Source organism: Gopherus evgoodei, chromosome 5, assembly GCF_007399415.2.
Source record: "Gopherus evgoodei ecotype Sinaloan lineage chromosome 5, rGopEvg1_v1.p, whole genome shotgun sequence".
NCBI classification, from domain to species: Eukaryota; Metazoa; Chordata; order Testudines; family Testudinidae; genus Gopherus; species Gopherus evgoodei.
In genome coordinates this window covers 19,489,530-19,996,552 of record NC_044326.1, presented here as the reverse complement: position 1 = coordinate 19,996,552, position 507,023 = coordinate 19,489,530, and the positions used below count along the sequence as shown (strand labels likewise).

Sequence of the window (507,023 nt, the reverse complement as noted above, 5' to 3'; positions counted from 1 at the left end):
TGGTTGATAGAATGAGTTTCCTGAATAAGGTTCCTCCACTGAGAATTCCATTCCCTAATAGAGGAAACCTAGAATAGAGAGGAAGGATGGTCCATTTGTCAGCATGTTAGCCTAGGATTTGTTAGACCTGGTTTGAAGTCCCTGCCTTGCAACAGTCTTCCTGCGTGATTTTGGGCAAGTCACTTGCTTAGCCTCTCTGTGCTGAGGTTTCCCCTGTAATGGTGATAATGCCACTTCCCCAACTCACAAGGATGTTGTCAGAATAAATATATTACAGATTATGGGTTACTCAGATACTACAGAAATGGAGTTAGATTGGTACGCCAGCAAAACTGCTTCAGCTGAAGTCAACCATCACATACCCTGAAGGAGATAAAAATAACACCTTTGAAGTCAGTGGAATTAAATGGCCTAACACCAGCATGAGAAGTCAAAACAGCCTAAAAAAGGGATACAATATCAGCAACACCTTGAAGTTTCACCCAGAAATGCTGCACACCTCAGACCTCAAGGACGGTCACATAGTAAGAGGCACACTCAGCTGTCAGGCTGATACTTGCGTCAGCACTTCCCAACTGCAACCTGTCCCCTCATTTATACCTCCAATTTTACACTCTTGTCAAAGCAGTACGACAGCTCCTGTAGAACATCCTAGGGACCAGGTAAAATAACCTTATAAATTATCTGGTTCATCTGCACTTTGTTTTGTAGCAAAATGTACATAAGAAGTACAACTACAACCTACACCATATATTTCTTTCCCATCCCCATTTTCCCTCCTTGACTGCTGTCTTAAATGACTCATGGGTGGCCATAAAGCTGCAGAGTTACTGAAACAATGCCCGATGCAGGCAGATAGGGTGTTGCACATGGGAAGGGGAGATGGACAGTAAGACAGGGCCCGCTTGGAGAAAAATGTAATTTAAATGAAAAGATAGAAAGAGACCATCCTAATTTTATTCCATCAGTCTGTAAGTCTGCAGAGGCTTAGGGTACGTCCAGACTACCGTATCGGCGGGTAGCAATCAATTTATTGGGGATTGATATATCGCGTCTCATCTAGACATGATATATCGATCCCCGAATGCGCTCCCCGTCGACTCCGGAACTCCACCAGAGCGAGCCGTGGACATCGATCCTGCGCCGTGAGGACGGGAGATAAATAGGAATAAAATACGCAACTTCAGCTACAGGAATACCATAGCTGAAGTTGAAGTATCTTACATCAACACCCACCCACCCCCAGTGTAGACCAGGCCTAATGCTTTCTCTCCCTGCCTCAGCAATTGACAAGTAAACCTATTGCATAAAAAGTGTATGCATTGCTGACTTGTTCATTAAGACTATGTCCACCATTGCAATTAAACATTCACAGCTGGCCCATTTCATCTGACTCATGCTTGCAGGGCTCTGGTGCCAGAGCCATTTAATTACAGTGTAGACATCTGGACTCAGGCTGGAGCCTGTTCTCAGGAATCAGTCTCCCTCCAGCCCAAGCCTGAATGTCTACACTACAATTAAACAGCCCTGTAGCCTGAACCCCACAAGCCCAATAGATGGTTAATTGCAATGTAAACATACCCTAATAGTTTTAGATTTGCATGCAAAGAAACAATTCCATTTGTATTTTCATCATTCAGTGTATGAAATAATTTACATTACCTTGATGACATTCTGCCTGCCTTATAAGTGTGAGTAGCATTACAACAGCAAAGGACACTTTACATGATGCATAAGATCATTACTGAGCACAGAGCCTCTTCCTCTTAATAAAAAAGGCTCACTAACAGATTACGTATTTGTACACAGGGTATTACACAGGCATCATTCAGTGTTGTTAACAGGAATTCTGAACCAGCTCACCCAAGCAGCATGCTGAGAAATTACCCCAGATGCTGTGATATTGTGTGTACAAATAAAGCTTCTCACATTCCTACCAATCTGCCTTAAACTGATGGCCCTGCACTATACAATCAAGGTTGAACACACACAGACACGGTCCACACTCATATGTGTATGTTTACTGTAGACATCATGGAACTATCAAGACAAGCATTTAACAAACCTAAGAAGCCCATTACCTTGGTAATTTTTTTAATCCCTTTCCTTAGTCCTTCCTCCTTCCCCATTGGTTTATTGCTGTCAGTTGAGTCATGAATAAAATTAGGCCCTGCTCCTGCAGCTAGTTGTGTGTGAAGGGAAACCCTGCTGCGCAGAGCCCCGATGGTCTGCCTGCATGGAGCTGTTTGCAGGATCTGGGTGTTAGACTAATCTGTTTAGGGGAGGGATTGAGCTTTTTTCATTTGTCTGCAAAGCATGTAGCACACCCATGGGTGCTGTATAAATAACTTAAGAAAACAGCTATGCCATTTCTACAGTGATATTTGTAGGGGTATGTCCAGACTACCTGCCAGATCGGCGGGTAGCAATCGATCGATATAATGCATCTTGTCTAGACGCGCTATATCGATCCCCGAACGTGCTCCCATCGACTCTGGAACTCCACCAGGGTGAGTGGTGGTAGCGGAGTCCATGGGGGAGCTGCAGCGGTCAATCCCGCGCCGTGAGGATGGGAGGTAAGTCAAAATAAGATACGTCAACTTCAGCTACGCTAGTCCTGTAGCTGAAGTTGCGTATCTTACACTGACCACTCCACCCCAGTGTAGACCAGGTCTAGTTTAAACATTCTGTTGTACCTAGAAGCCGCTATAGCTGCGAGATGCCCTTGGCTTGTCACCTGGTTCTGTTACAAAGGAGATGGCAAAGGAAGCGAGCCAGATCAATATGTTTTAGAAAAGAGATTAAAAGATTGGTAAGGAGAAGATCAATTAGTAGTGTAATGAATACCTAGGAGGAGAGTGTTACATGAGCATTCAATGATTAACTGTTGTTTACAATTTACAAGTGTTTGTCATGCTTAAGTGCATTTTCGTTACATGTAGACAATGGGGGCGTAAAGGTATTTCACTCCACATTTTATTTTCTGAATTAGTTTGACAATATATATACAGACCCCAATGGGACCTCACATGGACCTAGGACGGGGGCTTTAGGGTACAATTAGGGCCACTAGAAATCTGTAAGAAATTTTACCAAACTTTTAACATTTTGCGGAATTTTTCCTCTCAGATTCTGAAGATTTTTAAGCGGGTTTATTTACAGCCTGATTCCAAGCCCCATGGAGTCTTTCCATTGACTTCCATGGGCTTTAGATTGAATCTTCAACATTTATATATTATTCTGTAAATTATGTCAGTTTGGGTTTTAAAAGATACATTTCACTAAATTTCATCTCTTAAAAAAATTCCTCCCTTATTTCCCTAAGGCTTTTCTTCCCCCTGAGATCTTCCAGTCATGCTAGCACGAACTTCTCTCTACCTTTCCCTTTTGGAGTCCTCTATTACACACACTTAAAATGTTCTTCTCTCTTTAAGATCCATCCCTGTGGAATTTCATTTAGAATGACTAACTCCACTGAGTAAAGCACATTAGCTGGGTGTTACTACTAAAATAATAGGACCTTGGGCATTGCCAGATGAGATCAAACCAGTGGTGCTTCTAGTCCAGTATTGCTTCTCCGATAGATCCCAATACCACATGCTTCTGAGGAAAATGCAAGAAACCTTGCACTAGGCAGTTAGGAGATAACCTGCTACCAGAGAAGTTTCTTCCAGGCCCATATAGTTAGAATTTGGTTTAAACCTTGAAACATAAAAAACGGTGAGTTAATATTGACATTTGATTTGTTGTCATTAGGCTTCAGAGTTCACATCCTATTGAAATGAATGAGAAGCTTCTCAGATATACTCCAAGGCCCTGTATGACTCATGGCAAGCTGAGTGTAAATTCAACTGAAAGATTCCTGGGATTCAGTGGCACTCTGATTTAGGAGACTGGACCTTCTGTGGCTGTTTTATATCATCAAAAATGGTGGGGTTTAGTTATTTGAATATGAAAATGAATATTACATTTGCCACAGTCGTCATCATCATCATGTTCCTATTACACCTCTGGTGTTTAGGGCAGTGATGAAGTTGCTCCACTCCTGTCTGTTTCTGGCAAGTCTGTCAATGGTTTCCCAGCTGTGCCCCAGGTTTTTCAGCTCAGCTTCCACAGCTCTTCCCCATGTTGTAGCTCCTGCTATGTATTTTGACTAGTAAAGTTCAACTGTCAAGATGACATTTACATTGTCTCTGTTAGCTGAATGGAGTAGCTCACATGTCTGAGCACCACTATTTTAGAACGTAGATTCAGGATTAGAAGACAACACTGCAGAAATTTACACTCCGCTCCTATTTGTAGAGTTGTCTTTGCTACCAAAAGGACCAGAGAGGTTTGGTGGTTTTCATGTAAGATTCTGAAGCACAATTCTGCAGCAAGGGGTGGATTCTAGGGCAAATTTTACCACCTTGGATTTGCAGAACACACAAGATATCATGTGTACCTATGGCACTATGGACAAATGTTGTTAACATGGTTGTGAGCTTTCTGTCTGCAGACTCAGCAAGACAGCACTACCTTAGGTTACATTGAGCAAGTTACCTGCAGCCAGAGAGGTTAGAAATACAAGTCGTAATTTAATGAAAATGTACAGCCTATGGAAAACAATGAAACCCATTTGAAGAATCTAAATCTACAGTAAAGCATGGAATGAACACAATATATAATTCCAGCAGCCTTAGTAGTAAGTGAGAGTTTTAGTTATCTGGCTATATGAAGATGCTGCGTTTATTGATTTGACATTGATGGCTCCAAAGAGTACTATATTCAGTCCAGAGTACATCATTAGTATCTCAATAATGGTACCAGTGTTATTTCAGCAACAGGTTGCTTATGGAATAATCACCAGTCTATATTATGTTTTCTCATTCATTAGTTCAAGTATTGCAGAGAGCTCACAACAGAAACTGTTTTGAAATAAATCTCTTTGGATGCTTATATCTGCTCTTGAAATCTTTAGCCTTTTAATATGCCCCTCGCAGACTGAACTCATACAAACACATTCATTTGTATTTGTTTATCTTTTTTCTAAGGTAATTCAGAGCTCATGAAAAGTACCAGGTGGATAACAGTGAACAATTGAAGTCCAGTGTTTATCTACAGGAAAGGTACAGCACAGGCAGCCAAAGTGCACAGCTCAGGGCCACAATCCTTGCCTGAAGATACCAGCTAAGGGCATGTCTACACTGCAGGCGGGAGCATGTTTCCAAGCTAGCTAGCAGATACATACGAGCTCCCTGAAAATAGCAATGTGGCCACAGTGGAAGCTCAGGCTACTCACCCGAGTATAAACCTGCTTGACCCTCTTAGCATGTATTTGAGCAGCTAGTCTGAGCCACACTGCTTGAGCAAAGCTAGAAAACATCTGTCCACCTGCACTGGAAGGCACCCTCCCAGCTGCTGTATAGAGACATTGTCTAAGAGCGAGAGGGAAGTTATGTTTCTACACCCATTCAGTTAGTGGCGCTTCCGCTGAAGCTGCCAGTTTTTAATAGTGAGTTTTGTGATGTGGACACCATTCCACTAGGAAGCAGATTTAGACTCCAAACAGCTGTCAGACTGTAATGACTTTTGGCCACCACCAATCTAGGCTGGATTTGAACCAGTGACTCCTAATCAATCCCTTGGATCCTTCCAGTTCTCTTACCAGGCTGATATTTTAGTTTGTTGCTGCTAGTGTGCATATAGGCCCCACAGTATAGGCTTTGTCACTGCACTGCTCTCCTGCGATGACGCATAATTATTTTCTCCTGTTGAGCTCTACTGTGTACTTTACTTGTGTTTTTATTGTAGAACAATTAAACAATTAGTTGGCATGCAGTTAATATAGGTGGTGGTGTTAGCGAGAATGCCCTTGAGAGTTCTGGAGTAGGGGGAAGGAAAGGGAGACAAATCTGCAGACTCCCTGTAGATTTGTAAGATCAAAGTGCTATTCCACTGTTATTACTAAATCTCTTCTTCAGGTACAACCTTAACTTGCCTCAGTGTCAAGCTGAGTTATACACACATACTGGTGAAGTGTATGTCTCACACACAATGGCTCTCATATTTAGGCTTGGAAAGATTCGATTTTTAATCAGTACATTTCACTGTACACACAAAAAACAACAAAATATTTCCATCACTAGTAATCAAAATTTACACATAAGCAAAGTAAGAAAAATGCTGCTTGAGAACTTATTAGCTGCCTGCATTAGAAGAGATGGTTAAGGATATTTACTTTTTATATTTGAACGTGATGTTGACAGTTCCTGTGTTTATGGTTTATAGAGTTTTAACTTTTTGAATCTCAATGTCTGTTGTCATTAATTATTGTCTGACAGTTCCCCTCCCCATTTCCTGCAACTGGAAACGTAAATAGATAAAAACAGAAAAAAAGATTAAAACTCAATTCCACATAATAAAGACAATTGAAAATAAATAAGAATCTAAAAAAACTTAATAAACATTGATATTATCTGCCAAAATTAGAACAAAAAAATTGATTTCTGTGAAGCCTAATCCTATTTGTCCACATTGATTAATTTTACCTCACGGAGCAATTTCTTTCTGCGTTGCTCTTGTGGTGGTTATGCTGTGAACTCTCCACGCCAGGAAATTAGGTAGTAACCACTTTGCAGGGGCTAGAGAAATATTGATGAATTAATTCTAAGAAGTCAGCACATTTGGAGACAGTAGGTGATTTAAAAAACTCTGTTTAGTATTGGGATACTGCTTGAGAAGTGGTGGGGTCTGTTAAAAGGAGAAAGTAAAACTGGCTAAAAACAAGGCACAGCAGCAAACACCACCATGGGACAAGAATATGGGACAATATTCCATCTTCATGTACGTTAATGTCTAACAATGTATTGTTACCAACCAGTTCATTACATGGGAACCACTGCTCTCTACTGGATGGAATTAAAGCTGGCCACTGTGTGTCAAATGAATCGTTTGAATGGCAGCAGCATGAATTTTTGGAGCAGGGGGATCAAAGTTCTCCTTCACTGTCAGAGTAGTAGTTCCTACGCTTCCAAAACATACAACACAGACCAGAATTTTCCAAAGATGTTATCACTCATATTTAGGGACAGATTTTCACCACAGCTCATTAGGTGCATGTTGGGAGTGCTGAATTCTTCTGAAAAACTGGCCCCTCTTATGGGTATTGAGCACTTGAAAATCTGGCCCATAATGGTGGCAACCCCAAAATTTTTAGATTGCTGCAAATTTGTAACAAGACACTTATCCTGGTGGGGTAGGAAAGGATTTAAGAGTCAGAGTAAGAAATGTTACTCACTGGAGTACTTTTATTTCTATGAAGATGCAAGAGATACTGTTATCAGTTCCTTCCCTGAATATTTATGTAAAATGTGCATTGGAGCATTAGCTATTGACCACACTATGATATTACTATTGCCACAGAAGTTGCAGTATCCCCTATGCACAGAATGGAAAGATTTACAAGGAGCAGAAACAGATCAATGAGAGCCATGGGGTAACGATTGTCCTTAACATTTTTGTTTTTTCTTACCCCCATTCTCTACTCATCATTCACCCCTGCATTTCTCACTTATCTACAGCCCCCCACCCCCAACATAGAATTGTAAGACTGGAAGGGACCTTGAGAAAAGTCATCTAGTCCATTCCCCTGCACTCAAGGCAGGACTAAATATTGTCTAGACCATCCCTGACATGTGTTTGTCTAACCTGTTCTTTAAAATCTACAGTGATGGAGATTCCACAACCTCCCTAGGCAATTTGTTCCAGTGCTTAACCACCCTGGCATTTAGGAAGTTTTTGCTAATGTCCAAACTAAACAGCCCTTGCTGCAATTTAAGCCCCTTGCTTCTTATCTGATCCTCAGAGGTTAAGGAGAACAGTTTCTTCCCCCCATCCTTGGAACACCTTTTTATGCTCTTGAAACCTTATGTCCCCTCTCAGTCTTCTCTTCTCCAGACTAAACAAACCCAAATTTTTCAATCTATGCTCATAGGTCATTTTTACTAGACCTTTAATCATTTTGTTGCTCTTCTCTGGACTTTCTCCAGTATGTCCCCATGTTTCCTGAAGTGTGGTGCCCAGAACTGGACACAGTACTCCAGCTGAGGCCTAATCAGCACAGAGTAGAGTGGAAAAATTTCTTCTTGTGTCTTGCTTACAACACTCCTGCTAATACATCCTAAAATGTTTGCTTTTTTTTTTGCAACAATGTTACACTGTTGCCTCATATTTAGTTTGTGATCCATTATGACCCCCCATATCCCTTTCTGCAGTGCTCCTTCCTAGGCAGTCATTTCCCATTTTGTATATGTGCAACTGATTGTTCCTTCCTAAGTGGAGTACTTTGCCGAAGTGGAGTACTTCCTAAGTGGAGTATGTTGCCTTCTCTGTCCCATATCTACTTTAGTGACACCATCACAGGACCCAACCACACCATCAGAGGCTCGTTCACCTGCTCATCTACTAATGTGATATATGCCATCATGTGCCAGCAATGCCCCTCTCCCATATACATTGGCCAAACCAGACAGTTTCTACATAAAAGGATAAATGGACACGAATCAAACATCAGGAATGGAAAAATACATAAGTCAGTAGAAGAACACTTCAATCTCCCTGGACATTCAACAACAGATTTAAAAGTAGCCATCCTTCAACAACAACAAAAATAAAAAACAGACTTCAAAGAGAAACTGCTGAGCTACAATTCATTTGCAAACTTAACACCATTAATTTGGGCTTGAATAGGAACTGGGAGCGACTGGCTCACTACAAAAAGCAATTTTCCCTCTCTTGGTATTGACACCGCCTCATCAATTATTGGGAGTTGACCACATCCACCCTGCCTGAATTGGCCTTCATCATTGGTTCTTCACTTATAAGGTAACTCCCATCTCTTCATGTGCCAATATATATTTGTGTCTGTAATTTTCACTCCATGTACCTGAAGAAGTGGATTTTTTACCCACAAAAGCTTATGCCCAAATAAATGTTAGTCTTTAAGGTGCCACCCGACTCCTCATCGTTTTTGTGGATACAGAGTATCATGGCTATCCCTCTGATACTTCACATTTGTCCTTTTTGAATTTCATCCTATAAACTTATATTTTCCATTTGTAATGTAGAAAAGCAAGAAGTTTTCAATGAATATTTCTACTCTGTATTTGGGAACAAATAGATCTAGTCATATCATATGATTAGCTCAAGAAGATGTTAAAGAGCAGTTACTAAAATTAGAAATTTTTAAATCAGCAAGTCTAGATAACTTGCATCCTAGAGTTTACAAAAAACTGCCTAAAGAGTTCACTGGACCATTAATGTAGAGTTTCAATAAATCTTGGAGCACTGGGGAAATGTCAGAAGATGGGACAAAGCTATAATGTTGTCCTACTATTTAAACCAGGGGTCGGCAACCTTTCAGAAGTGGTGTGCCGAGTCTTCATTTATTCACTCTAATGTAAGGTTTCACGTGCTGGTCATACATTTTAACGTTTTTAGACGTCTCTGTAAGTCTGTATAATATATAACTAAACTACTGTTGTATGTAACGTAAACAAGGTTTTCAAAATGTTTAAGAAGCTTCGTTTAAAATTAAATTAAAATGTTGATCTTACATCGCAGGCCTGCTCAGCCCACTGCTGGCCTGGGGTTCTCTTCACCTAGGCCGGCAGCGGGCTGAGCGGGGCCGACAGCCGGGACCCCAGCTGGCAAGGGTCCAGCAGCCAGAACCCCTGCAGAGACCCAGTGCAGTCCTGGCCAGAAGAACTCCAGAACCAATGTCCATAGGTTGGCCAGGATGCGTGGGGCTGGGACCAGGGTGTTAAGCCGGTGCCAGAGCATGGACGGGACTAGCTGATTGAGCACCAGTGCCCGCCCTAGGAGGGAGAGGCACCAAAGTAGTCCTGTCCATCTCCGGAGCTGCTCTGCCACCCTGCCCTCTAAACCTTCCCAGTTCTCTGCTGGAGGCAGATGCGTGGCAGAAAGGTAAACGCCAAGATAGAGCAGCAGACCCGGACTCCGCCAGGTGGCCTACAGCATGGGTGAGAGGGAGCTCACCTGTCACCTGTCCCCGACCACCAGGCCAGAGCTCTTGTCTCAGCTGACCTGGGCAGAGGAGATGCCGAGTAGATGGCATGGGTGGAGGCTTGCCAGGCCAAGTTGCCCATGTTACCTCTGTTCCCCTAAAAACCAACCAGGGTCACACTTGTATTAGTTTTATTACAATGCCGCTGTTAGGGCAGATAGAAAAGAGATGGCACTTATTCATACACGCACACATTCACTGCATTCATACTCTCATGCACCCACACACTTACACAGGCAAAGAGTTACCGGAGACAGCATGAAGGCCGAGAAGCCGAAGCATGGTAGATCTGGTGTGTCTGCCTGCAGTCATGAATCCAGACTGCTGAACAGGTCAAGGAGCAGCTGCTTGTGTGTGTGGCTGCTTCCTTTTATTTTGGAACTGGGTGCTCCTGTCACATACACTGAGTTTTTCTTCTGTGTCCCTCACCGAAAGGCATTTCCAGTCCCTGTTCCTTTCATGCATCTTTTCTTTACAGCACTCTGTGATTGCCTTCTCAGGGCAGATTACATCAGGCACACCTGTCTCTGGGCTCTCTTCTCCTTGCAGTTCCTCTCCGCCCAGTCCCACATACACTCCCTTGTTCACACTCTCTCTGATTGCGTGATGGGATACTACAAACTTGGAAGTTCATACAAGTGGTAACTTGAAAAAGTTACAGAGCTTGCAGAGGTTACAAAACTTCAAAGGCTATTCTAACAATCACTGAAGTTATAAAGTTTGCAAAAAGGTTGCAGAACTTAGTGATACAAGTTACAGATCTTACAATCGCATTTGAGCAGAGGCTTTACATAACAGCCCGGGTCCTGGACCATGAGGAGCACATTATTGGCATACACCGACAGAACCAGCTGCAGCTCCAGTTCTCACAGTACCAACCCCATCAGCTTCTGGTGGAGGAGACAGAGGAAGGGCTTGATCGCCAGAGCATACAGCTGGCCCGAGAGGGGGCACTCCTGCTGTACTCCCTGCCCGAAGCTGACTGTCTCGGTCAGGGTCCAGTTGAGCCTGACCAGACACTTCGTGGAAGCGTACAGCACTTTGAGAAACCCCACAAACTGGGGCCCAAAACCGAATGCCTGCAGAGTGCCTAGGAGATACCTGTGGTCCACCCTGTCAAATGTCTTCTCCTGATCCAGAGACAGAAGGGCGAATGACAGACCATCCCTACACCCAAGCTCCAAGAGACCCTGGACCAAATACAGATTATCAAAGATGGTATGGCTCGGGACAGTGTAAGTCTGGTCTGAGTGGACCACGGATGCCAGCCTTCACTACAGCTTTGTAGTCCGTGCTGAGGAGCGAGACAGGACGCCAATTCTGAAGGTTGCGGGGGTCCCCCTTCTTCAGAAGCAAGGTGAGCACGGCTTGCCTGCATGATGGGAGAGGACCCCGTTCTCCAAGGACTCGACCCAGATGGTCCAGGCCGAGGACGTCCCAGAACATGTGGTAGAACTTCACGGTCAGCCCGTCCATGCCCAGGGATTTATTGGTGGGCATGCAGCGAAGGGCTTCCGAGAACTCAGCCAGAGTGAGAGGCAGCTCTAGCCAGTCTTGGTTGCCCACACTGACCATCGGGAGTCCATCCCAGAGCACTCTGCAAGTGTCAGGATCGGTCGGATCCAGGGAGAAGAGGCCTGCATAGAAGGCCCTGGCCCCCCCACACATCTCCAACAGATCCATGAGGGGGCGCCATCCTTGGCCAGGAGGCAGGTGACATGCTTCTTGGCCGCCCTCCTTTCCTCCAGGGCTTAGAAGAAGCAGGAGTCGCGATCCATCTCCCAGAGGAGACGGATCCTCAAGGACCCGGAGTGCCACCTGACATGCTCTGCAGAAGGATGGATCCTCAGGGCTGATGGACAGATGACTCTCCAGCTCTAAGACCTCCTGTTCCAACTGCTCTATCACCGCATCCCTCCATCTGCTGGCGCCCCAGGTGTAGTCACGGCTAGGGTGACCAGATGTCTCAATTTTATAGGGACAGTCCTGATTTGTGGTCTTTCTTTTATAGGCTCCTATTACCCCCCACCCTCTGTCCCAATTTTTCACATTTGTTGTCTGGTCACCCTAGTCGCAGCAGAAGAGCTTGGCGCGCACCTTCCCCATGTCCAACTACTGCCATGCTGAGGGAAAGGCGCACATCTGCCCTTGCAAGGCAAGCCAGAATTTTTGGAAGGATGCCACGAAGCCCACATCGTCCAACAATCTGTGTCCCGTGTGTGTGGTTGTGTTAGGAAGTCAGCATGTAGCCAGGGCTGGCTCCATGGTTTTTGCTGCCTCAAGCGGCGAAAAAAAAAAAAGCCGTGAGCGTGATCGGCAGCAGCTCACTGTGCCACTTTCTTCTTCGGCAGCAGTTCGGTGGCAGGTCCTTCCCTCCCCAAGAGGGATCGAGGGACCTGTCATCAAATTGCTGGATGTGCCGCCTCTTCCCCTTGGCTACCCCAAGCACCTGCTTGCTGAGCTGGTGCCTGGAGCTGGCCCTGCATGTAACTGGGGACAGAGAGGGCTTGGCTTGCAGGAAGCTCCCAGGAAAGGCTAGAATTCCAAAAATTCTGGATGTTTTCTTTCAAAATCTGAGCCTGGTCCCGAAGGATATAACACCTGCATTTTCTGTATATAACTTGCTCCATGTAAGGGAAGAATATATACTCAGACCTTTCTCTTCCTTCCTTTATACTTATTTTAAAAAAATCCTTAGCTCAAGCACCCAGACCACTCCCAAGCTGTAATTTAAATTGGGTTGTCCATAGAGTTTCAGCTCAAGATCTACAGCATTAAAAGCACGACCCTCTACCACTTCAGCTAAAAGGCAAAATTTTATAGATTTCAGAATTTATGGCCAGCAGGGGCCATTAGATCATCTACTCTGACCTCCTGTATATCACAGCCCATTACATTTCAGCCAGTTACCTGTATTGAGCCCAATAACTTGGGTCAGACTGAAACATTTCAGTACAGTAACTCCTCACGTAACATTGTAGTTATGTTACTGAAAAATGCAACTTTAAGCGAAACAATGTTAAGCGAATCCAATTTCCCCATAAGAATTAATGTAAATAGGGAGGGTTAGGTTCCAGAGGAATTTTTTTTCCACTAGACAAAAAGCTATATATTATGTCAGGGGTTGGCAACCTTTGGCAAGCAGCTCGCCAGGGTAACCACCCTGGTGGGCCGGGCCAGTTTGTTTACCTGCCGCATTGGCAGGTTCGGCCAATGGCGGCTCCCATTGGCTGCGGTTCACCACTCCAGGACAATGGGGACTGCAGGAAGCTGCAGCCAGCACATCCCTCAGCCCACGCTGCTTCCCGCAGTCCCCATTGGCCTGGGATGACAAACTGCAGCCAATGGGAGCCACGGTCAGCCAAATCTGCTGATGTGGCAAGTAAACAAATTGGCCCAGCCCGCCACAGTGCTTACTTAGGCGAGCCACATGGCAGAGGTTGCCAACCCCTGTATTATATAGATACACACACAGTATACAATTTAAACACACACTTAAATACTGTTCACAGCTATGATGATTGTGAAGCTTGGTTGAGGGGGTGAAGTTAGATAGTGGAAGAGGGTGGGATATGTCCCAGGGAATGCCTTGCTGCTAAAACAGTGGTTCTCAAACTTTTGTACCGGTGACCCCTTTCACATAGCAAGCCTCTGAGTGCAACCCCTTGTCAAAGTTAGACTCAGGACTCACAGTTTTCCAGACCACTCTGTTTTAATTAGCACAGCGCTTTGCTAATAACACCCAGATAATGTGAGCACCATGCAAGACACAAACTATCTCAATTTATACAGCTCAAAAGGGAGCAAACTTGACAAGATAACAAAGGGAGCAGAACTGACAAATTCACCAGAGGCTAGATATACATAGTTAATTTCCTTGCTAACTTTTACCAATATCTGGCTAATGTTTCACCATTAGCTCATTGTTTATACCTTAATGTTCCTCTTCCTGACACCTGTATTTTAACATTTCAGCTCTTTTGCTTAAAGGTACACATAGCATTTCTTTAACTCTTTCTATTTTTACAATATAATTCATTCTACTTTCACCCCCACCCATATAAATTAAAAATACTTTTTATATATTTAACACTATTGCAAATGCTGGAGGCACTGGGCTGGAGGCTGACAGCTCACAACCCTCCCATGTAATAACCTCATGACCCCCTGAGGGGTTCTGACCCCCAGTTTGAGAACCCCTGTGCTAAATGATGAACTAGCACTCAGCTGAGCCCTCAAGAGTTAACACGTTGTTAATGTAGCCTCTCACACAAGAGAGCACGAACAGGAGGGAAGGGAGACAGCACAGCAGAGAGAGAGAGACACACACACACACACACACACTTTGGCCATGTCTACACTTACAGTTTTGCAGCGCTGGTCGTTACAGCTGTGTTCGTACAGCTGCGTAGGGCCAGCGCTGCAGTTTGGCCACATTTGCAGCACTTGCAGCGCTGTTGGGAGTGGTGCATTGTGGGCAGCTATCCCACAGAGCACCTCGTCCCATTTTGGTGCTGTGGCTTGTGGGAAGGGGAAGGAAGTGTGCGGGTCTTTCCGTTTCCTGTTCCAACGCCCCGTGGTGCTTTGCTACACATTCCGAGCAGTTTGGCGGCATTGTGAGTCTGCAGCGCGATTTATGAGATTTTTGTTACAAATGGAGCCTGAGCTGCTGAGGACCTTGCTGATGAATGTTGCCAGCACATCACGCATGGCAGTGGAGCTATTCCTTCAGCTGCAAAGTGACAGTGAGGAGTCAGACGATATTGAAACGCCTGACGCTCAAGACACTCAATTGCTTGTGGCAGTAACAGACATGCTCAGCACCGTGGAACGGCGCCTTTGGGCTCGGGAAACCAGCACTCAGTGGTGGGATCACATCGTCCTGCAAGCCTGGGATGACGAGCAGTGGCTGCAGAACTTTCGGATGAGAAAAGCCACTTTCATGGGACTGTGTGCTGAGCTCGCCCCTACCCTGCGGCGCAGGGACACGAGATTGAGAGCTGCCCTGCTAGTGGAGAAGTGGGTGGTTATTGCAATCTGGAAGCTGACAACTCCAGACAGCTACCGATCGGTGGCAAACCAGTTTGGAGTGGGAAAGTCCACCGTTGGAATGGTGCTGATGCAAGTTTGCACAGCCATTAATCGCACCCTGCTAAGAAGAACTGTTACTCTGGGGAACGTGCAGGACATTGTGGATGGCTTTGCACAAATGGGTTTCCCTAACTGTGGAGGGGCAATAGATGGGACGCATATTCCTATTCTGTCCCCACCCCACCTGGCATCAGAGTACGTTAATCGCAAGGGGTATTTCTCCGTGGTTCTGCAAGCGCTTGTGGATCACCGTGGGCATTTCACTGACATTTACTCAGGATGGCCTGGAAAGGTGCATGATGCACGCATCTTTCGGAACAGTGCCCTGTTCAGGAAGCTGAGGGCCGGGACTTTTTTCCCAGACCGCAAGATCACAGTAGGGGACGTCAAAACGCCCACTGTGATCCTTGGAGACCCCGCTTACCCCTTAATGCCATGGCTCATGAAACCGTATACAGGGAAGCTTGACAGGAGCAAGGAGCGGTTCAACTACAGGCTGAGCTGGTGCAGAATGACTGTGGAGTGTGCTTTTGGCTGTTTGAAAGGGCACTGGAGGTATCTTTATGGGAAGCTAGATTTGGGGGAAAGCAGCATCTCCACTATTATATCCGCGTGCTGTACCCTCCATAATATTTGTGAAGGGAAGGGTGAAAGATTCAGTGAGGAATGGACCTCCGAGGTTCGACGCCTAGAGGATGAATTTGCACAGCCAGAGAGCAGGGCTACTAGAGAGGCCCAGGAAAGGGCTTCAAGGATTAGGGATGCCTTAAGGGAGCAATTTGATGCTGAGAGCCAACACTAATGTTTGGTGCCTTTGCTGTTCTCCTTTCTACCTTGGGCTACAATATTTACCACTTCCTGCAATAATAAAATGTATTGTAAAAGCCATAAAATCCTTTATTCAAAGTACAGTACATAAAAGGCCAGGGGGGTTAGGGTGGTGGACTGTACATTCAGAGGTTTGAATATGTCCTGTTTGGATTACTGTTCAATGTCTGCTGCACTTCAGGATTACTATGCTGCAGAGTAATGGGGGTGGAGTGCACAGGGTAAGAATTGTAGTTATCAGGGCTGGTAGGTGATCGTACAGGTGTTGGGGGCAGCTGGGGGTAATAAGAAATTGGCTGCTGGAGAAAGGTGTTTTGTGCAAATACTGGGGAACAAGAAAGAGAGCTTTGGGCGGGGTGTGGGTTACCACGGTACAGATCTGCCTGCATGGCTACGAGAGACTCTAAAGAGTCAGTTTGGCGAGCCAGGAGGCTTATCAGGTGCTTTGAGGTTTTTTTGGAAGCCAATTCCTTTCTCCTGCTTTCTGTTTGCCTCCACTCATACATTTTCTCTCTCCATTCCTGCGTCTTCCTACTTTCTCTGTTGTAGTGAATCATAAGTGCTTTGATCAATTCTTCTTTTGATTTTCGCGGATTTTTTCTCAAGTTCTGCAAGCGACGTGAGGTTGGTGATCCGGCTGCATTAGTCAAGGTCACTAAAAAAAACAGATAGAAACATGTAATATACAGAGGCTACATTGTTTATTATCACACAGTGAAGGAGTTTTTAGACTTTTTGTAGCATCCTTCCCACATACGTAACATAACACAGAGAGGCCAGGGAAGCGAAGGCATGGCGAGCAATGGGGTGAGTGTTTCTGCCCCGACTGCACCTGGGAGGGGGAACTGATCGATGGGTCACTGGGGTTTATCTGCACTGAGTACAGGAGGTAGCTGGTGTCCTGTACAGGGGACAGTAGTGAACAGGAAGGTGGCGAGGTGCTGGCGGGGGGGGAGGGTCTGCGTAAATGCCGGCCTGCTGGTGTGGTGGGGGGAGGGACACACCACGGGGCTGGCTGCCTGCTGAAAAGGAGGGGGGAAACCGGAGCGCACTGCGGGGCTGGCTGCCTGCTGGAAAGGATGGGGGGGGAGACCGGAGCGCACCGTGGGGCTGGCTGCCTGCTGGAAAGGATGGGGGGGGAGACCGGAGCGCACCGTGGGGCTGGCTGCCTGCTGGAAAGGGGAGGGAGGGAGACCGGAGCGCACCGCGGGGCTGGCTACGTGCTGGAAGGGGGTGGGGAGACCGGAACGCACTGCGGGGCTGGGGGGGGGGACCGCGAACCTGGCGCCCTGCACTCAAGTATCCCTAAATTCTCAACAGGGTTTCCTACTGCCAGATATATCACTGCTGCGTGTTACTTGGGAAGAGAGGGAGGGTCTTCTACAGCAATGTGGATTCCGCCCTGGCCCCTATGCAGCTTGTCTGTGTGCAGCCATGGTCCCCCCACCCCTTGCTGCACAGTGGATCGGACGAGTTAGCCTGACCGGGACAAGGACCACAGTGGCTCTCCTTATAAACTTGCGCAAGCACATTGCCCACGCTCTGGCTGCAACTTTTCAAGAGATTACCGAGGCCGATTACAGAGACGTGATAGAGCAAATCAATGGGCTATTCCACGTTTAGGCATGCATGCAGGCACCCATAACCCAAACCGTCCTCTCCCAAAACATAAAAATCTGCTTACCCCGAGCACGCTCCTCAGCTTCTTCCTCACCAGCAACTTCCAGCTGCTGCGACTGGCTAGCCTCCTCCTGGCTTGAGAAGAGCTCCTGGCTGCATGCCTCCTGGGACTCCGGGGTGTCTCCCTCCACCACAGTAGCCTGACTCTCAGCTTCCTCTACACCCTCCCCCACTTCTCCCTGCTCTGAACTCTCCATCGTGCTCCTAGGATTGGCAGTGGGGGTCACACCCAAGTATGGCATCCAGCTCCTTGTAAAAACGGCAGGTCGTGGGGGCAGCTCCTGAGCGCCGATTTCCCTCGCGGGCTTTGCAATAGGCACTGCGCAGCTCCTTAATTTTTACCCTGCACTGCAACGCATCCCGTTCATGGCCCCTTCTCAGCAAGGACTGTGATATTTGCCCATAGGTATCATCATTTCTCCGGCTGGAGCGCAGCTGTGCTTGCACAGCTTCCTCACCCCAAACACTGATGAGGTCCTGCAGCTCGGAACTTTTCCATGCTGGGGCTCCTCTGGGGTATCGAGGAATGGTTGCTGATTGATTGATTGCACTCCACACGTGGCTGGGCAAACAGGAAGGGGATTTTTAAAATTCCCGGGGCATTTAAAGGGGGGGTCAGCTGAGCCCAGGGCAGCTGAGTGTGCATGATTACCAGAGAGGCTTCTAAGGTATGCTGGGATACCTCCTTATACCCGGAGGTCAACAAAAGTTCTGGTGGGCGTCCACACTTGCTGACCAGCGTTGGATCACCAGCGCTGGAATCCCTACACCCGAGGCTCGACCGGGTGTACAGCCAGCGCTGCAACCAGGGAGTTGCAGCGCTGGCTGTGCTTTGCAAGTGTGGCCACATCTTAAGTTGCAGCGCTGTAACCCCCCCACTCAGCGCTGCAACTCTCTAGTGTAGCCATGGCCTTTGTGTGGGTGGGAGGGAGAGAGAAATGCACACTGACCCTTTAAGTAAGCTGACCCATTCTTAAATGCATTGTCTTTTTAAGTGGATCAGGATGTTGAGAGAGCAGCTGCTGCCCCCCAGGCTCCCTCTGTTTCTCTCCATCCCTGTCCCTACCCTGCTCTATATAGAGAAGGGGTAAGCAGTGTGTAGGACAGGGGGGAGGGGGACACCCTGACATTATCCCCCTCCCTTCCCCCTGCCCCCCCCCCGCACAGCAAGGGAAGCAGCTCCAAGGAAGAGGGCAGGAGCAGCACATGGCAGTGGGGGGACGGGCAGCTTCAATTGCTAGCCTGCTGGGCAGCTGCTGCACAGGGAACTTAGGGGAGTAGGGGGCTGATAAGGGGGCTGCCAGTCCACCCTGGTTCCAAGCCCCCACCAGCTAGCTGCAACAGGCTGTTCTTCCTGCAAGCAGTGGACAAAACAGGTGGTTGCCAAATGATGTTAGAAGGGAACATTGCACAACTTTAAACGAGCATGTTCCCTAATTGATCAGCAACTTATCAAAAACAACATTAACTGGGACAACTTTAAGTGAGGAGTTACTGTACTCAGGAAACCAAACTGTTGTATGTCTCAGTCTAACAGCAGTAGTAGGCCCATTATCCTCTGATATGGGCCACCTACCCAGGAGTGGCGCCAGGGTTTTTGGTGCCCTAGGCGAAGGGCCAGCTCACTGGTCTCGCTGCTCCGGTGGACCTCCTGCAGGCGTGCCTGTGGACGGTCCGCTGGTCCTGCGGCTCCGGTGGACCTGCCGCAGGCATGCCTGCGGCAGGTCCACTGGAGCCACGGGATCAGCGGACCCTCTGCAGGCACACCTGTGGGAGGTCCACTGAAGCAGTCTGCCGCCCTCCCAAATCCTGGTGCCCTAGGCGACCGCCTAAGTCACCTAAATGGAAGCGCCAGCACTGCACCTACGCTCATGTTCATTCTGAGTGTCTGAGATCAACCAGCATTCAAGCCTTACATTGGGTGCTATTTTTAAACTGATGCTTTGGTGGTTACATAATCCTACTGCTGTGACCTTTAACCTTCCTCATTTGTCACTCTGTACTGCTTGTGTCACATTTAAAGTTAGACAGTAAGCTATTTGAGGGAGCAATTTCTGTGTCTCCAGAGGAGTGCTTAGCACACTTTCGGGTGCAAAGTAACAAATAGCGATCACTTCTTTTAAAAAGTTTGCCATTAACTTCGAGTAATCTCTTGCTTTCATATTATAGGATCAGTTGTTATACTACATAACACTGTTAGGTACACTAATTAAATCTCCTTTAACTGTTGCCTTGTCAGGCTAAATAAACCTAAATTTTACATCTCTTTTGATGTGTAAATTCCACCGAGGCCTCTAAGCATCATCATGGCTTTTCTCTGAACAGCTTCCATATTTCCTGTATGTAACAAACAGCTTAAAATCATATCTCAAAAAAAAGTGTGTTACATATGTTACTAATATCACTTGAGATTATTAAATCAGTGCTATTTACAAATAAAAATTTACTTTTCACCATTAGTGCTGTCCTGTTTGTTTACTGTCTTCAAATTTCTCAGTTTACACAATGAAAATAGACTAGTCAGTTTCACATTTGTTTCTACTCAGGTTTCATTTGCAGGTTTTCCTGAACTAATTCAGTGTTATTAAATAAATAAAATGAAAATCCGTAGGAATAAAAAGTGAATCACAAAAACCGGTTTACTGTTTCATAAAAAGTTTTTTTTAAACCACCTTCCCCCTCAGGGCCGGCTCCAGGCACCAGCCGAGAAAGCTCATGCTTGGGGCAGCAGATTCTACGGGATGGCATTTCGCCCAATCCTAGGGCAGCATGGCCAGTGAACAAAAAAAATAAAAAAAAAATAAAGCACTCTGGCCACCCTGTAGGGGGCGGCGACGCGGAGGAGAGGAGCACCCTGCTGGGAGCAGGCTGTGCCCTCCCTCTGCCCCAGTCAGTGCCAGGTCTGCAGCAAGCCTGGCAGCCCGCGTCCTTCCCTCCCCACTGACTGGAGTGGCATGGAGCCCTCCCAGCAGGCGGTGCGGCGGTCTGGGCCGCATGGCGAGTGCCCCATGGCGAGCGCCCCGCTGAAGCCCTGGCTGCCCCACTTCTCTCCCCCTCCCTGTTCCCTCCCCTCCACTAGCAGGGGGCACATCTGTAGCGCAGGGAGTCCCCCTGCACCCCACAAGTCTTTTTTTTTCCTGCTTTGCCACACTGAGCACGCTGCAGGTTTCCGACCCCCCCTCCCCCCTGCCCCCCCGCTTTGCCACTCCGGCCAGGCTGTTCCCTCCCCAGCCCTCCGCTTTTCCGTTCTGGCACCCCCCTTTTTTCCCTTGGGGTGGCAAAAAAGCCAGAGCCGGCCCTGTTCCCCCATAAACTTAATTTTGGTTCAAAAATTCAACTTAACTGTGCCCTGTTAAGATGAAATGACCACACTTGAAAATTGTAGGATCAGTTCTGGCATGCATACCTATATTGCTTCTCTTTGACATATTTACTACTCCTATCATCATCATATATGGGCATATATTACAAAGAGTAAACAGTTGGCACAAATAAAATGCACTCTGTAGCTGTCCCCTGCCACTGAAAAAAGGCAAGTGCTTCTGCCAAATAAGAATCTGGAGTGCACAAATACACTTAGTATTGTGTCCTAAAAGTCATCAGAAGTTGCAATGAAATAAGTTCAGCTTCATATCAACGTATTGCATTATCTGTGTAAGGTAATGCTTGTTTTGTTAACCTTGTTGCTGTCTATTGCATGAGTAGAGCCCTTCGTTTTTAGTTTTCATTTTCCCCAGGAATTTATCAGTGTTTATTACCACAACAATAAAAACAGGCAAAAATCAGTGCAAAAAAACTATTAATAATGTTTCTGGGTAAATATCAGGGTTTATTTTGGTGAACGGAAAGACAGGAGAAAAGTACTAAGTAGATTCATGCTTTGAATTCCATTCATCAGTGTGCTTTGCTGCAGGAACTAAAACAGAACTTAAAATACAATGCCATCTCTGAGTCTAAGAAAACAATATATCTCATTTAAAAATTTTCATTTGAATAAACAGTTTGCTGTTGTAGACTTAAAACTATTAGCCTATAAATATTTACATTTAAATAATTGGGCCACACCATTTGCAGCCACATACACTCAACTTGATGCATTTCTCCCGTTTGTTATTTTTAAACTTTCGAATACTTACTTGTGTTCTGAAACATTCCGATACAGATTTTCATTTTCGTCCCATTTTAGGGTCTCAGCAAATAACGGTTGCAAGATCTAACATCTTGAAATGTGTACGTAATGGACGTGAGATTCATCAGTATGTTCAAATGTGCACTCGCTTCAGAGCTTCCGTGTGAGTCTGTTTATTGTGTGTATCTTCTAGACTAATACCTAGCCTCACCTCAACAGCTTTGCATATGCACACAGACTAATGTATTATCATATCATTCAACGTATTGTATTTTCCTAATAAAACAAGTTATTTTTTATGTATTTGAATGATACGAAAGTAGGGTGAAAAGTGGAAAAACTGCATACTTTTTGTAAAACCTGGGAATTTTTCAATAAAAATTGGTTTAAACTGAAAATGAAGGGGCTTACACATGAGCTACAGGCTGTGGCGGTTTTGGTTGTGAGGAGGCAACAAGACATTGATAAAACTCAGTGGCTGAGTTAAGGGCAACAGTAGGAGCTGTGCCTAGCTGGGGATGAAGCCACGTCTGAGCTGTAAAAGCAAAAGTGAAAGTTGCAGTGTTCCCATTTTGGTACCTAGGCTATGGCAGCTGAGTGCGCTTTTCTTCCCCAGCAGACTACACCACATCTAAGTCCATTTAACTGTGGCTGTTGACATCAACGCAGACTGGGGCAGCCCAGGCTAAGTAAATCCCCATAGGTCTAGGGACCTGTAATATATCCGATTTTATAAGAGAATGTGTTAATAGAAAGGCATCTTACTTGTTAAGGACTCTGGTAGAAGTCTGGACTTGAAAGTATTTGCCAGTTCCAAGGATTAGTGCAAAGATGTGGCAGAGACAGCCATGTCCTTTCCAAATATTCAAAACACCGTGTCCTAGAAAAATCAGTTTTAGTTAAATTATCTATGTAAAATTCTACAATTATAGGTGTCAGAATTGACAAAGATAAACATTTTGTTTGCAAGGTAACTTTGAAGAAAGCTGCAATGGGAAGGTTAACAGAGACCAAGAAATGATAAACACTTCCAAGAAAGGCATGTGCAACTCTAAGACATCAGTATCATGTCATAATAGTACATTCTGCATTGTTTTCTATGCTTTTAATAATGCACCCAATCATCCTATTTGCTTGTTTTTAAAATTTCTAATGCACATACAGCAGACATTTATATGATTACCAGTGGCCTGATTTATCATAGACGCAGAGCACTCACAGCTTCCCCTGGCTTCAGTGGCAGTGGTTGGTGCTCAGCACCTCTGGAAATCAGGCCACTAGTCTTTTCTCTTAGAAGATCCTCCAAACTGTGAGCAAATAGCAGATGGGCACTCCAATATGGTAAGAAAGTTGGAGAAAAATTGCTGCTTGAGTTTGGGTTGGGAATGAAGCAAACCCATGTCTATGTTGATGCTATAATTGCTCTCTAAAGTTCCTGCTAGGATAACAGCTATGGTCAACAATTTACATCTCCTGCTTTGGTGTGCCTAGTGTTTAAGAAACTTGTTGATCTCTGTACACCAGAAATAAAAATCACTGGCTCTGAAGAGTAACAGCCTCCTACATAGTCCCCCCATCTGTCTAAGCAATTGTGCTATACTCATACAGTTTTAAATGGCTACTTCCCTTGCACTGGGATTCTGCCCACCTTTAAAGTGCTAAATAAATTTAGAACAAAGGAATATAGGTTTGAAGAATCAACAAGCTATCCCCACTGATACACACACTGTCCTCACCACTGTAAAAGCACCTCGTGCATTCTAGCTAAAAGTGTATGAAGAATTATTGTGTGTAAACCATATCTCCTAATGGCCTGGCTGTAATTCATGAGCCCTCTTATTTAGCACCAGGAGCTCTCTCCTAAGTAGAAGAACTGTGTCTTCTCCTAGAGACCTAGGCCCAGTTAGATCAACGGAGAGGTGCGCTAATGGTTGGATGCAAAGCAGGCATCTGAAATGCTTGAAAGAAACAAATTGTAATCACCCTTTAATCTGCCAAATTGAAGATCCTCTTCTCTATCCTGTCAAATTAAGGAGATTTGCTAAAACTGGATGACTTAAACCCTCACCTAAGGCTAGTTTTAAAATTCAGCTGTCTCCACTCCTGAGAAACAAATTCATACAAGCTGCATGTCTAACATTTTGATCACAGAATCTATTTAAAATAGACCATAGTGAACCAGCCACATCTCCGTGCCATTTCTCCACAGGATGTGTATTGTCCATAATTTACAACCTTCTTGGGGTTTGCAATTAAATCTTTCACTTCAGATACATTATTAGCAGATCCATGAGACAGGGTGGCAGTTATTCGCCAGAGACTGTCCTATGGGGCTTCCTGTCCCTTTTAGTTCTCCTGCCTCAGGCAGGGCCTGAACCAAATCCTATTGATTTCAGTGGCATCTTTCCATTTACTTCGATGAGTTTGGATCAGGCCCAGTCTTTTATATCCCTAATAAATTGAGACTCATCTGGCCTGACCATTAGGATCAGTAGCTTAGCACAGAGTCTTAAGGCCATGTTGACATTTTCCCTTGCATTTTCTGGGAATGTAAACGACACTCCCCTGTTTATTTCATGATGTCTTCAAAGCAAAAGGAAGGTTGGAATTCTGCCATATAATGCACATTAGGCAGCTCTGTTGCTGGAGAAGGTATGTGCTACATCTGTCTGTTTCTTCGTGCAGTTAAGAGTTCTTTCACGAACAAGTGAACCAACTCTGCATTGGATGGATTAAGAGAAATGCAAATTCCTCTATAAACATTTGCAATGTAGTTAGAGCAAACTTTTGAAAACCTACTGACACAAATTCAACTCTACAGCTACCAGTTTGCTTGACTCCTTATACCGTTCATGAAATCAATACATGGCCTGTGGGCTTCTGTTTACCAATGGCTCTTAAAGCACTTTATTAGTTTGCTCATACCTAATGCATGCACTTATACCGGGAAAGAAAAAAAAAACACTTCTGGAAAAAAGGCAGCTGCTCTGTACAGATTTTTCATAATATATCTGATTTTAAATGGTCCCATCCACAACTTTGAGGTAAGGTAAATTCTGAATAAGAAAATAAAAAATACCCTAGAATTCAATTCAGTGTATTTGGCCTAGGGATTTAGTGTTGGCTATAGGGCCTTTCATCTTTATGTTGCTGCCCATTTTACTCAGTGTGTACTGATGAAGATGTTACTATGCTGTTATTTTCAGTACCCTCTTTGAAATGGGAACTGCATTTGATGCTACAAAACTGAGTAAAAAAAGCTGTCCACATTACACATCACTATCCACACAGTTGGCACTAACTGGCTGCTTTTCTTAAGATTAGATGGGGGAAGACTCTAAAAATTAAATCTGGACACACCATAGTGCCCTAAACCTTCCTTTATATAAATGGCAATTGGCAACCTCTCCACTAGCCTCTAAGAATCACCAAACAGGAATCCCCCCCAACCTTCTTCCCCTCTCACTTTTCAAAATTGTAATTTAATCCCTTGATCAGAGGAAAAACATTAAAGGATTTAAAAGGAAGTTACCAATATCATCAGGAAGCCTTTATGTTGACCTCAAGAAAAAAGTCACTACCCAACCAATATGTTAACCAATATTGTAGGAAAAAATAACTTAATTTCTAAGTAAATCTGAGCAAGATGGAGACTCTAGTGTGCTAGGGTTCATATGTGATTTGCTTCATGTTTCCGCCAAAAATATGGATAAAATATTTATAGTGAGTAAGGTGCCCTCTTATCTCCATAGCATATGCATCAGCAAATTAATGTAAGCAAATAAAAACAGAGTTCGGTAGAGGAACTACACTTGGTTTGACTAATAGAATCAGACTAATGAACTCAGAGACACAGACTCCTTTACCAAAGTTATTCTTCCCATATAAATAGATATTCTTGAGTCTATGCTGGATTCATACGGCAAAACGAAAGTCAAAGTCACATAGCACATCCTTTAGTATTCAAATCATCCAGCAACTGAGCCACCCCAATATCATGCAACTGACAGTTTTCAATTTTACACAAGACATTTACCCACCTACCATCAGAATCCATTGGAATTACACTGATTTACACCACCTCAGAAGCTGCTCCATTCAGCTTCAGAATAGTTCACCTATTTCAGCTCTCAGTGAGGTAGACAGACCTTGTAGGAAGGTAAGGAAAGTCCAGGCTTGAATTTCTTGAAAAATTTAAAAACAAAGTTATTTTCCCTAATCAATTATGGATTATGCAATTTGAAGATTAGACACAACTGTGGAACCTCTGTTTATGTTTAAATATTTGCATTGCCATAGTATACAGATGCTCCAGTCATATCAAGGCCCCAGCAGGCTGGGCATTGTGCATGCATGCACACACACAATCCCAGCACTGAAGAATTAAGAAATGAGTCCTATAAATAAGCACTGGGGTAAAGTTATCTTGAAATGCTGTTAGAATTTGCAAGAATGCCATTTCTTACCTTTATGTCCAAAGGGAGATTCGTAAGTTCCCCAAAACAGCCCTCGTTCCTGCTTTGGCAGTTAGCAGTAATACAGCAGGCCTCCATAGTCTGGTGGAAGTCAGATGAAATCTTGCCATAGTCATGTTCATGCAGGTACGCATTCAACTTTGTACCTTTATTCTTGGTGCAGTCATTACATTTGGGTTCATTATATTTGGCTTGTTAATAAATATGACTGTTGCAAAAAAAAATAATGTAATCTAAAAGGGCGCGTTGAGGGAGGGAAGCTATGCTATCACCCAGAGCATGTTTCTTGGTTTCATCTTAATTCTCTCTCCTTTTGATCTCATTCCTGGTGACCAGAATCCTTTAAAATGATGGGTACTAACCGTGGCAGCAGATTGTGTAATGAGACTGAACGAGAGTGGTTTTTATCTCTAAGGTGCTAGTTTGAATTCAACCCATGTCTGAGCAACATAATGTAGTTGAGAGATATTTGGCAGCTCCTGGGAACAGAGCTGGTGTTTTCAGTCCTGGGCCTAGTAGACAGCTATTCACATCACATCACTCACCCTTCTATTTGGCACAGTCAACCTTGGGTGACAGGCTCAAGGAGAAGCCAGTGATTAAAGGAACTGACAATGACATGCAACCACCTTCTCTACCCCCCTCTTCCCCTTTTCACCCATTTTTTCAGCCCCAGTGACCATGCACATTCTTACTTTCCTCAAATGCCCACATTCCCTCCCTGCCTAACTCCCATGCTCATCGCTATGTTCCTTCCTGATGCACAGGTGAGGAGCAGACAGGTTTTAACCCTCCCTTTGGACAGTGCCATTCTGTTGAACCTGCTTCAATCTTGCAGCCCCCTCTGGGAAAGCACAGGAGGTTCATCAGTAGGAAAAGCTTCTGCCCACATAGGCCTCTTATAACTCGGGAGCAGAGATAGGGTGGTACAAGGCTCACCCTGGCTCCACCATAATAAGGATTGGGGGAGGAGACTTACAGATGATGCCTCAGGAGTAGCTCTGCTTCTGAGGCAATTTCTCCCTCAGGCAAGCTTTCTCCTATCCACCAGAACAAAGTTGGGCCAAGACGACCACTGAGGAGAATGAAGGTCTTTCACAGAAACATGGATGACTCGCCAATCCTCATGCCATCTTGAGCCACACCTCTGGCTCCCCACACAGTAGTATGCTGGTGGAAGCGAGGCAAAAGTAGCATTGGAAGCCTTGACTTGGCTCTGTTGTACCAGACAGGTATAACATAGGCAGTCCAGTTGCTGTAGGACTACACCTTGTCATGTATTCTAGGCTCCCCCAGCAGCCAACACAGGCTCATTCCTTCCCTGGTACTTTACCCCAATGGACACTTTTGCTCCTCAAGGAGGCCCCTACATGTATCCTTCCACAACCTGGCTTGCACAAGGCCTCACAGCTGAGAACAAATATGCTGGTAGTCTGACTATGCAACTGTGTTAGGGTTTTGTACTGCCACAGATCACAGTAGGATAAGTGCAAGTGTCATTTTTAGGGTGGAAAGGCTTTTTCAAAGAAGAAAGGTCTGCAATTTTTGCTAAAAATGGTCAGAAGAGATTATATGAAGTCTGGATATTTGTTCCAGAGCAAGATTCCTTGATCAAGAATATTTTGTACACAGCTCTTGGAGAATTCATTTTTGTGAGTTGTAATACCCTACAAGAGATCCACAGGGCAAAATGTCAGTCTCTGATATTGGTGGGGCTTGATCTGTTGCTTTGAAAATTAGGGGCAAAAAGACAAATTGTTACCAGAAGCTGCCTAGGAGCCAGTGGAAGGATTTGAGCATGGGGCTGATATGCTCATGTCCTAGACCATAGAGAACAGGAAACTACATCCATACAACCTGGAATTTGTGAACGGACTTCACAGCATCAGAGAATAAAAGCAAATTACAGAAAATTGGAGATATATGAAGAGTACATGTTAAATATAGAAACCAAATCCAAACAAAATACTAAAGTTCCTCTATTTTTCCACTTTAAATGCAAATCCTACTATTGAACTGGAATATACCTCTCTTTCAGATCAGAACCTAGTTAATGGGAAGTAGGTCTAAATGAGTACTGCTGAGATACTTTAAAGTATTGGACAGTATGGAGTAAAAGTAACTGCTATCTGGGTTCTTGTATTAACCTCTGAAAATGTTAGTTTCTGATCTCCCCCAAAAGTCAGCCTGCCACCACCTCTTCCTTACTAGTAAACAGTCAAGATTAAATTATTGAATAGATGAGTAAGGCACAATTGTCTCATGTTTTTTGGTAAGATCATAATAAACATTGCCTATTGTCCAGAAGCCCTCTTACCTGAGCCTATGAATTGCAAAGAGTTTAGTTTTGCATTTGATTTTGGCGACTGAGGTTAACAGTCCTTGTTTCATCTGAGAGGAGGTTCCATAGACTTGGTTGGGCTTCCATGAAGGTTCAATCTCCCATACTCATGACTATCCCTTCTCTTGGTTGGGTTTCACTGCACTAGTGCACTGGAGGTGCTGAGAAAAGGCAGAGTCATAGAGAGAAGTCGTCTCATATAGATAGGATCCCATTCCATTAAGCATGTTGACGGTCAAGAGACCTTGAACTGGGCTGTGTTCTTTACACAGCCAGTATAGGGTAATGAAGCTGGCCTGTGGAGGAAAGTAGCCACACAGGGGTGGCCTGAATCAGCTGTTTGTCAAGGAATGAAACGTCATTCCTTAATAGACAATTGTTGTAGTAAAGTCCTAATGTGAGAAATGGATAGATTACCACAACCACAGCTTACATCTGGTCAGATGGAAATGGACATACCCTGCCTCCATAGTATGTAGATGGGTATTGCAGCATGGAAGCTAAGAAGGACCCCAAGGCTGTGGGCCAATTTAACAACAAGAGGGCAGCTGCCTCAGTAATTTGAGCTGTTATGAAGGAGAGACTCTCCAAGTACTTCTTATCATCATCTCCTCAGTGTTAGCCAGGTACAGCTTTAGGCTGCTCTCCCCAGCCAAGAGAGAAGGGGACACAGGCTAAGTGTCACATAAGTGAGACTTAGAGCTGAGTGCTAACCACATACGGTGGCACTTCCAGTCCAGACCACCACAAGCTCTCCCAGGTCCCTGATTTGTTGAGGGCTGAAGAAAGCAGACAACCCCTTAGAAGATGGTCAATTATGTAATCAATTCAATTTCAAAGAGATTAAAATAAAGTAATTTCTATTGTATAAAATCTATGACTGCTAAAAGAGATTCTCCATTGCTCATTCTATGAGAGAACACCTGAGATTAAGGAGTGGGGAGGAAAAGAGAAAATGCAACTGGAAGATACTGAAATGCATCAGTCTATTAGAAATAAGTACCAACAGGAAACATGCACACTTAAATTTTATTAGCAGTGACAATTTAGTGCAACACATTTACTCACATAGCAGCTGTTCAGGTCCACCACATACTATTTATTTTAAGAATTACTAAGAGTACATGTAACCCTCTGGTGTAGTGCAGGTGCATATGGGCACCATGCTGATGCATATGCTCTGTTAATTGCTAGAGTACATACACGTGTCTAATTTGCACTAAGTAGCAGCAAAATTGGAGAAAATAGTTTTAACAAGATTTCAGTTTTAAGGTGACCAGAGTAACAAAACCAAATAAAGATTTGAGAAGAACAGTTGTGTTTTTGCAGTACTGTGCCCCTTAATTTTGTAAGTTTAGGCAAGAGGGTGTGCTTTTGTAATTAAAAATTCAACTCCCTCATACATGCCTCTTGTCCTTTCCTTTCTTATCCTCCTCATTCCCTTCCGCTTGACAGTTTGTATTTAAAAAATTTACATTGCAAGGTATACATTTCATTTTGTGCTGAACAGGTAACATCGGCACTGAATTGTTTAGTTATCCTATTAGGCTTCCAAGCCTTAAAATCTTTTGTATTGTACACTCAAGTATTAGACAGACAAAGAGAAATGTTGACCAAAAGAACTAAGAAATTGAAACCTTTGGGATTTAGGAATATGCAATCAATTCCCTGCCCCCCCAAAATATAATATAGAGTTGACTAAAATAAATGGAGTACTTCTGATTGGACAAATTAATAGTTTTATTTCCATCTGTTAATGAATTATTTGCCTACCCAGTAGAGTCCAAAGTAGATCTGGCATACAGATATGAACACAATTAAATACAGGAAAATTTGAACTATACACAATGACAAGTGAAAAACATACATTTACATAATCAAAAAAATCTTTATATTATCAATCAGTTCTTGCAAATTTCATACGCTATACTGAGCCACTGCCTTTACTGGAAATTAAAATATATCTATTTCAAGTTTTTTAAAATTATAATGCAACTTTAACATTTGCCATTTTGATATTGAGAGTTGAAAATTTGTTTTCAAGTACACAAAATGTGGCACTTAATAAGGACCACAAAAGTTAAAAACTTTTGTTGTTGAATATTCTACAGTCTGTGGTAGCTAAAGTCCAAGTAAGTTTATATATTGATATGCAAGCTATAAAGAGATATTTACATGGTGGAAATGTGCAAAAAACCCACAATTCAAACTAAGGCTAGTACTCAAATTAAACATATAGGGATATGCTACTCAACCACAACCCCAGACTTAATCCTTTACATTTATATGCTCTTATTGCCTTCCCGGTACACAGTAATTTAAGTATGATGGCTCAGATATGAGAGCCATTTACCTTAATTTATAAATTATTGGGAGGTTTTAATAGTCGAGTGTATGTGGCCCTAAATTACTACACAGTGTCATGGTGGGCTGCTTTTTCTGCATGTGACAGATGCTTCTGAATAATTTTAAGAGAATAAAGTTCTTGCTCAGTCTGTCTTCCAAGACATGCAAAGAAAAAAAAAAAAGAAGTTTTTCTATAAACAAAAAGATAAAGAAATTACTTGCATTGTCATGAAAATATTTTAGGAAAGTCTTCATTCAGCACTAGGTTTAAATAATTCAGTGCAAGTGAGAGCAATTACTGGCAATTATATCCTCTTAATACATAGAGAGTATTGCCAGGGTGCATAAGTTGCAGTACAGCAGGCTTTTCCATGTAATGCAATCTCTGATTATATAAGGATGAGAGTAGCGCAAGGATTACATTTCTCCAGGGTAAGACACCATATTGCTACATAAAGGCCATATTCTGCACAACATTGTGTATTCTTGGATAGACACCTCTTCAAAGTTTAAATGGCTAATTAGAGCAGCTTCTTTAATTTAAAAACAATCAATTCTCCCACTGGTGGAGTAGTAAGATAATATTACGTATGTGTTAATTACATACCTCTTGAAATTCTGTTTTCAGAAGTCTTGGAGGGGGGGGAGCGAAGGGTAAAAAAATCTGAAAAATTTATTCTAAAACAGCTTCAAAGTAGCTGGCAGTTTATTTTTGTTCATGTTTCACAGATTAGCCTTCAGTTATTATATTGTATTGTATCATGGAACAAAACATTGGCCCAAGTGTAAGGTATGTACAGAGATCATAGAAAACTGATGTTAACATCTTGCCCACATATAGAAGTATTACCGTTAAATGCATCAATTCACCCAGGCACCATATCTCCTTGTAATTTTGTGCTGAAATAAAAATTCTATTGAATAGCACTCAGCAGTCAGTCCTGAAAATAAATGGCAAACTGGCTAATGGTGCAGATTCAGATGCAGCTTTTTGGAAAAAACATGCACCTGACCAAAATGTTTATTTTAAAAGAGCTATACAAGCTTTATTGCACATTTTAATCCTCAAGACAATGAGTGACCAATTAGACTGCACTCATTCAGCATTCCTACCCCAACATCAATACCAAGCCAGTCACTGAAGCCTAAATTAAATATATTTAAGATTAAACAGACCAGTGTACTGTTAGCATTGTATATGCCTAAAACCTTTCAGTATAGAAGCAGAATACACAGCAAAGTGAATGTACTGAACTTTAAACATTACACTAGGTATGCTTTAGAGAGGACCAAGATTTGTCTAGTCTGGTATTCAGTTGATGAAAACCTTTTCATAAACAGCATGCCCAGAGAAAAGGCATAAATTTACTGCTCAGCTATAATTATAGGGAAACACTGAACAGTATTAAAGCAAGAAATCTCACCACAGATTAGGAAACACTTCAGTACTGGGATTCAAATCAGGTAATTCTTGGGCAGTTACAATATACCAGAAATGAAATACTTTCACATTATGGAAGCTGTAATTTGGTGATCTACTCTATACCTCAGAGCCCGTTAAGTATAGGTCTGCAAGAATTCCAGTTAAAGAAAGATTATTGGCTGGCTAACAGCATATTTGTTCAATGCATTACCCTGGTACACAATTTAATATTGCATTAAGTTTTTGCCTGGCACAGAACTCATTCTATTTGTACAAACTGCACTGCAGGTAAAACTACATGCAGAATGCTCTCCAATAATTTGCTGCCTGCCACCCTCATCATGATAAGATTCAAATGAAAGCATTTATACATACTGTAGGCAATGTTAACTTTATCGGGGGGGGGGAAGGGGGCAGGAGTAATTAAAAACATTTGAGAAATAAAAAAAATCCAGAACTCATGTTCAAGCACTTCAAAGGAAGTAAAAGGAAACAGATCAGCTGCTTCATTGGTGACACATACCAACCTGTGTTTGCAGACCTTCAAGAACTTTTAACACGAACAAGCTACTTTTGACAGTATGACTGGACCATAAGAAAGCTGTTTAGATATGCACAAGTTAATTCTCCAAAAATCCATTTTACTACAACTGGGTGGGCAACCTGTTGCTCCTTTAATCTTCAAGGCATCACAAATGCATGACATTTTCATCAAGATCCAGTTGAGGTTGTCCTGAGAAGAATTCAAGTGCTTATATATAAATTGGATGGTACTGTTTGTGATTGAGTTTTTTCCTACAAGTTGGGCAAGAGTTAGCATTTCTAAGGGAGTCACGGAGGCACTGACTACAGAAGACATGGCCGCATTTGGTTGACACGATAAGTCGTCCACTTTGTATAATCTGAAAGAGAAGAAACTATAAAAGCTGAAGTCTATGAGAAAGGCTTTGCACAAGAGCAATATTGATTACATAACACAACTGTGTAAGAGCAAATCTTTGCAATCCATAATATTCGGTGACTTTAGCGCTGTTTATTCAAGACTTATCATGGAAATATATATTGTCATCACCTGGCTCTCAGGAGCAAGCTACCCTTAAATATACTGCCAGATATGATGCTTTTATGACATATGGCTCAACATATCAATTACCATTTAAATACTTGCAAAATTTAGCAATTCAGAATCTTAGTCACTAGGAGTAGTCAGTGAGATACTGTTTAGTAGCATGTTTGTCACAACTTGAGAATGGAAGAGTCTTCTAATGCAGGTAGTAAAGGAATATTAGAAATTGAAATATTCTACATCATCATCATCTATTCTTCTATTAAGGAAACTGAATATCCTACAAAAGATCCTGGAGAAGATGCTATCACCGTTATGCACTGACATAAAAACTAAGATTTTCTCTAATGCGTACAATAGTTTGACTCTCCAAATACAACTAGCTAACAAGTGTAGTGATTCTGTACCTCACATTTTAATTCTTCCTTCAGTGGAACAAAAAATATTGTAGACAAGGTGTAAGTTCTTACCTCTGAGTATCCATCCATGCAAATTGGACAACTAACGGTACCTGAAGGCCTAAAAAACCCCCAAAACAATATGTTAGTTCCATTATGCACTGGAAGCTTCAGACAATAATATCTGGCTGTTTTGTGTCCTTGTGTTTGCCTCAAGCAAGAGCCTCTTCTCTTCCTCAGACTCAAGGAACTAGGCTTTCGGCCAACTTCTATTATGCTGAATCAAACACTCACCTTGGGCATGCTCATATTAGACTCTCAATTTGTTACACTAACGAGATTAGGGTCTCCTACACCTCACAGGAGAAGGCCCTTATTTTCATTCACCCTTTTCATGTTTACTATTTCTTCCCCCTCATCGCCACTATAATTGGCCTAATAACAAAGAAGTAACTTTTGAAAATAGTGGTAACTTACAGCACTGTACAGGTTACACGTAGCACATAGAAAGGCAAGGCAGTCTCCAGAAGCTTTTTGGAACAGAGTTCACAATTCTAAGAACCAGCTGTTCCTTGCAGAAGCACATTGTAACAGGTTAACTGAACTACTCCAAGTTCTTTCATTTTAGAACAGCACGCAAACATTTCAACTCCAAATCCCTCTCCTGGCTGAGGCTCATCACATCTTGTAAACCAAGCAACAAAAACCACAAACTATTAGATAAGAAATAAGCAAAGAGAAGGGAGACAGAGGGAAGGTGGGTGCTCATGAACTTACTGAGTATGAATTGAGAGATCATGGAGAGCACAATGAAGCCCGCTTGAAAATTTTATTTATTGTTTATTTCAAGCTCTGTTGAGTTTCCCTTTAACATTCTCCACTGCAGATATTTTTACTAGTGGCTGGACTGCTGAAGTTGATGGCAGTGATAACATGCTAGAATACAGGCACCACTCAAGGTGGATAAAAACTGATTTTAAAAAAAGGATTTTTTAAAATGTAAACACTGGTATATTTTTAAAAACAAATTTAAAATTAAATTTGAAATGAATACAATCTATGTTAAGGCCTAAACTTCTTAGAATCATTTATATTAAATGCAAAAATTAATATTAAGCAGTACATTTCCTGCCAAGTTTTAAGGAAGTTAACCATTGCACTGGTGGAAGCTACTGGCCAAACATCTGAAATCAGTGTTTGTTGAAGTGCTAAGCCAGCTTTTGACAGCACCTCAACCTCTTCTGCAAGTGCAGAGACTTTGTCATTTCAAGTATCAGAGGGTAGCCGTGTTAGTCTATAAGGTGCCACAGGATTCTTTGCTGCTTTTACAGATCCAGACTAACAGACGTTTTGGAGCATGAGCTTTCGTGGGTGAATACCCACTTCCTCAGATGCATGACATGCATCTGAGGAAGTGGGTATTCACCCACGAAAGCTCATGCTCCAAAACGTCTGTTAGTCTATAAGGTGCCACAGGATTCTTTGCTGTTTTGTCATTTCAGTTTATTCAGCTAGTTCACTTTAGTGACTAATTCATTCAAAGTTCAGAAAGCAATTGGGAGTGGTAAAAGCAGAAAATCTTGTTTTCTTCTTCCAATCTTGGAATAAAAAAAAAAGTAGGAGAGAGTAGGCTTCTACTAGTTCTAAAAAAATCTTCCAGGACATGCTGAAGTGAACAGATTGTGTCTGTAGTTGGTGACCAGAAACATACTTCCCCCTTTGTTTAAATAAATCAGTTAAATTTTACATGTAGAACAAGCTGATAAATATGCTGGATAAATTACCTTACATAAGAAAAAAGTTTAACAAACATTTTAAATCCTATTTTTGTGCATTCTGAATTGAGTTTGAATTTCTATCCAGAGATAGACACAAATCACAACTAACAACTTCGACATCATTCACCATTTTCTAACAATAAAAAAAATTTTAAAAAGGAAAATAGAGAATCTGTATAAAAGTATAGTTAAGCTATAATTACTTAAACATGCATACAGTATTTCCTTGGGTAAGCAAAAAAAAAGAAACACCAAAATTAGTGTCAAGGCTATATTTCATTTCAAATAATAATTTTAAGGGTTACCAACTAATGAGAAAAAGCAAGCACAAAGTACAAGTGCAAAAAACACAATTACAATAGATTTAAAATCAAGACTTCCTACTCGCTGATGTAAATCACTGATTTTAATCAGGATTCATATCAATCCATCCTGACCACACTCCAGGACCATTTATGTCATTAGTACCCAGCTTCATAGAAGATTGATAGCTCCAGGATGGCAGAACACAGAAGCATTCAGATATGCACGTCTCATGTCCATTATATCTACACCTCGACATAAGATGGTCGGTTTCAAGTAAGCCACATTATTGTCTTGCATAGGAAATTAAAAAAGAAGTGATCCAAAATAAACTGGGAAAATAAGTTAAAATAAAAAATGGACAATTTCTGATTAACACCAAATATTCTGTCCTAGGAAGGGATTTCTCCCTATGCTACTGACCTCTGTATATTGCTTCAGCAGTGCACAGGGCTTCAGAAGTGCATCACTTGGGGTGGGAGAGAATTGAACAAGCACAAAAACCATCTACAACAACCACAGGCCCTACTCAGCCTCCCAGCAAGTTCCAGAAAAGGGGCTATGGCAGGGACAGGAGGAGGAATGGCAGAGATGGTGTGATGGAGTTTCCAGGGCGAAAGAAGTATGCCGTGCCTTTTGCGAGTTATTCACCACAATTCATCTCACTTTATATGTGGAAATCCTCAGCAAAAGTGTATATGGATATAAGCTACTTGAGAGAAAGCTAGAATAGTGGATATGTACATTAGCTTTGTCTTGAGTCAGAGTTTAAATGCTCGTTTCATGGTCTTATTCCATTAAGCAATGATCAAGCTATCTACTATCCCAAATAAGGTAAACCCAAATAAGCTCTGGTGACCAACAGATTCCAGTAGTTGGGGGGAGCCAAGTTTTTAAGTCAGAAGTGACATTTTGGCATTTATAAGTTTGCACAATGGTTACTAACAGCAAATGTAGTTTCCCCTTGCTTCAGTGAGCACTGAATTTGCGTCGCACACAAAGATAGATGCTGATCCTCAGAAAGTTTGAATTCACTTCATTGGCAGTGTTCAGACATATCTAACACTATCATTCCTTCAGGATTAATTTGAGGGGGCTGCCCAATCAGCTTCCTGCTTAATAATTGTACCACTTGAGGAGCTCAGGCCTGTTATGTGCTGCCTGAGCTACTGCCTTCAAACAAAAAAGGAGTTTTTAGACTTCAAGCTATTTTATGCCTCTTACCTACAGCTTCCATCTGCAGATCTCTGTGCCAAAGAAGTGTTAAAAGCAGTAATGTGCAGATTAGATATTTATATAGGTGAGGGGAAAAGGAAGAAATATGTAATACAGAATTGAAGTCTGCACTAGATTTAGTAGAATAACTGGATGCTGGAATATTCCTTCTACGTGAAAATGTTGTGCCTGAATTTGGTGATTGGGAGTCTCTAGAATTTGAAGTCCACAACAAAGACTGGCCATTCTACCTGGCAAGTTTAGCGAAGAGAGCGCTCTCAGAGAAAAAAAGATGAAAGGGATCCCTCTGACTTTTGGGGAAAACCTAGAGAAAGAGGTCATATGAAGATGGCTAGCTAGCTCAATTATCAAAAGAAAAAAAATTAAACGTCTCTGTAGGTTTTAAATTTAGAAGTATCAGGGGAAGACAAGAGGGCTGCTTAATCTTGAAATCATCTGGCACCCTCATTCTCCCAAAAGAAGGGGATAAGAGGAATCAGTAAACATTTAAAAAGCTCTGCAGGATGAAGGATCCTTTTTGCATTTGTGGACATGGAAAGGGATTTATTTTCAAATTACATGGAAAGCCTGTGATAGTGTAATTATATTTCTATTATACACTGAAGTTTGTATTATAATCTTGGCATATTCTAATCAAAGAAAGAAGGAAAATGACTATAGCTAAATTGTATTTCATTAATTATTGAACATCAAATTGGGATTATGATGGTAGACAGATGACTAGATTCAGTCTCAGGGCTGTAATTACATTAAATGATTCTAGTGATAAACTGTGTACCCTTTGGGAACATTTACCTTGGGGTAAAACAAGGAATATGTATAGCTAATCATTGTATGAATTATGCTTGTACATAGTTCTGTAAGTACCCATCTGAAGCAATCTCATTGAGAATGGGCGAGATCCCAGAAGGTGGGAGAAGGAAAATATATTTTTTTTTAAGAGGACCTGCAGAGTTATAGCCTAGTCAGCCTAACCTGGGTATTTGGAAAAAAATACTGGCACAAATTAAACAAGTCTATTTATAAACACCCGGAGTATAATGCGGTTTTAAGAATAGCCAGCATGGATCTGTCAAGCACAAATCATGCCAAACCAACCTAATAAAACACTGGTCTACAATTTTTGAGAAGTCATCTGCTTCAGAGATAAAATGTGATATTTATTATGTATTTTGATGTGCTGAATTCAAATATGACAATTAAAACAACTGCTTGGCTACTGTTTAAGATATTTAAGTTTTTACATTTTATGTCTATGTATATTGTGTAGATAGTAGAGTTTTAATCATAAATTGTAAACCTAGGTCTTTTCATGTGTTTATGGTTGCTTTACATGATAATATTTCACCTGTCCTGTTTATGTAACACTTTAAAAAATCAGCAAAATGGTTATATAAATAAAAATTATGAAACAAAAAAAGGCAAAAAACTATTATGTACATAGTTTAGTCCTATTCAGTGTCTACTCGGCGCTTCTTGGCTTGTCTCTTGTATTCATTAAATGGAGCATCTCTTGTCACTGTCCAGCAATAGTCTGCAAGCATTGATGGGCTCCATTTGCCCCGACAGTGTTTCTCCATTGTTGCAACGTCCTGGTGAAATCGCTCGCCGTGCTCGTCGCTCACTGCTCCGCAGTTTGGTGGAAAAAAGTCTAGATGAGAGTGCAAAAAATGTATCTTTAGTGACATGTTGCAACCAAGGCTTTTGTATGCCTTGAGGAGGTTTTCCACCACCACCAACCTGTAGTTGTCTGCCTTGTTGTTTCCGAGAAAATTTATTGCCACTAACTGGAAGGCTTTCCATGCCGTCTTTTCCTTGCCACGCAGTGCATGGTCAAATGCATCATCTCGAAGAAGTTCACGAATCTGAGGACCAACAAAGACATCTTCCTTTATCTTAGCTTCACTTAACCTTGGAAATTTTCCACGGAGGTACTTGAAAGCTGCTTGTGTTTTGTCAATGGCCTTGACAAAGTTCTTCATCAGACCCAGCTTGATGTGTAAGGGTGGTAACAAAATCTTCCTTGATTCAACAAGTGGTGGATGCTGAACACTTTTCCTCCCAGGCTCCAGTGACTGTTGGAGTGGCCAATCTTTCTTGATGTAGTGGGAATCTCTTGCACGACTATCCTACTCGCAGAGAAAACAGCAGTACTTTGTGTATCCAGTCTGCAGGCCAAGCAAGAGAGCAACAACCTTCAAATCACCACAAAGCTGTCACTGATGTTGGTCATAGTTTATGCACCTCAAAAGTTGTTTCATGTTGTCAAAGGTTTCCTTCATATGGACTGCATGACCAACTGGAATTGATGGCAAAACATTGCCATTATGCCGCAAAACAGCTTTAAGACTCGTCTTCGATGAATCAATGAACAGTCTCCACTCGTCTGGATCGTGAACGATGTTGAGGGCTGCCATCACACCATCGATGTTGTTGCAGGCTACAAGATCACTTTCCATGAAGAAGAATGGGACAAGATCCTTTTGACGGTCATGGAAACCCTAACATCACCTACCAGGAGATTCCACTGCTGTAGTCTGGAGCCCAACAGCTCTGCCTTACTCTTGGGTAGTTCCAAATCCCTGACAAGGTCATTCAGTTCACCTTGTGTTATGAGCTGTGGTTCAGAGGAGGAGGATGGGAGAAAATGTGGGTCCTGTGACATTGATGGTTCAGGACCAGAAGTTTCATCCTCTTCCTCGTCTGACTCAATGAGAATGATTCTGGTGCATCAGGAACCGGCAGTCCTTCTCCGTGGGGTACTAGGCGTATAGCTGATGGAATGTTTGGATAATGCACAGTCCACTTTTTCTTCCTAGACACACCTTTCCCAATTGGAGGCACCATGCAGAAGTAACAATTGCTGGTATGATCTGTTGGCTCTCTCCAAATCATTGGCACTGCAAAAAGGCATAGATTTCCTTTTCCTGTTCAACCACTGGCGAAGATTTGTTGCACAAGTGTTGCAGCATGTATGAGGCCCACCTCTTGTCCCGATCTCCAATTTTGCAGCCAAAATAAAGGCGATAGGCTCTCTTAACCATAGTGGTTATACTGCGCTTTTGTGATGCAAAAGTCACTTCGCCACAAACATAGCAGAAGTTATCTGCACTGTTCACACAAGTACGAGGCATCTCTGCTCACTTTGGCTAAACAGAAATGTGTCCCTTTGCAAAATCAAACACTGACAGATAAGAGAGCAGACACTATGATTTCTAGAGCTGATATAGGGCAATTTGTTCAGCAGAGTGATGTAAGCTTCGTTATGATTGCATCATCCATGACTTCTAGGAAGAACATGATGCAATTCATATCACGTATGATGCAATACCAGCTTCAGATTGCATCATTCATTGTTTTGCCTAAAAAGCAAGTACTGTCCAAACCCAGTCATAGATTTATTCATAGATCCAGTTAAAGATGTATTTTAGTCATTTCTGGTTTAAATTGAGATCCCTTCCCTTTATAACTCACTTCTCCTCCGCCATTCCCAAGTCAAGGGTCGTATATACTGACCCAATAGCATATCTTGAAAACTAGAGCCAATCAACAATTTTAAGCATCATTTTCGTTCTCAGTGACCCAGAATTAGTCAAGTTGGACTACATTTATTTCAGAAGCATTTTGGCTGTAGAGCAGTGTAATAGGAGATATACCAATCTCCTAGAACTGGAAAGGACCTTGGAAGGTCATCGAGTCCAGCACCCTGCCTTCACTAGCAGGACCAAGTACTGAATTTTGCCCCAGATCCTTAACTGGCCCCCTCAAGGATTAAACTCATGACCCTGGGTTTAGCAGGCCAATGCTCAAACCACTGAGCTATCCCTCCCCCCTATTTTCCTTCTATGAGAAGTCTAGTGGATATGAGGAAGCAGTTTAAGTGACGCATCTTGATATTGGTAAAGCTTTTGATCTAGTCCCACACAACATTCTTATAAGCCAACTACAGAAATGTGATCTACGTGAAATTACTATAAAGTGGGTGCACAACTGGCTGAAAGACCATACTCAGTAGTGATCAATAGTAGACTGTCAGACTAGGAGGGTCTATCTAGTGAGGTTCTGGAGGGGTTAGTCTTGAGAGCAGAACTATTCAATATTTTATTAATGACTTGGATAATGGAGTGGAGAGTATACTTATAAAATCTGCAGAGGATGCCAAGCTGGGAGGAGTTGCAAGCACTTGGGAGAATAGGATTAGTGGGCAAAATGACAGTGAGAAATTGAACTCATCAGAAATCAACATAATGAAATTCAATAAAAGGTAAGAACCAAGTGCTACAATTAGGATGGAGAAATCAAATGCACAGCTACAAAATGGGTAATAATTGGCTACCTGGTAGTACTGCAGAAAAGATCTGGGGTTTATAGTGGATTACAAATTGAATGAGCCAACAATGTGATGCAGTTGAAAAAAGGCTAATATTCTGGGTTGTATTAAGACATGGGAGGCAACTGTCCCACTCTATTCAGCACAGTTGAGCCTCAAATGGAAGTACTGTATCTAGTTTTGGCCGCCATACTTGACAAAAATGAGAAGAAATTGGAGAGACTTCAGAAGAGAGCTATACAAATGATAAAAGGTTTAGAAGAAAAATCTTGGTGGGTATTCTCGTTTCCTGTAGGACACCAGTGAAAATAGTTACCTACCTCACTCTGGTCCTTGAGCTTTGTATGAAAGAAAAAAGCTGTATGTTACAATTTGTGGCTTTTGATTAGCATTTCCTCTTGCCATGCCTCTGAACTGTCTCTTCAGTGGACTTTTAATCCAAAAAATAAACCAGGTATCATTGTCTCAATATTTAAATATATTGTTCCATTTTTTCCTTATTTCAATAGCAGCTTTAATATTCCCATTCTTACACAGAGGAGAAGATATGAAGCTTCAGAATAGGTTAACATTGTCAAAAAGGAGATTCTAAGCCACATACATGATGCTACCTCACTTCTCCTTTTCAGTATGACAAGGTTTGTTTTTTTTGGGGGTTTTTTTTTTTTTTTTTTATACACACACACACAAATATTACATTTTACTTGTCTACGGGAGGTTGCATAGGGTACATACCTTGAACTTGCAGTTTCATCCTCCAGTGTTCCTAATTCTCCAGACACCTTGTTTGTTACGTATACATCATTATCTCTTGATTCATCTTCATCATCACTACTTAATACACAGCTGTCAGACTGCTGTTGGCTTCTTAACCCTAGATTTCTCTCACGTTGATTCTCTACAATTTAATTTTGTTAAATTAGGTGTATTTCCAGGATTTTATAATGTTATTTCTGCAATGCATTAAATATGCAGTTATATGACTATTTAAAATGGACAAATCTGTATTTAGTTTAACTATTTAAAAGCAAGTTTACTGTGAAACTTAAACACTTCCAGCTACCCCAAGAAATACATAGTTGTATATTAAAACAGAATTTAGCCTAATTGCTAATTTGTTCTTATTCCCACTAGAAGAACAGATATGAATCTTAAGCCTTTTCTACACTGGTAGATATACCTTCACAATTATGCCAGTACTACTGTAGTTATACCAATGTATTATGCAGCTAAATTCCCCATATAGACAAGTCCTTAGATATGGCATCCTGTCACACATGAGCAGTTACTGTAAATAAATTAAAGTGTTCTGGGGGAAGAGGCGGGGCTAACTCTACAACTATCACAGCAAAGTAAGGGATAAGCAATGAAAGAGTTTGGATAGCAGCATGCAGGTGGCTTTTTTAAAAACAGCATAACAAATCAGGAGTGGATGAGAACCTTGCCAATCACATAAACTGCCTATATCTAGGCCATTCGCTCCAGTATTCAGTTGCAGCTCTTAAGAATTATCCATATGCACCACAAAGACTTAGGTCACTGAGTTTAAGATATACTACAGATGCTGCTGGTAGTGATGCTGCCCAATGCTTTCCTTTATAGATCTTATTTTCAGTTGTTTACACTGCCAAACTAACCATTTGGGCTGAATTTCCCCATTCTGTGTGTCTGATTTTGGATTAATATTTTAGAAAATTTCACCAAAATAGTTTGACTATTTCTGAAAACAGGTTAGGGAACAGTACCTTAAAGATTAAAAAAAATATATACACAGTTTCACTGAGAAACTCTATTGCCTTCATGCTTTGGAGCAGGGTACTGAACCTCACACAGTGAAGTGTATGAGTGTGTGTGTTTGGTCACTGGTGTCAGCAATTTGGCTTTTGCAGCTCAAATACACCCAAATTTGTCCAATGTATAAACTGAAAAAGTCCATTTGTACATGCTTAGCAGAAGCTTGTTAGAGTCGGTACCAGAACTCTCAGAAGTTTCCATATAAACTAACCTTTATGACTAAGGCTGAGAGTCTGTCACAGATTCCATGACCTCCATGACTTCTGCAGCGGCAGATGCAGCTGGCCTGGGGCTGCCTGAGCTGCTCAGGCAGCCCCTGGGTCAGTTGCACTAGCGGTTGTCTTTGGCGACCGCCTCACCACCACCCCTAGCAGGGGGAGTTTCAGTGTGAGAGGGGGCACTCAAGGGTGTGGGATGGGCCATGGGAGGGGGTGAGGGCTCTGAGCAGTGCTTACCTTGGGGAGCTCCCCGCAAGCCGCGACACATCCCCTCCCTCAGCTCCTAGCTCTGCATGCTGCATCCATCCATAGGCACCACCCCTGCAGCTCCCGGCCAATGGGAGCTGCAGAACCAGCACTTGGGGAAGGGGCAGCATGCAGAACTAGGAGCTGAGGGACAGACATGTCACTGCTTCCGGGGGAACCGTGAGGAGTTGGGTAGGGAGTCTGCCATCCCCATCAACCCCCGCCCAGGGTCCTGCCTGTTCCCCAATAAACACCCACAGCACCCACTGGATCACTCCAGAGCACCCATGGCACACCCTAGGCTGCCCCCGCCCCCATGCTTTAGTCAGGGGTATATAGTACAAGTCATGAACAGGTCACAGGCCATTAATTTTTGTTTACTGCCCATGACCTCTCCATGAGTTGTACTAAAAATACCTGTGACTAAAACGTAGCCTTCTTCATGACCACACAGCTCCAATGTGCTAACTGAACTTCCCATAAGCCACCTGCAGAATTCTGTATTGTGGATGTAATAAATTCTGTATTGTGGATCTACCCTGCTAATGATACAGTTAGGGACCATACTGGTCCCTAAAAATGGAATTTTCTTGTTTGCTTTTTAAAATGTAGAAAATGACACAAAAATGTCAAAAGAATGACAATGTTACAAAGTCAAGTGCTCAACAGTTAGGAAATGCCAGAATAAAAGTGTAACCTTAATTCAGTCTCCTTCTGCGCATGCATTATGATGCAGTCTTTATTACGATCACAAGCTTTTTCCATAACATGTCTGCCTCATTCAGTGCACAGGAAAAACTGTGCTCACTGAATGAGCAGCTATTCAATATTTATTTTCTACATGCATCATAACATCTTATTTATGACACCCCCTTCAGATCTTGTCCTAGATACAAAATGCTAAGTTTCGTCATGGCCTTCTTCCATGATGCTTATCAGTGTAGTATCTGTGTACTTTACAAATGTTAATGAATTTGTCTTCACCACACCTCTGTGAGGTAAGATGGTATTATTGGCCCTATCTAACAGGAACCAAGGAAAAGATAAATTAAGCTCAAGTGCATCCACTAATTTTAGATAAGAACAGCTATACTGGGGCAGATAAAAAGGTCCATCTAGCCCAGTATCCTGTCTTCTGATAGTGGCCAATGACAGGTGCCCCAGAAGGAACGAACAGAACAGGCAATCATCAAGTGATCCATCCCGTTGCCCATTCCCAGCTTCTGGCAAACAGAGGCTAGGGACACCATCCCTGCGCATCCTGGCTAATAGCCATTGACGGACCTACCCTCCAGGAATTTATCTAGTTCTTTTTTGAACCCTGTTATAGTCTTGGCTCTAATGTCTTCTGGCAAAGAGTTCCACAGGTTGACTGTGCGTTCTGTGAAAAAATAACTTTCCTTTGTTTGTTTTAAGCCCGCTGCCTATTAATTTTATTTGGTGACCCCTAGTCCTTGTGTTAGGAGGCAGAGTAAATAACACTTCCTTATTTACTCTTTCTACACCAGTCATGATTTTATAGCTGTCATATCCCCCTTAGTTGTCTCTTTTCCAAGCTGAGAAGTCCAAGTCTTACTAATCTCTCCTCATATGGCAGCCATTCTGTACCCCTAATCATTTTTGTTGCCCTTTTCTGAACTTTTTCCAGTATATCTTTTTTGAGATGGGGCGACCACATCAGCAAACAGTATTCAAGATGTGGGCATATTATGGATTCATATAGAGGCAATACGATATCTATCCCTTTCCTAATGATTCCCAACATTCTGTTCGTTTTTTGACTGCCACTGCACACTGAGTGGATGTTTTCAGAGAACTATTCACAATGACTCCACAATCCCTTTCTTGAGTGGTCACAGCTAATTTAGACCCCATCATTGTATATGTATAGTTAGGATTATGTTTTTCAATGTGCATTACTTTGTATTTATCAACATTTAATTTCATCTGCCATTTGGTTGCCCAGTCACACAGTTCTGAGAGACCCTTTTGTAGCTCTTTGCAATCTGCCTGGGATGTAACTATCTTGTCCAGTTTTGTATCATCTGCAAGTTTTGCCAATTCACTGTTTACTGCTTTTTCCAGCAAGAGAGTCCTGTGGCACCTTATAGACTAACAAATGCACTGGAGCACAAGCTTTTGTGGGTGAAATCTTATGCTCCAATATATTTGTTAGTCTACAGGGTGCCACAAGACTCTGTTGCTTTCTACAGAGCCAGACTAACACGGCTACCTCTGATACTTGACACCTTTTTCCAGATCATTTATGAATATGTTGAATAGGACTGGGCCCAGTACAAACCCCTGAGACACACCACTATTTATGTCTCTCCATTCTGAAAAAATGGACCATTTATTCCTACCTTTTGTTTATCATCTTTTAAAGACTTACCAATCCATGAAAGGACCTTCCCTCTTATCCCATGACTGCTTACTTTGCTTAAAGCCTTTGGCGAAGGACCCTGTCAAAGGCTTTTTAAAAATCCAAGTACACTATATCCACTGGATCCCCCTTGGCCACATGCTTGTTGACCCCCCTCAAAGAATTCCAGCAGATTGGTGAGGCATGATTTCTCCTTACAAAAATCATGTTGACTCTTCCCCAACAAATTATGTTCAACAGTATTGTTCTTTACTATAGTTTCAACTAGTTTGCCCAGTACAGAAGTCAGGCTTACCAGCCTGTAATTGCCGGGATTACTTCTGGAGCCCTTTTTTAAAAATTGGTGTCACATTAGCTATCGTCCAGTCATTTGGTACAGAAGCTAATTTAAACGACAGGTTACAGACTACAGTTAGTAGTCCTGCAATTTTACATTTGAGTTCCTTCAGAACCCTTGGGTGAATATCATCTGGTCCTAGTGACTTCTTGTTTAATTTATTAATTTGTTCCAAAACCACCTCTAATGACACCTTAATCTGGGACAGTTCCTCAGATTTGCCACCTAAAAAGAGTGGCTCAGGTTTGGGCAATCTCCCTCAACTGTCAAGACCAGTGCAAAGAATTCATTTAGTTTCGCCTCAGTGGCCTTAATTGTCCTTGAGTGCACCTCTAGCATCTCAATTGTCCAGAGGCCCCGCTGGTTGTTTAGCAGGCTTCCTGCTTCTGATGTACTTAAAAAAAAAAACAACAAAAAAACAGTTTTCTATTACTTTGAGTCTTTGGCTAGCTGTTCTTCAAATTGTTTTTTGGCCTTCCTAATTATATTTTTACACTTCGTTTGCCAGAGAGTTTATGCTCCTTTCTATTTTCCTCACTAGGTTTTAACTTCCACTTTTTAAAGGATCCCTTTTTGCCTCTCACTGCCTCTTCTTACTTTGTTTAGCCACAGTGGCTCTTTTCTGGTTCTCTTGCTATGTTTTTTAATTTGGGGTATACATTTAAGTTGAGCCTCTATTATGGTGTCTTTAAAAAGTTTCCATGCAGCTTGCAGGGATATTACTTTTGGTGCTGTACCTTTTAATTTCTGTTTAACTAATCTCATTGGTTGGATACCCAACTTGAGGCACTAGGACCTGATTTTTCAGACTATTCAGTATTTTATAGCACTGGGTATATTCAGAATAGAGGTTCCACTCTCTTCAGTTGCAGCTAGAGTATTCAGCACATCCACAAGTCAGGCCTCAACTATCACAAGTTGAGTATTAATGGCCATCTTTGGAAAGTTTTGGTTTAAGTAAATTCCACAGGATCAGATAAAGATAAAAAGAGAATCAAAATTATCCAGTGCAGTATTCAGGGCCATAAATCAATAGATTATCCTCACTCCCTGCAGTCTTTTGCCTCATTCATTACACACTGTTCAATTTCTGAAAAGGGTGGGGGGGGAGAGGAGAGGCAAAGGTCCAACAGACAACAGCATAATTCACCACATAACTTAGATTTGTTCCCACGCACTATCATTCAGTGCACTGAATGAGACGGTTCTGTGGGAAATATAATGTGATAGTTTTCAATTACTTGATCAAAATACCTGTGAACCAGGGGAGTGAAGTAAGATTGGACAACTGTAATTTTGGCATTTCCTGACTTTGCACCCTTAATGTTCTTTTAAGTTTTGTTTTTGTAATATATGGAGTCTTGGAATGATCATTTCTCTGTAAAGGCTTTAGTAGAAACCCATAGTATTGTCCCACCACATATACACAAGCCAAGGGACTGTAAAGTTTTATTGGAGGGAGCATTTGAGATTTTGGCAAAGTTCTGCTTTATTGCAGATCAACAAATTAGACTTTGTATCTTCAAGTTTATTCTACGTTCTCAAACTACATCCACTACCATGTGTGGTAAGTGTTGAGAATTGTATCAAGGGTCAATGACCACATTGGGATTATTTCATGAAATAAGTGCTGACACAGAACATTAAATCTTCAGATGCTGTATTAAATAGTAGTATAAACACAGGGAGCATTTCCTAAGCATGAGTGTGTTGATTACTAGTAATTAAAAGCAATAAATTTGATTTGGTTTCACTGACTAGTTTAGTTTGACACTGTAAGCAATATATACCTGAAGACGAACGAGTAAGAATTTTAAAGGGAGGCTAGTGGAAAGCATATTCTTGCTAGCAAGGTGTGCACATACCATACAATGCATTACAAAATGGTCACAATTCTGTTATCAGCCGGGAATACGTGAAACAGGACTACTCACCTTCAACAATCTTGTATTAACATGAGGGAGAAAAGAGAAAAAAAAATCAGCTCTGTTGTGCACATATGCATTATGGACAAACATCTTATGTTTGTTCTTATTTGTTTGTAGCTATATAAGCAGAGCCAGGAGGCATGAGGCAGAGCAATAATTGTGTGTATTGCTGCAAACGTGTCACTAACTCTGCAAGTCAAGCTAATGGTGTTGGTCATGCACCTTCATGGAAGATAACATAAAATCCTGTTGTGACTTAACAGTTCATCATGGTACTACAGTAACACATGCAAGTCATCATTTTAAAATCAGTACTGTAGTTTGTTTTAAGTTGCAATTCTCAGTCAACATTAGGATAAAAAGTCGATACATTTAGAACCCCTTCAAAAAAGGGATCATTTTCCTCAGATGACTTGTGTGGGATTTTCAGAACTACTGTATATACGTGATCATAAGGCAGTTTGTTTATAAGCTGACTCCTCCAAGACAGATATGTAAAAATGGAAAATTTTTATAACCTGTTCATAAGCTGGCCCTGTAATTCAGGGGTCAGAAAATTTTGGCTCCCGGGTGATCAGGATAAGCCACTGGCCAGCGGAGATGGTTTGTTTACCTAGAGTGTCTGCAGGCAGAGGTGTAAACCTAAGTAAACAAAGTGTCCCAGCGTGCCAGCTGCTTACCCTGACAGGCTGGGACAGCAACTGGTGGGGATTTTTTGGGGGGGAGGGGGGGAAGGGGGCAAGAGAAGCTGGCAGTCAGAGGAGTAACCTCTGTGACCACCCCCCACAACCCCACCCCTAGCTCAGGACTCCCACATTGTCTGCATCCCAACCCTTCCCACCTTGTCTCTGACCTAGCTGGAGCTGCTCTGGCAGGCTGGGCAGCACTGCCGCAGCCTGCTCTGGCGAGCCAGACCAGGAGGCACGGCCTCAGCACGTTCCAGCAGTTGGGCCACGTGGCATGGCTGCAGAGGGTTCCGGGGGCATGGCCACAGCCTGCTTTTGGGCGGGGGGGGGGACTGAATGGCACTACTGCAGCCTGTCAGCCCTGGACCTTCACCTGTTTCTGAGGCTGAGGGAAGAGCAGCGTGGCCAGAAGTGGCAAGACTCTGGCCCTGCCTCTTCCTTTCTGGCTGTGCTGCCTCTCCTTGCTCTCTCTGTTGCAGGGGAGGAGCTATGTCCCACCTCTCCCTCTCTATAACCCTTCATAAGTCGACCCCCTTTACTGGTGCTTCCTTTTTTTACTAAAAAAAAAAAAAAAATATTCAGCTTATGAATGAGTATATACACTACTTCATTGACCTATCTACTTCTCTTGAAGTCAAGAGGAACTTTACCACTTACATCAATAGGAGCAGAAATAGGACAATGCTGAGTACTTTTGAACATCCTACCCTTGTATCTCGTTCATCTGATGGTATTTTTTTCTGTGCAGTTTGGCTGCACCTATATAGTGTACTATACAGGGCCACCCAGAGGATTCAGGAGGCCTGGAGTCTTCGGCAGTGAGGGCTCCCCCCTCGCCACTGAAGACTCGGAGCGGAAGAAGCTTCGGGAGCCAGGGCCCCGTGAGAGTTTTCCAGGGCCCCGGAGTGAGTGAAGGACCCCGCTCCAGGGGCCCTGGAAAAAAACACACAAAAAAACCCAAAGAAAAAACAAACAACAACAACAACAACTCTCATGGGGGCCCCTGCAGGGTCCGGGGCAATTTGCCCCACTTGCCCCCTCCACCCCAGGCTGCTCTCACAAGTGTTTCTCAGTACTCAATTAAAACTGAGTGTTGTATCATGAAACGGCTTCTGTACAATTATTACTCAATTTTGAGCTTTAACACTTCTGTTGTAGTAAACTCTTTTTCCATATCTATATAGGTGAGCTTTTGTCTGTCACATCATACTACAAAAAATATAGTCAATTAAAAAAATATAGAAGTCATAAAGTTCAGAATATGGACTAAAACTGACACCTCAAAAATGGCAGTTCACAAGTCAGATGAACACCTGACTTGTGAACGTGCATCAACTAGGACACTTGTGTAGGTGTCAGAATAAGGACCAATGAGCTGAACTTTACGAATCCATTTTAAAGTTATGGTCTAGACAGTATTTGGTCCTGCCATGAGGGCAGGGGACTGGACTCGATGACCTCTCGAGGTCCCTTCCAGTCCTAGAGTCTATGAGTCTGCCATCTCTTTTCATTATGTTCTCAATTCTTGTCAGACCGACATTCAATATATCCATTTTGTTTGATGCACATATCTTGAAACGATAGTAGAAAATCCATTTCAGTAAAAATAATTATTCATCAACATCTTAAACCCATAATCTTGCACATTTCTTTACTTAAAGCATGTTATCAATATGTCCTTTCAGAAAGTCCTGACTATCCTTCACAAGTGCCTGACACAGTAGTGAAGCACGTTTCCTGTAAGTGTTACTTTCAATCTAGCACTGGCAGTACTCTTATCGATTAGAAACATGCACCGACGGCGGTGATTTTTTAGAACTATATGTTCAAGAACAAGAAATGGGCAGTTTTCAGTTATTTAGAACCTTTTTTTTAAAAAAAAAAAAAAAAGCTGCATGACCTCAAACGGCTACCATATGCTATCATTTAAGCACAGATGAAATCTATGCTTAAAGATGGACATTATTGTCTCTAGTTTACATTTTTACATGACATTTCACCAAGATACTTCTCAAAGAGTGCACTGGTATAATCCCACAAAATTTCCCTGTAACAGGTTCTAGTCTCCAAGGCTATGGGAGATGCTATTGTTTAGCAAATAATGGCTGCCGGGTTTACCTACACTGTCAATGCATTACCTTTATCCAAACCACTTTGATAACATGGTCTGGGATATCTAGTTGTGGCTTCAGTTGCCTTCCAAGTTCTAACCTCTAAGAAGCATTAACCTCATTTGAGCAGAGTATTTGGATAAGTGCACCAATAGCTACTTACCACAACTGAATCATTGTGAGTTAGATCAACTACTACAGGTTCAGAAGATTCACATGTGAGATCTACTACTTCTTCACCAGCTTAAAAATACAATGATAAGAGTCAAGATCATGCATGTAGAGTTGTATAAACACCTGCCATTCCACAACAAGGTTCAGGCATGAACTTTTAGAATGCTACCATTTACTAAATGCTGATAGTTTGTGTTCCCTCCCCACCCCTCTCCTTTAAGGCAGACATTGAACACATCTCAGGCTCTCAGCCTTCATTAAAATGCTAGGCGAGTTAATGCTACTATTGTATGTTTTGATTTGGAGCAATAGAAAAAACTGCAGCAGTTGTTCTCGCCTCCCACCTCATGCACATACTTCATTTTCTTAAACTTTGTGAGATAACTTGTGTGAGGTAAGTATCAATATAACTGAACGTATTACTTTAGTAAGGGGGAGGGATTGCTCAATGGTTTGAGCACTGGCCTGCTAAACCCAGGGTTACGAGTTCAATGCTTAAGGTGGCCATTTAGGGATCTGTGGCAAAAGTTTATCTGGGGATTGGTCCTGCTTTGAGCAGGGGATTGGACTAGATGACCTTCTGAGGTCCCTTCCAACCTTGATATTCTGTGAATGTTATCATGGAGGTTCCAGACTTCAGTCTCTTACCTGGCAGCCTAAATTTGGCCTCCAGGACTTCTCTCTGCTATCCTTCCCTATGTCATAGGTACATTCAGAAGGCATATAAAAAGCCTTTACATTTCTAACCGTTGTGCTACTTTTTTTGAGAAAAAAGTTGTCTGAAGGCCTTTATCTTGAAGAGTCTAAAGCTTGAATAATAGCACAGCAAATTTCTACCCATCCTCTAAATTGTTTAGGATTCGGAAGTTAGATGGACACCAATGTTCTGTATTGGCTATCCTTCAATGAGCATTCCCTGCTCCTGCCACCCTTTAAGAACTGGATTCTGAAGCTTTACTTTGATACCAGTAAAAGTACATCTGAACAGCAGGAAGCAGGAGAGTGGAGGTGTGTGGGGGGCGGTGGGGTTGGAAGATAGGGAGACCGCAGGCAGAAGTGGGGGGTAGTCCCCCCAACCCCAAACCCATAATCTGCCTCTGCATGTGAACTGGGCTCCCAACACTCCAGAAGCAAATTTTTTCCCATTATTTATTATTATTTTAAAAGCTTACCACTTTCTTCAAGTTCTATTGGCTCTGCTTCTGAAGCCATTTCTGTAGCTGAAGCTACCAGTCTGTTTCGTTTTCGAGTTTGCCTAGAATTGATGGCTCCTCCACGACGTTTTCTTTGCGTCTAAGAGAAAAAATAATGTTTGTTTTTTAAAGCTAGTATTAATGCGGACCTGATCTTTAGAGACAATGTTTTTAATTGCTGCCAACTGAAAGACTAAAGCATACATGTTTTTGTACAGATTCATTTCAAAATCTGTATTGGAAATGCCAAAGTAAAGGCATCACCACAATGCTTCTTCTCATTTGGCTCAGGCAGGAAAGGTGCTTTCTGTGATCACTGGTGATCAAGAGGGCTATTTCACGATTACATCAACTGTTAGATTCAAACTGACTACTTCTGTTAGTTTGGACAAAAACAGGACTACTCCCAACGTTAAGGGGTTTTTTTTGGAGTAATACTAACAATAGCTAGAGACATTAATCAGGACAGAATATGGGATTACATGGCATCTCAATTTACTTGTATTACAAACTCTATTTTCTCCAGATTGTTCAGACCACATATGATGATTTGAAATGGCAACAAGTGGCTACAAGTCTAAAAGTGATAAAGAACGAGATAATCAGTTATGCATTTACTTCATTAAGAAAATACTTACTGTGCTCATGGTGTTTCTTGAATATAAAATACAGAAAAAAGTAAGAGGTACAGATACCATATACTGCAAGGAGGCTACAATTTTCAACGCCTTATATTTCTTTAGGAAGTATACAATTAAAAGTCCAGATTTTTCAGTATCTTAGAATGTTGCTCTTCCAAACCTATAAAGAAAAGGAGAGGGAAGATTACCTATCTGTAATTCTTGCTCTCTTAAGTACAGCCATCTCTACTGATTCCCATTTTTGGGGTCAATGCTTCCTGCATGAGACTAGTCAGGAACTCCCATAGTTTAGGATTTGAGCCTCTGAGCCATCCAAAGGTATGCCTCAAACACTTGCTATGCTGTCCTAATCCCAACACCTATAATCCAATGTCTGTTTATTATTGTATTGGGAAAGAACCTAAAAGCCCAAATGAGGTTTCATTCGAAAGAAGTAGTGGTAACTTAGAAAAATGCATACAAAATTACAGAACCACCAAACTTGAGGGAGGAGTCAGGGTTGGGGACTGTTAATCCGAAACTGACCATCTTCAGCGAGCAAGAATTACAGACAAGTAGTTCTCTTTTCTCCAGGAGATTCTATATATTTGAATCTGGAGATGGGTAACTGAATAGAAATGGAACCCAGAAGTTGGAGCTTACAGAAGGAAAGAGAATGAACAGCCTGACCTCAGACATGAAAACAGTAGCATTTCCTTTTTAGTGGGAAGGACTTAAGATACCTCTTTCCGTGCTTTAAAACCACCACCTGAGAAGTAAGCAGGGTGGCTAAACCTCCTGGTTTAAAAAGAAAAGTGGACAGAGATGTTTAACAGACTGCTGGCTAAGACATTTGGGCATCCCTAGATACGGGAATAGATTGCATAACAGAAGCTAAAATTATCTCAATTTAGATGTGTCTTTATGTCAGAACTAAGCAATGCTTCTGTCTGTAAAGATGACATGGCTGCTCTGCCTGTCTCTGGCATGAAGGGGTCTGAACTTGCTGCCAAAGCTGTTCTGCCCCAAAATGTCCTTATTGCTTGGCAGCAGTTCAGCTATTGTTCTTGTAGTAAGAAGTGAATCTATTGCATTACTGTCAAATGAAGTGAGCTAAATGACACTAATCTGTACCAGATTAAGCTCAGTAACCTTGATTCTGGTCCTTCAAGGCCCTAATTGATTCAGACTGCCTTGGAGGCTGTATGATGAGCTCGGAGTGTTTAGGTATGCTGCGGGACATGGTGAGTTGCATCTGGACCAGATGGCACATCCTAGCCCAGGGGTTCTCAAACTGGGGGTTGGGACCCCCAGGAGGTCATGAGGTGATTACATGGGGGGGGGTCGCAAGCTGTCACCCTCCACCCCAAACCCTGCTTTGCCTCCAGCATTTATAATGGTGTTAAATATATAAAGTGTTTTTAATGCATAAGGGAGGGGGTCACGATCAGAGGCTTGCTGTGTGACAGGGGTCACCAGTACAAAAGTCTGAGAACCCCTGTCCTAGCCAATTCAACTATATGTAACTGCAGGGTATCATCCAGCTACAGACTGTCTACTTCTTCAGGCCACTTGATTATCTTCCATCAGACTGGTAAATGACCAAAACAAAGGTGGCAAGGGAGGAGAGAAAGAACAAAAATATGCTTGCAGCATCAATGATCCACCAAGAAAGACTGACAAGCTCTCCAGACCAGAATGTTCATTAGACAAGACGCTATTGCAATACAAAATTCTTGAGTAGTTCCAAGGAACTCAGTGTGCCATGGCCATACTTCTATATCTAGTTGAGATGAGTCCATCTTGTATGCTGAAAAAGCATCTTTACATTCCTTAAAGATGAGGGATAAGCAAAACTGCGATGACATCAGAGAGGAGAACAGCAAAAGCTATCTAGGGTCTTTACTGGTTCCTCATAACTGTAGTAGCTGAGCACCAGACCAAAAATCACAGCTAGTGCAAAAAAATCTGATTTCAATCAAGTGGGACTGGGAGCTATCATGAGCCAGTAGCCAGGAGGATCTTCCCGAATACAGTGATCTCTGTCTTTGAGACTGATGACAGCAGGCTGGTGACCAGTGGCTTTAGTCCCCCGATCAGACCCAAGTTCTTGGCAAAGCAAGAGGTCGGTCTAGGTGCTCCTGCCGGGGGGCACATGCCTTGGTGGTTCTGCATCAGGCTACCGGCGAGGTTCACCTCGAATCCTGCTGTTGGTGCCCAAAATCTGGGGACCGAAAAGGGTTCCGCTAAGCCAGCCTCTCTGGCTCTGAGGTGTGACGACCTTGGGCAGGCAAGTGGTGGTGGGACGTCCCTCACGATGGGGAATGGTGTCACTGAGGTGGGGATGTATGCAGAGGTCCCAAGGTGGGTTTACCCCAAGACCTGGGTACTGCTGGAGCCAGTGTGGATGGCACCGAGAGCATCAGAATTGCGTGAAGCTCTGCCTGAGTTGCCTGCATCGACAGCACCTGAAGCTGACAGAGGTCTGTGTTGCTATCTAGAGATGCAAGGTATAGGATGGGCTGCACCGCTCACCTTGGGCTGGAGCCTGACTTCCAGGGGGTGGGGTGCGGGGGTGGGAGAGGAGTGTTGAACTGCCCAGCATGGGTCTTGGCTTGCCCCCAGCCCTCTCCTTTCTCTTGCAGGATGTAGGAGATCGTCCCCTTGGTCTTCTTCGGGTTCTTGGCTAGAGCCATGCAGGGCGGAATGGTGCCAGCCCATGGATGGTACCAGCTGGACACTCCACACCCATGCTCGGTACTGAGTCAGTGCTCAAAGGCAGTTGTCATGCTCCTTTTTAGTCCTGGGTTTGAAGGACTTTCAAATATGATACTTGTTGCATATGACATTTGTTGCTTATATGCCCTTCACCCAAGTACCTAAGATGACTACTATGGGGATTGCTGATAGGTATGGGCAGCAACTGCAGGGCTTAAAGCCTGGGGAAGGCTTTAAGAACTACTATTAAGGGTAACTAATTCAACTACTAGCTATATACACAACTAAATTACAGGTTCTGCAAAGTTTGCAAGAACAGAGAACAATTAACACTAGTCGAAGCAGCAGATGTTCAAGCACCGTCGCTGGCGGGAAGAAGGAACTGAGGGTGGGGGGAGCAAATGGCACTCCTTATATCATGCCATGTGGGTGCCACTCCAGAGGGGACCAGAGCTGGTACCTTACGGATACTGCTAAGGGAAAAACTTCCAGCACTGCTGCATGTGGCGAGCACACACTCCTAATACGGAATGAACATGAGCAAGCATTCAAAAGAATAGGTATTGAAGAGTGGTGTGCCTGAGGCACATCTGCAGTTGCCACAGGATCAAATCTGATTACCTTTGGGAATTCCTGCCAAAACTCTCAATGGAAGCAGAGTTGATCATCTGTATTATGGAGATTGCTATATCTGAGAAACTGCCATCATATCAGAGTGGGTCAGCACCAACACAAGCCAGCTCAACAGAGTGGAACTCAAAAGGAAACAAGTTCCAAAACCCTATCCTGTCTATATTTTTAAAATCCTCATTACACCAGCTTCTAAACTGACATGTAGAAGATACTTATTCATGCCAGGAGAACTGTAAAGCTTGCACCTGTAAAACTGTAGACAAGCTTAATTAGGAGACATTTAAAGATGAAGCTTCAAACATAATTTAAAGAATCTTTGTCTGTTTGTTATACCTGCAAAGTTCAGATTTGAGCTCAGTTGCTCACTTTCTTCTGAAGTCTACTCTGCAATTATTCGAACTTTTAAGTGTCTTTCAGTTTAGGACTAATAGATTGAAAATAACTACTTGAGTGGATACACTGATATTAGCAAAGGCTTCCAAATACGCACTCAAAAGTGGTTTAAATACAGTTACTCTGAAACTTTCTTCAGGAAAAACTAGAAAAAAACTACTAACTCATACAATAGCACTCTTAGTAGTAATATATATTTCCCTCTGCAAATTTGTGATTAACAGAATGATAAATAAAAATTCAGTTGCATAAGCTTATAGTTTCCTGTTATGTTTAATGGCAGCTTCTTCACACTGGGTAAGATCTTTTCCCCCACCCTCTATACAACCTTGACTCAAACAGCAAAGTACCAGAGCCTTACAAACCAAGAATAAAAATGCAGCATTATGATTCATCTTTAGTACTTCACTAGTGCTACATAAATTTTCATAACAGCAAAGTGGAGAAATATTGCTACAACAGCCAAAGGTTAATTTTCTGGTAAGTGTCTTATTTGATAAAGTTCTCTAAACACAGAACAGTATACAGCTTTTCCATTTACGGAAGCAAACCCTACAGTTAAGGTTCCATATGGAATCTCATACAATTACAACCCCATTTTCTTTGATAATGTTGAAAAAATTGTTCTTTGGGGCTACAACTTTTCCTGCTTGGTTATAACCCAGAGATGATTCATTCCAGGAAGTCTGAACTTTTAGCCATCTGAGTTACAGGAAAGAGTAAGAGAGAGAGAGAAGAAAGGAGAATGGGTCTTCTGCTTTGAGATAAGAGATTATTTTTTGCCCACCAATAACTTACAGGTGGGCAGCAGAGCTCCAAACTTGCCAAGTTTGGAACAGAGTCTCACTGGTATCACTTCCCGTAACACCACCTCCAATATATTTGTCATTCTCTCTCCCTTCTTGTTCCTTCACCCAATCTCTCCCATGACATGCAAGTACCTTGCTTTGAGAGCACTGGGAAAGGTGGGTTCTTGACCACATCTCTCCCCAGCTACAGCCATTGACGAAAGCGGTTCCACTGAAGGTGGCTAGAAACTAAACATAATTAATGGGGAGTTTCCTGCACCTTGTCCAATCATATCAATAGCTGTGATCATGATGGTTATGAAGTGGCCAGAGTGCTGAGAGCATAAAGAGAGTTACAGCTGAAAAAAGCCAGTTACAGTTTGCCAGAGGAGTAGAGCATTCAAGTCTATATATTCCTTGCACTAATTCAAAAAGCCATTTTGGAGTCCTGCCTGATTAGGCTGCTCCCAAAACAATCTGCATAATCTCTCGGAAGGCTATGGCCTCTCCCTCACTAGGGCATGGGTAACTCACAAAAAATAGCTGGTTTGTGCACAGTTTTGCTGTTTGATGCTCAATATTAGAATTTCAAGCTTTGTCTGCCCTGGAATATTAATGGATTACCAGAGAATAATTCATGACACCAGAAAAATCGATGAAAATGAAACCTGATTAACTGAAGAGTGGTGTTTTTTAAAATTCTATTTAAAAGATTGTTTTATTTAACAAATATTTTTACACAAATGCCTAGAACAGTTGAAAAAAAACTGAACAGCATGCCTTCAGCTAAGGGCCAAGAACGCTAATAACCCTAAGCAGAAAAGTGCCCTTAAAAACCCAGTTTGTCTGTTTATATATTAGAAAAAACAAAACAAAAGTGTACAACCCCAAATTCTCTTTTGCGGGTCATCTTCAACATCAGAACAAAGATAGAATGGTGGGTGTAAACAAGTTCAAACTGGAGATTTTAGGATCCCAGAATTTGCTGAATGGAGCAAAGATTTTCAACTTCTTCTTAAAAAACATCCCCCAAAACAAACCACCTCTCTTCTGCAACAGTCTCTGAACCACATATATGATTCTCAGCTGCCTGGTTTATTCAGCTGTGCAGAAAGCCACCTACCTCTCTAAGCACAGATGGTAGCATGAACTCTCTATTCCTTAAAGCAAGCAAACAATCTTAAAATGATCAGGACCATTCAAGTTAGTGAAAAGAATAAGCTGTAATATGATTTTATAAAATATATGGCACAGAGAAGATTGGGTGCATCTATAGCTGGAAAACCAAGTCCAAGATTTAAAGCAGTGGGTACATGAAGTTAAGTTCTTGAGCAAGTTGCCTGATTTTCAATAGTGCTAAGCACCTAACAGCGCCCATTAACTTCAACGGGAGCTGCTAAGTACTCTGCACTTTTTAAAGTCAGCAAGGGACTAAAAATGGATTTTTTTTTAAAAAAGCCTACACTTCTAAGCTGCTGTTACTAAAAGTTTTGAACATAAGAACGGCCATACTGGGTCACACCAAAGGTCCATCTATCCCAGTATCCTGTCTTCTGACAGTGGCCAATGCCAGTGCCCCAAAGGGAATGAACAGAACAGGTAATCATCGAGTGATCCATCATGTTGCCCATTCCCAGCTTCTGACTTTTGGCCTAAGGGAAAGCTGAGAAAACTAAAGTTTAAGAGTCTGCATATATAACCCACAGAATTAATTGTAAGGAGATGTCATAGCAAAGAACTTAAAAAGCAAGATTAGACATTCATTCTAATAGCCATTACTAGACTGGAGGACAATTCATAATGGATATTAATGCTCACAGTGCATGACAGACTATCAGTTTTCCCCATAGGCCTGTTATTGCCAAACTGACCATTGTGCTTAGTATTAGTTTCAGGTCCAGAAGGATTATATTTTTTTAATCTATAAGTGTTAATTTCACTGTGTACACACAAACTGATGAAAAAAAAAAACACTTTTACCAATAGCTGAAATTTATAAATAGGCAAAGAAAGAAAAACGCTGCTTGAGAACTTACTGAAGTTTTATTTAAGGCTATTTACTTTGTATATTTTGACATATGTTGACAATTTGTGTTTTAAAGGTTATAAAGTTTGAACACTGAATCTCAATATCAACTGTTACTAGGGCACTTCTACACCACCCACATTACAGTGTTGCTGTAGCAGCGTTGTGATATGGGCAGTGTAGACACTGTGCTTTTTCACTGGGGGAGAGCTCTCCTGGTGATTTAAAAACACCCTGAATGAGCAGTGGCAGCTTTAATCGCCAGGCAAGCACTGTCTATACTGGTGCTTTTCAACGCTAAACTTTTGTCGCTCAGGGGTGTGTTTTTTCAAACCACTGAGCAGCAAAAGTTTTAGCGCTGGAAGTGGCCATATAGACACCGCCTTAGAGAGACGAGGTAGGTGAGGTAACAGATCTCATCCTTAGATCTAGGAAAGGTACACAGCATCTCAGCTAACTACAACGTGGAACAGATTGTTTAGCATTACTAGATAATGCACATTTCATGGGAACATTTAAGGGGAAGTGGCCCCGTAACACCCCTTCAGTTATAGGGAGGAAAAGGAAGGGGGGAGCTAACTGGAGGGTGAGGGGAGGGTTGGGTTGTTAGTGGTTTACAGCATGTTGTAATAAGCCATAAACCCAATGTCTTTACTCAATAGAGAAAATTGCATCATAGAACAGACCACCCAAATACACAGAGAAAACCTGCTTAATACAGAAATAAAAACCCCTCTGACTCCTAGTTGTCACCAAACACCCCACACTAGAACCCACATAGCTACAACCCATACTCAATGGGGATCCCATGCTGAAAGAAATATTTCCTGAACCACCTTAGCCTCTCCAAGCTCATTATCAGAAGCAAGCTCTTCACAAACCAGGACACACAGGACACACAAACTCCAAGCCGCATCAGACTCTGCCAGAACAGATGCAAAACCTGCAGACACACTTCCACTGCTACAATGATCAACACCTCCCACCACACACACTTCCAAGATTCATGGATCCTACACATGCGTATCACATATGGTGTACCTCATCCAGTGCTCTAAATGCCCCATAACTGTGGGGTGAGGCCAGGCAGTCACTACTTGCTTTCTATGAACTCACAGGAAAATGATGATTAAAGAGATGTTAACAAGCCAACTCTTATGACTAGAGGGGTGTTAACAGGCCACTTCACCTCAGATGGTTCCTTAAATATACGTCAGCTAGTTATGCTAAACATTTACTTAGCTGTGACACTGAGTATGTTACCCTGACCGGAAGAAGAGCTCTGTGTAAGCTCGAAAGCTTGCCTCTCTCACCAACAGAAGTTGGTCCAATAAAAAAGTTATTACCTCACCCAGCTTGACTCTCATATCCTGGGACCAACACAGCTACAACACCACCATGTACAACAATGGAAGTTAAATATTGTCTGACCCTTAATATTTTCTGCAACTATGAAAATAAACTGATAAAAATTAAAAATGCTTAAACATAAAAAATAAATTTCTGCCAAGCCTAGTTATGTTCTTAAAAAGGTGTTAAAAAAATCACCCCTGCCCACTGAAGCATCTGCAACTGCCCAGCAGAAGAGTCAATAGACTACTACATTCTCAATTTTACTGCCTTCATGAGCACTTTCAATAGCAACCTTAAACTCAGTTTCTTCCTTTCACAACAAGGAAGAGAGAGGTGGAGGGAAAGTTAATGTGAAGAATTATGATCCCAATCCTGCAAAGACATATGTACCCATTTATAGGGGACTGCTCATAGTGTGGGATTACTTGGCATGTAAGATTTACACAAATGAATAACTTTTTGAAGGACTGGTGCCTAGGTTAATAACTAAGAGAACAACATCTTCAAGTGGAGTTTTACCAGAATTTTCTAGTGGTCTGGTTTCTAACTTCTGAGGGCCCTAAGGATTTCATACTACTATTCTGTGGGACTGCTTTCCTAGGTATTTTAATACTGTACAGTCTCTCTCCATTCTTTTCCACCAGCAATGTTTTCTTGGGGTCCACTCAAGAAGCTATTGCATTAGGGCCAGGATTAGGTTAAAGGAAGCAGATAAAAGGAGGCTACAGCTAAAAAGTCACTTGGTGGCAACACTGTTTTACTGGGGCCATTAAATACTGTGTATGTTTTATTCTGGGGTTGAAGCTGCTCTACATATAAGGAAACTTTTTAGTCCCACAAATACATATAAGTATTTGGGAATGCAGGAAGTAGGCTGCATGTCATCTTTGTAGTTTCACACAGGGCAGGGACTACTGCTCACACATTAAGGTAGCTTCACAAAGCAACGTTTTAGTGAAAGTCAGTTAAGATCCCTGTGTCTCCAATTGGGGAAAATACTCTGGAGGGGAAAGCATGAGTGTGCTTACACAAGGGTCCAGCAGGAAGATTACATGCAGTCTCCAACAACATACCTGTCACAAAAGGATTCAGGACACTAGCCCCCTTTACAAAGATACAGTACTTCAAATAAAAATGCAGATCTTAAAAAAAAAAAAAAAGAAAGAAAAAACAGATACAATGAATTTTAGCTTTGTCCCAGGTCAAAGCGTTACAGAAATTAACTGACGCAGAAAACTCACAAAACAACCGAAAGTATTTTTCCCCCATAATACTTAAATATTGGAGAAGGTGTTTCAATTTAGCATGTCCCCCACCCTTCTAGTTTGCAATACTAACAGGGCTGCATTTGGACAATATGGAAATAGTGGAACAGACTAGAAACAGGAACTGGATCATCTATTGTCACTGTCCAAAATGAAGAAGCCTGGGGTCAAAGCCAAAGCTCATGGCCCACAGCAGAAGCCTGAGATATTCAGCCCTGGGTGTCAGGGTTCAGGTTACAGGCCCCTCGCCTGGGGCTGAAGCCCTTGGGCTTTAGCTTTAGCCTCTTTCCCACCCCTTGGCTCAGGCAGGCTCAGGCTTTGGTCCTCCCCTCTTAGGGTTGCATAATAATTTGTGTTATCAGAATGGGGTTGTGGTGCAGTGAAGTTTGAGAATCCCTGCTTTATAAGTTAGAGGTCCCTTCTCTTCACTGATTTTGCTTTATTTGACAAGCTCCACATTTGTAGACCTAATGAACACACAGGAAAAAGATTATACCTCATAGAGAACTAAAATAAGGCACAAAGTCCCCAAAGACTATTTTTATTTGAGTTATAAAGTGGGGCGCTCTTTTGTTTCTACATTAGCAACAACTCTTTTCTACCCTGTATTTGATAGAACGTGGCTGTCTAGGGACTAGTAGTTACTTCAAAGTGTCAAGAGTGAAGACATTTCAGCTGAGGGGAGAAGAGATTTTTTAGAACGTTTTAATTTTTTTTTTTTAACTCCTTGTGAAAAAGTAGGAATGTTCTGTAATATTTTTACAAAATACAAAAGCCTATGTGTGCTTCAGTTTCCTTCTACGCTTTCGACTGCTACCCTGATCCTGGAACAGTGCAGGAAACAAGTGCAGAAAAAATGGGTTATTAAAGGTTAAAACTGACAGATCAATAGAGGCTCCAGAGACAATGGAAGCCCCGAGGAACAAATGATCTACCCCAAAAGCAGGACGCTCCAGTAAGTGGGGCAAACTCAGCATGGCCCTGCCTGGAGACAAAAAGAGCAGGAGCTGACCAGCAGGGGATGAAGAGTGGACTTCTGGAAGAGGCTGGCTGTTTTCACCTGGCACTCTCCAAAGGGTCAGAGAGAGACAGGCTCTAAGGTGGAATCTACTACAGCAGGGGTAGGCAACCTGTGGCACAGGAGCTTATTTTCAGGGGCACTCGCACTGCCTGGGTCCTGGCCACTGGCCCAGAGGGGTCTGCATTTTAATTTAATTTTAAATGAAGCTTCTTAAACATTTTAAAAACCTTATTTACTTTACAAACAACAATAGTTTAGTTATATATTATAGACTTATAGAAAGAGACTTTCTAAAACCCTTAACATGTATTACTGGCATACGAAACCTTAAATTAGACTGAATAAATGAAGATTCGGCCTACCACTTCTGAAAGGTTGCCGACCCCTGTACTGCAGCTTGCCTGGTGAAGTCCATCTGGCTAAGCCAGAATAATAGGTCTTTTACTTACCTTCTCTATGCTAACCTAAGGACTTAAAATGTTGTGTTCTAGCCGACTACTAAACCCTACTGTTTTGAAAACACAGCCTGGTGTCACTGAAATTACTTGAAGAGCACAGATTCTCTAAACAGGAGTCTATCTGAAATGAACAAGCTGGGCAGACCTCATGGTATGAAGCAAGAGTGCTTGAGCCCAGAGGTTCAGTCTCAGAGGCAGAGAGGATGTGTGGCCTACCCTAAAGGAAGAAGTGAGACCCTTTGGGGGTCTGCGTTACTGAAGGGGTTTCTCCAAGAGACTGTTTAAAAGCTGGGTCATAGCACTGATCCTGTGGACCCATGACATGTCTATCAGCTCAAACACTGACAAACACTTGAGAGAAGTTTTAAACAAGATTCAGAGCCCTGCGCAGACACAAATTTATATCCACAGATGCAGATATGAATCAGTATCCGTGGAACCACAGGGCTCTCCCAGGAACCACAGAAGTGAAAGGAGCCAAATGTGGGACCACTGCTCCAGGAGCCAGCACCATGTGCCCGCAGCTCCTCTGGCACAGCTGTACCACCTGCAGCCCCGCCCGGAGCCCTTCCACACAGCTGTCTGCGTCTCCCATCTGGGAGGCAGGCATACCGCATTAACACTAAAGCAAGCTCAGGAACAGCTGCCATTGAGCCTGGTGCCCACCTGTTTCCGCTCATACCCATTTATATCCACAGATATAAATCTGTATGGGGCTCAAAAAACTTGAGCACTCCACCTCTGCCCATGTTGAATTAAGCACTAAAAACAACCTTGTACTACAGTTCTCTAGTTTCACAAGGAGCCCTGGTTTAAAAAAAAAAAAAAAAAGGTGGGGGGGACAACTTGTTCACATAAAAAAAGACAAAAAACTTTTTTTTAATATGTGAAGCACTCCTTTTTCAGGTCATCTAATAACCAGATGCATGATAGAATATTGGTCTGGAACCCAAAACAAAAATTTGTCTCATATTAAACAAATTGTTGGTGCATGAAAGGAATGTCTAGTTACATAAAATGCCTGGCTCTTTCTGATACAGCCTTGGTAGTTGTAAGTGCCTAAAATTGGCTGTAAAGAGAACTTGGGGAAGCTGATGGTGGTGGGGTTTGTTTTTTGGGGGGTTCATTTGGGAGAACTTTCTATAGGGATATGAATTTAACTGAATACTTTTCATTTTGGCACAGAAACACTATTAGTCTCAGTAAAAAAGTGGCATGAAGACAATGCTCAGTGTCAAATTTATGAAGCTTACATCAGAGTTTTTGATAAACCTTGACCTAGAAAGAAAAAACAGCTGTTTATTAAGCTACTGAATATTTTTAACCTTTCATTGCATCTCATAGCAAAATCTGTATTAAATTGTAGGATGAGATAGAACAAGGAAAACCACACCACATTCCTACCTCAAATTCAAGGAGTTCTTCACACATTGCTACTGTTCTTGTTTTACAATCCTCCCACAGAGACTTGGTTACAGTTGCATCATGAATACGCTACAATTAACACACTATTTTGACTGACACAGAGCACAGTTCCTGCTACCCAAGTGCTATTTCCCTGACAGTAAGCCTTGTTTACACTAGAGAAGGTTTAACAGACTATTTTTTTCTATTAACAACTCCAGTTCAGTTCCACCGGCATTTACAACACTGGGAAGCACACAGATAATCTACTAACCTTTTAGGCTCCTTGTTAATCAGCCTTGCTCTGAGCAATTACATGACATTGCTTAAAATGCTGATGGTCCATCTACGCTAGGGACTTGTCTACACTAGGAATAAAGGTGTATTAACACAAGCATTGAAACCCTAAATAAGACTAGGCAAATTTTAACATGTTAGCGGGCTGAGTTTCAATGTTCAGTTTGTACAGGGGTTAGTAAGACAATTCACAGAAACAACATACCTGACATGGTCAGGAAAACACTAAATGCTAATGCCTCAGTCTTGGAAATTTCCATCACCTTCTTTCTTGATCACTTTGACCACCACCACCAACCTGTCTATCACTCAGGCCCATAGCCTGACTTGAACCTCTCTCTAGGTTGTCATATCCAAGCTATATCTAAATATTGTTGATTCTTTCTCCATAACATCTCTAAGATATGAGCTTTCCTATCCAGCCACACTGCTAAAACTCTCATCCAATCTCTCATCTCGATAGTGCAACAATCTTCCCCAACCCATACCCATTCAGAATGCGGTTGCAAAGATAATTTTCCTAGCTCATTGCTATAACCATGTCATCCCTCTTTCTGAATCCCTCCACTGGCTCCCCCTTCTCTGTCTCCCAAACCTGAAAAAGAGCGCCATGTAAGCTATGAAGCTTGTTTTTCCTCACTAACAGAAGTTGGTCTAATAAAAGATATTACCTCACCCTCCTTGTCACTTTGATATGATACACAGTCAGTTCAGGAATTGATCAGAAAGGAGCAATAACCACACCCCCTTTCCATATGGAATGTGAGGGAGCAGAGCCAGGATTGAGCAGGAGGGTCAGTGATCCCCTACAGGCCCAATTCCCTCAGGGCAGCCGTGGAGGAAGAAAACATGAGAAAGATAATGGGGGCAATGGCCTGACAGACTCCCTCTATGACAGTGAGATGATCAGCAAGACTTTGGCGGAGGGGAGCAGCATTCAGAGGTAATTCTTGCCCTAGGAAAGAACACAATGGTAACAGCAGATCTCAAAGGCCCACCTCGTTCTAAGATGGGCAGGAAAGAGTGGAGGTAATTGCATGGACATCTGGAGATGGGGGGGCGACAGAGGAATTAGAGCACGGCTAGGACTCAGGTCCGTCTCGCGGCGGGGGCAGGGGAGAGGGAAGGGAAGGGAAGGGAAGGGAGGGGAGGGCCACAGGCCCGTCTCGCGGAGGGGGGGGGGTTGAGGGGGAAGGGAGGCCACAGGCCCGTCTCGCGGAGGGGGGGGGGGTTGAGGGGGGAAGGGAGGCCACAGGCCCGTCTCGCGCGGGGGGGGGGGGGTTGAGGGGGAAGGGAGGCCACAGGCCCGTCTCGCGCGGGGGGGGGGGGGGGTTGAGGGGGAAGGGAGGCCACAGGCCCGTCTCGCGCGGGGGGGGGGGGGGTTGAGGGGGAAGGGAGGCCACAGGCCCGTCTCGCGCGGGGGGGGGAGGGGGTTGAGGGAGAAGGGAGGCCACAGGTCCGTCTCGCGGAGGGGGGGGGGGTTGAGGGAGAAGGGAGGCCACAGGCCCGTCTCGCGGAGGGGGGGGGGGGTTGAGGGAGAAGGGAGGCCACAGGCCCGTCTCGCGGAGGGGGGGGGGGGTTGAGGGAGAAGGGAGGCCACAGGCCCGTCTCGCGGAGGGGGGGGGGTTTGAGGGAGAAGGGAGGCCACAGGCCCGTCTCGCGGAGGGGGGGGGGGGTTGAGGGAGAAGGGAGGCCACAGGCCCGTCTCGCGGAGGGGGGGGGGGGTTTGAGGGAGAAGGGAGGCCACAGGCCCGTCTCGCGGAGGGGGGGGGGGGTTTGAGGGAGAAGGGAGGCCACAGGCCCGTCTCGCGGAGGGGGGGGGGGGGGGTTGAGGGAGAAGGGAGGCCACAGGCCCGTCTCGCGGAGGGGGGGGGGGGGGTTTGAGGGAGAAGGGAGGCCACAGGCCCGTCTCGCGGAGGGGGGGGGGGTTTGAGGGAGAAGGGAGGCCACAGGCCCGTCTCGCGGAGGGGGGGGGTTTGAGGGAGAAGGGAGGCCACAGGCCCGTCTCGCGGAGGGGGGGGGGGTTTGAGGGAGAAGGGAGGCCACAGGCCCGTCTCGCGGAGGGGGGGGGGGGGGTTTGAGGGAGAAGGGAGGCCACAGGCCCGTCTCGCGGAGGGGGGGGGTTTGAGGGAGAAGGGAGGCCACAGGCCCGTCTCGCGGAGGGGGGGGGGTTTGAGGGAGAAGGGAGGCCACAGGCCCGTCTAGCGGAGGGGGGGGGGGGGTTGAGGGAGAAGGGAGGCCACAGGCCCGTCTCGCGGAGGGGGGGGGGGGGGTTTGAGGGAGAAGGGAGGCCACAGGCCCGTCTCGCGGAGGGGGGGGGGGGGTTTGAGGGAGAAGGGAGGCCACAGGCCCGTCTCGCGGAGGGGGGGGGGGGGTTGAGGGAGAAGGGAGGCCACAGGCCCGTCTCGCGGAGGGGGGGGGGGGTTTGAGGGAGAAGGGAGGCCACAGGCCCGTCTCGCGGAGGGGGGGGGGGGTTTGAGGGAGAAGGGAGGCCACAGGCCCGTCTCGCGGAGGGGGGGGGTTTGAGGGAGAAGGGAGGCCACAGGCCCGTCTCGCGGAGGGGGGGGGGGTTTGAGGGAGAAGGGAGGCCACAGGCCCGTCTCGCGGAGGGGGGGGGGGGGGGTTTGAGGGAGAAGGGAGGCCACAGGCCCGTCTCGCGGAGGGGGGGGGTTTGAGGGAGAAGGGAGGCCACAGGCCCGTCTCGCGGAGGGGGGGGGGTTTGAGGGAGAAGGGAGGCCACAGGCCCGTCTCGCGGAGAGGGGGGGGTGAGGGAGAAGGGAGGCCACAGGCCTGTCTCGCGGAGGGGGGGGGTGAGGGAGGCCACAGACCCGACTCCTCTGGGGGCCTAGGATATTGGGGGGAAGGCCAGGCTCCCCCTGGGGGTGTCGCGCCCGGCTCTCAGGGGCGTTGGGGGGAGCTCCGGCCCGGGCTCCAAGCCCCGCGCCCGGCTGGCAGCCGGCTCCACGCTACGTTCCTGTCTCACCTGCTGCCCCGGCTCCACGCTACGTTCCTGGGGACTCAGCGCAGAGCGGGCGGGCGGCCGGGCGCCCTGAGATCCCGATCCCAGCAACCCCAGCTCGCGATACTCACCCTCCTCAGGGGCAGATCTAAAAACTCCACACGGAGGCCGCGCGGCTCATCCCTGCCGCCCAATCATTGGCGAGGCCATTGCCCTTCCGACTCGCTGATTGGACGGCATGAATATCAATTAGCAGTCTGTTTGACTTCGGCCCCACCTTCCATCCGGCCCCGGTGTACGCTGGGGGTTGTAGTTCTCAGGGTGATACTCGGGCCTCAGCATAACTCCCGCAGTTCCAGCCTAGGGAAGAACGTTATTGGCAGCTGGACAGAGGGTTTGAATGGGGCTCTCTGGGTGCCTGGCAGGCCCTGGGGCAGCAGAGCACTGTAGCCATATAATATGTGAGCCCCCCCAGACCAGCCTGGGCAACTATCTGAATTAGAAACTCTCAGATGCCATAGGCCCAGGTTTACCAAGAGAGATGCTGTCCCCCCAGAGACATCAATCACTATCCACCTTGGCTACAGCAGACCCAAAGCTCCCATACGCACTGTCCTTCTTAGCCTTCTCACAGGTAACCTCCAGAACCCCACTATCACATGCACACTCAGAGCTAACAATACCCTGCACTGGATGCTTGGGTTGAGCAAGGACCTCAATCTCGATCAAATGTGGAATTCCTGTTTTGTGAGAAGTTTCAGTGTTTGAAATTTGGTATCATTCTGAGACTAAGACTGAGAGGCCTGTCAGAGCTGGGTCTCCCTGGGCTTCCGGGCACTTGACTCCATGGAAATGAGCCTGGAAGCTCTGAAAGCCCTGATTTGAGTCAGAGTTCTTAGGGCTTGCAGACTCTATGATATGGAGTCAGGAACCAAGCCACAGTTAGAGAGGTTTCCAGGCCTGCCAATCTCCTTGCTCCACAGCAAGGAGCTTGGAAACCCTGGCATGACACATCTATGCTGGAGCTGTGCTGTGGACATGGGAGGCCTAGTGTCCATCAGAACCCTGGCTGCACGTTCACTGAACTCGACTTGCTTTTGCAAGAAAATTCAGGTTTGATGAACCAGCATTTTCTGACAAAACAAAGTTTTATTGGAAAATTTCTGACCAGCTTCAGGCGGACCACTTCCTCCTTGAGATGGAAATAAGGATTCCCTCAGTAGAAAGGCAATAAGAAACCACAACCATGATGTGCATCTTGTATTCTGCCACAGTCCAAAACTACTCATGGAAACTTGCCTGGGCAGAGTTCTCTAAGGCACAGAAATGTTAGTGAGACACTATAGCCAACTCTTATTATTATTTGGTGTATTTTGTGAAGCCCCAGCTGCTTGTGGCAAGAGGTTCCATGAGGCTCGCAGTTTTCATTTGAAAAAAGTAAATTTCTAGACTAGCCTTCATGGTTACAGAGAAAAGCTTGAAAATGTAAAGCAAGTGCACCCCCTCACAGCTTGGAAACCAGAAGGTAAATATAAAGAAACCAAAATGTATTATTATTTTTTATTAATCTCATGACTTTTAAATCAATCTCATGTTTTTGGGGGGCCTGGATCATGATTTTTGAATGGAGGGAGTGGATGTAGCATTGCCAATTCCTTGGTGCTGGATTTTGGGGTTGAGAGGAGGCAGTCTAGTTTAAGGAGTTATTTGACATCCAGGAAAATACCATTTCCCTGTCTGTCCAATCAAAACAGCTCAAATTTTGAATATTAAATACTTGTAACGAGTTAGTTGTGAACATCCTATATATCAAGTATTAATCACAGAAATCACAGTGAATAATTTTGAACAATTAATACATTTTGGAAAATCACAATCTGAACAGAAAAAAGATGCAAAATTTGTAGAACAAATTACTCATTATGAATTGTCTACCCAGCACTAGCTTAAGTTCAATGTGATGAGGATACATGCATTATCACAATATGTTGCAATGTGCCAATGTAGTGTGTGGACCTAAACATATGATGTAAATATGACAGTTATCTGAGATTGTCACAATCAAGGTGGTTAACCTTGGTTTTATCCAATGTGCTCTGCTATAATTCATGCATCACTGTAAAATCATGAGTCTATATAGAAAAATGAGAATCACATTGCTTCGTCCCCTAAATTCTCTGTTCCTCCCTTGACTTATTGGGTCATCCAAGTAAGTTATGTGCATTGTGTCCTAAGTTAGCAAGAACCAGGATGATCACTACTTCTGGTAGGGTATTTTACAGCCTAGGGTTCTCCAGTGAGAACACTCTTCCTCCAGCCTTCTTTGAATTTCATCTGGAGGACACCTACCACATTGTCATCCTTGCTTGCTGCTGCCTGGTGTGTGGGGCACAAAAGGGGAGGTGGTCACTGAGATAGCTTGAACCTGACTCTTGAGCTTAGACTATCAGGAACAGCATCTCAGAGGAAGTAAGCCACAATGTGATGCCCTGTGCCAACATCCATATAGTGTTTCTGATCAGCTCTCTGTCTTTAACTTTCTTTCACTCTCAAAATGCTAGGTACAGCTGCATGTTTAAGGGGTGCTATTCAACTCCATAGCATCCAGGGTCCTGACTGTAAGCATTACTATTTGTGTTATGGTAGCACAGAGAGGTCCAAGTCAAGACTGAGTGCTGGATAAACACAAAGGAAAATATATTCCCTGCCCCAAAGAGCTCATCAGCATAGGCTATTGCTCAACCTTTTACAGGCCTCATTTTCACAGTTCTCTCTCTGACTGATCACACTATCCAACTCTTTCTCTCCCTGAATTGTTCCTACTGAACTTCTGCCTCAATGCTACACTCACTTCCTCATACCTTTTAAACCCCATTGGCTCAATAGAACTCTTCAAATCATCTGCAGTATATCCAGAGATGGAAACATTTTTTATTAATGAAAAACACAGCACATTTCATAAGTATTGCAGATAGTGGAAAAGATTTTCACAGCTAGATGGCAACAAAAGAATTCCTTAACCCATTAGATTTCCTTTGGTAAAAGGAAGGAACTGTAATGCTGTATGAGCATTAAAAGCAGCTCCCTGTACTTAATGTCAGATACAATCTGATTCAATTTCAATATTTGCAATGGCAATAATTAAATATCTTGTAACTGGCACAAATGTAAGATAGAAATGCATTACATATTCTCACTGCTGCACAGATTTTAATTGAGATTTACATTCCCTCAGGCATTATGCCTACATAGCCTTATGACTTGAAGGTTCATTTATGGAAACAGCATAGAAATGATCATAGATGTCAAATTAATTTTAGGTGACTAACAGAGTTTTGATTGCTTCTGAAAACTGCTCTCTAAAGAGAATAAGGAATGTTACTTTCTCATATCATCACTTTGAGATGAAGGGAATTTGCTTCTTGAGCAACTTCACTTGAGTGGGACTAATATGTGCTTAAAGTCAGGCCCATGCTTAAGTACCATACTGAATTGGGGCCTAAGTCATTATAATCATCTCAGTTTTACAAGGGAGGCAGAGAGCCTGACTGCACTTGGAAATTTCCTGTATTGGACCCTGGGATGCAAACCTGTTTTCCTCCCTAGTTCCTCCACAACCAGTGTTGAAACTGGTTGACCTGCTGGTATGGGCAGGTAATCACATTCTGTACTTATTGTAAGATCATTGATCCCTGTTCTAAACTCTGGTTGATCACATCCTGTGAAGAGCTAAATGCAAAAGTAAAAATTCTGTTTGTTTCACATATTTTTACTTTTTATTTCAGAAAATGAACATAGCAAACAACTGGTATAGCATATAAAGGGTATACACTGAAAGTCCTCTCTACAATATTCTTACCTGTTAGTTTGTTACCACAAACACATTTCAAAGTAAATATTTAATCTATTACATGTTTTAATTCTTAATGGAAAAATGTCTCAACACACATTTAAAATACAAGTTACCAAATTCTGCTTCAGATACACCAACCATAATTTGACTCTGCAGCCTACACATATGAGAAAGAGGGCTAAATTCAACCCTCGCATTAGCAGTCACAGTAGGAAGTGCTCCCATCTCCACCAGGTCTGGATTTTTTCCCGAGTCATTTCATTTTACGTATTATCTCAATATACAAGAAGTGGCTCCAATTCTTGCAGCCTGATAGGCAGACATTTTCTGAGCTGTTTCTCTGGACATTAAGCCATTCTGAAGCATCTTGAACTGTTGTTCCCGACTCTCCTCCAACTCTTTCCAGTGGGCCTCTTGCAGAGAGTTCTGCAGAAATGAAAGACAGATGATCATAGTACAAACCTGAGTGACTAATCAGATTATGGAATGAATTTTCACACAACAATCTGGATGGCTGGCAGACAAATATTCCATTCGATACCATCATTGGGGCAAGCACAGCAACTTTATAACGGCCATGATGAATAGAAACAAACTGAGGTTGGGTGCACAATTTGTTTAATCTAGAAGAGGTTCTCACAAGAAATATTTTGGTGGCCTTAGAGTGCGGCCACCAGCTCTTGATGGTGGCTGCTCTAACAATTTTTCCTAAAATACTTAATTAACTTTAGGAAAGACAAATAAATATGCACATATCCATGTCCAAATCATTGTAATTTATTTATGTAGGGTTTTTTTCAGACTCAGAAATAATGTACAGTTGTCTCTATTCTTTACCAGACCTAAACAGAATTGAAATAAAATAAGCTGCTTTGCATGTTCTTCTTTTGTTGTTGTTGTTATTGTTTCTTTTGTTTTCTTGGTTGCAGGTTTGGGTTTTTTTGATTGTTTTTTTAGACTTGCTAGCTAGTAAGTCTGCTCCTGTGATAACTGGTATCTGTAGGTTTGGTAATATCACTTTTCACAGCAGACTTTCTCAGGCTGGGCAAGCTGGGGAACAAATTAAGCTCTGAATGGAGAGGTGGGTAGGGAGGCAGCAGGGGCCAGGAGCAATGAAGGGCTGCTTAAGGGCAGTGGGGGCCATGAGTGATGCGGGGAGGGGTGAGCACAGGGCTGGAACCAAAAGCCCTGCAGCTGGGGGATGGAGCCCGAAGCCCTGCGGCTGGAACCCGAAACCCCGTTGCTGGAGCCTGCCACCCAACGCCCCAGGGCTGAAGCCTGAGCCCCACTTAGGGTGACTAGATGTCCTGATTTTATAGGTAGAGTCCTGATTTTTGGATCTTTCTCTTATATAGCCTCCTATTACCCACCACCTCCTGTCCCAATTTTTCACATTTTCTGTCTGACCACCCTAGCCCCACTGCCCCTTCCCTTGGAAAGCGGGGAACTCACACTGGCTGCCTGCTACTCTGGTTTTTGTGGCTCTGGAGGAGGGCAAGGCCCAACCCCTACTGGTGGCCCCAAGGAAGGGGTGAATGCTTTGCCGCTCTCCCTCTAATCACTGCCTAGGAGGCTGTGGCCATAAAAAAAAACCCTGACGGCCATGGTGGCCACATTTGAGAAATGCTGACTAGATTGTACAAAATCTTAGGCCAAGACAAAACCTAACTACATTTGGATTGTTATGCTCTATTGTCTCTTTCTTATGTTATCTCCCTCTCAGAAGTTTATCCTGGTAATCCTATTTCAACACTCATATGCATACATCTATCTCCTATATCCAACTTTACAGGTGTTCTGATTCAACAGTTAGGTTCACAAAGACAGTATTCCAGAAAAGACCCGCACTGACAGACAAAGCAATGTTATCATCGAATGGCCTCCAACAATGCTAGAACAACTTTTCTCTTTTACAACACATTTGTCTTCAGTTTTCTAAACTGTAATATAAATTCTATTTTGTTATTAATTTAACAGTGTTAAAAATGCGTGTATGGAGCAAATTCTGCACTCATTCACACCTGCACAAAGTCAAACCCACTGAGTTCAAAGGGCTTACATAAGTGTAAGTGAGGCCAAAATTTGGTCCTGGCACTTCAACACCAAGAGGGGATCTTCTTCTTTCAGTGTATTTAGGAACAGAGACATAAGGCATCAAAAAGGTGGGCAGTACAAGCAGCATGCAGGCTGGACTATGTTGGAGTTATTGCACAGAAAAAGGGCGGTGGAGATACTGGGCCACTTTCTGCTCTAAGGTAAACCCATACAACACAATTGGACTAAATGGGTGTTGGGTGTAACTGACATGAGTTTGCCTTGTTCTCTGAAATAAAACTTGGCCAGGACTGTGTAGACCCAAGCACCAATGATGGGGACTAGAGCAAACCTAATATCTTCTGCTGACCTGTGTTTTATTTATAAAGTACTTTATATTGAATTAAAAAATGATTTTTACTGCTATGTGCCTTAGGACCTGAGTGGAAGGAAGAGGAAGAGGACTAACATCTTGTGATATTTAAAGTGTAAAGTTAAACAAAAGAGTAGAACTTCACAACAGTTATGGAACTCTTATGCTTCAAATGATAGCTGCATTTACAGTCGTATTCTACCTTTATACTGTCAAGGATCCTATCTATAACTTTATAATTCTTTTTTATTTATTTCAAAATGTGTCTTACTCTTTGCAGTGATTTGAATAGCTTTATTACACTGCAGTTTTCCTTCGAGGTCTGTAATTATTGCATCTGCCCTTCTGTAAGGCCTCTATTCAGGAAAGCACCCCTATTTAGGGCCCGCTTAAATACTCTCCTGAATAAAGCCCCAAATACTTTTCTTTGCTGAATAGGGATGGACTTAAGTATGTGCTTAAAGTTAAGCACATGCTTAAATGTTTTACTGGAGATTCTGAAGCTGCAGTGAGCAATCCTGTGAAAGGCTTATACTGGTGGTTCTCAAACTGTGGGTCGGGACTCCAAAGGGTTGTGACCCCATTTTAATGGGGGTCACCAGGACTGGCATTGGACTTGCTGGAGCCAAAGCCAAAGCCCAATCCCATTGCCCAGGGCCGAAGCCAAAGTCCAAACCCCATGCCCAGGGTTGTGTAGTAATTTTCATTGTCAGAAGGGGGTCACAGTGCAATGAAATTTGAGGACCCCTGGTTAACATTATTGTACTACTTATTTCTGAAAAATACAGCTTTCCCCTAGGCTGTGAATTCAGCTCTGCCAAGTCTCCTAACAAAATAGGTTATAGTTATTATTTCAATAGATTGGCCTATTTAACTCTAAGCTTCCTATCACAGGTTCCTGGCAACTGCACCTGTATTTCCCCGTTGTGGTCTCTCAAGGGTACCCCTCTAGGTTCCCGGCTCCCCAGCCATCACCTCTGTCGGGTAGACACTCACATCTCTATCCCTCTGAACCAAGATTTTTCCAGGCTGCACCGTTCCCTGTCTACATTAAGTGATATACCCTACAAGCCAGACTGCCTAAATAGGCCAGCATCAATGCTTTGGTTTCTCTCCAGAGGCTCTGAACAGGGTAATGGACTGCAGTTATAGTTAGCACACAGCTCTTTAGAAGCAAGCACATTTATTTTTAAGGTAAAAGCATTACAGAGAGAACATATTAACAACAATAAAAGAACCTATGTGCAAGCTAAAAAGTGTACCAGAGGTTACCCCATCTCTAACCTCGGGGTCTGGTAGGTGTCAGTCCTTCAAAATCCACAACTGTTTTTTCCCCATAGTTACAAGTTCATAACTGTCTCAGTGTCAAAATCAGAATAACCATAAATAGTTCAGTCTTTCCTTTATATTGCATGGAGTTTTGATCTGGGTTTCATGTAACAGGTGATCAGCAGACAATGCCCCCTCCTCAGGGTGCAACTTCAAAAGTCTGGGTTTGTGCATAACTGAAGGTGGGGAATTTGCATTCACCTCCCCCTAGGTATTCCCCAGGAAAACCACTTAACGCTATTTGTTCCTAAAGTCCATTCTTGGCTGGTGCATTGTTTTGTAACCCCAAGTCTCATATCCATTACATCTCTCCCCTTGAGAGGTACATACAGTTCTGGCCCACAATATGAAATAAACCATTCATTTAATACAATGGACCCCAAAAATACTTAACTTAATTCAATAAGATCTCCCAAGAATATTGCAAGAAATTGCCATATCTGTCACACTTCCATTGTGCTAACTGAAACTTAAAAAAAAAAAAGCCCATCATGACTATTTATTGTAATACTTATTTACTTACTTCATATGACTTCCAAGATCTCCCTGGCCCTGCACCATCTTTCTGGGATGTAATCTTTAAGATTTCAGCTTGCTTTTTACGCTCCATAGTTTTTTCTGTAATCTTTTTCTGCAGATCTAAAACACGTTCATCTTTCACAGATCCTTCAGTTAACTGGGACTTTATTTTCTTCTCTTCCTGCCTGCAAGGTCAAAAATAAAGAAAAAAGGGGGAAAAATAGATGGAAAAGATCTACAAAATAAATCCAGTCCAGATTATTTAGAATCAAAATATATTACTTTGCAAATCACGAGTTAATGCACCAGCCTTTTACATCTGGTGACCAGTAAGATTCAAATCAGGTTTACATTATACGAGGAAATGAATGTGGTGTTCTCAGCTTGATTCCTGTTGTTCACATAATATCATTAATCAGTATGGAACAATTCAGCATAATCTGAAGTCCCTTCTCAGTGGATGCAAGGACTATAATATAGTATGTCTATATTGCAGCTGGAGTGTGTGAATGGCAGCTTGTGTTGATGTACCCATGCTCACTGTATTGTAGCTATCTTGCTAAAATAGAAGTGAGGACACTGTAGTACAATCTTCAGTACTGGTACATACTCACTGCCAGTACTGAAGCCTGAGCTACAGAGTACTCTCTATTTTTAGTGCACTAGCTAGAGTATGGCTAGAATGAATACATCTACCCAAGCTTCCATTCACAACCTCACTGTAATGTAGATGCACCTAGGGCAATGGTCCCCAAACTTTTTACCTCACCCCCACTTACCCATTTTCATCCTGGCCCACTGGAGCTGAGGTTGGGAGCATGGCTGCGGCCCTTAGAGGAGGGAACATAGACAGTGGTAAGGGGGCCAAGGCTGGGGCAATAGCTTGGGGCAGGGCTGGGAGCAGAGCCTCATCCAGGGGCCAGGGCTGGGAGTTGGGCCCTGGCATGGGGCTGGGAGCAGAGCCCTCAGCGCAGAGCCAGCAACTGGAGCCAGGGCCAGGAGCAGAGCTGGAAGGTGCTCCCTCCCTGCCCCCCAAGGGGGCTAGCCAAGGCCCCTGTACCCACCTGTGAGCATTCCTCTGTGCCGCCCTGGGGGGGTGCACCCTACAGCTTGGGGACCTCTGAGCTAGGGTGACCAGATAGCAAGTGTAAAAAATCAGGACAGAAGGTGGGGTGAAAGGCACCTATAGAAGACAAAGTCCCAAATATCGGGATTGTCTGTAGTTATAAAATTGGGATATCTGGTCACCCTACATGTACCCCAGTGGTGTAGAAGAGACAATGTAGCAATAAAGTAACAAGCAAGAGAGTGGAAGAAATGTTGGGGAACCTACTTTATTTAACACTCTCCTGCCGTTTTTCCCCCGCTGCTACCCCTACTCTGCTACCTGCTTGGAGTATACGCTGTATCAGTTTATGCTCACTTAGGGCTTGTCTATATGAACACGTAGTTCACAGTGAGCAGAAATGTAAATCTATCTTGCCCTAGCTTGCTGCACACTGAAGCCATGTCTACACTTACTGGTAGATCGGTATTGCTGCGATCAATGCAGTGGTGTTGATTTAGTGGCTCTAGTGAAGACCTGCTAAATAGATATCAGAGCGCTTCTGGTCAACTCTGGTACTCCAGCACCCTGAGAAGCATACGGGAAGTCATCTCCCATAGACACAACATGGTTTAGACACCATGGTAAGTCGACCTAAGCTATGTCAATTTCAGTCACATTATTCACATAACTGGAGTAGCATAACAGGTCAACTTACCCCAATAGTATAGACAAGGCCTAACTGTCCATATGAACTGCTGGCGGGAACTAAACGTTTCTACTCTTGTTTCAAAACTAAATGTTTATATAGACAAGTCCTTACTTCCTATAACCTCAACTTACTAACACTCCTTGTTGGGTAGGCTACGCCAGCTTACATTCATATATTCACTTACTGACATGTAACTTGCACTTCTATTTACATCATCTTTGAATTTGGCTCAGTGACTAGCTTCAGATCACAGTATTAAGATCACATTCTGGACAGTTATACCTTCCAGGTAAAATTCAAACTTAAAGTAAGAGGTTGGAATGCTACTGAAGCTAATGGCATCACAACTGCTTATTCCAGGTTTGATCTGGCCCTTTCTCTCAGTTGATAGGGCCAAGGCTGCCCAGAGGATTCAGGGGGCCTAGGGCAAAGCAGGGGAGCGGACATAAAAAAAGGCACCACCTGCTGAAGTGCTTGTACTCACCAGGTGGCCTTCTGAGTCTTCAGTGGCGGTGGCGGTGGGTCCTTCACTTGTTCCGCATCTTCAGCAGCACTGAAGGACCTGCCGCTGAAGTGCCACTGAAGACCCGGAGCGAGCGAAGGGCCCGCTGCTGAAGTGCTGCCGAAGACCCGGACCACCGCTGGGTGAGAAAAAATTAAAAAGGTGCCTGTAGCCAGGGAAGGGTTTCTTGGCCAGGGCTCACGGGGCCCTTGTGGGGACCAGGGCAAATTGACCCACTTGTCCCGCCCCCCCCGGGAGGTCCTGGATAGGGCTAATGGAACTTGTTTGTGATGATCACAGGTACATTTAACTGTTGAGCACTGAGTTTTGTAAAAGGATTTATGTGGTACAGTATTTCTCAAATGATTTTCCTGAAAATTTGAACAAAATAGCCATTTACCCGTCTAAGGCAGGGTGTGTGTTGGTGCTCTGCTTGGCTAATAGCAAATGTAGCTGTTACTCGGAGTGTGTAAAAGGGCCACACCTGTGGAAATGTTTAATACAATATAAATATATCCTCCCTATCCCCCCCCTCCCGGTTCTTATTCTTCAATCTTTTTAGTGTAACCCAGACTCTTTCAAGGGACTAGGGTCATTGATAAACAAACATAAGGTCTCCTTCTCAGAGGTGCTTTTCCTCCAGGCTCTGAGATCACTGTGTCACCACAGAAGGTCTATATCAAATCCCTTAGAGATTCAGACACTCCCCATCCCTTAGAGAGGCTGTTTTCGGCCATCCTGTTCTCTTCAAGTCTCTTGTTATTCGAAGGGTAGGAAGTGCTTTGTACAGCCAGTCCCTTTTATAGCAGACATTCCCGGGGTTCGAGACTACAGGCTCAGCAGTCCTCAAGAACTGAGTGAAAAGGAGCTTTGATCCAACTGATGCTTTGAAGTTCAATCTTGGCCGTAAATAAGGGCAGCCATTTAGATTTGCCTCCTACATGTGTAGCTGCCTTCCTGAGACTCTCCCTGAAGTGCCATATTTCTTGCTCTAAAAACTACACCTGGGCTTGGGGTAAGGAATGAAGTAATGACCACACCTCTACCACCAAGATGGCCCAGTGCTTGGATGAGATCCGCTTATGAATGAAGAGAAGCTCACTGAAACTGAACCTGAGCAAAACAGAGGTAACACTGATGTGCAGAAGAAAGTATTTTTAAGAGCTTGCTGCCACGGTGCATCCTTCTTTGGTTGAAGATTCACATCCATAACTGGTCACTTCAATCTGTAGTCTCTTGGATTCCTTGCTGATGCTGAGCTCTTGAATAGCAACAGCTGTGAGTAAAATAAGACAGTCTTTCTGCCATCTCCAGTTGGATAGAAGACTCTGTCCCATCCTGGCAGATGAAGACCTGGACTGACTTATTCATACCTTTGTCACCTCTCAGCTGGACTACAGCAACGTGATATAACTGGGCATAAAACCTTCAGCACTTATGAAACATCCACTAGTTCAGAACACTGCAGTGCATTTCCTCAGCAATACAGGTTACCACGAGCACATCACACGTGTCTTCCACTCTTTACACTGGCTTCCCATAGAATGTCAAGTTCAAGATCTTGGTCCTTATCTTCACAGTGCTCCATGGCCTGGGCCCAGGGTATCTAAAATACTATGTAAAGCTCCAGGACAAAGACTGTGGTCAATGACTCTGCCTCTCTGGCACAATGGAACTCGCTACAATAAAAGGAAAGTTCACATGTTTGGCATGCAGAACTTTCTCCAGGGGTGGTCCAAGACTGTGGAATGAACTACTCCAAGAATTAAGAACCATCACAGTCCTCACCACTTTCCATTCCAAGTACAAGGCACATTTCTTAGATCTTGCCTTCTTTAACATAAAATCAAGCAACCGATATATTTCTTAAAAAACCCATAATAATAAAATGAGAAACCCTATGAAAACAAGACACTCCACTGCACATGCCTCTCCCTCTGGAGAGAGGATGAGAGAACAAACAACACATGGCAGATGTATAGTTACATTGCTTAATGCACCATTGGAAAGTGCTTGGACACAACGGTGATAAGCGGGGCCGGCTCCAGGCACCAGCATTCCAAGCTGGTGCTTGGGGCAGCAATCTGCAAGGGGCCGCAGTCCCTGTTGTTTTGCCCCCAAGCTGCGTGCTGAATTGCCGCCGCAGGTGGGGGTGGGCAGTCTGTGTGCCCTTAGGGTGGCAGGCGCGTTTCCGTGTCTGCGGCAATTTGGCAGGAGCTTCTATGTTTAGCTGAAGCCGCCCCGGACAGCTAAACGTAGAAGCTGCTGCCGAATTGGCGCCGCCGTGGAAATGCGCCTGCTGCCCTAAGGGCACAGGGACTGCCCCCCCGCCGGCCTGTGGCGGCAATTCAGCGCGCTGCTTGGAGTGGCGAAAACTGTAGAGCTGGCCCTGGTGATAAGCATGGTATAAAAACCTATACAGAATAGAATAATGCTGCTTCTGCCAGACTTAAAGGGCTGATACATCCCTATTACTATGGGTTAAATGTCTGATATTATTCTATGATTCTAAAACTTATGCTCTAACATTTAACTTACATGAAAACAGGGGTTATTTCTATTTTCATGGTAATGAGGTATTCTTTCCAAAAGGTGCTGAAAACATGCTAATTAGTTTTTAGGTAAACACTTAATGATCAAACACTTAGTGGAATTGAGCAACAAACCTGTCATTATATGCAAATCAATGTTTTTGTAAACACAGACACAGGAGAAGCAGCAGAAATCCAACGTTATGGAGATCTGGTAGCTAATTCACAGTTAAGGTTGAAAATAGTTGCCTATTACAAGCCCCATATTCAATTCCTCCCCACTATCCCATCATGCACAAAAAAAGCCAGTCCCTGGAAATGTTTTATGTTACACCTTATGCTAAGGTAGACTATTTCTGGAAGGCTTGGAAAAAAAAAACCCAAAGGGAGGTTTAAAGTGTTGGAGTTTGTCACACGAGGTACAGACCTTCTGGGACCCAGAGGGAGAGAGCCCAAATGGTCATGGTTCTCCTAGGCCATAGTCTGACATTGCACTCCATATGTTTTATGGAAATATGATTATGAGTGTAAATATGATATAACTGAAATATGCTTTAGGCAAAAGGTCTCTTGTAAGGTATCATTACAAAGCTTATAATCTACTGAGTGTGTTCATCCTATTTGCATGTATGTATCATTCTTGTATCTGAAGCTAGAAATATGAAGTATAACTCTCAAGTCTGATTGTAATTATGCGAAGTGTGGGTCATTAATAGTGGTTTGGAAGTTTGATAGCTCCCGTTGACTAGGACAGTTTGTTGTAAATGGCTCTGTTTACTTGCATACCTCCCTGGGTACATGCAGACTAGCCTTGGAAGAATGAAGAATTAGGTCTCAAAGGACATGTGACCATGTCACATGATGCTGAAATCCATCTTAAATCTGGTGCTTTTCCATTTAGAAAGAGGGGTAGGGATCCAGAGAGACAAAAGATTCCCACCTTGTGCCAAAGCTATAAAAGCGAATGGAATAGAACAAAGGGGGCCGCTAGTCATGAGAAAGCCCCTAGTTACTACCTGAGCTGAAACTAACAAGGACTGTACCAGTGGAAAGGATTGGGCCAGACTAGGAAGGAGTCCAGTCTGTGAAAGAAGCTTATTGGAACATCTCTGAGGGTGAGATTTACCTGTATTCAGTTTCTTAATGTATTAGGCTTAGATTTGTGTGTTTTGTTTTATTTTGCTTGGTAACTTACTTAGTTCTGTCTGTTATTACTTGAAACCACTCAAAGTCCTACTTTTTATACATAATAAAATCACTTATGTTTATTAATCAACCCAGAGTAAGTGATTAATACCTCGGGGAGCAAACAGCTGTGCATATCTCTCTATCAGTGTTATAGAGGGTGAACAATTCATGAGCTTTATACAGAGTAAAATGGATTTATTTGGGGTTTGAATCCCATTGGGAACTGGGTGTCTGTGTGCTGGACATAGGTAACCTGCTGAGTGGTTTTCAGTTAAAGCCTGCAGCTTTGGGGGCATGGTTCAGACCTGAGTCTGTATGGCAGCAGGCTAGCAAGTCTGGTTCAACAAGACAGGGTTCTGGAGTTCCAAGCTGGCAGGGAAAACGGGCTCAGAGGTAATTTCAGCATATCAGGTGACAGTCCCAAGGGGGTCTCTGTTATTGGACCTGTCACACATAGTTTTCTAATAAAATGAGATGACATCTGCCTGGAATGGGAAAGTGTAGACACAGATGATCCTTTCAGGAGCTCAAAATGAAAGTGCAGGCAAGTCCACCCAATTTGCTGGAGTATAGTTAGGGTATGTCTATCCTGCATGTGGGAGTGAGCCACCCACCCTGGGTAGACAGATGTGCTAGCTCTGCTCAAGCTAGTGTACCACAGATATCGGTGTGGGTGTTGCAGCACAGGCAGTGGCATGGATTAGCCACCCAAGCTCAGACTCTGGGGGTTGGGTGAGTTGGTACTCTGGCAGCTAGCTTTTGACACCACCCATTTCACGATGTCCACAGTGCTATTTTTAGCATGTTAGCTCAAGCAGAGCTATTGTATGTCTGTCCACCCGAGTTGTAAGGCACACTCCAGCTGCCATTTAGACATATCTATAAAGGCTGTTCTGCTTTTAGGGCTGCTGCTGTATGCTCAACATTCCTTAAAGGGGAATTTCAAATGTACGTACTGTTGTTGGTTTATTTTATGATACACACTTTGTTACAGTAGCAGCCCAAGGAACTGAGGGCTTGAAGGAAGGTGTTTAACTTTTGTACTGGTTTCTAAAATAGAACATCAAATCTCTAGTCCACAAGAGGTTTGGGATTCCTCCCCCTTTTTTGGTATAAGAAAGGAGTTATCTGTCCTTTTATGGATAAGATGTGTTTCTGATCTGCTGGAGTCTCTAAATAGACTTTTTAAAAGTTTTCCTAATTTTTTTGGGGACCCTGTACAAAATACAGGCAAGAAGGAGTTAAGAACCCACCCTGCCTGCAGACAGCCAAAGTACCATGTCCCAGATCAGCTGTATGGAGAGAGACAAGATAGGTGAGACAATATCTTTTATTAGGCCAACTTCTGTTGGTGGAAGGCGCAAGCTTTCAAGCTTCACAGAACTTTGCTTCACGTCTGGGGAAAGTAACCAGTGTCTGACCTAAACACAAACTGGGACATATTGTTAAGCATAAGGGGTTCATATGTGCTGTAGGAGACCACTTAAAATGAAGTGGGAAATTAAGGGTTCGCAGGCTGCTGGCTGCATTACAAATCATAGAATCATAGAATATCAGGTTTGGAAGAGACCTCAGGAGGTCATCTAGGCCAACCCCCTGCTGAAAGCAGGACCAATCCCCAACTAAATCATCCCAGCCAGGGCTTTGTCAAGCCTGACCTTAAAAACCTTTAAGGAAGGAAATTCCACCACCTCCCTAGGTAACCCATTCCAGTGTCAAGTATCAGAGGGTAGCCGTGTTAGTCTGGATCTGTAAAAGCAGCAAAGAATCCTGTGGCACCTTATAGACTAACAGACGTTTTGGAGCATGAGCTTTCGTGGGTGAATACCCACTTCCTCAGATGCATGACATTCCAGTGCTTCACCACCCTCCTAGTGAAAAAGTTTTTCCTAATATCCAACCTAAACCTCCCCCACTGCAACTTGAGTCCATTACTCCTTATTCTGTCATCTAGTACCCCTGAGAACAGTCTAAATCCATCCTCTTTGGAACCTCCTTTCAGGTAGTTGAAAGCAGCTATCAAATTCCCCCATTCTTCTCTTCTGCAGACTAAACAATCCCAGTTCCCTCAGCCTCTCCTCATAAGTCACGCAATCCATCCCCCTAATCATTTTTGTTGCCCTCCGCTGGACTCTTTCTAATTCTTCCATATCCTTCTTGTAGTGTGGGGCCCCAAACTGGACACAGTACTCCAGATGAGGCCTCACCAATGCTGAATAGAGGGGAATGATCATGTCCCTCGATCTGCTGGCAATGCCCATATTTATACAGCCCAAAATGCCGTTAGCCTTCTTGGCAACAAGGGCACACTGTTGACTCATATCCAGCTTCTCGTCCACCCCCTGTCCTGATTTTTTACATTTACTATCTGGTCACCCTACCTACAGGTGATATGGTGTTTTTGTCTTTTATCGTCTTTCTATCTGAGTTCATTTGAAAGCATAGCAATAGTCTGGTTTCACGCACATAGTTGTTGCTGGGGCATTTGATGTACTGGATGAGGTACACCATTTGTTGTGATAGGTAGGTGGAGGACCTATGAATCTTGAAAAGTGTGTAGTGTGGGGTACTGATCATAACAGCAGTGGAAGTATGTCTGCAGGTTTTGCATCTGTTGTTCTGCCAGGGGTTGGTGGTGCTTCGAGTTGGTATGTCCTGGTATGTACTTTGGTGTGTTCTTTGGTTTTGCCTAAAACATGCCAATTTATGCACCTAAGGGTGTAGGTAGATACCTGCATTTGAAAATTTGCTTTTTATTTGTGTTATTAAACAATCAAAAACAAATTTAATTAACAAAATTCAAGGAAATGCTCATGGATGAGATTGTTCTATATTACAATAAGAATGGAGTGTCTCTTTGGATTTGCTAGCAATTACAGTCTCAATGACCTAGTGCAATATGGGACTCTGTATTCATAGAACCTTTTTCTATCTTTTCCCATGTTATTCCACTTACTTGTTTCAGGAGGGAAAATGAATGTATGAATTGTTAGCAGCAGTCATTTTAATCTGTAGCAGGGCGTCAACACTGACATTTAAGCACTCTCCATTGTCATGTTGACTGACACTGTGTGATGATGCAAGACACTTAAATGACCAAATTCTGGCTCCCTGCTAAAATAATTAAAGTAATACACACCTCACTGTAGCTGGGAAAATTACTGCCACTCATAACAGCAGTTTGCACATCTGCAACTGTATAATCAAAGTTCATTGTTAATGGATTTCCTCCTGCTGTTTGCATGTCTAGTGAAGACTTGAACAGTAGGAATTCAGCAGCTAGATCCTACTTACTACAAACACATACTGAAGAATATATATTTATGTATCAAAAACACTCCTCAGATAATATTTTGATGAACCAAAACTTTGCCCCTTCTATGACCAATTGTTTAGCTTTTCTAACTGAGTCTTGGCACAGTCTTCAGTAAAGACAAAGCAAGCAGCTTAGCAGACACCCATACCATAAATGAAGAAATTCCTGCAAAGAAAATGTCCTGGTGGAACAACAAGGTAATTAATGAGCGTGTAAAATCCTTTTACATTGTAATATATCTGTGACCTTAGAGGAAACACCAACCTAGCCTTGTCAAATCCTGTCTAACATTTTTATGAGCCTTAGCCTTCTTTTTGACTACAAGGAGACTTTGTGACACTTACAAAAGATTTTTGAATGTATTAGGTAAATTCTACTGCATGTAAAAAACAGCTGAAGCTCCTTTCTTTCCACAAACATAGCTGTGAATTGAAAGGTGATTCCAGGTGAATGTATGCTAATAGGCACATTATAAGCAGATGTCCAGCTTTGCTTTTGAAATCCCATTTACAGTTTACTTGTACTTGTTCTACCTAAACAAGGAGCTTGTTAAACTGTTAAAGGTTAAAATACCCAGGCCAGAAGCTTGGTTCACAGTTATCATAAAGCAATTTTATGGTGCCCAGATAGGGTTAAAAACTGCCACCTGAAAATGCCCCTGCACAGAGGGTGCCCCAGTGATGTGGAACTGGCTTAGACATATGCATCCTGGATATGAATGCCTGGCTGCGAGCATGGTGTCGCCAGGAGGGCTTCGGCTTCCTTGACCACAGGATGCTGTTCCAGGAAGAAGGACAGCTAAGCAGAGGTGGGGTCCACCTATCAAGGAAGGGGAAGAGCATATTTGGATACAGACTGGCTAACGTTGTGAGGAAGGCTTTAAACTAGGTTTGAAGGGGGCAGGTGACCAAAACCCACAGGTAAGTCAAAAACATGGAGACCTGGGAGAAGGGTTGGAATTTGGGGGAGCATGGGCTATTGTAGCAGGAATAAGGGAGAGACAAGACAGAACTGGTGAGGTGGGGAATCAAATCTGTATCTTAGATGTCTGTATGCTAATGCAAGAAGTATGGGGAATAAGCAGGAAGAATTCAAAATGGTAGTAAATAAACATAACTATGATGTATTTGGCATCACAGAGACTTGGTGGGATAATATGCATGACTGGAATATTGGTACAGCTTGCTCAGGAAGGATAGGCAGGGAAAAAGGGGAAGAGGTGTTGCCTTATATATTACAAATGTATACACTTGGACTGAGGTTGAGATGGATATAGGAGACCAACTTGTTGAAAGTCTCTGGTTAAGGATAAAAGGGATAAAAAGCAAGGGTGATGTCATGGTAAGGGTCTACTACAGACCACCTAACCAGGAAGCAAGGGTGGATGAGGCTTTTTTTAAACAACTAAGAAAATCATCCAAAGCACAGGACTTAGTGGTGGTGGGGGGGAGACTTCAACTACTCAAACATCTGTTGAGAAAAAAATACAGCAAGGCACAGATTATCCAACAAGTTCTTGGAATGTATTGAAAACAATTTTTTATTTCAGAAGGTGGAGAAAGCTACTAGGGGAGACACTGTTCTAGATTTGATTTTGACAAATAGGGAGGAATTGGTTGAGAATTTGAAAGTGGAAGGTAGCTTAAGTGAAAGTGATCATGAAATGGTGAGTTCATGATTCTAAGGAATGGAAGGAGGGAGAACAGCAAAATTAAGACAATAGATTTCAAGAAGGCAGACTTTAGCAAACTCTGGGAGTTGGTAGGTAAGATCCCCTGGCAAGAAAATCTAAGGGGGAAAACAATTGAAGACATTTGGCAGTTTTTCAGAGACATTATTAAGGCACAAGAGCAAACTATCCCACTGCATAGGAAAGGTAAGAAATATGGCAAGAGACCACGCTGGCTTAACCAGGAGATCTTCAATGATCTAAAAATCAAAAAAGAGTCCTACAAAAAAGTGGAAACTCAGTCAAATTACACAGGATGAATATAAACGAACACAAGTATGTAGGGACAAAATTAGAAAGGCCAAGGCACAGAACGAGATCAAACTAGCTAGAGACATAAAGGGTAATAAGAAAACATTCTACAAATACATTAGAAGCTAGAGGAAGACCAAGGACAGGGTAGGCCCCTTACTCAATGGGGGGGGGGGAACAATAATAGAATATATGAAAATGGCAGAGGTGCTTAATGACGTCTTTGTTTCGGTTTTCACCAAGGAGGTTGGTGGCGATTAGATGTCTCACATAGTGAATGCCAGTGAAAATGAGGTAGGATCAGAGGCTAAAATAGGGAAAGAACAAATTAAAAATTACTTAGATAAGTTAGATGTCTTTACGTCACCAGGGCCTGATGAAATTCATCCTAGAATACTCAAGGAGCTGACTGAGGAGATATCTGAGCCATTAGCAATTATCTTTGAAAAGTCATGGAAGATGGGAGACATTCCAGAAGACTGGAAAAGGGCAAATATAGTGCCCATCTATAAAAAGGGAAATAACAACAACCTGGGGAATTACAGACCTGTCAGTTAACTTCTGTACCTGGAAAGATAATGGAGCAAATAATTAAGCAATGAATTTGCAAACATCTAGATGATAATAAGGTGATAAGTAACAGTCAGCATGGATTTGTCAAGAATGAATCTTGTCAAACAACCTGATAACTTTCTTTGACAGGGTAACAAGCCTTGTGGATGGGGGGGAAATGGTAGACTTCGTATATCTTGACTTTAGTAAAGTTTTTGATACTGTCTTACATGATTTTCTCATAAACAAACTAGGGAAATGCAACCCAGATGGAGCTACTACAAGGTGGGTGCATAGCTGGTTGGAAAACTGTTCCCAGAGAGTAGTTTTCAGTGGTTCATAGTCCTGCTGGGAGGGCACAACAAGTGGGGTTCTCCAGGGATCTGTTCTGGGTCCAGTTCTGTTCAATAGCTTCATCAATCATTTAGATAATGGCATAGAGAATACACTTATTAAGTTTGCGGACAATACCAAACTGGGAGGGGTTGCAAGTGCTTTGGAGGATAGGATTATAATTCAAAATGATCTGGAGAAACTGGAGAAATGGTCTGAAGTAAATAGGATGAAATTCAATAAGGACAAATGCAAACTATTCTGCTTAGGAAGGAACAATCAGCTGCACACATACAAAATGGGAAATGACTGCCTTCTAAGGAGTACTGTCTAAAGGGATAGTGGGTCATAGTGGATCATAAGCTAAATATGACTCAACAGTGTAAGACTGCTGCAAAAAAAGCACACATAATTCTAAAATGTATTAGCTGGAGTGTTGTAAGCAAGACACGAGAAGTAATTCTTCTGCTCTACTTCATGCTGATTAGGCCTCAACTGGAGTATTGTGTCCAGTTCTGGGCACCACATTTCAGGAAAGATGTGGGCAAATTGGAGAAAGTCCAGAGAAGAGCAACAAAAATCATTAAAGGTCTAGAAAACATGACCTATGAAGGAAGATTGAAAACACTGGGTTTGTTTAGTCTGGAAAAGATTAGACAAAGGGTACACGATAACAGTTTTCAAGTACATAAAAGGTTGTTACAAGGAGGGAGAAAAATTGTTCTTCTTAACCTCTGAGGATAGGACAAGAAGCAATGGGCTTAAATTGCAGCAAGGGTGGTTTAGGTTGAACATTAGGAAAAAATTCCTAACTGTCAGGGTGGTTAAGTACTGGAATAAATTACCTAAGGAGGTTGTGGAATCTCCATCATTGAAGATTTTTAAGAGCAGGTTAGACAAACAGCTGTTAGGGATGTTCTAGATAATATTTAGTCCTGCCATGAGTGCAGGGGACTGTATTAGATGACCTCTGGAGGTGCCTTCTAGTCCTATGATTCTATGACAAGGGCTCTACACCAAGCCTTCCCCCAAACCCCTGGGACAGAGAATATGGAAAGTGTACTGGACTATCACTGTTCTTTGCTTATCACTCATATAGAGGCTCTTGGGAAGGTGAGCCATAAGGCTGCTCTAACTTACACCTGCGGCTGAATCAGCTCATAAACAGCCCAAGAATCTGGGGAGCACACCGGTAGCTTAAAGCCACTTTTGCCTTACTTCTCCCTCCTTGCCCAAAATGCAGGAATGAAATAAATGAGAATCAGGCCTCAGCTGTGCAACCTTGTACATGTGTTTTGCCTCTTCAGGGCTTGTCGGCATGCCAACCTGGTTTTGTGTGATACCGCTGAATGCAGTCAAACACTCAGAAAGGTATGGACTGCTGGTGTGCTCATCTGTAGGCCAATAATTGGAATGTTCTTCCACTTCACATATCATTGCTGATTTCCAAACTGTGCCAACAATACCAGTGGTTAAAGGAACATGGAATGTGCACCTAGGTAATCTCTCAAGTGTTTGTAAGCATTCATATAGTTGCCTTTGTAATTGATGCCATAGTTTCCAGTCTAGTAAAGCTAAAGGCTGATACCCTAATAATTTCTCAGGCTTCACTTTCTGTTTTGTTTGGTATAATCAATTATATGCTCACTTGATATGTTATTTTGTGAATAGCATAACTCATAGACTCATAGATTCATAGACTCTAGGACTGGAAGGGACCTCGAGAGGTCATCGAGTCCAGTCCCCTGCCCTCATGGCAGGACCTAATACTGTCTAGACCATCCCTGATAGACATTTATCTAACCTACTCTTAAATATCTCCAGAGATGGAGATTGCACAACTTCCCTAGGCAATCTATTCCAGTGTTTAACTACCCTGACAGTTAGGAACATTTTCCTAATGTCCAACCTAAATCTCCCTTGCTGCAGTTTAAGCCCATTGCTTCTTGTTCTATCATTGGAGGCTAAGGTGAACAAGTTTTCTCCCTCCTCCTGATGACACCCTTTTAGATACCTGAAAACTGCTATCATGTCCCCTCTCAGTCTTCTCTTTTCCAAACTAAACAAACCCAATTCCTTCAGCCTTCCTTCATAGGTCATGTTCTCAAGACCTTTAATCATTCTTGTTGCTCTTCTCTGGACCCTCTCCAATTTCTCCACATCTTTCTTGAAATGCGGTGCCCAGAACTGGACACAATACTCCAGTTGAGGCCTAACCAGCGCAGAGTAAAGCGGAAGAATGACTTCTCGTGTCTTGTTTACAACACACCTGTTAATGCATCCCAGAATCATGTTTGCTTTTTTTGCAACAGTATCACATTGTTGACTCATATTAAGCTTGTGGTCCACTATGACCCCTAGATCTCTTTCTGCCATACTCCTTCCTAGACAGACAACTCAAATCAACGTAGTTTAACTCTACTTACCATGGGGTCCATGCTACACAGTATTGACAGGAGATGCTCTCCTGTCAATTGGGTGACCAGACAGCAAGTGTGAAAAATCGGGATGGGAGTGGGGGGGTAATAGGAGCCTATATAAGAAAAAAACCCCAAAATCGTGACTGTCCCTATAAAATCGGGACATCTGGTCACCCTACCTGTTGACTCCTCCTACTCTTCTTGATCCGGTGGAGTACAAGAGTCAACGGGAGAGCGATCTGCAGTTGATCTGGCAAGGCTTCACTAGACCCACTAAATCGATTGCCAATGCATTGATCACCACTCGTCGATCCCCCGGTAAGTATAGATACAAACCCTAAGATACACAATTTAGCCGCTCCACATAGAGAATGAGATTTAAGGAAAGATATTGTGAGGTTAGTGTATTGGTTAGGTGGAAATGAGAAACCACTGTAGTTGCTATCTAGGATGATTCTAGTGATATGGAATTGTTTCTGATTAACTAGAAAGTGAATGTTGTGGCGGTAAAGCTACTGTTCCAGATACATGATTTTGGGTCTAAATATTTGGTGCTCAAAATTTATTCACAACAAAGAGCCTGTACCAATATGCTAAGGATACTTTACAACTTGAAATTCAAATTGAGTAGATTTGTATGATGTATATTAATTAGGGCTGTCAAGCGATTAAATAAAATGAATTGTGATTAATCATGTCATTAATTGCACAGTTAAAGAAGAATAGAATACCATTTATTTACTTTTTTGGATATTTTCTACATTTTCAAATATATTGATTTCAATTGCACCACAGAATACAAAGTGTACAGAGCTCACTTTATATTTATTTTTATTACAAATATTTGCACCGTAAAAAACAAAAGAAATAGTATATTTCAGTTCACCTAATACAAGTACTGTAGTGCAATCTCTTTATAACGAAAGTTGAACTTACACATGTAGAATTATGTACAAAAAATAACTGCATTCAAAAATAAAACAATGTAAAACTTTAGAACATACAAGTCCACTCAGTCTTCACCACTTCAGCCAATCAAGTTTGGTTAGAATTTGCTGGAGATAATGCTGCCCGTTTCTTGTTTATGTCACCTGAAAGTGAGAACAGGCATTCGCATGGCACTGTTGTAGCCAGCATTGCAAGATATTTATGTGCCAGATGTGCTCAAGATTCATATGTCCCTTCATGTTTTAACCACCATTCCAGAAGACATGCGTCCATCCTGATGATGGGTTCTGCTTGATAACAATCTAAAGCAGAGCGGACTGACGCATATTTATTTTCATCATCTGAGTCAGATGCCACCAGCAGAAGGTTAATTTTCTTTTTTGGTGGTTTGGGTTCTGTAGTTTCTGTATCGGAGTGTTGCTCTTAAAACATCTGAAAGCATTCTCCACACCTCGTCCCTCTCAGATTTTAGAAGGCACTTCAGATTCTTAAACCTTGTGTAGAGTGCTGTATCTATCCTTAGAAATCTCACATTGGTACCTTCTTTGCATTTTGTCAAATCTGCTGTGAAAGTGTTCTTAAAATGAACATGTGCTGGGTCATCATCCTAGACTGCTATAACATGAAATATATGGCAGAATGCAGGTCAAACAGAACAGGAGACATACAATTTCCCCCAAGGAGTTCAGTCACAAATTTAATTAACACATTATTTTTTTAATGAGCATCATCGGCATGGAAGCATGTCCTCTGGAATGGTGGCCAAAGCATGAAGGGGCATATGAATCTAGCATGTAAATACCTTGCAATGGTGGCTACAAAAGTGTCATGCATATGCCTGTTCTCACTTTCAAGTGACATTGTAAATAAGACGCAGGCAGCAGTATCTCCTGTAAATGTAAACAAAGTTGTTTGTCTTAGTGATTGGCTGAACAAGAAGTAGACTGAGTGGGCTCCGAAGTTTTACATTGTTTTATTTTTGAGTGCAGTTATGTAACAAAAAAAAATCTACATTTGTAAGTTACACTTTCACAATAAAGAGATTGCACTTCAGTACTTGTATGAGGTGAATTGAAAAATACTATTTCTTTTGTTTATCATTTTTACAGTGCAAACATTTGTAATAAATAATAATAATATAAAGTGAGCACTGTGCACTTTGTAGTCTATGTAATAGTAGAAATCAATATATTTGAAAATGTAGAAAAACATCCAAAAATTCAATAAATGTCTATTGTTTAAGTGCAAATAATAGCAATTAATTTTTTTAATCGCAGTTAATTTTTTGAGTTAATCGCCTGACTTAATTGCAATTAATTGAGAGCCCTAATTTGAACAGCAAGATTGAAATCCTGCCCACATTGAAGTCAATGGCAGAACTCGTATTAAATGGAATCAGGATTTCACCCCAAATCTTTCTTTCTCACAAATAACAAGATATTAGCAACGATGTAATATTCTAAACATCTCTATGGTATTTTAAACTAACTTTAATGCAGCTGCTCTTCCAAGTGCTTCTCTGAACAGGGAAATCTGCTCCAGTTTGTCTAGAAGAAGTTGTTCCTTGGCTTGTTTTTCATGTATTATCTGGTCTCTCTTCTCTTCCTCTGCCTTCTTCTGTGCTTCTTTCAGTAAAGCTAGACGTTCACGCAGTTCCACTATTGACATTTCACCACTGAAGCCATAGCCAGCAGTCTACAGAAATTCAAAATCAGTGAATGGAAAGAGAATATTTTGATCAAATTTCAGCTCATATTGACGTCATTGAGAGTTCTGACTTCAATTAAGCAGGATTTGGCCTTAACTTACTTACAAGCTACTTTCTATGGCATAGAAATCATTTTCAGAGATATATCATAATACATGAGGCTAAGATGTGGCAATACAACTTCTCACAGAAGAAATCTCATTTAGGAAACAAACTGAACTAACCACAAATATAAAAGGCCAGTTTTATCTGGCCAGAAGTGATTCTAGATAACACAACATCCAGTTTTAAGAGGAAGTTTAAAAGGTAACAGCATCATTTTAAAATTGGAAAACTGTGAAGTCTGTAAAACCAGAAGGGAATATACATTCAAATTTAAATACTGAGAGCATTTGTTTGCTATTATCAGTTTTTCCACTTGTGTGGAAGAGTAATCTAACTGCAGATTATAGGCCAGATCCTGCGACATATTGAGCACCTGCATTTAACTGCTGAGATTACTAGGAGTTAACTGTTCTGCCCCTGGCAAGATCAGACTCTTAATGTCCAAGGCCAACATTTTAAAATCTGAGTGCCTAAAATTAGGCACTGGATTTAGGAGCTCAAAAAGAAGCAGCCAGAGCTTCAGGGGTGCTGAGAAACCACAACCCTCATTGAAGTAAATGGGAGCTGCAGGTGGTCAGCACCTCAGAAAGTCAGGACACTTCTAAACAGAAGTTTAGGGGTTTGATGTTTTTAGCCCAATACCAAGCCATATATGAGCAGTAAAACCATCTGCTGTGCAGGAATAGGACCCTTCACATATTTACAGGATCACCCAGCTATTGTACCTCAAAGACTTCTAAAACGCAAACATCAAAATTATGTAATCATCACACTGAGCTTATAAGCAATCGCTCTTCCAGAAGGACATTGCTGGGTCTTGACACCATGTGCACCACTACCTCCACCCTGTACTAATGCAATGCATGTGGGTGGGTGTGTGTATATAGACACAAACATTGGGCTTCTGTGTCATTTCCTTTCCAAAACTGCATCAGTTTCACACCAAAAAACTACTATTTTTGTCTATCCTGATGCATTTTAATTTTCACATTTCAAGATGCATATCCTTGAACTATGCCCTCATCTACTGTTTGACCCAGTCAGTACATTGTTGCAGAGCTGTAACACATGAAGTGAAAGGGAAATGCTTTAGTGCAGGATGGAGATTCTGGTGGTGGTGTGTGAACTTAATAGGGAGACTGAGCAATGTCCTTTTTTGGAAGAGGATTTGCTTAGAAGCCCAATGTGGTGACTGAATTTCAGAAATCTTTGAGGGGTGGACCTGGAAGTATATGAAGGGGCTCCTTTTCCTGCACAGTAGATAACACTGCTGTTCAAGTAACTGGAGCGCCACCAAGTGGATAGCTGGGTACATTAAAGATTATGAAAGTAAGTGAGAATTTCATGGACTCAAATTCTATTTCATCTAGATTGAAAGTGTATTTTTACAAAAGAGAAATGCAGGACAAGCAACTAAAATGTACTAACTCAAATCGGAGTCACATCTTAAGCATTACTAGGAAATTATAATGTAAACATGAGAGTTCTAATTCCTTTCTTTATCTGGTTGTAATTTGAGTGGCCAGCTCACTTTTAGCAAACTTACACTTAGCAAGGGCTTCCATTTGGCTTGATTTGGAATGAGTATTTCAAGTATGACTTCAAATGTGTTGTGTTCACCTGCTGTTTGAATCTCCTCTCAGGAATGAGTTAGATAGGAAACCATATTTAAAGCCAAATACTGCCCTTGAATTAGGGTGACCAGATAGCAAGATTAAAAAATTGGGACGGGGTGAGTAGAGGAGGTAATAGGTGCCTATATAAGAAAAAGCCCCCAAAATTGGGACTGTTCCTATAAAATCGGGACATCTGGTCACCCTACCTTGGATATAAATGGGATCAATGGCAGCTGTATGTGAGGAGCTGAGTGCAAAATTTTGCCCACTGTCAATGGCAATGGAATGAACTGGGCCTATAAATGAGAAAGCACTGGAATTCCATCCCTTTCATTTTAATGAACCAGATAATGAGCACTGCTCCACAGTAGTATATGGGATTGAGAAAGCTCTGTAATTCCAAGCCCTGACTATATTAAAGAACTGCACCATTGCACCGCTGCTGCTCAGACTGGTTCAGTCATAAAAGTGCAAGCTGCAATGTGAGCACACAAGAGAGCCTGTTCAGGATTCACAGCACTCCCTGTAAACACTGCAGGGCTTGTGGATTGTTGACTCTTTCCCACATCCCCAGGACATAGGTATATAACCTCTGAGACATAATGTCTATTTGTAGTTGTTCACACTTTCGGCTTGCTCCATTGTCTGCTTTAAATAGCTTCATCCATATGAAGGTCTGTATATGCACTGTGAAGAGTAGGGTCTGTGCTCTAGACTCATAGACTCATAGACTCTAGGACTGGAAGGGACCTCGAGAGGTCATCGAGTCCAGTCCCCTGCCCTCATGGCAGGACCAAATACTGTCTAGACCATCCCTGATAGACATTTATCTAACCTACTCTTAAATATCTCCAGAGATGGAGATTGCACAACTTCCCTAGGCAATCTATTCCAGTGTTTAACTACCCTGACAGTTAGGAACTTTTTCCTAATGTCCAACCTAAATCTCCCTTGCTGCAGTTTAAGCCCATTGCTTCTTGTTCTATCATTGGAGGCTAAGGTGAACTCCTGATGACACCCTTTTAGATACCTGAAAACTGCTATCATGTCCCCTCTCAGTCTTCTCTTTTCCAAACTAAACAAACCCAATTCCTTCAGCCTTCCTTCATAGGTCATGTTCTCAAGACCTTTAATCATTCTTGTTGCTCTTCTCTGGACCCTCTCCAATTTCTCCACATCTTTCTTGAAATGCGGTGCCCAGAACTGGACACAATACTCCAGTTGAGGCCTAACCAGCGCAGGTGGATACCGCCTTTGGCTGATAGTGCTCCAAGGGAGAAGGAAGTTCACTTTATTCTTTTTTTCTTTGGTTATTCATTTTTTTTCCAGATAAATTGGGTTTCTCTATTGTTTTTTCTGTTCTTATTTTGTTAGGTTTATACTTGCTTTGTATGTAATGATCCCAGTTTCATTCTCTTGTGTTTCCCTTCAAGGTCCCAAGAGACACTGCCCAGCCAGTTCTCCCTTCTTGTCCCCACTACTAATGGAGTGTCCCTCACAGGGAATTAATAGCTTCTTTGGGAAGCAGGGGGTAGGGAAATGGGATGGGGGAGAAGGGATATAAGTGGATTTTGGAGAAGCATGGCGAGATAAGATGGTGCATTTGTTCAGGGATCTGAGGAGACGGTGAGGGGTACCCATGCTACTAATAACTCAGGTCTGTTTTCTGTTTTTAGATCTCAGGAGTTTGGGAGATACTGCTAAGGCAGCATATGCTCTGCTGCACCAGCCATGCCCTCTCCATGGAAAGAAGAACAGCATCTCTCTGTTGGTTTCTGCTAACTAACCATTAGGGATTTTTTTCTTTTTGTTTTTCAGCTGAATTCCTATGGACGAAAGGAAAAACTGAAAGAGAGCAGTTCTGATTCTTTAAAAGTGCTAGTCAACTTTTATTTTGCTTTATCTTTTTGTTTTGTTATGCTGCTCTGGGTATATGGGGAAGGGGCAAGGGAGGAAGACGAGGTCCTGGGCAGAGTTGAGACCAGTCCAGTTTTGCATGAGGTGCTTTTGGGCCTGTATGCAGCCAGTAGGTGGCTGGCTTGAGAGGTGGTGGAGCCAGTTGCTAATGTTGTCACTGAAGGGTGGGTAGGAGCATTGTGGGATTGTGCTGGGAGGTCTAATCGCATCAATACAATAGCCATGCTTGTATTTCCTGTCCAGAGACACAGTATAGGAGGCACCGCTTTACTCAGAGTCAGTGTAGTCACTGCAGTGGTATGAACACCTCTACATCATTCCAAGCTCTATGTGTGGACATGAGAGCCCCAAGTATTGACAAAACTGATACTGTGAAGGTAGATAAAATCTAGGGGGCTCTACCTGGCAGTGTCTTAAGAGACATGTTATAGGATGAAACCGGACTTAACGGCAAAACTCCCAATTACTTCAATGGGGTTAGAATTTCATCTGTGCTCATGATGTTTTCTCTTATAAAGTTTTCATTTTATAAACTTTGGGGAAATTCAGGTTCAGATTTAATTTTTCAATCCAAGCTGCATGTCCTGGGCTCATCCAACAGCAATATTTTTGTTTGCAGTATAATTCACATCTGTGTGAAATGTAAACATGCCTCTAAAACAGTTATTTTTTCCTTATGAACCTACCTGGGTTAAGTCAACAAACTTGTTCCTAAAGAATGGCAGAGATTCTATAGCTCTTATCTGTTGAATCAATTCATATCTTTTCCTAAGCTTCTCCTCCTCTTCTTCCAGAGCTCGACGAAGAAGTTCTCGGCTCTCTTCAGACACTTCCTGAACTGAGAGAAAATAAAACAGCCCATGTTAGCTGCACGTCTGATGCTGCAATACATCTGGAGATGAATTCTTGTACATGTGTGAATAATGACGCTATTACTGATCTGACTATACTTCAGGTTGTTACCCTTCCCTGGTGGGAAGGATGATTAGAGAGACTAATAATTACTTTCCATCTCTAATATCTGTGATTCTATGAGACTGACAGACATAGAACTGAAATAAAAAGCAGTTTATACTTACAGTTGACACAACTGGTATGTAGTAATTTATTTTCTAGTTTAGACTCAAGAGACCAAAAAATAGGAAAATGCGTAGTTTCATTGACTTAAAGTACAGACTCTGTAAAGCATCAAATATTCATAGCTTTCCAAGCTGTATGTACTCTGGAAAGCTATGGATTCTGGCTCATTGCCAGGCTCACCTATCTAGGATAAAGACTGGCTTACTCAGTCCAACCCAGAAACCTCTTGGTGCCAACTGGCAGAGGGCACAGAGGGTGTACAGAGTTTTACAGGGATCCCCTGGGTCAGATGTATGCAGATAAAGTTTACCAAAGGGTGGCATGTGAAGTCTCTACCAAGAGCCAAATAATATTGCAAAATGTATGTACAGATTAGGGTGACTAGATGTCCCAATTTTATAGAGTCAGTCCCGATTTTTCGGTCTTTTTCTTATATAGGCTCCTATTATCCCCCACCTGATTTTTCACATTTGCTGTCTGGTCACCCTCGTACAGATAATGTTTAAGAAATTATGTTCTTAAAGTATATGAGTTAAGGCAGGTCACCAGACGATGATCAATGTGCTGCTGTCAGGTAGGAGGGAAGAGATGCTTCTCTCTCTCTCTGGCTGATCATGTGTGCATTGTCACTTTCACAATGGAGGCCTATTTACAGTCTGACCCCAATGCTAATGAAGAGATTGTGAAAGTGACAAGAAAGAGGCACACAGGAGAGTGTCCTGTTTATGAGTAAAGACAAAGATAAATGGGGGCACAAGGGGACACCCTTGGATCTTTCCACCGAGGAGGCAAGCTAACAGCATGACTTGTCTCATGAAGGGAAGACCGCAGCCAAGCCTGGCTGTAATACACTGGAAGGATTTTGGGTGAGCTTTGATCTATAAGACATGACAGTAACTAGTTAAGTAAATGTAGGTTCTAAAATGTGTTTTTATTTTATATGCAACCATTTGTTTCCAATATTTATACTTGCTATCAATAGAATCTTTATACTTTGTTAAACAAACTTTAACTATAAACTTCCCTAAGTGCTGAGTGTTAAGCAGAGCAGTAATGTGAGGTTTGTGTGGTAAGCTGGGGCATGGTGCTCCTTTGGGAGCAGTGAACCTGTGAACACTGTGAGTGTCCAATGAACAGAGGATGGACACTCCAGGGAGACTCTCAGAGGGCTTACGGTTGGAGTGTGCCTATTGCTAACCTGCAGAAGGACAGCAGGGCCTGCATAGGCTGAGAGGGGAATGCTTGTGTTGCCCCTTGGCGAGTGGAGTTGGGGAGCTGACTCATGGCAGGCAAAGACAAGGCTTCCTCACATGAATGGCAGGTGGTAGTGAGGTACCTCACAGCCCTGGGGACCCTTGGGAAGAAACACACTCAGAAGCTAAAAACAAGAATTAAAATCTGAATGACAGAGGTATGACCCTATCCAGGCAGAGGAAAGCTTGTGCATGTGAGGGCTCATCTTCTGCACTTTATACCTCTCAAGGCTAGAAACTGCCTATTCCTCCACTAGGTGTTAGTGCAGTCCTATAATGGAGTAAGTACAATGCATATCTTTGGATGGAGGAAGAGACCAGCTTCATGACCAGCATTAAGTCATCTGGGCTAAAATATAAACTAGAACATCCCCTTGGAGAATTGTGAGAGCCAGCAACATCCACTCTCTCCACTCCAATCACTGCTCTGTTTTTTCACCCCCAATGATTTATTCTGGTATAGAGAAGGAACCATCTCATATCTCAGTGGCTGCTTTCTTCCTCTCCTCAGCTTGGAAGAGGCCAATAAGGAATTATGTCTTTAAAATTTTTAGTTGGCCCAACAAGTCTTCTCTTTATGACACTGGGGACTCAGTATGAGTCACATGAATCTGATCACCATATACCTGTATGGCAATCAGAACCGGCAGTCACATGTACCGCTGCTGGCAGGAGTGTAGACTGGTAGCTTCAGAATGCCTGATTCTTCATCTTCCCCTTTAGCACAGGGAATAATTTCTTGGGCGAGTAGCTTAGATGCTCTTTTCAGCTAGAGTGAGCTCAAAGATTCACTTATTACATTGGGTCCACTTATTTATGGGAACATATATTCTGGATTTCCCCCACTCTTCTTGTTCAACAAAATTAAGACAAAATGACTCTTGGAAAATTTGCAATCATCTCCTAGGGGTTTGGCAACACAAATACCTATTTGTCGTTTGTACTTCTGAAGCTTCATTCGGGCTTGCTTCACATTTTTATGTCCTTCCACTACCTGCTCCACCAACTCTCTCATTTCCTTCTCTTCCTGAAGACGTTTCTCTGCATACTGGTGCATCAATTCTGCTGTCTAAACCCCAAACAAATAACAGGCCAGTAAAGAAACTGATAAAAACAACTCTGCTCTCTTTGCTGCAAGCCTTAAAAAAGGGCAAGGACAACTGGATTAGCAGGACTGCAGCCTCTACAAAAGTAACAAGTCTGTAAGGAGGGAGGGAGACAGGAGGGAAACCCCAGTTCAAGGATCCTGATTCTGCCTCATTCTCCAACAGCAGTTCTGTGGGGTTTGTTGTAATTCTATATAACTCTAAAGCTTATGCTGAAATAAATTTGTTAGTCTCTAAAGGTGCCACAAGTACTCCTGTTCTATAGCTGCAGTAACCGCTATGTCCCCTTTACAGGAAAACAAACATGATAGGATGTTCAGAAGGCCACACAGATAGCTATGGGGAGGGGAAATTCATTTGCACCATCTCCGTAAACAAAGGCCTTGGCTACACTGGCACTTTACAGTGCTTCAACTTTCGCGCTCAGGGGTGTGAAAAAACACCCCCCTGAGCGCTGCAAGATACAGCGCTGTAAAGCCTCAGTGTAATCAGTGCCGCAGCGCTGGGAGCGCGGCTCCCAGTGCTGCAAGCTACACCCGTAGAGGATGTGGTTTACGTGCAGCGCTGGGAGAGCTCTCTCCCAGCACTGGCGCTCCGACTACACTCACACTTCAAAGCGCTGCCGCAGCAGCGCTTTGAAATTTCAAGTGTAGCCATACCCTTATAGACTCATAGACTCTAGGACTGGAAGGGACCTCGAGAGGTCATCGAGTCCAGTCCCCTGCCCTCATGGCAGGACCAAATACTGTCTAGACCATCCCTGATAGACATTTATCTAACCTACTCTTAAATATCTCCAGAGATGGAGATTGCACAACTTCCCTAGGCAATCTATTCCAGTGTTTAACTACCCTGACAGTTAGGAACTTTTTCCTAATGTCCAACCTAAATCTCCCTTGCTGCAGTTTAAGCCCATTGCTTCTTGTTCTATCATTGGAGGCTAAGGTGAACAAGTTTTCTCCCTCCTCCTGATGACACCCTTTTAGATACCTGAAAACTGCTATCATGTCCCCTCTCAGTCTTCTCTTTTCCAAACTAAACAAACCCAATTCCTTCAGCCTTCCTTCATAGGTCATGTTCTCAAGACCTTTAATCATTCTTGTTGCTCTTCTCTGGACCCTCTCCAATTTCTCCACATCTTTCTTGAAATGCGGTGCCCAGAACTGGACACAATACTCCAGTTGAGGCCTAATCAGCGCAGAGTAAAGTGGAAGAATGACTTCTCGTGTCTTGTTTACAACACACCTGTTAATGCATCCCAGAATCACGTTTGCTTTTTTTGCAACAGTATCACACTGTTGACTCATATTAAGCTTGTGGTCTACTATGACCCCTAGATCTCTTTCTGCCGTACTCCTTCCTAGACAGTCTCTTCCCATTCTGTAAGTGTGAAACTGATTGTTCCTTCCTAGGTGGAGCACTTTGCATTTATCTTTATTGAACTTCATCCTGTTTACCTGAGACCATTTCTCCAATTTGTCCAGATCATTTTGAATTTTGACCCTGTCCTCCAAAGCAGTTGCAATCCCTCCCAGTTTGGTATCGTCCGCAAACTTAATAAGTGTACTTTCTATGCCAACATCTAAATCGTTGATGAAGATATTGAACAGAACCGGTCCCAAAACAGACTCTTGCGGAACCCCACTTGTTATACCTTTCCAGCAGGATTGGGAGCCATTAACAACTACTCTCTGAGTACGGTTATCCAGCCAGTTATGCACCCACCTTATAGTAGCCCCATCTAAATTGTACTTTCCTAGTTTATCTATAAGAATATCATGCGAGACTGTATCAAATGCCTTACTAAAGTCTAGGTATATCACATCCACCGCTACTCCCTTATCCACAAGGCTCGTTATCCTATCAAAGAATGCTATCAGATTAGTTTGACACGATTTGTCCATGCTGACTATTCCCTATCACCTTACCACCTTCCAAGTGTTTGCAGATGATTTCTTTAATTACCTGCTCCATTATCTTATTCTCAACTGTTTCTCGGAGCACATAAGGCAGGGGTGGCCAACCTGTGGCTCCGGAGCCACATGCGGCTCTTCAGAAGTTAATATGCGGCTCCTTGTATAGGCACCGACTCCGGGCCTGGAGCTACAGGCGCCAACTTTCCAATTTGCAGGGGGATGCTCACTGCTCAACCCCAGGCTCTGCCACAGGCCCTGCCCCCCCCTCCACCCCTTCCCACCCCCTCCCTGCAGCCTGCCATGCCCTCGCTCCTCCCTCCACCCCCCAGAGCCTCCTGCACCCCACGAAACAGTTGATCGGGAGCGGGGGGGTGGGAGTTGATGGGGGAGCTGCTGACGTATTACTGTGGCTCTTTGGCAATGTACATTGGTAAATTCTTGCTTCCTTCTCAGGCTCAGGTTGGCCACCCCTGAAACAAGGAGTGACCTTCTGCACTGGTCATGACTTACTGAGGGCTTGTCTACACAGGGACACTCGGGAAAGTTAAGGTAACTCAACTAAAGATATGGAGTCAAGGCACATTTGTTAAAACGTGTATGGATGCTCTTATTCAGAAATAAACACCGCATGAATTTGCTGTAATTTAATCTTCCTCCAAAGAGGAGGCAAATTTACTCTTGAATGAAAGCATACATACCCATTTTAACTTATACTCATTGACTTCACACCCAGGGGTGGCTCTAGACATTTCGCCGCCCCAAGCATGGCGGCATGCCACGGGTAGCGCTCTGCTGGTCGCCGGTCCTGCGGCTTCGGTGGACCTCCCGTAGGCATGCCTGCGGAGGGTCCGCTGGTCTCGCGGCTCCACCGAAGCCATGGGACCAGCGGACCCTCCACAGGCATGCCGCTGAAGGCAACCTGCCTGCCGCCCTCCCGGCGACCGGCAGAGTGCCCCCCGCAGCATGCCACTCCAAGCACGCGCCTGGCATGTTGGGGCCTGGAGCCACCCCTGTTCACACCGTTAGCTGATTCTGCTTAACTGTCCTGAGTCTCCCATGTAGACATGTTTTATTCTCAGGCAACCCTGATACAAGGCTGCCTTGAACTATGGTCCTGTAATGAGCCTGCATTACTTTTCGATAATACATAGAAAACATATTGTCAGCTACCATCTGTATTGGCTTGTGAGAGGAGATGAATTAGCCCAAAGATTGTGCACTTGGAAGTGTATTTCATGAAACAATTGTGCAGCATAAAATATGCATGCACATCTCTAAAGTATTCTCTCTGGGCTTCCCCACCATTGAGGTTCTGTATATCCCAAGCAGCATAGAGCAGCGGTTCTCAAACTGGGGTCCGCTCCAGGGGGTCTGCGAGTCATCTCCGGGACCACCGGCCCCACTGATCAACTCCTCCCCCTTCCTCCCAGGGTCTCCGGCATGCTGCAGAACAGCTGTTCAGCGGCATGCAGAAGGTGCTGGGAGGGAGGAGGAGCGAGGATGGGGCCTGCTTGGTGGAGGGGACGGAAAGAGGTGGGGAAGAGGAGGGGCAGGAGTGGAGCGGAGGCAGGAAGAGGTGAGGCAGGGTGGGGCCTTGGGGGGAAGGGGTGGAGTGGAGGTGGGGCCTGAGGCTTAACGGGGACTGAGCACCACTGGAGAAAATTAGAAGCTGGTTTGTGGGGCCACGAAAAAATTTAAATCAAAATGGGGGTCCTTGGGTTGCTAAAGTTAGAACTGCTGGCATAGAGCATGTCAGGTGGGCTCAGACATCTGACAGACTTTTCGTTGCCTTGATCCCATTCAAACACTGTAACATCATTATTCTTCTACTAATGAGTACACTGAAAACAACTGCCTTTAATCTCTTAATCTCTGCACTTCTTAGTCACACAGAATCGGAAATACACGATAACAAGAGATTCAGAAGTAAATATTTCTTCTTTCTGTTTTTACTCACTTTAATAAACCCATATTCACTATCAAATCCAATACTAGAAAACTTTTTCTTTCCCAACATACTAGAACTTCTAGGGATGTAAACTAAAGCATGAGATTTTTGCACTAGTTGCAGACTCCAGTTAAATACAGAGACCTACTGTGAGTGAACTTCTGTACATTGTTATAACAAGCTGTTTATTGATATAAAGCTCAAATCAAGTCTGGTCTATTCTGTAATGCTTTACCTCTTCTCTCTTTAGTTCAGCTTTCTTCTTGTTTTCCTGAATTACATTCTGACGTGCTAGAATTGCCTCCTCGTGACTCAGTTTCCCTTGTAGCCTCCTACACTCTATCTCAGCCAGCTGTTGTTCCAAATCTTTTTCACGCATCTGTTTTTGCCATTCCAGGAATTCAGATGGGTCATGTGCACCTCGTAGCAAACTTTCAAGTCTGGGAAGGAGAAGAAAACCCTTAACTCTAGGTTCTTGTATTTGAATATTTTGGCTATGAGCAAATTCTGCTTTTCAGCTAAAACATTTCTTTAAAAACTTTGAGCAAAACCCATTTACCTGTTTGAGTTACCCCTTCAAACATGGTTGACAGGGCTGGCCTTATGGGTGAGCGACATGGGTGACCACCCAGGGTGCCAGGGTTAAGAGGGTGACAGTGTCCGGGCACAGTAAGAGGCAAATCCCCACCAGACAGGCTCCACTCCCCACTTGTGGGTGGTTCGTTGGCCTGTGTGGTGTCCTGGCTTGGCAAAGGAGGCAGGGCAGGTCGGGCCAGCTCCCAGCCCAGGGAGGGATGGAAGTTGCAGGGGGTGTTGTTGCAACTTGTGGCTGGGGAGGGTCTGCCCTGGGGGGTGAGCTGCGGGAGCCCTGGCAGGTCCGGGGAAGTGCCCTGCAGGGCAAGCAGGGCCAGGCCTGGACTTGCCCCTCAGGCTGTGCCATGCACTGGCTGGCACTGGGCTGGGGGCGAAGACAGCGCCGAGGGAGAGCTGCTTCTGCCCAATGTCTCCTGTGCTCACCCCAGGCTGCCAGCTCTTATGGTCCCCCGCCCATCAAGAAGGACTATCAAAACTAAACGGGCCATTGGGGAACCTCATGATACAAACACTTGGTTAATGTCCCTCTCACACCCATGAAGGTGCTACATGCAAATAAGCTTGTCCCATCAGTTTGAATTCTGGAAGAAGGAAATAAAGATAGCTGACATGAATATTTTTCTTTTTGCTCTTTGGACTCTCACAGGGCTGGAGCTCTGAAACAGAAGCAGAGATCCTCAGCGTCAACCTGAGTTAGTTCTAAAAGACATATGGTACTGACAGATTACTACAACCCTGTCACCTTTTGGAACCATAGCGTGTAACTTATTTGTGTATATGTGTTTGCCTGCTTTAACCTGTAAATAACTCTCATTTCTTTTCTTAGTTAATAAAGCCTTAGTTAATTTACTAGAGGATGGGCTACAAGTGTTGTGTTTGGTGTGAGATCTTAAGTACAAATTGACTTGGGGTAAGTGACTGGTTTCTTGGGACTGGAAGCAATCTGAATATTTTGTGATCTTTGGCATATAGCAACCAACTATCACAAATCCAGCTTGCCTGGGTGGCAAGATAGGCAGGAATGCCCAAAGGGACTGTCTATGACTCCATGGTAATACTGTTATAGTGCTTAATGAGTTTTTACTGGGTTGGTGAAATCTAATTATAGAATATGCCACCCATTTGAGATCTCTGCTCTACCTTTTTGACAGTGTGCCCAGAGGCTGGCACTCTGGGTTGTGAACCACTCCACACACATGACAGAGGGACACCATGCAGGCATCTCAGTGCTATGCAATTCATGCTTTAGCATAGCATAGAAATTTCATTCTCTGTTTTGATGTAAATTATTCTCAACAATAATAGTGATGGAATGCCAAATTTATGTGGAACATAGGTAACCTTGGCTAAGATTCTTAAAGGTATTTAGTTGCTACTTCCAACTGAAATGATGGGAATTAGATACCTAAATACTTTGAGGATGTGGGCTCTTGCAACTCAAATGAGTGACACCCCTCATTTTGAAGGGGTCACTCATTTTAGTCACATTTGACAGGTCTAAATTTAATCCTTAGCTTCATTATGTTCACTTCTAAAAGCTTTTGTGGAAGGCTGGATTCTTCTAAAGAGGTTAATAATGTTTTGCACTAAGCCTGCTAACTCAGGTTAATCATTTGTATTAACCCAAACTGACAATAGTCTAGATTTTGTCTCTGTTGAAATTACCAGTGATAATGTTATTTATTTCTAGTGGAAGAACACAACCTGCACTGTCCATTCACTCTCTCCTCCCTCACCCCCAATGATTAACAGGTGAACTAAAAACCCAGACTAATGCCTACTATGTCCTTTATTGTCATGGAAGCAGGTGAGTAACCAGTTTGAGTATAAATCTCTGAGTACAATAGCCCACATTCAGCTCAAATGTAACTCCACTGAAGGTAACAGACTTACAAGAAGAATTATTTGACTTATTTGTTTTCCTTAATGAATACACTGCAAGTACTTGAATGGGTATGAACATAATCTATTTGTATGTACAACTATGTACATGCATAGATGTGCATGTGTATAATTACTTATCCAGTATGATGTACTTATGTGTTATAAACCATGATTATTCATGGGGCATGAATGCTCAATTAGAAGTCACATTGTACTCTACCTACAATAAACAAAAGTCTTCATTGTCATTCTAATGTAGTCTTTAATTTCAGTCCAATCTGCTCATTATTAATCACGCAAAGTTTAAGATGCCTTTAACAGATTCATTATATTAGTTTAGCTGCAGTTTACTTAGTCTCCCTTAATGTGCTCTCTGTGTCAAAGGATGTATAAAGGAGCTGGGAAATACTATGTACAGAAAGTACCTGTTGAGTTCTTGTTCCATTTTTCGCTGGTAGAGGGCACCTTCTCTTAAGATTGCTGCTGCATTTAATTTAATAGGTACATTGTCAATCTATCAGGAAAAGGAATGCATACACTATATTTAGCAATGTGAATCATAAAATGGACTACAGAAACAATTCAAAGGGTTAAATAAATCAATCCATGGCAATTCAATCACTTCAGATCACCTTCAAGATGAAGTATAAATTTTGCTCAAAGCATTAATCTGACATTCACAATGGATTTCCATGCTCCTCATAAACCACTCAAGCTGTTTAAGCAATCAGCCAGGTCCCTGAAGTGGATTATAAATTTGTGATCACTCCCTGGGCCATGTCAAATCATATATAATGTGTTCACTTCCTTTAATTTTTTTAAACTCTTATATACTCATGTACATGGAAACATTCCAATAGAAAAAAAAGATTCCAGTTGATTTGGACAAAGATATGATTGCCAGCTGCTTCCAACAGAAAACATCTTGTGTGTCCACCTCTGGGAGAGTTGAAAGGAAGGAAGATCACACACATGTTCCAATAAAGTGTAGTACTTTTCATCTGAGGAGCTCAAGTGTTTTGCAAACATTAATTTATTAACCTTAATATATTTCTAGGTGACAGTATCATTATATCCATTTTATAGATGGAGAAACTGAAGTACAGATTTCATTGACCGTCAAAGTCACAGAGAGAGTTACCGGTATAACTGGGACTACTAGATCCAGAGCTGCTTCAGCATCTCTCTTCAAAGTGAGTATTGCTTTAGGAGTGACTGACAGATAATCTCTAAGGTCTGAGAGAGGCAGTGGAGTAGAGCCACTACGCAGCTTTTTTGCCAGCCAAGGATTCCCCTTACGCAAGGGGAATCCTTAGAGGGCCAGATCCAGCTTTACAGTGGCACACAATGGGTCCAATTCTGATCTGACCAGCATATGAGAGGGGCAATGCCTTTGAAGTCAATGCAATAGTGCCAGGGTAAAACTGGTCTGAGATCAGAATTGAGTCCCCTCCATACAGAAAAAAAAAATCCGTGATGACACCAACCAGTTGAATTAAGTCCATTCACAATGTGGATATAGAAGCAAATCATACTAAAATGTTCTTTAACTACAAGCTAACTGTTTAGGGACTGGCAGAGCAATACACGTGCAGAATCACTCAAAAAGTCCTATACTAACCTTCTGCACAATCAATTGAAATACATAATCAAAACTGAAGAACATGGTTGTTCCATATTTGAGGTTGATTATGTAGGTTGAGCACAACAGTTAATGTTGTAATCAGGAAATTCAATAAATGTAGGTGAACAGTGTGGTTTTTCTACAGCATGGGACACATTTTAATAGCCCACCTGTGAAATGTAGTTACCCATCTATTTCTCAGTACAAAACAGGTGGGTGCCAAAGTTTGCGGGAGGAGACAGCAATGAGAGTCCTTTCTTTCCTTATACTGGTCTTACCATCTCTACCGGGGGGGTGAGGTAATATCTTTTATTGGGCCAACTTCTGTTGGTGAGAGACAAGCTTTTGAGCTCTTCTTCAGGGCTGGGAAATGTACTCAAGAGTGCAAAATTCAGAGACCTCCCCCCAACCTATATTTTTTATATTGTATTGATTTTAAATTGGAAACATTCACTAAAATATGTGGAAGTTAGGCTTTTGGAAACTGCTTGTTTATTCCCCCTTCATGTAGTATATGCAGTTCCTGTAGATGAGACAGAAAAGAGGCCAGTATCCTGAACTGAAACTGATTATGGGGACAATATTTTACCTAGAAATGTTCCATCTCCAGTTTAATAAATAAAATTATGATTGAGTAAAATGCACTCTAAACAGCCAGGATACACAGGGATTAGAAGATTTGTGCAGGTAAGTACAAAAAAGTATCCCAAATAGATTTTTCTATTGCATATATTACCAGTGAATAACTGAATTTCACATTATCTCTTTTCTGTCATGTCATCCCTTCCCCCTTATCAAGTAGGAAGAAGGGGCTACAAACTTGTGTAATTCATGTGGAAAAAATCATATTCAATATTTCCACCTAATGAGCACACTATTTTTCACCCCAAACCAATAAATATGTAGAGAACCGAACCTCCTATGAGCACTAGACAGACTGAGTCAGAATGATGAGCCATTTGTACTGTCTCACTGCTTGCAGTGGAAAGAAAGAATAAAGGTTTTGTAACAGCAGTGGTTAATCATTTTTGTCTGCACAGCAGTTTCAATGTGCCTGACTGAGACTAGAAAATGTGTTTATTGTACAATGGATGTTCTCACAAAAAGGTAAATGAACTATGGTAAATTGCATACTGACCCTAATCTATTTAAATATTATACAATTTGATTATTTTGAAATGGAGTTTGTGACCTGATTTCTAACATATTGTACACACATTCCTCCTAAATCTTCTCAATTGTCTATTGAGAGATGAAGGATGAATGGGAGTGGGTGCGGGAAGTAGAATTTATTTTAAAACTCAAACAATCTGCTTATCTCAGCTATGAAAGTTTTATAGCAGCTTCCTGAAAGCCACCTAACCAACCTTCAAGGCAAATGTGTTTGGATGAGATAAATATGACTATGCCACTGGAAAAGATTCGAGCAACTATTAAAAATGTCCCTGATCAATTTAATAAGACACTGGATCCATATTTTTCTTTTATGCAGCTTAACCAATGGGTTTAATTCCCACTAGCCAACACTCTGGCTGATAAGTTTCAATATTTTAGATTGTCTGAGAGGGAAGTGTAACAAACACAGACTTTAACAGAGTCCAAATTACTGTTGGTCCTGTGAGTGTGTTAACCTTGTAAATGTTTTCTTAAGTATCTTTGCTCTTCAAAGAGAGGAGGGAGTAGGGGTCTTAATGCTATGCAGCACTTTAAGAACTAATTGAACATATCATATGGGACAGCACTTTTAAACAGACTTATTAATGTAATGCCAGTAAGTATAGTGATGGTATTACTGTTATTGCTGAAAGCTGTAAGTCATCGGTATCTGATCTGGTTTACAAATATTTTCCAGAGGCCAGATTTTCAAAGGGGGAAATTGGAATCTAAATGACCTCACAAATAAAATGGGTGAGCCTGCTGTAGTTAGTGTGACCAGATAGCAAGTGTAAAAAATCAGGACAGGGGGTGAGGGGTAATGGGAGCCCCCCAAATCAGGACTGTCCCCATAAAATTGGGACATCTGGTCACCCTAGCTGTAGTTGACTATCCATTTGTGAATAGTTAGCAGATTTGCACATGCAGGTGGTCTGAGGCACCCATAGGTGCATGAACCTATGTTGTATGTGTAACACCACCCTACTGAAGTCAGTGGAGTTATTTGAAATTTGTACTGGTGCAACTGGGATCAGAATTTGGCCCTATATACTGCTAAAACATCAGTATCAAGAACTGTTCAATAAAGGTGAGCAAGCATCTATTTCTTTAGACTATGGGACAAATTTCCCATTTACACTAACAGTGAATCTGATCCTGAGACATTCTCTGTTATTTTGACTCTGTTTTGGTGTGATCTTGATGATTATGAAAATGCCAGATTGAAAGTCCTAGGGACTGAAGACTTTTGTTATTCACAGTACAATCACAGCTTAGGCAGAGGCAATGCAGGCTGCCCAATGCTGTCTTGGGTGTGTCTGCATTTCAAGTTTGGGTTGTGATTCTCATTGAGCTAGCAAGCTAAAATAGAGTGTAGCCGCAGCAGCACAAGGGGTTAGTCACTCCAAGCCTGAGCTCATCAGAGACTCTAGACACATACTCAAGGCAGCTAGCACATCCTGAAGGCTACTTGCACTACTGAAATCTCAGCAAAGAGACAATCAGTGTTGTGGGTTTTATGATTTAGGTACCTGTTTAATGGAAACTACATAACCAAACTCATTCCACATCTTACACAAATAGTCATTACCATGGTGATTGTTCATTCTTTAGGTCCTGGATTTGAACCAGTGACCTAGAGGTGAAAGGCTCTATTTCCTGGCCTCTGCCCCTGAACTATCCCATTCCCATAGCCATAGGCCTTGGTAGAATACCCTTGATTACAGAGGAGTTGTATCAATTTGCACCAGTTCCAAATCTGGTCATGACTTTCAGTCTACACTTTTCAAACACTTGTAACATCTATAAATTCTAAATGTTACTCACATTGCCCTGGATCTTTTGAGCCTGGAACTTCGTTTTATTCTTCATAATGCCTGATATATACTGCAAGACATCCAAAAATATTTTCATTTCAGAAATAGTTTTCAAATACTCAGGAAAAATCATCTTATTAAAGATATCAAAATTCTATCTTGAATATTATTCCCTTTGGAGAAGCAGACGTGATCACTGAGGACTAGATACTGCAATCAAAGCATCCTTAAAGCCTGTTGTGCACTCCAAACTCATTGAGAGTTCTGCATAACAAATAATTGCAGAACAGGTCCCGAGAAAAATTATTGTTGATTACTATGAAATGTATTTAAATGGCTAACATACCAAAATAATAAAGTAACATTAATGTTTGCTACAGAAATATTGAATATGGAATACTACCAAAAGCCACTAATATAGTCAGTTCTTAAGATGTGAGTTTTGTGAAGATGAAATGTCCTTTGATATCCTGCTTCATGAGATTATTAACTGTATGTGGAATTCTGACAATGACAGGGAACTTCATTCTATGCTGCTAGCTACAGATGCTCAAATGAAGGTGCATAGATAACATGGTGATGGGCATGGTGTAAATGATACACAGATATGATACTGCAGTCATCATATTACATGAATGGTCATGATCCTACAGCTGTGAATCAGGAGTTACCTAATCAAACTGAGAGCTGCTTTCATTCAACTGCTGTGCACCCTTTCAATTTAATGGAAAACTGCTCTGTTGGATGAGAGAAGAACTGCTAGAGTGGCAAGGGAAGTTGCTGGAGCAGTGCTAAAAGTAGGCAGCTAAGAGGGGAGGGTTGGCAGCAGCAGGAGTATTGGGATGAGGAAAAGGGAGCCAGTGGAGAACCTGCACAGTGAATGAAGCATAGACCAGGATCTGTGCATTATATATAATAAAAACATCCACATATCAAATTGCAGGGCTTTAATTCTACCTGGGGAAATCGGGTGTCAAGGTAAACAGGCTTCAGTTCTTGTAGTTTAGAATGTCACCAGAACCGCTTGATGGAATTATAGCATTGTCAAGGGTTTTTCCCCACTTTGAACTTTAGCGTCCAAAAAGTGGGGACCTGCATGATCACTTTTAAGCTTAATTACTAGCTTAAATCTGGTACGCTGCCACCAGCCAAAAATATAGTGTTTGGCACACTTCTCTTCCCCCAAAACCTTCCCTGGGGAACCCAAGACCCAAACCCCTTGGGTCTTAAAATAAGGAGAAATAAACCACCCCCCATCCTTTCCCCCTCCTCAGACTTTCCCCTCCCTGGGTTGCCTTGGTAAGCTACACAGATCCAAACTCCTTGGAGCTTAAAACAAAGAGGAATTAACCATTCCCTTCCTTTTCCCCCCACCAATCCCTGGTGAGTTTAGACTCAATCCCTTGGATTCCAAAACAAGGAAAAATCAATCAGGTTCTTAAAAAGAAAGCTTTTAATTAAAAAAAGAAAAGGTAAAAATTATCTCTGTAAAATCAGGATGGAAAATGCTTACAGGGTACTTAGATTCATATAGCCTAGAGGGACTCCCCCCGCTTCAGCCTGAGATTCAAAGTTACAGCAAACAGAGGTAAAAATCCTTCCAGCAAAAAGACACATTTACAAGTTAAGAAAACAAACATAAGACTAATTCACCTTGCCTGACTATACTTACAATTCTGAAACATGAAAGACTGATTCAGAAAGATTGGGAACACCTGGGTGTACGTCTGGTCCCTCTTAGCCCCAAGAGCGAACAACGAACAAAACCAACAACACAAACAGAGACTTCCCTCCACCAAGATTTGAAAGTATCTTGTGGCCCCATTAGTCCTCTGGTCAGGTGTCAGCCAGGTTCACTGAGCTTCTTAACCCTTTACAGGTAAAAGAGACATTAACCCTTAGCCATCTGTTTATGGCAAGCATCGTATTTCCTAACTCCAAATACGGAGAGATCCTTTGAGTACGTGGATAAAAAAAGTGATTAATGTGTATAAAAACACATGATAGTAGTTTTTTTTATTTACCAATTTTGTTTAACTTACACCTCTTGGGGCTTTTTTCTCAGGCTTTACTGTTGCACACCTGAACTGGCTAACATTTGCTTCCAGCAGCAGTTCCTAAAAATCAAAACAATTTTTATAAATATGGTACATTTTAAATTCTCCATTGAAAAAAAAACACCTTTTTTTGATGTAGCAAACTGAGGCAACTATTAAAACACAGAATTCTATATATTTAAATACCAAGTGAAAATACAGATGATTAGAGTACAAAGTTAATGGTGTACAAGAACTATTCTTATATGGTCAAACATAATTTGCAACAAGCCACAACAAATTCTCAGAAGGGATCATAGACCAATAAACTTTATGGGTTAGACAGTGACTACAGAAAAGAAAAAAACCTTTGAAGGCAGAGGCTTAATCAGGACATGCAGGTGAGTGCAGATAGACACAAGGATGGATTTAAGCAGCAACTTTTATAAATGTAACATGGGGGAGCGGAACTGTCTGTCTCATTGTCCCAGTCTCTCCAATACCAGGCATTTAAGTGGGTTTACTGTGGGGGCTACCAAGCTCCAGCCATATAATCCCTAATTCGAGCTAGACTCCTCTTAGCTTACCTGTAGGATTCAGTGACCACACTCCTCTGAATCCTCTCACACACATGCCACCCATGTGGGGCACAGAGGGTACAAGAATGGGGTATCTTGGTCTGTGAAGACTTCAGGTCTCCTCATTTCCAATAGAAATAAGGCCCAACAGTGAAATCTCAGGTCTCCTTTACTTCTGGGAGTCAACCCTTTTGAGCTGCAAGTGGCAAAGAACTAAACATTCCTACTGAACTTCTATGCTCTACTCCTATTTGGCTTATCTGTGCCTCCATGATTCTGTCAGGAAGGCAAAACAAACAAACAAACAAAACCCACCAACCCTCTGCTAATCTGGCCTGAATGGGAACAATTCCTTCTTGACCTCAAAACAGGGAACTGGTCAGACCCACCACATCCTAAAAGCACAGTTCCTCTACTACAACTACATGGAGGGAGGGTGGGGCAGTCAAAGGGAGAAAGAGGTCCAAAACACTCAGCCCAAGGCTTAAAAAAAATGTGCAAGGTAGAAAGAGTTAGGCTCCAATCAGCTCCCATCTCCCTTTGGTTGGCCAATGGGAAATGGAAAGCCCCTGGGGGAGAGGAGGCCCAGGGGGGCCCACCCCTGCACCCCCCATCCCTGCATCCCTGGCATGTGCTCCTCCTCTTTTTGTGGCTGTCTACTTTACTGTAGTCAGAGGCGTACACAAAGGGGGGCAAGCAGGGGCACGGGTCACCCAATAATCATCTCCATCACTGTCCCCTGGCCCCCCACCCTGGGATTCCCTCTCTCAAGCCCATCCTCCCCCTTTCTGCCAGGGTGGGAGTCGGGCAGAGTGCGGATGAAGGGATGTGCCTGGGAAAGGCACTGCAGCTAGCACTCCTGCTGAGCCCTGTCCCTTCCCTGCTGCAGCATCCAGTGTTTGGAGCCTGCCTGGGGTGCAAAGAAAGGAACTCAGGACAATGGGGGTGGGCCAGGCAGTGGGGCCAGGGACACTAGGGGCATGGGTGGGGAGCCTGGGGATGCAACGAGGGCCTGGCAGGTGGGGGAAGCAGCGGGGCCCAGGGTCACTGGGTGCATGGGGGGGCAATGTTTAAAGTGCCCCTCCAAAAGTAGTCGCATTTAAATCCCTGTACATGCCCCTGAATCTGGTCCAGTCAAGGCTCCCGCCCATTGAGACAAATGGATGGCATTTTTAGTAACCTATTTGGAAAGAATGCACCTATTGTTAAAAAAAAATACACCTACTTTACTGCACTATGACCTAGCCCTGGATATATTTCCCTCACAATCCCTAAGGATATGTAGCCAAACATTAAAAAATTTAGCTCCATTTCTGTGTGCATGGGCAAGTGCATTCATCAGCTTTCAATGAATGAAGCCAACATGAATTTTCATCCTTGATGAAAGCCTTGTGTTAGGACCCTGATTCTGCAATAATCTCTCCTGGGTGGACACCTGCATGGAGCCCCAAGACTTCAAAGCTCATTGAAGGATTGGAACCTTAGTTCCAATCCATCACTGCATATAACACACATTTACCAGTGTTTGTTTCCACATAGTAAGCAAGATAACTTAGTCCTTTTCTTGCATTGGTGGAGTGGGGTAATTGAAGAGAAGCCTGGGCACCAGGGGCTGCTCCAAGATGCACAAATGTATGAGTAGCTCCAGCTGAACCCGTTTAAAGGGGACAGCACATATAATGATCCAGCCAGTGCTTGATTTTTTGGTTTGCTAGTCCTTGAGCAATAACACTTCCTTTGATTGTAAACTGCAGCCCCAGAAGCGAGAAGTGCACTCCGTTTTTTCCACTGGCTCTTGGAGTGCTGATGCTAAGTTGGACAGCAGTTGTATGTGTAGCATTAGCCCTGGCATAAATCCTGGTGTTTTCACTCTTTTCTAGAGTTGCCCTGATACGTCAGTCACCTGTGCAATTTTAGGATGGAATAAGTGACATTTCCATATGCATCTTTCTTTTCAGGAGCCACAACTTCAGCTTCATTTAGTGAACAGTCTAAGGAACTGACCTTTGTGAATGCTTTGGATGCCTTTTATGCCATTTCAGAGTGACAAAAATTGCTGCTACAGCAGCTTCACTTTCTGCTGTGGCTCTCCTTTGTGTTGCTTGCATTCAGGCATCTGCCCCACTGAAGACTGTGGCTGCTAGTTAAGTGATTCTACACTTATCTCAGACTCTTGACAATCCAGATAATGAGCTTTGTTTCCTTCCCCTTTCAATCTTTCCATATAATGTGTGCTAAGCATGTACATTCTGCAGAACGCAGACATAATGAAAGGATGCAAAATAAAGTAATACTGCTGGAAAGTGAAGAACCTAAAAGAAACACCAGATGCCTGTAACAAAATGGGGCAACAAAAGGGCAAAAGGAAAGCTTGACCCTAACAAAATATGTAGGCAGTTCAGCATATACTACATATGGGAACTGAACCAAATGCAGCGTGCACAAGGACATGAAGAGAGGCCAGTACAGTGATAAATTGTCTGGTATCAGTCAGTGAAAACTAGAACAAGGCATTGGTGGAATGCAGGTGGGAGAGTACAGATAAAAAGATGTAAAAAAACCAGACCTTTTATCAAGCTTCTAAAGCACCTCTGTAAGGAAATTGCATTGTGGGAGGTATGATGGCAGAGGGAGCTGCCACGTAATTATTGCCTTCTCAGGAGAAGAACACAGAAATCTGCCCTAAATCTAATAGGAGCTGACTTATTTAATAGGATTCATTTCAAAATCAGGATCAGTTCAAATAACCAGAGCAGATCAAGTGTTAGGGCCCTTTCCAGGCCTTCCCTCCCACTCCCCTCTTAACATATAGCACCTTGAATTCTGCTGCTTTCCTAGGCATGATGATCTCCTACTTTCAGAGCCTGCTCTGGAGAGGAGCTCTCAGATATGCGCAGTATCAAATACTGTACTACAGATGAGTCAGGAGCTACTGAGATTTCTCTGTAACTGGATGATGCTATGAAATTATTTCTCAGTTAGGAAACAGAAATTATGTTAAATTTTTAAAGCCCTTAATGGTTAATAGCACACATTGACTATCTGTGTGTCCTATGCGAGCAAAGGAGCAGCCTCTCCTGGATTTCTGTAGGGTTCCACAGAGCTGGGGAAGTTCCCCAGTGCCCCCCTCCACATGGGCAGAGAGAACAAGCAGGGCTTGGAGAAATACCCCAGCCATGCACCCTGACCTCTTATCTCTGGAGTCAGGTGAAGCAGTAGATGCAATGGGGTGTAGGAAAGGCCACTAATACCTTATAGTAGGGAAGAGAAGAAGCAGTGGGGTGAAAGTTCCTTCGTGTCCTCTCCTTGGGGAGTAGTGGAGAAGCAGTGGGGAATGCCCCTCAAACTATTCAACACAGTAGGAGAGAAACTGTCTCCATAGTCCCTCTGTGGAGCAGGAGCCAGGCATGGGGGAGGTGAGAGCCTTCACTGGGCTATCTCCAGACCATAGACTCCTTCATAGGGTCAGTGCAGATGGAGGGGGGAACAGCATGGCACTGGGCACTGATGTAAGAATGAGAATGTAAATGGAGCAATCCTGACTGGCTACATTAGGATAACATCACATGGTTGCCTCCACAAGCACTACTCCTTGTAACTGTACTGCTATTATTTGTGTTGCAACAAACAGTGAGTAGAAGATGGTCTCTGCCCTGAAGAACTTACAATAAAATAGACAACACAGACAAAGGTTTGGGGAAAGGGATAGAGGAAGCAGCCTTCATTGCTCAAAGACAGGATCTGTGGGCCAGCAGCTGCAGAAGCATTTTTGCATTGGATAGAGCCCTAAAGCTGTGAAAACTGTAATTTACATCAAAGAACAAACAGATGCAGGAGAGGGAGAATTAACAATAAAATCATGCTACACTTACCTCTGCTCTTCGGCGATTTCTATACTTGATTTCCTGCAGGTGCTGTTTTTCCTTTGGAGGTTTGTAGGTGCTCCGAGGAACCTATATTAAAAGGCAGAAATTTCTGTAATACAGGGTATGAAAGACAGAATGTTTCAAACAATAAATCTTAGTGTGTGTGCATGTGTGTGTGTGTGTGTGTGTGGGGATATTTATCCCTAATGAAAAAATACAGTAGTTATTTAAAAGTAGTGATTTCTTTTCTGTTACTGCCATAAAATGAACAGTAAAGTTTTAGAGGTTGAATGCATAAAAGGGATAAATATCCACCAAGCATCGCTATTTGGCTGGGGCTGTCCAGGCCTTGTCAACCCTGTCCCACGTGCTGTCAGCCAAAGGAGCTGTTAACTCAGTTTTTTTTTAAAAGTCCATCTTTGCCAGGCGAAAGCCAAAAGGAGAAAGAAATTCTGTGCTCACAAAGTGAAAAGGGGAAATCAACGTGAAGTTGCCTGAGGGAGAATCAGGCCAGCTGTCCTTTCCTACATATTTCTTGCTCCACTATACTTCTAGATAGGGGTTGCCAGTTGTGGGTACAGAATTGCTTGGGGGTTGAGAGTTGAGAGGGTCCTCACAGCAGCATTCACAGGTTTAGAGAGGCACTCAAGGTCTTGGAAAGTAGGACAGTAAAACATCCAGGAAAGGGTTAAGATCTACCTGTCTGACACATGACCCAGCAAAGGATATAAGGAAAGGGCATGTCTGGTATGGGTTGGCCTCTGAGGACTTCTGTGGGAGAGGTGGAAGAGACCGGGCCATGCCCCCTCTCTGCTCTGGCCAGAATTGCTGACCAAATGCATGAAGGCAGAGAGGAGCAGCATGATGTAGCCTTCTAATGGGTTATGTAATAGGTGTGCTCCTGGAGACACAATCTCTCCCAAAGCTTCCCTAGTGGCTGTGTAACTCTGTACTACCTGTAACACAGACCAGTGCCTTCAGGGCCGGCTCCAGGCACCAGCGAAGGAAGCAGGTGCCTGGGGTGGCCAATAGAAAGGGGCGGCACTCTGTCCGTTATTGGGGCGGCACGTCCGGGTCTTTGGCAGCAATTTGGCAATGGGTCCTTCACTCCCCTTCTTCTTCGGTGGCACTTTGGCAGCAGCTCAATCGTTTGTTTTTTTTTACTTTGCCGCTTGGGATGGCAAAAAAGTTGGAGCCGGCCCCAGTGCCTTAAAGGCACAGTGTGGCCCTAAATATTAAGAGACAACTGGACAAATGATTTGTAAGGTATCAGCTGAATTTTATTTAACCACTCAAAGCTATACACACAAGTAGTAATGTTTTAGATCGGATGGAAATGAGGCAATTTCACAGTGCCTGGAGAACATAAACTAAGAGTGGAGGAGCAAGAGTGGAAGGGAATACAAACTATACCTAGCAAGTAAACACTTCTCAGCTTTGGCAGTGACCATTCTTGTATTTCCTTAAAAATTATTGTTGTGAGATGGACAAGGATAGTGGTAATTTTATGTATATTGTATGAAGAGCTTCTATTTTGACACTTAACAAGATTATAGAGTTTAAGTATTACATTATCAATATATTACCAAATAAAACCTTGTATGTTAGCCAAGTGGGTTTGTTAATTTTGTTATTATTTTTAAGAAAAAACAGAGTTAAAGGGAAAAGGTCAAGGAAACATATAAAGAGTGGGCTAAATATGGCCCTGGTCCTAACATGTACAACTCCCATGGAATTACAAGAACTTTTATCTGGACTGAGTAGTATCAGAGGGTAGCCGTGTTAGTCTGGATCTGTAAAAGCAGCAAAGAATCCTGTGGCACCTTATAGACTAACAGACGTTTTGGAGCATGAGCTTTCGTGGGTGAATACCCACTTCCTCAGATGCCTGGGCTGAATGCACCCTAATGCATTTCAATGTGTACATTTTAATTCTAGACAAACCTAAAATAATTCTGTGTGATAATTTCATCACAAATAGTAAAAATAATGCTGTGTAATAATTTCATCACAAATAGTATTAATACTAAAGGAATGGATTAGATTACACTATAAATCACGGCTGGGATTTTCAAAGAAGCCTAGGGGATTTAGGTGTCTAAATACCATTGCATGTTAATTGGAGTTGAGCACCTAGCTCCCTTCTGTTCCTCTTAAAATCCCAACCTAAACCACTAGCCTTTCTTTGAAAAAAGCCATGTCTGCAAATGGCTAGGAGTGTGTAAATGAGGAGGGAGACAAGAAATTATAAAGCTTTGGCCATGAGGTCACTATTTGATCATCAGCAGTATACAGAGTGAAGTAAGAAGAGGCCTACTTCTGCCTGGGCCACCCTTTAACGCACAGCCACCAACCACATACTAGCCAATTCCAAGGTTGCAGGCCCATCTTCCTAGCCCACACCATGCAATCTGGGCTGGCTGTGAGGGACCACCCAAATTTGCTGCAACTTCAAAAGAAATATCATGGTCTCAACCTAGGTTTTATGAGGACTCTAGTCCATATCAGGAAACTAATAGACAATTCAACATGATTATCACTCTCTGTTTTGGAGAGCTCCAGGATCTGAACTAGTAATAGTGACAATGGGTTTACAGGTTAGAATCAAAGCTCATCTCCAGTTATGTCCAGAAGTTAGCACAGTGTCTTCTCATATTGTGACAATGATGTTAGACTTTCCCTTTCATGAACACTTAAACAAATCTGGCAGACTCGATCTGAATTTAAATAAAATCCAATATAATCCTTGCACCACAAATGAACTTCAATAAATATGTGTGAGTTAATGCAAAATTATTCTCAGGAAGATTATAGTATAAAGATGATAATAAAATGATTCATTCCTACATTGAATAAGTGATTAAAAAAATGAAATTTTTCAGAACCTGGTATTTGGTTGTTTCAATGTGAAATTCTATTAATTCTACAATATGCTACCATGAAATTGCACTATTACCCAAAGATGCAAAATGATTTTTGTAAGCATTCAACATTTGTATTATTAAGAACCTAATGTGCTAATAAAAGGTTATAGATAATCCCAGAGCTATAGCCCTAAACTCAGTTGCCTATTAAACTAAATACAAACAACCATGGAGTCTTTATTCAGTGAATCATAGCAACCTTAGCCCAAATCCTGTTTACTTTAACCAAAAACCTGTACTGAAGTCCATTGTGTCACTCCAGAATTACACCAATGTGACTGAAATTAGAATATTACCTAATGTGACTGCTTAAGTTAGAAAGACAAACAGAGTCAGGCCTTCAAGAAAACCTCTGCACTCAATAACATGTGAGCAATACATATTAAATGTTAACCATTAACATTAAGGTACACCACAAACCCACATAACAGGCAATGGCGGCAAAGAGTTCTGTGGCACCTTATAGACTAACAAACGTATTGGAGTGTGAGCAAGTCCGACGAAGTGGGTATTCACCCACGAAAGCTCATGCTCCAATACGTCTGTTAGTCTATAAGGTGCCACAGAACTCTTTGCCGCTTTTACAGATCCAGACTAACATGGCTACCCCTCTGATATATAACAGGCAATGAAATTCCATCCTCAAGGGTGATCTGCAAATCTAGGGTTGGTTATGCCTACAAAGAAATTGCTGGGAGCTTTGCCATTTACTTTGATGGGGAGCAGGATCACACCCATATATTTTTATAAAAGTTACAGTTTGAGGGTTTATTTCCATATACACCTGTAGATCTCCAAAGCAGAATAATCTACACATTAAATGGGCTGGCAGCAACCTGTTAGGTTACACATTCAAGGGGCAAGGAATAAACTGTTACTTCATTGGGTTTTTTCTATCTTCCAAACAATTGTAGGAGCCACCTTTTTGCTACCCTCTCCTTCCCTTGCTATAGAAGAGTATCTATGATATGCTTAGAAAATACCAATTACATCGATTAAAGATATTATGAATTATTTTCTACAAATTTAGCCTTCAACTCAGAACACCAAGTGTTTCCTGTTACTCCATCAGTGTTGGTAGCTCTTCTTCAATTATTTTAGATTCAAATAACTTCAAGGAAGAGACTATTAACCATATAGTATGGTTGAGTACAAAACACATACGACTTAACACTGTTCAAAGAATAAAAACCACTCACAGGTTGATGCTTCTCCTGTAATGGTATTGGCTCAGGTATTGGTATGGCTCGTGGCTTAGGGGTGGTCAAATCAAATTCCTTTGGCTTTGTGACCGTTGATGTCTTTACAGTGGTAACACGATTAGCTAATCTGTCAGCAAGTTGCTTGATCAGTTGTTCTATTTTTGGCTGCCATCTTTAAAAAAATACATTTAAATCTTATTTTCATTTTTTCTTATACAAATTCATAATAATGCAGCGTCTGAGATTGGCAATGATGCAGATTTGATAATACTTTGGCTCTTCTGTTTATACCAATTGATCAAATTATTTGTACCAATGATTAGCGGAACAAACTATGGCACTCAAAAATGTTACTTTGCTTCTTGAACAAAAGTTAGTCTATTTCTAATAAAACTGTTTATCTGAGGTGAAACGACCATAATTTATGCTGACTAAACAAGCACATTGCAAGTTCATTTTATAACAGTGTCAGACAGCAAGTCAGGAGGTAGTTATTATAAACAAAGTAGGTACAGATGAAAGGAACAAAGATAGACAATGGTCTAAGTAATATTGTTGATATTATTTGACAGAGAGCGAGTGTATCACTAGCATAATCTCATTTAACCAAAAATTGGAAGGACATCAATAATTTTGCTTCAGCAAATGAATCCCTCAAACAAAAAGTGAAGCTGGTGGGACATCCAACATGGTTTGGGTTTTTTGTTTTGCATTATTTTTGTGTCAGAATTAAAACATTCAAAGCTTAAAGCCAAATTCTGTTCTCAATTACACTACAGCAAACCCCACCAAACTCAATGGGGAATACATGAATGTAATTTGGTCCTTAACACTTAAATAAGACACATTACTATCCTATACATAAACATTCAGGTCTTGAATACTGAAGGTCTGCATTACTTTGAGAGTCTCATCAGTCACAATGCAATGAAAGAGCAACATCTCTTAACTGAGACCTTGCCTTCTTGATCTCACAAATGCTTCAGAAACCAATACTTTTCTGTGATCTTCACCTCTTTCTCTCTGGTTTTAGAGTCTCTTTGTCATAAGAGCACATAGGCTTGTGATGTGTTTACAGCCACTCACATCATCAAAAGAAAGGGTGGGAGTAAATGAATAACTGAGATTTTCATCTCAGAGAGGGATAGTGTAATGACGTTCCACCCCTTATGATGTAGTTCAGCTCTCTCACTGAGAATGTAAAAGGAGCTTCAGAATCTCCTGAGGTCCCTTCCAACTCTGATATTCTATGAATCTTAGTTTGTAAAATAATTCTGATGTAATGCCAATGGGTAATTCTGGGAGTCAGAGTTAGATCTGCAAAAGGTCTTATGCACCTAAATGCAACATTTAAGTACCACTAAGATCCTCAAAGCCCCACTCATCTGATGCCTAATTCTGTAGATGCCTAAACTTCCACCATTAAAGTCCTCTAGTTGTTAAATTTCTGCCAATGAGCATCTGCACAGCCATCTCAATCTAAGCATTCAGGCATCTATATCATGCCTAAGCCACAGTGGGATCCTCAAACTACACATGCCCCTGCAGGGCCCAATCTGGTAGGCATGCTCTGAACATGCCTAAACCCACACAAAGGAGCTGCAAGAGAAGTCCCCGCCCTCCAACTTTTAGCCCATGGTTAAGCACTAATCCAGGATGTATTAGAAAAAGTACAGTGACAAGCAACAAAAATTATTAGGGGTATGGAACAGCTTCTGTATGAGGGGAGATTAAAAAGACTGGGACTGTTCAGTTTAAAAAAGAGAAAACTAAGGAGGGATATGACAGAGGTCTCTAAAATCATGAATGGTGTGGAGAAAATGAATAAGTATAACTGGGTTAAAAAAAGAATTAGGTAAATTCATGGAGGATAGGCCCATCAATGACTATTAGCCAAGATGGTCAGGGACATAACCTCATATTCTGGGTGTTCCTAAACCTCTGACTGCTAGAATCTGGGACTGGACAACAGGGGGTGGAACACTTGATAATTGCCCTTCTCTGTTCATTCCCTCTGAAGCATCTGACATTGGCTGCTGCTGGAAGACAGGATACTGAGCTAGCTTGAACCACTGGTCTGACCTAGAATCATAAAATATCAGGGTTGGAAGGGACAGCAGGAGGTCATCTAGTCCAAGCCCCTGCTCAAAGCAGGACCAATCCCTGGACAGATTTTTGCCCCAGATCCCTAAATGGCCCTCTCAAGGATTGAACTCACAACCCTGGGTTTAGCAAGCCAATGCTCAACCACTGAGCTATTCCCCCCCCCCACTTAAGATTTCTCTCTGTGTGTGTCTCTGGCACAGAAATACCCTACTTAATATGACCATTCTTTTTTTATGAATTTAAGTCTCCCTTGCTGCATCTTGGAGGAGAAAGCACTAGCCATTGGTCTAGAAGGCATTCTGGGGTACATCTTTCTTAGTCTCTCCTGCTTAAACTGTTCTACTGTGTATAAATAATTTAATTTACATTGAAACAGGAGGACTGGTACCTGAGTCCACCACACACCACATGATGCCCTAACCCCTAGACTGTGGAATTATTCTCACACCTCCTCTGCCCCAAAGCATATTTAACTATTTATATACCAGGAAACAGCTGCAGCAGGAGAGATTAGGAAAAACCTACCCCAGAATATTCCACAGTCCAGTGGTTAGGGAATTCTCTAGAGCAGGGGGAAACAAGTTCAAATCCCTTTGCACCGTCACGCAGAGAGAGTAATTGAACACAGCTCCTCCACATCCTGGGTGAATGCTCTAACTAGCACCACCACTTCTGCCCCAGCATTTTTGCAAGATATGAGTTAGGTGCCTAACTCCAGCAGAGGGTTCTAAGTCTCTTTGAAGGGGGGGGGCTTATGACCCACCCCCTCCTCAGCCTTTCCTATTGGCTAGCTTAGGCTTCTCCCTCCTCAGTGTTCTGGCTTTTGTGGATACCCTTCTTAGATGCTTATCTCTACCATTCACTGTATAGGGAATCTGGGCAGCAAACTCAGGGCTGTAGATTCCACTGGGTGGCAAGGCACTTAAGTTCCTTTGTGGATCTAGCCCACTGTGCAATCCAACTGCCGTTGAAGTCAGTAGGATTCTTTTCACTAACTTCAGTGAAGCTGGAGCAGGCCCAGTGAACAAAAGTACATTCAACACATTTGAGGCTGTCGTTTGTTACTCATGGTTACACTTTCAACCCTTTGATGAAAATTTCAAACCTAATGGCCAAATAGGGCTGTTGGATGCATTTGAGCAACTCCCATTGACTTCTGTGTGAGATATGTACACTTACGGAGAGCAGTAGGGCGCTGGAACAGGGTGGTTAGGAGGACATGGGCCCTCCCTTTTTATCGGTCCTAAGGGAAAGCAGAGGGAAGGGGCAGAGAAGGGTGAGTGGGGAGTGGGGTCTTGGGGGAAGAGACAGGGCAGGGTTTTGGGGGGAAGGGGTGGAGCAAGGGCAGTGCCTTGGGGGGAAGTGGCAGTGTGTGTGGGGCGGGGCAATGGTTCGGGTTCCAGTGACACCCCCCCATTTTTAAGAAGCTTCTGCTGCCCCTGGAAAGCGGAGCCATGAGTATTCATCGCTATATAATATCTACTAGATATTTCTACTTTATGTGTCCAGTCCTATACTCCTTATTCAGGCCAAGTGCCTGTTGATTCTGATGAGAATTTTGCCTCAGCAGAAGATACAGGCTCAGGCTCTACAGTACCAAAAGAGGGACCAATACTTAGAAAAGATGATACAAGAACTAACAAAAACAATGCCCCTGATATTCATAAAACTCTCAAGTGTTTTACAGCACTCTAACAGTGTAAGAAGTGCCCTCAAAGAGGGTGTAAATTTAATGTATGTCCATTTTAAGAGCCCTTTACACTGAGTGTAAATGACAGTCAGGTTCAGTGGGCTTACACCTAATGAAATACTAATCTCAGGTTTAAAAATATTTATAAGTCACTGGAAGCAACCATTGTGTTTTGAATTACTGGGGATGGAATGAGCCAAATTCTGCCAGCACACACACATCTGCAACTCACGCTGACTTTACTGTAATTGTGTGTGTATTTCAAAACAGAATTTATACCACTGTGTTTACTACTTTGCTTCCACCTAAACAGTGTTTTTTTAAACTGAACTGAATTTAACAACTGAGTTAGATGATGGTTTATACTCTGTATCACCGGACACAGCTGGTATATGCTTAGTCTAACAGAGTTTGGCCCTGTGTCTACATGTTAGAACTATTGTTGAACTTGCAGACAGCCCTAGAGTCCTGACCCAGCAAAGCACTTAAAGACATATGCAATCTCAACCATGAGAGTTGTTTCACTGAAGTCAGTGGGATTAGTCATGTGCTTAAAGTTTTGTTGGATTGAAGCCTAATTTTATAAAACAGTTGTTTGACCCTTTGATTTCAATCTGATTTTAATATTATGTGTTCTGGTTTCATTTTCTGTACTTTATTGGATTGGGGAACTAGTGTGTAACATCTATGAGAGAACTTTTCTTTGAGCTAAGGAACTCACTTATGGATAAATTAAAGGGTCTGCCAATAAGAGTTTTGACATTGACTACAATAGGAGCAGGACTGGACCATATGGTTTTATAAACACAGCAAATTGCAAAGAAATATATTTTAAAGCAAACTGAATTTTCAGGAGGGCCTTTTTCCATGATGTCACCTTTATACTTTCAAATATATTGAATATTTAGTACTTACCCTAGCAATGGATCGATCCAGTTCTCTTTTACATAAAGAGAATCATATATCTGACTCCATTCATCTTTTATCCATGTACTCAAATTCAATACATTGAAGAAGAATCTAAGAAACTAACAAGAGAATACTTCTTTCAAATTTAATGAACTGAAGACTTGAGTTACATGCAATATTTACATGGAGATTACACAGTTTTTCTTAGAAACACTGCTGCAGACTTTGCTTGTGTATTATACTATAATTGTAATTAATACACCCCCCAGTACTTGTATGTTCATTTAAGTTTTGTTGCAGCAACCTTATGTCCTGAAGCCATACCTTGTGAAATATTAATAAGTCCTAAAATCTTTTTGTGGATCTGAAAAACAACCCCATGCTCACAGTAATATGATGTTTTGATGCAGTGTGACCTTGCTTCCAAATTACTGCCCTTTAAAACATCATAATACTGGGACACAAGTTTGTGTCTGGAAAAAAACTGGGTACTATAAAGCAATGATTATAGTCTAGTAAACGTAGCTATACAATAAAGATGACTGTGATACAATTAATGTCCTGTTCCCATTGAACTAGAAGATTGAAATTTGGCACTCACACATTCTGGGCCTCTGAATACTGGAAAAAAGAAGATCCAACATTTGAACTTCCACTTTCCTATTGGAGTTCACCAAAAGGTCATCAGCCGTTCTATAGAATTTTAACTATTTCAATGGCCTTTTGAACTAGAATCTTGAAATATGGTACTCTCGTTCATTATGGGCCACTGATTTCAGGAAAAATTCCAAATCTGGACTTTGACCTTTCCATCACAACCCTTAGAAATGAAAGTGACGGAACTGACAGTGAGTGGGGAAAAATCTTGCGAGGCCTGCACTTTGGAAATGGCCCCGTCAGGCCTATAGTTAGCAAGGAAGTATCTAGGGATTTTGTCTCATTTTTAACTATCACGCATCTGGAAGGATCAACTGTCCAGGTAGCCTACTTTAATGCCTAGAGGACTGTTCCACTTTAGTCAGAGGGGACTCCCAACCTAGTTGTACACTACTACATCCTATAGCACAGGGGTAGGCAACCTATGGCATGGGTGCCAAAGGTGGCATGCAAACTGATTTTTCAGTGGCACTTACACCGCTTGGGTCCTGGCCACCGGTCCGGGGGGCTCTGCATTTTAATTTAATTTTAAATAAAGCTTCTTAAACATTTTAAAAACCTTATTTACTTTACATACAACAATAGTTTAGTTATATATTATAGACTTATAGAAAGAGATCTTCTAAAAATGTTAAAGTGTATTACTGGCATGTGAAACCTTAAATTAGAGTGAATAAATGAAGACTTGGCACACCACTTCTGAAAGGTTGCCGAACCCTGCATAGCATATTGGCTGGGTGGCTGAAGAACCTAGTCCATCAAGTTCTGGAAAACTGCAGACACTTCATTCAGCCCCAAAAGGCCTGGTATGAAAATGAAATAAACCTTAGGGTATGGATAATGTTGTTTTATTTGTGATTCTAATTTTTGTGGAATACTTTTTTGTTAGCTCTACAGCAATGAAATATATGCTTCCTCCTAGCCAGTCTAGCAAATCATTCTCCTTGCATATAGGGAAATGTAGGATCCTCCCCTGTAGAATCAATAGGTCTGATTCCCTACTACTTTGCATCTTATAGTGTCATTACATCTGTGCAATCTGGATGTAAAACAGTACCATGTTAGCACAGTAACATTTTACACACAGTTTGCACAGGTGTAAATGTCATCACATAGGGAAGGCATGGGGAACCTATGACCCATGGGCCAGATCCGTCCCATTGCTTAATTTCATCTGGCCCTGCCTAACCCTCCTCGCCCTGCGCTCCAGCCAGGAAGTGGGGTCTGGAGCTTGCCCGGCTCTCCAGCTGGGAAGCGGGGTCAGGAGCTCGCCCCACTCTGCCTGTCACTCCAGCTACGAAGTGGGGTCAGGGGCTCGCCCCGCTCCGCCCACCTGGTGCTCCAGCTGGGGAGCAGAGTTGGGGGCTCGCCTCGCTCTGACTATCTGGCACTCCAGCTGGGGAGCAGGGTTGGGGGCTTGCCTTGCTCTGAACATTTAGCACTCCAGCCAAGGGGTGGGGGTTGGGGGGCAGGGATGTGCCCGCCCACAAGCCCCTGTACCCTGACCCCGCTCCCTGGCTGGAGCACCAGGTGGGTTGAGTGGGGCAAGCCCCTGCACCCTGACCCTGTTCCCCAGCAGGAACGCTGGGCAGGGGGTCAGAGTGGGTGGGAGTGTGGGGGCCCCACAATTGGCTGGGGCTCCTGCGCACATCCCCTTGGCCCAGTGGCTAATCTGCCACTGGGAGTAGGGTGGGTGAGCGAACGGCCCAGCGGTGGCAGAGGAATACTCAGAAAGGATAGGCCTGCAGCTTGGGGAACCAGGCCTGGCATGGGCAGTGGGATGGGAGCCACTGTTGCTGGAGAGCGGCGTTTCCTCTCAGAGTTGAGTGCGTGCCTGGGGCCCTTCAACTGGCTGGTGCACCTGGGTCCATCGCCCCCACAAGGCCAGCTGGAGGGGGTGGGGGAGAGGTGGTGCCAATCCATCCTGCCCCCCCATGCAGCCCCGTCATTGCCCGCCCACCCACCCAAAGTCGGGGCCCGTCCAAGTGTCCTGTCCTGGCTATGCCACTGGGCCACCTACCCTGGAGCAGGGAGAGGACAGCTCCTCTCTGTCCAGTTCTAGGGAGGAGCCCCCCCGACCTTCCTGCACTTGGCTCTGGGCCCCCCAGAAATATACTGACAAACCATGGGGAATTCAGAGAAGAGCCACACAACAACACCAGGGCATGGTAGGGATGATTTACAGCAAGAACTGCATCACAGTATCTGATCCAAAGACCAGGGTAGTCAACGGCATAGGTTTTGGATCAGATCCTTGCTTTTTATCTGTAATTTATTTTTTTCTGTGGATCAATAGCCCCTGATAGAAAAAAGGCTCCCCACCCCTGACATAGTGCACAAGGCAGAAGAGAATCAGGTCCAATGTCATGGTATTTTTCCATAGTGGTGATGTACTGACGGCCTTATCTACACACTAAGTTGCACCAGTTAATCTAAAGGTGTTTTTAAAGTGATTTAGTTAAACCAATACCGGCGTCAAGGACTGCTGCTCTTTGGCAGACCATTCTTTCCATATGGATTCATTTCCTCCTTCCCTTCCTGCATCCTTGATATTCCTCTCACTCAGCCCACTCCATCAGGCAGCAATCAATTGTGCATTGTGCTACCACCTGCCGCTATGCCTCTGATTCACTGCTCTGTCTCAGCTCCCTCTGACTGCAGGGACTAGACCCCCTGGATCTTGCTTAATCATCCTCTGCATGGTGCTTGCAGCTACCATTTCAAGGCAGATGAAACAATAATATATACCGATAAAAGATAATGAATCAGTTCTTACCCAAAGCAGACAAAATTTATTTAAAAAAATGTTCAGATCAATTAACTTTTAACAACTCTTGTTCTTGAGTTGGCAGTAACTACCAGTTCATGATTTTCTAACTGCTATCTTTAGCAGGTGGGACAAGATGGGTGAACTAATATATTGTAATGAGGAGTCCTTGTGGCACCTTAAAGACTAACAAATTTATTTGGGCATAAGCTTCCATGGGCAAGTGATGCTGCTTTTCCACAATTTCAGCCCATCCATCAGTGGAAGCACTGTAGGTAGAAGTCCAGTCTGTTGTTTTGACCATCAGGAGGAGTCCATGCAGAATCCTTCTTCTTGTAGAGTTGGTAGGAAGGTTTCTGTGAGTTAGTGGGCTGTTCAGTGGTGTGCTAGAAATATTCCTTGAGTTGGAGACGGTGGAAGTAGGATTCCAGGTCACCGCAGAACTATATCATGTTCATGGGGATGGTGAGGCACAAGAAGAGGCCCCAAGATAGGACAGACACTTCTGCCGGGCTAAGAGTATAACTGGATAGATTAACAATATTGTTGGGTGAGTTAAGGGTACCACTGATGTGGCCCCTTGTGGCATGTAGGTATTTAGATAATTTAGTGTCCTTTTTCCTCTGTAAAGAAGCAAAGTGTGTGTTGTAAATGGCTTATTTAGTTTTTGTAAAGTCCAGCCATGAGAAATTTTGTGTGGAAGGTTGTTTTTTTTAATGAGAGTCTCCAGTTTTGAGAGCTCATTCTTGATCTTCTCCTTGACACCATCAAATTAGGCCTGAATAAAACCTGGGAGTGGCTGAGTCACTACAATAAGTAATTTTCTCTCTGTTGATACTCACCCCTTCTTGCCAACTGTTGGGAATGGGCCACATCGACCCTGATTGAATTGGCCTCGTTAGCACTGACCCCCCCACACTCAGTAAGGCAACTCCCATCTTTTCATGAGCTGTATATTTATACCTGCCTACTATATTTTCACTCCATGCATCCAATGAATTGAATTATAGCCCATGAAAGCTTATGCCCAAATAAATTTGTTAGTCTCTAAGGTGCCACAAAGACTCCATATTGTTTTTGCTGATACAGAGTAACACAGCTACCCCTCTGAAACCTGTAACATATTTTATTGGACCAACTCCTGTTGGTGAGAGAGAGACAAGCGTGCCTCCCTCACCAACAGAAGTTAGTCCAGTAAAAAATATTACATCACTCTTCCCTCCCCCAGTCTTGCTAATATCCTGGGACCGACATGGCTTCAACACTACATACATCTTTAACAGATGGCTATTGTCCCCGGAGGCTTCCTTCTGGTAGCCCAATTACATATTGGCCATGAAGATTTCATACTCTATTAGGGAAAAGTGCCTAATTAAGTAATCAAACACTATGAGTTGTCTCAAATATACAGAGTTGTGAAAGGCATAATTAGATATTTCTACTGTGATGTATATTTTAGTGACCAGTGTATTCTTGCCTCAGTCCTCAGGGACAGACAAAACAGAAGGAGTCAGGGGTTTGTGCATGAGTCTGTAGAGGCTCTTTATGTGCCATGCCAGAGAAGGCTTTGAATGCCACTCTTGGACACACATTCCAGAGTATGCCAAGCTCCAGCTCTGATTAGGAGATTGTTTGTGCCAAAGTCCACAAATCGGCCTTAACGATGCACGTCACAGGGTTGCACAGAGTGTAAGTGTGGGTAGAATCCAGCCCTATGAAACTATTTAATGAGTCATGAGAAAAATTCCATTGCATTTCAGCCCTCCTTTTGATCACTTGTGAGTAGGTAGCATCCTCATTAGTGATTATTTGTCTCTTTGCTATTAAAACACCTATCTTCTGATGTTATCAGTATCAAACGTGTAAGGGAAATCACAGAGCTATCATTTTGGTAATGATCTTATTTTGCTTACTCATCTTGAAAAAAAGACTGCCTGGTACAAAGATAATTTCTTCAGTGTAGGCACTGATAGCCTGTCCTCAAGTGCTCTAAGTTCCACCACTCATAGAAAATGAGCCAGATTCATCCCTCTTGTAATTCCACTGAAACCAATGGAATTACACCAGGGATTAATCTTGCCCACTGTTATGATTTAATATATTACTGAAGTAATAAAATAGTATGTGATCATGTAATTAAAGACAAGCAGCAAGGAGTCTTATGGCACCTTATAGACTAACAGATGTATTGGAGCATGAGCTTTCGTGGGTGAATACCCACTTCGTCGGATGCATGTAGTGGAAATTTCCAGGGGCAGGTATATATATGCAAGCAAGAAGCAGGCTAGAGATAACGAGGTTAATTCAATCACGGAGGATGAGGACCTCTTCTAGCAGTTGAGATGTGAAAACCAAAGGAGGAGAAACTGCTTTTGTAGTTGGCTTTTGTAGTTGGCAAGCCATTCACAGTCTTTGTTTAATCCTGAACTGATGGTGTCAAATTTGCAGATGAACTGAAGCTCAGCAGTTACTCTTTGAAGTCTGGTCCTGAAGTTTTTTTGCTGCAGGATGGCTACCTTTAATTAAAGGTAATTAAAGATAGTATTGTAATGCACACAGGCCAGGGGTGGTCATGGTGAATCAAAGTTGGTTATGTACCTCACTTTGCAACCATAACAATTTTAATGTAGTTTTTGTGTAGAGTATTTCCTAGGTTTTTAAAAAAGCAAACTAAAAAACACAAAATTCCATCACATGGAATCATACTGACACCCATTTGGGTCATCAGCAGCATAGGGACCTTTATATACACAGCACAGACCTCAGTCATGTGAGCTAACAGAGTAACTGATAATAGTTCCCTGTGGACCTGCCACAACTGCTTTTTAAAATGGGAAGTGTTAGGCAATCTTAACTTAGGCATTACTACATTCTTAACCCATAATACACTAATAATAATTCAAAATACCTAGAGTTTTTCACCAGTAGATCTCAAAGCACATTAAAAACAAAGTCACTATTATTAGCAGTGGTCAAGGTTGAAGGGATTCGGAATGTGAGACAGAACAAAACAGATGCCTGAAGGCTAAAAATAAACAAAACACTAAGTCAGTATGTATTTTTGTGCTGATCAGTTATTGCTGCACAGCACAATAGACAGCAGAGTGCTAAAATGCCATAAAAATAAAGGGGTGTAAGGCTAATGGCACAATACATTTCAAAGTTATTTTCTTCATTTTTGACTCTCTTTTGCCCTTGTCTTTAACTTACAAACCCTTCAATTTCCTCAAACACATATAAGAATAATACAGATTAATAAAAATAATAAGTCCTGATCCTGCAACCAATAGGCAAATCATCTTTTTTCATAAGAGGAATCCCACTGAGATTGCAGGATTGGAACCTATCCCTCTAAAATATTTTTTATAGGTATAGGGCCTTAAAGAGCTCTTGTATGTTCTCTTATTAAATGAATAGATTCCATGTTTAGATTCCTAATGGATAGATTCCTAATTTTCCATTCAGATTGAAGTGTGTCTAGTATTTCTAGTTATTTTGCTTAAATCAAAATGCCCAGCCATATACTGGTATGAAGGGAGGGTTCTTCCTCTATTTTATCAGCATTTACAAATACAGATCCCATCTTGCAATTCTTACTCACACAAGTAGAGCTTATTCAAGTAGTTCCCTAAACTTCAAAAAGATTACTGATATGAGTAAGGATTACTTGCATAATTAAGAGTCACACAATTGGGCCCATGATCTGGAGAAACATCTTTTATCTTCATTTGATGAAGTAAATCTGTTTAAGTAATATACATGAAACATTAGTTTGCATCTCAACTGAAAGGCAAGATGAACTCAGGACAGGAAGATCTTAGCATGTCGTCTATAGGTCAGCATCCTCAAAGTGTATCCCAGAATTCTGTCTGCCACCCTCATGCTGTTGCTACAGCTGCAAATCTGCCTTCTGTTGTTTTTGTCCCTGTTACTGGGGGACCAATGCTTCTAAATCCTCTGCTGCAGGTGGATTCATATAATCTAGCATCGCTCTGGAGACAAAAAAGCTTCTCTGATGCAAGAGGAGAAAAGCGAGATAGTATAGTGATGCCAGCCTGATAAGATACTTAGGTAGAAAAAAAAACATGTACCAAAAGAAACAGTGTGGAAGGTGACCTAATACTAAACCTTCCTTTATGGAATAGATATATTATACGCAAGGAAGGAGAAAATAAATGTGTGTGGATCAGGGCCGGCTCCAACTTTTTTGCCACCCCAAGTGGCAAAGAAGAAAAAAAAAAAAGCCGCGCAGCTTCATTTTTCGGCAGCAATTCAGCGGCCAGACTGAGGGACCCGCCACCGAAGACCCGGACGTGCCGTCCCTTTCCATTGGCCGCCCCATGCATCTGCTTCCTGCGCTGGTGCCTGGAGCCGGCCCTGGTGTGGATCAAAGTAGTGTCAGTGACATTGGCACTCCAGCCATCCAAGGTAAGAGAATGGAATCATTGAGCGGTAACTAGTATGGATTAGAAAGCAGATGTTGTACAAAGTAAAATATTATTGATATCCACATGAACTCCAGAAGTGTCCAAACCACTTGTTTTTCCCCAGGAATCTTTACAAAGAGGCATGGGGTTGGGAGAACTTCTTAACAAAAGTGTCATTTGCCCATCAGATTTTGATAATCTTCCTAGCCACTTCTCCTCTGTTCTTATCTCTAACAATTAATGAACTACATCATTACTGTCTGAACTGACTTTATGGAAACACTCCATGCCAAGGCCTTTACAAGCACTACGCAGCCAGCCTAGCCTGCTCCCTTCTCTTATACTATATGACAACTATGCTCATTGGAAAGGCAATGCGATCACAATGAGTGTGCACGGTAATAAGTATAAAGACTATACAGATAAATCCCAGTTATCTGAAATTTGGCTTTCCCCTAAACCCAAATTTATTTATGAACTGAAATGCCAATTGCCCAAAACCTCAGTGTTTTGGATGTCTCTTCAGACATCTAGACAATCAGAGCTTACCTGTGGTACATCCATGTAGTATAATTTTTATTGCGTTACATGGAAAGAAATCATGAACATGTAGTATAAACTGAGCATGACTTTGGAAGTGCAGCAGTTTTGTGCTAGGAGAATATTGATTTCCCATAATTTAACCAAAAGACATTCATATAGTCTTATTTAAATTAACTCAGAAGTGGAAAAGTTCAGAGTGTAAGTGAAGGAAGAACAGTACCCACAGTTTTTAAAATCACAGCAAAGAACTATAGATTCAAAAATTATTAATCAAACATTATGAAAACACGGTGTGATATTAGCTTAAAATTTTTGCTAAAGTGAAATTACTTTCATTACCTTATGCATTTTAGCAATGTCCAGAGATTTGACAATTCTGCTGAATTGCTGAAGACCAAGCTCCTCCAGTTGAAAAGTGGCCAAATAGCAAATAACTGTCAAAAGACATATATATTTAAAATACAATGGACAATGTGCTACAGAAAGTATTTATATTCATTACACTTTTGGATTTTGACCATGGCTGAAACCAAATCATATGACTCACTTTTGGCACTTTAATAACTTTGAAATATTTTTTCACTTTTGTCTGTATAACTGGGCTATATAATGACTGCAATTAAAAAGATACCCCTGTTTATCTTATCACAGTAGACTCTCAGATATTATAGTATCAGAGGGGTAGCCGTGTTAGTCTGGATCTGTAAAAGCAACAGAAAGTCCTGTGGCACCTTTCAGACTAACAGATGTATTGGAGCATAAGCTTTCATGGGTGAATACCCACTTCACTCACAAAAGCTTATGCTCCAATACATATGTTAGTCTTAAAGTGTCACAGGACTCTCTGTTGCTTTTTTCAAATACTATAGTTATTTCCTATTTTGTGCCAGATTCTCAGCTGGTGTAAATCAATATAGCTCCACTGGAATTACACAGGCTGAAGATCTGGTCTTTTAACTACAGAAAAATACAAAACAAACCCGGGGATAGCAGCGGGATAGCCTTCAGACAATAGAAAATTTGCATATTTGGAAGTTAAGAAGCTCTGTAGGGCTAAAGCAAAACTCCTAAAGATGTTCTATGCCTCGCAGGAACAGAACTTAAGCCAGGGCAAGGTGTTGGGGAGAAAAGGGACCAAATGGGTCCTAAGTACCACTGGTCAAAAAATTTCTGACAGAATGTTTTTCTGTTGGAAATGCTGTTCCTTTGGAACCAAAACTTTTTGTGGGAATGTATTGCTTTCAATTAAGTTTTGCTCTTGTAAAAGGAAGGAAAGCATTTTGATAAGCTCAAAGCATTCCATTTATACTTTTTCAGAATGGGACATTTCAACTTGTCATTTCAATACAACTTTTCATCTTGAAGTTTATTCTTTTAGGTAGAAATTTTTTAAAATAGTTTAAATCTAAATGTAACATTTCAATTGATCCAAAACATTTTTCCCCCCAAAAAATATTGTTTCATGTGAAATTGCAGTCCCACACAGTTCTCGTCCTAAGCAAATAGGGGCCAATGAAGGAAGAGGCAGAGAAGTGTAGAGTTGTCCCCAGAACTGGCAGAAGCTTCTATGGTGTTTCTCTGATCCTGTGAAGCTAAGGAACCCTTGTAGCACAGTGATAACCCTGAGGAACATACTAAGTTTTAGTTGATTTGCCCATAGTGCAGTATCTCAGATACCACAGCATGGTAACTTAGTACATCTTACCAATGTGCTGGAGGCAACTCAGTGTATGGTAATAGAGTTTCAATCCTCCGTTTCAGCATAGCAACGCATTTATGTGGTCTTAGTGGAATATAGATAAATCTACTCACATATAGCAACAGCCATGATAAGCAGCTTTGATAATCTAAGTGTCAATGAAGCTTGGCCAGGAGCATGACAAGCAGCTTAGAAAAATCTAAGCCAATGACCTTTAGACTCTCAACTTGTTGATAAGGGAAAATATTTAGGGATACCCCCCTACACACACTTCCCTTTGATTAATGGAGGTCTATGACAGGACCAGTCCTGCCAATCCAATAACAGCAATACTCAGCTTAATGGTAAAATTTGTGTGCTTCAGACACTGAAGCATAAGCCTTTTGTTTATGATGGAGAAGTGTGGATATTTAGGTATCATTTAAAATGTTCTTGGATGTACAATGAATCTGAATCATGATTGTTGAGGTTCACATTTAGCTATTCATTTCCTGAACTTGAAGGTTTTCATAAATTTGCTTAAGTTTCTGAGGCCCAGGATGGGTCTCAGATTGTTTCTCTTCTGGGCATTAGGAAATATCTGGAGTAAAATGCCTACCCTTGGTGCAACAGAGGAACCGCATCTATAGTCCCCTTTGTGAATGGATCTTATTTCCTCCCATAGAAGTTTCTCGTGAGAGGGAGATGGAAGTGAGAAGGTCTGGTGTAAAATGTGATTGAGTAACTGCCTCTGATGGTATCTAGTACCCAGCAATATAAAGTGAACTTGCACCAGGCATCCTAGAAGGTCAAGAGATGTGATCCAAATTGCACAGATAGAAGTGTGTGGCTTTCAACTGTCTTGCCCACAATGTTGCATGGCCACCAGCAGCAGGACAATATGCAGTCTGTATCATGGACTTTTTGCAGGAGCAATCCTGGAAAAGGTAGAAGATTGGTATCTTCTCTGGGATTGAGTGCTCTGCTATTGCTGAACAGAAGGATACTGCCTGTGGAACTGAAACAACATATAAAGAATTTTCTTTTCTGAAGCAATGAGGACTGGAAAAGACCTAGAGACTGGGCTTTAATGCTCTTGGTTTTAATTTCTGCAGAATCTTATCCATTTTATTACTAAAATGAGCTGAAGCCTCAAACTGGAGTTCTTCCATGAGTTTTTGGGACTCTGCAGCAAGGCCTGATGACCATTAATATCTCCTTAGAGCAATGCCAGTGGCCATAGCTCTGGTAATAGTCTGAAGTGTCATAAACTGCCCTCAGCATGTCCTGGGTATATCTATCTTCAGTGACCAAACTTTGTCGCTTCCCTTGGTTCATCTGATAAGGAGTACTGAATAGGGTTATTGGAGTCCCATAACACATAGTTATATCTGAACATGAGAGTTAGTAGTTTGCCACTTGGCAACCCAGACATGGAAAAGTAAACTTTTCTTCTAATGGAATCTAGTCTACATCCTTCTCTATGTAAAGGGAGCAGTCACGGATGCTCTGTTACTTTTAGATAATTCCTGGGCTGTTGAGATCAGCATGGAATCAGCTAATTGATAATTGGCCTTCTGAAGGTATAGGATATATACAATCCACCCTTTTTGATACTAGTGGTGAGGGCACAGAAAAGAGCCAAATGTCTTCTGCTGGCTTGAATAGTCTTGGGAGATTAGGAAAAGTGACTTTGTCTTTTGTCTGCAATTCCATGATGTCAAAAAGGGCATCAGATGGTGCAGACCCCTCAGTCTGTAACTAAAGGGTATTAGTAATTCTCCCTATCAGCTCCTGAAATTGCTTTTGTTCATCATGAGGAGAGACAAAGTCCTAGTTTGATCCTCAGGTGACATACCACTGGTATAATACTTGATGGCTGACTGCTCCACTTTTTCTGAAGAAGTCTCCTCACAGTTATCATACACATGCCACTCTTTTTGGGGAGGCAATGCTGCCAGCGCCAACAGCGCTGGTTTTATCTGCGCTGATTGAACCATGGGCATTTTTGAAGGTGTAGGGCCTGAGATAAGGTCCATACCAGGAAAGCCCTCAGTGCCAAAGAAGGTTCCTCTGGGAGAGGATCAGTGTTGATGTTCTTGATGGTGCTGAACTCGGTGCTGTAGTGGTTTTGGTAGCATAAAGTAAATACTTAAACCCCTGAAAGGTCAAGAAAACTGTGCACTGGGACACTACAAGAACCTCTCATTGACTTAGGAACCTAAGTCTCATTTTTAAAAGTGACTTAAACCATATTGTAGTCTAAGTCAGTTAAGCATTACAATGCTGAATGGAGCAATGCCTAGTAAATACCTTTAAAAATCTGGGCCTAATAATAAAATAGGCTAACTAGCTCACAGAAGAGAGAGAATTCTGTTTAGCTGTCTGTGTCAGTGGTAAAGGATCTCAGGTGGTCATCCTAGCATGTGAGTGCTCCTGTAAGACCCCTCTCTCAGCAGACATGGCTATGCTATACAATTCTGCAGTGCGATGATAGAAGTGCTAGACCCCGAAAGTGGGACAGCACAGAGGCTGCTGAAGAAATTTTTTAAGTGAAATCTGCACCACCTGGACACTTTATTTTCTTGTAGTGATGGACAGGACCATGTATGTCAACTGTACCATCGGACTAACTTTCAGTCAAATTCTGCAGTCCTTATTCAGGCAAAACTCCCATCACTGGGAGTTTGGATTGAGAAAGAATTTCAGATTTGGCCTTTAGGATCACTGGTCAATGACCAAGTCTTTATATTTTGTACAGCACTGAGCAAAATGATAATGCTTAACATGTAATCTAATCATAACACTTGAACAACTGAAATAATGCATCTCTCTAATGTTCCATAGTTATACTACATTATGTAGTGTAAAAGAATACCTACCCACATAGAGATTGCGCTCAGAAAACAGGCAATGCTTCCCATCCCGAACAAAAAATGCATTGACTACTATGTCCAATAAAGGTTTATATTCAATACATCCAGCTAGAGTCTCCAACACAAATGCTCCATCTGTCACCTTAAGGGTCTAGAGGGATACCAAAATAAATAAATAAATAAATAAATAATGAGTACGGATGAATGAATTCAGAGAACAAACTATTACATCAAACAGCACTGACTGAGGTGGAGGAGGCATAATTATTTAAAAAATGCATACAACTAAGAAATTAATAGCCTCTGTAAAGCAAAATTAAAAGAAAAAAACCTTTGACTTGCAGTTAATCTGCTGACATGCATTTATCAAAAAACCTCAAATGATGTGTGAAAGTCAACAGTTAATGCAAATAAAATGTAAATGTAATGTAAAATATAATCTTTGAACTATGATCAATGACTAACTCACCCAATAGAATGGGGAACCTCCAATGAGATTTTACTCTTGCAGGGGGAAATTCATATTACCTACATGATGCCAAGTAATGTGGCTGTATGCAGGTAAAGCGTGTGTAGTCTGCGAAGGTGAAATCAAGCCCAGAATCAGGGCAGGGGCCCTGGGAAGTACCCCTCTGAGGTTGCTACTTCAACCTATAGGATGGAGAAAGTGGCCAGAGGCCACCATACCATTCATTCTGCATGTGCAAGACCCAGGATCCTTGTTAATGCAGATTCTGTGCATATTACCTCATTGGTCTCCATAGTCACTGTGATATGATGCTCCATATTCTTTATGGAAATACGCTTATGATATGAATATGGCATAACTAAAATATATTTTATGCAAGATGGCTCATGTAAGATATCATTGGAAAGATTATGATTTACTGAATGTGATTATCCAATTTGTATGCATGTATCATTTCCGTATCTGGAGTTAGGAATATTGACTATGTTACAATTACAACTGTGGTTATGCTTGCAGACACACCCACCAGATAGTAAGCAATCAGCCTTAATGGGCGATTAGGAAAAAGACAACAGGTCTTCGAAGATGTGGATCCCCCTCATCTTCCAGGAGTTCCTTCCTGTGGACATTGCAAATAAACCTGGTTTCATGGTTGCTTTGACACTGCAAGGTCAGGTGATTCTCATAGACTCATAGACTCATAGACTCTAGGACTGGAAGGGACCTCGAGAGGTCATCGAGTCCAGTCCCCTGCCCTCATGGCAGGACCAAATACTGTCTAGACCATCCCTAATAGACATTTATCTAACCTACTCTTAAATATCTCCAGCGATGGAGATTCCACAACTTCCCTAGGCAATCTATTCCAGTGTTTAACTACCCTGACAGTTAGGAACTTTTTCCTAATGTCCAACCTAAATCTCCCTTGCTGCAGTTTAAGCCCATTGCTTCTTGTTCTATCATTGGAGGCTAAGGTGAACAAGTTTTCTCCCTCCTCCTGATGACACCCTTTTAGATACCTGAAAACTGATATCAGGTCCCCTCTCAGTCTTCTCTTTTCCAAACTAAATAAACCCAATTCCTTCAGCCTTCCTTCATAGGTCATGTTCTCAAGACCTTTAATCATTCTTGTCGCTCTTCTCTGGACCCTCTCCAATTTCTCCACATCTTTCTTGAAATGCGGTGCCCAGAACTGGACACAATACTCCAGTTGAGGCCTAACCAGCGCAGAGTAAAGCAGAAGAATGACTTCTCGTGTCTTGTTTATAACACACCTGTTAATGCATCCCAGAATCATGTTTGCTTTTTTTGCAACAGTATCACACTGTTCACTCATATTAAGCTTGTGGTCCACTATGACCCCTAGATCTCTTTCTGCCGTACTCCTTCCTAGACAGTCTCTTCCCATTCTGTATGTGTGAAACTGATTGTTCCTTCCTAAGTGGAGCACTTTGCATTTATCTTTATTGAACTTCATCCTGTTTACCTCAGACCATTTCTCCAATTTGTCCAGATCATTTTGAATTTTGACCCTGTCCTCCAGAGCAGTTGCAATCCCTCCCAGTTTGGTATCATCCGCAAACTTAATAAGTATCAGAGGGTAGCCGTGTTAGTCTGGATCTGTAAAAGCAGCAAAGAATCCTGTGGCACCTTATAGACTAACAGACGTTTTGGAGCATGAGCTTTCGTGGGTGAATACCCACTTCCTCAGATGCATGTAATGGAAATATCCAGGGGCAGGTATATATATGTGTGCTAGCAAGCAAGCTAGAGATAACAAGGTCAGTTCAATCAGGGAGGATGAGGCCCTGTTCTAGCAGTTGAGGTGTGAAAACCAAGAGAGGAGAAACTGGTTCTGTAATTGGCAAGCCATTCACAGTCTTTGTTCAATCCTGAGCTGATGGTGTCAAATTTGCAGATGAACTGAAGCTCAGCAGTTTCTCTTTGAAGTCTGGTCCTGAAGTTTTTTTGCTGCAGGATGGCCACCTTAAGGTCTGCTATAGTGTGGCCAGGGAGGTTGAAGTGCTCTCTTACAGGTTTTTGTATATTGCCATTCCTAATGTCTGATTTGTGTCCATTTATCCTTTTCCGTAGAGACTGTCCAGTTTGGCCGATGTACATAGCAGAGGGGCATTGCTGGCATATGATGGCGTATATTACATTGGTGGATGTGCAGGTGAATGAACCAGTGATGGTGTGGCTGATCTGGTTAGGAGCTAGAGATAACAAGGTCAGTTCAATCAGGGAGGATGAGGCCCTGTTCTAGCAGTTGAGGTGTGAAAACCAAGAGAGGAGAAACTGGTTCTGTAATTGGCAAGCCATTCACAGTCTTTGTTCAATCCTGAGCTGATGGTGTCAAATTTGCAGATGAACTGAAGCTCAGCAGTTTCTCTTTGAAGTCTGGTCCTGAAGTTTTTTTGCTGCAGGATGGCCACCTTAAGGTCTGCTATAGTGTGGCCAGGGAGGTTGAAGTGCTCTCCTACAGGTTTTTGTATATTGCCATTCCTAATGTCTGATTTGTGTCCATTTATCCTTTTCCGTAGAGACTGTCCAGTTTGGCCGATGTACATAGCAGAGGGGCATTGCTGGCATATGATGGCGTATATTACATTGGTGGATGTGCAGGTGAATGAACCAGTGATGGTGTGGCTGATCTGGTTAGGTTAATAAGCGTACTTTCTATGCCAACATCTAAATCGTTGATGAAGATATTGAACAGAACCGGTCCCAAAACAGACCCCTGCGGAACCCCACTTGTTATACCTTTCCAGCAGGATTGGGAGCCATTAACAACTACTCTCTGAGTACGGTTATCCAGCCAGTTATGCACCCACCTTATAGTAGCCCCATCTAAATTGTACTTTCCTAGCTTATCTATAAGAATATCATGCGAAACTGTATCAAATGCCTTACTAAAGTCTAGGTATATCACATCCACCGCTTCTCCCTTATCCACAAGGCTCGTTATCCTATCAAAGAACGTTATCAGATTAGTTTGACACGATTTGTTCTTTACAAATCCATGCTGGCTATTCCCTATCACCTTACCACCTTCCAAGTGTTTGCAGATGATTTCTTTGATTACCTGCTCCATTATCTTCCCTGGCACAGAAGTTAAACTAACTGGTCTGTAGTTTCCTGGGTTGTTTTTATTTCCCTTTTTATAGATGGGCACTATATTTGCCCCCTTCCAGTCTTCTGGAATCTCCCCCGTCTCCCATGATTTCCCAAAGATAATAGCTAGAGGCTCAGATACCTCCTCTATTAACTCCTTGAGTATTCTAGGATGCATTTCGTCAGGCCCTGGTGACTTGCAGGCATCTAACTTTTCTAAGTGATTTTTTACTTGCTCTTTCCTTATTTTCTCTTCTAAACCTACCCTCTTCCTGTAAGCATTCACTATACTAGACATTCCTTCAGACTTCTCAGTGAAGACCGAAACAAAGAAGTCATTAAGCATCTCTGCCATTTCCACGTCTCCCGTTACTGTTACCCCCTCCTCATTGAGCAGTGGGCCTACCCTGTCCTTGGTCTTCCTCTTGCTTCTAATGTATTGATAAAAAGTCTTCTTGTTTCCCTTTATTCCCATAGCTAGTTTGAGTTCATTTTGTGCCTTTGCTTTTCTAATCTTGCCTCTGCATTCCTGTGTTTTTTGCCTATATTCATCCTTCGTGATTCATCTTCGTGATAATGTCACCTGGTTAAAAAGTACTACTTTGGACACTGCTGGTACTTTTCCACTGGAAACAAAGGTTTCCTGCCTTATGTAAATTCTATTTAATGCTGGGGAGTAAGGTAAACAGGACTCTTCTCCATTGCCTTCCTGCCCAAGAAGAAAGACAGCTGAAAGTACCTGAAGAGACAAAGGAACTGAGCTGAGGGAAAGGAACGGGTTGAGTCTAGTCTATAAAGAGAAATAACTGGAACTCTAAGCTACAGAAACTCTGCAACTTGTCTAAAACAACAGTTGGGGTGAGAAATTTACATTTTGTAACCTGTTTCTTGAGTGTATTAAGCATAGCTTGCATGTTTTGTTTTATTTGTTCAGTAATCTGTTTTGCTCTGTTTGCTATCCCTTATCACTTAAAATATATCTTGTATAGTTAATAAACTTGTTTTTAGTTTATTTCAAAACCCAGCTTGTGCAATTCACACGTGGTGGGTGGGGGGAGCAAAAAGCTGTGCATATCTCACTCTACACTGTGAGAGAGTAAATTTTTATGAGCTTGCGCTGTGCAGATCTTTCTATACGGCACAAGACAATATTATTTTGGGTTTACTCCCTAAAGGGGGTGTGCACTTGAGTGCTGGAAAATTTCCTAGCTGAATCTTCCCATAGAGAGCGGTCTGCAGACTCTGGGTGATTCTACGGCTGGTGCGTCCCTACCTGTGTGTGTGTGCTACCAGGGGCTGGAGAGCCTGATTCAGCAAAACAGAGAGAGGGAGCCCAGGCTAGTGGAGCAGGCAGGTTCAGTGAAACCCCAGTACAGCAGGTGGCATCCCAGATGGGGGGGTGTCCAACCCATCACAGTCACCTGCCTGGAAACCCTTTGTGCAATATACAGAAGGTTCAGAGGCCCCCTTGCATGGACACTCTACCTGTGTTTCCCACTCACAACCCCACTGCAAGGTTTAAGTGGCATGGAGGGATCTGTGGTGGTGAATTGCATAGATGAATTTCATGCTGAACAACCTTTTAAATGCATTTTATTATATTGAAAATATTTCCATTCTAAACCACCTTTGGAATATTGTAATAGTCTGATGCCCAGTACAATTTTCTATTAAACAAATTACAAGGAGGGCAACTGATTTGGGGAAGAGTGCCAGGGAAATAATGCTTCCTTGGTTTAGAGATACTAGCAAGAAGCAAACAAAGCTAAATGCATCTTCTGAAAAGATATAGTCCAGATTTTGATTTCTCCTTCTCAGTGGTAATGCTCCTTGTTTATGGAGATAATTGGTCATTTTTAAGTGTCAATATGACTCTGTTGGTACAAAATAATGTGTGCAAGTCCAATTATTATTAGGACATGGGCTCATACCAGAGCTGGCACTGTAAATCATTGGGAGCTATTGGAACTGTGGTGGCAGACTGCCTTTCAATGAGATGTTAAATCGAGGCTTCTGCTGCCTGTTTTTCAAAGATGTGTTTGTAGAAGTTAAAGATCTCATGGTAACTTTTAAAAAGAGAAAGGGATAATCTTATTGAGAGAGGGCCAATGTGCTCTCACTCTCTCAATAAGCATGTTCTAATGTCTAAGGCTCTATGAGCTATTCTTCAAAATGGCTTCTCTGTCAGTTCTCCACTTGTAAGCAGCATTGTTAATGCCTGCCTTGAGGGGTGGGAACAGGGGAATTGCTACGCTGCATTAGACTAGTGGTCCACCTCATCCAGTAGTCTGTCTCTGACAGCAGAGTGAAAGTGTGACTCCTATTCTTCTGCAGTGACTACCATCAAGTTCAAGAGTGGCATTGCTGGGCTTTGGAAAAGAGCCATGCCAAACACCTCCTGAAATATAATTATGCTCATCACAACACAGGGCCTTGAAAGTGAGGACAAATAAATGGTAGGGCTTTAAAGTATAGTTCTAATCTGAAAAATCAGTTTATAAAAATGGTGCTGTGAAGTTCCAGGTTTATTTTCTTTTACTGTCTTTCAGATTAAATATATTCAGTGAACACATTAAAAAATGTGTTTTTTTTACCTGCCATCCCTGAAAACTCAGCCTAGGTTCTCAGAGTGAAGCTGGGTACTTTTTTTCTTGTGGATCATCGCTAATAAAAATTCTGCAGGCCAATTTATAAACTCAGGTATACTCCTGCAGTCTCCTTACACTCACTGAGGTTGCACAAGTGCAACTGATTAGCTCTGGGGTTGGAATTTAGCAAAGAGTCTGTCAGTGGTACACAAGTAGAAATAGAGTCCTGCTCAGTTCTTCTCAGCTTTATTGACTTTGCAGGGCTAATAGGAGTTAAAAAATAGTAAAAAAAAAGTATTTTTGTCAATGAAGTCAGCAAATATGATTCTAAATACATATTGCAAAAAGATCTGTTGAGTAAGAAGGTGCATAGTAGAACCACACTTGAAATTTGCTGCATGACCATAGGGATCATGTAACTTTAAAAAGTCCTGCCAGCAGCTAGGGGCTGGAGTCAGCATAAGTGAGACCTCAGCTGCACCCTTAATCAAGGCTCTGCCCAAAGAGTAGTTAAAAGAAGAGAGAAGGGCAGAGGACACACTTGGGAAAGAAGGAGCCAACATGGGAAAGATGGCAATGAGGAGACATACAAAAAACTAGAGAAGTGGATGGAAAATTAAAAGATGAGGAAATTAATATTAGTATTGTGGGTTCCATCCTGCAAGGTGCTGAGAACTCCTGTGAAGTACTTAGCACCCTCAACTTCTACTGACACCTTCCAGGACCAAGATCTATGTAGTTTCTTTCAGCTACTGGTCTATTAACTTAATAGTTTAATAGGATTGATAGGAAAAACTCAGAAATCTAACCTCCTCACTGAAGATCTGTAAAGCCGTTTAGCCCCAGATTATACTCCATCATTTGAAAGAGTGTATTTGAAGGGAATTCTCCCTACGAGGCAAAAATGAAATTAACATCCTCAAGAGAAAAAATAAGAGGACATCAGTAAGGCTCCAATAATAAGCACTCTCCAGTCTCCCTCAATCCTTGTGAGCAAAAAATACTGGAACCTCCATTTGTCTAAAATCATGATATTCAACTTATTAGTGCATGAAACGCTCTGAGATGCCCTGAGTAGAAAAGGTAATGTATAAAACCAATTTTACTCTATTTACTTTTGAAGGAGAAAGAGCAGTAGGAAAAATGATGAAACAGGAAGAGATCCACAAACAGCATAAGACGGAAGTGCTTAAAGTGTGACTTGGAGGCCATATAAAATCTAGCACATACAGAACACCAGGGAATGAGCAAATGCTGTGCTCTGATGAGCAGTTATTCTACAGTGTACGTGTGCAATCACCTGCCTCCATTTACTGTACTTCTTCCGAAGCCCTGAATTAATAGGGGCAGAGACAAAAGATAGTTCCAGTTCAGAAATTACCTTCTGTGATGAGATAACTGGCTCTGTGGATGAGGGAAAAGCAGTGGACGTGTTATTTCTTGACTTCAGCAAAGCTTTTGACACGGTCTCTCACAGTATTCTTGCCAGCAAGTTAAAGAATATGGTCTGGATGAATGGAGGGTAGAAAGCTGGTTAGATCGTCGGGCTCAGTGGGTAGTGATCAATGGCTCCATGTCTAGTTGGCAGCTGGTATCGAGCGGAGTGCCTCAAGGGTCGGTCCTGGGACCAGTTTTGTTCAATATCTTCATTAATGATCTGGAGGATGGCGTGGACTGCACCCTCAGTAAGTTTGCAGATGACACTCAACTGGGAGGAATGGTAGATACGCTGGAGGGTAGGGACAGGATATAGAGGGACCTAGACAAATTAGAGGATTGGGCCAAAAGAAATTTGATGAGGTTCGACAAGGACAAGTGCAGAGTCCTGCACTTAGGAGGGAAGAATCCCATGCATTGCCACAGACTAGGGACCGAATGGCTAGGCAGCAGCTCTGCAGAAAAGGATGTAGGGGTTACAGTGGATGAGAAGCTGGATGTGAGTCAACGGTGTGCCCTTGTTGCCAAGAAGGCTAACGGCATTTTGGGCTGTATCAGTAGGGGCACTGCCAGCAGATCCAGGGACGTGATCATTCCCCTCTATTTGACATTGGTGAGGCCTCATCTGGAGTACTGTGCCCAATTTTGGGCCCCACACTACAAGAAGGATGTGGAAAAATTGGAAAGAGTCCAGTGGAGGACAACAAAAATGATTAGGTGACTGGAGCACATGACTAATGAGGAGAGGCTGAGGGAACTGGGATTGTTTAGTCTGCAGAAGAGAAGAATAGGAGGGGATTTGATAGCTGCTTTCAACTACCGGAGAGGGGGTTCCAAAGAGGATGGATCTAGACTGTTCTCAGTGGTACCAGATGACAGAACAAGGAGTAATGGTCTCAAGTTGCAGTGGGGGAGGTTTAGATTGGATATTAGGAAAAACGTTTTCACTAGGAGGGCGGTGAAGCACTGAATTGGGTTACCTAGGGAGGTGGTGGAATCTCCTTCCTTAGATGTTTTTAAGGTCAGGCTTGACAAAGCCCTGGCTGGGATGATTTAGTTAGGGACTGGTCCTGCTTTGAGCAGGGGGTTGGCCTAGATGACCTCCTGAGGTCCCTTCCAACCCTGATATTCTATGATTCTACAGAAAAAGAAATGATGCACTTATCTGCACCATAACAATGGGCAAAAAAGCATATAATCAGTACACGGCTTGAGGCTAAGCAATATGTTGACAAGAGGAGCAGTTTGGGGTCAGCTGTGCCTCAGACCTTTAATGTCTAAGGACTATATGGGCCATATACCAAAAATGTCCTCTCTCCTGGACAGAAAATCTACTAAGTTGGTTTTTAATTTAATAGGGTACTTACTATGTGTTTGATGTCTGGATATAAAGCCAAGAGTCAGAACTGGATTACCTGAAATGAGGCAAGGCTGGGTCCAAGACAAAAGCAGGGCTGGGAACAACCAGACACAGGAGCTATCGCAGCCATAGGCAAATGCTTGAAACAAACAACTAAACAACTAAACTGTTGCTGGGCTGAATAGCAGTTCTGAGTACTCTTCCAGCCAATCAGGCAGCCTACTACAGGCCAGCTGCAGGCATTAGGTCACTCGGAGACTGGCTCTGTTGCAGGTTTTACTTCCTAACTGGCTCTGCAGGAGGATTTGAATCCTGTGTCTATCTGAGATTGGAGCTCTCATTAGAGCTAGTTGGCTGAGGGTCCCTCTAGATAAGGCAGAGATTAGAAGTTGTTTGCCTGGGGAAATTTCCATAGAAACTGTAATTGATTATATCTAATTTCTCAATTGCAATCAATTTTGTTACTGAAGCTGGCTACTTAGGTCCTACTGGATTCTCTATTGCCTTTGAATATCCAGACAGCAGAAGTAACCAAAAGATTTCCCCTCCCCTTTGATTAGCAGAGAGGCTAACTATTCCTTTTGGATATGGATCAACCACATACATCCACAGTTTTGCCTCTTCCAGATTGCATGTTTGACGACTATGCGCTTTACTTGAGACTACACTTTAAGACCACTTGGAACCTTCAGCAAGTGCATAATATGGTTTCCTATTTATTTACAAGTGTTTCATTCAAGGAGCTTTTTACCCCTGAGCTCCACAGATTGCACTGGATTCTAAATAGTTTATGGGTATAATTTAAGCTGTTGGTTTTGATATAAAAAGCTCATTATGGTTTGGGTCCTGTATATCTTAAACGCCACCTCTCTCTTCTGATTGCAACTGGGCAGTTGAGATTAGCTAGTACATGGAAGCTGTCTATCCCCAGGTCTGTATGGCTGAGTCTGGGTGGGGGAGGGTATTCTCAGGGGAGGGCACTGGAACTCACCTCACCCCTTTGTTCTGACAGAGCCTGTGTCTGTTGACTTTCTCCAGGACAGGTCACCCATTCATTTAGTCACTGTTCATACTCACTTACTTTTTTCATACCTCAGTTTGTGAGGTGTGGAATGACTGTGGCAGCACTGGTGGCAGAGCAGTCAATGTACGGTAGATGCCTATTGGATGTTCTGAGATTTGTGTTTGGTAATCTAGCGATTACTACACTGTGCATTGGCTACATTGAGAATAAATGAAATATTGTTACATACATTCAAAATGTCATTATCATCAGAAACACTTGAAAGTCTCTCCATTTTGACCTTGAATTTTGAAAGCTCAATATTGGCTACTTCTCAAGTGTTTAATACCTTGCAAGTGACCAGTTCCTAAAGGCATGGAGGCAGCCATTGGGTGTTCTGTGCTGGGAAGAAGATGAAGCAGGTTGACTCTTGCTTGAAATATGTACTCACTGGCATTGCCTCCTTCTGTGTAGGATCCCCCACCTCTCCTAGCCTGCTTTCCTAATGTGCCCTTTCCCACTATTGATTCCTGACTTTTTGCTCTACTAGGAACCAGCAGAGGAGAACTGGGATCAAGCAGGCTGGGGCAGGGGGGAATGAGCACAATACTTTCAACACAGGAGAATAGAAGAAGTAAGATACGTTACGTAAGATAGACAGGTCATGGGGTGGAGCTTTGCCAATGAGGGGGGAAGGAGATGGAAAGGGCTAGCAAGGTATCTTCTTCAAGAGATTAATAAGGGGGAAAAGGATGGGAAAGGGGAGGAAAAGAGGGTTTCTCTTTGGGTGGAGAGAGAGGAAGAGAAATCCCCTGGCTGGAAATCCTTATTCTAAGTTTAAACTAACATTCAAGAGAGGAGATAATATTTTACATATAGAGAAAGCTGTTTTTACCTCCAGAGATTTGAATAGTAGTTTACACTGAATTCAGCTACTTCTAGTCAGAATACACTCACTTTACATGTGATCTGATTAGTTTATATTACTTCAGGCTTTAATGTTACTCCTCTCTTAAGGGTCTAATCAAAAGTCCATTGAAGTCATAGGAAAGATTTACACTACTGTATTTATTATTAAATCAATGTTGATGATGTGCTCTGCACTATACAAGCATAATTGAAGATGGGTTTTATTCAGGGAGCTCACAATTTACATGTGAAAATCCGTCACAAATGATACACATCAGACATGTATAATTAAGGTTTTGTAACACTTATCACAGGAACCATACATCAAGTGATTTTCATGTTTAAAAATAAATCTGTGATTTTTGACATTTTTGGATTTTGCTCAGTGAGTGGGTGGCTCTGACATACACAACTGAACCAGATTAATGGATAATGTTCAGCCCTCTTGCCAAATTAAAGCATGTACTGCATGAGAGGCCAATAGACAGGCTGAACTCAGTATCAACACTGTAGGGACAAAGGACTAGACCAGTGAACTCCCAATGAGAGCAGTGAGCTTTTTAATTATGCTGGATTTACAAAAGTCAAAACTATGGCCTGATCCTGCAACCCTAATTTAGGCAAATAATTCTATTATGGTAAAGGGGCTATTCACATGGGGTAGCTGCATGAGGGTTTGCCAGATTGAGTGCTATATTAAAATGTCATCTGTTACTACAGCAAAAGCTAATGGTTCTAATAGTTTCAACAGGAAAATGAGGATTATTTTGGGTCCACAACAGTACCTGTGCCACTTCACATTGTTATTATGTTTCTATGACTTTAGCCCTATTCATAATGACCGACTATAACTTTTCCTAAACACACTCTGGATAAGACAGAGCTATTTTTGGCAGATTGTCTTCGCTAGACTTCATGGAATAAGTGTTTGAATGAAGAGAGGGAGGTTAGTTAGGACACATGGGCAAAATGTGGAATGAAGAAGCCATAAAGAAGGATATCAAAGGATTGTTTAGGAACGCGTATTAGAGGAGTATTAGTATTGACAGGAGAATAGTACAAAATGTCAGCAGGGATGTGGCCTTGAAGGTGAGTACCAGATATTAAACTGCTTTATACTTATTATCTAAAAGAATCAAGATGAATTTTCAAAAAATTCAGTTTGAAGTGTTAACTGGGCTAATCAGACTGAATGCACTTTGATGCCTAACAGGTCACACCATATAAACACAAGCCTTTGCTTGCAGTTAGCATCTGGTTTTATGAACTTTGATGCCCACAGTCTGCGTGTCCAAGATCAAAGTTTAAAAAAATTAACAGTTTGTCTGCTGTTACTACAAACTGTATATTGTACTATTTAACCTATGTTCTCACTGAAAACATTCCTGCCAATTTAATTAATTTAAAATATAATAAATCTTTAGGTTGCAACGAATTTAACTATAACAAATCAAAATGTAGATTTCTTTTTAAGAGTTGATTAAGTCTGATAATTCAAAGGGACCTGTGATGGGATATCTATCCCACACAGATGGCGAAAGGGTTAATGTGGCCTGGAGAGGCTAGTTAATCCACCTGGTTGCACCTAGTGGGTGGGCCAGGCTTAATAAAAGATGAAGCCCAGGTAGAAAGGAAATGGGTTGTTTCTATAAAGAGGAAGACTAGCATAAAAGGGAGGATGTAAGGGACAAATTCCGCCAGTTCTCTATCAATAGTAGAGAGTAGAACCTGGAGAGACCCAGATAAGCTACTGGGGTGGAGCAACTTCTGGTGGTGAGCCCTGACAAAATGGTAGGATCTGGATCTCCAGAGAAGAAACTCAGGAGGATGTTTAACTGAAGAGGGGCTTCAGGAGTGATTTTACACCCTTAGAGAGGCCCTGACGGAAGAGGGCAGCAGAGGTGAAGGAGACTCTTGCAGTGGGGCTAAGGGAATGCCCATTGACAGGCAGATGGCCTTGAGAGGAAGATAGATATGGAGGATCCAGAGTAAAGCCTAGATTCAAGGGAGGTAACTCCTGAGGTAACTCCTCCTCTTCTCCAGAGGAATGGAGAGCTAGGGAGGACCCAGGATGGATTAAAGTTTAAGCCTGAGGGAGGGGGGAGAAGTTGCTTTCATTGTGTTTTGGTTTTCAGCTGGGTTAAAAGATTCCACGTAGAATCCCTGAGGCCCTTCTCTGACAGAGGTGTGGAAGGGAAGAGGAGCCCTAGAGGGTGGAAGATGGGGTATCAATGACCAATGTTGTGTGGGACACTTTGTTTGAGATGTTGGTACCCCACAAGGGGAGAGACTTTAAAATGACCTGTTTGGAGGGTCAAACCATGAGACAAAGTGAACCACTGTGGGACTGCAGCAATTGTCAGTAGGTGGTGTTAGCTAGGAGAGAGCTTCTACCCCACACCCTGCCAGGAGAAGGTGCTCTACCAGTGAGTCCACCCTTCTACATTACCAATGCATGGAAAAAAATCCCTTTTAGAACATGACATGGGGATGTTAAGTATTCAGCAAAAGAGATCTAGCATGGGTAAGATGCTGAATCAATTGTAGACTAATTTTGATCACTGATTTCTAATCATGTAACACAATGTTTATCTGCTGCTATCCAAAAATAGAAATCCTTAACCACATTTCATTTAGAATGATCATAACAGAAGGAGTAGGAGTTTTCTCTTATTTATAAAAAATGTGTCCACAAGGCTGGCACATCTTCACTGCAATTGTGTCCCTTCGCATTTTACTACTCATATTCTTTTCTTGCCACTTTACTCTCCTTCATTTTTAACATGTATTTGTTTGCTTGCCTCTTCTTGTTTTTCTCCAATTCACTACACAATTCCTTCTTACCATCTAACTTGAAAATATAACAGGGAAGAGGTCTTCCCAGGGCTGACCCTGTGCTACTGGTAGATTGGTTGGTGAGGATACAACCTGGCTTGCTCAAAGTAGCTCCCGGACTCTCTCCCTGAAGACCAAACTCAACCTTACCTTGAGAGCATATTCACAATCATTTCTGTGTGAGTAAGAATTCTGAATTAAAATCTAAAACCTTGGCCTTTCTGAAATTTTGTGGATGCCTAACAGTCAGCTTAAGTTCAACATGGCTAAAATAATACTCGTAATCTTCCCTGACCAACCCCTCCCTGCTACCTACTCTTGTGATCACTGTGGTCCCCACCACCACCCTGCCACTCACTCGGGCCTATATGGTATCATCTTTAGCTCTCACCTTCCTCAGTTCCTCACATCCAGCCTACATCTAAATCTTGTAGATTGGTTTCTGAAAAACACCTCTAAGTTCACACAGCTAAAACTCTCATCCAGATTCTCATCCTATTGTGTCTTGACTACTAAAACATCCTCTTCTCTGGTCTGGATAAAAGTAGGGTTGCCAGCTTTCTAATTGTAGAAAACCAAACACCCTTGCCCCACCCCATGCTCACTTCACCCTCCTCCACCCCCTGTTGCTCGCTTTCCCCCACACTTGCTCGTTTTCACTGCGCTGGGACAAGAGGTTGGGGTGTTAGAGGGGGTGAGGGCTCCATCTGGGGGTGTGGGCTCTGGAGTGGGGTCAGGGATGAGGGATTTGGAGTGCAGGAGGAGGCTCAGGGCTGGGGCGGGGAGTTAAGAGGGAATGTGTGCTCTGGGAGAGAGTTTGGGTGTGGGAGGGGATTCTGTCCTGGGGTTGAGGCATAGAAGGGGGTTCGTGGTGCGGGTTCCAGATGACGCTCACCTCAGGTGGCTCCCAGGAAGCAGTTGGCATGTCCCTCCAGCTCCTAGGTGGCCAGCGTGCCTTGCATCAAACTACTTATTCTTACTTTCAAGACTCTTCATGACCTATCCCTATCCTACTTATCGCTTATTCACTATTGACGCGTCGACTCCCATGTCCATCTGGTCAATGATTCCAACTTCCATTCTCCATTGGTTACATTTGCTCATAATCATCTTTGTGCTTTCTCCTATGCTGCCCATCGTGATTGGGAGGAGGAGCTTTCTGCAAACATCCACAATGCTACCTCATTATTCTCCTTCCCATCTCTCCTTCAAACTCTTATTTGCTGTTATGTGTACAAAAAACTTGACAATAGTTAAGTTGCTGGTGTGCAGCGATGACTGTGTATCATGGGGATGACTGTTTCTTCAAACTCCCCAATTTGTCTGTATCCATCTGCTGTTTCTTGTCTTCTATTTAGACTGCAGACTCTGTGGGGCAGAGTCCATCTTTGTTTATTTATACAGCGTCCAGCACTACAGGGTCCTGGCCCATGACTAGGGGTCCTAGGTGACATGGTAATCCAAATAAACTCTCATTTTTTTTCCAGATGTGACTGCAAGGCTTTGCTGATGCATTATCAAAGCAAACTGTGTAAATGAGACCTATCCCAGAATGTACTGTAGATGGCATCAAGTCTAATGAAAAGTACACTACTAGAGCTACCGTTATTCTTTGCATCTCAGGGCACCTTGCAAGATAATAAAATGAAATTTTAAATAGCAGCTCACAATTATGACTAACCCAGTCAGATGATATTTGGACTGATAGCGTTTTATAGTTAGTTTGTAAATACAGGGCCAAATTCTGCTCGTAGACACACCAATATATATACCCAGTGATGAGCTGCCAAAATCTTAACAACTGGTTCCCTATAAAAAGTTCTGATTTAAGGGGGGAGGGTGTGGGGGGAGGGGCCAGGACAGGGGGAGACATACCCATGGGGCCAGGGCCCCCTGCAGGGCCTGGGGCAAATTGCCCCACTTGCCCCCTCACCAGCCCTAGAGCTTGCAGCCCCCTCCCCCCTTACCCTGCTGGCAGCTCAAAGCAGCAGGACAACACAGGAGTTCAGCTGAGCTGCCCAGCTGCTGGCCATGCTGCAGCTCTGCGGGGGAGGCTGGAGGGAGACATCCTCGTGGGGCCACGGGCAAATTGCCCCACTTGCCCTGCACCCCGCGGCCCCGGAGCTTACAGCCCCTTTATCTTACTGGCAGTCCAGAGCTCAGCTGAGCTGCCCGGCTGCTGGCCATGCTGTGGCTCTTTGGGGTGGGGGTAGCAGGGGAGGGCCTGAGGGGAGACATCCTCGTGGGGCCAGGGGCCCCTGCAGGGCCCGAGCCAATTGCCCCACTTGCCCCCTCCCCTCCCCTCTGGCCAGCCCTGGAGCTTGCAGCATGACATGTTCCCCCCCTGCCACCTTGCCAGGCCTCTCAAAAAGAGGCAGCAGGACAACTCCAGGGCTCAGCTGAGCTGCCCAGCCGATGCCAGCAGCTGTCCACACTACAGCTGGGGGGAAGCAGGGGAAGGACCGGGGGAGCCTCAGCCTCCCCAGCTGGGAATCCTGGGAGCAACAGGATGGTCTGGCCCACGGACCGGAGTTCTTTGCCCACTCTCTGGTCCTTTAACAACCGGTCCTCCACAGAGGTCTAATTTTAGCAACTGGTTCTTGGGAACCTGTGGGAACCGGCTCCAGCTCACCACTGTATATACCCAGAATAACTCCACTCCCTCCTGACTAAAGAACATCGTAGCAACACAAACATCCACAGATGCCAGGAATTAATAATACAGTTTAAATAAGGACTGCTGGAGATCAAGCAGAAAAAGAATTTACTATCAGAAGTGTAAAGTATTGACTTGCAAGAAGAATCTATTTATAATGAAAGACTTTGTACAATTCCAATTTGGAATTTAATTGACAGTAAAGCAGAAAATATTTTAATTTTGACTTTCAAGAATTTCTGTGACACTGATAAAATACAAATGACAGGTGACAAAAGAGTGTAGAGAAATAATATACACAGGTGCTAGTCTATTTTCCCCCGCCTCCCATATAACAGCCCATTATGCAAAATAAGAGGAAAGAATAAATCACAATCAAGAGAGCTTTCCTTGAAGAATGAGTTATAACTGCATGGTTTCTATAGCGACTTTTATAAAAAGTTGTATGTAAAAAGGAATCTCATTTTCAGGGATAAAATGACAGCAAAAATACTCGGGGAGGGAGAGTAAAGAAACAAATAGCAGAATTTAGACAGTGCAAGTATCATAGGGACTTTTGCCATATCCTTACATTCAGTCTTCCCTGTTCCTCCTTTTTAAAAACGATGTGTAAGGAAGGTTGATTCCATTGTGGTGCTTTTGTCTTTACCTCTCCCACTCTAGAGTGGGAGGTACAATTTAACTGTTCAATAAATGTGAAGAGAAATACAGAGGTGTTGATATAGCACTTTCCCTCCTTTCCTCCAACCTTCTTCGAAAACTGTGAATGAACAATTTAAATGCCCTTATTCTTTGCTGTATGAAGAGCAGATGAAGTTTCCTATCAAAATTATTCTGAGTCAATACAGTTCAGGTGTGGAATAAATGCAATAGAAAGTGTTCATTATATAATTTTCATACCAAAATCTGCTCTGTTACACTGGTACAACTCCACTGCAGCGACATAAAAGGGATGCCCACATGTAAATAAAAGCATTGTGTGGCCCATGATATCTACTGCTAAGACTACTAAAATGATGTTGCCTTGGTGCAAACCCATCCGAGCATTGTAATGGAGATTTGAGCTCCAGATGCCGTAAAAGAACTAAGAAGACAGTAGTAGGAAACAAGACCATTTTAAAAAAAGTGTTGATGGTAAACAAAACATTACCATTTAAACAAAACCCAAACAGGGTTAACTTTGAACCTTAGCCTGAAGTCCTTCGGCTTGATTTCCACTGCTTAGCACTCTGTGTAGCTATTTACATCTGTACAAAGAGGATTTAAAAGACTATTCAGTTAAAAGGGTAGCATTTGATACCTGCTTTGCATAGATGGAAAGGACTACATAAGGCGCAAGGCTGTGGAGAATCAGCCCCATGTGCTGATCCCAGTTGGAGTACTGACCAGTTAAGGACTGCAGCGTTGGGGTATTGTTAGGGTGACCATACATTCTGGTTCTGGACCATAAATACAACTTTTTGCATTGTTCCAGTTGGTTTACTTAAACTATATTGGCCAGAAGGATGTCTAGCTTCTCTCCAACCTCTCTTCTTTCCTTTCCATTGAGATTAGACACACTACCCTCCCTATCTCTAAGCTCCTTTTGCTTCCTTTTTGATTCTGTGGCCCTTCTTTGAGGGTGCACCATCTGCAGGATATAGACAATCTGAGGCAGAATTTAAAAAAAAATGCAGGAGGTTGCCTGGCAAGTGCCACACTGAGCCCAACATAGAGGCAGCTTCTGGTCTAGACCAGTAGAAGTGAAAAGGGGAAGCAGTACTGGAATAGGAGCCAGGGACCAGCGAAAAGAGGTTGAATGAAAGTAAATAGGATGATAGTAATATACATCCATCAGTTGTATGTCCTCACCCCAAACAATCCCATATTACTTACTTCTTCCCATCTAACTACAGTATCTGTCTAAGGAGGTTATGTTACCCATTACTGGAGTATCTGAGCACCTCACAACACTCCTATAAGGCAGGGAAGTGCAACTTATTCCCATTTTACAGATTGGGAACTGAGGACAGAGGCTAAGTAACTTACAAGGTCACACACAGTCTGCAGAGGATCATGGACTTGAATCTACATCTCCCGAGTCCTAGTACCCTGGACCGTCATTCCTCTCTCTTCCTCTAGTCCCCAGTGACAAACACTATCTGTTATCAATCTCTCTCCCATCCTTGCTCATGCAAACAATCCCCCTTTTCACCCACCCTTTCAGCCACAAGAGCCTAACCCATCACCCCAACTACCAAAACCATTTCCAGTACCTTCCACTACTGAACCTCCAGGCCAAGGTGTCTCATTCAAATCCTCTCATACCAGTTCCCTGGCTCCTGGTGACAACTATAAGAAAGTGGCCCTGGTTTGGGGTTTGAAAATCTGGTCACCCTAGATATAGGTTAACATTATAAAACACATAGGAAAATTCAGTGTAATTCAAAATATTACATTAGAGAAGGAACATCTTTACATTTAAAAAGCTCCCACTAAAACTGTGAAATCCACCAAGGATAAACTGGCACTTAATGTACCTGTAAAACCTTAGCTGACTCATCCAAGAGATGCTCTGTGCTCTCATTTTCAGGATTAAATTTGTTAAGCTGCTGGACCACTATTTCAATATGTTTTTTCGGGCTGGCCATTTTCACCACGCAGAGTCCTATAAATAAAGTAAATCATTAAATTTTCATGGCTCCTTCAATTGCAGCATAATGTATGTTGATAGGCTTGCAGAGACACACGTACTGCAGTACTGTAAATGGGAACATTCAGGTTAAGCCTTCAAAATCCCAACTGCCCAACCAGAAGAGTTAACAGAAGGAATGACCAGACGCTATTGACATCTATAAAATAAGTGACAAATGATGAGGCCTTTTTTATTCTGACAATGTCTCTTTAATGATCATTAGGATAACATTTTCAACTAATTTCAGTACCAGGGTATTGGGTGAAGATTATATCTAAAATGTATATTGGAGAGAAACAGTAACTCTAGCATGCATACTTTATGGGCCAATTTCTGCCCTAATTTAACCCACAGAACTTTCCTATTGAGATGTAACTGAAGACAAAACTTTAGTCTTAAATCCAGTCTTAGGGAAACAACTCAGGATTGCACAATACCCCCTTACTCTGTTCCCTTTCGCTCCTGCCCCTTTGTCTGCTGACAGGGCCAGCTTTAGGAAGTGCAGGGCCTAATTCGAACAGTTTTGGCGGGGCCCCGGCAGGGACGACTTAAAAAAAAAATGTCAAAAAACACGTGAAGCTTGTACTCACTGGGCGGTGCTCCGAGTCTTCGGCGGCACTTTGGCGGCGGGTCCTTCACTTGCTCCAGGTCTTTGGCGGCACTGAAGGACCTGCTGCCGAAGTGTCACCGAAGACCCTGAGCAAGTGAAGGACCCGCCGCTGAAGTGCCACTGAAGACCTGGAGTGTTGCCAGGTGAGTAAAAATTATAAAGGTGCCTCTAGCCAGGGAAGGGATTCTCACTGGGCATGGGGCCCTCTTAAGTGCGGGGCCCGATTCGGGGGAATTGGTGGAATAGGCTTAAAGCTGGCCCTGTCTGCTGACATCCCTCATTATGCTATGTATTACTCATATAAGCAACAATCTGTGGAACTGGCTCCCTAGACTTAAAAGAAGTCTCTGTCCTGAGAACATTTTTCTGTACATCACCATGCCTGTTTACATTGCCAGGCAAACATTAATAATGTTCAGTGAGTAAAGTCATTATCTTAGTCCAGTCATGCAAACCAAAATTATCACCAGTTTAATGTTTTCATAGTGAAAATAAAATGTTAAACCCTCCAAAATCTTGTATTTAACATATTATCATACACTTCTGTTAAAAAAAGAATGATTGATCAAGATTCTAAAAGGCTGTTAGAATACTTCCTAATATAAAGCTTCTGTACCTTGCCTTCCAGCACTACTATGTTTCACTAAAATTGCCATAATATGTTTAAATACTAATCTCAAACTGTTGAAAGGAAAATTAGTTTGTGTGATTGTTTAATATGGGCATATAGCTAACGGATCTGATTAAAACAACTGCTAACTAGTAAAATTTCTGAGCAGTTGTATTATTATTATATAAATGTTATAAAGCTACCTCATGTCTTTAAGGGACAGCCTAGGTGTGAGTGGTGCCACAGAGTCACTCTGCCACAGAAAAAGCATTAGGAAGCATTCTGCTTCAGGGAAAACACCGCCCAGAACCATCCAATGTGCAAGAGGAGAACATTCACTTCTATATCCTTTTATGGGGTATAATTTGCTCCACCCAAGAATGCCAAAATTCTTTCAGGCTCTAAAGATTTAGATAAGGGTGCATGGTGGGATATGTATCTATGTGGTTATTCAGACTGCCCTAAGGCTTCCAATCCAACTCCCACTGAAGTCAAAGGGAGTCTTTCCATATGCTGTAATGGGAAGAGGTTGGGGCCCTCACCCTCTGAACATCCTGAGCTTCACACATCCCCAGTAAAAATTAAAAAAAAAATTGAAAATAGTTAAATGAAAACCAAGGTGTTTGAAGCTCTGTAATTAACAGTCAGAACCCCTGATACAGGTACTATGTAAAAACATTTTCTTAACGGCAGCAGTTCAGTGAGTGACTATATTTAAACAGATTGACTTTAACAGGTTTTATTTTAAAAAATGATTATCAGATTGTTTGTTTATTTTTGATGCTGGCTTCAGTCAAATAAAACAGAACTAAATTCACAATAAGATGGAAGGGCACTAAAAATTAGGAGTTAAAACCACAAGCTGGTGCCTCGGCATCCTTCTGTTTGCAAAGTATAATAGGAGATTATATTTTCTAATCTTGAGCTATTAAAAAGTTTTCAGTGTCAACAGACATTTTACCCTTCACTACCATATCCAGAATTTCAATTATTAGTCTTAAAAGGTTGCAACCCATTTACGTCAGTGGAACTACAACACCTCCTTAAATCAGGACCAAAAAGGGTTTTTGTGAAATTCAGTGAGATTGAGTAGGTGCTGCTCAAAACGACCCAGATGCTTTTCTCATCTATGTGGCACAGAAGGAAACAAAACCATGGAAACTGCAAAGAATGTGGGGTAAAAAGTTCCACAGAAGGGAAATATGACTACAACAGAGCATCCCCACTTATTATATAACTTTCTGCACCCCTAACATTTAATCACACCACTTTATGGCCATAATCAACTGGAGTCAGGGTACAACTTCTCTTTGCAGCATGCTTTTGTCTTAGGGCAGCATAACTTTAGATGGAAAAGGGGTGTGTGTGTGTGTGTTTTTTTTTTAACCACACAAGTGGTATGGATGTACAATAGCAGTAATTCTAATGTGTGCTGACTGGTTAAAGGACCAGATCCTACATTTGATATTTTCTGACACATCCTACCATGAATATATTTTAAAGCGTGTAGTTGCATGCTCTGTAATATGCATAGTAAAAATATTGTGCTCTTATATAGCATTATTGTATCTGATGATCTCACAGTGCATTCTCACAGCTATTAATCCTTACACAACAACCTTCAGGCAAGTCAATTTTATTATCCTCATTTTACAGATAGGTAAACAAAGGGACAGAGTGATTAAGAGTGGTTGTCCAGGGTCACCACAATCAGTGGCACAATTAGGAATAAAGGTCAGCAGTCCTAACTCTCAATATTCTGCAAAATACAGTCAAAATATTATAGTCTGTTCTTTTTTTTTCTATTATATTTATAGACATCTAGTCAGCCACTAGAATTCTGGTTAAACTATACAGTGAACATTTTTTCCCCCTTCAGTGATGCACATGATCACACATCTTAACCATTTTTGTCTTATCTCTGTTTTGTCTGTCAAAAGTATACATTTATGGTCATGTATGTAACAGATGCTGTTTGTCTGTGTAAGCCATGTCTGCTCGGTGTGGCTAGACCAACTAGACTGAACCTGCTATAGCCTTGGCTAAGATAGTTGAATTTTTTTAGCTTACGTGGTAAAGATTCAAAGTATTAAGATCCAGAGGTCCCTCCCAGCTTTGATCCCTGCTGGCAATGACTCACACAGGGGCATTGGCATTACAACTGGTGGCCTCTATAGTAAACTGAATTGGTAAGCCTCTGAAGCGCATAACATGCTTGCCTGGCCAGGGAGAGTATGTAAGCTATTATGCCCACTTTGTGTGGCACTTTGTGGTGGTGGCCAGGCCGACTAGACATCTGAGCTTGGTACAGCCACTACTAAGAGAATAGGCTCTTTTAGATCAGGCAGCAGAGGATCATTTATTAAGCGCCTGATGTACCAAGTTTGATCCCTACTGCTGACAACGCACGCTGGGGTGTAAGCAATTATAACTGCTTTGCCCAGTGATGTCCATTATAGCAGTGGTTCTCAACCTGGGGTCTGCAGACCCTGAGGGGCCTGCAGACTATATATGAGATCCATGAAAGGTCGTTGTTACCATAAAATAGTGGCTCTTAACCCTTGGGAGTCTACATACTATTTCCAGATGGGTTTACACCTCCATTCAAAAAGTTGTAGGGGTCTGTAAAGGAAAAAAGGTTGAGAACCACTGCACTATAGAATGCTTACATGCTAACAACCCCAGAGAATAATAGCGTTTCATGTATTTTATAGTGTTGTAGCTATGTTAGTCCCAGGATCTGAGACACAAGATAGGTGAGGTAATATCTTTTACTGTTGGTGGAAGGAAGAAGAGCTCTGTGTAGCTCAAAAGCTCATACTGTCCATCAACAAAAGCTGGTTGGTCCAGTAAAAGATCTCATGTATTTTTAGTACTGTTCATCCTGAAGGATCCCAAAGTGCTTCAGAAACATGCCTGTGGCTATCTTCCTGTCAATGTTATGCTTGTGGAGTACACTTTACTTGTCCTATTTTAGTAATTTTATATTGACATATTAGTTAAAATAACTGCATGTATGCAACACCCCTTCTCTACCCTCTGTTTGTTTCTTTGTTGGTCTCTCAGCTCCCATGATAGAGACCATGTTTGGAATGTGCCCAGTACACAGTAAGTGTGACCAGACAGAAACAAGGATGAAAAGCAGCTACCTCTGAAGTTGTAGGGGAGGCCATCAGCAAGTCTAATTAGCTCCTCAATAGGGTGGGAGAGGGAAAATTTTAACCAAGGATACTGAGGCACTTCTCTGGTCTTCTAACAAATAAATAAACTAAAGGCTGTTTTACTTTAATTTCTACACAGGGAGGGTGGACACAACTGGGCTTTTAAGGTTTCATCGCTGTTTAATTTGCAATGAAAGAGGTGACAGCGTTTGCGGTGTTTTTTTTTTTAATACTCACCACTGATGCCGAAAGCTCCAGGTGCCGGGATCAGCCCTGGTACAAAATAAGCACTGGGTTTCATCCTGAAGACTCTCACACAGTGAACTAAATAGCAGCGAGCCTCGGGGGCCGGGGGGGGGCTGGCTGGGGCGAGCCCTAAACAGGGGTCCCCCTGGGGCGGGCGAAGGGCCGTGGCGGGACGTTTGCAGTTGAAGGTGAAGGCATTGAATCCCTGGGCCAGTAGTAAGGGGTCACAGCATGGCCCAGCCCCCTCACTCACCGCTATGGGAGCCGCAGCAGAATCAGCACAGTCCACCTGCAGCGGAGACTACTTGGTTCTCTACAGATAATGCCCGCAGAGGCTTCTGGGATTTGTAGTCGACTCAGCCGTCCTCATTCGTGTATTTGAATGGTCAGGGGAGGAGTATAAAACTACAAGACTGAAAGCACGATGGCGGCGAATGTTTACCTACCGTTGCCTAGCAACTGGTGGTCAGCGGGACTCCAGCTGGTGGATTTTTTTAGCCCCAGAAACTGCCTGAACCCCAATTAACCGGGTTGACTATAATAATAATTTACTTAATATTAAGTGGACGCATTAATCATTGCCCCGCGACAAGACTACAAGTACCAGCATGCAACTCACCACTCTTATTTTCAGTGGCCCCTTGAGCTACGGGGGCATGGCATGCTGGGAGTTGTAGTCCTCCCCTGCTAACCTTGCTTAGGGTGAGGGACCCATGTTCCGCAAATGTGCAGTCGAGGAGGAGGGGTGAGCGGGGAGGGGGGGGCCCTCGCGGCCGCCTTCCAATTGGTCCAAGAGTCGAGAGCGCTGGCCAAAGGCAGCGCACAGGGCTTGAGCGGGTCCGCCTGTGCGCATGCGCTCAGTGAGCGCTGCTGCTGGCAGCGGCGGTGGAATGTTTTGGGGGCTGTCAATGAAGAGAGGCGCCGCCGCCGCCGCCGCTGCTGGCCGGTGCCGGGGCAGGTCAGCCTGAGGGGGCCCTCGGGGATACTCCTCCGCAGCAGGGCAGAGCCTCCCTCGCGGCTCCAGCCTGACTGCGGCTTGCGTGGCCAGGGTTTGCCAGCCCCGCAGAGCAGCCCGAAGAGGGGACGGGGTTTCGCCGGGTCCCCCAGCAGCCGCCTGAGGTGCCGGGGGAGAGGGATCCGTAACCCCCGCCTTCCCCCCCCCAACCAGCCGGGACGGGAAGCGGCCTGAGAGGCGCAGGCAGCAGCTGGGGTGATGATGAACAGATTCAGAAAGTGGCTCTACAAGCCCAAGGTAAGTTGAGAGCCGGTTGCATCTCCGGCGCGCCGCCGAGCGGGAGCAGCGGCTCTGCTTTGGGGGTGTTCATTACGTGTCAGCCCTTCCTGCGCGCTGGGGGGCGAGGGAGCCCCCGGTGCCTGTGTGCGCGGTGTCGGTGCCGGGGACAGGCGCGGGGAGCGCCGGCCGAGGTGTCTTGCAGGATCCCCCGTGTGAGCGGAGTCCTTGGGGGGAGCCCCCGGTCCGGTGGGGGGCGGTACCTGCCCCGCTGTGCCTATCCTATTCCCCTGCGAGCTGCTGTGGGCAGAGGAGGGAGCATGTTATTGTCTCGGTGTTGTTGGGCAGCCTGCCGAGAGCCCCTCTCAGGGGTGGTGCAGCGCCAGGGAAGGGGTCCGAGGAGGGGCCCGGCCGTGCCTCGCTTTGGGGGGGAGGGATGCTTCCAGGGGCTCACCTGGACTGTGTGTGCAGCTCAGTAGGGATTTCGGCAACCCGCCGTCCTCCCAACCTTGCGTATCTGTCACCGGCATCCGGTGATTTGCTGTAACTTGCAACCGATTCGACCCTTGGCAGTTGAAGAATATGCGGGTTTTTTTTAATTATAAGGTAGACCCAATTTTAAAGGGGAGGCAGCCGAGATTCAGAGAGAAATAGGAGTTTGTTTTATTTGTGCTGCTGATAATGACCCACTGTGGTTTCAGAGACAGCAAAAGGGTGCTAGGCAAGGCACCTGCATTCGAGTGAGGGGTTTCTCAGCGTGTCAGGAGAGCCCTTCGCGTAGCTTATCAGTTCAGGGAGGCGAGGTGCCAAAGCAGAGCATGTGCTTTATTGTTGTTTGGACCTGACAACAAAAGAGGATGAGGGGGAGGCTTTCTAATGCTGTTCTTGGGGGATAGTTATCTCATTGGAGGTTTCTTACTGTGTTTGGCTTCCTTTGATGCAGAGGTGCTGTTGGTTTAGCTGTGTGAGACTGCTACTCTGCCAGTGTAATTTTCATAGTTACTAGGTAGTCCTTTATTCCCTTTGGACTTTTAGTTTCAGTTAAACTTATGTAACAGCAGCTTCCTGTGTTGTTGCATACAGCATACTCCCACTTTGGAGAGAGATTAGGATCTTCACATTGTCAAATGTTGCTAATTCTATATTTTAATGGAATACTACTAAAATATATAAAGCGGGAACTTCTAAGTAAAGATCTTGTTACATTGTGATTTGTGAATAGATGTCTTCTGGTCATGTTTTGCCCCAAAATTAATTAACATAATAAAGCAAGATTTGTAAAACAGTTTATACTAGAATTATCAGAAGCTTCTGGGACAAGTAAAGTAATGCTAGGAGTGCAATATTCTCTTCTGTATGACATTCTTGTCCTAAACAAAAGGATGTTAATATTTTTGAACAGCTATTGTATCTTACTGATGTCTAGGTGATGAATAGAACACCTTGATACTGTAGTTGTGTTTATTATAGAGTGCCTAATTTAACTCTTGTAATGTCACTATATTCTTTTAAATAAGTTTTGATTTTAATATAGTATAAAGTCTCATTAAATCTTTTAAATGTGGTTGCTACTTTTGTCCAAGTAGTAAGAACTAGTCCTTCTATGGTTTCATTGTATATTGGAATGATGCTATAAATAATAGCTTAGGTGATAATAATTTAGAATTTCATATATAATTTTAATACTGATTAACACTTATTTATTTCCTTTTTTAAAAAAAAGGGATATTTTTTAACCTAGAGAAATTGGTGTGAGAGGTGGGATCTCCTTTCAGTTGTTTACTTTATAAACTTGATAGTACTTTGTATTTAGTCACCTTCATGGTTTCCCCTCCATAGATAGCTTGGTCTTTGTGCACACCTTTTACACAGCAGCAGGGGAGAGAGAAACCATTTAAAATAAACAGGAAAACATCTTTGCAAAGCCACAAATTTAGTAGGAGAACTCACTGGTAAATGCAGTAACTGATGCTACTTTTAACTTCCTATTTGAAACTGATTAGATTTTTCAAGTGATAGTGTTCCTTCTAATAGAGAATTCTCAATATGGTGAAATTGATTTACTGTTATCAGTAGTATATGCTCAAATACTATTGTTTCGCTTCATTTTATAGCAAAGGAAATTCTCAAACCTGTGGTGGAAGAGTATTGATCTTCATAAAATCAGTATTGATATTTCAAATAGAACAATTCCCATTATGTTTTAAAAAGAGCAGTGACACCACTTTGAAAAAGGGAGAAAGTTACCCCCTCATGAAAGTATCATTTTTGTTCATAAATGGTTTGTTTGCAAGGATGAAAATAAGTTCTTGTTTAAAACAATTGTTTGTTGTTCTTTTCACACTAGCATAATTATGTTAAGAATCAGTATTGTTCACTGTAATTGGTAGTTGTATATTCTTCCAGAAACAGCCACTCATGCAATAAGTATCGGTTAAAACATTTGTTACTGTAGAATATTTATTAGATTAAGATGGGAAGAAGGATAGCTCAGTGGTTTGAGCATTGGCCTGCTAAACTTAGGGTTGTGAGTTCAATTCTTGAGGGGGCCACTTAGGGATCTGGGATAAAATCAGTACTTGGTCCTGCTAGTGAAGACAAGGGGCTAGACTCTATGACCCTTTGGGATCCCTTCCAGTTCTATGAGATAGAACCATAAATCTTTGTGGATTTGATTCTATTAAATAACAAATTTGAGTTAGAAATTAAGATGGGAATTTAGGATTAGGAATGCCTGGCACTTTGTCCATGCCTTCCCTGGTTATGCTAGCTGCTTTCCCCTTCTATCAACTGGTTTGGAGTGTCCCAAGGATCCCCATAGCAGGCTGGTCTGTCCCACAGTTTAACACCCATATCATGATGATCTTTGGGGACTGGGATAGACAGTGCTGGATTTGCAATCTATGCATTTGCATATGTGTGCCAGAGATATGAGGCATTCTTACTCTTCTCAACTTCAGCCTGCTGCCACCAGCTCCCTCTTCAGTCTGAAAGCTCCTAAAATCTTAGAACTCTGATCTTTGCAAGCAATACATTTTGCTGAAACTACTCTTTTTGGCAATTCTGTTAGTAGTCTTTTTGAGTTGAGTTAATTAACGTAATGATTTGGAGGATGACATGAACTGCACCTTCAGCAAGTTTGCAGATGACACTAAACTGGGAGGAGTGGTAGATACAGGATACAGAGGGACCTATTAGAGGATTGGGCCAAAAGAAATCTGAGGCCATGGCTACACTTACAGTTCTGCAGCACTGGTAGTTACAGCAGTGTTCGTACAGCTGTGTAGGGCCAGCGCTGCAGTGTGGCCACACTGACAGCTACCAGTGCTGCAGTGTGGCCACATTTGCACCATTTGCAGCGCTGTTGGGAGTGGTGCATTGTGGGCAGCTATCCCAGCATTCAAGTGGCTGCAACGTGCTTTTCAAAAGAGGGGGGTGGGGTGGAATGTGACAGGGAGCATGGAGGAGACAGACAGAATGGATTTTTGGAGTTGACACTGTTCTCAGCTCCCTGCCTTGCAAGTTCTAAGGACTGGAAGACACACAGTGCCTACCTTCAATCATTTTAAAAGTTCTGACCCCCTTCCCCCACCCCTCTCTCATTCACTAAATGCAAATTATGTACTCCTAAATAGCCATCAGACCAGATAAGCATCTGCTCAACATGGACTTCCTCCTCCCCCTCTGCCGTGTGAGCGTGCTGTTTCTCTCTTCAAGCAAACAGCTGTGAACATTCCAAAGTAATTCCCCTGCCTGCCTCCGCTCGCTCAGCAAACGGGAGCTGTGTGTGTTTTTTAAATAAGCAGTTTGGCTGAACTCCGAGCTCTCACTTTCTTCCGGTTTGTTGTGGACAGGAATTCTGGGATACCTCCTTATACCCTGGAGGTCAATAAAAGCGCTGGTGGGGTCCACACTTGCTGACCAGCGCTGGATCACCAGCGCTGGAATCGCTACACCCGAGGCTTGACCGGGTGTACAGCCAGCGCTGCAACCAGGGAGTTGCAGCTCTGGCCGTGCTTTGCAAGTGTGGCCACATCCTAAGTTGCAGCGCTGTAACCCCCTCACCAGCGCTGCAACTCTCTAGTGTAGCCATGGCCTGAGATTCAACAAGGACAAGTGCAGAGTCCTTAGGACTTTAGGAGGGAAGAATCCCATTCACTGCTACAGTCTAGAGACCGAATGGCTAGGCAGCAGTTCTGCAGAAAAGGACTTGGGGTTACAGTGGATGAGAAGCTGGATATGAGTCGACAGTGTGCCCTTGTTGCCAAGAAGGCTAATGGCATTTTGGGCTGTATAAGTAGGGGCATTGCCAGCAGATTGAGGGACATGATCATTCCCCTCTATTCGACATTGGCGAGGCCTCATCTGGAGTACTGTGTCCTGTTTTGGGCCCCACACTACAAGAAGGATGTGGAAGAATTGGAAAGAGTGCAGCGGAGGACAACAAGTGATTAGGTGGCTGGAGCACATGACTAGTGAGGAGAGGCTGAGGGAACTAGGATTGTTTAGTCTGCAGATGAGAAGAATGAGGGGAGTTTTGATAGCTGCTTGCAACTATCTGAAAGAGTTTCAAAGAGGATAGATCTAGACCAGTGGTTCCCAAACTGGCATTTGTGAAATGTTACAGGGGGTTCTCAGGGAAAAATTCCCTAATGGTGGACAGAGCTGTCCCTAGGGATCCCGGGTAGCATGGGGCCAGCAGTCTGGAGCGCCTGGACTTCCAAGAGCTAAGCAGATCAAAGCAAGCATATCTATCACACTGAGGAGATTTAAACTTCAAGACTCCTTATAAGTAATGAAAAGGGAGGTAGATATTTTTTGCTGTTTTTAAAATTAAATAGGCAGCTAGTATTTTTAAAATTATGAAGAACAAGTTTAAGCTTTGTTGTAACATGTGTTGTTTGCCTGGACTGCTCCGGACCTGAATGCTTGTGTAGGAGGAACTCTTTGAGTTGGCTTCTTAGATACCTTCATGCTATTTCACATCTAATACTACTTGATTAAACATAGGAGCCTTGTCTTATAACAGGCTTATTCAAAGTGATACAAGCTACGAAAGTGAGATCTTGGAAGAGTGGTGCCATTTTCATAATGTAATAAAGTGTGTAATAAGTGTCAAATTTAATATTTCCAAGATCACTGCTTTTATAACTTTTACTCAGGTAAAGGAGAATTTCTGGAAATTCATTTTTAGGAGGGGGTTCATGAGACTTGACATTTTAGTGAAACGGATTCACATGTTAAAGTTTGGGAACCACTGATTTAGACTGTTCTCAGTGGTGGCAGATGACAGAACAAGGATGGTCTCAAGTTGCAGTGGGGGAGGTTTTAGGTTGGATATTAGGAAAAATGTTTTCAGTAGGAGGGTGGTGAAGCACTGGAATGGGTTACCTAGGAGGTGGTGGAATCTCCTTCCTTGGAGGTTTTTAAGGTCAGGCTTGACAAAGCCCTGGCTAGCATGATTTAGTGGGGGATTGGTCCTGCTTTGAGCAGAGGGTTGGACTAGATGACCTCCTGTGGTCCCTTCCAACCCTGATAGTCTATGAATTTGTTCCATTTTCTCTCCCCTCCCCCCCCCTTTTTTTTTTAAGGGTAGTGGTAGAATGCAGGGTACTGAGTTTAGACAATCTCTAGTCTTTCAAACCTGGGTTCCTAATACTATTCATATATGTTCATTAATGAATATGGCTTAGGATAAACACCAGTATACATTTGTCCATCTCCTAAAACTAATACATAATGTACTTTAATTCGGCACTCATTCTGTAAAAGAAGCCAGGGAATAGGGTTGCATGAGTATTGCATATCACGAATGAGGTGAATAGATTAAGCTATATGGACAAATTAAGTGTAGAACCAGCCTTTACTATGCTTGTCTCTAGCTAGTGCTATCATCCTTTTTTTCCATATGAATGCAAACTTTACTCAATTGACGAAAGAATTTTTTTTGTAAAAGATGCAGAAAAATAAGTACATATGAACTAAATTAAGAAGTTTTTTAACTTAGATGGTGAAAATACCTTTTGAAAACATCCAACTACTGTGTGCTGTAGATTTAAGGAATATTTAAGTGATTTAAATTATATTTGAACTGCATGCAGTATTTGCCAACTTTCAGATACCTTTTGATTTCAACCTTGTGAGTAATAGTTTATTATATTAAGAGACCCAGGCAACTAAATGTAGTTGTATTAGTAGATTTTTCACCTGTTAAACTCATTGAGATAGACATTGCACCCCTGCCAAGGGAGACCAAATTTGGAGAATCTGAGTGGCATAAAAGTAGAGAGTGCTGCTCCCTTATTGTTCACCTCCCTCACCTGGGCTCTGTAGAAATAACTCTGTTAGGGGACAAAGCAGTGCGTTAGCTGCTTTTCATGGGTTTCTCTGCCACTCATCTGTGTGGAGATGCCCTAACTGAGCATATGCTAAGTGGATTAGAAATATGCAGCATCTTTGGGGAACTGTCTCTTCCAACGGTGTGAACTTGTTGGCAGTTTCAAAGAGCAGACTTTCCCTGGCAGAGTAATGGTGTTGAAGTATTTATCTTGTCAGTGTCAAGGAAACTTTATAGACTCATAGACTCATAGACTCATAGGTCAGAAGGGACCAATCTGATCATCTAGTCTGACCTCCTGCACAAGGCAGGCCACAGAACCCCACCCATCCAATTTTATAACAACCCCTATCCCAGGATAGAGTTATTGAAATCTTCAAAATTGGTTTGAAGACCTCAAGCTGCAGAGAAACCACCAGCAAGTGACCCGTGCCCCATGCTGCAGGGGAAGGCGAAAAACCTCCAGGGCCACTGCCAATTTGCCCTGGAGGAAAATTCCTTCCCGACCCCAAATATGGCGATCAGCTAAACCCTGAGCATGTGGGCAAGACTCACCAGCCAGCACCCAAGAAGGAATTCTCTGCAGTAACTCAGTTCCCATGCCATCCAACAACTCCCCGCAGATCATTGAGCAGACCTATCTGGTGGTAATCCAAGATCAATTGCCCAAATTACAATCCTATCATAACATCCCCTCCATATACTTATCAAGCTTTGTCTTAAAGCCAGGAAAGTCTTCTGCCCCCACTACTTCCCTCGGAAGGCTGTTCCAGAACTTCACTCCCCTAATGGTTAGAAACCTTCGTCTAATTTCAAGTCTAAACTTCCTAATATCCAGTTTATACCCATTCGTCCTTGTGCCTACATTAGTACTAAACTTAAATAATTCCTCTCCCTCCCTAACGTTAACCCCCCTGATATATTTATATAGAGTAAGCATATCCCCCCGCAGCCTTCTTTTGGCCAGGCTAAACAAGCCAAGCTCTTTGAGTCTCCTTTCATAAGGCAGTTTTTCCATTCCTCGGATCATCCTCGTAGCCCGTCTCTGAACCTGTTCCAGTTTGAATTCATCCTTCTTGAACATGGGACACCAGAACTGCACACAGTATTCCAGATGGGGTCTCACCAACGCCTTGTATAACGGTACTAACACCTCCTTATCCTTGCAGGAAATACCCCGCCTGATGCATCCCAAAATCGCATTTGCTTTTTTAACAGCCGTATCACATTGGCGACTCATAGTCATCCTGCTATCAACCAGCACCCCAAGGTCCTTCTCCTCCTCCGTCGCTTCCAACTGATGCTCCCCCAACGTATATCCAAAATTCTTATTATTAATTCCTAAATGCATAACCTTGCACTTTTCACTATTGTATTTCATCCTATTTCTATTACTCCAGTTTATAAGGTGGTTCAGATCTTCCTGAATAGTATCCCTGTCCTTCTCCGTATTAGCAATACCTCCCAGCTTCGTGTCATCCGCAAACTTAATTAGCACATTCCCGCTCTTTGTGCCAAGGTCAGTAATAAAAAGGTTAAATAAGATCGGTCCCAAAACCGATCCTTGAGGGACTCCACTAGTGACCTCCTTCCAGCCTGACAGTTCACCCTTCAATACGACCCTCTGGAGTCTCCCCTTTAACCAGTTCCTTATCCAACTTACAACTTTCGTATTCATTCCCATCTTTTCCAATTTGACTAACAGTTCCCCGTGCGGAACCGTGTCGAACGCCTTACTAAAATCTAGGTAAATTATATCTACCGCATTTCCTTTATCTAAGTAATCCGTCACCTTCTCAAAGAAGGAGATCAGATTGGTTTGGCACGATCTACCTTTACTAAATCCGTGTTGCAATTCGTCCCAATTGCCATTGACTTCTATGTCCTTGACTACTTTCTCCCTTAAGATTTTTTCCAAGACCTTGCATACTACAGACGTCAAGCTAACAGGCCTATAATTACCCGGATCACTTTTATTCCCTTTCTTAAAAATAGGAACTACATTAGCAATCCTCCAATCATACGGCACAACCCCCGAGTTTACCGATTGCTTAAAAATTTCCGCTAACGGGCTCGCAATTTCACGCGCCAGTTCCTTTAATATCCTCGGATGGAGATTGTCCGGGCCCTCCGACTTCGTCCCATCGAGCTGTTCAAGTACGGCCTCTACCTCAGTTGCGGTAATATCCAACTATCAACTATGTAGAGCAGAGACCCTATCTAAATAGAATATGAAAATTGGATGTAAAGAAGAGGAAGACCACCCAAACAAAGATTCTAGTTTAGGTTTTTTTTCTGGTTGGTAGTTTAAGTTTCTAGGTTTGAGATAGTATTTAGTGATGGGTTAGTACTTGTAGGTATTAGGGAAGAACTCAATCTTCAGCAGAGAACTGGTAGAGAAGGTAGGCACCTGACATGCCTCAAGAGCCCTATCTCAGCATAGAGGACACTGGAAGAGAGACAGAAGAAATGTAGGCGAAAAATATGAAAGGGGGGTAGTACTGCTGACTTCAGGAATTTGAAATTGTGAGATGGGCTCCAAAAATTGTGAGATTTAAAAAAAAGACTGCATTTTTTTGTCTTCTAGTCTTTGAGCTTTTAGGGTTCATGTTTTAAAGCCTTTTTTACAACCATGAAGGCCAGAAACTTAAAAACAAAAAAGAAAACAGATTCTTGCATAATTGTTTCATTACGGGTGCTGGGTCTTTAAGAAAATCAGTCAGTATTGTAAGAATTGTAAACGCAGGAAGCGTTGGGCAGAATTCATTCGGGTAGTAGGAAGAAATGGACGCAGATATAGATGAGAAAATGGTTGCTGTTGGTTGTGGCCTCTGGAGACTACAGTAATACAAACAAGATTTGGGCCCCCACTGTATAGACACATAGTAAGAGATAGTCCTGTACCCCAAGACATTACAAGTATAAATGGAGGAGACTGACAAGAGTGAGAGGAGAAACGGAGGCACAGAAAAATGAAGAGACTTGCCCAAGGTCACAAGCAAGTCAGTGGTAGAACCCAGAATAAGACCTGGACCCTCAGTCTCTTCTCCACTGTCCCTCCAATCATGATGGTTATGGAAGGGGAAGGTAAGAGACCTGAATTTGATGCAAGTGGCAGAAGAAGGCAGAAAAGGGGTCAAAAAGCATAATGAAATGGTTTGAGTAGCTAGTTAGGAAGATGGTTTTTAGCTGCTGTAGTAAATGAACTGGAGAGGAGTGAGATGAGATGCAGTTTTCAGTTCCTTATGATACAGTAATCATTGTTTTAAATACCATAAATTGTTTCCTAGTTGCTAGTTTCCTGTAGGTCTTATTTTCCCTTTCTGGGACTCCAGATTTGGTGTGTCAAGGCAGATTTTGTTTTGAGTGTTTTCCCTTCTTCTGGAAGCAGATGCAGACAGATTTCAAGCAATTGTGTTCTTGAATTGCCGCATGTTGCTAGGACGATTGTTATCCTGTTTGATCTCTTATGTGTTGCAGTCTTCCTGCATTTGCTGCTGCCTCTTTTAAAAAGTGGTGGCTTCTTTTAGATAAGAGGGTTTCTTCCCTGTAACTGAAAAGTGTGTACACATACATAATGAAGAAAACATTTCATTTCAGTTCAGTTCACTTCTTATCTTGTACCTTTCACTGACAGAATGTTCCACATGTGTTAGGTCAGAGGCTATTTCACAAGTGGTATCAAGAGGTTAGTAGAAAGTTGGGCCTTTAAAGCTAGTTTTGAAACTACAAAACTCTTTAAATCAGTTTTATATCAAAAAGCATTCAGAAAAAAGGTTAAAGGTGAACTGGAAATTAATCATTTATTCTTTTGTATGGCTGTGGTGGTTGTTAAGACTTCTGAACAGTTTAAAAAAGTGAAAGTGAAATCCTGATGCTAAGCCTGCAAATAGGAGCAGGTAAGATAATTGTTAATATATTAATCTTATCTTGTTAGATTTTAAAATAGGGCATTAAGTTAATTTATTCAATAGATAAATATTTAGAAATGGGTGTAAGCAAGAAGGACCATATGAGGAATGTGTGTTAGAGATATTCAAAGTAACGCCCATAAACAAAAATGAGAGAGTGCAGGCTGAGATGGTTTGGTCATGTAAAGGGCATTCCTGCCAACTCTATGGGTAAGAATCCAACAGAACAAGATTAAAGGGAAAAAGACAGCGGCTAAAGTGGTGGAATATCATAAAGGCAGATATGTTAGCATTGGATTGAACAGATCATTTTGGAGGGAGAAATCTCAGAACAAACTGCATTTGATGGGCTTAATGCTAGGAGGGGGAATAAAAACAGAATTTCTAAACATTTCTTCTTCATGTGAAAGTAGAATTTTCTAGCTTGTCACAGGTGGACATTTTCATGTAAAACCTGTCTTCCTCCGCCTCCCAATGCAGATTTGGGTTCAGCTGAAACAATTAGTAAATTTGGGTCAATTTTGGCAAATCAATTAAAGTTTCTGGAATATAAAATATTTTGTTTCAGTATTTCCAAAACACTGACTTTTTTTTCTTCAGGAAAACGTTTTATTTTTCAGTTTCCCTCAATCTTATTTAAACAGACATTAGAGAGACACTGAAAGTGAAACAAAATATTAAGTCTGAGTCAAACCAAGCATAGTTTGACTCGTAATTTGTTTTTTGTGCTCTTTCAATTCAGCTAGTGAACAGAAATCAGTTGCATAGCTCTAATGACAAATTATGGCAAGTTCAGAGTTGAAAGCTTGGAATATTCAGTAAGGGTACAATCTCATTGAAAATTAGGTTAAAACATATAATACAAATTTATGTGGACCCTTAGGTAATATCTGTCCCTGCCCCCTTAAAGGATGTCACCCAAACAATTTCCCCGAAACCATAGGATGAGTAAATAAAACTTTGTAATTAAGTGTGGTCATGAAAAGAGAGTTTGTGATCATGGAGAAACTTGTTTTATATAGCCATGAAATTGGCCGAATAAAATAACTAAAACTAACTTTTCAAAGAATGTTTTCACTTAGAATAGTACAAGCAATTTACATAATTACTTGTGAAGCAGAAAGCATCATATGTAAAATTATGGGTTTAGGAATGTTCAGCCAGTTCAGCCATCTGATTTATAACATGCATTTTAAAGGAAGAATTGAGACTTGAGCCAAGCTCAGAGCAGAATAACTGTTTGGTTGAGAAATCCTGAGTAATTGAATTCATCTTCAATTTGGACAAAAAAAAACACCTATTCTGTGGCTCTAGCATGTCAGATTTCTAGCATAGGTTTGTCAACTATAGATTGTCAACTGTACTGCAATTATCCAAACCTACCTTGCCTCAAAAAACAAAAGAATCCAACCAAATAACATGGCTAACCACATCGAACTAACCAAAGTCCAAGCAGCAGGTATTGTGGTTGACTTGAGAGTCAAAGCATCTGCTCATAACTAACAAGTGGTCTGGTCTTCCAGAAACATGGGTGAAAGCCATATTTCACCCATGTTTTCTAACCTGTCTCTTTCACGCTCTGTTTTTTAAAAACAGGATATGTGAATCCCCTTCATATCAAAACTAAAAGTAAAATTAACCTTTTCATTCTCAAATTCTAAAAATAAACTTTTAGAATTTTTCTGAGTTAATACTAAAGTTTGACTGTCTGTTTTGCAGAATGACTCAGCTATGGTTTCACTATAAATGCTTGTTTTTGATTTCTTCTTCATTCTTGTTTGTAACCAAGATAATATGCAAATATGACTGGGAAACAAACCTGTTCTCCCCTCTTTGGAGTGCAGAGTGTTCACTGATCTGCTTCTTGTGTTTTTGCAATTGGGTGTTTTGGGGAAGAATTTTCTGTTGACTTCTAAAGTGCCATATTCTGGTTGCCAAAGTTCACGGTCACAGGTACCAGTACAAAATTCACTTATGTATTTGCAAAAACACCACCTTGGAGACTAACATTTATTTGGGCATAAGTTTTCATGGGGTATAACATGACTACCCCTCTGAAACCTATTATGAATTTGGTATTCAAAGACTGAGAATGAAATTCCATAATTATTAGACTCAAACAGGAAATACTGCTAATGGAATGTAGCTCTCAATCTTCTTGTTGTTTTTGTTACATCTTTGAATGAATGTAGTGTTTGTGAAACTGACAACCCTGGACAATAAAGTCTACTTGTCTGCAGATCTGGTACATCCTGGGTCTATCAACGTGCTTCAGCTACATCTGGTCAGAAAATGGAACTTTGTACTTCAGGAAATTGACACTGACATTTCGTTTTTGATTTTTAGCCCCAGTTTGGGACCAAAATATTTCAATTCAGAAATACTGAAATGACATAAAAATACACCCCATTTGGTAATGTCAGCATTATAATACTAAAATGTAAGTATAACAGATGAAACAAAGTCAGAATGTAACAATAGAATGCATACTTCATTTCAATTTTGAATATTCTAAAAAAGTTTCCATCAAATTTTGTTGAAATTGACATCACCGCAAAAGTCTAGATTTTGATGAAACAGCATTTTCCTATGTGAATAAGGTACCATTATATTTTTGACCAGCTTTATCTTAAACTCTATTCTGGAGGGTCTACCTATGGGATTAGAGGATAACAAAATCTGTGGTCTCTGCTAATCAATCCCTTGAACTATCCTGTCACCTTTCTCCTGGTGTATTCTGAAGCTATACTGTATGTGTTTATTTGGTAGAACTCTCAGATGGCTTTTAGATTCTGATTCCCTGGGTCTTAACAGGTTAAGATTAATTTCCCCCTTGAACACCATAAGAGACTCATCAGCAAAAATGTCTGGAAGGGCACACTTACAACTTTGTTTGAAGACCAAGGATCAAGTGTATAGTATCAACAATCACATTCTGTTTGATTCCAAAGGAATCTGAATTGTAATTGTAGAGCAGGAATTTTAGAAGCAGGTATCTGCCTCTGCTTATAATAGAGGGACATAGCCTATGGAATATAAGTAGATTAGTTTTAAAGAGTTTAACTGACATAAGTTGTGGAAATTTCAAATACAATTTGTAAGAATAGGGAGTATTTTGTTTTAGCTCTTATATTCAGTTTGAAATGGCTGTGTTTTAACTGATTTGTGCATCTGTTAAGAGGATTGGGGTCAGGGAACAGATCAGTTGGAGGCGCTGACTCCTTTTTCTAAAGAAGTAGACAAGCCTGGGAACAGATTGGCCTGGAAAATACTAGGGTTTTTTTTTTTTTTTTTTGAGTGGGAAAAGAAATAGACTCAGGTGCCACTATTTCCCACTCTCATTCTGGAAAGGAAGCAGTGTGGTCCAAGCATCCCCACAGCTCTCTTTAGGAGGAGGACAGTCACCAATGGCAGTGACCCAGACAATGCTTCTGTCTTCAGTGTGGCGTAGCATGTAAGAGACAGGGATGAATCTAATTGGATGGCTGAATATGGTTGTGACATGGCCAGAAAGGGTTAAGCATCCTGCAGGATAAATGACTAATTCAATCTTTAAAGACATATGGGGAGATTATGTTTGCGTTTGTGTATTTACATATATATGGGTAGAGGTCAACAATGTAATCAACAGGCCCTGTCTATGCTGTATTCTGTTAATTCAGAGATCAAAAGAACATTCTGCCATTTAAATGAAGTGTAAACACAAGATATCGCTGTATTCATCTCTTTGAAATGTACAGCCGATCATCTGCAAATGGTGAAAAACAGACAATTGCCTAATGTTAATTCGTGTAGCTAAGTATCATTGATGGACCTACTTCAAAGTTGCCCTGATTACCTATTGTAAACCAAGGGACTCCAACCTGTCAAAGGCTTGAAATTGTATAAAAGATCTGAGAGTCCTGATCCTGTCATCTCAGATCTGCTTGAGGTTTCATGCAGGGGAAGCCTAAGCCACAATAACTGAGATCTCAGTTCTGACTTGACCGCCCTGAAATATAAACATTGGACTATAACCTTTGAACTATTTCTGAAAGAATTCTTTGCATTTACGAAGCTCACCATCTCTGCTATAAATCTGAACCTCAGTGAATTGAACTCAGGTCTGTATGTATATTGATCTTTTAACCATACTCTTAAAATAAATTTTAGGCCTTGGCTACACTGGAGAGTTGCAGCGCTGGTGGTGGGTTTTACAGCACTGCAACTTACTCACTGTCCACACTTGCAAGGCACATACAGCGCTGTATCTCCCTGGCTGCAGCGCTGGCTGTACTCCTGCTCTACCTGGTGTATAACGATTGCAGCGCTGGTGATGCAGTGCTGCTCCACCAGTGTGGCCACCAAAAGTGCTGTAACTGGCCTCCAGAGGTATTCGGAGGTATCCTAGAATACCTATGCACCACTCCCAACAGCGCTGCAAATGTGACCACACTGCAGCGCTGGTAGCTATCAGTGTGGCCACACTGCAGCGCTTTCCCTACACAGCTGTACGAAGACAGCTGTAACTCCCAGTGCTGTACAGCTGCAAGTGTAGCCATACCCTTCGTTTAGTTTAATAAGAATTGGCTGCAAGAGTGTATTTGGGAAAGGTCTTGAATATTCATTAATTTGGGAGGTAATGTGTCTGATCATTTGGGATTGATAGAACCTTTTCCTTTTATATGGGGAATAAGATTTTCATTAATCCTCATCCTTTTTCTGACTTGAGTAACTAGGTGGAGGCCTGAGGCTGGGTTACTTTAAGGGAACTGTGTTTTGGACTTTTGAGTAGCTGGTAAGGTACAACAGCAGTGGTTTAGTGCTGACTTGGTAAATCCAAGTAGTGGAATATCCACTAGCTTTGGGGATTGTCTCATTCTTTGCAGTTCACGTTCATTGAGTGACCTCAGCTGGCTCCCCCAGGACCCCGGTCACAATAGTACACATGGATGAGTGCATGCTTAGGTGGCTGAGAATGAGAGGGGCTAAACTTAAAAAAAAAAAAAAAAAAAAAAGGCTGTGGAGAGAGGGAGAAATGAGCCTGTCTCCTCTAATGCAGAAAAATAAATATGGAGTAAAGCTTGGAATGGTTTAGAGCACAAGAGACCGAGTAATTAGTCTTTATAGGTTATTAAATAGTTGAATGGCAATAGTACAACTAAATATAGTACACAAGTGTTTAAAAAATACACAGCAATGGCCTCTTGGGAGTGTGTTTGGTAAAAGTAGTTCTTTCACCTAAGTCTGGCCTACACTGGGGGAGAGGATCGATCTAAGTTAAGCAACTTCAGCTACATTATTCACGTAGCTGAAGTAGACATACTTAAGTCTACTCACTATAGTGTCTTCACTGTGGTGAGTCAACTGATGCTCCTCCATCAGCTCCTCCTGCACTTGTTACTCTGGAGTGCCAGAGTCGACGGGAGAGCGCTTGGCAGTTGATTTATCACGTCTATACTAGACATGATAAATCAACCCCTGTTGGATCGATTGCTGCCTGTTGATCCAGCAGGTAATGTAGACAAGCCCCTAGACTAACCTGCTTAGTCCTGGGGTTAGTAAATGTTCTCAGCACCTCAAGTCCCAGTTTCTAGTAAATCACAGATTCGTTTGCTTGTGTAAGAAATAAAAGCAGCAGAGCCTGATGCACACAGGATCTTTGAGATAAAAATGATTCTTCATGAATCATTGATAGTGGTTTTGTAGGTCTTCCAAGGTGATAAAATATCTTCTCATGTTTAACCCATGGTAGAAGGGGGCTAGAATGAATACAACTGCAGCTGAAGTATTGAAATGATTAACTGAGCAGTATTCCAGGACTTTTTAAAATGTTGTATTTACTTAACTGATTTGTTATGTTTACAATTAGTATTGTTTTGGGTTTAGATGCTGTATAACACAGTTTAACAATGGCAGTAAGAGTTGATTCTAGTGTGCATGTTGTGTGTAATACACAAGAACGGAGAATGCACCAGTAAGGATGTGCAATTAAAATAAAATGCTGGTAAATTAAAAGGTCCTATATAATGAATCATCATCCTCCATAGTGCCTTTAATCTAAGATCATAGATTATTTTACAAACACTTAATGCATTTAGCTGCACAGCAGGTAAGTGCTTAGAAAAAAAAAGTGTTACCTTAAATAGGATGGCAAAACTGAGCAACAGAGGCATAGAGAGGTTAACTGGCATGCCAAGGTCATAAATGAAGGGTTTAGGAGAAATGGTAATATAATCAACCCATGTTTCTCATTCCTGTCCTGTGCCATAACTGCAATACTGTCCTTCTCCTTTAGCAAAGTTAATTTGGAAATCTTAAGCATATTTTCTGTTCCTGTTTTTGCTGTGAAATGTTAGTTAAATATAAAACCATGAAATATTAAACAAAATAAAACCCCTATGCTATACATGTTGCTTGTATGTCTTATTTTTTCTTGACACAAGTCCAAGTTAAAGTTTTTGCTGGAATCATAACTCTTGCTTTTCCTTACTTATTTTAATTTTAACTGTGCAATCTCCAACATTGTACTAGTCTAGCATTTTGCTTTTAAATTTCCTCCTTCACGGTAAAAGGAGGAGGAAAGTTGCTTGTCTTTATATTAAATGATTCCAGTTAGTCTGAAGTTTGCACCACATTAATCATTTTTAATAATCTCGTTAAATCTTATTAGCACATTTTTAGGGGTGCTTTTACAAATTCTGTGTCCCACATGGCTTTCCCATGCCAGAGTGGTTTGTATGTAAATTTTTTTTGAAATCCCTAAAATCACCAGAGTACAACTATTGATTACAACAGATGTTAACAACAAAGGCTACTTAATTTCTGTGAAAATCTTTGCTACCCTCTGTGACAAAGTTTCTCCTTTACCTTGGTGGGTCCTGTGCTTATTGGCGGATTTGCTCACCTCAGTGATCTTCCCCTCTGGTGGAACCCACAGTCTGGGTCAACTCCACCTGTGTCTGATCAGGAGTTGTGAGGTTTGGGGGGAACCCAGGCCCGCCCTCTACTCCGGGTTCCTGCCCAGGGCCCTGTGGATTGCAACTGTCTGTAGTGCCTCCTGTAACAGCTGCATGACAGCTACAACTCCCTGGCCTCCTCCAAACACCTTCTTTTTCCTCACCACAGGACCTTCCTCCTGGTATCTGATAATTCCTCAATCCTCCAGCAGCACACCCCCTCAGTCTCAGATCCTTGTGCCTCTTGTTCCCAGCTTCTCTCACATGCTTCCTCTCCACCTGATTGCAGTGAGTGCCTTTTTAAACCCAGGTGCCCTGATTAGCCTGCCTTGATTGGCTGCAGGTGTTCTAATCAATGTAGCTATCTCCATTGCCTTCTAGAAAGATCTTAATTGGCCCCAGGTGCCTTGATTAACCTGGAGCAACTGCTATTTGATTACCAGGGTCCTAGGGATTTGTTTAGCCTGGGGTTAACATACCTGTTCCTCAGTACTTTACTGTAGCCATCTGGCCTTGCCCCATCACATCTCTTTAGCAGCACACGTATCTGAACCCATTAAGAGATCTGCTGAGCATCTACAGTTAATAGTACTTAATACCTGGACCTCCAAGCTTCCATAGACTTAGCTTTTAGCATGGGAATGTTCCTTGGTAGTGAAAACACTAGATTCCCTTTCCTTCTCTTTTCTGAAGTGTTTTTCTCCTCTTCCCATCTTCTGCCACTATAGCGGTTCTCAAACTTTAGCAACCCGAGGACCACCATATTGATATAAAATTTTTAAGGGACCCTCAAACCCCCTGCTCAGCCCCAGGCACCACTCCCATTCCACCCCTTCTCTCAAGGCCTCACTGTGCCCTGCCTCTTCCCACCCCCTGCTCACTCCATCCCCACTCTGTGCATCACTCGCTCTCTCCCACTCACTTTCACTAGGCTGGGGCAGGAGGTACAGGAGGGGGTGCAGGCTCTGGGAGAGAGATTTGATGCAATAAGAGGGGCAGAAGGTGGGAGGAGGTGCAGGCTCTGGGCTGGGGCAGGGGGTTGAGATTGGGAGGCGGTGACAGGTGCAGGGTCTGGCCAGGCGGTGCTTACTTCGAGCGGTGCCCGAAAGCGACCAGAAAATCTCTCTGGCAGCGGCTTCTAGGCAGGCAGGCGAGGGGTGTCTCTGCACGCTGCCCCTGCCTGCAGGCACCTCCCATTGGCTGCAGTTCCCAGCCAATGGGAGCTGCAGAGTTGTCGTTCGGGGCAGGGGCAGCAGGTGAAGATCCCCTCACACACACACCCCCGGGGCTGCAGGGATGTGACAACCGCTTCCAGGAGCGGCACAGAACCAGGGCAGGGAGGAAGCCTGCCTTAGCCCTGCTGCACCACCAGACTTTTAGTGCCTTAAATCTCCCGTTTTGGCTTTAGTAGCCTCCAGGAGAGGGAGGAGTTTATCAGCAGGGCCCGTGGCACCCCTGGCATACCCTTGGGGATACCCAGGGGTCTGCAGACTTCAGTTTGAGAAATGCTGTACTAGTAATTACTTTCTGTTTGCAGATTTCTCTTGAAGAGGAAGTGGAAAATTGTTCCCACTTCTTAAATTTTCTAAGTCCTGTGGTCCCCCACTTTTGATCAAAATAGACAATTGTGGGGGGATGCAGGGATGGGGAGGGAAAGGAAAAGGTCTTGACATACTGTCTAGAACTTCATGTGGGTTCTTTTTAAGCTACATTTTCTGATAATTATTGACTATTTATATCTCAGCTTTAGAAGAAAACATTTTGGAACACTCCAATAGTGAATGCATCCTATAGACTAAAACAGGTGTTCTTTATGTGGCTGTCATGAATGGGTGTCGGGAGGTTCTGCCCATATTGCTAAATGGGTGGGGAATTGTAGCTAGATACTAGGATGGAAAGGGGTTTCTGGGGGCAAGGATAGTCCAGAATAGAAAAGATTGAGAACCACAGCCTAATATTGCTCTGATTTATAACCCTAGACCTTCTTTTCTACTGCCTTACACAGGTGTAAAGTGATTTACACAGATGTAAAAAGACCATGAAAGTCGGTGAGAAGATAATTCTGCTTTGATGGCATTTTACACTTGCTTTCCACTAAAAATTACACTGAGAATCTTTTTCCAATTGACAATGACTTTTAAATTGTTTCCAACTAGGTCTACTTTGTACACTCATTTTATACCTCTGTAAATGACTCTGCAAGGTGAAGAGCATGAAGAATTGGGCCTTTTGTGCCTGTCTTTCTACATGATAGCCAGCACATACCCATTGGTAGATGGAGCAGTTGACATCTTTTATGTTACCTTGAAAAACATTTCTTCTTGTAAAAACACTGACCTTTACTTTTCCAATGGAAAAAAACAAACTATTAAAACAATAAACAAAAAGAGTTGTTTATACTGTGCTGTTGATGTAATTGTGAGCAGTGCTTTAAAGCTGGTAAAGTATCAGACAAATTCCTATGCTTTTGGAGTTTACAGCTTAAGGAAAGCTTTGTGGATTTTTTTTTTAAATAGGTAGGCCTCCTGGAACAAGTGGGCTTTTACTAAAGACTCTAAGGAGAAGGGAGTTTGTGCTTTGAAAAAATCTTCTGTTTACAAGCTTAGGGGATGTGAATTCATGAGTGGTTGAAATGGACAAAGGGAGCAGTGAGGAGCAAAAGATGGTTGGAGAGTAGGAAGAAATGTCATTTGTAAATGTGAACATTGTGGAGAACTTTGCAGTTGAGGAGTAGAGCCATAAACTCTGTGGAAGAAAGGAAGACAATGTGAAGATTAAAGCCTTGATTTTGCAAAGACTTAAACATGTGATTAACTTTACACACTGCAAATAGTCCCGCAGAAGTTGTGGGTAGTGGAATGAGACATAAACTAAACAATGAGGGAGGAAGATGATTTATTAGTAGTGTTTTTTATTGGACTGAAATGGGAAGAGTTGAAAGGAGTCCACAGCAGGCCACGTGGAAGAGAGAGGATGAATCTGAGTGGTTGTAGAGTGAAAAGAAGCTGATATTGTTTTGGGTATCTTATTTGTAATTGTGATTATGTGAAAGTGATTCAAGTGAAGCAAGGACTATAGCAATTCATGGGAAAGAACTAGAACAAATTTTGGTCTAGGGATAAGCAGTTTAATTTAAAGAAATATGGGTTATGAGGGAAAGAAGGGAGAGATCCTATTTATAGTAGGATATTTCTTTTAATCAGTACTGCATGGTAGTCAGAAAATTTTGGGCATAGCTGCATATAAGCTAAAAAATAATTTGATATATCTGGTAACTTTATCATTCACATTAAAGCGAAAGTCAGATCTAAAATATTTCACATGTACATTGTTACAGGAAAAAATAGTTCAGCTACAGAAACATGCAAGAATAAATCTGCCAGTCGGGTTGGAGTTGGTTAACCTGGCTATTTTCATAGGGCTTTTCTACACGGAGACCTAGGCCATGCCTACACAACAGAGTTAAGGCAACTTAAGTTACATTGATGATCATAAACCACTATAATGCTTGTGCATGTATAATGCTTGTGTGTGTTCACACAAGGCTCCTTGTGTTGACAGAGTGCATCCACAGTTGGTGCTCTAGCACTGACAGAGTGAGCAGTGCACTGTGAGCAGCTATCCCACTGCAAATCACCACCTTCTCCCACTATGAGTTCTGGGAATGGATTGCAGTGCATCATGGAGTAGAATCACTGCCCCCCTCCCCCCCCCCAAGATGCAGTTTTCTCCATCCCATAATTCCATGGGCTTCCAACAGTTTTGTGCTGTTTTTCAACTGCCCCTATAAATTCGGTGCCCTTTATCTCTGCCTGAAAGCATGGATCCTGCACTGCTCACCAGTCTTGTGATAAGCATTGTGTACACAACATGGCTGATCATGCAGTACTTCCTGAGCTGTGAATCTGAACAGGAATCTGTGTGCTGCCTGCCCTGCTGTGTGTCATAGAAAGAAACAATTCAAGATTGATGTTGACATTCAGAGAGCGGCTGCAACCGGGATGTGTTCCAGTTTCCATGTCTTTCATCCTTGATCTTTTTACTGAGGTTCCCAACAAATGTGCCATTTGGAATGACGGACTGGAGATATACACACCTGACCACTAGAAAGTGGATTGAGAACATCAGCTCACACCATATCAATCCTCTAGATTCTAACTATCAAGGCTTTTTTCTCTTAACTCATTGTCAAGATTTGTTCTGTAATGTGTTCAGAAGCGTAGGCACTGTATACAGGTCCTTTAATTCAGAACAGGACTGCCTGCCCTCCCAAAACTTTAGGAAATATAGGTGGAGTTAAATTAAAAAAAAAAAAGTAAATTCAGATGAATCACTGTGTCACATACCAGCTTCCCTTGCACAGTCCAGAGGCAAGTAGTAGTAAAAAACAGAAACTGTCTCAAGCCTAAGGTAAGCTATAAATATCAATCTGTCTTTATTTTCCATTTCAAATATTTTTTTAAATACTGAGGTAAGTTTATTCTCTAAAACCCTACTCAGCTATATTGAGGTGTGCAACTAGCTGCTTTTCTGAGATGAGAAAATTAGAAATGGTTTTGGTACCTGAGAGAGTTCCATACAACATTGTATGTGGGTTTTGAAGGCGAAAAAGCTTTCATTGTTCCTTATGGAAACACCTTATAGCAGGGGTGGGCAAACTTTGGCTACATCTGGGTATGGAAATTGTATGTCAGGCCATGAATGCTCACGAAATTGGAGTTGGGGTGCAGGAGGGGGTGAGGGCTCTGGCTGGGGGTGCGGACTCTGGGGTGGGGCTGGGGATGAGGGGTTTGAGGTGCAGGAGGGGACTCTGGGCTGGGTTCGGAGGCTGGGAGGGGGATTAAGGCTGGGGCAGAGGGTTGGGGCCTGGGAAGGGCTCAGGGTGCTGGCTCCAGGCAGCGCTTATCTCAAGCAGCTCCCGGAAGCAGTGACATGTCCCCCCTCTGACTCCTACATGGAGGCGTGGCCAGTTGGCTCTGCATGCTTCTCTGTCCACGGGTGCCACCCTCACCACTCCCATTAGCTGCAGTTTCCAGCCGATGGGAGCTGCAGAGGTGGCACTTGGGGTAGGAGCAGTGTGCAGAGCCCCCTGGCTGTCCCTAGACATAGGAGCCAGAGCCGAGACATGCGGCTGCTTCAGAAGCTGCACGGAGCCATCACAGATGCATGTGAAATGGCCCTTGACTCTGCTCCCCAGCTGGAGCTTGAGGGCCGGATTAAATCGGCTGGTGGGTCAGATGTGGCCCATGGACCATAGCTTGCCCACCCCTGCCTAACAGCCACAGAAAGGTGGTATTTTCTTTATTTTTGCCATAGCCATGGTCTCTTCCCCTCTCTTTCTGTTATTACAGACACTATTTCTTCCTGCGATTGGGGTGATCTGCCCCTTTAAGGGCAATAATTCCTAGTGGTCAGCCCAACCTGCCACTTTGCAAAGTCCTTTAAGATTTTGAAAGGATATACATAATATACCCACATGCCTAAGGGACTATTGATAGAGAGGAAGCAATCCTGGGAGTAAGTGATGTTTGGAGAAGAACTTTGTCACTGTGTCTTTAAGGTCCCAAGACCAGGAGCCTTGCAGAGAGAGTGGGGCAAAGCTCCCCTCTCACCTAACCAACTGGCGATGAGAAAGGCACCAGTATAAATCCTGCCTTCTCCCTCATAACTAGGCAGATACCAGCAGGAGAAGGCTGCCAAACTCTGAGGACTAAGTGAGGCCAACTGAACAAGAAGCTGACTAAGGCCCAATAGCAGGCTGAAATGCACCCATCTCCAGGAGGAGGCTGTTGTTTGAGGGACTGACCAATTGAAATACAACCCCGGCTTTAGGAAGGGGGATGGGGATCTTCTGAACAGGCAAGAGCTGACCAGGAAACTTATATGAACCCAGAGTGGTGTGACCTGGGATTGTTAAGTGTCCATTAGCCTTTCTATAAAGACTCAATAAATCAGACCATAAGAAGGGGTTACATGTTTGGATAATTGATTGGGAGAGAATCTGAGGGGGCTATGGAGTGCATTGCTTCTGCACTCCACAAAGAAGCATGCTGCAGTGCCATATCCCATGACACTTACCAATTGGATTAAGTCATTAGGTAAACAAATAGTGTACCTGATAAGAGTGGTGTGATTCAGCATAAAGCTACTAGCCTATAAAGATAAGGAGTCAAGTTTCTTTGCATTCCTCCCCACCACTAGCTTCTGCTTCTACTCTCATTTCAGGAAGAGTAATACAAGGTCTCTTGGTACTTAAACATTCTTAAGTACTGTGGCTTTTAAAGGGACACTGTCACAGTTTTTACCAGGACAAAATGTTGTCATTTAGTTCCTTGAAGATCTTAGTACTAGATTGTATTTATTTTTTGTTGATCTATAGTTGACGTGTGCAATTTCAGGATGCATCGATTTCTGTCATACTAAGAGGGCACACTGCTGTAAAGTATGAACTTCCATTCATTACTTTGTTAAATTAAGTCATGCATCTTTTTAGTTATATTTACAGGTGAAAGTATTACATCAATTTGGAAAATAAACAAATCTTTAAGAGCCAAAAAATGATACTTTCCAGACTCAAGTGATATCATGGTTTCTCACCCCCCCCCCCACGCCCCCGCTGCATACCTCAACTGTCCTTTCAACTACTTCGTATAGTATTTGCAGCGCCACTGTTTTATAACATTGACAAATAAGTGGAGATAAAATAAGTATATGTAGTGTCATTTTGATTTAAACAAAATGAAATCTGTTTGAATTTAGCTTGCTTGATCAGTATGGTTTGATCAGTGTAGGCCTGACCTGCATAATTTATGCTCTTTGAAAAAGATGACTCATTCAATACTATGGTCAGTAATACTTCCTGAGTAGTCTTGATAGTGAGTAGTGGTGTTACCAACATCCTCTTCTCCCGGATACCTTACTGTCAGTGGGAGTTAAGCACAGTTAGCACTTAATAGGGGGTTCTCAAACTGACGGTTGGGACCCCTCAGGGGGTTGTGAGGTTATTACATGGGGGTTGCGAGCTGTCAGCCTCCACCCCAAACCCTGCTTTGCTTCTAGCATTTATAATAGTGTCAAATATATAAAAGTGGTTTTTTTTGTTTTGTCTTTTAATTTATAAGGGGGGTTGCACTCCGAGGCTTTTTATTTGAAAGGGGTCACTAGTACAAAAGTTTGAGACTCACTAAATAGGATCAGGCCCAAATGAATCTGATATTCATCAGGTCAAGAAGTAGGAAGCTCTCTGGGGTTGCTTCTCACTTATTTATGGACTTTGTGGCCCCTGTCATTGTAGCATCTGAACATCTCACAAATATTAATGAATTTATTCTCCTGTCGCTGAAGAAGGGAGGACTGAGAGTACAGGTGACTTACTGTGTCCAAGATCACAAGGAAGTCTAGCAGAAGCAGGAACAGAACCCAGATTTTTGTGTTAATTCTCAATCCAGTCTCTTACCCTACCATAGGCTGACTTGAAGTTAAACAACATAATCTTCCGAACAACTGAAACACAGAGAACTGGATTGTATGGACTTCCAAACCCAAAGAAGATTGGAGGGAAATTTACTCTTGCCAAATGTTGAGATTCATGTCCAGTTATTGTTTACAAATGAGGAAATAAAGGAGAGGGGAAATGGTAATATTGTTAACTACTTATTATTAGTCCTGTTTAGCTGCATGCTTTACTTTTCCATGTGCATTAAGTAAGTTTTGTCAGGAGTCTTCTTTCCTCTCTTCCTCAGATGCAATGAAGTAAATCCATTTGTTTGCACTAGTATGTGATGCTGGTAGAGGATTGGTCTCTTCTCTTCCAAATTGTTTTAAAGTGGCTACAGTGAGGTTTAAAACAAATATATTTTTTCTAAGATAATGGCAGTCAGTGATGTCTGACTGCAAGATAAAGAGTGCTTATTTTTTAGGATTATTTCTTTAATGTGCTATCAATTTTAAATGTTCTGCCTGGAAAAATAAGTAAAAGTTTAATCTTAGCTGAAAATTTAAAAAAATGAGTTTATATTAAAAGTGACAGAAGGTGGAGGTGATACTGCAGTTTATTAACACAGTGTGAAGATTTTCTGAGTTATGGATGGAATTAGCAGTCAATAGAGGAGAGAATTCAAGTGCTGATGAGGCAAATGCCATAAAGGAAAAACATGAATTAAAATGGTCTTTTAAAAATGCACTGTAAACTGTTTGTGCAATGATAGTGTTATCAGTAAATGACCAAACTCAGCCCTTGAACTCATTTTCAGCAAACTCTTTGATTATATTTATGCTGATTATCTAACTTTTCTAATAAAGGAGGGAGTGGTAAATACTATTTTTCTGGATGATATGATACTTACAGATCTATGGGTGGGGTTGTTGCAGGGGCACCCCCCGTGAATGGCATGTAGCTCATCATTTCTGCGGAATCTGACATGGAGCAGCTGTGCTCTCTGATACACTGGTTCTCTAGTACACTTGCCCCATATTCTAGGCAGGACTGACTCTATTTTTAGAAACCGTAAAGGAGGGATTGACTTGGGGAGTCATTCCCAGTTTTGCCTTTGCGCCCCCAGCCGATACCGTGACAGGTGCCCCTGGCTGGGATCTTTGCCCCACACTGCAGCGCTGGCCCTACACAGCGGTACGAACACAGCTGTAACTTGAGTCACAGCCTCCCACCCCCAGCATGAGGGAGTCATACCTGTGTTTAGCTGGATGTCAGCTTCCTGATACTGCTAGCCTTCTAGCTACTCAAGCACTCTTCTCTGGCCTATGCCACCCCTTACTTTGCCTTGCAGGTTAAAAATAGGTGCTCAGTTCCCGAGTCCCTTTGAAGTGTTCTTCTGTGCTATGCACCTCCTGTCAGTGGCTACTCTCAGGCTTGGTCTACACTACATGTTTAAACCGATTTTAGCAGCGTTAAACCGATTTAATGCTGTACCCGTCCACACTACGAGGCCCTTTATATCGATACAAAGGGCTCTTTAAACCGATTTCTGTACTCCTCCCCGATGAGAGGAGTAGCGCTAAAATCGGTATTACCATATTGGATTAGGGTTAGTGTGGCCGCAAATTGATGGTATTGGCCTCCGGGCAGTATCCCACAGTGCACCACTGTGACCGCTCTGGACAGCAGTCTGAACTCGGATGCACTGGCCAGGTAAACAGGAAAAGCCCCGCGAAATTTTGATTTCCATTTCCTGTTTGCCCAGTGTGGAGCTCTGATCAGCACGGGTGGCAATGCAGTCCCAAACCCAAAAAGAGCTCCAGCATGGACTGTACAGGAGATACTGGATCTGATTGCTGTATGGGGAAACAAATCTGTTCTTTCAAAGCTCCGTTACAGAAGACGAAATGCCAAAGTGGTTGAAAAAAAAATCTCTAGGCTACACAGTGCTGCGTGACAAGCGTAACGGGAAGCCAGAGACTCAGATGGATGCTCATGGAGGGAGGGAGGGGGTCCTGAGGACTCCAGCTATCCCACAGTCCCCAGCAGTCTTGGAAAAGTATTTGCATTCTTGGCTGAGCTCCCAATGCCTGTAGGTTCAAACACATTGTCCGGCGTGGTTCAGGGAATAGATCGTCAATTTACTCCCCCCTCCCCCTGTGAAAGAAAAGGGAAAGAAATCGTTTCTTGACTTTTCAATGTCACCCTATGTCTACTGAAAGCTGCTGGTAGACGCGATGCTGCAGCAGTGAAGAGCAGTATCCACTCCTCTCCCCTGCCTGGTGGCAGACGGTGCAGTAGGACTGGTAACCGTCCTTATTATCAACCCGTGAGTGCTCCTGGCTGGCTTCAGGTGAGGCTGGCCGGGGCCGCCTGGGTGAAAATAGGAATGATTCTCGGTCGTTCCCAGTAGATGGTACAGAACAGCTGGTAACAGTCCTCATCATAGTAACTGGGGGCTGAGCTCCATCAGCCCCCTCCCTTTCCTGTGTAAAGAAAAGATTCTGTCCTGCCTGGACTGTCATAGCACCGGGAGGCTGCCTCCCCCTCATTTTATCTCACTAACAAGTCACTGTTTCTTATTCCTGCATTCTTTATAACTTCATGACACAAATGAGGGGGACACTGCCACGGTAGCCCACGAAGATTGGGGGAGGAGGGAAGCAACGGGTGGGGTTGTTGCAGGGGCACCCCCCGTGAATGGCATGTAGCTCATCATTTCTGCGGAATCTGACATGGAGCAGCTGTGCTCTCTGATACACTGGTTCTCTAGTACACTTGCCCCATATTCTAGGCAGGACTGACTCTATTTTTAGAAACCGTAAAGGAGGGATTGACTTGGGGAGTCATTCCCAGTTTTGCCTTTGCGCCCCCAGCCGATACCGTGACAGGTGCCCCTGGCTGGGATCTTTCCCCAATCTGAACCTTAGAGTCCAAAAGTTGGGGTACCAGCATGAATTCCCCTAAGCTTAATTACCAGCTTAGATCTGATAAGCTGCCACCAACCAGGACTTGGAGTGCCTGATAAACTCTGGTCCCCCCAAAACCTTCCCTGGGGACCCCCAAGACCCAGACCCCCTGGATCTTAACACAAGGAAAGTAAACTCTTTCCCTCACCAGTGCCTCTCCCAGGCTTCCCCTCCCTGGGTTACCCTGGAAGATTACTGTGATTCAAACTCCTTGAATCCCAGCACAGAGAAATCAGGTTTGTCCCCCCACCCTTCTCTTCCCCTCCAGGTGTTCCCTCCCTGGGCTCCTGGAGAGAGAGACAGATTCAAGCTTCGTGAATCTAAAACAAAGGGATTCCACCCTTCTCCCCTCCCTTCTCCTTCCCTGTTAAGTACAGACTCATTTCCCTTGAGCCTCAACAAGGGGAAAAAATCAAACAGGTGTTAAAGCAAAACTTTTAATGAAAAAAAGTAAGTTATCTCTGTAATTTAGATAGTAAAAGTACAGGGTCTTACAGCTTATAGACACTAGAAAGAAGCCTTCCCCCCAGCAAAAATACAATTTAAAATACTTCCAGCAAACTACACATTTGCAAATACAGAAAACAATCAAAAGACTATAACCGCCTTTCTTACTAAATACTCACTATTTTGAATATTGGCAAGAAACCTGATTGCACGTCTAGTCCCTTCCAGGACCCAGAGAGAACAAAGCCAAACCCAAAAAACACAAACAAAGGCTTCCCCCCACCGAGATTTGAAAGTATCTTGTCTCCTGATTGGTCAGGTGTTTTTGGTTCCCTGTTTGTTAACCCTTTACAGGTAAAAGACATTAACCCTTAACTATCTGTTTATGACAGCACCCATGATAACAGCAGACACAGAAGGACAGATAACCGTCATCTCATTGCCAATTTACACTGGCAGCAGACGGTACAGAACGACTGATAACTATCTCTGCTATCATGCAAAAGCAAATGAATGCTGCTGTGTAGCGCTGGAGTATCGCCTCTGTCCGCGGCATCCAGTACACATACGGTGACTGTATTTAAAACAAAACAAAACAAAAAAAAAAGCTGAACGGGCTCCATGGTTGCCATGCTATGGCGTCTGCCAGGGCAATCCAGGGAAAAAGGGCGCGAAATGATTGTCTGCCGTTGCTTTCCCGGAGGAAGGAATGACTGACGACATTTACCCAGAACCATCCGCGACAATGATTTTTGCCCCAAAGCCACTGGGCTCTCAACCCAGAATTCCAAGGGGTGGGGGAGACTGTGGGAACTATGGGATAGCTATGGAATAGCTACCCACAGTGCAATGCTCCGGAAATCGACGCTAGCCTCGGACCATGGACGCACGCCGCCGAATTAATGTGCTTAGTGTGGCCGCGTGCACTCTTTATACAATCTGTTTTTGTAAAACCGGTTTATGTAAAATCGGAATAATCCCGTAGTGTAGACGTACCCTGAGAAATACCCGGTCTGCTGTCCCTGGAAGAAAGTTATACACCCCAGACTCCTCGCAGCACCAGCAGTTTGCTTAACATCACTGCACTTAAACTTATTCCTGTTTTCATTATAACTATATCTATCAAAAAAATTCAACTGCTAGTGAGTAAAGGTATTGGAAACAAAAAGGTTAGATATAAAAAACTTCCTAGAACCTAAGATTTAGTAACTAAAAACAAATATTTAATATCAAAGAAAGAAAAGAGTTATTGACTATTTAAGGAATCATATACATACAAAAGATTGCAAAGTCCTTATCAGGTTTGTAGCAGTGATGGAATAAACTTCTATTTTGCAAAGGTCTCTGGAATCACCCAAACACAATGGGGGTCATCAGTCCTTGTTTAGAGCTTCCTTGTTAATTATCCAGTCCAGAGAAATGAAGCAGGGAATGAAGACGATGTGGAGATGTCTCAGGTGCCTTCTACCATGTGCATGAAAGTTAACTGTCCTAAACAAAGCCCACAGCCCCTGTTATGTGAAAAGTTATTGGTCCAAAATGGAGTCCAGGGTCATGTGAGCATATCACACGTCCTCACATGGTTCGCTGACTCCAAGAGGGTGGCCACTGGCCCTTTGCCGTCTGAGACATCTTCAGGAAGAGCTGTCTGAGTTCTGTTGTCAGTAGCTACCGGTATGGTGCTCTGCTTTTGTTCGATGATGATAACAGTTGGCTGCATACGTGTTCCCTCTGTGTGCTGCCCTAGCTCTGCGCAGATAGCTGACACAGCAGACTCTGAGAGAACCCCCAAAGACCACAGACTCTAGTAAGGCACGAAGGAACCCGAGCCAGGTTTATTGTCAAACGAAGCACAGTAGTAGTTTCCTGTGGACTCTGCAAGACATACTATGAATTTGTGCCCCCTGGCAATGGACCGGCTCAGTCAGTGGCGGGACTTTCCACTGCCTCCTAGGCAAGACAAAGATGTGCGCTCTGGGACCTACTTTTATACAGTTACAGGACAGATTACTCATCCCTACCGACTTATTGAGGTACTGCCTCTTGACTCATTAGGGTGCTGTCTCCTCCTTTGGTCATGTTGTTTCAAACAGATCTATCCATCATGCTGTCCTTTTGACCCTGTCCTTAAGATGCACCTGCCTGTTCCTTGTTATCTCTGTGGGGTGTTCTGATGTCATCTTGGCACAAGTTCCTCTTATTAGCACTTAGGTGTGGATGCACCCGTTTCTAGCAGTCCTCTTTTCGCCGGCTTCTGTGAGTGGGGCCTGCCTCTGGCTCACAGCCCAGCTTTTGCTTAGCAATGCTTGGAAGTACTTTGGTTCAGACTTCAGGCCTCAGACTGGGCCTCTGACACCAAGAGTTTGTTTCAGGGCCTCATCTTACTACAGGTGCAATGAGTTTCTTCGATGGCCCATTGTGAGACTCTAGAGTCCTTAATGGACCATCAATACATAACTATCTAGCCTAGATATAAACTTATCTGGAGAGAGTCACCCAGGAATACAATACAGGTTTAAGCTATAAGCACATAGCCAATATTCATAACTTTAGATACAAACATGATACATGCATATAAATAAGATAATGATACTTAATAAATCATAACTTTTCCACTTTGTATAAGATTTATGGAAATTCTGTAACAGTGGAAACAACAGAGATAAATGCTTATCTTTCTTATAAGCACAGTACCAGACTTGGCAGATTTCATGGAAAAAGGCAGGACCACCCTTAAGATATTTTGCCTATGAACTTACTGCTCTTAGCCCCCAGAAGCCTGGTTGCAACACTAGCTGAAGTACAGTTAATATCATGCTTTTTCTTTGGCATGTCTGTTTTCTGTTTCAAGTTCACTTCGAGTTGTCAAACCTAGAATTAACTGGTCTGGGGCTTGGCCCCAGTAAATTGAAGTATCAGCTAATTATACTATTTCAACATTTTTCAGTTAATCTTAGTGACTTTCAAAGCCTTTCCTTTATTTAATTTTCATTAGCTGGCTCTGAATTAATAAATGGCACTACTGTCAGACAATGCTATATTTTTCTTTATATGCTTACTGGAATAGGAGAGAAGTGCAAACTCTTGCTAATTTAATTTTAAATCAGGAATGCAATAGCTAAGCAAGTAGTCTCATCTGTTTTTGGTTGCTTGAAATCCAACAAATAACTCTTCCAAAAAATAAGGGAACACAGTATTATGATGTACAAGAACTAAGGCTGGATAATTATCCTGGGATCCGCAAACAGAGAACCTTCAATAGGTGGCTCTGCCTTTTCCACATGAAAAGCAGGGTTAAGGGAATAAGGGAGAGATGCTTCCATTACTCAGTCTGTTTCCCTCCAGCACTATGTAGATGCTCCTCTGTGATCTTTGTATAAGGAGCTCCATGGGGGTTTTGTGCTATAGGGGGAAGAGGTAGCCCTGCAGATATGGGTGCAGAATTTTAATGCTGCTTCAGAAATTCCAGAATCATAGGGCTGGAAGGAACCTCAAACTCATCAAGTCCAGCCCTCAGTGCTGAGGCATTACCATGTAAACTTAGATCATTCCTGACAGGTGTTTGTCCAGCCTGTTCTTAACAACCTCCAGTGATAGGCTTCCAAGGGAGGTTGTGGTATCCCTATTCCAGAGCTTCAGTACCCTTATAGTTAGGTTAGATAGTAGGAAAAACTTTGTCTCCCTTGCTGCAGATCAAGCCCATTACTTTTTGTCCTACCTTCAGTGCACATGGAGAACAATAGATCACTGTTCTCTTTATAACAGCTTTTATATTTGAAGACTGTTATCAGGTCCCTACGCAGTCGTCTTTTCTCAAGATTAAACATACCCTGTTTTTTAACCCTTTCCTCTTTTATATCAGGTATTCTAAATCTTTTATAATTTTTGTTGCTCTCCTTTAGGCTTTCTCCTGGGCGTTACACTTTAAAAAAAACATGGACAAATTGAATTGGACACAGTACTCTGGTTGAGGTCTCACCAGTGCCAAGCAGAATGGGACAATTACCTCCCATGTCTTACATATGACACATCTGTTAATACATCCCAGAATATTATCCTTTTTCACAACTGCATCACATTGTTGATTCAAAATCAACTTGTGATCCACTATAATCCCCAGATCCTTTTCAGCAGTATTACCATCTAGCCAGGTATTTCCCATTTTGTAGTTGGGCATTTAATTTATTATATCCTTCCTAATTATAGCCTTTTTTCACTTGTCTGTATCGAATTTCATCTAGCTGATTTTAGACCAATTCCCAAATTGTCAGTGTCATTTTAAATATGTAATCCTATCCTCCAAAGGTGCTTGCAACCCCTCCCAGCTTGGTATCCTCTGCAGACTTTATAAGCACACTTTTTTTTTTAACTCCATTACTTAAGTCATTGATGAAAATATTGACTATAACTGGACCTAAAATCAACTCCTGTGGGACCCCACTAGATATGTCCTCCCAATTTGAGAGCGAGCCATTTACCTAATCTTTGAATAGTTGTATACCCACATTCTAGTATTTCTATCTAGCCAAGGTTTCCCAGTTTATTTATGAGAATGTTTTGTGGGATTGTGTCAAAAGCCCTACAAAAATTAAGATATGTCATATCCACTGCTTTCCCCCCCTCCATCCCTGTCAAAGAAGGAAATTAGGTTGGTTTGACATTTGTTCGGGACAAATCCATGCTGGGTGTTCCTTAACCCTATTATCCTTTATATGCTTCCACATTGATTGTTTAATAACTTGTTCCAGATATTGAAGTTGGGCTGACTGGTCTATAATTCCCCAGGTCGCCTTTGTTACCCTTTTTAAAAGATAGGTACTATGTTTGCTCTTCAGTTTTCTTTAGAGGATAGATCCATCAATGGCTATTAGTGAGGATGGGCAGGGTTGCAAAACCATGCTCTGAAGTATCCCTAGCCTCTGTTTGCCAGAAGCTGGGAATGAGTGACAGAGAATGAGTCACTTGATGGTTACACATTCTGTTCATTCCCTCTGAAGCACTTAGCATTGGCCACTGTCAGAAGACCGGATACTGGGGTGGATGGACCATTGGTCTGTCCCAGTATGGCTATTCTTCTGGGACCTCGCCCATCCTGCAGAAGTTTTCGAAGATAATTGCTCATGGTTCCAAGATTGCGTTAGCTAGTTCCTCAAGTACGTTAGGACGAATTTCAGCAAGCCCTGAAAACTTGAATACATTTAACTTATCTAAATATTCTTTAACCTGTTCTTTCCCCATTTTGGCTTGTGTTCCATCCTTTTTTCGTTGTTAATTGTGTTGGGTGTCTGGTTACCGTTAATCTTTATAGTGATGACTAAAGCAAAATAGGCATTATCACCTAAGCTTTCTTGATGTCGTCACTTATTAGCTCTCCTTCCCCACTAAGTTAAAGGAGCTACACTTTTCTTCATTTTTCTTTTTGCTTCTAATCTATAGTATTTATAGAACGTTGTCCTATTGCCTTTTATGTCCCTTGGTATGTATAACTCACTTTCAGATTTTGTTCCTACATGCTTGTGCTATTCTTTTGTACTACTCTTTATCAATTTGCCCGTATTTTCACTGTCGGTAGGTTTCTTTTATGATTTTTTTCAAGTCATTGAAGAGCTACTGATGGAGCTATATTTTTTCTATCTTTCCTTTTCATCAGTCTAGTTTGCTGTTGTATGTTTAATGTAGTCTCTCTCTTTTTCAGAAGATCTGGCAGTTTCTCAATTCTTTATCCCTTAGATATTTTTTTTTCTTTCCTTATCTGCTAGTTTATTTAAAGTTTTGCCTTTTTAAAGTCCATTTTACTTATTCTGCTGCTCTCACTCTTTCCTTTCTGTAAAATCATAAAATTGATCATTTCATGACCACTTTCACCTAAATTGCCCTCCACCTTCAGGTTAGCAACCAATTCCTCCCTGTTAGTCAGAATCAAGTCTAAAACGACTGTCCCCTTCCTGGTTACTTCCTTTACTTTCTGTAACACAAAGTTGTCCCTGGTACATTCCAAGAACTTACTGGAAGCGCTGTGTTTTGCTATATTTTGCAATAGATATTTGGGTAGTTACAGCCTCCTATAGTTACCAGGTCTTGTGTTTTGGATATTTATTTGTTCTAGAAAGGCCTCATCCACCACCTCTTCCTGATTTGGTGGTGTATGCTAGATACTACCAGGAAGTTAACCCTTTCTTTTTCTCCTTTTTATCTTCACCCAGAGGCTTTGAGCTGGTCTGCCTCTCAGCTCCTTATGGACCTCAGAACAAGTGAATATATTCTTGAAGTTTAATGCAACACCTAGTCTCTTTTTTTCCTGAGTGCCTTTCTTGAACAAGCTATACTCCTTTATTTTAATATTCCAGTCATAAGATTTATCCCACTGAATCTTTGTGATGACAGTTAAGTCATAATTTAGCTTATGGAATTTACTTCCATTTCTAACAGTTATCATTTCTGCTTATGAGCAGCTGTGGGGCAATCCAGACAATGGCAACATGGATTCTTCTGGTACCATGCTGTTTGTGGGAAGAAGGGCAATGGAGACAGAAGCTGTTCTCTATCAAGAGATCTGGATGTGTGATTGTGACCAAAAGCACTGCTTCCTCGTCGACGCTGCTTACTCCTCCTGCCGAGGTGGAGTACAGGCGTCAATTCGCGGATTGATTTATCATGTCCAAACGAGATGCGATAAATCCATCTCCGATAGATCGATTGCTACCTGCCACATCGGCGGGTAGTGTAGACGTACCCTTAGTCTCTTGCTATTTTATACAGAAGAATTTGACCATTTGTCGGTAATGAGAGGAGGGAAATCACCTGTTCATGAAAATATTCAGTACATTGTGAAGAAAAATTGAGGTTTAGTTATTAAATGTTTGACATCAGATACTACAGTATCTGGGAGTTTAGTCTGAGAGTCTAGTCTAGTTTCTAAAGCAGACATTTCTGGCACACTATATAAAAAGACTTGCATTTCATTAGATTACATAGCTCTTGAAGAGACTATTGACCAAAAAAACTGGATGCTGCTGTAAGGAAAGGTTATGACACAGCAACTATATCCGTGAGTACAAAAATTTACTCCTTACACACTTCAAGGGCAATTGTAGTTTTGGCTTAGAGGTTTTTAAAGGAAAATAACTAAATAGGTTAAGAGAAAACTAAGAATTCCAAAACTTAATCTATGTAACTTCTACTAATTTCCTTTGAGTTGCTTCTGTATACCTAATTCCTTTCTCTTTCAAAACTTTAACGTAAGTGCCAGGAATACATCCTACACATGCCTTCCAAATTTGGGTTTATAGACTAACACTTGTGGTGCTATGTGGGGAATGGTTAGACACTGCATGAGAAAACATACCAAATCAAGTCATCCTTGTCAGTAAACCAAAAGAGAACCAGTATTACTTTTGTCTTTTCCTTATCAGACTGTTTCCCAGTAGATCTAAATCTGTATACACCTTACATTTGGTGTATAGAGGAAGAGGGAATTTGCCTTTGGCAGGAGATGGAGGCTTTAGTATCTTTCAGGTGACCAAAAAAAAATTGGTTTTGACTTCGTCACTTCTTCCCCAAGAGGCAGACTGACTTATTGCAGGCAGAATAAAGTATGTTATTTCAACTGGAAATACATTACAGAAGATAAATGAGTCATGTGAACAGATCAGTAGCATCTAAATTACATTGTATAGAATTCTCCCGCTTCTGATCTTCCCAAGAATATTTGCTGCTCTATAGGAGAAATCCAAGTAAGCCTCAATTGAACTAGAATATGAAGAATTTACACAATTTTAACTAATTTTTATAATCTCAGATCCACCTTCATATTCCATCCTCCTTTGCCTAATCCCAAATGGTGGATGCTCGATTCATATTGTGTCTCAGATGGCTAATGCAATAAACATTGTACAAAAGTCAAGAGGAAAAAGTTGTGTACAGTAACTCTAGCCATAAGGTCAGAAAGTGTAACAGTCATAGAGCTTTAAAATGTTTCTTCCCATTGCATCAAATGATCAAATATATCTCAGGTTTTTTGATAAGGGAATATGACTGTCAGTATTCCAGATTGTGCTTTGGGTTTGCCATAGCCCTGCAAGTTTTTAATCAAAACTCTGTTGGTGACGGCAAATATCTAAAGATGGAATCTCACTACTTCCTGCCTCAATAAATGGACATTCAATGTACATGTGTGGGTATGAGATTTAGTAAAGCATAGATCATGAAGTTTTTAAGTAACTTAGTACCAATTCACTGGAAAGGGGTGGGGTAGGTGAGCCCTTACAGAGCTGAAAGATCAGATTTTTCTCTTTAAACTCGTAATATGTATTTGAACATTTTAAAGTTTATTTTAGCATGGTTTCATTCTGCCTTGTTGGAAGAAGCTCCTCTGTTCAAGTGAAGAGTGGTCTTATTTTCTTATGTTGCTGTCACTTTGTTTTTTCACATGAAATTTAAGAATTAGCAAAACGAAACTGAACAAAATATAGTTAAATAGTGAGATGCTGAGAGTTTCTGGTCTCGCTACCTATAAACATAGGATTCTATGAAATTACCATATTCTGGCACTAGAAAAGGTTCAGAAAAGGGCAACTAAAATGATTAGGGGTTTGGAACGGGTCCCATATGAGGAGAGATTAAAGAGGCTAGGCCTCTTCAGCTTGAAAAAGAGGAGACCAAGGGGGGATATGATAGGGGTATACAAAATCATGAGTGATGTAGAGAAAGTGGATAAGGAAAAGTTATTTACTTATTCCCACAATACAAGAACTAGGGGTCACCAAATGAAATTAATAGGTAGCAGGTTTAAAACAAATAAAAGGAAGTTCTTCACACAGTGCACTGTCAACTTGTGGAACTCCTTACCTGAGGAGGTTGTGAAGGCTGGTACTATAACAATGTTTAAAAGGGAACTGGATAAATTCATGGTGGCTAAGTCCATAAATGGCTATTAGCCAGGAAGAGTAAAGAATGGTGTCCTTGGCCTCTGTTCATCAGAGGATGGAGATGGATGGCAGGAGAGAGATCACTTGATCATTTCCTGTTAGCTTCACTCCCTCTGGGGCACCTGGCATTGGCCACTGTTGGTAGATAGATACTGGGCTAGATGGACCTTTGGTCTGACCCAGTACGGCCATTCTTATGTTCATAACTATTTTTATGGTCTTGGCAACAGACCATAAAACTTTTTTTTTTTTTTTTTTTAATTTTTATTTCTATAACATTAGAATCATCACTGTAGTCTTCCTCGAAAGGTGAAAATCTCCTCTCTGCAGAGGGCCAGATTAAGACCTATGACCCACTAAGTCTTTGACAAAATATGTTAACTTGAAGAAATCTTTCACAAGAAAAAATGTCTTTAAAAACAACAAACAAACCCATTGCTGTCATTTATAAGTTTTGCTATTCCCCAGCTGAATCCACATGGATATTGCTTCATTTGTGCAGTCGCTTCCTCTTCTTCAAAGCAGTCTGGGTAAACCTTTTAAAAGTTCAAGGGATCTCACTTAAAAACTGGGTGACTGGGCAACAAAATGGCAGATGAAATTCAGTGTTGATAAATTCTAAGTAATGCACATTGGAAAACAAACCCAACTAGTCATACAAAACAACGGAGTCTAAATTAGCTGTAAAGAGAGAGATCATGGAGGCATTGCAGATAGTCCTCTGAAAACATCTCAATGTGCAGCAGCAATCAAAAAAGCTAACAATGTTAGGAACCACTAGGAAAGGGATATATAATAAAACAGAAAATATAAGTTCTGGTTGCCCCACCTCAAAAAAAGATGTATTTTGAATTGCATAAGGTGCAGAGAAGAGTAACAAAAATTATTAGGGGTATGGAACAACTTCCTTACGAGGAGAGATTAAAAAGACTGGTACTGTTCTGCTTGGAAAAGAGATGACTAAAGGGGATTATGACAGAGGTCTATAAAATGAAATGGTATGGAGAAAGTGAATAGGTAAGCGTTATTTACCCTTTCACATAACGCAAGAACTAGTGGTCACCTGATGAAATTAAGAGGCAGCAGATTTAAAACTAACAAGGAAGTACTACTTCACACAAAATGCACACACTGTTTGTAAAACCCATTGCGAGGGAATGATGTAAAGGCCAAAAATATAACTGGGTTCAAAGAAGAATTAGATAGGTCCATCAATGGCTATTAGCCAGGATGGTCAGGGACACAACCCCATGCTCTGGGCATCCCTAAACCTCTGACTGCCAGAAGCTGGGACTGGAAGATAATTGCTCTGTTCTGCTTATTCTCTATGCATCATCAGACTCTGATCACTGTCAGAAGACTGGATACTGAGATAGCTGGACCATTGGTCTAACCCAGTATGGCTGCTGTTACGTTGTTAAAATGCAGGCTCTTCTTTTCTTAAGAGTGTCCTGTATCTTTTTAGAAGAATTTTCATTCCTAAACCGAGTCTGGACTAAGGTAATATAGTTGACCTCTCTGGTAGGCTGAATTCTTAAACTCAACTTAATTGGATCGGGAAACTTGATTGCTCCAAGCTAATTAAACTTGCTTACCTCATCAGGATATTTCTTGTAAGTGGTGTGATCTCCCCTTCTTATAGATGGGTTAATTGAGGCAGAGAACCCAAGTTATTTGCCCGAGGACTTTCTATGGATTTGCATAGCCATCAGATTAGTCTAATATTTACACCAAGTTGATTCTTCAGTGCAATGCATCTTCATTTTAGGAAGCTTATTCTCCTTAATTAGTCTTATTAACAAATCAAAAAACTCTCCTGAAGCTCTTTACAGGCCAATGATCTTCTCTCCCCCACCGGCAGGAGTAGAAGTCGGCACCTATGATTTTAGGCATCGCCACTGTTCAGACTGAGTACTGTGGTCTTGGAAATGCAAACAAGTGATTTGAGGCACTTCTCGTGTGTGTGTATGTGTGTGTGTTTTTTTTTTTTTTAATTGTAACGAGTGATCTGAATGTCCTGTGATATTTACTCACTTTTTTACCAATAAAGTATTTACCATGGAAAGCTAGTTTGTCTAAGGAATTGTTTTACAAAATCTGATAAGGTTACTGTATCTGGGCAGTCAACAATCCACTGTAACTAAGCCTCCCATGAAGATGCCTGTTTGCCTAGTTTATATATGCTTTAAGAATACTTGTATTCTTGTCTCCCTCTATCTCTGAATCATCTTGATTAAACCTTGAATATTTTATGCGTCAAAGAAGCAAAGAAAATGCTAAAATTATTGAAAAAGATGTTTTGAAAATCTTCCTCCTTTACTGGTCTCCCCATAGTGATATATTGTACATAAAATCACTATTCAGTGTCTAATTCTTGTGAATTTAACTCTGCTTGCTGTGTAAGGAAGTTGAGGGAAAAACATAATATAGGTGCAATTCAGTGTTAAAATTTAAGTCGGGCTGTCGAATACTCACAGTTAATGCAAAAAAATTAATTGCATTAATTGCACTGTTAAACAATAGAATATCAATTGAAACTTATTAAATATTTTTGAATGTTTCTACATTTTCAAATATATTGATTTCTGTTACAACACAGAATACAAAGTACAGTGCTCAGTTTATATTTATAAGAAATATTTGCACTGTAAAAATGATAAACAAAAGAAATGGTATATTTCAATTCACCTCATACAAGTACTGTAGTGCAATATCTTTATCATGAAAGTATAACTTACAAACGTAGGGTTTTTTTGTTACATAACTGCACTGAAACAAAACAATCTAAAACTTTAGAGGCTATAAGTCCACTCAGTCCTACTTCTTGTTCAGCCAATTGCTAAGACAGACACATTTGTTTACATTTATGGGAGATACTGCTGCCTGCTTCTTATTTACAATGTCAACAGAAAATGAGAATAGGCTTTTGCATGGCACTTTTGTAGCCAGCTTTGCAAGGTATTTATGTGCTAGATATGCTAACATTTGTATGCTCCTTCATGTTTCGGCCACCATTCAGAGGATATGCTTCCATCCGATGATGCTCATTTAAAAAAATACATTAATTAAATTTGTGACTGAACTCCTTGGGGAAGAATTGTATGTCTCCTTTTCTGTTTTACCTGCATTCTGCCATATATTTCATGTTATAGCAGTCTCAGATGATGATCCAGAATGTGTTCGTTTCAAGAACATTTTTCAGAGCCAAAACGCAAGGAAGGTACCAGTGTGAGATTTCTATTTTTTTTTTAAAAAAAAAAGCTACAGCACTCGACTCAAGGTTTAAGAATCTGAAGTGCTATCAGAAATCTGGGGGAGATGAGGTTTGGAGCATGCTTTCAGAAGCCTTAAAAGAGCATCACTCAGATGCAGAAACTATAGAACCCGAACCACCAAAAAATAAAATCAACCTTCTATTGGTGGCATTTAACTCGGATGATGAAAATGAACATGTCAGCCTGCTCTGCTTTGATTTGTTATCAAGCAGAACCCGTCATCAGGATGGACGCATGTCCTCTGGAAAGGTGGTTGAAGCATGAAGGGACATATTTACATGCCAGGTGCAGTCAAGATTCATATCTTGCAATGCTAGCTATAACTGCCATGCGAACGCCTGTTTTCTCTTTCAGGTGACATTGTAAACAAGAAGCAGGCAGCATTATCTCCTGCAAATTGTGACCAAACTTGTTTGTCCGAGTGATTGGCTGACATAAGACTGAGTGGATGTGTAGGCTGTAAAGTTCAACATTATTTTATTTTTGAATGAAATTGTTTTTGTAAATAATTCTATATTTGTAAGTTGAACCTTCATGTTAAAGAGATTGCACTACAGCAGTGGTACCCAGCGTGGTGCCTGTGGGTACCATGGCGCCCGCTAGGGCATTTATGTGCGCCCGCCTAGTGCCCAGCAGGGGAGAGAAGCCGCAGCATCGTGCCTGCTGGGGACAGAACTCCAGGGCTGCAGGTGCCAGTGTTCTCTGTCCTCCTGGCTTCTCTCCGGCTTCTCTCTGCAGTGCCCAGAACTGGCGCCAAAAAACCCCCAAACACAAAACAAAACAAAAAAACCCCCAAGCCACTCAGACTGCAGAATGGATGGAATGCCGCCCCGTAGCATGTGCTGCACCAGGCACATGCTTGCTCCACTGGTGCCTGGAGCTGGCCCTGTATGTGAGTAATTGTTGGCGCCTGCCACACTCTTCTGAAAACATGAATGTGCTACTGGCCACAAAGGTTGGGGACCACTGCATTACAGTATCTGTATTAAGTGAATTGAAAAATACTATTTCTTTTTTACAGTACAAATATTTAATTAAAAATAAATATTAAGTGAGCACTGTACATTTTGTTTTCTGTGTTGTAATTGAAAACAATATATTTGAAAATGTAGAAAACATGCAAAATATGTAAATAAAAGGTATTCTATTATTGTTTAATAGCACAATTAATTTTTTGAATTGCTTGACAGACCTAATTGTAAGTTATCTTAGTTGAATGATCATCTACATTGAGAAAAGGGTGGTTGTAGCCATGTCAGTCCCAGGATATTAAAAACACAAGGTAGATGAGGTAATATCTTTTCTTAGACCAACTTCTGTTAGTGAGAGAAGCTTTTGAGCTACACCAAACTCTTCTTCAGGTCTGTGTAGTTACTAAGAAATACTACAGAGTTATTAAGGAATACTTTATTTTTTCATGTTTTGTTTAGCTTTTAACTTAAGTGTGGTTTGTAAATACTTTTATTTGGAAAACAGGTCTTTACATCACATAGAAATTTTCTCTCATATGCTTTAACTCTTCCACATTTCTTTGCTTGTGCGTATTCTTACAGGTGATTACGGATTATTATGAATAGTTACCTAAATGTAAACTGACCCTTCAGTTTATAGACAATAAACTTCTTAAGTGTAAAAACCAGAGGGAGAGAATTCCTTTGAATAGAATAAAGGGGTTTAAATAGGAGGATTGGGATGAAATTAGGAAAATTTTAGGCAAATATCAAGAAAAACTTCCTAACAATGACATCTCAAATTGCTGAATAGTCTCCCAATGATGATAATAGAAGCCCCATCATTTGGAGTAATTTAAAACTAGACTTGATAAAACAGAAGTAAGTGTACAGTGAGGAATAATACCACATTAGCAGTTGTGATGTGATAATACCGATCCTAATGATTTGGGGGATGCTGGTTTCACTATACTAGTTACAATAGTATATGTTGCTATACAAATGCTGCTTCCCCAAAGGAAGTATAATTGGTCAAAGTGCATTTAGAAAGCCTAGAGCTTAATATATTTTACCTTTTTACTAGAATTATGCACAACGTGGCACAATGATAGGTTTTTTGCCTTGTATCCAGTGGCACTGGAACATTTTTAGTAGTGGGAGTGCTGAACGTTAGCCCCCTTACCCAGTCTGCACCCCCAGCCCCCGCTGAGGTTGGGAGCAGGTCTCTGTGGAAGCGGGGGACCTGGATGGGGAAGGGGGACCAAGGCCACATCTGGGGTTGGGCATGGGGTCAGGAGTGTAGTCCCAGGCAGGGGCTGGTAGCTGAGACCCCACGCGCGGGACAAAGAGCAGAGACTCAGCTGTGGGGCCCTGAGAGCACGGTCTGGGCATGGGGCCAGCGGCCAGGGAGCAGAGTGCAGGTGGAGGGCCGGGCCGGGGCATAGGCATGGGAAGCACCCTCAGATTTTATGTGCTGAGCCAGTGGCCCCTCATAAAATCCGGGGATGCTGCAGCATTCCCTCCCACCCACTTCCAGCGCCTATGCTTGTATCACCATATGAACCTATCTCATATCTGCTAGTACTATAGTGCAGAAATACATCTTTCTTGAAAAAGTGAATTTAGTGCTCAAACTACCAAACTAAAACACTGGAGAAAGAAGCCTTGTATGTAGCCCCACAACTGCTACTGTACAGCACTTGGGCTTTGTAACAAGTCTTTGCAGTATATATGTACTGAATGCTCTGCTTCTTGAACCAAGAAGGTGCTTAAATCTGCATGTCTGCTCAAACCTTTGTATTCTCCTTAAGTCTGTCAACAGTTTATGACCATTATAAGGTGATTTTGAGATGTGAACACCGAACAAACTTCTCTTATAAGCTATTTAATATGAAGAAAAGTTTAAAAAAAAACTGGATACATTTATACTTGGGGGTGGGGGGGAGGAAAGAAGACTATATGGGGGAACGTGGTAACAGTCTTCAGGCATGTTGAGGGCTGTTATAAAGAGGACTGTGATCAACTGTTCTCCACTGATGGCAGGACAAGAAGTAATAGGCTTAATCTACAGCAAGGGGGACTTACGTTAGATATCAGGAAAAGTTTACTAACTAGAAGGGTAGTGAAGCTTTGGAATAGGCCTCCAAAGTTGGTTGTGGAATCCCTATTGTTGGAGGTTTTTAAAAACAGATTAGACAAACAGCTGTCAGGGATGGTCTCAATTTATTTGGAACTGTCACAGTGCAGGGGGCTGGACTTGATGACTTCTTCTTGAGATCCCTTCCAGCCTTACATTTCTATGATTGTTCCCTAGCATGAGGTAATAATGTTAAGTGAGTTGTCCCAGGTTACAGAGGGAGTTAGTGTCAGAGTCAACAGTAGAACACAGGAATGTCTGATTCCCAGCCCTTTGGGCAGACCACACCTAACTCTTAGATTCAGGTTAGTTTTAAAGATGAAGCTGGCTGAATCTGTTTAAACTTGGCTTTCTTTTGGACAGAAATACATCCTTCCTTCTCTCATAGAAAAGCTCCTGGATTTATATTAAAAAATACACTCCTCTTCCAAGAGGAAGCCATGAATGTCTTTTGGACTGAATGCAGTTCCTGGAATTCCTGCAATAAGTGCTTTAACTGTAAGAGGCTGACCAAGTGTTGCATAGGGTCAGCATCTTGGAAAGCCCTCTCATGCCATGGCCCTCGTGGCTTCACTCTCTTGGTTTCACCTTCTCAGGGCTCCTCAAGAATACAACTTCAGCACTCTGTTAGGATCATAATACCTGTGTCATAGGACAACTCATTACTATGGAAACCTCAAACCACAAAGTAAAGTTCACTACCATAACTCAAAGGGTTCTGGCTCTGAGGCCTTCTGTGACTCCAGGTTCTGTCAGTCTCACTTGCTCTTCAGACTGGAGGGCTCTCAGATTTACCTCCAGAGTTGCTAATAGAGTTCAAAAGCCCAAATGAAACAATAATGCAAATAGTGTCCACTTGCCCTGGCCTTAATAAATCTCGTGCCCCACCTGTTTTTCCCTATATGGGGCCATGGCACAGGAGTAATTCCTTGGGCCTTCTTTCACCCCAACACTCTCAGTGATTGAAGGAAACATTCTCTACTGCTCTGCAGGCCTTTGGCTTTCTTCATCCTCATTTATCTCCTGATTCTTCATCCCTTACGTAGGACAGTAGCTACGGGGCTGCTCCTCTGGTCTGTCTCCTTCCTCCAGAGACTCCATCTCTTTGCTACGCAGGCTACCTGATTCCTGGGGAGGGACTGAAGAAATTTCTGTTCTCTGCACCTTTTTCCTGCAACAGAACAGGGTGCTTTCTTTTAAGCCTCTCCCTGGAAGCTGATCACCTGCTCCAGGTATCTCAGTGTGGGCTGAATATTTTCACCCTTCCTGGCTCCCAAGCTTCATTATCTCCTGACTCCAAGTACTATACCATCCCAGCCAGGCCTAGGCAGGGTGCATCTGGTTCAGCTACAGGAGAACTGCGACCCTTTTCCTTAAAAGGACTCAGTCATCCTGTGACAAAGTGCGTTATTTATCACACAAGGAAATTTGTTCCAATAAACTCTAAAATTTAGGCTTGGAAAGCTTTGATTTTTAAATCTGTAAATGTCAATTTTACTGTACCCACACAAACTGAGGAAAAAATATTTCCAGTGGTGGTGATCAAAATTTACAGATAGACAAAGTAAGAAAAATGCAGCTTGATAACTTAATTTGATAACCAATATTGACTTTATATATTGTGAAGTGTGATGTTGACAATTTGTGTTTTAATGGTTATACAGCTTTAACTTTTGGAATCTCAACATCTACTCTCAGACAATTATTTAATGACTTCTTCCCCCTACCCCCCCACATTTTCTGACAGTCTCCTCAATTTCCCAAAACTGAATTTGAATAAATAAAAATCTAAAACAATACTTAAAATCCTTAATTTTGTGGACCTGAAAATTTAGATTGGTAAGAACAGAAAAAAATGCTTTAAAAATAAAAATAATACTATCTGTCAAAATTATATATAAAAAATTGAAATCTGTCAAACCCACACATATTGTTCTAGCCCTTCTTCAAACAGAAGGCTTCCATATAAGGGAAACTTGATTTATCTGTCTGTGGGTGCAGTCATGAAGCTCTGTATGCTGCAGCAGTAGCTGTTAACCTACTGACAAAAGCAAATCTAAAAATTTGTGACAGTCACTAAGCAAGAACAAGTGTTAAATACAACTTTGCCGCCTCCTTGCCTCTGTTTTACCTGATATGGCCCATGGAGATTACTTCATTTAGGACTAATATACCTTTGCCATATGACTTGAAAAATTTAGATTTTTTTTAATCTTTTCCATTCACACATTATTTTTTGCCTAACCTTATATGTAATTATGTTTATAATGACTTGTTGTTCAACACGAGTGTCTGTGCTATGGTGTTCCAGACATAATGTAGTCCCTTGTAAATAACAGAATAAGCTGGAACTTGAGTTGTGTGGAACCTTGTGTGTGTCTGTAGTTGTAGGTGTTTTCTGTAATAAACATCTATCTAAGATGGTGTGTGGAAATGCAGACCAGTATGTTGTGGACTAGCAGAAACCTTAGAAACATTTTCATTGGTAGAATTTGATCTTTTGGTTGAGGACTCAAATATATATTGCTTTAAAAACCTAAATGGAGCTTCACTTTATTAGAAGAAGAAGAAAAAGTAGATTGAATGATCACTGAAAGCTCCATTCCCTTTATACTGGAATATACACTGAACAATACAGAATTATCCTGTCACCTGGGACAACGAAACCTGGCCCAGTCAAAACTTAAAAATTTTGCTGGCCTAGCTATGTTGGTTAGGAGAGTAAGTGGGTGTGTGTCGTCCTTCTCTTCCCTCCCCTCTCTGCCATATAGTCACACTCCTAACCAACATAGCTGTACCAGCAAAAACCCCAGTGCAGATGCAGTTATACTGGCAAAAAAATGTCCTTTTGCCATTGTAGCTAATTTTATTCAGGGAACTGGTATAAGGTGCATCGCAACTACAAGAGTTAGCTGGTATAGCTGTACTAGTATACCCTTTCTATATCAGGCAAGGCCTTTTTTTGCATATTGTGTGCTCTTTTCAGAAAGAACGGCACCATTTCCTTGGTTCATCCAATACTGAATTTACATGATCTGCTGAAATATATGTTTTTAGATTAAGAAACGGGGATTGCCTCATCTGTGTGTTCTTACATACTACATGTAAGACTTTCAAAAATTAAACTGACCTTTCCCTGCTGCCCTCTTGGTTTTGCACAAAAATCTGACCTTTCTTTCCACCGGGGCTTATCAGAGTACTTCTTAGAGCAGGAGCTCCAAATCACACTGACTTGCAGGAGACTGAGGATCAAATTAAACATCAACAGTTCTTAACATATTCAAACCTCATGTCTCCACTGTATTTAAAAAAAGAGAATCCTAGTGAAAGACAGCTTTTGAAAACTTCAGAATATGATTTCAGTCTGCTGCTTCTGGTAATCATTCTTCAGATTCTTAGGGCAGGAACCAAAAATAGAACTCTAAATACATCCCTGTTACAAAGAGGACAGTGATCAATTGTTCTTCATGTCCACTGATGGTAGGACAAGTAATGGGCTTCGTCTGCAGCAAGGGAGATTTAAGTTAGATATTAGGAAAATCTTTGTAACTTTAAGTTCAGAGAAGCTCTGCAATAATCTTCCAAGGAAGATTCTGGAATCCCCATAATTGGGTTTTTTTAAGAACAGGTTGGACAAACACCCTGTTGGGGTGGTCTAGGTTTAATTGGTCCTGCCTCAGTGCAAGGGGCTGGACTTGATAACTTCTCAAGGTCCCTTCTAGCCCTACATTTCTCTGTTTGTCTAATATATGTCCTCTCAAGGCGCAACCTGTGAAATAAAAATGACCAGAATTCTCATATCTATTGTCCCTTATGCAAGAGTTTGCCTTACGAGTAAACTGAAACAGTTTGGGTCTCATTTTCATTTACACTAAGGCATTTTTACACTTCTGTGCCACATTCTGACAGTGTAAAGTTGAGTGTTTAAAAATCCCCCAAAACAAATCGGAAAACTCTGAGTGTCTTCGCTTTCTCAGAGGCTCTCTGCTCACCAGTTCCCCTCTTGTTGCAGTATGGTTACCTAGACACATTGATCTTTCATTATATTCTAACAGTACTTTTTTCTTAATTTGGATCTTATTTTCATTCAGTGGTGGAGGGTAATATCTGTTACTGTCCATCACCAAGCACTTCCCAGGTAAATTTAAGTTTTCACAGTGAGTCACTTACTGGTCTTCGAGTCTTCTTCCTGTTTACTTTCCTTGATAAATGAAATGAGATTTTGCTCGGTGTATATATAATATTTTGCTTTCTTCCTTCCCTGCTAAGTTTTAACCAGTTAACTGCAGCCACGCATGCCAGGGGCACACTGGGTTGCCAGGGTCCCTCCAGCCTGCCATTCCCCATGCCAGGGTTCCAGCTGCTGCTCTGCTGCCGCCCGGCGTCCTGGTATACCCAGGTTTCCTCCAGGCTGTTGGCTCCATACCCGGGGTCCCTCCTGGCTGCTAGGGCACACCAAAATGCCGGGTGGCAGCAGAGCCTCGGGGCAGCAAAGCCTCAGGTGCAGGGAGGGCAGCCGGGATGCCAGGTGTGCTGGGATGTGGGCGTGGGGGCATCAGTGGGGATCTCCAGGTGCAGGCACAGCAGCAGAGCCATGCGTAAAACAGCATCCCCGGAACCTTTAGTTCCCCAGGTAAACGTTTGTGTAACTGATAGAACTTTAATTGGTTACACAATTATTGTTTTTACATGTTATTTTCATCCCTACTTACACTCCCCCTTTTTAAATTTGATTGCGAGAAAGCTTAATCAAACAAGAGAGTCTTATAATATAACATGCCCGGAAGATAGTAAATCAATCCAGAGTCTGAACTAGTTAGGAATCCTGTTCCAGAGCTGAATCCTTCTCAACGAAGAATGAGTTCTCTCTGAATCTCAAATGCCTTGTTCTCTGGCTTGTAAAGTGGAGTGTTCCAGAGAAGTTGATTATTATTATTTATTTGTATTACTGCAGTGCCTAAGAGCACAGTGGAGTCCTGGTTCATTATTACAGCTAAGTGCTGTACAAACAGTGAACAAAGAGATTGTCCAATTGTTTTTGGTACATCATGGATGGAAATGCAATGACTAATACTTTGATGGCCTTGAAGATCAGCATCAGGGTCTTGTAGGGTAAATGGACTGGGAGTCAGTGGATGGATGGAGCACTGTGGTGGTGTGATTGCTACAGCCCATTACCCACTGAGGACACAGCTGCTGTATTCTGCATGAGCTGGACTTTGTATGTGTAACTTCTGCCTTCAGCCTTGCGTACACTGATCCAGTCTGGACGTGATGAACAAATAGGTCACTTTGGCTAGCTGGTCACTTTGGGAAGAAAGGATGAAGTAGATGGAAGGAAGAGATTTACCATTGACGCCAACTGATTAACTCGGCGTAGGAATGAGTTGATCAAGACCCTGAGGTTTTGAACTGCTTTGTCAATTTCACACATTGTGTTGATTTTTGGAGACTAAATTCAAATTATTCAGTCTGTAGGAGGCAACACAATTTTCAATAATATTTTGGTTAATAAAACAAACTCAAAATTTTCCTTTTTTCCCCCCAAGCTTCTGTAGCTAAAGGGCCACAGTTTACAAACTCCAAACTTCTTGCACAGTCAGTCCTATAACATTGCTAACTAACATTTAAAAAGAGGTTTAAACTTAAATACAAAAAAATCCCCTTGCTCAATAGAACTCCTAATGATCTATGCATTTCTGTATCAAGTTCTGCCAACTACTTCTGTTCTCTGAGGCTGCCAGCCTGCCCCTCTGACTCACCAGCTGTGTTCAGCACATAAAGTTCCACCACCCTGGATCCTGAGGAGCCAGAGAGGAAAGCCAGGTGGTAAAGGGGTGTGTGTGCAGAAACTGGGTACCTTTTTTGCTTATGTGGGAATTCGGTGCCACTGCATCAAAGCATCTATGCTTGATGGGTTCCCCTGATGCTAGTGCCAGGCTTTATTTAGTAAATATGGTGATTCATTAGGCTTGGGTTTTGTTGACAACATTGATTTTAATAATTATACTTTGCAGCCACAGATTTCAGAGTTTTACAAAGGATAAGAAATTTCAGAACAGTCATAGGTGAAATAGATTTGCCCAAGTTCATGCAATGGGTCAGTGGCAGAGCTAGGAGTAGAACTCAAACATTCTGATTTTCAAGCCGGTGCCCTATTCACTGGACCATAACCGATGTTGTGATTGTACTAAGTGAGATGTGCAACTGTAAACTTCTTGCCATCTCAAAAATTGATAAGCTCTTGAACCAATATAATTCATATGAAATGAAACTATTTTACACTTTCCCCCTAGATAAACAGTGCAAGACAAAATTGTAGAAGAGCTTTGTGTGAATTTAAATAAGCCATCACAAACTCATATAAGTGCTAATTTGAGGCTTTATCATGAACCTTAGGCAGGGGGTAGCACATTATTGCATTGTCTCAGCAAGAGCTCAGATGGGAGACTGATTAAGTCACAATCTGCCTCCTGTTTCCCACAGTGCTGGGTCTATACTTGGTGCAGTGAACATTCCCTGGCATGCTGGTGTAGCTAAGTTAGCTAACAAAATGTGAGGAGGGAAGAGGACAGAGCCAAAGTTCCATTTGATCTCTGACTCCACTCATCCATCTGCATGATATGCAGGGTTGGCTCCAGCGTTTTTGCTGCCCCAAGTGGCCAAAAAAAAAAGGCTGCGATTGGCAGCAGCTCTACTGCCACTGCTTCTTGTGACTGAGGGACCCGTAGCCGAATTGCTGCCGAAGAGGTGGATGTGCTGCCCCTTTACGTTGGCCGTCCGAAGCACCTGCTTGCTGCGCTGGTGCCTGGAGCTGGCCCTGATGATATTGGGACATAGATTTGCGGAGCCTGCTTTCCTTGCTGCATTGCTATCTGCGTGAGGGTATCTATCCCAAGAGCATGTAGGGGGTGCCATGCACCGTTCTGTGCCCCCATACTGGTGTACTATCGGCGCCACAGTTTAGTGCTAAGTATATTATAATGTGAATTCTGTAACAAACTCTTAAGAATTAAATGCTATAGTTAAAATGTGTATCTAATACCTTTCAGAGGCTTTAGTTATTACTTATCACTACTTATTTATATTCTGGATACATTAATAAACTTGAATTTGCTACTGCATCAAAAGGAAAAATAGGTTTTGTTTATTTTTATTAAATGCTAGGAGATAAACCTTATGTGAGAGTACCATTGAAGTAGCTAGTGAACTGTATGCTGTAAGCATACATATTTTATTGTTTTTTTCACCGTCACTATGAATAATTATGGGCACAACAAGAAACTGGTAAATTATAAATTTAGGGGTCTTATTTTACTTCCTCACATAAAAAGCACTGAACAAGCTTACTTATGCATGATATGTAAATGTTAATTTTAGTCATAGATGTCCTCCGTGGGTTTGAATGCAGTATCATTTTCATTTTAACATATACTGAATTTGTTACTTATTTTGGCAAGATTACATTGACTTGTTTTGAGTTTTGTTAGTTTTTTATTATGTTATGCTGTTAGAAGCACTAATAATTTAGGTTTAATATGTTGACAGTAGTGCTTATACCAATAACTTGTTCAAAAAAGGAATCCATGTACAGGGTAATTAAAATAATTAACCTAACCCACCAGTCCATAAGACTATTATATATTATCCTTTTTGCTAAGAATTTTGATTTGTCTGATGTGATAATTAGTTAGACTCTTAATGTGGTGAAGCTTCAGAGTAGCTTACTTGAAATACACTTTAAAAATAATAATTTTTACATTCTTTAACATAAGTACTATAATGGCAAGTACTGTTGTCATGGTCTAATCCCCCACTCTGAACCTTAGCATCCAAAAGATGGGGTACCAGCATGAATTCCTCTAAGCTCAATTACCAGCTTAGAACCTGTAGCGCTGCCACCAACCAGGAATTCCAGTGCCCTGGTTCACTCTGGTCCCCACAAAACCTTGCCCGGGGACCGCCAAGACCCAGACCCTCTGGATCTTAACAAAAGGAAAGTAAACCCTTTCCCCCACTGTTGCCTCTCCCAGGCTTCCCCTCCCTGGGTTACCCTGGAAGATCACTGAGATTCAAACTCCTTGAATCACAAAACAGAGAGGACAATTCACCTTCCTCCCTCCTTCTCTTTCCCCCTCCCAGACTCTTCCTGAGAGAAAGTAATCCTGGCACAGAGAGAAATCAGCCTCTCTCTCCCTCTTCCCTCCTTTCTCCCCACCAATTCCCTGGTGATTCCAGACCCAGTCCCCTGGGGTCTCACCAGAATAAAAAAACAATTATCTTCTTAAACAAGAAAAGCTTTTAATTAAAGAAAGAAAAAACAGTAAAAATTATCTTTGTAAATTTTAAAAAAATGGAATAGGTACAGGGTTTTTCAGCTATAGACACTGGGAACACCCTCCCAGCTAAATATACAAGTACAAATTAAAATCTTTTCAGCAAAATACCAATTTGAACTCCTTTCAAGTCTAAGGTGAAAAACAATTGAAGACAGTTGGCAGTTTTTCAAAGAGACATTTTTAAGGGCATGAGAGCAAACTGACATAGAATCATAGAATGATTCTTAGACTTGCTTCTCATGGAATTTTACCTACCAATTCCCTGAGTTTGCTAAAATCTGCCTTCTTGAAATCCGTTGTCTTTATTGTGCTGTTCTCCCTCCTACCAGTCCTTAGAATCATGAATTCTACCATTTCATGATCACTTTTATCCAATGGTCCCTTCTGACCTTGGAGTCTGAGTCAACTATAGTATATATTCAGCAAAATTCCATTTTACAGTACTTGCCATTATAATACTTATGTTAAAGAATGTAAAAATTATTATTTTTAAAGTGTATTTCAAGTAAGCTACTCTAAAGCTCCACTACATTAAGAGTCTAACTAATTATCACATCAGACAAATCTTAAACTATCCCACTGCATAGGAAAGATGGGAAGTATGACAAGAGACCACTCTGGCTTAACCAGAAGATTTTCAATAATCTAAAAATCAAAAAGGAGTCCTACAAAAAGTGGAAACTCAAATTACAAAAGATGAATATAAACAAATAGCACAAGTATATAGGGACAAAATTAGAAAGGTCAAGGCACAAAACAAGATCAAACTAGCTAGGGACATAAAGGGTTACCAGAAAACATTCTACAAATACATTAACAGTAAGGGGAAGACCAAGGACAGAGTAGGCCTGTTACTCAGTGAGGGGGGAAAAGACAATAGCAGAAAATGTGGAAATGGCAGAGGTGCTTAATGACTTCTTTGTTTTGGTTATCACCAAGAAGGTTGGTGGCGATTGGACATCTAACATAGTGAATGTCAGTGAAAATGAGGTAGGATCAGAGCCTAAAATAAGAACAGAACAAGTCAAAAATTACTTAGAAAAGTTAGATGTCTTCAAATCATCAGATGTAGGGATCGGTCCTGGCTGGCAAGCCACCAGATGATTGTTCCCTATAAACCCTTTATCTAATCACAAAATGGGAAAGTACAGCACATCCCCGTAGAATGGAAAAGTACAACACGCGCTGCGCTTCTGCTTTTCCACATGGGAGGAAGAAAAGGGAAAAGTCCCAAGGCCACCAATAAAAAAATAATAAATAAAGTTGTAAATCATGCTAATGCTGTAACTAAAAATAATAAAAGGGCTGCCACGCCTGACGACGGGGCGCCTTCCTAAGCAAACAAGCTGTCTGTGTCTGGTTCCTTCCCGCAATCAAGGCCTGATGAAATGCATCCTAGAATACTCAAGGAGCTGACTGAGGAGATACCTGAGCCATTAGCAATTATCTTTGAAAAGTCATGGAAGACGGGAGAGATTCCAGAAGACTGGAAAAGGGCAAATATAGTACTCATTTATAAAAAGGGAAATAAGGACAACCTGAGGAATTACAGACCAGTCAGCTTAACTTCTCTACTTTGGAAAGATAATGGAACAATAATTAAATCAATTTGCAAACACCTAGAAGATAATGAGGTGATAAGTAACAGTCAGCATGGATTTGTCAAGAACAAATCATGTCCAAACCAGCATGATAGCTTGCTTTGACAGAGTAACAAGTCTTGTGGATGGGGGGTGGGGGGGGGGAAGGTAGATGTGATATACCTTGACTTCAGTAAGGCTTTTTGATACTGTCTTGCATGACCTGCTCATAAATAAACTAGGGAAATACAACCTAGATGGAGCTACTATAAGGTGGGTGCATAACTGGTGGGAAAATCATTCCCAGAGCATAGTTATCAGTGTTTCACAGTCATGCTGGCAGGGCATAACAAGTGGGATCCTGCAGGGATCAGTTCTCATCTGGTTCTGTTCAATATCTTCATCAACGATTTAGATAATGGCAGAGAGAGTACACTAAAACTTTGTGGACAATACCAAGTTGGGAGGGATTGCAAGTGCTTTGGCGGATAGGATTAAAATTCAAAACGATCTGGAGAAATGGTCTGAAGTAAATAGGCTGAAATTCAAGAAGGACAAATGCAAAGTACTCCACTTAAGAAGGAACAATCAGTTGCACATACACAAAATGGGAAATGACTGCCTTCTAAGGAGTACAGTCAAAAGGGATGTAGGGGTCAGAGTGGATCACAAGCTAAATATGAGTCAACAGTGTTACACTATTGCAAAAAAAAAAAAAGCAAACATCATTTTGGGATATATTAGCAGGAGTATTGTAAGCAAGACACAAGAAGTAATTCTTCCACTCTACATTGTGCTGATGAGGCCTCAGCTGAAGTATTGTGTCCAGTTCTGGGCACCACATTTCAGAAAAGATGGACGAATTGGAAAAGTCCAGAGAAGAGCAACAAAAATGATTAAAGGTCTAGAAACATGACTTATGAGGGAAGATTGAAAAAATGGGGTTTGTTTAGTTTGGAGAAGACTGAGATGGGGCATAACAGTTAAGTACATAAAAGGTTGTTATAAGGAGGAGGGAGAAATTGTTCTTCTTAACCTCCTGAGGATACGACAAGAAGCAATGGACCTTAAATTGCACTAAGGGCGGTTTAGGTAAGACATTAGTAAAATCTTCTGAACTGTCAGGGTGGTTAAGTGCTGGAATAAAATGCCTAGGGAGGTTGTGGAATCTCCATCATTGGGGATTTTTAAGAGCAGGTTGGACAAACACCTGTCAGGCATGGTCTAGATCAGTGGTCTCCAACCTTTTTGGCTGGCAGGCGCCAGCCGAAGGACCACTGTGGTGGTGGAGCACTCACTGAAATGCCACCGAATTTTGGCGGCATTTCGGCTGCGATGCCTCTTTCGATGACGCCACTTGTTGACGGCAAACGGCGTCAGCGAGAGGCGTCCCTGCCGAAATGCCACTGAAATTCGGCAGCATTTCGGCTAGTGCTGTCCCGGTGGCCAGGCCGCAGGTGCATTAAGATGCCCCTGTGGGCGCCATTGTGCCCGCGGGCACCACGTTGGACCACTGGTCTAGATAATACTTAGTCCTGCCTTGAGTGCAGGGGACTGGACTAGGTGACCTCTTGATGTCCCTTCCAGTTCTGTGATTCTGTGATTGTGATGCTTTAGCCCAGTGATTCTCAACCTGCAGCCCATGGGCTGCTTGTGGTCCAGTCAGTACACAGCTGCAGCCTATGTGACTTCCTCAGGGCCAGGCAGGTAGTATATATATTGTGCGGATGCAGCCCACATAACACAAAGAGAGGTGCATATCTGGCTCACAATGGTAAATAGGCTGAGATCTCGTGTGACCTGCTGCACATTGCAGGCCACAGAACCTTGCCTACCGACTTCTGTAATAGACCTCTAACTTCTGGCTGAGTTACTGAAGTCCTCAAATCATGATCTAAAGACTTCAGCCTAACCATGAACAGGCCACATTGCACATATTTCATAGGGAAGGATTGGATAGATATTACTTATTTTTATCAGTTCTGGGGTTGGAATACAAAAAAACCCAAATGCTAATGGACTATGGAATGAGATTACCTGCCCCATATGCTTGTGAATCCCTTGTCTGTGTCAGAAGACTTCCCCTGCCCCACCCATTTAATATATTGATGGGGATGCAATAGTTTGCAGTGCCCCAAATTCCTTTTAGTTTTGTGCCCCAGGACACATGGTACTTAAGTGCAGTACCTTCCCTCCCTTCCCAACTCCCCAAAAATGTACCTTCACAGTGGGGCATTTTTATCATGTTGCCAGGGAGTAAGGGCTAGATGAGAAGTAAGGAAATCAGTCTTGCCAAGTCACCTGCTTTGATCAAGTGACCCCCTTTCTACCAGAGGCATACTCTAGACCCAGGTGATCTCAACCCTAATAATCTATGATTCTATAACCTCTAGCCACTTTCCCTTAGCCTGACTAAATAAATCTGCTCTTTAAAGATGACTCTGACCCAGTGTATCCCAGCTGAATTGTACATTCTGCAGTATAGAATATAGGATAGTCCAAATCCCTTGCAACATCACATGCTTCAGAATTTGTAGGGGCTGTTGTATTCTAAACCTTAGTGTCTGACTCCTGGGCAAATTCCCATTTGGGTACCTATGTTTAGTGCACTGTTTTCTTGACACACTTAAATTCAGAGAGCACCATATATTGAGGCAAGGTGTTTTTTTTGGGGGGTGGGGGTGAGGGGAAGAGTTGTCTCCCGACATCTGCTTGTCCATCTCCTCTTCCTGTAATGTTTCTTCCTCACTATGTGTAGGGCATCAGGCTGAGGTGCACCTCTTCTACGCATTATAGTATGCTCCCCTGATGCCACCTTGACACCTAATTATCATCCACCTGGCTGCCCGAATCCTTCATTCTTCTGAGGCTAATAAGTAAATGGGTTGGGAAGAATGTGGAAAAATAGTGTGGTTATAATGCAGGGAGGTAGGAAAGAGTAAGTTTTGAGGGGGAGGTTGATAGGAAACAGTGGGGCAGGTGTGAGGAGTAGATGGGAGAGGTTCCATGTTCTGTCTGTCATTTTGGAGTTATAGGTCCACATTAGGATGTTGAGAGAGATGCTTTTCACTTCAGGATTTAAATCCACCTTTCCACTCTGACTTCAGTTATAGTGGAAGGTGAATATGATAGTCTAAACGTAGTCCTTGGCAAATATAGTTCTAATATAGAAGTGTCATAACCTGGCATGTTTGGCAGTCCCTGCTCAAGATGCAGATCAGAGAGCTTCATTGTGTCTCGCTTCAGTCAGTGCTGCTAGTACTTTGCATCCGCAAGCACCAGATTCACAATTAACATATAATTTCACAAAGCTATTTTAGTGGGGTCATTTTTATGTATTTAATGTCATGTTTTATTATCAAAATCCTAGCTCTGTTGTCAGAGCTCAGCTATGGAAAATACCATGGTCGTGTCTCTTGTATTATTTTTCAACATGATTGTCCATTTCAAATTACTTTGAAGAGCTCAGCCACAGTAAAAGCTTAGACCATACTGAATTGTTATCTTTAGACTCTTGGCACAGTCTTGAGTTTACATTTGTGTATGTTAAAAACATTTCAGGTCAATATAAACAATAAATTCATGACAAAAACAAGGGAACATCTCTGAAGAAGGAAGATAGTTTGTCAGGAGCACATCTTGTATGTTCTGTGTAAAGTCCAATAAGGGCCCAGAATTACATATGACCTAGTGAAAATATTCTGTATAGGTTTACAAGCAAAAATCCATTAAAGCAACTCAAAAACATAATCTGTTTGCTTTTCAAAAGCAGAATAAACTGTAGCAGTTGAGAGTAAATTATTCTTGAAGCAGAATGTTACCTTTAGCTTCCCAAAGATAATGTGTTAAACTGAGAAACTTTTTTGTGCTTTCATTTCAGCATTAACTGGAAAGATGTTTATAGACCATGACATCAGAACTCAAAGTGTAGTGACCGAGCTAAAGTAAAAAACATGGCATTTAAAGAGACTAAAAGAAGAAAATGTCTTTGAACGTCCCCTTGCTTGAATGTTTGTAATGTTTAGTGTACTTGAGTCTTAAAACTGACCAAGGGAGACAGGGCCGTCCTTAGGATTTATGGGGCCCTACGCAGTATTATTAAACTGGTGCCCCTATGCTGGATGGCAACCCAAGCTCACAGCCTGGTGGGGGAGGGGGAGGAGGGACTGGACAGCAAAGGATAATGAGATGCCCAGCCTGCCTCATGGTGGCGGAGAGTCACAGTACCCCGCAGAGACTTCCATGCCCTCTCCCTCATGCAGAATGGACATGAAGAAAGTACCTAATTAAAAGCACTAAAATTTGGGAATAAAAAATGTCAATCACAGGTTTTTTTATATGCCCTGAAGTTTGTCAGAGATTTATTTGCAAAAACTTCATAGTAAAGGTGAGTCAGCTGTCCTGCTGAATACAACATTACATATAATGGAATACATGATGCAGCTCTTCTCTGTTTTACATTTTCTTCATCAGTATATTTCTAAGTTGAATTTATATTTTAAATGTACTCAAATCTTAAGCCAGCATTCCAGATTACTACATATTTAACTCACTGAAACAAAGACATTCTTTTAAATTAATCAGAGAGGTTTAGAGTGTTCATAACAATGTTCATTGCTTTTAGAAAAAGGGAACAGTAATTTACTTTGTGTGATCTCCATAACAAGAGACATGGTTATGAAATTTCACCAACTTAAAAAAAAATGTTTCCAAAGATTTTAGGTATAACAAGGATTTTGTCTTACTAAGGTACTGATTTTGCTGGAGGGTTCTTTTAAAACTAGTTTGTTGGATAGTCAGAAGTAAAGAAAGGGAACTCTTTGTCCAGCTATCTGGAAGGGAAGGACTGTTGTCCCTTAAAGGGCTCTCTTCACTGGGGAGTGGGGGCAGAGGTGGTGAAGGGATGGACAGAAAGGACAGGAAGACTTGGAAGCAATTTTTTTTTAACTATGGTAATTAAAATGTGTATTTTAGATAAGTGAGGTCTTTTGAAGGATTTATTTAAAAAACTATGTCTGAAGATCCACGCATTTAAGGCTAAAGATGATTGTGCATCTAAAACTCTATGCAAGCATTTTTTAGAAATGTGATTTTATAATCTTCACCAGCTCACTAATGAAATATTTTTAAAGCAAATTTTAAACTAAGGTCCTGTAGACCGACATGTTCTGTGTAAATTTTACATTAATGCACAACTGTTTTTGTCAGTAAAGTCAGAAACTGACAGTATAAAAATTTATTTGGGCATAAGCTTTTGTGGACATCTGATGAAATGGGTTCTAGTCCACAAAAGCTTATGCCCAAATAATTTGTTAGTCTTTGAGGTGACACAAGGACTTGTCCTTGTTTTTGCTGATACAGACTAACAGGACTACCACTCTGAAACCTGTCAGTATATACCCTGGGGTTGGCAAATGCCTGTTAAATGGCTTTATTACACCTTGAGTGTCTCTTTAACAGTTTCAATGTTGTGCTAATAGGTCTGGCAGGCTGGAGGTTTTTTCACTTTTAACTACTACATTCCCTCCCAAGGAAGACTCACCAGGCTAGAGCAGCCATCTGTGGGAGCCTGCAGGAAGGGTCAGAACAGGGATAGGAAAACAAGAGGATGGACACTAAGACCCAGTGGTGCCCCAAATTTTCAGGTGCCCTACGCAGCTGCCTATGTTGCCTATGCCTAAGGATGGCCCTGAAGGGAGAAAAGTCAGAGACACTTAACACCTCGTTAGTTTTTAGAATCTCAATCTGTTATTTTCCTATACATGAACATGCATCTTTACACACTTATCTGCATCTGATGCTGATGGATACCAATGACAGCTTTTTAAAGAGAATATTCCCGTGCTTTCCATAAACATAAAAAATAAGTCTCTCTTCTCCCTGATCTTACCATTCCTTCCTACTTTACTTACTCTGAGGGTATGTCTATGCTGCATGATTTTTGTGGTGGTGTGTAGAGTACATACACAGACAGCCCTGCCCAGGCACGGGTATAGATAACAGAAGACAATCAGGGACAGCTTAAGTGAGTAAAGACACATACCTGAAGGTTGTGGATATGTACCCAAGCATATACCCTATACCAGTGGTCCCAAGCACAGTGCTTGCGGGCGCCATGGTGTCCGCTGGGGCATTTATGTGCACCCGCCTCGTGCCCAGCAGGTGAGAGAAGCCTATGAGATAACTCCGGGGCTGCAGGCTTCATTCTAGGTTAAAGTAAGAATAATAAATAAAATATATTTGGACCAGCAGTTCAACAATGTTTAACTTTTTAAAAATAAATAAGATGAAAACGGTTTAATATTTATTTTGTAAAAACTCCTTAATTTTTCTTACAGGTAGATAAAAAAAGAGCAAAATCACATGGTAAGGTGAAAGAGTAATTGCCAAATAATTCAATTAATACCTTTTTACATGTAAAGTTACCCTTTTTATATTATGGATTCATATATTATGTATATTAAACATGATTTTCATATTTAATGTACAAATACAAAATAAACCTTGAAAAATTGTTGGCACCCACCACACTCTTCTGAAAACATGAATGTGCTACTGGCCACAAAAAGGTTGGGGACCACTGCCGTATACAGTTATCTACTCACCCAAGCTGTGGCTCTACATTTATACTTCTACTTTTAGTAGTGCAGTGTCCTGCTGCCTACCCACTGCTAGAGCCTTTCCCCACTACGGGAAAAGACTCTGGTAGCTGGGAAAGGCTCTGGTAGGAGCTAAGACTTTCCCTACTGCCCTCTCGCCAGAACTTTTCTTTGTTGCCATGAAAGGACCCAGTAGAGGGCAGCTGCTGATGTCTTTCCCTGCCGCATCCCCCTTGCCAGAGCCTTTCACTGACTCAAGTAGCTATGCACTGCATTGTGGATGCAGTCTGCTTTTCACTATGGTGTACAGCTACACATACCCTACACGCTGGCGCAAGTGGCCTGCAGTGCAGATGTAGCCAGAGTTCAGCTGCCTCTGGGCTACACTTGGCTCCTCTCTCCTGCCCAACAGTTTGTTACAGAAGGTCCAAACATTGTGCTACACACTTTCTCACTGGTGGTAATATCAGTTGTCTTAAATTTTACCTGAAAGTGCTCATTTTAGCTAGCTGTCCTTCTATCTAGCTGTCATATACCTACCACCACCTTTTTCGCAAATACGAAATAAAATGAAAAAATATCAAATGAAACTCACCCTGTAGTGTCAGCTCCTGTCCTGTCCCTCCTCCAGAAATTGTGATCTGGATCACGGGTCACAGCACCACTCAGGTTTGACCCAGCTGCCCCTCTGTCAGGATGATGGCGAGGTGATTGGCCCAAATATGAGTGAGTGATGTAGTGACGTGACGTGAGGCACAGGGTTCAGTGCCACTCAAATTTAGCTTTGCCACTCCTCTATCGTTATGCTGGAGGGGAAGCCGAGCCATACCTGAGTGGTGCTGCTGGTGCAGGGAGCCAGGCAAAATGGATATGACAAAATAATGTGCCATTCTCCCAAAATAAAACAAAATTTAAAAATCACAGGGGTTTGCCCGTACCTACAGTTATATTTTTATGAAAAGTGTGTATTACAGCAAACAATGAAGTGTTTTGATACCTATTTGAAAGATGCTTCAGTGAGGGTTGGATGCCTAACTCCCTTTAAGCACTCTAGAAAAATCCTTCATTTAGCCCATAAACGTCAACATTGATTATGCTGTACCAATCTCTTTTTGTAGAAGACTGAGCCATTTGAAGCTGTCAGACTTTCCCTCCCCCCCCATTTCTAGTGTGAATTTAGAGCACATGATACACAAGCTTCAGTTTTCCATACTACTGTACTTCTAAATTTCACTCTGTATGCTTTCAGAGTGCATACCTTTGGGAAATGCTTGAACAGATGTAGTTTATTTAAGAGGAAAAAAATGGTATAGTACCTCTGCAAAGGTTAATTGAAAACGACTGGCAACTTGTTTTCTAGCAAATATTGAATTTTAAAGTGTGTCACAAAGTTCCTCCTCTACCTTGGTGGGTCCTGTGCTTATTGGCAGATTTGCTCACCTCAGTGATCTTCCCCACAGTCTGGATCAACTTCTCCTGTGTCTGATCATGAGTTGGGAGGTTTGGGGGGAACCCGGGCCCACCCTCTACTCCGTGTTCCAACCCAGGGCCCTATGGATTGCAGCTGTCTATAGTGCCTCTTGTAACAGCTGCATGATAGCTACAACTCCCTGGGCTACTTCTCCATGGCCTCCTCCAAACATCATCTTTATCCTCATCACAGGACCTTCCTCCTGGTGTCTGGTAATGCTTGTACTCCTTAGTCCTCCAGCAGCACACCCTCTCACTCTCAGCTTCTTATACCTCTTGCTCCCAGCTCCTCACATGCACTTCTTCTCCTCTGGCTCCTCCCTCCCTGACTGGAGTGAACTCATTTTTAAACCCAGGTGCCCTGATTGGCCTGCCTTGATTGGCTGTAGGTGATCTGATCATCCTGTCTGCCTTAATATGGTTCTAGCAGTTTCCTGATTACTCTAGTGTAGCCCCTGCTCTGGCCACTCAGGGAACAGAAAGCTACTCATCCAGTGACCGGTATATTTGCCCTCTGCCATACTCCTGTACCCCACTGGTCTGGGTCTGTCACAAGAGGCAGAAGCCAGATGCGTTTTTCTTCAGTAAAATGTATAATTTTCACTTGTCTGCTTGGAAAGTCACATTGGTATCAAACTGAGCAACCAATACAAACCTGCCCAGAACAACTATTCAGAACTGCACAATAGCAATGTGTTAGAACTGGGGTGACCAGATAGCAAGTGTGGAAAAACCAGGTCGGGGTGGAGGGCAATAGGTGCCTATATAAGAGAGAGCCCCAAATATCGGGACAGTCCATATAAAATCAGGACATCTTGTCACCCTAGTTAGAACTCTGTTCTTCATGCTCCAAAACACAGGCAAATAGTGTCTGAGCTAAAGGAAACAACCAGTTGGACAGTGATGCATGTAGTCATGCATCCAACGAAGTGGGTATTCACCCACGAAAGCTCATGCTCCAATACGTTTGTTAGTCTATAAGGTGTTACAGAACTCATTGCCGCTTTTACAGATCCAGACTAACACAGCTACCCCTCTGATGCATGCACAAGCTCATTCAAACATAAATATTGAAAAGTCTTTTGGACCCAGCTAGATAGAACTTGCTATTTGTAAGATAATTATTAGTAGAGTAGCAGAAGTATTTGTTTTCTGACTGTTTGTGGGGGCTGGTTTAGAAATGGATTATTTTCCTTCTTTCTAATAAAGCAGTTTTCTTTGCCTTTGATTTTTTTTCTATTGATCGTCAGACACTATGATGATGAAGCTGTGTAAGAAATTAGTTACACTGGGTGTGGGTGTGGGGGTGTGTGTGTGTCTGTGTGTATTCTGTTTCTACAAAAGATGTAGAAATATAACCAGAGGCTGAAAATATAGAAATTTTATGAAAATTCTGAAAAAAAAATTAATAACATTAATATGTCATTGTCAACTTAGTCTTTCTCTTACCTTTTTTTAATGATTTAAAAACCAGTAGCCTTGGGGGATGCGAAATATGGGCCTATTTAGTTTCAGAAGATCTATAGATTGTTAGAATTTTCATTTGTGCTTGGAGAGCTTCTCTTCCCCTCTCCACACCCCCAACTGGCAAAGTTCCAGTTTGCTGTTGGAAACTGAGAACCTGTATAGTTAGATTTAAACCTGGATAAATCTCTTTGATCAGGTTTGTTCACCACTTAAAAGGATGTGGATATGTGAAGTGCTAGATGCTTTAAAACAGTGACTCATGTCATGCATCATTAGTACAGGAAAGAGCCATTTATATAACATGGGCTCTAGATCTCAGTTAAAAATTTCAGACAGTCTCCTTTTGAGATACTCCTGGAAGTTTTGAGTGATAACAATTATCATGAACTTTAAGTAGGTTTCCCAGACAAAGGATTGGGATTTAATATATTTATTCAGTGTGCTCGTAGTTCTGACTTCATGAAACATAACGTATTTATAAATAAATTGGAGATGATTCAGAAGTACAATATTCAGTAAGATTCACTGTCATAATTTTATTCAGTGTCTGTACCTTACCATGACAGACACTGAGAATGCATTTTACTAAGCATTCTTATATATAGGTGCAAATCCATTAAACCTCATTAAAATTAAGTGTTTTAGGCAAAAAGTTTGCTAAGAATAGGAAAAGGAGATGACAGTTAAAATAAATACTCTGAGTAAATCAAAAAGTCCTGAAAATAAGTAGTTGTAATAGGATGTGTGCAGTAAAGTCACAGGAAAACTTTTCTTTGTGCACGTTTAACCAAGTGTGATAGGAATGAGACCAGAGTTCCAGTCTTTGCCAACATCCATAGGAAGACCTTTTTCTTGATACAGAAGTTGTACATCCTCATGTATGGTTTTATTGTCCTTTCTTTTTGATGGACCGTTTGTAATTAACACAGTAGTTGTGTTGTTACAATAACTTTGTAGATCTTCTTGTTTTGGTTCTGGTTTTGATTGCCATAGCACAATTGGTTTTGAAATTGATTTGTGTAAATCTTGGCATGGTCCTTGATGCTGTTGGAAGAACCAAGGGAAAGTTTTTTGAAGAGCACCTTGAACCAGTCACAGTGCCCAGTCTACTTCAGAATCTACAGTGCCACTGAGCTAAGTAGCTAAGCAAATCGGAGCTTGATTGTCCTTTTCAGCATTAGTATCAGCACTACTCATTACCTTCTGTTTCTCTGTGCATGCCTCAAATGCTGAAGCTGTCTGTTCCAACCATATCTCTCTTTAGCAGGATTGGTCTTGTGTGATAGGACCTATTTGTTAGGTTGCTTAGCTAGGATCTGAAAACAGACATATTTTTTTAGAATTTCATGATTTTTACATGTGAGATCTAAGTTGTAAAGTTGACATGTGAAACCTGCCATTTGAGTGGGGTATAAGGAGCTTAATTTTCTTTTCTGCTTTTTTTAGTCAACTTGTATTAGGTAGTTATATTGTGTGAATCAGATTTGCGAAAGGCATCTTTATCTTTTGTTGACCTCTTCTATAATGTTTTTCATCTGTAGATCTCAAAGCACTTTACAAAGAGGTAAATACAACTGTCCCAATTTTAAGAATAGAAAAAACTGATGCTGAAAGGTGAAGTGACATGTCAAAGACCCCAAAGCAGGTCAGCTGAGCAGGGACTAGAACTCAGGTCTCCTGACTTAGTCTTGCTCTCTTCACTGCTCAGAGTTGATTCAGTACTTTGCGGTCCATGAAACAATTGATGGGAAAAGGCTTGCTCCATGGCAGCAGTTCTCAGCTGGGGGTTCTCAACCCACACCTTGTCTGGCTCCTTTCCTGCTGCTGGTTGTTAACATGCCAGATTTCAACTCTCTACCCTGAGAATGATTGGTGCTAGAATGGTTTCTTTAATTTTAAATTGCAAAAATTACTTTATAATGAGGAATAGCTAGTTTCTGCCCCAAACTAAAGTATGGCTAACGCATTTTTGTTCAAACTTATCAAAAAAAATCATATATGGGCAGAAACCAAGGTTGGAAAATACCTGGTTGAAATTCGTTTTGGAAAGTTATTAGGAATTGATACACATTAGGGTTAAAATGGATTTAAGTTGTGATCCAGCCTGTGTTTCTTTCCTTCATATTTGTCTACCACAAGGAAGAACAGCTACAGTGTCAAATAGCAATTGAGTTCCATGGGGGTTGTTGTGATGCCCTGGGTCTACGGTGGTGCTCTACTCAATTGTGTATGGAGTTAAGACTTTGGAGGGTACATCCCATGATTTTATAGTGCCAAAGTAAACTGACTCACTCTATGAATGTGTCAGAGGGGTAGCCGTGTTTGCTGCTTTTACAGATCCAGACTGAGTCAGTCTGATGGCACCTTATAGAATAACAGATGTATTGGAGCATGAGCTTTCGTGGGTGAATGCCCACTTCAGCTCATGCTCCAATCCGTCTGTTATTCTATAAGGTGCCACAGGACTCTTTGCTACTCTATGAATGGTTTCACATGGTGGTGTGGGCTGAAATCCTGAGTAGTGTAAACCTGGCAATTCAGTGAATTAAACAAGTTCCTGGTTGGTATACTCCAGATCTGTCTGCAGCCTTTCTTCCAACTGGTGGCAAGGCATAAACCTAACTTGTAGTGGTGATCAGTGCCAAATGTTGACACTAGTGTAGTTTTCAGTTAGGCAAGAGGAGGAAGATGATTCACATTTCCCCTATGTTAAGTATCCTCACACCTTCTTGTCAAACTGTCTTAAATGGGCTATCTTGATTATCACTACAAAAGTTTTTCTCCTGCTGATGACAGTTCATCTTAATTAGTCTCTTAGAATTGATTGGGCAACTCCCACCTTTTCATGTTCTCTGTATGTGTGTGTGTGTATGTGTATATGTATATGTATATGTATATGTGTATATAATATATATATATATATATAATCTCCTCACTATATGTTCCATTCTGTGCATCCGATGAAGTGGGCTGTAGCCCACAAAAGCTTATGCTCAAATAAATTTTTTAGTCTCTAAGGTGCCATAAGTGCTCCTGTTTTTTTTTTAAATTAGCTTGCCACTGTCCATGCCCTGTCCGGCGGTTGCTTGGCCTGTTGACTCAGTCACTTGTCTGCGGCCCCTCTCTTGCTAGTCAGGAGCTGCAGCACCTCTCCTTCATGGTGTAGTCCTCTGTCCAAGTCAGAATCATCGTCCCCCGTCTCATCAGAATCTCTCTCCACACTGTCTCAGGCAGTCTCCATCCGCCATGCAGACCGTGTCACTTCTGCAGAGGCTTGCAGGGGAGCCCCGACCTTCCCTCTACACCAGGTTCCAATCCACGGGCCCTGGAACGGCAATTCAGGTCTGTTCTCTCAGCCCTTATTGTGCCTTCCCTGGACTGCTGCCTACACTCCTATTACAGTCTCCTACTCTCCCCTTCGTATCGGGGAGTACGACTGCAGCTGTCTTCTCTTCTGTGTTGCCAGCTCAGTGGCTTTGTAGAAGTCCCACCTTTATCCACAATTAAGCCTCTGCATCCTAGCTCCCCTTCAGATGCGGTGTATGGCTAATTGGCCTCTCTTGCCTATATTAATCCCTCCAGAGCTAAGGAGGGGTGAAAGCCCCATCACACAGGGTTAGGGACTTTATGGATTTGCTTGTATAACGGGAAGCATGGTAAAAAAACACTTGAAGTGGGGGAAAATAGGTGATTTAGGTTGGCATTACTGGTGAAGCAGAGATGGAAGTGGTTACCCAATAAGAGGTGAAGGGCCTAAAGCTTCTATTTGATGCAGCAGAGAAGTGAGTCAGTGGAGCAACTTGGTAGGAGTGTGTGATGTCGTCTTGACACATTGTTCTGACCATCTCAGTGAGTAGTGTTTTAAATGGACTTGATGCAATGGCTAGAGAGGAGGAAGCAACAGCATTGAAGATGGAAGGTGTAAAGGACTGGATGAGAGCATGGTGATGTAGACAGGGTGACAAGGCAAGATTTTTTTTGGGAAGTTTTATGAGGAAGAAACACAAAATTTGGAAATTTCCTGGATGTTTGGAGCAAAAGAGAGGAGTCAAATACCTAAATTACTGTTCTGAGTATTATCGACAGTGATGGAGAAAGCAGGTAGTGGGGTAGGTATGAGAAGGAAGTCAAGGAGTTGAGTTTTGGCCAGGCTAAATTTTAAATTGGCATTGAGACATCCAGGAGTTGAGGCAGGCCAAGATGCACAATTAGTGGATGGTGGGCGAGGAGCCTGAGTTAACTGTTTAGTGGAACATCGGTATTTACAGTCAAATGGAGTTTTGAGGAGAGAGCTGGGGTAAAGCAGAGGGGAAAGGGGTTAGGATGAGGGAGATCAAAGCATGCATGAACTTGAAAGGACAGAATGAGAGCTAGAGCTTACATAGAGGTGAGGGAGCAAGGTGTGGCATGAAGCAGATGGAGATAGAGACACTGGGCAGATTTGTGAGGGAGTGGTACAGAAAACAGCAGGATGAAAGGATGAGTTAAGGTTGGGGAAGATACTGCTAGAGGAGAATGTGAAAGTAAGAGATTTGTGGAGAAATGGGAATGTGAAGGAGAGAGAAGGGAAAAGAATTAGTAGGAGCAGGAAAGGGAGGATTGTCACAAAGGCACTGGAGATAATGAATGACGGATGGGAGATGGAGGAGAGAGAGGGAGGCAGAAGAGAGATTTGGCAAACATAGTGCAGAAAATAGTGCTGAGTTAGTGGTGGGCTGGCAAAATATCTAGTTAGCACATTATCAATGAATCAATTTGTCATTTGGTAAAACAAGGCAATAAAACAGCTGTACAGATGCTCCTCCAGAAGACTAACAAGGTAATCAGTTAACGGGGAAAGTCCAACAAACTGAAGCAGAAAGCTGGTTTGGTCCAGGGGAGAGATTGTTGCTTGGTATCAGTTAAACTGTGATCACTATGACAACAAAAGTATAGAAGTTCAACAAGTGTAACCAAAGAGTGAGCCTGTGGGAGCCAAGCAGTGTTCGCATCCAAAGTCCCATCTTCCCCACTACTGGTGTTTCTGGCTTGTGACTAGCTGGGCATGGAAATAGTGGTTAGCTGGACATAGGAAGTCTGTGCATGTGTGCACGTTGGGGAGTAGGGAGTGTGGGAGAAAGGAGGAGGAGACAGACCGTCGAACTAAGAAACACCGTTAGCATTGTCTTTTTGAATATCTTGGTTGCCTCAAAATGTAAAAGCTACACTCACCTGTACAGGGTTGGTCGTCAAGACGTCCTCAAACCACTTCTCAATGGACTTTCCTTTCTTCTTCTTTTTTTTTTTCTTGTACACTTCTTTGCCATCAATCCCTGGAGACTTGTATATCAATAACTGCCAGTGCCATGGAGAACTGGTCCATAATAATTTATTTTTTAAATGGCACTGCTAGCGCATGTCCGTAGTTACAGATGAGGGGTATTTCTGTTTATAAAAGCCTTGTGCGGAGGAATTTAATATCTCAGCTATTTCAAATTGCTTTCGGCTGAAGCTTGAATATATAAAATAACTTGTTAGCCATGCAATATATTTCCAAGGTATTTTTGAATATTTATTTATTTTAGTTGAAGAAACAAACATAATTATATAGCAAATATTATTTTTAAAGTATATTTGCTTGTGATTGTTTATAATGGGGCTAATGTGCTCTATTTTTGTCAAAGAAAAGGATGCCTTCATTTTCAGTGTGAGAACAAGTCACTGGGTATGGTTGTTTTCCTATAAAGTCTTTACAAGGACATTAATTTCTTTCTTCTGTTTGAATAGGGCTGAATACTACTATTGTTATTCAAGATGTTTCACTGGCATTGACATACAATGTGTAGTTCAGATGACAGTAGACCTGCAAAACAATTTAGTGCAGGTGCATGAAGATCACTGGGGAAAATTCATTGTGTCAATATGTGATAAATATGTGGAAGGATACAAACATTGTCTATTTTTACTGTAGCATTTCAAGAATACATTATTTTGTGTCATGGGGAAAAAAAGTAACTTCTTCTAACAAGCTGTGTAACCATTTTGTAAAAGTTATGTGATATGTTTGGGACTAGGCATTGCATAGAACTGTGCTGGAGCCAGAATTTCCATTTGTGGAAAATTTTGCATTTCCAGAGACTTTTATTCTGAATTGGAACAATCAGTAAGAATTGCAAATTTTCTGCTCCTTAGCTGGTTCCCTGGCCATTAAACCCAGCTGAACAGTCAGGTAGGTCAGGGAAAGCTGGGCATTCCAGGGAGCCAGCTAGCCAGCTAGTAGGCCACTGGAAGCAAGACAGCCACCAAGTAGGTTTGCCAACTCTGACTGAAGCTATTCTGGGAGATTCTCTTCCCCCCCCCCCACATGGCATAATGTTGTTTTCTTAAAATATCCTATTAAAACTCTCCCGGATTGCTTTGATAATCACTGGTGATTGATGCCAATTCTGGCAGACTCCAGGCCAAACCTGGAGGGTTGGCAACCCTACCACCAAGCGGGATATCAGGAAACCAGGCAGGCCAATTTTGACAGAATTGACATGTTCCTGTGAAATGTTTCAGTTCTGTTGAATCAGCATTTACTAACAGAAAACTGTTTTGCTGGAAAACTTTCAACCAGCTCCAGCACCGAATCTGTATGTGAAGTAGCAGGGGAATGACAGTTTCCCCTTCAGGCACATTGGTATTGTGTTTAGTGCTGGTTCTCAAATTGTCCTCTGAGACTGCAGATACTTTCCAAAAAGCCTTTAAAGTATGCATTTCTTGTCTCTCAAGTTTTCTTACATGTACCAAGATTCCAATTCATGCACATCCCTCCTCCTTCCAGTTTATTGTATCACCTTCCAATTTCCTGTGTGTTCTCCTCCCCCTCCCTCACTTTCTCTACTACTGCCCTCCATATTCATTCTGCATTTCTGACTTGCTCCTCTGCATTGTGTTCACTGCCAACACTGTCTGTGAAATTGATTGGAATCCTGCTGTCTCAAGTATCAGTGTGCAGCTCTTCAGAGGGATTTTGGTAATTCTTACTCTTCAGAGGGACTTTGGTAATTCTGACTGGTTTCCATCGAATGGAGCGGCAAGAAAAAATAATGCTGGAACCAATGCTAAAGTTGATGGGAGAACACATATAGTGTGGTGCAAAGACAGGATGGCAAAGAGCTGTGGGGAAGAGAGAAATGGAACACAGGAGGGGGAGAGAATTCTTCAGTAAGCTATGTATCGTCTCAGGTCACCAATCAAATCTAGTAAGGGTTGGGGGTTTTTTGTATTGTTTACCTTTGAAGTGAAAGCTAGCTGCAATGAATGCTTTTACTTTTATTTATGGAATGTACCCAAGTACAAAGATCAGGGAGCCTGTAGTGTTTCATAATGGACTATTTTTCATGGCCAAAATCAAAGAGAAAGGACATGATCACAACTATGTAGAACCTACTCCAATACCACCCAGGCAAAAACTCAAGAAAATTGAGGGGCCTTTTACTGTTTTCCAAAGGTACACTTGAGCTGTTTTAGACTCACAGGGAAAGCAAATTAGAGTTCAGTTTCCTCCAGTGAGTATGCCCTGCCACCATGCATTTATATCTAAAGACTTAGCTTCAGCACCTCAGCTGACCTCACTGCTGCGGCACTATATGAGAAGAGAAGCAGTCTCTAATAGTGAGGGTTTGAGATGATATTGGACTTAATAAATTTAATGTCAATTCCTTGAATTGCACCAGGACACAAATAAGAAGCCATTGGAGAACTAATTAATGTGATTCCTTTAGGTAACACTACCAGTGCATGCTGATGCATTTTGGAACAGTTGAAGCTTCTGAGTGGTTTCCATCAATTGCTTCAGTCCTCTTTGATCCTTATATGAGAGCCTGACAGTGGAAAAAAGCCTGGTGTGGAAATATTCTGAGTGAAGGTTGTACATGTTGCTTTCTGTTTTCTTTTGATTTTTAGCCTTGAATATTTTGGCAGCACTGCGACTCATACATTCGGAAAGGTAAAACATGGCCAAAATAGTATGGCATCTAAATACTGCTGTTTTTGGTTTGCTCAAGTAGAGAAAGATGTGGGACTTCTCACTCCTAGAAGCAGAATTTTTTTTTAAAGTTATAGTTAATTCAAGTGATTTGGTTTAGGGGACCTTTCTTGTGCAACAATATTAAAAAACACTTCATTTTGCTCAAAGCCAGCTTGTCTTTTTTTATATAGATTGTACTTTTTGTTGAAGGGAATAACTCGGAGTTCTGTCTAGTCTTGGTACTGATAATTAAGGCTCTGTTTGTTTGTCATGGAGGTCATGGAAGTCACAGATTCTTGCCCCTCTTCCCCCCAGCAGCAGGAGTTTGGGTGTGGGGAGGCTGGGGAGTAGGGTGCGGGGAGATGCTTACCAGGAGGGCTCCCCAGAAGGGTGACAGGAGCTCCCCTTCTCAGCTCCTAGCTCCATGTACTGCTGCTGCTGACAGGCACCGCCCCTGCAGCTCCAATTGGCTGCTGTTCGCAGCCAAAAGAAGCTGCAGAACCGAAGCTTGGGGCAGAGTGGAGGCAGCACGTGGAGCTAGGAGCTGGAGGTTGCTGCTTCCCAGGAGCCAAGTCGGGAACCTCCCAACACCTTCCCCCCTCCCCAAGCACCTGTGGTGCCCCCTGAGCCATTTCCCCCCTCAAGTACCATGGGGCCCCTCAGGGCTGCCCCCCACAAGCTGCCCCCTCAAGTTTTAGTCAGGGGGTATATAGTAAGTCATGGACTGGTCATGGGCCGTGAATTTATGTTTACTGCCCGTGACCTATCCATGACTTTTACTAAAAATAGCCATGACTAAAACGTACCCTTAGTGATGATGCTTCCCTTCATTTCACTTCCTGAAGCATCTGGTTTTTCTTAAATTTCCCAAGTAATAAAACCAGGCCTATCTCTTTAGCTAATATAGTTCTTGTTTCTGTTTTCAGTAGCTTACAAAGGCTACTAGGTTCTTCTTCGAGTGCTTGCTCATATCCATTCCAATTAGGTGTGCGCACGCCGCATGCATGTTCATCGGAGATTTTTACCCTAGCAACACTCGGTGGGCTGGCTGGGCGCCCCCTGGAGTGGTGCCACTATGGCGCCGGATATATACCCCTGCTGGGCCAAACGCCCCTCAGTTCCTCCTTACTGCCCGTGTCGGTCGTTGGAACTGTGGAGCATGGCTTTGCTGATCTCCACATCTCTAGCTTACTCGTAGTTCTCTTCTCATCACTGTGTTTATAGTTCGAGTTTTTGTGGTTATACTTAGTATTAGTGTATATAGTTGAAAGGGGGATGGGGGATTAGCCTCTTTCCTGCGCCCTGGTGTGGGCCCATGCCCAAGGCACCGAGATTCAACCGTGCTCGACATGCCAGAAGCTGATGCCAATAGGGGATCCCCATGACTCCTGCCTCAAGCGCCTAGGGGAATCCCACCTTGTGGACAAGTGCCGCATTTGCAAGTCCTTTAAACCTAGGACGAAGAAGGAGCAGGGCTTTTGTTTGAAGCAGCTCCTCATGGAGTGGGCACTTAGTCCCATAGCAGCGGTACCCAGCGCCCAGCAGGCTGCCTCGGTACGGAGTGCGCCTTCAGCACCGGATCGCCCCAGTACCGAGAAGGACTCTCGTCACCGACCTGTACCGGCACCGACTCCTCGGCACCGCTCCCTTTCCCCGACTGGGAAACGGCATGCTGCTACAACTTCAGCCTCTCAGAAGGAGCACTCATCTAAGACGGTTCGCCGGACGCCGTCATCTGCTATGGCACCATCGTCCGCAGCGGCACCGCCATTAGCTGCTTCTCCTGGGACGGCACCATCAATTCTGGTCCCAAAAGGGCCGTTGAGTCCGGTGCCTGACAGCTCCCCACCTCCAGCTGGGGTTGAGCTCATTCTCCCTTCTACGCCAGAGACCTTCTCTACGGCAAAGGAGCTCATCTCTGTGACAGAGCCGATGTGTCAACCCCTGGCACCGCCAGTGCGGGTTATTCAATCCATTGGCAAGCCGGCCCTGATAAGGCCTCCATCCTCCGACCCTCCAGACAGACATTGTTCCAGATCGCGGTCTCACAGACGCTCTCGATCACGTCGCTCCCACTCCCGGTGCCACTCGCAGTCCCGGCACTGCTCTCTATCGCGGTACTGGTCGCACTCGCGGCGCCACTCAACATCACGCTCACCGGACAGATACTCTCGGTACCACTCCAGCTCTCGGCACTGGTCTTGGTACCGTGTATCCCGCAGTTGCTCCAGATGACAGGGCTCGAGATCCCGGTTGACCTCCTGGCACTGCCATGGTAGAAGGTCCCGGTCTCGCTCTCGGTACCGCCACAGCTCCCGGTACTGCTCCCTGGTACCACCCCGGGATCGAGCATCCAGAATGGTGGCGTCCTCACAGGGCCTCTCGGCACCACCATGGCCTTCGAGACACACTTCAATATCGTCTCAGGCCGGTAGTGCATCATACCATCCCGAGGGTGACTCTGATGTCCCCAGCCACTTTCCGAAGGAACAAAGCCACGAACAAGGGCCTCATCACTGGTCCTTTTGGACACCATGGGCATACCACCAGGCCCAAGGTGCCCCGTCAGTGGCTCCACGCTCGGCCCCCTCAGAACACCAGGTACCGGAAGTGACATGAGCCGCCCTCCGCCTATGGGCATGGAGGAAGCTCCAGTTCCATCGGTGGGCACAGAGGTTCCACCTGATCCAGCTGATGCTCCTCCTGTTCACGACCCACCTCAGGACCCGTTGGTTCCGGGCCTATCCTCCTCTTCCTCACCTGATGAGGCAGTAGCAGGAACATCCTCCTCAGGCCCTCCACCAATTGATCTTAGGGCCCATCAAGACCTCTTGAGGCGGGTGGCCCAGAACATGAATTTGCAAATGGAGGAGGTCACTGAGATAGAGGACCTGGTAGTGGACATCTTATCAGCTGATGCACCTACCAGAGTGGTGCTCCCGTTCATCCGCACTATGCAAGCCAATGCGGACACCATTTGGCAGTCCCCAGCTTCAATTCCACCTACAGCTAGGGGAGTAGAGAGGAAATATATGGTCTCCTCAAAGGGATACGAATACCTCTACACCCATCCACCTCCCTGCTCTCTGGTTGTCCAATCGGTGAACGAACGGGAGCATCGTGGCCAGCAAGCATCAGCTCCTAAGGCGAAGGAGGCTGAGCACATGGACGTCTTAGGCTGCAAAATATACTTGGCTGGGGGGCCTCCAACTTAGAGTGGAGAATCAGCAAGCCCTCCTAAGTCGGTACAATTTTAACACCTGGGTATCAGTGGGGAAGTTCATGGAGCTTCTTCCCCAGGAGTCCTGTCTGGAGTTTACGGCCCTGCTCGAAGAGGGTAAAAAGGTGGCAAGAATCTCCCTCCAGGCCTCTCTGGATGCTGCGAACTTGGCGGCCAGAACTCTGGCAACCAGAGTGACGATGAGGTGTATCTCCTGGCTCCAGGCTTCAGCTCTTCCTCTTGAATTGCAGCAGACAATTCAGGATTTACCCTTCGAGGGACAGGGCCTCTTCTCCAACAAAACCGACCCCAGGTTACAAAGCCTTAAGGACAATCGGGTCATAATGCACACGCTGGGCATGCACATGCCAGTGACCCAACGAAGGTCCGTCCGGGCCCACCCATACCATCCATACAACAAGGCTAGGCCGCGTCAGGATAATACCAGATGGCGCAGCAGGGAAAATCGGCGCAGGCAATCTGACCCTCAAGGATCCCAAAGTCAAGTGCCTCCTAAACCACCTACGGGGCCTAAGCAAAACTTTTGATGGGACGCTTGAGCACAACCCACCAGTTATCCTACCGGATCCTTCTCCCTCCTTTTTCAACTGCCTTTCCCATTTCCTCTCTGCCTGGTCCCAACTAACCTCCGATCTTTGGGTCCTTCGCACGGTGGAATTGGGATACCATCTACAGTTTATTTCAACCCCTCCCTCCCACCCTCCCTACCCGTCCCTCTTCAGGGACCCCTCTCACGAGCAATTCCTCTGGCAAGAGGTCCAGGCGCTCCTAAAGCTGGGAGCCATAGAGGAGGTGCCGAAAGACATGAGGGGCAAGGGGTTCTATTCCTGTTACTTTTTAAGCCCCAAGGCAAAGGGAGGTCTACAACCAATCCTAGACTTGTGAGAACTCAACAAATTCCTGATAAAGTTGAAGTTCCACATGGTATCCCTGGGGACCATCATCCCATCCCTGGATCTGGGAGACTGGTTTGCCGCCCTTGACTGAAGGACGCGTATTTCCACATCGCCATTTATCCACCACACAGACGGTATCTCCGTTTTGTGGTAAACCACCAACATTTTCAGTTCATGGTTCTTCCCTTTGGCCTTTCTACAGCTCCAAGGGTCTTCACCAAATGCGTGGCTGTAGTAGCCGCCTCCCTCAGGTGTCGTTGAGTCCACGTCTTCCCGTATCTCAATGATTGGCTTATTCGAGGGACTTCTTGGTTACAAGTATCGCAGCATGTGTGCATTGTCAGAGACCTCTTCGAGAGCTTAGGTCTCATGATCAACGCAGAAAAGTCCACTCACGCCCACGCAGAGAATAGACTTCATCGGAGCTGTTCTGGACTCCACTTTGGCCAGAGCCTGCCGAGCCTGCCTCCCCCAGCCTTGTTTTCAAACAATGGCTTCATTAATTCAGTCTTCAATCCTTTCTGACAATGTTGGTCCGATCTTGCCTTGGCCTAGTAGGTCACATGGCCTCCTGCACCTTCGTGACCAAGTACGCGAGACTGTGTCTCCGCCCCTTCCAAACCTGGCTGGCTTCAGTATACCGTACACACAGGAACAGTCTCGATTTGGTGCTCACTATTCCCAGGAAAGTTCTCGACTCCCTGACTTGGTGGTTAGACCCCTCTCTGGTCTGCGGAGGGATGCCATTCCACCCACCGCAATCCTCGGTAGCCCTAACCACAGACGCGTCATCTCTGGGTTGGGGTGGCCATCTCGGTAGTCATCACACACAAGGCCTATGGTTGCCTCAAGAGCTGTCTCTACACATCAACGTGAGGGAGCTGAGAGCAGTCGGCCTAACATGCCAGATGTTTCGGGACCATCTACAAGGCCGTTGTGTGTCAGTGTTCACGGACAACACAACGGCTATGTTTTACATAAACAAGCAGGGTGGAGCAAGTTCCTCTCTCCTTTGTCAAGAAGCCATACACCTCTGGGAATTTTCCATAGCCCACTCTATCGATCTGGTAGCATCCTTTCCCCCAGGAGTCCAGAACAGTCTGGCAGATCACCTCAGCAGGTCCTTCCTGTCTCACGAGTAGTCGATACGCCCGAACATTATCCATTCTGTTTTCCGGAGGTGGGGTTTTCCCCACTTAGACTTCTTTGCCTCTCAAGAGAACAGGAAGTGCCAGGTGTTCTGCTCCTTCCAAGGTCGCTCCCCGGGCTCCCTCTCGGACGCATTCCTGATCCCGTGGACAGGCACCTACTTTATGCCTTCCCACCGTTTCTGCTCATCCACAGAGTCCTGCTCAAGCTCTGCAGGGACAGAGCCTCCTTGATCCTCATTGCTCCAGCATGGCCGAGGCAGCATTGGTAAACCCTGTTGTTCGACCTCTCAGTGGCAGACCCGATCCCCCTGCCACCCTGGCTGGACATCATAATGCAAGACTTCAGCAGGCTTCACCATCCGGACCTGCAATCCCTTCATCTGACAGCGTGGCTGGTACGTGGTTGAGCCAGTCGGAACTGCGTTGGTCCGCTTGGTACAACAGGTGCTCTTGGGCAGCAGGAAGCCTTCCATGAGGGCGACATGGAAGCGTTTCTCTCACTGGTGTGCTCAGAATAACTTAATCCCTGGTCAGGTTTTTGTTCCCATTTTCCTGGATTACCTGTTGTCCCTCAAGGAGCAGGGCCTGGCAGTCTCTTCTGTAAAGGTGGATATGGCAGCTATTTCAGCTTTCCATCAAGGGGAAAGTGGCACCTCAATGTTTTCTCACTCCATGGTTTCCAGGTTCCTTAAGGGATTGGATCGGTTGTACCCTCAAGTCAGAAGACCGACTCCTACCTGGGATCTCAACCTGGTGCTATCCAAGCTCATGGGTTCCCCTTTCGAGCCTCTAGCCACCTGCTCGCTGCTGTACCTCTCTTGGAAGACAGCTTTCCTTGTCGCTATCACCTCGGCAAGACGAGTGTCAGAGCTTCGTGCTTTGACAGTGGATCTCCTGTATACGGTATTCCACAAGGACAAGGTACAGCTGCGACCACACCCGGCATTCCTACCTAAAGTGGTGTCTGCCTTTCACGTTAATCAAGACATCTTCTTCCCAGTTTTCTTCCCAAAGCCCCATTCATCGCCTCGGGAACAACAACTACATACCTTAGATGTCTGTAGGGCTCTTGCCTTTTATATTGAGAGAACTAAACCCTTCCGAAGATCACCCCAGCTCTTTGTAGCTGTGGTGGACCGGATGAAAGGCATGCCGGTCTCTTACCAAAGGATTTCATCTTGGGTGACATCATGCATCCGAACATGCTATGACTTGGCTCACATTCCGGCGAGCCATCTCACTGCCTATTCTACTTGGGCGCAAACCTCATCTGCAGCCTTCCTGGCCCATGTCCCCATTCAGAAAATGTCACGCTTCTACCTGGTCTTCCATTCACACCTTTGCCTCACGCTACGCACTGGTTCAGCAGTCCAGAGACGATGCAGCCTTTGGCTCAGCAATTTTGCATTCCGCAATGTCTCACTCTGACCCCACCGCCTAGGTAAGGCTTGGGAATCACCTAATTGGAATGGATATGAGCAAGCACTCGAAGAAGAAAAGACAGTGCTCACCTTTGTAACTGTTGTTCTTTGAGATGTGTTGCTCATATCCATTCCACACCCGCCCTCCTTCCCCATTGTCGGAGTAGCCGGCAAGAAGGAACTGAGGGGCGGTTGGACCGGCAGGGGTATTTATCCAGCGCCACTCCAGGGGGCTCCCAGCCAGCCCACCGAGTGTTGCTAGGGTAAAAATCTCCAATGAACGTGCACGCGGCGTGCGCTCACCTAATTGGAATTGATATACGCAACACATCTCGAAGAACAACAGTTACAAAGGTGAGTAACCGTCTTTTCCTCTTCCTGATCCTGTTACCCTTCCCTCTCACTCTTTTTTCCCCATGCTGCTATACTTTGTTTCTTCCTATTTCCATCCTCTCCTGCCCCTGCTGTCTTTTCCCATCTTCCTATCATATGAGTTCCATTCAGCTTTCCCAGTCCAAAAAGATTTATAAATACAACCTCTAGGAACCATCAGGACACTAATATAACAAACCTAAGGAACCGTATGACCATACTCTTGTGTCGCTTGGTAGTCCTCTTTTCCTACTATCCCTTTCATTGTTTGTTGCTTTCACTTGTTACAACTCCAGTAAACTCCCTTCATATAACACAAGAACCAGCATTCACCCAATTAAATTAATAGGCAACAGGTTTAAAACGAACAAAAAGAAGTACCGGTACTTCTCCACATAATGCACAGTCAACCTGTGGAATTCATTGGCAGGGAATGTTGTGAAGGCCAAAACTATAATTGTATTTAAGAAAAATTAGACAAGTTCATGGAGGATAGGTCCATCAATGGCTATTAACAGATGGTCAGGGATGCAATCCCATGCTCTGTGTGTCCCTAAGCCTCTGACTGGCAGATGCTGGGACTGGACGACAGAGGATGGATCACTTGATGTGGCCTTGTTCTGTTTATTTCCTTTGAAGCATCTGGTATTGGCCACCGTTGGAAGACCACACTGGGCTAGAAGGACCATTGGTCTGACCCAGTATGGTCTTTCTTCTTTTCTTACATTCTTGTTATGTTCTTTAGAACAGGCTGTGTATATTTTTGCATGTCAGTGAAGCATCTCACACATTTTTGGGTGTTGTAAACTAACATTTCTAATTTCAGTGATTCTTTGGTTACAAGTACACCTCTATCCCGATATAATGCTGTCCTCGGGAGCCAAAAAATATTACCGTGTGTGACAGACCCAGGCCAGTGGGGTACAGGAGTCTGGTAGAGGGCAAATATACTGGTCACTGGCTGAGTAGTTTTCTGTTTCCTGAGTGACTAGAGCAGGGGCTGCACTGGAGTAATCAGGAACCTGCTAGAGCCAATTAAGGCAGACAGGCTGATCAGAACACCTGCAGCCAATCAAGGCAGGCTAATCAGGGAACCTGGGTTGAAAAAGGAGCTCACTCCAGTCAGGGAGGGAGGAGCTAGAGGAGAGGAAGTGCGTGTGAGGAGCTGGGAGCAAGAGGCACAAGGAGCTGAGAGAGAGAGTGAGAGAGAGAGGCTGTGCTGCTGAAGGACTACAGAGTACAAGCGTTATCAGACACCAGAAGGAAGGTCCTGTGGTGAGGATAAAGAGGCGTTTGGAGGAGGCCATGGGGAAGTAGCCCAGGGAGTTGTAGCTGTTATGCAGCCGTTACAAGAGGTACTATAGACAGCTGCAATTCACAGAGCCCTGGGCTGGAACCCGGAGTAGAGGACGGGCCCCGGTTCCCCCCAAAACCTCCCAACTTCTGATCAGACACAGGAGGAGGAGTTGACCCAGACTGTGGGGAAGATCACTGAGGTGAGCAAATCCGCCAATAAGCACGGGACCCACCAAGGTAGAGGAGGAACTTTGTCACACGTGTTCTAGGTGAAGCTCTGTTATATTGAACTTGCTTGGATCCACTTGAGTGTGCAGCCCCCCCCACCCCCCCCGCCCGAAGCACTGCTTTATATCCAAATTCATGTTATATCAGGTCGTGGAGTAGAAGTGTAATCAAATTATTAATCAATACAATAATAAGTGAGAATACATGACTGTGGACTAGCGAAAAGATTTGATATGTTGATCTGTGTGTTTTTTAATAAGCTTCAAAGAGTACAAGCTGTCTAGTACCATCTTATCTTGTTCTTTTACTTTTTTTTTTTTTGATTTAGTGTAAAAAATATTTCCACCTTTATTGTTTACAGCTTTTCAGGATTTTGTCTCTTTGCTTGCCCAGACCTTCACAGGGTCTTTGGCTTGCTGCCTGTTTTTCAGCAGATTGTCCTACTTGTACGGATGGTGTTTCATGTCCCTCTGAGTATTTTCAAATCGCTCAAGTGAATTCTTCACACAGGGTTTATAAATCTCCATACAGGTTTTTGAAGGCTAATAATTTTAAGTGCACGGTTAGAAATTTAAAATGACACATGGCATATATTTGACAAAATGTCCAAGGAAGAAAAAATTCTGTTGACTGGCAGTTACAAAGTGCTGCTGGATAAACTAGATACAAACAAATACTAATGAACCATGTATTTATGTAGGGGAATAAAACTAGAGCTTATCTAAGGTACGTCAGAGGAATATGTTGCTTTGACATGTGGTATTTTCATAATGCATAATTTTGAGTGTTCAAATTGCATCTAGGAAAGATAAATACACAACTAATTGACAAGGTTTAGATTATATTGTGGATCTAAAAATATGTTACAAAGATAACGGTCCATTTAAATCTGAAATTCTCTTGATGTCATGAGTATTTACTTGGAATAATTTAAAATATGAATGAGAAGACTGATTGCCCTGTCAATTGTAAAAAGTTGACAGTGTTTAAGGTAATTAGAATTTTGAAATGTAAGCTGAAGGACACATTGGTTCAGGAAGTTAATTTGATTTATGCTATTCCACAACAGAGAGGGAGAAGGGCATATTTAGGACAGTAGTTAAAACTCTACTTGCTACAGAGTTAAGGCAAATTCCAAATAGATACAGTGCGATGTAAAATTAAGATTGATACCTAAGGCTTTGATATGAGATTGTGAATTGAAGATTAAGTGTGCCTATGTTCACTCTCTTCTTGACCTGAAAATTGGTTTCTGATCCTGTAACTGTGTAAAAGTGACTTTTTTTTATCCTGTGTGTTTACTGTTCCTAGATTACTAAAAATGCATTAGCTGTGATTTCATGGGACAGCCAGAGCTATGCTCATCACAACTCTGGAAGTGGGACAAAGGTGGCATTCAGTATTATCTGTTGCTGCCCAGTCATGGGGCCGGCAGGTTGCCCCCTTCTCCCAGGTGCTTCTGGCTCGAAGGGACTTCTATGGCTGCTAGGGATCAGGAAGATTATGTAGAAGCTCCTAGTTATATCTCTGTGCTGGAGCCAGGAATATGTGTGACATAGGACCCACTACACCAGCTCGTGTTGAGGTCAGTCCTCAGATACCTGCTTAAAGTTGCAAAGCAGATGTAATAGGGAAATTAAAGTTGGGCATTGTCTCTCTTAAAGATAGTTGAATTATCTGAATAATTTTATTTTATAAGTTAAGAACATGGCCAACTCAAATTTGGCTTAAAATTTAGGTTTTGTGAAATGAAGATTTAAGGAAGCACAAACCAATATACACGTTCCTATTTTGTAATGTTTCCCCCCATGGGAACAGCTTGTTTTATACAAACATTAGCCCTCAGTATTTGCAACCAAACATCTCAACACTGAAAACAAAACTGATTACAATGAAAATTACTTTATCAATTCCCCCATCTCCACCCAGATGGAAGAAACACAAAAAGTAGCCTCTGTGTTTTTGATTTTCAACTTTTATATTGTCACTACGTATTAAGTTGTTTTTGGTTGGCCGAAAGATTTTTTTATTTGAAAATGTGTAACTGCATCAGAAGTTGCCGTTTGCGCAAAATTTCAGAAATTTTGGCCTCTCAGACGTTCTAATAGGTGACTTGTAACTGTTTAAATGACTGCAGCATTTAGACTTAATACTCCTATTGAAAAGGATGGGACAATTTTTACCTCTCAGTTATTATTTCAGGCTGTCTTCAGACTCAGGAAGACAAAACTTCATTGGTTTACACTCAGTTGATATTTTTCATTTTTTTTCCGTCATAAGTGCTAGAAGCAAACTTTTTAAAAGAAAAGCTTAAATTCTGAAGCAAAGCTCTACAGATTCTCTTTGAGTGGGATACATGGGGCTGTGATGTCTTGTAGTCACCTTATTGTGCATCAGGATTATAACATATTTGTAATCAGGGACCCTTATGAAAGATTGTTCAAAGAACTTGTATTAGTCAGATTTCTTTAAATCACAATACTGACCTCTTTACACACACAAACACAGGAAAATTCTGAATTGAAAGCATATTGTTTGCAACCAACTTACCAATGGGTGCTCTTAAAAAAATCATTTTGACATTAGAAGTATTGCCCATTCTAGAGGTTCCCTTGCTTGGAAAAGAGGAGGCTAAGGTGGAATATGACAGAGGTATATAAAATCATGAGTGGTGTGGAGAAAGTGAATAAGGAAAAGTTATGTACTTGTTCCCATAATATAAGAACTAGGCGCCACCAAATGAAATTAATGGGCAGCAGGTTTAAAACAAATAAAAGGAAGTTCTTCACCCAGTGCACAGTCAACCTGTGGAACTCCTTGCCTGCAGAGGTGGTGAAGGCTAGGACTATAACAGGGTTTAAAAGAAAACTAGATAAATTCATGGAGGTTAAGTCTATTAATGGCTATTAGCCAGGATGGGTAAGGAATGATGGCCCAAGCCTCTGTTTGTCAGAGAGTGGAGATGGATGGCAGGAGAAAAATCACTTGATCATTACCTGTTAGGTTCACTCCCTCTGGGGCACCTGGCATTGGCCACTGTCGGTAGACAGGATACTGGGCTGGATGAACCTTTGGTCTGACCCAGTATGGCCATTCTTATGTTCCCTACACTTCACAAGAAATTGAAAACCAGTTGTAAAAACACATTAATTGTAAAAATTCTTCTAAAAATTGATCCTCCTTTGGCTTTTCTGACCGTTTGTTTCTTCTGCATCTCCTCCTGCCTCCTTGATCTTGAACCCCTCATTCTCCTCCCTTCTCACACTCTGCAGGACTCTCACAGGGCTCCAGTTTTGACCTCAAAGCTCCTTCCCATTTGTACCTCTTATTTGTGTTGCAGCATCAATGCACAGATAGCTTTAGCTAGTATCTTTATGCTAAGGATTTGCAAATCTATCCACTGTTGACTAGTCTGCTTCTGTCCAGTCTCTTAACTCAGCCTTTCTCTCTGACATCTCCCTTTGGTGTCACACCATTAACTGAAACTTAAAATGATCAAAACTAAACTCATTGTTTTAATTCTGAAACCTTCTCCATTATCCCTTTTCTCTGACACTAGCACCATCATTCCAGTTTACAACACTGTTTGATGGGAGGGTATCTTCAATTCATCCCATTCCCTGATCTCACAAATCCAGACTGTTTCCCAATCTTGCCTCTTTTTCATAATATTTCTCAAATTCAACCTTCTCTTTTTTCACAAAGAGTTAAAAGTTGTCATCTTCTTGGCTATGATTTCTTTTCTACCACTGATGCCAACCTTGTTCACATGGTTTTCTTTTCTCACTTTCTGATGACCATATGTGGGGTTGGGAATTCTCCCTCCTTCACCCAGGGTTAGATCTGCAGCAGCCTTGGCTTTGGGTTTTTTGCCTTCCTCTGCAGCATGGAGTCCAGGTCACTTGCTGGGATTATCTGGGTATATCTCACTTAAAGGATTAGCTTCTAGTGCAAGGGTCTCAGGCACTGGTGTACTGTGGTCCCTCTGAATCTTTGCCTGTAGCACATTATATTAGGAAACTAAACTATTAAAATAAAATAAGCCAAGGGGATTATGCTGTCTTGGAGTATAGACAGTGAACTTTGGGGATATAAGTAGAAGGGAAGAAACCTCTTTGTCCTGCACCTAGGAAGAAATTAGACAATGTGATCACATTCATGAAAATAGGATCACAAAATGGGAAATGCTGCAAAAGACACTTGGGGTAAGAGAAACTTCTTTAGACAGAAGGTTAGCTAGTAAAGTTTAGTTTGTAGAAAGTTTGGGTTTTTTATATGTAACCTTCTTGTTTCCATTGTACTTACTCACTATCTCTTGAATCTTTGAAAACAAACCTGTTTTCATTATAAATATATCTATGTATATATTAAGATATTAAGCAGGGTGCTGATTCTGAGCTGAATCATTCAAGCTGATATTTACACTCTTCCCTTGGGGACAGCAGACTTAGTATTTCTGAGAGCGTGTTCAGTGGATAAAGGGCTGGATGCTACAGGGAAATGTTTTTTAAAGGGGCTCAGGCACTGGGATATACTATTATTAATCTGCAAGGTAAAGTAAGGGTTGCTGTAGCCCAGAGGAGATTGTGAGAGTGGCTGACAGGCTGGTGGTGTCAGGGAGCTGACACTTAGTTAAGTGTAAGCATGTCTCCCTCTTGCTGGAGGGTAAGGGCTTACAAGGTCACAGTTCTGGGTACTCTGAGAACCATCACAGCTTGGAACAGCCTCCTCAAACTGATCAGATTTGGCTACTCCCTCTGGAACACTGTCTTAAACGTTAGCTAATTTCTTTAATACTTAAGGGATAGTTCGGCCAGGTGGCTTGGGGCAGTTGAGGAAAGTCAGTGTTAATGTAATTTCAAAACATATATACCTTACATAATAAAAAATTGTATAATATCTATTTGGTGGGCTCCCTTTCCTCCACTTTGTGTACATTTCTTATTCTCAGGCCTGGTCTACACTGCAGGGGGGATCGATCTAAGACATGCAACTTCAGCTACGAAAATAGCAACAATTTTTGTTGGCTCGTAGGGCGGGCTGAGCTGCTCTGGGGTTCCTGCTGCTGGCCCCTTTCCAGCCGGGGTCCCGCCACTGGTCCCACTCAGCACCTGCTGCTAGCCTGGGGGAAGGAACCCCAGGCTGGCAGCAGGCTGTGACCCCGGCTGGCAGGAGCCGGTGGCTGAAACCCCAAAGTGGGGGCGGGCGGAGACGCTCAGCCTGCCACCGCTCTGGGGTTCTCACTGCTGGCCCCTTGCCAGCTGGGGTCCCACTCAGCACCCACTGCTGGCCTGGGGGAAGGAACCCCAGGCTGTCAGTGGGCTGAGACCCCGACTGGCAGGAGCCGACGGCTGAAACCCCAAAGTGGGGGCAAGCGGAGATGCTCAGCCCACTGTCGAAACACCAGAGCTGGGTGGGCTGACCCGCTCAGCCTGCTCCTGCTCTGGGGTTCTGGCTGCTGGCCCCTTGCCAGCCGGGGTCCTGGCTGCAGCCCCACTCACCTTGCTTCTGGTTGGAGTTCCAGTGCAGGCCCCCTGCCAGATTAGGTCCAGGACTCCGGCCCTGCTCAGTCCTACCAGCCACCAGCTCCACTCACCTCAGCTGCCCATCTGGGGTTCCAGCTGGTTAACAACTGATCACTCAGAAGCCTGTGTGCAGCTTAAAGTATCCAAATACGTGCCACCAGACATTGGAAAACTCAGCAAGGAAAAGCAAGGGCAAGGATCACACTAAACTAATAAAATCTGCATTTTAATTTAATTTTAAATAAAGCTTCTGAAAGATTTTGAAAACCTTGTTTACTTTACTTTAACAGTTTTGGTTATATATTATAGACTTAGAGAGAGACCTTCTAAAAAAGGTTCAAATATATTACCGGCACACAGAGCCTTAAATTAGGGTGTACATGTAGACTTGGCACACCACTGCTGAAAGTTTGCCGACCCCTGAGCTAAAGATTGATGAGCCTGTTACGCCCTTGGAAGGGAGATGTCTTTTAGCTCATGCGGTATTGGCTCGTGCATTAAGCACCAGAGATCCCAGGTTTGATCCTGGATGATGACAACCAGAGTCTGTTGGTGTTACAGAAGGTTAACTTAATATGTTATAAAAAATAAAATCTGAGGAACCATTTTAAACAAAACTAAGACTTTCCAGGAACTGATTCTATAATAGTCCATTAATATACTCCTTTCATGGATTGAGGTATTTGGCCACAGAAAGACAAATAAAACAGGCTCTGTCATTTCTTAATGCTGTTGTAATATATTAGATTGAAGGGTTGGATTGTTTGTTAAAGTTGTTCTAAAGCTGGCAGAGGCTTCATAAGAACATAATACACAGATAAAGTGCCCTTTCCTGACCTTCCACTAGGACTACTGTGAGGGGAATCCAAGCCTCTGTGCTCTGGATCCCTGAGATGTTTCAAGCCCCTGGAGTCTGAATGGAGTCCAGCCACTGCCCCAATCTCCTCAGGATCCCTAGGCACACTTTCAGGGCGCAGACCTTCTATCTGGAACCCCCCAAGTGTAGGAACCCACTGTCCAGCTGCCTAGGCCCTCTTGGCATAGCCTTGACCCTTTAAGTCCCTGGTACTTAAACATCCCCATCTCCCAGAACTCCACCCCATAGGTTTGAAGTGTCTGGTTTACAGTTTATTCTCTCAGGCACACGTAGCAGTTGTGAAATAGTCAACGCGCACATACATTGTCCTGTCTAGTCTTTATGCTCATTACTTAGCAGATAAAGCACAGAAGAGTACAGATTGCACACAAAAAAACCAAACATCCTACACATAATGTCCCTCACTAGTTCACCATTCCCTTGGGAGTCCTTGGGGATCATCTGTGCTCTTTCACGCAGCAAGCAGGGACGGAGAGTCCTCTACCCCTTTGCCTATCCTGCTCCTGCAGCAACCTTCCAAATTTGATTCTTGGAGTCTTGCATAGTAGTACAGAGCATTACCAGTGGCTCAACAAGTATGTATTCTGTCTTTTAATCACCTTGATTGCCAGTTTAAGCACTTGCCTTTTGTGTAATGTACTATAGGTAAATGAATGTAAAATGCACTAAAACTGTGAAACCTAAAACTCTGCGTGGAAATTATTTGGGAAAGATATTGACACATGAAACCATAAATTCTGTAACTGACTGGGAACAGTATAAACTGAGGGGGTCAAGTTCTGATAGATTTCTCGAGTGCATGTATATTTCACAGATTGAATGGTGTCAGCAACTCTCAGGATTTGGCTCAAGGAAAGTAACCCTGTCAAAAATGTACTGAGAACTCTGAACAAACATCATGATAAATCACTGGCAGGTCTACTTGGAGTAACACTGGGATCGGGCAAAGGCATATGACATCTAAGACTGAAGAAGAGTGGTATGAGATGTTCTTAATCAAATGCTTGCTCATGTCGATTCCATTTTAGGTGTGTGCGTGCTCACATGCATGGTCTTCAGAGATTTTTGCCTTTGCGATATCCGTAGGGCCAGCTGTGGCACCCCCTTGAGTGCCATGCTTATGCAGAGATATTTCAGGCACCACTGGCCCTATGCTCTCTCAGTTCCTTCTTACTGACAGTGGTGGTTAATCGGAGCGCCTTTCCTTGAATCGCAAGGGCTAGCGGTTTCATCTCTTCTGACTTTGAGCCATAGGGCCTTGTAAATAGTTTATTTGTAGTAGTTAGTGTTAAGTAGTTGTGAGTGTAATTAGAAGTTAGAGTCTCAGTGGGGACTTGGCCCCAGGCGGGGCACGCCCCGGTCTCTGGAGTTTAAGCCCTGCGTGGACTGTAACAAGCCTACACTTGTAAGTGACCCCCCATAACAGCTGCTTAAAGTGCTTGGGGGAATCACATGTGAAGGATAAGTGCAGTATTTGTAAAAATTTTTGACCCAGGACTCAGAAAGAGCAGGATATTTATTTGTGGGCTCTCCCCAGAGAGGCTGCCCTTTTATCTGGCTTCCGAACCGTCCTGCCAAGACTCACCTAATAGCTTGGCCTCACTGCGCAACGCAGCCCTGGCACCAGGCTTCACTCAGCGCCGCTCCCCATAGCTGGTGCTCCAAAAGAAAACAAAGAAGGATGGCTCCCCGAGCAAGTAAGGCCATGGGACATCAGGCAAAGGACCCAGTTCAGGCTGCCCGGCCACTCTGGAGCCACATGTATGTGCCTCCCCAGTCAGGGACCATAGCCCCTTAAAGGATCCACCACCAACTCCCAGGAGTGGTAGGTGGGGACGCAAACTCCTGATGGCATCAATGCCTTCCCAAGCTCCCCTGGTGCTGAGAGAGCAGAGGCCTCCGCACACGCAGCTGTCATCACGCGTGCCGTAGGAAACGGAAAAGGCTCTCTCTGAGAGTAAGCCATCTGCTGAGACCCCTCAGGGGGCAATGGAGTGCTGCCAATCCCCTGAGACAAGACAGCGCTCTTCTCCTCTGCGCCTCAGATCTCCAGAGTTGCAGCCCAGATCCTCTGGGGCTTGCCCTCGATCACCGGCACTGCAATTGTGGGTTGAAGGACTTTCAGGCCACCCTTTGCTCGCTGGGCATGCATACGCCACAGTCTACACTGAAGCAATTCTGGCCACCCCCGCTGCCAAGGCCTTGATAGCCTCAGCCAGGGTCTGCAAGGAGAGCCAGAGAGACAAGAGTTTTAGTTGTCACCTTCCTTCTTCCCACTTGCCTGCACATTCCAGCCTGGTGAAGCATCCCAGGGATCAGAAGCACTCATTTTGAAGAGTGATGTCCCAGTCAGTTTCCCTGATCCAGCTTGTCCTTTCCTCTACCATCTTCATCCTTACCTTTCGGCCTGGCTGCAGGTCACCTCGAAAAGCTGGGTGCTGGACATACTTTCTCGGGGTTATATCCTGCTATATTTGTCTGCTCCTACTTCTCACCTTGTCCCTCTTCAGAGACCCATCTCACAAGCAAGTCCTTGTTCAAGAGGTTGAAAACTTCCTGCACTTGGGGACAGTAGAGGAGGTCCCTCGGGACATGAAAGGAAAAGGTTCTACTACTCCTACTTCCTAATTCTGAAGGCAAAAGCGGCCTCAGACTCGTTCTGGACCTGCATCACCTCAACAAGTGTCTCAATAAGTTGAAGTTTCGCATGGTCTTCCTGGCCTCCATCATCTGTTCCTGGGATCCAGGAGACTTGTACACCGCCCACAACTTAGAGGACGCTTATTTGCATATTCCCAGGCCACAGATGCTTCCTCTGTTTCACAGTGGACGGGCGCAATTTTCAGTTCATGGTGCTGCCCTTTGGCCTTTCATCGGCCCCAAAGGTGTTCACAAAATATATGGCGCCAGTGGCTGCTTTCCTGAGATGCCGAGGGGTCCAGGGCTTCCGATATCTCTGACTGGTTCTTCAAGGGCAGGTCTTCCCATATCTCAATGACTGGTTCATCATGGTCAAGTGCAGAAGAGCCTTGATATCGTGCATTCCACCTGCCACGACCTGGGCCTGTAAATAACTGAGGAAAAAATCTGCCTTCATGCCTGTCCAGCAAATAGTTCATTGGAGCAGTTGTCGAGTCCCAGAAGAAAGGTCCTGGCTTGCAAGAAGTGCATTTTCAAGCCATGCCAGACCTGATCTCCCATGTAAAGAACCATCTTTTCACCATGACTCACACTTGCCTCTGACAGTTGGGCCACATGGCTGCATGTACATACATGGTCGGCCATGCTCAACTTAATCTCTAGCCCCTAGAAGCATGGCTGGCATCGGTCTGCATTCTCAACAAGCATGACCTGGACTGGATAGTCAGAGTGCCGGACCACATCAGATTGTCCCTGGATTGGTGGTTGGACCCCCGGGTGAGTGTTGGAGGGAGTCCCCTTCGTAACCCCATCGCCGTTGCTGGCCTTGATCTCCGATGCTTCGAACCTGGGCTGGGAGCCCACCTGGGAGAGCTGAGCACCCAGGGCCTCTGGTTGCGGGACGATCTGACCTATATCAATGTCAGGGAGCTCAGAGCAGTTCACTTGGCCTGCCAGTCTTTTTTGCCCCACCTGAAGGGCAAGGTCCTGACAGCCAACATTGTCATGATGTATTACATCAACAGGCAAGGCGGTGCCAGTCAAGAAGCTCTCTGCCTTTTGGACTTCTATGTTTGTGGCATGCCATTCATCTGATAGCCGCGCACCTGTCAGGAACCAGGAACATTCTGGCGGATCGCCTCAGCAAGACTTTCTCCTCTTGCCACAAGTGGTCGCTCCATCTGGAGGTGGTCTGCATAATCTTCCAGAGGTGGAGGACTCTCCAGGTGGAGTTGTTTGCATCCAGGCAGAAAAGAAAATGCCAGGTGTTGTGTTGAATCCGGGGAATGGGTAGGCACTCTTTGTCAGACACCTTTCTCGTTCCATAGCCAGGGATGATGCTGATTGCCTTCCTGCCAGTGCTGTTGATTCACAGGGTCCTTGTGAAGATCAAGCAAGAGAGGGTGAGAGTTATCCTACTAACCCGTGTGTGGCCTTGTCAGCACTGGTTTGGCTCGTTGCTGAGCCTTTTGGTAGCCACCCCACTGCAGCTGCCCCCCGGCCAAAGCTCCCAACCACGGCAGCCATTTGTCTCCGAACCTGGAAGTGCTGCACTTGATGGCTTGGCTACTGCATGGCTAAGCGTGGAGGAATGGGCATGCTTGGCTCGTGTCCAGCAAGTCTTGCTGGATAGCAGAAAACCCTCTACCAGAGTGACTTACCTGGCCAAATGGATAAGATTCACATGCTGGGCCTCGAAATGGTGTATTTGGACTGAGCAGGCCCTGCTGCAGGAGATCCTGGATTATCTGCTGCACCTCAAACTGCAAGGTTTGTCCGTGTCATCTATCAAGGTCCACCTGGTTGCTATCTCTGTTTTCCATCCTCCGTTCCAAGGCAGGTCAGTCTTCGCTCACGACATGACAGCACGTTTTTTGAAAGGTCTGGAGCATCTCTATCTGCAGGGCTGGGATCTCATCCCTCCCGGGACCTGAATCTCATATAGTCAAGGCTTGTGGGGGTCTCCCTTTCAGCCTCTAGCTTCCTGATCTCTCGTGCTTCTCTCCCGGAAGGTCTCATTCCTAGTCACGATAACATCAGCCCGCAGGATGTCTGAGATCAGGGCACTTACTTCGGAGTCGCCCTATACGGTCTTCTACAAGGATAAGGTCTAGCTGCAACCACACCCAGTGTTTCTGCCCAAGGTTGTTTCCAAGTTTCATACTGGCCAGGACATATAGTTGCCCGTCTTCTTTCCAAAGCCTTATGCATCAGACGAGGAGTGTAGGCTACACATCCTGTACATCAGGAGAGTGCTGGCCTTCTACATAGATAAAACAAAGCTGTTCCATAAGTCAACCCAGTTGTTCATTGTGGTGGCAGATAGAATGATAGATTGCCCAGTGTCTGCGTAGAGGATTTTGTACTGGATCACGGCCGTATCCACTACTGCTATGAGCTGGTGAAAGTGCCTCCGCTGGCAACCGTGATGGCACACTCGACTAGGGCACAAGTGTTGTCAGTGCCCTTCCTGGCACAAGTATCAATCCAGGAGATCTTTAGGGCCACTACCTGGTCATCTGTCACACGTTCGCATCTCATTATGCACTTACCCAGCAAGCTTGAGATGACTCTGGTTTTGGCAGAGCAGTGCTGCAAGACCGTGAACCCTGATTCTGCCTCCATTGATACTGCTCGTGAGTCACCTAGAATGGAATCAACATGAGCAAGCACTCAAAGAAGAAAAATGGTTACTCATCTTTTTCATAACTGTTGTTCTTATGAGATGTGTTGCTCATGTCCATTCCATTACCTGCCCTCCTGCCTCTCTGTCGGAGTTGTCAGCAAAAAGGAACCGAGAGGACGTAGAGCTGGCGACACCAGATGTACCTGACGCATGAGCTCTGCAGTCAAGGGGGCACCACAGCTGGCCCTATGGATATCTATAACGCAAAAATCTCTAATGGGCATGCGCAACTTAGAATAGAATGGATGTGAGCACCACATATTGAAGAACAACAGTTACAAAAAAGGTAGGTAATAGTTTTTTCCTCAAAACCCCATCCTTACTCACTCTGCTCCTAATTCCACAAAAGAACAAAAACGTTTCAGTGCAACTTCTGTCACATGGTACAATATATAACAAAACTGTGCTATTTCTGTATTAGAATAGTAACACATGGAAGTCCATACACTAAACACATGATGGTTTACCATTTGTAAAAGTTGTCTTTTTTTATAAGCATTGTATTGGTTTCTTTTTAGCATGCTGGTTAAAAAGAATTATAAAACTGAAACGGTATATTAAATTATTGGAATTTTTATTATTCACCTATCTGAAAGGTGAACCTGTTTTTTAATAACAACTAAGGATGTGTATTTCAATCTCTGCTACATATTTTTAAGCACACAAATGGAAGTTGAAATTTCAGCTTATTTTTCAGCTCATTCTCAGATTTGTCATATTTTCCAGGTCTATTGATTGATGTGTTCCCCATGAAATTATTCCCATTTACATGATAATGCTTTTAGGTTTAAACTTAGTGTCACAACTATTGTTGACAAAACAGTGAGATGTATTAATGTAACAATGCAATTTCCCTCAAATACAGTCCAGGAAGAATAATGATAATGCACAAGCTGAGCAATCTTATGATATATATGATGTTAGCAAGATCATTTTTCTTGCTGTCCTTGATAAAAATTAGCCTGACAAAGATACTAGCTACCCATGTATTAACAGATGGGTTGCCTTGACTCCTAGATGTCACAAAATTTTATTATGGTAATGGTTCAGAGACAAAACAGTACAGAATAGGTTGTTGGTAGCTAAACAGAGTTTGAGAGGAAAATGTCCCCTGATGAAGTTTGATTTTAAAAATGTCTCCTCTGACTTCATAACAACTGATTAAAAGGTGTCAATTTTGAGTAATTTAGTTCTCTGAAAAGAAATAAAAGATGTAGAAATCTGTTTTAAAATAAATAAAGTTAAAAAATAGTTGTCTGTTGCACATTAGCCTCAACCCATTCAGATATAAAGAAACTCAGATCAGTTTGGCTAATTCATAAGGATAATACATATTGCATGTTTAATAGGTTTGGAGTAAAATTGTACAATCAAAACCATTTTAACAGAAATCCCAAGAGTTAAATACGGTTGAACTGGTCTTGTATAATTATTGTATAACTGCTGTTGTGGTTTGCCTTGCATTGTGTAAAGTAATTATTTGGTCAACTTTTCAATCCTGATCTATCCAAATCTTGCAGTAAAATTTTTTTAACAGCATTCTGATCTCAGTAGTGCAGAATGCTTTGTGTGTTTCCTTTTAAAAAAAAATTTTAATTGTGGGCATATATGCAGTAAGATGATTTCTCATGTTGTATATGCAATCCTGAGTTTGAGTTTAAATCTGGTTGTTTCTCTGAATTTCTGCTCTAATGAAAGAGAGCATGTGGTGCATATTCTTAATAATCAAATAAGACTGTCTTAAAACTCTTATTGAGGAAGTCCTGTGATAAGACAGTAACTGAATCTAAATGTAATTGAGTCCAAATGAAAAGATGTTTTGAAAATACCCTGTGTTAACTCCTATTCATTTGAATGACAGAATGGGGAATTCTGTTTAAAGGGAGTTTTCAAATAAAATTACTTGATGTCATGAACTATTGAGATCCATGTATGAAGAGTCTCAATCGTATTTATAGTTTAATAGTTAAACATTCATAGCAGATTTATAATTTTCAATGAGATTTTACATTTTAAAAGATTAGAAAGGTATTTTAATTGAATAGAATTCATTAAAGAAACTCTAAGTTGTAATCTAACAGTTTTAGGAGAGAGAGGTTCAATTTCATGCTCTTCCAGAGACTTCCAGTTGGCTTTGTGCAAATTACTTAGCATCTCTGTGCCTCCGGTTCCCCATCTGTAAAAGGGAGATAATAGTATTTCCTTACCTCACAAGATTGTTTTGAGGACAATTACATTAAAGATGGTAAGATGCTTAGGTAATATGTAATTGGTATTCTATAAATACATAAGATCGATACTATGGGAAAATAGTGACCAAAATTGCTATAAAACTTCATAATCCTCAAGTAATGTACTATGAATATTACAGTAGAAATATTTATAGTTATGAACATTTTCTATGTAAAGTGCTAGCCAAAGTAACCACAAGGAGCATGGAAATATCTTTAGTATTTTGTAGCACTGTATAACCTTTATTGTATACTGCTCCTAGCTTATGTCAAGAATATAGATGGATGAGATAAGGATGTTGTAACCAGAAATCCCCTGTTACTTCAATGCCACAGGAAATGAGGATGCACCAGAAGTGATTATATGACCTAAATCCTTACCATTTTGGGGTCTGACATAATCTCTGACCCCAGCGGAAGGCCTGCCTTGCAAAGGGGGCAAAGCCAATACGATTTGCTGTGTGACCCAGAACCCCTAAACATACAAGCTTCCACAAACCTAACTCATTATCCTCTATTTAAAAGCCCTCCTCAAAACTCTCCTTTTTCCATGATGCCAACAACCAAGTTTTAAAACTTAACCGTCAGGCTGCTGGTGTGCTGAGACTACTGCTTATCAGGCTGACCATATTGTCTCTGTGTTTTCTTGCACTCCTCATCTGTTTTGTCTTGTCTTTATACTGAGATTGTGAGCTCTTTGGAGCAGGGTCAACTTTTTTTTTTCTGTATTTTTACAGTGCTTAGCACTATAGGGTCCTGGTCCATGATTAGGACTCTTAGGACCTACAATAATACTACTAATAATATAAACAGGTACACTATAAAGCCTGTCCCCTTTAAAAAAATAAAAAAAAAAAAAAAGGTTAGTACCTGTATACATAGTAACTGCCAATGGTGCAGTTGCACTGGTGCTGTAAGTGCAACTGGCAACAGGGCACAGGCATCACTATGTCATAAAACCCCTATCTGAGCAAGTTTCTGTTACTGTTGTAAAGACCTATGTCTACCTGAGCAGTTTACTGCTGCTGCACCATTGATGGCTGTGTCTAGTGCTAATGTTTTGTGTAGATGCATCCAGGGGGTTCATTCTGTTCTGTCACAAGAAGCCTTAAAATGGAGTTAGGCTTCTGCAGATGAGATATGTGACAATAAACAAGTTTTGCCACATTGTCGACCAGCATTCTTGGCATAGATTATAATCTATGCCATGACATTTAGATTAAAAAGCTATTATAACACAAAATCAACTAACACATGTTAAATGGATTAAAAACTGGTAACATGACATAAATAATCCAGTGGGCATCTTTCTAGTAGGGTCTGTGGTCTGAAAAAGGTTAACTTGTACTGGTATTGAGCACCAAATAATTTGATCCTCAAAATTACTAAAATTATTGAGTCTAGAGGAAACAAGATATGGTAGGCTATCTCTTGCTAATTATTTCTATTGCTGCCAACTCAAGGATGTGACTTCTACTATTTAGAACTTCTTTTACATACTTTAGGGGACACCATGATTAAAACTACGCAAAATCATCACAATTATTAACCAGTGCTGTTTTATTATTAAAACAAGTAAAAAAAACCCAACACATTAGACGATACCACACAGAACAGAAAACAAATGATAAACTAGTTACTTTTGTTGCAATTGATTCCGTATTTCTGTCTGTAGAGCGTTTTTAACAGAGGTTACACGCTTGAGGGTCAACCGTCTCTAGGGTACTTTTTTCTTGGTAAATTAAAACCAAGGTGGTATTTTCCCCCAAATTTGGTGAGTCCAGTTTTAGTATATCATTAGAAAATGAAGACTTTGTAAATAGACTCAAGAATTTGTTTAAGGGTAGATGAGCTCAGTTGGGTATCAGGTATAATAGTTTATAGATAGACAAGGTAATTAAATCCTATGAAATCAAAGAAAATATTTAAATCAGTTATTCAGAAGATGCCATTTAAGGAATTATCTTAAAATAGGCCAATTAGTAAATATTAAGAATCTTAGATCCCATTATTTCTCTGTTTAACAATATTTAGCCCGTCTCCTCTGCAGGAATACATGGGCCAGCCGTTTGCTGTTTAACTGGAGAAAACTTTAACATCTTAAATTATAACGGCCTATTCCAGTAAAATCGTTGCAAAATTGTTAAAAGGGTTTTAAAATCTTTATCATTTAAACTCCTCCACCAACGTTTGTCATCTGCAAACTTTACCAGCAATGAATTTTTCTTCCAGATCGTTGATACATATACTGAGTATCATTAGGAAAAGAACAGACCTCTGATGGATAAATCTCAGTGCTGATACAAAAATGATTTTGCATGAACATTTAAACTATCATTTAAATCAGCTTCTATACCAAATAACTGGAGGATGGCTAATGTGAATTCGGTTTTCAAAAAGGGCTCCAGAGGTGACCCCAGCAATTACAGGCTGGTAAGCCTGACTTCAGTACCGAGCAAACTGGTTGAAACTATAGTAAAGTACAAAATTGTCAGATGCATAGATGAACATAATTTGTTGGGGAATAGTCAACATGTTTTTTGGTGAGGCATGATTTCCCTTTACAATCTACGAGAATTCTTTGAGGGGATCAACAAACATATGGATGTGGGGGATCCAGTGGACATAGTGTACTTAGACTTTCAGAAAGCCTTTGACAAGGTCCTTCACCAAAGGCTCTGAAGCAAAGTAAGCAGTCATGGGATAAGAGGGAAGGTCCTCTCATGGTTTGGTAACTGGTTAAAAGATAGGAAACAAAGAGTAGGAATAAATGGTCAGTTTTCAGAATTGAGAGAGGTAAATAGTGATGTCCCCTTGGGGTCTGTACTGGGTCCAGTCCTATTCAACATATTCAGAAATGATCTGGGAAAAGGGGTAAACAGTGAAGTGACAAAATTTGCAGATACAAAACTATTCAACTATTCAAGATAGTTAAGTCCCAGGCAGACTGCGAAGAGCTACTAAAGGATCTCTCGGAACTGGGTGACTGGGCAACAAAATGGCAGATGAAATTCAGTGTTGATAAATGCAAAGTAATGCACATTGGAAAACATAATCCCAATTATACATATAAAATGATCGGGTCTAAATTAGCTGTTTCTACTTAAGAAAGAGATCTTGGAGTCATTGTGGATAGTTCTCTGAAACAGCTACTCTGTGTGCAGTGGCAGTCAAAAAAAAGGGAATAATTAAGAAAGGGATAGATAATAAGACAGAATATCATATTGCCTCCTATATAAATGCATGGTATGCCCACATCTTGAATACTGCATGCAGATATGGTCGTCTCATATCAAAATAGATATATTGGAATTGGAAAAGATACAGAAACACCAACAAAAATTATTAGGGGTATGGAGCATCTGCCATATGAGGAGAAATTAATAAGACTGGGATTTTTCATCTTGGAAAAGAGACGACTAAGGGGGAACTGCGGAGGTTGTGAAGGCTAGGACTATAACGGCGTTTAAAAGAGAACTGGATAAATTCATGGTGGTTAAGTCCATAAATGGCTATTAGCCAGGATGGGTAAGGAATGGTGTCCCTAGCCTCTGTTTGTCAGAGGATGGAGATGGATGGCAGGAGAGAGATCACTTGATCATTGCCTGTTAGTTCACTCCCTCTGGGGCACCTGGTATTGGCCACTGTCGGTAGACAGGATACTGGGCTAGATGGACCTTTGGTCTGACCCAGTATGTTAGAGAGACAAGGAGGCTGAGATGTTATCTTTTACTGGACCAGCTTTTGTTGGTGAAAGAGACAAGCTTTCGAGCTACACAGAGCTCTGAAGTAGCTGAAGAAGAGCTCTGTGTAGCTCAAAAGCTTGTCTCTTTCATCAACATTTGGTCCAATAAAAGCTATTACCTCATAAACCTTGTCTCTCTAGGATGTTCCTTATTCAGGGTATTCCAGAGGAATGTTGGGATGTGCAGTCTAAACTCTTCCCTCTCCCTCTTTACAAAGAAAAGTCTATAGGAAAATAGTGTGTAGGTGGAAATGCTTTAAACCTTTTCTTTATTTTGTACATGTTGAAATGGTAAAAATGATTGTGAAATGCATATTTGCATGTTAATAAAATGAAAAGTTTCTTATGTAATTTCCTAATATCATTGTTATGTAAAGGATAAAATGCTTTATGAACCAACCTAATGCACGTGAAAACCCTAACACACAAGAAAATTCTACAGAGCAATCTGGATTGCATGGTAAACTGGGTTTACTTGAACAATGTGCATTTTTAATACAGCCAAATACAAGGTTATGCATGTAAGAACACTAAATGTTGGGATGAGGGACTGTATTTTGGAAAGCAGTGACTCAAGGTGGATAACCAACTGGATATGTGCTCCCTACATTGTGTTGTGGTTAAGAGGTCACACACAATCATTGAATGGGTAAGCAGGAGAGTATAAAGAGAAAGTAGGGAGGTGTTACCATGCAGTACTACTACTGTATATGGCAGTAGTGAGATCATTACTATGTCTAGTTCTGGTGTCAATACTTCTTAAAAGGATGTAGACATATTAATCAGAAAAAAGCTACAAGAAGGATTTGAGATTTGGAAAACATGCCTTACAGTAAGAGATTAAAGAACCTTGATTTATTTAGCTATTTAGTTGATTTAAAATAAGGTTAAGAGGTGACTCTGGGTATGTCTACACTACCCGCCGGATCGGCGGGTAGCGATCGGTTTATCGGGGATTGATATATCGCGTCTCATGTAGACGCGATATATCTATCCCCAAACACACTCCCGTCGACTCTGGAACTCCACTAGGGCGAGCGGCGGTAGCAGCATCAACAGGGGGAGCCGTGGCCGTTGATCCTGTGCCATTAGGATGGGAGGTAAGTCGAAATAAGATACTTTGACTTCAGCTATGGTATTCCCATAGCTGAAGTTGGGTATCTTACATTGACCCTGCCCCCTAGTGTAGACCAGGCTTAATCGTGCTCTATAAGTACCAATATAGGAAGAAGATTTCTAATAGTTAAGAGTTCTTTTATTTAGTAGAGTTGGGCATAACAAGATCCAGCTCCTGAAAGCTGAGGCTAGATAAACTCACACTAAATAGAAGGTGCAAATTTATTAGTTAGTCTTATTAACTATTAGCATAACTTATGTGGGGATGTGGTAGATTTGCCATCATTTTAAATTTTTAAATCAAGATTGGGTGTCTTTCTAAAAAGTATGCTGTAGCTCAACCAGAAATTATGGGCTTCACAAAGGACTTATTTGGTTGTGGAAGAGAGCAGAATAGATGAGGATTAATAGTTCCTCTGGCTTTGAAAGCTATGAATATTTAATAAGGGTATTGAGGTGAAAAAGTCGTCTTTGCCAGACAAAATTATAGAAAACAAAATACTCTGAATGCACAAGCATACTGAAAATGTTCAATTAATTGCTGTAACTCACACACCGGCAGTAGTTAACAATGACTAACAAAAACTATGAATATTAAGAGTATGCAAAGACTTGTCACGCTAAATTCCATTTTTCACTTCCTAAGCATGTACTATTTAAAATGAATGCTGAGCAAGATGAAATCACAGCCTGTGCATTAAATAATTGACATTTAAAAAAAATCAACTTGTACGTATATTTAAAATCAGTTATTTTTAATAATTTTTTGTGCAATGTAGAACAATATTTTCATTATTATTGAGATAAACCATGTTCTGGATCTAGCATCAAGTATGTGATGCTTCAGTTTTATTTAAATGGTAATACTAGTGTAATATATATGGCTAATTATCGTAACTAGCAATTAGACCTAGGAAGGGGTCTAGGTGGGCCTCAGATGAGGTTTCTGCCTCATCACCAATTGTAATCAGGACTTCTTTGTATGGAAATTAATTTGTGCTTGATACCTTGGCACATGGGCTTTATTCTGTTGCTCACTGAGATGTACTGTTTTGAACCGGACAAAGCTCTTTACAACTGTAGCAGCCAGGGAAGTAACCACCAACCTGTCCTCAGACCTAGGTCCCCTGCTTAGGATCCTAAGGACTCCTGCAGAAAAAAATAGAAGGAAAATTACCACTGAGAAGGATTATCTACAAGGCTGCCTGAAAGAACATTAGGCAAATTCTAAAAATCCCTTTATCTGTCTCCGTCAAACACAGAAATCAAAGAAAAATATCCAAGGCGATAGATGGGGGAATGACTCCCTCTTTTTACCTTGCTAAAACACTGTGCCAGAAACTGATTTCTAGTGTAGAATCCCAAACAGACTGGTAAAATTTTCAAAAGCACCAAGGTGATTAAGTAGCCTGAGGCCCATTTTCAAAAGTGATTTGGCCCTTATTAACTTAAGTCTCTTTGCAAGTCACTGGGATTTAAGGCCCTAAATCACTTAGATGTTTTTGAAAATTTTACCCAATATACCTATTTGAATCCACTCCTTGTTCCTAATTTTGAGTCTCAAAGGCCCTGATGCCCAGAAGAAACGGATAGATGAGTTGTCATAACTGCAAAACAACTTGCAAACTCCAGGTGAATTTGTGGAAGGAGAACATCCCATTTTCTTATTTGTAATATGACTTGCATTGAAATATAAAATGATGGTTTGACATTATAATTTGTTACTGTTGCCAAGAGACTGAGGAAATTAACTGTCTATATATAAAAATAAATCATAAAGAAAAGAAATGACTAAGTTTGAGAAACAATACGATGGCTTAAGGCTAAGTAAAGTATGCTGTTTAGAAGCTTGAATTGATTTTTTTTCCTTTGTAAAGCATAAAGTTTTTTTTCTTGTGTGCTCTACACTGTGGTAGATTCAGATTCCAAGGACAGAAGGGATGTTTGTGATAATTGAGTCTGACCTCCTACATAACACAGGCCATAGAACTTTCCGAAAATAATTCCTAGAGCCTATCTTTTAGAAAAAACATCCAATCTTTATTTAAATATTGCCAATGATGGAGAAAGTACCACGACCCTTGGTAAATTGTTCCAGTGGGTAATTACCTCTGTTAACAATTTACATCTTATTTCCAGTCTGAATTTGTCTAGCTTCAACTTCCAGTCATTGGATCATGTTATAACTGTCTTTGCTAGATCAAAGAGCCCATTACTAAATATTTGTTCCCAGATACATATAGCCTGTTTATAAAGTCACTCCTTAGCCTTCTCTTTTTGTTAAACTAAGTAGATTGAGCTCCCTGAGTCTACTGCTATCAGGCATGTTTTCTAATCCTTTAATCATGCTTGTGGCTCTTTTCTGAACCCTCTCCAATTTATCAACATCCTTCTTGAACTGTGGACACCAGAACTGGACACAGTATTGCAGCAATGGTTGCATCAGTGCCAAATACAGAGATAAAATAATGTGTCTACTCCTACTTGAGATTCTCCTGTTTATGCATCCAAAGATTTCATTATCCCTTTTGGCCACAGCATTGTGCAGGGCGCTCATATTCAATGATTATTCACTGCCTCCACCCAAATATGTTTCAGACTTCCTGTTTTCAAGGATCAAGTCCCCTATCATGTAAGTATGGCCTATTGTTTTTGTTCCTAGATTTATACATTTACTGTTGGCTGTATTAAAATGCATGTTTGCTTACGCTCAGCTTACCAAGAGATCCAGATTGTTCTGTATCAGTAACCTGTCCTCTTCCTTATTTACTACTCCCCCAATTTTTGTGTCATTTGCAAACTTTATCAGTGATATGATGTTTTCTTCCAGGAAATTGATTAAAAATGTTAAATACCCACTAAAAACACACCTGCTCCATGATGATTCTTCATTTCTGATTACATTTGACACCTATCAGTTAGGCTGTTTCTGATCCATTAGTGTGTGCCATGTTAATTCTATATCATTTTAGTTTTTAAATCAAAACCATGTGCAGTACTAAATCATATGCTGTACAGAAGTCCAAATATATTGCCTAGATATGGAGTGTCTATGTAATAATCTCAGAATACTTATCTATATTAATGTTATATGTGTAGTATGTGACATGGTCAGTGAGGAAATTATTGTATAGTTACATTGATTTATTAAACTTCCCCGTATGAATGTATTGATCTAGCTTAATAGAGAGCTCTTGGAAGAATAAGCAGGAACACAATACAATGACTCTGAGGAAAAACACCCCAGCACACAGGAAAACTATTAGTTTCAAGGACCATATGTCCTGCCTCCAACTTAAGTTGCAAGCCTTGTTTTGCCAGGACTGGGAAACAAGAGATCAAAAGGCTACTAAACACTTAAAAAGTCTCTCTTTGAACAGGAAATGGGAGGGGGGCGGGGAGAGTATCAGTTGCCAAGTGCTGTTCATGGCTTGTCTGGTCACTAGTTACCATTGTCACTGCTTGCCGAGGCAATCATGGTTGATCCACAAATAACTACAGCCCAAGGCCTGGTCTGAGTGGGAGAATCACATGATTCTACCCTGGGAAAAGGGACAACCTGAGAGGCGGGGAACACTCGGACACCAGGAGGCATGAGAGGTGCAGTTAGCCTGGTATTTGTTACCCTACAAAAGGCATGTATGTCTGATCCAGTTTTTTTTTCTTGTCTTTATTTCAGGATCTTCTATGATGTCACCAGTGATACATCTGTACAGCCTGATAGCTTGTTAAGCAACTTGTATTTTATCTGCTGAATGGTTAAGCAACAGCAGAGCCCATAAATTCTATACCTAGCATATGTTATTTTTGTAAGTTTTAGAGGACAACATTATTTCAGGAAAACTAGTGGGTAATATTATGACATCTAGAATATGTAATAAAGGTTACATTTTGGTATAATTGAGAAGTCAAATTGGGACAGGAAAAAGTAGTGGTAGGCTTTTAAACTCGTCCACAAAATAAGCTTTGCCCACTTGAAACACCAAAATGGGAGGCTGCTCTCAGTAGCAATGATGCAATAGCATCACTGGCCATTGAAATAAGTGGAGCAGTTCATGCCTTTCAGAGCTTCATTTCAAGATCTCTACAGAGTTGGGCCGACATTGCTGTATCGCTTTGTATTCAGTTCACATTTCAAGGTTTTCTTTACATATCGGTAAAGACAGCTTTAATTTATTTTTGAGAAGAGTTTCTGGAGAACAGGGTAGCTTGTGAGAGGAACGGTACCAGACTACTGCATATCAGTTCAATTCAAACCCTATACTTGACTATGATCCTTTTAAAAGTAAATTTATAGTATTATACTTTCTAGAGTTAGGCAAGTGGATAAACACACTTTCATAATCATCCAGTCCAAAAGTTGTTAAATAGCTAGGTTGGTCTGGCAGAAGTATGAGGTGGTGATATTAGAAGGGCAAAAATAGAATTTGTAAATACATTCTCTAACTTTTCTTGATGTCCCTCTTGTTTTATACAAATTCAGATGGAAATATTGATTGTCAGACAGACCACTTCTAGAGGCTCTGGGTGGCTGAGGGAGAGGCCCCAATTTTTATATTGAAAAAGGCTTGCAGAATAAGAATAGAATTAATACATTATGGTTGACCAATATGAAAACAATTTTTGTACTTCTGTTTATTGTGATCACATTTTTTCTCACTTAAAAGCCATTTTATAAGATTGCACCGCAGGGCATGGTCTCTCTAGGCTTCAATAATATATATATTTTTAAAAAATCATGTGTATACAATGGACACCTTGTGGCCCTGGTCACACTATTCTAATTATATCAATCTTCGTCCCTAGTAGCTAGCACCTAATTAGACCCCTACCCTCCATCAGCATGACAGTGTTCATTGTGTAAATGCAGCATTCATTTTATGAACATTAATGGTGAAAGAAATTTAAGTGATATTCATGAAACCAAGAAAAATATGTATTAGACCCTGTAACCACTAATCTTACTGTAAATATTCTACAGAAAGGACCCAAATAGTAATGTGCTTTTGATGGCTGGATACTGTCGGCTCTTTATCTAAAGAATATAAATGCTTCAGAATAGGAGAGAATGTCCCCCCCTTTTTCCCCTTTCCTATTTCAAAACTGTTTGTATGTTTTCACCATTCTGGAGCCCAGTAATGTGGAAAAGTGCTATTTGAGACTCATAGGTCAGAAGGGACCAATATGATCATCTAGTCTGACCTCCTGCACAAGGCAGGCCACAGAACCCTACCCATCCACTTTTATACAACCCCTAATCCAGGACTGAGTTATTGAAATCCTCAAAACTGGTTTGAAGACCTCAATCTGCAGAGAATCCACCAGCAAGCGATCCATGCCCCACGCTGCAGAGGAAGGCGAAAAACCTCCAGGGCCCCTGCCAATCCGCCCTGGAGGAAAATTCCTTCCCGACCCCAAATATACAAGTATACTCTTAGTGTCAGACCATATACTATCATCCTAGAGACCTTTGTTTATCTTTAAACTCTAATGTTGCAGCCTGGTGATATAGTTCTACGTGTATTAATCAGGTGGAAGACCTCTGAAATACTCAGTAGGTGCCCAAACCATATTCATTGTCTTAGGAAGGCAGTCTTTCAGGGGCATTTATTTTGGCTGCTGTCAGTGTAAAGGAGTTTCAGAACTGAATTTTGTGACCTTTTTTCACCCTTTGACATTTTTAACTTGCCTTTGGGTGTAATTCTATCACAGAAGAATGATCACTACAGTATAAATCTTAGGAAGTAACACCTTGTCTTCAAAGGAGTGTCTTGGGGTTAAGTTCCTTTAAACCAGGAAAACAAATGTCTTATTCTGAAATGAATTACAAAGAAGTTCTGCTCACACAATTAACTCATTTTAGTTTGGAAGGAAAAAAGAACTTAAGTGATTTATTCTTGGTGTCAAGTACTGTAGATGCTTTGCAGAGAATTTTTGGTGACACATATATAATAAATGTGTAACTAAATTACACGATTCTCTCATACATCTGAGAGAAATAAGGAAATGAACTTTAATGTAGAAGTTGGAAAAGTCTTTAATGAATGTGACTTGAACAGTAGCGTGTTTTTTTTTGTTTTTGTCCCCTCGCCCCATCGCTGAAGTATGAGGATAAAGTCTGGCTTTACTTATGAGTAAATTAAATTTATCTGGCTAGTCCCTAGTGAAAATGTGTCGACATTATAAAACTTTCATGCTGTTGGCTTACTACTTAGGAAATGTCTAGTCCAGTACTGAAATGTTAGAGTATCTTGGAACTAATTCCAAAACTTCTTTGTTGGTGTGTTTTGTGCCTGTTTAATTTCAATATGCCAGCTATTTGTTGTGGTGGTTACACAATCCACTTTATAATTTTGGGTACACACAAAATATATGTATATTCCACACATGCATCTGAGGAAGTGGGTATTCACCCACGAAAGCTCATGCTCCAAAACGTCTGTTAGTCTATAAGGTGCCACAGGATTCTTTGCTGCTTTTACAGATCCAGACTAACACGGCTACCCTCTGATACAAAATATATTATGCCTCTGTTTCTTCTATCCAGACAACATAGATTATATTATTTTAGGATTATGCAATATATAAAATAACATTGCTGAGGCAAGACTAAGTATTATTTTATACTATCCCTGACAGGTGTTTGTCTAACCTGTTCTTAAAAACCTCCAATGCTGGAGATTCCACAACCCCCGTGGTAATTTGTTCCAGTGCTTAACATCCCTTACAATTAGGAAGTTTTTCCTAATGTCTAACCTAAATCTTTCTGGCTGCAATTTCAGACTCTTACTACTTGTTCTGTATTCAGCGGATAAGGAGAACAATTTGTTACCCTCTGCTTTATAACAAACTTTTACATGCTTGAAAGCTGTTATTATGCCCTCACTTCAGTCTTTTCTTCTTACTAAGCAAACCCAGTTTTTCCTCACAGGTCTTGTTTTATAGACCTTTAGTAATTTTTGTTGCTCTCCTCTGGACTTTATCCCAGTTTGTCTTGGCTATATTTCCCTAGTTTGCTTGTGGGGTCATGTTAGATAGTATCAACAATCTTTCTGAAGTTGAGATATCTCACATCTACTGCTTCCCCCCCATTCACAAGACTTGTTATCCTGTCCAAGAAGGATATTAGGTTTGTTTAACATGACTTGTTCTTAACTGACAATCAACATGGATTTGTCTTCACATTATCTTCGAAGTGTTAACAAATAGATTGATTATTTGCTCCATTAGCTTTCCAGCTACCTAAATTATGCTGACTGGCCTATAATTACTTGGCTTTTGCCTATTCCCCTTTTTATAGATGGGCTTGATATTTGCCCTTTTTTCTAGTCCTCTGCGATCTCTCCCGTTCTCCATAAGTTCTCAGAGATAATTGCTAGTGGCTCAGAGAGCTCTTCAGCTAGCTCCTTAAGTATTCCAAGGGAATGGCTACACCTGTGAGTTAGAGCGCATTAAAGTAGCCCCAGACACCCTAACTCCAGACCGTCCACACTGGCAAGGCACTTAGAGTGCTTGGACTCTGCAGCTGGAGCACTCCTGGTAATCCACCTCCACGAGAAGCATAACGCTTGTTGTGCCTCTGCCGAAATGCCCCAGTGTCAGTGTGAACGAAGTGTTGCATTATTGCATTTTGATCGGCCTTTGGAAACGTCCCATAATCCCCCTGTCAAGTGACCACTCTTGCCATTGTTTTGGAATCGGCTGTAGGAATGCGGATATACCCTTTCAAAGCTCTGTTTCTGACAGCCGGCATGCTTATCTGCTCTAGGACAAAGCAAGCCATTAGTGTGGAATGTTGCTTGCTGTGAGTGTGTGAGAGGCGGGGGGAGGGGAATCTGAATTTACAAGACAACATGCTGACACACTCTCAGCACCCCACAAACCCACGCTGTCTCCCCCTACATACACATAACACACTCCCTGTCATGCTCCACACCACCCCCTGCATTTGAAAAGCACCTTGCAGCCACTTCAATGTTGGGATAGCTATCACAATGCACTGCTCTTTGTGGCATTGCAAGAGCTGCTAATGTGGCCACGCCAGTGCGCTTGCAGCTGTCAGTGTGGACAGACTGCAGCACTTTCCCTACTGCGCTCTCCGAAGGCTGGTTTAACTCAAAAGCGCTCTACATCTGCAAGTGTAGCCATATCCTAAGATGTATTTCATTAGGCACTGCCAACTTGACAACACTTAACTTGTCTAAGTAATTCTTATCTTACTGTGTTGCCCTAAGTTTTATTTACTGCATGCTAATCAACCCTGCTACGAAGACAGAATTATTAATTTTCTCATGAGCTTTTTCATGGTGCTCACCATTACAGAATCTGAGTGTAAGATGAGGGTGTATTATTATCCTCATTTTACAGATGGAGAGCTGAGGCGCAGGGAGTTAGGTATAAACCTACAAAGTGGGGTGGACTAGTGTTCCCTAATTTGGCTTATTATGCATCATTAAAAGCTCAACAATAAATCATCCAAACTCTTGGTAAAACTCAAACAAGACTGGAACCCAAATATAGCTATGCATAGTAATTGTTGGGTTAAAGAGAAATTTAAGTAAACAAAATTAAAGTCACCCATTCATTCAGGCCACCTTAGTAGCTTTGGACAATTTTTTAAAATTCCTGTTGCTAAGGCCCTCTGTTAGCTACTTTCACTTATAATCAAGAATTTATTGTTAGGAACTGTCATAGTAACTCTATGTTATGGGCAGGAGTTGAGATGACTCGATTTGGACAGCTGTTCCTGATTTGAAATCGTACCAAGAGATATGCAGTTATGTAAATACTATAAAGATCCCATATTTTCAGTATTTACAAGTCAAGCATTTTATTGTAAAATCTGGATAGAAGGCAGTTCTATTTAGACCTTTTAACCACATTTGAGTTGCAGACACAGGAGCAAGCTGGAACAAAAGGTTTAATTTTTAAGATGTATACAATTTTGATTGAAAAAGATGTTGATAAGAAAACAACCCAGATTAAAAGATGGAAGAGGTATCTGGACAAATAAATTGATCAGGATGAGTAGGTCTCATGTAGGAAAGGGAATATACATCTTCCATTTCTGTAGCTCATAAAGAAATTTTTCGTAAATTATTGTATAGATGGCACGTGACTCCAGTTAAGATCCATCATAGTTTTTTGCTTCTAGGGAGGCGCTCTGCTTCATGGATTGCAGGGAAAGGCACATGAGGTGGTTGAGTTCAGGAATTACAATGTTTTGGGAGGAAATAATTGAAGAGATTCATCTTGTGACAAAATGCCTGCTTCCTAGAGATTCCCTGACTTGCTTACTTAGTGCTCCACTAAAGGGTCTACATTTTAAGCAGAATGACAAATTAATTTTTTTTCTGTTAGTAGCTGGACATTGTATTGCACGTTACTGGAAAAATATGACGACTCCTATGGAATTGTGGTGTAGTAAAATATGGACTATCATTTAAATGAAAAAGCTTTCACAACAAGTATGTACATAAGAAAGTTTCCTAAAAGAGGATTCAGAATTTTAGAATTTGATCATCCTTTTTACTGTAGTCAGAGGAGGGAGCCTCCCCAGAAAGCACAGGTTCTCTGAATATTAACCTGATCCTGAATAAGTAATGTACAATGTTAACATTCTATTGTGACTTTGCCTTAATAAACAGTTTTTTAAAAAAAGTATCCCTGATTATGGGTACTCAATTTGAGACACTTTTAGCCTGATTTTTTCCAGAGTATGTAACATTATATAGCACATTATATGTTTGAAGTACAGCTCCCATTGGCTTCAGTTGCAGCTGTGAATGCTCAGCATGTTTGCAAATCCAACCGCAGGATCTCAAGTCAGACACCTCGAAAATGAACTATGCACAATTAGTGACCACTTGATAAAAAGTTTTTTGGTTTAAGTGACTTTTCCAGTGTAGGAGCCCTTCAGCCTCATCTCCATTTCATCCACCCAACACTCCCAGGCCCTTTCCCAGCCATTCCCAATTCCTCCTCCTTGTCATAGTCCCGTCCCTTACCCAGTTAGTTCTAATTCTGTCCCCCCAAGCCTCATCCAATCTTTCTCTCGTCTTCAGCTTCCAGTCACACCCCCTACCGACTTTTTCTGTCCCCACTGATTCCCAGTGGTGGTCTCCCTCCCTAAACTCCTTATCTACTCTCTACAGGAAGGGTGGCCAGCATGTCCCTCAGCCTGCGCTGCTTCCTCCAGCCCCCATTGGCCTGGAGCAGTGAACCACGGCCAGTAGGAGCCGCAGTTGGCCAAATCTGCGGACATGGCAGGTAAACAAACTGGCTCAGCCCGCCAGGTGCTTTCCCTGAACAAGCGGCGGCCCTAGTTTGAGAGCCACTGTGGTAGGAGATCAGACTAGATGATCTTATGGTCCTTTCTGGCCTCAAAATCTGACTCCTCGAACCCTTCACCTCAGCTCTGAACCTCCTCATACCCAGCCTCTTTGCCCAACCTTTTTCTTTGATTGGCCTCTGTAATTTTTTACCCTTCACAACTTTTTGTTAAAGACTCTGAACAGGCCTAGTGCTGAAATGGATGAAGTCTGAAATTTGCAATCTGGTATGGAAATAGACCTCAATGAGGAGAGGTGTATTTATTCTGGAGGAATTTGGGTTTTGTTTTTCAAATGTTTTTAGAATTAGAAAATCACAATGACCATACATAATACAGTTTTTGACTAGACTCATTTAAATGTATTTATGAAGTAAAAATGTGCTCTCATGCATTCATCTGTAGTTTAAGCATGCATTAACTTTTATTTTAATCCTGCTAGGTGTGCAATTTTGAAGTGTTAGGAACAAGTACTATTCCTATAGGCTTAAAGAATGGTTGGGATTCTGAGTGGTGTTTCAGCTGTGGACTATCTATTGCTATATTTCTTGTTGCCATAAATGGAGGTTTAGATCAGTGGACAGGTCTGTTACTGTTAGATTTGTTTGTGATATGTCTTAAACTATATTTTGAATTTTGTAATTGCTTTCTTCTCATTACAGAATGTTTTAATGTACGCTGGGATAATTTTCTGGTATTTGTGGATTCTGGTGACTTGTGTGACTTTTTTGGCTTGGTAATATTTCACTAACAGATCCAATTTGTTTGGTTAAAGGAATAATATAAATATTTTATTTTCCGTTATTTTTAAAAAGGAAAATAAATGGTAAATGCCATTCAAAGAACTGTTAAGACACTCAAATGTGTCTATCTGCCCTCTCTAGCAATACCAGATACACATCTAGAATCTTGTAAAATGTGGGACATCCTTGAATGATATGATACTCTCAGTATGTCAGTTGTGCTCCCTCAAGACATCTTACTATAAAAACATTTTGCTTTTTAATACAGTTAAATATTTAGCATCCTACAATACATTCATACTTGGTCTGTTTTTACAAAAAGTAAGTTGTACAGTAGATATATATACTGTTATTGTCCAACTATACTGAAAGAAAGACATGAGACACGTAATATGGTTTTAATCAGGCTGCAACTTTATTAGTAGATGTCTGGGACTATCTGGCAGATAAGTGTATAGTGCAGGTAACTCCAGGATCATTCGATATCTACTTGAGGGCTTCTGTCAGCCACCCTCTTTTTCCATCTAGTTCCCTCAGTCAACCCATTGCTAGGACTTTACCACTCCCTTCCCCCAAACGAGGGTTAAGGTGGGCTATAAGGAAAGGAAGGTTGTCTCCATGCTGTGTTTAAGTCGTTTACTACGCCATTTCTCTGGTCACTGTGTTTACTCCCTAAGGGAGCAACTGCGCTGGACATCTGTCCCACACCTACATAATGAGTTGTGACAGCATAGCCTAACTCCCTTCCCTACTCACCATAACAAAGCCCCCCATGAGCCCACTGTGGGGAAGGTGGAAAAAAACCTACTCTACCTAGGCCAATCTGGCGATGAGGGGAAAAATTCCTTCCCAGCCCCCATAGAAAGGAGCAGCTAGCGCGATGCCCACAGCAGATCCTGACCAAACCTGGTATTTTGCCACCTCAAGGGAAGGGAGTGTGGGTGCTGCTGCACCTCATCTGGGGAAAAGGGGATTAATTTGCTGGGCTTGGCCCTTTTGAACTCCCCAGCCCTTCTGGTCCCTGGGGATGAGTCAGCATTGCCACACTGACCCATTCCCCCTTTTGCAGCAGCTTCTGAGACTCTCTCCCACCCCTCACCTGTAAAGTGCTATTTCCCTTCCCCTGGCAAGCTGGACATTTTTACCGCCCCCATCCCCCACTTAAGGTGTAGTGCAGTCAACTTTCTAATAAGACGTTTAGGTGGATAATATTCTGAACTCAAAATTTTAAATGGATTTATCTTAAATTTCATCAATGTTTTTAATAAAATACATCCAGTAGTCAGAGGAAGTAATATTTTTGCATTTGTTGAAATAGTTTGAGAGCAGGATAATACAAAAAATACAAAACAGCTATGCTGCAACATAATAGACAGTAAAGCAAGGGATGATTTTAAAATATCCAGTTACTATAACTAAGTAATTCTCAGAGAGACAAAATGGGAGATAGTTCAAAGGTATATCTGTCTCTAAATTAAAAAAAAAACAACCCTTTTAAATGGGTACAGATAAAGGTATTCAAATACATGCCTTACAGAGAAAACAACTCTACATTAAAGGATGTGTATATGTTATACTTTCTGAAACATTGAGCTGTATGTGATTATGTAATTAGACTATATTATTAAACATACTATTTGCACATGGGGGCAAAGATAGGATAAGTTTAGGTAAACAAACAGAATATTTGTATTTCCTGACTTCTACAACCAATTTAGGTTAATTTCTGTTAACCATTTTTTTCACAAGGAATATATTATTCACCTATGATTAAACACATGAGGCAAGGTAAAACACAAAAAAAGTTGTGTTTTAACAGTGGAAAAGAAATTTAGTTTTGTTAAATTAGCACTTAAAGCATTGAAGAATCCGGAGTATGGATATTAGTCAAGACAAATACTAAAATGCTGACCTTTCTCTTACCATCATTATGAGGGAATGTTTTATGAAAATGCAACACTGCAAGTTGCTGCCAGCAGTTTGACTGAAATCTAATTGTGTCATGCTTCCAACAAAAGCATTGCTGTACAGCCACATGACTGCGGCATCCATAAATAATCATGTAATCTTTCTGCTAGAGGGCCTGCATTAGACTCATAGCAGAGTCTGTATTCAGGGCTTTGATTCAAAAGAAGACAGTAGGGACTAAATGCACCTTACATTAACCATGCATTTTATCAGCCAGACAAAGTAGTGAAAAGTGAATTGCAGTACTTCTGCATTTAATTGAAATTCAGTAGAAATTGTACACACATGTAGTAATTCAAACGAAAACCAACAAACTAGATGTTACTTTTTAGATAAGGCCTCTTAAAATTAAGCATATGTCCAATTATCAATCATGAAGAAATGTAACTGAAACATGGCACAGATAATTATTTCCATTTTGTTTCTAATGTTTTTACCAGTGGTTTTAAAAGAATACCTGAAACTAGCACTAATCTTCACACTCAACCAGTGGCCAATGGCAGCAAACAGGAAGATGTTCAGGAAAATATAGGTAGGCCAGTCAGGAACAGGACTGTAATCCAGGCCACATAAAGGACTGCAGATGTCTGGGAGATATTTTTCTGTTTTCCTGCACTTGGAAAGCATTAGCTACTTTTTAGAGAAAGGAAGAGGATTTTATTGTGTCATTTGGCAGGTGTTACATATGTGTTCTTGTATTTCTCCAATTAGAACATTATGGAATTCATATGTGGGTTTATATACTTCATTTTCTTCTTTAGGACTTTTAAATGACGCACTTAGTATATTGTTACTAGGGCTGACCAAAATGTGGAATTTCTGTTCTATGAGAAATTTTGGCATTTTGAAATTTATTGCAAATCAGAAATCTCCCTAAAAATTAGCTTAGGAAACACTGACACATAATTTTTCTGAAAGGAAGTATGCTTCCTGGACTAGCATAGCACACATGAAACTGACAAGAGTGTCAATTTCATCTAGCAGCTGCTAGGTTGCCATGGTCTGTGGCTCCTGGGCCCCTGGCTGGGGACCTCAGGGCTTTCAGACTCCCAGGCCAGCTGGCTATTTGGGCTGACTAACTCCTTAGTGGACAACATGGAGAGCCAGTTGGTCTGTGAATCTGGAACTCCTGAGGTTTCTGGCCAGGAGTATATTCTGCATTGCAGGGCTGCCCCAAAACCTTTGGAGCCTGAAAGTCCATTCCAGGACCTCCAGGCTCCTAGCTTTCAGCCCAGAAGCCCTGAGGACACCCAGAATTTTCAGGATCCCTTCTGTGGAGCTTGGAACCATGGTTCTCAGGCCTTCCAGGCTCCCTTCCTGCAGAGTCAGGAGTCAAGCCCCAGTTACAGTCAGGGCTTCTCGGCTTGTGGAGCCAGAAGTTAGGAAGTCCCTAAAGCCTCATCAAGCCAGATGTTTCAGTTCTTCCTGGCTGCACAGCAGCAATGCAGGAAACCCTTGGAGTCTCGCATGGTGGGGCTCCCATGGAGTAGTGGACCCGAGAAATCTGGGTCCCCAGCCCTATGACAGGGCTGCCCGGGAGCTGAGGACCCTGGAAATCTGAGAGACAGGGTTCCTCTGCAACCGTGCCTGTGATTGAAAGGTCATTGAACCCAACCTGCTTTCATAAGAAATTTTGAATTCAGTGAACTGGCATTTTGAAACCAGCTGTAATTGTTTGTCCACCACTTTCCTTCCTTGTCGTAGATAGTCTTTGCTGATAAAGAGATTCAGAGAGTTCTGAATAGATGTGTATGCTTTGAGCGGTACAGCATATGCAGGATATGGACGGATCTGCTGTCTTCAATAGATGGTGATATATTTAGTTCTTGCATGTTGGGAAGCCAATAGAGGTTGGAGGCTGTGACTATAGCACATGGCTTTACAGGGACTGGGGAGCGGAACCAAGGAGATGTTGGGTGGTAGGAGCCAGGCTGATTGCATGAGGGATGCATGTCACAGCCCCACTTTTATACCATAGAACCTCAACAAGGTACTGACTCTAGGTTAGTAGGTTATGTCTGGATGGTATTATGTAGATTTTGTTGTTGTTTAAGTATCAGTAATTGTTTTCAACATCTAGCATGCCATTAACAAATTAACAGAAGTGTCTGTAAACCATCTCATTGTCTGAATCGTTGAGCCACTGTTAATAGATTAATATGGATCTTTTATCCATCACGTTAAACACTGTGTGGGGCATGTAGTAATTGGTCTCTAAACTGAAGGTACTGGGCCAAATTCTGCTCAGTTACTCCTGAGTCTCACCAAAAATCAGGATATACATCCTTGAATGGGTGATTCAAATGAGAATGTACTTTGTTCATTTCATGCTCCCATAATTTGAAATCCATTTAAAGCTTAGATTCTGCAGAAGTTGATATTTTCCTATGAAAATGTCTTACTGAATATGGGCATGTTGGTTTTAAATTCTGCTTTAAACCTTCATTTTTCGGACTAGCTGGCTAATGACTTTGTCTTATAAATGTTTTTGCAGCACTTACTGACGCCAGTATGAACTTTTAGTAAAAGTGAGTAATGGATATAATCCCATATAGAATATGTACCTGCTGTGAGATGTCCTTTTTACTCAGTTCAAACTCTGATGCTAACCAAGCATTAACTATAACAAGTGTTTATTAGCGGTTAAAATTTGGAAACAATGGATACAGATCCTTACTGGTGGCATCCTTCAGATCCTTCCTAAAGATCTATCTATTCTGTGATACCTACAGGGAACCTGTTAACCAATGATGACTAGGTGGAACTGCACTTGGGGATAGCATTTGGAACATCAAATTGTGCAGAGCTAATATACGTACAATTGTTCTCACTGCTTTTGTTTGTTGTTCTTGTTTCAATTTAGATTGTAATCTTTTCAGTGCAGGAGGTCAATGTTTGTACAATGCCTAGCATAATGGAATCCTGATAATGATTGTTGTCTTTTGGATGTTAATGCAATACAACTATTACCATTCCTTATTTTTTGTAAAATATTTGGAAAGCCTTTGACAGAAGAGGCTACAGAAATACAGAGTACTGTTTTGGTTTTGTTGATATTAAAATTTGGTTACTGCCCTGTTAAACACATTTGGGCAACATAACCTGAATAAAACCAAAAAGCAGTTACAGATATCAGAAAACTTTAGATTAGGCACAGAGACCAGAATATAATTATTTAGATTAGTTTTATTTGAATATTTCTCTGTATCATATGAAGTAGCCTTTGCATGTCACTTATTTTTGTTTTTTCCTTAAGACAGTGGCCTATTAAAATCCCCAGAACACTATGGCTGCTAATCCTTCAAAGTTTTCCAAAGAATTAAAATGTTGAGTTTTTCCCCCCTCTTATTAAGTCTGACTCCAAAATGACTGTTTAATGTTTAACCTCAGCATTAGCTAAATAATAAAACTGCATTTTCTCAAGTGCTATCAAACTTAAAAGATGCTTGTTCCCCAGGCTATAGGAAGATGGAGATCATAGTAGAAGTGGTTCAGTAAGTAGGAGAAGATGAGGAGTGTGTTGGGATGATAGCAACTAGACTTGATCCAGAGCGCTCCCTACCAATTTAGAGTACATAATACTGTTCTGAACCTTATGTAACAACTTTCACCCAAGAATCTCAGATTGTTTTACAAACATTTACTAACAAATTAATTTTCACAACACCCCTTTGTATTACTGAATATTAGTTCTATTTTACACATGAGGAACCCAGAGCTTATGGCTCTGACCCTGCCATCGCTCATGTGCTTAACGTTTTGCATATGGGTCACAGTGGACAACTTGTGTGTAAAGTGAAGCATGTGGTTGCAGAATCGGGGCCTAATGGCTCAGATCCTCAAAGGTATTTGGGTGCCTAATTCCCATTGATTTCAGTGAGAGTTAGGAGCCTAAATACTTTTGAGGATCTGGGCCTAAAAAGAGCCCCAAACAAGTCACACGGGAAGTTTGTGGCATAGTTGGGAACAGTATCTAGAATGTAAGTTACAGTTCTGGGTTCTAACCATCAGCTACATGCTACACAGTAGTTTTGCCAGGCTTGGAGCTGAAGCTATTGAGTTTCCTTACCACTCACTAGAGACAAGAGGGAGGGTAGAATTAAATAGGGTGGGAGAAGTAAGTTATATATTTGACCATATTTGTTACTGGCTCATTCTCTTGACTTTTTTTAAAATTTGTTTGTTTTTTAAGTATCATTTCCGTCTTGTATATCTCAACTTTTGACTGAAAGAATGGGTTTTTAAAAAAAAAATTTAAGAACTGATGTACTTACTCAACTGAATAGAATTGGTTAGATTCTTACCTATGAGAAAGATAACATCACACACAATTTTTACAGCGAAAACCATCCTGAGTTACAAATCTGAACTGCACGAGTTGAGAAGGATGCAACTTCTGGTTTTTGCTTGGGGGCCTTCTGGTTTCTTTTCTCCTGTCTTATTTAATCAACATAGTTTTCAAGGTAATGCTCTTTCTTATCATGGTGCCTCAGTAAAATGTCACCAAACCAGTAATGCTAAAGATTACAATGTGCATTACAGCAGTAGCCTAAAAATATACCTGGAATTACTGGCTGCTCCCAAACAGAGTACCTTAGTTTGAATTTTAAAATATATAATGAGATAGGTAATTTGATACAGAAAACAGCTTGATACAGAAATGTAATTAATTATCCACAGACAAGCATTATGGTGGAAACTGTGAATTAAAAATAAATGCAGTAGTAATTAGGAGGACTGCTTTGGATCTGGGAGTTCCATCTAAAGAGAGATCATTTCCAGTAATTCTAAAAGCAGTTTGATACAGTAATTGTGACCAAATTTGGAGTAAAGGGGCAAAGAACAGGAAAATTTCACATCCTGTGTCTAATTTATGCAGATTCCTGTTTCTTCTAATTCATGCTGATTGGTGTCTTGTCAGTTGGGAAGAGCCAATGAAAACTACAAAGATTTTTTTGGTGCCAAAGTCTCACCCACTGTACCATTTCTCTTTTCTCCAGTTTATACTCAGTCTTTAAGCATCACACATTTTCCAGTGTAGCTCCACTTCTGCACAGTTTTCTGAAGCTAACATTGGGTAAATCCAAGGAAGGGGAAGCATTATCATGTTGCTCACTTTCATCTTCTTCCACATGTGACATGAATATTCCCTCAAGTTCAAATTAGTCAGGAAAGGATTTGGGGGTACAGTGACTTAAATAAGGCTAAGCTCATGTACCCAGGAGCAGCTTGCCTTCAACCAGCACTTGATAGGAGAAATATGACACACACATGGATTCATGCAAAAGACTCCTCTCCTATTGATGTCCAAAACTGGCATTCAGTGAGACTTGTAGCATGTTGCAAGGGTGCAGTTTACCTTCTTGTCATTGGATTTGGCTGGAGCTGCAGTCCTCCCGCCCCAGCCCCCATTAGCTACATAGTTTAGTCCTCTGGATGAACGAAAAACTTCTCCCTTTGGGGTAGCAGAAAGAAAGATAAACTCTTTAGTCTGCAGCTCCATCATTAGGATATGGATGAAACGTCTTCCCTTTTTCTTAAGGGCTTTTGTGGGTCTCTTTGCCCAGCTCTTTTCAAGTTTCCTCCCTGACCTCTTCTTGCTTGAACCCTTACTTCTTAGAAAGATCAGTACTTCTGCCCTTCCCTTTGCAGAGAGACTCAAATCAAGTTCAGCCCTCTTTCTAGTCTCCCATAATGGAAAGACACTAGGCATCTTTAGACCCAGCAGGCTTTGTTAGCATCCTTCAGTTCCCATGGTTCCTGGTCTAGATGTGCCAGATTCTGTTTTTGACAAAGACCATGCCACAGAAGTGAACTGAACTCTGAACCCTCTTCAAGGCCCAGCTCAATCTGTGATGGATGTTAGAAAGGAAAGAAGGCTGATTATCATCTAGAAAATTGCAGCTGTGAGATTCTACTCCCCATCCCTTATATTCTTTGTTAAGTGTCTGACCAAGCAGTCATGTTGTTTCTTCCTGCACCTTGAAGCTGGTATTGAATACCATCAGGAAATCATTGGTTACACCAACAACATAATGTATGAGTGGTATTAAGTGCCTGGTACAAAAGAAGGGGGACTAGCTCCATAGTGCCTGGTGTTTCTACAGGTAGGCCTTGACTAGACCCTATCTGACAGCACCTTCTATAGCAGGAGTTGGCAACCTTTCAAAAGTGGTGTGCCGAATCTTCATTTATTCAATCTGATTTAAGGTTTTGCATGCCAGTAATACATTTTAACATTTTTAGAAGGTCTCTTTCTCTAAGTCTACAACTATTGTGTGTAAAGTAAATAAGGTTTTTAAAATGTTTAAGAAGCTTCATTTAAAATTTAAATTTAAAATGCAGAGCCCCTCAGACTAGTGGCCAGGACCTGGGCATTGTGAGTGCCACTGAAAATCAGCTTGTGTGCTGCCTTCAGCACGCGTGCCATAGGTTGCCTACCCCTGTTCTATAGGATCACAGTTCAGCTCTTCACTGGAATAAAAGACCTGTGGCATGGCTGCAGCTGGCCTGGGTCAACTGATTCTGGCTCACAGGGCTGGGATGTGGGGCTAAAAATTGCTATGTAAACATTTGGGCTCAGGCTGGAGCCGCAGATTCTGGACCCTCCACCCTTGTGGGGCTCCAGAGCTTGGGCTCAAGCCTGAGCCTGAACTTCCACACAGCAATTTTTCAGCCCCGTAACCTAGTCCCCACGAGCCTGAGTCAGCTGATCTGGGCCAGCCAGAGGTGTTTAATTGCTATGTAGACATACCCTTAGTACTCTAGGGGCTGGGGGAAAGACAACATTAGTAGACACTATTGCTTACTGTCAATTAAATTATTAAGGCAGCTATTTGATATAATAGATTTGTGTCTCCACCATGTTTGCTTAATTTAACTCAAAGGTGATTTGAGCAAAGTTCCTCTTAAGCCTTGAATTTCAGTTTCTACTGAAAAGATCTTTTTTGAGATTTTCCTGTAGCAACCATTATGCTGTGCAGGTCAGTACAAGATTTGTTCTCTCTTGTTCCTTTCTGTCTTTAGAACACAAGCTGTGTTTCTCTGCTGTTCCCCAACTGGTGAAAGCTATACTTTGGGCCTGATTTTTCAGAAGTAATGAGCAGGGATCCTAGAAATCCATTTGTTATGGAAAAATGCAGAATTTTCATTTTTACAGAGAATCTTTAATTTTTTACATTTTGTGAAAAAATAAAAACATATATTAACTATTTATTCAATTTTACTGAAAGTCAATAAGTGTCATGTATATAATATGTGAAACCTTCCCCCTTTTGGTTGGGTTTTGAATATGCTTAAATTTACAGTAGAGGCCCATTTATCTCATCTCATTGGAACTGGGGCCAGATCAGATAATCAAATATTTGGATAATCAGGAGAATTGGCGAAGAGCTTTCTATCCCTTATTTTAAGATGGGGGAGGGCAGGGGCTCCAGATGTTAGCCCCCAGTGATGGAGCTGACAGCCCAAGCCCAAGTTGCTGTTAGTCCTGAGCGACTGGCGGCTCAGTTAATACAGAGAGCCAGATAATGGCGGCTCGGATAAACAGGGTTCTGCTGTATATCAGTAAAATATTGTGTTCAACTGATGCCTATGTAGTGAGTAGGGAAACTGAAGAGCAGCATTTCATTTTAATTGTAGAAAAATGTGGATTTTTTTATTGCAGAATTTTGAGGGGGTTGATAATGGAAAACTAGGGTCCCAGGTAATGAGCACCTGCACTTACACAGTGTCTTCTCTTGAAGTTATGGGAGTGCAGTATCAGGCTATAGGTCACAATCAATCTCTTCCTCTTCATTTTCCTCTGTGTTTGCTAGGGAACACGTTAGAAATGTACAACTTATTTAGTCAGGAGATGGTATTTCAATGTTTATTTATAAAGAATCTATAAGAAAGGGCTTTAAGACTTTTGTCCCATGAGAAATTATCGCAGATGGAAAAAGGGTACCATGCCCTATCAATAAATGGGGCTCGCTTTCCTAGAGGGGTTGGTGGCCATTATGAGATAATGCTACTGTCATGAGCATTCTAAAAAGCTGCCCCAGTGATTACCATTAAGTCATCATTTGGCAGTAATTACTACATAGCAGTATGAGAGACCAGGATTTTCCCATGTACTTCAAATAGGAAGTAAGTATGTTATCTTGCATACCAGTGTGTGATATCAGTCAGCAAATGGTGACTGCTATTAAGAGGAGTTTCATTCATGAGACAAAATTAGCAGATACTGAATTTGGCTGCACAATCATTAATATAGATACCAAGGCCAGAATCTGTGATCATCTAGTTGTGATGCACAAGAGGTCAAGTGCCAGAACTTTCCTAAAATAATTCCTGTTTGCACTAGAGCATATGTTTTAGAAAAACATCTAGTCTTGATTTTAAAATGTCAGTGATGGAGAATTGACCATAAACCATGGTAAACTGTTCCAGTGGTTAATTATCTTCACTGTTAAAGTACACCTTATTTCTAGTTGGACTCTGTCTAGCTTCAACTTCTAACCATTGGATCTTGTCATATCTTTGTCTGCTGGACTGAAGAGCCCATTATAAATATTTCCCAAGTAGGTACTTAGAGACTGTGATCAAGTCACCTGTTAATTGTCCCTTTGTGTAAACTAACTAGATTGTGCTCCTTGAGTCTACTACTATAAGGAATGTTTTCCGATCCTTTAATCATATAAATATCCTATCATATAATGATTCTCTGCCCACATACTCTTCACAGTTGCAATTTATACCACATAGACATCATGGGCACATGAACTTCAGTCATCAGTGAGGAAATAATTCAGGATATTTTTTGGTTCAAAAATTCAGATTCGTCCTACATGAGCTAAACTATTTGGTTAAAGACTTACATCCACACATTATATATTTAGAACGCTAATTAGAAGCTATCACTCTAGATTGCTGGCAGTCCTAATCCAGGAAAGCAAAAATTCACTTGGAAACTCAAATTCTGGGATTCTGAGCCATCCACCCAGAACTTGCCTGATTTGCAAGTTGAGTAAATGGGGATTATGATTTGATAGTATTATGCTGGTTTTTGTTACACTTCCAAATTGACACGTTGAGAAGGATCTTGAATGGTGAAGAAAGAAAGAATATGTTGTTTGTGTGGTTCCCTGAAAACATAATTAGGATATTCCCAGAATATAACTGATCTGTTGCCCCTTCCTGGGCTTACCAAGGGATTCCCTCAAAACAAGTGAATTTTTAAATATCCCATAACAGCTTTTCCCTGTGTGAGTAGAATTTAAATATCCCCATAAAGGTTTTCCCTTAAAACAACCCACCTGTTGACCAATCTGTTCTCTTAAGGTATGGGTCTCCAGGGTCAAGGAAATACTTGAAGGACACAGACACTACCATCTGATAAATGATTGGTTGACACAAACAGTATTTGTTTCCAAGCCAAGATACCTTGTTAGTAGAAATCTTGATCCCTAATACAGTAGTAATCTAAAAACACAAATCCCTTCAGCAAGTTAAAGAGCATCCCAACTGCAATAACATACAGATGAGGATTCTAAGTGGCTGCACCCTGGCACAGATGGCCAGTCTGTTACAGATTGCTGATAGTCCTTAAATTGTACTTTAAGTTTTTGTCATATATAAGTTACAATTAGCTCACACTCATGCATCTTTATTAATACACACATACTAATACTGTTCTATACTATACAAGACTAAAATTAAAACTGGCAGGCTTACTCTGGCCTATTGGGTTTACTGTGTTATCTGCTGTAGCTACTGCTGCCAGCGTCAGCTATCAGGCTCAACTCTGCTCGGCACCGCTTCTCCATCCGAGGTCTGGTCCCTTCATCCTTCAGCAGCTCTTTGCTAGCGCTCTGTTTTCTGTCCACTGGCACACTGACCTTTATACTGTCCTTTCAGAACTTTCTAGACTAATTACCTCATCAGATGTTTATTGCATGTGCTGCACATACTCAATACCAAACATACCAATCTGCTTTACTCTGCGCTGGTTAGGCCTCAACTGGAGTATTGTGTCCAGTTCTGGGCACCGCATTTCAAGAAAGATGTGGAGAAATTGGAGAGGGTCCAGAGAAGAGCAACAAGAATGATTAAAGGTCTTGAGAACATGACCTATGAAGGAAGGCTGAAGGAATTGGGTTTGTTTAGTTTGGAAAAGAGAAGACTGAGAGGGGACATGATAGCAGTTTTCAGGTATCTAAAAGGGTGTCATCAGGAGGAGGGAGAAAACTTGTTCACCTTAGCCTCCAATGATAGAACAAGAAGCAATGGGCTTAAACTGCAGCAAGGGAGATTTAGGCTGGACATTAGGAAAAAGTTCCTAACTGTCAGGGTAGTCAAACACTGGAATAGATTGCCTAGGGAAGTTGTGGAATCTCCATCGCTGGAGATATTTAAGAGTAGGTTAGATAAATGTCTATCGGGGATGGTCTAGACAGTATTTGGTCCTGCCATGAGGGCAGGGGACTGGACTCGATGACCTCTCGAGGTCCCTTCCAGTCCTAGAGTCTATGAGTCTATTCTTGAACTCATGTCAACATTACCTCACATTTTTGAATGCATGCCAACATCACCTCATCTCTTGAACATGTGCCAACATTCCATGCATGCTCACTGCTGCTGTTTACCTCAGAGCTATGGTTGCCTCATCTGACCTCTCCCCTACTTTTGAACTGCACATGGAAATCTGTTTACCAGGCTATGCAATTTTTAGCCTACTTTTGATCATGTGACCTGCAGCTTCCAATAACGGTGTGACTCTCTGGCTTGTTCAGTCAAGAATGCAAAATGGAAACTGGGGAATTTCTCTGGTATCAGGTGAAGATGACACAAGAAATGTTTGTGTACATTGGTGTCTCAGTGTGATGTGGAGGTTTAAGTTGCTGTAGAAATCAAACTAGATTAGTGCCATCGAATCCCATACCCGAATTACAAGTTTAAATCGTACACATGTATATACATATAACATTTTGAAATATGTGTGTGGTTTAACATTTTGATAGTGACTAGTGTCTTTTGGTGTCTGAGTGTTTCTGGGTTCCCAATTTGAGATACCTGGGGAAAAAAACTGATTTTCACAAGGGCTGAAGACCCCTTCCTTCCGATGTACAAATCAGTCTCCTTTAAAGAAATCTCAAGTTTTATCTTGATGTACAATGTAGGGACTCAAAATCACGAGTCATTTTTGAAAAAATACTTGGGATGGTGGGGCAGAGAGAGAGAAAATATTTAACAAATATTAAGTGTTTACTAATAACCCTTTTCAATGTTTTTCTAGGTTAAGTTATGCTGTGTCCTTGGTTTCATATATAGGTTTGTGGCCAATCAACTTTAATGTTAGCCTGAAGTCTAGCACATGTGGCAAAATGGTATAGTGTACACAGAGATGGCAGGAGAAGCATGTTGCCAGTTTTTGTATCTTGAACTTGGAGTTCAGCCTCGGTTGGTGGTTCTTTGATTGAAAAACGTTCTTTGACAGGAATATCATCTCTGTAGGCACACAATTAAAAAGTCAAACGTAATTACTTATTCCACAGTATTATTAGTGAAGACTACACTGGCAGAAGCCTACTTTTAAAAACAAAACACCTTATTAGTAACATAGGATGTACAGATATTTACATAAAAGGGGGAAAGGCAAAAATAAGATAAAGTGAGCCAAAGTGAAAATGAACAAAGCAAATAGGCAAGCAATGGAACAACCACTTAAAAAAACAAAAAAACAAAAAAAAAACCCCAAAAACTCAGTATTCAGGCAGGAAGTCATTTTAGGTTATATTACAAAAAGAGATGAAAGAAGAAAAACAGCACGAAACTATCAAGACATAAGCATATCACATTAGCCTCTTTGCATGTATGTAGTTTCCCTTTCTTCCAGCCTGGTTTTTTGGTGCCACACTCCTACAACAGGATAGGGTTATGTACACTTTCAAAGCCTAGCACAATGGATTCTTTTGTGACCAGGACCACTGTATGCTACTATGATATAAATATTTAATAATATCCATTAAAGGTTTTATTATGGTTTTGTGGAGTGCATACACCATAGAAAGAGGAAAAAAGTGGTTCCTTATCATATTTGTTTTAGGTAATGTTCAATTTCAACATGTTCACAATGTGTTAGGTGCTCTCTCAAAATATAGTGGTTAAGGTGGTGATTGACCATTTATTGGTAATAAAAGGTTGTTATCACAGTGTCAGCTTTTTAAAATATATTGTCTTTATACCAGCTATTGCTAATAACTATTCAAATTTGCCACTGGAAAGCTAGTTTCCTGTATGAGTTATGGCAGAAGTGGGGTCTTGCAAAATAATTGTCTTACTCATGCAAGGCAGGTATGACATTCAAAGAGTTAAATGAAAGTTACATTTCAACTTTATAACCCGCAAATCTCTCCCTGTTTATCAATTCAGAATCATTAGCCAATTCAAATATGTTGCTCTGATGCTTTATGTGCACTTTTCTGAGGGTAACCAACTAAAAATTTGTGTTTGAATAAATATGAAAATATATAATAATCTGTCATCTAACTGTTCATCTATATGTTGTGGAATGGTGAAGAACATTGGGGAACTTCTATTCCTTACAAATACAAGCATCTTTATTGTGCTTTGGAATTCTGGATATGGACCATAATTAGCACTCATTCTGTGCAACAGATTACATTAAACTGATCGTATGCAAAATAGCACACATTTACTTTATCCCTTCATGATGTCATGTTGTACTGTTAAAAGTAAAAACCTAGATGCTGTTTGTTTTTTAGTATTTTACAAAACTCATTTAAAACCATTAGGCTTGCCTTAAATAAAATGTAAAACATTGTCACTCTAGATAATAATGTGCTATTATTCTCATTACACAACGTTCTGGTTTTCAGTGTACTCCAGTGGCAGAGGTTGGCAGCAGCATTATAATTAGAATGACAAGGTTATATTAATGCCTTAGCTGCAATTACCATTTGTAACCTGTTAGAACCCTGGGAATTCATTCTCTGTGTACCCTTGGATAAGAAAGGTAGTAGGGTTTTCTAGAAGCCAGTTGCCAGCACATTATTTCTATGGAAACATCTAGTAGCCTGTCTTTTCAGTGGTATTCACTTCAATTGTCTTTATTTCAGTTTAAACTTTCTTGCGTTTAAAATACAATTCTGAAGAACAGTATTTGATGCTTATCTTCGTACTGGTTCTCAGTACTTTAGGGCACTGGGAGTTTTTTCAAAGGCACAAATGTTTGATAGATGGCCTGGCCAAGTCCCAGTGACTTTTATTGACTGCCATTTGTGCCTTTGAAAATCTCCCCCATCATAAACGTGATCTGGAGAAGTGCAATCCTGCCATAATCCACAAATCCATCTCAGTACACTTGCTGTGGATGCAGACAATAATACAAATTTTTTTAAAATATTTTAAGTGTTATCAGCAAAATTCCCGTTGAATTTCAACTGATAAGTCTATCTAGCATTTAAATTTCTTTTGACTGGCAGTTGAAAACAAAGGTTTGTGTGTGTGTTTGCACAACTGATGTAGAACTTGGTAAATACAAACAGAAATAATTTGACCCTAATTCTAAGGGACAAAGTGAAGTCTGTTGATCATGATCACCCAGTAAAGGCACATTGATTTTCTATGTACTGGGCAAGAGTACTGGTAAACGTTATATGCTTTGTGAAAAATGTGGGGGACACGTGTATTTATGAATATTATGTGTACCTATTTTTGTTCAATTTGTTCTGATGGGGTCTGTCATATGGTGACAAGGAGTTGCTTGCAAATCCCCAGGAAAGGAGTACAGTGGTTTCAGATTGTAGATGGTTGGCTAACACTTATGAGACAATGAGTGGATTCTTCTGTTTGATGGTGTGTTCATCAGGTGAGGTAGGAAAGGGGAAAAGAGTCCCAGCTTGCAGACACAGAGAAGAAGGGTGGTTTGCTTGAAGTTCAGGGAAGACCTGAGACTCAGAGACAGTGTCTGCAGGGAAGAAGGCTCAGTCTAGTTCCCAGAATGAGGGGTACCTGAGATAAATTGGGGCTGCTTGCCTAAGCTTTAAGGAAAAAGCTAACCTTTAGGCATCATAGAATATCAGGGTTGGAAGGGACCTCAGGAGGTCATCTAGTCCAAAACCCTGCTCAAAGCAAGACCAGTCCCCTGACAGATTTTTTTGCACCCCAGATCCCTAAATGGCCCCCTCAAGGATTGAACTCACAACCCTGGGTTTAGCAGGCTAATGCTCAAACCACTGAGCTATTCCTCCCTCATAATGAAATGTTTGTAGACTTCTCTGTTGTTTTAACCCTTTTCTCTAAACACTATTTTCCTGTGGATAAAGGAATTTTTTTTTTAATTTTTATTTATTTATTTTTAAGTTCCGAGTCACAGCATTTACTCACTAGTCACAGCTCCCAAAAGAGAGTCTCTCGCAGGTGCCAAGCCCAGATGGACCTGCTGAGAAACCATGGTTGGTAAACTAGTATTGTAGCCCAGGACTTAGTCTGTGAGTGGGAGAACCATCAGAGACCACAAGTGGAGGCACAGAGTCTGTGACTTGAAAGGCTACATAGGAAACGGATGGAGTGGGGGGAAAAGGTGCAGTTACCCCCATAATTGTGACCTGCTTTTATTAAAAAAAATAAAAATAAAAATCTGAACATAGATGAAAGAGTTGGATGTTGAGGCTTCTTAAAATTATAAATAGCATTGAAGGTGCAGAAGTTAGTAGTATTCTCCCAGATTTCACCAACCTGGATCTAATGGATAACCTTCTTCTCTAAGACTGACAGGCAGCAATGATAAATAGAAGCACATTTTTTTTATGCCTATCTTCTCTCTCCTGCTCAGTATTCACCCTAGAGAAGATACATGTGGCAATGATCTGAGAAAACTTTGAGAATATTTAAAAAAAATTTTAAGACAGTAAAATGTAAGACATTTTCAGTGCATGGAAGGAATAAAAACATTACAGGAGGGGAAGATAATTTTCTTTCTGATTAGCAGTAATGTAACTACTGTTCAGTCTGATGAACACAGGGGCCTGCTCCTCCTTTTCCTATATCTTATCTTCCGTAACTTTCCACAGGGTTATGGTTCCTGTCAGCTCTGCTAGTAGGCTTGGTTTGCAATCTGCCATCTGAAGCTTTTGTGGTGATGGAGCATGATCCTAGATTCATAATTGCAACAGTTCTCACTTTAAACTCATGATAGGATGTTTCCCTCTGGACTTCTTGGGCACTTAAAAATGGAATAACTATAGTGCTCAGTCCTCAAAAAGTGGTTTTGTATGAAATCTTAGAGAGTAGCAGTCTGATACTGATGATTTTGTGACATTAGCGAACTGATTAACTTCCATGTCCCTCTGTGCAGCTGAATAGAACTTTGAGGGGGCGGAACCATAAAAGTTCTATTCAGCTGAGCAGACAGAGACATGAAGGCTAGTCAGGAAAGATTCTTCATGCTGTTTTCACCTGTTTATGCTGAGATGCAGGTTTTCTTTGTCTCCCTTTTTTCTCTTGCTTAGGACTCTGTTTACAGTTTATATGCAAATTGAGATTAACCACACATCCCTTTGTTTAAAACCTGCTTGACCAGTTGTGCCTAATTAGTACTACATGTGTTTGAACATGTCCCCTTAACATTAGATGGGGGATTACATAGCTTTACATACAATGTTGCTGCGTATACTTCACCATATTTATTGACCAGTGAGTTATTAGTTTGCAAAGGATACCTCACAAAGCATATTCTGTACAAAGATTGTTACAGCAGTGTGTGGATTGTGAATATAGAGGTGCATTCAATCAGAAGGAGTTCCATCAGAGAGCCAGATTTAAGAGAATAAAAATTCTCCTAATCTTTTTTTCCAGTAGATGTGGCTTGTAGGAGATCCTTCACCTTGGTCTGCTTGTCTCTTTCTCTATTGGTATGTTACTCCAGAGCCCCTGTATCTAGTCTTGATATATTAAGTGGGATAACTCAAAAGAATCTGGACAAGTTCATGACACTGGCCAACAAAAGAAAATCATTCCTCTAATGGATGAAGATGTCTTGTCTGTCAATATGATTCTTTCTGTAGGAACTAGCCTGGTTACATGACATGTTAACTACTCTCTCGGAAGGATACTCATTTTATCAGTTGTTCACAGTGAAGCTGGAGGGGCATATCAAGTGGGGTCCTGCAGGGATCAGTTCTGGGTCCAGTTCTGTTCAATATCTTCATTAATTATTTAGATAATGGCATAGAGAGTACACTTATAAAGTTGCAGATGATAACAAGCTGGGAGGGGTGGCAAGTGCTTTGGATATTAGGATTAACATTCAAAATGATCTGGAGAAACTGGAGAAATTATCTGAAGTAAATAGGCTGAAATTCAATAAGGACAAATGCAAAGTACTCCACTTAGGAAGGAACAATCAGTTGCACACATACAAAATGGAAAATGACTGCCTAGGAAGGAGTACTGTAGAAAGGGATCTGGGAGTCATGGTGGATGACAAACTAAATATGAGTCAACAGTGTAACACTGTTGCGCAAAAAAAAAAAAAAGCAAACATCATTCTGGGGTGCATTAGCAGGAGTGTTTTGTAAGCAAGACACAAGAAGGAGTTAGTCTGCTCTACTCCTTGCTGATTAGGCCTCAACTGGAGTATTATGTCCAGTTCTGGGTGCCATTTTTCAGGACAGATGTGGACATATCGGAGAAAGTCCAGAGGAGAGCAACAAAAATGATCAAAGTTCTAGAAAACATTACTATGAGGGAAGACTAAAAAAACTGGGTTTGTTTTGTCTGGAGAATAGAAGACCGAGTGGGGACATGATACAATTTCCAAATACATAAAAGGTTGTTACAAGGAGAGGGGAGAAAAATTGTTCTCATCAATCTCTGAGGCTACAACAAGAAGCAATGGACATAAATTGCAGCCAGAGAGGTTTAGGTTGGATATTAGGAAAAACTAACTGTCAGGGTAGTTAAGCACTGGCATAAGTTGCCTAGGGAGCTTGTGGAATCTGTCATTGTCTAACCTGCTCTTAAAAATCTCCAAACACCTATCAGAGATGGTCTAGATAATACTTAGTCCTGCCTTGAGTGCAGAGGACAGGACTAGAAGACCTCTCATAGTCAGTTCAAGTTCTATAATTCTATATATAGTCCTTCATACATTGCTTGAAAGTTAATATGCAAGCCTCACCTGACATTTTCAAGAGGATAGTGTTTCTCACTGCAGTGTTTCAGCCAGTCAGGCAATCATCTGTATGTTTGTGTATTCCACTATCAGATATGTGGAATATACTATGCTGAAGAATAGAAACTTATATGTGCTTTCCCCAAAATTTCTTTCTTCATGTATTATGGTCCACAGATCTACCGGACTCTGGATAATATAAAGGTTTTACTGTTCATGCTCTGCAGTTGGCATATTCATAATTAGTCATTTTGCTTATGGTAGAATTTTGTTAAAAGAACTGTTCTCATCATAGCTGTTGAAGTTACCTCACCTAGCTGGAGCTAATGACTGACAGATCTGGTCCCCAAAAGCAGCAAATGAACTGAAGACCTATTGTAAAATCTGTAACTTCTACTACTTGCTACACTCCCTTGGCACAGCAAGATGCCAGCGCTGGCTTGATTGCATGCAAAACCTTGATTTTTACACATTCAAGTTGTCATGACACTACTATAACATCTTGGGACCACTAATCCCACAGAGTACTGGCCACCAAAAATCCAGCCAAATTCAATAGCCTCCAAACTGGTGGAGAACACAAAAGGACCACTTTTTATAAACACACAAGAATAGAAGTGGTATCAACAACTCTGCCGAACACTTGGCATGAATCCCCCGAGGAGAACTTTCCACTGTCAGCACTGATGTAGTAAAAGAAGGACTTGCTGCAATGAAAAAAGGGAAGGCTGCAGACCCTGACAGTATTCCGCCAGAATTCCTCCACTATCTCGGCACCAAAGTACTCCAGTGGCTAGCAACATTGTACTCTGCTACCTTAAGGACAGTACGGATCCCTGAAAAATGGCAATGGTAATGGCTGTTCTAAAGCCTGGAAAGCTGCATAATGAAGCGGGAAGCTATAGACCAATTTCTCTACTATGTACGACCTATAAACTTCTTGAACGTATTATCCTCAAAAGAATATGCCCTATTACTGAGCCAATTATCCCTGCTGAACAGGCAGGCTTTTGGCCAAAACGTAGTTGTTGTGACCAAAGTTCTGGCACTCACAGCTCACATTGAGGCTGGCTATCAAAAAAAAAACAACAAAAAAAACCCTAAAGACTGGTGCAGTATTTGTTGACCTATCATCTGTATGGATTAAGGGTCTGATGCTGAAACTTGCTAAAATTATACCTTGCTACTATACTCTTCACCTGCTGTGGACCTGAGTAACAGACACCTACAAGTATACCTGGGTAATAAGACCAGCTCACCCCATATCATAAACAATGGATTACCACAAGGCTCTGTACTTGTGCCAACCCTTTTTAATATTTGCATAAGTTACATGCCTCCAACTAAATCATGAAAATTTAGATATGCAGATCATCTTGCCATGACAATCCCAGCATCAAACCTCCATGATTTTGAGAGAGCATTAACTGAGGACCTCCAAAATATGGAACAATATTTTCAGAAATGGAGGCTCAAACCAAACCCTGGGAAAAAAAAAAGTAAGTGCATTTTATCTTGATAATAAGAATGCCAAAAACACAATGAAAGTAGCTTTCTGTGGTAAAAATGTGCAACATGATTACACTCCAACATATCTCAGAGTGAAACTCAACTGCACCCTCTCCTTCCATGGTCATCTTGAGAAGGTAGATACAAAGATATTAAAAACAAGAGCCAACGTAATCCAGAAACTAACAGGTACTACCTGGGGTGCATCAGCATCAGTGTTGCGAACATCTGTATATTCAGTAGCTGAATATTGTGCACCGGTGAGGAGCAGATGCAGCCACACATGACTTGTGGATACTCAGCTGAATACAGTGATGTGGTGCATCATGGGAACCCTTAAGTTGACTCCAACACCATGGCTACCTATCCTATCTAACATCGCTCCCCTGTCAATATGCCGAACTGCTACAACATTCACTGAGCGAATCCAGAAAAACAGATGCCTTCCTATTCGCCAAGACCTTGACAATGCCCTCCCCCCGCAACATCTTAAGTCCCGCAAACCTTTCTGGGAACATTGGTATAGCTTCATGCAATCAGGCTATGATCAGAAGGAGGATTGGAAAGCAGATTGGGCTAAACAAGACTTAAAAGATAAGCACTTTGTGCCAGATCCCACACAGAAGGTTCCTGGGTTTGACCTTCCACGGTCATCTTGGTCAACTTGAACTGAATTTGAACCAACCATGGTAGATATGGATATCTAATGCACAAATGGAAAATCAAGGACTTACTGGTGGGTGAGAGTGGTTTCCCATGACAGACCATCAAACATATCACTACCTACTGCCCAATTTATAAATATGAAGGAGGCATTACTGCAGTAAATTTTGCTACTGCTGAATTAGTCATTTCAGGTGAACTTGTAGTTGCTGCTCTGCACCAGCCAAATGAAAGAAGAATATGGTTGGAAGGGACCTCAGGAGGTCATCTAGTCCAACCCACTGCTCAAAGCAGGACCAATCCCTAGGCAGATTTTTACCCCAGTTCCCTAAATGGCCCCCTCAAGGATTGAACTCACAACCCTGGGTTTAGCAGGCCAATGCTCAAACCACTGAGTTATTCCTCTCCCTCCCCCTGAGAGACTACTTGAGAGGGGAAAAAGAAAACTTTGGGTAAGCAAGTATAAATTATCCAAAACTTTGTGTATTATGGAAAGGTCATTAAAGATGATAAAAGTATCCAAAATGACCATTTCAGAAGGGTTACAAAATCCTATAGAGAAGACAGCAGTTCTCTGCTCTCTTATAGTCAGAGGCTAATGATCTGAGTTTAGACCTCACTAGAAAATCTTATTTTTGGAGAATACAAGAAAAACTACAGAAATACCCTTATGAAATCTGAAATTTCTGCAGATACTGATCTGTTGTTCAGGGAAATGAGTCAGTAAAGGGACATAGGATGATTAGGAAAGATGGCATAGGGAACTGAGAATCTATTTTTAATCTTAATTGCTGTTACATAAAAGTAGACATGAAATATACAGAGGTATTTGTCTGAAATGAGATAGGAGGAAACAGGGGTGCTTTATTATAGCTGTGACCCAAAGCACCCGGGTCTTACACCCTATACGCTAATGTGATAATCTTTGTTCAAAATGTGCCTTATGAGGTATCATTTAAAATCTAATACTTCAGTGGTCAAAAATATCATGGTGAAATGTATGTAATAACATTATAAGTAAAGTTGTGAATTCCCCCTGTCTGATACTACTAGACCATGTTCAACACCAGACAGCCTTGCCTAGTTAAAGGTGTTAAACAGGTTTGTCTTAAACAAAGGAATATAGGTTTACCTCAATTTATAGATAAGCAGTAAACAGGACTAGCAAGACAGCAAGGGGCGGAGATTGCAGGAAACAACTATTTTCATTTTAGCAAATATCAGCCTGCAGGGGGGAGAAACAGCATGGTGCTTCTTCACCTCCAGGCCCCATGTTGCCTTCCTCCATGTTGCTTGAATAAACTTTGCTGTTATCCATTCTTTAAGAGAAAATGTCTAATCGGTTTGGACCAGATTCCTGCCATAGGAGGGCTTTCATTAATTCAATTATCTATATTAGCAATATATTTTCTTGCTCATAACTGGGAATTAACAATCTAGCCTTTAGTTCCCTTGAGCATCCTTGGCACTTGAAGTTCTACAGGAAATATTGGCAAATAGAAGTTTCAAGGGTGCCGTTCAAAGGAATCTGTATGTTTTAATGTATAAATATTATGCAAAAGATATATTTGATGATTATTGCAAATGAGGTTGTAGATCAATAGAGAATAACTGGCTACCAGCTGTGTACCTAATGGCCTTCCTGGAAGTTGTTTTCTCAAGTTTAGGGGAAGGAAAAATGCTTCAACTAAATAGTTCCTTATTTATGCCAGGTGCTGGATTTAACTTGCTAGTCAAGGGAATGACTCAGAAGAATCAATGAGGCTAATATTGTTTTAAGATACAGGGAATACAAGATCTTAAGTACCTGGTGAGATGCTGTACTGTGTATTCACTGTTTCTTTTTTCTTGCTAGGACTGCAGAACTGCCTAAGAAATTGTACCCCTTGCAATTCATGTATCTATTTAACTTTCTGTTTAAATATTTGTTTTACACCTTTTGCCTTTTTATTGTAGGAACTTGATTTTAAAAAGAGCTAATGATTTAACAGTGAAAGAGTTATGTGGTTTAAATAACAATCTTTAAAACTGCACGTTAATGGGGAGAATTCACGTAACTTAAATTGTATGTGTCTATCTCAGAAGCTGAGCTAGTACAGAGAGGCCAAAAATAGTTGTTACAAACTCATTTGTTTCCCAAGGGAATCCCAGTATATGACTGGGAGTTCAAGGACAGGACTTGAGAGTATCATCTGAAGAGTCAAAGAAATGCCTTACTGAGCAAATATAGGGATTTTAGATGAGGCATGGAGGAAGGGACACAAACGAGAGTCCTGTGATACTATGTCATCCAGTACCTTGGTTGGCCTGCAACTAAAGCAAAGAAATGAGGGGAAACAAACAAGGGCTTATACAAAATTCTTACTGATTGTCCCAGACTCTGATGCTAGCTAACTAGAATTATGGCAACTTCTATCAAACTTTGACTTTTGGAGAAATTCATTGAAATCACAATGGCAAGCATATGTTACAAGGTTGGGCAGTGTCTCTGTGGAAGGCACGGTGTAGGACCATTTCAGCATTACTGGTATTGAGCAATAATGTGTTTAGATGCAAAATTGCTATGAAATCTTTCTGTAATAATGATTGCACTAGTGATGTGATTCCAAAAGCTTTTAAATTTTGGACATTTGGCAAGGTCTTCAACCTGAGACGTTTGAAAGTATCCAGCAAAGTAAATATGGTTCTATATGAACAACTTTATACTGATGATTATGCTCTTACTAAATACACTCCAGAGGACCTCCGATCATCACAAGAACGTATGAACGGCAATACTGGGTCAGACCAAAGGTCCACCCAGCCCAGTATCCTGTCTACCGACAGTGGCCAATGTCAGGTGCATAAATCCTGTTATAGTCCTAGCCTTCAGAATCTCTTCAGGCAAGGAGTTGCACAGGTTGACTGCGCTTTGTGAAGATGAAGTTTGCTGAAGCTGAGGAGAAAATGATGTACTTTGAGTATGAAGAAACCAAAGAAATGTGCTGTACCAATCTATACTTGAGAGACTATAAAAAAACCTCCTGTATAATCATTGGTACCAAACTCTTCGCTGTACCATATTTCACTAATCTTGGAGTTTTGTCAGACACTGCCATCATTAACCAAGACATTATTTCCTGAGGACCACACTCAACATTTTACTATGCTGTAGTGATTTCCATCTTTACTCTATGGCTGTTAAACATGGACAAATTATAACTCTCAGATCAACAATCTGGAAGAAAACTCAACAGCATATCAAGAAGTAAGAGAGGCTGTTTCAATATAATTTGTAATCTTCATAAAAGCTGTGCTTTACCAGACCAGAGATGAATTCAGGATAGGGGACACCAGGTTCCCAGAGAAAATGTTGTATAGTGAAATACTAATTAGCAAAGTATCAAGATTCAGTTTTAGGATGTTATACAACAATGTTCAGGAGAAGAACCTCTCCTGTTATGATAAATATCAGGAGATGGGAACTTGTTATGGCAAAACAATCAATTTGGTGAGCCAAAGTGTAGAAAGCTTTGAAGTTTAGTCAACAGCAAGAAGGAGATTTTTTGCATGGAGAGATAACAAGAGTTAGACATCACTGGCAAGCACCACTACATTGTCTGACCGCTCTGGAAGTAAGACAAGAGGCAATATATGTAGTTTAATTTAAGGTGCAACTTTATTCACTTAAAATATCTGGAAGTACCTGGCAACAAATAGTACAGTGCATCGTCATCATTTCCTTAAGACTTTTTTCATGAAATCCCTAACCTTATCACAGCATCTACCACCCTCCTCTCATAAGAGTGCTGGGGACTAGAAAAGGAGGAGGTTGGCTCCCCGCTGCGAAAGCTGTAGGAGTCCTGAACTCTCCCTTTCTCAGCTCCATTAAGGGATGCTTTCCCATACATCCTTTTCCAAGTGGTGCTTGCCAGTGGTGTCTAATTATTGACATCTCTGCATGCAAAACCTCCCTCTTGCTGATGACTGACTAGTAAGGCTGCGAGTTTGTGACAGAGATTTTTTGCCTTAGCGGTATCTGCAGGGTCAGCAGTGGTGCCCCTTTGAGTGCCGTGTTCATGTGCTGGTATATCAGGCACCACTGACCTTACACTCTCCCAGTTCCTTCTTACCGACCAGGATGGTTAGTCAGAGCACCTTTCCTTTCATAGCAAGGACTAGTGCAGTGGTCCCCAACCTTTTCGTCTGGTGGGCTCTGGATGAAGGACCGTGGCGGCAGTGGCGCACCCGCCGAAATGCCGCCAAATTTCTTTGGTGTTTTGGCGGTGATGCCTCTCGATGACGTCACTTGTTGGCAGCAAGTGGCGTCATCGAGAGGCGTCGCCGTCGAAATGCTGCAGAAATTTGGCGGCATTTCGGCAGATGCTCCACTGCCAGCTAGGACGCAGGCACCGTGTTGGGGACCACTGGACTAGCGCATTCGTCTTCCTTCGAGCCTTAGGGCCTTGTAAATAGCTTGTTTATAGTAGTTAGTGTTAAGTAGTTAAGTGTAGTTGGCAGTGAGAGTCACAGCAGGGACTTTGCCCGAGCCAGGCATGCCTCAGTGTCCCAGATTTAAGCCCTGCACAGACTGCACCAGGCCTATACCTGTGAGTGACCCCTATAGCAGCTATCTCAAGTGCTTGGGGGAATTACACATGAGAGATGAGTTCCCTATTTGTAAAAACTTTGGCCCAGCATGCAGAAGGAGCGGGATATTCAGTTACAGGCTCTCCTCATGGAGTCTACTCTTCATCCAGTCTCCATGTTGTCCTGCTAGGATTTGCCAAGTACTTTGGCCAAGGTGCGCATTGCGCCCCTGCTTTTCTGCCTAGCACCATTCTCCGTCGCCAGTGCCTAAATAAAAAGCTAGGATGCACAACTCCCTGGCACCAGGCAAAAATGGCCATGGATCGTAAGGGAAAAGATCATATTAGGGTTGCCCAGCCACTCTGGAGCCACGAATCATGTCGGGGTCCTTAGCCCTTTGAAAAGTCCACCACTGACTCCTGGGAGCAGCATGGGACTTAAGCTCCTAACGGCACCAATGCCTTCATAAGCTCCCTCAGCGCCAAGAGAGCAAAGGTCTCTGCCCACACCACCCATGAGGCAAGCCAGCTGCTAAGACCCCTCAGGGGGCAGTGGATCACCACCAATTCCTCAAGATGAAGCAGCGCTCTCCATCTCCACGCCACAGATTACCAGAATCACAGCCCAGATCCTCTGAGGCTTGCTTCAGTCACCAGCATTGCAATCGCAGACCCCGCCATCTTGATGCAGATTGCCTAGAGAGAAACGCCAGTCTCCATACTACCGGCACCATTCATCCTCCCACTGATCACCCTCTTGGCACAGGTCTGGGTCACCTACCTCGTGGGAGTGCTCCCTGTTGCGTCTCCGGACCTCCTGGCACCAGCACCAGTCCTCCTGATACCGGCACTGATCTCCTCGCTCCTGGCACCGGTTTCCAACGGTGATGTCAGCAAACGGACTCGGGCGTTGATGGCCCCACCGTGGTCACCGGAAGGGGATTCCTCCAGCAAAGAAGCACAGTTCAGCCCCTTCCCTAGACTGCACCGACGTCAATGGGCACCCGAGGCAGTGCCGAAATTGACAATACCACCTTGGTAGCACAGCCAGTGGCCAGTGCAGGGGCCTTATTGGAACGTGTGCGTAGTGTCGGTCATGATGATGCCCACTTCACAGAGCTCATCGGCCACTGTCTCAGAGCAACAGCTGGTGGCACTGATGGCACCAGGCTCAGTGCCTGAGGCACAGTCAGAAGTCGAGGCAGAGCAGATTGCACCCAACCCTAAGCCTCCCTCCCCCACCTGGCAAGATGCCCCAGGGCCTTCCCTGGTGGTAAAGTCATCGTCGTCATCTTCCACCCCAGATGAGGTGGTTGTGGGACCCTCGAGGGCCAGCCCACCAGACGATTTTAAAGAACACCAGGCCCTGCTTCACTGGATGCCGAGAAGTTTGGCCTGGAGGTGGAGGAAATGGCTGAGCAGGCAGACACATTGTTTAATGTCCTGTCAGCCTCTACTCTGGCCTGAGTCACAATACCAGTGCATGACAGTGTCGTCAAGATTGCCAAGACCCTCTAGCAAACCCCTCATCCATCCCTCCCACCTCCAAAAAGGGCTGAAAAAAATACTTTGTGCTGGCCAAAGGGTTTGAATACCTTTTCATCCACCTTCCTCTGGGCTTACTGGTGGTCTCTGTGGCCAATGAATCATAGAATATTAGGGTTGGAAGGGACCTCAGGAGATCATCTAGTCCAACCCCTACTCAAAGCAGGACCAGTCCCCAGATTTTAACTCCAGTTCCTCAAATGGCCCCCTCAAGGACTGAACTCACAACCCTGGGTTTAGCAGGCCAATGCTCAAACCACTGAGCTATCCCTCCCCTTAAACAAACACACTGGGGATCCCACAGCAGCTGAAATGACCTTTCAGACCTTTGAGGCTCCCAGCAGGTTTCAGGGAAGCAAGGAAGTAGTATGGCCTTTCTGCCATCCTTGGGTGGGCTTGAACCACCATCCTTTCGGTTAACAGCCGAACGCGCTGACCCATTGCGCCACAGAGACAGGAAAAACAAGGTCATACTAGCTCAATCCCAAAAATAGAGGCTAAAAGATAGGACCTGTTTGGGAGAAAAATTTATTCAACTGCCAGCCTGCAATTTCAGGTAGCAAACCATCAGGCCCTCCTAGGGAGGTACAATTTTAACGTATGGGACTCCCACCCATAAGTTCCAGGAGTCCCTCCCGCAGGGATGGGCCCAGGAATTCAGCACCCTAGTTGCGGACGGCACTACGGCAGCTTGGTGCTCATTCCAAATGGCATAGAATGCGGTTGTCTCAGTGGTAGCATTGGCGGTGGTTATGGGGCTCAGCTCCTGGCTTCGGACCACCGGCCCCTCCTAAGAGATGCAGACCTCGATCCAAGACCTCCCATTTGATGGGGTCAGTCTCTTCTGAGAGCAAATAGATGTGAGGCTGCGTGAGTTGAAGGACATGTATATGCTGCAGTCTGCGAGGAAGCAGTTCCAGCCGCCCCCAGTGCTTAGGTCTTGGCAATCTTGTTTGGGGCCTTCAAGGAGAAGGGACAGAGATGTTAGTTCAGCCGCTGTTGTCCTTCCTCCTCCTCACCTGTGCAACCCAGCCCAGCAAAATGCCCCGGGGGCCAGAAGCACTCGTTTTGAGGGTCCAGTCACCTCCCAGAATCCACCCCATTTTTTCCTCAACCTTCCTCACTCTTGACAACCTTCATCCCTTCTGTTTGGCCTGGTCACGAGTCACCTTGGACCGTTGGGTGCTGGAGATAACTGCAAGATGTAACCTTGAGACACTTTTGGCCGCCCCTCCCTCCCACTGCCTCCTCTTTCCTGTCCCTCTTCAGGGACCCTTCTCACAAGCAACTGCTCGTCCAAGAGGTTAAGAACCTCCCTGTGCATGGGAGCGGTAGAGGAGGTCCTCCAGGACATGACAGGGAAAGGATTCTACTCCCGTTATTTCCTAATCCCAAAAGCAAAAGTGAGACTCAGATGCATTTTGGACCTGTGACTCCTCAACAAGTCTCTCAAGAAGTTGAAGTTTAGCATGGTCTTCCTGGCCTCAATCATCCCCTCCCTGAATTGATGGCACTGTCCTTTGGCCTGTCATTGGCTCCAAGGATCTTTGTGAAATATATGGTGTCGATGGCCCCTATCTGAGACATTAAGGGTTCCAGGTCTTCCCTTTATCTCAATGATTGGCTCATCAAGGGCAGGTCCTGGGAACAAGTACAAAGGAGCCTCGATCTGTTGCGTTCCACCTGCCATGACCTGGGCTTGTTGATAAACAAGCAAAAATCCATTTTAAGGCTAGTTCAACTAATAGAATTCATCAGGGCGGTTCTCAATTCCATGCGAGACAGAGCTTCCCTTTTGGAGGCTTGCTTTCAGGCCATGTTGGACCTGATCTCCCATGTGAAAAACCACCCGCAGAACACAGCTCACAACTGCCTGTGTTTGTTGGGCCACATGGCCACCTGTACATATGGCTCCACCTCTGGCCTCTGCAAGCATGGCTGGCATCAGTTTACACCACCAGCAGACACGACCTAAACTGGGTAGTCAGGGTGCCGGATCACATCCTGTCATCCCTGGAGTGGTGGTTGAACCCTGGGTTGGTGTTGAAGTGCATTCCCTTTTCAACCCCGTCACCATCGTTGACCCTGGTCTCAGATGCTTCAGACCTGGGCTGGAAGCCCATCTGGGTGAGCTCAGCACTCAAGGCTGCTGCTGTCTGTGGGATGATTTGATCCTTCACATCAATGTCAGGGAGATAAAAGAAGTTTGCCAGGCCTGCCAGGTATTCTTGCCCCAGCTGAGCAGCAAGGTGGTGTAGATCCTCACGGACAATGCCACTGTGATGTATTGCATCAACAGGCAGGGCAGAGCCAGGTCACCAGCCCTTTGTCAAGAAGCTCTCAGTCTTTGGGAGTTTTGTGTGCAGCATGCCATTCATCTGGTAGCCACACACCTGCCTGGGACCAGGAATATGCTGGCAGATTGCCTCAGCAGGACCTTCTCATCTCCCCGTGAGTGGTCACTCCATCTGGAGGTGGCCAGTATAATTTTCTGAAAGTGGGGAACTCCCCCGATGGACATGTCAAAGTGCATTCAACTAGAGCACAAGTGTCATCAGCGGCCTTCTTGGTTCATGTGCCAATTCAAGAGATCTGTAGAGCTGCTACCTGGTCATCTGTCTACATATTCACATCCCATTATGTGCTTACCCAGGAGGCCTGGGATGATGCTGGTTTGTCAGGGCAGTGCTGCAAGACAGTGAACTCCGAGCCCACTTCCATTGGTGGTACTTGTGAGTTACCTGGAATGGAATCGACATGAGCAAGCACTCGAAGAAAAAAGTTACCTGTCTTAACTGTTCTTCAGTATGTGTTGCTCATGTCCATTCCATTACCTGCCCTCCTGCTCCTTTGTCGCAATTGCTGGCAAGAAGGAACTGAGAGGGCGTAGGCTTAATGGCACCTGATATACCAGCGCATGAGTGCAGCACTCAAGGGGGGTGCCACTGCCGACCCTATGGATACCACTAATGCAAAAATCTCTGACGATCGTGCACATTGGTGTGTGCACACCTAGAATGGAATGGACATGAGTAACACATCTTGAAGAACAACAGTTACTAAAAGTAGGTATTGCTTTTTGGGGTTTTTTTGCCATTGTATCCAATAACCATATCTCTTCTATAACAAGTTCCTGCACTGGACATCTTCCACAAGTAGGCAGCAGCAATTATGCTTGGCTGCGTCCCCCACATGCCTGTTGTGCTTCCATGTATTCACTGATTCTTTCCTTAATATCAGAAAAAAGTATATCCACCCCCTATTTGGATAGATGTATCCCATCCTCCCTGAGGTGCCCAGTAAGATATGTCCAGATCTGAAATGACCAAACCCCCTTGGTTATGTATATGTTTAGCCATCTACCTATTTACATACCTCCTAACCTTATCCACCTGTGGAAGTTTCACTGCTCCCTGCAGTGCAGTGTTTCAGATTAAATAATCATTGCCCCTGGGAAAAATCCTGGATCTTCCCTCAGATCTGCCTGTTTATCATATTGATCCTCTTACACCTTCCCAGATAGTTTTCATTGAGGTGAACAATAATCACATCTAATGCCTGCTTCTGAGCTGCCAAAGAGCGTATAAGGGCCATCAGCTGGTCCCATAGCATACCCTTGTTTCCATGCTGGCTCAAGATTGCCTTACCACCTAGATCCAGCTGTGAACCTCCAGACGACTTGGTGCCTACATGTCCAGTGTAGAATATTGTTGCTCACAGAGCCACACCACTGCTTGCCTGGACCATGCGCATGATTTTGAAATTTGAAACAGAGAATCAGCTAATTTTCCCATCTGGGGTCTCATGTATGTCTTGTGTGAATTTGAATGCTATTATCCAATTGCCTGAATCACACTGGCCCCTAGTCTTATTTGGGCAGCACTGTTGCAGCTCCAATCTGGAGTGAGTGGGAACTAAATTCATGTGCCTGTAGCCATAACTTTTATAAGCCCCTTTCTTAAAACTGTAACAGACTGGTATGTTAAGGGCCTTCCACCCCCTGACCAGCTCTCATCACTATATAATTCCTCATTCCATCACCAATAGCATTATGGACTCACCCTGTCCCTCCTGATTGGGTCAAGATGACCAATTGTGCCTTCTGCTGTAAATCCCTCCACTCCAAAGCCTTTCCCAACATATCCCTCACCAACCCAGGCACTAGTTCACTGACTCTAAAAGCTTAAAAAATGCTTCCAGAAATGCAGCCTTGAACAAGGCCACTTCCTGTCCACTTCTGCATATTTTGTTTAAGAACTTGCCCCAGATCCCTAAGCGTCTGAACAATGTTGGGGATCCTCTCTAGGGCATGTGTTGAGACCATGTCACTAAAAACCTCTGAACTAACTAAAGTATCCACTGCAAGCATCTGGGATAGCCCCCAGTCCTCGTGGTAAATGTAAAGACTGATAGGTGGCTGGAGGTGGTAAATGATGCAAGCCCACAGGTTGCCAGCAATAGCATGTACTAAAGTATCTGGTTATCTGGAAATAGCCATATCATAGGCAGGCTCTCCCTCCCCTGAAATTTGCACAAAATCTTAAAAAATCCTGTCATAAGCCTTAAATATTTTCAGTGCTACTGATCTTTGTACAACTCTAAGAGCCATCCTCCCCCAGAGTACTTCCAGCCTCTGTTTAGATTCCATGTTGGGTCCTGGTGCCAGGTCCTGAAATCTGTCCACCTGGAAGTGCAAGACAATGCATTGGCTCTGCCATTATCAACCCCAGGCACATGTTTTGCAAACAAACATATGGTTAAAGTTTAAACACTGAAGTGCAAATGCCCTTACTCACCTCCATAATTCTGGACGATCTGGAGGACATGGACCACTGCCATGTTGTCATTCCAAAACATGCACTTTTGTTTGTAAAATCTGTTCTCCAAACAGTCACTGCCACTACAATGGGAAATAATTTCAGGACTGTGATATCCTTTACTAGCCCTTTTTTTATCCAGTCAGAGAGCCATTTCTGCAATACCACATGCCTTGGTAAAAAATTCCAAGACTATTCCACCTCATGCATCTGAGTGAATCTTTAAATCTGCCTCGACTATCCATTCCTCCCTCCAAAAAGACATTCTGTTCAATTTATTTAGAAGCCATCACATGCTCCCAAATCCTCATTCCTCTCTTTATTAATTTTTATACAATAGTTGGGCTTTAATATTCCCATGGTGGCATCTGACAGCTCTAAAGAATAGGTTTGTCCAGGGCTGTATAGAGTGTAAATACCACCCTCACTCTCTTCTCACCAATTAGAATGGCACTGCTGTCCCCCAACCCCAAAATTAGCCCAGCCATTTCCTGCTCCTCCCTGCTACATACAGGTAAAATTCCCCCCTTTTCTGCAGGGGGAGCTCTCTCCTTGCACAGCTGGAGTGCTTTCCCCAGCAGCTTTTGCATGCTCTACAGCTGTTTGCTAGTCCCTTCTCTGTGAGACAGGAAACCTTATTATCCTGTTTCTGCTGTTCACAATCTTGCTCTCATTCTTGGGCCCTGCGATTGGAGTTTCTCTCTGTTCTTCCAGATTATCTCTTTGAGAATTCCAGGTTTTAAAGGCCAGAGCCTGTAATAGATATGTCAGGCTGCACATATACCCAGAGGATCAGTGTCCTGTTACAAGACAGGAATGGGGTAAGAGAATACATCATGGTTGTTAAGTAGATATTGAGGATAGGTAGGGGGATGGGCAGAGGAATCTTTTAAAGTATGGTTTTGGAGCTTTATCATTTGATAATAAGGTATGCTTCCATCAGATTATATATTATCGCTCTTTTATTTTGACTTTTTGGTAGGTATTGAATAAATCTATAGTTCATTAGTTTCTTTTAGTTTCCATTGCAGCAAGTGTAGATAAACCTCTACCTTGATATAACGCTGTCCTTGGGAGCCAAAAAATCTTGCAGCGTTATAGGTGAAACCGTATTATATCGAACTTGCTTTGATCCACTGGAGTGTGCAGCTCTACACCCCCAGAGCACTGCTTCACCAGGTTATATTCGAATTCATGTTATATCGGGTCACGTTATATCGAGGTAGAGGTGTACATTTATTTAAATCAATGTTCCTAGCCCAGTGCATATAGTTCCAATTTGCATATAGATGATTGTTTTGTTTAAAATATTTTGTCTGTTTGAAAATTTCTATCTGATATGAAGTCATTGGGGAAAATCCTGGAGCAACTGAAGTCAATGCAATTGACTCTAAGAGAGCCTGGCTTTCACCCATTATTTCATGTTTTGCATCGGTCCTGATCAGCAGAATAGGTTTGCAGGCTTTATTTTATTGACTTGTTTAGATTATTAATGGCCAACCCAGGGTAAAGATGGTGCGGTATATCAAGTGATGTTTCTAGTGTCGATGATTGGCTGCTCAATTTCTCTGTCCCTCATAGCTCTTAATTTTATGTACCTCCATTTCCAACTACAAATGGTAGACCCAAGATAAGGAACACAACCACTGCTACTCCAGCTTGCACTTGATTGTGCACTTCTAATGAAAATAGGCTTGAACCCAGATCATGTTACTAAGGGCCATTAGGATGACTTTATTGACCTTCACAAAAACAGTGGACCTGAAATCTGCAGAGTCATAGTTTGGAGTATGAATCACTTTTCAAATTTGCCAAGATCAACAGCTACAGTAAGCCAGCAAAGCAGCATTCTTTATTATAAGCACTATTGTGTCCAAAATTGAAACTCTTCTCAAACTTTCCCTCTTTCTTAAATACAGAAAGGAAGAAGATTAGAACATTGGCAAAGTTGCTTTTCGCTTCCTGGATTTTAATATGTCACATAAATTAAAAGAAAAATATATTACTACTTGTCTATGCCACTTGTGTTATAAGAAATCTTTATTGTTGCTTGGTTTATAATAGAATTATAAATAGAAAAGACTTTTTAGGATTTGGGCCTATCCACCTACCAGCGCAGGATTGTTGCTGATTGATGTATTAGATTTGGTGTTTGAATTTTGCAATGCTGTTTTAAGGAACTTGCCAAGTGTATATATATATAAGGCAGAGGTAGCACATATTTACATGAGTTTAAAACACAGAAAAGTATGAGGAACAGGCCCAGTTGAACAAGTAACATGTTCTCTTCTGGGGGGGAAAAAACAACAACTTTGAAGTCTTGGAACTATTCAGTGTACAAGACAAGCTTCCCTAAGAATTTGTAACTGGCATAACAAGCTTCTAACAGATAAGCTTGTAGCACTATAAGGATCTTAGTTTTCATATGGGCAATAGGATAAATTATTTTTGTTGAAGTATTTGGCTTTAGACATAGAGCTGCTTTTGTTACAGATCAGGCATTTTATACATATCTTCATTTTCATTACCAAGTGTTAGTTAGATTTCATACTAGTTTTCATTTAAATACCTTATTAAAATTCATTTGAGTAGCAGCTAGTGCATAATGTCTATTACAGCTATGTAGTTTATAAAAATGCTATATTGTAGCTGCCTTTTAAATCTGAACTGCATAGATTAATGTTTTTAAAGCACTAAGAGCTCAGTTCTGCCTTTGACAGTGCATACTGTCGTGTGTACAAAAGCTGATTTTCCAAAATATTAGGCCATTTGTTCTGAATGCTGGAGGGCAGGATAAAGTCCTTCAACTATAGCCTTTCCAGATTTTGATCTGCATTAATGTGCCTTCTTTTGTGAATTCCCCCTTCTGACTCCTGTATTGTATAGTAATTTTTTGTATTTTGTAATTTTGAACTTTGCTAGCAGTCACTATGTTCATTTTAAGGAATGGGAAGTTTGAGGTTGCTTGTCATCTTCTGGGCACGTGAAAAGGCCTCTTGTCCCGTAACCCAAGATTGTGAGACCATCAGAAGAAGATACCAATTACAGTATTTAGATTGCTGAGCAGCTGGACCATTATATAGTACTTGAAGCAGTTCTACCACTTCTTACACAGGAACTAGCAAAGGAAGACACTCTTGGGCTGTGTCTGCAAGTCCTTTTCTCTTAAAAAATTCTTCTTGGCTTCAAGTGGTACGTCTCCATCAGTGGAAGTGGTAGTAGGAGTGCTAGTGTAGACAAATTTCCAGGTGACAGCTGGCATTTTAAACACCATATCCAACCTTGCTCAGAAAAGATCTGTGTGATATGACACTTAGAACAGCGAGAGCCACCCACACTTTGTCTATGTTAGTGTTCCCACCATTACTAACACTGGTGGAGCAGAACGAATGGTAGCAACAGGTGGCGGGTCTAGGTAAAAATGCGTAGTGTAGATGTTTGACAAAGTACCACTTAAAATGCATGTTTTATAGTGCATGGAGGCTTGCACCATTCCCTCTGGAGGCCAAAACAGGAATTCAGGTCTACCATCAGCTGAACCCATAAAACAATACCTTTGGAACACATCATACAGAAAAACATCATATTGGCTTATGTAGACTGCTGGATTTCTTAAATGTATAGCAAAGGGATAAATGCTCAGAACATTAGGAAAACACAAATGAGGAACTGATATCTTGAGCCCTTAATACTGGCTCAGTGGATCATTTCTGGTCAGATTTTAGGATTGTCTGTTGTTCTGCAGCCTTCAGCAAAACAGAAATGATTAATATTGTCCTTCTCTGCATGACTGACAGACAGCAACTCCATATAATTCTATCAACACCCAGGATTCAGATCCCACTTTGGATGCTTTGTTCTGGTCTTTTCTGTGGCTCATTCATGATATTTCCATTTTCCTTTGCTTTTATTCCAGTTGAGAAGGCAAAGAGAAAAAACAATTTAAAAATGACATTTTCTGCAGAAAAATCTGAGCATTTTTGATTTAACTATCTCTTGCCAAGGCAGAACAAAGTCTTTGGGGAAAGGTTACCAAGGGAAACAGATCCTGGTTGGTACTGAAATTATTTACCTTTCAGTGGAGGCTGCTGCCAGTCACATTGATAACACATTCATGTTTACACTGGGTAAATGAAGATGTAGAAATCAAAGTAAGATAAATTAAGTACTTTATGCATTGCGGAGAATGGTGGAAATGAGACCTCTAAAACTAAGGTGGCTGTGACAACCTGGATATAACACATTTAACTGCTAATGTATGTGCAGGTTCCACATAAAAATTGCAAATATTTAAGAGATTGATTATGAATATGATTTGCAATGCCTTTAGATGCTTTTCTTTCTGTTTTGAGTTTCTTCACAGTGAAACACACTGTATGAGGTCCATCTACATAGCTGCAATAAAATGTCTTCAGTGCCTTACTTAGCTAATTAGGCTTTTTATTTGTGGTTTGATTCTAATAAATAAACAGCTTTAGTTATAAAAAGATTATATTCTCCTGTGGTGGTAGTGGGGGAGGAAGAATGCATATGAGCTTTCTGTTCCACAGCAAAGTAAAAATAAATGTTTACCTAGTAGTAGTAGAGTAGTTTTCTTAAGTATTTTTTTTTATATTCAGGATAATTTCATAATTTACCTGATACTATATGCTTTCACTCATCATTATTACACACCTAAAAATTTAAGCACCGGAAGAACCTGCCTTTGTAATTCGGTGATCAAATTTCTCATTATTTAATTGATTTAAAGGCTTCACGCAGTTTTGCTTTTTAGCCTCTTGCTTTACAAAGAGGAAAATCTCCAACAGGGAGAGTCGCTATTTCTGGAAGTGCTATTTTCAAACAAGTCTTAAATCTGAATTTCAGAAATTCTGAGTGGCTAAGCAGTAACTCTGATATCTGGTCAATTGTCACCCTGATTTTTAGTTCCCAGCTTCAGTTCTATAGCTATTCACTTCTGTCTTATGCTTAGAGGGACCATGCCATGAAAGCCAAAGCAGGTGACTAAATATTATCCTTTTGAAGAAACACCTCAATATTTTACTAATAAAGGTCAATTGTTTCCAAGATGTTACAATAGGATCTTTTTAGCTTATAGCATGTAACATATGGTCTTACTGGTCTATAATGTGACTCCTCATGAGTTTTAACCATACAGCTTTAAAATGAATGATTCTTCATCTCACAGTTCCCCTTAAGAGAAAGCCACAAAGAAAAAGATCTTAAATATAACCCAACTCAAAACTGTAACTCAGATCAAAAACGTATTGTAAGTTAAGTCAGACTAATCAAATCCTAGTCAATGATCACTGACTGAACCTGTTTGGTAAGCACAACTGTAGCCATGAGAAGATGAGAGGTTCAGAAATTATTTCTCAGTCTTCCGCTGAACTGGTCAATGGCTTAGTGAGAATAAAAGATGAAGGTGATGTTTAATAAAAAAATACAATGGATGGTCTTTTACAGAGTGAAAAGTAAAAGCAGTCAGGAGCTTGCAAATTAAATGTCTTATCTATTACAAAGCAGACATGCATGAGAAGAGCTGTAATATAGTTAATTTAAATACTGTAACAGCTAAAAGTCAAAATACTGTAATATATTCTCCAGGTAATAGCTTCCAATTTACTGCATATTTTGGAGGCATATTTTGGGTGAAATATGTATGGCCTAGCGCAAAGTATTTGTTTAAGTGTATGTAACCAACTAGAGTAAGTTTGTTTGTTAGTGACCTTTAATGTGTACAATCTGTGCAGGGATTCTGCAAAATAATAGTATGTGATCATGTTCATAAATACTCTATCCTAAATATAAAGTCACTCCTGATAAAATTTGCTGATGACACAAGGATTGGAAGAGTGGTAAATAATGATGAGGTCAGGGTAATCAGAACAACCTGGATTGCTTGGTGAACTGGGCCTATTAAAGCAAAATATATGTTAATGAGCCAAATGCAAAGTTATACACCTAGACCATAGCTACACAAAGGGGACATGTATCTGGGAAAGAATCTAGGGGTCTTAATGGACAAACACCTGAACATGAGCTTCCCAGTGTGATGCTGCAGCAAAAGGGCTATCCTTGGATGTATAAACAGGAGAGTAGTAAGTAGGAGTAGGGAGGTAGGTGCACTGGTGAGGCTGGCAGTGGAGTATTATGCCTAGTTCTGATGTCAACATTTTAAAAATGATGTTGAAAAATTGAAGTGAGTGCAGAAAAGAGCCACAAAAATTATTTGAGGGCTGGAAACATGTCGTACAGCGAGGGACTTAGAGCTCAATCTGTTTAGTTTATCAGATAAAAGATGTAAGTGGTGACTTGATTACAGAACCTTCATGAGGTGAAAATACTGTGTACTAATGGACTCTTCAATCTAGCAGAGATAACAAGAACCAATGACTGGAAGTTGAAGTCAGACAAATTCAAATTCTATTAGAAATTTAGGGACAATTTTTTCCAAGTGAGGGTGATAAGTCATTGGAACAAACTTACAAGGGAACTGGTGGATTCTCCCTTACTTGTTTCAGAGTGGTAGCCGTGTTAGTCTGTATCAGTAGAAACAATGAGGAGTCCTTGTGGCACCTTATAGACTAACAAATTTATTTGGGCATAAGCTTTCGTGGGCTAGTATTGGAGAAATTAGGTTTAGGTTTTGTAATGATCCAACCACTCCCAGTCTTCATTCAGGACTAGTCTGATGGTATCCAGTTTGCAAATTAATTCCAGTTCTGCAGCTTCACGTTGGAGTCTGTTTTTGAAGTTTTTTTGTTGAAGAGTTGCCACTTTTAGGTCTGTTCTCCTACTGATTTTTGAATGTTATGATTCCTGATCTCAGATTTGTGTCCATTTATTCTTTTGCATAGAGCCTGTCCGGTTTGGCCAATGTACATGGCAGAGGGGCATTGCTGGCATATGATGACACATATCACATTGGTAGATGTGCAGGTGAATGAGCCCCTGATGATGTGGCTAATGTGGTTAGATCCTATGATGGTGTCCCTTGAATGGATATGCGGACAGAGTTGGCAGTGGGGTTTGTTGCAGGGTTTGGTTCCTGGGTTGGTGTTTTTGTTGTGTGGTGTGTACTTGCTGGTGAGTATTTGCTTCAGGTTTGGGGGGCAGTAGGTTTAGCCGCTGGCTACTCCAGACATCCATTTACAGTTCCCCTGAACCACAGATTCCCAATTATGCTCCTTTTTCCCAGGGATAAACCGGGGTTCTGCTCCTCCCTTTGCAGTTTGTGCTCACCAAATGCTTTAGCTTCACACAGGCATCAGCTGCTTTTTGGAAAGAATTCAGAGGCTTCTCCCAAATACCTTGTCCAATCTATTCAGAACATATGGTGCAGGAACTGTTCCTATGCGAAAAGGTCAAACAATTGGTTATAATTCTCTACCCCCTTTCCCTTGACCCATTTCTCATCCAATCACACATTCCCTATGACTCATCTTGTCATTAATTCTGAGATCTCACTCTGTACACTTCAGGAGTAATTTGAAAATTTTGCAGTACCTTTTTAAACTCATATTTCAAAGCTTGTTCAATTGGCATTTCATTAAATATATGTAATGCTTTACCCAAGAGCTTAGTAAACTAAGTTGGGACTTCCTTATCCTCTGGTACTTTATGTACTTTGCAGAGTGTCTCAAAAGTGGTAAGGAATTAGTCTGTTTCTCTGTACACAGAACACAGCTTATCCGAGCTTGGTGTTCCTTAGGGAGAGAAAGTACCCGTGGGCTGTGGAACCTGTCCATCCCTTTTCTCCATTCTCAGATTATGTAGTCCCCCTACCCCTGCTAAGGTTTCCTTTTCTTTCAGTTTAATGGCTTATTGGTGAGCAGCTGCTTCTGCTTCCAGGGCCCCCTTGTGTGCTGCTTCTTGCCCATTCGGTTCACTTCCCATTGTTACTATTCACACACACTCATTGTTTGGTTTCCCATTTCTGGTATGCTCATCGTCCTTGCTCAACCTCTCATTTTATGCTTTTTGCTCCTTTTCTAAACTAGCCAGCTCTAACTTTGCTGTTGTTTCACTGTCATTTTAAATGTCCTCTGTTCTGTTTCCACACCTGAAATAATAAAACTGTAACCTTTCTGTGATTGTTCCCAGCCTTTTCACTTGTGTGTCAATCTTGTTCAACTATGCCAGTGGGAAGCTTTGCGGTTCACCTAGGCCAATAAGGGGTTCAGTCACCACCTGCTTTTTAACTCTGAGTGCCTAGGATGCTGTACTGCTGTCGCTCAGAGCCTTGACACCAACAGGCAGCATACAAACATGCTGGCCACACTCTGGCTTCCACTGCCCAGTTACTCTTTGCTGGGGAACCTCAACAACAGTTCCAGCCCTGAGTTCTTCTCCCTTCTTTTTCTGCAGTACTTTGAAGTAGAGGGTTTGTCAGCCCCAGTTAAGTTAATAAACAGCTAAGTACTTACTCTCTCTGTAAAGGAGCAGAAAACTTTAAGGTTTTGTGGGTGACCCAGTAAGAAGGGCAGAGCATTGCAGAGAGGCATTTTTGTGGAGAAGTTGGGACTGGGAGGGTTTTGGTGTAGCCCTGCAAGGCGTAACCAGGTGTGTGGAAGGCTATTGTGTTGAGCATGCTGTTGCTGTCAGTGCTCAGAACTAAGGCTGCACAGCACAGAGGCACCCACGGTACAGGGCAAGTGATGATAAAACCCTTTCCTGGTCTGGGCTGAACCCCCGAGTGTCACAGCGCATGTATAAGGGAGGAAAGCAAAGGTTATACATGCAACCTTTAAACTGGCCCTTCCTAATGTGAATGCTTTCTGCCTCTGTCCTTTCCAAGATCTGATTGAATGAGTCATCCATACAAACCTCCCAAGATTATTCTATATGTAGAGTCAAAAATTCCTGTCCTTTGTGAAACTGTTCAAACCTTCAGAAAACAAACATATCAAACACAAAGAAAGGTGAACATTTGGCAAACAATTTTAAAAAGTCCTATGGATTATTCCGGTTATATAATACTTGCCCTTACCCACTCAACACAGATTTTTTTTTAAGGATAATCGAGTTTGATTTTGGATAGCACGTTGACATATCATGGTAATGTAACTGTTGTATTTGAAAGAAATGAGGCAAGATCAAATTTATTTGAATATCCCAAACATTTCAGAAGTACACATTTTGCTTCCTTTGGAATGGTTCTTAAAAAGACATGGACAGATTTTTAATTTTTGGCTTTTGCCCTGCTTTGGTCTGCATAATATTTGTTAAAAGTTTGAAATAAGATTGCTTTTTATACCTTTTGTCCTTTTTCCCCTCTGGCAAACAAGTATCCATTACACACCCTACACATAAGTGTATGCTTGGACCCTCACACTGCACACATGTGCAGACGTTTGCAAACTGTTCAGTATTTGTGAAGGATGAATACCTAAGCTTCATGTTAAGTGAGTGCAGTTTTGATGTGAACAGTGCTCCTTGTGCAGGGATTTCTCCATGTTTATGAGCTGACAAGATCAGAGTCTCAGTAACTTCTTTCAGGATAGTATGGGGAATTGACTTATCACTTTTCTTCTTTCCCGAGCTATGTAAGTATAATTTTCTTCTCAGCTTCAGAATTGCAGATTTAATCTTAAATATGTATTTATTTATAAAAGGCTAATCGTCTCTCAACCTGATACCCTTCACACTCCTCTGTACAGGGCCATCCACATTGTTAGTCCAATATAAGTAACAAGGATGATGGTTTAAGTATCATAAGGTTATGAATTCTAAACATCTTTTTAAAATTGAAAGAAATAACATCATAAAGTTTGAGGCTTAAGAAATGTGTCACTCATTTAAGTCTTGTTAATCTTCTTGGTGTGTATCAAGTTGTTCTAAATCTGCTTTGATTCAGAATGTAGTCCAAAAAAACAAACTCTATTTTAATACTGTCCAAAATCAACATTTTATCCAAAATCCTTTAACTATGGGTCTCACATTATATATTTCCTCTTTGGCATGCAAGTGCTTCTAAACCAGATTTCTCATTAGGCATCAAAAGGGTTGATTTAAACATTTGCAATAAGATTTCATACCAATCATGGAAAAATTAATAAGTAAATTCAGACTGAATCATTTGAACCATATTTTGCATAGTTGGAAAAAGAAAATTAGTACTGAGACTTGATATTGTCTTTCTCTTTACTGCTGCTAATCAAGTGTAAATTGAATTCAGAAAGTTGTGGTTATTCACTTCACATGACCCCTGCTGGGAGATTTAGAGTTTCATGCAGCTTCATCTTGCTACAGACCACATCTGATGGACATAATTAATCAAAGATTATACCACTAATCGGCAACAGAACACAACACAGCAGAGAGAACTCCAATTAAAGCTTCTTATCCTCCAATTTGAAAGATCAGTCATGTGAGAGCTCAAAACTCAGCTTCCTATTTTTGCTTATGACCATAATTATTTAACTTCTATATTTGCTTCTGCAGGGTAGTTTCGCTAAAGTCATTTAAAAATCATGCCTTCCTTGCTGTATCGGGATTTAACACTTTGATTCCTGCATCTAATTACTTTCAAAGAAATATCAAAATCTGTTTAAAACTAATATTCAACAGGCTGAAATAATTTAGAAAGCAGTAAGCTATAGGACACAGACGTGTCTCACTAAAACTTTGCCTCTGGGACTTAACTACCAGTCCTTATAGGACTGAAAGGAAAACTGTGGGTCAACCTAAGAGTCAAATTCACCACTTGCTCACAAAGGTAAAGCAATCAGGCTTTGTGCTGAGAATGGTGTGGCATTTCAGCTGCATTTCTATTCTTGATTTGGGAGCAGCTGCCCATCCATGGAGTTTTGGGACCATGGAATCTGCCCTTCAGTACCTGGCATTTTTTACTAAAACTGCCAGCAAGAGGGTGAGCAATAATTCTTACGGAATGCACCCAGAATTGTACCAGATACCTTTCAAAACATATCAGAAAGACAGGTCTCTGGCCTGTGGAGTTTACAGTCTGAGTAGATGGGTTATGGCAGGGAGTAATGGGGGGAAGATAAGAGGAAAGTGTAACAAAAATAAGGATGAATTTGCTTTGGAGGTTCTGCTTGTCCTTTTTTGCAGGGAGGCAGTACTGTGGGGTGAACAAAGGAGAAGGGAACAATAGCAAAGAGATTGTGGGGATGGAAGAGAGGAACAGAGAGATAGGTGGAAGATGAAGGAATGGAAAGGGTGAGAGTGTGAAGGAGAAAACAATGGAGAGGAGTTTGTTGTGGAGGTTGGCAGTAGGAGTGGTTTGGTAGCTGGAGAGAGGTGGAAGAAAGTTTAGATCAGGCAGCCAGCTGACAACAGTGGAGCATCCAGAGTTTTAGTGGCAAAAGTCTGATGGTTTGAGGAGACTGGTGTGGGCTACAGGTCTGTGGGTGTTGGTGGAATGTGGACCCCAAGGCGCTAGAGTTCTGTTATTGAGATCTGGGCTGCAGTTTGGAACTTATTGGGCAAATATAGAGATTTTTAGCAAAACAAGTTGTAGCAGGCAGCAGCTTAGACATATTTTCCCCTCTGACCGAACTCATTGTGCTTTAAGTTTAAATTCTATATCTCTCTTAATTACTTCCCTAAGCTTCATTCTCTTCCCTAATACAAGCATACGGAAAACTACTGTAAAAGCCTGTAAATGTTTGACAACTTATACTTGGTTACCGTACTTCACATCTTCAGTAGTAGGTGACAACAAAGGAGCTAAAAGGAGAATAAATTCAGAGATGCTCTAAATTGGTAACGTTTATAGGTATTTTTTCTATTTATTTCACAGTAACTGTGTGACTTTCTGCTGAAAAGGGGAAAAAATATTTTCTCCAAACATTTAAGGTACAGTATGTTCTTGTTCAGCCCCCTTACAAAAGACTGCATTGACTTGTTTCAAGCTTCACATTGTTTGAGATCTTACTCTAAAAGGCTTTTCAGCTCATAGTGATATAAGAGACAGCTTTAAACTCATTAAGCTTATGCACAAATGAGTTGTTTAAGGGCATGAGTCAGTGTGCCAGTTACCAGGATAGCTTTTTGTTATTGCCACTTTAGATTAGTGATTGAGAAGCATTAAGACAAATAATATTGACTAAAGTGATTTTAGCATCATTTACTAAAGTCACTACATCTTAACTTGGTAGGTCATTGAGTGCAATAAACAGTTGCAGTAGTGTTACTTGATGATCTTATCAAATATAGTGGATGCACGTTGATCTTTGCTAAAGGGTATTTATGTTAAGTAATTCTTGTGGGTTATATAGCTGTAAACATTTACAGTATGTGTATTTTGCTAATATTAAAATGGAGAAATTAATAAGGTCTTTTAAAAAAGATAATAATAAAATGCTCGTGGGGGGTGGCATGTGTGATCCCAGCGCAGTTATAGCATAGGAAATGTGGGCTGTAGACTCATGGAAACATTGAAGAGGGGAAAGTCAGAAGAGTCAGTTGCATAATTCTTTATTACAAGGTTAGGATTTCTTCACTAACTTCTGTCCTTTTTGTCTTGGAAAACAATTTTTGCTTGTTTTGACGACAGCTGAAATGTGTCATATTTTGATTTGGTTTAACAAACAAAACTAGTGATTCAGCTGTTTACTATGCCAAAATAACTATTTGCCAGTATCACTGAGCATGCCAATACTACTCTGGAGATAGTGCTTGTTGTAATAAGTCTTTGTCCTGCAATAATAGTTAGTTTATTTTTTAAAAAATTATTTGTGCTGGAGGGTCAAAATTTAAAAACTACCCATAATTCTATGTCTAACAAGAACACTCGCCCCCCCCCCCCAGTCAGAATCTGACAGCTTTTGGTCAGGTTCTGGTCTAAAACAGTTCATACACTAGTTTCCCTTTAAATGTAAATAATTAACCAAAGGGTCTTTCCTGTAAAGACAGACAAATAAGGGATAGATATGTGTAATATTTTATGTATCTCTTCATTGCAGAGGACTGACCCACAGCTCCTTGCCCAGTTCTTCTATGCAGATGAAGAACTAAATCAAGTAGCAGCTGAACTAGACTGTTTGGATGGAAGAAAAGACCCACAAAGATGCACATTGCTAGTCAACCAATTCCGTTCTTGTCAGGTAACCAGAAGGGCACGTTCTCAGCTATGTTTTATATTGTTTTATTTACACAGATTTATTGCCTAGTTTTTGGAATTATAACTAAATCCTTAAGAAACATGCTTTGATAAATGGAATTCCTACTTAAACTAAAGTTATTTCACATTTGCTCTCAAAGAATTGTGCATAAACAAAATCTACAAACAACTGCTCTTGAATTAACGATTTGTAAATATGTATAAATAAAGTTTAGATACTTTTCACATATGAAATATTGTATACCATGGTCAGAATTTACCAGTGGTTACCAAAATCTGGAATCTGAGATATTGCAGGATTTCAGATGCTACCATATAGCAACTTCTTTTGTAAATGTTGCTGTTTTTAATGGTATTCAGTGTTTAAAATTACCTAAATTTCAAATTACATGACAGGAGTAGCTTCCCATCAGTCACTTATGTAGATGGGGAAAAATGATTGGCTTTTCAATTAGATCTTAAGTTTTGGAGAGAATATGATCTGTTTAGTGCAAAGAGCCTTGAAGATAAGAAGGGACAACTAAGGTTTCCTTACTTCTACTGCACAAAGCAAGGCGTTTCAGCTGTAAACTGTATTAAGAACCAGAGTCTTTCTATGGGTTTACTAACATAATCTGCTTTGTATATAACATGTTTTTATTTAAAAAGTGAATCGGAATATTACTTACTGAAACTATGGTCTTTTTTGTAAGTGAGATCCTGTGGCAAAAAACTGAGACACAGCAAAGATCAATTAGATTAGGCATCTCAAACTCCCATCCCGCAGACCATCTTAAGCCTGTGAACTTCCCCAGTGTGCCGCGGAGCTCCAGCAGTTTTGGGGCGGCCTCTCTCCGTTAGCCCCACCTGCTGTCTCTGGGCACTCCTCCTCCAGGGGCCCTGGCACTGTAGCGAAGCTGAGCGGCGTCTGCCTGCTCACTCCAGTGGCTGCCAGCCCCTTCCTGCGGCCTTGGGGCAGGGTGGGGCTGTGCCTCCATGCGCTGCCGCTGCCCCAAGCACCCCTGCAGCCAATGGGAGGCAGTGAGGGTGGTGCCTGGGGGCAGCAGCGCATAGTGCCCCCCCTCGGCCCGCCCTGCCTGAAGTCTCAGGTAAGTGCCAACCCCCCCAGCCTTCTCCCAGAGCCTACACCCCCTCCTGCCCCAAACTCCCTCCCAGAGCATGTACCCCTCCTGCACCCCTACCCCAGCCCAGAGCCTGCACCCAAACTCCCTCCCAGAGCCTGCACCCCTATCCCAGACCACCTCACCCACCCAAACTCCCTCCCACAGCTTTGGGCAGTTGGGGGATGGAGTTTTTGGGAGGGTGGGGTTTTGGGGGGCAGGTTCTGGGCAGTATGAGTGACATTATTGGCCCTCTGGGAGGATTTGAGGACTAGCACTGGCCCTAAGGTAAATTGAGTTTGAGACATCTGAATTAGATCATTGTAGTAGGGTCCTCGTTGGGGTGGATGGCCTGGTTGTTAGCATCCACTGAGCTGGGGGAGCATAGTAGTAGGTGAACCCTGGCCTGCCCACTCCAATGAGTTCTGACCCAGAGCCTTAGCAGAGTCAGTAGCATTGAACCTTGGGGGGTTGTAGATCCGCTGTTACACCCTCACTGGGTCGCTTGCTGCCATTACTCTCTCCATTTCTGGTCTCAGATAAACGAAACCAAATCATCAGTCCTAGACCAACCCAGTCCAAGTTCTCCATGCTCAGTGGCAAGAACTTCCATTTCTAAGCATACAGTTTTTGGCAAGGTCAAGTGAGGTGAATGAAAGTCCTCAGTGCAATGTGAGAACAAATAGAATGGATAGGAATAAAACTTCATTTACACCTCTGCCAAATTAAAAACAGGAGGAATGCTAAAGAGAATGTATTGACTAGCTTTTTTGCTGGAATTGCTTACTGTTCCTAAAATCAATAAGACCACTAAGACTTGCAAAAAAAGAGTTGCTATCTTGGTGAAAACTACTGTCCATTAATCAGGTTAAAATGACACTGAAAAGCAGTATACCATCAGTGTACCAAGCACCCATAGTAAGTGAGCTGAATCTAGAGACATAGGGAAAAAAGAGTAATGTACTGTGTGCTCTCCTTTCTGGCATCTCTTTAAAAGAAGGCTTGCAAAAGTTTTTGAGAGAATGTTTCCATAGAAGCAGCTCATGTTCAAATTACCATAATTACCTCAGGAGGGGTTTCATCAAAGTTTTATATTTATCACCTTACTTTGCTTTTTCAGTTTCTCAAAGTTTGCTATTATGCTATCACAACTGAACAGTGGTGGATTGTGGAGGAAACAGCAAGTCTACTATAAGGCAATATTGCAAGGTGGCTGTGGATGTCACTATTCTTATTTTTCAAAGAAACCTTTAAATGTGCACAACATTGAAAAAGCAGGACAACTAACTTTAAGGCAGGCCCAATTCCTGAAGAGTGGAAGAGGTCACCAAATCAGTGGATTACCACAGTAGAGCAGTAAGTCAAAAGAGCAGTTCTTAGGACTTGATCTCACACAAAAAAGTTGCCATCCCTACTAATTACGTGCATGTAATCAAGGATGCCACATTTTGTCTTAACTTATCTTTACAGTTGTTACTCTTAACAGAAGTGACAGTCACGTAGTCATACAGGAAATGTCATACTGGGCAGAACCCTGGTCAGTTCTGTTGACTGTATGCTCTAATGACATCCCATGCTGTGACACTAATACTTTCCTGGTGACTTTTATGCTTAGGTTCAGTTGTCAAACAAAATTGCTGCTACCAGAGCAGTTGATCATAAGAGCAGAAAGACTTGAAAATGCTTACACTTTCTATCTATGGCTTGATGCAAGATGCCAGAATCTTTGCAGAAATTGCCACTTTAATGATGTGCTACAGGAAAGATCACACCCTAGTTCAATGGCATATGAAATAATTATATTTATTAATTAGAACTATTTTAAACTTATTTTATAGCCCCCACAATGTTGTAGGTGTTTTACAAAAACAGGTCTTTTCTTGAAGAGCCTTGTGTCTAAAAAGACAAAGTTGCAAGAGAAAGAGTTATGCTTCTTTTTTATGGTTTGTAAGAAATTAGAGGACTGTTGCTTGAGGAATGGTGGAAAGAGTTTTTTGTCTTTTTTTTGAGCAGGTATTTGGGAATAAGGATGGGAGGACTTTCCAGCATCTGAGAAAACATGAAGATGCTTGTGAAAGAAAGGAGAACCAAGGTCCAATTTTTGTATAAAAGTATTTTAATGCAAATCTATATGTATGAAAACATCTCAGCATAAACTTATCATTTTATAGCAAGGAAGTGTGTGATTTTTATTAATGATACTGGCAATTTTAAAAACATACTATTTTAATTTCTTCAGGAGATACTTTTCAACAGGACCTTGGAAACAGCAAAGCATGGTTTACCATATTCCCAGACTTTGTCTGATGTGCTTTTCTGTTAATGTCTAGTACCTGAATTTCCATCACTTCTGCTTTCCTTAGCCCATTACCAGGTTATCCCCACAATCTCATTTAGGAAAGTTGACTGAGTCATGATTTCAGCATGAGCTTGATTTGGTTTTTTGTACTGGAGGAGGTTTCTCGTACTGGTATCTTTTGGCTTTTTAGCTAGCTTCAGAATTAATTAATGAGACTGATCTCTCCTTGTTCTTGGGTTGTCTGTCTTTAACAAATTAGGTTGACAGTACCTGCTTAATTAGCAAGTGTCATTCTTAAACTAAATACCATCTTTTCTTAAATAGAAAGAAAATATCATTTCTGACTGATGGCAGATTCATAATAGAACAACAGATTTTACTAACCTTTATTCTTTTGAGGAAAAGATTGTATTTTATTTTAAAAGATCCTTCAGAGATTTAAAGTTAATAAAATCTTTGTCTAGACTTCTCAGTTTTGGATCTAAGGTTTTTAAAAGAGCTCCTAGTTATTGGAAGTGTGGCGATAGTTGTTTATATGGCTACAACAACTTTAGTGTGCATAATGCTTTATAGACAAACAATACAGACTCTGTCCTGAGGAACTAAACATTTTAGATTAGACATATATGTATTTTATATAACTAATATCTTCCATCTTCCCCACCCAAAGGAGGATTTCTAGTCTTGGTTGAGGCATACTGATGGAACGAAGGAGTTACAGTGATACACTCGTGATGTTAGCTTTTCGTGTGGATCAATAGAAAATTTCAGTCTCCAGGGCTGTCAACATAGGTTTTTTTTTAAAAAACCAACTAAAATCACAAACAAGATGTTTAATTTTTTTTTAAAAAGCTCTATTTTTTTAAAAGCTATTTAAATATTGATCAAATGATGTTTTTAAAGTAAAATTAAGTTTTTAAAACTTCTAAGGATGCTATATCTTAGATGTCAAACACTGCAAGTTGCTTAGATACTATGGTGCTTAGATAAGAGTAAGGTGACAATTTTTAAAGCTTCAGTTTTCATTTACTTATTAATACAGTATAACAATTTGCTTCAATTATAGTGACTTACTGAAAAATGACACTTGTTTTTGCTTTGGTATTTGCCTATCAATGTTATTATAGCACAAACACCTGTTAATGTCATATCTTGCATATGCTGTTTATAATTTATATCTAACAAAGCCAGAACTCATCTTTGTGCTACTCTATTTTATGCTTCACGGTGAGCCCTAAACTGTTTTATGTCAATATATGTGATTGGGAGTCGTCATATACACTCCCTTAAACTGTGAGGTACACGGGCCAAGATGGTGGTAGTATTAGTAGCTCTTATGTAGCACTTTACATCAGTGGAGCTGAGAACATTTTACAAAGGAGAACAATATCATTATTCCCATTTTACAGATGGCGAAACTGAGCCACAGAAAGGAGAAGTATCTTGTCAAAAGTCACCAGCAGGCTAGTAGCAGAACCAGTCTTTGAACTCAAGTCATCTGAGTTCCAGTCTAGTGGTAATACATTAATTTATAAAACTAGATCAACAGTGGCAATGCCTGTTAAGTATATTCTGTTAGCTAAACAAGATACATGTAACTGAAACTTGCAAATTTTTAGTCCGAAATCTTTATATATAACATTTAGCCAACTTTAGGCATTTTTTCTGCAATACAAATTACTGCATGAGGTATTTCTCAAGTATATATACAATTTTATAATTTTTTTATCTCACTCAGAAACTTCCAGACATGATAGAACCTATTTTGGGCTGGAGTTTAATATTTTACAGCACTGTGACCTTGCCTACTGTGTACACATTTTTGACTAATAATCTTCATTAATGATTTCCCCCTACATGGACTGGCTTTGGCCCCAGTTAGTTTAAGTTCTGTACACTATATTCTTACATGAGTTAATAAGATGATTTAAAAATTATAATTCATGAGCCACTTCATTGGAATTGATGTGTTAGCAGAGAAGTTCAGTGATGGTACTTGACCAGGCCAAGTTTAAAAGCAACTTTTTTCTTGTTAATGAAGATGCAGTTTCAGTCTTCTAATACTGTTTAGAAATGCTTTATATTAAAAGAGGTTTCTGGATGGTAGCACTTGCTTCTTGTTTTAATATGATGAGAATAATTTCTCTGCATGATATAGAGAGTTCTCAGAATAATGTATGAGTCAGTTCCAAGCATGGTTTAATGAAAATTATTCCCAGCACTACAGGTCACAAGTTTCTCAGCAGTGTGGTAATTTGACCCACTAAAGCAGGGGTGGGCAAACTGCGTCCCGTGGGCTGCATCCGACCCACCAGCCATTTTAATTCAGTCCCTGATTTCCCACTAGGGAACAAGGTCTGGGGCTTGCCCTGGTCCAGCGCTCCAACCAGGGAACAGGGTTGGGGCCATTCTGCATGGTTCCCAGAAGCAGCAACAAATCCCTCCTCTGGCTCCTACCTGTAGGGGCAGCCAGGGGGCTCCACTCCGCACGCTGCCCCTGCCCCAAGTGCCACCCCCACAGCTCCCATTGGCCAGGAATTGCGGCCAATGGGAGCTGCAGGGACAGCACCTGCAGACAGGGCAGCGTGCAGCAGAGCTGCCTGGTGTGCCTCCACATAGGAGCCGGAGCAGGACATGCCGCTGCTTCTGGAAACTGCTTTAGGTAAGCACCGTCCGGAGTCTGCACCCTTGAGCCACCCTCCTGTGCCCCAACCCCTTATCCCCTCTTGCCCTCTGAACCTCTCGGTCCCAGCCGGGAGCACCCTCCTACATCCCAAACCTCTCATCTCCAGCCCCTACACAGAGCCTAGCTGGAGCCCTCATCCCCACCCTCCCAATGCCTTGCCCCAGCCCGGAGCCCCCTCCCCTCTGAACTCCTCATTTCTGGCCCCACCCTGGAGCTTGCACTACCAGCCAGGGCTCTCACCCCCTCCCGTACCCCAACCTCAATTTCATGAGCTTTCATGGCCTGCCATACAGTTTCCATACCCAGATGTGGCCCTCAGACCAAAAAGTTGGCTCACCCCTGCACAAAAGCAAATTAGGAAGGGATCTGTTCTCATCAAGGTGTAACTTCACTGCCCTTTATTATACAATCATAGTCAGTCCTTGTATGGCATATTGGGGACCCATATAAAGTATAGCTTGACACCTGGACACTGTGAAATGTGATGTGATTTTAGTAAGTGATAGCTTATTTATCTACCAACAATAAACACTGTGCAATATAAGACAAAAAATGAGACAACTCATGCCTTGAAGAGCTTAGAGTGAAACACAGAAACATTTATTGTCAATGGATTTTTGGCTCCTAAGTGCCCAAATCCTTTTGAAAATGAGATGTAGGCTTCTAAATCAGTTAGACATCACAACACTGAGTACAGCAACACTGAAATACCTTTAAAAATCTGGGCTTTAGCTACCAGAGTTGTGATTTTGTGAAAAATACCAAATATCATAAGTTGAGTACCCTGTGAATCTCTGCAGGGCCCATTGGGGGGTGAGAGGGAGAATATGCACTTGCATCCTGCCCAACTTCTGTCTGTCTGCCAAATACACTCTCCTGGAACATAAGAACAGCCATACTGGGTCAGACCAAAGGTCCAACTAGCCTGGTATCCTGTCTTCCAATAGTGGCCAATGCCAGGTGCCCCAGAGGGAATGAAGAGAACAGGTAATCATCAAGTGATCCATTCCCAGTTTTTGGCAAACAGAGGCTAGGGAATCCATTCCTGCCCATCCTGGCTAATAGCCATTGATGGACCTATCCTCCATGAATTTATCTAGTTCTTTTTTGAACCCTGTTATGGTCTTGGCCTTCACAACATCCTCTGGGAAAGAGTTTCACAGGTTGACAGTGCATTGTGTGAAGAACTAATTCCTTTTGTTTGTTTTAAACCTGCTGCCTATTAATTTCATTTGGTGACCACTAGTTTTTGTGTTATGAGGAGTAAATAACACTTCCTTATTTACTTTTTCCACACAGTTGGGATTTCATAGCTAAGGTGAGGATATGATAGAAGTCTATCTCCTTTCCATGATGAAAAGTCCCAGTCTTCTTAATCTCTCCTCATATGGAAGCCATTCCATACCCCTAATCATTTTTGTAGCCCTTTTCTGTACCTTTTCTAATTCCAATACATCTTTTTTGAGATGGAGCAACCAGATCTGCACACAAAATATGGGACTACCATGGATTTATATAGAGGCAATATAATATTTTCTGCCTAATCATCTCTCTTTCCTTAATGATTTCCAACATTCCATTTGCTTTTTTGACTGCCACTGCACATTGACAGACGTTTTGGAGCATGAGCTTTCGTGGGTGAATACCCACTTCCTCAGATGCTCATGCTCCAAAACGTCTGTTAGTCTATAAGGTGCCACAGGATTCTTTGCTGCTTTTACAGATCCAGACTAACACGGCTACCCTCTGATACTGCACATTGAGTGGACGTTTTCAGAGAACTTTCCACAATGACTCCAAGATCTGTTTCTTGAGTGGTCACAGCTAATTTAGACCCCATCGTTTTATATGTATAGTTGGGATTATGTTTTCCAGTGTGCATTACTTTGTATTTATCAACATTGAACTTCATCTGCAATTTTGTTGCCCAGTCATCCAGTTTGTGAAGAGCTACAAAAGGATCTCTCAAATCTGCCTGGGACTTAACTGTCTTGAGCAATTTTTGTATCATCTGCAAATTTTGCCACCTCACTGTTTACCCCTTTTTCCAGATCATTTATGAATATATTGAACAGGACTGGGACCAGTACAGATCCTGGAGGACGCCACCATTTACCTCTTTCCATTCTGAAAACTATTTATTCCTACCCTTCGTTTCCTGTCTTTTAACCAGTTATTAATCCATGAGAGGACCTTCCCTCTAACCCTATGACCACTTATTTTGCTTATGAGCCTTTGGTGAGGGACTCTGTCATAGGCTTTCTGAAAATCTAAGTACCCTGGATCCTCCTTGTCCACATGCTTGTTAACCCCCCTCAAAGAATTCTAGTAGATTGGTGAGGCATGATTTCCCTTTACAAAAACCATGATTTCCCCAACAAATCATGTTAATCAATGTCTGATGATTCTGTTCTTTACTATAGTTTCAACCAGTTTGGCCAGTACTTAAGTTAGGCTTACCAGCCTGTAATTGCTAGGATTGCCTCAGGAGCCTTTCTTTAAAAATTGGTATCATGTTAGCTGTCCTCCAGTCATCTGGTACAGAAACTGATTTAAATAAGTTACATACCATAGTTAGTAGTTCTACAATTTCAAGTTTGGGTTCCTTCTGAACTCTTGGGTGAATACTGTCTGGTCCTGTTGACTTATTATTGCTTAGTTTATCTATTTCAGGGGTCGGCAACCTTTCAGAAGTGGTGTGCCAAGTCTTTATGTATTCACTCTAATTTAAGGTTTTGTGTGCTGGTCATACATTTTAATGTTTTTTAGAAGGTCTCTCTCTACAAGTCTGTATATTATATAACTACACTAGTGTTGTATTGTAAAGTAAACAAGGTTTTCAAAATGTTTAAGAAGCTTCATTTAAAATAAAATTAAAATGTTGATCTTATGCCACCGACTCACTCAGCCCGCTGCTGGTCTGGGGTTCTGTTCACCTAGGCTGGCAGTGGGCTGAGTGAGGCCTGCGGTCGGGACCCCAGCTGGGAAGGGCCTGGCAGCCAGAACCCCAAACCGGCACCAGGCTGTGTGGGGCTGGTGGCCGGGACCTCAGACCGGCAGTGGGCTGAGCGGCTCAGCCCACTGCCGCTCAAGGGTTCCATCCTCCGGCTCCTGCCAGCCGGGATCCCGGCTGCTGGACCGGCTCAGCCCAGTGCTGGTCTGGGGTCCTGGCCCTGCCCACATACAGTGGGTACCTACCTTCTCCCTGGTTCTGGCCCATTCTCTTCCTCTCTCTGCACTGAGCTGAAAGTTGGAGTGGACCGAGCACAGGGCTGGGGGTGAATGGTCTGGCCAGGAGCTAGAATGAAGGAGGGGGCTCAGCGTTGGGGCAGGAGGTTTGAGTGTGGGGGCGCTTACCTGGGCAGCTCCCATGTGGTGTGAGAGGTGCAGGTGGGGATGTGAGTGAGGGTGCAGGGGCTCACGTTTGGTGCTCAGAGTGGGGGTGGGGATGTGCAGGGTGCATGGGATGTGGGGGCTGCAAGAGTCAGGGCAGAAGGCTGGGGGCATGTGATGGGGTGCAGGTGTCAGGGTAGGGGGGCTGGGTATGTGTCGGGGTGCCAGTCAGGGCTGGGGTCATGGAGGGGGTGGGTGAAGGAGTCAACAGAGGGCTGGGTGGTACAGGGCTCAGGGCAGAGGGCTGGGTGTGGGGGGCGGGGTCAGGGCTCAGGGCAGAGGACTGGGTGACTGCCCCCCTCCAGAACCCCCAACTGCCCCCACTCCTTGTCCTGACTATCCTCTCCTGGGACCCCACCCCCTATCTAAGCCTCCCTGCCCCTTATCTCCTGACTGCCCCCCTAGGACCCTTGACTGTCCCAACCCTTATCCACACCCTCGCACCCAGACAGACCTCCTGGACTCCCATGCCTATCTAACCGCTCCCCGCCCCCTGACAGGATCCCCAGAACTCTGGACCCATACAACCCCACCTCTGCTCCCTGCCTGCCCCAACCCCTCTCCACACCCCTACCTCCTGACAGTCCCCCCAGAACTCCCGACTCATCCAACCCCCACAGCTCCTTGTCTCCTGACCTCCCCCAGGACCCTCTTTGCTCCCTGACTGCCCTGACCCCAATCCACCCCCCAAACAGACCCCAGGACCCCCATGCCCCATCCAATCTCCCCTGCCCCCTGCCTGCCCCAACCCCTCTCCACACCCCTACCTCCTGACAGTCCCCCCAGAACTCCCAACTCATCCAACCCCCACAGCTCCTTGTCTCCTGACCTCCCCCAGGACCCTCTTTGCTCCCTGACTGCCCTGACCCCGATCCACCCCCTAAACAGACCCCAGGACCTCCATGCCCCATCCAATCTTCCCTGCTCCCTGACTGCCCCCTCCAGAGACCCCCGCCCCTAACCACCCCCCCATCCAACCCACCCTACTCTCTGGCCCTCGACTGCCCCCAACCAACCCCGGCCCCAGAGCCGGCCCCCTTACCATGAGGCTCCTCACTCACCCGGAGCCCTGCTGCCGCTGCCACCCCCGCGCGCAGCCCTGCTCCGCCCCACCCCTCAGAGCGCTATGCACATGGCAGCAGGGCTCTGGATGAGCGGGGAGCATCTTTCTCTCCTCACGGAGCCAAACGCTGCCCCGCGGGAGCATGCAGCCCCAGCCCCTAGAGCGCTGCGCCCGCGGAAGCAGGGCTCTGGGGGAAGGCGGGGGAGGGGCCAGTGGCTTGCTGCGCTCCGGCCAGCACTCTGCCAGAGACTGCGGACCCCGCGGCTTGCCGCCTCGGCAGGATTTTTAATGACACGCGGAGTCCCAGCAGGCAGCTGCATGCCATTAAAAATTGGCTCGTGTGCCATCATTTGCCAACCCCTGATCTGTTTGTTCCAAAACGACCTCTAATGACACTTCAGTCTGGGACAGTGCCTCAGATTTGTCACTGAAAAGAATGGCTCAGGTTTGGGAATCTCCCACTCATCCTCAGCCGTGACCAGTGCAAAGGATGATAAGGCCATTGCAGAGAAACTAAATGAATTCTTGAGTGCTCCGTTATCTCCACTGTCCGGTGGCCTCACTGGTTTTTTCCTGCCTCTGATATACTTAAATTTATTTTTTGCTGTAACTTTCTGAATCTGTGGCTAGCTGTTTTTCAAATTCTTTTTTTTGATCTTCCTAATTATATTTTTACACTGCACTTGGCAGTGTTTATGCTCCTTCCTATTTTCCTCAATAGGATTTGACTTCCACTTTTTAAAGGATGCCTTTTTGCCTCTTAGTTTAAGATTTTTGCTTCATTTGACTATGCTTTCTTTCACATATAGTGCCACTTCTGCACCAGCATGACTTGTTCTGTCCTTCTAATATATTTTGTACCCTGGAATGACTGTGTCCCATTGACTGTCCTCACTCCACCAGGTTTCTGTGATGCCTATTATATCAATATCCTCATTTAATACAAGGCACTCTAGTTCACCCATCTTATTATTTAGACTTATAGCATTGATACATAAGCACTTAAAATTTTTGCTTTTTAGCTTTCTACAATTGTGATATAATTGCTTCTATCTCCGAAGCAGTCTCTTTCATAGGGCTTCACTGGGGAAAGGGGAAGGAAGAGCTTGAACTGGAGTTAGCCCTATGTTTATATACCCTACACTCCATCACGGAGCACTAATCACAATGAAACCTATAGCATCTGTGATGTCTCTGAGAAGCAGTGTGATTCAGAACTGTTTTGGTAGCAAAAATCAGTTATTGTCACAGTATCTATCAGACACACAGTAAGAGTGTTTAAAATAACTATTCCACTTTGCTTCAACCAATCAGATCTCTCTTCACGTTCCTTTAAGCTCATTTTCCTTTAATCACTGAGAGCAGCAGTATTTAGTGAACCGAGTCTCATGTCAATAAAGGCCATTACAGTAAGGGGTTACTGCCGTGTGCCATGTATATGAATGGAATTAATCTACAAGTTTAACGGATTTACTGCATAGAGTAGTTTATGAAGAGAAGGGATGTGATTGGGCAATGGAAATTAAGTAATATGATTTGGAAAACAGGGACTCTGTGGTTAGTCTTGTGGATGATATAGCCGTGGAATTTGCTGTGGACTCCAGCTTTGCCCCAAAGTACCAGGACATAATACTGAATTCTCTTCTTTTCTAGCATGTAAATGTGAAGATCCAACTTTCTATACCCAATTTTATGTTTAGGAAGGAGGTGGCGTCAAAGTTAATTGCATTACAATGGTGGAAAATTGTTGAAGTAAAATTGCAGAACTGAAGAGAGTGTCTAAGAGCAAATACAAAAAAGTGATGGCCTAACCAGGTAGTAGACTATGGCATTGGTTATCAAGCTTTTCATTTTGAACACATAATGCACTCTTATGTGTGAGAAATAAATATTTTTATGAAATGAATTGCACAGAATTTTCCCAGTTTGGGAAAAATAACTCTGCTTTGTATGTCATCCTTTGTTCAATACAAAAGTACTTCATTGTGACACTGTAAGAAACTGGAACAATATAAATCAGTAGCAGTTAAGAATATCATAGTATATTATAAATGTACAGTGCAGCCTAAAAGCCTTGCAGGTGGCTTAATTTCTTTCAGTGTGTTGCCTCTGCTCAGCCTTCCAGTAGAAAGGCCAGAGGCAGGACAGGCATCAGTTGGAGACAAGGCATATTTTGCACCAAAGAGCTGGCTGCTTAAAAAAATTTAGCATTGAAGAAAATTTAAAGCTGCAGGAAGCTTCGGCCTACACTGCAAAGTATCAGTTTATGAGCCAATGGTATTACCAAAGGGCAAGGCCTCAAGTACGCCAAAGCAAGTGAGATCTAAATTCTTTGGCAGTTTCTGGATATCGCATCAGGTGGAAAGTTCTGCAGCTGCTCTTTAACTGAAAAAAAAAATCAAGTTACTTCTTTAAATATGAAACTAAAATACTTTCTGTACAAAAGTAGCTGTTACTTGATATTTAGTTTATTTTGCACTATCGGCATGCTTTCAGTTCCTGAATTTTTGTACTGATTATGCTTAACTCCATCATAGAAAGAGGAAGCTCGTGACTTTGGCAGCAAGAGCTATAGGCACCTAAGGGTGCATGAGAGACTGTGGAATAACTAAGTAGTCAGTTGTGTGTTTCTGCTAAATTCATGGATTGGCAGTGAAACAGTTAATGTAAATGAACATCTTTAGGTGTCAGAGTTCACTCTCTGGGCTGGTCTACACTAGAGGAGGGGATCGATCTAAGATACGCAACTTCAGCTACGTGAATAGCGTAGCTGAAGTTGCGTGAGTATCTTAGATCGAGTTACCTACCGTCCTCACGGCGCGGCATCGACGTCCGCGGCTCCCCCGTCAACTCTGCTACTGCTATTCATGTTGGTGGAGTTCCAGAGTCGACAGGAGCGCGTTCAGGGATCGATATATCACGTCTAGATGAGATGCGATATATCAATCCCCGAGAAATCGATTGCTACCCATGGATATGGCCGGTAGTGAAGACATACCCTCTGAGATGAATGGTGCAGTTAACAACATCTCTGTGTTTCTAACTCTTTCAATGTTATTGCAAGTCTCATGATGTTTGGTATTTTCATAAGGCCTCAGTTCCTTAATTTTTTTAATAACATGAGAATCTCATCTTTTTTAAAGTAAGTTTCTAGCCTTCATGATTGTGGAGAAAATCTTGAAAACCAACTGTATATTTGTGGCTCAAAAACTGAAATAAAATAATCCAAAATTCATTATTTTTTTAATCTCATTATTTCGGGTGAGGGGTCTATTTATTATTATTTGAAAGGTTGGATTTGGCAGTATTGGAGGGTTTGGAGGTTGTTTTTTGTTTTGTTTTGTGTTTTTTGCTGCGGGCAAACTCAGGAAGATGATTTTGCTTTCATTTTTTCAAAGATCTTCAGAGCCATGAGGGTTAGAAATATTTTGTTTGTAAATAAAAGCTCAGGCTCTGGAACACAATTCTGAGGCAAGAGGTGGGCAAGGGGGTGGATTCTGCAAGGGGCCTTTCCTAACTGTTTGCTCTTTATATTAACTAAGAGATGCAAATGGAAAAATCCACCAATTATGAAAAGTGCATCTCGCCTTTTTAAAAAACAAAAACAAAAACTTTGTAAAAATAACACCAAAAGATCCATGTTCATTTTCTCTTACTGAATCAAATATACTCCTTTTGCAAATAAATAAAGATGATTTTTCCAACTGATAGTCCTGCAAATTCTCCTTGGCATCTGAAATTCATTCTCAGTTCTGTTTGACTCATACATTGTTACCAGTAATAAAAATCATGCTAGTCTCATTTACACTTGTGCAACCCCTTCATCCTCAGATTCTGTCCTTAAATACACCTCTGCATTCCCTTTTGTTTTCAGTGGGGATTGTACAAGTATAATTGGGAACAGAATTTGACCCTGCAGCTTGAATTTTAAGAATTCTGTTGATAAAATCCATCTCATTCTCAAACTGTGAGTTTTTTTTCTACAGTGCAAACATAAGTATAAAGCAATAAACTTCAGTTTTCACCAAGAAAGCAAACATGATTAAGTGTCTGTGAAGAGCAGATCTGCTAAAAAAGACAGTGCCATTTTTACGCAGTTACTCTTTCAAGAAGAAACAGACCTTACGTCATTACTAATTCATTGATAGAAATGATCGCAGCCAGAAACTTCAGATCTGGATCCAAACGTGCTGTAGGTGTTGAAATCTGGGATTTTTGTTGTAGTCTAAGGCTCGCTGTTAGATATTACTTTATTGTGTGCTGATGAGAGAAGTAGTGATGTCAGCCTTTCTTTGAATTACTCAATTTTGAAGCTATGAAACTTAATTTGCCTTACTCAGTTAACCCTATAAAGCAGAGAAATTGAGATTTTTTCCAGCATTCTCCATTGATGCAATGCAGGTTCATGCTAATAGCAGAGAGCCGTAAACTTATCTATACCTTAAATTAGCATTCCTAGTTTTTATAATTATATTTGTGAAATACATGTAGTCTTTTCAGAAAAAACATATTTATGTAAACTTGAGATGGTTTTGTTTGCAGAGTCCTCTGAGAATGTTGACAGCTGTGCAAATGGATTGTCCAGTCTTTGATTCTGGGCTGTCCTTAGAAATATAATAACCATTCAATTAATGTCCCTATGGGTGCTCCATTTCAGGTATGCATGTACCTCTTAACCCCATGAGAGGAGATTTTCCATTAGCAGTGTCCATTCAACCCATGCATGTGCTCTATAACTTCATGAGGTTATATAAACTGTATGGGTAAACTACCCTCAGTTCCTTCTCTATTGCCTCAGCCCGAGACAGAGCTCTAGCATGTCTGCCTTATGTGTGCCTCAGCATATTCTGCAGTTGTTGTTTTTTAGTTAGTTTAGTGTTTCTAGCTAGTGTTGTTTGTTGTTAGTGTAGAATTAGAGACTTTTTTCCTCCTCCCCACACAGACATTTTTCTAGAGAGTTTATTTGGTTAGGCTGGGCATGCCTGGCTCACCAGGATTCAGATCTCTTGTCAAGGGGCTATCCTGTTTAGTGATGGCCGCTCTTAGTGTATTCGTTCGATTCTGTGCTGCTTGTGGTGCCATCTTCATAGAGCTGAGGCCTTGATCACTTGTAATTATTAAAGAACCAATGGACAGTTTTTGTAGTAGCAGTGATTTTAATCCCAGTGCTCCTTGCCAAATTTCACTATGTGTAATTAGATTATTCCTCAAATTTCTACAATATGAAATGGCTATGGTATTCTTCACTTTCTGTTCTAAACTGTGGTAAGGTTGTTATGCACTATTAAACTTCTGCATTCCACACCAGAAATGTCTGCATTTCAGTGGTGGTGGGAATAATTATACATATCCCTTACAAGGAAGTTGTGAGGTTTAATGTTGGTAAATGATACAAGAGCTTAAATAATTGTGCCATACAGATGCTAAATGTTATAATCTTTGGGTTTTGCACAGCTTGTGATACTGACGAACAAAACATATTAGCTATTGCAAAAGAGAGGCATTAAAAACTCATTTCAGATTAAAATGTTGTATTGTATCAAGGAGACAGAATGCTAAACTTCATATACTGTGAACATCACCTCCAGCTGTGATCAGACCTTATTATTTAAGCAAGGGTATGTAACTGAAGGGATACCTGCAGGGACAAGCCCAGGATGGTTCCAGTAATAGCACTTGCACTCTTTCCTCAGAATCTGGGGCAGTGGTGGAAGTACCAGGCTGAGTGATGGCATTTCCCAGAAGAATAACTTTTGCCTAGCTCTCAAATCTAGAGCACAGAAGAATCAGGAGACCAAACTGAGATTTCTGATGATGGAGTGCTCGGTTCGACCCATTCTCAGTCACATCGTGCTACCCCTTCCCCCACTGTACATCTGTTGCTGGACCGACTAGCACCCCTTCAACCTTGGTGAAGGTCTTCCCTAAGACAGAGGAAGACTTTGGAAGACTTGTGGAAGGCTCTGAAGAAGAGGAGCTTGGTCTCCCACCACAGAGTTGGCTCTGAAAAAGCCCTGATCTCCCACTAAGTCTACAGTGTTGGTTGCCTCAACCTCTTGATGAAATACTGTGGGGGTGAAGGACACTTTTCCCTCTGGTACCAGCAGTATCATCTTTGTATCTGAAGTTATTAATATTGGCTATGCATTTGTATTTCAAATATGTGTTGTGTTCCTGGGTGACATGCCCCAGATAGCTGTCTAGCCCTGATGTAAATCTATCTGTTGATGGCCCATTAAGACACTCCATTCTCACAATGGGTATGCCTCAGATAGCAAGGAGCCAAAGGCCACCCCCTGTGATTCAGCAAAACATGAAGGGACATGTGATATGCTCGTGTGGCCCTAAGCCAAATGGCCCATCTTGGGCCAGTAACTTTCCTTACACAGGGGCTGTGGGCTTTGTTTGGGACAGTACATTTCTATGTACATGGCAAAGGATATAAAAGACACCTGAGACATCTCCAGTTTCTCTTTCCTGCTCTAATTCTCAGGATTGTGTATTTACAACTAAAAGGAATATCTTGAACTATGCTATGGGCTGAGGACCTTCCAATCTTTTGGAAGTTACCAGGCTGACTTTTGCAAGTCAGCACTCTCTACCATCACTGCTACAAACCTGATATAAGGACTTATGTGTATATGGTTCCTTAATCATTCAATAATGCTCATCTTTGCATTTATTATTAAGTCTTTAGTTAGTTTATTAAGGATTGGCTGACAGCTTGATATTTGGGTACGATCTGTGATGCATATTGACCTGGAGGTAAGTGTCTGATCCTTTGGGATTAGTAGAACCTCACATATGGTGAAATGGGTTTTCAGTAACTCCTCACTGTATTAGACCTGTTTGTCTGGATGGGAGCCAGCAGCTAGAATGCCTAAAGGGAACTGTTTGACTTCTGGTTGACGAACATGGTACTCCAGAAGCTCTTTTGCTAGTGACTTGGTGAATCTAATTATAGACTAACCACCAGTTTTGGGGATTGTCTGTCCTATTTCTTGCAGTATACCCTGAGTGTGGCATTCTCAGTGTGCTCCATCCCAGGCACCCAGTCACACCATCTGTGAAGGACATGGAGTCCTAGGACATTCACTTCTCTAGAATGGCACCGACTGCATCAGACTTACCCTCGATGCCTTCTCACCACAATGGGTACTGGAAAAACTGAAGTGCCAAATGCCTTCAGTCCTGGCACCGGCGCATTCCAGAAAAACAGTACCTCAACTCAGTACTGCAGGAATTCTGCTACTCCAGGGACTTGTCAGTTTTAGACAGGCCAGAGTCCCCACTATTTATGGGCACCAAATAACTCTCAGTACAGAGACCTCAGTTTCTGGATTACTTTTGCTGTAAAAACAGCAAAGAGTCCTGTGGCACCTTATAGACTAACAGACATTTTGGAGCATGAGCTTTCATGGGTGAATACCCACTTTGTTGGATGCTCATGCTCCAAAATGTCTGTTAGTCTATAAGGTGCCACAGGACTCTTTGCTGCTTTTACAGATCCAGAGTAACATGGCTACCCCTCTGATACATTGCTTCCTGGTATCGCAAGATTTTGTGCCTTATTCTATTGTGCCCTCCCCTACATTTGGAGAACATTGAGGAGGATGAAGGAGACATTCAGTCAGTTTCGTTTTTACCTGTGCAGGGTTCCCCTCCACATTAGTACAGAAATCCATATCTTGACAAAGATCCTCATCCACAACAGAGATGGTGGGATCAGTCTTGGGGGCCACCCCTTTTTCCATTTGGGCCTCTAGTGTAAGCAGAGTCAGGATGAGCTCTACCTTGACATCTGCTGGTGAATTATGGTGAGTGTGGAAAAGAATTTCAGGAGCTGATCATATTTGCATAGGCACACCCACCCCGCCTAGCATAGCCCATGGCAGCCTAAAATGGTCACTTTGACAGCTGTGGGATCCCCAATTTCTCTGTTATTGGGGCAGGAGGAATAAAGTGTTGTCACCCTGATTATGTGAAAGAGGGACTATGAACCTATTTTATGACAGAGAATCTCATCATCAACTAAGTAGCACTCGCTAGACAAGGGACATGGGGGCCAAAACCCAGTGAATGGAGAGAGGTTGGGGACAGATGTGTGTACCTGATGGTGTGGGCCCCTTTTGAGGGCCTGGAACACCAATTGCACCTCTGCGTCTCTCCACTGTTGAAGAGCAGAGCTAATTTTGTTTCCATTAGGAGTCCATCTAGAGGCTGCTGAGCTGAATTCACTTTGGGACAATGGTGCACCAGCACTGGAGCTCCCCTACTACAAGCTGAAATCACTAATAGCTGAAATCACTAAAAGAGCTAAACTTACTGAGCTGAGATCACTGAGTGCTGTGTTAACTAGTGGGGGAGCCTGAAGATCTATCGCTAAGCAGCTGGCCGAGCGGAACAGTTTAAAGCATGGTTGGAGCAGCCCATGGAACAGTGAGTGGAGCAGAATGGAGCGGTTTGTGGGATGGTTGGAGCGGCCCACAGAACAGTGAGCGGAGTGGAGCAGTTTGCGGGGATGGCTGGAGTGGCTCAAGGGTCGGCTGGAGGAGTGACACAGCTGATGGAGTGGAGCTGGTCATGGTGAAGGCTGCAGCAGAACTTCAAGGAGAAGCGGGACAGTTGGCCCCGGCCCACGTAAGGTACCCCTTAACACCCTGTGTGCCCCTCCCCATTTTCACCCAGGCTGTGGGGGGCTAAAGCTCTGCAGATAAATTTTTGAACTCTGGGGCGGCACTGACCAGGGACAGAGACTTTTGGGTTATTGGACTTTGGGGTGATTGGACTTAAGACCCTAAGGGGAAAAGGACATTGCCAAAACGTACTTGGTGGGTCTTTTGCTCATGGTTTATGTTATGAATCCTGTTTGTGGTGTTTCCCCCATATGATGCCACATTGTTTCCCTCCTTTATTAAAAGGATTTTGCTACACTCAGACTCTGTGCTTGCGAGAGGGGAAGTATCGCCTCCTAGAGGCGCCCAGGGGGGTGGTATGTAATTGTCCCAGGTCACTGGGTGGGGGCTTGAGCCAGTTTTGCCTTGCGTTATTGAAACGGAACCCCTGGATACTGAACCTGGCCCTTGTTGCTGCCAACTCAGAGAGGCAGAAGAGTTACACTAGGATGCTGAGTTGTATATTATCAGCAGTTTGCCAGATTCATAGATTTTAGGCTCAGAAGGGACCATCGTGATCTTCTCGTCTGACTTCCTGCACATTGCAGGCCACAGAACCTCACCCACCCACTCTTGCCAAAGACTGGCTTGGTGTCCTTATCTGCTTCGCATGTGTGTTTAGTCTGCATACAAGTTTGACTATCCCTCTCCTCTCCTCTCCTCTCCTAGGATGCATGTTGCATGCTTCACCCACTCTAGGGGTTCTTCACCTCTGAGCCTGGCTCTGAGATGGTTCATGGGATTAGAATCTACCTGGTCAGCAGGAATACAACAGGCATAACTAAACAGTAGAAGGGAATCAACTTGACTTACGTTCAGAAATGGAGATGATTCAACCACTGATGTCACCAGTACATGAATCCTCTTTGCTGTCAGCCATCTTGGATTACCCACTGAACTTGAAATCAGGGTTATCCATTAGCTCTTTTAGACTCATAAACTTGAAGGTCAGAAAGGACAATCGTGATCATTTAGTCTGACCTCCTGCACATTGCAGGCCACAGATCTTCACCCACTCTTGAAATAGACTCAGCTTCATCTGGCTGCAATATCTGCATTTCACTTATCTACGAAGACTGCTTTTCTAGTAGCTATTATGTCAGACCACAGGGTTGGGGAGATGAGGGCCTTGATGGGTAGACTCACCATTTATGGTATTTTTCAAGGCAAGATCTCTTTATGGCCACACCCTATATTTGTATCTAAAGTGTTGTCAGATCTGTATTTTAAGCAGGCTGTTCATCTACCAGTATTTTTCCTTAAATCATATAAATCTCAGCACGAGACCTCCTTTCTTACCTTAGATGTGAGACAGGCATTGGACTTTTATCTAGATAGGACCACGCAATTTTGGAAGTCACCTAGATTGTTTGTCTCCATTGAAGAAATGTCCATGGGTCCGTAATCTCTACAGAGAGATTTTTGAGGTGTGTCATTGCTTGATACAATGCAGCTGGTGCTCTACCTCCCAAAGATTAATAGCACACTCAACCAGATCACAGGGAACTTCCACAGCTTTACTCAACAACATTCCAGTGTCTGAGACATGCAGTGCTGCTTCATGAGCCTCAGTGCATACTTTTTCTAAATGCTATGCCATGGTCCATTTGTCACATCTGATACAGCACTTGGTTCTGCTGTACTGTCTTCAGTCTTGGACTCAATTCCAAAGCTCTCACCTGCTGGTGGAGATACTGCTTGGGAGTCACCTGAAATGGAACAACCATAGGGACGCTACTTAAAGAAAAGGTTACTCACCTTGTGCAGTAACTGTGGTTCTGCGAGATGTGTGTTCCTATGGGTGCTCCACTACCTACCCTTCTTCCCCTCTGCTTTGGACCGTTTGTTGGATGTTTGGATAGAGAAATAAATGAGGGCAGTTTGCCTGCGCTGTTCTGTATCCCCTCGGTATGTGGCATGAGGTTGTATAACGCATATATATGGGCCAAATGGACACTACTAGCATAGGTGCCAACTCCGTGGATGCTCCACCCTGCCCCAGCTCATCTCCACCTCCACTCCGCCTCCTCCCCTGAACTCGCCGCTGCCTCCTGCTTCTCCCACCTCCCTCCCTCCCAGCTGTTTCGCGTGGCAAGCACTGGGAAGGATGGGGGAGGAGGAGGAACACAGCTCACTTGGGGAAGAGGCGGAGCTGGGGCAGGGATTTGGGGAGGGGTCCAATTGGAGCGGGGCTGGGGGCAGGCAATGAAAGTTGGCTCTTGTGATTGCTAGTGGAAAATCTCCAGTCAGGTGCTCGAGATCCATTCCAGTATTCCGAATTCTGCTTTCCTTTAGCAGGTAGAAGTGGAGCACCCATAGTGGGCACATCTCAAAAAATAAAGTTATTGCACAGGGTGAATAACTTTTTTTCTTATATTTTGGGTAAAGTGCATCAGATTATTGCCTGGATTTGTGGAGCATGAGCAAATGAGATAAAGGCAGACCAATTTAAAAAAGAAATCCACTAGAACAGTCATCTCTGAGCAGGGGCTTGTATTGCCTTAAGTTGCTTTCTGCCAAACATTCTGCTCTTCCTAATGTATTAAAGACCCTGTCCAAAGGTGTCACCTTCTGTCTTTCAAGTTTATATGGCATCATGCACAAAATAAGAGCATTTTAAATTCAGTATAAACGTTAATATTTTAATCAATCTGTATTTCATTCTTGCTTATTGGACAGTGTTAAAAGTCATTACTGGGCATCCTTTTGATATACATGTGCATGTGAAGAGCTATGAAAATACAAATGGTACAATGTTATCAGAATGGATCGGCAGTGAATTGCGGAGGAAATGCTGAATGTACTCATTTTACTTAACATTTTTGGTAAAGGTGCTCTGGGAGCAAGTATTGTAGTCATTGTGAACATCAAGGCAATTTAAAGGAGCTGTGATATTTCCATGTTTGATTGCATCTATCCACTGAAGATCATTTTCTCACAGAATTATGCACACAGACAGACATGTCTTAACACAAGACAAATTAGTCTAATGCTATGAGAAGGTACCAGCTGGCATCTAAAACATAACTATTGGTTAAAAGTTGACTAGATTATATTCTATATTTCATTTTCATTAGACTGTATAAAGGTTAGACATTGTGAATTTTGAACTAAGAGTATTTTTAGCTAATGTAAATGGCTTAATCTTCTTAAGCTGCTCGCTTTCTAACCCTTTAGAAATTATACTAGTTATGTCAGCAGAGGTCAGTGAAGGAGATAGTAGGGCCTATAATAGATGTCAAGAGTAATTACTGAGAAATGACATAGAAATTGGCTTAAAATTTAAATTTTTGCCTTTGTGATCTTAGATGTTGGGAACTGATGGGAGTAGCAGACATACGAATACACATTTTCCAGGGAATGAGAGGAAATAGTGATGAAAAGCAAGATTCCTTCAGCCTATTCAATCACGTTAGAAAATGTGAAAGTTGGTTATATCTGTGGCAGGATCCATTCCAGTATTCCGAATTCTGCTTTCCTTTAGCAGGTAGATTTGAAAACTAATGGCAAACAATAGATGGAACTGATGGGCTGAAGAGATGCTTTCATAAAACCTATATGTAAGAAGTGACTTGATGAAACTATAACAGGGAGAGTTGGAAAAATTACTGAAGTGGATGTGGGAGGAACCAGTAAATCTTTTAAAAATAAAATGATCTGCTAAATATTTATAGGGAAAATACATAAAAAGGGGAGGAAGCACTGAGGATTGTTCTAATCCAGAAAAGAATAAGGTAATCAGACTGAAGAGAAAAGCACCATTATTTTGAAAGACTAAGATGTGATGCCAAGACTAGAGCAAGGAGTAACCTTGAATTATGGAATATGTGTAGTGGAGGATGTGATATCCATTTGTGCCGTGAGGACCTTCTTTTGACAGTGGACAGGAGGACATTTCCTTAATGAGTAATATATTTTGCTATCTCAAAATATTTTGTGTTAAAATAGATTATAAATCCTGTTCTATTGCAGTTACTCCCATATAAGCAATCATCAATAACTATCACACAGGAAAACCCAAAAAGTCTGTGAATCTAATGTAAACGAACACTGCTTGTGAGTTGTTGCTTTGATATTTAATTACATATAAGACCAATAATAAAGGGGTAGAAAATTCCTTTAAAAAATAAATTACACAAACTATTTCATGTCAATCTTGTAGCAGATTGAAGCACTATGGATTTCAGTAGCCAAATGAAAATCAGCAACTGAAATATAAATGTGAAAATTCTCATACTGTATAGCCTGACTGCAGGCTTACCATTAGCTGGGTCCCTTTATCATGGACTGAATGACTAAAGTTAGAATAGGTTATAGAATTTAATTTAACTTTTAATTTAACCCCATTTCCCACAGCCACTCAGTGTCTATTAAATTGCTATTGTTAAAACTGTTTCAGAAGTTTTATATATTCTGTTTAAAAAAAAATGACAGTCATGGGGCTGGGGATTGGATTGACATTTTAAACAAAACTGGCCTATGCATGCATAACTTAGCAATTTTCTATGGAGCTCTTCTCTGTTTTTCTGAGATATGATTAATGTGACACGTATTAGTCCACAGTGAACAATGTGGAACTAGTTAATAGGAAAGATTCCTTTTACTTATTATCTAAGAGCAGAGCCTTTAGCACATCTGGACATTATGTCCCTTTGAATCAAAAGGAATTAATTAGCCATTCTGTTCACTGGAACATCCTTTTTGATTCTACAAAGGAAGTAGATGTGCCATCCCTTAGTCTGAGAAACAAAATGAAAACTGGGGGGAGAGGTGTGTGGAAAAGTAGAATGAACATGGAAGGTTCCCCATGTTCACCAGGTTTTCAATTTGTTTCTGCTTGATGCTTCTGATCAAGTAGGTCATTTAGAGAAACTGTTCATTGACTAAGGCTGTGGGTGGACTAGATTGAAAATGTTATGCAGTACAAATGAAGGAATTAATATCTAGCCAAAAAAAAAAAAGCCTTTGGGAGGAATTTTGGCTCAATTCCCAGTGTTGAGTACATAAGGTGCTTATACTCTGCAACTGAGTGAGAGGGAAAGTAAAGGAGGTTCTTCTTTTGAATGCTTGTTCGTGTCCATGTGCTGCGTGCATGACAGGCAGAAGATTTTTGCCTTAGCAGTATCTGTAGTGTTGGCCTGGGCGTCCCCTGGAGTTGCACCTGCATAATGCCTCGTGTTGGGCCCTGCCGACCCAACCCCTACTCAGTTCCTTCTTACCACCTGTGACGACTAGCTGGAACTCCCTACCGCTCTTGCCTCAGCAAGTGTGTGCTTTGCAGTATCTCTATCCTCGTGTATATATGTAGCATCGTAGTTATAGGTAGTGTAGTTTTTCTTTTAGGTTTCCATTGGGGGGGGGCTTCTCATCTACGTTTTTCCGCAGCACTAGGATGTACCTCGGTGGCAGGGCTTTAAACCATGCTCAGACTGTGGCAGGTTTATGCCAAAGAGTGACCCGCACTCATCATGCCTTAAGTGTCTGGGCGAGGGGCATCTCAGAGACCACTGTAAGATCTACAAGGGTTTTCGCCCTAGGACCCCTAAGGACAGAGAGCAGTGCATCCGAATTGTACTTATGGAGGTGACTCTTCAACCCCAATCCGAGCATGCCACGCTTTACCCAGCCTCATGCAGCCCGGCGCCGAGGAAGGACTCAGTTAAAGATCCTTTCCGCCACCACCACAGTTCCACCCACAAGCAGGCATCGGCGAGGCACCGCTCTCACTGCCCTGTGCCCCGTAAGAAGAAGAAGGCCGACAGAGGGTACTCCCTAGCTAGGTCTAAGTATCACATAATGAGCAAACACCCATTGGGTGCTCAATCAGCTGAGATCCCGTCAACTCCTGCCCCAGGAGGGGTACAGTCGAGTCCAGACCTGCACCGTGAGGACATACAACTCCCCTCCATGTCTGAGGTGCTAGAGGCGGCAGCGGACCTTTTGGCACTTACAGTGCTGCTCTCGTCTCCTAGGAGGGACAGGTCGCCGGCACCGATCCCAAGCTCGGTACATTCTGTGGGCAATCCAGCGATGATGTCCGCCTTGAGGCCATCCTCGTTACATCAACCACGGGCACTGGGGGTTTCTGCAGGGTAGCTGCTCCGGTCCCCAAGCTGGCACCGATCCCCAGCACCAAGAGGCTCTACTCCTCCCTAGTCAACACAATCAGAGACCTTGGAGACAGAGTCCTCACTCTAGCAGGAGCAGATGATCCCACTCCTGCCGCGATCATCATTCCTATCCGGCACCCTGGCAGAGCCAGTGGCAGTGGCCCTCCTGGACATCCTGGGCCTATCATCAAAGCCAGGGTTCCAGATCAGCGTTGGTGGCCTCAGTCTCGGGCACTCCAACAGCGCTGCCTGCTGCACTGTCCTCGGGACTGATCATGACGTCGACCATGGCAACATTCTCGATGCTGACCGTGGCATCAATCCTGACATTGGCTGCAACCCCGATACCGGCACCAAGCTCGGCACCAACCCCAACACCAATCCTGGCACCAGCAGTGCCACCGGCTACGGCACCAAGTACAGCACCATTGCTCCTTGCCCCACGGGACCCCATGGAGGGGCCAAGGGCAGTGATCAGCCCCAGTACTGGCTGCCTTGTCATCCTCTTCGTTGCCGGATGAGGCAGTGGCAGGTACATCAACTGCTCCGGCCTTAGAGGACACTAGGGTTCTGCAGCAGCTGCTGAGACAGGTGGTCCAGAACCTAAATATCAAAATGGAGAAGGTAGTGGAGGAAGCCAAACCAATGGTTGATATTCTGTCCCCTCCCAGGCCATCCTGTATCATGCTGCCACTGATCAAAATGATGAGCGATGCCACCAAGACACTGTGGCAGACCCCATCCTCGCTGCCGCCTATCGCCAAGAGATATGAACAGAGGTGCTTTGTTTCCTTACGAGGGTATGAACATTTGTACACCCACCCCCAGCTGGACTCCATGGCAGTGGATGTGGCTAACCAGCATGAGTGACAGGGCTACCAAGGGCCCTCTTCCAAAAACCGTGATGCCAAGAAATTGCACCTTTTGGGAAGAAAATTATACTCGATGGGGGGATTGCAGTTCTGTATCGCTAACTATCGCTAACTTTCAGACAGTGGTTAGCAGACACAATTATAACACCTGTGGGACTTTCTCAAAGGTCTTGACAGGCTTGACATCAAGCAGCCAATCCCACCTTGGACCTTAACTTGTTCCTTTCGAGACTGATGGGTCCGCCCTTTGAACCACTGGCAACGTGCTCCCCGCTCTGTCTCTCATACAAGGTGGCATTTCTGGTTATGATAACCTCAGTCAGGAGGGTGTCTGAGCTCAAAGCCCTAACATCAGAGCCTCCTTATGCTATGTTCTATAGGACAAGGTTCAGCTCAGGCCGCACCCGGCTTTCCTCCCAAAGGTTGTCTCCCAATTTCACATCTTCCTCCTGGTGTTGTATACTAAGCTGCATTCCAGCGGCAAGAAGCAGAAGCTTCACTCACTGGATGTCCACAGAGCATAGCCTTTTACATCGAGAGAACAAAGCTGTTCCGAAAATCCATCAAACTATTCATGGCAGTGGCGGACAGAATGAAAGGTCTTCCTGTCTCTTCTCAGTGGATTTCGTCATGGATCACATACTGCATACCTGAGTGTTATAACCTGGCAGCTATGGCTGCCCCTCCAATTACTGCGCACTCCGCCAGGCCTCCTCAGTGGTGTTCCTGGTACAGATTCTTACCTCGGAAACTTGCAGAGCAGCGACACGATCCTCTATACACACTTTCACCACGCACTATGCAATTACCCAGCAGGCCAGAGACGATGCAGCCTTTGGTAGAGTGGTGCTCCAATCAATGGACAACTCTGACTTCACCTCCTGAACTTGGGCTTGGGAGTCACCTCATTGGAATTAACATGAACAACCACTCCAAGAAAAAATGGTTAGTCACCTTCTCATAACGGTTATTCTTTGAGATGTGTTGTTCATGTCCATTCCAATACCCTTCCTCCTACCCCTCTGTCGGAGTAGCCGGCAAAAAGGAACTGAGTGGGGGCTAGGTTGGCAGGGCTCTATACTGGGCACCATGAAGGCGTGACTCCAGGGGGCCCCCAGGCCTACCCTAAAGATACTGCTAAGGGGGGAAATATCCTGGCTGTCATGCATGTGGCACACACGCACCTGATTGAAATGGACATGAACAATACATGTCGAAGAACAACAGTTACTAGAAGGTGAGTAACTGTTTTCTCTGCATCACTGTTGGAATCCCTCTGGTTCTGGGTGGGTCTCCAGCACAAAGTAGATTAGACACAAGGCTGCTCTTATACCCGCCAGAATAGACCCTTTCACCTGCTGGAATCGAGTGAAGTGCACTGTGCCCCACTCCCCCACATGGCCCCTATGCTAAGGGTGAAGGGAGTGTGTGGTGCGAAGCTGGCTTTTCTAGCTCACTCCCATCCCAGAATTCCTTTACTCCTAGAGAATCTTCAGTGCTCTTTTAGAGCAGCTTTAAGATCCCTTTTCCCCACTCCGCCAGCACAGACTTTAAATGGGCCAAGAACAAGGCCCATTATCTGATTTTGTAAGACACATCAATGGTGTAATTCAAAGACAATGTCACTTATCCAGTGCTTAATTTGTAATGAAAGAGGTGGCAGGGCTCAAGCAATTAGGTGCTGAGGCTCAAATTTTTTTACATTCAGAGCTGGTGCAACAAACCCAGAGATGCCAAGACTATGAACTGCAAAGCCTAGAGGTGCCAGGGTCAGCCTTGGTACAAATTAATCACTGTGCTTTTCCCAGCTATGGCCATGACACTATGTGTAGAATGGAATAGTGGCAAAACAAGGGTACTTAGTCTAGTACTGGTAAACTTTGTTTATGCAAGATAAATGCACTATACCTGATGTTTATAGAAGAAAAGACGCAGATAGGCATGCCCTGCTCCCAGGAAACAAAACATATTTGTCGTCTTAATGTATCTGTCAGATAATAATAGGTTTCAAGAGTTCTATATATACTAAGTGATAGAGCTATCCCTTGGTAACAGAACAAGGCTTGGAACAGGCAGTTTCTAATGAAAACCCAGTTTTTCTATGAAATCCATATATAACCTTAGGGAGAGAATGAAGGGACCCATTTCAGTAAAGACACTCTTATTTTCCAGGAGACATTAATGTTGGTTAATTTCTTTCTCGGTCTAGGTGAGTGAATATAAATCTTTTCTATAGTACAAGAACAAGACACTGTCAACCAGCTGAGGTCCAGAAATGTACTTGTCCTCACAGAGAAAATAATCAGCATTGTTACAGAATGTCTCTTACAGAAAAAAAAAGAAGTATTCTCCCAAAAGACGTTAATGCAAGAGTTGCATCCTAGGAGAGAGCTACAATCTCCCTTTAATTTTTGAGGGGTAATTTAGTAAAACCTATAATTACTATAGAATGGGGTGAGCAAACTTTTTGGCCTGAGGGCCACATCAGGGAACAGAAACTGTATGGCAGACATGAATACTCACATTGGGGTTGGAGTGCAGGAGGGGGTGAGGGCTCTGGTTGGAAGTGTGGGCTCAGGGATGGGGATGAAGAGTTTGGGGTGTAGGAGGGTGCTCAGGACTGGGATGGAGCAGTTCGGAGGGGGATCAGGGCTGGGGCAACAGTGCAGGTTCTGGCTGGGGTTGCAGGCTCTGGAGTGGGGCTGGGAATAAGAGATTTGGAGTGCAGGAGGGTGTTCGGTGCTGGGATTGAGCGGTTTTGAGAGTAGGAGGGAGATCAGGGCTGGGGCAGGGGATTGGGATGTGGGGAGAGGCTCAAGGGTGCAGGCTCCAAGCAGCGCTTACTTCAAGTGGCTCCCAGAAGCAGTGACATGTCCCTTCTCCAGCTCCTAGGCATGAAACGTCTTCCGACCCTCAGAGAGGAGCCAAGCCATGGCTTCCGGTAGCCACGCGGTGCGCCCTCCGACCCAGCGCCCCAACTGTAGTGCCAGAGCGTGGCTGAGCCACGTGGTGTGGCGCCTGCCCTGGTTCCCCAATGGGAGCTTGTGGGCCGGCTCAAAATGGCTCACAGGCCAGATCCATCTTGTAGGCTGTACTTTGCCCACCACTGCTATAGGAGGTAGAGGAAAAGTGAAATTAATATTCCATGACTAGGTCTTAATTTCTCTATCTCTTAGAGAAAGATGAGAACAGGGTGATTATCTATATTATCAGCAAAGAGTCCTGTGGCACCTTATAGACTAACAGACGTTTTGGAGCATGAGCTTTCGTGGGTGAATACCCACTTTGTTGGATGCAACTGATGAAAGCTCATGCTCCAAAACGTCTGTTAGTCTATAAGGTGCCACAGGACTCTTTGCTGCTTTTACAGATCCAGACTAACACGGCTACCCCTCTGATACTATCTATATTATGTAATTCAAATGCAAGTCATATGAAAGTTGGAACTATGATTACATCTAACATAATAAAACAGGAATTAGTCTAGATGGTAGAACATCTTCCTTCAACTACAGCAAGATCTGTCTCATCTTGCTCAGGCAACCAGTTCAATTGAAGTGATGCTCTAAGATCAGTAACATTTTATTTGAAAATGACATTTGCCAACCCCCACTTTTAAGTGACATCTTTGACTTGGTACACCCAACTCGGGCAATTGATTAAATGCATTAATTATACAAATCTCAGAGATTTGAATATGCACACTGTTAGAGATTATTACTTCTGTTATAAAAAAAACAGTAATTTCCATCTCTAGCACCCATAATAACAACCCCACAGTACTACACACCAGTTTAGGAACAGTGATCGTCTACATTTCAACTAACTATAGATCAATTATAGCAGTGTTGTTATGAAATCTCATTTAAATTGGTGGGTGTGGCAACCATCCTTCATTCAGGATAAATGTAAGTAGTAGTTAAACTACATTTTGGGGTAAGATAGCTGAAACAATAGGAGCCACCACCCAAAATAAAGGCCACGCGCAAGGCTGGTCATAAACTGAACGATGTGGGCGATGGGGTTTTGTTGGAAATTGCTTGTTGGAAGTATGTATGTGTGAGAGAAGAAGCAGTAGCCAGAGAACAGGCAGAGAGAAACAACCACAAAGCTAAGAGCAAGAGAAGGAGCAGAAATCTGATCCCAATAGAAAGAGAAAAGAGAGGAGGGAGAGTGCTGGCTGAAAAAACCCCTGGAACTATGAGCAAAGAAAATGCCTTCTGTTTGTTTCCAGTGGTGCTCTAGGAAACCCAACTTCATTTATGTTCTATGTAAATAAACAGGATTTCATTAAAGCAATACCTGGCTCTATCATCAATTTCTCCTCCTACTAGAAAAACCCACAAGACTGACTAACTGCCTGGGCCAAAAGGGGTAATGAAATTAACATTTACTATGAATTTAGGTCTTATGCATTTTCTGTGTTTTGGTAGTGCCCAAAATATGCAAGGCACTTTCCAGACAGAAGTAAGACACAATCCCAACTTAGATGAGTTTTCAGTCTAACATAAGCCATTCAGACACACAATGAGACAGAAATTAATAGTATGTGATAAATATTGGGCTAGGAGAACTGTATTACTCAGGTGGCTTCCTTTTAGGTAGCACAGCAGAAGTGGGTTTTTAGGTGGCACTTAAATGCGGAGAGAGTTAGGGAGCCTTGTGGACGGCCTTAAGAAGGACATAGTGCATCTAAGGGGTGATGTGAAGAAAGCGCAGTTTAATGCAGGAAATTGACAAATGGACATATTGAACCTGAAATGTTGGTGTAACCTTACGTTCTAGACAAGTTAGTTGAACTTAGCTACCCTCCATTTTCTAACCTTCAGAAGGGAAATGCAACACCTCATCTCACCAAATGTATGGTTCACCCAAGCAATGTAAATAGTGACCTTTATCTCCATGCTGTTACACTTTTGAAGTGTTTGCCAAGACTTATATTACCTTTTTTTTTCCAGTATTTTACATTGCAAGCTAACTTGCTGCCCATTATAGGCTTCAGACTACTTGCCTTTCTCTCCCATCGAAAAAGTTCAAGTTTGTCACCTTCACAATGCCTTTGACCCCAACTCATGGAGGGAATGAGAAACCTGAGGTGGTTTCCAAGAGTGTCTGGAAACTGCTGTCCATTGCACTGAGAGAAAGACACTAAATGATCTTAAGTGGAACCAATCTCATCTTAGCATGCAAATGAATAAAAGATAACAAATAAAACCCTGAAGCTCCACTGTAGAGACATGGATCAAGTGAAAGATTTACTACTTTAATTCCAATTGATTTTCGTTGCTTAAATAAGAGTGAAACCACAACACCACCATGTGTCTGCACCCATTCACTCATTGCTTACAAAGCAGAATACTGTAATTAAGGAAATTGAATGTTTCTTGAAGCTCTATTAAAGAAAAGACTAATTTGCTTACAATGCATTGATAGTCTGTCTAAATCAGTTGGCCTACTTCCAGTTTCAGGGTGGCTGAGATTTGAGATCATTGTGAAGCAAGTGTCCCAGATTTCCTAGTTTGATTATTCTGATTCCTGCATCAAAAGGTTACGCAACCCAGAAGAGACAAGAAGAGAAATCAGCTAGAAAAATGCTTCATACATAGTGTATTTGTGAGAGGCTTCCAATGACTCATGCTTATTTAAAATAACTCTAAAAACAGTACTAAATCCAAGTGGTGTTTGAATAATTTCTAATGGGGAAAGCTACATAAAGATCAGGAAACTCCATACCAAGGTAAATAATATGTTTCTTCCTTCAGGAGAGAGCCACATGAAATGGTAAAATCAGCATCTGATATCCTGTACCAATGAGACTGGAAGGGTCATACACAAGTGTTTCAGAGGATGCTCTCCCTTTTCAGTTGGCTTTTTTACAGAATGACTCTGTGATGGGAGGCCAGGCTTGCCAGTGGCATTACCTAGTGGTTAGGTTTCCCCCTCTCAATTTCCCTGTCTTGGTCTGTGGTGCCTCCCATTGGCAACTTTCCCAGTACTGGGACAGCCCGCCTTTTGGTGGGTTGCAACTCGGCTCTCTGGCCATGTCACCAATTTAGCTCAGCCCTCCTTTCAGGATAGCAGTATCCAATGAGCTGTAAAGGGCCTCATGTCCTTATGACAGGGAAGGACCTTCAGTCTATCTCCTGGGCACTGTAAGGAGTTTATATTTGCCACAAGGCTTTCAGCATCTCTACAGTCTTTTCACTCCTGGGAAGGGTAGAAATTAGGTTTTTGTCCCTATATGGCAAGGATCTGTGGTAGGGAGCCCAGGCCCTCTCCCACTCCTTGGGCTCTGACCTAGGGCCCTATGAGAAGCAAGAAATGTCAGGCATCAGAGTGTGCCTCAAGACTGTCTCCCTGGGCTGCTTCCTGCCATTCACTCCTCTCCACAGTCTCAAAGTCCAACTTAAGATAGTAAAGTGTGTGTTTAAAAAAAAAAAACGAGGGGGGGGCGGGAGGATGGTAACTGAACCTTCAGTTTGGCTGGGTTCAGCTGGTAGTCCCTCCCTCCTCTAACAGAGGCCCAGAATTGCTCCTTAATCCCTTCAATTCTAGTCTGGGGTTTATACACCCTATCACAGGCTCACTAACGCTTATATCAAATACAGCTGCTATAGTATATGATAGCACCTGGTAAAAGGAAAGTGTAAAGAGCTTGCCTAGTTCTGGCTCAGTCCAGAATCTGAAACTTTCTGTTAATGCATGAATTTGTTTCCTGTGTCAGAGCAGGTTGATTTATCTTCAATGAGAAACCATGTTAGTTTTAATTGTCTAAATTATTGATGCAGCAGAAATAACAAGTCACCGGCTCTTATGTCAATTCAGGTGGTGAGGCCAGTAGATTTGTACTAAGACAGAAGCTAGAGGTGTGCAAAGAGAGGGGTTTCAATAATTGTCTCATGCTCTTAGGGTAGCAACTTCTAGAGATGCTATATACAGAAATGTCTGACAGTGGGAAAAAATATAAATTCAACCTATGTTTGTTGTTTGCAGCCTAAGCTGCTGATCATTTTTTAAAAATGTTTATATTAGTTATTGGAATAATTCTATACTTTTAAAAATAATGGCATTTGAGTTAAGATAGATGTATTGAATGTACTGTCTACTGATGCTTGTAATAATTAACTGTTGAAATTAGTTAGGTTCTATAAAATCTAGTACTTCTGTAAATGCAATGAAAATGGGAAGACCAACCAAACCCAGTGGTGGGCCCAGTTATTTCACTCTCCCATCACATAAAACTTCCTTTGACATCAGTGGGAATCTTGCTTAAGAAAAGACTGCCAAATAGGAACAGAATTAGGGCTGTGGATTACTCACAATTAGCTCACGTGATTAACTAAAAATAAAATCATGATTAAAAAAATTAATTGCAATTAATCACATGTATTAAATATTTTTGGATTTTTTCTACATTTTCAAATATATTGATTTCAATTACAACACAGAATGCAAGGTGTACACTCCTCACTTTATTATATTATTTTTATTACAAATATTTGCATTGTAAAAATGATAAAAGAATTAGTATTTTTTCAGTTCACCTCATACAAGTACTGTAGTGCAATCTCTTTATCGTGACAGGTTTCAGAGTAGCAGCCATGTTAGTCTGTATATCACTTGATTATCACTACAAAAGTTTTTTTTTCTCCTGCCGATAATTGCTCGTCTTAATTAATTAGCCTCTTAGAGTTGGTAGGACAATTCCCACCTTTTCATGTTCTCTGCATGTGTGTGTATATATATCTTCTTACTATATGTTCCATTCTATGCATCCGATGAAGTGGACTGTAGCCCACAAAAGCTTAAGCTCAAATAAATTTGTTAGTCTCTAAGGTGCCACAAGTACTCCTGTTCTGTTATTGTGAAAGTGTAACTTACAAATGGAGATTTTTTTTATATAACTACACTCAAAAACAAAACAATACAAAACTTTTAGCACCTACAAGTCCACTCAGTCCTAATTCTCGTTCAGCCAATCATTAATACAAACAAGTTTGTTTACATTTATGGAAGATAGCGCTGCCCACTTCTTATTTACATCACCAGAAAGTGAGAACAGGCGTTTATTGCAAGGTATTTGTATGCCCCTTCATGCTTCAACCACCATTCCAGAGGACATGCTTCCATGCTGATATCACTCGTTTAAAAAAAAATGCGTTAATTAAACTTGTGACTGAACTCCTTGGGGGAGAATTGTATATCTCCGGCTCTATTTTACCCACATTCTGCCATTTCTATCCCCAAATCTGTCATCAGTCTACCGCCCCGACCAGGAAAACAAAGAGATCTGCTGCTTGCCAGGAGCTAGGATTCATGATGTGATGGATACTCTGCCAAGACTTATCAAGCCTTTGGATCGCTACCCCTTCCTGCTTCTCCATGTGGGCATCAATGATACTGCCAATAATACTGGTAGAGCAATGCAGCAGTGCACAGACAATCCAGAAAGTTTTTGGAAAGTGTAGGGGACAATTTCCTGGTGCAAGTGCTGGATGAATCAATTAGGGGCAGAGCTCTTCTTGACCTGCTGCTTACAAACTGGGAAGAATTAGTAGGGGAAGCAAAAGTGGATGGGAACCTGGGAGGCAGTGACTAGGAGATGGTTGAGTTCAGGATCCTTACAGAAAGAAGAAAGGAGAGCAGCAGAATATGGACCCTGGACTTCAGAAAAGCAGACTTTGACTCCCTCAGGGAACTGGTGGGCATGATCCCCGGGGAGAATAACATGACGGGGAAAGGAGTCCAGGAGAGCTGGCTCAATTTTAAAGAATCCTTATTGAGGTTGCAGGAACAAACCATCCCGGTGTGTAGAAAGAATAGTAAATATGGCAGGCGACCAGCTTGGCTTAACAGTGAAATCCTTGCTGATCTTAAGCACAAAAAAAGAAGCTTACAAGAAGTGGAAGACTGGACAAATGACCAGGGAGGAGTACAAAAATATTGCTTAGGCATGCAGGAGTGAAATCGGGAAGGCCAAATCACACTTGGAGTTGCAACTAGGATGTTAAGAGTAACAAGAAGGGTTTCTTCAGGTATGTTAGCAACAAGAAGAAAGTCAAGGAAAGTGTGGGCCCCTTATTGAATGAGGGAGGCAACCTAGTGACAGAGGATGTGAAAAAAGCTAATGTACTCAATGCTTCTTTTGCCTCTGTCTTTACAAACAAAGTCAGCTCCCAGACGACTGCACTGGGCAGCACAACATGGGGAGGAGGTGACGAGCCTTCTGTGGAAAAAGTTGTAGTTCAGGACTGTTTAGAAAAGCTGGATGAGCACAAGTCCATGGTGCTGGATGCGCTGCATCTGAGGGGGCTAAACGAGTTGGTGGATGTGATTGCAAAGCCATTGACCATTATCTTTGAAAACTCATGCTGATTCGGAGAGGTCTCAGCTGATTGGAAAAAGGCTAATGTAGTGCCCATCTTTAAAAAATGAAAGGAGGAAGATCCGGGGAACTACAGGCCAATCAGCCTAACTTAAGTCCCTGGAATAATCATGGGGCAGGTCCTCAAGGAATCAATTCTGAAGCACTTAGAGGAGAGGAAAGTGATCAGGAACAGTCAGCATGGATCTACCAAGAGCAAGTAATACCTGACTAACCTAATTGCCTTCTATGATGAGATAACTGGGTCTGTGGATGAGGGGAAAGTAGTGGATGTGTTGTTCCTTGACTTCAGTAAAGCTCTCCCGCAGTATTCTTGCCAGCAAGTTAAAGTATGGGCTGGATGAATGGACTGGAAGGTGGATAGAAAGCTGGCTAGATTGTCAAGCTCAGTGGGTAGTGATCAATTCCTCCAAGTTGGCAGCCGGTATCAAGCGGAGTGTCCCAAGGGTCGGTCCTGGGGCTGGTTTTGTTCAATGATCTGGAGAATGGCGTGGACTGCACTCTCAACAAGTTTGCAGATGACACTAAACTGGGAGGAGTGGTAGATATGCTGAAGGGTAGGGATAGCTTACGGAGGGACCTAGACAAATTAGAGTATTGGGACAAAAGAAACCTGATGAGGTTCAAGGAGGACAAGTGCAGAGTCCTGCACTTAGGACAGAAGAATCCCATGCACTGCTACAGACTAGGAACCAAATGACTATAGGCAGCAGTTCTGCAGAAAAGGACCTAGGGTTACAGTGGACGAGAAGTTGGATATGAGTCAGTGTGCCTTTGTTGTCAAGAAGGCTAACAGCATTTTGGGCTGTATAAGTAGGGGCTTTGCCAACAGATCGAGGGAAGTGATCATTCCCCTCTATTCGACATTGATGAGGCCTCATCTGGAGTACTGTGTCCCATTTTGGGCCCCACACTACAAGAAGGATGTGGAAAAATTGGAAAGAGTCCAGTGAAGGGCAACAAAAATGATTAGAGGGCTGGAGCATGAGACTTATGAGGAGAGGCTGAGGGAACTGGGATTGTTTAGTCTGCAGAAGAGAAGAATGAGGAGGGATTTGATAGCTGCTTTCAACTACCTGAAAGGGGGTTCCAAAGAGGATGGATCTAGACTGTTCTCCGTGGTAGCAGATGACAGAACAAGGAGTAATGGTCTCAAGTTGCAGTGGAGGAGGTTTAGGTTGGATGATGAAAATGAACATTGTTGGTCTGCTCTGTTTTGGATCGTTATCCAGCAAAACCCATCATCAGCATGGTCGCATGTCCTCTGGAATAGTGGTTGAAGCTTGAAGGAACATATGAATCTTTAGCGCATCTGATATGTAAATATCTTGCAATGCCAGCTACAATAGTGCCATGAGAACACCTGATCTCGCTTTCAGGTGGCGTTGTAAACAAGACACAGGCAGCATTATCTTCTGCAAAAGTAAACAAACTTGTTTGTCTGAGCAATTGGCTGAACAAGAAATAGGACTGAGTGGACTTGTAAACTCTAAAGTTTTACATTGTTTTATTTTTGAATGCAGGTTTTTTGTACATAATTCTACATTTGTAAGGCGTTCAACTTTCATAATAAAGAGATTGTATTACACCAGTGGTTCTTAACCTTTACTGCAGCCTGCAGCCCTTTGGTTCTCAAAAATATGTTCTCGCAGCCCTTAAACCTAAAAAATATTCTTGCACCCCTTAAACCTAGATATGTTTGTATATTAAAGTAATAGTTTAAAAATGTATAATGTTAATAAATACATAGGTTTGATGAAACAAAGTAGTTGTACTTATGTGCCTGTGCTTAAGTTGTGTTTTCGATGATTTACCTTCTAAAAAAATCTGGCATGTCTCGCACCCCCGGAAAGGGAATCTCATCCCAGGTTAAGAACCATTGTATTAGACAATAGAAAAATGTGATTTCTTTTGTGTTTTGCAGTGCAAATATTTGTAATAAAATAAATATAAAGTGAGCACTGTACACTTTGTATTCTGTTATAGTTGAAATCAATATATTTTTAAATGTAGAAAACATCTAAAAAATTAAATAAATGGTATTTTATTATTAACAGTGCAATTAATTACAATAAATTAATTACTTGACAGCCCTAAAGAGAATCTTTCTTTAACTTGCTGTAAAATAAAAATAAAATTCTATTGGAAAACTTGGACATGCTTTAAAGCACAGTATATAATATCATTGTATAGTGAAAGAAAGCAAATGGAAAATTGACATTAGTACGCATTCAAGTTAGTGAGAAAATAAATTTAAAGTAGAATATCATCGCCTGTCCTAAATTAGCATAGTATTATACAAACTTTTATGTTACCAAATTTGAAATTTTGTAATTCATTTCTATCTGAGCCCCCTGCTATAATAATTCTCTGTATTGCCTGCAGCTTTTACAGAATTCAATTCTTAAGATTACATTTTCCCACCCTCTCTTTGATGCCAGAAGTCAGGAGTTTTTAACCTGATGTGCTAAATCAGATTGCACCGGTGATAATACAGGAGCTTCAAGCAATTCACCTAATCCAAAGTACAATAGTGCATTGATTTTAAGTCTCTAGCTTGCTTCATGACTTTGTACCTTTTAATATTCCTGGGTATATAATGTGCTCAAACATTCTACTCTCCGTAATTTTGGGCGAGGACAACGTTCAGGAGTTTCTCTCCTTATTATGGCTACTTGCAAAATATTTTGCTGCACTAATTAGATCCCCTGAGTCAATAGTGGTTTATGAATCATAGTTCAAAAGCAAGTTTTTTGAGTTAGTTTTTGCTTATTCAGAGTATTTGATTTATTGCCTCACTCTCCTAGAACTTGCAACTGAATATTACTCTATCATATATGTTTTAAATGTAGTGATGTATATCTTTGTTGTTTGTTATTCGTGCATCCAGTGAAGTGGGTATTCACCCATGAAAGCTCATGTTCCAATATGTCTGTTAGTCTGTAAGGTGCCACAGGACTCTTTGCTGCTTTTACGGATCCAGACTAACACGGCTACCCTTCTGATACTTGACATCTTTGTTATTATGCAGCAAGACATCCTTGCTTCATTTACAATGCCCTCATATGTTTTTAATCATTGCAGGGTATTTGAAATTAAAAATATCTGCAGAGTCTCAGATACCAGTGCATATTAAGTGTTGGTAAACGTTGACTCTTTAAATGGAGACTGCTGTATCTATTGGTTATGTGTTGAGGTGACAATGCTCCATGCAGGGCCGGCTCTAGGCACCAGAAAACCAAGCAGTTGTGCTCTCGGAGGGTTGGTTTGTTTTTGTTTTGTTTGTTTTTTTTGCTTGGGCTGGCAAAAAACCTAGAGCTGGCCCATGCTCCATGGTAACAACTTTTATAGCAGCCTGCATTAGAATTGTAGGAAATGTGAATCTGTGTTTGAGTCAGGGAGATTTTCACCCCTAAGGGAGAGTACAGAGGAGAGTTTTCTTTAAACTTCTTGTTTGCTTTTTCTTTTGTAAAAAGAAAAAAAAATCGAAAAGCAAAAGAGATTCAAATTGTAGACTTAAAAGCATTCTGCCTTCTAAACATACTTCTCTAAGTGACAGATTCTATTTATTTGTTTTAAAAACATTTTAGGTACGAGGAAAAGGACTACATTAAATAGAGAAGATATGAGTCACAAACAAAACATCTTTAATAAGGGCACTCAGCCTTTTTCATATTCCAAATCTACCTTTTTTACATTGAAACAGTTCCATACAACACTGCCGAAGGCTTTGTAAACTATTTTCAGATAAATGAATACAGAATATGGGCCAGATTATTTACTGCATATCAGGGAGCTGGTTATGGCTCCCCGATTCTCTTGCCTAAGCCCACATTAGAGCAGCCTCCAGGCTGCTCTAACGTGCACTGTCTGCCTATGGTCCTCAAGGGGACTGCAAGGGAGGGAGGAATATCAGCCAGGTACTCCAGCTCTGTGCCTTCTGGACACTTGGGAGTGCAAACCACCTGCTTTAGATTGCCAGAGCAATTATCTTTCATTCCCTTCCAAGAAAGCCCTGCTCTTATATTGTGATTGCCTTTAGAGTACTCTGAGAGGCATATTTTAGGAGACCTGAGGCATATATTGTTAGGGGTGATGGTCAAAGTTAAAAGTGGGGAATCTGATTTATTTGTGCTTCCTGGTTATTTAGTGGAATTATGTATAGTGGGGTTGCTGTTTCTTTTTTGATTTACAAATACAATAAGAATTTGCCAGAGGTGCCTAGAGCATTCATTTAGGTGTCTCTTGTGGTTTTATAAATCTGAAGTGTAAATAAATGAATACATCTAGAATCTAGTGAGTTTTTTTTAAGAAAGATGCATTTCCCTTAGTCCCCCTGCTAATTTTTGTGGCTTTACAGTCAGATTTTTCCTTTAATTTTTCTCTCCTTTTTTTTAATTAGAAAAAGACCCCACATAAACAAAAGGAAGCTCACTTTACAAACTGACTTGTTACATGGGGAAGCAGTGCAACTGACTATACACAAAGTGCTGCTAAATGCATGCAGTAAGCAACCTGAAAAAATAGTGGGTGTGTTCTCTCTCCCCCTCCCATCCATTTTATTCATGCTAACATGTAAAATGTCAAATATGTGATTTTTAGGTGATGTCCCCTTAGTTCTATAAATGTTGGAGAAAATATCATGGGACTTCTTTGGTTTCAGTTACTTTCTTAAAAATATATCTTTTGACTGCATGTATCCGATCTATCCGTTTTCATTCCAGGATAATGTTTTAAACATCGTGAATCAAATCATGGATGAATGCATTCCCCATGAACGGGCCAACCGGGACTTCCGTGTTAAATTTCCAGAAGAAATACGCCATGACAACCTTGCAGGACAGCTTTGGTTTGGAGCAGAGGTAGGTCACTGTTGTTTCTGTTTTGTTTTAAGGAAGATTGGCTCATTGCATGCTGTTTGTAAAGTATGTTTGAGGGCTTGTATTTGAAATGTGTGGGCATAATTCCTCACAGAAAAGCCTATAAACTTGTAGATCAGTATTCGAACATTTACTCTGAAAATTAATCTAATCAGCTGATAATGTATAGTCTAAAAGTATTGTTTTATTGTGGGTTTGATATCTGTTGTGCTTGTGAAATATTTATTTTAATAACTGTTTTAAATTAAGACAAATTGATATTAATAATGCGTAGATACCCTTAATGTATTAGTATTTGATACATATTTCCTGTATATTGGGTCAGTTTATATTGGGAGTTGTATTTGCCATGAAGGACTATCCCATGCAGAGTGTGGAAGTTCTACAGATGTCCACAGGTTTTCATGTCCGAGTAGTATCCTTTATCATGAGCCAAATTTATCTCATTCCTGGAACTATAAGTATTCTTTTAGGGCTTTCTATTCTATCTCCTTCTTTGGATGGTATTAATGGCACTAATGATTGAATTATTAGAGATGCATACAAAATAAAAAGAGCTCCTATGCAGGATTCTAAATGCCCTTGCCATGAATTTTGAACAAAAAATATATTGCCTGCAGAACAATAAACTCATAACTCTAACTCTCTGATTTCTCTCAAAGGCCCACTTCTACAGAAGCCTGTGTACTTAGGTGCCTTGCAGTATGCTGTGACATTTAATAGGCTTGGGCTATTCTGGACTGTAGGAAAGTCTGAGTCCAGTGCTGAGAGTCAATAGATATATATCAGTGTACACGTCCATTACTGAAGGCTCCTTCATGTCAAAACCCAGCATTACAACACTTCTGCCTCCTCTTTGAGCCTTTTGCAAAACCAGCTACGGTTTCTTGACATTATCCTAATGATTCCCACAATCCCACTGAAATTACCACTATAATTACAGCCAGAAAATATCGCTGAGTTTTTTCATCTGGGGTAGAAAATGATTGAGAAAGCACTGAAATAGACAATACATTTGGAGAGAAAAGGAGTTGAACTACGTTCTAAATTTTTTTTCTTTGCATGTGTTACATACTGATTGGTATTTTTGGCCCTCCTGAATCAGTCTTTCACTGGCTCTGTGCTGAACGGAGTTGCTGGTTTCAGAAAGTGTTCTATACAATAAGGTTCTGATGATCCACTTAATTGTAAACAGAACTAGGATCCATGATCTTCCATAAATGTACATAGTGCAGGAGACTGAATTTATTTGTATAAACCACAGTGAGGTTAGCATGTACATTGTGTTCTTGTCAGCATCCTCATTTTGAATCTTATTAAAACTAAGAATTGTAACCATCAGCATCTCAGACTTGACTTGTCTCTGCTTACTGTAATTATTGCTTTGGACTACCTAGAGAACAAGAACAAGAGATCTTGGGAGTGCCCTTGTATCGCAAATCAGTACATCAAACTGCTGAGCAAGGTCTAGGATTACAGGTCCTCCTACAGAGCTGGAAAAATGCCTTCCATCTGCTGCTATTTGGCAGTCAAGAAAGAGACCCAAGAACAGGGATTGAAAAAAGAGAAAAATAAAAGCCTCAAGAATAAAATACCCTTTGTTTTTTTTAATTTTCAAAATATATTTCTATTAAATGCAGCAAGTATGATTTACTTCAACATACATAGTCTTCCAAATCAAGGGACCTGTCCAGCCATGGAAATATTTCTATATCATCTGTATTTTATAGTAAGGCTTTTGCAGTCCAAACAAAAATGAACAGAATGTATGGTAATAATTAAGAAAGAGATAGATAATAAGACAGAAAATATCATATTGCCACTATATAAATCCATGGTACATCCATATTTTGAATACTGTGTGCAGATGTGGTTGCCCCATGTCAAAAAAGTAGTATTGGAATTGGAAAAGGTTCAGAAAAGGGCAACAAAAATAACTAGGGGGATGGAACAACTGCCTTATGAGGAGAGATTAATAAGACTTGGACTTTTCGTCTTGGAAAAGAGAGGGCTAAGGGGGATATATGATAGAGGTCTATAAAATCATGACTGGTGTGGAGAAAGTAAATAAGGAAGTGTTATTTACTCCTTCTCATAACACAAGAACTAGGGGGTCACCAAATGAAATTAATAGGCAGCAGATTTAAACAAAAGGAAGTATTTCTTCACACAATGCCCAGTCTATCTGTGGAACTCCTTGCCAGAGGATGTTGTGAAGGCCAAGACTATAACACGGTTCAAAAAAGAACTAGATAAGTTCATGGAGGATAGGTCCATCAGTGGCTATTAGCCAAGATGGACAGGGATAGTGTCCCTAGTCTGTTTGCCAGAAGCTGGGAATGGGTGATGGGATAAATCCTTGATGATTACCTGTTCTGTTCACATCCTCTGGGGGCACCTGGCATTGGCCACCATCGGTAGACAGGATACTGGGCTAGATAGACCTTAGATCTGACACAGTATGGCCTTTCTTACATTCTTAAGGCTTCTTACAAGATACAAAGTGTGCCTATAAGATCTCTGTGAGCTGGTGAGCGTGCACTGGCTAGTGTATGAAATAAAGGTCCCAACAGTAGCAGAAATTCAGTTCCTTTCTCCTTTTTTTAAACCAAACAGTCCAACACAAATCAAAACCAGAACATTAGCTCTTGTTGCCTGGCCCCTTCTGAAGCTTTTTCCTCTTAAGGCTTCTGCCCCTGCCCACATGGACAACCCCCTTCTAGGTCCTTCCCCTTGATCCTGGGTCTTTTGCAGGAACCTTCTTGCAACCTTTAGTTCTTGCTACCTGAGCTGGCCTTTTATCTGAGGACCACAAGACCTGCAGGGACCTGGCCTCAAACCCATCACTTGGGAGTCACACGTGGGACTAAGACCACTTCCTTGTAGGGCTACCCTGCACTATAATAATTTCTTGGATAAAGTACAACTTTTTAATCCATTTTTTAAAACATTATTTCTACAGTGCTTGGCTGCTGGTTCCATTATTATGAATCGTGAAATTGAGAGCATGGCTATGAGACCATTGGCCAAGGATCTGACCCGCAGCCTGGAGGAAGTTAGGAACATTATTCGGGACCAGGCCTTAAGGGATTTGAATCTTTACACAGAAAAAATGAAAGAGTCGCTTAAACATTTTGATGTCCTTTTTGCTGAATTTGAGTTAAGGTAACAGATTCAAAAATATATATATCCTGAACATTGTCTATTACAGCTACACTTTCTTGCAGAAGAATCTTTCTTTTTCTCCTTTGTCACAGATTTTAAATTTCTTTAGCAGTTTGTACCTATTTATAACACTGTCACATCCTTTCCCCTCAGATTAAAAAAAATCAATAGCCACTTAGCAATCAGAATTTGCAATCTTCAAGTACAGTGTAATCTCTATATTAGCATACTCGTATGATATTTGGGAGAGATTTTCAAAGGCACAAATGAAAGCTGTAAATCTACCCCATTAATATTGTTGTCAGGAGAGAGACAAATAAGAGGGCACATGATAAACGTGTATACAATAATGAATAGTCTAGAGAGAGCAGAGCAGTAGCTTCTGTTCTCCCTGTCTCATAACTCGAGAGGAGATATTTGATTAAATTAAAAGGTGACGGATTCAAGACAGACAAAAGGAAATACTTTTCACACAAGGCCACGACTAAACTGTGGAATCCATTGCCAAAAACAAAGTAAGAATCAAAAACAGATTGAAGGTTTACATCCAAAACAAGAATATCCTGTATAATAGTGAATGCTGACATAAATTTAGGAAGAGATATTAAACCTCATGTTTCAGAGTTAGTCTATCTCTAGCTTTGTCAGAGACAGGATACTGGACTAGATGAGCCCATGAGTCTGATTCAGTGTGCAGTTCCTATGTCCAGTAGAGGACCAGTGACTTGTGCACAAACATTGCATGTAAGTACTGCTTATCTGCACATAAACATGTATTTTTCAGTAATTGTACATAATTTCACACATACAACTAGACTTTATTGTGTCAGCCTTACGGCCCCTTAAATTCCACAGCCTGTTGATCAGCTATGCTTTGTTAATGTAATTTCATATGGAATAGCATCAGATAAGTCTTAATTTTATTCAATTACTGTGCTTTCAGAAAATGCAGAGTAAACTATTTTTCAATCTAGAGAAAGCAAAAAAAAATTGGATGAAGATTTTATTGTTGAATATTTGTAATATTACTTATGAAATTACTGCAGAAGTCTATGCTTCAGTAATAAATAAAGCAATTGAAATTCTTTTCATTTCCACTGAAATTTTAAAGTTCTCTTAATGAAAATTGTCAAAATTTATTGAAAACCATCAGAGTTCGTTATTAAGATAATTTGACCTTCATTTCTTTTCCGTTACATTTTATCTGATTGTGAAGGGATTGAGAACAGTAATTAAAATATACTGCTTTTTTAAATCTTTGAAGGGATTGAAAAGTAATTAAAATATACCTCTTTTTAAAATCTTTGTAGTTATGTATCAGCCATGGTACCTGTAAAGTCTCCAAAAGAGTATTATGTACAGCAAGAGGTAATCGTGCTTTTTTGTGAAACAGTAGAGAGGTAAGCGCTTTTCAGAAATATGAATTACACTTTTCTTTGGTGTATTTACCTATGATCTGGCATATTATGCAGATTTCATGCCTGTAATCTTTAAGGAGCAACATTTCATTTTTCTGGTGATTTGTTCAAGTAAAAAATCAAACAACATTAGCTATTTGCAGAAATGTTTTGGCCTAACATAAAAAAAAATCAGTGTATTATAGCTGGAGTGCATGCTTATGATATATACAGTTAAGGCTGACTAAGCATTTCCATTTTAGAGGCCATTTTACCTTGTACCTTTTGAGTTGAATTTTCTGGATCAGAGGCATTGAGGGTTTTTTGTTTGGTTCTGGGGTTTGGTGTGGTGTCGTAGGGAAAAGAGATTTGTGCAAAAAATGTTTAGGGTATTTTTTAATTTTGTTTTGAGAATGAGGGTGCATACTTCTCCCATTCTTAGAAAAAAATCTTATGACTTTTATTTGGACAACTCTAAAGACTCAGTGGGTTTGGAGTACAAAGTTGAAATTTGTCAAAAGATAGTCCTAGGGGAGGAGAGCGTCCATGAAAACTGGTTTTGTTTTTGACTGCATTGGGAAGTTTTAAATTGTACTTTTTTTTTTTAAAATGACAATGGATTCAGCCTCCCAGTGTTCTAAAACTAAGAGGTGTGCTCTATGCATGTATATACATGGTGTTATGGATTATACCAAAACAGTTTCGTGAATCCTGTGGCATTCAGTAACAATGATTTTACCTCTCTTAATGTGGTATTTTAATATGCATGCAAACATACTTTCACTTCTGGCATTCTTTTGCTGTGTAGTCCGATTGTCTCAGTCAAAGAAAAATGGAGACAGTGGCTGCCTGGTGGAAACATGGGCTTGGGAGAAGGAAAGGATGAGAGACATGGTAATTCTGAGCAGGGACTTATTCAGAAGTCTCTTTGAATGTGGCTATGTTTCACCCCTGGGGTGGTCTTACATGTCTTTCTTTGGTGGTAGTGGTGGGGGCAGGTCACAAGGAACCAGGTGTATCCTGTGTCCCCTACTCCACAAGGGGACAGTATCTCCTCAGGTATGCCTCATCGCCAACAACTCCTCAGGAATGGCTTGTCCATCATTTTATAGCACAGGCCTGGTCTACGCTACACGTTTATACCGAATTTAGCAGAGTTAAACTGATTTAACCGTGCACCTGTCCACACAACGAAGCCCTGTATATCGATATAAAGGGCTCTTAAAACCAATTTCTGTACTCCTTCCCGACGAGGGGAGTAGTGCTGAAATCGGTATTGCCATGTCGGATTAGGGTTAGTGTTGCTGCAGTTCGACGGTATTGGCCTCCGGGCGGTATCCCACAGTGCACCATTGTGACCGCTCTGGAAAGCCATCTGAACTCGGATGCACTGGCCAGGTAGACAGGAAAAGCCCCGCGAACTTTTGAATTTCATTTCCTGTTTGGCCAGTGTGGAGCGCTCATCAGCACAGGTGACCACGCAGAGCTCATCAGCACAGGTAATGATGCAGTCTCCTGAGAATCGAAAAAAAGCTCCAGCATGGACCGCACGGGAGGTACTGGATCTGATTGCTGTATGGGGAGAGGATTCCATGCTAACAGAACTCTGTTCCAAAAGACGAAATGAAAAAACATTTGAAAAAATTTCCAAGACCATGATGCAAAGAGGCCACACCAGGGATTCAGTACAGTGCTGTGTGAAAGTTAAGGAGCTCAGACAAGCCTACCAGCAAACCAGAGAAGCAAACGGAAGGTCCGGGGCTGAAAACATGCCACTTCTACGCTGAGCTGCATGCAATTCTAGGGGGGTCTGCCACCAGTACCCCACTCCTGTCCATGGATTCCGAAGTGGGGGTGGTAATCTCAGCCATGGCTGAGGATTCTGCGGACGGGGAAGATGAGGAGGAAGAAGAGGACGAGCTTGCAGAGAGCACACAGCACTCCATTCTCCCCAACAGCTAGGAGCTTTTTCTCACCTTGACGGAATTACCCTCCCAGCCCTCCCAAGCCACTATCCCACACAATGAAGCCATGGAAGGGACCTCTGGTGAGTGTACCTTTGTAAATATAAAACATGGTTTAAAAGCAAGTGTTTTTTAATGATTAATTTGCCCTGAGGACTTGGGATGCATTCGCGGCCATTCTTTATCTCACTGTGTTATCCGCAGGAGAGTCATATTGTTCATGGTAATTAAGGGGACAGAGATGGCCATTCCTACTGGGCTGTTTGCCTGTTGCTTAAAAGAAATCCTTCCTTCCAAGTAGCCAAGCAGGGGGAAGGGTGAGATGATTGGCGCTGAGCTTTTTTGCGTTTGGCTAGCAGGGATCTTCCCTGCTACCAGCCACGCAGTGGGGGGAGGGGTAAAGCGATCATCCCAGAGAATTGGATGCGGGGTGGTTTCTGCTGCTGCATATTAACAGGAAAGAAGCAGCACTGAACAGGCTTTGCTTGCTATTTGGGAAAGGATGGCACTGTGTATATGAAGGCTGCAGAAGCTGAAAGACAATGGCTTACCATGGACGCATGCAAGCTGAATTCAGCTGCCCGGACCTGCATCTGTGAGGTCTCTAACACCAGAGCCGCAGGCACTCAATATTAAGATGCAAAATGCGACCTTGTAGTGAAATCACATGTGCTATGTAAGGTGAATAGTGTTGTTTACCGTGAAAGAGTATAAGCATTGTCCTGAAAAATGTATCTTTTTAAGTACTTCTCTCCCTTTTTTCCCTCCCTCATGCAGCTGCAAATTTTTCAAGCCTCCCTACTCCATCCCAAAGGCTATCTCAGATAAGGCGGAGGAAAAAAAGACGCGAGGCGAAATGTTCTCAGAAATCATGGAAGTGACCCACAATGAAAGAGCTTATCTGAATGAGTGGAAGGACATGGTATCAAATTACAGGAAAGATGCCAGTGAATGTGAGGACAGGAGGCATGCTCAAGATGAGAGGTGGCAGCAGGAAGATCAGAGGAGGCATGACACAACACTGGGGCTGCTGCATGATCAAACTGACATGCTCCGGCGTCTGGTGGAGCTTCAGGAACAGGAGCAGGATCACAGAGTGCCACTGCAGCCCCTGTGTAACCACTCTCACCATGTTCCATATCCTCCTCACCCAGATGTGTAAGAACGCTTGGGGGGAGGCTCCATGCACCCGCCCACTCCATCCCCATGGACAGCCCAACCAAAAGGCTGTCATTACTTTGAAATTTTTTTAGTGGCCTTTTGCTTCCCTCCTGTCCTCCTCCCAAACCACACCCGGGATACCTTGTCAGTTCTCTCCCTCTTTTTATAATGAATTAATAAAGAATACATGATTTTTAAACAATTGTGACCTTTATTTCCTTAAGCAAGCTTTAAGCGAAAGGGAAAGGTGGTTGCTTACAGGGAATGAGTCAATCGGGGAGGGGGGGGGGGTTCATCAAGGGGAAACAAACACAGCAGTCACACCGTATCCTGGCCCCTGATGAAACTCATTTTCAAAGCTTCTCTGATGCGCACCGCTTCGTGGTGTGCTCTTCTAATCGCCCTGGTGTCTGACTGCATGTAATCAGCAGCCAGGTGATTTGCCTCAGCCTCCCACCCTGCCATAAAGGTCTCTCCCTTACTCTCACAGAGATTGTGGAGCACACAGCAGGCAGCAATAGCAAAGGGGACATTGGTTTCGCTGAGGTCTGAGCGAGTCAGTAATGTGCGCCAACGCGCCTTTAAACAGCCAAATGCATATTCTGCCACCATTCTGCACTTGCTCAGCCTGTAGTTGAACAACTCCGGACTACTGTCCAGGCTGCCTGTGTATGGCTTCATGAGCCATGGCATCAAGGGGTAAGCTGGGTCCCCCAGGATAACTACAGGCATTTCAACATCCCCAACTGTTATTTTCTGGTCTGGGAAGTAATTTTCTTGCTGCAGCCATTTAAACAGAGTAGTGTTCCTGAAGACGCGAGCGTCATGAACCATTCCCGGCCATCCCACATGGATGTTGGTGAAACATCCCTTGTGATCCACCAGTGCTTGCAGCACCATTGAAAAGTATCCCTTGCGGTTTATGTACTGGGTGCCCTGGTGCTCCGGTGCCAAGATAGGGATATGTGTTCCATCTGTCACCCCACCACAGTTAGGGAATCCCATTGCAGCAAAGCCATCCACTATGACCTGCACGTTTCCCAGAGTCACAACCTTTTGCAGCAGCAGCTTAATGATTGCTTTGGCTACTTGCATCACAGCAGCCCCCACAGTAGATTTTCCCACTCCAAAATGATTCCCGACTGACCGGTAGCTGTCTGGCGTTGCAAGCTTCCAGAGGGCTATTGCCACTCGCCTCTCAACTCTGAGGGCTGCTCTCATCTTGGTATTCTGGCGTTTCAGGGCAGGGGAAAGCAAGTCACAAAGTTCCATGAAAGTGCCCTTATGCATGCAAAAGTTTTGCAGCCACTGGGAATCGTCCCAAACCTGCAAAACTATGTGGTCCCACCAGTCTCTGCTTGTTTTCCAGGCCCAAAATCGGCGTTCAATGGCTAGAACCTGCCCCATTACCATCAGGATCTCCAAAGCGCAGGGGCCCGCAATTTGAGACAATTCTGTGTCCATGTCCTCATCACTCTTGTCACCACGCTGCTGTAGCCGCCTCTCCTCACCTGGTTTTCCAGGTCTGTCATAAACAGATAGCTAAGGGTTAATGTCTCTTTCACCTGTAAAGGGATAACACCAGTAACCTGAAACACCTGACCAGAGGACCAATCAGGAAACAAGACTTTTTCAAATCTGAGTGAAGAGGAGTTTTGGGTGTGAGTTCTTTGTCCTTTGTCTTGGGTCTGACCCTCTCAGCTATGAGAGTGATTTTTCTATCTCCTGGCTTTCTAATCTTCTGTTTCCAAGTTGTAAGTACAAAGATAGTAAGACAATAAGGTTTATATTGTTTTCTTTTGTATTTACGTATGTAGTTGCTGGAATGTGTTAAATTGTATTCTTTTTGGATAAGGCTGCTTATTCATTTTTTTCTTTTAAGCAAATGACCCTGTATTTGTCTCCTTAATACAGAGAAACCATTTTTATGTCCTTTTCTTTCTTTTTATATAAAGCTTTCTTTTTAAGACCTATTGGAGTTTTTCTTTAGTGGGGACTCCAGGGAATTGAGTCTGCAGCTCACCAGGGAATTGGTGGGAGGAAGAAGTCAGGGGGAAAATCTCTTTGTGTTAGATTTACTAAGCCTGACTTTGCATACCTTCTGGGTGAAGGAGGGTGGGGGAGAGATTAGCTGTCTCTGTACTTGTGTTTTCCAGGACTGGAAACAGGGAGGGTGGAGTCCCTCTGTTTAGATTCACGGAGCTTGCTTCTGTATATCTCTCCAGGAACCCAGGGAGGGAACACCTGGAGGGGAGGAGGGGGAAGGGAAATGGTTTATTCCCCTTTGTTGTGAGACTCAAGGAATCTGAGTCTTGGGGTCCCCCAGGGAAGGTTTTGGGGAGACCACAGTGAGCTAGGCACTGTATAATCCCTGGCTGGTGGCAGCTTTACCAGGTCCAAGCTGGTAACTAAGCTTGGAGGTTTTCATGCTAACACCCATATTTTGGACGCTAAGGTCCAGATCTGGGAAAAATGTTATGACAAGGTCCTGGTTCAGCATAGACTGCACGATAATGTGCGAGGTGTTTACAACGTCCCGATTGCTGTCTTGAGCTGAGCAGGGTCTGTACTTGCTGTGCTATGGCGTTTGCACAGTTCACCCAGGAAAAAAGGCGCAAAACAGTTGTCTGCTGCTTTCACGGAGGGAGGAGTGAGGCTGTACCCAGAACCACCCGCAACAATGTTTTTTGCCCCATCAGGCACTGGGATCTCAAACCAAAATTCCAAGGGGCAGGGGAGACTGGGGGAACTATGGGATAGCTACCCACAGTGCAACACTCCGGAAATTGACACTAGTCTCGGTACATGGACGCACACCGCCGAATTAATGTGCTTAGTGTGACCGCATGCACTCGACTTTATACAATCTGTTTAAAAAAACGGTTTCTGTAAAATCGGAATAATCCCGTAGTGTAGACATACCCTAAGGCTCAACAGAGAGTCTGAGATGGATTCTCTCCAACACTGCCTTTGACAGTAAATCATGGCACCACATCTGTCACCAAGGGAAGTTCACTAAATATATAGAGGGCTTCTTCCTACTCTTTGCAAATTTTGCATCTTGGAGTTGGGAGTGGAGATCATTGAACCATTTGGTTTCCGTTAGGTGACGTGGGATTGATAATAGTCAAAAGAGACAGCGTTAATGTAGAGTGAGCTTTAAATATGAATTTTCTTCCTCAGTTTGCCTGGCTTATATCACAACATTAATTTATCCATAGTTTTTCCTATTTAATTATTCAAATTTATTTATGAACAGCTAATAAGCTGAGAATGTTCTGAAAAATGATTTACAAATATTTTGTTATTTACCTAGAGCTTTAAAGCTTGGATACCTCACTCAAGATATGATTGATGACTATGAACCAGCATTAATGTTTACCATCCCAAGATTAGCCATTGTGTGGTAGGTATTTATAAGTTTTACATTGATTTTTCTCTATGAATAATATTATATTGAAAGTTTTGGTAAAGTCACATAGCAAAGTGTTTGTTTGTTCACACCTGCTTGCAGCTGATTTTTATGAGCACATTCTTTCAAAGAAAGAACCAAAAAAAGGCAGTAAGATCACAAAGGAATTAACGAGGAGTGGCATTAATAAAGCAACAAGTGCCAAAAGGAGAAAAGTCAGAGCAGCTAATTATGCAGACTAGGAACTGAGAGCAGCTGGTCAGTCATCCCCCAGAAGGAAATGCAGAAGTGAAGGGACTTAGAACATCACATCTTCCAAACCAGACTAGGTACTGTAAACTCATCGTCTTTTATAAATAAATTCTTTAGATGCAAATATTTTACCTCACTGCATAAGTAACATCTTTATCATATGGATCCATGAAAAACTGATTTTCAGTAGTAACCATTTAGTTTCGTTAATGATACATACTAGAACCCCAAAGGGACCTGCCATGGAATCTATTGGCATAGTACAATGTAACAAAAAGTGAGTGAGGTACAGACCTTGTTCTAGAATGTGTTTTCTGTATGCAACTGGATGAAATCATAAAAATGGCATGTTACCTCTTGGCCCTTAATTTTTCTGCTCAGACTGATGGGTGGAGCGAGCTTTTCCACTTAAATCAGTTTATCACAACAGCACATATGAAATGAACAAGATGAATGCTCTCTAATGGATATTCTTTATTTAATAAGACAGCAGTTTCTCTAGAGTAAAGGAAGCAAGGCTACAATTACTGCATTTTAATAAAGGTTATGGTTTTTTAAAGTTTGCATCAGGGTATTAATATAACTAGAAAATAAGAAACCTCACACTCTGCATGTGTAAATTTCTCCTCCGGAAATCACTCTGGCTCATTGCTCCTGTTAAGCAGAGTAATGTGCCTATCAATGTCACAACTAACTAACTAACTAAATTCATCTTAGCATCAAAAGTCAGCAAGACTATGAGAAAGTGACTGCTCATCATATTAAACACCCCAAAGTCTGCAGTAGCAGGAGGAAAACTCATACAAAAAAAATAAATTTAGTCTTGCTGGAAAACCAAAGACACTCTGAGAAATGGCCTTTGCCAATCGCAGATTAAAAATCAGTCTGGCTGCTCCCAGAACACACAATGAGATGAAAACAGGCATCACTACCAGCTGATATTTCTGAAAAAATTGTATCAGCCAGATACAAAGTTTCCTTGAATACTAGTAGGGCTAAAGTTTGGACTGTAGAGAAATAAGTTTCAAAATCTAAGGAAGATACATCTAGAAGGTGCCATGCTTGCTAGCATACTGTATTTCTTGAGGGAATAAAAATCTTTTCCTTTCGAGCAACTGTTGCTAGATAGGCTGAGATGCAGTTGGATATCTGGACTGGGAGAGAGATCAAAATCTCTGGGGATCAATTCACCCAGCTATGCAGCATTTTATAGGGTAGGTGATGTAGCATGAAATGCAGCTATTATACAATCAATTCTTACGCTGAATGCCTGTAAACTTAGGGCTTGTCTAGGCAGCTTGGCAAAGGATGCCAGAGAGGTGTGATTTGTAAAGCACACGAATGGGCTGCACTCTAGCTGCCTATGTAGACCCGCTGATATGCTCTAAAAGGTACCTAAAAGGCATGGTAAATTTCAGAGTGCACCAGCAGGATCTATACAAAGAAGTTAAAGCACCGCATGTTAGAGTGCTTTACAAATCACAACCCTCTAGCGTGCTTTACTAGTGTCATGTAGACAAGTTCTTGGGATAGAATGACAATTTTTGCACATGTGGAGGATTGGGGAGACCAGCCAGTTAAGCAAATTTTATTTTCAGTACTTTAGTTTAATCTTCACTCTGGATCCTGAGGTTTCGTTATTGGTTAGAGTCTTACACAATTTTAAAATGTTGGTATGTTTTTACTATTAAATTATTTAACTTGAAAATACTCTTTTACTGGATGATTTTACTCATAAACCTTTTTGAACCCTTAATCCTCTGATAACAAAGCATTAGTTTAAGATACACTTATTGGGATCACTTTCTGTTTAGCTTGCTTACCTGGCATTGATATGCTGTACACATTATACAGTACATGTTGCCTACCAGTCATACCAGATAGCTGTGAACTTTTAACCTAAAAGTTGGTTTGCAATGTTAAGATATAGATTTTTGTTTCTTTAAATAGTTTTGTTTTCATTTCCTTTTCTTTTTCATTATCCACTAAGCTTCCTTTCAAAAATAATCAGTGAGATGAGAACAAGTAACAGAATTAACCTATAGCAGGGAAATTTTTGGTTAAAATAGGGAAATATTAGCTACAAGAACAGCTCACTAATAGAACAAGTTACCCATAAAGGTTGTAGAATTACCATCATTTGAGATTTCAAGCATAGATTAGCTATTGCTCTGTCAATGCTGGTTTGGGAATAATTAGGTCAACTTGGCCATAATCAGGGCCAACTCTAGCGTTTTTGCTGCCTCAAGCAGCACAAAAAAAAAAAGCCATGATTGCGATCGGCGGCAATCCGGTGGCAGCTCTACTGCCGCTTCTTCTACAGTGGCAATTCGGTGGCATGTCCTTCGCTCTGAGAGGGAGTGACAACCCCGCCACTGAATTGCCACCAAACGGCCGGACATGCTGCCCTCCTCTTCACTGGCCGCCCCAGGCACCTGCTTGCTACGCTGGTGCCTGGAACTGGCCCTGGCCATAATATAGGAATGGGGCAAAAAGCAGTGGACTAAATCATGGATTCTCAAACTTCATTGCACTATGACCCCCTTCTGACAATAAAAATTACTACATGACCCCAGGACAGGGGACCAAAGCCTGAGCCCACCCGAGCCCCACTGACCTGGGGGTGGGTGCAGGAAGTTGAAGCCCAAGGGCTTCATCCCCAGGTAGGGGACCTATAACTTGAGTTCCAATGTGCAGGGGTGAAACCCTCAGGCTTCGGCCTTGGTTGGTGGGGCTCGGGCTTCGGCTTCAGACCTGGGCCCCAGCAAGTCTAAGCCAGCCCTGGCAAACCCATTAAAATGGGGTTGTGACCCACTGTTTGAGAACTGCGGGACTAAATCATTTATTAAAAGTCCCTTAGAATTCTACTAGTCATAACAATGAGAGAGAGAGAGAACACTGGAGACATTGGTTCCACCATACTGAATATTATGTTATCACTTGGTCCATTTAAAAATATTCAGGATTCTCCAGTTTTCTGCAGTCCAGTTCCTCTGACAATTCTGATTACATACTACTGGACAAGTTTACATGTAATGCTTTTTTTCCTGCCATTTCAAGGAGGATAGGTGTGTGGGTGTGTCTGTCTTTCTCTCTGTCTATATCTGTTTATATTTGTTGTTGGTTGTCAGTGCAGTAAAACCCTCAAAAGTTTGTCCTCCCATCAATGCACTAGGATTTAAAGGTATAACTTCCTCACTTAAAGTACCCATGGCACCTTCTCTAGCCTGCTGTAAACTTTATCCTAAAATTTTATTACAAGTGGTTCCTCTAAATCCCCTCAAAAGTTCCTATTTTTCCCTGCCATAAGGTGGGGCAGCATGTGAAGTCCCATACCATCTGGTGCCAGAGGAGTGCCTATTGACTATAACTTGGATAACTACTCTTCTTCAGACTCATCGATAATGAACTGCTTTTCCAGACATTCTACTACATGGTGTTCATGTTTTAGAACAGTGGTTCTTAACCTGGGGTGCACTCATCCCTGGGGGTGCAAAACATGCCAGATTTTTTTAGAAGGTAAATCATCAAAAACGCAAATTAAGCACAGGCACGTAAGTACAACTACTTTGTTTGATAAAACTTCTGTATTTATTAACATAATACATTTTTAAATGATTACTGCGTTAAATTTTAACTGCAAAATAGAATTACATATTTATTTTAATCTCTTTCATTCTATAGTTATGATATAGCTAGGTTTAAAGAACTGGCCTACTTCAACGATTTTTGATAAGGGGTGCAAGAACATATTTTTGAGAACCAAAGGGGTTCAAGCTGCAGCAAAGGTTGAGAACCACTGTTTTAGAAGATGAATAATTGCTGCCATTCAGTTTGTAAAGACATATGGGACTATCCTTATGCTGAATGGCATGAACTTGCATGGCATCTCTAATGTTTATCTTTTTACTTATAAATGTCTGTCCATTTTAAGTCCTCTAGGAACATGTACAGTAGTAATAAACTAATTGAAAAATAACATAGTGACCAATGCTAGTCAACACAAACTGCATCTAATGCTGGGTGACTTAGGTGAATGTTCTTAAACTATTTAATAAGAGATAGCAATATTCGGTTAATAATCCTAATAATTGACCATTAAAAAACATACTGAGGAACTTGTCAAGGAACAAACCCATTTGAGGGGAGCAGACTAAATCAATGGGTAGCTTATTCTACCTCAGTCTACTAGAATTAAAGGCTATGAAAAATGAAATGTGTCTCATTCTACTTTTTAAAGGCATGTGAGTAATAATAAAGTGAGACAGTTCGAAGGCCTCATGTTAGTAGAATTGGGTCAAATATATCTCATCTTTGTTTCACAGTATTTTCCTCTCTTAAATTGTTGAAAACTTTTACAAAACTTCCTGAAAGTATTTTCAAGCAGATGTGTCTTTGTATGTGAAGACGGAATGTTTACTGAGATACTGCAAAAATGTTCCTGATAACTTGATCCTATAAGGTGCATAGCACTCTGGCCCTGATCCAGAAGATCACTAAAGCAGTCCCACTGAACAAGGCCAGAATACTCAACTCTTTGCAGGACTGAGCTCTGAGGGTGCATCTACACTGTAGGATTATTTTGGTGGCATGTGTGTACACGCATGGCATGCTGGAGCCATTCTCCACTGAAGAGTCCCCACTGTGGAAAGCAGTCTCCATTGCAGGAAGACTCTGGTACCAGGGAAATGCTCCAGCAGTAGAGGACAGTGGGGAAAGGCTGCTAGCTTTCCGTTGCTGGAGCTCTCCTCTGCCACAGGGAAAGAGAGACTCCAGTGGTGAGGAAAGGCTCGGGGGGGGGGGGTGAAGCAGCAGGGAAAAGTCTGAGCCTTTCCCCTGCTGCATACCCCCATCAGAGCCTTTCCTTTTTGGGTGGCAGTGGAGAGCAACTGAAGCCTTTCCCCACTACCAGTGACTTTCACTGACATGTAGCCACACAACGCAGTATGCTTTTTTCACCAAAAGTGGTACGTAGTGCAGAAATAGCCTGAGAATGGCTCTGTCTCCCCCTCACCCCCCCAAAAAAAGTACTTCACCTGAAATGAGTTTCACAAAAGCATACGAGCAAAACAATATAAAATGGTTCACCCTTTCCCAAGTGGCAGAAATTCATATTTGATTGCTTTCAGAATGAAACATTCCCATGAAGTTCTGTCTTGTTTATTATATCATCAATGGCTTGCATGAAATCTAAGATCTCCTTCTCATCTAATTTCTAATTTCTATTTCTTCACTCTCTGAAGAAATTCAGACAGAACCATATCTGAAAGGTGCTAATTTTGTAACATAATTACTGGCCCAATGAATGTGGGTTTGCAGCAGTTAAAAATTTAGCCTGAGCAGACTCTAGTTTCTATTCAGAGAAAAGGTAATGTTTATTTTTCTAGACAAGACTTTAGTACATGAGTCAGCAGCAATTAATTCATTGATGGCAGTTTGTCTACTGAAATAAAGAAACTAAAGAATTAAAATTGTGTCTGTAGTAACTGGAGAATTGAGGTCTGCAGCCAGAAAGGATTTGTGGAAGGTGACTTTCAAATAAAATGAAAAAAATCCATCGTTCAGAGTTGTGTGTTGATTGCCCCCAATAAACAAGCTTGGCTTGGCATATTGACACTAAGAACGCAGATGGCTAGCTCCATTGCTGAGGAGAGGATACAGAATGGACCTTGCTGGTAACATGACAGTAAAAAAAAAAAAAAAGATTCTCACTAATACATGGAGGCCCAAACTAAAGTTGCAGAGTGACAGACAAAACCTTTTTTTTTTTTTTTTTTTAAAAAGGAAAACTCTTGGGCATGTTTTAAATAAATTATTTCATTATTTTGTACCATCTTCGGTTGGAAACACAAGAAACATAGTAACATTTTCTCAGAAAGCAAAGAAATAGCACTGAAGTGATTCCCTCATATATTGATTTTGTGCTCCAGCGGGATTTCATAGTATTGGTGATGATATCAACCTATAATACATGCTGGAGTATCTCAGAAGATCTTGAGCTGGCCATTCATGGCAGACCTGGATGGTAATGAATCAAAAATGGGGCAAAAAGTGAGTTTGTTGTTGTTGTTGTGCTGAATGCCTCTATTAGTCTGTCTGAGAGGTTCAGACCCCCTCGGAATTAATCAGCACCATTCTGAAGCTTAGGTGTCTTTTAAGAAGGCTGCCTTCAAAGTAATGAATATTTTGCAAACTAAGTATATCTACGCTGCAAAAACCAAACCAAACCAAACAAAAACCCTGTGGCAGCAAGTCTCAGAGCTCGGGTTGACTGAGCTGAGCTCACACTATGGGGCTAAATATAATGTAGATGTTCCCGCTCAGGGCTCCCAGACCCTCCCCCAATCCTACAAACCCTTATGCATGTGAGTAGTTTCACTGAAATCAATGAGACTACTCAAGTTTAAAGTGAAGCACATAAGTGTTTGCAGGATCAGGACTAAAAATTGCTTTCTTTGGAAGCTTTCCTACAAGCAGTTAGTCACATTTGTAGCCTGGTAGTATGGAAATGTTACATCCTATAAAGATTGTTTCTTTCCTAGCACAGATGTGTTTGGATTTTTTTACCATTCTGTATTTTAATTTGACTGAGAGAGGGAATGTTCAAACACTGGCATTCAAAAGGACCAAACCACCTGTCTAGAACCTATTTAGAATAGAAAGAAGAAGAAAGTTGGAATGTATCTTGGGACAGTAGAGTCCAAAATATTCTGATAATTCACTTCTTTAGTTATTAATTTCTTCTATACACTCATTTTCAGTTTTTTTCCAAGTCAGTTAAATACATGAAGTAAACAATGGATTATTTTTGTAATATAGTTTCATTGCTTTCTCCCCACATATAAAAGAACCAAATTCTTTGTAGTTTTTAAATATCTGTAACTTCTTACTTTATTTTTCTTTTATTTGTATCTGAGAGAGAACAAATAATTACATAAAATTGTGCATAATTATGCAACCAGCAGCTTGAATATAATTTCAAATATTTGTTTATTGATAGTTTTCTGATTCTATACTCTGTCCAAGTGTCATAAAGATATATTTTGTGTGTGTGTCTTAAATACAGTGGGCTTGTAGTTTATTCTGAAGGACCATTGAACTTGGACCGCAAGCCAGAAGATATGTCTGAGCTTTTCAGACCCTTCCACACTTTGCTAAGGAAAATAAGGCAAGTAATAAAAGATTTGTTTCTTGAAATTACATCTTTCCTAGGGTGAAAAATGAGGACTGAAAATTACACATAAAAAGGAAAACGTTTCAAAAACTATTTCTATGCTTAACTCTTAAAATAATTTACCTTTCCCCCCTCCTACTCCCCCCCCCCCGTGTAGCTTTTGTGTACCCGGCAGTCAGTTGAGCTGATTTTCTTTACTCTGGTATTTTCTAAACTTCTTCCAGTTCTATTTCCCGCCCCCCTTTTTTAAAATCATTTTGTTATGTTTTTCTTTATTTTTGATAGTTATGATAGGTGGTGGATGGCTGCAATATTGAAGCTCGACATTTTATAGTTTTCTTTAACTGTTATGTTTCTGTTTTAATTACATTTATTTTACATTTTTTGTTTAACTCAGTGTGCTATGATGCAATACACAGGTAATGATTTATTAGAATATTTCCATCTGTAACTTCTATTAGTTTAGTGGTTATCAGACTTTTCCATATTGTGGACCACTTCTTAAATAATAGATCATTTCCTGCACACCTCCTTTCCCAATCTCCAAATCCCGATAACTCTTGGAAACTATAGTGTTTGGTTTAATTAAAAGTAATGACAGGACAACATCAGGGAGAAGGAATAGAGCTAACCTCACTTTAATGAGATGGTTTGTTACCTCACTCCATTTTTGTCTAAACAGTTTTTCTGGGTGTAGGAGCTTAGGGTCAGATTTTTAAAGGTATTTTTAGCACCTAGTAGGATTTTCAAAAGCACCTTGGTGCCTAAAACTCCTTGTTTTCAGTAGGTGTTAGGCAATTAGATGCTTTTGAAAATCCCGTTAAATACCCTTAAAAATCTGGCCCTTAGGGGCTAAATTTTCAAGTGACTATTTTGGGTGCCTCAGTTTTGGTGCCCAATTTGAGACCTTTTTAAAGGGGCCTGATGTTCAGAGTTGCTATGCTCCCACCGCAAAAAATCAGGACCTTTTAAAGTGTCTCAGCTGAAATACTCAGGCTCTTAATCACTGGAAACTTCTTAAAATATAAGCCTCTGTTTTAATAGTACTGAATATCCTCACACTGCACACGGGTTCCACTGCTCTAAATTTTTCTAGATCACTTTGCAATATGGTTCTGTCGTCCTATTTGTTTGCCATCCATTGAATTTTATGTTTAGCCAAAATTTGATCACAACTGAGTTTACAGTGCATCACAAACACAGAGAAATGAAGCTTCACAAAGGGGCTGTGCAGAGTGCAGAAAGATGATTGGTTTTGTGTTTATTTTTTATCAAAAAAGCTTCTAGAAATCCTAAAAGAATCCAGGACTAGGCTGCAACTAGCAGAAAATAGCCCTGTTTAACAATGAACAGATGCTTCCCTGTTGTTATGGAAGCAGCTCCACCTAGTTCATGGACTGCAGTTGGAGAATCTCTCTAATAGGTTATTTATTCTTTTATGCTGCATATGCAGGATTGTTCAATACAAAATGGGCCAGATTGTAAACCAGTGTGAAGTGGCTAAGCTTCATTGACTTCGCCTGAGCTATACTGATTTGCACAAGCTAAGAATCTAGACATGTATGTTTAGTGTTTTGTCTAAACTAGTGTTAAATGTCCTAAGTGATGGAGCTTGCACCATTTCCCTTGTGTGTGTTCCATAACCTGGATCTATTCAATGTGTGAGAGACTAGGTAATATCAGCTCCTCCAATTTACCTCCTCCTGCTTGTTTACATCTTTGAAAACCTTTTGATTTTGTTATTGCTTTTCCCTGAACACCCTCTAGCTGGTCTAGATTTTTCTTTAATATGCATTATTATGACATGGATGAAAAAGTATGTTGGACTAGGTTTTTCTGTAGCCAGAAGCAGTATGTGATTGTAAATTGCAATACTAACACTAAAATCAATCAGGTTATTATATGCTATCTTGAACTGTACGGACATTGATATGTATAAATAAAATTACAATTTTAATCGTTTCTTAATCTGTGAGACTTAATTACCATAAATACTCGTCCACTTTTCTCTCTGTTTACAGTTAATGATACTTTTTTAGTTTGAGAGATTTAGATGGGGGAAATATTCAAACACACAAATTGAGTTCTAACTCCCATGGAAAGTCAATGGAAGTTAAACACAACTCCGGTATGTGCCTTATGCAAAATCTCCCCTGATATCTCTGTCTAGAAGACATATGCTATAGATATGGAAGTACGTGCACAATATTGATCTTTTGGGTAGTTATCCTGTATCTGACTGCTGAAATGGATACACATTACTATTACTACTTTGTAGTGATATTGATTTAAGAAAGCTGGGCATAAAGAAACAAATTATTGAGATGCAGAATTGATAAGGTGAAAATCTTTACCTAGAATAAAATCCTGAAAATACATTCTTTTGAATTTAGTGCTTACTATGACAAGAGATCCCACTGAATTTTTAAGTCCAATTAAAGTTGCATTAAAACAAAAAGTTCTATTTACTTCCAGTACACAGCCACAACAAAAATTCCTAATCTAAGTTGTTCACATCCCCTTAGATTAATATGGAGATAATGTTTGAAATCTAGTTTACTTATCACTATTTGTATATTTTGTCTACTAGTCACATTTTACAATATAGACAATAAAATCAGTTAAATCAGTTTTTCCTTTTGCTTAGTCCATTTCATTTTCAACTTTTCAAATCTTAATTGTTGGGTTGCAGTCATATCAGGATACTTGTTCAATAACAACTCTTTCTAATGCAATCTTTTTTAAAAAACGGAAAACCTTTAGCTCAATCTTTAGTTTTGAAAAAGTCAGTTCTAACAAAATCTGAGCTTTGTGTCAAATTGGAGATGACAATATACTCCTTAGGAAAGGGTCCAGATTTAAATGATCTGGAGCCATTTTGCAAAATATTTTCAGTGAAGCAATATTTATTAGTGAATACAAAGAAAATCAAAGCAAATCATACATAAGCTATGTGAAATTACGTATAAACTTTGATGTGGTTAACAGTCCAGCTAGATAAATTCAATCAGGCAATTATTGCCCCATCAGCAACATCCCTGATTAACTCTACCATCCCATCAAATGAATCATCACTGTTCATTTAAAACAATGACAGAACCATCTTCACAGGGTTCAGGATTTGCAGGGTCCTCAGCACTTTGGTAGTAGGAAGGGAAGGTGCTCTATCTCCTCCCCCTTCCCTATGAGTAACTCCTTGGAGTTGTTTCATGGGCTTTCTTTGCCTTGTGACTGGTGAATTTAAACTCAATGAGTTGCAATTACTGGACGGGGGAAGATTCAGGGGGACATGTAAAGGAGATCAAAGGGGGAGGTCGGATGAGGCACTTGTATTTCCTTCCAGCAGTTAGACATTAACTCACCTTCCAGCTACACTTTGGCTTTGTCACCAGTGGATGAGGGCAATAGAACGGGCTTTGGTATGTTTTATACATGCAGTATTGCAATACAATGCTTACTGTAAGACTATAAAAACCAACATATTGTATCCTATCAAATTTCAGTATAAAGTTCAATATTCTTTACCTATCAGCTAATTAGATTTTTATTCTTAATATAAAACAAAATGCAAGACTTACTGAAATGCTTACTGTATGATTATAACACATCTGTCATGTTGAGAATCATTAAGGGAAATAACAGACACTGGGTTTACACTGCTCCCATTAGCTATTGTAAAATTACAGTATAGCTATTGGATTAGTAAAGTATCTATTGGCTAGATAAATCGATTATATTTTCCTCCTGGGTGTCCTATTGCTGAGTTGCCTGATTTTCAAAGGTGCAAAGCATCTTTGGAATCAGTGAGAATTGTAGATATCGAGCATCTCTGAAAATTAGGCTAGCAATAATTATCCTACTCTGTGTGCTGTTAGCAAAAAGAATTGTACTTTTTCAAGTTCTGGTGCTCCAAGCCAGGAAACAAAATGTTTTAAATTTTTAATTGACACACATACAAAATGCATATATTATTATATTAATATTAACTTGGATACATACGGTTACTCTGCACAAAAGTAGATAGATAACACACACACTGTCATTACTGAATAATTTCAGCCAGATCTAAAATTCTGCAGATACCTTTATCTCTAATCTTTTATCAAAGCTCTGTGTCCACCTACGGCTTGATCCTGGGCCCACTGAAATCAACAGCAAGGCTTCCATTGACTTCAGTGGTTCAGGATTAAGTCCCTAATGATCATATTGGTACATTATAACACCTCTGAATCCATTTCATATCATTTACTGTGAATGAAAATGTAATACATTATATTCCCATCTCAGAATGTTGGGGTGATTTTGGATTTCTGCCATATGCAGCCTAGTTGTGAAGGGTGGAGGGGGTAAAGGTACATATCAGGTCTGTTTCTGGACGGTGGGGGTTTAGGGCGAGATCAGTTAATTGGTACTATATAGTACTAAGCAATCTGCACTCATACCCACGTCTTACTCCTGTGGGAACAGCTACACACAGGGAGGATTGCCTTTTTTCTCTCTGAGAGTCGATCAAAATTACCATTGCTTCCCTTCTTGAATGGAAGGTAACTTTAAACTCTGGACAGGTCTCCACAGAAGCCAACCTGATGAAGGCTGTGTAGAAGAATATGAAATCAATTGATCTCCTAGCTGCCTTGTCCTCATCCTATCTTCAGATGACTCTGCCCTTGTGGGCTAGGCAGCCAGCCAGCTCCAGACCACTGATGGAGCAAGTTCTTCAGCCTGGGTTCTCCCAGCTGTGCGAAATGCTCTGTTGTTTTTGCAATAGGTAGAGTGACTGCAGCTCATAACCACCACAGTACACAGAATCTTGCTTATTTATTTTTCCAAATATAATTTGCCCTCCTGTAATAATGTGTCAATTAGAATGAAGGCAGATGAACCCCCAACGTGACTTTTATAGCCAATCTTTTTTTGAAGTCCTCCATAAAAAGGAAATATAGTGAAACTGGCAGAGTTGGCCTTCAGGTGCTCTACTTACTGATTTCTTGTGAATGATAAGACAAGGCGAGAGAGAGAGAGATCCAACCTAATTTTTTTCATAGTAACATCAGACTGGATCAGACCTGAGGCCCATCTAGTCCAGTATACTGCCAGACACTGGCCAGTACCAGAAGCTTCAGAGGAAGGCATAAGAACTGTGCAGTAGACAGATATGGGATAATCAGCCCCGTGTAGTAGGTCTCATCCTGATCTCTAATTGTTAGCAATTTAGCTTAAGCCTTGAATCATGTGGTTTAATTACCCCCCCCAGAAGTTGTTTATAATTCTAAACAACTCTGGACATTCTTGATACATATGCAATTCCTTTTGGAATCTTGTCAAGCTTCAATGATTTCATATGGCAATGGATCTCAAAGCCTAATTATGTATTGTGTGAAAAAGTATTTCCATTATTCAGTTGCCTGTATCTTATAAGAAAAAAATTTCATTTAGTGTCTGAAAAATATCTCTGAAATCCTGGTAATTTTTCATCGACAGAGCAAAGGAAAAACAGAAATAACAGGTTCCCTTTAACAGTGAAAGCAATTTCAGTTTATAATAAAACTTTTGTTGATATGTTTAGAATTGGTGACATGGAACAATTTGTTTAACAGGTTTACTTTTGGTTTAAGACATGAATTGTTTCCATTCTAATTATTGAAGTAATGGCAACAGAAGATTACCCAATTTTATCTGACAAGTTTTGTATAATAACTCTTTTATCTTCTTAGTGAGGATAATTACTGCTCTATAGTGTAAAGAAATTTCCTAAGAAACAATATCCAATGATTGTTTGTTAATTAACTGCATATTTTTAATTTAATGCAAAAAATACACCGCCTTTAGCTATAACTCCATTAGGAACATCTTGACTTGCATGCAAAAAGTGAATAATTTATATTTAGATGCAGTATTATTCAGGTGTATAGGTATATGTCGGTGTGTTTGTTCATATGTATGTATATGTGAGTATGTAGAATTTAAAAAATAGATATTAATTATTTTTATTATAGTAGCACTTAGAGGCCAGGGCCCCATTGTGCTAGGTATTATACAGATATCTAACAAAGAGGCCATGCCTGCCCCAAAACTTTAAAATTTAAATGTAAGGCTATCTACGGGTGGATAAAACAAACAAATGGGGGAACATAGAGAATCAATGAAATTATACATAGAAAACAGTGAGTCTAATCATTGAAAGTGCTTTAATTGATATAATTTTGGAACGAAAGTGGTCCTAGTTTATAAATCAATATTTACCCAACTGTGATATCTGAGTGCAGTCTGGGCCTAATTCAAACTGATTGAATTCAATGGGTGTCTTTCAGTTGACTTCAATTGTTTTGGATCATGCCCTGTTTCTCTATACCTGGAGTAAGAAATAACTGGAATATCTCAGATTCTGTAGTGTGACCACTGTTGGTAAATGCAGAGTTCTTTATAGCAACAATGTAGATATGCTTGTGGGGAAATAAAATCTAGAATGGAATGGAACATATATTAGAACATATAGTAGAAACAAATCAAATCTATTTCCCCATATTAAGTATCCCCACACCTTCTTGTCAAACTGTCTTAAATGGGCTATCTTGATGATCACTACAGAAGTTATTTTTCTCCTGCTGACAATAGTTCATCTTAATTAATTAGCCTTTTAGAGCTGAGAGGGGAACTCCTCCCACCCTTTTCATTTTCTCTGCATATGTATATATGTCTTCTCACTATATGCTCCATTCTATCCATCCGATGAAGTGGGCTGTAGCCCACGAAAGCTTATGCTCAAATAAATTTGTTAGTCTCTAAGGTGCCACAAATACTCTTGCTCTTTTTGCGGATACAGACTAACACGGCTGCTACTCTGAAACCAGTTAAAACTTTGTAAATCCAGGTGTAGTTAAGATTTGGAATAGGCTTCCAAATGAGCTTGTGGAATCCCATCACTGGAAGTTTTTAAAAACAGTTTGGACAAACTCCTGTCAGGGATAGTCTGAGTTTACTTGGTCCTGCCACAGTGAAGGGAGCTGGACTTGATGACTCTTGTGGTCCGTGTTCCCTCTAATTTTTTCCACATATGTGCGGAATGAATTTTGTTATCTGCACCAATGTGGAGGTGATGTGTGACACATCACCTCCATATTGGTGCAGATAATAAAATTCATGTGTGGGGGGGGGGTTTGAGGAGTGGGTTCGAGGGGTTCAGAGTGTGGGAGGGGCGTAGGGGTAGGGCAGAGGGTTGGGACGCAGGGGTGTGAGGTTTGGTGCAAGCTCTGGGGTGGGGCTGCAGGCTGCCCCAGGGCTATGGTGGGGAGAGAGGACTCCCCCCAGCTCTCTCTTCCCTCAGAAGCATCTGGGCTCGGGGAGGAGAGGCACCTCTCCCTGCTGTGGCAGCTCCGGGGCGGGGGCCACGGAATAGGCATTCCTCCCCCTACCACAGCAGGTCCGGGCTGGGGCTGGGGCGGGGTCAGGGGAGGGACACCTCTGCCCGAGCCACGACAGGTCCGGGGCTGGGTTGGGGTCAGGGGAGGGGTGCGCCTCCCCCTGCTGTGGCAGGTCCCAGCCAGGCAGGTTCCCTGAGTGTCTGCGCAGCACTTAATAGATTGCTGCACAGCCACACAGCTTACAGGGGACTTAGCTTGTGGTCCCTTCCAGCCCTACATTTCTATGTCGTCTTATATTTTTGTACAATGTTGATTACACTATTACATTCCCCGAATAATAACAGCTACTAATTTAATACCAAAAATAATAAGATACTCAAACTCTAATCACTGCCTGCCAACCATGCTTTAATAATGCTATTGAAGTGTGATGGTGAAGCATGAAGTAGAACGGGTCTATCTAGGTGTGACCTTAGACTGCACACCTAGTTACCATGCCCACCTGAAGAAGACAGCAGCTGAAGTTAAGATGTGCAACAATCTTCTTAGCAAACTGGCAGGTTCATCATAGGGCGCTCATGCTCCAGCTCTGCGGACATCAGCTCTTGCCACCTCAAATTCGGTGGTGGAGTACTGCACACCAGTTTGGAGCCGATTGTCACACACCAAACTGGTGGATATGCAGTTACATGCTGCCATGCGTATCATCTCCAGCACCCCCGTCCGGTGGCTCCCAGTTCTGAGCAATATTGCTCCTCCTCATATCAGATGAGAGGTTGCCACCGGCAAGTTACTGGAGAAAGCATGTGCCAACTCAAGCCTGCTGCTTTTAAACCACCAACTGCATTTTTGCCATGACGTTGCCCATTATTGTCTCATCCGCCATGCCAGGATGTTAGGGCAGAAACACTCTGGCGAGAGGAATGGATACTTGTTATGATCCCCAACCAGTCCCTCATCACTGACCCCACAGTTCGCCCACCTGGTTTTGACCTGCCCCGTCACCAAAGGTCTCTGTTGAACAGGTTCCAGACTGGGCAAGGTCTCTGTCCAGACTGGACAACCAGTATCTCTGGGGCCTTCGTGACAGCCCTTCGTGCAGCTGCGGCACAGCTCAGATGGTGACACACACTATCACTGAATGCCTGCTGACTAGGTTCAGAGGTGGCCTAGAAGAACTGCATCATGCCACTGAAGCTGCCATCGCTTGGCTAGACAACTGTGCACACGCTAAATAAATATATCCTTGTAATAACCTGTGAGCACACTGTCACAGATCCTAGTGAGAGCCCCTTCCTGGCCATCCACTAGGATTGCTGTGAAGGAAACCATGCCTCTGCTCTGCATCACTGGTGTGTTTAAAGCTGAAGTACAGTCATGGCACCAACCTCAGGGTCCCCAGGTGCACTTGCAGTGCACAGACCTTCTATCGGGCACCCTCCCTCCCTGAGTGTAGGAATCTCCTGTCCAGCTGCCTAGTCCCTCTGAGCACAGTGCTGAACCTTCATACTCGCCAGTATTTAAACACTGCACTATCCCAGAACTCTGCCCCAAAGATGTGAAGCTTTGGTTTACGTTTAACTCTCTCAAGGGCCTGCAGGAGTTGTGATGCAGTCTACACACACACTTTGTACCATCTAACGTCTTCTTGCTCCTTATATTTAATCATGTAAAGCATAGGGGAGTACAGATCATATAAAACATCCTGAACACAATAACCCTCAGTAACTCCCCTTCCCTTGAGAGTCCTTGGGGGACCATGTGTTCAGGTAGGGAGGCAGAGTCTTCTGTTCCCTGAGCTAGCCTGGCCCTGCAGCAGTTTTCCTCCTCTTACTTGGGTGCAAAATAGCTCTACCCCTCTCCCCAATTCTCCCTACAAGTCCATTTACAGACTCCTGCTGGGCACATCTGCTTTTGTTCTGCCTTTTGGTATTTTTCCATTACTCTCAAACCCCTCTCCCTTCAGACAAGAGGGAGGAAGTCTCCCAAGTAGAGCATACCCATTGTCCTGAGTTCTCTTACTTTGAGTAGTGCAGATCACTCACCACTATCTCTGGCCTGGTGGAAAAATCATAAAACTGTAGGTCTGGAAGAGACCTTGAGAGGTTTTCTAATCCAGTCCCCTGCACTCAGGGTAGGACTGGACTAAGTACAGTATTACCTAGAACATCTCTGACAGGTGTTTGTCTAATTTGCTCTTAAAAATCTCCACTGACAGATCCACAACCTCCCTATGCAGTTAATTCCAGTCCTTAATCACCCTGACAGGAAACCTAAAACTGCCGTTGCTGCAATTTAAGCCTATTGTTTCTTCTCCTATCCTCAGAGGTTGAGAACAATTTTTCGCCCTCCTCCTTGTAGCAACCTTTTATGTACTTGAAAATTGTTATCTTGTCTCCCCTCAGTCTTCTCTTCTCCAGACTAAACAAGTCCAGTTTTTTCAGTCTTCCCTTTTAGGTCATGTTTTCTAGACCTTTAATCATTTTTGTAGCTCCTCTCTGGATTTTGCCCATTTGTCCACATCTTTCTTGAAATGTGGTGCCTAGAACTAAACACAGTACTCCAGTTGAGGCCTAATCAGAATGGAGTAGAGTGAAAGATTTACTTTTCATGTCTTGCTTACAACACTCCTGCTAATACATCCCAGCATGATATTTGCTTTTTTTTCAACAGTGTTACACTGTTGACTCATATTTAGTTTGTCATCCACCATGACTCCCAGATCCCTTTCCACAGTACTCCTTCCTAGGCAGTCATTTCCCATTCTGTATGTGTGCAACTGATTGTTCCTTCCTAAGTGGAGCACTTTGCAATTGTCCTAATTGAATTTCATCCTGTTTACTCAGACCATTTCTCCAGTTTGTCTAGATCATTTTAAATGTTAATCCTATCCTCCAAAGCACTTCCAACCCCTCTCAGATTGGTGTTGTCCGTAAACTTAAGTGTACTCTCTCTGCCATTATCTGAATCATTGATGAAGATGTTGAACAGATCCGGACCCAGAATTTATCCCTGCCGGACCCCACTCAATATGCCCTTGCAGCTTAACTGTGAACCACTGATAACAACTCTCTGGGAACGGTTTTCCAACAAGTTATGTACCCACCTTATAGTAACTCCATCTAGGTTATATTTCCTTAGTTTGTTTATGAGAATTGTAACAGGGTTGACGACTCACCTGTGCAGTGCCTCCTGCTGGTCATCCTGGGAATTAGCTCATCTAGTATTTGGAGCACCTCCTGGTGGCCATGTCTCACCTGCCTCAGGCCCTGTGTCCATCCCAGACCCCAGTGCCCCTTTCCTTGGGGTGCTGCCCCCCGGCAGTCCCCACACTCTGGATCTCCTCTTCCAGGGGAACACTCACCTCTCTACACCCACCTTGCCTCAGTGGCTCCTGCTAGTCGTCATCAACCCCCTCTCACTGGGGCAAACTGCAGTCTTTAATAGCTACTCATCATTGACAAGGGGGTCAGACCAGCTGCCTCTGCCTATTCCAAAGCTGCACCTCCTAGCCCCAATACCTGAGTAGGCCTTTATCAAGGCCTCAGCCTGGGGATTTGTCAAGCTGGAGCTCCCCGGCTCCTCTTGCTCTTCTGGAGCACTGCTCTACTTCAGGTACCCTATTCTCAGGCAGCTAGGCCCTTCTCCCTCCAAGGCTGGAGAGAGACTGACCCAGCTCCTCCCTGAGCCCTTGTAACGGCCAGGTGTGGCCTGATTTGTGTTTGGCCCCAGTTGTGGCTGCTTCCCCAGTCAGCCTATCCTTTTTCCACCAGAGCGGGGTAACTGCCCTGCTACAAGAAGGTCATGTGAGATCGTATCAAAAGCCTTACTAAAGTCAAGATATACTACATCCACTTCTTCTCCCCAGCCACAAGGCTTGTTACCCTGTCAAAGAAAGCAATTAGGTTGGTTTGACATGATTTGTTCTTGACAAATCCATGCTATTACTTATCATTTTAGTATTTTCTAGGTGTCTGCAAATTGATTGCTTAATTATTTGCTCTATTATCTTTCTGGGTACTGAAGTTAAACTGACTGGTCTGTAATTTCCCAGGTTGCCCTTATTCACCTTTTTATAGATTGGAACTATATTTGCCCTCTGCTGCTGCTTGATTGTGTATTTCCGGTTCCAAATGAGGTGTATGGTTCACTGGTCAGTTCATAACTTTGGTGTTCATAACATGCTATAATTTTTAACTTGTTCTTCCCTATTTTAGCCTCTGATCCTATGTCATTTTCAGTGGCATTCATAGTCAGAGGTTGACAACCCTGCTAATTCATGGTGGACACACACACACACACTTACTTTCCATGCTGCAGTAATTTCATCATACAATTTCATAAAATCATTCACGATTCAGAAGTGGTACAGACAGAACCCCCAATTCATCACCAACACTAACACCATATGAATCAATCTTTGTATAATATTTAGCTATCAGACGGACTTGTAAACTTACAATTTTTGAAATTTTATAATCCATCATGGTAACAAGACTGATTTTCAACTATGGAGGATAATTAGCCCTAGAGCGATTGCATGGTACCTTTTCTAACAAATTTACAACTGAATAAATTGCCAAACAAACATTAAACTTCAAGATTCACATGGAATGATTTATGCAGAACAAGAATAAGCACTGTGGAATAAAAACAAATCTGCCAGAGAAAATGGGGAAGTGGGTGTAAGGTGGAGGACACAATCCAGATATTGTGATTATGGCTATAAAAGTGAATTCAAAAATGGCACCTGGTGACTGGACGTGGCTGTGTCCAAGTGTTTATTCTGAGTCATAGCTTCTTAGGTTTACTGATTTTAAAAAATCTGTATTTTATTACTGTTAACGCTGTACAGTCAGCAGAGCTGCAGAAGAGCATATGCTGTCTTTTATTCTCCCTCAATTATTATCATCTAAGCTGCCAGCTACATTTTGATTCTACAGTTTATGTTGTGTGATATCTGGTGATGTATGACTCAGATATAACGTGACTTATTTTCAGATAATATGCTCATGTTGCTGTGGTGGCAGTCCTAAAAATCTTGTTTGACCGTTAACGTAGTAAATTTGATATGGAAGTCATTGATTGAAAATAAATATGGATCCAAGAGATGTTTATTTTTTGCCTTCAGTGACTTTTTGGACTACAATCTCTCTCTTTATGGAGTTTTGATATGTGGATACTCACAACCCCAGGTTTCCTATGACCCAGGGCACACTACCCTCTGCTCCCTTGCTAAAAGGACTAGGTTTGTGGAGCAGTCCCTCCCTTCAAAGGCCATTGTAGAAATTCCAATTCACCACAGCACCAATACCAACTGAATTACAGAACTTGTAATATATTGTTTACAATTAACTCTGGTACTGATCACCTGGCAGTGCCCTCTGTCCTTTTCAAGCCCCATTTCAGTTTCTTTTTCATACTCTACAGAGTAAGATGTTCTTCCAGTGTGCTACCTTCTCATAAGCCTGAATCTTTATCATTCCTGATGGACCAATCTGTGGAATCTGGAGAGACCTTTCTTGGCAATTTTACCCAGCCCCGACAAAATCACTTCCAGCTGGCAAGTCTCCTTTCCACAGTTGTCCTCCCTCTGCTCCAAGCAACCCAGTGGGTCCTCAGAGTCCTGAAGTTTCAAACCACTATCTTACTTTCACCCACATATTTTACATCCCACATACCTCATACTTAAAATAAGATAGATGCAACATACACCATTGTCTACGTGGATATAATGCACATAATCATAATGGCACTTTGCACTTACGTAGTACCTGCCATCCAATGATCTCTAAGCATATTAGGAGTGGCTCACTCCCTTTCCTGTGCTCTAGCCACATGATTGTGCTGCCCCTAAAAATCACATGTACAGATTTATGCCACAAGGAAATCTTTTGTCTTTTTCAAAGCTAATGCAATGGGCAATTTTTGTGTTAAAGTATCAATCCCAAAGATGACCTTTTTTTTTAATATAGTGTTTCCATTTCAGCACCTGGATATTAGTAAGAATGTAAATCAGGTTTTAAGATGTGAAGTTGAGAGCTGTTATCTTGTAATTAAAGTAAAGTACAAAACTGTCAAGGTAATGTTAAATCCTTGAGCATCCAATAAGGCTATGAGTGCCACCGTGCTTTCAGGACTTAATACAAAGTCAAGTGAAGTCAATGGAAAGATTCCCATTTACTTCAGTGGACTTTGAATCATGCCTTAAACAGCACCTGATGGTGGATCAGTTAGATCACGCTAGCCTTGTTTCCTTAAAGGTCTGATATCCTGTACTCGCAAATGGGGTATTTGACCCCTGAAAGTAATTATCACTTAGTAGAAGAAAGAAGGAAAAAATAGAGGGTCTGATGAGTAATATATTGAAAAGGAAATTGCCCTATTGATAGATTCAGTTTGTCATTGCTGTCCTGCCAAATATCAGACAACGGTAGTATATTATTCCATTCCAGTTATGCCTCAGGATTCTTCAAATAACACAGCTTTGTGTTTACAAAATAAGTGTGGCTCTTAACTTTTCTTCATTTATCATTTGGATATGGAAAATGTTAAATGTAAGTAAAAACATGATTTATAAGTGGGTATGGAAGTAACTCTGCAATGGTGTCCCAATATTGCGGGCCAGATCTGAAGAAGAGCTCTGTGTAAGATTGAAAGCTTGTCTCTTTCACCAGCAGAAGGTGGTTCAATAGAAGATATTTCTAAGTAAAAGATATTAACTTATTCATATTGTCTTCCTAAGTTTAGTCATATCTGCAACTGCTCTTTTTTCAGCTCAGTTCATCAGAAAGTTGCATATTTTTTTTCTAAGAAAGCTTTTTCTTTAATGTAGATTAATCATGTGCTCAATAACAATATTACTTGCAGAACTAAAAAGAGTAATGTCAGTAAATATTTTTCTCCTCATGAACTTTTAAATAGTATTTCAGCTGATTAAACAATGTCAAGGAATAAATGAAATTATCACAATGCAAAGAAACACTAAGAGGAGGTGGAAAGAAAAGATGGGAAATCTCCAATCCTTTGTCCTCTGTCAATTTCTCAACTATTAACTATTGATGTATTAGTAATGGGAACCAGAAGGAAAATGCTCGTAGTAACCTACCTAGAAATATATTATTGTGTAAAGTCTAAGAACACATTAGGTCTTCATCAAAACAGGTTTTGTAATTTAAACTATATTCTCAATTACAGTCTGAGATTTCCAATACATCAGCACTGCAAAGGGGACATTGATGTTTTAATACATTCTTTGTTTCTGCCCACGTAATAACTTGGGAAATTTTAACTGTACTCTTGAGTGCAATAACCTTCACTGACTAGTTCTCAGGAAGGTGTCAGTGTCCTAACCAAATTACAGTATGTGTGGTTTTAATTCAAGCTAGTAATATATTTAAAATGTGAAACATTATTTTTGAGCCCCAGATGACTAAATGTTTGTTTTTTTGCAGAAAGAAGAGAATATTTTATTCTGTGTTTCCCAGCATAGTCCCGGGTTCAAGTGCAGGAGAACACACATACTCTGAATTAGAATTTACAATGCACTTAGAATTTTCCAGCTCCAAGTGCTAGCTAGTACTTTTCTGTGTCTGTTTCCAAATTCTGCATGTGGATTTCTTTTCAGACAGAGAAAGCTACTAGTAAGATCTGTAATGCAGTCACCCTTTATGAGTACAAACTGCAACATAATGTCTCAATTTGTCGCTTTGTAGGGATCTGCTTCAGACCTTAACTGATGATGAGCTGCACACCCTGGAACGTAACCTCTGCATATCCCAGGATGTGGATTTTCCTGTCAGAACAGATCCTGAAGTGCCCACTGTCAGTACAACTGCCTTAGCTGCAACTTTGCCTGCTGAGGAGCTTTCAGCAAAAGCTGAAAACACAGAAGCTGAGTTAGCCTGCTCTATGCAGTATGATGCACAGGAATTGGAGCAGCTGAATAGGATGGTCCACAGGGTTGGAGATGAGATGTCTTCCCTGCTTTCCCCACCAAGTGTCTGCCAGTCTCCAGCACACAGACCTGGCATAAGAAATGGCTCCAGCACAGAGACCTCGCCTAACAGACAACATCTTGACAACTTAATTGACGAAGAGGAGAGAGTGTTTTTTATGGATGATCTGGATGGAGCAGGAGAAGCTCTTGCTGGGTTGGATTCAGTCAATGACACATTTGCATGGGTGAATAACCCTTGCCACAATTCAAAGCAGAGCGTGCAGCACAGGGAACCTCTAGTGTATGACAATGGTCATCAAACAGAAGAGACTTTACTTTTAAGAGAGGTAGAAAGCGATTTAAGCAATAATAACAATATTGAAGATGGCAAACAGATGACTTGTATCTCAATTCAAAATTCGTGCAGTTGTTTAGAAGGTCCTGATTCACAGTTATACCTCAGTGGCTGGGATACATATGCTGATGCAGAGACAGCAGAAATGATAGCCCATAGGACAGGTGGAATGAAGATATCTGCTACTGTAATATTTAATCCCAAATCTCCCGCTACTTCAGAATCCCCAGTAACACCAGAAATAGCTATCAGTTGTGTTCCTGGGTCTTCTGATTCTTTAGCTGATGAAGAGGAGAATGAATCCCATAAACTCAGCATAGCTGCCACAAATTGTCTCATTAATTCCTGTGTGTGTTGTGGCAGCTGTGAAGACAGTAGGGAGGATAATATTGTTGGTTTAAAGACCAGACATTCCCCAGGAAAAGTTATAAATGCTTCTTATAGTTTAGTAAAATCTAAAGAAAAGGACCATATAGATAAACTGGATAGTGCAGTCTCTGCACAGGAGGCATTAAAAACTGAAACGTCTCCTGCTTTGCTAGCAGAAAGAGATTCTGGCAGAGAAGAACAGAAACTGTCTAACTCCTCTAAGTGCCTGGCACATTCCTCAGGTTCACAGCTGGGAGCAGAAAATGGATCACAAGTAGAGGTGGAAATCTCAAATCAGCAAAAGAAATGGGAGAAAAGAAGGCAGCCAAGTCAGAAGCAATCAGAGAACAATGAAGAAAGTATGGCAAAGGATGACATTAAATCAAGAGCTAGTTCAAGGTAAGAGCATCTTCCAATGATTTTATTGTCTCTGGACTTGCATACAAAATACCTAATTGTAACATAGTGATTTATACTATGCTTCCCTTAGCCAGGAGGGCGCACATCATGTTAGCTGATTTTTAAAATAATAAAATATTAAAGGCCAAGGAATTATTGATTATAAAGGAAAAAATTGTTTTATTACTTTTAAAAATACTTTTTACTGTACTATCAGTTTTGTTTTATGTGCCAACCATGGAAGGCATTTTCAGCAACTGTTTGAAACTCTTTTTAATCTCAGGTCTTTATATTGTCCCCTGAGCTATAAAATACATTCATTAAATAGCATCTAACCTGTTTAGCTTAACAAAGAATTGTCCCGTAAGAATGCAATCTATTTTAATTTTATTTAAAGTTTAACATAATTCTGTTTTGTGATATGTTTGAAATTACATTTAACACATTTGGTTCTCAAACTTCTGTAGTAGTGACCCCTTTCATACAGCAAGCCTTGGAGGGTGACCCCCCCTTATAAATTAAAAACCCGTTTTAAAATATTTAACACTATTCTAAATGCTGGAGGTGAAGCGGGGTTTTGGGTGGAGGCTGACAGCTCACGACCCCCCAGGTAATAATCTCGCGACCCAACCCCCGTTTTGAGAACCCCTGATTTAACATGATACATTATTGTACACAGTGTGTGACCCTTTCTACATTGTTACATAACATAGTAGCGCTACCTTGGCAAAACTGGTAGTAATAACTTATACCATGGGTAGAAATACAGATTTTGATATTTTACTCTTCTCTGTTATTTAACTTACTAGTAGAGCTGGTCAAAAAATACAAAGTAGTTTCTCAAAAAATTCAAATTTGTTTTCATTTAAAAGTGAACGAAACAGAACCCTTTTTATTTTTTCAATATTTTTTGTTCTTTCAAAATGTTGTTGAGAATATTATCAAAACCTTTAGAAATGGCTATTTACAATTTTTGTTTGCTGAAAACCAGGCACTGTGATAAATTATATTTGTTTGCCCAAACACTCAGTTTTTGATAAATAAAAAAATAAACTGTTTTCAGTTAGGTTTTTTAATTCCAAAAGTCATGAATATTTTATGTGGAAAATGGAAAAAATGTTAATGTCACCAGTTTTTCCTGCAGAAAAGATATTTTGTTTCTGCGGAGGAGGGAGGTGAGGAGAGACTTTTTTCAACAAAAAAAGTTTCTTTTTGAAAAGTTCTAACCAATTACTTTTTAATCATTATGGCATTTGACATCATTGGCTTTTTTCATCTTCGGAGTGTTTAAGGACACTAGCTAATCCCCAAGGTAAGCAAACGTTATTATCGTAATTTTGCAAATGGTAGTGGGAAACCAAAGTGGAACAGTTAAATGATTTAGTTAAGGCTACTTAGTGAATACATATCACTAAGATTGGCATTTGGCATCTTCCAGCTCCCAGTTAAGTTCTCAGACCAATAAAGAACACTCCTCATTCCATCAATGACAATTTTATGTTTAAAACTTGTTCAAGGAAATGAGAATTTCCTGTTTATTTTTTATTATAGGGAGGGACCTTGCAGACTCTCAACACTTGTGCAGGCTTGCAGACACCAGTCTGGAACTGTTGGGTTAGTTGTTGTTCACATAATGTGAGTGCAAGGCAGAAGTGCTACTTTCAATTGTACCAAGAATTCCGAGTCAGTCTTGCTGCTGATTTCTAAAATTTTTGCTGTGACACACTCAGAAGAGGTTGCAGGAGTACATTTCTATGCTATTGTGTCTGGAAAGAGATATTTGCCAGAGTAAATCAAAATACAGCTCAGTGGTGCAGAATGAGATTCAAAGTGCACAGTGAGCTACTACTTATTGGGAATTTTTCCTAGCATGACATTTTATTCTGACTTGCACTGTAGTAGAAACTTTCAGAAGCTCTTGAAGAAAAGGAATCTGAATCTTCCGAATCTGAAGGACATGAATAATTGTATTAGCTATATGCATCTTTACTAATGTGCCCTCCTATACGGTTTTCATGAAGCTGATGGCAGTAGTACTGTTCCATGTTAAAGCACTGCAGTCTTGCAGAACATTGGTGAATGCATAGCATGGAGAAGTGCAAACATAAGTTCAGCAGACACTAGAAGTTAACTCCGTATCATTTTAGGGGAGTAAAATGTCCTCCATACATCCTGTCTTTCTTTTATTCCGAGTTCTGGCTTCAGATGCCCCTTTGTTCTAATGTAACTATAACTCAGGGGTCAGCAACCTACGGCACACGTGCCAAAGGTGGCACGTGAGCCAATTTTTGATGGCACGCGGGGTGGGCTGAGCCGCTCAGTCCACTGCCATTCTGGGGTTCCTGCTGCTGGCCCCTTGACAGCCGGGGTCCCACCGCTGGTCCCACTCAGCACCTGCTGCTGGCCTTGGGGAAGGAACCCCAGGCTGGCAGTGGGCTGAGACCCCGGCTGGCAGGAGCCAGCGGCTGAAACTGCAGAGTAGGGGCAGGCAGAGATGCTCAGCCCACCACCGAAACCCCAGAGCTGGGTGGGCTGACCCGCTCAGCCCACTGCCACTCTGGGGTTCCGGCTGCTGGCCCCTTGCCAGCTGGGGTCCCTGCTGCAGCCCCACTCACCTTGCTTCTGGTTGGAGTTTCAGCGCAGGCCCACTGCCAGACAGGGTCTAGGCCTCTGGCCCTACTCAGCCCTACCAGCCGCCAGCTTCACTCACCTCAACTGCCTATCTGGGGTTCCAGCCAGTTAACAACTGATCACTCAGAAGCCTGTGTGCAGCTTAAAGTATCCAAGTACGTGCCACCAGTCATTGGAAAACTCAGCAAGGAAAAGCAAGGGCAAGGATCACACTAAACTAATAAGATCTGCATTTTAATTTAATTTTAAATAAAGCTTCTGAAACATATGAAAACCTTGTTTACTTTACATATAACAGTAGTTTGGTTATATATTATAGACTTGTAGAGAGACCTTCTAAAAAACGTTAAAATGTTTTACCGGCATGCAAAGCCTTAAATTAGAGTGTATACATGAAGTCTCGGCACGCCACTGCTGAAAGGTTACCGACCCCTGCTATAAATATTACTGTTTTCTAATGGTTCTCCTGTTTTATGTCCCTTTCTATTTGTGAGTGCTCTGGAAGCTTCTGGAAGCTTCATCTAATGTTGTTGTGTACAGTGCTTAGGGTAACACAGTGGTGCTCCGATCCCTGACTGGGACCTCCTAGGCACTACCTCACAGTACAAAAGTTATGGAAATAAAAGTATTAAATAAGAATGATACCAGTAGAAATACCAATAATAAATGTAATAATACTAATAGTGAAAACAGAAAAAATGGAACTTAGGGTCCTCTGTGCCATAATATTTTGATATACTATAATAGGTGCTGCCACCTGCTATTCATGCATTGTGAGCAACTAACCCAACAGTTCCAGTCAGGTATCTCTGATATAATTAACTGGTAAATATTCTTGTTCTAATTGCTAGCACTGTTTCTGTGGCCTCTGCTATCAGAGCCAGACTTGGGAAATGTAATCACTACATATGTCCATATTTTGTTGTTTTCTGACACTGGTAAATCACTTTTCTACATTTTAAAACATTTACTGTGCATCTCAGCTACTTCAAACTAGCAGTGTGCGCTGCTGTACATACATGCTAGTAATCCCTCTTACAAACAAATCACATTCCTTGCTTATAATATCCTTCCCAGATAGAGTTTAACATTATCCATTTTATTATTATGAAATAAGTATGATTTTAGGCTTGTAAATATTTTCTTGGATTTTATGACCACTTTTAGAGCCACGCAACAGAAATATTCAGTGAATTTCTGTGACTCCTGGCCTGAATCTTTTTTACAAACTGACTAATTTTATCCTTTTGGATAGTCAAATGAAGGAATACAATCCTTGGGATTATAATCGTGTTTAAAAATGTTTAATATTACCTTTAATTCTAGTGTCTAGACAGTACTGCTGCACACTGCTGAAATATCTGTTACAAAGCCACAAATGAACAATTTGACTGCTTTTTGGGTGAGATGTGCATAAAAGATATTAAGTGGCATTTGGACATTTCTGCAAAAAAAACCCCAAAATACTGTATCTGCAAGGAGCATTGATTGAAGTCTCATACTAGTAGAGAAGGAATGAGAAAAAACACAATATTTTACACAGGCCTACACTTTGTGCAGGCATATGGAGAAGAAGAGCAACAACTGTCAAAGGTCCATGATAAACCAGAGAGTACAGAGCAAATGCTATCCAGGACTAGCTTACTAACATTAATTGATTAAATTTAGCTATCTCAACCTTCCGATTATAAGACCATAAGAGAGTGTACTTACTCATTGCATACCATTGTTATTGATAGCAAACAACTACTCCGTCTTCACACATGCACACACTTTTGTTAGGAGCAGACGTAGTTTAGGAATATCCAAACATATGAGATTCTCATTCATTTAGATTATCACATAAATAGTCCAATAGTTGGTTCAATAAGATATTACCTCACCCACCTTATATCTCTAATATCCTGGGACCAACACAGCTACACCACTGCATACATAAGTACTCACAGATATGTAAATATCTACCATTGGGTTTGGTTCTTGGCTATGTGCATTATTTGTCATGCCAGCTGAGGTACAAGAAGGAATATCATCAGTCTCCTCTTACTCTTTGTTTCCCAGGTAACTAATCATTGATATTTAATGGTTCTTTTAAAAGAGGAATGTCATCTTGGACCTCTCTATAACGGCTTCCTATGACGTGCTTGTGAATGTTACCTTAACAGTGAGTGAAGTGTTTGAGACACTGGATTATTTTCAGAATGATAGATTCTTTAGCTAGAACAGTAAGCAATTTAATAAGCATGGGAGAACCACAGCAAATGTTAATTCATCAGATTGATAAGTATATTTACTTTTCAGTCATTGAAAATCAACTAAAAGAAAAGAGAAGTTTCTATGCCCTGGCTCAATCAAATAGCTATCAGATGTGCACATAAATGAATGGTAGCATGAGCGTCTTCATTTAGTGAGGTCTATGGTAATAGTAAAGAATATAACATCATTTATATATATGCTTTCTCTGATCCAACCAGGATTATTGTATTTAGCGTGTCCAGGTAACATAGGACCTTACCACACACATTTATTTTGCAAATACCCAGCTAAACCAGCTACTCTGAACTTCTTGATCCAGCAGAGTTGATTGGTAAGTCATCATTCAATCACATTTGATATACCATTAAAAATTCTTCTGTTGTACATAATCAGATTTGTCTTTTTGACATGTGTTTACTTTGTTTTTTTGTAGGTAACAGCAGATAGTCCTTAACTTCCAGTCTGACATATACTTCTCTCTTTTTCCCTATTTCCCTGTAAGTATGTTGAGGAAATGAAACATGCACAACATTAAATGATTCACAGGCAGCAGTATTAGTATTGTGCAGATATAACTGTAGTGCTTGTAAAGATCTGGTGAACCTGTGATTTGAAGCAAAGACAGCAAATATGAAGTACAAGCTGTTTTGTCACACAAAGTAGAAACCCCTGAGGGAAGAAATAGCAGAATAGCTGCAGAATAGCATATAAACAATAAGTCAAAAGACTATAATAGAATTATGCAACAAAAAAATGTTGTAAGGGAAGAAAAGCATGAGATTCACTAAAGAAGGAATGTTTAGATCTGTATTTCATGTTTTTCAAACTGTGAATAAGGCAGAATGAGTAAAATGCTGAGTCTGACTATCACAATACTCCCCTGTATGAAGAGGTATACATGATGAAAGAAATTTTTTAGTTTTGGAGTCTGAAGAATCTTTGAAAAGCTGGGTTATTCTTCCATATGTCAAATAAGGTTTTGATAATTTGTTCCATTTTGTTATGCATTGCTAGCTTTTTTCCATTTTAGGTTTCATATGCGTGTGCCATTCTGTTATCTTTTTATTGACATTTTATTCTACTTTTTCTTCCAGGTCTATTCTGTCTAACTTAAAATGCAGAATTTTCACCAGAATTCCTTTTTTCATTAATTAATTGCAAGTATTTAGAGTGTGTGCAGTAATAAGACTTCTCATGTATAGCTGTTTTTCATAGTATACATAAGAACTGAGCTGTGCTTAGTAGTGAGAAAAACATTGCTATTATTTCCTCTCATTTTCTATAAGCTGTAATAGTGTATCTTTCATTAGCTGTTGTAGTTGGATGTTCATGCTGTTCGAATTTGGTTAGCAGAAGTTTAATGAGCAGAGTGATTTTCCCCAAGTAGAACGGATGATACATTCTGGGCAAATTGCCTATGCAAAGCATATCTTTGTGCTGTCCCTAATTACTGACTGCAACCCTACATTAAGATTCTTAATTTAACCTTCCCCAGCCTGGCACTCAAGTTGTTCCACTTCTTGTTGCTGTAATTTCTTAGCCTTACAGCTGTGCAGTTATGAGTTTTTAAAGCTCCATTCCCCAATATCTTGTTCAGAACTCTTCATAAAAAGATGAACAGTTGTTTCACCTACAATGCTAGCTTTCTATTTTGGTATTTTTTTTTCTTACAAGTAATTCGTTACAACATTTAGTCATATGTAAACTGTGAAGTAAATGGAGGTTTTCAGTAAAACAGCCTTAGTCTTGTATTTAATTGTTGGCTTTTGACAAAAATGTAAATATGCTATAGTCATTTGTACCTGTATAAATGAATAGAAATCAGGGATTCTGATTAATTTGGTTTTAAAATGTAACTTCTACTGGCTGTTGGATTTAAGGAAATTGTTCCTTGTGTTCATATGATAGCAAGATGCCTTTCCCATGAATGAAATGCAGCTATGTGTTGATAAACTGTATTTAAATGAAAACTTGTCTCTATAGCCAGTTTGTAATCATTCTAATCATTAACCCAGCCATCTAAGAGTAGGGAAAGTGTCTCCTGTCAATATAGTTATTAGGGAAAGAGTAGTTGATTGGGAAAATAACCTCTACTGTCAACATGGGTGAGCTTTTCTTTAGTGATTCCCTAGCCTTCTGTTGAACACCCCATTGAAATTTCTCTGTTCCTCTTACAATCATTTGTTTGTATTATAGAATCCTGCATCTATATGGTAGGTCAAGTTCAGACTTTGGGCTTGTCTCCACCTACCAGGGGATCGACGCACAGCGATCAATCCATCGGGGGTCGATTTAGTGGATCTCATGAAGACCCACTAAATCGACCACCGATTGCTCTCTCGTTGACTCCGGTACTCCACCGGCATGAGAGGCATAAGGTAAGTTAACAGGAGACTCAGCTCAATGTAGGCACCACAGTAAGTCGACCTAAGGTACGTTGACTCGAGCTCCATTATTCACAGAGCTGGAGTTGCGTAACTTATGTCGCCGCAGCCCTATAGCGTAGACCTGCCTTTTTCATAAGTAAGTACAACCAAGACTGAATTTGGCCCTGAATCTTTTCTGCAAGATGTTTCACAGCACTAGGTTCAAATTAGATATTACAATGTTTGACTTCACACATTGAACATCATGATTCTACACAGTAACTAAGAATGTTACTTCAGTTATAATTCAACCTTGGGGTGAAATGAAAATGTCAGTGTATTGTACCAGCAAGCCATTTATCAGCAAAAGCAACCTCTACTAAATCTCAGTTTTCACTATAATAAAAAAAATCTGGTTAAAAAACCCTAAGCTTTAAAAGCCATTCATCTGATTAAGTTTAATATAGTTGACACGAGATTTGAAAGAGTTAGCTTGTTGACGATGTACACTTAGAATGTAAAAGTAGCTGATATTTCATAGATAATGAAATAATAATAAATTATTAAATGAAACCTAAAATACTGGATGCACGTCCCAAGGAATGGAGTGGAAACTGGCCAAAAATTGTTAAAACTAATGAAAACAAGCATCAAATACACAATTGTTTTGTTGCAGAAAATAGCCAGACCCTCAAAAATTGTTCACATGTTCAAAACTGCATCTGAACCAATACTGTTAACATGTCTACTTGTATCACATCATGGGAAAGCACTAATAAGAGTGACATCACCATTGTCCGACCTTTGGGCTATATAATTTATTTATTTATTTATTTTCTCTCATTAATTTTCCAGCAAGTGAACAGTAATTATCACAGACACAGCACATAGTAAGCAATCTTTATTAGCCAGAATCAAGTATTCAGGTTTTGTGTTTTTGAGATTGCCTTTTTGGTCACGGATGTGTTGCCAAAAACAGATATGTCCTGGCTGACTAAATTGGATTCTTCTTTAAAAAAAAAGAAAAACATTCTAATAAAAGAGGTAGGAGGAACAGGATAGGATAGAAAATTAATATACTTCAGAGGAATACAATAAATTTTAGATGTACATCCCAGGAGTTGTTGAGGACACAGCTATGGAAAATGTGGTATTATTGGGCTCCTTCTCCTCGTTTAGTCTGGTCAGAACAATTTTCAAGATGTGGAAAATAGAATCCTGATGGTAAATCTGTCAATCTAAGATCTATATGGGCCCCATCACCATAGTATCTGAGTGCTTCACAGTCTTTTCATGTGTTCATCCTTGTGCATCCCCTGTCATGTAGGGAAGTACTTTTATCCCCATTTTGCAGATGGGGAACTGAGGCACAAAGTATTGTCCTGGGTGGTCACACAGGAAGTCTCCTAGAGCAGGGAATTGAACTCTGGTTTCTCAAGTCCTAGGCTAGTGTCCTAACCACTGGATGAGATTTGATCTCAGGTCCCAGTTGGCAACCAGCATGAGAGTTGTAATAGCTAATGTTCCCTGTATGTATAGGCTCACTGCCTTGCATTTTTATTATCCTCATGCATAAGCTAGTTCTCAAGTGCTCCCCAGAAATGTAATGGCCAAGAAGAGGTGGAAATTGTGTTCCATCAAAACAAATATCTACTGGTCCCATATAGACATATTTCCTTCCATCTTAACTTTGTGTTGCTAAAACAATTCTGTAACCTTATTTGAAACTTTGAAAACCCTCATTGGTTCTTTCATTTTAAATGCACTGGTCATTTTGGCTCTGATCCATAATTTCATAAACAATTTTATCTGGTGTGTTCATATAGGTTGAGATGAAGTTTTATGCACCTTTCACCTACTATTTTGGGTTTAGCAAGGAGTCCCACAAACCTAGCAAGGCCCAAATTGGTGTGGCATCTCTTTTCATTACTAAGAAAAAGAAGCAGTAAAAAAGAGCAGAATTCATATAAGGCGTGGGTGGATGATGGGAAGGATTAATGTTTTGTTTTTCCAATACTGATTACGCTAACACCTATTGTGAAATATGCCTGTCCATGCATGCATCTTCTACATATAACTGTGCTAATGAACACATGCAGCTAGCGAGAACTAGTTGACTACAGGAAACAAGAGGCAGGAAATGCAGGTCAATTGACCTTAGGATCCCACAGTATCCCTGGAACTCCTGAGTGGGTCTCTAAGGGTGTGCTAATGAGAACAGAAGTGAACCATATAAAGAGGAATCTTGATTTCATGCACGTTAAGTAGGTTTTATCAAACATAAGGTTACAGTGTTAATATAACAGAAATTGCAGCGAGAAAATGAAGTCTCCAAAAAGTGAAGAAAGATGTTTTCTCTGTCAGTTAGTTATTGTAACATCAGGAAATTGTTTGTAAAGGCCTCCATAATTATTGAAGTTCCATTGCACAAGGCCCTGTACAAACACAGAGTTTCTTGTCATGAAGAGCTTACAATCTAAATAATCAATCAAAAAGAAATACTACCATTTCTGGTAGACATTTTCACTTTATAATGGCACAGAGAAGTGAGACACTTTTAAAAATGTGTATACATTATTTTTTTCTAATAGTTAAACCCACCTTTGATATATTACACTATCTTTAACTTTAATGGAATCTTTCATACAATGTATATCCTCAAACACTTTACAGAAATAAAAAGTGAGATAACAGACAATATCTGAGTTTAAGTAAGGAAAACAGTGGAGGGAAGGCATTGTCTAATATTTATAGTCATAAAAAGAGTAACAAAAAATAGTACATAAAGAAGGGAGATAATCATAAGCAGAGGTTAGTGGATCAGGTTTGAATTGAATTGGAGCGTTAGTAAGGCAGGAAGACACAGAAAGGCTGTTCCAGATGGCAGGAGCTGGAACGGGAAAGATATTCCCATACTGACTAGTTTCTGAGGAGGGGGGGTGTAAGATGAGGAGAAGAAATGGGGAGGAGAGTAGTAAAAGATGATACAAAGTAGGTTGAAACAAATTCATGGAGATCATTTTTTAAAAAGAGGCAGATATCAAATCCTCAGCTGGTATAAATTGGTATCACTTCATTTATATCAATGGATATATGCCAATTTGTACCAGCTGCGGCTCTGTGCCAAAGATTCATAGATGATTCAAAGATTCACAGGTTGTATAACCAGAAAGAACCACTGTGATCAGCTAGTCTGGCTGGATGGTAATTCTCAGTTTCTGAATGAGAAACAAATGGAGATGTTTGTGGCTAGCAGTGATCAGGCAGTGCTTCTTGATATTTTTGAGAAGACCATGAGGCTGCAGCTTTCTGCACACACAGGAGTCTTGAAAAGCTAGGATTTGGGGAAGTCCTAGGAGAGGGAGTTGCTATAATTAAGATGTGAGAGGATGACAGCATGGATGAGAATTTTAGCAGAGGTGGAAGGAAAGTTAAGATGAACATGTCAACATACAACTTCAAGTCCAGCAGAGAAATCATTACAGGTGTCAAAAGGTATGTACATGAGGTGAAGAGCTGTTTTGACTATTTTTAGAACTTTATGATCAAGCCATTCATGAAACAATTCCATATGGAAGTGCAGATGGACAAATGCATTTAACAGGTAAGTGTAATGCTGTTTTTATTTGTTGTTTTTCTCAGGGTTACTCCTGCATAAACATCCATTCCTTTTCCCATCCGAGGGAATGGAAAAGATAAAGGAGGAAATACCAGTCCCTTCAAGAAAGAAAGTAAAGATGAGGGACGGGAAAACAAGGTTAAAGAGACAGGGCGGGGGATACGTAAGGGGACACTGTTAAAAATTTTAATTTAAGTATTTTATGTATTTTTGTTAATGTGAAAAAAATTGTTTTAATTTGTTATTGAATGCTTTATGGCTTGTATGACTTCCCAATGTTTGTTTGTTTATTTCATTCTTGGTGCTCTGTGTGGTTTTTGTACTACTGGAGTGATTTTATGTTCATATGACTGCATGTAAAGAAATTTTACCAGTATATTTGTTATTATGTCAAATGTGAACTGTATTGTATGTAGGACTGAGACCACAAGTCTTCTTTTGGGGGGACCATGTGTAGAGAGCTTTTCAGATGTTGATTCTTCATCTGTTGTATAATTATAAAAAATGAAGTTGTTTGAAGTGTTCATGTGTAAATCAGGTAAAAAAATAAATGCTTTCCCGTAATCATGTGGGATTCTGTGTTTTATGTATCCTGACTATCACCCCAAAACTTGGGGTGCCCGGCCCTAGAATCACCTATCTATCACCCCCCTTAATCTGTCTTCCTGGGTCTCTAGGATAACTAAGGAAACACTTGGAGGACATGGATACGGCCTTCTAATAAATGATAGACAGTATTCTGTCCAAAAAAAGTATCCTTTTGTTAATGTAACTAATAATCCCTAATACAATATAATCTAAAAACCTAACTAAAATACAAATCTCTTATTGCAAGTTAAAGAGTATTCAAAATGCAATTGCATACCGTTCAAATTATTGTAAATGGTTGAGTTCTGTTACAGATATCTGGTCTGCAATGGATCTCTGACAAGAGTTCTTAATTAGCACACACTCAGACATCTATATATATATATATGCGCGCACGCACACGATACTATGATTAAAAACCTGCAGGGTTCCTCTGTCCTGTCAGCTTTCTGTTGCTGCTGCTGCTGTAGCTGCCTCTCTCGATCAGCTCTCTTGCCAGTTCGTCCACTCTCCACCTCACACTTGTTTAACTTCTCTCCTTGCTTTCCCAACTACTTGTTCACTCCTCTCTCAACCATTTTAACCATCTGTCTTTTACACTGTTCTGTCAGCTATCAGAACTTTACTGCACACACTCACTGTCTTATCAGGTCGTTTCCGCTCATGCTCCCTGCCAAACATTATCAGCTTGAATGCATGCCAACATTACCTTATTCTGGGACGCACATTCCAAATACTCACTGCCGTTGTTTACCCCAGAACTCTGACTTGCTGACCTTATCACGTGACCTGTAGCTTCTAATGGTAGAGTGACTTTTGTTTATTCAGAGACAGAAAACGAAGTCTGAGGAATTTCTCTGGTATGAAGGTGGTCTGACATAAATGTACATTACATGTTGACAAATTAGTCAGCCAAGAGTTTGCACCTGTTTAGACATATAGCAGATAATTAAGTCTGAGACAGATGCAGAACCCAAAAGTCTCAGAAATTTTTTATTTGTACAGATATGGAAGAATAAAAGCAAGACTAACTCTGTCTAACCTATAAAGCCTATTGTTGAATTTTAATAGCTTAAATTCTAAAGAACATTGCAGAAGCATATGTATTAATTAGAATTACTAACAGGCATAGATTTAAATGATGGAAGAGACCCCAGGGGCCAAATTTTGGCAGTCATTGGTCATTGGCACCTGACAGAAAAACCTTTGACAGGCAACAGGACTGTGGAGTGGAATTCAAACACTTTTTTTTCTGATTCCTCTTAAATCAGTGATTTTCAATCTGTGGTCCACAGACCCCTGGGGGTCTGCAGGCTGTCTGAGGTAAGTCTACTCTACCACGCTACATCGGCACACCAGGTGTAGAGACACTATGCCAATGGGAGAGCACTGTCCCATCAGCATAATTACTCCACCTCCACGAGAGGCAGAAGCTATGTCAGTGGAGAGCAGCTCCCACCAACATAGTGTCATGAGGACACTGCTTTAAGTCAATGTAACTTATGTCGCTCAGGGCAGTGTTGTTTTTTTATCCCTAAGTGACATATGTCATATTGACTTCAGCGGTAGTGTAGATCAGCTATAAGATTTTCAAAGGTGTCTGCACCTCATTTGAAATTTTTTAGGGGACTGCAAATGAAAAAAGGTTGACAACCACTGTCTTAAAGCCATGGACAGTCAGTCCTGCAAATCCCTGGTAGCCGGAGTCTCAGAATGTTTTATAAAGTCTATAGGCTTTATGCCTGCATAGGCCCATGGACTCAGTAATGGTCCGTACTACAGCCACATTTATGGATCACTCTGGATACTTTGTGTGCTGGGTCTGCTGCTGGCCAGAACACAGAATCACCTTAGAGTCTAAGTTACATGGGTACAAAATGCAGTGATTTTATGCAAGGAAAGCATTGTAAGTAGGAGGGGAAATTATACTTGTAAAATACCTACATTTATTGCACCATACTAATATATACATTGTTCAGACAATCTAAGAGACTGTTCTCTCTGTTCTGACACACTTGTCTCTTCTTTCTCCCATCCCCAAAGAGAGGATAAGTGCAACATTTAACTAAAAATACACCACTCTGCACTGGACTTTGGTCAAGGTGTAGCTCATGACACATTTGAACATGGATTTCAAATATGGGCAAAAAGTGTCCAATTTTTTCACGCAATAAAAGAAAATTGGTGAAGTAATATTGTCTTCAGCGCATAGAAATCTGTTAGGGCGGGAAGCGGGAGGAGGATGTGAGAAATAATCATAGCATAGCGTGGTCATTCTGGTGCTGTTCATGCTACAAGGGCTACTACTTTCATATCTGCTCATATTGCTGTATAATCTCAAGTGATGGGTCAGCTCGTTTACTTTGACTCCACTTACCAAAAGTGAGGGATATTTAAGTGGCCAACAGATCACTAAAAGCTAGCAATTGCTTCATGCAAAATGTGTCTTGATTGTGAGCTACGGTTTTTTAGTTGTTTTGTGTTTTTAATGATTTCCCAGTAATACTTTGAGGTTAATCACCAGGTTTGTTTACCACTCATTTCCAGATACATAACTTGCATGCAATTTATGCTCACTCTTTATTGTCTTGTTTTCCAACTTGTAACACACACTAAACAAAAGAGCGTAACACTAATAACTGATTCAGTGTGCCAACTCTAGCAATTTTTATCATGAGTCTCATGATACTTGGTTTTTCCATAAAGCTTTAGCTCGTTGAGTCCTGTGATTACACAAGACTTTCAACTTGCTTTTTTTAAAAGATAGTTTCTAGCCCCTTTGGTAGTGGAGAAAAGTTGGAAAACTTGAATCCTAAGGGCTCAAAACCCAGAAGGTAAATATGAATAATAGGGCTGTCAAGTGATTTAAAAAATTAATCGTGAGTGTTTGAGTAAAACATTAATCACTCTGTTAAACAATAATAGAATACCATTTCCTTAAATATTTGTGAATGTTTTCTACTTTTTCAAATATATTGATTTCAGTTACAAGACAGGATACAAAGTGTACAGTGCTCACTTTGTATTTATTTTTGTTTACAAATATTTGCACTGTAAAAAACAGGTGAACTGAAAAATATCATTTCTTTTAATACAAAGACTGTAGTGCAGTCTGTTTATCATGAAAATTGAACTTAGAAATGTAGAACTATTTACAAAAAACAACTGCATTCAAAAATAAAACAATGTAGAACTTTAGAGCCTACAGGTCCACTCACTCCTACTTCAGCCAATCACTCAGACAAACAAGTTTGGTTACAATTTGCAGGAGATAATGTTGCCAGCTTCTTGTTTACAGTGTCACCTGAAAGTGAGAACAGGCGTTTGCATGGCACTGCACTGTTATCGCCGGTGTCACAAGATATTTCCATGCCAGATGTGCTGAATATTCATATGTACCTTTATACTTCAACCAGCATTCCAGAAGACAAACATCCGTGCTGATAACGGGTTCTGCTTGATAACCATCCAAAGCAGCGCGGATTGATGCATGTTCATTTTCATCATCTGAGTCAGAAGCCACCAGCAGAAGGTTGGTTTCTTTTTTGGTGGTTCAGGTTCTGAAATTTCCGTATTGGAGTGTTGCTCTTTTAAGACTTCTGAAAGCATGGCCCACACCTCGTCCCCCTAAGATTTAGGAAGACACTTCAGATTCTTAAAACCTTGGGTCAAGTCTTGTGACTCTCTCTAGAAATCTCTCATTGGTACCTTCTTTGCATTTTTTCAAATGTGCTGTGAAGTGTTCTTAAAACAAACGTGCTGGGTCATCATCTGAGACTGCTATAACATGAAATATATGGCAGAATGTGGGTAAAACAGATCAGGAGACCTACAATTCTCCCCACGGAGTTCAGTCACAAATGTAATTAACGCATTATTTTTTTAACGTGCATCATCAGCGTGGAAGCATATCCTCTGGAATGGTGGCCGAAGTAGGAAGGGGCATATGAAGGTTTAGCATATCTGGCAGGTATATACCTTGCAATGCCGGCTACAAAAGTGCCATGCAAATGTCTGTTCTCACTTTCTTGTGACATTGTGAATAAGAAGCAGGCAGCAGTATCTCCGATAAATGTAAACAAACTTGTTTGTCTTAGGAATTGGCTGAACAAGAAGTAGAACTGAGTGGACCTGTAGGCTCTATAGTTTTACATTCTGTTTTTGAATGCAGTTATGTAACAAAAAAAATCTACATTTGTAAGTTACACTTTCACGATAAAGAGATTGCACTACAGTACTTGTATGAGGTGAACTGAAAACTTCCATTTTTTATCATTTTTACAGTGGAAATATTTGTAATCAAAATAGTAATAAGGAGCACTGTACACTTTGTATTTTGTGTTGTAATAGAAATCAATATATTTGAAAATGTAGAAGAACATCCAAAAATATTTAATAAATTCCAATTAGTATTCTATTGTTTAACAGTGCAGTTAATCATGATTAATTTTTGAGTTAATCATAGAATCATAGAATATCAGGATTGGAAGGGACCTCAGGAGATCTAGTCCAACCACCTGCTCAAAGCAGAACAAATCCCCAGACAGTTTTGTTAACTGCGATTAGTCGACAGCCCTAATAAATAATCTAGAATGCACTGTTTTTTTAAAATCTCCTGGCTCTTTAGCCAATTTTAAGATTTTTGAGGTCTGACTCATGATGTTTACAATATGTGAAATACTAACTTTAGCAAAAATAGATACAATATTTCTGTATTGCAGGAAACTGAGAAATAATCACTGGGTTTCTTCATGCAGTATTTAACAGAAAAATATATAAAGAAAGCAGGACTTGATCCCTTCTTAAAGAAAGTATTATCAGCTGGAGGAAGTTTCAGGGGCAAAATTGAAACAGAAAAATTATAAAAGAAGCAACTGCTAATAGTTTTCTGCATTCTATAATAGTGTTACTGCTACAGAAGATAGATGATCAGTAGATTTCATCTTGACAAGGCAGATTCTCCTGGGTGATCCATGGATTCTAGGACTGGAAGGGACCTCGAGAGGTCATCGAGTCCAGTCCCCTGCCATCATGGCAGGACCAAATACTGTCTGGACCATCCCTGATAGACATTTATCTAACCTACTCTTAAATATCTCCAGAGATGGAGATTCCACAACCTCCCTAGGCAATTTATTCCAGTGTTTAACCACGCTGACAGTTAGGAACTTTTTCCTAATGTCCAACCTAAATCTCCCTTGCTGCAGTTTAAACACATTGCTTCTTGTTCTATCATTGGAGGCTAAGGTGATCAAGTTTTCTCCCTTCTCCTGATGACACCCTTTTAGATATCTGAAAACTGCTATCATGTCCCCTCTGTCTTCTCTTTTCCAAACTAAACAAATGCAATTCTTTCAGTCTTCCTACACAGGTCATGTTCTCAAGACCTTTAATCTTTCTTGTTGCTCTTCTCTGGACCCTCTCTAATTTCTCCACATCTTTCTTGAAATGCGCTGCCAGAACTGGACACAATACTCCAGTTGAGGCCTAACCAGCGCAGAGTAGAGCAGAAGAATGACTTCTCGTTCCTTGCTCACAACACACCTGTTAATGCATCCCAGAATCATGTTTGCTTTTTTTGCAACTGCATCACACTGTTGACTCATATTTAGCTTGTGGTCCACTATAACCCCTAGATCCTCTGCCATACTCCTTCCTAGACAGTCTCTTTCCATTTTGTATGTGTGAAACTGATTGTTCCTTCCTAAGTGGAGCACTTTGCATTTGTCTTTGTTAAACTTCATCCTGTTTACCTCAGACCGTTTCTCCAATTTGTCCAGATCATTTTGAATTATGACCCTGTCCTCCAAAGCAGTTGCAATCCCTCGCAGTTTGGTATCATCTGCAAATTTAATGAGCATACTTTCTATGCCAATATCTAAGTCATTGATGAAGATATTGAACAGAGCAAGTCCCAAAACAGAGCCCTGTGGAACCCCACTTGTTATACCTTTCCAGCAGGATTGGGAACCATTAATAACTACTCTCTGAGTACGGTTATCCAGCCAGTTATGCACTCACCTTATAGTAGCCCCATCTAAATTGTATTTGCCTAGTTTATTGATAAGAATATCATGCGAGACCGTATCAAATGCCTTACTAAAGTCTAGGTATACCACATCCACAGTGATAATAGTGTGGACTCATAATCTTGTATTATTTTACATCATTTTGCTGTCATAGAACTGGTTATGATGCCATATATTAGCAGTATGACCACATTTCAGGATTAGGAGGGTGAAGATGAGCTGTGAGAGCAAATCTTTGTTTAAATACAAATGTCTCTTCAGAGTGAGCATAATTGGCAAGGGAAATTACTTAAAACAAATGAAAGTTAAATGGATTTTTGTTGAAGTCTGATTTATTTTCCCAGTGTGCCCGTCCTCCTCTCAACTAACACATATTATACTCGGGGATTTATTTTTAAATTGGCAATCAGAAATAAGGAACACGAAGGGGTGCGTTTTGAAAGCGATGTGTGGGAGGTATGCAAACAACTCTTATTGTTTTGTAATGGGATTAGATAATGTACCTTTTATATATTGCTTTGAGAAATTCCCCTTAAGTGTTCTTCTGGACACTTGCCTGCAAAACTAGCTGTGTTAAATATGACAGGAGTAGAGAATCTGGATTACAACTGGCTTGAATGCATGCCTCATACATACATGCCAGTCAAACCATTAATTCAAATTAACCAATTGTATTTCTTCAAACTAAATATATTTCTGAGACAGACATCTCTCTCTCTCTCTCTTTGGATGTCGAACGATTTTCATTGTCAGACTCCTTAGTTCAAAGGGCTTTAAAGAATTTTTTTGTAATGTCTAGAACCAATACTACTGTGATACATTTGCTCAGGAGTACATTTTTCTATATCTACTGTAAATTAATTTCCTTCAGTGTGTGGAACTTCCAGTAGGAGAGTGACAATTTTTCACTGAGATATAAACACTGTTCTGCTGCACCTTATTAATTTGCAAGTGAGTACTACCTGAAATTATTTTTAATTCTAATTTTGAAATTGGCTACATTTCAAATAGACAGTGTCCATTTAAAGACCATGTAATATTTACAAGCTGTTTCATTTTTGGGTGTATTCCATTATTTTAAATAGTTCATGTTTTGCTCATTAGCCAGTAGATTTATAAAGTAGCCGTGGTTTGTCAAGCTCTGCATAGGAATGTCAATCAGGTTTTAGATAAAATTTTGAGCTCTATGGCAATTTTGAGGGCCATGCAGTCCTGTGCTGACTGAGCAAATAATGGATTTGTTAAATCATATGGTATAGCAGCAGGACAGGAAGCGAGAAGCAACTCTTCATTTACCATACTGACTTTCCCTTCCCATTCTCCTCCTTCCTTCCAACAGCTTGGAAACTGTTAGCTGAAACTTGTCTTGGCATTTTAAAAGCTTTTTGGGCTTATGTCTTTGGTTATATTGGTATGAAACATACAATGGTTTTCAGGATGCCTGGTCATGGTGTACCTTCATTCTAAAATGTATGCCAATATTTACAACATGTAGACACATTTGCACTCACACTTTAAAATAACTAGGGTCTTTTGTTTTTTCCCCAGCATTCTTAACTGCATACTATAAATTAAATTGATGATTTTCACAGAGAGCATGCCCATTGGTCCTGCCAGTTGATCTGCGCTTTTTGTACTAATCTAAAATATGTTCAGATATATACCTGGGCTCCCAGAGAGTAAATGAGTGTTACTGTTGCTGTACTTTTCTTTTCTTGTATGATCATTTGCGATCCATTGCTCTAGTCTCATTTTTGTTCTTTTCAGCAGTTCATTTTGTCTCCATATGCTTTTTTCAGTTCTCAGGATGGCTTACGTGATTCCCCCCTCAGCTCCATCTCCAGCAGTGACTATGACAGTGTTTCTGTCACTACATGTAGTCTCTCCAGCATATATGCTCTGAGGTAATAATAATCTCACTTCACAGTCACATTTGACTAATTGTATTGAGTACTGGTTGGTGAAACATTTTCATTGAATTAACACTGAAGTGACAGCAGCACTTCAGATAATTCTTCCTTTCAGCACACAGGCACATTTGTTTGTGAAGCTTGTTTTGTATGCTAATAAAGTCATTGTGAGAGTCTTACTGTTTGTGGAGCATTGTCATGAGGTACACAACAATGAATTGTACAGCATTTGGGATCATCATCTGATCTCATTATTCATTATGTTCAAAGAGGTACTTAAAATAACTAGCTTTTAAAATACATTTTAGACAGAGTTTTATACACCTGATACAATAGGACTTCATTGCAGAATGAGATTATTATTGAAAAACAGTGAATGACTATACATTACTAGGTCTTGTCTCTCCAGATGGCATGGTTCTGCCATCTGTATTCTGCTTCCCTGGGATCTAATAGTAAAATCAGAGGAATGTCACAACTAAGAATAGTTTCTTTAGTTTTGCTATTATTTTGTGGCCCAAAAATATGTTAAGAATGCTGGCGTGTGTTCTCATCAGCTAAGCACGTGTGAGGGAGACGAATCTTTTGTAGTTGATTTTGCTAAGAGAATTAGTAAGGATTATGAGTAAGGCTATGTTTTAGTCATGGGTATTTTTAATATGTCATGCACACGTCGCAGGCAGTAAACAAAAATTCATGGCCTGTGACCTCTCCATGACTTGTAGTATATACTCCTGACTATATCTTGTGGGGGTATGGCCCAGGGAGTGCCACAGGTGCCTGTGTGGGGTCGCCGTAGGTGCTCGTGGGGGCGGGGGGGCTTGGGAGGGTTGCCATGGGTTGGGGGGGCGGTCTGGGACCCCTGCTGGTGCTGGGGGGTGCAGGCAGTGGTGAGTGACCCAGGACCACTGCTGGGGGGGGAGGGACGACTGGCAAGCTCCCTGCCTGTCTCCCTGGAAGCGGCATCATATCCCTCCGTCAGATCCTAGCTCCAAGCACTGTCCCCTTTCTAAGCAACGGCCATTGGCTGGAGCTGTGAGGGCAATGCCTGTGAGTGGAGGTAGCGCATGGAACTAGAAGCTGAGGAGGAAGGGACATGTTGCCGCATTCAGGGAACTCCCCAAAGGTAAGTGCCGCCCAGAGTCCTCACACCCTCCCATTCCCCAGTCCCCGGCCCTGATCCCCCTCCCACACCTGAACTCCTGCTGCTGCTGCTGGGGGGGAAGGGGCAGTGGCACAACTACCCCAGCAGCGGCCGATGTGGCTGGCCAAGGGGCTACTCGAATTGCTCAGGCGGCCCCCAGGCTCTCTGCACTGGCCGCTGCAGAAGTCATGGAGGTCTCAGAAAGTCAGAGAATCCCTGACAAACTAGCAGCCTTAATTATGAGAGAATGCATTTTAGGGCAACAAAAAGTTATTAAAACAGAAATAAAGGTTCTTTTGCTTTTTCAGTATTTTCATAGAAATGATGTTGCCTTTTTTAACAGTACATTCGGAGAGATACTGAAATTTTAGTCAAGATGTTTCTGGTGTTTCTAGATCTGTGATAATTCTCTGCTTTTCTTCTTTTGTTCTTCTTCTTGCCTCTTTATCTTTCAACTGTTTGTTTGTATTCAATGCTTGTTGACCTTGGTGTAGGATCAGGAATTCAAGAGTTTATGAGAAGTTTGGGGAAGCAGAAATGGGGGAAAAGATAGTCTTTCTCTAAAAATGTCAGAAGAAAAGTACCATATCAAAATAATTATTTGTTTGAGTGCCTCCATATGAGATTGCAGTTAGTGAATTCTGTACTTCCAAATGCCAAATAATAGCGTTCTGTGGAGACATCTAGTCTTCCTGATGGGTTATGCTATTCCTGCTCTCTATCTTCCCACCTTTTCTGTTTGCATGTTGCACTAATTTTTATCAGCAATCATAAAAAAAGTTGTTGGAAAATCTGTTTTATCTTTTTGAATTTTTGGTCTTTGACTCTGGCTGTAAGTTGATCCTGCACATGTCTGTCTGAAATGTTAATTGCACAAAACCTTTCTTGAGCTTTTTTAGTCTTTGATTTTTTTTCTAGGTAAACACATTACTCCTAAATTATTCTAAGCATCCCATCCTTCCTTTCCTTAGTTTGCATTTTTTAGGGCTTGTATACATTGGGGATACTCAGGAAAATTAATCCAAGTTAACTGAAAGGTGTGAATTAAAAGGAAATTAATTAACTGCATTAAACCCTGAGTGGACTCTCTCATTCAGAATTAAAGTGGCCTTAGTTCAGTTTAGTTTAATTCAAAGTGCATAGCATAAGGGACAGACATACCAGTCCAGTACAATTTCCAGAATACATGCAAATGTTACCCAAGGAATTTGGGTTTATAGTAAAGTGAATTAAACTAAACTGAATTGAGGCCTCTTTAATTCTGAACGAGAACATCTATACAGGGGTTTAATATAGTTTAACTAATCCACTTTAAATGTACACCTTTAGTTAATATAGATTAACTTTTCTGAGTGTCCCCATATAGACAAGACTTTAGTTTTTTGGTGAAGGGAATTAAATGCAAAGTGGTCTTATTGTATCTGTCCTTTATATTTCCTTGATTAACGTGTTTATCTTTGCCTGGTAAAAAACATTCTTTGTGTCTTTTCATTTCTGAAGTATTTCCACTTACCAATATTCTTTGAATAAAGAACATTTTATCTGCCGACTGTGGTTGCCCTCTGCTAAACACACTATGTAACACTAGAATAAGTCCACTCCAGGCATAGTGATTGCTGAAAGGATAATACAGGATACCTCAAGTGTTCACTGGAGATTCCAAGAGCCTTGAGGACAAGTAATTCTTTATCAGCTAGAGCAGCTTATCTCCTGCACCATATTCGCCTGTCCTTGTAAATTAGTATTTTGTGTGCCACTGTACTGATAGTTCTTGTAGTCAAGATAAATTGTGTCTACAGCTTTTTCTTGTAGTTAAGATAACTTGTGTCTACAATTGTTTCTTCTGAAAATTAAGTCAGATTTATAAGACTTGCACTGTTGTGTGTGAGTCCATGCTATGTCACTGGGAGAATCTTTGCTAAATCCCTGAATGCTATTTTAAAAATTAAGCATTTTCCTGCTCTCTATCTGATCAATGTTACCAGGAGTCAAGACTTCATACTGAAACCCCCCATTCAGCAAAGTACTTAAGCACATGCTTAACTTTAACCATGTCACTATCCTGATTTAAAGCGTTGAGAATACTTTTGTGCCTTAAATTAAAATATCTGCTTAAGTGCTTTCCTGGATTGGAGTGCTAGTTTCCTAGATCCTTTTAAATACATGTACAGTATTTCTTTCCAGCACCTGAGAACTTTCCTGTTTGTCATAAGCTTTTCACTCTCTCTAAAAGTGTTCCTCTTATCACCTTAACCATCATCTAAGGAGCGCCATCTTGACCCGGTTTCTTACCTTTTTTTCCATCAATATCTTTCTCCACAATTTTATCATGTTTTAATGTAATCTCTAGCTCCTTGGGCATCATTTTTATATATTCTGGAAAATGTGCTGGACAGGTAACTGTTCCTTTATAAGCAATCGTATAAGGCATTTACTAATGCTTTTTGCAGTGTTTTCAGCCATTAAACTCTCTGTGCTGTCTTGTAACAGTCCCCTTATGTACTTGAAAAATTTCCTTTCTTAACTTCTGCAATGTTTGTTTCATTCTCGTAACTAGCTTTTTACAGTCTCTTACCTTTGCTCTGTTACATTATTGCTGAGTTGTACCCCTCATGCATCTTTGTTATTTTTTGGCACTTGTATTGAGTCTTTTTTCTTTCTTTTCTCTTAAATGTGTCTGTGGCCTAAACTTTTACCTTTTTGCTGTTTTCTCTAATAACCTGCAATAAGAATGTAAATAGGAATCAAAATACATTGTTTACAATTGTGGAAGGGAATGAATATCACGTGTTAACATAGAAATCTAAAGATTTATTTTGTCCAGTGTCATCCCAAACCATGTTAAATTTACTTGCTTGCTTTAGGATGTTGTTACAAATTTAGAGTTTTAACTACATTAATGGGAGAGTTTGCTAACAATCATAATGCTTCTGAGCAAACCTGTGTCCAGTTTTGAGCTTTGTGAGTTTTACATTCTGCTTTGTGAGTTTTGCATTGAAATAATTCAAATAGCTCCAGAGCGTGATACTGCTGTGCACACTATCTTACTACACAAGTAGTCCTGTTGACTTTAGTAGGACTCTGGGTTGTAAGGTACTATTCTTTGTGAATAAGGGTATTGTACTCTGGCCCAAATTGAGTTGATTTGGTGCCAACACAGGACAAATTTGGTAGATTGAACGATTTGTTTTTTGGCTTTTGACTTTGAACTCTATGCAGAAAGCAAAGTTCAGAAGTTGAGAACTAATGTGAATTGAAACTTAAAAAATATATGTACATGAGCCCCTGAGAAACCGAGTCACGCAAAACCATTCATCACTTGTTTCCCTTTGCTTGTTTAAGTTAGTAGCATTTTTTCATGTATGCCTTTTTGCAGTATAGTTTCAAATTTTATTTGGCAACATTTCATTAATGAATTTCCCTTAGGGCTGTCAAACTCTTTAGAGTGAGAGATGCATCTCCGAGAGCAGATCAGATTAGGTTTAACGCTAAATAGCTCTTTAACATTATTTATCTGTCAGACAAGCAGGGGAAGAGGGAAACATTTTTGCTACTTGAACATCCATTTCTCCATGCTACTGTGATAATCCTTTGCAGGTTATACTAGGCTAACTGACACTGATGTTACAAAGCAGTAAGGAAAACTTTCTAGCTACCAGTTGTGTCTTGGAATTGAAACAAATAATTCAGAATGATACATAGAACCCTACAGCGTTTCTCATTTTGCAGTGGGGAAGAAGGTACATATGCACATACAACTCCCCACCACCACCATCCTGCACCTGAAGATGAGCCTATGCTCTAAAATGCCCTCTACTAAACTTTTAGGGCTAGATTCACCAAGAAGAGTATATTCCACTTCCTTACATAAACCTGGATCCTTGCATCCAGGGAAGAATAATCTGATGTTGCCAGTACCTGCTTTCCTTCAGGATTTTTGCTGGGGGGAGAGTAGGGGGAAGGTGAACTTTAAATTCTAGTTGGGAGTCAGTGGAATCCTACTGAAGAAAGCTACTTAGGATATGCATTGAATCATCACACTCCCTGCTGTCCTGTCTTGTCTTTTTTTCCCAGCCAGAGCTCCACACACCTTTTTGGCACTATCAGAACAATACCATACTGGATGTTTCCAAACATTGTATAATTATGTCAACAGCTAAACCTTTTATGTGCAATCACAGCTTAACTTTAATAGTAACAGAAGAATTTACACTAACACAAGATACTTATGGATAAAGATAAGGTCAAATGTATTTATTCAATAATGTGCCCTTACCGACGTAAGTAGTCAAAAATTTCAACGTGACTGATGTAAGTCAAAAATTTCAACGTGACTGATGATGTTTCATACCTCCATTTCTGGATGACCAGCTTAAACTCAATAAAGGGGCCCAATTTTAAGATGGTTAGGTGCTCAGAACTTTCTGGAAATTGGTCTTCTGCAAATTGTTCCAAGGTAGGCACCCAAAAATGGAGGCAGACAAAATCACTTGTCACTTTTATCAATAGAAAATAAACATATTACACTTTCTCTGGGGTCTCAGAGGGATCTATGTATCATGCAATTTCCCAGCACAAGGCAAATGTTTGATCTTACTTACACCAGTGTAAGTCTGGAACAACACCTTTGACTTCAGCGGAATTACAAGGATTTACATCAGTAGACAGAACAGAATTTGGCCACTATGTATGCAAACCCAAAGGTTCAGTGAAAGAATTTGTTTCCTTTTCCTTTTCATTCCTTTCTTTTTCTATAGGAGTACACACATTGAAGAACTTTTTTTTTATATTGTTATAGAAATAGAGTGTAATGCTTGAATCTAATCAATTTAGATTTCAGGTATATTTTCTTTACTCAGCAATGAAAATCAGTCGCTTTTAAAATTAAATGTTGTCTGTCTGCAGAAGTCCCTTCCTTTCTCAGCTCTCAGCATCCCTTCAAGTTATGGAGCTAGGTCCTCACAAGCACTTTACAACATGTGTGTTTAAATTGTTTAAACTGAAGATAAATTGATGGGACTACTCATGTGCTTAAAGTTAAGCATGAGCTTAAACGCTTTACAGGATTGGCACTATAATAAAGATGAAGCAGATGGATGTAGAACACATTATAGGGAATGGGGGAGGGAATGCAAGAGTGTCAACAACAGAAGCACAAGGTTGCTCTATTTAGCTAAGTATAGACGCATCCATTTTTTAAAAAAATTAAGTGGAGAAGATATATTAATGAATTAGTAACTGTCCACTTGCCTGATTAAAGTATGTGCTACAGTCCACTTCATCATTTTAGAATTACAATTTCCTTTTCCCTAGTCTCCACTTTTGTAGTGACTTCTCACACAGCAGACAGAATGAAAAAAGAGAGAGCCCCCTGTCAGTGATGATCTGTGATTCAGCTACTCAGATGGGAAAAGAGAAAATTGTGGACTAATAGGAAATAATTTTGGGGCCATTTAATAATAAAATTGGTACCTTCTCCACCAGACTAACACTATTTTTTTCAGAGAAACATATCTCCCCATTTAGTGTCTGTGTGTTGGATTTTTTCCCTCTAAAAACCCAGATAGCTCTTTTGAAAAGAATAATAATTCAGAAGGGATGTTCTGATTTAATTACTTGACTATTCCAATCTCACTAGATGTAACTTTGTGAGTTGCTGACTTAAGCACGCCAGGTAACTCAAATCCTCCATGTAGCAGCTCTGCACCACCAACTTCTTTGGAAAATTAATTCCATACTTTGAGTGCAAGGTGAATCTTACTTTCTTTACACCTGATCATATCTATACACCTGATCCAAAACCCACGGAAGTCAATGGGATGCTGGATTTCAAACCTTTAACGGGCATTGCAATTACTCAAACATCAGTTAATACTAATGTCTAAACCAGACACCAAAGTCTTTGTAGTTAGAGATGGGGGAAATGCTGATTAAGGCAAGATCTCCTGTTCTTGTTACTAATAATTAATGTAAAATGATGAAACCAGCCAAATACCTAGGAAAGGTAAAATTGTATATTTTCAATAGTTTGAGTAAAACCCTGACTGTCAGTGTGGATGCATGTGCTGAACAAACAAATATTTGAGGGAATGTGGGACTAGGAGGCACAAGGTCATCCTTACTCAGTATAGGAAAAGGGAGAGGTGAGATGATGTTTGTCTTGTTCATGAAAGGAAGGTGAATTGGTAGAGGCTTGATGATTGGCAAGATGGCTCATATGAAGTGGGTGGATGGCTATTCTGTTAATATGTAAACTGTGGGATGGTACAGTGGGAGTAGTGGCTTTAGCTGGAAATGCAGGAGGCTATAATATGTGGAGATTAAAGATATTTCGGGCATATCCATGGGTAATCAGGGACATGGGGATGGATCAGTTACTTGATTAAGCTCAACTGTGAATTTCCTCACTTTCAAATGTTTAATTTTTTAACTGTATTGTTCCAATCAGGTGGGTGTGTGTTTGTTTAAGGTATATGTATTGGCAGTACAACCGTACCTCTATTTTAATGTAGGCTTTTGTTTGGGAATACCACATTTTGGTCACTGGGTAACTGGCAGATTACTTTTTTCCCCTTTCCCTGCTCTAATTTCTGAAAAGACTGTTCAGAATTTATAAAGACTGCTGCTAACTACTCTGCATGTAAAGCTTTAGACTCTAAGGTCAGGAATGTAAAGATCTCAACTAGTGTAGCTGAGGGAGGAGGAAGGGATTTGTGTGTAAAGAGAAAATCAGAATATGCAGTAGTTCCGTTTTTTATCCTAAATTGTTAACATTCCTGCCGGAAGGTGTTTGATTATAGATTGTCTGTGCATGTTTTAAGCTCTGTGAGGCTGGGTATTTGAGATGGAACTCTTATTCACAAGCTGTTGGTATAATAGTTTTATATATAATTCATAATAGTAAAATACAGTAGTTCCCAAACTTTTTACTAAGGTGACCCTCCAACTGCTTTTGGTCTTGTTTAGAAACCCTACCATTGCATATGTGTACCCTCCCTCCCAGCACAGCAGCCCTAATCCTGACCTGGTACAGAGGGTAGTTTTCGGGGTGAGGGTGAGGGTTGGGTTTGGAGAGTGAGCCCACCCAACCATTCACTCCACAGCAGTGGCTCTAGTCAACCCTGATAGGCAAAACCTGTGTAGCACTGTGACCCTGTGCAGCAGGCTGTAACACCCAGAGCAGGAAGCCAGTCCCACGTGCATGATGAGTGTGAGGTGAGCTTGCTTTCTAAATCTCTTAATCCCTCCCCAAGGGCCAGGAGAAGGGTATGTTTGCTTAGGGCCCTGTGACCCATCTAGAACATTTTCTCAACCTACTATTTGAGAAGAACTGGTATAATCAGGGCCGGCGCTACCATTTAGGCAGCCCTGGCAATCGCCTAGGGCACCAGGATTATTCGGGGGGTGGCATTTTGCCGGGGGGGCGGCAGGTGGCTCCGGTTGACCACCGGAGCTGCAGACCAAAGGACCCTCCGCAGGAATGACTGCGGCAGCTCCACCGCAGCCGTGGGATCAGCGCGGGGGGGCGGTGAAATGGCCGTGCGCTTAGGACGCGAGAAACCCTAGCGCCGGTCCTGGGTATAATACACTGTATTATATAATGGTTTACATCTACTACTTTATTACCATATCTTCTGACCACTTCCTGTGGAGTGGTACAGACAAAAGAGATCAGAGTTCATCCGCTCTGCCAGCTTTTGCTTATGATCTTAGACCACAAGACATTTGTGACTGTAACAGATGTTTCTGGTTTTTTCACCAGCAGGAATCTCTTGATGTGTTTTATGACTCCCCTGGGTTTTAATGCTTTTTCACAAACTTGTAGTGGAGCCCCAGGAGAGACAAACAAAACCCCCAAAGGGCTCCGCATTTTCTAATTTACTGTATGTCACCTAGAAAATTCCACAATTTGTTTTCAGGCAGGTTAAATTTTTCGCATGTCTAACGTGTCTTCAGTGCCCTGAGTGAGATAGAATTGTTGCCAAAGGAGATACTGAGATATGTTTTATGAGCTTATAACTATTTTAGCAAAGTTATAACGTGAGGGTAAAACTTCAGCTTGTAGGATTTTTGTTTTTATTTTTTAATGTTAGATTTCATATTGAAGAGATACGGGGCTTAAAATGCCCAATATGGTACAAATAGAATAATCATCCTTAAATGTATTTTTTTTATTTTCTGTGTAATCTAAATAAAATAGTCAAATAAACAAGAATCTTAAACAAGGGAAAAGGTTTTGTTGTTCTTCATGGTCATGCATCTGTTCATTACATCATAGGTGTGTGTGCATTCTGATGCCAGAGACTTTTCCCTAGAAATACCAGTAGGGATGGCCCAGCCCACTTCCCCACTCCTTGTGCTTTGAAACGGGGGTATAAAGGGCAGAACTGCCCCACCTTCAGCTCCTTCTCACTGCCTGTGGCTGGAGCATTTGTATTTTCAGTGTACAGTAAACTTGTCATCTACTCATCTATACCTAGTGGTACAGTACTCTTTTTCACTGTTTAACACAAAAAAAATCTTTATTTTATTTATTTTTTATTTTATTTCAAATTGTAATTCTTAGTCATTTTTTCCAGTCATGAGGGCCTCGCCTTTGATTTTTCAGTTCACCCTTTAATAATTTAGTAATTTAGAACCTAAGAGTGGCTATACTGGGTCAGACTGATGGTCTGGATAGCCCAGGATCCTCTCTTCCAACAGTGGCCAGTGCCAGATACTTCAGAGGGAATGAAAAGAAAAGGGCAATTATTGAGTGATCCATTCCCGTCAACCACTCCCAGCTTCTGGTAGTGAATTTGACTTTATTTATCATTTTTAAGATATAAAAACATTGAGTGCCAATTGGCATTTCCTGTGTTATTAATAGCACATAAATTATTAGATTCAAGAAAATGATTTTTATAGTGCAAATTGCTTTTTTTCAAAAAACTTAAAATAGCACGTTGTTTGGGGATTTTAAGATTGTACATAATTAACTAAATTGCTACAATAATTGCAACCTTTGCAGAGTTCTTGGCAATGGGAAGACGTTATGTAAGATCCCTAATTAAGTTTTAAAAAGAGAGAATTTCTTCTCATTCTTAGAACTGCATGAAAAATGGACAGATGGCTTCTTTCTTTAATTAAAAATTTAGAGTACTTTTAAATACATTAATCAGCTTTTTGCGGTGCTGACTCCTACGACTGGATACATTAGGACTCAGCTAGGTTCTGGGAAATTTTGCAACTGACTTCAGCAAGTTGTTTTCTATTTATTTAATTTTTTTTAGGACAACTGATTTTTGGGAGTAGGGGGATGTGAAAACTTTATGCTAATGAATTTCTCTAGCCCCTATAGTTCCTTCAAGTGGGATTCTACATTTCTGCATCTCAGTCTCTATTTCTGTCTTTCTCACACAGTTATAACTGGATAGCTTCTTTTGGAGTTATCTATTATATTACTATTTATTATGCCATCCAACGTAGCTCCATGTGTTAGTATGAAATGCAATCTTCTCATTAAGAGTGCATTGTCTCTTTAATGCTCTCAGAGCCTTCCCGTATGAGAGTGAGGGTTCAAAATCCAAATCAAAACTCTCATGTTCACATCCCCAACAGACTCCTGGGCTGATGCTCTCACACAGTACTATACACTCTTACCCTCCCCCCCCCTACACACACACACACAGAAAGATGCTTTTAATAATTGTATTTTTAAATTCTTCAAGTTAAGGATTTTTTTTTTTGCAGTTTAGATTTATTCCATTCTGCAGTATATTTTCCCAAAGTGACTGTATATTTCTGAGAGCCTTGGGTGCATATTTGACCAAGTGAGACATTGTTGGAAGATAATGTTGTCACAGTGGAAACAGAAAGCTCTTGAAAGTAAATTCAGATGGATTAAGTTTTACATTCCCAAGCTAATTTTTTTCCAAGTAGCCGATATCTTTATTTTGCCATTTTTTCATATTTTCATTTGAATTTCAGAAAAATTTGAACAAAATACTAAATATGGTACCCAGAAAGTCTCTATTGACATAAAAACTCTGGTAGAAACCAACACTGATATCTTGTAATTTTTTAGAAAGTTATTTCTTCATCCATTGTCTTTCAGTATGTCAGGAATTGTCATTTAATATTTGTACAATGCCTCACACATTGGCACCCTGACCTGGTTGAGGCCATTAGGTGCTAATGCAATATAAATGTTATATAAGAATAACAACTTACTGAAGAGACGTGTTATAAAGAAACAATGGGTGGGATTTCCAGAAAGCACCTAAATGAATTTCAGTGGGACTTGTAATCCTATACTATGTAGGCACTTTTGAAAATCCCATTCAAAGTAAATAATATAATGGACCCTTATGACAAAAAAATGAGTTTAGGTATAAAAAGAAAATTATTATGAGATAAACTTAGATCCCTAAGGTGGAAGAAAAGAATCGCGATGGAATGTATAATTTGAGGAATGGTATGTAGGTGCATAATTAGGACTGTGTCATAATGCATATGCATATTGGAGCCAAATACATGCAACCTTAAATTGAGAATTTCCTGATATTTCAGTTTTTAACTGTGGAACGTTAGGGATTGTTAACATAGGGCCAGTGCCTCAGCTAATGTAAATTGGCATAATTCCATGGAAGTCAAAGGAGCTACACTGATTTATACGAGCTGAAAATCTGACCCAAAGTCTTTTTCTGTGGAATATTGATCAGAACTAAAGAACTGACTGATATCACTTTCCAATTTCCAGCATGACATACAGCAATGTTAATATTATTCCTTGAAGCTGAAGATGTATGTAGTTATGGAAAACATTTTTTCAAATTTTTCTACAATGTGCTTTATCTCATTTCAACGTCTATGAAACGTCACTTTGTGTGTGTGTGTGAATTCAGGCAGAATAACTTAACTGCAAAATGTATCATCTCTTGGTTTTGTAGTGGGACAAATTTCTGCTTCAAAATAAGCTAAACTTCACATCAAAATAGTACCTTTTTAAGGAACAAATTTTTGAAAGCTAAAGTAATTTTGAATTTACAACAAAGGTGGAAATATTCACATTTCAGATTTTGTTGTGAAATGTCCCATTGCTTCTTAGGACCAATACTCGTACAGCTTCATAGCATTTCCCAGAACAAGCAATAGAAGTGTCCAGATTACAAATAATTTAAGATTATTCATATGGTACGAATAATCTCTATTTCTTCTTAGCATATGCACAACATGCCTCAGGTGGCACATGACCAGGATTCATCCCTGATTTTGGTCTGCCAGTTGGACCATTAGCTTGCCTGGCCTTGGCCAGTTACTAATGGGGAGTGCGACGTGAACACCAATCCATGCCCCCCAGAATAATCACTCAGTTCTCTATAATATTTTTCTGGATGATATTTGTATTATTGCTGTGGAGCCTCCAGGGCCTTAGCCATATTGAGTTTATGTCTAAGAGCAACCTGTCTTGCTCGAATTGAAGCCCGTTTGATTTAGATTTATTAAACTAACACTGACAGTGTGCTGAAATCTCTACATTTCGTGTAGAGTCATAATTAAAGACATTGCCTGAAAACAGAACATCAGAGGGGAACTTTTACTTTTCAGAACTGAGGAAGTTATTGAACTGTATATAGTAGGATAGTACGTAGTAGGATATAGTAGGATATCAACTGCCCCCTGCTATGAATAATCAACTGCTTCTCTTAATCTCCTTTTAAGAGAACTAACTGTCCTTGTGCAATATAAATGTAAAGCTTATATAACTCTCTGCTGAAATCTAGCATCACACTGGGAGCTTGTGTTTAGCTGGTTATCCACTACCATCCCCAAATCTTTTTCCCAGGATAGAATACCTCGTCCTGTAAATATGGCCAACATATTTGTTCCTAGATGAACATGTGTTAAAATACATATTGTTTGCTTGCACCCAGTTTACCAAGCAATCCAGATCACTCTGTATCAGTGATTTGTCCTCTCCATTCACCACTCTACCAATTTTTATGTCATCTGCAAACTTTGTCAGTGATGATTTTATGTTTTCTTCTAGGTCATTGATAAAACATTAAATTGCATAGGGCAGAGAACTTATTTCTGTAGGACCCCATGGGAAACACACTTGTTCAATGATTCTCCATTTATAATTACTTTTGGAGACCTATCAGTTAACCAGCTTGTAATCCATTTAGTGTGTGCCATGTGAATTTCATATTCTAATTTTTTAAATTCAAATAGATTCAAGGTTTGTGCAATACACATTTAACAAGAAGAATTCATTGTCCTTTCTATTTTTCTCTCAATATTTATTAAATTATTTTCTTTTGAAAATTTATTAACAGAGGTACTAGGTTTCCCCTCAACTGAGACTTTGAATAAATGAGGAAATACCTATCTACTTCAGAACATAGTACTTATTTGCTATCAGTGCAAATAACAGCCTCTTCTTACAAGTGTCTGCACTGAACCATCCCATATCAAGGCCAATCTGATAACATTTTTAAAAAATGCCTTCTACACATTTGCTATCAATTGGTAAAGATCATTTTTAATCAGTCATGTGCTATTGTGTTGTTATATGCAAATCTATTATGAAATCATATAAGGAAAGTGTTCCCACTGGATTTCTAAAACCTACCTGATCAGGTATTGAAATTATGGTGAAGACATAGCTGTCCATATTTTAACCCTCTGTAGTATTCAAGTGAATTTTACTATAAGATCATTTAAAAACCTACGAAGTCTCATACCTGTTTTGACATAGCCACCCGTTTGCTGTACCATTGCTATAAGAAAAGTTATATCTCTAATTCCAATTGATCATTCTCTTTTTTCCTACTACATCTTTAATTTTCAAAGCATCTCTATATACACCTCTACCTTGATATAACGCTGTCCTCGGGAGCCAAAAAATCTTACTGCATTATAGGTGAAACCGTATTATATTGAATTTGCTTTGATCCACCGGAGTGTGCAGCCCCACTCTGCCCTGGAGCACTGCTTTACCATGTTATATCCAAATTCGTGTTATATCAGGTTGCGTTATATTGAGGTAGAGGTGTACTATTCCCTATACCATTATTAAAATAAAATGTTTTAAAATAAAATATGACCAGTCTGTCCTTTATTTAAATAAATTATTTTATTTGCATCAATTTTTCTTTATATTTAGGGTGCTGCTGCATAAATATGGCTTGATCATCATGATAAAGGCAAACTCTGCCAGTCTACCCCAGAAATGATTGTTAACACCATATTTGATATTATTCTGGAAAGTTCGTTCTTCTTTGAACAGTGACAAAAGGAATCCTGAGCGCTAAATACTTCATCTTCCTGTAAATAGTTCTATATAGTTTATATCTGTCTATCCTAATTATATAAAACCTTTCATCCCAGAATTCCAAAGCACTTTTCACACTTTGTAGTAAGAAATCTCCACCTACCACAGAAGTTCAGCCAGCTACATAGTAGAGCGTGACAGATGTTAACAGCACACTACAGAGCTGTTACTAATTTGGAATACGAAGTGAATAAAATTGTATTGGTTTGAAATAGGAGGAGGAATTTATGTAGGTAAAACATGATTACCCAGGTAAGAATCTGACTGAGACATTGGGCTGAACACATCTTTCTCTTGGAAAACTGAAGTGACTGAATATATTATGTTCTGAAAGGTCCCTCACAGAGCTCTGTGCCCACTTAACCGCATGCTCTGGAGTCTGGAACACTCCCTTAGTAGTGATTCAGAGGGGAAAGAGTCGTCTGTTGAATTGCCACACTCACTTTCTGCTGCACCTGGGTTTTCCATAAAAGTTCCAATACAGGCGTAACACAGCTTAGCTTGAGAGATCCAATGAAATCACAATGTTTATTTTGCAAATATATTGCAAATACTTCATATATGTATAGAGAGAGAGAGAGAGAGAGGAAAAAAACCCTTTCCTTTTGACATGTTGGTTAGGACCAGATAGGAAACTCACATTTAGGGAGAAATTATACAAGGGACTCGATGACCTCTTGAGGTCCCTTCCAGTCCTAGAGTCTATGAATCTATGAAAAAAAGTTGTCCTCTTGGAGTCAATGGGACTAATTGTCTAACTACTCCCCACCGCAAGTAAGGGATTCAATATCTGGCCCTTTGCAATTTGTTTTTACAAGCAGTTTACTCCCTCTCAAACCACTTACTCATCTTGCTTGGCCCTATGCTAAATCATTGCCTTTAATCGATGCTACCTGAAACCTTTCCATGTCAACAGATATCACAAATATTATAATTTTACCCCCGAGAATCATGGAGAAGTTGGCTGAGAGAGAGAAATTTGATTATCCTCGCTAATTCTAGGCAAAAAAGATTTGTTAAGGTGAAATTAAGTTTGAGCATAAAAATTTCTTACAAAACCGTTGTAATTAACAAACATTAAACAAACAGGAAGGTTAAGATTAAACTTGCAAGAAACCCAAATATTTGAAAGTATGGAAAATCACAATTAAACTACCCAAACTACCTTAATTCTGCATTCTCAGTGATCCCAAGCACCCATCTTTTCATCTGTGTTCCTTTTATAATTAACCAGTAAGGTGTGTCATTTTCAGATCAAAGACTTTTAGTAAGGCTTTCAGAATTCCGCAGCCTAATGTCTACAATATTACATTTTTGAGCACTCACTGTGCTTGTATAGCTCGTAAAGGGAATATCAAAACTGTGCCCCACAAATAATTGGTTTGAAATCATCTCAATAAATACATTAGCTCTTTAGCTGACACTTAAATAAGTGGTTTGGGGCCTTATAGTAGTAGGGACTGATCCTGCAAGATGCTGAACATATCATCAGTATCTTATTGGTTTGGCCCCTAATGTGAAGTAGGAAATAATTGCCTTCAGCATGCTATTTTTAATAACTTGTAAAGTGAACTTTTTTTTTCAATGCTATGTGTATAATGGGAAAAAGGCTGGAGTTAGCAAAACTACTGTGTGATTATGAGTAAAGCATTCTAGATTTTCCTAGTCACTGATGAGAAGAATCTCTTTGGTATGGATGGGGAAATTAGTCTGAGTTTCTAACTTTCTCAGGGGAATAGAGTAGAGAGATGCACGTTTCCTTTGCCTTGACTAAATGAGTTCAATTTTAATTGCAGCTCACTCTATTCAAAAGTTATGACCAAAGGGGAAACAAGGGTTGGAGAATCTAACTCTGGAGACCACCACTTTTTAAAATAGTTTTTTAAATAGCTTGTTTGATTAACTTCAGTTTTGATGGAGAAAATAACCTATTTCCACTGGGAAGCCTCCTTCAGGATTGGTTTACATTTTGAGCTCTGTCTCCATAAGAAGAAAAGACTAGGGAATAACTTTTTTTTTTTTTTTTAAGTGAAGGTTTAAGTCTCCTAAGGTCATTTGGTGGCCTATTATAAACTCATTGGCACTGATGAGCCATTCTGAGATAACAATTTAACATCTCAATAACTTCTAAAATTAGGGTGTAATGGACTAATTTACATCCTGTGTGCTAGACCTTTACTAAAGAAACTACGATTGATTGCTTTCCCTTCCCTCCCTCCCCCATGCAAAGTGGTAATTAAAACTAGAATGATTTTTGGATTCTGGTGAACCTCTCTGTTTTAGGGTCTCAATTCGGGAGCCCCTATTCCAAATAACTTGAAAATTGATAGAAAAATTCCAACTTGGCCCCAGATCTAACCTTCCCATTTTGAGGCTAATATTCTTCTATGGATTTTAGCGGAGCGGTAGTGCCTAGAACTTGGCTTACACTGGAAATGGAACTGAATTGTGGATTGGTTACTGCCACTTCATAGTGACAAAGGACAGTCCAATAAAATACTGGAAAATGGCTTTCTGGTTAAATGTTCTTTCATAAATATGCCATAGAATGAAAATCGGCCCTCATGGTAATTATATAGGCTTGGTCCAGAAGGGTCAACCAGAATTTACAACTATTTGTTCTGTTTTATAGTAAGAGCATTGTTTGAGCAGGAAATCCTTAAGAGGCCAGTAGTTCTCTGAAAGACAAAGTGATGATTTAAGTTACCTTTCTTCCTTACATTTTGTCCCCAACAGCAGTTTAATGACCAGCTCCTGTTCATCTGATGACATTGATCAGGAGGAAATCCAGCTTGCCTTACAGGCAGCTAAAATTGCTACCAGAGAAAAGATCAGATCCCGATTTCACGGCAGCAATGACCTGATTCACCGACTCTTTGTCTGCATCTCAGGTATGAGAGCTCCCTTTGTTATGAATGTGAATTTTATTCATCTTTCCCTCTTTGTGTTTCTGTTATGAAATTAGGGTGTGCACGGAAATATAGGATGTAGCACTAACTAGATACGATTGTAGCTGCAGGATTGTAATTTAGGGCCTTACCCTGCAAACAGCTCTTGTAGGGGCAGGTGTCTGCCTGTACAGAGCAGCTTGCAGTACTGGTGTTTGGGGGCTGCTGAAACCTGCAGTTAAGGAGGAGCTTGTTATGCAGGTGCTTCATCCTCACAGAGTTCCCTCTTCCCAGTGCTGTCCCAAGACTCCAATGGAAGAAATTCCTGAAGGGAATTTGGTAGTAGTAGTCCTTGTATCATAACTTGTATCTTGTAACTTATCATAACTTTTTCTAGCTGTGTAACAATGTAATTCGTATTTAAAGACTCTCAGAATGTTATTATGACGAAAGAACACTACAGATATTGCATATCAGATTACAAGTACTATAGGGACAAAAAAGTTGATGTTATTGTAGTTTAATCTAATATCTTTTAAAAATAAAATGTTCAACTATAATCTTAATTTTATAACCAATATGAACTATAAGTGTTCCCTGTTCTTTTAAAATATCAAATCATTAACAGCAGCACTGTACATACTTAGAGGATGATTATTTTTTTTTGTGGTATTCAAATAATGGCGTTACCCATTTCCACTGCCTGCTAGGTGTGGCTGACCAGCTGCAGACAAACTATGCCAGTGATTTGCGAAGCATCTTAAAGACCTTATTTGAAGTGATGGCAACCAAACCTGAAACAGAGGACAAGGAAAAGCAAAAAAAAGGTGAACATCATAAAGTACATTTTCTCTATTGCACCTTTTGGTAGGTCTTTAAAATATTTGGCAGGAGATTTGTCTTTTGTTCCTGTGAAATAACTCTCAGCTCTTCTACAGAGCTATTATACAGTCATTTTACCCTTAGTAAAATGAGATTATAGAAATGGTATGTAAATGGGATGTATTCAGTGGAAATATACATACATGTTAGTATGTCCTGCAGCAAAAGTCAAAAGACCTAGTCTCCAGGATGCTTCTGCCCATTTACTTACTGATACAAGGAAAGGAATAGTATTTCTTGTCTGTGTGGTTGTAATAAGATACGTACAGGGATTGCACTTGATTGCCCATGGTGTGTTATGACATTTTGTTTCTCCATGTCCTATGTGAAATAATATAAAGCAGTGAAGATATTTTAACTTAAAAATTAACATAATGATGTGTAAAAATGACAAACTATCAAATGATGAAACAATGTGTTTAAAAAAAAAAGAATTCTGGCTTCACTTGTAAAAATGGCATATAAATCAAGGAATGCCAAGTAGATCTGCAAAGTGGGAAAATATCCCATTATAAAACACTATTGAATTAAGCAGACAAAAGTGGCCAGAACTGGACCAGGAGCCAGCAAGAGATTCAGATGTTATCAGGCTTTTGTCAGTTACCACTTTGATTCTTTCTTGTCCAGGGAATGAGCATGGTCTGCTGAATGTTTGCCTTTTTTTTTTTTTTTTAATAATAATTGCCCAATTAAGGCTATTTTTTCTTCCCTTTTAAAAAAGCCAAGTTGTCCCAATAAGATATGGATGAATAAGTCCCTTGTTACAGATGGTTAACTAGACCTATTGAGTGTCTGAAACCAGGCAGGACTCTTGGGTTTTCCCTTTGATTTCTCTCTCATAATCAGAGAGTTTCCAATTTTCTCTTCTCCTTATTTTGTTCAAAAAATGTTTTTAAGGACTTCTTACTGAGGGGCTTACCTCTAAATTCACGTCATGAATTAAGGGTATTTCTGATAAATGTAGTTTACCAAGACCAGGCTGACTTTTTTGGGAGTGATCAACACCCCACAGATAAGTTATTCAGTTAGGTATGTCTGTATTTTATCTGTGGGTGTGAATGGTAGTTCCTGAAGACATTCTCATGCTAGCTGTACTCCAGATAGCTCACCAAAAATAGCTGTGAAGATGCAGAACTGCAGGCTTCAGTGTGGGTTGCATAAAGCCCATCTGACCACCCCTGGGTACGTACTTGCTTGTGCAGCTGGTGCTGATGCCCACACCATGACATCTTCACTTCTGTATTTAGAGAGCTAGCATGGGTAGGTTTACATGAGCTACAAATCACACAGCCTGCTGCAATGTAGATGTACCCTAAGTGTGGCTGGGACCTCCCAATATCTTTGTTGCGGTGTTGGTAGAAGACTATAAAAAAAGATATGCTATCACAATCTAATATATGATGTTTTTCAGTAAATCAGGGTTTAAGGAATGCAGCACTGGAAGATTGTGCTTTATGCCAGGAAACCATATCGTCTTCAGAACTTGCAGCAAAGGCCAGAGATGGGGACTTTGAAGGTATTTTAACATTTCTGAGAATTAAAATAAGGCTGTTGGTGGGTAAAGTGAGCAACTGAGTCACAAGTTCACCCAATCTAGGCTTTATCAATTTTCACCTTTATTTATACTATTTCAGACCAAAATATTGTCACTTATAGTGTCTGAACATACATTTATGCCAGACAAATGATAACAGAAGAAAGGAAATTGGTAAAGGGCCCAAGTTACCACATTCTGGAGCACCAGGAAGGCCTTACACCTTCCATGATGGTTGCTACCTCCTTTGATCTCTTGGTCTGATCCTTCAGTCTGTTCCTTTGGTTTCTGTTCCGGTGTTTCTCTGAATTGAGTCCTGTTGACTTGGGATCATTTATACATTACCACATTGCAGATTACTTTACCAAGATGACTGGAAAAAGGTTATCACAATCAGCTACTGCAATCACATTAACCCTTTGGGGTTTAGATAACTCAAAGCTTACCTAAAATTACATATGTGCAAGCGTCAATTTCAACTTCTGCATTTATTTATTTTTTTGTTTATGTACTTTCTATGTCACGTTGTTTTGTGTCATCCTGCCCCTGGGTTTTCCCAGTAAAAGAGTTATTGTTGTTACAGGTTTGTGTGTTTTTACCTTAAAACTTTCAAATTCAATATGTGTATATTATCCTATCCTACCCCTTAATCTATTCAAGAGTCATTATGGAAAGCACAATGACCCTTTTCTGTCAACATTTCTTATCTTCTTTAAATATGGATTTTCAAAGGCCTTTTTCACTCAAAGTCCAGTTTTGCTTGTGCATCATTATAAAAAACCCACTTCATTAGAATTTTTCCTGTGAATGCATTTTGAGGACTGTCTCAACTTTAGGGTCTTGATATTTAGTTGCTTTTAATGGTACCCCAACAACACTGACTTAGGTACAAAAGTTACTGATTAGGACTAAATGAAAATTGATTAAAAGTGTGGCTCTTCTCTGAAAAGTGACTAAAAATGGCATCATGGGATTCCAGGGGGTCATGACTCCAGTTGGAATATGCTCAGTTTACCATCAGTATCCCTTTTCTATAACTGACAGCCTTGCAAAACTCCACCTGAGATCTGAAAATCACGTATGTACAGTATGTATATCTGTGTCAGTATAGAGATATACTGTATATAGTGAATACATAATTATATGGTGTGTAAGCTTATATGGCATGTGAGGAAAACCAAAAATGATTTATATAGGTCATTCCAAATTAACACCATATCTCACCATTATGCATTTTTATAAAACCCACATCATTTTTCAGAAGTGTTCTAGGAATGTCTGAGAATTTTTGTAAAAAATGTTATTGATATTCTTTTTGTATCCCTCATTATATAAAGACAGTATAAGCCTTAGCATCAGAAATCAAGCTGTACTTCCTAGGAGGGAGAGAAATTATAAATAATAATAAATAATATATCTTAGATCAGGGGTCGGCAACCTTTCAGAAGTGGTGTGCCGAATCTTCATTTATTCACTCTAATTTAAGGGTTTGTGTGCCAGTAATACATTTTAACGTTTTTAGAAGGTCTCTTTCTATAAGTCTATATAATATATAACTAAACTTTTGTTGTATATAAAGTAAATAAGGTTTTAAAAATGTTTAAGAAGCGTCATTTAAAATTAAATTAAAATGCCTTTTCTGTTGCAAAATTGCCACCCGCAGGTCTGTCATTGAATGACCAGAAAGGTTAAAGTGTTCTCCTACTGGTTTTTGAGTGTTATGATTCCTGATGTCAGACTTGTGTCCATTAATTCTTTTGTGTAGAGACTGTCTGGTTTGGCCAATGTACATGGCAAAGGGGCATTGCTGGCACATGATGGCATATATCACATTGGTAGATGTGCAGGTGAATGAGCCCCTGATGGTATGGCTGATGTGATTAGGTCCTATGATGATATCACTTGAATAGATATGTGGACAGAGTTGACATCGGGATTTGTTGCAAGGGTAGGTTCCTGGGTTAGTGTTTTTGTTCAGTGATGTGTGGTTGCTGGTGAGTATTTGCTTCAGGTTGGGGGGTTGCCTGTAAGCAACATTTCTGGTCATTCAGTGACAGACCTGCTGGTGGCAATTTTGCAACGGAAAAGGTTCAAAAACAGACTCCAGCGAGAAACTGCTGAGGTGGAATTGATATGCAAACTAGATACAATCACCTTAGGTTTAAATAGGGACTGGGAATGGCTGAGCCATTACAAACATCGAATCTATCTCCCCTTGTAAGTATTCTCACACTTCTTATCAAACTGTCTGTACTGGGCTATCTTGATTATCACTTCAAAAGTTTTTTGTTTTTCCTTACTTAATTGGCACCTTAGAGTTGGTAGGGCAACTCCCACCTTTTCATGCTCTCTGTATGTGTATATATATATCCTCAATATATGTTCCATTCCATGCATCTGAAGAAGTGGGCTGCAGCCCACGAAAGCTTATGCTCAAATAAATTTGTTAGTCTCTAAGGTGCCACAAGTACTCCTGTTCTTTTTGCGGATACAGACTAACACAGCTACCACTCTGAAACCAAAAATTATAAAAGATTTAGATAATCTGACCTATGAGGGAAGGTTTTAAAAATGAGTATGTTTAATCCTGAGAAAAGAAGACTGAGGGGGGACCTGATACCAGTCTTCCAATATGTTAAGGGCTGATATTAAGAGGACAGTGGTCAATTGTTCTCCATGTTCAACAGGGGTAGTACAAGAAGTAATGGGCTTAATCTGCAGCAAGGGAGATTTAGGTTAGATATTAGGAAAAGCTTTCTAACTGAAAGGGTGGCTACATTCTGGAATAGGCTTCCAAGAGAGGTTGTGGAATCCTCCTAATTGGAGGTTTTTAAGAATAGGTTGTACAAACATCTGTCAGGGGTGGTTTAGTTTTTACCTGGTCCTTCCTCAGTGTAAGGGGCTGGACAAGATGACCTCTGGAGATCTCTTCCAGCTCTGTGTTTCTATGATATTAGTAATTCTGTCTGGAGTAAGAGAGGGGCACAGACTGGGAATTGAGGGCAGCATTCTGACTAGTTGTTCAGGTATGTGTGTCTGGCATGGGAGCCCTCTGCAGTTAGATGCTATAGGTCCCAATGAAGCTTTGACAGGGCAGTTCAGTCCTGACCTGTAACATTCTCTGCTACTTCTAGAGCTAGACCTCCTCCTCCTCATTGAAAATTATTGATTCTATGAGAATTTTGTGGTGATTATTTTTGATAACTCACAAAAAGGCACATTCCCTGCCCCAAAAGTACATAAAATCTATCCTGTGATATGGATGATAGAAGTATGCTAGAGACTAGAATGATATCAGTAATCTCCTCCTCATTTGTGCTTTAATCAGGATTTGAACAACCAGCATTTTAGGAGTCTGATCCAGCTTCCAGCGGAGTTAATGTAAAAATAACTCTGATGTGTGATAGGGCCAGATCCTTTGCTAGTGTAAATCAGTGCAGCTCCATTGACTTCATTGACTGTGTCTGCCTCAGTCACTCCATCTTGGTGGCTACAGTTTTCCTCAGTTCATCTAAAGCAATAGGACTTTATAACAGGGAAGGGAAGGGAAGTATATCTTTTGCAACTGCTGGAAAAAGAGGAAATTAAATTATATGGACAAGATGAGTGGGAAAGCCATAGAGTCTCAGTTAACTAAATATGGGCTTGTTGGGGTCTAAAATTATCCTTTCTAGTCAAGAATAATAAAAAACAGTTTAAGCAAAGAAAAGAAACTTCATTTTTCTCACCATTTTAGATGGACTTGTCAGTGTCACAGGTTCCGCAGTGATGGGGGCCATATAAGTAGATGGCCATTGGTAAAGTAGAGCTCTAGGCAAGTGTAACCCACACACATCCTGGGTGTCATGTCCTGTCCCATATAGGAGCACTTAGAGAGAGACATTAATGAGTCTGTTCTACAGCTTTACTTAAGAACTATATGGTTTTCAGCTCATGCAGTAGAGGCTCATGCATTTAGTTCCAGAGGTCCCAGGTTTGATCCCTCCCGCTAACGGCCGGGGTCTGTCAGTATTACACAAGCCCATCAAGAGTTAGATAAAGAAAGGTCGTTCCCAAAGTCAAAGCTCAACACATTCTGGTAATCAGTCATTTTTTACAGGGACTTGCTCCTAATTTGTTCACATACTTTTCCCAGTGTTATCTTTGGTAATGAGACTGCTTATGCTGAGACAGTCATTCTAGCCTTGCATTCTCTGGCTTCCAGAATGACACACACAAAAGAATCAGACTGAAAAAATAGGTCCTGCCAGCCTTAAACTGGAACATTTAAGTGGCACCATGGAAGTTCCCCACTACCCAGATTATGGGAAGAGCAGTTCCAGCATTAGTTCAGAGTGTAAAGATTGAAGTATTTTTTGACTTTCGGGAGTGGAGGCATAGGGGCAAGTAACGGACTATTGATAAAAAGTTTCAGGACTTTCAAATACTCTCAAGGTTTAGAAAGTCTTAGCTCAATCTGCATGTGGAGTTAAAGCTGCCTGGCTTCTACATAAGAACTGTACACACAACCCCCCACCCCAAGCAATTCAGACCCACATATCTACAGAAACAGGAGGTTATGCAAGTCAGCGAAGTGCTCAAAGTTGCCATTGTTGACATGAATTATGCAGATTTTCTTCTCATATATGCCAGTTGATATTGAATGGTTAAATGTTTCTGCTGTTCCACAATCATCCAACAGATGGCACCATAAACTGCAGTATAGTGTAGACTCTCACATGTCTGCCTCCTCCCAGTGAATTCATCCTGAAGGCCATTGCTGGGATTGCACCAGTCAATGGGCTAGTCTACAGTATGGGGGGAAATCGATCTTAGATACGCAACTTCAGCTACGTGAATAACATAGCTGAAGTCAAATATCTAAGATCGGATTACTCACCCGTCCTCACCGCACGGGATCGATGTCTGCGGCTCCCTCTGTCGATTCCGCAACTCCGTTGGGGTTGGTGGAGTTCCAGAATTGATATAAGTGCGCTCAGGGATCGATATATCGCATCTAGATGAGACACGATATATCGATCCCCGAGCAATCGATTTTAACCCGCCAATACGGCTGGTAGTCTAGACGTAGCCAATGATACTCTTGTGTGTGTAGCATTTCTACACTTCCAATCACTTTTTTTTAATTCATGTTTCCACATAAAGTGAACAAACTTACAGAAAATGAACATATCTATAACCCCTAGCTCCTGCTCTCACCAAAGAGCACAAATACCTTTCACACTGAAAAAGTTCACCAGACTACCTAACAGGAAAGAAATCTCCAAATATTTCTAATTAATTCCCATCTACAATCACAGACAGTACTCCCTTGCAAATGGTGCCCAAATATACAAGATTACTTTCAATCAGTAAAGATGAATAAATAGATCTAAAATTCCACTAGTGGCTCTAGTCCCAGATGATGATGATGAACCACTCTCAATTTTATCAGATTTCTCATTCTGACTCTGTTTTAAATCCACCAGCTGGTATGGATCATAAAACAAATATGAATTTTTATTACGAACCACCTGACATTGGTAAGGGTAGATGACTTAGAAACATAGTGACTTTGTGAAGGTGAAATGCAATAAACTCTGGATTATTTCATGTCTCACTACAAAAATCTTTGCAAACACACAGCTAAGATTGAGATATATTTGTCTTCTAGAAAAAAGTATCCTAAGCACATTAGGAAAATGTTATACAGCGTCAAGAAAACTTATACATGAGATTAAAGTTAGTAAAAATCTGTTTCAGTTTTAGTATGAACCTTAACTCTGCATAGACAATCACTATGCTCTCAAATGAATTTGCACAGAAGATGATGGAAGACAAAAACACCATATCATCTGTCAAGGTTTTTTCCCCACTTTGAACTTTAGGGTTCAAGAAGTGGGGACCTGCATGATCACTTTTAAGCTTAATTACTAGCTTAAATTTGGTACGCTGCCACCAGCCAGAAGTCTGTGTCTAGCATGCTTCTGTTCCCCCAAAACCTTCCCTGGGGAACCCAAGACCCAAACCCCTTGGGTCTTAAAACAAGGAGAATTTAACCATCCCCTTCCTTTTCACCCCAGACTCTCCCCTCCTAGCCTGGGTTGCCTTGAGAGGCTACACAGATCCAAACTCCTTGGATCTTAAAACAAAGAGCAATTAACCCTTCCCCCTCCTTTTCCCCCCACCAATCCCTGGTAAGTTTAGACTCAAACCCTTGGATTCTAAAACAAGGAAAAATCAATCAGGTTCTTAAAAAGAAAGCTTTTAATTAAAGAAAGAAAAGGTGAAAATTATCTCTGTAAAATCAGGATGGAAAATGCTTTACAGGGTACTCAGATTCATATAGACTAGAGGGACTCCACTCCCCACCCCCAGCCTGAGATTCAAAGTTAAAGCAAACAGAGGTAAAAATCCTTCCAGCAAAAAGACACATTTACCAGTTGAGAAAACAAACATAAGACTAATCCGCCTTGCCTGTTATTACTTACTATTTGGAAACATGAAAGACTGATTCAGAAAGATTGGAGAACCTGGAATGATGTCCTGTTCCTCTCAGTCCCGAGAGCGAACAACGAATGAAAACAAAAAGCACAAACAAAGACTTCCCTCCACCAAGATTTGAAAGTATCTTGTCCCCCTATTGGTCCTCTGGTCAGGTGTCAGCCAGGTTCATTGAGCTTCTTAACCCTTTACAGGTAAAAGAGACATTAACCCTTAACCATCTGTTTATGACATCATCCATGAGTGAACACTTTTCATAAAGCACTCAATCCATATTTGACCTCTCACTTCTTGTCCTCAAATGAAACCTGCACATCACCTTCAAAAGACGGGGAACTTAAATTCATTACTCTGCTAGACACTGAAAAACGGGGACTCAACAGAGACAATGGTTTTATGACTCATTACAACAATTTGTAACACACCTCACTGCCTGCTAACCCTTAATTTCCCACTTCATTTTACAGCATGTGTGAGCCCCTTACACTTAACAATCTGTCCCAATTTGTATTTAGCTCAGACACTGGTTACTGTCCCCAGACCTGAAGAAAAGCTCCGTGAAGCTTGAAAGCTTGTACCTTCCACCACCAGAAGTTGGTCCAGTAAAAGATATTACCTCACACACCTTGCCATACTCTTCACTAGATTTTTTTATAACAGGCTCTTTTAGTGCTTGTCTGTACTAGGAATTTAGGAATTTTTTAATCTGTAATTCCCAATAAATGCAGGTCTCCTGGCAGCATCACTGGAAGCTGCAGTGTAAGTACTTGAGACTGGCTTGGGTGTTGTTAGTACTGTGATGTCTAACCTTAGGCAACTTAGCAAGTTTTGTCTGTACTACAGTTTGCACTGGTGCTACCACCAGTGGAGCTTACCCATTGGCAATTATGGATCTGAACAGTTCTCGTGTAGGCAAGGTCCTGGAGTTATGGGCAGACAAAGAGAAAATTAGATTCATCTCTGTCATAAAAATAAGCGTGAGATTTCGACTCAAAAGACTTTCTGAGAGGAAAGATGGATGTGTCATGCAGCTATTTGTGCTGTTTAAAGATAGATTTGTCATAGCCCTTCAGATACAACTTCTATTCCAGACATAACATGTTTGCTGTGAATTTCCAGGGTAATCATGTGAAAGCATCTGTTTGTACCATGTAACAGTACACTAATTTTTCCCTTCTGATCCCACTCCCGTTCCTATAACACCACCTTATCATAACTCCAGGCTTAGTGTAGGTGTCATGAATGCCAGCATAAATAGCTGTTTGTGCCATGTGTTTGCATCTGTTTGTGACACATAACATAATTTCTCCTCCCTCCCCCTATTTTGCCTAGTCATAACTCCATGCTGCTCTCTAACATGCAGAGTTAACCATATCTAGCATCCTTCAGCCTAGGTCTTAAACCCTAATTCCCATAGCCGTGGGAAACCGCACACTAGAGCATTTGCGGAATATAGCATCTAATAATCGTTAAACCACAATTCGTTGTCAGCCTGATGTGAACAACCAATGTTCCTGTTGTTCTCTAAATGCCTGTAGCTGCTCTGGTCTTTATAATGACGACCAACAGCATTTTGTGAATGAAATCAGTTAAATTGTTGCAAAACTCTTCCTTAGTCAGCAGCTGTACCTGAGTCATGAGACGGAGCTCCACACATTACCTGTTAAGACTCCCAGTTTCCCTGGGAGAATCCTGATTTCAGGTGCCTTCTCCTGGCTTCCAGAGTGGCTGCTTGAATCTCTGGTTTTCCAGGTAGTAAGCTGAACTGCCCAGCATATAGGGCCTGAAATCTTCCCTCTGGCAAGATCAAGAACTTCCTCCACAAAGCTGCTGCTCAGCAGTACAGAGAGCCCAACAGCAGGGGGAGCAGCACACTGCCATCCACAGCAGGAGGGAGACAGTAAACCCTCTGCAGCAGGCTGGGAAGGGAGCTACATTCTAGATCCCAGCACCAAGATATGCTCCTTGGAGGGTTGGGGGAAGAGAGGAAAAGTAAACCCCCCTCGCCCCTCCAGAACTTAGGGGAAAAGCTTCTGGGGAGCCAGAGAAAGTGGGGGACAAGACAGAGGAAACTTGAGGGGAAAAAGGGGGAAGCCAGACAAAGGAGTCTTAAGGGATGATTGAGAGAGAGGGGTGGTAAACTCAAGGGGGGGATTGTTGGATCTGGTCCTGGGGTTTATGCAAACGAGGTAACACGTAATCATCAAATATACAAATTAGTGCAGATTCTCTGGGAAGAGGATGAAAGAATAAACGTGATTGATGTTTAGTCACGTTGTTTAATGCACTACGGCAGATTTTTTCAACCTTTTTTTCATTTACGGACCCCTACAAAATTTTGAATGGAGGTGCGACCCCTTTGGAAATATTAGACATAGTCTGCGGACCCCAGGAGTCCGCGCACCACAGTTTGAAAACCACTGTTCTATGGTACAAAAACCCTTCACGGACTCCTTAGAGACAGTCTGCAGATCCCAGCGGTCCCCTGCTTGGAAACCAGTCCACTACAGGAAGTTGCTCAGATTCTACAGTGATGAACGCTGCATAAAAGCCTACATAGAGTAGAATAGTGTATTTCATTATTTATATAAAACCTCCAAATTTCCGGACTCACAGCTTTTAGTAGGTCTGGTTTCATGTTATACAATAATAACTTGGTCTGACTTATGTCCAGCGAACCTGCAAGGAGAATATCATTGTCATAAACAGATGGTTAAGGGTTAATGTCTCTTTTACCTGTAAAGGGTTAAGAAGCTCAGTGAACCTGGCTGACACCTGACCAGAGGACCAATAGGGGGACAAGATACTTTCAAATCTTGGTGGAGGGAAGTCTTTGTCATAAACAGCAGGGCCATAGCAACAAAGAACGTGGCCCCCTCCGAACATATGTCCGAGGCCCCTTACAATGCAGAAACTGGAATGCGGTATTTATTTTATACAATATACAGGGTTCATATTATGTATACATAGGCCTACAGTGTACATGTATTCCGTATTTACGCAAAGCGCTTCTTTCGAGCCTTGTTCTCCGCAAATTGGTTAATCAATGCGTCATAGTCCAGAGATCTGGCAATCTTGTTTTCGACTGAGATAACTGCAAGCGCAGAAAGCCTGTCATCTGTCATGGTTGAGCGCAGGATATTCTTGATCAGTTTCATTCTGCTGAAGCTCCTTTCAGCACCAGCGACAGTAACTAGTGTGGTCAGAAGAATTCTGATGCAAATGCAAAGATTCGGATATATCTCCTGAAGGCTGTTCTTGTATATGTACGTTAAAAAATTGTTTGCCGTGACAAGTCCTCTCTCTTTCTCGATGACATAAATAAAACGATTCAATTCCATTATGAGTTCGTTGGCATCAATGTCTCCCATTTTTCTTTCAAAATTTTTGCTGTGATTCTCCAGTTCATTTTCTCTGTGACACTGCTTCAGGCTGTTAGCGTTGTACAGAAATCCAAACAACTTATAGCAATCCACGAGTTGGTCAAATCGCGACGAAACAGAAGATATGGCCTGATCAGTGAGAACAAGAAAGAACTGCTATTTGAATTTTTCTTCGGCAGAAAGACAACTCGAATCATCAGCACATTCGTAATCAAACATTCTCTTCTTATGTTGCACCCTGGTTTCTGGAAACACCTGCTCAATACCCATATGCTCTGCTATTTCACGTGCATTTGTGACCACAGAGTTATATCCTGTATTTCGATAGTCTTCCAAAAACTTCATTGTAGCACTGACTTCTGCCTGCAGTACGTCAATTGACACATCTGGTGACTGAATTAATTTGCTGGTTTTATTGACGTGAAATAGTATATCATACCACGTGTACACAGTCAGAACAAAAGGCCACGTAGTAACATGGTCTAAAAGTGCACCGGCTTCTGTTGCTGTATTGCCATCTTTCTTTTCGAGCGCATATTCTCGCAAAGATGACAAAGCATTGCACAATTCTTCAAGGTGATAACGCAATGGCTTCACAGCATCAATTCTCGACTCCCAACGAGTGTCCGATAACCCTTTAACAGATATTGGCATATGTTCTTGAAGTATATCCCAACGTGAAGGTGAAGAAGAAAAGATAATGTATATTCTGTTAATCAGACCAAAAAAGTCAACGGCATATTTCGATGACTTTGCCACGTCTGAGATCACAAGATTCCAAGTGTGAGCTCCACATGGTACACACAAGGCACGGTCATTTATTTCTAGCATGCGGGCTTGAACTCCTTTATTCTTTCCTGTCATATTTGCGCTGTTATCATAAGCTTGGCCTCTCATGTCAGCAATATCTATTCCTAAGTTGTTTGCCTTTTCAAGAAACGCTTCCAATAAGCCCTCGCCAGTTGTATCATGAACACTAAGAAAACCAACAAACGCTTCACAAATATTGACACCATCTTCACCGTTGCATTCAACAAAGCGTAACACCACAGACATCTGTTCTTCATGTGACACGTCGGGAGTACAGTCCAAAATAACTGAATAATATTTTGCTTTTTTAAGCTGCGCCGTGTTGGCCTCTTGAATGTTACTGGCAACAAGTTGAATCAGCTCGTTTTGGATCTGTGGACTGAGGTACTGAACACATGTCTCTGCCTTCTTAATCCTCTGTAAAAGTTCGCTGAGGACAGTATCATACTTTGCAAGCAATTCAAACAGTCCCAAAAAGTTGCCATTTGAAGAATCGCTGAGCTTTTCATTACTTCCTCGAAATGCCAAGTTTCTTTCAGACAAGAAAATAACGACATCAACCATGCGTTTGACAACATTTCTCCAGAAATCTTTCTTTCAGAAAAGCCTGCAGTTTGAGTTGGTCAATAGATGTACGGTTTACTATGCCTGACCGAAGGTCAAACCATTTCACCATGCAGTCTTGATGACCTTTGCCTGTTTCATGCTGCTGAAGTCTTTTTGACAGCGCTTCCCAAGCAGATGTTCCACGACGTAGCGGTATGTCGCCAGTGCCAAATAATTTACAACAAAAGCAAAAAATGGCATCTTTCTGAACTGAGTACATTAACCATGAACGTCTTATTTTCTCGCCATTTGCCATGGTTCGATAGAAATGAGTACTTGTGAACCTCCGTCTTTCCTCGTTAAATGGAAATTCATAACTTTCATTCTGCTGCAGTGGGCCACATGCAACAATGTCACACACTTGCCTGTCTGATATTATAGATGGCCAGTCTCCTGGATCATCAGTCAGTGATTCAGATTCAGATACTTCTTTCCCGGCAGCAGCTGGAATATCTGTCACAGTTTGTTTGGTAGAACAACTGGCTTCACCTTCAACCTCACTTGAAGCACTTCTGGATACTTCTGGATACGATTCGTCGCTGCTAGCGTTGTCCGTTTCATGTGCCTGTACCTGTACGTTGGATTGCAGCGCAAAATACGTTGACAACTTTGCAATTTTCTCAAGTTCCTTCTCGGCATCTTTTGCTTTACTTTCATTTACTAGCTCTGCTCTTATACATTCTCTTAGACATCACAAAGCATGCTTCTGCATTGGAAACGATAAAAAACTAAACAACTAAATTAATAACATTTATCCGCCAACAGCCATTATGAACGCAAATACACATTCTTTGAATGGGTCCAACTAAAATTCGAAACTGACCGACAGACAACTGATGTAGCCAATAGCATTATGCTGTATCATAATGACTTCATGGTTTTGTCAGTAAAACCGACATGGATTGTGCAATAGCGTCAATAAATGTCACTTACCTAGTTATACGTTACATTTTTTTGCCACTTTTAGGGGCCCCCTTCCTTGCGGGGCCCCCTCCGGTCGGAGGGTACGGAGGGCGCTCGCTACACCTCTGATAAACAGATAGTTAAGGGTTAATAGAACAGAAGTACTTCATGTCTCTTTTGCCTGTAAAGGGTTAACAAGATCAGTGAGCCTGGCTGACACCTGACCAGAGGACCAATGAGGGGACAAGATACTTTCAAATCTTGGTGGAGAGAAGTCTTTGTGCTGTTTTTTTTTTGTTGTTCGGTTGTTCGCTCTTGGGGCTAAGAGGGACCAGATGTGCAACCAGGTCTTTCTGCAATCTTTCTGAAACTGTCTCTCATGTTCAAAATAGTAAGTACTAGCTAGAAAAGGGGATGAGTATTATGTTTGTTTTCTTAACTTGTGAATGTGTATTTTGCTGGAAGGATTTTTACCTCTGTTTGCTGTAACTTTGAATCTCAGGCTAGGGGGGAGGGAGTCCCTCTAGGCTATATGAATCTGAATACCCTGTAAATATTTTTCCATCCTGATGTTACAGAGATAATTTTTACTTTTTTCCTTCTTTAATTAAAAGCTTTCTTTTTTAAGAACCTGATTGATTTTTTCCCTTGTTTAAGACCCAAGGGGATTGGGTCTGAACTCACAGGGATTGGTGGGGGGAAAGGAGGGAGGGGAAGGTTAATTCCTCTCTGTTTTAAGATCCAAGGAGTTTGGATCAGTGTAGCCTCTCAGGGTAACCCAGGGAGGGGAAAGTCTGGGAGGGGGAAAGGAGGGGGAATGGTTTATTTCTCCTGGTTTTAAGACCCAAGGGGTTTGGGTCTTGGGTTCCCCAGGGAAGGTTTTGGGGGAACAGAAAGTGTGCCAAACACTATATTTGGGCTGGTGGCAGCACTATCAGATCTAAGCTAGGAATTAAGCTTAGAAGGGTCCATGCAGGTCCCCACTTTTGGACGCTAAAGTTCAAACTGGGGGAAAAATACCTTGACACACATCTTATCCAGTAGGAGTCTTCATCCTTTGTTTCCCTATTTTATAGGTCTGATCTGTATTGTCTGCATGTTATTTAGATTGTGGGTTCTTTGGGGCTTTTTCTGTTTGTACAGAAACTTAGCCCTCTGGCTGCTACGAAGCTCTGCTTCCATGTGGCACCACAATAACACAACTTTCCCACGGTTTCTAAACACCAACATATTGATTGATTTTATTTGCTCTGCAAAAAGATTAGAACTTTACTGTGCCCCAGAAATGCATTGAGAGAGAGTTCCTTAGACAGATAGAAATCAGAATTTCAATATCAATGTGATTCCAGATTTTGAAGCACCGGGCAAGAGAAAGATGGTTTCAGTCCAAACATGTGCTACCAAAATAATAGTCTGGACTGACTGAACTCTGCGGGTGTGTCTACAATGCAAGTGAAGGTGTGATTGTAGTATGGGTAGGCAAACTTGTGCTAGCTTTAATCTAGCTAACACGGGTAACAATAGCAGTGTAGATGTGGTGGCACAGTCTTCAGAACAGGCTAGTAACCAGACTATAAAATCTCCAGGGACTCCGGATACATGTGCAAATTGCTAGCCCATGCCACCCCGTCTACGTTACTGTTATCATCTACACTAGCAAGATTAAGGCTAGCATGGGTATGCGTATTCATGCTACAATCACACCTTCACTTAACTGAGAAAGAGGAGGACTATCTGGGTCTAATTGCCTTGGATGGCTTTTCAGGCACCAAAGATAAGAATTGGAGGGATTATTTAAAAATGGCACAAGAGAAGTTGTGTTATGGACAAAAGGGCCGATTTTAAGGTAGGAGTTCAAGGGCGGGGAAAAGGTGATGGTACTTTCCAAACTTGGCAGGCATTACTGATGTCCCCAGAGTTCTCTAGTTGTCATGCCTGGAGCACAAGTATTTACCATGTTACTGCTTCCATGAGGAGAGTGAGAGCAAGATGATCAGACTTTTTTGCACTTGTGAGGGTAATGCACTGTGACATTTGCAGTGACGTAAGTTTCATATGCCACAGTAGAAACAGAACGTTTAAGGTTAGTTTGGGATAGGGTGACCAGACAGCAAATGTGAAAAATCGGGATGTGGGTGAGAGGTAATAGGAACCTATATAAGTTGTGCTTGGTGAAATCTGACACACACAGGTCCAGCAGAGTGTCAATGGTTGTCTCAGAATATCCAGAACAGCACACAAGGTTCAATGTGGACTACCTTCTCTGGACAGTTCAGCCACAGTGTGTGTCTTGCCATGTGCTTAGTACTTAGTGCTAAAGAGAGACCCTTGTCATTGTACTGGGAAGAAATCCACTAGAGCTAGCCTTGTTGGAGCCTAACAGTCTCCCAATTTTCCTCACTTTAAAGCCCCTCTCTCCCAGTTTCCTGCAACACAGCCCACTCTTCCCAGCTGAGTGGACTCAGCCTTTCTGGAACAGGTCAGCATTATTCCTTGGCCAGAGCAGTCATTGCTGTGATATGAGGCACTTCTTCTCTCCAGGGACTGGATGTTTTGTTTCCACAACATTCTCATAAGTGAGAGACCGGGACGGGAAACTGAACCCAACCTCCTGTTTATCAGAACACAGCATGAGTATAAGTCCCTTTGATGAGCTAGAGGCAGACTGCCCTTAAGTAAACTGGCATTTGTCCTCAGACTTTGAGTCTTCGTTATGTAGCTTTTCTATGCATACAGGGTCCAATCTGTTCACTTTCTCCAGCAGCTGGGCCTGAAGCAGAACACATCATCCAAATCCTCCAAAGTCCGGGGCAGTCTGGAGCCAGGTCCAAACTGCGTAACTCAGGAGCCTCTCTAATACTGCTGTGTGCCAGGGAGATGTTATCCTTGTTTTATCACCATAAAAAGCTGCGCAGCAGATTAGCTGCATATAGAAATGAATTGGACACCACATGCCTTTTTGTTCCAGTGTCTCCAGCTCCTGCGGCTTTATCACAAGACGTGTAGTATTTGATGTTTTTTTCTTAAAACCTTCAGATCCTGGATTCATGTAAGGTTCCTATCTTTCATTCACAGTCTATTTTCCATCATGCTGTGTTAACAAGTTTCATTCTTTTTTTAACTCTTTCTCCTCTATCTGTAAAATCACTTTTCTTATTCATTTTCAATATTTTTCCTTCTTCTGCTTTTATCTTAACACTTTATTTAATGTTCTCTCTCTCTTATTTTAGTCTCCTCCCCAATACTTATTTCTTTTCCCCCCATCCTTGAAGTCATTGCTGTGGCCTTCTCTACCTGTCATCTTTTCTCCTGCAGATTTTCTTTGGCTCCTGTGCACAATAGAGCAATGGGCCCAGTTGGCCATGAGAGCAAGGTTCTCTCTTTATTCTGTTTGCAGATCTCTAAAGCACTGGTAGACAGCGGCTCAGAGATTAAGGATATTGTACGTTTCAATTTCCTGCTGCATGCAGAGCTAATGGAGCAGTGCAGCTCAGGAGAAGGACCATAAAATAGAAGCTTGGTGATGCTGGTGCATCGTTGCCACCCTGCTTCCAGCAGTGTCTTCAGAGTAATGCTTAGAATTTAATTTACAAAGTTTGCTGTCCTTCCCATCATATTATATTTTTTTATCCTCTCATGAGACCTCTCTTAAACAATCATTCAAAAATCTCTTCTAGAGAGCTCAATGTTTAGGACAAACAACTCCCAAAAAGCCAGCTCCCAAGGCTGTGTGAGACACGGGCTGAAGATCCTTGCAGAAGGATCCTGTTGTAAATTGTATTGTCCTTGGTGCCTGCCTGGTTTAAAATATGGCTAAATCATTAAAGGCTCAATGCAAAGTGTTGAGCACTTTGTCTGCAATCCAGCAAAGCACTTAAGCACATGCTTCCCTTTAAGAAAGCACCTACTGGTCTCAAAGTTAAGCCTGTGCTTTTGCACCTCATAGGAAGATTTTTTTCAGCCACAAATTCATCTACAGGAGTGAACACAGGATTGGAAACCATGAATCTCAAATTTCAATCTGGTTCCACCACTGTGGTTCTGGGCAAATAATTTATCTTTTGTTCATTTTTAACATCTGCAAACTGACTGGTTTACCAACCTTACAGGGAAAATGGGACTGAGGATTAATTAGGTATGTTTACACAGCATTTGAAATGTTCTATAGGCACTAAGCATTATTTCATGGATATGCTGCAGTGCACCTGATATTGGATAGATGCATGTGGGATGGGAAGTAAAAGCCAGAATCAATAAGGCAGAGTGCTAAATTCACAGCTGCACATGAGCTGTTTTAGCATTTGCTGGGTCACAGGATAGGAAAGGAAGTACCCTTTAGGGTAGCTCACAATATACTGTACTGCGATAAGAAGAATGATGAGTAAGCCAACAATAAGATTCATAAAGTTTGGGAGAAGAGAGAATTACTATATTTAATTTTGAAAATTAATATATAGAGAGTATGTAGAGTGATAATTTATGTACACTCCTATATCTTGAGTACCAGTGAGGCATATAATTTTCCAAGTAATATTGTCATTATATATGTCAAGGAGGACACAAAGGTAAACACCACCTAATTTGCAGTGAAGTTAATCTGGCAGTAAAATTCATGTGTAGCCATGAACTCTGGTTTATAGGATATTGGTATGCTTATGAAATCAGGGCATATTTATTCCAGTACTACCTTATTGGAGGTGTGTTTTCCATGTATTCTCTTTTAAGAACTTGCTTTTGGGCAATTTAGTAACTTTTTTTCTTTCCCAAGTTTTTTAGGCCTACTACTTAAATGATTCTACCTTCACACTTGCATTTTGTTTTTAGATATTCCTCCTAAAAGCATGGCCTTTGTCCAATCAATCCTCCACATTTTGAATAATTAAAAATGAAACATTCCTTTCTCTATTAGTTTAGTTCCCAAAATGTACCTAGTTGTGCATTTCAAGGTATGGGAACTCAGAAAGGTAGAAAGCCTTTTGAATTTTGAAGCTGTGCTCATAGTTTTTTCTTATTTCATTAACCTGCTTTTTAAAATATTTTATTTGTGAATTGTGTATACACTTTATTTTAACAATCATTGCTTTAATTTTATAAATTTTACATGAAATTAAAATTATATTTCACAGAAGATTACGTTGGGATTTGACCTTTTCATTCATTTAATTAAGTCTCCCGCTATGGTTCTTCCTTGCTGACCCTACCTGCAACTCACTTGCCATTTGACCTGTATATTAAATGTATCATATGTTTATCTCTGTTTGATACTATGTTCCTTGAGGAAGGGACCGTGTCTCTTTTCTGCTGATCAAGCAGCAGACATATGCCCTACACACTGTAATAACAGAGAGAATCTAGACTCTGGGAATTTGTGTAAATATTTCCAGGAATTTGCCTTTCATTATGTCCAGAGATTCCTTCCTGGGCAGCACTTTACTTGCCCTTGATTAGATTTTTATTAACTTAATTAAGCAATGGGCCACATCACTTTGACCCCCATAATTTCAGGCTCTCCAGGACGATGTCAGCTTGCCACTAGCAGAAGCAACTGAGCAGAAGTGAGCCTAATATGTTCTGCTTTTAAGGGGCAGCTTGTTTCACTGCTTTGCTTTTGTGGAAGATTACGGAAGTCATTGAAAGAAAAACAAGGGCCAGATTGTTAAGGAATACTTTAAAATTCCTTCTCTGTTAACATTGGTTGTATCCTTAGTGGTGCTCACTGTTTGAGTTGAGCTGTTTGGGTTAGGGATCAAAGCTGTTACCTTTAGCACAGAGGTGGGTATAATAGGCCAGGGAAAGCTAAGCCTCCCCTGGAGCAGCCGCTGCCACCAGATACTGAGTTGCGGGTTTTGGCGAGTTGCATGGTGGGGAAGTTTTTGCTTATTAATATGTGCCGTGCAGGTTCCAGGGTGGCTGAGGAGGTGGTGTTTGCTACTCAGCTTCCCAGGTTCATCAGTAATCTCCCTGGACTCCAGAGAGATTACTGATGAACCCGGGAAGCTGAGTAGCAAATACCACCTCCTCAACCACCCTGGAACCTACATGGCTCATATATAAATCTCAGGTTATTCAGGAAGAGCTGCTTTTGCTTTCCTCGAGTGGCTTGGGGTCTCAGCAGTGGAGGTGTGGTGTGACTGGAGGATTGCCCAGGACTCCTCCCACAGTGTGGAGGCATAGAGGGGGCTTAGGGTTCCAACTGGCCCAGGGTTCCTCTGGCAGCATGGGCAGGGGGAGCCTCAGGGCTCCAGTTGTGGGGGGGAGTGGGGCTGTGGAGCTAGGTTCCACAAAGGGGGGGTCCACCTGCCTCCCAAGATCTTAGAAAGGTAAAGGCTCTATTTAAACTCAATGTTTCGATTGACTGGAGCTTCTGATACTGTGGTCTTTGTGCAGGCAAACTTCCACTAAGAGCAGTGAGAGTGTTTCTGAGGACTTAAGCAGGGAAAGAAGGATCAGACCCTTAGCTGATTATCTGGAGAGATATGGGGTTGGAGGGGTTAATTAAATTGAGGAGAAGGTGGGTTGTCTTGTCTGTAAGGAAGTCTGACAGGCTAGTGAATACAAAGCTGTACTCTAGGCTTCTTCTAACTGTTACATTTCCAAAAAATACTGATGGTTCCATCTCTGTATTTAACATTCCTGCCTTTTATACTTCCCCTATCATTTTCAGTTTTATAGGATATATTCTTTATTTCCTGTGTTAAAGGGTTGTGCAGTGGTTCCATATTCTGTTAAATGACTACCCTGCTCTACCCTAGAGGTGGCTTTATTTTAGTGGAGGGAGAAGCGATCCCTCTATTAGCCTCTTCTCAGCCTAAATGGATGTTTGCAAAGCACTTTGAGATACTAGTCAGAAAGCCGCTATTGTTATATACATTTAATATCTTATTCCTCCTGTTCCCTGAAGGCCCCCAGGTATCACTTGGTTATTTTTGTTCTAGTTTTATATATGCTCCGTGTTGTTGTGTTTTGATAGATCCTCCTGATTGGGTACCAGATGAAGTTTGCAGCTACTGCACTGCATGCAAAGCTCCTTTCACAGTAATTCGCAGGAAACACCATTGTAGGAGCTGTGGGAAGGTAATGACTCAGTAAAAACAACTGATATGCTGAAAAGAAGAGCAAATTCATGCAAACCACAGAATTCACACTGCACAGGCAACCATGCACTCTGCATCATAAAAAACTTGAGCCCAAGATATTTTTAAGGGACTTGTGATTTTGGTTGCCTACATTTGACACATTAAAAGGGCATGATTTTCCAAAAGTCAGGAGCACTCATCCTCTCAAAATCAGGCCCTTTTAAGATATCTCAGGTTGGGCACTCAGACTCAATACTAGCTTTTTAAAATCCTGCCTTGAAGCTTTAACAATTTCCAGCAGCCTGCAGTGTGGGAATGGCAAATGTTCCAGCTTTGAGCACTCTGTGTCACTGTGTCCTTGCTTTTGCATGTGTTTACGTGGCATACACATTGTGTACAAAGTGTATGAGCTGCTCAGCAAGTGTGAGTGGAGGGTGCGCGGGGGAAGGTTAAGCTCTGGTCACACTGAAGTCCTGTGAACTGAACAGTAATGAGTCTCTAGTCCCTTCTGCACTTTCTCTCTTTCTTGTAAGTGCATAGGATAAAAGAGATGAGATAGAGAATGGGTATTTCCAAGGAGACATGCAGTTAATCCTTTCTTACAATGTTACACTTTAGTTGCAATTTTAATAATGCTTCAAGAGTCCAATCCACCAAAATCTCACTTATGCAAGAAGTCCCATTGACTTTGATAGCACTGTTCATGTGAGTAAGGAATACACACATACACTGCATCTTGACCCTGCATAGCGTCTCTTATTGTGGTCACACCCTGATGAGGGCATTTAGCTAAAATACACTACAAGGTGTTTGCCATAGAGTTGCCATTTCAGACCGCTTCTTCATTGCATGGAGTGACCCTGCAAGCTCCCCACCCTCAGTTTCCCCTTCTCAGGAGTCTTCAAGAATACATATAGGCTAATAACACCCGTGTCATTGAATAGTTTATTAATACGGACATCTGAAATCCCAAAATGGACTTCAAAGATCCTGGCTCCAGCACTTTCTGTGACGCTTGGCTCTTGATCAGTCTCAGTTGTCCTTCAGACTGGAAGATTCTTGGGTGTACCCCCGGCGCCCTCCACTAGAGTTCAAAAGCAGGAATAACACAAACCGTGTCCACCCACCTGGGCTTCATAAAAGTCTCACATCCCTCCTGGGTCTTTTCTGGCTCCCTCCCCCATTACCGGATAGTGGCCTCAAGGGTACACCTCTGGGCCTTCCTCTTGCTCCAAAGTCTTCTCCTCACACTACCCAGGCCTCCTGGCTTCTGTCCTGTCTCCCTCTTCCCAGAGAGTGCCTCCAGAGCTTTCTGCTCTCCACTGCTGTTCGCTCAGGCAATGAGAGCTCCATGTCTGCTCTCTCTGTCCCCTTCCTGGCTGACTCTCAGTTCAGGCCTGACTCACTCAGACTCCCTCCCCCAGGAGGAACCAGGTTTCTTCTCTTAAGCCCAACTGGGGGGTCAGCTGACTAGTCACAGGTGCACTGGCCTCTTCCCTCTTAAAGGACCTATGAAAGTGTTGTTTCCTAGTTCCAACACTTCACAGAGGGTCATGCACACAATTTTCTGTCCCTTCTTAGACTCATAGACTTTAAGGTCAGAAGGGACCATTATGGTCATCTAGTCTGACCTCCTGCACAATGCAGGCCACAGAATCTCACCCACCCACTCCTGTAACAAACCCCTATCCTATGTCTGAGTTATTGAAGTTCTCAAATCATGGTTTAAAGACCTCAAGGTGCAGAGAATCCTCCAGCAAGTGACCCGTGCCCCACGCTGCAGAGGAAGGCGAAAAACCTCCAGGGCTTCTGCCAACTGCCCTGGAGGAAAATTCCTTCCCGACCCCAAATATGGCCATCAGTTAAACCCTGAGCATGTGGGCAAGACTCACCAGCCAGCACCCAGGAAGAATTCTTTGTAGTATCTCAGATCCCCACAGCCAACCCCAATCTAACATTCCATCACAGACCATTGGGCATATTTACCTGCTAATAATCAAAGATCAATTAATTGCCAAAATTAGGCTATCCCAGATTTAGTCATGTCAAATACAAAAAAAAAAATGTAAAGTGCAATCAATCTCTCTTGTATTTTTCAGATCTTCTGCTCTCGCTGTTCTTCCCACTCGGCTCCATTACCTCGCTATGGTCAGATGAAGCCTGTCCGTGTTTGCACTCACTGTTACATGTTCCATGTCACACCTTTCTACAGTGACAAAGCTGGTATCTGACATAATAAACTAGTGATGTACCTATTGGAGTCTTATATGGACTGATATTACATTTGATCTAAGCCAAGAATTAACTTGAAAGAAGGACCTTGGGTGGGCATGTAGGCTTTGACATCCATTACTATAAATTTTGTACATGCAGTTTTTGTTGCATTTTATTAAGCTGCTAAAGGGAAGCATGAAGCGTCTGTAGCTGTTAGGCTACAGTACAGTCTTCCATAAACAGGGGCGGCTCTAGACATTTTGCTGCCCCAAGCGCGGCATCATGCCACGGGGGGCGCTCTGCCGGTCGCTGGTCCCGCGGCTCCAGTGGATCTCCCGCAAGCATGCCTGTGGAGGGTCCACTGGAGCCACAGAACCAATGGACCCTCCGCAGGCATACTGCTGAAGACATCCTGCCTGCCACCCCTGTGGCGCCAGCAGAGCACCCCCCGCAGCATGCCGCCCCAAGCACGCGCTTGGCGTCTTGGGGCCTGGAGCCGCACCTGTCCATAAATTTCTAACGTTAATGTTACAATGCCATATGCAGAATTAAACGCACTGCGTGGAAAGAAATAGGGCTCGGAGAATTGAACAAATGTTGCTACTTATTTTATATATTAAGAACAGAGTAGGTGGTTGACTCTAACTTACTCATCACAGCAAATCATTTCCAAAGCTAGGACACTTCTGCATTCACTAGTGTTCTAGGATGCTTCTGAGTGTGAAGGTCAGCTCTTTTCTGCCGATTTGCTATTTAGCTTTTCCATTACTTCATATAAGCTACCTAAGCTAACATTAATTGAGGCAAAATATTTCAAACTTACATTCAGTATTCATGTAGGCAAAATTCTCTTTGAACCAAATAGGAAGAACTGAAGTTTCCAGAGCACTACATTTGTTGCCTTTCATTTATTCATCACAGCAATAACTCAGTGTCTTCTAAAAATTAATTCTTACATATTTCAATTTAATTCTATATAATTTGTGAGGTTTGAAGTTGTTCACATGTAGCATAGTTCAAACCAATTCCTGGTAATAAAAATATAACATGTGAGAGACTTTGGTTTGCAATATCAGTAATAAAATACTAAAAAACAGCTCCAGAGGAAATAGTCAACAAATTAATGAATTACTGTTAAAAAAAACAACAAAATATTTTTGAAAAAGTTAAGCACTATAGTGTCACATGTTACAGAACTTGTCCCAAGCTGTGTTTTTTAAATTTTTAAAATGATTTTCTAAAGGCAAACATTAAACAATACTGTATATTTTTATTCAAAAGGTCTGAAACATTGGCCTAGCACCCGAAGCTTCTTATCATCCATAGTTGGATGAGTAATTTTATAAAATATTTCAGACTCTTACTTTTAGATCACCCTGCTACCGCCTCAAAAGATATTTACATTTATTTTAATCACCATGGCTAGATTTTGGTTCCCCTTGGATTGGAAAAAAATTCATAGATTCATACAACGATCTTGCACAAAGAGCTGTGTGAGTACTAGATTTTCAAAGGTGTTTGGACATGCTTTGAGTTAGCCACATTAAAAGAACAATGCAACGTGCTGTGGTTAAGGAGGAAATTATAGCAAGAGCTTTTTGTGGTATCCTGTTTGGTGACTTGCAGTATTACATGGTGTTTCAAGCCGACAGAGAAGATAAAAAAGTTGTTTGCACTATTTTGCTCAAGAAGGGTCCTCATTTAAAATGATAAAGCAAAAACTGGTTAGTTTGTGTGTGTGAGTACATTCCCTTTGCTTTGTGATTTTTTTTATCCAATGCAAATGAGTCATATAAGGGTATAGATCTTGTTGAAATTGCTGCCATATAAATCAGATTAAACAGTTCCACTAGTTTATGTGAAATGCACAAGCCTTATGAAGCTAGCTGTGGGTAAATTCAGCTGTGGGATGTTCTCCTCACTTATTTGTATATATGTTTTTTGCAAAGTCTCTTTCACATAATCCTCAAATTGGAATGTCACCATTCACCAGAGTTTAGCTGGCTCAGGGTGGGTAGCTTAGATGTGAGGTGGGTCGTATGGTACAAGCAGTGATACTTATTCAGGCTTAAATCTCAGGCTTCACATTGCAATGATTATTGCAGTTTTATTTTTCGAGAAACAACAAATCTAATGCTTCTTTTATAGGATGAAAAAAATAAAATGCAACAATCTTCAATAGTGAAATAAATATGCACAAAAGTTGCTTCTGTGGAAAAAAATCTCATTTAATGGACTAAATATTATTTATTCAAGCTTGTTTTTATTTTGTAAATGCTGTAATTCAGAATCATTTCCATAAATATGATATTTAAGGTTCTCAGACATTATAGTTTCTTATGTAAATACAAACTCCTATTTCTCTTACTGAAAAGCACAATGACTATATCAATACTAAAATGCATTTGCCTCAAGGAAGACTTTCGTCTTGTAATTTCTTCAGATAATTAAAATGTCAAGACTTTCTACTTCCATGTGCTGGATTGCTGTTTCATTTATTGGTCGGTTTACCACAATGACAGTTGACATCCTGTCAAATAAATCAGTCTCAATCCATTCACACTGTACCCAGTTTATAGGTTATACAGGAGAAACAAAAGGTTTAAACTTTTAGGGAGAAATTTTCCCCTGTGCAGAGGGAAAGCGAAAGGCCTATTTACACAGGGGTGAATTTCATCCTTTGAGAATGTGTTGTACTTTATGTTATGTGCAATGACTGCTTCGCAAATTGGATATACTGGGTCAGCCTGTGTCAGATTAAAAGAAGAATCCATTCTATGAATGACTAAAATCTACAGTAAGAATAATCTTCCTTAGATTTGCCTGATACAGTGAACAGCACAACATGTCAGTTGTGAAAGTTGTGGGAGTGCAATACATCCTGTGAAACAGATTTAAAATCATCTGTAAAACTATCTTTGGATGGCCCTTTTACTCAATAAAAGCATGTTGTGGCCATGTAACCACAGCTCCTCTGGACTGTAATAGTAATAAAAGTTGAATGGAGATGCTAACATTAACAACTAATGTTTGTATCTGTGGGCAATGTCACAGTTTCAGTGGGGTTAGTGTACAGAATATTTATGGCCAAATAATGTTCCTACTGACTTTAGTGGAAGTTATGTATAACTGAGGGCAGAATTTGGTCCTAAAAGAGCATGTCTGTGGCATGCACAATGGTTCACAGTATGTCTAGGGCAGGAAACAAGGCAGTCTTGGATTTTTTCCCACAACCATGGTTCTATTCCTTCTTGCTTGCTAGCTTCTTTTGAAGGGGTCACAGAAGAGACTGGAAGTGAACAAAAGCAGCATTACCTTTGCAGGCCGTAATTCAGGTGGTCATGGACCTCTCCTAAGAAGCATTGTACATCTGTAACAAGGCTGGTTTCTGAGGAAGCCAAAGAAAAATTATAAAATAATTGTCTCTCCATGTTTATATTAATGAGTCATTGCTTCCTGATTGCTCTCATACGGTTGGTAAAGTGTGATGGGATATCAAAGGCTCCCTCTTGTCATGAAAGAAATAGGAATAAAAACGATACTTTGACTTCAGAGAGCTCCTGTTAGCCAAGAACCTCAAAACACTTTAAAACATTAAGCAGGCCTCTCTACAGCCCCATAAAGAGGCGGAGATCAAATGAATGGGCAAAGAAGATGACTTTGTCTGCATGTTGTCTACAGAAACAGGGCAGAGAGAGAGAGAGAGAAGAATATTATAGGAGGATATAACAATGGCCTGAGTGGGAGATATTGCTGGGGGGAAGAGTCAAGTACAATTCCACCACGATCTTCCCCTTGATCTGGAGGAAAACAGCAGGACTCTCACTATCTTGTCCCCAGCTGAACTGGCTGTTAGATTAAACAAACTGGAAGATGCTGTGTCTGCATCCTCGGTTACCTTGGCAATGTTCTGATATCATCTCTTCACCACGTACCATGGCTGCAGCTCTCCATTCCATTGCAGGCAGGCAGAGAGACTTTTATGCTTTCTGCTTCATTAAAATTATTGCTTAAACATCTTTATTTCTAATTACAAAGGGTTATGCTCCAGGGTCAGATATGTATTTGTAGATAGGAATAAATGCTGTAATGTTCTGCTGAAATATGTTGTATATGACAAGGAATCTCCTCCCCAGGGAATCCTTTGTGCACTGAGTCTTGCAGTCTCTTCCATTTTCAGTCATTTGTTTTCCCTTCCCACCAGACACGTCTCAGTTTCTTCTGCATAGAAACTGGGCAGAATAGGATGCAACTTGCACTGGAGCTCATTAATACTACAGTTCCTTCAGCTAGAGGCAATGTTACAACGTGATTCAAGGAGCTTCCTTTCTTGTTGCTTCTGTACAGTACACTTGCCAAACTCAGAGGTGCTGGATGATTCTGACTCTTCCCATGCATGTTAGTGCATGATGCAAATTTTAGACCATCCGGCTGGCCTGCTAGCATTGTGACCACTTTAAAAAAAAAACGATATACCAACAATGGCCACGCTATGGTGTCTAAAATGCAGCACTATTTCCTTATTCCTAGAATAAGAGAGAAGGCAAGGCCGGTATCTCAGATCCTGTGTGTTAACTGTTACTAAATACTTTATCACTGAGAACACTCTATTTTACATTAACTATTATTAACACTGATGGGAGTTTCTCTTGCCTTTTAAAAAGGATATAAAAGATAAGAGGTTTGTTGTCTGGCTGTTTTTAACCACAGGTCTGTTCTCATCAGGGCTTAAATGTAAAGATAATATTACCCTTAATAATCAGTATTATCGGAATCTGCACATAGTTGCCTCTGTACAGGAAGCAGTCTATTCTCCGATAAGTAGGTCTGAACAATTTCAGGCATTAATTTCACCACTTGTTTTTATGAACCAGGAGGGATCTAGGTCCAAAGTACAAGCTTTCTCACTGACTTAAGACCTAAGTAAGTAAAATAAACTGACATTCTGTCAGAGGACACCTCCAGTCACAGATCTGTCTCCACAATGGCAGCCAGCCCATTGTGGATCTGATCAGGTTGATTGCAAAATAAATGGAAAAGTCCTTGCAGTATGAAAGGTCTCACTGTTTCCAAGTGGAGGTCACCAGGACCCATCTGTCAGCCACTTTAAACAATTCTGCAGGAGAGTGCAATTATTGTTCATCTATCCCCATGGATACCAGAGACACAGTTTTAGTAGACAGACTCTGCCCTTACACTGTCAAGGTGTATGCCTGAAAGCTGTTGCATGGCTGCCATTTAATGGAAGTGGAAAACATTCAATTTGCTGCTGGAGAAGATACTTAGGATTGGAGTTAAGAGAAGAAACAGTGAGAAATGTCTGACAAAAATGGGGAATATGGACTGATGAGCTGCACTATAACATGGAAAGAGTCGGTGCACATTTTGGCAACTCAGTATTAGGCCTGGATGTGCTGACACAATGTTTTGAGGGCCTAAAGTCAGGGAAAAGGGTGTGAGTGATGTTCACTATTGCATGGCCAGACACAGCAACCTTGAATAGCTGGGCAAAAAAAGTTCTGATGTGTACTGGAAAGGCAGACAAGACCAGGCTTCTTGTTCAACTTTCTGTTAATCACCCCAATCCCAGAAAGTGAAGTCCACACAACAGTAACACTGCTGACAAGCATTCATAGAGGATTTTAACACTTGTGTAGGTTGAACCCAACTGTTGTTCCAGAAAGTGTTGTCTAGTCGCATAATAATACATGGTTCTTTACAGGACAATAAAAGACATAATCATTGTCCCAAAGGGCTTATACTTTAAGTTCAAAGAAACACAACACAAATAACACGTGTCCTAGGAAAAGACTAGAAAAGGATGGGAGACATGATCAGGCAGAGGAAAGGAAGTACTGTCCGGAGGGCTATAATAATTAGACTGTGGATAAAGTTTTCAAAAGCACCTAAGTCTCATTTTCAAAAGAGACTTAGGAGTCAGTTGGCTTTAAGCACTTTTAGGAACCTAAGTCCGTTTGACTTTCAATGAGACTTAGGCCAGGTCTACACTATGTGTTTATACCGATTTTAGCAGAGTTAAACCGATTTAACGCTGCACCTGTCCACACAACGAGGCCCTTTATATCGATATAAAGAGCTCTTTAAACCGGTTTCTGTTCTCCTCCCCGACAAGAGGAGTAGCGCTGAAATCGGTATTACCATGTCGGATTAGGGTTAATGTGGCCGCAAATCGACGGTATTGGCCTCCGGGCTGTATCCCACAGTGCACCACTGTGACCGCTCTGGACAGCAATCTGAACTCGGATGCACTGGCCAGGTAAACAGGAAAAGCCCCGCGAACTTTTGAATTTCATTTCCTGTTTGGCCAGCGTGGAGAGCTCACCAGCACAGGTGACTGCACAGAGCTCATCAGCACAGGTAACAATGCAGTCTCCTGAGAATTGAAAAAGAGCTCCAGCATGGACTGCACGGGAGGTACTGGATCTGATCACTATATGGGGAGAGGATTCAGTGCTAACAGAACTCCGTTCCAAAAGACGAAATGAAAAACATTTGAAAAAATTTCCAAAGCTATGATGGAGAAAGGCCACACCAGGGACTCAGTGCAGTGCAGAGTGAAAGTTAACGAGCTCAGACAAGCCTACCAGAAAACCAAAGAAGCAAATGGAAGGTCCGGGGCAGGGCCGAAAACATGCCACTTCTACGCTGAGCTGCATGCTATTCTAGGGGGGTCTGCCACCACTACCCCACCCCTGTCCGTGGATTCCGAACTGGGGGTGGTAATCTCAGCCATGGCTGAGGATTATGCAGACGGGGAAGATGAGGAGGAGGAAGAGGAGGACGAGCTTGCAGAGAGCACACAGCACTCCATTCTCCCCAGCAGCCAGGAGCTTTTTCTCACCCAGACAGAATTACCCTCCCAGCCTTCCCAAGCCAGTAGCCCAGACAGTGAAGCCATGGAAGCGACCTCTGGTGAGTGTACCTTTGTACAAAACATGGTTTAAAAGCAAGCATTTTTTAATGATTGATTTGCCCTGAGGACTTGGGATGCATTCGCAGCCAGTACAGTTATTGGAAAAGTTTGTTAACGTATCTGGGGATGGAGCAGAAATCCTCCAGGGACATCTCCATGAAGCTCTCCTGGAGGTACTCCAAAAGCCTTTGCAGAAGGTTTCTGGGCAAGGCAGCCTTATTCCATCCACCATGGTAGGACACTTGACCACGCCATGCATGTAGCAAGTAATCTGGTATCATTGCATGACAAAGCCTAGCTGCGTATGGTCCCGGTGATTGCTGGCTTTCAAGCAACATCCGTTCTTTATCTCGCTGTGTTATCTTCAGGAGAGTGATATCGTTCATGGTAACCTGGTTGAAAATCAGGAATTTAATTAAGGGGATAGAGATGGCCATTCCTACTGGGCTGTTTGCCTATTGCTTAAAAGAAATCCTTCCTTGCTGGTAGCCAAGCTGGAGGAGGGGGAGGGGGAAATGGCGCTGAGCTTTTTCGCGTTTGGCTAGCAGGGATCTTCCCTGCTACCAGCCACGCGGTGAGGGGAGAAGGGGGATGATTAGCAGTGATCTTCCATGATACCAGCCATGCGGTGGGGGAGAGGTAAAGCGATCATCCCAGAGAATTGGATGGGGGGGTGGTTTCTGCTGCTGCATGTTAACAGGAAAGAAGCAGCACTGAACGGGATTTGCTTGGTATTTGGGAAAGGAGGGCACTGTGTATATGAAGGCTGCAGAAGCTGAAAGACAATGGCTTACCATGGCCGCATGCAAGCTGAATTCTGCTGCCCGGACCTGCGTCTATAAAATCTCTAACACCAGAGCCGCAGGCACTCAAATATTAAGATGCAAAATGCGACCTTGTAGTGAAATCACGTGCTATATAAGGTGAATAGTGTTGTTCACTGTAAAAGAGTATAACCATTGTTCTGTAAAATGTATCTTTTAAAATATTTCTTTCCCTTTTTTCCCTCCCTCATGCAGCTGCAAATTTTTCAAGCCTCCCTACTCCATCCCAAAGGCTCTCTCAGATAAGGCGGAGGACAAAAAAGACACGAGATGAAATGTTCTCGGAAATCATGGAAGTGACCCACAATGAAAGAGCTCATCTGAATGAGTGGAAGGACGTGGTATCAAATTACAGGAAAGATGCCAGTGAACATGAGGACAGGAGGGACCAACGTGAGGATAGGAGGGATGAACGTGAGGACAGGACAGACGCTCGAGATGAGAGGTGGTGCCAGGAAGATCAGAGGTGTAGGCAGGAAGATCAGCTATGGCGGGATGCAACGCTGGGGCTGCTGCGTGATCAAACTGACATCCTCCGACATCTGGTGGAGCTTCAGGAACAGCAGCAGGGTCACAGAGTGCCGCTGCAGCCCCTGTGTAACCACCCTCACCACGTTCCATATCCTCCTCACCCAGACGTGTAAGAACGCGTGGGGGAAGGCTTCGTGCACCCGCCCACTCCACCCCCGTGGACAGCCCAACCAAAAGGCTGTCATTGCTTTGAAATATTTTTAGTGGCCTTTTCCTTCCCTCTTATCCTCCTCCCAAACCACACCCAGGATACTTTGTCAGTTCTCTCCCTCTTTTTATAACGACTTTTTAATAAAGAACACATGATTTTTAAACGATAGTGACTTTATTTCCTTAAGCAAGCTGTAATTGAAGGGGGAAGGTGGGTTGTTCACAGGGAATGAGTCAATCAAGGGGGGGCGGTTCATCAAGGTAAAACAAACACAACAGTCACACCGTGATGAAACTCGTTTTCAAAGCTTCTCTGATGCGCACCGCTTCCTGGTGTGCTCTTCTAATCGCCCTGGTGTTTGGCTGCGCGTAATCAGCTGCCAGGTGATTTGCCTCAGCCTCCCACCCCGCCATAAAGGTCTCCCCCTTACTCTCACAGAGATTGTGGAGCACACAGCAAGCAGTAATAACAATGGGGACATTGGTTTGGCTGAGGTCTAAGCGAGTCAGTAATGTGCGCCAGCGCACCTTTAAACAGCCAAATGCACATTCTACCACTATTCTGCACTTGCTCAGCCTGTAGTTGAACAGCTCCTGACCACTGTCCAGGCTGCCTGTGTATGGCTTCATGAGCCATGGCATCAAGGGGTAGGCTGTGTCCCCCAGGATAACTACAGGCATTTCAACATCCCCAACTGTTATTTTCTGGTCTGGGAAGTAATTCCCTTGCTGCAGCCATTTAAACAGAGTAGTGTTCCTGAAGACGCGAGCGTCATGAACCCTTCCCGGCCATCCCACGTGGATGTTGGTGAAACGTCCCTTGTGATCCACCAGTGCTTGCAGCACCATTGAAAAGTACCCCTTGCGGTGTACATACTGGGTGCCCTTGTGCTCCGGTGCCAAGATAGGGATATGGGTTCCATCTCTCGCCCCCCCTACAGTTAGGGAATCCCATTGCAGCAAAGCCATCCACTATGACCTGCACGTTTCCCAGAGTCACAACCTTTCACAGCAGCAGCTTAATGATTGCTTTGGCTACTTGCATCACAGCAGTCCCCACAGTAGATTTTCCCACTCCAAATTGATTCCCGACTGACCGGTAGCTGTCTGGCATTGCAAGCTTCCAGAGGGCTATTGCCACTCGTTTCTCAACTATGAGGGCTTCTCTCATCTTGGTATTCTGGCGTTTCAGGGCAGGGGAAAGCAAGTCACAAAGTTCCATGAAAGGGCCCTTACGCATGAGAGAGTTTCACAGCCACTGCGAATCATCCCAAACCTGCAAAACTATGCGGTCCCACCAGTCTGTGCTTGTTTCCAGGCCCAAAATTGGCCTTCAATGGCTAAAACCTGCCCCATTACCAGCAGGATCTTCAAAGCGCAGAGGTCTGTGGTTTGAGAGAATTCTGTGTCCATGTCCTCATCACTCTCGTCGCCGCTCTGCCATAGCCACCGCCTCCTCGCCTGGCTTTGCAGGTCCTGGTTCAGCATAGACTGCACGATAATGCGCAAGGTGTTTACAACGTCCGCGATTGCGGTCTTGATCTGAGCAGGGTCCATGCTTGCTGTGCTATGGCATTTGCACAGTTCACCCAGGAAAAAAGGCTCAAAATAGTTGTCTGCTGCTTTCATGGAGGGAGGAGTGAGGCTGTACCCAAAACCACCCTTGACAATGTTTTTTGCCCCATCAGGCACTGGGATCTCAACCCAGAATTCCAAGGGGCGGGGGAGACTGCGGGAACTATGGGATAGCAATGGGATAGCTACCCACAGTGCAACGCTCCAGAAATCGATGTTAGCCTCAGTACATGGACACACACCACCGAATTAATGTGCTTAGTGTGGCTGCATGCACTCGACTTTATACAATCTGTTTTACAAAACCGGTTTATGTAAAATCAGAATAATCCCGTAGTGTAGACATACCCTTAGATTCCTGAGTCTCTTTTGAAAAGGAAATTGAGTCTTGTAACTCACTTGTGTGAGTTTGAAAATTTTACATTGTACATTTGGAGCAGAGACCCTAGGCTAGCCACATACTCGGCTGGTTATCTTAAAGCAGCCCCACCGAAATCAATAGCTTCCAATGAAGTTCTTTAAAGTCAAATGAGCTGTTCTGATTCACACCATTATTTCTTTTCTTGTGTTGTCGTCTGAAGCAAACTATTGGGCACTCAAATAATCAGTTTGCCTGTAGAGGGCGTATAGTGCGTGGAGGTTGTTCAGCAGGGCTGGACAGAGAAAAGGAATTAAGTTTTTAAATTTTTTTCAAGATTTTGACATTTTGCTTCCTCATTGGAGCAAAACCAAGACCTTCTAAATGTTGTCATGAAAAAAACAGAGCGAACACCCCATTCCTGAACTGCCAGTAGGTGCGTTCCCTAATCACTGGGCTATTCGGGTGGGGGTTGGTTTGTGTGTGCCCGTCTGTCTTCTCCTCTTCCCCCGCCTCCCCAAAATTCCATGCTGGCCCTGAGACTGATAACATTCCCACTAAAAATTTTCATGTAGATGAATTGGCATTTTCTGACCATCCGTCCTTCCCCAAAATTGTTACAAAATTCTATTGTTAAGCAAGTTTCTTGTTAGTTATCCTGGAAGAGCCTTTTTAAAATACATAAATAATTTAAATCACTTTCCTTGGCTCATCTGTGAAAAGCTATCGGGTAGTATGAGGATATGCAAAGTTTTCTTCACTTGTACAAGTTCATAAATACATTTAAAAGAAAACAGCTTTGGGATTTCTCTAGTCTTTCAACTTTGGTAGATGAAAGAGGAAAAAATAGAGAAACTAAACAATTCAAATGTCCACACTGTCAATCACTGAAATGTTTGATTTCATCTTGGGATTTTTGATTCTTTGTAGCTGCTGCAAAGAATAACATTGATTTCTGATCTTCTCAGGAAGTGCTCTTTTTATCAGGGAACAGAAATGAAAAGTTTCAATTGAGGTTTATAAACCATGTCTCTTTAGGAGTAAAAGCCTTACATAATTTTATATATTAGTGCATAATGTTTCTGGAGAAAGCCTGCTGCATTCACCATACAAACCATTCAAACAAGGGAGTTTAAGTAATTTTTTCCAAGTATTTAATACCACTTGGGTAACCCCACTACATGGCCAGTCTTCTGAACTATTTCACAGCTCCTTACTCCAGGGGTATTTGAAGTCACGTTCTCCAAACAAAGCTGGCATCTAGTCTTAAAACCAGGTCCTCCACTCCAGCAACGTTGGACAAGCTCGCTGCATCACTGTTACTAAAAGATGGCTTTCTTGCTCATGATTGTTTACTGCATTCTCAAAAGCCAACATATTTTCTCAAACTTTGATCAGCTCTTAAAAAAAACAAAACAGGATACACAATAGACTCAGAATGTCTAAATGTGGATATGCCTCCTCATTTCTTCCTCTGACCATCTCTGAAACAACTTATCGATTATTTGGGCTGAAGGGAATGCCATTGCACATAGTGCCTGTCTGAAAACTTTAGGTTGTAAAAGTTTTACCTCTTAGATCCCTGTTTATATTCAGAGACTCTGCTCCAACATGAAGTGTTTATCTTACACTGGAATGCTAGTTTGAGGAAATACAAAGGAAGGAAACAGGCTTCAGAGTGCTGCTCCCTTAAGAGAGAGATCCTAAGTCTGAGAAAAAAGGAAAGAGGGAGGATATAGAGTGTGGACTGAGCAGTCAAACCTGGGGCAAAGGCTTGAATTGAGCTTTTTCCATCTGTAAGCAGAGTCAGGATAAGCTCTACACTGACATCTGGTGGAAAGAATTTCAGAGAGTGTATTTGCATAGGCACGCCTACCCTATCCCAGACTCCCAAGCTGTGGGACTGCTTGGTGACAAATTGCTCACCCTCAGTTGGGCGGTACTGGCTAGACATGGGACATGGGTTCCAAAACCCAGAGAATTGAGAGAGGCTGAGGACAGGTATTTGTGCCTGGTGGTGCAGTCTCTTTGTGGAGCCAGAAGCACCAGTTGCACCCTGTCCTCTCCACTGTGGAATGTCAGAGATGATTTTTTTATTCCCTCAAGAATTTAAATACAGGTTACTGAGCTGAAATCACTTTGGGCTAATGATGCACTAGCACTGGGGCTCCCCTACTATGAGCTGGAATCACTAAGAGCTGAAAATCACTAAAAAGCTAAAATCACTGAGCTGAGAGCACTGAGTACGGTGCTAACTAGTGGGGAGGCCAAAGCTATACTGTGGAACAGAGCTGCTGGCGGAGTGGAGCAGTTTGTGGGGACGGCTGGAGTGGATCACGGGACAGCTGGTGGCGCAGAGTGGCTGACAGAGCGGAGTAGCTGTGGGACGGGTGGAGCGGCCCACAGAGCAAGTGGAGCCGAGCAGTTTGCAGAGAGAACCGGAGCAGCTCATGGAGCAGAGCAGCTGGTGGAGCGGGGCAGTTTCTGAGGATGGCTGGAGGAGCAGCGTGCAGCGGCTGGTAAAGCAGGGCAGTTCGTGGAGAAGGCGGAAGCAGAACCCACGGAGAGGCAGGGCAGTTGGCCCCGGACCACGTAAGGTGCCCCTTTCTATCCAGGCTGGGGGGAGGGACCTCTACAGATAAACTCTCGAACTCTGGGGTGGCATTGACCAGAGACTTTTGGGTTGTTGGACTTTGGGGTGATTGGACTTAAAACCCTAAGGGGAAAAAGGACAGTGCCAAAAGTACTTGGAGGTGGGTTTTTGTTTATGGTTTGTGTTATAACCCTGTTTGTGGTGTTTCTCCAATGGGATGCCACATTAATTCCTTCCTTTATTAAAAAGATTTTGCTACACTCAGACTCCGTGCTTGTGAGAGGGGAAGTATTGCCTCCTAGAGGCGCCCAGGGGGGTGTGGTATGTGAGTGTCCCAGGTCACTGGGTGGGGGCTCGAGCGGGTTATGCATTGTGTTACTGAAACGGAACCCCTGGATACTGAACCCAGCCTTTGTTGCTGCCAACTCAGAGGGGCAGAAGGGTTACACATCTTATTATTGTCTTTGTTAATAAAGTCAAATCCCAGGAAAGGGTTGAGTTTGGATCATTCGTTCTCTATGAACTGAGTTTTAGAGCAGATTAGGAAAGACACCTGCTCAGATAGACCAAGGTATGTTGATCATGTACTTCTTCTCAGCAATATTAACAAACCCAAGTCCTAAGGAGTTTTTTCTTCCTTTGCCTTTTTGCTCAGTTTTGTTGCAACAAGAAATAGAAAAATTTAAAAACTTTCTATTTTAAAAAATCTTAATTGATATTAGAGAGACAGGGTGAGTGAGTTAATATCTTTTATTGGACCAACTTCCGTTGGTGAGAGAGACAAGATTTCAAGCTTACATAGAGCTCTTCCTCTGGTCAGTTTTAATTGCTATTGTCAAAAATAACTCAAATATCCACAATATGATGATTCATATTAATATTCAACAAATACAGAATATTAAACAATGTTTGAAATAACTGGAAAAATCATTAACCCTACATCAATTGTGAGAACACTCGCTCCTACTGTAACTATCTCAGACAGCAGGGTATCTGAGTGACAGTACAGAGTAATAAAACGCTGATTGTCTGGCATTTGAGACACAAGGTGAGTGAGGTAATGTCTTTCATTGGACCAACTTCTGTTGGTGAGAGAGAAAAGCTTTTGAGCTTACACAGAACTCTTCTTCAGGACAGCAGAAGTTGGTCCAATAAAAGATATCCCCTTAATCACCTTGACTCTTTAATATCCTGGGACCAACACAGCTACCACACCACTGCCTCAATGGAAGATTGTCTGGCATGTCATTCCTGGAAGTTGTCAAGTGCTCTCTCAAGGCATGGCTGATGCCAAAATGTGCTATTTACCACTGGAAACCAGTACTTGCCAAATCATGTCTTCATCGTTACCCTGTGTATTGTGGGATTCAGCACCTGATGGTTCCTTACTCTGTGACCTCATTTACTTTCCTCGTACTTTCATGTGGCATGTTTAAAAAATTCTTCAAGCTCCTGACATAAAGTTCACGATACAGCCTCATTGAGAAAAAAGTGATGAACTGGTGTATCGCTAAAGTAAAAATTTTCAAGAACAGGACTTTCTTGCCAAGAATATTGTATTATGTTTTAAAGATATTTTTTAAAGAGCATATGGTGTTTCCAGGAGTTAAGCATTGTTTTGTTTTATCACCAGGTTCTACTTGCTTTTTTGCGGCTTTGTATTCGCTAATATAGTGCACTGAGGGATAAAGATGAAAAGAAAACTGCCTCACTAGAGTTTCATACTGCATTCCTCCTTATGTTGTCTTAGTGTCTTTTGTGAGAACCCATTTTGATCAGACTTGCACTGTAAGAGTTTCTTAGAATTGATTTTTTTGTATTTTCCTTTGCATTTGTAGTTTTAATAGATAGCATAAAAAACAGCTGACTTCTGCTGGGGAGTAAGCAGATGCATAGAGAAACAAAGGGATGCTAGAAGTACACTCACAAGACATAGTGTGGGTGGGAAAGCATCCTCCTCACACTTACGTGCACCTAACAGTGTGAGAAATGATATGCACATCTGCCACAGTGGGCTATACACATGGACCCAGGGCTTCAGGAGAAAAATGTGGCTGACTCAAGTTTTAAATGTATATTGCTTTAAAAGGGCCAGTTTTACAAAACTGAGAACAATTAGGAGCCAAATCAGCTGGGAGAAAAAAATTAAAGAGAAAAATGTGAATGATAAGTGGGAAGTGTTTAAGAACATTTTACTAGATACCCAAAAAGCCACACTCAAGAAAGAAGGCTATACTGGTTAAAAATCAGCCTGGCTTACAGGGGAAGTATAAGAATCAGTAAAAAGCCAAAAAAAAAACAAATGGAAAAAAGCAGGAAGTAGATAGTAACAGATATAAATTAGAATCTAGAAAATGTAGAACATTGATAAGGGAAGCAAAAGGACACAAGGAAACATGTATGGCCAGCTGAGTTAAGGACAATAAGGGAGTTTTAATATATATTAGGAACAATAGGAATCCTAATAATGGTGTTGTTTCATTACTAGATAGAAATGGTAGAACTGTCAATAATAATGCAAAAAAGACAGAAGTGTTCAATAAATATTTGTGTTCTATATTTCCGAAAAAGCCAAATAAGTTTATCTGTAATAGGATAGGCTAATTTGCACTTGTCCTTTTCTGGCCTCAGGGTGGCTCGATAGGCAGCCTGCCTCAGTAACCCCCTTCAAGGGGCTCCTTAAATAACTTTCAGACCTTTTTGTCCATTCATACCCCTTCTCAGTTCAGATTTATCTAAATAAATAAACATTCAAAATAAAGTTCTTAAAATCTATCTGCTTCCTTCTTTTTCTGGTCACTCCCATGCCTTTCCTGCCTCTGTCTCACTCCTCAAATCCCAGGTTTCTCTAGTGGAGTCTACTCACTCCCAGCAGTCTCTGTATTCCACTCTGGTCTTCCTGAACATCCCTCTTCTCCACCCCATTCCCAGGCTTCCTGCTTTCATTTATAAGAGAATCAGATGGTCCCTGTTCAAGTCGGAGCCTTACTAATTAGGTTTGGCTGGCCCCTATAGGGTGACCAGACAGCAAATGTGAAAAATCAGGATGGGGGGGGGGGGGAATAGGAGCCTATATAAGAAAAAGACCCAAAAATCAGGACTGTTCCTATAAAATTGGGACATATGGTCACCGTAGGCCCCAGGTCTCTAGCCTTCAAGGGGCAAGCCACCCAGTTACCATATCATGTGATGATGAGACATTTTCCATTCCAAAAGTAACTAAGGAGGATGTAATACAGCAGCTACTAAAATGTTAGATATTTTTTAAATCAGCAGATGCAGAGAACGTGCATACAAGACTTTTAAAAGAGCTATGCAAGGAGCTCTCTGACTAATTAAAGTTGATTTTCACCAAGTCTTAGAACACGGACAAAGTCACAGAGGACTAGAAGAAAGTTCTCATGAATTCAGAGTCTGGGCTATGCCTTGGCCTCTAAACAGTCCCCTGGGAGTAACCCCTTTAGTATGCTGGACCCCAAGGATCCACGCTATTATAAAAGGGCAGGCGTGTGATTCCAGCAACCCTGCTTCTTTCCATGGCTTTGTGTAGCAAGTACAACTGAAGTCATACTCTTGAGAGAGTCTTTACCTTCTTAGGGAGCAGTGCATTCTTCTTCGAGTGATTGCTCATATCCATTCCAGTTAGGTGTGCGCGCTGCGCGTGCACGTTTGCCGGAAACTTTTTACCCTAGCAACTCCAGTGGGCCGGCAGGTCGCCCCCTAGAGTGGCGCCGCCATGGTGCTTGATATATACCCCTGCCGGCCTGCCCGCTCCTCAGTTCCTTCTTATCGCCGTGTCGGTTGCTGGAACTGTGGAGTGCAGCTTGCTGTCCTCCACGTCCCTAGCTCTCCTTCGTTACTGTCAATAGTTGTAGTTGTAAATAGTGTAATAATACAGTTAGAGTTGTATAGTAATTAGTAGTTAGTGTATATAGTTTATAGAACTTATTCGCGGGTTGGGCCGTTGCCCTTCCCGGCGCCCGGCACCGGGCCCATGCCTGGTTCGCCGGGCTTCAAGCAGTGCTCGGCCTGCAAGAGGCCGATGCCAGCTAGCGATCCCCATGATGCGTGCCTGAAGTGCCTCGGGGAATTGCATATCGCCGAGAAGTGCCGCATCTGCAAGGCCTTTAAGCCTCGAACAAAGAGAGAGATCAAAGACTGCGGACTCTCTTGATGGAAGCGGCACTGAATCCGGTACCGTCAGCGCAGCCGACCACCTCTACACCGGCACCAGACCGCGCTGGCACCGGAAAGACGCCCCGGCACCGCCCATCCCCGGCACCGGGATCTGATCAAAGACCCTCGACACCTGCGACATCGTCTCGGCAGGCTCGAGTGGAGCGCCCGGCACCTACCTCCGCCGCGGCACCATCTCCAGGGTTGCCGTCGACTCCGGGCCCGGAAGGTCCGTCGAGTCCGGCCCCTCCGAGCTCCCCCTTAAGATCTGGGGTTGAGCCATTAGTCCCGTCCACGCCGGAGACCTTCGCCTCGGCGTGGGACATGATAGCTCTGACTGAGCCATCCCAGCCTCAACCCCCGGTACCCCCGGTGAGGGTCATCTCCAGAGGCAAGCCGACATTGAGAGCTTTTGAGGCCCCGACGACGTGGATGCTAGCGCTCTCGGCGCCACTCGCAGTCCCAGCACCGCTCTCCTAGGTGGCACCGGTCGCACTCGCGGCGCAAGTCGACGTCGGTACGGTCCCGGTCTGGCTCTTCTCCATACCGGCACCGGGACTCTACAAGCCGTTCACTTCAGCGATCAACTCCTCGGTCGATCTCCCGGCACCGAGCCGGTGGCAGGTCCCGGTCGACCTCCCGGCACCGCGTCAGTGGTAGGTCCCGGTCCCCAGCACCATCCCAGCACCGCATCAGACATAGATTGCGGTCCCGATCCCAGCACGGAGCTGGAGGCAGGTACCGGTCCGGATCCCGGCACCGAGTACCAGACCGGTCCCGGTCCCGGCACCAGTATGGCTCCCGGTACCGATCCTTGGCACCGAGAGGATCGTCGGCGTCGGGACTGAGGGAGGCCTATCAGCCGAGTTTGGCACCTCCATGGCCTTCGAGATAGCCATCGGTCTCCTCTCAGGTGGACAGCGTTTATACGCTGGGCCCGGACAGACACGCGGCCCTTTTCCAGGACCCTCCGCCTCAAGACCAAGGGCCACAGCAGTGGGGGTTTTGGACTCCCTGGGCGTACCATCAAGCCCAGGGTCCGCAACATACTTCTCCCCGGCCTGTGGCGGACCGAAGACCACCAGAGTTGACGATGTCTCGCCCCCCTCCCTCTCCGGAAGGCGAGGACAGGTCCAGCCACCAGGACCCAGAGCTCCCTCCGCAGCCGGAGGGCCGGGTCCAGATGGAACCCCCTGTGGACGCTCTGCTGCCAGGGGTCTCCTCGTCATCTTCCCATGACGAGGCAGTGGCAGGCACCTCGTCCTCCAGCCCTCCCCCTCTCGACCTCAGGGCACATCAGGACCTCCTCAGGCGCGTGGTGCAAAACTTAAATTTACAAGCACAGGAGGTCGCTGAGATCGAGGATCCGGTGGTCAGCATCCTCTCCGTGGATGCTCCCACCAGGGTTGCCCTGCCTTTCATTAGGACCATTCAGGCCAACGCCACCACTATCTGGCAGTCACCAGCCTCCAACCCTCCTACCGCACGAGGCGTAGAGAGAAAGTATATGGCCCCCTCTAAGGGCTATGAATTCCTGCACGTTCACCCGACACCGTGCTCCCTGCCCTTTCACCTGGATCTGATCACCCAGGACCATGGCAGGCTCTGTCACCCGGACCTTCGGTCTCTGCATCTCACAGCGTGGCTCCTGCGTGGCTGACCGGCTCCGAGTTATGCTGCTCTACCCTGGTTCGGGAGGTTCTCCTGGGCAGTAGGAAGCCTTCCACTAGAGCTACGTATTCAGCCAAGTGGAAGCGTTTTTCCTGCTGGTGCTCAGAGAAGGGTTTTCTCCCTATGGAGGTTTCCATCGCCAATATTCTGAACTACATCTGGTCCCTCAAGGTCCAGGGTCTGGCAATATCATCCCTTTGGGTTCACCTAGCGGCCATCTCCACCTTTCATCCTGGAGGAGATGGCCATTCGGTCTTCTCCCACCCTATGGTGGCAAGATTCCTGAAGGGCTGGAACGTCTCTACCCACAGGTCCGTCCCTCTGCCCCTTCATGGGATCTCAACCTCGTTCTGGCTCGGCTCATGGGCCCTCCGTTTGAGCCATTAGCGACTTGCTCCCTGCTCTACCTCTCCTGGAAGACCGCCTTTCTAGTGACCATCACCTGAGCTAGACGGGTGTCGGAACTCCAGGCTCTCACGGTAGACCCCCCGTATAAGGTCTTCCATAAGGACAAAGTGCAGCTGATACCACACCCTGCCTTTCTCCCTAAGGTGGTCTCAGCCCTTCACATTAACCAGGAGATCTTCCTTCCCATCTTTTTCCCGAAGCCCCATTCATCTCGCAGGGAGCAACAACTCCACTCGCTGGATGTCCGTCGGGCACTAGCGTTTTATGTGGAGAGGACCAAACCGTTCCGCAAGTCCCCCCAACTCTTCATGGCGATAGCGGACCGTGTCAAGGGCCTTCCTATTTCCTCGCAGAGGATATCCTCGTGGGTAACGTCCTGTATCAGAACCTGTTATGACTTGGCCCACATCCCTACGGGCCGTGTGACTGCACACTCTACCAGGGCACAGGCATCATCACTGGCTTTCCTTGCCCGAGTGCCGATCCAAGAGATCTGTAGGGCGGTGACCTGGCCATCGGTCCACACTTTCGCTTCCCATTACGCCCTGGTCCAGCAGTCTAGAGATGATGCGGCCTTCGGCTCAGCAGTGCTCCATGCCGCGACTTCTCACTCCGACCCCACCGCCTAGGTAAGGCTTGGGATTCACCTAACTGGAATGGATATGAGCAATCACTCGAAGAAGAAAAGACGGTTACTCACCTTTGTAACTGTTGTTCTTCGAGATGTGTTGCTCATATCCATTCCACACCCGCCCTCCTTCCCCACTGTCAGAGTAGCCGGCAAGAAGGAACTGAGGAGCGGGCGGGCCGGCAGGGGTATATATCAAGCGCCAGGGCAGCGCCACTCTAGGGGGCGACCTGCCGGCCCACTGGAGTTGCTAGGGTAAAAAGTTTCCGGCAAACGTGCACACACGGCGCGCACACCTAACTGGAATGGATATGAGCAACACATCTCAAAGAACAACAGTTACAAAGGTGAGTAACCGTCTTTTTCAGTAAGTATTTGCAGTGACACTGGGCAGCCTTTTCAGAGCAAGATAACATTTATATCACCCGCAATACAGCATTTGGGAGTTTTTAAGTTAGAATGCGAGAGATAATCTAGCATTCGGACTGGTGGAAACCCAAACTCCATATTCTGCTCAGATCTCTCTCTTTGTCCCTCCTCAAAGTCTTGCAGCCAACTCTGATTCATTCATAGATTTTTAAGGCCAGAGGGGACCATTATGAACATCCACTCTGACTTTCTGCATAATCCAGGCCATATATTTCATCCAGTGATTCCTTCATCAAGCATTACAGTTTGAAAGTGCTATGCACACAGTTTTACAGGAATAATTGCCCCCACTATGGGTAAGTAATCTCCATGCTATAGCTGAGGAAATGGGGAGAGAGAGGTTAAATGAGATGCCCAAGGTCACACAATTGTTGACACACACAGGCTTGAAAGTCAGGAATTGCTAGTTCCCAGCACCTAGCCCTGTATCTTAGGGCACAAGGCATTTCTGACGCCTGAAAAGATAATTTTTTTAGTGGACTGAGAGTCTTGGAGCTGCCATAGCTAAGCCCTGGCTGGGATGATTTAGTTGGGGATTGGTCCTGCTTTGAGCAGGGGTTGGACTAGATGACCTCCTGAGGTCCCTTCCACCCTGATATTCTGTGATTCTATAGTTCCCAGACTACAATACTTTTATCTGCTCTGGGCCGCTCTTTGAAGGTTAGCCTGGTGTCTTTTCTAGTTATCTCTGTTGGTCACCCGGTCAGACTCTTTTCCTTCCAGGTCAGGAAGAATATTGCTCTAGGCCGCGCTGCCTTCAGCCTCCTACGTGCGCTAAAGACCTGTCTAGAAGGAGGGATGTGTTGCAATAATTAGGGCTTGATGGGCCTACTCCAAAGGTGAGCCTATAAGAAAAGATTGAGTTACTCAAATGTTTAAAAAAAAATGGCACGTGTATTCCATTAATCCCAATGTCTGTTATTTAGCTTGATTTGAAAACTGTCCATGCTAAATATGTTTTCCTGTTACAGCCAGGCCTTATCATAAAAATTGTATGCCCTTCCAATGGATTTGTTCCAACTTTCAAATCCAGCTGGACACCACAGACATAGGCCTCAATTTGCAAGTGTCCACTAATTTGAGCATCTCAATTTCAGGCTATCCAGCATCAGATAGCAGAAGCCCAGTTTTCAGAGGTGCTGGGCAATCAGTGGTGCTCAGCATGTCAGAAAAGTAGATGTCTGTCAAGCATGAGAGTCAGAAATTGAGACACCCAAAAATCAATGGACAGTGTTGAAAATGTAGGCCCAAGTGTCTGGGCCAAGGGGACAGGATGATCGCCAGTGATGCCATTTCAGATATCTGGATATTTGCTGCTTCCTAATAATTACAGCCCAAAAAAAAATAGGTCTGCTTCTCTGCATACAGTACAGTGGGGTGAATAAGACGGGTTTGCCTAGATCATGAATTGTGTGTGTTAGTTCCATTATCGTATAAGATACAGCAGGGAGTGATTCATTTCATTTGCTTACTCAGTAACTAGCTGGTTAATTACAGTCAGTAAGAGATGCCTCATTTTCTTCTGCTAATGTATACATATTTCTCCCACAGCTTGTGTATTGTTGTTGTAACAGTTGAGTTGTGGGCAGGCTGTATTCCACAGAGCGCTCTCCTCTCTCTGTCCTCTTTGCTTTCTTCAATTTTCTGTGCTTTTTCTGATGTGTGTTTTCCCTGTATTTCAGTAACTGTTCCACTAAAACAACAGGGCTGTTTTAAAGCTCCTTAGGGTGGTGTGTTTTTATCTCCAGAGCTATTCAGATCAGTCTGTCTGGGGCTCCCAGAGTGTCTGACCCATCTACACTTGAATAACTCTGTGCCTGCCATTCTGGGCTATATTTTCCTAGCCATAACATAAGGTGCCGCCGTGGGTGTTGTATGTTTCATACTATGATCAGTGGCCTCACGGCTGAAGACTCAGGGATTTTTCACTCTCTGCTGCTCCAGTGGCTGATGTGATCACTCAACTACCAATTTTCTCTAGCTCTCAAAAGCTTTTTCCATGATGATTACCCCACAGCCTCCTCCAGTTACTATGGTCTGATTGGTTGAACCTTCAGACCTGTCGTGGTTTGAGACACTCCACCTGCCACACGCCTGGTCTGGCTGCAACTAGCTGCAGGAAAATAGCAAGGCAGCCAGAAGTGGGGAGAGAATAAATACAGCATCCCAGCCTTTACACTGGGGCTCAAGATTTCTGGGCTTCTGAAGACACAGGTGAGACTGCAACCCCAAAAGCCTTCTCAGATGTTCAGCCCTTGGTATCTATGGTGTTAACTGGAAGGGGACAAATACACTCACACCACAAAAGTACTCGTGCACTGAGGCACAAAACCTCCCCACTTGGCAATACAAGAATTGTTCAAAACATCAGCCCCCGATGATGATTTTGCTGATGAGGGGTGACTGAGTGGTGAATTGTAGGGGTAGCTGTCATGCTAGGTTTAGCTTTTTTGCACTGGCCGCTGAAAGCCAAGGGTGTATGCAGTGATGAGCTACCAAAATCGTAACCGGTTCCCTATAAAAAGTTCTGATTTAAGGGATGTGCCACTGTATGTATTTTTTGTACCAATAGGGTTACCATACATCTGTATTTTCCCAGGAGAAATTTTCCTGGACGGCGATTTAAGAACCAAAAAGCCTGACATGTCTGGGAAAATACGGATGTATGTTAACACCACCTAACGTTCTATTTTAAAAAGATGGGCCTGAACTAGAAATGAGCTCTGTTTCACATGTGTGGGTTCCCGCCACTCCCTGGGGGTGTGTGCACATGTGTGCCCCCCTCATTGAAGCAGGTGTGCAGGGTTACTGCCCTGGGAACTGCAGGGCACCAGTGGACGTGGGGCTGGCTGCAGACAGGCGTGGGGCAGGGCTAGCTGGAGGCAGGGGGTGCAGAGCTGGCTAGAGACAGGAGGGCACAGGGTTGGCTGGAGGCAGGCGCTCTGGCTCGGCTTTTTTTTTTTCCGCTTTGGTGGCGCTCCGGACCTGCCCCACCATGTGTCCTGATATTTTGTTCATGTAATCTGGTCACCCTAGAGCAGGGCAGGGGGTGCGGCAGGGGCTGTCTGCGGGCAGGGAGTGCGGAGCTGGCTGGAGACGGGCTGGCTGGAGACAGGGTGGTGGGTACTCACGGAGAGAGTGTCTCGGAGCAGCCCAAGCAGCAGGACGCAGCCCAGGCCCAGAAGAGCAGCCGGGAACCCACGAGGCAGCAGCGGGAGCCTCAGGGCTAGAGGTCGGGGGAGAAGCAGCAGCAACAGGGCCAGTGCCCAGGGCCAGGCAGTGGCCCACATGGCTCCCAGTGGTGGGAGGAGGAATTATATCACTTCCTGGCCGGAGCCCAACAAAGCCACAGCATCCCGTCGCAGGGAATCAGGTTAACAACCAGTTCTAAAACTGCTTCAAAATTTAACTACTGGTACTAGGGCTCCAATCCTGCAAGCTGATCCGTGGGTTGGGGGCTCTGCTCCTGCACAGAGCTCTCTTGGCTTTACTGGGGCTCCACTTGGGACTAAGGGTATGTCTACACGGGAATGAAAGACCTGCAGCTGACCTAGTTCAGCTGACTTAGGTTCACAGGGCTCGGACTATGGGGCTAAAAATTGCTGTGTAGATATTTGGGCTTGAGCTGGAGCCCAGGGTCAGGGTCCCTCCCCCCTCAGGGGGTGGGGGAGCTTAGAGCTCATGCTCCAGCTTGAGCCCAAACATGTACGCAGCAATTTCACAGCCCTGCAGCCTCAGCCCCACAAGCCTGAGTCAGCTGCCTGGGGCCAGCCAGGGATGTTTAACTGCAGCATAAACATACCCTAAGTGGCCACGCATATGGATTAACTTGTAGGATCAGGGCATCTGTTCAGTAATAAGGGTTTGCAGGAGTAAAAAATCTGAACGCCACTTGTCCCTCTAAGAAGTTGGACGCCGACCGCTCGGGGGTCGCGTAACTAGTTAGCATGCCAGAGTCTTGTTCGTTATCTGAATTAATCAGACAAATCGCTCCACCAACTAGCCAGAATGCTGCCTCATCCTACCACCTTTAATGGGATCTGTACTGGGTTATCTGTCCACAAGTGCAGAACGGGTTTGTAAAGCACTTGGATTCCTTAGGGTTTTTAGAATGTTCGAGATTGCTAAAGGATTGCAGATATTCTACCATAGAATAAGGATGTGCTACTATTAATTGGACAGAATCCATTTGACGTAAGAGCCATTCTGTGCTGGACTTTCCTTATATACTTGCCCAACTTATGTTCTCAGTGTCCCCTCACACCATAATATTAGACCCTTTGGATATTTCAAAGCTGTGCTACCATTGTCCCAGTGCAACAATCCAAAAGAAGAAAAATGCCACTGTTGAAACTATGCTAAATGTATTCCCCAGCTCTCCTTTCCCTGAATCGTGAAATCCCTGCTGTGCTAGACAGGATAGCCTCATGCTCTCACATTGGGGCTGGAGGGCAGCTCTTTTCTCAACGTATGCACCAGTCCCTTGTGCCTTACCCTATTCCTGACACCCTCCTGACCCCGATAATTGGCCCCCTGCCTTCCCTGGGCACAGACAACTATGGTTCCATCATGTGTAATGCTAGAGGCCGTGTGGATAGGGGAAGATGTTTTCCCAGCCTGAGAGGACTTTGGAAGGGTGTTTGTTTGGGAAACATCACTCTGCACAGCCCCCTATTCAGCTGCTACAGTTGGTTGTATACAGTGTAATCCTGCTCTTGCTGTGTACCGCAGGACAAGGCAAAGAGAGTCAGATGCTCTCACTGCTACCCCTGGGTGCACTCTGAGGCTCTTCCTGCCCTCCCCAGCCTCAGCTCTCCCAGCTTGTCAAGCTCTTTGTTTGATATTTAGCTATTCTATGCTAAAATGGTTCAGGCCATGTTTCAGGGCTAGGTGCAAGCCCACCATAACAGCAGATAAGTGTGGAGCCCTAATATGGCCAACTGGTTACTCTTAAATTTGTGCTAGAAGCCCTGGGATTGCAGTGCTTGGCATGAAAACTCTGCCATCTCTGAGGCTGCCAGTCCACAGTGACGCTATTGTATTCCCCACTCTGCTTGGCTTCCACGCAGTCTTGTGTGACTGCTCACACAAGAGTTTTGATAGCATTTTAAATGCTGAGTGAATCGCATGGGGACTCAGCGAAGCAGCACAGAGCTGCAGAGCCATCTATTAGAGAGACTACTCGCATGGTCAGGGTTGGAGTAGCAGCTATGATTTCATATTCTGAATTCACTAGGAGAAAACACAGCAGGAAAAACCCTTATTATATCAGCACTTGCCAACCCGCTTCAAACCCTGCCTGTTCCAGAGCATGTCATCTTGCTCTGTATGGTTTGTGAAGCCTGCTTGTTGAAATGGCTGGTGCTTCTCTATAAATAGCATTTGTGGGTTGTAAAAATCTATCACCAAAGGTGCTTTTAGTTCCAGTTGAGAGAGCTACAAGTCTGGTCTGACACCTTGTGGCAAGATCAAGGGACTGCCTGAACTCCTGGGACAGACCATTGGACTCACATTTGAAAGACTTTGAGAGCGTTGCATTTTTACAACATTATGTCTGTTTAGAGTGACCAGATGTCCCGATTTTATAGGGACAGTCCCGATTTTTGGGTCTTTTTCTCATATGGGCATTTGCTGTCTGGTCACCTTATGTTTGTTTCCTCTTTTAATGTGCTTGGTATGGAACATATGTTGAGTCAAAAACAGTAGGCAACAAACAAACTGTTCAGAAACTGCTTGAGAGCGAGTAGCATCAAACCCACTGAAATCAAGCTAGCACTGGCACGGTGGATGCCTTGAACGGATGTAGGCATGTTAGCACATTACAGAATCCAATAATCCCTTAACACGAGACCCACTCAGTTGTGAATCAAAATTTAAGTTAAGTAGACCCAGCTTAGATGCCTGATCAGTAAAGACATTTAGGTGAAAAGATTCTACAGAGAATTTCATGGCATTAGATTTATTTAGGGCTATCAAGTGATTAAAAAATTAATTGTGATTAATTGCACGATTTAAAAAATTAATCATGATTAATTGCGCTGTTAAACAATAATAGAAAACTATATATTTAAATGGTTTTGTATATTTTCTACATTTTCAAATATTTTTATTTCAATTACAACACAGAATACAAAGTGTACAGTGCTCACTTTATATTTATTTTTATTACAAATATTTGCATTGTAAAAAACAAAAAAAATAGTATTTATCAATTCACCTAATACAAGTACTGTAGTACAATCTCTTTATCATGAAAGTTGAACTTACAAATAGCGATTAATATACAAAAAATAACTGCATTCAAAAATAAAAGTGTAAAACTTTACAGCCTACAAGTCCACTCAGTCCTACTTCATGTACAGCCAATAGCTCAGATAAACAAGTTTGTTTAAGTTTGCAGGAGATGATGCTGCCCACTTCTTGTTTACAATGTCAGTTGAAAGTGAGACTGGGCGTCCATATGGCTTATTATAGCCAGCGTCGCAAGATATTTATGTGGCAGATGTGCTAAACATTCATATGTCCCTTCATGCTTCAACCACCATTCCAGAGAACATGCGTCCATGCTGATGACGGGTTCTGCTAGATCCAAAGCAGTGCAGACCAACACATGTTCATTTTCATCATCTGAGTCAGATGCCAGCAGCAGAAGGTTGATTTTCCTGCTATGGATTAGCCATTTATGGAGTTGATACCACAAATACCTTGATGCACTTAGAATAGAATAATAGAATATCAGAGTTGGAAGGGACCTCAGGAGGTCAACTAGTCCAACCCCCTGCTCAAAGCAGGACAAATTCCCAACTAAATCATCCCAGCCAGGGCTTTGTCAAGCCTGACCTTAAACACCTCTTAAGTAAGGAGATTCCTCCACCTCCTTAGGTAACCCATTCCAGTGCTTCACCACCTTTCTAGTGAAAAAGTTTTTCCTAATATTACTTGTAGAGCCTCTCCTCAGTTTTGCCACCCAGAAGAATGTGTCCATAAGAAGACTTTCTGACTGACAGGGGCTAGTTCCCTGAGAGTATTCAGATAGTTATTATATGCAATGTTAGCCAGATCCAGAGAGCTGTTGGCAGATGTCTCCTTTGTCTGAGCTTCCACTGCCATGAGCGCTATTAAAATGACTGTGCTTCTGAACTGAGTGAATCATGTAAGAAAAAATGGCGTCCTGTCCTATAGGCATCCTGCTCCCTGGCTGCACTTGCCGCTTTTCAGTAGAATTGGGCTTTCTCCTGGTGATGAACACTTTCAGTATTATCCAGCTCACAAAACATTTGTGGAATGGGAGCAAATATTTAGTCATTTGAAATATTTTCAGCAAAGAATTTGTGCCCCATGTTTGCTACAAGGACAATCATGGAAAACGTAGTAGGAAATTTTCACATTCCTTCCTTGCATTTTGAGCTGTGTTGCAAAATATCACTGAGGCAGCACCTGACCACAGTACTCCCTACTCCAGGCTTGTGTGAGAGGCTGCTTAGCCACCCTCAACTCTAACAACTTGATGCTGGCCTGGCTCTTCCTAGTGGCCTGTTGAAGACACCAGTTGGGAAAATGGTTCACTCACCAAAGATGCCATGGTGGCTAGTTGGCTCTCAGTCCTTCCCTGAAGGAAGACCACCGACTACATAGGTTTAAAGGGTGCCTGTGTGGAAGCAGAGGGCTGCATGGCCTGGTGTCATCCTTTGTAGATGTGGATAGTTCAGATAAGCATCAGGCTCTGGACTCTTAGGTTTAGCCATCACTAGACATGCACAGTTTGGATGTAGTGAGTCTGGAGTTGAGCTAATTGTTACTGGCATTTCCTCCTCATGGTAGACACATGATAGGAATTAGGTTCACTAATGGACAAGAGGAAACAGACTGGTTTATCTGCTGTTATACTATATGCAACTAATACAGCCATTTTACCCCATACTTCAAAACTTGCTTCACTTAGCCAAAATTCGAAGGCAATATAGAGCTGTAGGCTTCTTCTGGGATGGAACTGGAGTGTGTAGCTATGCAGACTTCCACCAGCTGGGGATCTACCACCCATGGTGTGGATGTGTGCAGAGATGTGTGGGTGTGGGTGTGCATGTGTCTTTCTTTCTATGTTGCTCCACTATCTGAAGTTCCCAGCCAGTGCCAGTGGACTTCAGTGTGAAATTTTAAATCTACAAGATAAAAAATAAACCATAACATTTCAAGTTGGAGTGAATTTAGCAAGCTGGTCAGAGAAACTGGGAGGTGTGATGAAGCAGAGAAACTGCCTGCCAGCACAGCAGGGGTTAAGGTGAGCCTTTGGGCCCAGCTAGCCCCACCCCATTATGCCTACAGCCAATACCAAGCCTGGAGGGGGAGAAAAGGAGAGAGCCTGGCCAGTTCAGGGCTGACTGGCGAAGAGGCAGGAGCTAGCTACAGCCCTACTGCTGAAAGGAAGGATCACTAACCTGCCAGCAAAGGCAGCCACCAGGGAGCACATTCTGTCTCCCAGCCAAGGGAGACTGTGAAGGAGACCTAGGAGCAACTGAGGTAACTGGATGACTGCAGCCCAGAGACATTGTGGAGTTTGGTTTCACCAAACTCATGGCACTGCCCAAGATCCATGGGAGGGCGCCAGGGGAGACAAGCCACACCAGTGAACTGGACTATAGGGGCCATGTGCCAAACTGAAGGGACGCTGGTAGGAAGTCGCCCAGGGCAATGCATTTAGATTCCTCCATTGGCTGAAAGACTGAGGCACCTTGACCAGGGAAAGTCAGGCACGCCAATCAAGAGGCCAGGCCGCAAGGCCTTCCAAGCACCCTGTTACAGGAAGGTAGATTTTTTTCACCCATTAAAATTTCAAAGAAAATTCAGGTGCGATCCACAGTTGTTCTCTTTCCTAACTATAAGGGAGAACTGGCATTTTATTCAAGAGATCATTCAATCAGATCTGTACAGGCAAATCCCTCACTGGAATACACTTTAGCATAGGCACCTGTGTGGATCGCATTGCAGGACTGGGGTTCACAGCCCCAATCCCATGCTGAGCTGCTTCTGAACAAAACTCTATCAAAGTCAGTGGTGGGTCCATGTGGACGCAGTGCTGGATTGAGGCCGTATTCTGGTACTGTTGATCCATGTTGGCTGTACTCCAGTTGGCATAGATACACCATTGGAAAAAACCCACAACCACTGTATGTTCTCCACCATGTGCACATCACAAACTCCACATGGCACAACATGTGGGACTGAGGAGCCAACCATAAGTACTGGTTGAGCAGCTGAAATTGGAAGGTGGAAGCAAGGAACTTCGCCAGTTTTCTTCTCCCACGTATCAGTGATACACTATTAACTTGAATTAAGTTTTCCCTGTAGCTTCACAAACTTGTGGCACTCTTTTCTTTTAGAAGAGAATTCCCCTTTCCAAGAAGGTTTTAATAACTCACCATGAAATTTACAGCATTTAAATTTATACCACACATGGGAAGTGAAGCCTGTAACCGTTTAATTTAACACTGAGTTATCTGTTTCACACTGTGCAGACATACAGTTCACAATAAAAATGGAATCTGCTAGGTGGCAGCAGTCATCGGCCAGAATAAGAAGCCCTCTATGATGTTGATGACCTCTCTAATCATATGGAAAGCTGGGCTCACCATCTATGTTTCTTCAGTGTCCCAATCATCTAATAAGCTGGTGCTAAAAATGGCTTCTAGCACTTGCTCTTCCCGCTCTCTGCTTCTCCAGAAGGTAGAATGGGACACGATCTAAAACACAGATGGGAGCTAGGTAGCCCTGAGAGGGAGCTGGACTGAGTATAATGCTGGTGACCTGTTCCATCAGTCACATGTTCCTTTGCAGAAAAATCCTCTCCCACATTCCAGTCACATGCCTCTCAGTGTCCTCCTTCCATCCACTATGGGCAGACAAATTTCAATGGGGAGTATGTAATGCTCTTTCTTGGGAAATCAGATTTCTAAGGGACCTCTGAGAACCTTGATGCCACCCCAAGCAGAGGTTCTAGGAGAATATTGTTGCTAAGTTAATGCCATGGCTGTCAGGGAAACATAGATCTATGTAACAACATGGCACTGAACTTTTGGAGATGTCCAAATAAAGTGCTGAGGATACCGAAGGACTTAAAGGCTAATGGTCTCTAAGTCTGATTGAAGTTTCCCCCTACAGGAGCCTGGGGAAAAGAGTCCTAAACCAATGGTACAGGCAGGAGTCTCTGTCACTTGTTAGTTATTTGCTGTGTTGTAGTTGTGTTAATCCCAGGATATGGAAGAGACAGGTTGGCTGATGACGTTTATTGAACCAACTTCTGTTGGTGAAAGAGACAAGGTTATTAATAACCAAACTTCTATACAAACGGACTTCACTAGAATAAGACAGGAGATCTACATTACTCACTTCACCTCTCTACAAAGGAAAAAGGACTGTAAGCTGTCTAAACTCCTACCTGCCACATGGGGCCACAACTGTGGTACCCCTAACCCACCCAGCAATATCATCAATCTATCCAACTACACACTCAGCCCAGAAGAAAAGTCTGTTCTATCTCGGGGACTCTCTTTCTGCCCTGCCACCCCCACCAACATGATACAGTTCTGTGGCGATCTGGAAGCCTACTTTCGCCGTCTCTGACTCAAAGAATACTTCCAAGACAACACTGAACAGTGCACTGATACACTGATGCCCTCCCACCAACAGCACAAGAAGAAGAACTCCACATGGACTCCTCCTGAGGATCGAAATGACAGTCTGGACCTATACATTGAATGCTTTCGCCGGCGTGCACAGCCAGAAATCGTGGAACAACAACATCGCTTGCCTCACAACCTAAGTCGTGCAGAACGCAATACCATCCACAGCCTCAGAAGCCACCCTGACATTATCATCAAAGAGGCTGATAAAGGAGGTGCCATTGTCATCATGAACAGGTCTGACTACCAAAAGGAGGCCACCAGACAACTCTCCAATACCAAATTCTACAGGCCACTTCCCTCAGATCCCACTGAGGAATACACTCAGGCCACGTCCAGACTAGGTATTAAAATCGATTTTAGATACGCAACTTCAGCTACGGGAATAACGTAGCTGAAGTCGAATTTCTAAAATCGAGGTACTCACCCGTCTGGATGGCGCGGCATCGATGTCCGCGGCTCTCCGTGTCGATTCTGGAATTCCGTTCGGGTTGATGGAGTTCCGGAATCGATGTAAGCGCGCTCGGGGATCGATACATCGCGTCCAGACGAGACGCGATATATCGATCCCCGAGCAATCGATTTTAACCCGCCGATGCCACGGGTTAGTCTGGACGTGGGCTAAGAAACTACAGCATCCACTCAGGACACTCCCTACACTAACACCAGAAGAAATCAACATACCCCTAGAGCCCCGACCAGGGTTATTCTATCTACTACCCAAGATCCACAAACCCGGAAATCCTGGACGCCCCATCATCTCGGGCATTGGCACTCTCACTGAAGGACTGTCTGGATATATGGACTCTCTACTCAGACCCTATGCCACCAGCACTCCCAGCTATCTCCGTGACACCACTGATTTCCTGAGGAAACTACAATGCATTGGTCACCTCCCAGAAAACACCATCCTAGCCACATGGATGTAGAGGCTCTCTACACAAACATCCCACACACAGATGGAATACAAGCTGTCAGGAACACTATCCCTGATGATGCCACAGCATAACTGGCTGCTGAGCTCTGTGCCTTTATACTTACACACAACTATTTCAAATTTGATGACAATATATATCTCCAGATCAGTGGCACTGCTATGGGCACCCGCCTGGCCCCACAATATGCCAATATCTTTATGGCCGACCTGGAACAACGCTTCCTCAGCTCACGTCCACTCACACCCCTTCTCTACCTACGCTACATTGATGACATCTTCATCATCTGGACCCATGGGAAGGAGACTCTGGAAAAATTCCACCATGATTTCAACAGCTTTCACCCCACAATCAACCTCAGCCTGGACCAATCTACATGGAAGGTCCACTTTCTTGACATCACGGTGCAAATAAGTGATGGTCACATTAACACCACCCTATATGGAAAACCTACCGACCGCTATGCCTACCTTCATGCCTCCAGCTTCCATCCTGGACACATCACACGATCCATTGTCTACAGCCAAGCACTGAGGTACAACCGCATCTGCTCTAACCCCTCAGACAGAGACCAACACCTACAAAATCTCCGCCAAGCATTCTCAAAACTACAATACCCGCACGAGGAAATAAGGAAACAGATCAACAGAGCCAGACGTGTACCCAGAAGCCTCCTACTGCAAGTCAAACCCAAGAAAGAAACCAACAGGACTCCACTGGCCATCACATACAGCCCCCAGCTAAAACCCCTCCAACGCATCATCAAGGATCTACAACCCATCCTGGACAATGATCCCACACTTTCACAGGCCTTGGGTGGCAGGCCAGTCCTTGCCCACAGACAACCTGCCAACCTGAAACATATTCTCACCAGTAACTGCACACCACACCATAATAACTCTAGCTCAGGAACCAATCCATGCAACAAACCTCGATGCCAACTCTGCCCACATATCTACACCAGCGACACCATCACAGGACCTAACCAGATCAGCCACACCATCACTGGTTCATTCACCTGCACATCCACCAATGTAATATACGCCATCATATGCCAGCAATGCCCCTCTGCTATGTACATCGGCCAAACTGGACAGTCGCTACGGAAAAGGATAAATGGACACAAATCAGATATTAGGAATGGCACTATACAAAAACCTGTAGGAGAGCACTTCAACCTCCCTGGCCACACTATAGCAGACCTTAAGGTGGCCATCCTGCAGAAAAAAACTTCAAGACCAGACTTCAAAGAGAAACTGCTGAGCTTCAGTTCATCTGCAAATTTGACACCCATCAGCTCAGGACTGAACAAAGACTGTGAATGGCTTGCCAACTACAGAACCAGTTTCTCCTCTCTTGGTTTTCACACCTCAACTGCTAGAACAGGGCCTCATCCTCCCTGATTGAACTGACCTCGTTATCTCTAGCTTGCTTGCTAGCATATATATATACCTGCCCCTGGAAATTTCCACTACATGCATCTGAGGAAGTGGGTATTCACCCACGAAAGCTCATGCTCCAAAACGTCTGTTAGTCTATAAGGTGCCACAGGATTCTTTGCTGCTTTTGAAGGTTTTGAATGACACAGAGCTCTTCTTCAGGTCTGGGAAAGGTAGTCAGTGTGTCACAACTAAATACAAGGTGGAACAAATTTTTAAGCATAAGGAGCACATGTTGCAAGAGACCATTCAAGATAAAGTTGGCAAATAACTTTATAGTCATAGGGCAAAGAGGGTGTTGTGGGTTACAGAGTGCTGTAATAAGCCGTAAATCCAATATCTTTAAAAATATGTTTTTTAGTGTCTAACAAAGTTATGAATTTAAGCTCCCAGGCTCATCTTCTGAAGGTGTTGTGCAGATTTTCTTTGAGGACAAGGACTGAGAGATCAGCTATCGACTGATTATTCTGTATAAAGTGTTCACCCACAGGTTGGTTGGTTGGTTAGTTGGGCAAGTATCTCAAACTCTGATCTTCAAATGGACATCATGTTAATTGAATAAAATGATTTCCTGAAGGCTGCTTTATTTTGTCTGCATGGCCTCACTGGGATGTCTATGCCACTCAGGAAGGATGGAAGCTGAGATATGTCATAGAACTCCTACACTGTGGTGTCTTTCCTTGGCAAAACTAATACAGTTTGTTATCCTGTGAAGTGGTCTATTCATGTGGAGGAAGCTGATACTGCTGGAACTGGGTTTTCTGGAATGAAACTGCATCTAAGAAGACTCCCAGAGCTTCCATCATCTTGACCAGTGGTCCCCTTCCAGCAGCTTGATCATCCAGTTGGTGCTTCTGGAACATTGGCTCCTCTTATAGTAACCAACAGGGAACTGATGTTAAACAGTCCCCACACAAGTTATTCTCCTGAGGGCTGTAATATTTTGGTCTGTTTCTGATTGGTGTTTGATGGCCTGTGATATGCAACTGGGTAGGGATGGGGTATCAGGCTGGATGGTCTGATGGTCCCTTTTGTCCTTAAACTCTACAACACACTTAAGTTGGTGCTGCACTGCTCTGAAAATAAGTTCTGTGTACCTTGAATCTAGGACACATGAATAACCCTCTAACGTATAAAGGGTCATCATCAGACATGTACATACTTTGCACTCACCTAAACAGCTCCTCTGAAAATATGCAGGCCAATCTACTTCATATGCATCCAATTGTACATGCACGTATCTAGGCTGGAGAACAAATCTTTGGTCCCAATGGTCCCAGAATAGGTGGCAGCACTGCATCACATCCAATACTACAAAAGGATATAAAGCAAGGATTCAGCTGGTGTACAATGTAATTTCACTTCTGAAGAGTCAGTTCAAATTCTAGTTTGGGTCACAGGCGTTTAGTGGTGAAAATACATGACAAGGGAGCGGGATAACAGTGTGGCTTTGTTCAAAGCTAAGAGAGATCTATGCCAATGTCAGACTAAATGTTTAGAGTTAAGACGACAAGCATCTCCTTATACTAATGTAAGCAGAGTCAGGATGAGCTCTACCCTGACATCTGGTGGTGAATTATGAGGAGGGCGGAACAGAATTTCAGGGACTGATCGTGTTTGCATAGGTACACACACCATGCCTAGCTTAGCCCACGGCAGCCTAAAATGGTTACTTTGACAGCTGTGGGATCCCCAATTTCTTTGCTATTGGGGCAGGAGGAATAAAGTGTTGTCACTCTGATTATGTGACTGAGGAACTATGAAACTGTTTTATGACAGAGAGTTTCACCATCAATTAAGTAGCACTCGCTAGACAAGGGACATGGGTGCCAAAACCTAGTGAATTGAGAGAGGTTGGGGACAGGTGTGTGTATCTGATGGTATGGGCCCTTTTTGAGGGTCTAGCATACCAATTGCACCTCCTTCTCTCTCTCTCAACTGTTGAATAGTAGAGCTAATTTTGCTTCTATTAGGAATCTAGCTAGAGGCTGCTGAGCTGAATTCACTTTGGACCAATGGTGCACCAGCACTGGGGCTCCCCTACTACAAGCTGAAATCACTAAGAGCTGAAATCACTGAGTGCTAGTGGGGGAAGTCTGAAGATATATTGCTAAGTGGCTGGCAGAGCAGTTTGCAGAATGGTTGGAGTGGCAAGCGCAGCAGAGTGGAGCTGAGCCATTTGTGAGGACAGCTGGAGTAGTTCATGGGATGGCTGGTGGAGTGGCCCAAGGAACAGCAGCTGGAGCAGAGTGGAGCAGTTTGGGGGGCTGGCTGGAGGAGCAGAGCAGAGCTGTTCGTGGTGAAGGCTGCAGCAGATCTCCATGAAGAAGCGGGGCAGTCGGCATTGACCCACTTAAGTGCCCCTTTACTCCCTGTGTGCCCCCCCCATTTCCATCCAGGCTGGGGGGGGGTTAAAACTCTGCAGATGAACTTGTGAACTCTGGGGTATCACTGACCAGGGACAAAGACATTTGGGGTTGTTGGACTTTGGGGTGATTTGGACTTAAAACCCTGAGGGGGAAAGGACATTGCCAAACGTACTTGGAGGTGGGTTTTTGCTTATGGTTTGTGTTATAATCCTGTTTGTGGTGTTTCTCCAACGTAATGCCGCATTGTTTCCCTCCTTTATTAAAAGGATTTTGCTACACACGGACTCCGTGCTTGCAAGTGGGGAAGTATTGCCTCCTAGAGGCGCCTGGAGGGGTGGTATGTAATTGTCCCGGGTCATTGGGTGGGGGTTCGAGCCGGTTTTGCATTGTGTTATTGCACTGAGTGGGTAGAGAGGTTGAAGTGTTCTCCCACTGGTTTTTGAATGTTATGATTCCTGATCTCAGATGTGTCCATTTATTCTTTTGCGAAGAGACTGTCCGGTTTGGCCAATGTACATGGCAGAGGGGCACTGCTGGCACATGATGGCATATATCACGTTGGTAGATGTGCAGGTGAATGAGCCCCTGATGGCGTGGCTGATGTGATTAGGTTCTATGATTAGGTCGCAAAAGAATAAATGGACACAAATCTGACATCAGGAATCATAACATTCAAAAACCAGTGGGAGAACACTTCAACCTCTCGACCCACTCTGTGACAGACTTGAAGGTGGCAGTTTTGCAACAAAAAAACTTCAAAAACAGACTCCAAAGAGAGACTGCTGAACTCAAATTAATATGCAAATTAGACACAATTAACTCAGGCCTTAACAGAGACTGGGAATGGCTGGGTCATTACACTAATTGAATCTATTTCCCTATGTTAAGTTCTCCTTCTATGGTCATCTTAATTATCTCTTCAAAAGTTGTTTTTCCCCTGCTGATGATAGCTCATCTCAATTGATTAGACTCTTCCTATTGGTATGCATACTTCCATCTTTTCATGTTCTCTGTATGTATAAATATCTCCTATCTGTGTGTTCCATTCTGTGCACCTGAAGAAGTGAGCTGTAGCTCACGAAAGCTCATGCTGAAATAAATTTGTTAGTCTCTAAGGTGCCACAAGTACTCTTGTTCTATTTAATTTCAAGTTCACTGCCTGATGATTTCCCAACATGGCTGTTAGTGCTGGAGCTGCAGTGTGAAACTTTTGGTGTGAATTTAAAATTAAAAAGTGACCCTCCTGAAATTTGCCAGGTTATGCAGAGCTTCCTGAATTAATTAATGTCCTTGGGCTGAGCTTTTCAGAGTAACTAATGCTGTTGAATGACTTCGTTTCTGTGTTGCCCAGCTTCAGATGCCTTAAAATGGACTCACTGTTCAGAGAGTGCTGAGCACTCACCCTCTGAAAAATCAGACGCCTTTGAGATGTCTCTCATGAATATGCTTAACTTTAAGCACTTGACTAGTTCTGTTGACTTCATTGGGACTGCTCGTCATTAAAGTTAGCATGGGCACAAGTGTTGGCGTGGTCATAGTCTGGATTACTAACTAAGCTTTCAAAGTCCTACCCCATTTGGCCCAGTTCAGTATAAAACCTGGGATGGGATTTTTTTGTTTGGGGGAGGGGTATTTTCTGCAGTTGGTCCAAAGCCTTGGTTGGGAATCTGAATGAGATCTCCCCTCACATATTACAACTCAACCCTAACACACATGCACCATCCATTCCTGGAAGAGCAACTCCTTTCCACTGTGACTAAAGAGAGGTTCTGCTGCACCGTCTTCCTTATTTCCTACTCCCTCCAACATACTTTACTCCCTATATCTAACCAATCTTTGTTCAGTCATGTGCCTCCCTGGCTCCAAGCCTCCCTTGCAGCATCATTCTGAGGAGAGGAGGGGGTAGCCAGTTGCACAGAGAAGTTTATGGTGGATCCTTCACCAGAGCTTGATATATAGCTGGGTCTTCCTTCGAGCCCAGTTTTTCTTCACTCCCTTCATTTGGGAAGCCATCTTCTTTTGAAATCAGAGGGAGAAATCAAACTCATGGGAAGTTTTAGTAGCTAGAGAATGCCTTCTGAGATAGATCTCTCCTCCTCTCACTCTTCCCTCCTTAAGAAGGCACATATTTTTAATTGATGCTTCATAGGCTGCTTAAGAGCTTGGGTATCCTAGTGTCTTTGACCAATAACAGGTGCACAGATTCCTTGATAGTCTGCAGTACAGCAGAGCTCTACCCAACAGCATAGCCCTTTGGACCTTGCAAAGCAAGTATGAGCATTTCCTACTGTCTGAGGAGAAGAAACTGGACAGAATTTCAGATTTCTAACCAAGGCTGTAACTGCTTACTCATTGGCCAGTTCTCAGTGGCTAATGTGAGAGTTGGGAGATGGATAGTGCAGTATTTCATTACATACCTTCTGAAACAGAATCAAAGGCTGAAGTCCTGAAGTAGAAGATATTTTCAGCTTCTGCTCTGTGTCCATGTCTTGAACTGCGGTGGAAGCTGAGAAAACTTAGGTCTCCACGTTACACTACATTATTTAATTTACACTGAATTAAATAAAATAAATGTTAATCACAGTGCCTGTTACTTCAACTGACACCCTGACACCCTCCTTTTAAGGGCTTTTTCTGGTACAGCATACAGCATGCTTGCACCCACTTAGACTGAGAGGTAAAACATAACTAAGTTAAAGTTATTTATAACTTAAAATAACACAATATGATGAGAGGGCAGGAAGAAGTTGTAAATCTACCTAGCTTCTCTACATTCACTTAGACTTGCCTCTGACATCAGCCTTATGAACATTCTGTATTACAGCCCCCTTTATTGCATTCTGGTTCTCTGGCTCCCAATCAGCACCTAGAGCCAGTACAGTGAGAAGTTATTTTAAAACTCTTCTTACTATACAAAATGTTCTTCTGACCCCCAAAGGGCCAGCCACATTGCCAGGTCAATATTAGGTTGGATCTTACTCAAAATACCACACTGCCAGCCAATTCTTTAGTGTCTAAAACTAAAGGTTTATTATAAAAAAAAAAGAACAAGAAGAGAGCTTTTAAGTGGTAAAGTACTCACATCCATACAAAGACTACAAAGTCCATATATAAGGTTCTTAGCAGTAGTGGTGAGTTCACTGGCTTGAAAGTCCCTCTGGAACACATCCACAGATTTAGGTCATTCAGTCCTTTGTTCAGAGCTTCAGTTTGTAGAAAAGTTACTCCAGAGGAAAGAAGCAGGATTGAAGACAAAATGGAGATGATTCAGCTGCCTTTTATATTCTTTTTCCTTGCAGCTTGTATTTACTTTGTTCAAAACACAAGTTGCCCAGCACGTGACATGGGAAAACCTTAGTTCTGTCAATAGGCATGCCCCTACATGCCTTGCTGAGTCATAAGAGATCTTCATTGGTTCCTTTCAATGGATTCATTGTACAGTTGATGGGCCATCAAGCAGGCCTAGTGCTGATGCCAGTCTGTCTGGGGGTGTCACCCAGAAACACAGCACAAGTTTGGAAATACAGCCATAACCTACAGATCTATAACTTATAATACAAAGGTGATACAAACATATAAACAAGATTATACTTGGCAAATTATAAGATTTTCACAGATACCTCATGTGTCATATCTGGTCAGATTCCTGGTAATTTTACAATGTTGGCATCAACAATATCGTAAAGTGTCTCCCATATTCCATACAGCGTCACACATCCATAGTTTATGCCCATGGTACATGCCTTGTCAAGTTTAGTCAGCCTGCCTTATGGTTCCTGTAAGAATAAAATTCTAGGTTCTGGTGAGGTAAGATCAGATTTTGCAGCTGGCATGCTCAAATTTTCTTTGATTTAAAGCCTTTCCCTAAGGGTTTTGCCACATATAAATGAAATGATAATTACAATATTTTAATCCAATTATCTCCCTTCAAGGTCCAGCAGGTGCAAACTGGAGATGGATCAAATTTATTCTCACTATGAATTATGCTTGGAGCCACCTTAAAGCAGCCATCTAGCCTGGCATGTACACGCTGCACAACTTGTTACTGGGGAAGTGACGCAAGTTCCTAAATTATGAATAGCACATGAATTATTGCTGAAATGCATCATCCAGGCTTCACGCATCAAATGCTTCAAACTGCGAGAAAGCAGCAAGGGAAAAGCCTTGCCTGTAGCCTGGGCAAGCGGGGGAGGGTTTTCATTTACATGGGTTTAAATCACAGACTCATATAATATTAGGGTTGGAAGAGACCTCAGGAGGTCCTCAAGGCCAACCAACTGCTCAAAGAGGGACCAGCCCCAACTAAATCACCCCAGCTAGGGCTTTGTCAAGCCAGGCCTTAAAAACCTTTAAGGGTGGAGGTTCCATCACCTCCCTAGGTAACCCATTCCAGTGCTTCACCACCCTCCTAGTGAAATAGAGTTTCCTAATATCCAACCTAGACCTCCCCCACTGCAACTTGAGACCATTGCTTCTTGTTCTGTCATCTGCCACCACTGAGAACAGCCTAGCTCCATCCTCTTTGGAACCCTCCTTCTCCTCTGCAGACTAAATGACCCCAGTTGTCTCAGCCTCTCCTCGTAAGTCATGTGCCCCTGCCAATCATTTTTGTTGCCCTCTGCTGGACTCTCTCCAATTTGTCTACATCCCTTCTGTAGTGTTGGGACCAAAACTGGACACAATACTCCAGGTGCGGTTATGAGGCCTTGTTCCTGGCTTCGAACCACGGGCCTGTTCCAGGAGATGCAGTCTTCCATCCGGGACCTCCCATCTGATGGGAATGGACTCTTTGCAGAGCAGATGGATGCGAGCCTGCATGGGCTGAAGGACACTTGAGCCACCCTCTGCTCTCTGGGTCTGCATATGCCACAGTCGGCAAGGAAGCAGTTCCGGCCGCCCCCACCTCCAAGGCCTTGGCTGCCCTGGCAGGGCTCTGCAAAACAGGACAGAGACATGAGTTTTAGTTGTCTCTGCCTTTCCACCCCCCAGTCCCTGGCCAAACACCTCAGGGTCCAGAAATGCTCATTTTGAGGGTGCACTCATAAGACACACTCCAGTCAGTTTCATGGATCCAGCCCCATCACACTCCTCTTCCCTGTCCCTCTTCAGAGAGCCTTCTCACTAGCAACTCCTTGTTCAAGAGATCAAGAACCTCCTGCAGCTGGAGGCAATGGAGGAGGCCCCTCAAGAAATAAGGGGGAAAGGTTTCTACTCCCATTATTTCCTAATCCCGAAAGCAAAAGGTGGCCTAAGACCCATTCTGGACCTGCAGCACCTCAACAAATTGCTCAAGAAGTTGATGGTTTCGCATGGTCTCTTCGGCCTCCATCATTCCCTCCCTGGATCCGGGAGACTGGTACACCACTCCCGACTTGAAGGACGTTTATTTTCATATCTCCATCTTTCAAGGACATGGATGGTTCTTCTACTTTATGGTGGGCCAGTACCATTTCCAATTCACAGCACTGCCTTTTGGATTCTTGATGGACCCATGGGTGTTAACAAAATACATGGTGCCAGTGGCTGCTTACCTGAGGCATCAGGGTGTCCAAATCAACCCGTATCTCAACCATTGGCTCTTCAAGTGCACATCTCAGGATCAGGGAAGTCCTAATCACTTCACTACTTACATTTTTGCGATCCTTATCCAGTTTAACAGCTATAGACCCATCTCGTTAATCAATACTGATATAAAAATTCTTTCAAAAATATTGTCTAAGACTTGAGAAAGTAATGAGTGATGTAGTTCACCTCCAAACAAGTGAGATTAATTTAAAAAGAAGCCTGGTTCAGATAACACACCATTGATTAATGTTATGGCAGTGCACCAACATTCTAGAAATTTCCATGCAATCATTTCACTTGATGCAGACAAAGCCTTTGACAGAGTGAATTCACAATGTCTCTTTCTGACCCTTGAGAAATCCTTTGTTTCATGGCTCAGGCTGTTGTATGCCAATCTCAACTCTTGCATTCTAACATATAGCACAATATTCCCCCCACCCTTTAATCTGTTTTGAGGAGCTACACAGTGATGCTGCCTCTCCCTCCTCCTGTTCAGTTTAGCAATAGAACCACTTGCAATACTAATTAGGGAACACCAAGATATTCAAGGGATCAAGTCAGGGTCTCAGGAGACAAAAAACCCTTCCATATGCAGACAACATCCTCTCATTTATTAAAAATTCAGATCAATCTACTCCAAATATCCTACAAACATTAGATAACTCTGGCAAATTCTCTGGCTACAAGATAAATTGGGATAAGTCAGAAGTAATGAAGATCTCATTGGATCTAGAGGGAAGAGACTCTCCTAGACATTTAGATTGCAACAGACAAACCTCAGATATCTTGGCATCCTGTTCCCTAAGGAAATTAGAGATGTAATCAAGGTTAAACTAGGCACATTAATCATGCCATTAGCAAACAATTTCTGCCTTTGGGACCAATAAACAATCACAATGAATGCCCTTATTTTAAATTCCCTTCCTAGCCATGTTCCTTCCTTTTATTTTACCAAAAGCCATATGAAATGACAGAAAAGACAAATGAGTTGTCACCCTAGTGGCAATGGAGCTCATTTCACAAATCCCATGAGAGGAAATATCCTGCAAAAGGGATACATTTTCCATGCATCAACCTGAAATGTACTGCAGGAATAAAATGCTCTCTTTTCAAATGACTGCAGCTCCTGGGAGATAGATAAACCTCCAGGGCACCGAAGGGTTAAATGACGACAACAACAAAAGTCATCTGAGTGAAAAGAGCTGTACTGTACGTTCACCCATTTTTATATTAAATGATAACATGTTCAGTGCCAGGAAGCCCTTTTCAGGCAGTACTTTTCCTGTCCTGTCAGTTTTGAACAAAGAGAATAATTACATAAGAAACAATTAATTTTGTTAGTAACATTTTGAAGTCCCCTTGGAGGTTCCTGGACAGATAAGCGTGTTGAATAAAAGCTCCCCCACATGCCTGCAGCCTTTCGATGCTGCAGTGAAGACACAGTCCTAGACTTGCAGTGGGGTTGAGTGAATACATTGCCAAAAGAAAGTTTCCTTCACTACTCATTGGAGTTTTAAGACAATTCACATGGCCCATATTCACACCTTTGTGTGTTTCTTTACCATAATGCTTAGTATGACCAAGTTTTATCAATAATGATGTTAAGGGGAAAAAAGTTTTAATCTCTCACTCTTCAGTACCCATGGAAAGGGAATTTTAAATCCACTATCCTAAAGCATGAGTACCAGGAACCTGATGGCAAAAGATCCAGCCAAGGAACAGAAACCCATTGCTAATAATTGACATGGGTTGAATTATTAGAGGGGTAGCCGTGTTAGTCTGGATCTGTAAAATCAGCAAAGAGTCCTGTGGCACCTTATAGACTAACAGATGTTTTGGAGCATGAGCTTTTGTGGGTGAATACCCACTTCATCAGATGCATGTATCTGATGAAGTGGGTATTCACCCACGAAAGCTCATGCTCCAAAACGTCTGTTAGTCTATAAGGTGCCACAGGACTCTTTGATTCATGGGTTGAATTGTTCCTAGCAAGCAACAAAGTAAAAAAAAAATTCACAAAATATGTCACTGAATATTTTCAAACAACCAATAAACTGTGTATCTCTGTGCTTTGCTCCTTTTGTCAGCGGTGCGTGTTCTCACCAGGAGCACTTGTATCGATTGTACTGTCAGTTTGGGGCATTGTGGGATGGCTCTTGAAAGCCAGTGACAGTCGATGTAAGCAACTCAGTGTCAACACTGACCCTGCATCAACCTAATTACATCGACCTTGACTACTCATAGCTTGTGGAGGTGAAATTATTAAGTCGGCATAGCAGGGCAGTTACATTGGCAGGAGCAAAATGTAAGTGTAGACACTTCCATAGTTAGGTCAATGTAAGCTGCCGTGTGTCAATCTAACTCTGTAGTGTAGACCAGACCTTAGAGTGTCACAGCTAAATACACAGTGGAACAGATTGTTTAGCATACATATTTAACACACGTTTTTTCAAGGGGCCATTCAAGGTGAGGTGGCCCTGTAACACCTCTCCAGTCATAAGGGGGACTGGAGGGGCGGATAAGGCAGCTGGGGAGGTTGTTAGTGGGTTACAGAGGAAGGTTGCTCACTGACACCTCGCTCAGGATTGAGATCAGTCTAATCTATTATCTGGTTTGACCTTGTCAGCGAATGACAACAGTTTTAGTAAAAGTTCACTGGTTTAATACATGGGGCCAATTCTGCCCAGATTTACAGCTTATGTGACACCTCATTAACTTTGGGGGGAGGGTGCAAAGGGTGCAAGTCTGGGGGAGAATTTTGGCTTAGAGGGTCTTGGATTTTGAGATAATAATTGCAGCCACACAGATTTCACTGGAGGTGTTAATAGAGTAAATCATCACGCTCCATATGTTCAAAGCAGGCCCATATGACTTTGCTTAAGTTCCACAAGCCACTAATACAAAAAGTGAGCATGAAAACATTTAGTCTTTCTATCAGCTGGTAGTTTTGGGTTTCTAGGTTTGTGGTTTAGGATCTGTTCTTGTTTATCATGAATAATCATCTGTAGCGCTGAAGCTGAACCAAAACAACCCAAGCTTTAGGGGTAATTTCAGAATCCAAACTTGGATCCAGTTCCAAATGTTGGAAATGGTCCCATCCACAATAATAGGCCAAACTGAAATGCTAGGTCCCAAGTCCCATGATTTTTGAGGTGTTCAGGATGCCAGTATCGAATTTTGAAGCTTGAACTCACACCAATGGTGTAGTGCAAAGACCAAAAATGAAATTTGGTCTATTTCATTAACTAAAGTACATGGTGCTGTGTATGAAAGATACATTTGAAAATTATGGCAGGAAAATACTCCTGCCAGTTAATTAAAATGCACTTCCATTCGATTCTATTAGGTTTTGGAAAGAAAAATCTTGCTTCAAAGAGCATAAAACAGAGTAGCTGATCCTACTCCCTATAAACATTTTAATGGAGTTGGGTTCACCACAGTGGGGCCTAAAGACTTTTAACCTTAATTAGAAAAATAAAACTGTATCATACACACGGCAGCAAAATACTAACCTTGGGTAAGGAGGCTTTTGGCCCCTTACTGAAACGTGTGTTTTTTGGTTGGCCCTCTTCCAATACCAAGAGAAAGGGGAAGGGCTGAAAAGGAATCAGCTTCCTGGGACTGACAGGGACCCTGTGATAAATGAAGTTGTGTGTGTGTGGGGGGGAAGGAGCTCCTTTTTATGGACACCCAGTCAGCCAGTTAGCAATCAAATCCCTCTTGATAGCCGTTCTCTACATGCTTTACCTGTAAAGGGGAAAATGTCTCACTGCTATGCATAGGTAAAAGGAAGTGAGTGGGCACCTGGACAAAAGAGCCAATGGAAAGGCTAAAACTTTTTATAATTGAAACAAGAGTCACCTTTTGCCAGTCTGTGATTGTTGTCCCGGAGAACAGGGATAGGGCTGGAACTATGCTGTAAGAGCTTGCGGCAGGTATGAAAAATCATTAAATCATACCTAGAAACTACTCATTTAAACCCCAGATACTTAAGTAGGTCAGGAAATGTCTAGGAAGACAGGATTATTTCTTTATGGCTTGTGAACTCCTCTGTGCTAACCCCAAATGCTTTTGTTTTGCTTGTAACCATGAAGCTGGACCTCAAGAAAACCATTCTTGATGCTTAATTATTATTTTTGCTCTTTTTAAATCTAGCAATAGCTTAAGTTCCAGAAGTATTTTATTTTTTTTTTGTTTTTAATAAAATTTTCATTTTTAAGAGCAGGATTAGGATTTTTGTGTCCTAAGAAGTTGGTGCATATGTTTAATTAGCTGGTGGCAACAGCTGATTTCCTTTGTTTCCTTTCTCAGCTCTTCCACAGACCAGACCAGACAAAAAAAAATAGATTAAGACTTGTTTCCACCCAGTGCTTGCAAGGTGGCCAAAGACTTCGGTGGGAACTGGGTGCACTTAAGGTAGATTCACAAGGGGGGACTTACGTACCTAATTGCTACTTTAGGAGGCACTGGTATTTACAAACCTATGACTCAGGTGCTGCCTAACCCTGTAGGCATCTAAATGTCCTAGGTACCTAAGTTACCAGCAGCAAAGCCCCCTAGGGACCCACATTTCTGCTGTTTGGCATGCACAAAGCTACTGAAACCCTAACACCGTCAAGCTGCTTGGTGTCTAAAAGCAGGAGGATCCTCAAACGAGGTGTGTGTGTGCCTGTCTCCCCAGCGGGACCTGATCCAGCAGGGTGTTAGCATGGCACTCACCAACAGGGTTCAAGTCCCTGCTCTGAATCAGGCAGGGGGAATTTCCCACATCCTAGGTGAGTGCTCTAACCATTGGGCTACTGGGGTGAGGCACCACTACCATATTTCCTGAGAAGGGCCACACCTCTCTCTCCTTGGCATTTCTTATTGGCTAGCTCCCCACGTGGTGGGCTGGCTTCTGTGAATCATTTTAAGTCACCTAACTCTCCTCATGCATTGTACAGGGAGACTGGGCACCTAACTTAAGGCTTCGAGGTGCCTAGAAGTTGGAGGCTGCAATTCAGAGTTGCCGCTCCTAAATCCCTCTTGTGAATCTAGCTCTTAGCACCTTGCAGGATCAGACCTTTTAAAAATTGTAAACCATCTGCAATCCAGTAGTAACTCTGAAATGTTGGACGTTCCCATTGCATGCAGCAACATTTCCTTTCCAAATAGAGTCAGAATCTCTCAGTGTTTGAGGGATCCACTTAGCTGACTGTTCCTTAGTGATTTATGGCATTCCATTAACTCTTAAAATGTTTTGGTTTTCTTCCAGAAATGAGATTATGCAGGCCAAGTATCCAGAACTGGAGAGCATCCTTTAAGACATTGGAGAGGAAATGCAAACAACTGAGGAATTAGTGTCTGAAATTTGGTTAGTGTTAACATGGTAATCCCTTTTGTTCATAGCTTTGTAATTAATGGTGCATTGTGGTGGAGATGAAACTCATCGATTTATTACTAAATCAAAACAGAGATTACAAGCCTTCCTGTAGGAAGGGTTAACCACTGCGGCAGATTCATCCAGCTCAGTAGAGTGATGAGTTCATGAAAATATGAAGTGGGAAATGTAGCCAATGTTACCACATTGAATGCTGTAGACAGTGGCTCAAAGGCACAGTTCCTTTGAAGTTCAAGAACTTTGTGTCCGACCCTTTGGAGTTGGAAAGGGCTCTAAACCATAGATGAGAAAATAGTGGCTCAAACCCAGGGTTGGTTTTAACTGACACCTAGACCAGGTGGCCGGGGATGGGAAGTGACTGAATGACAGTCCCGGACACATGACCATAACAAAGGCCAGAATGTGCTATCTGAGAAGTTTTTAAAAAAAGAGCAGTTGGAGCAGTGTGAGAGAGGCAAAGGGGAAAGACACTGCAGTTGAGACTCTGAACACAGAGCTGTTTTGCTGGAGTTCTATAGTTGCTATGCTATTTCTTTGAGATATAGGCCAGGTGCTGCATTTCCCATTTAATATCCCTGGTCAGCAAGGAATCAGTGCAAGTCCAAAATGTCCTGACCTGTTAGTAGCTGTGACACATTCATAGTAAAGGATTGGCCCCAGGTCAAACTCACTGGGTAAATCAGAGTTCAGCCACTAGGCTTTCTGCACTCTGCCTCTCCCCTCAAAAAAAAAAAATCCTAAGGCATTTATAATAAACACTTCTCTATCTCTAATGACACCCTGTATTTTAAAATGTCTTGGGGAATGGCTTGAATATCTACATCTAAGGTAGCAGTCCTCAAAGGGAATGTTCAAGGAGGCATGGCTGGGGTCCAGGCCACCCCTCATGGGGCCCACCCCCAGCTGTAGCCCCAGCCCTGGCCCTCTTACCCCGTCCATGTCCCTCCCACCCCGTCCCAAGCTGCGGCCCTACTCCTGGCCCCAGCTCCTGTCATAAACAGATAGCTAAGGTTTAACGTCTCTTTCACCTGGAAAGGAGTAACCTGAAACACCTGACCAGAGGACCAATCAGGAAACAAGACTTTTTCAAATCTGGGTGGAGGGAAGTTTGTGTCTGAGTTCTTTGTCTTGTGTCTGTCCCTCTCGGCTATGGTGGTGGACAGCTCCAGGTGAGGACATGGACATGGGTAAAGTGGGGTGTGAGGTAAAACGTTTGGGGACCACTGCTCTAAGGCCATCTATCCCTAATAACATTTTAATGGTTCCATACGGCTAACTGAGGCAACGTGTTATAAAGCCAGAGAGCAGTTCACTGCCAAAGACTGGATAGCTGAGTAGATAGACCAATGTCATTATTTTGCTGTTGCAGTTTCTAAAGTATTGTCTGAAAGGTTTAGGTAAAATCTACTGAGCTAAAACCTTACTTTTCAAATACCAGGTATCTATAACTGACAGTACAAACTTCAAATGGAGCAGTAGAACCTAACAGGAATCCAATAGTAAATGTTGAACAAACGATTAAAATTATTTTGTACGTCAAATGTACCATGTATAATTGCATAACAGTTTTCCTCTGACTTTCCTGATTTGCATGTTTTTTGCAATAGTTTTTTAATCCAGTCTTTACGATTATTTGGACATACCATAGTATTTCGACATGGTCTCTCAGCTGTGATTAGATTTAAGTTTGTACTGTAAACCCCTTTGCATGATGTAAATTATCAAAGAAAAATCTAACTGCAAGCTTATGAGTATACAATAAGTAACAAGTAATTTAATTACTTCCCAGTTGCTATTGACAAATCAAATTGTTCCTTCTATTAAAATCATGTATACATATAGGATTTACAAGTCAGCATGTAATACACATGACAGATTAGTTCATTCTGTACCCAAATACTAAAGACTGCTCTAAAATTGGGTTAGTTACAGGTTCAAAACCATTTCAGTTCAGCGAATAGGGATTGGCCTAGCTTCCAGATTTTACTTGGAAGTCGGGATCAACAAGCCTTTTATTTGTATGTGCCGTACATTACTGATCAGCTACAGATAGGGAGTCTTTTTTGGAGAAGCTATGCCACATTTACTATAATCTTACCACGTATCATTCACCTGATATTACCATATGTTCTGCTGTTGCATGCCAGGGATACCTAGTGAAATATGCTCAGATGATCTCAGTTTATCTTGTAGTGAGTGAATTTTTATCCCATGTACAGTAAAATCATCAATAATAAAATAAATCAGGCCATTCTAACTGGAAATTATTTTATGGTGTTTTGGCTCAGAGGCACAGTCTGATCTGTAATCATACTTTTAACAACTGATCCAAACTGTTTTCCATCCAGAACCTCATTACTAAAAATATGTCTGGTAAATACAGGGGGGGAAATGGAGACAATTAGTTTTGTTCTATTTAATTTCTCTGTTGTTGTAGAATAAATATAAAATTAGAAATTTAAAGTTAGCTTAAGTTTGGTTAAAGAAATATGTATCGTAAAGAAAGGCCCTAGCGAGTAACTAGCACTTAGGTATTTTCTGTTACTGCTCTTAATTTACCACAGGGTACTTAGTGTTCTTTTTACCAAATATTGGTCTATACCTGGGTTACTTCCTTCTCTATCCAAAACACCCACAGCAGAGGCGAATCAAATAGCTTAGCTCCTACAATAGTAAGTCCAACAGTTATACTTTTTAATATTATATTTTTACATTACAGAATTAAAACTCAAGGGATGCTAAGCCTAATGTCTCAGATTGCTCCAAAATCAAATGCTATTAGGAAGTTAACAATGTTAGGAAGTTAACAAATTCTGCTATTATATTTAGTAAATCCTTCTTTTAAAAATACACCACGAACATTTGTTTCCTAGATTTACTTGCAGTAAATTATTCAGCCACTAGATGTCTCTACTTGTCTGTTTGGAGTACCAGACAAAGTATGGAGCCAGGTAAAAGTGGAAGACAAAGCTGGGACTCAAGTCATGTGGAAGCCTATTTGTTTGATTGTAATAGTCTTTACTAAATACCACCTGTTTATGAGAGATTGTGATTCCATATTAAATGACACTCATGGCTTAGAAAATTTTGGCTTCTACTCAGCATGCAAGGGAATCCTCCAGGTGAAGGAGGAACAAATACAGCACCCTTGGGGTAAGTGGCTGTCTGTAGTGTGTGTTTGTGGGTTACTTGCTGTGTGCTGAGCTTGTGTTTGTCTGTGCGTTTGTTTGGTTGTTTGAAGGAGTGTGTTCTGTGGCTGGCAGTTGGAAGCTGTGAGCTTCAAAGTAAGGTTTGAAAGCTAGAAGCCTCTGTTAATTGGCAGAGCCTGAGTCAGTGGGCAGGGCTATCAAGAAGGCCAGGGTTTTATAAAGCAGTGAGCAAGCAACCAGGGCTGCTAACGGGGAGTTTTGCAAGGGAGTTTGGAAGGGGAGTGGGAAGGGGGCAAGGTTCACGTGTCGTTCTTTAAAACCTGTAAACTAAACTACATTCAAAACTTCTTGATTTAATCAAAACCCTTTCGTTAACTAGGTAGCTGCAGGAGACAATGCAGGCAGAAGCCCAGCAGCAGAGTGGGGGCTATTCAGTTTATTGCGCCAAGTGCAGCATGTACGATTACCTGCCCTGTGGGCAGGTGGCATGTGTGTGCATTCGGTGCAAGGAGCTCCTGGCCCTCAGAGACCACGTACGGGCTTTGAAGGCCAGGGTGGCGGAACTGGAGGAACTAAGAGAGGCAGAGAGGTTTGTTGATGAGGCTTTCCGGGACACTGTAGAATTGTCCCACCTCCGGGCAGACAGTCCCTGTGCTGTTGAGGAGGATGAAAGGCCCAGGGAAGCAGAGCAGTCATTGGGAGCAGAGGTAAACCTTCCCATAGTTGGGACCCTCCTTCCCGATGGTGCTGGGGTTGCCTCTTGCACTGAGGTTACCTCTCCATGGGAGGGAACTCCAGTCACTAGGAGAAGGCAGGTGCTAGTAATGGGAGATTCAATCATTAGAAACATAGATAGCTGGGTTTGTGATGACCGGGAGAACCATATGGTGACTTGCCTGCCTGGTGTGAAGGTTGCAGATCTCTCGAGGCATCTGGATAGACTTATGTGTAGTGCTGGGGAGGAACCAGTGGTCATGGTACATGTAGTTGCCAATGACATAGGGAAGGGTAGGAGAGATATCCTGGAGGCCAAATTTAGGCTGCTAGGGAGAGACTGAAATCCAGGACCTCTGTGGTGGCATTCTCAGAAATGCTTCCAGTTCCACATGCAGGGCCAGGTAGACAAGCAGAGCTTCAGAGTCTCAATGTGTGGATGAGACAATGATGTAGAAAGGAGGGGTTTAGATTCATTAGGAATTGGGGAAACTTTTGGGATGTGGGGAGCCTATACAGGAGAGATCAGCTCCCCTGATGGAAGAGGATGATGTAAGGGCCAGATCAGATGAGAAACATTCACAGAAAGAATAGGACACATCAGAAAAGGGCAGACAAATAAATAGTAACAAGTTTTTTAAGTGCTTGTAAATAAATGCTAGAAGTCTAAATAATAAGATGGGTGAACTAGAGTGCCTTGTGATTGTCATGATATAATCCCCCACTCTGAACCTTAGCGTCCAAAAGATGGGGTACCAGCATGAATTCCTCTAAGCTCAATTACCAGCTTAGAACCTGTAGTGCTGCCACCAACCAGGAATTCCAGTGTCTGGTACAGTCTGGT

At 42.1% G+C, this 507,023-nt stretch overlaps 3 protein-coding genes, 2 long non-coding RNA genes and 1 other non-coding gene across 23 annotated transcripts; 2 read left to right on the top strand and 4 right to left on the bottom strand.

Moving 5' to 3' along the window:
* Positions 1–30,329: 30,329 nt before the first annotated feature.
* On the bottom strand, positions 30,330–68,701 carry RNF4 (ring finger protein 4). Of its 7 annotated transcripts, none has more exons than XM_030563086.1 (9): positions 68,520–68,569; positions 66,208–66,491; positions 53,199–53,361; positions 52,540–52,660; positions 51,357–51,436; positions 48,403–48,412; positions 42,226–42,388; positions 33,916–33,964; positions 30,330–33,281 (listed from the first exon to the last, which is right to left on the bottom strand). In XM_030563086.1, the coding sequence occupies exons 3-9, from the start codon at positions 53,256–53,258 to the stop codon at positions 33,132–33,134; spliced, it is 633 nt and encodes a 210-aa protein (XP_030418946.1). In that variant the 5' UTR covers positions 53,259–53,361; positions 66,208–66,491; positions 68,520–68,569; the 3' UTR covers positions 30,330–33,131. The 7 variants fall into 7 exon arrangements, with proteins under 7 accessions (XP_030418946.1, XP_030418945.1, XP_030418944.1 ...); XM_030563085.1 differs by lacking the exon at positions 66,208–66,491 and adding an exon at positions 62,165–62,233 and having other exon boundaries at positions 68,520–68,549; XM_030563084.1 differs by lacking the exons at positions 66,208–66,491; positions 68,520–68,569 and adding an exon at positions 68,627–68,701.
* LOC115651853 lies at positions 34,901–35,920 on the top strand. The gene is made up of 2 exons (XR_004000466.1): positions 34,901–35,113; positions 35,346–35,920. It is a non-coding gene; the product is annotated as an uncharacterized LOC115651853 (long non-coding RNA).
* Positions 68,702–71,468: 2,767 nt separating the features above from the next.
* On the bottom strand, positions 71,469–164,099 carry CFAP99 (cilia and flagella associated protein 99). Of its 2 annotated transcripts, XM_030565191.1 has the most exons (17): positions 164,036–164,093; positions 163,774–163,809; positions 159,001–159,128; positions 140,117–140,261; positions 135,896–135,990; positions 127,169–127,281; positions 122,455–122,629; positions 118,338–118,418; positions 113,894–113,968; positions 111,862–111,921; positions 107,684–107,772; positions 105,016–105,220; positions 100,738–100,879; positions 98,164–98,315; positions 93,621–93,826; positions 76,608–76,788; positions 71,469–72,774 (listed from the first exon to the last, which is right to left on the bottom strand). In XM_030565191.1, exons 3-17 carry the CDS (start codon positions 159,109–159,111, stop codon positions 72,619–72,621), a joined length of 1,986 nt encoding a protein of 661 aa, XP_030421051.1. In that variant the 5' UTR covers positions 159,112–159,128; positions 163,774–163,809; positions 164,036–164,093; the 3' UTR covers positions 71,469–72,618. The 2 variants fall into 2 exon arrangements, with proteins under 2 accessions (XP_030421051.1, XP_030421052.1); XM_030565192.1 differs by lacking the exon at positions 163,774–163,809 and having other exon boundaries at positions 164,036–164,099.
* Positions 164,100–164,585: 486 nt separating this feature from the next.
* ZFYVE28 (zinc finger FYVE-type containing 28) lies at positions 164,586–455,961 on the top strand. 10 transcript variants are annotated; one of them, XM_030563862.1, is made up of 14 exons: positions 164,586–165,034; positions 319,467–319,607; positions 359,932–360,069; positions 363,050–363,252; positions 364,563–364,652; positions 371,091–371,180; positions 378,505–378,606; positions 393,689–395,035; positions 414,324–414,428; positions 431,633–431,787; positions 432,495–432,611; positions 434,078–434,182; positions 453,356–453,459; positions 455,561–455,961. In XM_030563862.1, the coding sequence occupies exons 1-14, from the start codon at positions 164,996–164,998 to the stop codon at positions 455,690–455,692; spliced, it is 2,868 nt and encodes a 955-aa protein (XP_030419722.1). In that variant the 5' UTR covers positions 164,586–164,995; the 3' UTR covers positions 455,693–455,961. The 10 variants fall into 10 exon arrangements, 8 of the variants coding, with proteins under 8 accessions (XP_030419722.1, XP_030419724.1, XP_030419723.1 ...); XM_030563864.1 differs by lacking the exon at positions 319,467–319,607; XM_030563863.1 differs by lacking the exon at positions 414,324–414,428.
* Positions 302,099–302,172, bottom strand: TRNAN-GUU. The gene has a single exon. It is a non-coding gene; the product is annotated as a tRNA-Asn (tRNA).
* LOC115652174 lies at positions 302,227–307,239 on the bottom strand. 2 transcript variants are annotated; one of them, XR_004000573.1, is made up of 3 exons: positions 307,169–307,239; positions 306,514–306,617; positions 302,227–302,677 (listed from the first exon to the last, which is right to left on the bottom strand). It is a non-coding gene; the product is annotated as an uncharacterized LOC115652174 (long non-coding RNA). The 2 variants fall into 2 exon arrangements; XR_004000574.1 differs by lacking the exon at positions 302,227–302,677 and adding an exon at positions 304,377–304,458.
* Positions 455,962–507,023: the final 51,062 nt, after the last annotated feature.

Excerpts from the sequence above, each read along its gene's own strand:
- ZFYVE28 (XM_030563862.1), top strand. The coding sequence starts at position 164,996 with ATGATGAACAGATTCAGAAAGTGGCTCTACAAGCCCAAG. Across the intron at positions 371,181-378,504 it reads CCAAGATTAGCCATTGTGTG|TGGGCTTGTAGTTTATTCTG; the intron begins GTAGGTATTTAT and ends TCTTAAATACAG. Across the intron at positions 453,460-455,560 it reads ATTGTAGGAGCTGTGGGAAG|ATCTTCTGCTCTCGCTGTTC; the intron begins GTAATGACTCAG and ends TGTATTTTTCAG.
- RNF4 (XM_030563084.1), bottom strand. The coding sequence starts at position 53,258 with ATGGTATCTGTACCTCTTACTTTTTTCTGTATTTTATATTCAAGAAAC. Across the intron at positions 51,437-52,539 it reads AATAGAACTTGAAGAAAGTG|CTGGTGAAGAAGTAGTAGAT; the intron begins GTAAGCTTTTAA and ends TGTATTTTTAAG. Across the intron at positions 33,282-33,915 it reads GCATGGATGGATACTCAGAG|ATTATACAAAGTGGACGACT; the intron begins GTAAGAACTTAC and ends CTTCTCTTTCAG.
- CFAP99 (XM_030565192.1), bottom strand. The coding sequence starts at position 159,111 with ATGGCCAGCCCGAAAAAACATATTGAAATAGTGGTCCAGCAGCTTAAC. Across the intron at positions 140,262-159,000 it reads AGTCAGCTAAGGTTTTACAG|ACCCTTAAGGTGACAGATGG; the intron begins GTACATTAAGTG and ends GTATCCCTCTAG. Across the intron at positions 118,419-122,454 it reads TACAGGAGAAGCATCAACCT|GTTCCTCGGAGCACCTACAA; the intron begins GTGAGTGGTTTT and ends CTTTTAATATAG.